The sequence below is a fragment of the Cervus elaphus genome, chromosome 13, assembly GCF_910594005.1.
Source record: "Cervus elaphus chromosome 13, mCerEla1.1, whole genome shotgun sequence".
Classification (NCBI taxonomy): Eukaryota; Metazoa; Chordata; class Mammalia; order Artiodactyla; family Cervidae; genus Cervus; species Cervus elaphus.
Genome location: NC_057827.1, coordinates 43,011,774 through 43,588,489, shown reverse-complemented (window position 1 = coordinate 43,588,489; position 576,716 = coordinate 43,011,774). Strand labels below are relative to the sequence as shown.

General features: G+C 37.5%; 1 protein-coding gene across 3 annotated transcripts; it reads left to right on the top strand.

Moving 5' to 3' along the window:
- Positions 1-148,704: 148,704 nt before the first annotated feature.
- Positions 148,705-488,829, top strand: PRKD1 (protein kinase D1). 3 transcript variants are annotated; one of them, XM_043922694.1, is made up of 19 exons: positions 148,705-149,252; positions 333,923-334,061; positions 404,286-404,417; positions 405,703-405,863; positions 416,420-416,443; positions 430,732-430,942; positions 432,424-432,501; positions 434,295-434,499; positions 438,418-438,541; positions 440,031-440,108; positions 441,408-441,687; positions 443,666-443,718; positions 445,852-445,924; positions 448,617-448,723; positions 463,940-464,101; positions 464,666-464,764; positions 465,684-465,951; positions 486,937-487,022; positions 487,830-488,829. In XM_043922694.1, exons 1-19 carry the CDS (start codon positions 148,989-148,991, stop codon positions 488,046-488,048), a joined length of 2,763 nt encoding a protein of 920 aa, XP_043778629.1. In that variant the 5' UTR covers positions 148,705-148,988; the 3' UTR covers positions 488,049-488,829. The 3 variants fall into 3 exon arrangements, with proteins under 3 accessions (XP_043778629.1, XP_043778630.1, XP_043778631.1); XM_043922696.1 differs by lacking the exon at positions 148,705-149,252 and adding an exon at positions 268,970-268,991; XM_043922695.1 differs by lacking the exon at positions 416,420-416,443.
- Positions 488,830-576,716: the final 87,887 nt, after the last annotated feature.

Below are 576,716 nucleotides of genomic sequence, written 5' to 3'. Positions count from 1 at the left end.
ATTTTCTTTACATGTGTATGCTAAAATTCACTTTTCCCCTACTATTTTCAATAGAGAAATAAATGGACAAAAATAAAACTTTCATTTTAGAAAAGAACGAAATTTCAGTGTGCTGTCAAATTCCTAGTATTGGACCATATTTTTAAAACAAGGTTCTTCATAATCTTGTTAGATATTAAATCATCAAATTGGATCCATTACAAAGATTATTTTTTAATTCTAAATAATGAAGTCATTCCTTTCTAGGGAAAGCAATCAAAATAAAAGATCCTCCCCTTTTCATGATACTGCAAAAGCTGAATCTGTTACCAACTGCAGTCTCAGCACTCTGCACCTAATTAAGCCAAGAATGTGTGCACCATCAGTCCAGTTATTTGCCATTGAATAACAAGGTTTCCAGTCAGACTCTAATGAGAAGAGAATATATAAAGGGGAAAAAAAGGGAAAATCCTGAAAAGACTTGACTACACTTGCAGACAACTGGAGGAAAACCTAAGGTTTTGTGTTAGCATGATGATGGGCATTCCTGGTGTAAAATATGATTGTCCCAGTTGTTGCAGACCACCTAGCAATTCTCATAACTGACTGACAGAAAAAGGCAATCTAAAGCTGTCCTCTCTGGAAGTTATAAACATAGGCATTTCTTTAAATTCTTTCTCTTTCAGTCTCAAAATTCACTTCAAACACCATTATGCTTTCCTTCTATACCCAGCCTTTCTGCTTTCCTGCTATGAACTGTAGTTTTCTGTGTGTTAGTAGCTTTGAGAATGTACTGCAGCTATCCTCTGATTATACTCAAAGAGGAAGTCAGACTACAGGGAATGATGACTTGAAAGTATAAAAAGCTTATATAGAAGTGAGCTCTCATATGTATACCTATGGCTGATTCATGGTAATATATGGCAGAAACCATACATACCAGGGGCTTCCCTGGTAGCTGAGTTTGTAAAGAATCCACTTGTAATGCAGGAGACCCCAGTCTGACTCCTGGGTCAGAAAGATCTGCTGGAGAAGCGATAGGCTACCCACTCCAGTATTCTTGGGCCTCCCTTGTGGCTCAGTTGGTAAAGAATCTGCCTGCAATGCGGGAGACCTGGGTTCGATCCCTGGGTTGGGAAGATCCCCTGGAGAAGGGAAAGGCTACCAGCTCCAATATTCTGGCCTGGAGAATCCCATGGACCATATAGTCTGTGGGGTTGCAAAGAGCTGGACACTGAGCGACTTTCACTTTCACTTTCATGGCAGAAACCAACACAACATTGTACAACAATTATCCTCCAATTAAAGATAAATACATTTCCCAATCAAAAAATGGGCCAAAGAACTAAACAGACATTTCTCCAAAGAAGACATCCAGATGGCTAACAAACACATGAAAAGATGCTCAACATCACTCATTATCAGAGAAATGCAAATCAAAACCACAATGAGGTACCACTACATGCCAGTCAGGATGGCTGCTATCCAAAAGTCTACAAGCAATAAATGCTGGAGAGGGTGTGGAGAAAAGGGAACCCTCTTACACTGTTGGTGGGAATGCAAACTAGTACAGCCACTATGGAGAACAGTGTGGAGATTCCTTAAAAACTGGAAATAGAACTGCCATATGACCCAGCAATCCCACTCCTGGGCATACACACTGAGGAAACCAGATCTGAAAGAGACACGTGTACCCCAATGTTCATTGCAGCACTGTTTATAATAGCCAGGACATGTAAGCAACCTAGATGCCCAACAGCAGATGAATGGATAAGAAAGCTGTGGTACATATACACAGTGGAATATTACTCAGCCATTAAAAAGAATTCATTTGAATCAGTTCTAATGAGATGGATGAAACTGGAGCCCATTATACAGAGTGAAGTAAGCCAGAAAGATAAAGACCAATACAGTATACTAACACATATATATGGAATTTAAAAAGATGGTAATGTTAACCCTATATGCAGGACAGAAAAAGAGACACAGATGTATAGAACAGAATTTTGGACTCTGTGGGAAAAGGCGAGGGTGGGATGATCTGAGAGGATAGCATTGAAACATGTATATTATCAAGTGTGAAACAGATCGCCAGTCCAGGTTGGATGCATGAGACAAGTGCTTGGGGCTGGTGCACTGGGAAGACCCAAAGGGATAGGATGGGGAGGGAGGTGGGAGGGGGGTTCAGGATGGGGAACACATGTAAATCCATGGCTGATTCATGTCGATGTATGGCAAAAACCACTACAATATTGTAAAGTAATTAGCCTCCAACTAATAAAAATAAATGAAAAAATTAATAAATAAAAAATAAAAAAGAAATGAGCTCTTCCAAGAGGTTAAGCTGAGTCTTCTTAAATCAGACTTGACAGACTTAGAAGTTAGGCTTTTCCAAAAAATCCTAGGGGTCATTATCACAGTGATCTGGAAAGATAGATATGTATGGTGTCTGATTAAGCACAAACTCCTGGGCTCTCAGCTGAGCCTGTAGCATAAAAGCGAGTTGAACAATAGCTTATGAATTCATTAGAAATGACAGCAATGTTTTTATCAAACATCTCATCTGTTGTATTTATGAGTCACATCAGTAGAATGAAAACTTTCACCACTTTGTATACAAAACTTGGGAAAGCAACATACAACAGCAATTCATAACATGTACGCAATCATCATCTGGTTTGTAAACCATTAGGTTTGGGCCTGAATACACTGTTTGACAGATGCTTCCAGCCTCTTAGGTTTTAAACAGATTTCACTTGCCAAAATTTTCACTTCGTTATTATGAACATAACACAAGTTGGTAGCAGCTGGTTCAGGTAAGCTAGCAATTCGCATCCACACCTAACAGTGAATCTTAAATTAAGAACTATCTTCTCAGAAAGTTTGGAAAATTTAGATTGATGCTTTGAAGTCCTTTTCTGGTTTCAATTTCAGAGTAGTATTCAAATACCTTTCTTAAATTTTCAAACAATGCAACCACAGAAATAACCAAACTCGAGCAATTTATAGATTATTTCTTTTGCTTCCCTATTGTACAGAATCCAAAATTTATGTCCAGGAGAAGCTATTTAACTCTGATGGTATCTCTGAGGTGAAGGGAAAAGACAGGAAAACCAAAGGCCACATATTACCATGAATAAAGTATAAATCTACCCTGAATCTCACATGCTGGGCAACCTAGGGAAGACAAGAAAAAAGGGTCTTTTCACATTCTGCCTTTATCTAAGACCAGACTGCTGTAGAAAATTTGCCTCAGGAAAATGAGTGAAGCCTGCATTTTTCTTTTTCTTTCTTTTTATTAACATATTTTTATAATTAGCCTTGAAGAAAAAAAACTGATTATGGTCTGCTCAAACCAAAAAAAAAAAAAGAGGAAGTCAAACATATCAAAAACATTTGCTGAAGAAGACAAGGTAGATGATTAGAACAGGAGTTTGTAGTTGGAAATTATAAAAGATGAATGGTAGCGCCTGACTGTGCTACCTGACAGTAGGCTTCTCAATTAGATCAGACATGTGTTTTCCTCATGTTTAGTTTCTTTCCTGACACACTTTGTCTCTTTTCACACTATTATAGAACAAATAGAAGTAAGACTTAAGTTTTATAGAGCATGTAGCTAACTAATTTCATCTGCTAACATCTTAATATTTAACTGAGTGTCTGACAGTTAACATATCTTCTTTATCTGGGAGGAGGACTTCATGGTGCTTTATCATGGGAGCGTGTACTCCTGTGGAGCCAGCACATTCATGCCATCCTTCCTCCCCACTGACCACCAGCCACACACACTTACATTCTCATGAATGCTACATTTTCCTCATTTAACTGAGTCCCTTTTTTTCTATTTGTATGTTTGTTTGTTTTCCATTTGTAGTTTTGGTGAAGGACTCAACGGCATGGTGGTAGGTAAATGAATCACAAAGAACAATGACAACTTTAGGTATTAAATAAATGAAAAACTACAAAGTTGGGTTCTTTCAGCGCTATCTCCCTACATCATGCTTTTAAACACAAGAAAAAAATGCTAATTTTTCTTACAGATTTATGTCTTTTAGATTTCCCCAGTGTTGCTAATCTGTGAATATTAATCTGTGCTATTAACCTTTGAATTAAAATCTGGTATTGGAGAAGACTCTTGAGAGTCTCTTGGACTGCAAGGAGATCCAACCAGTCCATCCTAAAGGAGATCAGTCCTGAATGTTCATTGGCAGGATTGATGCTGCAGCTGAAGCTCCAAAACTTTGGCTACCTGATGCGAAGAACTGACTCGTTGAAAAAGACCCTGGGAAAGATTGAAGGTGGAAGGAGAAGGGGATGACAGAGGATGAGATGGTTGGATGGCATCACCAACTCGATGAACGTGAGTTTGAGTAAGCTCCGGGAGTTGGTGATGGACTGGGAAGCCTGGAGTGCTGCAGGCCATTGGGTCATGAAGAGTCAGACACAGCTGAGTGACTGAACTGTACTGAACTGATCTGTCAATTCCAGTTCAAGAACTAACTCAAATTACACACTTTTCCCCCCTAATATCTTACTGTTCCTTACCTATTCATGTGCAATTTTTTCATGCCTAGTTATTTGTAGAATACGGAGAGAAAACAGTAGAATACAGTGTTTTCTTATTCCTAAACACAGGTGACCAAGTCCTAAAACATTAGGAAATAGAGAAGAAAGCAAATGCTTTGAAGGATATATATTTGGATGAAAAAGATTTACTGCAATAATGTATGTTTTTACTTTCTCCATAGAACATTTGCTTAGACTCTTGTGTTACCTTAATGAACAAATCTCTTATTTCATATTTCTATAATGAATATGTGAATAGTATATTTGTAATTTACAGTTAATGAACCTATTGGTTTATCTCTTTGTGTTCACCTATATCTATTCATGGGAAATGGTCACATAAGCAGACTCATGAACAAGTGGTTGCAGTCTAATTTTACATAATCTTTCTTCTTCTTGCACATGTGTTTCCTTATATAGACTGTTTATCATCAAGCCAGAACATTCACATTTTTTCAGTGATGGGGCTGTTGAATCAGATATTGTATTTACTCAGTTTATAAAGACTTTTAAAATTTATAAAAATATAAATTATAACCCATTTTATTAAAATATCTAGTTTGAAAGTCATATAAAATTAATTTTTATGAAAAGCTTTTCACTAATAGCGTATTGCTAGTCATTGATAATTTTTCAGCAAATCAAAAAAAATATTACTACTTATTACAATGAGTTTCAAAACCTGTGGGTTAATTTTTACTTAAGACACATAAAAAAAAGCTGTACATATATATATATACATACATACTTACAATGGAATATTATCAGTCATAACAAAGAATGAAATAATGCTATTTGTAGCAACATTCATGGACCTAGAGATTATCATACTATCTGAAATAGACAGAGAAAGACAAGTATCATATGATATCACTTACATGTGGACTCTAAAAAAATGTGATACAAATGAACTTATTTACACAATGGAAATAAACTCAGACATTGAAGACAAAAGGTTATAAATTAGGATTTGGGATTAACAGATACACACTACTATACATAGAATAGATAAACAACAAGAACCTACAGTATAGCACAGTAAACTATATTCAATATCATAATAACTTATAATGGAAAAGAATCTGAAAAAGAATATATGTGTGTTTATTATTCATTCATTCATTTATCAAACTAAATAACTTTGCTGTACTCCTGAAACTAACACAACATTGTAGATCAACTATACTTCAAAAAATAGACACATAAAAATTCTGATTCCAAAATTGCATCACTGGTGGTTGTTCTCTCAGTTTTGAATTTGTAGTTTCATGAAAGAAAATACATTTTCAGAGTCAAGTAAAATCAAATAAAAGCCATTGTTTTGCTACAGGGCCACAAATTAAATTCATGAATTATATTCATTTCCAAATTTCAGGGAAACTGTATTTTCTATAATTTTCCCTCAAGGTCAGTAAGTTCCATATCCTTGTTAGCAGCTGCTTTATATATCACTGGGAAGTTTTTCCTCCTTGTACCTCCACTGAGGAAACCTAAATCATGATAAATATTTATCAATCTGTAAATTACTCCCAAAAATTGTGATTTCCATTTTGTCCTCTAGTTGTGGGGAGAGAATTCCTCCAGAGCTTAGGGCAAGATTTAGGAGTCATAGTGTCTGATATCTGCAGTAGAAGATTCACAGGGCCATGGGAAAAAAGAAAGATAGAAGCTGGAATTGAGGTCCAAGTTAAATCCTAAAGACTTGTTCCCAATAGGTTGTTAATATAGATAGTGAAGGCCTTCCCTGATGGCTCAGATGGTGAAAATTTTGCCTGCAATGCAGGAGACCCAGATTCAATCCCTGGGTCAGGAAGATCCCCTGAAGAGGGAATGACTACCCACTCCAGCAGTCTTGCCTGAAGAATACCATGGACAGAGGAGCCTGGTGAGCTGTAGTTCATGGGTTTGCCAAGAGTTGGACACAACTGAACAACTGAGCATATAGAGGTAGTGAACACGGCTGAACGACAAGGCACAAACAGATAGTGAAAAAGCCCAGGAGAAAGAGGAGTGGATCCAGAAAAGGGAAGAAGAGCAAGAGCAGCCCAGTGGTAGGAGATAACACATGTTGATTCCAGAGACAGGATACCAATACTTGTGGGAGACTTTTAGTATATTACTACTTATACATATATTTGTGTTTACTAGTCAGGTTCATTAAAAGATCAAGATTCTACTTGCCATTTGCTTAGTCTAGGCAGTTTGAGTTTCTTCTAAAAATTATATAAATTGGCAGATGTTAATGACATAAGTATAAGGAGACAGATCCTCATAATCCATTCTTCTGGTCACATTACCTAGTAACCCTTAAACAGAAGTTCACAGTATATATTTTTCTCTGGTACAGTGGACACTGGAAACATCAGCTTCCATTTAAAAGGAAATTTTTATTCAACTATAGTTGACCTACAGATCTATCAATTTATTAGTTTCAGGTGTACAACATGGTGATTTTTGATACATTTCAAATATATATGATATGCTATACATATACAATATACTGGATTCACCAATGTCATATTTCATTGATTACTGTAGCTTTAAAATAAGTCTTAAAAACAGATTGTGTGAGTCTTTCAGCCTGTTCTTTTTCAAAATTGTTTTGGCTGTTCTGGTTCCTTTGTTTTTCCATGTGAACTCAGTTTCGTTATCAGTAATTGGCCTATTCCAATTTTCTCTTTCTTTGTGATACAGTTTAGTAGGATTACATATTTCTAGGAATTTATCTATTTCTTCTAGTGTGTCTAGTTTGAATTCCCAGTTTGAATTGAGTAAATTGCTAAAACTTTTGTTTTCTTTCACTTTTCTGCTTGATCTGAGATAACTGAACTCAGTGTTTGTAGGCTTAGATTAAATCTCTTAATATAAGCAGGGAGTTAAGTAGATGGTTTGTGCATGCTAAGTATATTGACCTAAGATTTTTAATTTTATTAGTTGGGTTTGATGTCAATTTTGTTTTGTTGTCCTAAATTCATGAGTCTCAGGTAGATTTTGCGTGACACTACTTAGACTAAATGTGAATCTTCTTTAGAGTTGGTTGGTGCTGGAAGCAACTTAGATGTCCATTGACAGGTGAATGGATAAAGAAGCTGTTGTACATATATATAATGGAATACTACTCAGCCATAAAAAGGAATACATTTGAGTCAGTTCTAAGGAGGTGGATGAACCTAGAGCCTATTATATAGAGTGAAGTAAGTCAGAAAGAGAAATATAAATATTGTATACTGGTGCATATGTATGGAATCCAGAAAGATGGTACTGATGAAATTATTTGCAGGGCTGCATTGGAGAAACAGGCATAGAGAACCAACCTATGGACATGGGTGAGGGTAGGAGGGAGATGATGCGATGTATGGAAAGAGTAACATGGAAATTTACAATGCCATATGTGAAATAGACAGCCAATGGAAATTTGCTGAATGACTCAAAGAGCTCACACAGGGACTCTGTGACAATCTAGAAGGGTGGGATGGAGAAGAAGACAGGAGGGAGGTTCAGGAGTTAGAGGTCATGTGTATACCTATGGCTGATTCTTGTTGATGTTTGACAGAAAACAACAAAATTCAGCAAAGCAGTTATCCTTCAATTAAAAAATAAATAACATGGCAAAAAAAAAAGCCACTTGAAATAGTCAAAAGTAGTTGATGCTGCTAGAATGTGAAGTTACAAAAGAAAAGGATTTCAAGTAACATCTTGCCTTAGAAAGTATTAAATTATGTGAGTTTTGAGGATATAAATGTTTTAGATCAATATAGATAGGTGGTACTTAAGAAATTAATTTTTTTTCTATTTGTTCTTGAGCTGGTGAATTTCAGGGAACATTTCTGCTTCGTAGACTCAGGCTTTATAAATTTGAAAAATTCATTTATTATTTGTTTTTATCTTATTTATTTCTGTTTCTTCCTTATTCTTGGTTTCAATCATTCTAGTGTTTGTAATATACAGATTGGATGATTAGAATGTTTCTTCCATAGAATTCCTATTATCTAAAATTATTTTCATTTTTTTCCTTTCACCTCTAGATAAATTCTGAAATTTGTCTTCTATTTCACTGAAGTGAATTTTCTGCAATATCCAGTCTGCTGTTTATTGCCCCTCCTCAGGTTTTAGTTGAACAATTTTTTACCTTCATGAAATCTGACATTTCCTAACTTCTTCCTTTTGATGTTTGACATATATTTTGAGAACTCAAATTAGACGTTTTATAAAATGTGCTCTTTTTCTTGCAATAAATCTATTTTAGGGAAGGCATTTCCTCTGCTTCCTCCAGATGGTCTCTCTTCTTTTGACTTACAGTATTTTTTACATGTCTTTCTGAGGAAACCCTACTTTGCCAACTCTTGGTTTTGGGGGACCATCTGCTCTAGACTAAAGCTCATCCACACACATTTTCTGTTTGGTGTGGCTGCCTACTCCATATCCTGCCCTCATTTCTCAGTTAGAGGTTATTAGGGGTTTATTTTAGGGTCTCCTGTACCTGTGTCCCAGGTAATTCACAGTGTAGAATAGTCCCCAAGTGTCCTTCTATAATCACCTTCAATACAATAGAAATTCCAAGTGTCTGGCCTGTGAGTGTTATCTTCCCCTCATTTGCAGAACTGGTATTGACATATTCATTTCATGCTCTTTAGTCTTTTTCATGGCAATTTAGAGTGGGGTGAGTTAATACCTACATTTATGGTTTTCTTTTTCTCTTAAAAACAAGTTTTTTTTAGGTTCCATGAAGTGCCATCTCCAGTTATAAGTGATACCATCTCCACCACTGAGAGCCAATGAGAGTTTGGTCTCTCACATCTTTTCCTTATTGCTGTTCTTTTTCCCAGCCTGCTTCTAGTTTTGAACTCTCCAAGAGTGCATGGGAACCATGGCATCCCTATGCTTAGTGTTCCCCTTCCCTTATATATTCTGTAAATTCCTTCCCAACAGCAGTTACACCCTAATCTGCCTTCAGTCTTCATCTCCTGCCAGAGGTGCTCGGGGTTAAGATTATGTTGCTACATTATTGTGGAGAGGATGGAACATCAGGATATTTGACTGCATCAAGCATGAATTTAGAAGGCAGCTCTCTCAAAGAGGAAGGAAGAATTCTTTTCTCTCACTGAGAGCAGCCGTGCTCCTAGCACAGTAAAGAATGCGTCTTCCTGTGAATAAAACCTGATATTAATCTGTTCTATGAGATTGAATAAAAATGCTGTATGGAAACTTATTTTACTTCTCTTTGTAACTCTGAAGTGTCTGAGGAATTGAGAATTCACAGACTCTGAAATCTTTGAAGTCTGGAAAAGTAATTGGAGCCATTTTGTTTAAAACTAATGTTTTAGTCTCTTTTTCTTTTGACGCTTTTTAACATTTACATATGGTTGATGATTTGGAGGTTGCATGAATGATTGTTTTTTGTAAATCTGTTCGTAAAATGAGCAATCCAAAGCAATCAGGCTTTAATTTATTATACGGTCACCCAAGTGCTTTTATTGTCTACACTCTAACTAGCTTGCTGAGAACTTCCTTAGGCTCTTATATTAGTCAAAAATTTGGCTGCAAAAGCTGTGGAAGCTGAGAGTATAAATATGCTTTGTTGCAAATATATTGTTTTCTTAAAGCAATGGTAAAGGTTAATTATGCCAGTGGAGTGAGTGAAAGTTGCTCAGTTGTGTCTGACTCTTTGGGACCCATTGGACTACACAGTCCATGGAATTCTCCAGGCCAGAATATTGGAGTGAGTTGCCTTTCCCTTCTCCAGGGGACCTTCCCAACCCAGGGATCGAACCCAGGTCTCCCACATTGCAGGCGGATTCTTTACCAGCTAAGCCACAAGGGAAGCCCATGAATACTGGAGTGGGTAGCCTATCCCTTCTCCAGCAGCTCTTCCTGACCCAGGAATTGAACTGGGGTCTCCTGCATTGCAGGCAAATTCTTTACCAACTGAGCTATCAGGGAAGCCCAGTGGAAGTATGCTTGAAAAACGGAAGCAGATAGCCTAATAAAGACCCAGTGGATGTGATCCTAAATGCAGTATGTTTGGAGGAAGAACACCTGGGCGAAGCTGTGGCCCAGCCTAGTGCCTAGAAAAGAAGAGCTGATGATATGGGAGGTAGCTAACTGGGCACAGCAAGAATTCCTCGCATGCTAATCAAGCGAATGTCCCTGCCATCTTCTTACCCTAAAGTATGAAGGGGAGTGAGCCTGAGATTCCACCTCCTATGACTGAATGAATTCCTTGTGGAATGTCTGAACAAGTGAAGCTATAGCAAGCAAGGTGTTACAGCATCCCAGTCTCCTTTATAGTCCAGTCTGTTGCATCCCCATCTCCATTATGGTTTCTGCCACGCTTATTGGCTGGTTTGACAACAAACTGAAGTGAAAAATAGCCTTAGCAGAATCTGAAACTATATTCTCAAAAATCTTTGAGTTTGCCTAAGCTGGTGTTTTTCAGCCTGGCTTAGTGCCATACACACAAGATCAGTTTTTAATGAGAACTTTTCATCCTAACTATTCTACCAATGAGTTCATTAAAAAAAAAAGAAAAAGAAGAAGGTTTGAGGGCAAAATTAACCATTTTACCAATGTATCAGATTCATGTTTCAAATGTAAACACTATTTATGATCTGAGATTGACAAGTTTACCTCTGCAGAGCTTTGATTGTCATTTTTGGGCAGAAAATATCTCATTAATCAGAACATTAAATAATCCACAGCACTTATATAATGTGTTATTATTTATCAGTTTTGAGCAGCTCTATTTCCAAAGGGGAGAAACAAAATAATTTCAACCAAGTGAGCATAATATTAATGACAGCAGTTTTATAAATAAATTTAAAACGATGCCAGAAAGCATGTGACAACAAGAAAAAGAGGCCAGTTCTCTTTGATTTTTTTCCCCTTCAATGTGCAAAACATGCTGCTATACTTTTATCCACAGACTTTGTTTGAAAATTTCTCAAGACACAAGCCAACCCCTTGTCAACAAAGGATGGGTACTTGGTTTGGTGCAATTAAAAGATTTTTACAACTTCTACAATGGAAATCTGCAGGAAACCAAGAAAACTAGCAATTCATCAAACAATCTAATTGAAGGGAAGAAACAGGGTGTAGATGAACCATTGAAAAGAGCACTATTCTTTTCTGTGATATTACTATAGGAATGATCTTAGGGTCCCATGAAGATGAATTTCAAGCTCCCTTTCATTAAACTCTCTTTGGACTAGGAATCATTCCAACATGATGTGAATACCCCCTTTACATCCGCATTCTTATAATTTAACTTGGAGCAGCTGTGTTGTCATTCTCCAAATAGGACAAACAGACAGGGACACTCTAGGAGACGGTAGTTCTCTGTGTGACAGCACTCAGTCTTCCTGCAGAGTGAATCATGCTTCCAGCTTGAAGTTTGCTATTTTGACACAAGTAGGCAGAGTATGTTAAGATGAGCTGTCTTTTCATACCTAATTACATGGGCTTCTAAGGCCTGTTCTGCTGATTTGCATACCTGAAAATTGAGTTATTATTTTGCTGAGACTTGCCATCAGAATGTATTGGACTAAGAAGTGGATTTTCTAATCTCAATATTTTTCCCCCCTCTGGTGCTTTATCCAATGTGTACTGTTCCAAACGAGAGGTGCTATGTATCTTGTCAAATGCCAAGTTCACAAACATAAATGCTAGCTCATGTGGATTGATTCTAGGATGTCTCAAGATTTTGATTTGTGTTTTACAGAAGTTTATGTTCTACAAATATATGCAGATTCAACACAATCCCAGTCTAAATTCCGACAGTATTTTTTGATAGAAATCTCCAAGTTGATTCTGGGCTTTCCTGGTGGCTCAGACGGCAAAGAATCTGCCTGCAATGTGGGAGACCTGGGTTTGATCACTGGGTTGGGAAGGTCCTCTGGAGAAGGAAACGGCAGCCTACTTCAGTATTCTTGCCTTTAGAATTCTATGGACACTATAGCCCATGGGGTTGCAGAGTCGGACCAGCTGAGTGACTAACACTTTCATCAAGCTGATTCTAGATTTCATATGGAAAGGCAAAGAACTATAATAGCCAAAACAATTTTGAAAAAGAACAAGTTGGAAGAATCACACAATCTGTTTTTAAGACTCATTATAAAGCCATAGTAATCGAGGCAATGTGACATTAGTAAAAAGATAAACACAAGAGGCAAAAATTGAGAGTCAGAAGTCCACATATTTGGTCAATTGATTTTTGGCAGAGGTGCAAAGGCAGTTTAATGAAGAAAGTATAGCATTTCATCAAATGGAGTTAAAGCAGTTGGACAAAGCAAAAAAAAAAAAAAAACCCTTGACCCATACCTCATATTTTATACAAAAATTAACTCAAAACAGATCATAGACTTAAATATAAAATCTAAAGCTATCAAATTTCTAGAAGAAAAGGACAAGAGAAAAACTTGTGACTTTGGGCCAGGCAAAAATTTCTTAGCAAAAGCACCAAAAGCACCGAAAGAAAAAAAATGGTAACTTGGATTTAATCAAAATGAAGAGCTGCTTTACAAAGAACACTGCTAAAAGAATGAGAAGATAAGATATAGACTTCACAAAAATATTTTCACAACACATTATCTAAGGAAGAAGTTTCATCCAGAATACCTACAGAGCTCTCAAAGCTCAGCAAGAAAACCAAGAATCCATTTTACTGGATTTGTACAACTATTAATGGTCAACATCAATAGTTGTTAGGAAAATGCAAATTAAAACATAATGAAATATCACTAGAAACTATCAGAACAAGTAACATTTAAAAAGAACTGTCAATACCAATTGTGAGTAAGTCCTGTGAGCGAATGGAATTCTTGTACCTTCCTGATGGGATTATAATATATGGTATAGCCACTGAGGAAGACAGTTTGCCAGTTGCTTTTAAAGTTGAACATACAATTGCTATATGACCTAACACTGTTCCAGTACTCCCGGTGTTTATCCAAGAGAGATATAAGCTTATGTTTACACAAAAACCTGTGCATGAATAATGATAGCAGCTTTATTCATGATTACCAAAAACTAGAAGCAACCCAGATGTCCTTCAACTGATGCATGGGGAGACAAACTGTGGTACACCACACAATAGAATTCTATTCAACAATAAACAGGAATGCACCATAAATCCATGTAAGAATATAAAGGAATCCTGGAAGGCTGCTAAGCTCATCACTATGCCACCAATGCACACAAAATATGAGTGAATCTTAAATATACTTTGCTAAGTGAAAGAAGCCAAACCCCAAAGGCTCCATACACTGTGATTCAATATATAAGATGTTCTGGAAGAGGGAATACTATGGAGATACAGAAAACCAATAAGTGGTTGCCAGGATTTGGAGTGGGTGCAGGAATTGACTACAGGGGGAGGAACGTTCTGGGATAAAGGAACTATTTGTATCTTTATTACAATGGTATTACACTACTGTATGCATTTGTCAAAAACAGACTTGTGCACCAAAAAGAATGAGTTTTACTGTATATAAAATTTTTAAATGTAAAAAAAAAAAAGAACCAGCACTTATTGCTTTGAAAAGTCACATTGTAGCTTTTTGAGGGTGAGGACCCTGGCTTTTTTTTTATCCTAGTGCTATATAATGAATGTGCATGTGTTTAAAGCTCATATAAAGTGAATTTTGTCCACATCAGGTTATAGTCAGATTTCTGACATCATGTGTTCTTGAAATCAAGTAGCTTTACTTTTACCAGAGATTTTTTTTTAAAGACACATAAGAAAAGAAATAAATAAAAGAGATCCTTCATTAAAGCATCCTGAGAGGCATTCCTGAGAATTTTGGCTCATGTTACAAAGGAAGACTTTATTTTATAATGTATCTGCATAAACAAGAGCATTTCCCCAAAATGAACCAAAGATGTATTTTTAAGGCAGAAATAACAGAAGAGAAATACATGTGACCCCTTTAAAGCATTTTTCTCCCCCTTACATTTGAAAATGTGACAGCCCTTCGCCTCCAGCACCTCAGCTGCACAATCGGGATGCGGAAGGATTATTAACAAGGGTGCTTCCATTCTGCTTTCAAACCCACATAATACCCATTCAAAAAAATAGCCTTGCTGAAAAAATATTATACATCTTTCACACCGTACTTGGAGATTTCTGACAGCCAGATCCAAAAAAAGTACAACACTCTGTAGTCTTTGTCAACCAGAACGACTTTTCTTTACATAGAATCAAAAAGCAGTGCTTTTTTCCCCTAGAGAGTCTCCCAGCCTAATAAACCCCAAGTCAAATGTGTCAGGGGAAACTACTTCTCGCTCTGGGATTCAGATGTAGCTAATAGAAAGAAACACTCCTGTTGCAGTACTTATGGTGGTGACAATCTAAAAAGTTCTCATGACAGCAGAAATGACACTTTTGACATGCTATATATAGAGACAGAAGTGTCCCATTTAGAATCTGCAGTGGATCGTGACTCAGTCTGCTTGTTCTCACACTTTGTATTGTTTCTTGGCACCACTGTGTGTCTTAAAGCACACACCAGTTCTGCCAGTCACAGACCTCCTTAGCCGATCCTCATTAGCACCATGGCACAGAATCAAGCCCCTATTCAGTTCTCTCTGCTTTTAAGAAGCGTATCTTTAAAGCTTTATATCAATGTCGTGTCAGAAAACTAGGGAGCTCCCTGCTTATGGATTTGCCCTATTGAATAGAAAACAAGTAAATGGAATAGTCAATGTTTGCACTGCAACAAAGGAAGGCTCCCAGCCCTAACATTTACCCCACTGGGCTAACTAATATCAGGGAAAACAATCTTCTGCCTCTGGGGCAATAACCTTCATGAAATCGGGAACATTCCTGTTTTCCATCCTTCTCTACAACCTTCACTCTTTGCCATGAGAGAACCGGAAGAAACTCTTCCAACTTTGCTTTCATCTGAAAGGCCATGCATATTCTGTTTGCCACCATATAAAAGCACATTCTGACTGCTTTTATAGTAATGGAAAAATTTCTGAGTAATGGAAAATATCCTGAGGCCATGATGGTTCCTGAGAGTTAAACCAGCAGAAAATGGAATGGAAGAGAACAAGTTATAGAAGGCCCAGAGAAAAGGTAGAAAAGAAAGAGAAGCTGAGACGAGCCCAAGGAAAAGGGGTTAGTGTCTGGACAAACTGAAGAACAGTAACTGAGAATTCCAAGAGGGCCACAGAACCTTTACATACAGGCTATTCTTTGCTCAGGCGGCTACCTCTGCTGTTCGGATAATTCAAGATTCTGGTCTTCATCTGCAGCTTCATTATTTATATTCAAGGCATTTTCCATTGAGAGGGTATTTGTTCAATAAAAGTTTTTATTGAAGTATAGTTGATTTACAACATTGCATTAATTTCTGCTGGACAGCAGAGTAACTGAGTTTTATACATATATATATTCTTTTTCATATTCTTTTCTATTATGGTTTATGACAGAACATTGAATATAGTTTCCTGTGCTATACAGAAGAACCTTGTTGTTTAAAGAAGGACCTTGCTGTTTGTCCATCCTATATATAATAGTTTATCTCTGCTAATCCCAAACTCCCAATTCATCCCTCCCCCAACCCCCTTCCCCCTTGGGAACCACACGTCTGTGCTGTGTGTCTGTGTCAGTCAGTTCAGCTCAGGCGTGTCCGACTCTTTGCAGCCCCATGGACTGCAGCACCCCAGGCTTCCCCGTCCATCACCAACTCCCGGAGTTTAGTCAAACTCATGTCCATCGAGTCGGTGATGCCATCCAACCATCTCATCCTCTGTCGTCCCCTTCTCCTCCCGCCTTCAATCTAAGGGTCTTTTCCAATGAGTCAGTTCTTTGCATCAGGTGGCCAAAGTATTGGAGTTTCAACTTCAGCATCAGTCTTTCCAGTGAATATTCAGGACTGAGTCCCTTTAGGATGGACTGGTTGGATCTCCTTGCAGTCCAAGGGACTCTCAAGAGTCTTCTCCAACACCACAGTTCAAAAGCATCAGTTCTTTGACACTCAGCTTTCTTTATAGTCGAACTCTCACATCCATACATGACCACTGGAAAAACCATAGCTTTGACTAGACAAACTTTTGTTGTCTATTTCTATTTCATAGATACATTAATTCGTGTTGTATTTTAGATTCCACATATAAATTTTATCATGTGATATTTGTCTTTCTCTTTCTGACTTACTTGGCTTAGGAGAGAACATTTATTCTGAACGTTCTATCCCACACTGTATGGTATCACAGCATTCCTGCTGCCACCAAGAATCTTCTTTCACTTGCCTCAGGGTTGGAGCATATCAGCACCCACTTACCCTGCCCTTGCCCCTCTCCTGCCCCCAAACAGACTGAGCAACCTTGTCTGTCTGTACAACAGCTCTATGTTCCATTGGGGAAAAAAAAGCTATTACCTTGTGAAAGAGCTGGTGAAATTTAGGTATGGTTTTGTCTTTTCTGTGTGTTCATTCATGAATGTTTTTAAATGCATATAATTTGTTTTGTTCTAAAGGTTTTTACAAAGTGGAAAAATTTAATTTTATGCATTAGAAATTCTAATATGCTTATTTTTAAAAATTATAAGAAATAAAATTATAGTGAAGAAAACATAAAATACTGTAATTCCATATACAAAAACAAACTATATTACCTTTTAGTATATTATGTCCTTGATACTTATTTCATCTAATATGTCCTGAATCTTTTAGAATGCATATTAATTAGGATTCGCCAATTTATGCTGCAGTAACAAAAATCCCCAAATCTCAGTACTAGGAAAGTTTATTTCTTGCTCATGTTATATATCCCAAATGGGTCAATGGAGGGCTCTGTACCACCCTGGCTGATGGAAGCTCCATCATCTTGAGGCTGCAAAAGTTGGAATGCTCTGCTTGCTCAATTTTCAAAGTAAGGGAGGGAGAGACTATGAAATTTTATAAGGGTTTTTAATTGCCTCAATGTATTTTTATGTATTTATTTATTTATTTGGTTGCACCCGGTCTATGTTATTTATTGTTTATTTGGTTTATTCGTGGCACACAGGATTTTAGAACTTCACTGTTGCATGCAGCATCTTTAGCTGCCGTATGCATGCTCTTAGTTACAGCATATTGGATCTAGTTCCCTGACCAATGGTCAAACCCAGGTGCCCTGTATATGGAAGAATGACAACAGTGGAGCATTTGTAAGAACTGGTATATCACACTTTTGATAGAACAGAGTATAATAGTGTATGAAAAATACCATCAGGAATCCTGAGTATGGGAGGAATCAACCTGTGATTGCAAAGCTTTAGAAATACTTTATTCAACTTATTTGCTTATGTTTTCCTTTCTGTGTAGGCTCAAGAGTGATATAGGTGAGTGATCAAGTGTTCTATCCTAGTTTAATGGCAACATTTTTTATTCTTTACAAGACTCTGATAATGTCTCAGAGTCAATAAAATAAAAGTTATAGAGAATGAAAGAGGACAAAAGTTTGAAAACTTGAAAGAGAAATTAAGATACTAGAAGAAGCAAAAGTGGGTAAGATCATTGACATAAATACAGATGTTACCTTGGGAAAGAAGCTGAAATTCTTTCTCTGTTGGAAAGAAGATGAACTTTCTTTCTTTAACATCCCACTGTTCCTATACCCACCTCCCACTGATTCTGCTGCAGATATGCAAGTCAGTCTATGAAGAGGAAGTGATTTTCCTATTGCACATTGACACCAGAGAATTTGAATAATAAAATGTCATTTACTCAACATGTACTCTATTTCAGGCTCTATGCTAGGTGCTTTATTTGTAGATCAGAAGAAAAAATGAGAAAGTGCACCTGTTGGAAGGTCCTAACTTTGAAAGTGAAAGTTAAGGCAGGTGAGGTTCCTTAAAGGTGTTTTGAAGGAGGAGGAGGAGAAAGCAAAAACCCTATATGACAATTTTTAAAGAACTTTATTTATTTGTTTTTGGCCACGCTGCGTGACTTGCGGCATCCTAGTTCCCCGACTAGACATCAAACCCATGCCCCCTGCAGTGGAAGCATGGAGTCTTAACCACTGTACTGCCAGGCAGTTCCCTCCCAACAGTCTTAAGAGACAATTCATGGATTCCATGACTGTAGTGTTCTACAGAAGATATTTGGGCACACTAATGTAAGGTCGCCTGTAAGCAGATATTCAAGTCTAGATTTAAGTGAAAAATTTAGAATAGCCTTTATAGAAAATAAAGATCATTTTTAGAGCATATCTATAGATGAAGCAGTAGGCTAAGTGTTTTACATTGATTTCTTCATTTACTTAAGGAAAAATTATTAGGAGGCAGTACAGTGAAGTGCTGTAGAGCATGGGTTCTGGAAGTTTAAATCCTGCCTCTGCTGTGTGTTAAATATGGGGCCTTGATCAAGGTAGTTACCTTCTTGTTCCTCAGTTTCCTCATGTGTAAAATGGAGATAATAATAGTGCCCCCTTTGTTATATTGTTGTAAGAATCCAATGAGTTAATGGTAAAGGACTTAGAAGAGTGCCTTTACTTTCACCTTTTTTAGTGCATGAGAACGTCAAGACAGAGGCATCTATGTGATAGTTATTGTAGTGAAACCTGTGTTTCAGGTAGGGAAACTGAGGCATGGTGAGGTCAGAGTCAAATATAGCAAGTGGCAGAGCTGTGACTTGCTCTTAGCCCTCTCTGCTGCTGGATGCTGTCCTGCCATCCTCATATGCTTGGCACCCTGTTCGAAGTGAAAAACAGTTGCTGAGCAATAGAACAGATCCACTCAAATAGCACAGATTTTTTAGTGAAAACGACCCGTCCAGTAAGTTTGGTGAGTTAAACTTCTGCAGGCTAATTTGTGGGTGATGGTTGTGTGTGTGTATACATGTAAACATTTTGCTTTGTATATTTTACACATACATGCTTATATATGCAATTACAATATAGTATATTTTAGGTGAAACAGAGAAAAATATAATTCATTAAGAAAAAACTTGATATGTCAGTATTAAAAATGTCTTTCTGACTAGTCACAATAAAGTTGTAAAACATACACCATATCAGTTCAGTTCAGTTCAGTTGCTCAGCTGTGTCTGACTTTTTGCGACCCCATGGACTGCAGCACGCCAGGCCTCCCTGTCCATCACCAACTCCCGGAGTTTTCTCAAACTCATGTCCATCGAGTCGGTGATGCCATCCAACCATCTCATCCTCTGTCATCCCCTTCTCCTCTTGCCTTCAATCTTTCCCAGCATCAGGGTCTTTTCCAATGAGTCGGCTCTTCCCATCAGGTGGCCAAAGTATTGGAGCTTCAGCTTCAGCATCAGTCCTTCCAATGAACATTCAGGACTGATTTCCTTTAGGATGGACTGGTTGGGTCTTCTTGCAGTCCAAGGGACTCTCAAGAGTCTTCTCCAACACCACAGTTCAAAAGCATCAGTTCTTTGACACTCAGCTTTCTTTATAGTCCAGTTCTCACATCCATACATAACTACTGGGAAAACCACAGCTTTGACTAGATGGACCTTTGTTGGCAAAGTAATGTCTCTGTTTTTTAATATGCTGTCTAAGCTGGTCATAACTTTTCTTCCAAGGAACAAGTGTCTTTTAATTTCATGGCTGCAGTCACCATCTACAGTGGTTTTGGAGCCCCCCAAAATACACCATATAGAGAGGAGATAAACATATATGAGATATGTTAGCATTCAGAATATATGAAGATCTCCAAATGAGTATGAAAAAAGGGGAAACCTCTCAAAAGAAAACTGGATAAAATACATGAAAAGACAACTCCCTAAATAGGAAACCTAAATGGCCAATGATTATGAAAAAATTTCCAGCTTGGCAATCATTAAGGAAATTTAAATTAAAATTGGGAGATTTTAGTTTATACCCATCAGATTGGCAAATGGTCTAAAAATATAAATACACAGTGTTGGTGAGCGTGTAGAGAAAAAGGGACTATCAAACATTTCTGGTGGGACTGTAAATTCACATAACCCTCTAGAGAATCAATTGGTATGATGTAGTAAAGATGAAAGTTCTTGAATCCTACAACCCAGCAATTCTACTTGGAAATGTAAGTATCCATGGAGAGTCCTTGCACATGTATAAGATATACATAAGGATATTCATACAGTATTGTGTGTTATAGTAGAAAATGGGAAATATCTAATAGGGGAATGGGAAAAATTATGGTATGGTCAATTATATAATGAAATGCTACTTAACAATTAAAGTGAACAAACTGCTTACACATAGTTCATACAACACTTTGTTGAGTGACAAAAAGCAAGTTGAAGAATATGTACAAGATGAGTGCATATATGAATAATTAAAAGAACATGCAAGGCAATATCATATATTATTTATACATAGATGTATGCATAAAATGACCTAGAAGCGAACCAAATATGATAGCATCTGAAGAAGGATGGAGGGAGGAGTGGAACAGAGCAACAAATACTATTTCAGGTTTATCTGAAATGCTCTATATTTTAAAAATCTGAAACAAAATGACATATTATAAGCATTTATAACTTGTTATAAGTTCTAGCAGATGGACATGCATGATGATGGTGTGTGTGTATATGTTTGCATTTTTACTGTATTTAAATTTTTTCCTCCAGAATATTTAGTGGGAAAACAGAGTTTCCCACTTTCCTTCTTATTGCAGAAGGTCACTGCAATAAGGAAATGGTATTGTTGATTGAACAATGCACATTTCAAAAGAGTGATTGTCTCTACCCTGCTTCCCTTAATACTGCTACTCTGTCAGACAACTTTCTCTTCTCTCTAACTTCTTTCACACCACCAATATCAATGTAGGTTTGGGAGTTTAACCCCTTGATCCAGTGGCATAGTAACACAGATTCTTTTTCCAGATTTGCAGAAAGCACTGCAAGACTTCAAGGCAAGACACAGAGCAAGAGGAGTAGTTTTGATCAGTAGTGCTCCAGTTGTGATAATTCTCATCCATTTCTCTGGGACACTGTTCAAGACAATTTCCAAATCGTAAGATTTAAAAGTAAAAGCCAAGAGTTTAGTATGTTGGGTTTGGTGGTGGGGCAGGGGAAGGCTTGGTAGGATGACCTTGTGTGACTGGGACAGAGGAGGAGAGCACTGGAACTTGAAGAGGTGACAGTGCTTACCTTGGAAGCAAAGCCAGCTCTGCACCCCAATATCGACCTCCCCTTGGGTTCCTGAAACGGCTGGACTCTTCCTCTGTTTTCCATGCTGGTACTGGGTTGTTGCCTAGATGATCTAACGTTTCTTCACTCTTCAAGAATACTGTTCTCAGTTTTGTGGGAACTAAAGAGACAGAGATAGAAGCCACTTCTTCTATGGAGGAATGGAGGAATGGAGTTACATTAACACACCTCTTCCATAACGAGATTAAGAAAAGATTTATGTTTTTTTGTGTGCTTTTAAAAATCATTTATTTATTTATTTGGCTATACTGGGTCTTAGTTGCGACAGCACAGGATCTTGGAGTTGCAGTGTGCATGTGAACTCTTAGTTGAGTTGGGGCATGTGAATTGTTTGTACTACATGGGATCTAATTCCCTGACCAGGAATTGAACCCAGACCCCCTTCCCTGGAAGCGCAGAGTCTTAGCTGCTGGACCACCAGGGAAATCCCAAGAAAAAAGTTTTGATTAGCTGTACATCCTCTCCTCTGCCATCACAACTCAGAAATCAGCAAATAAAATTCCTTTGGAATAGGGCTTCTCTGGTGAGCTAATTTTAGGCTTAGATTTTGTGGGTAAAATTGTTTTTTCCTTTCAATTAAACTCCCTCAACAGAGATCTCTCACTTCTATTATATAGAGATATCAGCACAAATTTCCCTCGATTCTATACAATACCCACAAAGGCCGACTGGGAGATATCTACAGTGTTGCAACTTCCTTCTTTTTGATTTTTATTTTCCCCTCAGATGAATACATTTCCACAATGACATGTAACTACTACTTGGACTCATTTGATGTATCGTTCAGAAAACCTTTCTAAGCCTTAATAACATTTTCACTTCTGTTTGCTATTGTGGTGTATGGTGCTGACACACTCGGAAAGTTTGTGGTCTTTCCCAGCACCTGCTTTTTTCAAATATGCAATTGAATTTTTCACAGTTGAACTCTAACATTTCTCTCCTAACTGAACGAAGTTTCACAACACATTTGAAATATTTCTGAGCCTGGGCATATGTTCCTGTTTATCCAACATGAAGCTGAGGCCTCTTTGAACTTTCATCTCCTGATAATGTGCCTCATATTTTAACATCATAACACTCTAAGATTGGAACTGTTTGGAGGCTTTTGTGCTTTCCAAAAGCTTGTCTCCTGTTTCTCTCTTCCATGTTTCTCCTCTCTCATTTTAAGCAGCTGTGTAAGGGCTACAGTGTCAGAGTGTATCTGTGGTCAGTGCCAATAAACCTTTGATATGTACCCTCTGTATTCCTCAGTGGGGAATTTTCTAAGAATCTCTAATCTTGCACATACTCAAAATACTGCAAGACCTCCTCATGAGTTCCAGTATACCATCGTGGTGTCAGAAGCCCAATCTATGCCAAATAGCTTTACTCCTGAGTTGAGTCCCTTCACTTTTTTTTTTTTCCTCAGATGCATTTCCAGCCCCCTATTCATTCTATAGGAAGATGTGTTGCTTTCTATAGGTAATGAGAGGCTAACATAGGACAGCTTTATCTCTATTAAGATGTGAAATGGTGTGGATACAGGTTGGATATACTAAAATTTTAAGCCTCATCTGGAATCTGTCAGGTTTGACTTTTTATCTTTTGTGAGTTTTTGGGTTTTTTTTTTTCCCAAAGAAATCTGGCTCAGAGAAATCTGAAAATGACTTTTCTTTGGCTCTTTAACACCTTCTTAACACACCACAAGCGTATTATCCAGAATGCATTTGGCCCCCTATCTGCCATGAAACTTTGGTGAGATATTTCTCTGGAGTTCTTCCAAAGCTGGAGGAGCCCACATGGCATCCTTTTACACCTCTAGGAAAGAAAGAAGGTATTCAAGCTACATTTGTTGATTGATTTCTTGGTTGACTCCAAAATACCAGCTTTATTTGAGCACTGGTACCTTATGCTAGGAAAATACTACCTTCTCAGTCCTTTTTGATAGTTGGGCATATTCTTCACCTTTTTTTGTCTTCTCCTCCTTCCTCTTATAATAGGCATAATAAGTCTCTCACATGATTTCTAAAGGAATAGATAAAGTGATCAGGTGTTTTAAGACACAGTAATTATTTGGGTTGCACAAAAGTAAAACTTTAGCATTGTTGCCCAAGAGACTAGAACCTCCAATTTTAACAAAATTTACAATTACAACACCTCCTGTGAGCAGATTTTTATTTCTTTAATGTTGTCTGCACCATTAATTATCTTTGAGTTCTTCATAAAAAGAAAAATTTGTGAATCCATGATGTTATCATAATTATGCTTTTGTCTTCCTGAAAATTTATTTACTCAAGTGGTTGGGCAAAAATGGACTTCTCAGCAATTATTTTTCTTCATCTATATTTAAAAGCTTAATTTTTCTATATGCCTTTTATCCATGACTGTATTTACAGAGAAGAAAATTACAATTAATCTGTTTGGTATAGATATGCTGACTAAATAATTGTATCATTTGGATCTGGAATCTACTCTCAGTCCTAAAATACCTGACTGAACTGTCTGTACTGGCAGTGTTGTTTGGATTACTAGATAAGGCTTCTTGAATTGTTTTTTTTTTTTTTTTTTTTTGCCACACCACACAGTTTGTGGGATCAAAGTCGGCCACCCTCTCTGACAGTGGAAGTGCAAGGTTACAACCACTGGACTACCGGGGCATTCCTTGACATTTTTAATTAGAAAGATGACACAATCACATTTATTTCCCAGGAAATTCAGGACAGCAGAAAATCTCACCATAAGGAAATTTTGTCCTTCATTTGATTATATTAAAATAATACTGTGCTCCTAGCTAAGAGTCAGATCAACTCACATAACTTAAAAAATCTACACGAACATTCTCCATATATGTGGTCAATGGTCATGTGAGGCAGCTAAATCTATTTGCTCCCTTTAGTATTCAGTGTAGTCCCTATTTCTCCTAAGTTTGTATTTGTTTTTTTGTTTTGTTTTAATTGATTTTTATTGGAGTATAGTTGGTTTACAATATTGTGTCAGTTTTTGCTGGACAGCAAAGTAAATAAGTCATATATATATATATATTATATACACACACGTATGTCCACTTTTTTTCAGATTCTGTTCCCATACAGGTCGTTACAGAAACCTGAGTGGAGTTCCGTGTGTTATACAGTAGGTTCTCACTAGTCATCTAGTTTATATATATAGTGGTGTGTATCTGTCAATGTCCCAACCTCCCAGTTTATCCCTCCCGGCCTCCCCCCTTCCTCCCTTGGTAACTGTAAGCTTGTTCTCTACGTCTGTGACTCTATTTCTGTTCTTTCCTAAGTTCTTGATAGAATAAATTATGTTTTGAATCAAAGATTTTACAAAGACTTATTAGAAATGGATCAAGGTCTACATTTCCATTTTTTGCATAAGCATTTAAGAATCATCACATAACTGATTCTCCTTCTTATCTATTTTCTAATTCATTTTTCACACATTTGTTATGTACTTGTTCATTCAGCTATTATCTCTCCAAATCCTAGAAAGTCCTACACAAATTAGTCTTTTAAATAACTGCCAAGTTAATTGAGTATAAGATTATTTAGCTTTACTTTTTCCTGCAATTCATATAACCTGTATATCACTGGCATCTTCCAAGGGCTTTTAATTACAATAACTATAATTATTGTAACACCACTGACTGTGTGTACTATCCTCCTGTGCATAAAACTAAGATGTATACCAGAGATATATGAAAGAAAATCTACTAATTCATATAATCTTACTAAAAAAAAACTTCCAAAGGTGTTGCTCAGAGATCTTGTGGGTTCAGTTCCAGACCACCACAATAAAGTGAATATCACAATAGTGTGAATGTCACATGAATTTTTTGGTTCCCAATTGCGTATAAAAGTTATAGACTGTAGTCTAATAAGTGTGCAATATGTCTAAAACAATGTTCATACCTTAAGTCAAAGCTACTTTATTGCTAAAAAAAAACCACTGTTAACCATCATGTGAGCCTTCAGCAAGATGTAATCTTTTTGCTAGTGGTGGGTCTCGCCTTGATGTTGATGGCTGATGATTGAAAAGGGTGGTGGTTGCTGAAGATTAGGGTGACTGTGGCAGTTTCTTCAAATAAGATGGTGGTGAAGTGTGCCTCATCAGTTGACACTTTCTTTTATGAATCATTTCTCTGTAGCATGCAATGCTATTTGATAGCATTTTACCCACAGTAGAACTTCTTTTGAAGTTGGAGTCAGTCCCATCAAATTCTGCCACTGTTTTATCAACTAAGTTTATGTAATATTCTGTAGCTTTTGCTGTCATTTCAACAGTCTTCACAGCATCTTCAACAAGAGTAGAGTCCATCTCATGAAATTACTGTGTTCATCTGTAAGAAGGAACTCCTTTTCCCTTAAAGTTTTATCACGCGATTTTAGCTATTCACTTCTTCAGGCTCCACTTCAAATTCTGGTTTTCTTGCTATTTCCACCACATTTACAGTGACTTCCTCCACTGAAGTCTTAAACACCTCAAAGTCATCTATGCAGGATGGAATCAACTTCTTCCAAATTCTTTTAAACACTGATATTTTGACCTCTTCCCATGAATTGTGAATGTTCTTAATGGTACCTAAAATTGTGAAATTTTAGAGGTTTTTAATTTACTTCACCCAGATTCATTGAGGAATCACTATGACAGCTAATAGCCTTACAAAATATATTTCTTAAATAAGTCTTGAAATTGAAATTATTCCTTGATGAATGGGTTGAAGAATAGATTTTATGTTAGCAGGTATCAAATCAACATGAATCTTATGATTTATCTCCATCAGAGTTCTTGAATGACCAGGTGAATTGTCAATGAGCAATAGCATTTTGAAAGAAATCTTTTGTCTGAGCTGTAGGTCTCACCAGTGGGCTTAAAATACTCGGTAAACTATGTTGTAAAGAGATGTGCTGTAATCCAGGCTTTGTTGTTCCATTTAGAGGGCATAAGCAGAGTATATTTGGCATAATTGTTAAGGACCCTATGATTTTCAGACTGGCAAATAAACATTGGTTTCAACTTAAAGTCACCAGCTGCATTAGCCCCTAGCAAGAGAGTCAGCTAGTCTTTTGAAGTTTGAAGCCAGGCATTGATTTCTCCTCTCTAACTAGGAAAGTCCTAGATGGCATCTTCTTCCAGTGTAAGACTGTCTCATCATCACTGAAAATCTGTTGTTCAGTGTAGCCTCCTTTATCCATTATCTTAGCTAGATCTTCTGAACGACTTGCTGCAGTTTCTATAGAAGCACTCGCTGCTTTACTTTGCCTTTCTGTGTCATGGAGATGGCTTCTTTCTTTAACACTTGTGAACCACTTGCTGCTAGCTTTATTCAGACTTTTCTTCTGCAGCTTCCTCACCTCTCTCAGCCTTCCTCGGATTGAAGAGAGTTAGAGCCTTGCTGTAGATTAGGCTTTGGTTTAATGGGATGTTGTGGCTGATTTGATTGTCTATCTGGACCACTACAACTTTCTCCATATCAGCAGTCTTTCATACATTTGTGTGTTCACTGGATAGCACTTTTAATTTCTTTCAGGAACTTCTCTTTTGCATTCACAACTTGGCTAACTGTTTAGCACGAGAGACCTAGCTTTTGGCCTGATCCTGGTGTTCGTCCCTCCCTCACCAAGCTTAATCATTTCCAGCTTTTGATTTAAAGTGAGAGACTTGCCCCTCTCCCTGTCACTTGAACACTTAGGAGGACATTGTAGGATTATTTACTGACCTAATGTCAATATTGCTGTGTTTCAGGGAATAGAGAGGCAAGAGGAGAGGAAAAGAGACTGGAAAATGGCTGATGAGTAGGCAGTCCAAATTCAAACAACATGTATCAGTTAAGTTCACTGTCTGTCTCATATGAGCACAGTTTGTGGTGCCCCAAAGCAATCGCAGTAGTAAATATCAAAGATCACTGACCACAGATCACCATAACAAATACACAATAATGAAAATGTGAAATATAGCCAGAATTATCAAAATGTGGCACAGGGTCACAAAATGAGAAAATGCTGTTGGAAAAATCGTGCCTAGAGACTTAGTCTACATAGGGTTGCTGTAAACCTTGTTTGTGAAAACATAGTATCTATGAAGCCCAATAAAACAGGGTATGCCTAAACATGAACACTGAGAAAAGAATGAGAACTAAGAATTGAAGAATGAAGTGGTCATAGGGTAGCAACACTAACTGTTTAAGTGAAACTAGAATTATCTTCAGTTGAACATTTCTCTTCAGCTAAACAGAGGTCAAGAAAATTATTGTAGCTATAATTATAATGCGCAACACAAATTTCAAAATGATTCTGAAGAGAAAGCACCAAACATTTAAAATAGTGTTTTACCTTCAAACAGGTGAAACTAAACATTCACGTTATGTTAACAAATGATGAAGGGTGGGGATGTGGGGGGTAGGCAAAAAGCAGTGGAAGCTTGTTAAATGCCTTATCTTAAATAAAGGAATATTCTATAGATGAGTTGCTTACTTTTAGTTTCTGATATTATTTTTCAAGTTATGAGTAGTTATTGTTTATTGTATATGTATCAATTGAAAACAATTTCTACTTACTGATTTAATTTTTTTCTGTGTGTCTTTTTGTTTTTCTGATATTTCTGAAATGAGTCAGTTTATATGCACTTAATTAAGCTATTACTTGGATATATTCTGCAAAATGAAATTCTAGTAGTGCTTTTTCCAAGTACATAAAACAGAATTTTTATTCAATCAAGATTCAATGATGAAATCTAAAACCAAAATTTAATTTGTATTTCCCTCCAAGAATCTGTTGTTAAAGCTGCCAATTATTAGTAAAAGAGTCAAATATATTAACAAATGAAGATCGAAGAGGAATAATGCATGGATAGAGAGTGATTGTATATGTTGGTTTTGTCTATGATATTACTGAGACTCACCAACATGGGGAAATGAATCTTGCTGAGATGCAAAGTTATTAAACCAGAGAAGGAAGGAGGAGGCCTGGCCTGCCTCTGCTGAAAGATTTGGTCAGGGTGTATGTGGGAGGATGCGGGAAAGTGATAAGAGATGGGGCACCAGCAAGCCTGGATTCCCATCTGAGGCCTAGAATGTCTTCTACATATTGCCCTGACTCCCCTAGATTCAGTTAAGTGTTTTAAAACTGGCTTCCTCTTGTCCACATCACAGAAGTTCTAAGTGAGTACTCAGCCAGAGGGTAGGTTACCTAAGCTGCTTTTGAGTCACCTCTTAACTCATGACAGGAAGGAAATGAATACTACCTAAGAAAGTGCAAAATGAACACAATGGCAAGCAGTGATGTGCCTTTTGCTAAAGGAGTAACTTCACTCATATTGGAAAGAATATGAGGAAGTCCTTGGGAAATAAACACATTTCAAGAATTTTAAGTAATTCAGCAATTCCACATTCATATTGCCATTTTGTTTTTACAGAGACAAAAAAAGAGGAACTGCCCTTTCAAATGTATAAAGTGATTGGATTCTTCATGTACAATATTACTTTTAAAAAGTATCTTTATTTACCTGTATTAGGAACAATAATGAAAATTTTAAAAGTGGAGTGCTTAAAAGTAACTTAGGGAATATTATTCACACATTTGAGGCTGCCCAATCAGACTTCTGCCTGGTGGCTCACTGGTAAAGAATCCACCTCCCAGGGCAGGAGATGTGGGTTGGATCCCTGGGTTGGGAAGATCCCCTAGAGAAAAAAATGGCAACCCACTCCAGTATTCTTGCTTGGAAAATTCTATGGACAGAGGAGCCTGGTGGGCTGCAGTCCATAAGACTGCAAAAGAGTCTGACACCACTTAGTGATTAAACAACAGCAATCATACTTCTGAAATATTTTGAAATGATATAGGCAACTTAAAAATTCATTTTTTTGTAAAAGCAATATCAAAAATGTTTTTAAAAAGAATAGTCCTGCCTACTTGAAAGCTTCTTGCATTTTATTACCAGATCAAATATGAAAAAAAAGACAACTAATTTAAAAGTTCCATTATTTGTTGTTGTTGTTGTTATTGTTGTCACACCGCTCAGCTTGTGGTAATCCTAGTTCCCCAACCAGGGACTGAACCTTAGCTCTAGGCAGTGAAAGCGTGAGAGTCCCAACCACTGGACCACTAAGGAATTCCCAAAAATTTAGTAATTATTTTTTTATCAGTAAGTATTAAAGGTGTTAATGTTCTGCCCTTATGAGACTGGCATGACAACTATAACAAAACAATCACTAAAGTTAAAAATCTACCTCAAAAGGAAAATATCCAAAATGATGGTACTTGTGTTAGGATGATCAGTGTATGGGTGATCTTTTTCTGTTTTATTTTCTCAGTTTCCTATAATGTGAACATTATCTTTAAAGCACCACTGATTGAGATCACTATGCTAAGTGCTTTATAAACATTGTCTCATTAATTTCAATGATTAAAAACAATCCTTATTTTACACTTGTAGAAGGTACAGCTTAAAAGATTAAAAACCATACCTCAAGCACTTATGAAGTAATTTGAAACCTGGTTGGTTTTATCTCAAATATTCACAACCACTATGAAATATTTGCAAATTACAGAACTTTCAAAACAATATTTATTCCCCCTAAATACGATATAATATGTTAAAAGATAAAGTAAAATAAAACTTTCCTGGACTAGAACTTTGTAAATTAAATGTCTTTGTGAGAAACATAGCAATTCTTTACTTTCTTTAAGTTAACTCAATGTCTAACTATTCCCCTTCCCATTGTGCTGCTGGGCAACTCATTGATCATTCCTGAAGCTCTTTCTCTGTCTGAAAGGTTGCACCAGGGGTTCAATGTTATAAACAAGTTTCAAGGGGTTCTGGATATCCCTTGTATATTGGTTGGTACTGAAATGTCCATTGTCCAAGCCATATAGTCCATTCAGGTCTGGGTAACTCTGCAGCTCTTCTGATTGTATTTTAGACAGAGGGGTCTTTGCAGAAACTGGAAACTCGTATCCATTCCTCCTTGGGGTCTTGTAATCTCTTTGGGGCATTGTCAGAGAATAGGAACTAGGTCGATTGCCCACCCATTTCCCATCAAAAAACAGCTGTAGGATGTAAAATCTCTGTTGGTGTTATATGAAAACCACCATTTCCCCTAAACCCTTGTGAAAGGTAAGGAAGAGTTAAATTGTCCACAACAGACCTCCTATAGATTGGCTTCCCAAAGAGAGCTGGACTGCTGCAAAGCTCCATGGAAACCGCTTGTGACTATGTTTAAGGCCACCAGTACTTGGCAGTGTCAAGGCTCAGACCTCAGTTCCTCACCCCATTGTGCCAGGCAAGGGGCCAGCGTTCCTCAACTAAGAAGGCACAGGGGCAGATTCTTCGCTCATTAGCCACAGTATGCTCCTACCTGACTCCTAAGAAAGGGACTGACATTCTTTCCAACTGTGAACACCAACCTGGCTGCTTAGAACCACAGCAAAGGTCCTGCTTATTGCACTGCTATCTAATCTTGGCTTTTAATCCCCTCAGTGAAGGGATTGACCCCTTTCAGTCCTTACATAAAAGCATCACAGCCCAAGGATATGAGTTGCTTCCCTAGACCCCCGAATTGGGCTCTACTAGACTGCTGTAAGGTGCTCCAGGGCCCCGTTCCTGTCCCTTCACTATTTCCCAGGAAATGCTGCTTAAGCAAGCCTGGCATTTGAGATGCGTGGCCACTTAACCTTGTTTACATATACTTTGACTACATCAAATGAAAAAATTTTTGTTGCTAACCCAAAGGGTATAAAATGGTGTATCATGTGTTTTTAATATCCATTTCTTGGCCATTAATGGACTGAGCATCTTTCCATATGTTTATTGATCATTTTTGTTTCCTTTTCTGTGAAATTCTTATTCACAGTTTTTGCCGTTTTTCTTATTAGTTGGTTGGAATTTACTGAAAGCCAACCTTCTGTTTCTTATATGTGATGCAAACCTTTTTGCCCATTGTTTCTTTTCTAACTTTATTTATGGTATTGGTGTTCACAAAGAATTTATATTTTCACTCCTGAATTTTATCCAGGCTTTGATACCATATTTTCTTTCTTTTGTTTAAATATCCGATCTTATTTGTTACTCTTAGAAAATCTTATTTTTGACTGGACTCAGACTAGCATAGAAGCTGTTAGAGAGAGTAGTCTCTATCTCTTGGAATTGTTCCTGGCATTCCTTGTTCATCTCCCATTCACTAGGCTGAAAGTTTAGCACATTCTTCAACCTCTTCCTTTTTTTTTTTTTAGTAAGCTATTTCTTCAGAGCAATCCTTGATATTTTATGTTGTAGAATCCATGGAGTAACAGGACATAGAATTTGGGCGCTCTGGTTCTGGGTTTCTTTCTTTGTGCGGTGCCTTTCTCACAGGATTGTGTTGGACATCATCTTTTTAGAGAGATTGAAAACTTTGCAGATGCTTTCAGCCTTTTTGAGCCTAAGCGACGAGGTGCAGCAGTATCAATCATTCCAGGAATTTCTTTCTCTCTGTTTTAAAAAGTAACCAGGTTGAATATTTGAAAAACAGGTTTACCATCCACAACACAAACTGAACAGATGTGTACCTTCCTTCTCCTATTCTCCATCTATCATGGGAAAACTCCCTACTCAGTAGCAGACGAACATGACCATGGATTAAGACACCCTGGGACGTACAGAAACCTTTTTGTCTTTCCCACCACTGATTGAAACCGCATGACTCCTCCATTTTTCACTCAGAGCGTCTGTGTCCACACGTGTGCTGTGCTGTGTGCGTAGTCGCTCAGTCGTGGCTGACTCTTTGCGACCCCATGGACTGTAGCCCGTCAGGCTCCTCTGTCCGTGGGAATTCTCCAGGCAAGAATACTGGAGTGGGTTGCCATGCCTTCCTCCAGGGATCTTCCCAGCCCAGGGATGGAACCCAGGTCTCCCAAATTGCAGAAAGATTCTTTACCGTTTGAGCCAGGCTTCTTAACAAAGGTGGCTTTTTTTGGTTCGTTGTCTATTTTAGTGAGTTTCTGGCAGCTAGTGACTGGGAAGAAGATATCTATCTTCATCCTGAAGCAGCTGTTTTTCTTGAGATGCCTTGTGAAAAGTGTTAGTCGCTCAGTCGTGTCCGACTCTCTGTGACCCCATGGACTATATCTCGCCAGGCTCCTCTGTCCCTGGGGTTCTCCAGGCAAGAATACTGGAGTGTGTTGCCATGCCCTTCTCCAGGGGATTTTCCCCACCCAGGGACTGATTCCTGGTCTCCGGCATTGCGGGCAGATTCTTTACCATCTGAGCTATCAGGGAAGCCCCCAAAGCAAGTGAAAGTGTGAGTTGCTCAGCCTAGTGAAAGAGAGAGCCAATCTTATATTTCTAAGTATGTTTTGGACATCTTCCATTTCATATGTAAAATGAACTCATTTTACTTTTCTCTCAACAGCTCTTTTCCCCCAACTTTTCTGCCTTGCATGGTCCCAACTGCTGTAGGGAAATAACTTGAAACAAAGTCCATTTTTGCTTTTTTCCTTTTCTTTAACCTTTTAGGTCCTTTCTAAAGACAACAAGTCAAAACACATTTGATGCCAGACACATCATGATCTTACTCCTTTGGCATTTTTCAGAGTTGATTGAGAAAATATTTTATTGTTATTTTTCTTGTTCAGTTGGAGCAGAAAAGTGTTTAAGCAAATAAGCTATTATGTGCCAGATTTTAGCTATGTTGTAAAATGTTTCTATGATTATTTAATATGCAGATAAACTCCCTTATTTATGTTTCCAAATTAAAGGGGTCTCTGCAAGCCTCCTTCCTTGACCCTTTTTTTTTTTTTTTTGTACTTGTCTCTCTTTTGAATTCTATTTATTTTATTTTTCAATTTATTTGGAAACATTTTCAAATTAGAAAAACATTTAGAAACCAGAAACCTATATTTGAACAAATATATTTTTTTGTTTTGAGATTTTTTTCATAATTAAAAGAAAATTTATTTCTTAATTGAAGGCTTTGTAGAACTGTGTAGGTTTCTGCCAAACATCAGCATGAATCAGCCATAGGTATACATATGTCCCCTCCATCTTGAACCTCACTCTTACTTCTCTCTCCATCCTATCCCTCTAGGTTGTTACAGAGCTGTATGACTCAGGGAACTTAAACCGGAGCTTTCTTGACCTTTTAATAGAACATTTTTGTGAGTATGAGTGTGCTCTGGAGATGGTCCTACATCCAAAAAGACGTAGCTCTCTCTCCAGACTACCCATTTTTCTATGTGGTTACCTCCAGTCCTATCTATGGGAATTTCTGTGCAAATGTACTATGTTGCCTTTCTACTTGAGCCATACAACCATCAAAATTTTATTTCTCTGTAGCCAGTTAGGTAGAAGAAAAAAATCAACTGTGATTATAATTTTAATGAAGCAGAATTTACATTGTTTCCAGGCTGTCTGCCAATTTGTTATTTAAGAAAGTTAACCCAGATGCAGCTTAATCAGTTTGTCTTTTTTTTAATCACAAAAAAATTCTCTTGTCAAGATCAGATGAAGGATAATAATATCCCTTTAATGGTTTTGCACACTAGACAAGAGTCAGTCCCTAACTTCAGTGAATAGGAACCAGCTGGAGGCCCTAATGGGCCCTTCTCTGCTCCCACCCATAGTCTAAAATCTTCACACTCTCTCCTCTCCTGTCCAACCCATTTCTGTTGGCTTCAGCAAATCCAGCAGTAGCTGGGGTGTGTGGTCTCTTGATCACATAACTTGGGAAGCAAAGTCCGACCTCATTTTTGTGATAATTCTTCCCCTGAGCCATAAAAGCTTTCATTATGTTAAAATTGTCTTGATGAATTTTATATTCTCACAGATCATTAGGATCACAACTTATGTTTCACAATTAATTTACAGAGCTGATTCCTGTAGCCATTACATTTTATATTCTATCATATTTCTGTCAATTAAAATGTGTGCATATGCAAATCACTAGAATATTGTAATACCATACTGAGATACCAAAAGTTTGTGGTGAGACAGAGTAATGAGGCCCCTGTTCCTAGGTGTCCACCCAGAAGTGAGATTATACTGGCATTGATAAGCCCAGTGTGTAATGAAAAATCAAGAGGCAGAATAGCTTATCTCAGTCCCAAACACGTTGATTTCTGTGCTGTGGTTAGTCACTCAGTCGTGTCTGACTCTTTGTGACCCCATGGACTATAGCCTGCCAGGCTCCTCTGTCCATGGAGATTCTCCAGGTAAGAATTACTGGAGTGGGTTGCCATGCCCTCCTCCAGGGGATCTTCCCAACCAAGGGATTGAACCCATGTCTCCTGCATTGCAGGAAGGTTCTTTACTATCTGACCTACCAGGGAAACCCAAGAATACTGGAGTGGGTAGCCTATCCCTTCTCCAGGGATCTCCCCAACCCAGGAATCGAACCGGGGTCTCTGGCATTGCAGGTGGATTCTTTACCAGCTGAACTACCAGGGAAGCCCAAACACATTGATTATTCTCCTGTAAAAGAATAAAAACTTCAGGGTCCATTTTATATCCCCTACCAAAATGTAAATGGACGCATTTCCGCCGTTCTCTTTTCTTGACCGCAACCCTGTCCCACTCGCTCCCTTTCACCAGCTCCAACAAGTAGGTAATTTTATGATGTGTGCATCCTGGCTCTGTTTGCTTTCATATCCTTTCCTTGCTCTTCCCCTGGTCTGCTCTATATCAAAAGGTTACACTGGTTCCCATGCTTTGCTGTCTTCAGACTGGATTGTGGAGGAGGTGGTAGGGAGGAATAAGCCAGGGTATCTCTCCTTCCTTCCCTGCCAGCAGCTTCATGAATCCAACTCTTGGCAGGCGGGCCAAACGATAGTTCCAGCTTCCCCTAGTGCTGGGAACACTGCCTTTGCCTTTTATCCCATCAGTTGTGGGCGAGGGTGGCTTCCTGCTGTTGTTAATCTTTGGATTGCCCCAGTGTCCCTTGTTTAGTATCTCAGCTCTTTCATCACCCACGGAATCAATTTTCTGCATTAAAGTCTCTTTAACTACTCAGGTGGTTTCTGTTGCCTGGCTAGACTTTGATGATACACATAATTTCCTCAGTACATATGAAATAACCTTTTAGGTTTTAAAAAAAATTCTCTATAAAGACTGAAAAATTATTCAGTCACCCACAGAGGGCAAATCCAAAAATATAACTGTCACTGGGGAAGCCCAGGAATGTACAACTTTTTAATTTACTCTGATACATCTGCTGACTTGCTCTATTTAGAATATATTTATTTAAGTATTTTCTCATTAAAGATGATGTAATAAAGGAATTTTCACTTTAATAAAGCTCAAGAAGTTGTAAAATAAAGTTTTACAAAGAGAATTATTTCAGGAGTTTGTGGAGAAGCAAAAATCAACATGTAACATTTTGCATTACTTTTCTCTGATTAACTGGTACAAAATATGAACCCAGTAACAATGAAAGTAGTTTCCAAGGTTTCCCATTTAATTTGAAACTGAAACAATGACTTAGAGTAGAGCCCTTTCAAAGCCATGTATGGAAATATGTATTATTTAATTATAAATACTGACTTTCAGTAAATTGCATCTTGACGTTATTCCTCTGTTTTATAGTGTGAGATGCCAGAAATTTGTATAAAATAAGGAATAATATTGGGCGCATATGTGTGTTTGTATGTGCACGCCTGTGTGTCACACTTCCTGTTTGTTGCTATATATTCCCCTTGAAATAAGTGAGAGTTCCAGGGAAAAGATGGCACTGATGAGGAAGACTCAGAAACGACAGTGTAATAAAAATAATAAGAATCTGAAATAACATTTTAAACTATTTAAATTGCTTCCGTTCTCCCTTTTCATTTATTTCTAAATCAAAAACTCTAAGCCTAGTTTTTAAATTGCCACATCACTCTTACAGTAATGAAAGCACATGCCATGTATCAAATGCCTGCCCTAGGCTGTATGTTTTACTTGCCTATTTCTGATCTTTATTATTAATGCTAGACATTTTCACTCTCGTTTTACAGTTGGAAAAGCTGAGACTCAGATGTAAATTAATCACTCAACATACAGAATTTAGGTGGCAAAGCCAGGATTCAAGACCATGTAGTACTCCTTTCATTTCACTGAATTACTTCTCTGTGAAACGATAAAAGCAAATGGAAAGCATTTTTTGAACCATTTATTTACACATAAGATTCTGTCAGGATTTTTTGAAAATTTTAAACTTGAAAATATTGACCTTATTCAACAAAGCTTACAATTTAATTGAAAAATAAAGTGTCCTGAATCACAAGCAGTATTAGGATAAATGGTAACCCAAACTGTGACCGTGACTGTGTCAGAGTAGTGTGGATTAAAAAAATAATCTCTGGATAGTAGGATCATATTAATCAGGGATGTTCTCTTTGAAGGATTAAATTATGAAAGACTCAAAAGATAACAGAAGATGCAAAATACTAAAAGAGAGAGTTAGGGGATTGGTTTGATCAAACTGAGTTAGTAAATACTGCATAAAAGACAAATGGAATACAAAATAGATAAATTTTGAGAACTAAGCAGACCTTACCAGGGCAATTAGGTAAGAAGATGACATAAAAACATCCAGATTGAAAAGAATAAAATAGGAATAAACTTAACAAAAGAAGTACAAAAGTTGTACTCTGAAAACTATAAAACATAGTTGAGAAATGTCTGTTTAGTTCTTTGGCCCATTTTTTGATTGGGTCATTTATTTTTCTGGAATTGAGCTTCAGGAGTTGCTTGTATATTTTTGAGATTAATCCTTTGTCTGTTTCTTCATTTGCTATTATTTTCTCCCAATCTGACGGCTGTCTTTTCACCTTACTTATCATTTCCTTTGTAGTGCAAAAGCTTTTAAGTTTCATTAGATCCCATTTGTTTAGTTTTGCTTTTATTTCCAATATTCTGGGAGGTGGGTCATAGAGGATCTTGCTGTGATTTATGTCGGAGAGTGTTTTGCCTATGTTCTCCTCTAGGAGTTTTATAGTTTCTGGTCTTACATTTAGATCTTTAATCCATTTTGAGTTTATTTTTGTGTATGGTGTTAGAAAGTGTTCTAGTTTCATTCTTTTACAAGTGGTTGACCAGTTTTCCCAGCACCACTTGTTAAAGAGGTTGTCTTTTTTCCATTGTATATCCTTGCCTCTTTTGTCGAAGATAAGGTGTCCATAGGTTCGTGGATTTATCTCTGGGCTTTCTATTCTGTTCCATTGGTCTATATTTCTGTCTTTGTGCCAGTACCACACTGTCTTGATGACTGTGACTTTGTAGTAGAGTCTGAAGTCAGGCAGGTTGATTCCTCCAGTTCCATTCTTCTTTCTCAAGATTACTTTGGCTATTCGAGGTTTTTTGTATTTCCATACAAATTGTGAAATTCTTTGGTCTAGTTCTGTGAAAAATACCGTTGGTAGCTTGATAGGGATTGCATTGAATCTATAGATTGCTTTGGGTAGAATAGCCATTTTGACAATATTGATTCTTCCAATCCATGAACACGGTATGTTTCTCCATCTGTTTGTGACATTTCTCCAAAGAAGACATACAGATGGCTAACAAACACATGAAAAGGTGCTCAACATCACTCATTATTAGAGAAATGCAAATCAAAACCACAATGAGGTACCATTACACGCCAGTCAGGATGGCTGCTATCCAAAAGTCTACAAGCAATAAATGCTGGAGAGGGTGTGGAGAAAAGGGAACCCTCTTACACTGTTGGTGGGAATGCAAACTAGTACAGCCACTATGGAAAACAGTGTGGAGATTCCTTAAAAAACTGGAAATAGAACTGCCATATGACCCAGCAATCCCACTTCTGGGCATACACACTGAGGAAACCAGATCTGAAAGAGACACGTGCACCTCAATGTTCATCGCAGCACTGTTTATAATAGCCAGGACATGGAAGCAACCTAGATGCCCATCAGCAGATGAATGGATAAGGAAGCTGTGGTACATATACACCATGGAATATTACTCAGCCGTCAAAAAGAATTCATTTGAATCAGTCCTAATGAGATGGATGAAACTGTAGCCCATTATACAGAGTGAAGTAAGCCAGAAAGATAAAGAACATTACAGCATACTAACACATATATATGGAATTTAGAAAGATGGTAACGATAACCCTATATGCAAAACAGAAAAAGAGACACAGAAATACAGAACAGACTTTTGAACTCTGTGGGAGAAGGTGAGGGTGGGATGAAAAAAAAAAAAAAAAAACATAGTTGAAAGAAATTTAAGAATACCTAAATAAATGGAAAGACATCCCATATTCATGGATCAGAAGACAATATTATAATAGCAATATCCCTGGAATTGATCTACAAATTCAGTGTAGTCCCTGCCAAAATCTATCTGGAATTATTGCAGAAATTGACAAGCTGCTTCTAAAATTCATTTGGAAATTCAAGGGATCTAGAATAGCAAAAAAAAACCCCAAAAAACAAAACAAATCTTGATAAAGGAGAATAAGGTTGAAGGATTCACATTTACACATTTCAGAAGTATTACAAAGCTATAGTAATCAATATTGTGTGGTACTGACATATATAGATCAATGGAATAGAATTGATAGTCCAGAAATAAACCCTCGTATTTATAACCAACTGATTTTTGACAGAATGCCAAGACAATTCAATAAGGAAAAAATATTAATTCAACAAATAGTGTTGAGACAACAGTTCACACAGACCACATAGTTCTCTATTGTCTTTCTCTTGGCCCAGTTTACACATTTCTCCTACCTGCTTTGTGTCTGTAAGCATTTGATTTTTCAGCCTTGATCAAATCCAGCCATTCACCCAGTGCTTGAATTCTGCCTACCATTTTTGTGCAAAGAGGTTCTAGCATATGCTTGAGTATGTCTTATAGTAGGGATCTCCCTTACATTGAGTTACATTACTTACACCAGTAGTTCTTTACAGGGACAATTTTTAAATGATATGATTGTTTTAATTTTTCATAGCAAGTGGAGGATGATGTTGGTTTTTATAGGGTGTGAGTAGACAGAGATGGTAGCTGTCCCTCTATGCATATGTCAGTTTTACACAATAGAGAGTTATGGTATATGACTTTCAAATTTTGGGAATTTGAAATTAATATTTGTGTAGGGGAAAATGGTTTACAATCAGTTGAGAGACTGGAAAATAATTTTATACATCACAGCAAAATTTCTTCCCTACATTTATAAACTCAAATTTTCAGGATTGTGATACTATTTATATCACGGGAATATTACCCTCTGTTTTCTGAGTGCAATTTGCCATTTCAGAAAATCACATCAACAAAGCAATGCCACTCATTATAACTGAGTCACCAATATAACATACCAGCATTAGTTGGCATATTTAGCTGTCACATGCAAATATAAAACAAAAGAAATCTGAGACTCATTTTAACAGACTTAGAATTAATGATTTTTAAATTAGTGAAACACACAAGATACAAGCATCTCACTGAACTTTATTAATAAAGATTGTTTTTAAATTTCATGTTATTGCCATCACATATTTTTTTAAGTTTATTTTTATTTTTTTCTCATTTATTTTTATTAGTTGGAGGCTAATTGCTTCACAATATTGTAATGGTTTTTGCCATACATTGACATGAATCAGCCATGGATTTACATGTGTTCCCCATCCCGATCCCCCCTCCCGCCTCCCTCCTCATCCCATCCCTCGGGGTCTTGCCAGTGCACCAGCCCTGAGCACTTGTCTCAGGCATCCAACCTGGCTGGTGGTCTGTTTCACCCTTGATAGTATACTTGTTTCAATGCTATTCTCTCAGAACATCCCACCCTCGCCTTCTCCCACAGAGTCCAAAAATCTGTTCTGTACATCTGTGTCTCTTTTTCTGTCTTGCATATAGGGTTATCGTTACCATCTTTCAAAATTCCATATATATGCGTAAGTATACTGTATGGTGTTTATCTTTCTGACTTACTTCACTCTGTATAATGGGCTCCAGTTTCATCTACCTCATTAGAACTGATTCAAATGAATTCTTTTTAATGGCTGAGTAATATTCCATGGTGTATATGTACCACAGCTTCCTTATCCATTTGTCTGCTGATGGGCATCTAGGTTGCTTCCATGTCCTGGCTATTATAAACAGTGCTGCGATGAACATTGGGGTGCACATGTCTCTTTCAGATCTGGTTTCCTCAGTGTGTATGCCCAGAAGTGTGATTGCTGAGTCATATGGCAGCTCTATTTCCAGTTTTTTAAGGAATCTCCACACTGTTCTCCATAGTGGCTGTACTAGTTTGCATTCCCACCAACAGTGTAAGAGGGTTCCCTTTTCTCCACACCCTCTCCAGCATTTATTGCTTGTAGACTTTTGGATAGCAGCCATCCTGACTGGCGTGTAATGGTACCTCATTGTGGTTTTGATTTGCATTTCTCTGATAATGAGTGATGTTGAGCATCTTTTCATGTGTTTGTTAGCCATCTGTATTTCTTCTTTGGAGAAATGTCTGTTTAGTTCTTTGGCCCATTTTTTGATTGGGTCATTTATTTTTCTGGAATTGAGCTGCAGGAGTTGCTTGTATATTTTTGAGATTAATCCTTTGTCTGTTGCTTTGTTTGCTATTATTTTCTCCCATTCTGAGGGCTGTCTTTTCACCTTGCTTATAGTTTACTTTGTAGTGCAAAAGCTTTTAAGTTTCATTAGGTCCCATTTGTGTATTTTTGCTTTTATTTCCAATATTCTGGGAGGTGGGTCATAGAGGATCCTGCTGTGATTTATGTCGGAGACTGTTTTGCCTATGTTCTCCTCTAGGAGTTTTATAGTTTCTGGTCTTACATTTAGATCTTTAATCCATTTTGAGTTTATTTTTGTGTATGGTGTTAGAAGGTGTTCTAGTTTCATTCTTTTACAAGTGGTTGACCAGTTTTCCCAGCACCACTTGTTAAAGAGGTTGTCTTTTTTCCATTGTATATCCTTGCCTCTTTTGTCGAAGATAAGGTGTCCGTCCATAGGTACGTGGATTTATCTCTGGGCTTTCAATTCTGTTCCATTGATCTATATGTCTGTCTTTGTGCCAGTACCATACTGTCTTGATGACTGTGGCTTTGTAGTAGAGCCTGAAGTCAGGCAGGTTGATTCCTCCAGTTCCATTCTTCTTTCTCAAGATTGCTTTGGCTATTCGAAGTTTTTTGTATTTCACAAATTGTGAAATTCTTTGGTCTAGTTCTGTGAAAAATACCGTTGGTAGCTTGATAGGGATTGCATTGAATCTATAGATTGCTTTGGGTAGTATAGCCATTTTGACAATATTGAGTCTTCCAACCCATGAACACGGTATATTTCTCCATCTATTTGTGTCCTCTTTGATTTCTTTCATCAGTGTTTTATAGTTTTCTATATATAGGTCTTTTGTTTCTTTAGGTAGATATACTTCTAAGTATTTTATTCTTTTTGTTGCAATGGTGAATGGTATTGTTTCCTTAATTTCTCTTTCTGTTCTCGTTAGTGTATAGGGATGCAAGGGATTTCTGTGTGTTAATTTTATATCCTGCAACATTACTGTATTCACTGATTAGCTGTAGTAATTTTCTGGTAGAGTCTTTAGTGTTTTCTATGAAGTTTTGTTGCAATGGTGAATGGTATTGTTTCCTTAATTTCTCTTTCTGTCTTCTCATTAGTGTATAGGGATGCAAGGGATTTCTGTGTGTTAATTTTGTATCCTGCAACATTACTGTATTCACTGATTAGCTGTAGTAATTTTCTGGTAGAGTCTTTAGGGTTTTCTATGTAGAGGATCATGTCATCTGCAAACAGTGAGAGTTTTACTTCTTTTTTTCCTATCTGGATTCCTTTTATTCCTTTTTCTGCTCTGATTGCTGTGGCCAACACTTCCAACACTATGTTGAATAGTAGTGGTGAGAGTGGACACCCTTGTCTTGTTCCTGACTTTAAGGGAAATGCTTTCAATTTTTCACCATTGAGGATAATGTTTGCTGTGGGTTTGTCATATATAGCTTTTATTATGTTGAGGTATGTTCCTTCTATTCCTGCTTTCTGGAGAGTTTTTTATCATAAATGGATGTTGAATTTGGTCAAAGGCTTTTTCTGCATCTATTGAGATAATCATATGGTTTATCTTTCAACTTGTTAATGTGGTGTATTACATTGATTGATTTGCAGATATTAAAGAATCCTTGCATTCCTGGGATAAAGCCCACTTGGTCATGATGTATGATCTTTTTAATATGTTGTTGAATTCTGTTTGCTAGAATTTTGTTAAGGATTTTTGCATCTATGTTCATCAGTGATATTGGCCTGCAGTTTTCTTTTTTTGTGGCATTCTTGTCTGGTTTTGTTATTAGGGCATCACATATATTTAAAAAAATTTTGTAAATAACAATGAAAAGAAATCAAGATTATAAATTACATATTGCAGTTATTTATTCTGAGGGTTGTCTGTTTTTGCCAGTGTACATAGATTCTCTATCATAGTTGTTTCATGGTTTCTTGTATTTCTACTTCTTTATACAGTGTACCCTCCATTCCTCATAGCTTACCAAAGGATATGATCTCCTGGGACTTTCTAAGTGCCAGAGACTGATTGTGAGCCTCAACATGTGGAGGAATTCAAGGCAGGAGATATGTTTTCAGAGATACTTTGTCACTATCCCGTCATAACATTGGGAATTATTTTGACATTGTGCTTATAAATAAGGCCCGGCTCATTTGTGCTAATATCATACTTCATCGTTTTCTCTGTTTCCAATGTCTGTAATTTGTCTTGGCATGTTATCCTTATTTCAGTTAAGATTATTTCCTTCTTTTTCTAATAGACAAATAAGTCTGGTCTATTAGGACTTATTTTTAGTTTAGTGACCATCAACATCTCTACCCTTTGATCTTCTGAATTTATTTAGATGATAGATTTCTGATTTTAACTTTCTTAAATCCTGAGTGTGTTCATTATCAGTAAATGCAAGCATCTGACTACATCATCAGGTCTTCTGGGTTAATCTTGCCTGAGTATCTGCATATTGAAATATGTAATATTTTATTATAAATAATGTTTTTATTCCACTAAGTTCTGTGCTGAGCCATAGTGGAACTGAGACTTCTTCATGCTACTTATTAATATTATTGGCTTCTGAACTGAACCAAAATACAAGCAGTCCTGAGCTCTGTTCATATCTTTATTTATTCTCTCCCACCTTGCAGCCCAAAGCAGCCTCTGAAGTCTGGCCTAGTACAGCAATGAAAAGAGTCTATCCTTGGGTTTTCTATTCTGCATGGTAAAATTCCCAGTTCTGTTAGCCACTCCGCATGTGATATAGTTTCGACTGATGAAATATCAGTAACAAGGTACTTTCAACTCTATCTCTACAATGATTTTTGAGTCAATCCCCTAATGCTCTCTGATTTATTCTCAAGTTTCACGTGAGTTACTTCAATAACATCCTAATCCATGTTTTCACTTATTTCTCCACTTTCAATTCTGCTTCCATAGAAGCCAGGTTAACCTCTGAAACACAGGTGTGATCACATAACTTTCCTACTTAAAGACCTCCTATATATATATTTTTTGAATGTATATGCATATGTGTAGATATAATGTATATACTGCATGTAACACATAAGTACACATATAAAAATGCTATATTACAACTCTATTTCTCATTTTTTCCCCTGAATTAAGTCCAGATCCTTTATTATTTCACTCATGACCTAATGCTTATTACAAATAACTTACCCAGTATCATTTCCATCAATCTCCCATGCACAGACTTTGCTTCTGCCATGTAGGGGGTTTGCAACTCCTTGAATCCACTCATTGGCTTCATATCTTCACACTTTTGTTCAGGCAATTCCATTTGCCTGGAATGACTTTTTCATATCTGTTGGCATCTTTGCTACCCTTCAAATGCACATTCAGTTGGTGTTTCTCCTGAAATTTTGAATTTGATTGCCAATCTGATTGCCATCCCTGTCCACTGAGTTCTGAAGCCTCTTTTAACTTTTACGGCACTTAGATGACATCATGTATATTTTTTATTTCCTTTACAAAAATCCAAGTTCCTTGGTGAAGCAGCATGGCATAGAATTAAGAATGTGAATTCTGGAGCCAGACCTACTGGGCCCAAATCTGGACTCAATCACTTATTAGATATGTGGCTTTGCTAATACTAGTATTATGCCTCTAGGGTGTATTGCACACTTATTTTTATTCTGAAATGATATGTGGGACCCTGTTGGCACTGGAGACCTACCTGCCCATCCCAGAGCAAGCCTTCAGAGCATTAGTAAATGACTGGTCTGTGAGTGTGTTTCTCACATGCAAACTAACCAATCCAAAGCCTTCACCCTCTCCTACCTCCTCTGTCAGGCTCTTACAATGCAGGTCAATTTCCATGCCTCAGTCATACCAACACCAGGCATCAGGCAACTTGGGATAGCCCCTATACCCAAGAGCTCCCTGAAATCATTCAAACTAATCAAAACCAATCTTAAGCATGTTTACCATGCCTTGCTTGTTTCTCACAACAGTAAAGGCTCTTGCCCACATTCTCCTACTCGTTTTATCTTCTGGTTGATCCTGGTACTCCCTCCACAGTGTGATGAGTTCCCCTCTATTGGGAACTATGAGTAACAAACTGTCCTTCAGTGGCAGTCATCTGCTGATTTGTTGGCCTCACTATACCTGAATAAGAAAACCTGCTTATTAAAATGTAGGGATTATTGGGTGGGCCAAGTGAGTCGATGTTTGTAAATCACATAGATCAGTGTTGGACACACAGTTGGTGCTATTTGAGCATCAGCTGCTATGAAGAGAAGTGGTGGTGTGTACAGCACTTTGTGTTCTCCCACAATGTCGTGCGCATAGTAAATTCTCATTAAATATGTGATTAACAAATAAACGCAGCTGTTCTTCTGCCGTCCTCTCTAAAAAGTCGCCATTAATGAAGAGCAGGAGCAAGTTCTTGAATGGTTTATAGAATAGAATAATCAAAAGGAAAATAAACAATAACTGAAGGAAAACATTAGAATTGATCATTTAAAGCAGAGTTTGAGAGGGAGCAAGGGAGCTGAATAAAGCTGAAATCAGAGTAGACTGCTGTGAAGAGGAGAGGTAAGAGCTAATGGGAAATAAAGATCTAAGGGATGTGAAACGTCAGAGAGGAATCTAAAAGACGAAAATCAACACATAGGAAAATTAAATCCAAAGTTTTTATTGTTACAGCCTAATTACAAACGACTTACTTAGGGTATTACAGGTGTGACTTGCCCATCTGCAGACTTTGATTCTGACAAAAACAGGGGGAATGAAGAGTGGAGTTATTCATGCATGTGCTTGGGGCCAAAGTAAGAACTGTGTGAAATGATTCCATTTTCACTACATGAATTTTCACTTATAAAAAATTAGACTTTTGCAGAAACTATGAATTTGATGAGAACTAAAATCGTGTCATTTCTACCACAAAACAGTAGGTTGTCATAGCATAGAAAATAAATACAAGTGGCAAAATTCCATGTCAGTAATACATCCAGAACTCACTAATATTGCCCCTGGCAAAATATTTGCTGAGCTATATACAACGTTAAAGGAAAAAGAACTCTTGAGGAAAAATGACAGACTTTCACCTGTGAGAAGTCACCTGTCATGGCAGAGGGAAAGAACAACCTAAAAACTTGCAGAAAAAAAAATGCAAGTTGATTTTGTTAGGCATAGATCACATTTTTCTCACCAACAGTGAGAATTTTTTTTTCTCACAGTTCTAGAAGAGAAAGCTGAACCCAGCCAAAGTGTCCTGTATGAAAAACAACAACAACAATGAAAAACTGTGTCCATAAGCTTGGAAAAACACAGTGTTTAATTTTCAATTTTTTTTTAGAAAATATGACAACTACAAAAACAGAACAGATGTTATGTCTCTAAGCAACATCATCTTTGACACATCTTGAAGCTTTGTGAAACCTGCTTTATTTTATTTTCTACTTTTTATGTCATAAATGGAGGAAGACGGAAATGTTTGGTTTTCCTGTTCCCATGGGCTGTTAGTTAATTCTTTGCTCTTTTCCTACCACACCACAAGCGTATACTTGCGCTTAAGCTTTCTCAATCTATAATCAAAGGGTTGTTTGAGTGCAGTTACTCATTTTATTTAATTTAACTGTGTAGCATAATTATTATTTATAGACTGTGAAGAAATACCTAAAGAAAACTATGCCAGTGTAAGCGTATTATGGTATGGTATAAATGTATTATTGTGTCACCTCTGTATCCCTTTAGGCAAAATTACTGTTTATTTTCAAAAATAAATTTATGAGTCACAAAAAGAAAATATACACAGAAAATTTGAGTCTTTTACCTGGCACAACAAATCAATGCTATAGTCAACAGCTTTGTTCTTTATTTATTAAGATCTACCGTACAATGGTGAAATTATTAGACAATGTAATGAGTCTCTATCAATCTGTCTTTAGTTTTATAAAACCCAGGTTTACACTGTCAGCCTTGTCAATGCTACTGAATATTAATGGGAATAAAGTTAATTGCTGGGTGGAAAAAGGTCTTACTCAGAGTGAAAAGGAAGCACCTTGTTGAAATGTGTCATTTTTGACAAGCCATAATTTATTTCTACTTGGTGATATGTACCGACAGGTTTCAAACCTCACACTTATCTTTACCACAAATCTAATTATTTTCATTCGGAATATTGTTGGATCCTAAGCCTTTGACCACTTTCATCATTTAGAAATAAATTATTTCATGAAAGTTAGTAACACATTGTTATAGAAGGAAGTTTGTGTAGAGTATAGGGAAGCAACTGCCTTCTGCAACCTACAGAAGACATATAAATGTATTTATTGTATTTCCATAACCTCAGAGAGGAAAGAAATGACTTTCAGAACAAGAAAGGGTTACATGTGAACATAATAACTTGCTAGCATAGCTCCATGCTATTTAAACCATTTCATTCAAAGAAAATGAATAATGAATAATCACTTAGGGTTCATCTTGATTAGATTGTCACCTGATTGGAAACACAACATTCAGTTGTGTTAAGAATCTTAAGCAGTTTCCGTTAACTTTAAACAGTTATAACTTTAAAACAATACATATTTTACTTAACATCAGTAGCCTATCAAAAGCAATACCGTTCTTCACTCAGTAGAATTTAGGAAATAAACAAACCTTGGAAATAAGCACTGGCCAGCTTATAAAGTTCCTATTCAAAAGGACCAAATTAGGATAAGGTGGTAAGATGAAAATACATTTAGTATTGTCCATTTCCCCTTCATATATCCTAGTAGTTGCTTTTTATGAGAATCTGCATTTATTGTTGGAAACTTTGAATTATATATCATTAGCTGAAGGGTCATTGTGGTCCTTACAAAAATAATTTAAAAAAAAAGAAAACAAGAGAGAAAAGAAACAGCTAAGAGGAAAGGGGTAGTTCTATGAGGTCAACACACGATTTTATTTTTAACAATTAGACTTTGTGGCCTGATGATTTTAGTAATGACTTAGTAATAAATGAAATTCACCTGTCCTCATGACTTGGCCTCTGATAGTTGGCTGTAGATTCTTCATTATATTTGGCATCTATACGTAATAGCATTTCAGGAACCTGCTCTTTTCCCTTGACTGAATGTAAGTGCCACATGTGACTGGCCAGCAGATTGGGTGGCGTTTATGTTGTGGTTCTTAGTCATCCCAATTTTTCTCCACCACATCCCAGTCACAATGGGGAAAAATGAAAAGCAGCTGCTAACAGCCTCACAACAGTTCTGTAATTACTTTCCTGGGCTGGCATTATATGATTTGACAATGGCCTGGGGATGTAACAAATAAGAAAAACCTTGTCATTCAATTTAAAAGGCTTCCCACCAGGCCAACACACTCCCCACTTCATCAGAATGACAGTACTCAACTCTGACACAGCCAGTGTGTTCAGTGCGGAGCGATGTAACCACAGCCAGGTGGTGCCAAGCGCAAACAGCCAACTTGCTCTCCTATTGACTCTGCCATTGAATTCAAAGAGGAATCCGAACTTAGGCCAGAGATTCACATCTCAGGTCCAGAAAGCAGCAACCTATTTATTCCAAGAAGAAATGCTAATATATTGGAGCATTTTAGTTAAAAGCAAAGATTTTTGCCAAAAAATTTCAAGTTTTCTTGATGCTAACACATGCCATTTTCATAGCTTCAGGTAATCAGGTTTCATCCTACCTTTCCAAGATGGTGTGAGGAACTGACTCTGTTGATCATGTGGACTAGACATAAAAATCAACCCCAATTATCAGTATATGAAAAATATAAAGATTTTACCCATCATTCATATCATTGTCCAATAAAGAGTTTGGTAAGACATCTACCCTGTGATTTAGAGACTCAGCCTCCTTTCATCCAGTGATTCCATCAGCTTCTAGATCATCTGAATCCTTCACTGCATCCTCTCCTTCCGACCAGGGAACAGAAGGAGAAATCAAAAGGAAAGTTTCAGGACTCAGCCTGAAAAGTGCAATTCTATTCTATTGAATCTCTACTATATTCTGCTGTACAGAACTGCTCTTATGACCTACTTAGACTGCCAAGACTGAGACGTGGAGTCCAGCTGTACGCCAAGGAAGACAGTGTCACCCCTGCCATGCTGCAGTGCACAATAAGGCAAAGGACCATTAATCATTGCAGCTTACAGCCGCTTAACAGTAACCTTTCTGAGACCCACAAATTGCTGTGCCCCTCAGCATACTCTGAAGCTGTTCTCTACTAGTATCAGTGATGAGGTCTAGTTTTGAAGCCAATTTTTGGTGTTATACTAGTCATAATTATATATCAATTGGTGAGATCACTAGAGGAAAAAGAAAAGTTATTTTTGACTTCAGAAGCTATTAGTCTAGCCTTAAAAGTTAGACAAGGCATTCATTCACTCAACAGGCATTCTTTGCTCTTGGTGCTTGAAATGCATCAGTGACCAAACAAAATTTCCCATCCTCATGAAACTTATATTCTGGAGGAAGAAGATAATAGACAATAAACAAAAGAAATAAAATACATTATTTGTATAAATAAGATGGTAGTACAAAATAATGAATATTTACAGGAGGTGTTGATGTAGGTTAGGATAAGGCTCATTGAAAAGTGAATAATTACTCAGACTTGAAGGGTGAGGAGCTAGAAATTGCAAGTATCTGGAGAAGAGGCATTTTAGGCAAAAGGAAAAGTGGTTGCACAGGCGCTAAGGCAAGCGCAAACCTGACACATTTGATAAATGTTAAGAGGACAGTATGGCTGGTGTGAAGTTAGTGACTGGGCCACTGTAAAGAAATCAGATTTTACTCTACGTGAGGTGAGGGGCATGGGAAGATTTTGAGCAGAAGAGAGATGTTATATTAAGTTCTAACAACTTGACTATGGCTGCTATGTTATTAATAAACTGTAGAAGGACAAAGGTAGTAAAGAGCCAATCAGAGGAACATTAAAGTAATAATTTAAGTGAGAGATGATAGTGGATTTATGAGGATGAATCAGTGGAGATTGAGAAAGTGGTTGGATTCTGATTACATCTTGAATCTATATTTTGAACAACAAATTTGTGTGGATTTGATATGGGGTGTAAGAAAAAAGAAGCCAAGATAGACTATGATTTGGGGCACAAATGACTGAAAGAATGGAATTGCCATCATCAGAGATGGAGATGCTATAAGCAGAGCAGGTTTGGTGGCAGGATGACTTCAGCTTTGGACGTGGTGAGTTTGAAGTGTCTATTTCACATCCAAGCATATTGAATTGGCAGTTAGATATGTGAGCCTAAAGTACAGGAGAGGGGTCTGGACTGATATAAATTTTGGAGTTGTTAGCATACAGATGTTAAGGTCAAGAAATTGGATGAGATACCAAAAGTGTGTGAGTGTGTTTGTGTTTGTGTGTGTGTGTGAGGGGGGGGGGGGTGTATGAAAAGAGATTCAAGGATACTCTAGTATGCTCATATATTAAGAAGCTGAAGAAGAATCACCAGAAAAGAAAACTAGAAGGAGCAACTAGTGAAGTTAAATGAAATTGAGAAGAATGTGCTGTCCTGGAAGGCATGTGTATCTACAAGACAAGAGTAGTCAACTGTGTCAAATGCTGTTGAATGGTTAAGAAAGATGAAGCTTGAGAATTTACCATTGGAGTTAGCAGTGTGGAAGCTATTTGATAACCATGACTAGAACATTTTGAGTGGAATGCTGGGGTGAGAGTCCAATAAGAATGTGTAGGAGACAGATGTACAGAACAGACTTTTGGACTCTGTGGGAGAAGGCGAGGGTGGGATGTTTCAAGAGAACAGCATCAAAACATGTATATTATCTAGGGTGAAACAGATCACCAGCCCAGGTTGGATGCATGAGACAAGTGCTCGGGCCTGGTGCACTGGGAAGACCCAGAGGGAGCGGGTAGAGAGGGAGGTGGGGGGGGGGGGGATCGGGATGGGGAATACATGTAAATCCATGGCTGATTCATGTCAATGTATGACAAAACCCACTACAATATTGTAAAGTAATTAGCCTCCAACTAATAAAAAAAAAAAAAAAAAAGAATGTGTAGGAGAGGACCTGGTGAAGGGAATATAGATATCTTTCAAGGAATTTTGTTACAAAGGGAATAAAATCTTTTGTGCAGCATCTGGCAGATAAAGTGGGTTCAACAGTTCTTTTGATATGTGCAAAATAAACATATCTTTATTCATGTTGATAGGGATGATCCAGTTGAGAGTAAAAATAGGAATGTCAGGGAGGGATATTGGCTGAATTACAGGATTTAGGGTACAGAGTTACAGACAGGCTTTAGACAAAGAGACTAGACAGTATATCTGTGGTAACAGTCAAGAATAGGAAATATTGGGAAAATCTAGGAAAATCTTTGGAAATGCCCAACAAAGTAGAAAGAAGAAACAAAAGCATCAAAGAATAATCAAAACTCAAAACTGTTGAAGAGTTCTAGAGGAAATATTTCTAATACTTCAAATTTATGTAGGCTATTTTGGGAAAGACACCTTTGGGATTGATTAATATGGTGTTGCATCTGCACAATGAATATTTATGACCCAGGTCTCATGATTTCCATTTTCATGATTATCATCATTTTTTCCATAGTACATGTCCTCCATTTCATTCAGGCTAGTTTCCTAACTGGACTGGTGCGGGTTGTGTCTCCCAGAAAGATTTGTTGAAGTCCTAACCCCTGGTTAGGGGCTTCCCTGGTAGCTCAGATGGTAAATCACCTGCCTGCAATGCGGGAGACCCGGGCTTGATCCCTGGGTTGGGAAGATCCCTTGGAGAAGGAAATGGCAACCCCCTCCAGTATTCTTGCTTGAAAAATCCCGTGGACAGAGGACCCTGGTAGGCTATAGTCCATCAGGTTGCAAAGAGTCGGACACGACTGAACGACTTCACTTTCCCTTAACCACTGGTACCTATGAATATGATCATGTGTGGAAATGACGTCTTTGCAAATGTTTATATGAGGTTATACTGAGTTAGAGCCTTAAATACAAGAACTAGAATCCTTATAAGGAAAAAGAGATTTGGACAGTCACAGATATGTAGAACAAAGACAACCATATTAAGACAGAAGCAAACTTGAAGTGATGTATCTGAAAATCAAGGAACAAGAATTACCAGTTACCAGAAGCTCAGTTCAGTTCAGTTCAGTCGCTCAGTCGTGTCCTACTCTTTGCAACCCCGTGAATCGCAGCACACCAGGCCTCTTTGTCCATCACAAACTCCCAGAGTTTACTCAAACTCATGCCCATTGAGTCGGTGATGCCATCCAGCCATCTCATCCTCTGTCGTCCCCTTCTCCTCCTGTCCCCAATCACTCTCAGCATCGGGGCCTTTTCCAATGAGTCAACTCTTCACATGAGGTGGCTAAAGTATTGGAGTTTCAGCTTCAGCATCAGTCCTTCCAATAAACACCCAGGACTTATCTCCTTCAGGATGCACTGGTTGGATCTCCTTGCAGTCCAAGGGACTCTCAAGAATCTTCACCAACACCACAGTTCAAAAGCATCAATTTTTTAGCGCTCAGCTTTCTTCGTAGTCCAACTCTCACCAGAAGCTAAGAGGTAGCAAAGAGCCTCTTGATGAAAGTGAAAGAGGAGAGTGAAAAGTTGGCTTAAAACTCAACATTCAGAAAACTAAGATCATGGCATCTGGTCCCATCACTTCATGGCAAGTAAATGGGGAAACAATGGAAACAGTGAGAGACTTTATTTTGGGGGTCTCCAAAATCACTGAAGATGGTGACTACATCCATGAAATTAAAAGGCACTTGCTCCTTGGAAGAAAAGTTATGGCCAACCAAGGCAGCATGTTAAAAAGCAGAGACATTACTGTGCCAACAAAGGTCCATCTAATCAAAGCTATGGTTTTTCCAGTAGTCATGTACAGATTTGAGAGTTGGACTATAAAAAAACCTGAGCCCCAAAGAATTGATGCTTTTGAACTGTGGTGTTGGAGAAGACTGTTGAGAGTCCCTTGGACAGCAAGGAGATCAAATCAGTCAATCCTAAAGGGAATCAACCCTGAATATTCATTAGAAGGACCGATGTTGAAGCTCCAATACTTTGGCCACCTGATGTGAAGAGCTGACTCATTGGAAAAGACCCTGATGCTGGGAAAAATTGAAGGCAGGTGCAGAAGGGGATGACAGAAGATGAGATAGTTGGATGGCATCACGGACTGGGCATGAGTTTGAGCAAACTCTGGGAGATAGTGGAGGACAGGGAAGTCTAGTGCTCTGCAGTCCATGGAGTCACAAAGAGTCGGACGTGACTTAGTGACAGAACAACAACAGAGGTGAGATGGAAAAGTAGGCTCTGGCAAGTTGAAATTGAAGCAGTGTATAGTATTTGTTATCAAAGTCATTCTAAGGGCTCACTGCAAGCAATTTCTGACTGTATATGCCTTAGAGAAAGTCCAGCAAAGTTTTTAGCACTTGAGGAATAGAGAAACTCACTTAGGAAGAAACATTATATTATAGAAGTCAGTCATTGCCTTCATTGCTGGTCTCTGCACCATCCTAACAAGATCTCCACCGCCTGGCCCCTGATGAAAGGGTGGCCATAGAAAGTCATAATTACATAAATAACCTCAACCCACTGGCCAGAGATTATTGACCCAAAGTGGATGAATCAGATTTTTTTCTTTTGAGAATTGTAAAGTGAACACTAAGTGACTAAGTCAGTTTTTGAAGAAGAGCTGTAACATCTGTAAAGATGGATAAAAGTCAGTTCTTGCCAAGCCAAAGTCCTGTGGCCTTTTGTAGGATCAGAGAGACCATGAGCTAACAAAGAAAATTGGCTTATAGAGGAAAGTAGGTGGACAAATGAGATAAGGGGAGAAGCAGAGACCCACTAGCATGAACCTACATTAAAGCCAGGGTGAAACGTCTTGTCCTGACCTTTTGGATCTCATCCCATAAATCCTGATGTTATCATTTCCTGTTGATGAATTCCTGTAAGCCTGTCCATCTGTAAGCCAAACTCCTTTACTGATCCCCTTTCAAATCAAACGCCTACACATTTTTGCAGAGAAAAAGCTGACATGCTCTGTTTTATGAGGAATATGTGTTTCTGGAAGCAGACATGGAGCGGAATTAGGGCTATTGGGGGATGAAGATAGGTAACCCCAACCTTGAACAGCAACAATAATCCTTTCTCTTAAAATTCTCAGAAATCATGATATTTTATGTCCTTTTTTTTTAGCCACCATTTCACACAATTACTGGTCAGTGCTTCTAGGTTGCTATGCTCTTAGGATGCCATAATGTCATGGTGCCTTTCATAATAACAAGGATATTGTGAATCCCCATTAATAATACTCTGATTTTTCTAGCCTTTAACCGTCCTTTATAGATCATAGTAGTCCTAGACCACTGATAAGGGAACTTACCTATAAAATTTGCATTTTGAAATCCATCATGATTCTCTTGCTTTGTTTATTTGGGACAGGCTCAGCCCTGTCTCTTGCACCACTGTAGTCAGGCATATGTGTCAAAATTGGTCCCCAGGGCAGAAACTACACGGTGAAAAAAGGGTCCACTGCAGAATAAGGAAATGCATGATCTGAAGGTAGAACTTTGAACCATGGGGGAAGGAGGAAGTCAGTAAATCCTATTCACAAAAGCCAACTGTAAAATTGTACCAGATTGTCAAAGCAAATCTCCCAAGCATCTCTGGGCTTTAGAAATCAACCAAAGGCAAACAATAAAGAGAGATCATTTATTTATGAAAAGCTGCTGGAGTTTAGGTAAAAACAATGGGAGACAGTGGCCTTCTTGCCTGTGGCTGCTTGTATCTTTCTTGTACCCCAGCTCAACTGGCACACTGTTTAGACAAGGATAAAATTTTCTGTGAAACCAGCAACTTCCCTGCCAAAAGGAGTGAAATTGGTCTGTAACTGAAAGCAAAATCCCATGGCTGAGAGGTGTTTTTGGTAAAAAGCAGCAAACTTGGTAAGAAATGAATGAAACAAGCTTTCAGCTTTGCTAGTCGGAGATTGAGGTCCTTCCTGACTGTGATGGGTGGCAGGCCCACAGACCAGTCAGAAATTTAACAGGGAGATCTTTGAATTGAGAGAACTGTAACAAGGCTATATATGTTCTCCACACATCCCCAGCTGACATCTGTGTGAAAACGCAGAGGGACTCCAGAGAGCTGAGAGGAAAATAAAATCTGGGACAGACATGAAAATTGTCTGAACTTTGAATCAGTTCAGTTCAGTTCAGTCGTTCATTCATGTTCGACTCTGTGACCTATGGGCTGCAGCATGCCAGGCTTCCCGTACGTCACCAACTCCCGGAGCTTGCTCGAACTCATGTTCATAGAGTTGGTGATGCCATCCAACCATATCATCCTCTGTCATCCCCTTCTCCTGCCTTCAATCTTTCCCAGCATCAGGTCTTTTCAAATGAGTCAGTTCTTCACATTAGGTGGCCAAAATATTGAAGTTTCAGCTTCAGCATCAGTCCTTCCAAAGAATATTCAGGACTGATTTCCTGTCTTCTTCAAATCACACAGAGACCCATTGGCAAAAGAAAAGTTTTAAGGGCATAAAGTATTTGAGCACAATATCTGACCGCTAAGCTGTAGCTTATTGACTGGCCACTAAGCTATTCAGGTGACTCCTAGGAAGCCAGGCTCACAAATAGAAATAAGAATTTTAAAATCTTAGCAGAAACATTAGTGGCGGCACATTACAGAAGAGATAGCTACTACAGGATAAATTCAACGAAGTTATATATAAAAAGATAGAAAGGAAAGGAGGGAGAGAGAAAGGGAGAGGGAGAGAGGGCTGAAAGAGACAGAAGAACAACTCAATGGAGAAAATCAGGAAAACCAGGATTGAGAGTTGCTATAATATGCTATCTAAAATATCCAATGTTTGGGCTTCCTTGGTGGTCTAACTGTTAAGAATCTGCCTGCCAATGCAGGGGACATGGGTTCGATCTTCTATCCTTGGTCCAAGAAGACCCCACATGCTTCAGAGCAACTAAGTCCATGAGCTACAACTACTGAGCCTGCATTCTAGAGCCCACGATGTGCAACTACTGAAGCCCAGTGCTATTCAGCCAGTGATCCTCAACAAGAGAAGCCTCTGCTCCTTAACAAGAGAAGCCCCCACTTGATGCAACTAGAGAAAACCAGCACACAACAATGAAGATCCAGCACAGCCAAAATAAAGTAGATAAAATCTTAACAAAATAAAATATAATATCCAGTGCTTAACAACAACAACAACAAATAAATAGGACATGCAAAAAACCAGATAAATGTGACATGTACAGAGGTGGTGGTGAACAAGAAGCAGAAACTATCTTTGAGTGGGCTTATACAGTATTTTGGATTTACCAAATACAGACTTCCAAGCTGCTGTTATAAATGCTGAAAGATTGAAAGAAATCATGTTCAGGTAATATAAATATAAATGGTTAAAAGAAAATATGATGACAGTGACACATCATGAATCTCAGTAAAGAAACAGAAACTATAAAAAAGAAACAAGTGGAAGTTGTAGAGATGAAAAGTAAAATAAGCAAACTAGAAAATTCACTAAGGCTTCCCTGGTGGCTCAGTGGTAAAGAGTCTGCCATGAGTTCAATTGCCTGGTGGGCTGCAATCTATGGAGTCACAAAGAATTGAACACCACTGAGTGCCTCAGCGATCAATGCAAAGAACTAGAGGAAAACAACAGAATGGGATCTCTTCAAGAAAATTAGAGATATCAAGGGAACATTTCAGGCAAAGATGGGTTCGATAAAGGACAGAAATGGTATGGACCTAAGAGAAGCAGAAGATATTAAGAAGAGGTGGCAAAAATACACAGAAGAACTGTACAAAAAAGATCTTCATGACCCAGATAATCACAATGGTGTGATCACTCACCTAGAGCCAGACGTCCTGGAATGTGAAGTCAAGTGGGCCTTAGAAAGCATCACTACGAACAAAGCTAGTGGATGTGATGGAATTCCAGTTGAGCTATTTCAAATCCTGAAAGATGATGCTGTGAAAGTGCTACACTCAATATGCCAGCAAATTTGGAAAACTCAGCAGTGGCCACAGGACTGGAAAAGGTCAGTTTTCATTCCAATCCTTAAGAAAGGCAATCCCAAAGAATGCTCAAACTACCGCACAATTGCACTCATCTCACATGCTAGTAAAGTAATGCTCAAAATTCTCCAAGCCAGGCTTCAGCAATACATGAACTGAGAACTTCCAGATGTTCAAGGTGGTTTTAGAAAAGGCAGAGGAACCAGAGATCAAATTGCCAGTATCTGCTGGATCATGGAAAAAGCGAGAGAGTTCCAGAAAAACATCTATTTCTGCTTTATTTTTTTTTTAATTTCTGCTTTATTGACTACGCCGAAGCCTTCGACTGTGTGGATCACAATACACTGTGGAAATTTCTGAAAGAGATGGGAATAGCAGACCACCTGACCTGCCTCTTGAGAAACCTGTATGCAGGTTAGGAAGCAACAGTTAGAACTGGACCTGGAACAACAGACTGGCTCCAAATAGGAAAAGGAGTACATCAAGGCTATATATTGTCACCCTGCTTATTTAACTTACATGCAAAGTATATCATGAGAAAGGCTGCGCTGGAAGAAGCACAAGCTGGAATCAAGATTGCTCGGAGAAATATCAATAACCTCAGATCTGCAGATGACACCACCCTTATGGCAGAAAGTGAAGGTGAACTAAAAAGCCTCTTGATGAAAGTGAAAGAGGAGAGTGAAAAAGTTGGCTTAAAGCTTAACTTTCAGAAAACTAAGATCATGGCATCTGATCCCATCACTTCATGGGAAATAGATGGGGAAACAATGGAAACAGTGACAGACTTTACTTTTTGGGGCTCCAGAATCACTGCAGATGGTGATTGCAACCATGAAATTAAAAGGCGCTTGCTTCTTGGAAGAAAAGCTATGACCAACCTAGATAGCATATTAGAAAGCAGAGACATTACTTTGCCAACAAAGGTCTGTCTGGTCAAGGCTATGGTTTTTTCCAGTGGTCATGTATGGATGTGAGAGTTGGACTACAGAGAAAGCTAAGCACCGAAAAATTGATGCTTTTGAATTGTGGTGTTGGAGAGGACTCTTGAGAGTCCCTTGGACTGCAAGAAGATCCAACCAGTCCATCCTAAAGGAGATCAGTCCTGGGTGTTCATTGGAAGGACTGATGCTGAAGCTGAAACTCCAATACTTTGGCCACCTCATGCAAAGAGTTGACTCACTGGAAAAGACCCTGATGCTGGGAGGGATTGGGGGCAGGAGGAGAAGGGGATGACAGAGGATGAGATGGCTGGATGGCATCACCAACTCGATGGGCATGAGTTTGAGTAAACTCCGGGAGTTGATGATGGACAGGGAGGCCTGGTGTGCTGCGATTCATGGGGTCACAAAGAGTCGGACACGACTGAGTGACTGAACTGAACTGAGTGACTTTCACTTCGGGATGATCCCAAATGCCCGTGGAGCAACTAAGCTTGTGCACAACTACTGAACCTGCTCTCTAGAGCCCAGGAACTGCAACTACTGAAGCCCGCCCATGCTAGAGCCTGTGCTCTGCATCAAGAGAAGCCACCTCAGTAAGAAGCCCACGCACCACAGCTTAAGAGTAGCCCCCACTTGCCACAGCTAGAGAAAAGTCCACACATCGATGAAGACCCAGCACAGCCAATAAATAAAATAATTATGTTTTTTAAAAAAGAAGAAAATTCACTAAAGGGATTCAACAACAGATTTCAGATAACAGGAGAAATAATCACAGAACATGAAGACAATTAGTAGAAAAACCAAATAAGGTTTTTGAAAGAAGAGAAAAATGACTCATTATGTACAGGGGAAACAATATGATTAATAACTAATTTCTCATCAGAAGCAATAGAGACCAGAAGATAATGGAATGGTATTATCAAAGTACTGAAAGAAATGGAAAGCTACTATCAACATATAATTCTACATCCAGAAATGTCCTAAAATTGATTGTGGGGACAGTCGCACAACTCTCTGATTATACTAAAAGCCATTGACATATATACTTTAAATGGATAAGTTGTATATAAATTATATCACAGTAAAGCTGTTAAAAACAGACACACAAATTTCCATATACAGCAAAACTATCCTTCAAAAATGAAGGCAGAGCAAAGATATTTCCTCAACAATGAAGACTGGAAGAATTCATTACTAGCAGATCTTCCTGACAGGAAATACTAAAGCTAGTTCTTCAGATTGAAAGGAAATGACACCAGAGAGTAACATGAGCCCACAGGAAGAAATAAATAATGTCAGAAATAGTAAATATGTGGGTAAATACAGGACCGTGCAAACCTTTTTTTACTTCTTTCTTCAGGTTTTTAAAAGACATAAGATTATATATAAAACAAGAATGAATGATGTCAAACAGACTCAGTTTAAAAGGGTACAATAGAGCTTTCACTGAAAGCAGTGGAAACAGGATCTGCTATGACCACTGCCTGAAAGCTTACATGATAGTTTGTCTTAAAAATGCTCATTAACTCGGAGAAAACAACTCAGAAAATGAAAACATACTATAAATGTTTATGAATATACCTATTTGATGTGTATTTAATTGTTTTGGGCTACCCAGGTGGCTCAGTGGTAAAAAATCATCTGCAATGCAGGAGACGTGTGTTCAATTCCTGGGTCGGGAAGATCCCCTGGAGAAGAAAATGGCAACCCACTCCCGTACTCGTGCCTGGGAAATCCCATGGACAGAGGAGATTTAAATGGACAGTACTAAATCTCTAAATACCTATTAGGATAGCTAACAGGTATTTTACAGGTGGCTACAGTCCATAGGGATTGCAAAAGAGTCGAACTTAGCAATTAAACAACAACAGCAATATAATTGTTTTATATGGTTGGCCCGCTGTATCCATGGGTTCAACATCCTCAAACAACCAAAAACTGAAAATATTCTAGAAAAAAATTATAGAAAGTTCCAAAAAACAAAACTTGCAGTTTTGGCAACTATTTACATAACACATTGTAGTTGCAGCTATTTACATAGCATTTACATTGTATTAATATTAGATCTTAAAAGCAATCTAGAGATAATTTGACATATACAGGAGGATGTACTTAAGTTATATACAAATACTAGGCCACTTTATTTAAGGGACTTGAGCATTCTCAGATTTCAGTATCTGCAGAAGTCCTGAAACCAATCCCACACAGATACCAAGAATGACTGTATTCCAGCTTCAGGAATTGGACTGTCTGATTGATTTATCACCAGCTGTTTTCTCATGGCAGGGATCTGAGGGAATGGGACACAGGAGGGGGAAATGTTGATGGAAGAAAATATGTGGAGACGATTGGGAATGTGAGTTACTGCCAAAGCCCTGAAGATCTTATGTGTGGTGATAGAGGTATGGGAGATGGTGATGGTGGTGGTGGTACTGAAGGCTAGGGGAGCAGCCACAGGTAACAAGATGGGAGCTCTGAAAACCTGTAGAAGTCTTCTAAAAGTAGGGACAGCCAAGGAAAAACTCATATTTTCTAGTTTTGTCTTGGGATGACCTTATCAATACAGTTTGATGACAATAATGGTAGTAGGCAGGTGAGTAAACAGTAATTGTAAGCTCAGGTAGGGAGTTGCAACACCTTTTACCCCTCATGAATAGGTTCTTGTGCTTTTTTCCCTCTATGAATTCAGTAAAATTGACCTATTCAGGGCTTTTCTAACTTTAACAAGTGTGATTTAGTCACACTGTTCTGAATTCTTATTCCTTTCCGTACATCATCCGTCACCTTGGGGAGAAGAAAGAATGGAGCCATTAAATAGGAGAGGGTTTATCCTTAACTACTTCTCTATTCTCATCTCATCATCAAAGAACTACACACCTCCCTGACTAACAACAGGAACAAAACAAAGTGGATATGTGACATCAGGCCTTTCTGGATGTTAAAAGGGATGGATTGAACAAAGATGTTTTTCTGGCAATTATTTGCCTTTGTTTCTTTTTTCTCTGTTCTGTGAAAGTGTCCTAACAGCAGTCATTAACAATAAATATCTATGTGCTAAGCAAATGTTTAATAGATAGCTAATAGGTATTTTCACTATTGAAAAATACCCTTTCCTTTGCATCCCACTTTAATTTGCTTCCCTAAGACAGATATGCAGTGGCAAACCAAGGAGGAAGGAGTTGGGAGAGGATTAGAGGCCTGCTCTGGTAAGGAGCAGTATCCTGTCACCTATGTGATTTAGAAAGGCATGGTGGTAAGAAAAAGTAAGCAGATTTTTAGTTGGTTTTATTATGATTTTTCAATTCCCTATAGACAGTGTGCCTCCTTACAATCTATACCTGGGGCAGACCATACTCCTACCTCCACCTTACTCTGATGCTGACATTTAGGAGAATAGACAGGACATGCATATAGAGTCCCAAGAGAGTGGACACTTCGTATGCCCCTTTATACAATGCATATGCTTTAAACATGAGAAGACAGTTGTTTTAAGAGAGTCTGGAGCTACGTGTCTATAAATGAACTCTTTCATCATAACCTCTGGTTCTGCTTCTGAGAAAATATGTAATATATGGACACACATATATATCTTATATTTGTAACTATACACACATTCAAAGTTAAGTGCAAAGTTAATAATTCTTATTCCTATCTGTCTAGGAAGAGGAGGGAGATAATTAGAAAGCCAGCAGTCAGATAAACTACTCCCAGCTCTTCATGCATAAGTTGTATCATTTTCACGTCTCAGTGCCTCATTTTCCTCAGTGGTAAGCTGCAGATAATAGTCATGCCTGCTCATAGAGTTATTGGAGAATTCAGTGAAATGATACACATGAAGCGCCCACCCCAGCAGAAGTCCATGTCCAATAATCATTAACTATTACTATTATATGATATAGCTCTGTATCATAGTGAGTTGAGTATGTTTTTATATGCTCCATTTTTCTCTTGCCAAATTTCCTCACACTGCATATTCCTCAGGCAGAGGAAGGAAAAGTAGAAGCATTCCTTTGTGCCAGAAGACTTCAGTGTGTGTGTACAGGCCCACGCCAGGGGCTCCTTCCGTGCCACCACGCGCCACTGCTGCTCGGAGGGGAGCACATTTTCCATGGGTCATGCATTTTTCCAAGTGTTCTATAAATGTCGACTACTTCAGTCCTCGCAACCACCTTATGAGGATGAGGAAACGGATGAGGAAACTGAAACCTAGGCACAGGCATTCTGCTGGAAAGCATGCTAACACGTGACAGAGGCAGGAAGTACACACAGGCAGTTGGTGCCGCTAGCCCCCCGCTGCCTCACACAGTCCTGCAGAGATGCACACGGTGCTGTTTTCTCAGAATGTGGGTGCTTAGGCAGAGATACTAATAAGGTCAGGTTAAACAGTTCTGAAGACAGGTCAGTCCCATAAAGTGAGTACCTCTGCCGTTTGTCATCCACCGTACAAGTTGCTGCTTCTGGTTGTGAGAAGCACTGCAGAATGCTTCACCGCAAGAAGGGAAAGAAATCCCAACTCACATTTTATAATTCCCAGGTGTGAGAAGCACCATTATTGTGTATGAAATAGGAGACATTATTTCCTGGACTAGATTCTCTCCTCTTTGTCTTAAAACAGCCTGTCATTTTTCTAGTCATCACCGGGCCTTTTTCTGAGCCTTTCTTTGGGAGGCATTCCTCCAGATTACATCCCCCTCTTTAACTCCCCTAGGGAGAAAAACAAAATAAGAGCAAAACTCTCTTTAGTATTATAAACTGAACTTCAAAAGAAAGTCCATCCCCAGAGAGTACAGTAATACAGTAATATCTTACTTTGGGGATCTATTTGCCTGCTCTAGGCTAGAGCTCTCCTCACATTTCGGTTCAGAGCACATTGCTCCTTTTTTATGTGACCACCTGCGTGGCTCTGCACCTTTAGTGCCAAGAAGCATGAGAAGATTTTATAACAAGAGTAATTGTAATAGGATTTAATCATGTTGTTGGCAGCAAAGGGCCAGCAACCCTAATGATAATGTTACAATAGAGAGCCCTGGAAATGGTATAAGTAGGTAAAATACTGTAAATTGAAGGTGCCTTATGCCTGTAATATACACTTTAATAGCCATTCAAAGCCAGGCATCATGAAAATATGCCCAGCGTTCTATCTAAGGCATTAAACATGAAGCAAACCTCTGACAAAAATCCAAAGCCCCAAAGGATGCCATCGTGCAAAAACCCCATCTGTTAGAAAACTGAATTACAATGCATCAATAACAGTTAAGAAATCAACAGTGAAACAAAGGAAAAATTATGATTCACAAATTATTAGATTATTTCAAAATTCTGAACAAATGAAACTTCATGGCACATTGGTTCACCTTTCTAGATGGAATGGGTTGACTAGCATTGTGAGTTTAGATGGCAAAATAGATATATATGCATAATCTTTTGGCAAATGCTTTGGGTGACTGAGAGTCTGGTATAAGCCTAATACCAGGTTGATAAGGAAGATATCACTTGTAGGTTTTCTGCATGTTCTTTAAGGGATAATTTATGCATTAAATAATACCAACACTGTTTATTCCAACCCTTTCAGTAGAATATTGCAAGTGTTATTTCATCAGCCTCCACAATACCCTTTTGGAATAACATAAAAAGTAATATTAATAGCACTTTGGGCTTATCTAATGCTTTTTATCTGAAAATCCCAGAAGGCATCATAAACATTAATAACATGAACAAAAGTCCTAATAATCCTAGCTGGATCTCAAACAGAAAAGATTCCTAACCTCATTTTGTAGATGCTGAGATTTAGTCACAAATCGGCTAGGAAAATTGCCTCTGACTACAGAAGCAGTCACCAGCTGAGCCAGCAATAGAAATCAATGCTTTTTTGATTCTCACGTCCCCATTCCAGACACTGGGCTTTTTCCTATAGAAGCAAATCGATCTTTACTCTTGAATGTAACATTTCACATTCACAAAACTGTCTAAAACTATCTTGAACTCTCTTCCCTGCCTACATCCATCATCCTCAGCATCAGGAACTGCTGGGAAGTTCACTCTAGGTGTCTGTTTTAGGTGTGGACACAGATGTAATGGCTATCTTTCATGTTCCCAGTCATACTTGCCTGTACTAGATCTTACAGATGCTTAAACTTTAACAAGTGTAGGAATGGTTTGGTTCTCTTTCACCACACCTAAACTTGGAAACTTTATGAAATTTGAAACTTGCTTTAGCAAGTTTCACACACACCAATCTAATTCATTAGATGATCTCACTAAATAAGATTTTTTTTCCCTACAAACTATTGGTAAATATTTACCTTAAACTTTATTTGTGTTAAATCCAACTTGTACTCTGAGTGTCTAATACCTTTCAGAGCAGATCCAAATCTACTCAAAGTCAGCTAACTAGTTTCTTCTTCCATTATAGATCTTGATGACTTTTTAGTATTTTCCCCTTAAAGCTGCTTTTATGAAATGATATGGAGCTTTTCAGCTTTACTTGTGAAGAAAGGTGATGCTTTGCTTCCCTTTCATATTTGTCTGAAAGCACCTTCGCCATCCAGCTCGCATCTGTGCTACATGTGAACTTTCCTACAGAATCTCCCAAACAAGGTGAAAAAAATCATTAGTAGTCCAGATTTCAATCTTCTGCACAGCTCAGGTAACAATAAATGAGTAATTTGCCGCCCTTCGCTTTGGCAAGCTGATGCCTAATGATTACCCAGGGACAGGATAATGGTACCATAGTGATTACACTATGTTTTTCTAACCACTTTCAAGGCCTTTGCTTTCAGACCTGCTCTAATGAAAAGAAAGCTCTGAAATTGGGCCAGGTTTTTATTAAAAATGTCCTGATAGGCTCTGCTTAGATAAAATGTATTCACTTCTTGGATTTGAACCTTCTTCAGAGGATTTGGAAGGCCTGGGCTTCAGAGCGGATATGATTGCCTGAACACTTTCGTAATGGGGAAATGAGGTGTTGGTTAATTCCAAAAGTCACTGAAAAGATTTATTTAAAGAAGATATAATGATAAACCATCTCTAGACAGTTTTCTGGCTAAGGGAAGACTGCACAAGACAAGGAGTCGGAAAATCGTAAAAATATGATCTTTGTTTATATTACTGAGTTATTGCGTGATTTCACAAAAGTTAATTAATATTTCTGAGTTTCTTGGTCACTGTGGGCAGTCAGCACAGATGTTAATAGTCTATTTTATAGTTAGAGGAGATTGATAGCTGATAATGATAGGAATACAGGTAGATTTACTATTGACAAGGACCACTATCTGTGTATGTAGTTGTACCTTTTACATTTTTATCTTTAAGAAAACATGTGGGCAACATTTAGTCAGCCTCTAGTCCAGCCTGCAGACTGCTTCCTGAACTTTCCAAGGCACAACATTATATGCAACATCATTTTTAATACTTCACCAAGGACCAATGTTTATCAGACAGCAGTTTACTTGATAATCAGCTGGGAAATTTTTAAAGTGCAGATTATTTCTACCCCTTTCTGACTCAATATGTTTAAGGTGGGAGACAGATAGGTGTACAAATAACAAACCTGTATTTTTAAATACTCTTCCTCAGGCTCTCTGGATAAATCAGATTTGGAAACCATTGACTACAGTATATATCCCAAATTATTTGGAGGACTAAAGACCCTTAAATGGAGGACACTAGGAAACTATTATGAGTCCACTCTGAAGTAGAAGAATAAAGATGTAAAAATAGAGGACAAAGGTAGGAGGAGATCTGGATATTACCCAGGATTTTGGATTAGGGGATAGGAGAATAAAAACCAAAGAAGGGGATGTAAAATGAAGTAGAGACATCTTTGAAGGATGAAGTAGAAAGCAAATGTATGGGAAGAGTGGTGAGTTTAACGTGTGCAGAATCTGAAGCAATTGGTGATAATTAGTAGCCCATTAGAATGAGAGATCTGAAGCTCAGGGAAAGGCTCTGGGTAAGACATATGCTTTGAGAGTCAGCATTCATGGAGTATGGATAAGAGGACCTAAGGAACATAGCTGAGAACTGAACCCGGAGCAGCTCCAACATTCAGGGCAGGTAGAGGATAGCGAGCAGAGGAAGGCATGACTGAAAACAAGTGGTTAGAGAGTTAGAAGTGTCCCAGAAGCTTAGGGGTTTGGAGTTGACAGCATCCCATGTTCTAGAGGGCCCCAGGAAGACTAGACTGAAAGGCCTACACTAGGTTTGATGAGAGCCAGTTTATTGATGTATGTCGACTGATTGTTGCGGCAATTCACTGAGAGTGAATGGGGCTGGAGGATATTTAATTATTCATGTATTTATCTTTACTAAATTATAGTTGATTTACAATGTTGTTTACCAGGTGTAGAGCAAAGTGATTGAGTTATATGTGTGTGTGTGTGTGTGTGTGTGCATGCATGTGCATGCTAAATTGCTTCAATTGTGTCCGATTCTTTGCTACCCTATGAACTTGCAGGCAGCCAGGCTTCTCTGTCCATGGTATTCTCCAGTCAAGAATACTGGAGTGGGTTGCCATTCCCTCCTCCAGGAGATCTTCTGGACCCAAGGATCAAACCCTCACCTCTTAGGTCTCCTGTGTCGGCAGGCAGGTTCTTTAAGGCTTGCACCACCTGGGAAGCCCGTGTGTATATATATATATCTGTATATAAATATATATATATATATGTATATATATGTGTGTGTGTGTGCTTGTGTGTATTCTTTTTCAGTTTATGTATATCTGTATGTTAGTTGCTTAGTCGTGTCTGACTCTTTGTGACGCTATGGACTGTAGCCAGCCAGGCTCCTCTGTCCATAGAATTCTCCAAGCAAGAATACTGGAGTGGGCAGCCAGTCCCTTCTCCAGGTGATCTTACTGACCCAGGGGATGAAGCAGGGTCTCCTGCATTGCAGGCAGATTCTTTACCGTCTGAGCCACTAGAGAAGCCCATATATATGTGTATATATAGATATGTATGTGTATATATGTACACATACATATGTGTATATACATACATATACATATATATAGTATATATAGTATAGTATATATATATGTATATGTTCTTTTTCAGATTCTTTTTTCTTATAGATTATTTCAAAATACTCATATATTTCCCTGCACTACACAATAGGGCCTTGATTGTCTGTTTTATATATATTTTATATATAGTAGAATGTATATGTTGATCCCAAACTTCCTTTTTTATTTTCCATTCTTGTACCATGTTTGTTTTCTTTTTTAAAAATTAATTAATTTTTATTGAGGAATAGTTGATTTACAATATTGTATTAGTTTCAAGTGTACAGAAAGTGATTCAGGTTTATATACATATGTATCTATTTTTTCCTCAGATCTTTTTTCCTTATAGGTTATTACAAAATACCGGGATTAGTTTCCTGTGCTATATAGCTGGTCCTTGCTGATTATCTATTTTATATATAGTAGTGTGTATATGTTAATCACAAACTTCTAATTTATCCCCCACTATTCACTATCCCCTTTGGTAACCATGTTTGTTTTCTATGTCTGTGAGTCTATTTCTATTTTTTAATTAGTTCATTTGTATTATTTTTTCAGATTCCACATATAAGCAATATCATATGATATTTATTTTTGTCTGGCTTACTTTACTTAGTATGATAATCTCTAGGGCCATCCCTGTTGCTGCAAATGCCATTATTTCATTCTTTTTTATGGCTGAGTAATATTATACACACACACACACGTATGTATATATATATACACATATATATATATATCACATCTTCTTTATACATTCATCTGTCAATGGAAATTTATGTTGCTTTCACATCTTGGCTATTGTAAATTGTGCTGCAGTGAACATTGGGGTACATGTATCTTCTTAAATTATAGTTTTCTCTGGACATATGCCCCAGACTTGGATTACTAGATCATTTGGTAGGTAACTCTATTTTTAGTTTTTAAAGGACCTCCATACTGTTTTCTATAGCGGGTGCACCAGTTTACATCCCCACAGTGGTGTAGGAGGGTTCCTTTTAGGGGGTTGGAGGATATTTAGATTCTATTCTGCTCTTTAAAGCAGCTTGGTTGTAAGAGGAAGAAAAGAGATGTATAGTTAACAGGTGGAATTTTTTTGGTAGAAGAGACTTGAGCATGTTTATATACTAAGAAAAAAAATATCAAGAGGGGGAGATTGAGGATAAAGGGAAGAGAAAAATTGATGGAATGTGATTGTCAAGGAGATGAGGGAGGAAGGGATTCAGAGCACAGTTTTGCATTTGGGCATAGGTAGCAAGAGAAAGGGCCCTTCTTCTGAGGCTTAAGGCAGATGGTTGTGTAGATAGAATTCTTATCTCAGATGCTTTGATAAGCATGACTGGGGAAAGGTTAGGTAGGACCTTGAGAATAGCAGTGAAATGTGGAGCAGCTTCTCTGTGAATTGAGAGAACAAGGCTGTGAGATTCTAGGCAACATTAATAATCCACTGGCAGTTAAAGACTATGAAAATATAACAGCAGAAGTCTGATCTGCCATGTGGTTTTTATCCCATAGTTCTCAGAAGAATATATAGTAGATTCATAGCTGACTTTTTTCCCAGGGAGGAAGTGGCAGAGCAATAAGATAGAACTCTAAAGACAATAAAAAGTGGGAGGTTTTATACATAAAGCTGATTCACTTTGTTGTATAGCAGAAAGTAACACAACATTGTAATGCAATTATACTCCAGTTAAAAAAAAAATAAGTGGGAGGTTGGAAATTATGATTCTGAGCATTAGACTGGAAATGTAAGCCCTATCAACATAGAACAGAAGTGAAAGTCCTTGGAATTAGCAGTTAAAGGAATTTTGAGTTGGTGGGGAATAAAGCCTAAAATTAAGGCTGAATATGATGTGCTGCCTTGACATCTGGAAAAATAAGAAGGGCCTCAAATACCCTAATCACAAACTCCCCCCAACCCCCACTGCTCTCACAGCCAAGACCCCCTAGCCAAACAGCTCTCCTTATCATGAAGACCAGATGCAGTTCCTGCTTACCCCTGAATAGCAGATTTCCGTTCCCTGCCATCCCATAGAATTATTCCAGCAAGTCAATCACCCTCTCCTATGAACCAGGGGGTACTAACCCTCTCGCTACTCTCAGGGCTGCCTCCCACTGTCCCTGGAAGTTCACTCTGCTCCCAAGCACAAGCCCATGTGGCCCGGCCTGGGATATGGTGTCCTGCTTTCCTGAACTGTGAGGACCAGGAGTGCCATATGTTCTTTGGGACCATCCTTACAACTAACTCCATGGTGGGAGTCCCTCCCTCATTAACAGGGTTCTGAATAGGAGGTGATGAAAACAGTTGGGTGTATTGTTCACCTGCACAAGATGATACCCAGTGAGTGGAAGTGGTGTTTTTTCTGAAGGAAATGAACGTTCCCACTGTCAGTCAGTCATCCAGAGGAGTGATTAATCTTGGGGCAGAAATTGAGAAAGCTTTGTATATCAAACTTTGAAAGATGTTAAGTTACACAGCTCACCATGATCATTCACGTTTTAATTGTGTTACCTGGAGATGGTAAATGGATGAAAGCAGTCAGGTGTATATGGACAGAGAGGAGGAAAGAGTCAGCAGGTGCATGGGAGAGAGAGTGGAGAGAGTGGAGCCCTGAAAAGTTGAGGCAAATCATGACTCTGGTGGGAAAAGCCAGATAGACAAGAAAAGCATGTGTGATATGACATCAGGACTTGAGTAGGAGGGATATTGAGAGTCAGAGGCCAAAGTTTTAGTAAATGTTGGAAAGGAATTTTGAGGCAAATGGAGCGTTAAGATAAGAGCAGACAGATAACAGGTAACATGAGCCATGTGCCTGGGGTCTGAGATTGTCAGAAACTGCTGACCTTCTTAAGCCTCAGCTAACACATGTAGCAGAGTTGTAGGAGGTAGGAAAAAAGGACTTGGGTCTTAAGAGACAGATCTATGCCAGATGTTATACTGAACACAGATACTTCACTTAATTCTTTCCCAAACCAATTAAGATGGATATTATTGCCTCCTTCTTTTCAGAGGTGGGAGTGAGGCCATAGAAATAGGGAAAACTGGCCAAATTCTCAAAGTCTAGACAAAGAACATTAATCTCCTGAGTCCCACTTCTGTCCTACTGTGACCCCTTCAATTCCTATCATTGAACATTTCATTTGGAGATGCTATCACGTACAAAACTCTACTTTAGACACTGAGGATATAGGACATCAGTGGATACAAGAGTTCTTTGCTTTCAAAGAGCCTCCAACATAATGGAAAATGTTGTCATTGTCATTCCTTCAGGAAAAACAATGGCTTATGCCAGGTCTGTCTTTACTGAATACTGGATCATGTTATTTTCAAACCTACTGTAATAATCCCTTTGCCAAACATGAGAAGAGGGATCACTTTTACCAATGAATATAGAAGCATCTATATTTAATCACCCTTTTGTTTTTGGATCTTGTACCAACCCATACAACTTAAAGCTGTGTCTGTTTCTCTTATAAGCAGCCTAGCTACAGGCATTTTATGTGATTCTTTAAGAGCCTTATGATTTTTTATTATCCCTTTGTGACAGTTTTCTCAGAGTTATGCAAATGGTATGCCAAGTGTAGTAGACTGAAATTTCTTCCATTTTATCTCTGTCCAAATAGAAGTTGCCTCATCTGCATATAACAGTTCCCTTTGCAACTCAGTTGTAGCAGAAAATTGGAATTCGTTTGTATTTGCATTTCCTGGGGATACAGACAAGAGCAGATGCCAATAATGGATGTCATAATTTGCTGCCTTCTCTTTGCTGCCTATAAATCTTTGAATATTTTTCCTACAATAGCAAGTAAAGAGATTCAGCAAGCATAATGGGAAGAGAGGAGATATAAATCTCAGCAGTGGTGGTGGACTCCAGCTATGAGTATTTCAGAAACAAGACACTCTCTCTAAATGAAACACTAATGGTTTTTAAGCTGTTGATCGGCCTGATATGCTTTTGATTTCATTTAATAACCAAAGCTTCTGACTGCATAGCACTAGTTCCAGGTTGGTAGATTCTAAAGAAAGTCTTTTCTCCTCTTCTAATTTCAAATGCTGGCCTTATTGTGGTGTTAAATCTTGATTACCTACACACTACACCAGAGATACACAGGTATGCACAGTTCAAAATGGAGATTATTTGTATTTGGTTTTGAAATGGCACAGATACAAAAAGTCTCTCTCACTTCACAGACAGGCATACAAATATGCACACTCACCCAAATGCACTTGCAAATACCTAACCTTGAGTCTTTCTTTCCTTGCACCTTTTCCCAGAAGGTTGTAACTCAACTGAATGATGGTGGTTATCCGAACATCTATATGAAAGACAGCATTTTTACTCAAATTATGAGTTCCAAATGTAGAAATTTCAAAATGTAATGCTGTTGGTCAAATGTCTCTTTTGTGTATTATATCTTGCAAATAATAAATTGGGATAATCCAAAATTATACAGTCTCCTCTTTTTCTAACCCAGTTTGGCCATTTTGCTACAGTTTTACTTTAAATATAAACCTTTATATACTACACTGTTTCAGAAATTCTGGAGCCCCTGGCAAGACTACCTTCCATACACATTTTTTCCTTTTTAACATCTGCCAAAGTATACAGCCTTTCTATAAGGTGTCTATTATTGTTCTAGTGAGATGTTTAAATACCTTAATTAGTGTAAATGTTGTAAACTAACCCCAGTGTACCTCATTAACTAGCTATATTCAGTAATACTACTGCCAGGAAGAATTGGCAACCTATAGCTTAAAGAAAATAATCCAAAAAGGAAAAGAAAAAGAAACAAAGAAAAGAAACTAAATAAAAATAAAAATTAACACCTGGTAGGCGAGCTTCCACTGAGTTCAGAAGAATGTTGAAATCAAGTATATATGATTCTGAGCACAAATCTTCAGATTTGAAGTCAGTGATCTTGTGCCTGACTTACTCTTCACCCCCTACAGTGGCTACTCCATTTTTAGCCTAATTACATTACCTCTTTTCTCTTCCTAACAAGCCAAGTGTCATCTTCATGACAAAATCTTTTCTAATTCCTTAGCAAAGAGTTTCTCATTCCTTCTATAGGAGAGCTGCTGGTGCCCAGACCAGATCCCTTTTATTAATACCAGAAGATTACATCCCACCAACAGGATCCTGCTCACTCAAAGATATCTGAAATGTCCTCTGTCCAGAGCTGATGACATGGGGAGATGAAAGGCTACCCTCTTGCCCCAAGGTGGGATCCTCAGTGTGCCCCTCACGCTGCAGAGTTTAGCAGGTTATTGCGAAGGCTAGACCTCTGCTATCTCTCTGCCTAGCTTCATTCTCTGCCTTATTCTGCTTTCCTCACTAACTTACGGTTTCTTCTGAGAGAACTCCCTCACCAAATCATTTGCACAAGAATCCCTATCTCTGGCTCTTCTTTCAGAAAAGCCAACCTAAGATAGTATGTACCAGGAATGATCTTAGAAAGTAGTCTCCGAGGATGGGAGGCTGAGGTCAGATCATTCACCAGCCAGATGGCCACAAAGTCTGACTTTCTGTAGCAATACAACTGCTGAGACTTTCACTTCTGGTGATCTTGGATGGGGTACAGGTGGACATAGCTTGTGTAATGTTCTGAGGCTTAAGAATTTCAGGTCAGTAATAACTATGAAGATTGAGGTATTGGGAACTGATGCTAAGCACCATTAATGCCTTAAAGAGAGAAAATGACAGGGTTAGACTCCATCTCCAATTTACAGTAAAACATACTTCCTTGACTCCAGTTAGAGACCTATGCCTCCTGTTGCCAAAGTGCAGGCTGAACTGACAACCAGACATAGGATTTAACTGTTAAGAGTGGCAAACATTTAAAGGAGGCTGATTTCACAGCCTCAGCAAGCCTGTGATACGAGTCAGAACCCTGATAGGAATGGGCCCATTAAAACAGGCTCCATCTCAGTACTGTTCATCCAGCTACTGCCATGGCTGACTGACCTGTCAGCCCCAAAGACCAGCACTGAGCCCCCAATCACTTTAAGCGAACTGATAAAAGGGGACCCCTTTCACCCTAGAAAGAGAAATCTGATGGTGATTAATTCATATTCTGGATATAAATTTGTGTCTCCTATTCACTGTGCTTCAGCCAGCACCCAACAATTCAAAGGTCTGATCTACTAGCATGAAATCCAGTATGATGTTGCTGTGAACCAAGACCCATATATGACAATGAGGTGTACTGTTCCTACTATGTACTATACCATTCAGAAGCTGCCAGCTGGACAGAGTGCTGGGATGGCCTCTTAAAGGTGAGCTGAGGCTTGAAGGTGACAGCCTGTGCCATGGTGCTGTGTCCCCAGCAGGTGGGATATATGGATCTGGTAATCAAGGCATGGAGGTTAAGTGGGAGTCAGCCAACACCTGTAACTGACAGTAAGCCACCTGACGAATGTGTGCTTTCCGATCCTGCATACTTAGGCTTTGTGTGTCTAGAGGCCTCAAGAAGAGGATTGCTTTTTAAGTTTTCCACTGAAATTAAAGCTGCAACTGCCACTGGTTATTCTGCACTCCTTGTACCAATAGACCAGCAGGCAAAGGGGGAAATTACCATACTGGGAGGGGAAACAACTCTGATAAGCAGGAAGTAAGACTTGTTGCATTGTGGGGTAGGGAGGAATATTTTTGGCACACAAGTGACCCCATGAGTCATCTCTTGGTATTCCCATGCTCCACTTTAATAATGCATGTGTAACGGTAAGTGGGTTAATACAGCAACCATGACCTAGAATGATCAGGGTAACCAGGGATTCAGATCTGCCAGGGCTGACAGTGTTGGTCACCTTACTGGCAAGCTACCTGAATCAACAAAAGTATTATCCAAGGCAGAAAGGACTCTAGAATAGAATGGGTGAGTAGGGAAGGCAACTGGCCAGTACTTATGCAGTGGGGACTGTAGTTTGTCTCACTAACCCTCCTCCTGGAAGTTTCTCCAGGAATTTTGAACAACCCAAATCCTGGAGAAGTTGTGCCATCATGATATGAATGTAATGTGAGAGCCAAGTGGGTCTGAATGGTGTCAATAGTGGAATGCAGTAGACGCAGATTCTATTTCCTGGGCCAGTGCACCCATCCCCCAGCTGCTGTGAGTGATGACAGCTAATGGACTACAGGGATATGCCTGAGTTGTCCCTGGTCAATAGAAGCCTCCGCATTTGAAAATGCCTGGGAGCTTATGCCCACTCCCCAGGGCCATCCTGGAAACTGGGCCTTATTGATACAAGGTCTGGGCCTTTATTTCAAGGTGAGATAACTTCATCACGCTGCTCATGACCCAGGGCTTCTTGAAGAATCAGACCAAAGCGAAACTACTGAACTTACCTCTTTGCCTAGATTCTTGCTGCCTTCACTGTACATTATGCTTCACTTCAACATACTCCCTCAATAAACCACTTGCACAAGAATCCTTCTCTCTTAGGCTCTGCTTTTAAGAAATCCACCCTCAGAAATTCTCTTTTGTGTTCTTATAGCCCCTTTCACTTTGTATCAAATGCCTCCTATCATATTGTGTAATACTTTTTATTTGTCTTCATTACTTACTATGAGTTCCAGAAGGAATTTACCTCTGGGTATCTATTATCTCAAACAATTCTTGACATAGACTACATAAAAGTACATTGAATGAACTGAACAAACAACTGAACACGTGAGTAAATAATCATTGTTGTAGGATTTTTACCAAATCTGGGCTAGACTATGCTTTGAATCTTTACGTCTTAATTGGAAAAAAATTCAGGATATTAATACTCACTGTGACTGATCAATAGTTTCAATGTATGTAGCTCTCAATTGGATGTAATTTCCAAGTAATAATAAGGTATTTTTCTTCTTCATTTTTAGCTCTATACCTGGAGGTGGTGAAATTCAACTGATCAAATTGTACTAGTCTCAGGAGCTACAAATTGCTCACTCTGTGATGGGAGGACTATACCATAGTCCTTCAGCATAGAGGAAATCCTCTAGGGTAAGTAAATTGTTTTTTTTACAATTTCTGCTGATGGTAAAATCCCACTAGGCTTTTTCTAATGGGGAAATCCCACTAGCTTTTATTTTGATTTATTAAGGAAACAATGGTTCCTGCCTTTTCTAAAATAGTTTAGGCATACCTATCAAAAGGAGCAAACAGTACCAAACAAAGGTTTGCAAATTTTCTTCATATTTCTTTTGTGCAGATGTATAGATATCTTATTGGAAAATCTCAGAGACTTTATTTAGCAAAGCTTACTGTGTGATATATTTTCTGTTTGCTCCCTCAAGTCTTTCTTCATTTTCCCACCCTCCTCTGTGTCCTAGGAGTCTGACCTGTTTGGACTGCATTGAAGATAAATATTTTTCACATCTTTATTGGATATGTGTATTTTATTGATAATCTGTTCATGATCTTATTCCCTTGGAATGTTTAGTTTTATCTTAATGATTCATAAGTTGTTTTTATTTTAGGGTTCTTAATCCATTGTCTTACATATATGTTACAACGTTATGCCTAGTTTTCTGTTTATCTTTTGGTCTTTTCAAACAGTGCATGAATCTTTATTTTTATTTTCTTTAGTGGTTTATGTGTTTTATATCTGACTTAGAAATGTGTTATCCGTGAAAAATTCTGGTTGTGAGTCAAATAAATGAAGGATGCCTAATAATATTTAGCTGCCAAGCACAGTGCCTGTTGTTTTAAGGGGCTACTGAAAAGAACTTCTAGCTTGGACACTAGAAGACAGAGAAGAGTACCAGATTTATTTCATTCATCTGTTGTAGGATAGATTATATTCATTGATTTTTAAAAATAATTTATTTATTTATTTATGACTATGCTGGGTCTTTGTTGCTGCGTGGACTTTTCTCTAGTTGCAGGGAATGGGTACTACTCCCTTGTTGCAGAGCACTGGCTCTAGGGTGAGCGGGCTTCAGTAGTTGTGACATGTGGGCTCAGTAATTGCAGCTCCCAGGCTGTAGAAAACGGGCTCAAAGGTTGTGGTGCTCAGGCTTAGTTGCTCTGAGATGGGATTTTCCTGGAATCGGGGATCGAATGTGTGTCTTCTTCATTGGCAGGCAGATTCTGTACCACTGAGGTACTAGGGAAGCCTTCCATTGATTTTTCTTTTGAAAATTATTCCCTCTGTTTTATTTGGGGCTATCCAGTTGCAGTGCTTCCCAGTTATTTTGTGGAGGCTGAAGGCAAGTGCACCTCTGTAACTCCTCAAGCACTTCATTCCCTAATCCATGATTCCTAGCAAATTTTCAGGTCACTCAGTAAATGGGCCAGAATAACACACCCAAGTGTGGAATATGTTTCTTCTAAATTCCAAAGAGGTCCACTAGGCATTGTGTCTCTTTTTCAGTTGTTCCATAACTTACCCTTCATCTTCAGTTCAATTGAGTTCAACCACTCAGTCATGTCTGACTCTCTGCAACCCCATGGACTCCAGCATGCTAGGCTTCCCTGTCCATCCCCAACTCCCGGAGCTTGCTCAAACTCATGTCCATTGAGTCAGTGAATACCATCCAACCATCTCATCCTCTGTCGTCCCCTTCTCCTGCCACCTTCAATCCTTCCCATCATCAGGGTCTTTTCCAATGAGTCAGTTCTTCCCATCAAATGGCCAAAGTATTGGAGCTTCAGTTTCAGCATCAGTCCTTCCAATGAATATTCAGGACTGATTTCCTTTAGGATTGACTGGTTTGATCTCCTTGCAGTCCAAGAGACTCTCAAGAGTCTTCTCCAACACCAGAGTTCAATTCACAGATTAATAACACAGATTAATATTCACGAATTGTTAACACTGGGGAAATCTAAAACACATAAACCTGTGAGAAAAATTAGCTAGGTCTCCCTGTCCATCACCAGCTCCCAGAGCTTACTCAAACTCATGTCCATCAAGTCGGTGATGCCATCCAACCATCTCATCCTCAGTCGTCCTCCCACTTTCAGTCTTTCCCAACATTAGGGTCTTTTCAAATGAGTCAGTTCTTCACATCAGGTGGCCAAAGTATTGGAGATTCAGCTTCAGCATCAGTCCTTCCAGTGAATATTCAGGACTGATTTCCTTTAGGATGGACTGGTTGGATCTCCTTGCTGTCCAAGGGATTCTCAGGAATCCTTCTTCAACACTACAGTTCAAAAGCATCAATTCTTCGGCACTCATCTTTCTTAGAAGGCATATTTCAACATGGCCTACAGTAATGAAGTCCTAGAAATTTCCCTGATGTAGAAGGTTCCTGAATTCCTGTAGGATTTATTTTCACCCTCTGACACTAGTGTCTTACCCATAAGTCTAGAGTAGTTGTTATTTTTTGCTCACTAGGTCCAATCAGCATAATGTTATCAATGTAATAAATCAGAGTGATTTCTTGTGGAAAGGAAAGGCAGCCAAGATTCTTGCAAACTAAATTATGACATAGGATTGGAGAGTTGATGCACCCTTAATGTAAGACAGTGAAATTGTATTGCTGGCTTTGCCAACTGAAAGCAAACTGCTTCTGGTGGTCTTTATTGACAGGTATGCAGAAAAAAACACTTGTCAGATCAAATCTGTATACCAGATTACCAGATACCAGGGTGTATTGGTAAAACAATGAAACCCCGTTGTTTAGCAGTATAGCAGCTGCAATTGGAGTAATTACTCAGTTAAACTTACAATAATCCACTATCTTTCCCACGATCCCTCTGACTTCTTCACAGATCAAGTAGGAAAGTTGAATGGGAATGTGGTGGGAATAACCACATCTGCATCTTTCAAGCCATTGATAGTGGTGCTAATCTCTGCATTCTCTCCAGGTGTAGAATTGCTTTTGGTTGACTGTTTTCCTAGGTAGAGGCAGTTCTGCTGGCTTCCAATTGACCTTTCCCACCAGGATAGCCTTCTTACCATGGATCAGAGGGCCAATCTGAGCAATCTCTCAGCTACAGAGTATGTTTATTTCAATTATTACGTTCTGCTGCTGCTAAGTCACATCAGTCGTGTCCGACTCTGTGTGACCCCATAGACGGCAGCCCACCAGGCTCCCGTCCCTGGGATTCTCCAGGCAAGAACACTGGAGTGGGTTGCCATTTCCTTCTCCAAGAACTGGAGAAATAGCCACAGTATGGACGTGGGAACCCACATCCATGTCTGTCTTCACTGTGAGTCACAGCTGAAATAAAATTGATCACCTGACCTCCATAAGGCCCTACTCTAACTGGTGGACCACAGTGATGCTTTTCTCCTGGAATGAGTGTCAGTTCAGAGCCTGGAAAATTCTGACTATTTCTTTTCCCCCAGTGCACGGCTATCCTGGTCAAAGGCTATAGATCCCTTGAGGGGAGGACTGAGATAAAGATTAGCAGTATAAATTTCTAGCAGTATACCAGGGTCTTTCCTCAAGACCCTTGCATTTAAAAGGTTCTACGTCTGTAAAATGGCTAAAGTCTGGGAACGGATTGAGGGGCTATGACTCTCTTTTTATATTCAAGTTAAACTTTTAGTCACTTAACATAGACTTTTTCTGCTTATACAGATCAAGAATTTAGTAAGCTTGCTATTTAGTTCACATCTAGGAATACCATGGTCAGCTACTTGATTCCTACAATTCTAATTGCTGCTTTGACTCTGCTGTTCACTGCAGTAGCCACAGTCACTTTCTTTGGCAGCTGAGTGGTGCCGTTTGGCCCCTGCCACCGGGATTCATTCTGTTTGTCTTCAAGCTCCAGGGATTGGTGATGGACAAGGAAGCCTGGAGCCTGCTGCAGTCCATGGGGTTGCAGAGCCTAGAGACTGAACTGAACTGAACTGGGATTCAGTTACTCTGTTGCGTTTAGGTTTCAAAATGACAGCAGATCCCAGTGTAAGGTCTGGTTTAGAAAGATGAGCAAACAACAGAGCTCCTTAGGGCTGTTGGGTTCACCTCACAGATTTATTCCTTGTAGTTGTGTTGAAAAGTGTGTCATCCAAATGTCTCCATGGTGAATGAATAGCTCTTAAATGACAAATCCACTCTATCAGTCCAGTCTCCCTAAGCCTTTGGTCCCCTTCCCCTACATTAAACGAAAGTTGAACCAGCATTTCCAACTTGCTCACTGTGGGCCACCTTTTGATCTATGTTTTAGCCAACCAACCAACCAACCAAATTGTTAGATCCCTTTCTAACTCCCTAAGATGTGTAGTTAAATGCAGAGTCTCTGCTTAGTCAGCCCATATCAGTGAAGTTGGCCTGATCCAACTTTATATTTCTGACACCATTATCCCACACCCTTATCCATTCCCACGCATGTTCTCCAAATTTCTGTCTGTACAAATTGGAAAACTTAGTTTGTTTGTTTGTTTGCTTTTGGAATGAACTGCACATCCTCATGGGTCACACTTTGTACTTCAGCGTTAGGGGCCCTGGGACTGGAGTCCAGTTGTAGGTCTAGAAGCATGGATGTGTAGAGAACAATCTGCACTGATGTGTGTGCAGCCCCCTCAGGGTAGGCCTTTACTGTTTCATCAGGCATTGCAGGGTGAATCCCCTCAGACAGGGGTGGAGAGGCTGCTTCTACTGGGGTTGAAAGGACCTCTTCCATTGTGAGTAGAGAGACTGCTTCCTTTGGCAAAATGACTCATCAGAATTAGGGACTCAGTGTCCCTAGCTTCACTGAGATCTTCTCATGTGTCCCCATTCCACCTTTCAGTATCCAGATCCCTTCCAGTCAATGCCCTTTAATAGTAGACACCCTACCAGGTTGGGAGTTGTAATTCAGTCAGCTGCAGGTTGAGATCCTGCTTTAGATTTTCAGCCCTACAGCTAAAGGCGCACACAAGAGTTTTCAGATCATATACGTGCATTTGAGTTGGGAATTTGAACCCCTGAACCCATTCTTTTCTTTTCCCATCTGTCCACCAACATTAGGAGCAATGAGTCCATCTCCTTATATTTGTAAGTTTGACAAAAATGTTCAAAAGTGTCATATACACAGACACTTAGATCCTTGCTTCTTGTAAATGACTGTTTAGGAGTCTCCAATGGTGATACTTCGCTTATCTTTGTTGCCAGATCATGCCTGATCATGAACTATCAGTGCTGTCTTTACTAATGGAAATGGAGTCATTAGCATCTTTAAATCTAATCAGATTAGAAAGTCAATTTCAGAAACCCCAGAACCAATTCAACTTATAATTCTATTCAGTTGTGTCCTTGACTCTGTGACCCCATGGACTGCAGCCCACCAGGCTCCTCTGTCCATTGGGATTCTCCAGGCAACAATACTGGAGTGGGTTACCATGCCCTCCTCCAGGGGATCTTTCCAACCCAGGGATCAAACCCAGGTCTCCTGCATTGCAGGTGGATTCTTTACAATCTGAGCCACCAGGGAAATCTAAGAATACTGGAGTGGGTAGCCTACCCCTTCTCCAGGGGATCTTTCTGACCCAGGAGTTAAACCAGGGTCTCCTGCATTGCAGGTAGACTCTTTACAAGCTGAGCTACCAGGGAACCCCAAAATCTAATCAGATTAGAAAGCCAATTCAAGAAACCCCATAACCAATTCAATTTATAATTCTACTCCTCTGGAACCACTGTTGGTAAAATCTGTTTTAGTCAGAGTTCTCCAGAAAAACATCATTGGTAGGAGAGAGAAACAGAGAGATAAAGATGGAATTAGAGATTCAGCTAGAACTAGAGTGAGAAAGCAAGAAAGAGAGAGAGAGATTGAGAATGAAAGAGATTTATTATAAGGAATCAACTCTCATGAAAATGGAGGTTGGTAAATCTCAGATATTCAGAGTTAATCAGACAAATGGAGGCTCAGGAGAGCAACTGTTTAGCTTCAGTCTCAATCTGAAGGTCTGAGAGCCTGAAATACTGATGGTATAGTTTTAGTCCAAAGCCCAGTGGGCTTGAGACCCAAAAAGAGTTGATGTTTCAGTTTGAGTACAAAGGCAGGAAAAAAGCCAATATCCCAGAGCTCAAACTTTTAAAAACTCTTTTACTTATTGGAAGGTCAGCCTTTTTGTTCTAGACAGGCTTCAAATGACTGAATGAGGCTCATTCACTTTAGACAGAGCAGTCTGCTTCACCCAGTCTACTAAATGCTAATCTCATCCAGATTTACTTTCATAGGAATATCCAGAACAATGTTGACTAAATATTTGGGTACTCTGTGGCCCAGCCAAGTTAGCACATAAAATTAATCATCACACCAGACTTTCCCCAAATAAAAGGCCTTAATCTTTAATACCACTCCAACTTATATGTTTTGTTTGTTGAGTATTTAAGTCTCACTTGTTCTTTTCCTCCTCCCCAAATTAATCATTATTATTCTTATATTTAGTGAAGTCAGTACTCTTTTAGATTTATCTACTTTTTACCAATTTATTTTTTCACCTTCCTTTTTTTTTATCTCAAGCTTTATTTATAAATTCAATATTCTTTTCTTCATGAAGAATAGTCATTAGCAATTCCTTCAGTGATAGTTATGAGCTTTCCTGGTGGCTCAGATGGGAAAGAATCTGCTTGCAATGCAGGAAACCCAGGTTTGATCCCTGAGTTGGGAAGATCTCCTGGTGAAGGGAATGGCTACCCACTCCAGTATTCTTGCCTGGAATATCCATGGACAGAGGAACCTGGTGGGCTACAATCCATGGGGTCACAAATTGTCAGACATGACTGAGTGACTAACACTTTAGTGATAGTGATTGATAGTAAATACAATCCATTTTGATATCATTCCTAAATGATGTTAAATGAGCACAAAATATCCATTTTTGTAAGAATTTAAATTTTTCTCAGCTCATTGAAGGAGGTAATTTACTGTCTTCCCTTTTTCATTTTTGCTACTGAGAAACACCTGTGTCTAATTGTTGCTTCTGGTCTGTCTATTCTCTTGGTTTAAAAATCATTTATTCTTCCAATCCATGAACACGGTATATTTCTCTATCTATTTGTGTCCTCTTTGATTTCTTCCATCAGTGTTTTATAGTTTTCTATATATAGGTCTTTCATTTCTTTAGGTAGATATACTCCTAAGTATTTTATTCTTTTTGTTGCAATGGTGAATGGTATTGTTTCCTTAATTTCTCATTCTGTTTTCTCATTGTTAGTGTATAGGAATGCAAGGGATTTCTGTGTGTTAATTTTATATCCTGCAACATTACTGTATTCACTGATTAGCTCTCGTAATTTTCTGGTAGAGTCTTTAGGGTTTTCTGTGTCTAACTCAATGAAACTAAGCCATGCCGTGTGGGGCCACCCAAGACGGTCGGGTCATGGTGGAGAGGTCTGACAGAATGTGGTCCACTGGAGAAGGGAATGGCAAACCACTTCAGTATTCTTGCCTTGAGAACCCCATGAACAGTATGAAAAGGCAAAATGATAGGATACTGAAAGAGGAACTCCCCAGGTCGTTAGGTACCCAATATGCTACTGGAGATCAGTGGAGAAATAACTCCAGAAAGAATGAAGGGATGAAGGCAAAGCAAAAACAACACCCAGTTGTGGATGGGACTGGTGATAGACGCAAGGTCCGATGCTGTAAAGAGCAATATTGCATAGGAACCTGGAATGTTACGTCCATGAATCAAGGCAAATTGGAAGTGATCAAACAGGAGATGGCAAGAGTGAATGTCGACATTCTAGGAATCAGCGAACTAAAATGGACTGGAATGGGTGAATTTAACTCAGATGACCATTATATCTACTACTGTGGGCAGGAATCCCTTAGAAGAAAAGAGTAGCCATCATAGTCAACAAAAGAGTCTGAAATGCAGTACTTGGATGCAATCTCAAAAACGACAGAATGATCTCTGTTTGTTTCCAAGGCAAACCATTCAATATCACGGTAATCCAAGCCTATGCCCCAACCAGTAATGCTGAAGAAGCTGAAGTTGAACGGTTCTATAAAGACCTACAAGACCTTTTAGAACTAACACCCAAAAAAGATGTCCTTTTCATTATAGGGGACTGGAATGCAAAAGTAGGAAGTCAAGAAACACCTGGAGTAACAGGCAAATTTGGCCTTGGAGTATGGAATGAAGTAGGGCAAAGGCTAATAGAGTTTTGCCAAGAGAACACACTGGTCATAGCAAACACCCTCTTCCAACAAAACAAGAGAAGACTCTACACATGAACATCACCAGATGGTCAACACTGAAATCAGATTGATTATATTCTTTGTAGCCAAAGATGGAGAAGCTCTATATAGTCAGCAAAAACAAGACCAGGAGCTGACTGTGGCTCAGATCATGAAATCCTTATTGCCAAATTCAGACTTAAATTGAATAAAGTAGGGAAAAGCACTAGACTATTCAGGTATGACCTAAATCAAATCCCTTATGATTCTACAGTGGAAGTGAGAAATAGATTTAAGGGACTAGATCTGATAGACAGAGTGCCTGATGAACTATGGATGGAGGTTTGTGACATTGTATAGGAGACAGGGATAAAGACCATCCCCATAGAAAAGAAATGCAAAAAGGCAATATGGTTGTCTGAGGAGGCCTTACAAATAGCTGTGAAAAGAAGAGAAGCGAAAAGCAAAGGAGAAAAGGAAAGATATTCCGATTTGAATGCAGAGTTCCAAAGAATAGCCAGGAGAGATAAAGCCTTCCTCAGTGATCAATGCAAAGAAATAGAGGAAAACAACAGAATGGGAAAGACTAGAGATCTTTTCAAGAAAATTAGAGATATCAAGGGAACATTTCAGGCAAAGATGGGTTTGATAAAGGACAGAAATGGTATGGACCTAAGAGAAGCAGAAGATATTAAGAAGAGGTAGCAAAAATACACAGAAGAACATACAAAAAAGATCTTCACCAGCCAGATAATCACGATGGTGTGATCACTCACCTAGAGCCAGACGTCCTGGAATGTGAAGTCAAGTGGGCCTTAGAAAGCATCACTACAAACAAAGCTAGTGGATGTGATGAAATTCCAGTTGAGCTATTTCAAATCCTGAAAGATGATGCTGTGAAAGTGCTGCACTCAGTATGCCAGCAAATTTGGAAAACTCAGCAGTGGCCACAGGATTGGAAAAGGTCAGTTTTCATTCCAATCCCTAAGAAAAGCAATGCCAAAGAATGCTCAAACTACTGCACAATTGCGCTCATCTCACACACTAGTAAAGGAATGCCCAAAATTCTCCAAGCCAGGTTTCAGCAATATGTGAACCGTGAACTTCCAGATGTTCAAGGTGGTTTTAGAAAAGGCAGAGGAACCAGAGATCAAATTGCCAATATCCACTGGATCATTGAAAAAGCAAGAGAGTTCCAGTAAAACATCTATTTCTGCTTTATTGACTATGCCAAAGCCTTCGACTGTGTGGACCACAATACACTGTGGAAAATTCTGAAGGAGATGGGAATACCAGACCACCTGACCTGCCTCTTGAGAAACCTGTATGCAGGTCAGGAAGCAAGAGTAAGAACTGGGCATGGAACAACAGACTGGTTCCAAATAGGAAAAGGAGTACGTCAAGGCTGTATATTGTCACCCTGCTTATTTAACTTACATGCAGAGTACATTATGAGAAACGCTGGGCTGGAAGAAGCACAAGCTGGAATCAAGATTGCCAGGAGAAATATCAATAACCTCAGATCTGCAGATGACACCACCCTTATGGCAGAAAGTGAAGAGGAACTAAAAAGCCTCTTGATGAAAGTGAAAGAGGAGAATGAAAAAGTTGGCTTAAAGCTTAACATTCAGAAAACTAAGATCATGGCATCTGGTCCCATCACCTGATGGGAAATAGATGGGGAGACAGTGGGAACAGTGTCAGACTTTATTTTTTTGGGCTCCAAGATCAATGTGGATGGTGACTGCAGCCATGAAATTAAAAGACGCTTACTCCTTGGAAGGAAAGTTATGACCAACCTAGATAGCATATTAAAAAGTAGAGACATTACTTTGCCAACAAATGTCCGTCTGGTCAAGGCTATGCTTTTTCCAGTGGTCATGTATGGATGTGAGAGTTGGACTGTGAAGAAAGCTGAGTACCGAAAAATTGATGCTTTTGAACTGTGGTGTTGGAGAAGGCTCTTGAGAGTCCCTTGGACTGCAAGAAGATACAACCAGTCTATCCTAAAGGAGATCAGTCCTGGGTGTTAATTGGACTTACTGATGCTGAAGCTAAACTCCAATACTTTGGACACCTCATGTGAAGAGTTGACTCATTGGAAAAGACCCTGATGCTGGGAGGGATTGGGGGCAGGAGGAGAAGGGGACGACAGAGGATGAGATGGCTGGATGGCATCACCGACTTGATGGGCATGAGTTTGAGTAAACTCCGGGAGTTGGTGATGGACAGGGAGGCCTGGCATGCTGTGATTCATGGGGTCACAAAGAGTCAGACACGACTGAGTGACTGAGCTGAACTGAACTGATGTAGAGGATCATGTCATCTGCAAACAGTGAGAGTTTAACTTCTTCTTTTCCTATCTGGATTCCTTTTATTTCTTTTTCTGCTCTGATTGCTGTGGCCAACACTTCCAAAACTATGCTGAATAGTAGTGGTGAGAGTGGGCACCCTTGTCTTGTTCCTGACTTTAAAGGAAATGCTTTCAATTTTTCACCATTCAAGATAATGTTTGCTATGGGTTTGTCATATATAGCTTTTATTATGTTGAGGTATGTTCCTTCTATGCTTGCTTTCTGGAGAGTTTTTATCATAAATGGATGTTGAATTTGGTCAAAGGCTTTTTCTGCATCTATTGAGATAATCATATGGTTTTTATCTTTCAATTTGTTAATGTGGTGTATTACATTGATTGATTTGTGGATATTAAAGAATCCTTGCATTCCTGGGATAAAGCCCACTTGGTCATGATATATGATCTTTTTAATATGTTGTTGGATTCTGTTTGCTAGAATTTTGTTAAGGATTTTTGCATCTATGTTCATCAGTGATATTGGCCTGTAGTTTTCTTTTTTTGTGGCATCTTTTTCTGGTTTTGGTATTAGGGTGATGGTGGCCTCATAGAATGAGTTTGGAGGTTTGCCTTCTTCTTCAATTTTCTGGAAGAGTTTGAGTAAGATAGGTGTTAGCTCTTCTCTAAATTTTTGGTTTAAAGATCTAAATGTAAGACCAGAAACTATAAAACTCCTAGAGGAGAACATAGGCAAAACACTCTCCGACATAAATCACAGCAGGATCCTCTATGACCCACCTCCCAGAATATTGGAAATAAAAGCAAAAATACACAAATGGGACCTAATTAAACTTAAAAGCTTTTGCACAACAAAGGAAACTATAAGCAATGTGAAAAGACAGCCTTCAGAATGGGAGAAAATAATAGCAAACAAAGCAACAGACAAAGGATTAATCTCAAAAATATACAAGCAACTCCTGCAGCTCAATTCCAGAAAAATAAATGACCCAATCAAAAAATGGGCCAAAGAACTAAACAGACATTTCTCCAAAGAAGACATCCAGATGGCTAACAAACACATGAAAAGATGCTCAACATCACTCATTATCAGAGAAATACAAATCAAAACCACAATGAGGTGCCATTACACGCCAGTCAGGATGGCTGCTATCCAAAAGTCTACAAGCAATAAATGTTGGAGAGGGTGTGGAGAAAAGGGAACCCTCATACACTGTTGGTGGGAATGCAAACTAGTACAGCCACTATGAAGAACAGTGTGGAGATTCCTTAAAAAACTGGAAATAGAACTGCCATATGACCCAGCAATCCCACTCCCGGGCATACACACTGAGGAAACCAGAATTGAAAGAGACACCCCAATGTTCATTGCAGCACTGTTTATAATAGCCAGGACATGGAAGCAACCTAGATGCCCATCAGCAGATGAATGGATAAGGAAGCTATGGTACATATACACAATGGAATATTACTCAGCCATTAAAAAGAATTCATTTGAATCAGTTCTAATGAGATGGATGAAACTGGAGCCCATTATACAGAGTGAAGTAAGCCAGAAAGATAAAGAACATTACAGCATACTAACACATATATATGGAATTTAGAAAAATGGTAACAATAACCCTATATGCAAAACAGAAAAGGAGACACAGATGTACAGAACAGACTTTTGGACCCTGTGGGAGAAGGCAAGGGTGGGATGTTCTGAGAGAATAGCATTGAAACAAGTATACTATCAAGGGTGAAACAGATCACCAGCCCAGGTTGGATGCATGAGACAAGTGCTCAGGGCTGGTGCACTGGGAAGACCCAGAGGGATGGGATGGAGAGGGAGGTGGGAGAGGGGATCGGGAAGGGGAATACATGTAAATCCATGGCTGATTCATGTCAATGTGTGGCAAAAACCATTACAATATTGTAAAGTAATTAGCCTCCAACTAATAAAAATAAGTGAAAAAAAAAACCATTTATTTGCATTTGCTGCTTTAGAGACTGCTTGGGATTTACTTCTTGAATATGAGGACTAAAGTAATTTATAACTTCTGGAAAATTCTCAGCCATTCTTTTAATAGGTAAGCTTTTCACCATTTTCTCTCTATTCCCCCTGAAATTTCTCTTGCATATATCTGTGACTTTCTCATTTTACCTCACATCTCTTAATCTTTTTTTAATATTTTTCCATCTCCTTGGTCTCTCTGTGTTTCTTCATATCTTTCTATTCACTAGTTCAATCCTTAGCCATATCTAATCCTTTTTTTAAAAAAAATTTCAGGGACTAAAATTTTGATTTATTTTTTCCTATAACTTTTATTTGTAAAAGTTATTTTCCATTATTTTTTTCAAATTTGCCTGGCCCAACTTTTTTCATTATAAATCATCTTGCATTATATTTAAAAATTGTAGGGAGCAAAACAATTAACTGAAGCCAAATATAAGGAAACTGAACATCTTTTGTGGAGAAAAGGGAACTCTTATGCACATTTGGTTGGATTGTAAATTGGTATAGCCACTGTGGAAAAAAGTATGGAGGCTCCTCAGAAAATTAAAAATAAGACTGCTATATCATTAAGCAATTTCACTTCTGGGTATCTATCTGCAGAAAACAAAAACACTAATTCAAAAGATAACATGCACACCAGTGTTCATTGCAACATTATTTACAATAGCCAAGATACAGAAGCAACCTGAATGTTCACCAATAGAAGAATGGATAAAGAAGATGTTATATATATATATACACACATATATATATACACACACACACACAATGATATCTTGCCATTTGCAACAACATGGATGGACCCAGAGGCTATTATGCTAAGTGAAATAATTTAGACAGAGAAAGACAAATCCAATATGATCTCAATTTTATGTGAAATCTTAAAAACTAAATAAGTAAAACAATATGAAAAGAGACTCATAGATACAGAGAAAAAATGGATTGTTTAGAGGGGAGAAGGGTTGGTTGGGGCAAGATAGGGGAAGGAAATTAAGAGGTATAAACATCCAATTATTAAATAAATAAGGCACAAAGATGTAGTATACAGCATAAGGAATATGGTCAATAATATCATAATAATTTTGTATGGGGACAGATGGTTATTAGACTTATTGTGGTAATCATCTCATAATGTAGGCAAATATCAAGTCATCCTGTAGAATACCTGAAACTAACATAATTTTGTTCATTAATTAGCTCAGTTCAGTTCAGTTGCTCAGTCATGTCTGACTCTTTGCAACCTCACGGACTGCAACACACCAGGTTTCCAAGTCCATCACCAACTCCTGGAGCTGGCTCAAACTCATATCCATCCAGTCAGTGGTGTCATCCAACCATCTCATCCTCTGTCATACCTTTCTCCTCCTGCCTTCAATCTTTCCAAGCATCAGGGTCTTTTCCAATGAGTCAGTTCTTCCCATCAGGTGGCCAGAAGTATTGAAGCTTCAGCATCAGTCCTTCCAGTGAATATTCAGGACTGATCTCCTTTAGGATTGACTGGTTTGATCTCCTTGCAGTCCAAGGAACTCTCAAGAGTCTTCTCCAACACCACAGTTCAAAAGCATCAATTCTTTGGCACTCAGCTTTCTTTATGGTCCAGCTCTCACATCCATACATGACTACTGGAAAGACCATAGTTTTGGCTGGATGGACCTTTGTCAGCAAAGTAATGTCTCTTTGTTTATTAATTACATTTCAATAAAAAATTTTCAAATAAAAAAGAGAATGAACATCCTTAAAGCAAACAAACAAGTGCCTTTTTAATTCTTTTAAACAACATTGGATTTATACTACATGATGCTTTTGTAACTAGCATTTTTATAAGAAAATTTGGAGATCTTTATAAGCATATATAGATCTACCTAATTTTTTTTATTGCTGCAAAGTAATCTGTTGTATGCATTATTGATAGTGTTTTATTAATTTCTTAGATATTTTAGTCCTTCTATTTATATACTTTTAAAAATTTATTTTATAATTGAAGGAAAATTTGTTTTATGATGTTGTGTTGATTTCTACCATGCTGTGCTGAGCTTAGTCGGTCAGTCCTGTCTGACTCTTTGTGACCCCATGAACTGTAGCCTGTCAGGCTCCTCTGGCCATGGGGATTCTCCAGGCAAGGATACTGGAGTGGACTGCCCTCCTCCAGGGTTTCTACCCTACAACAGCCATAATTATACATGTATCACCTCCTTCTTGAGCCTCTCTCCCCACCCTCCTCTATTTATTGTAATCCGTTTAAATATACTTATTTTTCAGTGTTTTTCAATCTTATTATCTAAAGTGCCCAGGGTTGTATCCTGCAATTTGCTTTTTCTGTGGATGCAAATTCTCTATAGACTTCTTCTCCTACCCAGATCCCAGGTCAACTCAACACAATTTCTCTCATTTCACTTTGCCAGTACACAAACTTTTCCCTAGCTACCCTTGCGCTGAGAGCGTAACCCTTTATGTGTCCTGGACTTACATGTGCATCTGTGAGGGGAAGGTGTGCTGGCCCAACTCCCTAACTCAAGCATTTCCAATGTTTTGGTCCATAATGTTCATTAAATTACTTTCAATAACATAAGTGACTAATGTACCTCATCCCCTCAAGCTGCTAAACTGTCAGCATCAATTCACTTATCTGGTTTCCAATTTTCTGTTTGCTTTTAGCCCCTGGGGATTTTACATCTTCTCTATGAATTTGACTATGCATTTTCAACAGCATTTGTTAAGTTATTATCTCATACTTATAAGTGTTTGCAGTTGAAGATTTTCAGGGTCTCTAATAATCTGTAATGTTGCTAGACGCAAAGTCCTACTGTTTCATCACTTAGGCTTAGAAATGTCTGGGTGCTGCTTGTCTCTGAAATTCTCTAACTGTGAACATCCCTTGTCTCTATCTGTTCTCATTGATATGTTTAAGAAGAGGCGGGTTAATTTAAGTCTAAAAATTTGACATGGGTTAGTGATCGCCTTGTTTGAATTTCAAAGTGAAAGTGAATATGCTCAATGTACGGTAATAAGAACATACCTGGCAAATATCTATTCTTCCTCACTTGTCTTCCTTTTTTTCACATGACAATAGCTCAAGCTCCCTGTTTCAATTTCAAGTCCTATATCTATTTTATAATTACATCTGGGGCAGTGCAAAGTAGTAGAAATAATAGTGACTAGAGCGAAAGAACCTGAATTACAGTTTAAATTCTGCCACTAAATTGTACGTCCTTGAATTAAATTATTCTACCTCTTAGTGCCACTGTTAATCTGTATGAAACCCTGCAGCTCTGTCTATGATCATGTAATTCTAGAGCTTATTACTTCTAAGAATTACTTCTAGCCACCAGAAATGTAGAGTGATTAAAAGCTGGGAGGTTTTATGTTTTTAAGTTTTTTAAATTATAATTTTTAAAGGAGTTCAATAAAAACTTAATTAAAGGGTAACTCAGTGTCTGGGGCTTTCCCATAAATCAGGAGAAAGTGATCATTAGGTATATTATATCAAAATTATTTAGGGTGAGAAAATAGACTGCCATGATTTGAATAGGAAAATCTAGACATCTGAACATGTAAGCCCTTGCAGGGCTAGAGCTAACCATTCTGATCCAGAGCATAGCTGAAGGAATTAAATAGAGAAAGAATGTAATTAAACAACTGACTGTGGTGTTTCATTCTTTGCAGTCATTCAACATTTCAGCTGCAGACTCAGTTTATCCTGTCTTCTTCCCCATTACCCTTATCTGAATTCTCATAATTCACCGAAGCCCAGAAATAGACAAAAGTCACTAGAGAAGGTTTCAGAATCCTGACTCCCTTGGTCTTAAAGGCTACTTGTAATGGTTAGGAATTATATACACATATTCCTATGGCCAGAACACTTCCTTTAATACAAATGCTGGGAAAGAAATTTGTAGATCTTTTTGCTCATGGCCTTTTAGTACTTTTGACATTTCAGAGGTGAATCTCTAGATTGCCTACTCAAATTTATATGGGTTCCCTCTGTACTTTCACCAGTGATTAATGAGGTTATTTTACATTTAATTTTCTTTAAAGGACTTCAAAACCTGTGATATGATTTCCACAGATAGCACTGAGAGCATTTTCTAGACTGCTCTCTGGAGGCCTTGAGTTGCTAGTGGCAAAATGTACCTCCCACAGACTTCCAGTAGATGGCAGGTACAGTACTCCAAACCTCTCAGAACATGAAAAATATCCAAACAGCTCAATGTGTAAATATAGATTGTTACTGTGTTTTAAATCTCAAGAGCAATGAAAAAAATGAGTAAAACTTTTGTTTATGGATCTAGTATCATATTACCATATAAGTATCTTTTTATTTTTGTCTTCTACTAAAAATACAAGTGCAACAAATGAAAATATGTCTTTATCAAGGAATGCCTGCAATTCCAGATTGCAAATTAAGCATTTAAATGTTGAATAATATAATCACCATGTTATAGCTGTTAATTAAAGTGCTTAGTGAACAAAGATACATTTAGCAATTTTTAAATATAAATTTTAGAGGATGAGAAACTATTGTTTTATAGCAATTGTAGTTTAATAAGCTTCCATTTACACTTTATTTATTCAGGTTTTTTTTCTTTTACAGATTCGTAGATGGCAGAAGTATAGATATAGCTAGTTAAATATATACATATGTAAATGCATATGTATGTATATACATACGTACAAAGACAGATTGCTCAATCTGTTTTTTGTTTCCTTTGACTAACTAATCCCATAGTGTTTCCTTCAGTTTACTATAGAAATTAATTTCTACAGTGTCTTTGGAAAGAAATTCCTCTCTACTATCTATGATAAAAAAAACAAGAGAATGCTTAAACTGGCCCCTTACAGATGGGAAATGAGTACTCAGGCAGATCATATATCTCCTGATTAGTATGACAGATGTTTGTTCTACGAAGGATGACTGTGAAAGCTGCAAAATATTCCATTACAAATTCAGATGCACACTTTCATTAAAAATATATCCAGGTGTGACACATCTAAGATTCCCATGACTTTCAGAAGTATTTTTTATGAACTCAGTAAATTTCTTTCAAAGGATTTAAAAGTAGTTTTAATTTCACCGTATAACTTGATTCCTCATAAATTTATCATATCTGTGTAACACAGAAGATGTTCAATGTGACTTGTTTGAATGAAACTTAGCCAAAATAGACTTTGGGCTGTTTACTTGATTTTCCCAACTTTAATACTACATGTTTTACTTAGTTTATTTTCTGTCCTTCCCCTTAAATTGTTAACAATTAAGAAGATTCTAAGGCAATTAGTGCATACAATAATGTTTGGGAAGCACTGATCTGAGTCACTGTGTTTCTTCTTCCTCATGTCCTAGATTTTTTCCCTCTGTAATCACTCTCAGAGAGAAAACATCTTCCAAGTTAGTTAGTTCACTTGCCTCTGAACTATACAGCATACCACAACCAGATTTACCTTTTTATACAAACATTTGGTCACAATACACCTTTGCTTAAGGATCTACAACTCCTTCCTTTTATCTGGGTACAGGAAGTCCAGACAGCTCCTGTCATTCTTGGCTCATTCTTTATATCCTAATCTAGAACACATTTTTATTTAACCAAATTTTTTATCTAATCAGACTCTACTCATTGTTTAACACAAAAAACTCCAAGATCTTCCCTCTTTGCTGGAGCCCACATGGATTTCTCTGTTGTTTACGGCACATAATTATACCACCTACTGTTCATTATGGAATAAGCTGCATTGTTTTGGAGAGTTCTGTTAGTCTGTTTCCCTAATAAGATTGTACGTTAATCAAAAGCAGAAATTTTGTGTCTTGATTTCTTTGGTGTCACTCATGAATGATTTAGATACTTGAGTTAAATGCTTAGGTTCCACTTTAAACTAGTCAACTTACAGGACTCTCTGGGTTTCCAGAAACACAAAGCAAAGTTAATCGGCTTAAGCATAAGGAAATATCTCACAGAACCAAAGGACGGAAGTTCAGCAGAGCCTCAAAAGGTATAGGAACTACAGAATGCAAAGCTGTGCAGAGTTCCTTCACTGCTCAGATCCCTTTTCTTTCTGCCTGGTCTGTTAATTTACATATACGTGCTTCACTCTTTTCTCTTTCTCCCTGTGTATTTGCTGTCTCTGCTTCTCTGATCTATGTGGAAGGCTGATCATGCTCACAGGTAGCTCTATCTTTGAGCCTACGAATTTCAAGACTCAAAGAAATTGAGTCAGGCTCCTGTCTCCCCAATCTCAAATTTCTGATTGTTCCAACTTAGACCTATCCAGTCAGTAAGTGTCAGAAAGAGAAATAATTGCTTCCAGAGCTTCAGTGTTTTTGTGATAGAGAGGAATCATAAGTTAGGAAGTTGTTTCAAGTATGTGCATTATAACCCGCTAAAATAGAGTCATAGCCCATTTCTATTTAGGTAAGAAGAGAAGAAAGCTTTTTTTGTTGTTTTTTCTCCAGCTAGTACAGAAAACATAATTAATTTAACTTTGTAGACTTCTCTTTTCTCAAAATCTTCCATGATAACTTTTGTTTAGTCATTTCATCAGTAATATATATGTTTTATTCTCTATTTCATCAGGGCCATAGGAAAAAAGTTTTCCAGGCGTTACCATGCCATCCTGCTTTCATTCAGGAAAATCTGCATTTTTAAAAAGCTCTCTAGGGTTGAAAATCTTTCAGCTTCAGTTAAGAATCTATAGTACGATTCCAATATCCTTAAATATACTCTTCTGCTACTTAAAAAACAAAGGTGACAGAAATAGTTTTATTCATAAAAAAGTATTGCAGGAGGATTTTTATAATACTTAGAACTCTGAAATAGATGAACTCTGTTATGACTCACACACACACATATGCATGTACAAACACACAGAGAGACTGAGGTCATTGAGTGGGAAAAAAACGAAAGCAGGGGTTAACCCTAACGTGTGGGCTTCTTTATTAACTAAAAAATGTAATTATGATTTGAAGCTGTAGTCAAAAGAAGTATTTTGGAATGATGAAAATGTTCTAAAATTAGATTATGGTGATGGTTACATAACTCTGTAAATATACCAAATGATACTGGATTACACGCTTTGAAGGGTGAGCTCAGTAAAGTTATTAAAATGCATTGTATAAGATTAAAATCAAATTTAAAGAAACCTGAAAAGTGCAGGTGCAAAGTTGTTTAGATCACTCTTTGTACACTGAAATGTCACTTAGTATGCATGACTCATCATTTTGCTAATGTCGTAGAATTACAAGCAAAATTGTTGACTTGCTTTTAGGTTGTTGAATATTTGAATAAGGTGAATTATTAAATAAAGGCTAGAGATACAGGAAAATTATAGCTGTGCTATTGTAATGGGTGGTATAAAGGAAACAATTCATTTGTAGCAGATGACTTGTAGTTGTCATTAAAGTGATATATGAATGAAACTAAATATAAGGTTAAGGAGCAGCAGGCTCTTACTATCTGGATACACAAAGGTTGAATATCAGGGAACATTGAGCTAATCATAGAAACAAGCTCTTCAAGAAGAATTCTATGTAGGTGTTTTGTGTATGAATTATCCTGAATGACCAGCTACTTTGAATTTGGTTGATTGATTATTCAGTTTTTCATTTCACTTTGCTCAACTTTGTTCCAGCAATCAGTGCTCATAGACTAAGTGAAAAAGATCTTAACATTGGCACTTACTTAATGCTTCAGTGAAGCTCCAACAAGGCTGTTACACTGGGTCTCTCTCTGGATCATTAAACAGATCATACAACATTTAATTCCAGTTATCAGTGTAGGCAAATGAAAAATCTTGCAGACAAATGTAAAATAAAGAAAAATGTCCCTCACTGTTTTACAAAGTGTTTTCCACTCTGCAGTGTAGTGGTGCCTTGTTCTCATGCCATGCTCTTCAATTCTGTAAACTGATTTTCTATTTTCTCATTGTTCACCAGAGATAATCCTGGGTTTAGTGATTTCCTGTTTCTTCTGATAGTATAACCCATAATTGTCATTGACTACTGCTTCTCAACAGGTTCCTCTACATTTTTCTTCCTTCTTCCATCACTTCATAGAGCAAGCCATATTTACTTGTATACCACAGCCTGTATTTACCTGTCTACTTCATCAGTGTCTATGGACCATGCTATCTGTTCTTATTTATTCCTTCAATAGCCAGTGCTCTACCCCCACTGACTAAAAGAGCCAAATTCATGTATAATCAGAGAAACATGTGATGCCCTGTAAAAGTTTATTTGAATACTGTACTTATTGAAATATTTTTGTTGTATACTTTATTTTTGTTTAAAACTAGAGCAAAAACAAAAACATAAATTAATTGTGTTATAGTCATACAGTAGGATACCATACAGCAGTGAAAAAAAAAGTATGCTCTTCACACACGAGATCATTAAATGTACAGGCATAATATTAAGTGAAATAATTATTCCATTTATATCAAGTTTTAAAAAAGGCAAAACTAAGCTATGAAGATAAAAGTAAAGTAGATGTACTCTTTTTCCATTAAACAGACATAAGAGATGTTTCTGGGTTGTTATTTTAATATTCTATTTCTTCATGTCGGTATTGGTTTCATTGGTTATCTCTTTGTAAAACTCGCTGAGCTGTATACTTTACTTAATATTGTGTACTTTATGTGTATTATATTTCTTTCCCCCCACTCTTTCTCTTTAATATTATTTCATACAAATAATAATAATGTTATTGTATATTCATCAAGATGGTCCACAAAGATGTGGTTTCAGATAGCTTTTTATTATTTTTTTCTTTTTTTAAATTTATTTTAATTGGAAGCTAATTACTTTACAATATTGTGGTGGTTTTTGCCATACATTCACATGAATCAACCATGGGTGTACAGGTGTCCCCCATCCTGAACCCCCCTCCCACCTCCCTCCCCATCCCATCCCTCTGGGTCTTCCCAGTGCACCAGCCCTGAGCACCCTGTCTCATGCATCGAACCTGGACTGGTGATCTATTTCACATATGATAATATACATGTTTCAATGTTATTCTCTTAAATCATCCCACCCTCGCCTTCTCCCACGGAGTCCAAAAGTCTGTTCTTTACATCTGTGTCTCTTTTGCTGTCTCGCATATAGGGTCATCGTTACCATCTTTCTAAATTTCATATATATGCGTTAATATACTGTATTGGTGTTTTTCTTTCTGGCTTACTTCACTCTGTATAACAGCCTCCAGTTTCATCCATCTCATTAGAACTGATTCAAATGCATTCTTTTTAATAGCTGAGTAATATTCCATAGTGTATATGTACCACAGCTTTCTTATCCATTCATCTGCCAATGGACATCTAGGTTGCTTCCATGTCCTGGCTACTGTAAACAGTGCTGTGATGAACATTGGGGTGCACGTGTCTCTTTCAGATCTGGTTTCCTCAGTGTGTATGCCCAGCAGTGGGATTGCTGGGTCATATGGCAGTTCTATTTCCAGTTTTTTAAGGAATCTCCACTGTTATCCATAGTGGCTGTACTAGTTTGCATTCCTACCAACAGTGTAAGAGGGTTACTTTTTCTCTGCACCTTCTCCAGCATTTATTGTTAGTAGACTTTTTGATAGCAGCCATTCTGACTGGCATGAGATGGTACCTCACTGTGGTTTTGATTTGCATTTCTCTGACAATGAGTGATGTTGAGCATCTTTTCATGTGTTTGTTAGCCATCCGTGTGTCTTCTTTGGATAAATGTCTGTTTAGTTCTTTGGCCCATTTTTTGATAGCTTTTTAGTATTAAATTTAAATTTCCTTTCTTAAACCTTTGACCCCATTGACTTGTTTCTCTCACCTTTTACCTCCACCTTCGCCTCCCCCCCACCCCCGGCCTCCTCTGGCATCTACCAATCATTCTGTGTATCTGTGAGCTTGGTTGGTTTGTTTTAGATCCACATATAACAGTGATAATATGCTATTTGTCTTACTACATGCCTAAACCAGTGCTTGGGAAACAAAGGGAAAATGCCTTACCCCTAAGCTCAGAGGGTATCTGCCTGCAATGCGGGAGACACAGGTTCAATCCCTGGGTTGGGAAGATCACTGGAGAAGGAAATGGCAACCCACTCCAGTACTCTTGCCTGGAACATCCCACAGACGGAGAAGCCTGGTAGACTACTGTCCATGGGGTTGCAAAGAGTCGGACATGACTAAGTGACTTCACTTTCACTTTCTAACCTCAAGACGTTCACAATTAATTAGAGGAGACATTTATAATCAGATAACATGAAAATATGTGTCATGCTCCTGGTTCCCAATCCCATGACTCTATATCCTCCTATACCTTTAGGTGTGAAAGCACAACCAAATACTTCTTGCCTTTAAGCACTATTAGTCGAAAAGCATAAAATCCCAGATAATAGAAATGTTACCTCATGAGGAAATCCCTTAATCAGTTAAAAGAGCTTAGGATTCCTAGCTATCCAAAGTGACTAATCAAACATTTTATACTTTGGTAAAGATGGTCATAAAACACTACCTCTAAGAACTTTGTCAGAATTAAAATAAATATCCCCCCAAATTTAGAATAAATTATTACTTTACTATAGTACAAATACATATAGTTGTTCTAAGTAACTGTAAAACAAATTTTAATTTCAATTGTATGAATTTAAAGGTAAAATATGGGCAGAAAAATCACATACATGTTGTTTATTAGGCGTTTAAGTAATCTGTTATATTTGTTCCCATTATCATTGTTTGCAAATGTATTGCTTGTCTTTAGTCTTCAAAAGCATGAGCATGATATCTAGGTAATTTGGGAAAATTCTCCTTTTCCATTCAGTTAACAATTCTAAGCCTCCAACCTGGTGGCAAGATTCCCTTCACCCTCTAACTAGTCAGTCATCTTTTACAATATAGCCCAGCAGCCAAGATTGCCGTAGACAGATTCACTCTATCATCATGAAGAGGAAAATGCTCAAGTCTGCAGGAATCACTGCAAGGATAGCAGTCATCAAAGGAATCTAGCTATATTTCCACTGTCACAAGCTGTGCAACCTTGGATATATTTCTTTGAAACTATGATTTCTTGCTTTTAAAATGAGGAACAATGTGGTTCTGCCATAAATAAAAATGCCAATTAAAAAAGGTACATACCAAAAATTGTAAATGTTATTTTAGCATCTTCATTTCATTTAGGGCCTCTGGACACACAAGTTCACATTATTTTGTGTTTCTGGGTTTGTTGGCGATTTAATGTGTCCTGATCATTAGGGCTTTTTCCAGAGTCTTGGTGACAACAAGAATTAGACATTTCTTTGATAAATTTTTGCTTACTTATTAATTAATTAAATTATACATTACCCAATTCCCTACTATGTGCTTCATATAGTTTCTACAGAATTTAGCTTGTAAGTAGTAGGCAAGTAAGAAAAGATGAATGAATTATTGAATAGGAAACATTGTATCCTAACTTTCAAGAAACTGGCACATGAGGTGAAAGTATTTGTGCCCCTGCATTCCCACCCCCTATTCCACGGTTCCCCTTGACCAGGCTATACCCGCCCACATGGCACCTTTGTGGTAATTAGAAAAAACATACTTCTTCCTCAAGGAAAAAATAAGTATGTCATGTATTTTCTCATTTATCAATAGCAAATTTATGACAGATTGAATCATTACCCAATTGGACTTGTTACAAATAGACTGTTGTTATTAAGTCTTAGTTATGAAATATAATTACATATGAATCATGTCAAAGTGAAAGCGCTTAGAGATTTAAAGTGGAAACAGCATACATTCTGGTGGGTAAATGTGGATGATATTAACTGCAAAATGAAACCTTAGAATTGTCTAGATTAAATCATTGGGCAATTTTTTAAAAATATAGAGGTATGCCCCCTAACTATTACATCTGTCAGAAAAGAAGCTCCTCTTTTGGAAGCACAGATTGCAAAAATGTTGTCGGATCAACAGGAGTTTTCTTGATTTCACATCACCCTTGTAAGTCAAAATGGAGAAGTCAAGACCAACTCTATAGAAATAGGCCTAATCATTTCACTTATTTACTATGATAAGAGCCAGAAAATTGCCATAAATATACAAATTGCCCATCTGTAGATTAAATAATTATAATGAAAACATGCAAAAAGTTAAAAATATTAAAAATGTGAATTATGACCATTGATACGGCGCTTTTGTGCGGTGCACAACCTGAACAAGTGTTTGCTACAGACCTGTCTGACACGTGACTCTTTCTGTCTCAGCAGTTTCATATGCAATGCCCTCTCTTGGAATGCTATGACAACCTTCATAATTCTGACACAAACTTTTTTTTATCTTTTGGCTAAATCAAACTGAACTGATCTAGGAGGATATTCTGGAGCTTTCTTTTCCTGGTTGGTTGAGCATTGCGTATGCTTCCACAACACCAGTTCATTTTGTATTACAAAATACTCCTCAGGTTGTTTTATGGTGTAGTCAGTAGTATGCTAATAAATACCACCCTGTAGGGTGTGGAGAAGCCCTTATTAGTAGTATTTGTTGATTTCCATGGTGTAAGTTCTCCCACCATGGCCAATTTGAAGCTATCAATGGTTTAACAACTGGCTAGCAAAAATTCCCAAATGTTTAACAGTTGACACTCATGAGCCTGTTTCAGCCCACTCCAGCACACCAGTGGATATCACTGTTTTACATATCAGTCTCCTCTACCAGACTGTGAATTTCTCAAACCCAGAAAGCCTGTATTATGTTGCTATGTAACCTTTTAAGCTAATACGGTGCTTGGTGCAAGATACTGCTTAATACATATGTTGAGATGATAATTTAGAATGATTTTCTACCTGGAGTTCCCATTTTCTATTCCATAGTTCAGGTAATTGACTTTGAGTTCATTGATTCAAAGAATATGCTATAGGATAGAAAAAAGATATAAATGCATACGTCAGGTTTTTGTAAACAAAACCTTGAGCTCCAGAGAGGGGAAAGGATTTAGAGTGCAGAGCAAATGTTAATATATTCTATCTGGATAAATTTTATAAACATTCCTGTATGCTTAAATTATTGGTTACAGTTGTTATTTGTGTTGTCCAAATTTCCTGTTGCCTCAGCTTTTTTTTTTGTTTGTTTGATTTATCAGTTATTGGTAGAGGTGTCTTAAAGTCTTCATCATAGAAAATCAGTTCAGTTCAGTTCATTTACTCAGTCATGTCCAACTCTTTGTGACCCCATGGACTGCAGCATGCCAGGCTTCCCTCTCCATCACTAACCCCTGAAGCTTACTCAAACTCATGTCCATAGAGTCACTGATGCCATCCCCTCATCTCATCCCCTGTTATCCCCTTCTCCTGCTTCAATCTTTTCCAGCATCACAGTCTTTTACAATGAGTCAGTTTTTCGCACCAGGTGCGAAGAGATTATACAGAATGGATTTGCCAATTTCTCTTTAAGTTCTTATCATTTAAAAAATTGCCTTTTCAATTATATAATGTACATAAAAGAAAATGCACCTATTACTCATATCAAATCATAGTGTTCAACCTCATGAATTATGACAAAGAGAATACACCCAGGTTAAGAACCTCAGAAGTCCCCCTTAGGCCCCTCCTTAACATAGCCCATCTTCTTTTTCAAACCACCATCCAAGCTTGTAATATCACAAGTAAGTTCTGTCCATCTTTGATTCATGCAAATGAAATCTGTTTTATATACTGATCTTTTAAATCAAACTTATGTTTCTGAGGTTCACAAATGCTATTACATGGAACTTAATTTTTTTAAATTTTCACCATGGTGTAACATTTCCTTATATGAATATGCTATAATATGTTCATTCTACTGTTGATGAGCATTTAGATTGTTTCTAGTTTGAGAAAATTAACAAAAGTGTTTGTTCTTTGGAACACATTTCTAAACATTTCTGCTGGATATGTATATCTAGAGTGAAACTGCTGGTCATATGGCATACATATGTTCAACTTCAGTGGATAATGCCAAGTAGTTTCCCAAAGTAGTTACGCCAATCTACAATCCTACCTGCAGTGTAATGAAAGTTTACATTGTTTTATATCCTTAGAGACACTTGATATTTTCAGCCTTTTTAGTTTTAGTCATTCTAGTATTATGTATTATTCTCATTTTTTATTATACTTTTTATTTTGAGATAATTGTAGATTTATATGTAGTTGTAAGAACCTAGAGAGATCTTGTATTCTCTTTGTCCTGATTTCCCCCAATGATAACATCTCCAAAACTATAATTTTGTATCACAGTGAAGGTATTAACACTGATGCAGTCAAAATGAAGAACATTTCCATCACTATAAGGAAATTCTCATCATTACTCAATCTGCACTTCTATAGCCACATCTGATTCCTTTCTACCCCACCTCCTCTTTAACCCCTTACAACTATTAATCTATTCTCCATTTCTATAATTTGTCATTTCAAGAAAGCTATATAAATAAAATAATTCAGTACATAATCTTCAGAGATTGGCATTTTTACCCAGATTTTTGCTCATTCCTTTGGAGGGGGGTGAATAATAGTTCATAGTACATATGTACCACCATTTATTTAATCATTCACCCATTGAAGGACATCTGTTTGCAATTTTTGGCTATTACAAATAAAGCTGCTGTAAACATTTATGTGTAATTTTTCATATGGATTTAAGTTTTCAATTCTCTAGGTTAAACACCCAGGACAACAATTGTTGACTCATGTGATAGTTGCTTGTTTAGATTTTTTAAGAAAACGAACTGCTTCCTGGAGTGGCTATACCATTTTACATTCCCAATAATATATGAGTGATCCAGTTTCTTCACTCCCTTGCCTTTGTTTCTGTCATTATTATTTTTCAATCATAATTATTTGTGTGTAATGATATATTGTTGTGATTTTAATGTTTTAACCTTAGTGATTAATGATGTTGAACATTTTTATGTGCTTATTTGCCACCCATTCATCTTCTTCAGTAAAATATTTCTTCAAGTCTTTTGCCCATTTTCTAATTGGATTTTTAGTTTTTATGGTTGAATTTTGAGAGTTCTTTATATAGTCCTTAATTATATATGTGATTTGCAAATATTTTCCCCCAGTCTGTAGTTTGTCATCTTATCCTTTAATAGGATCTTTTGCAGAGAAAAAGTGTCCAAATTTGATGGAGTCAAACTTATCAATTCTCCCTTCTACAGATTGTACATTTGGTGTCAAGTTTAAGAACTGTTTGCTTGGCCCTATTTTTTTTCTTGGTAGAAGTTTTATAGTTTTACACCTTACATTTAAATTCATTCAATTACAAATTACTTGTTTATATAAGTTATGATATTTAGGTTGAGATTTTTCTTTTTATTTGGTCTATGGATTGCAACTGCTCTAGCACTATTTGTTGAAAAGGTTTCCTTTCCTTCACTGAATGTTTTTTTCGCAAATTGGTATGGGTTTATTTCTGTTTTCTCTAGTTTGTTCCACTAATCTGTGTGTCTATCTCTTCCAGTAGCACACAGTTTTGATTATTATGTGTGCATGTTAAGTTGCCTCAGTCATGTCTGACTCTTTGCAGCCCTATGGACAGTAGCCCACCAGACTCCTCTGTTCTTGGGATTCTCCAGGCAAGAATGCTGGAGTGGGTTGCCATGTCCTCCACCAAAGGATATTCCCAACCCATAGATTGAACCCGAGTCTCTTGTGTCTTCATCATTGTTTGGCAGATTCTTTACCAATAACACCACCTGGAAGGTCCTAATAAGTCTTGAAATTAAGTAGACTGATTTCTTCTATTTCATTTTTGGTTTTATAATTGTTTCTGCTAGTCTAGTCCCTTTGCCTTTCCAAATATGTTTTTTTATAATAATTTTGTCTGTAATATATATATTTAATTTTGGATATAAAATATTTTGTGGGATTTTGATAGAAATTGTGTTAAACCTATGTATAAATTTGGAGAAAATTAACATCTTTACTATGTTGAGTCTCCTAATTCATGAAAATGATATTTCTCTTCATCAATTTAGATTGTCTTTGATTTCTTTCATCAGTTTCGTGTGGATTTTAACATATAAACCCTCTATATTTTAATGTTTACATCTAAGTATTTCATTTTAATAATTATAAATGGTATTGTATTTTTAATTTCAGTGTCCATATGTCCTTTGTACTATACAGAAATACAGCTGGTTTTCATATGATTATTTTGTAATCCCCTAATGTTGATGATCTCACTTATTAACCACAGTAATGTTTTTATAGATTTCTTGGGACTTTTTTTTGTGTATAGACAGTTATGTCATCTGCAAAAGGGAAAATTCTATATCCTTTTTTCTAATCTGTATGCATTTTATTTCCTTGGCTTTTATATGGACTAAAACTTCTAGTACTGTTTAAATAAGAGTAATGAAGCATACGTTCTTATTCCCAATCATGGGAGGAAACCATTCAGTGTTTCAACCTTTCTCTATTAAATAGCATTTTCTGTATGGTATTTGTAGATGCTCTTTATCAAGTTGAAGTTGTGCCTAGACCACTATTTAGGATACGAAGGTAAGTTGCATAATTTACAATCCCAGGGAACACAAATTTTAATGGAGGAAATAAATGCAAGCAGACAGCTAAAATACAGTGATGAAAATGTATAAGGCATTACAGCAACTCAAAGAAATGGCAAATGGTAGTGTTTATCTAGAGTGGAGATAGATGTGAAGGTCAAGAAGGATATGTGAAAAGGCCCATGCTTTAGTTGACTTCCCCTCCCAACGTTTTATTATGGAAATTTTCAAATATACAACTAAGTGGAGAGAATTTTAGAGCTTCCACCTCAAGAATCTAGAAAAAGAAAAGCAAAGTAAACCCAAAGTAATCAGAAAAAAGGAAATAATTAAGATTAGAACCAAAATCAGTAACATTTAAAACATAGGCTGAGTCAATGAAACCAAGATTTGGTTCTTTGAAGTATCAGTAAATGTGACAAATTTCTAGAAAGACTAACAAAGGAAAAAGAGAGAAGTCACAAATTACCAATATCAGGAATGAAACAGGCTATCAAAAGCATAATAAAGGAACAACAATATTATGGAACAACTCTATACAGATAAATTTGGCAACTTAACTGACATGGATTATTTCAATGAAAAATACAAATTACCACCACTCACCTAATATGAAATAGATAATTTGCATAGACCCATAGCTATTAAAGAAAATGAATTAATGATTTTAAAGCTACCAGAAATCTCCAGACCCATATCGAGAATTCTGCAAACTCTTAAATAATTAACACAAATTCTACACAGTCTCTTCCAGAAAATAGAAAGGGAGGAAGCAATTTACAATTTATTGAATGAAAACTATTACCATCATATTGAAACCAGAGAAAAATAATACCAAAAAAAAAAAAAAAAGAAAGAAAACTGCAAACCAATATCCATCATGAATATGGACAAAAAATTTCTTACTGTAATATTAGCAAATAAAAGCTAACAATACATAGAAAGGATTACACACAATAACCAAGTAGGATTTATCTCACTGGTGTCTTAATATGTATTTTCTTGAAGAGTAAGGTTTAAGGACCTTCTTAAATATTTATTTTTCTATTGTAGTGTCTGTCTTTGGTTACTGATTGATAGGCGTTCCTTGTATATTCTGGAAACAACTCTTTACCATTTAAAGGTGTTACAAATAATTTTTTCCCTATCACCTGCCATATCCCTCTCTTAATGGTGTCTTTGGTAGAGGAGAAGTGCTTAATTTTAGTGTATTAATAGTATATTGGATTGGCCAAAAAGTTAGTTTGAATTTTGCTGTAAGATCTTACAAAAAACCTGAATGAACTTTCAGGCCAACCTGAGAGTTTGATAATCATTTCCTTTACCATCAGTATTTTTTGTATCCTAGTTAAGATTTTTTTTCTGTTATTAAGATATGTTCCATTATTATTTTCTAGGCTTTTTTTAAACTTTGCCTTTATTATTTAATTTGCACTCCCTTGATTCTTGTATGTGGTCTGAAGTAGACATATCTTTTTTCAAATTAATATCTAATTGATCCAGCACAATTTATTGTATATACTACTCTATTTCCACTGCCTTTTAAGCTTCCTTTGTCATTATATGCATGGGTCTATTTCTGGATTTGCTATACTGTTCTACTAGTCTATTAATCTACCCTTGTAACAATTCCACAAAGTCTCTATCTTTTCCTTAAAAATGGTCTTGCTATCTTTAATCCCTTACATTTCCATGTAAAGTTTTGGATTATCTTGCCAACTTCCACTATATATATATATGTACATATATATATATGCTTCTGTCACCTGGGTTGAAATTATGTTTAATCATATTTTATCATTTTATTTGGCTCTTCTCTTATTTCTCTCAGTAGTGCTGGCGTGTATCTGGAGGTCTTGTATATCACTAGATTTATTCTTAGGTATTTAATTTTTTTATGTTATTATAAGTGTATCACTAGTCACTTAAATTTTCAATGTCATATTTTCCATATTTTTACCCCATGTGGTGGGTACAGCTACTTTAGATGAAGAAAAGAAAGCTAAAAACAACAACAAATTAAGGAGGTTGATTATCTTATGCAAGGTCACACTTCTAATAATTGGTAAAGTTGGGATTTAAATTCAAGCAATTTGACTGTGGAGCTTATACCCTAACCTCCACCTTGTAAGGTCTCATCAGTCATTGCTTATTTCAGAAATACCAGTGGACTGTGATGAGACTGGCCATAGAGAGTGCTACAAAACGCCCTGTAACTCTGGTCATATGTAAAATGGCAGGCACAGAAAAGAAGAAAAGGAAATGTGGCCTTATCAATTTGCTGACAAAATTAAATTCTCAGATTCCCAAGAACATACCTTAAAAAAGAAGAATTAAAGGTGATTTTTAAAGCCTTATTTTAAACTCTAAGGTTTTTTTTTTTTTTTTTTTCTTAACGTGAGGTGGAGGAGTACCAACTCAGTAGTACCTGCTCAGGTGCTAATACTTAGATGGATTCTTACTCAGTTAAAAGTCCTGGGTGGCATTTTTCTGGCTTAATGGGAAGCCTGGTGGAGCAACCACAGATCTTTCAAGGCTGGTCCAGGACAAAGGGACTCGTGGGTTTCTCCAATGTACAAACACTAAATTTGTTTTCCATGGGGTGGCCTGGGGCAAAAACGCAGAAACTAAGACCAAGGGGAGAATTCCTACTGGGAACACTGCTCATCCTGATGGGATGATGTTTCTAAGATTTAGGAAAGTGTGAACACTCCTCTTTTTGCTTTGATTATGGAGAAGATGAGTAATTTTTACGGTCAGCAACCCTCTTCAGGAGACTGCAGGGCTGCAGCATGGGTTTGTTGGTGGGTGAACAGACTCTAGATGCTGCAATTTCAGATGTGTTGATACAGAGGTTGTAGGGGTCTGAAGAAAGCAGAGCTGGAACAGAGCCCCAGGGGGCCCAGGGGGCCCATGGGCCCCACAAGAGCCAGGCCGAACCAAATCTGTTTGCTTCTTGTACCAGATGTCTGATCCATGAGAAAGACTAAGTAATGGGTGATGTCAGGTTGGAGAACTGCTCACTGGCCTTCTCCAGTTCTCTGCTTCCCTCTCTCACCAGTTATGTGAAAACTGCTGCAGGCTTATCCCAAACAAAGAACATTCCATCTGCACCTCTAGCTTAGCTTCCTGGAAGGCAAGACTGAGACCCTCCAAGGGACTGTAGTGACCCACAAACAAAGAAAAAAAGAGATTTATCCTAAATGACGCTCACCTACTCCACCATTAGGGAAAGATTGCCACACAGCCAGCCAGTGCTAAGAGAGTGGGAGTTTTAGTCCTCAGAACCCACTGGGGATAAAGACACAAGTTCTGTACTCCAGAGATGGAGGTTTGGAGTGATATCTGGACGAAAGATTAAATTTATTTGCAGAAAACAGAATTTCTAGAAAAATAAGTCAAGATGAAATTTTATTCTGATATTTACTTATATATCCTGTTTAAGTATTTCCTCCCTCCATTGCCCCCATTGAGACAGAAAAAAATAGTCTTTATAGCCTCAGGGGAGGGATAGGAGTGGTTTTAGGGCACATATTAAATAGCTAAAACAGAAACATGAGAGAAAAAAATGCCCAGAGCCTATAAAAACTAGATGGGAGGAGAAAAGGAGGTTATGTCTTTCTGAAAGCATGTCTAAAGACAGACAGGACCCAAGTTAGCCTCACATAGGGTTCCCAGAGTGGCACAGAAGCTAAAGGGGTTTTCTGGATCCTAAGGCCTTCCCTGATTAGATCGATGAGTATCTTAGAAGCAACTTATGTTTCCCTCTCCCTCTGCCTTGTTGCCACATCACTTGGAGCATAATCTATCCCTGGGACATAACATATCCCTGGAGAGGATTATTGAGACAGATGCTAGAATTTCTAAACACAACTCAGTGTAACGGAGTTTAGAAAGTTCTGTTTTATTTCTTGGACCTCTGAGTTTGTGGTCTGAGGCTCATTAACTATTACATTCTATTCTACCATACCTGAAGAGACTAAATATTTCCTATAATGTGTCTTTAGGGTACAAATGGGGGTTCCCTAATTAAACAGTTCTGTGGAATATTGTTCAAACTGTTCAGTGATAGTTATTTCTGTTGTTCATGAGCAAGTAGTTGTTAAAAGATTAGTACTGGAATTGGCTCAGGTCCATTGCAGACAAACAAAGGCACTGAAAGTTCATAGTCTGAATTCAGAGAAAGCTGGCTATCAGGGCCAGCCATCTCTCCAAAGGCATACTGAGAAGTGGTTCTCAATGGAATCCAAGGAAGTCAGCCAGGACTTCCCCTTCTCCAAGCTGTCAGTTCCCCTGGAAGACTGAAGCTCAAGAGTTGGCCGCAATATGTAGATGAGATTGGGGCTCTAGCCTCACAGGGGACCATCACAACATAGCACAGACAAACACATGCTTCAGAGGAAGACAATATGATGCTGCTAACTACCAGTCAACACAAAGATATAGCTGAGTCTCACGGACCACCAAAACCAGAAGCTGATGGGACCGAGTCCCTCAGCTGGGGTTGAGAATAAGTGGGAACTTCCCCAGCAGTCTAGTCATTAAGACTCTGAGCTTCCACTGCAGGGGAACTGGCTTCCCTCCCTGGTTGGGGAACTAAGATCCTGCATGCTGCACAGTATGACCAAAAAAAGAAAGAAAAATAGAGATGAGTAAAATAAGCTGGAACTGAAGTTATAACCTCTTGCCAAGGCAATGTATTAAGCACCTTCTCTTTTTGAGGAAGGAAGGTAGAAAGTGGTGTGAAGACAGCTTGTGTTTCTTAAAAAATAATTTCATGGTCAAAGACATTTGGGTGCATGCATGCTCACTCAGTTATGTACAACTCTTTATGACCCCATGGACTATTGCCTGCCAGGCTCCTCAGTCCATGGGATACTCCAAGAAAGAATACTGGAGTGGGTTGCCATTTCCTTCTCCAGAGGGTCTTCCAGCCCAGGGCTCGAACCCACATCTCCTGAGTGTCCTGCAGGCAGATTCTTTACCACTGAGCCACCGAGAGCCCAAAAAAACGTTTGGGAGACATCATATTAAGCTAACTAAAGCTTCTTTATTGCATTGCTTCTGGAAGCAATTAATCACATGAAAGAAATCCTGAGAAAGGTAATGTTATGCACAATGTACCAAACTCATTTAGCCACCTAATTCTTTTTTCACGCCTGGTATAAAGGTCTAGTGAACTGTTAAACACCTTTTGAGAAATGTTACTTGTGCACAGTGAGCAGTAGGGTTGAGGAGGTGTGGTATTTCCCAGAATACAAGGGAAATATCCCAGTTCATGCTAAATCTGATTAAAAAGTAATTAGGCAAGCTGAAATGGTAGTAAGTTTCAAAAGGCTGAAAGTCCTTTCATCTGCGTATAGTCTACAAATATTTTAGGTCTTCCGTAGGTTATCAAGTGTTTAAATGACCCTGTTTTCCAGAACAAAACATTCTGGAGAAATATTTCTTTATGAGCCTTTGGGTGCTGTAGAACAAGATAAACAGGTTTCATTGACAGAGATAAAAGGTAACTTTTATTTCAAGAAGTCAACACATTAAAAAACAAGTATATTTGTTATAAAGAATGTCTAATTGTATTCCAAACTTCAGTTTTACAAATGTATTCACATTTACTTCCCATTGGCTTTTCTACCTTACTGTGAAACACTTTTTTTAAGATTAAAATATTTTGCATAGTCAATTATTCCCCAACATCCTTTTATTTTTTAACATTTCTTAAAAATGTGAAGCATTTTTTTGTCTTTATTGAATTTGTTACAAGATTGTTTCTGTTTTATGTTTTGTTTTTTGGTCATGAGGCATGAGGGATCTTAGCTCCCCGACAAAGACTGAACCCGCACTTCCTGCATCAGAAGGTAAAGTCTTAATCACTGGACACCCCGGGATGTCCCTCCCCAATGTACTTACACACACAAACATACCCACACACTTATCTCTCTCTCTCTAAAAATACATATAAGGTCATTTCTTACCATCAAATCCTTTCCTAATAAGAATCAGTTGTGTTCGCTAGCATTCTAGCCTGGACAAACATGTAATTAAAAGTGACCACTTATTAATTACTGGATTCCTGAGAGGGAAGAGTTCATCAGTGTAAAGCCTTCTACATAATCTGTTGTTAAGTTCAACTTTGTTGAAAAGACAAGAAGTCAAGCTGCAGCCATTAATTTGTTCTCATTTCCCGAACTTCTGGGATTCAGTGGAGGTGAAATTCTGTATGTACAGCACAGTTTTCAATCATGTGCACTTTACTTCTTGTTCCCATCAAAGCACACAAAACTCTTCTCAAGGAAAAGAGTCATTGCTGGAAGGACAAGTCTTCTGGTACTCAAAGTCAATTAGTTTCTATCAGTGAGTGACATGTAACTTTGAAAAATGGTGAACCAAACAATTGCCAAGAATGATAAATAGACCATAACATACACATTGTACACGCTCACCTCTGATTTTCAGGTGAAAATATCAGAGAATAAGATGGGAGAGTGTGTAGTGCAGTGCAGAGAAGATTGGCACATGTCACATCTTATCTTAGGGCAGCATCTCTCCTATGAAGCACCTCTGTCCCTTCAGATGGTCTCAGCATCTGAGTCATCTTAATAAACTGAGATGTATTCAACACACAGAAAAGCACAGGATTTCAGGCATGGGGACCACCTTCCCACCGTGTCTCAGTCACACCATAAACATACACAAGGCCTGATCTAGTGGTGGAAAGATGGAAAGGTGTTGCACATCTTACTTATCAATTGTCATTTTTTGCGCCTTTCTTTGATTTGTCTGCTAATTTTTATAACTCGTTATGGCAGCTACTCAATTATTTCATAGTCAAGAAATAAACTATGACTGGAAAGACATAACACTAAACAGATCATTAATATCCAAACTGACTACTTATCCCAGCATTGATAGATGTTTTTTTTTTGATAGATGTTTTTAATTGACAATTTTAGAGTGGTAATGAAAAAAATCAAAGTGGGATGTAACGAGCTGATACATTGAATAAGTCCCACAAAATTATATGGCCATAAGAAACTCAACCCACAAAGATGTCTGTTTCATATGACTTGCTCTAATAACGAAGCACACAACCCTTGTCTAAACCGACTTGTTGCTGCCCTTCCAGATCCCAAGATGAAGATTCCATGTGTAAATGAAGGAATTCTGAGGGACTTCCTGCAATTGCTAAAGCTCTGTAATGCAGAACCATGGTAACAAGGATAATGGTAGCTACCACTTGTGTGTGTGTGTGCGTGCACACACACGTGCTTAGTCACATCTGGCTCTTTGCAACCCCATGACTGTAGCCCCCCCAGGCTCCTCTGTTCATGGAACTTTCCAGGCAAGAATTCTAGAACAGGTTGTCATTTCCTACTCCAGAGGATCTTCCCCATCCAGGGATCAAACCTGAGTCTCTTCTATTTCCTGCATTGGCAGGCAGATTCCCAGGCCACTACGCCACCTGGGAAGCCCAGCTATCACTTATCACTTACCAAGGGCTACTATATGCAAGGAATCTTTCCTTTTTTATCATATTTAATCTTTACATTTTTATATTTAATATTTTTCATTTTTATCATATTCAATCATCACAAAATGTTGGCATATCCATTTTGCCAGTAAAACTCAAAGAAATTAAGTATTTTGTCAATTCATGCTAGCAAGGAGGTTGTAGTGGTGATGATTTAGTTTTGCCTAAAATGTGCGTATCACAGTTTCTCCTCCTACATTAAGTTCACTATTATTTTTCAGTTTTTTCTGAAAGACAATCTGTTTTATTGTGTTTTCAGGGTGTCAACTTGAAGTTAAAAATAATGACTTCTCATTCACTGCTATAAATGTTAACAGGAAAACAAACAAGCAGCAGTTGAAATATGAGTTCAAAATGAAATTAAGAGTTGGAAAACTTATCTAACCTAACTAAAATGTAATAGAAAGTGAGAACAGTTTAAATTTCCACTTTACTCCCTGGTCTCCTCTGACTGTGGTTAAAACTGTCACTTGCAATTCTTCAAACGACAAGTAATAGAGACCAGCCTAAATAATCCCCTTTTTTGAAGTATTTTTTAGTATAGATTCTGATGCGCTTAATGGTTTTAAAAAACAAAAACCCTCTAGATGTCGAGGGTAGCCAGGTGAATGCCTCTTTGAGGTTTACTCTTTTCTTTAGGTTCAGTACTTCATAGAAGCAGCCAGGGATGCTTCTAGGCTTCTACTGTCTGGCCCAAGTGTGATCTGTCAGAGAAAGTACACATCACAGTTCCTGTAAAAGTGCCTAAGGAAGGAACTACAGAGAGCCGCCATACACTTTCTAATCAAACACATACACACTTCATTACTAACAGATTTACCCCAGGAATCTTATTACTAAAACATTATATCGCCTAGTTTAAGGAAGCATATGTTCAAAACGTCTATTATCACTTATTTCTCTAAAATATTCTGAGAGCTGTACATACTATCTGTGTTTCTAGTGAAATAACAATGAAACAATTTAATTTGAATCTTTAATGTCCCTCTGCTGCCTGTCTTATTTAATGTCATCGTCCCCACATTTCATCAATTCTAAAGCACACTCTCACTCATTTTAACATCTCTGAAATCAGGATGCTTCTCATAATTAATGACTTCTAATTGTTGGCCCAGGACACAGTTGTAATATAATTTTCATTGCCGGTCCCCACATGAACATCTTAATTGTTCCTCTCAGTAGAGCTGGACAATGGCAATGCCCTGACCTTTTAGTCAAGAAAAATTTTAAGGATCACTTGAAGGCATATAAATCCTAGACATTGTCTAAAAGCCTTCCTTTGACATGCTCTTGTAAGATCAACAAAATGCCAGCTTCAAAGCTTACAACTTCAAAGAAAATTTCAAAAACAATAGTAGAGGACTCTTGTTGGCCCAGAAGACAATACTGTATGAAAAAAATGAATTTTGACAATTCTGAGTAGAAAAAATGATTTATAAGTGTTAGAATTCTGATTGGGAAAATAGTTTTAGGAATGCTTTAAGCAATCTATTTTGCTTATGTTTTCCTTTTCAGAAGAGTAAATTATGGTTTTTAAGTCTTCTGTCTAAATAAATCTAAAGTAGCTTTGAGAAAGCTTCAAAAACAAAAATTCTTAAGAGATTAGAAAGCATTATGTCATAGTTTAATGAGAGTTTTTTTTCTTCCTTAGTGATAAATCAAATAATGGTGCATTCTACAACCAGGGTGGACATAGACTGGTAATAATCTAAGCTAAAGACGATCAGAGGCTCCCGCAACATTTTCACTCCCTAGATCTAATTAATTATAAGCCTTATCAACTTCATTTGTGGAATATGATTTTAATCCAGCCATCCTCCCCCATTTCCAATGTTTCTTACCTAATTATGATGATCATAGTTTCTTCCAAGATTGTTAATAGTGTTTCATAGATCCTTTTGTCTCTGGTCTCTTCCCAGCCCAGTTCGTCCTTCCCAACAACTGATCAATCCCCACGAAATACAGTTATATTCAGGTCACTGCTCAAGTTTTCGTTGTTGTTCAGTCACTAAGTCGTGTCCAACTCTTTGCGACCCCATGGACTGCAGCATGCCAGGCTTCCCTGTCCCTCACTGTCTCCCGGAGTTTGCCCAAATTCATATTCAGTGAATCAGTGATGCTATCCGACCATCTTACCCTCTGCCACCCTCTTCTCCTTTTGCCTTCAATCTTTCCCAGTATGAGATTGCAAACCCTCAACAGCTCCCCACGTCCTAAAGCATAGTTAATGAGTGTACTGTGAAAGCACGTATTCTCCCCAATGTCCATGGCTAATCAAGCAAGTTTTTTTCCCCCCTCTCCTTTAGTTTATATACTCAATAAGGACATGCTGTTTCTACCTTGCCAACCACTAAATTCCGTATCCTTAGCATACCACTAGCATACAATATGATCTCAATAAATTTTTGGTGAATGAATAATTAAGTCAAATATGCTTCATAATTCATCTAAACACCAAACTCCAGGTAGCAACTATCTGTCTCTTGGAGTTGGTGCTTAAAGTTAACAAAGCCTAACCTTCAGAAATAAATACTAAACTCTTTAAAAATAATAATGAAGGTCATTCAAAGTCTATTCCTCTGTTCTTTTACAGTTTCATCTTTTGTCTCTCTCCATCATGAATCCTTGTACTCCAACTTCATCATACCACTTGACAGTACTTGAATAGTCTTGCCAAAATTCATAACTTCTGCCTCTGTGCTCCCCTCATACTGCAAATTCAACATTATTTCCCTGAGTTAATTGAATGTGTCTGTTTGCCCTTTTAGAAAATGAAGGAATTATGTCGTAGTCATTTTTTATGCCCTGAATGCCTAGCAGCATTTCCACCAGAAAAATGTGCTGAAGTGAAATGTTTATGGATGACTATATTTGTTTCCTAGGGCTGCCATAACAAATCACACAAATTTGGTGGCTTAAAACAACAGAAATTTATTCTCTCATAGTTCTGGAGGCCAGAAATCTGAAATCAAGTTGTTGGCAGGGCTGTGCTCCTTTCAAAGGATCTAGGGGAGAATCCTTCCTCTCTTAAAGGTCCTGGTGGCACCAGATGTTTCTTGGCCTCCATCTTCATTGGCCATCTTGTCTTTTTTGTGTGTCTCTCCTCTAAGTATCTCTTTTTTGAGAAAATTTCATTTTGAAGTTCTTAGTTTAATTACACCTGCAAAAATCCCTTTTCCAAATAAGATTACATTCACGGGTTCTGGAATGTGGACATATCTTTTTGAGGGCCACCATTCAACCCATTAAATTACTTTCTAGCATATACACTGTCCCCATAAATAGTTTTAAGGGTGTGAAATCAATAAAATGTAAAGGTAGACCTTAAAGTGACCACATACAAAAAGACCACACAGTTTGAATAATACTAATAAGTACTCATGCTGCTTAAATCTCAGGCTAATGTTGACATTGGCATTGAAGGATTTTTATTGATGCTAAAATTATGGCCATTCTATGGTATCACTAAAATGCAAATAAGTGATTCTGTTACAGAATTTTAAATATAATCTTATCTCTCAATGCAAATCAAAACCACAATGAGGTACCATTACACGCCAGTCAGGATGGCTGCTATCCAAAAGTCTACAAGCAATAAATGCTGGAGAGGGTGGGGAGAAAAGGGAACCCTCTTACACTGTTGGTGGAAATGCAAACTAGTACAGCCACTATGGAGAACAGTGTGGAGATTTCTTAAAAAACTGGAAATAGAACTGCCATATGACCCAGCAATCCCACTCCCGGGCATACACACTGAGGAAACCAGATCTGAAAGAGACACGTGCACCCCAATGTTCATCGCAGCACTGTTTATAATAGCCAGGACATGGAAGCAACGTAGATGCCCATCAGCAGATGAATGGATAAGGAAGCTGTGGTACATATACACCATGGAATATTACTCAGCCGTCAAAAAGAATTCATTTGAATCAGTCCTAATGAGATGGATGAAACTGGAGCCCATTATACAGAGTGAAGTAAGCCAGAAAAATAAAGACCATTACAGCATACTAACACATATATATGGAATTTAAAAAGATGGTAACGATAACCCTATATGCAAAACAGAAAAAGAGACACAGAAATACAGAACAGACTTTTGAACTCTGTGGGAGAAGGTGAGGGTGGGATGTTTCAAAAGAACAGCATGTATCTGTGGTGAAACAGATCACCAGCCCAGGTGGGATGCATGAGACAAGTGCTCGGCCCTGGTGCACTGGGAAGACCCAGAGGAATCGGGTGGAGAGGGAGGTGGGAGGGGGGATCGTGATGGGGAATACGTGTAACTCTATGGCTGATTCATATCAATGTATGACAAAACCCACTGAAATGTTGTGAAGTAATTAGCCTCCAGCTAATAAAAAAAAAAACAACTTATCTCTCAAAGTAAGCATGCATTTTATTTGTATGCTTTCCAAAAACAAGTCAGTTATCTGTCTAAAAACTATATATGTATAGTTATACAGATATCTATCTATCTATTTGTCTATCCGTCTATCAATGAGTGTTATCAGCTTCCTGCTCTTTGTAACCCAAGTGAACATTGCCATCTCTTGTTGGTTTCCTTTAACCTTGCCCACAAATTTTAAATAGTCCCTTCAGTAATTTTTCTTTAGTCTCTCATGTTTTTAAAAGATTTTTTTGATGTGGACCATTTTAATGTCTTTATTGAATTTATTACCTTATTATTTCTGTTTTTTATATATTTTGGTTTTTTGGTCCTGAGGAATGTGGAATCTTAGCTCCCAAAACCAAGGATCAAAACACACCCAATTGAAACCACTGGACTGCCAGGGAATTCCCTAGTCTCTTGGTTTGAATTTGACATTTTTTCCTTCTAAGATTCTAAAAAAGTGATTGGCATCAGGAGTGATCACAGGAAATAAACCTTTAAAATGGGATTCTGTAACTGAGTTGTTAACACATTTGTGAAGGGTGCAGATAACCTCCCTACCATAGGGAAATGTGACAAGTAATTGTGGCATGTGCTGACATCACTATTACTCAAATTATCACCCTTGGTGGTACAGAAGAGAGAGTATGTCAAAGGCAAAATATCTGAAGATCAGGTGACTGTGACACTTGATCACTTTGGGAACAATGGTGATTGGTGGTTACAAAATTGTGGCTTGAGTTGGTTATTTCTCACTGTTCTCCGGTGTTTAAAGTATGAACATATGTACTAAGTTGCTTCAGTCGTGTCTGACTCTGCCACCCTTTGGACTGTAGCCTGCCAGGCTCCTCTGTCCACGGGATTTCCCAGGCAAGAGTACTGGAGTGGGTTGCCATTTCCTCCTCCAGGGGATCTTCCTGACCCAGGGACCAAACCTACATCTCTTACTTCTCCTGCACTGGCTGGTGGGTTCTTTACCACTAGCACCACCTGGGAAGCCCAGCATGTAAAGTACAGAGGACACATTGGAAGGCTTGAAAGCTGGAGTCATTGCAAAAAGGAAAATCACAAAGCCTGTATGGTTAAAGGAGTGTCTATCATCTATGGCTGCAGAGCAGATATGGCAGAGGATAAAGCCCAGGGCCTGACTCTAAAAGTTGCCAAGTTGTGGCGCCAATTAAATATGCAGTCTTATTAGGTCTTTTAGGCCCATTTGACCTGGTGAGTAGGAACTGGAAACACCCTAAGTGCTTTACTGAAACATAGATATGCATAGGATGGGAGGTAAACCCCATTAAAGTGCTGGTTTTTTCAAATCAGTGAAGTTTCTAGGCCTCTGTGTTATCTGAAGTATGTGGTGAGAGCCTTTCTGAAATGAGAGGCACATCGCCCACCACAAAGAAAAAGGCACAATTTAGTGAGTCTCTTTGGATTAGCAGGGGCTACCTATAACACATTTGGGCATCTTGCTCCAGTTTAATTACTGAATAATCTATAGGGCAATGTTGAATGATACTATAATTAGAGCCTAAAAATATTCTAATACTTGTAATATTCTAGTTACAAATATGGTGTAAACTGTTTCACCACCTAAGCCTTGGGACTCAGCAGACCAATTTGTATTCAGAGAGTTTGTGGCAGATGGAGAGGACCTATGGAGTATTTGGTTAGCCCTGATAGGAGAGCTCTAGGATTTTGGAGTAGGGTCATGTCCTCTTCTGCCATTAACCATTTTCAATTTGAAAATCAGTGCCTGACTGGCTTTAGTAGAGACTGAAGATCTGACCACGGGACACTGAGCAACTATGCACTCCCAATTGCCCATGTTAAAGTCCACTGAATCATAAACTTGTATATGTACAGACACATTCCAATGTTAAATCACAATGGTCTGAATGAGAGAGAGTTTCAGCAGATCCAGAAGACTCTGCAAAAATGAATGAATGTGTAGCTCAGAATCCCATGGTATCTATTTCTACCACCTTGTCACTTCTTTGTTAACTTGCATCTCTGGCTCAGCACTGTATGTTAACAAATGTCTGAAAATTGACAGGCACTGCATTATGGTTCCACTCAGGTGGCCCTGAAAGACAGTGGCTGAGGAAAATCCTTCAAAAGAATAGAACATCTAGTTGGCAGGGGAGGAGTGATGGCCTAAGATGCAGATCTATGTTGAGTCATAAGAATAGCTCGCAAGTTTATTATATCAGTTGGCAAGGGACCTGAAAAGAACAACACTGGAAGAATGGTAACAAAGAGGAATGCGGAGAGACATGTGGAGAAGCTCTTCACAAGTTGGTAAGTAAAGCTTTTAATAAATCAATGAATAAGATGACCTTATTCATGAATATCAGTTTTTAATCCGAGCCACTCTTAATGCTTGTTGAATGAGCCCATGAACAAAGTGCCCAGGGCACAGGGATAGAGGCCTTACCTGGAATTCTCAATGTGGACTTTCCCTCACTTATGCTGAACACCAGATACTCTAATCCTGTACACCCCACACAATCTCTCATTTTATCCCTGAATCTCATCGCATCCCTGGGAGAAAGGCCTCCCTCCCACTGCAGACAGGAAAATGTGAAGCAACAGAAAGACTGGTGCTTGAAAGACAGATGTTACCCACTTTAAAGTGTGCCCAGAATCTTATTCCACTCCCTGCCAGGTCCTTAAAGTGTTATTTTGTAATGATAGGGGATCAGTTTTCCACTCAGTTCTACTCATTTCATTCATAGAAGATAAGAATTCAAGTCTTTTTAGAAGAAAGGCATTTTAATGGAAATCACAACTCTTTGGTGAGTCATCATTTTTAAAATTTATTTAACTTGCTGCCATAACTATCTGAAAAATTCAGCAAGTTGAAGACTAAATGTTTCTGCTGATGTGAACCTTGAAGGTGCTCCAGATATCCCACTTAGCATTCTGAAGCTTGTTTTCTGACTCTGCCTTTGTGTCAATTGGAATGCCTGTATTGTATTCCAAAGAAAACTTTAGATTGGGAAACACCACTGTGCAAGTAATCTAGATTTCATTTACAACTAAATGAATCTAGATTTCATTTACAACTAAAGAACCTGGATCTCAGTCAGATACCACTGATTTGATGGAGGTCACATAGAGATGGATGGAGGAGCCTGGTGGGCTACGGTCCACGAGATGGCAAAGAGTCGGACACAGTCACACAGACTTGAGGATTAAGATTTAGCCCCACTCTTCTGTCTCCAGGCTACTCAGGGTAACACAGGCAGGGATGTTTGCCTGGCCTCTCTGGAGCATACTCCACAATTTTTATGAACACACCAACAAATCCAATTAGTCAATGACGAGAAAGTGAAAGATATTTATTGGCGATGTGAGGATCCAGTTTCACATCGTCACTGAACACATCAGAGTAACTTTTTCCTTTCTCTGAGCACAAATGCCTGCGAATGTTAATGTCTGATGTATCGACGGCTAGCAACTCTGCCCCTTCAGAATTCAGTGCTTCTCACAAGAATAGAACTGTCCGTGAAATCCACTGATAGATGGGTACAGTGCATCCATGTGTTTGTCAGGAAATTAGAAAATTAGAGTTTGACAGCAGGTGTGGGGGGTGTTAAGCAGTCACAGTCACTTCTGTCTGTTGAGTTCAAGATATATAGTGATGCTAGCCTTGCATAACTTTATCTTTAATCTTTTTGTTAAAATTCAAAGTCTTATAAACTAGCAAAAGCAGAAGAAAAATTTATATCCATCTACATATGTATTTTTAAAAGTCAGCATCAGAAACTTCAGGCCAGTTTCCTCTCCTTGAGCCTTTATTTATTGGTCCCACAGCATCTTCAGTTTCAGCTTCCTTATTTAGGTTTCCACAAGCCAGTCATCATTTAGAGTCTGCATTTTTACTTTGTAAGAAGGTCCTATGATTCTTTTTAAATTTAGGTTGTTTGAGCTGTGAAAATGCTTACAAAAATAAACATGCTTTGTTTAATCTGCTCTAGTTGTTGGAAAACTGCACCCGATTCATGCTTTTGTTTTGTTCATTGTCTTTGTCTTTGTTTATTTTTCTGATGGAGTAAAGCCTATGATTTCTAGTCTAAATTTTTTATAATAAGCTTGTGATTATTTTATCTCCATTATATTCTATGCTCATCTCATTTAGCTTGCAAAGGATCTTTTGGGATATTTAGGGGCTAAAAACTAAATATTAAATGGGAATTTAATTTTCATTCTTGAATTTGTTGACAAAATATTTGTTGACAGCTCAAATATTTTTTATTTTCCTGTGTCCTAGTCAAATAGTTAGAATAGTTTAAGTTATTATGTTCATTTGAGCGATATAAACTTAATTATGTATACTTTTAAATGAATCTCTTTATCTGTCAATCCTTGATTAAAGTACATATATTAAAATGAATTCATTATTAAACTTAGCATAAGCAATACAAATCAGTTTCCAGATTTCCAGAAAGACTCTCTCGGTTACTGCTTCATGCCAGATAGCCTCTTAAGAACAAATGAAAAAGTTCACCTGATATAGTCAGAAAATTTGTTTCTAACAAAAGTATGTCTGCTTAAATTGAAAACCCCATAATATTCATATGTCTGAAAGTAATTAAGAACAATTCCCCATAAGATCATATGCCTTCAATTCCATTTTTTCCCCAAATACACTAGAATATTAATATTTATTTAAAAGAATTTTTGTAAGTTTCTTTTAACTTAGCTTTCCAATCAATTATTAAAGCATGCATAATTGTTCAAATATTAGCATATGCAAATTTGAATATGTGGCGTATGGAGTAAGCCATTTACTCCAACATTTGGGGAGTAATGCATGTACAGTCTAGTGCTAATTCTAACTTGATTAATATCTAGCTCATCAGTCTAGGCATTTCCATTTTCAGTGTTGATGTGTATAAACAACAGGTGCTATGCCAATACACATCCAATAAATGTTTTTTTCATTACACCATTACTCTCATTATAGGAGAAGAGTTGTGTCTGTCTACATAAACACATGCACATTCACTAGCAGTTAAGGAAAATGATTTTAAACCAACTAAAATAGAGACCCCAAAATCCTTTAGTAACAGCATTTGAGATAAAGAGGACGCATTAATAGAAAAGTGTTCTACTGATTACTAATTGCACCATTGTTCAATGAAATTTTTTAAATAGAAAACAATGTGCAACTATGCATAAAAACAAATTCCTTTAGTTTCTGTCTAATATAATAGTTACCAAGCTAAATGGCACATACCATGGTCATTTCTGGAGTCAAGACTCTCATGCTCATGGTTAAAAATCAGAGATGAGAATGAAGTTGTCAAAATACACCAGAAATCAGCAGGTGAACAAAACTAATTTGGCATTGTTTATTCTCATCACAAAATTTTAGGTATTTTTTTTTTAAATTCCTTTGGGAAAGTCTGGCTAAAAAAAGGAAACCCTGTTTCAAATTTAGAAATTATGAGGAGTGGGGCTTGCCAATTTACTCTAGAGATTTATTTAAAAAAAAAAAAGACTTTTGTGAAAAATCACATCCTTGGGATGTCATACATTTGGTAATTGTATACTGACCTTAACCCCTTTGATCCTCTCTGGAGTATTGCCTTACATATCCGTCCCGATTCTTGGGCATTTTCAACCTGTTCAGCCCTGGGAGCTCTCTTCTCTTTTCCTTCAGGAATGTGCTATACAAGTTTCCCTCAACTCGAAAATATCTTTCCTCAACCTGTCTCCTCTCTAGACATTTCTGCTGCTCTCCTGTTCCCTTCATTAACCAGCCTTCTTGAAAGAATACTCTATACTGGTTGCTGCATTTCCTCAGAATTTATTCTCTTTATCCCCTTACAATCTTGGCTCTGCTTCTACCACTTCATTGAAAACTGCTCTCCTTAGGGTCACCAAGAAGATTCTTCAAGAGGTTAGGAGGGGTTACTCTTGAAACCTCAGATAGGACGGTAATTGAATCTAGACCCCAAATGGGGCAATTAAAAGAGAGACAACCTAGCTTTTCACTGGGGCTTGTCTAGAGGTCATGAAACAATCTGTACCACCCACACCCCACAGAGTAAGTAGGCACTTTTAACTTTCTGAAATGTTATGTCCTCTGATTCAAAGAGAAGTTAAATTTCAAGAGTGTTACCCAGTCAAGTTAAGGCAGCAGAGAAACAATCTGAAATAAATAGGAAATCTGAAAATAGAAATTTCACATATTTTAAGGGAAAAAATATTATCCCAAAGGTACATAATTTCAACTGAGAAATGAAGGAAAATTAACAGCTCTTAAGAATAAGGAATTTGTAAGAATTTATATAAAATGTCAAGTAATGAAACAAATTAAAAATAGAACTAAGTCTAAAGATTCAAAATTTCATTACAAAACTAACATCAAGGACTTCCCTGGTGGCTCAGTGGTAAAGAACCCACCTGCCAGTGTAGGAGACACAGGTTCACTCCCTGGTCAGGGAACTAAGACCCCACATGCAAAGGAGCAACTAAGTCCATGTGCCACAACTATTGGGCCTGTGCTCTATAACCTTGGAGCAGGAACTGCTGAAGACCATGCCCCAGAGCCTGAGCTCCACAACAAGAGAAGCCACTGCAATGAGAAGCCCCTGTACCATAACTAGAAAGTAGCCCCTGCTCGCTGCAACTACAGAAAAGTCTGTGCAGCAACAAAGACACAGAACAGCCAAAAATGAATAAAATAAAATTTAAAAAAAAATCAGAAATGAATATTGCAAAAGAAGCTATGTAATATAAAGATTATATATATACATATATATATATATATGTCCATTGAGTCGGTGATGCCATCCAGCCATCTCATCCTCTGTCGTCCCCTTCTCCTCCTGCCCCCAATCCCTCCCAGCATCAGGGTCTTTTCCAATGAGTCAACTCTTCGCATGAGGTGGCCAAATTTTTGGAGTTTCAGCTTCAGCATCAGTCCTTCCAATGAACACTCAGGACTGATCTCCTTTAGGATGGACTGGTTGGATCTCCTTGCAGTCCAAGGGACTCTCAAGAGTCTTCTCCAACAACACTCTAGACAGAGGTTCATAACATTGTAAAGGAGGCAGTGATGAAAAAGAAATGCAAAAAGGCAAAATGGTTGTCTGAGGAGGCCTTACAAATAGCTGAGGAAAGACGAGAAGCTAAAGGCAAAGGAGAAAAGGAAAGATATACTCATCTGAATGCAGAGTTCCAAAGAATAGCAAGGAGAGAAAAGAAAGCCTTCCTAAAATGAACAATGCAAAGAAATAGATGAAAATAATAGAATGGGAAAGACTAGAGATCTTTTCAAGAAAATTAGAGATTCCAAGGGAATATTTCATGCAAAGATGGGCACAATAAAGGACAGAAATGGTATGCACCTAACAAAAGCAGAAGATATTAAGAAGAGGTAGCAAGAATACACAGAACTATACAAAAAGGATGTTAATGACCTAAATAACCATGATGGTGTTGTCACTCACCTAGAGCCAGACATCCTGGAATATAAAGTCAAGTGGGCCTTAGGAAGCATCTCTATGAACAAAGCTAGTGGAGGTGATGGAATTCCAGCTGAGCTATTTTAAATCCTAAAAGATAAGGTGCTGCACTCAATATGTCAGCAAATTTGGGGAACTCAGCTGTACCCACAGGACTGGAAAAGGTCAGTTTTCACTCCAGCGTCAAAGAGAGACAATGCCAAAGAATGTTCAAACTACTGCACAATTGCACTCGTTTCATATGCTAGCAAAGTAATGCTCAAAATTCTCCAAGCTAGGCTTCAACAGTACATGAACCGAGAATTTCCAGATATTCAAGCTGGATTTTAAAAAGGCAGAAGAACTAGAGATCTAATTGCCAACATCCGCTGGATGAATTCCAGAAAACCATCTACTTCTGCTCCATTGACTACGCTAAAGCCTTTGACTATGTGGATCCCAACAAACTGTGGAAAACTCTTCAAGAGATGGGAATACTAGATCACCTTACCCGCCTCCTGCAAAATCTGTATGCAGGTCAAGAAGCAACAGTTAGAACTGGACATGGAACAGTGAACTGGTTCCAAACTGGGAAAGGAATATGTCAGGGCTGTATATTGTTACCTTGCTTATTTAACTTATATGCAGAGGACATCATGTGAAATGCCAGGCTGGATGAAGCACAAGCTGGAATCAAGGTTGCCGGGAGAAATATCGATAACCTCAGATATGCAGGTGACACCACCCTCATGGCAGAAAGCAAAGAACTAAGGAGCCTCTAGATGAAAGTGAAAGAGGAGAGTGAAAAAGTTGGCTTAAAACTCAACATTCAGAAAACAAAGATCATGGCATCCAGTCCCATCACTTCATGGCAAATAGATGGGGAAACAATGGAAACAGTGACAGACTATTTTTGGGGGGCTCCAAAATCACTGCAGATGGTGACTGCAGCCATGAAATTAAAAGATGCTTGCTCCTTGGAAGAAAAGCTATGACCAATCTAGATAGCATATTAAAAAGCAGGGACATTACTTGGCTGGCAAGAGTCTGTCTAGTCAAAGGTGTGGTTTTTCCAGTAGTCATGTATGGATGTGAGAGCTGGACTATAAAGAAAGCTGAGCACCAAAGAATTGATGCTTTTGAACTGTGGTGTTGGAGAAGACTCTCAAGAGTCCCTTGGACTGCAAGGAGATCCAACCAGTCCATCCTAAAGGAAATCAGTCCCGAATATTCACTGGAAGGACTGATGCTAAAGTTGAACCTCCAGTACTTTGGCCACCTGATGCGAAGAGCTGACTCATTAGAAAATCCGCTGATGCTGAGAAAGGTTAAAGGCAGGAGGAGAAGGGGACAACAGAGGTTGAGATGGTTGGATGGCATCACTGACTCAGTGCACGTGACTTTGAGCAAGCTCTGGGAGACAGGGAAGCATGGCGTGCTGCAGTCCACGGGGTTGCAAAGAGCCAGACATTACTGAGCGACTGAACAGCAATATGTTTGTAATGGGCATTGTCAGTGCTTCACACAGGTCTACTCAGATCTATTACCATTTCTGTGAATGGTCTGCCTCTGTAATTCCGCTTCTAGAAACTGCCTTTTCAACTAATGGAGCCACTTTTCCTGCAGGTGCAAAGAACCAAAATATCTGGAAGTATACAGCTGGATTCCAGGTGGGCTTTAGCCAATGTCTGTGGATATAAAATACTGATGCCATCTCTCTCGCTGCCTTTCCCTGAGGTGGGAAAACCTGCAGTTCAGTTTATGTTCCAGAGATCCTTCGGGGTGAAACTGAGGCTGTTCTAGGTCCAGCCTCCCCACCCCCTTCTTAGATCCCCTCCCCCTTTTAAAGATACCACTTTTGTAGGAATCTTCACTTCGAGTGTGCCTCTGAAGGAAATCAGTCTCAGACAATGCCATCATTGAGTTCCTCCTCAAGAATTCCGAGCCTCTTCTGCAGTCAATAAATTCTGTGCTGTGGATTGATTGAGGGAGCCATGGCATGGAGGCTCAATTCTGGACTCTGTTTTCTATATATGGAGGTGGTGGTGTTTGTTTGCTTCTTTTGCTTATACAGATAATGGGGTACTTTAGTGAGTACATAACTTTTTTCAGAGCCAAGCACCTCCTAGTCAATCAGCAAGGCAAAGTGGCGGGCATCAAATGACTGATTATCACTATGCGGGTTAAGTGCTGGTAATGGGGCTCATACTGATGGCAGCATCTCTAACTATTGTTTTCAGCTTGCAGAGAATAGACACCACTTACTTTCAAAGATGGCTTTGTCTGTTTTTCTGCTTTTAAAAAAAATCACATGTTTTCTTTTTTATAAACCCATATCTAAAATTTTGTCTCAACAAATGATTATATTCCATTTTTTTTTTCTGATTCAGAACCTCAGAATCCATCCCCGCATATATTCCTGTGGGTCTTTGGCAATATACTGCATTTTTTTTGGTGTATAAGCTTTTTATTCATGAGTTTAATTTCACAATAGTATCTTGGAGCATGCTCCTCTGACACTGGTTATGAGCCTAAGGCATTGATGGTATTGGGAATAGGTTGTGAGAAAATTTATACTACCTTGCAAGGTAACTGCCCCCAGGCAACATGCTTACACAACTCTAGGAGGGCAGGAAAAACTCAACACTGGTGGGAAAGCTTTTTCTTCCAGTAAGGGATGTTTAGTGACTTAAAGTATTCAAGATGCTCTGAGTTTTCAGGGTTTTCCCATTTGTCCCAATTACAACTGGAATGTCAGTGTCTTAACTTTCAACAAGAGACGTGGTACTGACTGAATTCAACAGACGTAATTCAAAAGCCACAGGATTAGACTGTATATCTAATTTTCAGTTTCATCAGCTCTGTAGAGATGAGAGCTAATTTTAGGGTAATCATTTGTCACCCTGACTTTTTGACTCTCTAAGCCTAAACACTTAAAAGCATAAATTTGTCATTTCCTTTCTTTCAAAGCTCAGCACTTTTAGAAGTGGTTGACTCATGCTAAAACTCTTGCATTCTTCAGGCCCATTTTACTGTTCTAAGGCAGCAACCATTCATTCATCCCGTTCCTTGCCTTTAATAGTCACTGTATTCCAGGTGATCAATGGCACAGATAATAAAATAAGGAATTGTTTCATTACAGTATGCACCAGGTACCAGTGTTATTCTCGCTAAGATTAACTGGATCCTTCAAATTTTTACACTCAATCTGCCAGATAATGAATCCCAAATATCCATTTCCTTGAGGGTTCCTTGCACTTCTAATACAAAGTATTCTATTGTTAAGAATCTAAGTTTCAAGCAACAATATTCATTCTGCTTAATTTAAGTAGAAAAGGCTTTATTTATTTATTAAGGATACTAGATAGCTTTCACATTCATTAAGAGGGCTAGAAGAAGAAACAGGCTAACCTCACCCGAATGTTACCTATAGTCTATTACCAAATTCTGAACTCCTTTAAGAACAGGCCCAAGGGAAAAACTGCTTATGGCACTGCCAATTCCACAATCACTAGAAAAAAAGAAAGAAAAAAAAATGCCGCTCGTCAGAGCCTGTCCTTACTTAATCACTTCCAAACTGGAGACTCATGTGGATGCAAATGATTGCCAGTGTCTGATTTTTAATTGGTATCCTGTACTTAGACTGTTTATATGTAAAGTAACTTTTGAAACAGGGATTTTTTTTTCAAGTTTTATTATTTGCTATCTTTTTTTTAAATCCTTCTTTCTTTCATGATCTTCCTGTGAGTTACCTGGAGATTTTTGAGGACTCCATCTGGATTTACTTTAGTGTTTATTAATATATGATTTGTATAATTTTTTAAGTTATTGCCCTTGATAGTGTGTACACACATAACTTCCCATAACCTACTATTACTAACATGTTACTCCTCTGAGGGCAGCGTATGAGACTTACTTCCACATAGGTTCCTATATTCTCTCAACTTTTAAAATATAATTGTCTCAAGTATTTCCTCTATATTCACTGAGCACCATATCATATACTGTTATTGTTTTTACTTCAATCAAGTATGATTTTGAAAACTCATGACTCAAAACTCAAGTAATATAGCCTATTATATCAACCCTTCCTTTTACCCATTCCAGTGTTCTTTCTGTTCTGAAATTTTGAGTCTTCGGTTACAATGTCCTTTCTTTACAGAGAACTCCTTATAGCCATTTTTTACAGGTGGGTTTCTTGGAAACAAATTCTGTGTTTTTTTTGTTTTTTGTTTTTTTATTAGGGTCCCCATACCCCCTTCATTCACCTTGTTGTAGCTAGCCTTTTTTCAGCTTTAGTGAAGTATAATGATAAAATTTTAAAATATTTAAAGTGAACAATGTGTGATTTGACAGATGTATACGCTGTGAAAACTTCCCAGAATTGAGTTGCAATTCTCAATTGGGAAAAACCTTTCAGTACTTTAAAAAATGTTGTGCTGCTTCGTCTGGCCTCCATGGTTTTTGATGAAAAATCTACTATCATTCGAATTGCTTTTCTCCAAAGGTAAAGTGTCATTTCTCTCTGGATGCTTCCAAAATATTTTCTTTGTATTTACTTCGCAGAAGTTGAATTATGATATGTTTTGGTATGAAATTCTTTGGTTTTATTTTACCTGGGGTTCATTCAACTTCTTGAATCTATCCATTTGTATATTTCACCAAGTTTTAGAGGTTTTCAGCCATTATTTCTTTGAATACTTAAATTTCATTTTCTCTTTCTAGAAATTGTGTGATCCAAGTAGTAGCTCTTTTGAATTGTCTCAGCAGTCTGAAAAGTTATTTTTTGTTTAGTCTTTCTTCTCTTTGCTGTTCAATATAAATTCTCTTGATCTACCCTCAGGTACAATGATTCTAGCCTCTTTGATCTCCATTCTGTAACTGAGCCCATTAAGTAAGTTTTTATTTCTGATATTACATTCTTCAGTTCTATACTTTTCATTTGTTTTTTTAAATTAATTTATTTTTTTGCTGAGATTGTCTGTCTTTTCATTTGTTCCAACAAAATTTATAATAGCTTGTTGAAGCATTTTATAATGGTTGCTTTAAAATTCTTGTCAGATAATTCCAATATCTGATTATTTTTAGTATTGGAATCTATCTATCATTGTTTCTCATTTATGTGATTTTCCTGGTACAGTGAGTGATTCTCTATTGTATCTGGGCTATGCTAAGTACTACTTAATCTTCTATTAGAAACTAATCTCCTGGTGAGATATAGCCCAAGAGGTGGCTGAATGTGTACGTTCACCTTCCTGCTGGGCTTCACTGACACCACCCAGACAAAAGGAGGAGCACTGCCTCACACTGCCTCATCTGTCACGCCAGAATTCTGTATCTAGTAAAAATGTCTTTTAGGAATTAAGGTGAATAAAAATAGTCTCCAGTGAAGGAAGACTAAGAGAAATTGGGAGTAGTCCTAAAGGAATTGCTAAAGGAAGCTCTTCAGACAGAAGGGAAATGATTCCAGAAGGAAATGTTAAACATTTGGAAAGACGGAAGAGCAATTAAATCCATGGAGGAAGTTACAGAGAAGCTGAGGCTGTGGGGGCAATAAGAGATGGTGGAGCCACACAAAGAGCAGGCCAGTAATGAGAATGTGAAACTTGGGGAGACAGGGTGAGGGCATGAGCCAGCAGGCTTTGCAGGTAAGAATGCAGGTGATGAAGAAGGTTGGGAGGGTACACAGAGATAAAGACCAGCAGGCTTTCTGGCCAAGGACACAGTGGTATCGGCGGCATTGTGTGGAGGTGGAGGGTGAGCCAACACAGTAGAGAGACTGGTTACATCGGGAAAAATAAGTAAATTACTTGAACAAATTAATAAAGATACTTAGAATGATGGGAACCAAGTTTCTCATGTTGAAGCCTATATTAACAAACTCAGAAAAGGAGAAAATTAGAAAACCATGAAAGCCAGAAAAGTGGATTATAGTTGAAGGTATTAATGTGAATTCATTGTTTTATAATATATACTAATGAGTATAAAGTAGTTATAGAAGTATAAATGTATTTATACTCGTGTGTTTATATAAATAAATATATAATGTATTTCTTAGCTCTGTCTGCTAAGAAAGACTAGAGGGAATGACCCGTCAGTAGCAATGGACACTATCAGACAGGTCCCTAATCTTGATTTCTAGTAACTTATTTTCCACTAAGGGAACCAGAACTTCTTGGAGAAATAACTAATTCCAGGGCTGAAGATGGAGGAGAAAGTGAGCCTGGATTATCTTTTTGTGCTGGAAAACTAGTCAATGAGCAGGATATACCAGAAGGACCCAGGCATCAACTGGAAAGGATTCACTGGCCGAGTACAAGAAAATTTGAGCATCAGAATAAATAATAATAAAGAAAAGGTTTCAGTACCTTAAAGAAATAAGAAAATCCATGAACTCACAGTCATAACTTTAAAAAAATTGAATAGAGTACCTTTTAGGACAAAAAAAAACATGACAAAGAGTGAGCTTTATTAAATCCCTTGGGAGGAAACCTCCATTAGTGTAGTGCAGTAACTCAGTCATGTCCAACTCTTTGCGACCCAATGGACTGTAGCCCACCAGGCTTCTCTGTCCATGGAATTCTCTAGGCAAGCATACTGGAGTGGATTGCCATTTCCTTCTCCAGGGGATCTTCCCGACCCAGGGATCGAACCTGGGTCTCCAGCATTGCAGGCAGATTCTTTACCATCTGAGCCACAAGGGAAGCCAAAACCTCCATTAGAGGCACCTAAGTTCTTTTCCATGAGTTAAAGGCACATACAAACTTATGGAGAACTTCCTGAGGTGTCCAGAGCTGAGATAAAGTTTTACATCTTAGATTTGAAGTTGGCAAAATGTGACAAGTACATTCCATTTATCACTCTTTGATATATATGAATTTTATTGAGAAAGAAAATTCAGCTCTTTACGAAGCTGATTTTGTAGTTTTTTTTTAGTTTTCTGTTTTCTGCTTTTTATTATTTCCTTTCTTCTGCTTGCCTTGGATTTATTTTTTTGTTTTTCTATGTTCCTGAGCTGGGAGTTTAGATTATTACTTTGAGATTTTCCTCTTTTCTATTGTACACCTTTAGTGCCATAAATTTCTCTCTCAGCAATGCTTTTGACTGTATCTGACAAATTGTTAGATTACAAATTTTTTAAAAATTTAAATCAGTATGCTTCTTGATCTCCCTCACTTGTTTGGTTTTGGAGTATTGTGAACTTTTCATGGTATTGTTCTGTAATTGATTTCTAATTTGATTCCATTATATCACAGAAGGCCATCTGTGTGATTTTGATTCTTTTAAGTTTGTTGAGCTGTATCTATGGCCTAGGATGTGGTGGATCTTGGTAAATGCCCTATTAATGTTTTAAAAGAATGTGTACTCTGTTCTTGTTGGGTAGAGTGTTTTACAATTGTGAATTCAATGTTGTTGGTTGATAGTATTGTTTATTTCTTTTATATACTTGCTGATTTTCTGCCTAGATGTTCTATCATTTCTTAAGAGTGGGATATTGACATCTCCAGCTTTCTAAGTGTGAATTTGTCTATTTCTCCTTCCTTTTTTTCAGTCCTCTCACCCTCCTCATTTTGCTGTTCTGATGTTTGGAGTCTCTACCTTTAGGATTGTTATGTCTTCTTAGTGGATTGACTTTTTTATTATTATGCAAATGTCCCTCTCTGTCCCTGGAAATTTTTTTCACTTTTAAGTCTACATGATCTGCTATCAATATAGTCACTCTTTCTTTTCATTAATGTTTGAATAAGATATCTTTTCCATCCTTTTACTTTATATTTTTCTGTAGTATTATAATTGAAGTCAGTTTTGTAGACAGCCTATATTGAGTCATGATTTTTAAACCACCCTGCCAATCTCTGTCTTTTAATTAGTATATTTAGACATTCTACATTTAATGTAATTATTGAGATATTAGGGCTTGCATTTTCCATTTTATTTCTCGTTTTCTGTTTTTCTTTTCCATTTTATTCCTGCTGTCCTGTGTGTTACCTAAACTTTAAAAAATAACTTTATTTTGATTTATCTGCAGTGTTTTTAAGTGTATATATATGTAACTTTTTAGTGGTTGCATTATGTTTCATACTATACATGCATAATGTATACAGTATAATGGTATCAGCATTTTATTCATTTGAGTGAAGTATAGTAACCTTGAAGTGAAGCGAAGAGTTAGTCGCTCAGCCGTGTCCAACTTTTTGCAACCCCTTGGACTGTAGCCCACCAGTACCTCTGCCTATGGAGCTCTCCAGGCAAGAGTGGGTAGCCACTGCGTTCTCTAGGGGATCTTCCCAACCCAGGGATCGAACCCAGGTTACCTGCATTGCAGGCAGATTCTTTTAGCGTCTGAGTCACCAGGGAAGTAACCTTATCTTCCTTTAACTCCCTTTGTCTTCCACCATTTATAATATAATTGCCTTAACTATTTCCTCTATACAGAAGGAGAACCACATCATGCAATTATTATAATTTTAATTTTAACTATCAAATCTAATTTTAAAAACTCAAGGGGGGGGGGAAGAAAAGTCTATTGAATTTGTCTATGTATTTATTTTTCCATTGTTCTTTCTTCCTTGCTTATGCCCCAGGCTTGCTTCTTTTATCATTTCATTTTTATTGCAACAACTTCCCTTAGTCATTGTTTTTGGGTAGGTCTGCTGGCAAAAGAAAATTCTTTAGTTTCCCTTCATCTTAGAATGTTTTGATTTCCCTTTTTTCCCTAAAGGGTATTTTCACTGGACAAAGAATCCTGGGTTAACAGATCTCTTCCTTCAGTGTGTGTGTGTGTGTGTGTGTGTGTGTATGTGTGTGTGCGTGCGTGTGCGTGTCCAATTCTGTCGTGTCCAACTCTTTGCGACCCCATGGACTGTATACTGCCAGGCTCCTCTGTGCATGGGATACTCTCGAGTGGCTTGACATTTCTTCCTTCATGGGATCATCCCAACCCAGGGATCGAACCTGTGCCTTCCGCATTGGCAGGTAGATTCTTTACCTTTGAGTCACCTGGGAAGCCCTTCCTTTAGTACTCAAACAATATTGTGCCTCTTTCTTCTAGCTTCCATGGCTTCTAATGAGAACCCACTGTCAACTGAATCATTTTTCTTCTAGACGTGAGGTATCATTTTTCTCTGTCTGCTTTCAAGATATTTTGTCTTTAGTTTTCAGAGGCTTGATTACAATGTGTCTTGGTATGAAATTCCTTGGGCTTATACTTTTAGGCATTTACTTAGCTTCTTAAATTTGTAGGCTTATGTCTTTTGCCAAATTTGGGAAACATTCAGCCATTATTTCTTTGAATACTTCTCAAGATCTACCTTCTTCTCTCCATATGTGACTCCAGTGACATAAATGTTAGATCTTCATCTGTTTTCATGGATAGCTTAGGCTCTGTTCATTTGTTTGTTTCAGTCTGTATTTCCTCTGGTTTAGACTGGGTAATTTCTATTCTATCTTCAAGCACACCAGTTCTTTCCCCTGACCTTTTCATTTTGCTAAGTTCATTCAATGAAAGTTTACTGGATATTCAGTTAATGTTTCTTTCAGTTGTAAAATTTTCATTTGATTTTTCTTCCTCCTCTTCTTCCTCCTCATTGTTCTTCTTTTATTGTTAAAGCTTTCTGTTTCTTTTTGAGTCTCTCTATTTTTTTCTTTTGTTTCAAGCATGTTTTACATTGTTCACTGAAGCCTTTTTATAGTGTCTCATTTAAAAATCATTGCCAGATAATTCCAGTATCTTTGACATCTTGGTGGCATTATCTGTTGATTTTCTTCTCTCATTCATGTTAGGATTTCCTGATTCTAGCTATGACAGTGATTTTTAGTTGTATCCTGGGCATTTTGGGTATCGTGTTAGGATACTCTGGATCTTATGTAAATCTTCTATTTTCGCAGGCCTCCTCTGGCACTGTGTGCGAAGAGGGAGAGGCAGTGTAATTACTGCTAGGTAGAGGTGGAAGTTCAATTCCCTGGTCAGCCTCCATTGTTACTACAGTGAGGAGGCTTACCTCATTGCTGGATGGGTGTGGAATTTCACTCTTCACTAGGCTTCTGCTAGCACCACTGTAGCAGTAGGGAAAAGGGATGCCTCATTACCATTCAGATGGTGTGGGAGTGTAGGCTCACCATCCGCTCTCTACTGATAGGAGATTGTTGAGAACTGGAAGAAGTGAAAATCCAAGCTCTGCGTTGACTTTCTCTGATATCATTCCAGGGGTAGAATGGTGGATATTTTATGTGTACTGGGAGTATTTCTTGTTACAGTGGGGTGATGAGAGTTGAAGTCTAGGCTTTCTGCTCAACCTTTAATGATGGGTGTGAATCACAGTTTTTCCCATGGTGTTAGACTAGAATAAGGCAGTTAATATCTCAGAATTTGCTGTCTCATTGGGCTTCTACTTTCCTGGTCTTTTGGCGACAGAAAGCAGGCTTTCCTTAGGGCTGTGTTGTTTATATCTATTGGTATTTCCAGGCTGGAGGCCTCTCTAGCACCCAGTCTAGACGTATGAGGCAAAAAGAAAACACAGGGAACTGAATTTTGTATTATTTCTTGGGTGTCAAAATACCTAGTTGGCCTGTTTTCTACTCCCTACTTTGCAGAGTCCCCCTTTGTTTCATTAATGTATGATGTTCAGGGGTTTTAGTTGTAACAAGAAAACTATTGAATAAGTGTTATCCAGACCTGGGAGTCCTATTTGTAAATGCTCTTTTGAATTTCTATTTTTGTATACATTTTACACTAATCATATAACATTAATATAAGTATACATATGTTAAGTTACAAGTATGCAACCACATATATAGAAGGTACATGCTTAGGTTTTACTAATGGAGTACATAGCGAAATTCAGATTGCAGACCACTGGTGGAATGAAAGCACTCTTTCCTTGGCCCTTCTACTAACGTATATGATCTAGAGTATTCCTTTTTAACCTCTAAAATGAAGCAATTGGGTAAAGTTAAAGTTGCTCAGTAGTGTCTGACTCTTTGTGACCCGGTGGACTATACAATCCATGGAATTCTCTGGGCCAGAATACTGGAGTGGGTTGCCATTCCCTTCTCCAAGGGATCTTCCCAACCTAGGGATCGAACCCAGGTCTCCCACATTGCAGGTGGATTCTTTACCAGTTGAGCCATAAGGGAAGCCTAATTAGGTAAGATGGTCTATAATACCACTTCTACCTCTAAAACTCTTCAAATAAGACCAGCTAGTATCACTTCTAAAAGATGTAAAATACCACATGAAAATTGTTTCCCTTTTTTATATTTTATTTAAAGCACTTTTTAAATCCTGAAAAGTATTAATTCCCTCAAGGATAAGCTTTTATCCAATTTGTAATTACAGTAGTAATTAAGATTGATATCAAAACCAGCAAAATTAATTTTCTTAAAAAGAGTCTATTATTCTATTCAGTAGGTTGTCTTTTGTTTCGACAATGGTTAACTTTGCTGTGTGAAAGCTTTTAGGTTTAATTAGGTCCCATTTGTTTATTTTTGCTTTTATTTCCTTTGCTTTTGGAGAAGAGATCCAAAAAAGAAATTGCTGTGATTCATGTCAAGGACTGTCCTGCCTATTTTTTTCTAATTTTATAGTATCCAGTCTGACCTTTAGATCTTTAATCCATTTTGAGTTTATTTTTGTATATGGTATTAGAGAATGTTCTAATTTCAGTCTTCTGTATATAGCTGTCCAGTTTTCCCAGCACTGCTTATTGAAGGGACTATCTTTTCTCCATTGTATATTCTTGCCTCCTTTATTATAGATAAGTTAACCACAAGTATCACACTGTTTGGTGACTGTAGCTTTGTAGTACAATCTGAAGACAGGGAGCATGTCCTCCAGGTTCTGATATTTGCAAATGATATGATTGATAAGGGATTAATATCCAACATATATAAACAGCTCATACAACTCAACATCAGAAAACTAAACAAGCCGATTTACAGTGGACAGAACTGAATAGACATTTTTCCAAAGAGGAAATGCTGGTAGCCAACAGCCACATGTACAGATCATGAACTCAGCATCGCTAATCATCAGGGAAGTGCAAATCAAAACCTCCCACTGATCAAAATGGCAATCACCAAAAAAACACAAATAACAAATGTTGGCAAGGATGTAAAGCAAAGGGAACCCTCTGGTACACTGCTGTGCATGGGTGCTCAGGAGTTTCAGTTGTATCCAACTCTTCATAGCCCCATGAACTGTAGCCCACCAGGCTCCTCTGTCCATGGGATTCTCCAGGCAAGAATACTGGAGTGAGTTGCCATGCCCTCCTCCAGGGGATCTTCCCAAGCCAGGGATCGGACCTGCATCTCTTAGGTCTTCTGCATTGGCAGACGGGTTATGTACAAGTAGTGCCCCCTGGGAAGTCCCATACACTATTGGTGGAAATATAAATTGGTGCAGCCACTGTGGAAAGCAGTATGGAGAATTCTCAAAAACCTAAAAATGGAACTACCATATGACCCAGTAATTCCACTCCTTGGTGTGTATGGGGGGAAGAAAACCCCACTAATTCAAAAGATCCACGCACCCCAGAGTTCCTAGCAGCATTATTTACGATTGCCTTGGTGTGAAATCAACCTAAGCATTCATTGACAGATGAATGGATAAAGAAGATGTGGTATGGAGTGGAATATATATAATGAAATTCTACTCAGTGATAAAAAGAATGAAATTCTGCCATTTGAAGCACCATGGATGGACTTGGAGGAAGAGAGCTACTGTATGATATCACTTATATGTGGTATCTAAAAAATACCTCAAGCTAGTGAATAAGAAAAAAACAAAAGAAGCAGACTCACAGATACAGAGAACAACCTGGAATTACCAATAGGGAGAGAAGTGGAAGAGGGGCAATATGGAGGCAGGGGAAAACAGAGTTATTATGGGATTACACTAAATCATGTGTGTGAAACCTTTTACAATTGTTAAACACTGTAGAATTTAAAGAGTCTCTCATTCAACCAAAAAAAGAGAAAAAAATAAGGTCTATTATCCTAATTATCTGTGAATTGTCAAGTTCAGGGTTATATTATCTTATTAAGTAATTTCATGTTTTTCCTTGACATTTTTCAGTAACATGCTCCCCTCCCACACTTTTCTGATGAAACTAAAAAGGTCAAACATCAGAAAGAGAGGCTATTGTACTGTATGTCTAGTGGTCCAAGAAAAGAGACCTTTGTGTTTTGGCTCTGTATGTATACATGAAATATATTCATTCTATCCTAACGTATTATATGTGAGTGTGTTCGTTTGCTAGGGCTAGCATAGCATAATACTGTAGACTGGATGGCTTAAGCAATATAAATTTATTTTCTCACACTTATGGAGCTGGATGGCTGTTCTCTTGCTACCACTACACCTGGGGTACCTCTGGGCATGAATGCTCTGTAGATCTTTCTGTTTAGGACTCTTCTTGTTAGGACTCCAGTCTGATTGGATTAGAGGCTTCCCTAAAGGCTTAATTTTTAACTGTAAGGCCCTACCTCTAAATGCAACCACACCCTGAGGTCCTGGGGGTTAGGGCTTCAATATAGGGATTTTAATGGGACACAATTCACCCCATAACAACTACACTCACCATTCTGTTATTAAAAAGTAAATTCTTTAAGATTTTGAGATTATGCCCAGAAGGACTATTTCGTAATGACCATAGTTTTAGTTTTGCTAATACAATATAGTGGAATGTATGTGTCTGTGTATGTGATGTATTTATTCCAAAGAAGCTAGCTTTCCTCAGATTGTTTCAAGGCTATGGACTGTCAAAGTGCTCCACAAACAAGCAGTTTAACAGTGACTAAGAACATAGGTCAGTCAGAGATACTGTACTGACATAATTTGGGGATGAGGAAGCAAATTTTATAGGTCCAATTGAATAATGCTGCTTAATTATTGTTTTAACTAAAAATTAGATATTTAACCAATTTTATCATCACCCAATAATCCATGATTTTATTATCTTGAAAATGGGATTGGTTTGTTAAAATAGAAATTAAAAAAAAAACAGTTTTACTAGGTTTAAAAAAATCAATTTTAAACATCCTTTATTCCATCAGCTTTTGAATCATGTGCTTATAATTTTAAAAGCACTATACTTTAACATTAAGAAAATTAGATTGGCATTTATATTTCTAGCCAATTAGCAAAAAGTATGGTTAGAAAGTAGCAAAGCAAATACTTTACAATTTCACTTGTCAATGATATTTCATGAAGTTAATTAAATTCTGTCATAATAAAATACAGTAAAAAATATATATTCTACCACTTACTTTCTAAATATAGCATACATCACTGTTTTGATTTCTGACAGCAGAACTGATGTTCTCCTGAGGTGTCAAATTTGATTTGAATATTCAATTTAAAAACCTACCAAGTGTCTTGCTAATTTTAAAGAAATGGTTTTTCAGATTTTATGTCAGCTTAATATATTTCACCATTATGAATTCTTTGAAATTTTGTGCATTTTTAAATGATTCTATTTTAAAAGCCTCTAGATATAATCCTTGTTCGCAGAGCCAATACCTCCCACAACTTATTAATCTTATTTATACATTTTTCCTGCATATATTCAATTTGTGAATATCTTTATTGCCCAAGTAATAGTGCTATTATTCATATTTTTAAAAGTGTCCTAGGAAAAATGCAAATAAAGTAAATGTCACAATAGTAAGTCACAAAACTTATTCTAGAAAACTCTGATGTTTCTGAAGAATATGTAATGATTTCAGAAAAATATTTTGGTATATTAAATTTGAAGTCAGATTAACAAACAACTACTTTCAATATTACTTTATATACATACTCACATAGGAGAAATAGAAGATTAACATTAACTGAGTTAGGAGCTGATTATTTTTATTTAGATTTTTCTCCTTTCCAAACTTTCTAAATTAGCACATATTGCTTTTATAATCTCCAAAAAACAATGCATGTTATTCCACATCAGAAGCATAGCTGAAGTAGTTGATTTTGAGAGAAGCTAGGCCATTAGATTATGCAATTCATTTTATTTATTTTGAGCCATTTCAAACTCAAGTCATTGATTCCTTCAATAAACAATTATTAAACTGTTACCAACTATCAGCATTTATTCTGTATCAGTTTTAATAACTGGTTCTGGAAATACCCACAGGTATAAAATGCAAGTTAAAATCCTTTTAATGTGGTAGATGCTAGAGTAATAGCCCTGAGAAAATGCTATGAGCATATCAGGCCAGGGGAGCTAACTATGTCAGACTAGATCACGAGAATAGAATTTATCTGAATCTCATTAACTGAGTGCCGTGAGGAAATGTCTGTTTGATGTAGAGTCTGTTTCTGTGACTTGAGTTTTTGAGCAGAGTGGATATAAAAGACTATTATCTTGAAAAAAATTTGCAGAATTTCTAATCTTCTGATTGTAGTTGAACAGGTTTATTCAAAAAAAGCACAATAACAAACATTTGCTATGTTTGGGTGCTAAGGAATAGAAGGGTAGGTAAAACAAGAGTCTTGCCCTTGAAGTTCAAATTCTAAATCAAGTGTTTTTGTATGTCTTATGTAATATGAACACGTGATAAAATTTTTGTTTGAAATCAGACAGTAGGAATTAGAAAATACATTGCTTTCCTTCTTTTGTAGTGACTGTGAGGAGGGTGAGGGCTAAATGCTTCAGCAGAAATCATGGATATTAGTTGAGATTTTTGCACTGAGTGTTGAGTTGTTCCGTCGTGTCCAACTCTGTGATTTCATGGACTGTAGCCCACAAGGCTCCTCTGTCCATGGGATTTTCCTGGCAAGAATATTGTACTGGGTTGCCATTTTCTCCTCCAGGGGATCTTCCCTGTCCAGAGAGAGAACCTGTGTCTCTTGTGTCTCCTGCATTGCAAGCAGATTCTTTACTGGTGAGCTCACCAGGGAAACCTCATATTTGCACTGCTTTATTTTAGTATAAATGTTTCTAATGATTAAAATGCCTTATTTTTTTTTTTGCAAAGATGCAGGTGATATGTCACAAGTTAACACCATGTAAATCCATTTATCATTCCATTATGAAGTATTTAAAATTGTATATTAAAAACATAGAAAATATTGGTTAAAGAGATAAATGTTAAAATGAATCTTCCTCATAGGTGACTTAAATCTTTCTATTTCTCCAAAGAAAATGAAAGTGTTAGTCACTCAGTTGTTTCTGACTCTTTGTAACCCTGTGGACTGTAGCCCACCAGGCTTCTCTGTCCATGGAATTCTCCAGGCAAGAATACTGGAGTGGATTGCCATTTCCTCCTCCAGGGGATCTTCCTGACCCAGAGATGAAACCCGGGTCTCCTGCACTGCAAATGGATTCTTTACTATCTGAACCACCAGGGAAGCTCCTAAGCAAGTAAAATTTATTTTAGTAACTAATTTTTTAAAAAATTCAACTTGCAAGGTTAGATATAGCTGAATATGTACTAATAAATTAAAGAGAAGAGAAAGATATGCTGGGCAGTGATATGACTGCTGTGATATGGACAAACCAACAACCATTCACATCTCATTATCTATCCTTGTTGACTTTGGCATTCAACCAGGGTAGCAAAGTGTAAAAGTTAAGACATTCTAGAATGCTCTTCATTTATCTAAAAGAGTAAGTACATAATTCTTTTCTTGAATACATTCTGAAACAAGTCAAAAACATAATGATTTCTTTCAGTTTATGAGGACTTCAATTTTCTTTAGTCTAGATGACAAACTTATTGAACAAAACAAAATATACTTATAAAAATACATAAAATGATATAAAGAATTTATATATTTAAAATAAATACAAAATATATAATTCAAGAAGTAAATATTCTGATTTGAGCTGTATGAGGTAGAGATTTTTACTTTGATTATATGTGAGATCAAATGTGTAAATTCAGTTTAAAAATAGTAAAGTATGGGTAAGAAGTTTACTGTGGTTGTAATAATATAATTTTTTACAATGTTATGTTTGAGTATAAGAAATAATAAAATATGGCTTTAATTGCATATAAATGACCTATTTTAAATTATGCAGGCTTTTATCCTAGTGGAATATGAATTTTATAGTAATAAGTGAATTTTAGAAATAAAGTCATTTAAAATTTGTCTAAGCCAAGAAAAGCAAATAATTTTTTTTTCTCAAACTATTAAAACTATTTTTCCTGGTTATGTCACGAAGAAAAAAATCTGCCAAATTCTTTCCCTTAAAAAGTTTATTTTCCAAATAAAGCATTAGAAACCACACACAAGAAATTTCAGGTCAAAAAATATTTTTTTCCAGGAAGGAACCCAAACAGCAACTTTGGATTAATTGTACCTCCCTTACTCTTTCTTATTAGTTTTTCAGGATTTAGTCAGTGCTTTATAAAAATACTGAATAACAGCATGTAAAGTCTCACAAAATAACATGTAGTAAACAGAGTAAGTTATGGAATAGTATCAACTGATGGGATGTATTTGATATTCATAGTTATAAACTATTTGGCTATGAAAACTTGTAAGATCCAGTAAGAATGGAGGAAGAGTTTGTATCCCTAGAACCAATGGGTCTTGAAAAATAAGATTAGAATTGCATCTTTATATTTTTTAAAAAAAAATGCTGCTACTAATGGTTTCTGAATTTGAATGTTGGATCGACGTGATGATAGCTGATGTGCACAATTAGAGTTGGCAACTGTAAGCAACAGCCTTCTGAGTATACTGAAGTCCAAGGAAAAAGTGTTTCACTCTGTTTTCTACAGGAGACTTGAGCAAAATTTTGTAATACCTTGGAGCCAGTAGATTTTAGTTCTCATTAGAATAGCAGAGTCAAAGTTATTACTGTCCAGGAAGGAATGATGTTTAGGGAATCAAGTCTAGCAAAAGAACATAGATTTAAATAGGAATATTTGTAAATGCAGGTATTTTGCACGTGTGCAAGATATAAAACATTGAACATTTTGGACAAAAAAAATTTAAAGTTCACTCATGACTTTAAACAGAGAGATATAGGTAAAAGAATAAAAAACTTCAAGCTAAATCCTGGAAGCTGGATCTATTCTAGCCCACTGATGAATATAAAAACAAATAAAAATGTCCTCCAATAGCTAAGACAATTGATATTTTAGAAAAAATAGGTCTAGAAATCAGTACATGTACATAGCTCCCAGATTGATTACATTTCTTATAGAGCAAAATTATAGAGTAATAATGGAAAATAAAAACTACAGATGAATATATTTTCTGATCTCAGATTAGGGAGTGCCTTTCTAAGCAATATACACAAAGGCAGAAAAAGAAAAAACATTAACAAAGCAGCTTGAAAGATACAGCCCCATGAAAAATTAAAAGATGAGTGACAAAAAGCATTTGCCTTTATGTGTAACAAAGGAAGCTATCTGCCCAGGTGGCACTAGTGGTAAGGAACCAGCCTGCCAGCGCAGGAGATGTAAGAGACATGGGTTTGATCCGATCTGATCCCTGGGTCGGGAAGCTGCCCAGGAGGAGGGCACGGCAATCCACTCCAGTACTCTTGTCTGGAGAATCCCATGGACAGAGGAGACTGGTGGGCTACAACCCATAGGCTCGCAAAGTCAGACACGATGAAATCGGCTTAGCATGCATAACAAAGGAATGGCATTCCTTATATATGACAATCTCTTATTCATTAATAGCAGGAACTATTCCAATATAAAAATGTATGAGGAACTTAGAATATAATATTTAAGAAGAAGATATACATGTGATCTATGAACACATTAAAATGTTTGGTCTCATGTAAGCAAAAATTAAATAGAAAAATTCAGTTATTGCCTACAAGTTAATTCTTTGGGGGAGAGAATGTTTAAAAAACTTGGCAATCTCACATATTGCTAGTACATGTTGTTTTTAGCTTAAAATAACCTTTATTTTTATTTACTCTTTCTAATACATCTTATGTCTATTTTCATTCATTCTCTTTGCAGATATGTACTCATTCAAAACTTAAAGTGTAGTCATACTGGTGTCTGAATTTATTCCTCACTTGGATCATTTGTGATTTTATAGTTAAATGCTTGTCTTTGAAGGCCTCCTGTCCTTTTAAGGGTCTCTGACTCTAGGATCATATTTGCTTTTTCTTTGAATTTTTGAAATTTGCTTTCTTAAATAATAAATTAGTTTTACTTCTTGGTAAAAATGAACTTCACTTCTTTTCTGTTTTATTTGCCACAAAATTATCAACAAGACAAGGCAACATTTTGTCACAAGCTCAGGCTTTAGCAGAACAATACTTTGGCAGAAAATTGTATGGTTGATATCTTCATTAGGACATTATTTTTCTGTTGTGCCAATTTTGTATCATTAACTTTATTTAACCTGATCTTGCACACTATCATTTATGAACTCTTGTAAGGAGACAATATAAAATAGTTATTGTATACATTAATCATCTATCATCCATTCATCATCCATTATCCTCACACTTACAGCTTCCAATTATCAGTTGTGTAAAAAGGAGGCCTTTCTGAGGCCATACTGTCTCTTTCAAATTTCCATTTTCCACATTAGTATATAATTTCTCTGCTCTTCAGTTTTTTAGGCTGTAAAATTATTGTACTTGTGGATAGATAGGATCCTTTCAGCCATAGAATTACATTATGTTTCTTACTCATTTTTCTTTCTCCACTGTCTGTTTCATCTGGACAAGGTAAATTGTGCTTCCAAACTGACAACTATTCAAATCAGGTTATTCTGAATTCTCTTTCTGATTACGGATTGTGAACTGCTGGACACTCAGTATGCATCTGTTTTTGCCATTTGTGGTGTTCTTCAAAGCATCTGCTTTTAATTCTGAGCAATTTTCTTTACCTTCAAAACTTAACTGAAATTCTTTTACATTTGTTGAATAGTACTCCATTTCCCAAAGTGTGTTCTGTGGGACCCTCACTATGTGAAATGTTAAGATATACCCAAAGAAGACATACAGATGGCTAACAAACACATGAAAAAATGCTCAACATCCCTCATTATTAGAGAAATGCAAATCAAAACCACAATGAAGTACCATTTCACGCCAGTCAGAATGGCTGTTATCCAAAAGTTTACAAGCAATAAATGCTGGAGAGGGTGTGGAGAAAAGGGAACCCTCTTACACTGTTGGTGGGAATGCAAACTAGTACGGCCGCTATGGAGAACAGTGTGGAGATTTCTTAAAAAACTGGAAATAGAACTGCCATATGACCCAGCAATCCCACTCTTGGGCATACACACGGAGGAAACCAGATCTGAAAGAGACACATGTACTCCAATGTTCATCGCAGCCCTGTTTATAACAGCCAGGACATGGAAGCAACCTAGATGCCCATCAGCAGATGAATGGATAAGGAAGCTGTGGTACATATACACAATGGAATATTACTCAGCCATTAAAAAGATTTCATTTGAATCAGTTCTAATGAGGTGGATGAAACTGGAGCCTGTTATACAGAGTGAAGTAAGCCAGAAAGAAAAACACCAATACAGTATACTAATGCATATATATGGAATTTAGAAAGATGGTAACGATAACCCTATATGCAAGACAGAAAAGGAGACACAGATGTATAGAACAGACTTTCGGACTCTGTGGGAGAAGGCGAGGGTGGGATGATCTGAGAGAATAGCATTGAAACATGTATATTATTAATTGTGAAACAGATCGCCAGTCCAGGTTGGATGCATGAGACAAGTGCTCAGGGCTGATGCACTGGGAAGACCCAGAGGGATGGGATGGGGAGGGAGGTGGGAGAGGGGTTCAGGATGGGGAACACATGTAAATCCATGGCTGATTCATGTCAATGTATGGGAAAAACCACTACAATATTGTAATTAGCCTCCAACTAATATAAATAAATGAAAAAAAAAAGATATATAGTGTGATAAAAACATCATCATCAACAACAATACATGATTGGGGTTCTGAGATAAAAACTGTTGAGAAAGTAGTACATTAAATGAAATAAAACTTTTGTGAGAATCATAGTTACTTTTAAGGAAAGATAGGGTGCCTCTCACTGCTTCTTTCCACAGTGCTCTGACCATGGTTTTTGCAATGGAAGAGTAGTCGTGCCTTATTGACAGTAGAAGAACTGTTGTGGGAAAGCAGGATTCTGGAATAACTGGTGGGATAGCTGGTGATATGAAGTTTTCACATGACAATAAAGTAACTTAGTGTAGTAAAAAAAAGAAAAAAATTTTTGTAAGACTTCCCAGTGCCTTCAAAGGCTAATTTATATACAGAATTTAAATGCTAAGTTAATTTATAAGCTATAAAGAAAAATAAAATGTATGTACTTATTTTTCAAATTATTTCAATATCCAGCCCTCTTTTGAAGACCACTGTAAAGGAAAAACATTCATTTTTGGAAATCTTTGTAAGTACCTCCACATACTTCTGCACACTTAAGTCAGTTTATAAGTCTTGAACCTGCTTTCTAAGAAAGGTAGTGAACCTACTTTCTAAAATGGTATTCCCTGTCATTGCCAGAAGTCTGTTATTCCAGGAATGTTAGCCATGATTCAAAAAATAAAATCTAAAATTCGTGAATATATTTTATATAAATAGCTATTCACTCTCTACATACGTTTTACTTTCCCAAAGTTCAAATACCCAGAAGAGATTAAAGCCACTGAATTTTTCAAACTCTTGAGGTTTTCTGTATATAATTTCACAAGCACCAGAGATGCCTGTTTGTAATTTCACAGTCACCAGAGATGCACATCAGGTTTCTTTCAGATATTAGCTATTGTTCATTCTCTTGTCATTCAGGAAAACTGGGGAGCAGCTGGCAAACTGTCAGATCTCAGGTGCCTACTATAGAAATTGCAATGACCAACTCCATGGGAATTTTCTGCCTGTTATGTGGGACCTCCATGGTTCTGAGACTCTTTTTCTTCTTGTTTCTCTTTATTCACTCTTGCATTCAGTAATTTACCAGCTTCTTAAAAGTGATTCTAATTCTCCAGAGTTAAAATTCCTTAGAATTCTCTCCCCTGCCCCTGTTTTTCTTCTCAATTACTTCCAACATCCTTCAAACCATTGAGAAATCAGAGTATAGGAAACAAGTTATTGTTCCACAGCTTTCTTCCTATGCAGGACATCTAAGTTCCTGTCTCGTATAACTGATGACTGCCTTAACCCCTCCGTCTCTAGTGATCTCATCTAATCTCACTTTGAAACATCTCCACACTTACGATTTTCAAGTGTATTCCTGACCATCCTCTCTTTCCTGAACTCTAGACTCAAATACTCAACTGTAGCTGTTATTTCTAAGTTGAATACCTAGTGGCATCTCAAATTCAACAGAGTCAAAGCAGAAATCTTTTCTCCCCAAACTTGCTTCCTCCCTGTCTTCTCTGTATCAGTTATCAGCACCACCATTAGGCTAACTGCTCAGAAATCTAGGAGCCTTTCACAACTCTACTGTTCTCTTACTTCCCATAAACCTCTGATTCATCATTAAGACCTTCAGTTCTGCCTCCAGATTAGATCCTGCAACTTTACATTTTTTAGTATCTAAACTTAACAACCAGAGTCATATATGTCTTTAGACTGGACAGCTGCTAATATCCAACCTGGCGTTTCTGCTTTGACTCTTTTCTCATACACAGAGCCAGAGAGTGGTTTTTTTAAAAATGCTAATTAAATCTTATCATTCCCTGCTTTAAAATCTTCCAGTGGTTGGACAGTGCACTGAGAACAGAATGAAGACTCTTTACAATGGGCTTTCAAGACGTTTTGTGATCTGGCTTCAACCAAGTCTCTGACCTCATCTCAGGTACTTGCCCCTCTTTTCCTGTGCCTTGAAAATGCCAAGTACATTCTTGTGTTAGTTCCTTTACACCAGCTGTTTCCTATGCCTAGTTCATAATTCCCCCTGATCTTCTTAAGGGACTTTTCTGTCATTCAGGTTTTGGCTCAAAGTCAAGCAAAACTAGCTTATTGTAAGGCCTTGTAAACTGACCAGCAGGCTTTTTTTCTGGTAATAGGAAATTGTGGGAATATTGACTTTATTCAGATTTTAAAAGAAAATGAAATACATTTTCTGACATTAAAAAACAACAGAGAACCAAAAGGCATAGCATTAAGAATAATGCCACTCTTCTCCTTGTTGTTCAGTCACTAAATTATGTCCAACACTTTTGAGACCCCATGGACTGTAGCCCACCAGGCTCTTCTGTCCATGGGATTTCCCAGGCAAGAATACTGGAGTCAGTTGCCATTTCCTTCTGCAGGGGATCTTCCTGACCTGGGGATAGAAGGTGAATCTCCTGCATTGACAGGCAGATTCTTTACTGCTGATCCACTGGGAAAGCCCATGCTTCTCCTAGCTTAGCTGAATCTTGTATATTGTGGAAATTGCTTCCACAATGGCTCAAGTGGTAAAGAATCTACCTGCAATGCAGGTAGACGTGGGTTTAATCCCTGGATCAGGAAGATCCCCTGGATGAGGAAATGGCTACTTACTCCAGTATTCTTGGCCTGGAGAACCAGCCAACAGCGGAGCCTGGCAGGCTAAGTTCATGGGGTCGCAAAGAGGCGGACAGGACAGGAGCATGTGATGGATGGATGGAGGGATGGATGGACAGATGAAGTGAACCACTTTTTAAGTAAGTAAACAAAGAAACTGCCAACACACGTGTAGACCTCCTAACACCATCAAATCCAGAGAGAAAAACATTCAGGTCTCTCTTAGTGCAGTGAGTGACAATGTCTTTGAGGACATTCAGGTCTCCATTACTGACCCTGGGAAAGAGGCTTGAAGAGAAAATCACCTTGAAATGTCACGTCCTGGGTCAGAAACAGAGGTCAAGACATAAACAATGTAACAGTACAAAATAAAACGCACATTATTAGTGTGCGTGTGCGTGTGCGTGTGTGTGTGTGTGTGTGTGTGTGTGTGTGTGTGTGTGCGCGTGCGCGCATGCGTGGGTGCTTGTGCCGTATAAGGGAAAGGACTAGGGAAATGGAAAAGCGGGCTACATAATTTGCCTGGCCCCCGGGCTTCCCTAGTGGCGCGCTGGTAAACAATCTGCCTGCAATGCAGGAGACCTGGGTTTGATCTCTGGGTGGGGAAGATCCCTTGGAGAAGGAAATGACTACCCACTCCAGTATTCTTGCCTCTAGAATTCCAAGGATAGAGGAGACTGGCAGGCTACAGTCCATGGGGTTGCAAAGATTCGGACACGACTGAGCGACTAACACACTGCAAAATGAAAAAACAAACAAACAAAAAACCATTAAGTATTCCAGGATGGTGACAGGCAGCAGATCATTGTGGCAGGGCCTTTCAAAGGCCCTGTGCACCTATGTCCTGGTGGGAGAAGAGTAGAATTCATCTCCAAACACCCTTCCCACCTCCCCACCCCCGCCAAAACTACAACAAAGGCAACAACAGGAAACAACTATCAAAACTAAAGCCGATGGTGCCCAACCTAGATGGTGGTGCCGAACCTACATGATAGCGGCGCTGGGAGCATCCCTGCTGTATTAAAGCTGACTTTACAGTGAAGGAACGGATTCTGAGGACTTAGCGGGGTAGAAGCTTCAGACACAAAGAATAACGGTAAGGGACAGAGACTGCATCAGACCTTCCTCTTTTTTAAAAATGTAGACAACGAATGCCTTCTCTTTCAAAAGAGAACTTAGTCTGAGTTTAGCAACTTATGTCTGGTGCCTTGGGAGCTGCGGTGGAATGTGTGGGCTTGGGTATCAGGGTGTGTCAGTGTCAAAAAAAGTAGACAGGTTAAATATATTCCGTGGATTGGCTTCCCACCCTCTTTGGCAACGAACCCAAGGGTTCCTGGAAAGACCTGGGATTTAAGTGGGTTTCCAAGGACCCTCTATTTTCATCCTCCCTCCGAAGGTAAGACCCACGGAGAATCGCAGGGCTTGGCACTCTTGAGTTTAGCACAGGCCACTTCACGGGTAGAAGCGTCGTCCTCGAACATTTGGATGATGTGGCGAGGACAGTGGGGACCGTGAAGCTCCTGGTCCCGGGCAGCGGGCTGTAGGAAGGGCGCCCCGTCCCCTCCGTCCGCAGTCGGGCAGCCGGGCCAGCGAAGAGAGCGGGGTCCCGGAGGGAGGGAGGGAAGGGTCGAACCATGCTCGCGGAGGCGGCCCCACGCCCTGCCGCTCAGTCCTGCCCGGGCCACGGGAGGCTCAGGCCCAGGGAACCTCCGGCGGAGGGGGCGGCCACCGGGCACACTGCGGCCAGTGCGGCCGCGCGGCCGCGGCTCTTGCGGCTCCGGCGCCCGCCGGGTGGTGGCTCCGCAGTGCCCGCCCCTCGCTCCCCTACCCCGCCCCTCGCGCCCCCTCGCCCGCCCCCGCCCGGCGCCCCGGCCTCGCAGACCCGCCGCCCCGTCCCTCCGCGCGCGCCGCAGCTGCTGCTCCTCCGCGCGGCGGCGCCTCCCCCGCGCGCCGCCCGCGCTCCCGGCGGCGCAGCCCTCCCGCCTCGGCCATTTTCCCTCCACCCCCTCCCCTCCCGATCCTCATCCCCTCGCCCTTCCCCCCGCGCGGGGACTTTTCCGGAAAGTTTTTATTTTCCGCCTCGACTCTTGAAGAAAGAAGCTCCCGGCTCGGCGGCAGCAAAACTTTTCAGCCGCCGGGCCCCGCGGCCCTCGGCGCGCCCGGCCGAGCGATGAGCGCCCCTCCGGTCCTGCGGCCGCCCAGCCCGCTGCTGCCCGTGGCGGCTGCAGCGGCGGCGGCGGCGGCCGCGCTGGTCCCGGGGTCCGGGCCGGGGCCCGCGCCGTTCCTGACTCCCGTCGCGGCCCCGGCCGGGGGCATCTCCTTCCATCTGCAGATCGGCCTGAGCCGCGAGCCGGTGCTGCTGCTGCAGGACTCGTCCGGGGACTACAGCCTGGCGCACGTCCGCGAGATGGCTTGCTCTATAGTCGACCAGAAGGTAAGGCGCCGCGCGACTCTGAGCCCGGCGCCTCCCCGCCGCGCTCGGGGCACTGCCCTCCGGCCGCCCCTCGCCGCGCCAACTTTCCGGCTCCGGGGGCTCGGCCGGCAGCCAGCCTAGCCGGCGCTCTGGAAGGGTCCGACACCGGCCGAGGTTGGACGCCCGCATCCGAGGCTCTGCCCTTCGTGTTGTCGAGTTCTCCCCTTGCCCCAACCTCTTTCTATTTCCGATTTCCCTCCAGTCTGCATCCTTCTCCCCCAATTCCATCCCTTTCAGGACATTTCCAGGTATCTTCTATTTTCTGGTCGCACCTCTCCCTCCCACTAAAGACTTCCCGGCTCTCCCCTCTCTCCGCTCTGGACCCTGGACCAGCTCACTCCTGGCGCCGAAATCCTCCTTCCTGCACTAGAGTTTCCCCGGGGACACGCTCAGCACGATTTCAGCACCACTCCCTTCCCCTTCAGGCCCCTCACCCAGCTCAGATTGATGCTGAGGAGTTCCTGGAATGATCTAGAGAGGAGGAATTTCTCACCTGTCAAATAAGCTTTTAAGAGAGAATGATTGACTCGGCCAGCTGTGAAAACAAATGACCAGACCACAGCTCCCCACCTCCTTGTGGTCTGTTCCCAACTCTGTGAACATGGGCGCAATTTTTTCAACGATAAATCTGAAAGTTGCAGCCTTCTGGATTTTGATTCCCAGGGCACTGATGGTGGAGCTTTGAAGCCGGGGCACAGGCATGTGAATGGCGGGGGGTCCTGTCCAGGAGCACCCCAGGCTGGCTCTGCCCCCTAAGTTTTGAGGCTGTGGGACTTTGGACAGCGGCCACCAAAGGCAGAATGGGAAAAGGGCCATTCTCCTGGACCACGCCGCCCAGGGAGGAGACCTAGCCCGCCCATCGCTGTTTACTGTGCAGTTCTGAATTTCAGGTTGTTTCTGTGGCGGTCCAGAGGGGCGTTTCATGGAAGGGGGTGATAAGAGTGAAAAGGAAAGGGGGCCTTGGCGCCAGTCTTCTTAGTGTAAACAGCGGGGGTTTCTGGGTGGAGACAGAGGTCTCTAAAGGTGCTGAATTTCAGCCCTGAAGGACTAACTGGTACTTGCCTTATAAAGGTCCCTTGAATAATCATGAAAGCTTTCTTTAAACTGTTTGGAACAGAATTTGCTAAACCTGTGTGTTGTGAATTGTAGCACTGAGCACAGAAATAGTAGGAAAAATCCCTAGGGAGAAATCACTAGTCTAAAAGTTGTAAAAGTTCTGGAGGCCAGACGAAGTTAACAGTGTCAGGAGTTTTTGTTTATTGAACGGGTGACATTTTATAATACGTGTGACTCTCAGTTTTTTGCATCTTCCACGTAAATGGCAGATACTGTCTAATTCTGTTTTAAGTCATATCATATGCCTTCTCCTCATCAATACTGTGGAGTGTCTATTGCAGGTTAACGGGAGCCTTCTCCTGGGCACTGAAAGCCTTCCCTTAATGGAAGTTGCAGTCTACAACAGTTTCCATTGGAGTGCAAGCCAGTTAATTAAAGGACAATAATGAACAAGCACATAAAGAACTTAAGATAAAGTTTCTTAAAAGCTAATGTGATTGTATAGAATTTTAGCTGAAAGCAAGTGAGTTACAGGTAATATTCATTGGGTCAAGTTAATATGGACAGACTATCTTTGAACAGTTTTAAAGGGTGTGCCTGTGCACACACCCGCGCACACACACACATACATGCATATAGCCACACCTCGATGGAATTTAGAATGGGGAGAAATATGCCTGTATCAAGAGGTTTGAGACAGAAATTGAATGAAGAGTGAATTCTTATCTCTGTAACTACCAAGAGGAATCCTTTGTGGAGGGGATGATACGTGTGCAGGAGAGCAGCAGAAAGCACCTATGGAATATAGAGGACCTGAGGATAGTGACTAAAATATTTAGAGAAAGTAAAATTATGAAAAGGCCTTTCAATTAAGATGAACTCAAATTACTAGGAGTCTCTGTATCTTTTACATAGAGACATCAAATCAAGGGCAGCTGAAAGATGGATTTGCTGTTTGGAGTATGTTTTAAAAGGCCAAAAATGTTATGGCCGAAGGAAGACTGGAGTTCATGAGCTAATAGAACCCTGAGCCAAAGCTCTGGGGGAGAGAGCTGGAGAGACACTGGCAAAGAGAAATCACCAGTCCTGGTGACTGATTTACAAGGGGAACCCCTTCCTTTTCTATTTATTCTAGTAGTTCTTCTGTCTCTAAGAGTTTGAGAGTTTGTTTGGGATAGCCGAATAAAGATCTCACTTACACTTTTTTTTTTTTTTGGCTGGGGGGGGGGGTGGGATGTTGTGGCAAAGAGAGATTTAGAGATGTGTGTGGATTTGAGAGTTGTTTATATACAGGATACTGTAATTAGGTATTTACTCGATAGGAAAAAATTTCATCTATCTGTTTTCTGTCATCTATCTTGAGATACAATTATACCTCAAGGTTAAGAGGGCTGAGTATCCATCACAGGATAGCAGAGACAGCAGAAATGGAGGAGGGGGTCAGTGTAGAGTCAAGGAAATGGGAAGAATTTCTTTGTCCCTTATTTCAGATTCTCTTGAATTACTTTCTCAAGATACTAACTCAGAGATAGGATGACAGGAGAGAAAAAGAGAGGAAGAGAGGAAGGGAGAGAAATGGATGTTTTAGGACAGTGCTGGGATTTAGAAGTCATTTACAATTTACTATGTAGAATGGATTTCTCTAGATTTTCTGAGCCCTCCACATTCATTGCGTTGTAACATGTTAAGAAGGTTTTCACGTGATAGGTTTGAGAGTTTCCTAAATACTAACAGAGATTGGACTATCTTAAATCTTTGAAAGTATTAGCTGACAGTTCAGTTTTTATCAGCAGCATTCATGGGACATTTTCTGTGGGATGAATGACTGTGAAATGACTAAATAAGAGAGGTCCGTCTCTGAGAAATAGTATTTTAAATCACTTTTGCTATTACTTAGAATTTATAGTTTTTCGTTAATCATGTAGGTTTGCTAAGTGGCAGATAGATGATTATGCTTGAAAATTTTTGATGGTAATGGAGCAAAAATATTCTGATTTTAAGATAAATGTACCCTAAGTATGTCCTGAATTATATAGCTAAAGAATTTTTAAACATAAGTATTTTTAATATTTAATATAATTTTTATATTATATTAGAGCATAGTTAATTTACAGTGTGTTTCAGGTGTACAGCAAAGTGATTCAGTTGAATTTTTAAAATATTTTAGTTTAGGTGAAAAATCTAAAGTGCCACATACATATCGGTATGTAACACTTTATGAATACAGAGGTAGAAGTAATTCCTTCTTTTTGGGGAAATATGTTTAAGGTCTCTATATTATGCTTATTTCTTTACTTTGCAAGCATGTAACCTTGAAGGCTGGTTGTGTATAAAGATATATATCATGTTAGATAGTATTCATGACTATTATTTTCTGGAGGGTAAAAATAGTTACAGTAATTGACTTCACTTTGAAACATTGTTACTTTCTACTATCAAAAGAACCTTGAATATATAGACTAAGAAGGAATTGTTTTGAAACAAGGAGCCCTATTCCAAAGGAAGAATTACTTTAGTTTCACATATTGTCTGTGTGTCTATGTGCACACACACACGCTTTTTAAAAATAAGCAGTATTAATTTAGGGATGTGGAATGCAATTAATAGGACTGTCCAGTCATTTTGCCTGTTATCTTATTAGATAGACAGCTCATATTTTCCTTTTGAATTTACTTAAATGAAGTAATAGCATCTCTAAGGCTCCTGGCATATTTTTACTTTGCATAGTCATTTTTCTGACCAAGGAAATAAGAAGTGAAATTTTAGGGACAATAGTTCATTAAAGGTAGAACAAAGGTTAGAGCCTTAGTTTGAGAGCAGCTGTGCTCTGCTTATAGTTGTTTTGCTTTCTTAATTGTAAATTGTTTTCTTAACACTTGTAGTGTCACTTTAATTTTATTGTTAATTTTAGCTATGCTACTTCTACACAGATTGAAGAAACTGGGAATGATTAACTGTTTGACCAGGTCAGCACACATAGGCCAACAAAATCCTTTTAAGCAAATAGATATTTGGGTTGTAGGTTTGTATATTTTTATTCAGAATTTACATTTATCATCATTGTATTGTCATCATTTACTTTGTCATCATTTACACTGTCATCATTGTCATCATTGACAGTTTACGATTGTCATCATTTCTGTTATTTCTGATTTAATGATGAAGTATAGAATGTGCCAGTTCATTAAGTAAGTCTTAAAGTAATATAATGCTTTAATACGGTGTATTTAAATTTTCAAGTTTAGTTTATAATAGGATTATATTTTTATATATATGTAATGCCTGTGTAATATATACATATGTAGTATATTGTCTAAGTATCTAAGTGTGTTTTGAAACATAATTTTGAAAGCCTAATTATCCGTGTACAGCTGCCATATATTAAAGTATTGTTTTATAATTTGCATTATAGGCTGCAAAATTGAGGCCTCATTGTATATCTTATAATGCAAAAGAGAAACTCTGCTTTATGTTTTTTCTATCAATACACAGAACTAAAAACCTTTTCATATCAGTGTATGCTGTTGAACACTTTCCCAAGGAAATATCATTTGTGTCAGTCTTCCAAACTTTGGGCTGGGAGAATTGGACAATTGGCTGTTTTGACAAATATATGCATTACTTTAGATCTTTAGATCCAGGATTAAAATAAATTGGAAAGACTTTTCTGAGACAGCTATAGTCTGTATATATGTGAGAGAGGAGGTTAAGTGGAGCTGGAAAACTGTTAATAGTTTATGAATGTGTTGCTCTGTACACCAAACTCCTGTCATAATCATTAAGGGAGATTTCAAACTTTATTTTGCCAATTATTGTTACTCTATTTGTGAGATGATTGTATGTAGGTCTTCACTATTCATGGATGCCTTTTAATGACCTTACTAGACAAATCAAAATCCTATAAATGTATGGTTGTCACTTACCTAAAATTACTTTGAAGAGTAAAGATAATATGTGTAGAGCATTAAATATACTGCTGGTATATAGGTGAATAATAAATAATGTTACTGATATATAAGGCTTTATAGACTAGCATATTATTTTATTAATAAAGAAATGTATAGTCTGTTGTCTTATTCTTATCTCAATATAAAATTAAAATTTTATTAAAAAGCAATATGGCCATAAGGCCAAGGTAACATTTTTTTCCCTTGACCTCTACAATAGGGCAAATCTTAGGAGTAATTGCTTTTTGATACTGCCTCTCAATTTTCAACCTCTCAAAATTTGTCAAGGAGCAATTTGATTATTATAAAATGAAAAACACAAATGTTGATAAAGATCATTATATTGCTTTTTATTATTTTTTGACAAGTTGATTTAATTCCTTTTCAATTGCAAGTGGGATTCCAATGATATCTCATTTGATAAAAAGCCAAATAAAATAGGTAATGGTACCACATCTGACAGTATAATGATTCTCAGATCTGGTCCTCAAGACAAATAAAAAGTTATTTTGCAAATTAATCATTGATGTGAGGAGGAACACACTTGGAAATGGCTTATAGAGATCACATTTTGCTGTCATGCTAGCATCTAGAGCTAGTTTGCTAAACTGTTACATCTGACGAACAGCTGATAATAGAATAACATAGTTGTGCACATGCAGAAGTGTTAGACTGGGGCTAGAGGTGATTTTACTGGGGAACAGTTAAGATAGAAATTTGGCTAAGCCAGTCACAAGTCTTTTTCCAGATCTTTTCACCAGCTGCTGCTTACCACTCATGGAAGTTCATGCTCCATTATAAAACCTTCAGACAATAATAATCAATAATTATTCATTCATCCTTTGAAGAAAAAAAGTGGAATGCATAATTATATGAAAGCTATATATTTGTATGTATTACACTGGAATCATTGAATAAGTTCTCAGTTCAGTTTAGTTGCTCAGTCGTGTCCAACTCTTTGTGACCCCATGACCTGGAGCGCTCCAGGCCTCCCTGTTCATCACCAACTCCCTGAGTTCACCCAAACTCATGTTGGTGATGCCATTCGACCGTCTTATCCTCTCTCGTCCCCTTCTCCTCCTGCCCTCAATCTTTCCCAGCAGCAGCATCTTTTCAAATGAGTCAGCTCTTCGCATCAGGTGGCCAGAGGATTGGAGTTTCAGCTTCAACATTAGTCCTTCCAATGAACACCCAGGACTGATCTTCTTTAGGATGGACTGATTGGATCTCCTTGCAGTCCAAGGGACTCTCAAGAATCTTCTCCAACACCACAGTTCAAAAGCATCAATTCTTTGATGCTTAGCTTTCTTTGTAGTCCAACTCTTACATCCATAGATGACTCCTGGAAAAACCATAGCCTTGACTAGACAGACCTTTGTTGACAAAGGTCTCTGCTTTTTAATATGCTGTCTAGGTTGGTCATAACTTTCTTTCCAAGGAGTCAAACATCTTAATTTCATGGCTGCAATCACCATCTGCAGTGATTTTGGAGCCCCCAAAAGAGTCAACCACTGTTTCCACTGTTTCCCCATCTCTTTGCCATGAAGTGATGGGACCCGATTCCATTATCTTAGTTTTCTGAATGTTGAGTTTTAAGCCAACTTTTTCACTCTCCTCTTTCAATTTCATCAAGAGGCTCTTTAGTTCTTCTTTGCTTTCTGCCATAAGGTTGGTGTCATCTGCATATCTGAGGTTATTGATATTTCTCCCAGCAATCTTGATTCCAGCTTGTGCTTCTTCCAGCCCAGCGTTTCTCATGATGTACTCTGCATAAAAGTTAAATAAGCAGGGTGACAGTATACAGCCTTGAGGTACTCCTTTTCCTAATAAGTTCTCAAGCTGTAGTGAAAGACTAGTATAATCATCAAGATAGCAGGGCTGGACTCAGATTGGATTAGAAGTGAGTAAAATTCAGTTCCGTTGGAGTTGATCATAACATAAAGGTTCTTTTTAAAAATGTTTGTTTGCATTGTTTTTGTGTGTTGAAAATAGCTAATGCTTTTGACTTTGGATAGTCACTTCTGTTCATCTGTAAAATCTAAGCCCAAATGTGGAAATACAGGTTAAAAATATAGGATGCTTTTAAAGATAGTGCTGATCTTTTAATGTCCCCAGTATTATTCTACAGAGGTTTTGAAAATAAGATTTAAGTTTCTTAAATCTTTCCTTGAGACTGAAATATGTTAGCACAACATAAAACAAAAAGAAAAAGTACATCAATTTTTTCTTTCTTTTGATAGAACTTAGATACAGAGAAAATGGTTGTTTTGCTCACAGATATTAAAAGTTCTTTTCCATCTATAAGAATATGTGAAATTTCCCCCAGGAATTCCTCTGATACTGTCAACCAAATATTTTTGTACCATTAAAAACCAATAATGACAGCACCACTTGAAGTTACTTGGCAGCAGAGAAACCCACATTATGCTGTTTCTTATTCTGTCTTTCTAGTCTCACAGGAAAGAGATAAATAAGTAAAGCCTTTAATTACATGTCCACTGTGGCCATTTTGGAATATCTTACAATTTGTATACTTAAAAAGGTGAGAATTGATATAAGAACACTACACATTGAGACACAGTTATGCCTGTCCAAATTTACAATTTCCTATATTGAAGTTTCTTCCAAGGTTTCAAAAAGACTATATTAGACTAAAGCTAGATAGTTGATACAGCAGCTAAACAATATTGGCAAATATGAAGATTAGATTTTTAAATATGCAATCATGCACAGATTTTGTTCAACTTATTTTAGTGAAAAGGAAAAAAAGTTACGTACTTTTCATTGCATCACTGGTTCATTGGCTTTTATTCTGTCTAGGTCACTGATTGTTGAGGAATTTGTTGAATTTACTGCTTGTATTTAGGCACAATTTAAAAAATGTCTGAATTCTTTGCTCCATAATTGTCAGGAGATTTTTTTTCGCATACATGTCATGCAAGGAATGAAAAATACGAATATGATCATGAAAATATGAGCCAGAAGCCGCTGTGGCTTTCACCATTGTTAAAAGCAGGAAGGAATTGAGGGAATGGTTGGGTACGAAAAGGGTGGGAGTTAAGCTGTGGTGATGGCACTGAATCCAGGGTGCTTGAGTAGATTTGGGTAGGTGACCATCGGTGAGGCCTGTGGGGTACCTGAGACTAGTGGTACCTGAGGGCAGCAAAGGAGACTGAGGGCACAGCTCTGACCTCTTATGGACTGAGTCAGCAGGAGTGGAAGTGGCTTTTTACAAGCAGATAGTCCTCTTGGGAAGTTTTAAGAATGTCACAGATGAGGGGTTCAAATAGCAACTCCATGAGGACTTGACTGAGAGTTTCAGGAAGGATTCTGCTCTTGGTGACAAAGGCCCACAAAAGGAGCCTCCAGGAGCCACACCTCCTGGCATGGACTCTGCGTGCCTGTCTGTATCTTAGCGTCTTGGCATTGGTCGTGTCTATTTTTCACAGTAGCCCTTTGTGATAGGCATTTTCTCTCCATTTTAAGGTTGAAGGAGCTGAATAAGGGTCAGAGAGGTTAAATCATTTACTACTCCCATCATGTAACTATTAAGTGAAAAGCAAAGCCACTCAATTCTTTATTCCTCTCACTTAGGTAGTCTTAAGAACAGGGAGAGCTGGAATGGCCATAGGTCTATACACAGAGTCTGGAATTTGACCAAAGTGAGAGGGAGGGGAATGTTAAACTCCCTTACATTAAACTCCCTACTTAGAAACACTTCAGCTTTGACAGTGTTATGTTATTTCTATTAGTTTAAATTATTTCTTAGTCTGGAAGACTTGCCTTATTTTGGTTCACATCCCAGTTAGTGGTCAGGTTAGCTGAGATTCTAGCCTCTTTGGGGGATACCACTGCGTGTCCCCCATCTTATCAGTGGCAAGATACCCATAAGGGACATGTAATACGGACTGTCATGCGGATATTAGGGCCTTTAGAGATACGTGATTGCCTGAAGTAGTGATATTTTAGAAACATGGATTACCCTTGAAGAGTCATATAAACTGCAGTGTATCTACTTGTTATTTAAATAAATATCTACGTAGCAGAATCTGGTTTGGTATTTGCTTTCATTGTACTCCGGTAAGAAGATGTAAGGATAGCCAATCCTCACCCATTTTTATAAATTTCCAGACACCACTGTTGTTTATCCAGAGAAGTTAATTATCCTGTGTGATTAAATTTCCTGGGTTGGTTCACAGCACTTCCGTCCTAGGAAATGTGGACATGGAGGTGTTTTGAAAGAAGCGATTATGGTAAGAATATGTATTGGTCAAGTGTGGCTCAAGACTAGTGGATGTAAAGAATCTTAGCTACCTATGAAAATCAATGAATCATTTCTTCGTAAATAGGACATTGATTGTGAGAAGATTCTGAGAAAATAGTCAAGGGTCTTAAGAAAAGTGCCTGTCAGTGGTTGCTTTTCATTTGAGAAGTATGTGGATTGACTGTGTGCATATGCTAAGGATTATGGTTTGCACGTATGTTTCCTCTTTTCTATTAATTTAATGTATTTGTTTATTTTTGGTCACTTATGAGTTAGCCTGCCATAAGGTAAACTCTCACTTATACATAATCAATTGCAGGCCACATGGAAGTTTTCCTTTTCACTTTAGTAGTGCTAACCAGTCTGGATTGTGAATTGCTCCTTTGCATTGTTTGTGTACAGGGCTAAGGCCAGCACTTCCTGTGTAGACTAATTATACTGTCTTTAGGCTTTACAGAAATGTAATTGCTTGTATAAGTGGACATGATTTGATTTAAAGTATGACATAACTCAGTTTTATCCTAAGGGTTCCTGCCCTGAATGACTGTCGGGAAGCATATAGGAAAGTAGTTATATTCAGCCCTGATGGGTTGGAAATGTACCTGAAATATTGCCTGTCTTTGATATATTTGGAACTTTGCAGCTTTAGTATAATGGACAAGTTTCATAGGGAATTCTCTTTTGACATTACTCACTGGTAGTCTCTTGGCTAACATGAAAGCAAAGACCTATCTGGCTGTAATAGAAATCTGAATTTACTAGATGTTTCCTAGTGCAGTACTGTGCCTGTAAGCCTTATCTTGAGATAACCCATCTTGAATTAGGAGAACATAGCTTCAGTTACTGCTCAAGGAGTAGTAAAGTGAATTGCTCGTGCCTTCTCTAACAATGATCAGTGCTGAGAAAAAATTACTTAGGTTTAGAGTAGTTTCTTGACAGGGAGGTTCTGTGCCCTTTCCTTTGACACATGCTAATTCCATCTGCTACTGTGGTACCTATTTTCACCTGGGATGTAGATTTTTAGAGTATTTAAAGAAATCCAACAGCTTGCATAGATTTGCAAAGAATGAAAGACTAGATCTTGCATGTTCTTGGCTTTTATTCAATTCTCTGGGAAGAATATGGAGCAACAGTGATGATACAATAAGAATGGACTAATTTAATTGAGTGGAGTTACATAGAGTGACCAGATGCCCACTTACCTGGAACAGTTGTGTCTGTTGTCCTGGAAATCCTTTAAATTGTATGTTTACTGATAAAAACGGTGGAGTTTTAAGTTAAAAACAAGCAACAAACAAAAACAGAAAGAAAACCTTACTGAGGACAGACATTGTGTTGCCTTTTGGCCAAATGTCCTTGTATATTTAAGGATAAAAGCAAAACTTACATGTCGAATTTATTTCATGGAGTCTTCAGATTACATGTATTAATGATGTCACTTTGAGTAACTATTCTTAATGGATTCTTAGAGTAGTATCCCCTTTGATCAAAAATGTCTTTTTTGATATAACTTTAAGATATACCCAGTATTTAGAATTGATTTCATAAACCAGTTAATTAGACCTGACTTTGAATATAGTATCTAAAGTAATTTGCACTCTATTTTTCCAACCAGTCAGTATAAATCAAGGTGCCGTGATACTTATGTATGTGTTTTTGTTTCAAACAGCAGATAATTTTACTTATTTTGGTGATTCATGCTACCCTTATTAATTCAAGTAAGTAAACAGAAAGGCCTGCCTTGAAGCTCCAGTACCCTTGGCAACCATCACAAAGGCAGAATACTCTGACTTACATCCAGAGGGATAACATTATCATAGTTTCACGTTGTACTATCTTTTATTCTCTGGTCTGCAGAAAGTATAATATGGTTAGCAGGAAGGAGAGAAATTGCACATCAATATCCTTGATTACTTAGAAGACTTATATTTAAAAAACAAGTGGGCAAATAAGGGAGATAATTTTTTGGAAATCGTATTGTCCCATGATAATAATGTGTAGGTGGTAGCTCATGTTTTCTTAAGATATTCACAGGCATAGCCTGGAAGAAGCAAATATATGAGTTATACCTAGTCCTCTATGCTTGACTTCTATTGATGATTATACTGTTGAAATAATATTAAGAATTTTAGGTTCAGAAATTACAGTGTTGAAAATAATGCAAGTAAATGGGGTCTAAAGCCATTTGAAAAGAAATTTGATTTTGTATGATCATTTCTGTTTAGAATTTTCCATACATGAACTATTATCATTTTATACTTCAATTAAATAATTGTTTTTCTTTTAATTTGAAACCTATGTTTTTCTTTTATTTTGAAAATTATAGAATTGCCACACATAATGGCTGAATAGTGATCCTCAGAGATGTCCGCATCTTAACTCCTGGAACCTGTAAATGATGAGGCAAAAGGGGCTTCGCAGATGGTGGCTGAGTCTCTTGAGGTCAGGAGAGTATCCTGGATTCTCTGAAGTAATATTAAGAATTTTATGTGCATGGCCAGTCCCATCGTGTAAACCCTTAAAAGTGGTGAATCTTCTAGGATAGGTCAGACGGATGAGACTGCGAAGCAGGGAAGATTACAAGCATAAGAAGGACTGGATTCCCTGTTGCTGACTTGGAAGTGGAGGAAATGGGCTGGAAACCAGGGAATGCTGGGGTCCTTCTGAGGGGAAAACAGGAGGAGACCAAGCATAAGAATAGGAAGAGATGAAAAAAAAAAAAAGAATAGGAAGAGATGTGACAGCAGAGACTGGAGGGGAGGTATTTGAAAAACGGGTCTTGAGCCAAGCCATACAGTTGAAGCTAGAAGCTGAAAAAGACAGGAAAAATGATTCTCCCCTAGAACCTCTGGAAGAACCAGACATTTACTTTAACTCTGTGAGGTTGACTTTGGACTCTAGAACTCTGAGAGGATAAATTTGTGCTTTTCAAAGTTGCTAAGTTTGTGGTAGTTTATTACAGAAGTAACAGGATACTAATATACCACATTAACTGCCGAAAAAGTGAGAAATTCAGCTAAATTACAAAATGGGAGGTCTTGTTCTATAAATGAATATGCTCATCATAACTCACATACTGTTCTTTTCTCTTTTCATATGGTACTTTCTATGTCAAGTTTTAAATATAAAATGTTCAGCGCCTTGGGGATAATTTTTGTGTGAAGGCTATTCAGATATTTACATTGGTTTTAGAATTTAGTTTGCAAGTTTTTAAAGTTATAGATTCAGATGTTAGTCTTAATCTTTCTAGTGCAACTTATATTTAAAATTTTTACTCTAGGAGACAATCACATATAAGAATCTTTGAAGAATTAATATCCTTTGCAAATCCAATTATTTAGATACTTTCAAACATTTTAATGTATTTGATTTCCTTTAAATACTGCAATCACCTGCCTGATAAACCTTTATATCTTCTTAAGTAATTTTTATACATTTGATAAATGAAACTTTAAATACGCAAATAAGGTAAAATTTAAGTTCTTAAGTGTTCTGTTGCCATATACATAAGCCAAAATTAAAATTAATTGCCTAATTATATTTACATAATTATAAGTGAAAGTATTAATAAAAGCATTAATATGATGTTTTTGCCTCTTAAAATTTCCTCTATTTAATTACAAATATTCCCATTTTGAAAGATCTTTTTCTACCTGTGAAATAATTATGTGATTTCACATAGTTTGTGGAGTTCCCTCTCCATGTAAATTCTACAGTTGTCTTCTCCTTTTAGTTAAGTTTGCATAAATGCTGGTGCTTTTAGCTGGGACAGAAAGTGGATTCTTGTTAAGTTTAGGTCAGTTGCGTGGAATCTTGTTTCAGTTCCATTATTTCAGGAGGTAATCGTGTCCCCGACATCCCTGGATCCAATCTATATATGACTTTTCCTACCCAGATTGATCATTTGATTGGATTTTTAATTATTTTAGTTCCTAAGATAAATGAAACCCTTTTCTATCTACACTAAAGAATTTTGAACCTGATAGGATAACTGCTTTTTCGTACTTAAACATTTTTAAGGTTCTTAAGAAAATACTTCTTAGGGATATTAAATATGTGATTGAACGCTGGCCCTCTCTCAGGGCTTCTCCTGACCACCTAGTCACAACTCATAAGATGATTCTTCTAACTTGGTAGCTTTCCTTATAAATAAAAAAACACTCTAGGGCACCAATATCTAATATCTGAATATCTGAATACAATTTGTATATGGATTTGACACAATATGTTTAACTTGTCAACTGTTCTTGGATATTTAAGATTCTATCAATTTTTTTTAATGTCTTTATGCATATAGTATGGCAGACTTTTCCCCAGTTACATATATAACATTTATGTTTGAACTTGTCTGTTAAAATTCCTAAGATTAATATTGTCTTTAATATTTTAGTATTGTCTGTTAATATTGATAACATTAGTATTTATAGTTTTTATTTTAGAATTATAGTGGTTCTTTGCTTTCTTCAATTTGAAAATTACAAATACTTATGGTTTGGGGCTTTTGCTCTATTTTAAAAGAGATTCAGAATAAACTGTTAAATTTAATAGCCAGTGCTTAAATCCATCAGTGGGTAGACTGTATGGAATATATCTAGCAAATTCACAATGAGCAAATAATAAAACTGAAAAGGAAACAACACTTTCCACTTTCCAGCTTTCTTTTATAACAACTGGCCTGTTGTTTTCTCTGTATATCTAAATTCATTTTAATCTTTTAAAAAGTAGTTTGAAAAATATACTTTCCTATAAATATTTAGGAAAATTCCATAGGATAATTTCTTAAAATTTCACCCTTGCTTGCTATTACCATTCTCTGTAATGTTCTTTAGATACCTGAATTACAAAAAGAGATTCTTAAAAACATAAATGTGAAGTCATCTTTGACATGTCCATTTTCTCCAAAAGTCCTTTCTTTTGCAAAAGAAACATTTGCATTGTTTATTCAATACTGTAGAGCTGTCTTTGATAATTTGAAATATCTTTTGGTTGATAAAACTTTGATTTACACACAAAGGCTCAGGGAAATCTTTATTTAGTAAATTGAATAAGATTTAGAAAATCACATGAGAGTGTAACAGGCAACCATCTTTGCCTGTTTTTCTACTGTTATATCCCAGAAATCTAGAACAGTGTGTGGCACTGAGTGATTTAAACTAATGTTTTATCCCATTATGGTAAAGTTTCTAGAAGAACTGTGTGTGGTCAGGCTGTATGTTAATTAAGTCTTTAGTTATATCGGGGCTATTTGCTTTCTAGGAAATCCTCATTTCTTCCTTTGATCCATAATTATTATTCAAATAATTGTTTTTTTAAGTGAATTAGAAGTGTTTTGAGATATAAGATGTACTTTGGAAGAAAGTTGGACTGTTATTTGAGGAGACAAGTGAATAAACACAAAACTCTGGGATCCGAATCTTTTCTGAGGAGTTGGTATTCCTTCATCTAACTGACTGGGCCAAGGATTTGAAGCCAGTGAAAGCCTCCCTTCCTGAAAACACTTTATGATAGGGCCTGAATAAATGTTTGTTGAATTGGATTGAGTCTTTGGAACAGAAAGGAGTCTTTTGTGGTTGTTAGTGGATACCTAGTTGAAGTGTTATGAAAGACACTTAGTGTTTTACTTGTCATATCTCAGCCTCATTTACCTGTAGATTTTAAGAACATAATTATGGAAATAATAAAAAGCCTGACATACAAAAGATAGCGGTAGGAGAGGAAAGTATAATGTCTTTGCCCAGGATGGGGAGTGTGGTGTGGTGAGGTGGGGGTGGGTAGAGGGTGGGTGTAAATAAAAAAATACACAGATTCAACTTAGCTGAATGTTCCTTTGCTTTTTTTTTTTGGCTTCCCACTGGTTTATGGAGTGAACTTGAGAAACTCAGATGGGCTGACAGGGAACACTCAGGAGTGGTCTCCAGCAAGGAACTTTTTAAATAGTTAATAGTCACTAGTTTGGCTGCTTTGATGTAAGTCAGTAGAATTACAGTTGAAAAACATTTACCTTTTCTTTGTTTCCTGCCAATTCTTAACCTTAGCTACTTTCATTTTTTTTTAAATCTTTTTATGTCACATTTATGTGACAATTATGTTTTATATTTCTTAAGTCAGATTTTAGCTTTTAAAATGATTTAAAGTTATGCTTGTTTTTGAAAATCACTTTAATTCATACTTTGTTACTTATTTATTGTATACTAGAGGCAGGTGTTAAATTATATATCTATCCATCTATATGTGTATGTGTTTGCTTCTTATCTCATGGGGGGGGTTGTCTTTTCTTAGTTCTTTTTATTTTCTCTTCATAATTTTAGCTCGTGACAACCCAGATTTATTCCTCATATGTTTTAAATTTTCTGCCCTGCTGTTTGTATCCTTTTTCCTTCATAATTTACTTTTTCATGCAGTTTTAAGCCTTCTCAGATGTTCTTAAATATCTGAGTTGATTTTCCCCAGAGTCTTAAACACCTCTGTGTGGATATCATATTTGATTTTCTGGAATCCTGTTGCTTTTTAGCATAACATCCAGTCCTCAGATGTGGAATCTGTGATCACCCAAGTATTATACGTAACAACCATATTTGGGCAAAAGAGTTGCATGCTGTGAGCCAAAAGTTTGTATAACTTCAATAGTCACTCCTGGGAGGGCTTCTTTCAGCCATTGGTGCCAAGCTATGGGAGATGATATCCCTATATCTATCATTAATGACAAAACAGTAGCGATTGTGTACCTGTGTTTCTGTTTAAAATGATCATGCTTCTAGGTTACTTATGCAAAGATGGTTCCCACCTTTCCTGACAAGATTTTACAGAGAACAAAATAGTTGGTGAGTACAGGAGTTATCTCAACTTCGATTTTTCACAGTGAAATTTTCTTCCACTGGCAAATAGTTATTTAAAGTCATCAAGTATATCTTTTATCCAGCATTTTAAGTGTCGAGCTCTTGACATACAAAAAAACCCTTGCTTCCTGTTTATTTTTGGATTGGTGACCCAAGTCACCCTCCTCCCTCACCCCTCGTTCCTTGTAGTTCAAGGATATGGAAGACTAGAGTTCCTGGAGGGAAATTTGGTTACATTTCATGAATTAGGCCAAGTTTCAACACTCTTGATAGTGTGGTGTGATCTTCCTGCTTTTCTCCTCCAAGAATTTTTTCTCTGACTCCTTTGAAGGTGTGCTCTCTCATCTGATAGGGTTTATCTCATACAGCCAGTGTGCTGTGCAATTGAAAATCAATTTAAGTGGCGACCTCACTCATCTGGCAGCCCTGGAGTATGATTAAACTGTCTTCAGAAAAAGTATCATGTGTTCTCCGCAAACTATTGATTTATTTGCCTTTTGTCTAAACTGATTTCCATTTAAAAATCTAATTCTGCCTTCAGAATGGGAGAAAATAATAGCAACCAAAGCAACTGGCAAAGAATTAACCTCCAAAATATACAAGCAGCTCATGCAGCTCAATACCAGAAAAATAAATGACCCGCTCAAAAAGTGGGCCAAAAAACTAAACAGTGTTTCTCCAAAGAAGACATACAGATGGCTAACAAACACATGAAAAGATGCTCAACATCACTCATCAGATAAATGCAAATCAAAACCACAATGAGGTACCATCTCACGCTGATCAGAATGGCTACTATCAAAAAGTCTACAAACAGTAAATGCTGGAGAGGGTGTGGGGAAAACGGAACCCTCTTACACTGTTGGTGGGAATGCAAGCTAGTACAGCCACTATGGAGAACAGTGTGGAGATTCCTTAAAAAACTGGAAATAGAACTGCCATATGACCCAGCAATCCCACTCCTGGGCATACACACCGAGGAAACCAGAATTGAAAGAGACACATGTACCCTAGCGTTCATCGCAGCACTGTTTAAAATAGCCAGGACATGGAAGCAACCAGTGTACATTGGCAGATGAATGGATAAGAAAGTTGTGGTACATATACACAATGGAATGTTACTCAGCAATAAAAAGAACGCATTTGAGTCAGTTCTAATGAGGTGGATAAAAGGAGCCTGTTATACAGAGTGAAGTAAATCAGAAAGAGAAACACCTATACAGTATATTAAAGCATATATATGGAATTTAGAAAGATGGTAATGATGACCCTACATGCAAGACAGTAAAAGAGACACAGATGTAAAGAACAGACTTTTGGACTCTGTGGGAGAAGGCAAGGATGGGATAATTTGAGAGAATAGCATTGAAACATGTATATTACCACATGTAAGATAGATGACCAGTGCAAGTTCGATGCATGAAGCAGGGTGCTCAAAGCCAGTGCCCTGGGACAACACAGAGGGATGGGGTGGGGAGGGAGGTGGGAGGGGGGTTCAGGATGGGGGACACATGTACACCTAAGGCTGATTCATGTTGATGTATGGCAAAAACCACCACAATATTGTAATGTAATTAACCTCTAATTAAAATAATTTAATAAAAAACCTGATTCTGATTATTTTAGGCTACTGATTTTATACTAGGGGCAGTCAGGAGTTAGATCCTATTTTCGTACCCCCTCTTTAAACTGGGAATAATATCAAATTACTTTTAGTTTTTATTAATCTTACCTTAAGTTTGAATCCATGAATAAGAATCAGTTGTGATTTGATTCTTTTGAACTCAGCTTGTACCCCGAATCATTTAAGCTCTGTCAAAACCTGCTCAGTAAGGGACTACTGGTATAAACATCAGTAGGAATCAACTTCTGATAGAACAGTTAAAATAATATTAGCAATTGTTACTATTATTGTGAATATTATCACTGATACAACTAACATTTGTCAGCCATTACTATACCACTCTTTTAAAGGATTAGCTTATTTGTTTACCCTAGAGAAAGATAACAACATTTACCCTCATTTTTTTAGGTGAGGAAACTGTCACTGGAAAAATTATCCAGCATTAGATAGGCAGTGATAGAGTTGGGATTTAAATTTAGACATCTAGGCTCCAAAGTTCATGTCCTTTTAACACCCAGACTATATCTATAGAACATCTTTAACATTTCCAGGCCAGGAAAAGCAGTGAGTTACACCTCACCTCTTATGGTTGTTTCATAATCATTTGATAATACTTTTGAATCGGCTAGATGCCTGTTACAGAAAATACAAAGAAAATACTTTTTCTAAATAGATAAGTTTTATTATTTGAAATTATGAGGAACCCAGACTAGGGACTGATCCTTTTAATTAATTATTGCCATAAAGACAGGTGCCCAAAAACTTTTCTAAATTAGCTTATCATCTTTCCAAGCTTATAATTGACTTAAAAGAAACAGTTACATATATGCATGTGTATTTGTACCTGTAGAACATGTATTTGTTAAAAAGATAAAATTATATATAAAATTAAAGAGATGGGAATACCAGACCACCTGATCTGCCTCCTGAGAAATCTGTGTGCAGGTCAAGAAGCAACAGTTAGAACTGGACATGGAACAAGAGAACAAGTTCCCAATTGGGAAAGGAGTACGTCAAGCCTGTATATTATCACCCTGCTTATTTAACTTATATGCAGAGTACATCATGAGAAACATGGGACTAGATGAAGCACAAGCTGGAATCAAGATTGCTGGGAGAAATATCAGTAACCTCAGATACGCAGATGACACCACACTTATGGCAGAAAGCAAAGAACTAAAGAGCCTCTTGAAAGTGAAAGAGGAGATGAAAAAGTTGGCTTAAAACTCAACATTCAGAAAACTAAGATCATGGCATCTGGTCACATCACTTCATGGCAAATAGATGGGGAAACAATGGAAACAGTGACAGATTTTATTTTTGGTGGCTCCTAAATCACTACAGATGGTGACTGCAGCCATTAAATTAAAAGATGCTTGCTCCTTGGAAGGAAAGTTATGACCAACCTAGACAGCATATTAGAAAGCAGAGACATTATTTTGCCAACAAAGGTCCGTCTAGTCAAAGCTATGGTTTTTCCAGTGGTCATATATGGATGTTAGAGTTGGACTGTAAAGAAAGCTGAGTGCCAAAGATTTGATGCTTTTGAACTGTGGTGTTGGAGAAGACTCTTGATAGTCCCTTGGCCAACAAGGATATCCAACCAGTCCATCCTAAAGGAAATCAGTCCTGAATATTCATTGGAAGGACTGAGGTTGAAGCTGAAAGTCTGATACTTTGGCCACCTGATGAGAAGAACTGGCTCATTAAAAAAGACGCTGATGTTGGAAAAGTTGAAGACAAGAGAAGAAGGGATGATAGGGGATGAGATGGTTGAATGGCATCACCAACTCGACGAACATGAATTTGAGCAAGCTCCGGGAGTTGGTGATGGACAGAGAAAGCCTGGCATGCTGCAGTCCATGGGGTCGCAAAGAGTTGGACACGATTGAGCAACTAAACTGAACTGAATGGACACACACACACACACACACACACACACACACAATTTATCTGTGTCTGTATATGGGCTTTTCAGGTGGCTCCTGTGGTAAAGAACCCACCTACCAATGCAAGAGATACAGATTTGATACCTGAGTCTGGGAGATCCCCTGGAGAAGAAAATGGCAACTCACTCCAGTAGTCTTGCCTGGGACATCCCATGAGAAACCTGGTGGGCTACAGTCCAAAGGGTCACAGAAGAGTTGGACAAAACTTAGTGACTAAACAACAAACAACAATGTATATATAGTAATGGAAATCTTAGCCAAGCAATCACGTCACTTCATTGAGAGCCTTCTGTTGCTGTTGAGAGTTTTTAGCATGAGTGGAAGGTGAATTTTGTCAGTTGCTTTTTTTTTGCACCTGTTGAAATGATTAAATTATTTACATCCTTCATTTTACTAATAGGATATATATTATAGATTGACTTACAGATGTCAAATCATCCTTGTATTTTTGAACTGAATCCCACAGTGTATGATCCTTTTAACATATTATTTTAGTTGGTTTGCTAATATTTTGTCAAAGATTTTTGCATCTGTGTTTATCAGGGATATTGGCCCATAATTTTCTTCTTTGTGTACTGTCTTTGTTTGGTTTTGGTATCAGAGAAATAGTAGCTACATAAATTGAGTTTAACAGTGATCCTTCCTCTTCAGTTTTTGGAATAATTTGAGATTGATAGGTGTGAACTCTTCTTAAAGTGTTTGATAGAATTCACCTGTGAAACTATCTGGACCTGGAGTTTGGTTTTGCAGGAGTTTTTTGATTACTGATTTAATTTCATTTCTAGTAATTGATTTATTCAGATTTTCTATTTCTTCATTATTTAATCTTAGAAGATTGTATGTTTTTAGGAGTCTATCCATTTCTTCTATGTTCTCTAATTTGTGGGCATATCACTGTTCATAGTATTCTCTTAACCATCTTTTGTATTTCTGTGGTGTTGGCTTAATTTCTTCTCTCTCATTTTTTATTTTATTTGTTTAGGTTCTTTCTTTTTTCTTGATGAGTCTGGCTAAAGATTGGTTGATTTCATTTATCTTTTCAAAGAACAAACTTAGTTTCATTGAGCTCTCCTATGGCTTTTTAAGACTATTTCATTTAATTCCACTCTAAGATTATTTTCTTACTTCTACTAACTTTGGGCTTTCCTTGTTCTTCTCCTAGTTCCTTTAAAGGTATATTTAAAGTACTTAATTCAAATTTTTCTTGTTTCTGCAGATAGATCTATCTCACTGTGAATTTTCCCTTTGGAACTGCTTTTGCTGCATCCCATATATATTGGGCAATTGTGTTTCCATTTTCATTTGTCTCAAGAGTTTTTAAATTTTTCTTTTTGTTTTCTGTGGTGACCCGTTGGTTGTAGAGCATGTTGTTTATTCTCCATATTATTATTTTCTTTTCCAGTTTTCTTGTGGTTGACTTCAGTTCATGCCATTGTGGTCTAAAAGATTCTTGATATGATTTTGGTCTTCTTAAATATATTGAGATTTGTTTTGTGGCTTAAAATATAATCTATCCTGAAGAGTGTTCCATGTGCACTTGAAAAGGATGTGTATCTTGCTTCTTTTGGATGTGTGGTTCTCTCTATGTATCATTTATTTCATCTAACGTGTTATTTTAGGCCGGTGTTTCCTTATTGATTTTCTGTCTCAGTGATGTGTCCATTGACCTAAGTGTGATATTAAAGTCCCATATTACTATTGTATTACTGTCTATTTCTTCCTTTATTTATTTAATGTTTGTTTTATATGTTTAGGTAGTCCTATGTTGAGTGAGTAAATATTTACAAATATTATATCCTCTTATTATATTGACCCCTTTTTCATTAGGTAATATCCTCCTTTATCTTTTTTAATAGTCTTTGTTTTATAGGCTCAGTTTGGAGGCATTCCAAAAGCAGCACCTTTTTAGTACCATTTTCCTCTACATTTTCTGTTTTTTATTTCATATTTTACACCTTTTTATTTTGGGTATCCTTTAACTACTTATTGAAGTTATAGTTAATGATAGTACTTTTTTCTTTTCACCTTCATGTTAGCTTTTTAAGTGGCTGATCCACTGACTTTACTATATATAAGTGAGATTTTTCCTATATTTTCTTCTTTATAGTTGTGACCTTTTCTTTTCTACTTAAAGAAGACCCTAACTATTTCTTGTAAATCTGTTTTGGTTGTGTTGGCTCTTTTAGTTTTGACATCTGAGAAACTGTTTCTCCTTCATTTCTGAATGACAACTTTACCAGATGGAGTATTCTAGGTTATGGTTTTTTCTTTCAGTATTTCAGATACATCTTGCCACTTCCTCTGGCTGGCCTGTAAATTTCTGCTGAAAAATCAGCTGATAGTCTTATGAGATTTCTGTTATATTTAATTAGTTGTTTTTCTTTTGCTACTTTTAAATTCTATTTTTATTGAATTGGCCAAAAAGTTTGTTCAGGTTTTCTCATACTATCTGAAGGAACGTTTTGGCTAACCCAATATTTTAAGCTTTTGCTGTTTGAATTAGAATATGTCTTGGTGTAGATCTCTTTAGATTCATCTTGCTTGGGAGTTCTGGTGCTTTCTGAATTGGGATGTCTGTTTCCTTCCCCACATTAAAGAAGTTTTCACCATTATTTTTTCGAAAAAGGTTTCTGCCCCTTTCTCTCTCTTGTCTTCTGGGAACTCTGTAATGCAAATGCTAGTGTGCTTGATGTTGTCCCTTAAACTCTCCTCATTTCTAAATATTCTTTTTTTTTTCTTTTCTTTTGCTGTTCTGATTGGGTTGTCTGCACCATTCTGTCTTCCACATTGCTTATATTTCTTGTGTATCATCTAGTATGCTGTTGAGTGCTTCTGGTGCATTTTAAAAATTACAGTTACTGTATTTTTCAGTTCTAATCTGGTCTTTCTTATATTTTCTAATTTCTTTTTTAAAGTTCTCATTGAGTTTCTCCATTCTTCTCACAAAGCATGAGCATCCTTAGGACTACTTTTTTGAACTCTTTATCAGATAAATTGCTTATCTGTATTTCATTAGGGTGTTTTCTGGGAGTTTTATTTTTCCTTTTGTATGAAACATACTCCTTGGTCTCCTTATTTCGTTTGACTTTAGATTTTTGTTTCTATGAATTAGGCAAAACAGCTGCCTCTCCTGGTCTTGACGAATTGGCCTTATATGGGAATGTCCCCTACGCGGATTACTTGTGCTTGGTGGCTTTGACTGGCCGGCTGGAGCTGGAACAGGTCCTGGCCAGGTGTAGTCCTTGGGTGAATGCACCCCAGGGCAGCTGGAGATGGAGCAGCCTGGGCTGGGGGCAATCCCTGAGGAGTACTGTGCCTCTGTCCACCTTGACGGGAAGGCTGGGGCTAGGGGGAGTCCTAAGGGGCCTCCAGCTGTGCTTCTTGCTGATACTTCCAACCTAGGAGCTGACTCTGGTAATTTCCTGCCTGTTTGGCAGAACCTCTAGTGCTAGTAAATGGATTTCCTTCCTGTATAGTCAAGCTTTTTAACATATTATTTTTTAAAATGTTATTTTATCACTGTGTCCCAGGGCAGATGAGTCTGCACCCAGGCCTGTTAGCAATATCCCTCCCTATTGGAGTTCATAGCATCAGGATTTGGGTTCCAGGGGATACTGTGTCTCTGTCTTTCCTACCCATTTATATCTGGGTATTTTATTTGCAGAAACTGTACATAAAAAATCAATCAACCCTCAGGTCTTCAGGTTGAATTGTTCTCTATGTAGGTGACATTCTGTGTATCTGTGGAAGGACATGAATTCAGAGGTCTTCCTATGCTGCCATCTTGGGACCCTGTTCCCTGATCCTAAAATTTTTTGACAAGATTTGAAAATTGGTAAATTGATTTATATCATAGAAACTCTCATAAGGAGATGTTTGATTTTTATTTACAAATGTGTCTAAATTCAGTGTTATGAAAACACTGTGTTTGTTTGATGTAAACTGCCTTCTACTGGTGTGTGCTTATATTGATTCTTAGTGAATTGTGGTTTGAATTCAAAATAGCAAGTGCTAACCTTGATATAAATATTTTCATATTTGCATCATAAGTATGAGAATTTGCACTTGGAGCATTTCATAAATATTAATCAATTAAACTTCAGAACACTCCAGTGATCAAGATATTGTAAATCAACCTTCTGGATGAGTCTTCAAATTTTTCAGCCCACTAAGATATTCTCTGCCTTCTCTCTTCTAAAAAAGATAAGAGCCTTAATGTTGATTCTTTTAAAAAATATATCTCACTTTATTTTAAAAGGAATATTTTAAAATACAGTAAGTGTAGCAAAGGAATGCTCAAGCAATTTGTACTGTGGACACACCCAATCATTTGGAGTGAATTGTAGTAGCCTATTTAGTCCGGTTTTAAGCCAGCTCAATTAAAAACAAAACCAACGTGAGTGGTGATAACAGTATCTTGAATTATCAACCTAATTATGCTTGAAGATATAATGATGAGTGCTTTGTTTTAAGAAGTCTAATAATCAAGTGATAGTATATCTTATCCATCAAAAGAGTCAATATTTGAATAATGTTGGATTCATTTATTCAGTAAAGATTTTGTAATGTGTCTTTATTGTCCTCGGCAAAAAGATGTAAAAAGAGAAAAAGACCATGCCTCGCCTCAGGGAGTTCACAGACCACATCATGCCTTCCTTAGGCACATTAGCTAAAATGTAGTTAAATTTTTGAATCCTTTTAAAAATGAAGTAGCCTCTGTGGCTGTTTCAAACTTATATGATTATTACATTTAATGACCTGAATAAACATTATACATTGTCTTAATGTAGAAAAATACAAATAAATGTAGAACTGCAAAATCCAGAGTTGAATTTAGATACACTGTTTTGGAACCATGATGAATAATAAAAACTTAATTTTTTTAATTTGTGAAATGAAGAAACAATTAGTAGTTTTCTTTAGGATAGATTTATTTCAGTTGTAACCTGTTTTAAATTTAAAGGGTCACATAATGTATGAGGTATATTGTATATTCCTTTACATTTCAATGAACATAAGTAGCTCTATATTAGTATACTAGATTGTTTTTGAGAGAGCACCTCAATATACAAGAAAATGCTAACTACTGTTTCTTGAACAGTACTCAGAATTTATCTTCTACCAAAAATTACTGAGAAAAATGATTTCTACTGGAGAAAAGAACTTGCCAAATTAATTTTTTAAACTCTATTTCCCCCCACATTTTAAAGTATTATATGTCTGTCTTTAGGGATACAGCATACATGACTAATATCTGTTCCATACTTTAGCACTTAAGCTCATTCATATCCTCATGAAAGTTAAGTGTTATTAGTTTTCTGTGTGTGTGTGTGTGTGTGTGTGTGTGTGTGTGTAAGACTCCTGGTGGCTCAGCTGGTAAAGAATCTGCCTGCAATGTGGGAGACCTGGTTCTATTCCTCTGTGTGTGTGTGTGTGTGTGTGTACCTGGTTCTATTCCTCTGTGTGTGTGTGTGTGTGTACCTGGTTCTCTTCCTGTGTGTGTGTGTGTGTTTGTGTGTAAGACTCCTGGTGGCTCAGCTGGTAAAGAATCTGCCTGCAATGTGGGAGACCTGGTTCTGTTCCTCTGTGTGTGTGTGTGTGTGTGTGTGTGTGTGTACCTGGTTCTATTCCTCTGTGTGTGTGTGTGTGTGTGTGTACCTGGTTCTCTTCCTGTGTGTGTGTGTGTGTTTGTGTGTAAGACTCCTGGTGGCTCAGCTGGTAAAGAATCTGCCTGCAATGTGGGAGACCTGGTTCTGTTCCTGTGTTAGAAAGATCCTCTGGAGGAGGGAATGGCAACCCACTCCAGTATTCTTGCCTGGAAAATCCCATGGACAGAGGAGCCTGGAGGGCTACCCGCCACGGGGTTGCAAAGAGTGGGACAGGACTGAGCGACTAACACACAGACCCTCCAAATTAAACTTCATATGCAGATGCTATTTTGAAAATTGCAAAAGTATTTTCTTCAAATAACTAGACATGACACTCTCTTCAGCAATAACTTGAACTTTTCTTTGAAGGTTTAATAGACTTTTTAGTGGTTCCTGTTTTGCTTGATTGCCTACTACAGCTATTGTGCACTGAACAGTTAGTTAAGCTGTCAAAATACTAAGAGATCATATGGAAGCAGTCAGTTTCTGCCAGGTTAGTGAGTCAGTCTTTCAATAATGCAACTCTAATTTTTAATCATATATTTAGAAAAATTTAGAATAACTAGGCACTTAACAGATACAGATCATCTTTCTTTTTTTCTTTCCTTTTTTCTTTTTATCTCCATAAAAATGCTCTGAGATTGGAACTGTTCTTATCTTATAAATTAGGAAGTTGTGACAAAAAGAATTTGATAACAAGTCTGAATAATTCATAAATGGCAAAGGTCTTTTTGCTCCAAAACACTTGTTTTCCCACTGGATCATGGTTCCACATCAGAGATCATTGGACTGGAATACACAGGATTACTTTCATGTGGCATTCGTCCTCTCATTGTAGAAAATACTCCCCTTTTCAAAATGAATTGAATCTATTGTAACCTTTCATGAGGTTACAGCAGCATAGAAAGTCAGTGAGGGTTTTGGCCCACACCTTCCTTACCAACACATGTTTCATCTTTGCTTTCTCTATTAGAGTGTTTCTTTTTAATTCCTGTCTAAAAATATCAGTTTGAAACATAAAAACATTATATAATGCTTCCCTACATGGTGACTTTTAATCTTAAGGTTAAATGTGAGTTGGCTGAGTAATACAATTTTATTTCCAAATATTCTCCAACTTAAGATGCATAATTTTAAGGTTTGTGAAATTGGAAGATTTCTTATCTCTGTTTTGTAGCATTATGAAGACTTCTTTCTTTGTTAGCTGTGGGACCTTGGACGAGTTATTAAGCCTCTCTGAGCCTTCTTCTTTTTATTTTTTAGTTTTTGAAAGTATCTCCCGATCTTCCTCTTCTTCCTGCTCACTGGGTATATCTGTTGAGACAAAATAAGCCAAACATTTGTAAACTCTTCAGCACTAACATACGGGCTAGTGATTCTCAGGTTTGCGTGTTCATGAGGATTATCTCTCAAGTGTGTTAAAATGCAGTCCTGGGGCCCACTCCCAGTGATTCTACTGTGGATTTGAAGAATAGAAATAGGTCATTTGAAAAAAAGATCTTGCCAGTAGCTTGTGAAATTTTGTAGCAAAAATGCACATGAAACATCTTCAAGAGACTGGTTTTCACCTTTTAAATTGGTAAAGATGAAAACAGTAATACTTGGTGATGGAAAAGGACTGCTCTTGTGTGTCTCTGATGTGAATATAAATCTGGAATCACCTGTCTGGAGAATATGAATTAAAATACATAGAAATATTCTTGCTCTTTGATCTAGCAATTCCATTTCTTATATTTTTTAAGATGAAAATCTCACATATACACAATCATATGTGCAGGAATAGCCAACCATATGTAGAACTATGTTTTTATTTACAAAAAGGAATCTGCGTTACATGGTAAAGTGAGAAAAGGTTTATAAAACAGGTATAAAATGAGCCAATTAAAATTTGTTATATATACGTAGAAGTCTGGAAAGATAATCTGATCATCTAAAATATAAATAAATGGCCTTTCTTGGCTGATGAGATTGTGTTTTCATTTTTATTGTATTTAATTTTTAATAATATATGAAAAATTAAAAATTTTTTATAATCAGAGTTAAAGGAAAGCATGGTTTTAGAAGGAAAAAAAAATTAGGAGACTCACATAGTAATATTATTTTCTGTCATACTTTGTATCTATAGTCCCTTCCACTGCCCATTTTTTTGCTAAACATGATAGTTATTGGATTTGTTTTCTTCTTAGGCTTTTACAAGAAGACTCATTTTTGTGCTAGTTCTAGTTGCAGAAGCCAATGTCTTTCCTGCCTCTTCCTCTTATTTTTTTAATTTAATCCTCACAATAAATTGACGTATCAGCATTTTTGTATCATGTTATGTAACTAAGGCTTAGCCACCATGATATAATATAATATACTTTAACTTTGTTGTCACATGTCTTGTTTGTTTTGCATTGTGTTTGTTTTGTATTGTGTTTGCCCAGCATTATAATCATATCAAAAGGTTTTGCTGATGGAGAAATATGTTCTCTTTTTTTATTTTCCTGATGGCTTACTAATTGTCAGGGAGAGAAAACCACTGAATCGACTTCCATTCCTGTCTCCTCAGTCAATATTATAGAAGGGAAGAACATATCTCTGTGTAGGCTAACAGTTTTGATGGGTAATGTCTGAGAGTATGTGTTTGGGTGCCCATGGTAAAACATGATGACTAGGAAGCATAAATAAAAAATTGATCTACCGAACTTAAGAGTCAGGAAGTCTGGATTTAAGTTCTGGCTTAGTATATTTGATACATAGGAAAATCATTTAAATTCTCAGGACTTTTGTTTTCTCATAAACAAAATGGAGATCCTTGTTCCCTTATTACCACCAAGGCTTGGGACATGATTCAGTGAGTTAATACTTTGTCCTTCCTCCATTCATTTGCTCTATAAATATATATTGAGCACCTACATTAGATGGAGCACTAATCTAGGACCTGGATCTGTTAGTGAACAAAATGGATAGAATCCCTGCTCCCTTTGAACTTACATTCTAGTGGGTAGAAGTGGAATGAAAAATGAGCATAATAAATAGTGAATTATATGAATTCCAGTGAGATGACAGTGGCTTGGGTGAGTGAGCAGTCCAGGTAGTGAGAATAATCTGAAAAGCACAATACACATGAGGATGTATTTATTCTTCTAAGCATCGTATTGGGTCAGAGGGTATCCACTTTCCAAAGCTCTTCTTCAGGGCTTTGAATTTAAATATGTACTGTTATTTGAATGTACACATTTTAATGTCATATGGCTAGAAATTAAGTAAGACATCTTAGTTTTAGACTGGCTTTACTAAAGCCCTGGGGAAGAAATAACATTTCAAGCTCAATAAAGATTGCCTTTGTTCTTCCTTTGACAGTAGAGATAGCACATGATTCAGGGTGATTCAGTGTTGCCCATGCTTATTTCAAAAACTGAGAAGTCGTACTCAACACCACCTTCTCTCTTCCCTCTCTACTTTATAATCATCATGTCTAATTTATTGTGTTTTCGAATGTTAGTCTCTCATCTGTTTACTTCTGTCCATGTCCACTGTTATCTCCGCAGTCCTACACATCATCAGTTTTGCTTGTACTACAGGTATTCTCATCTCTTCTCTACTGAGCAAGAAGAGACTTTTGTACAAACACAAGTCTCATTAAATCACGGCTGCTTGTAAACCCTCTGGTGACGTCTCCTGTAGCTCATTCTCCACAGGCCCCTGTCCCTTTTTTGCCCGTTTTTCTGTTTCTCAGAAGGCACAGACTACATCACTGGAGTCCTTTGGCTCTGACTTCCCAGTGAAGATGGTCTGCTACTTCTTGCACCTAGGATGAAGTCCACACTCCATGATACTGACAGTCATTTGCAAGGAAGGCCCTGCAACATCTGGCTGATCCACCCAGGACATTCTTCTTGCCTCTTTCCTTGTTTTTGGCTCTGATGGTTTTCTTTAGTTCCTTAAAGACCCCAAGCCTCTCCTACCTCCTTGTGTTCACATATCTCATCCCTTCTGACTGGAGCTCCCTTCCTCTTCACTTGTCTCACCGTTGCTCATCTGAAATGTCTCAGTTTTTAATGTCTCTTCCTCAGAAAAAGCTTCCCTGGTTATGCAGTTCCATTTCGCACTAAATTTTCCCTTTGAGGCAGGTGGCATGACTGTATATAAATATTCATGTCATTATTTGTATAATATTTCTTTTCTCTGCTGGATTCCAGGCTTCATGAGGTCCAAGATATGAAAGTTTTTGTTTATCTTTTGAATCTCAGCCTCAGATGGTCTATTTGGTAGATAGCACTCACTGACTGCCTGGTGAATGCATTCAGGAAGTGAAGATAGCTTCACAGGTAGTTTCTAGTAATTATCAAAGAAAATTTAACATGTTAGTGTAGGGTGAGACCTCAGGGCAGGACTGCTGCTGCTGCTGCTAAGTCACTTCAGTCTTGTCCGACTCTCTGCGACCCCATAGACGGCAGCCCACCAGGCTCCCCGTCCCTGGGATTCTCCAGGCAAGAGTACTGGAGTGGGTTGCCAGTTCCTTCTCCAGTGCATGAAAGTGAAAAGTGAAAGTGAAGTCGCTCAGTCGTGTCTGACTCTAAGCGACTCCATGGACCGCAGCCTACCAGGCTCCTCTGTCCATGGGATTTTCCAGGCAAGAGTACTGGAGTGGGGTGCCATCGCCTTCTCCGAAGGGCAGGACTAGGATCCAGAATTACAAGGTGACCTCGGACTAGAATCCAAGTGCATGCACTCTTTCCTGCACTGAAATTGATAGCCATGAACTCAGGGGTAATAGGTAAGACACTAAGAACTATATGCTAAAGAAATTAATGGCAACAGACATTTCTCATCTTTCATCTTTGAAATTGAAAGATTATAAAATATTTTTTCATTACATGTGCTTATACATTTTGTGACTGGAATTATTGACATTTTTTCTAACTTTCATTAAGAGAAGTTATATTTAACAAATGTAAATGAGGGAGGGAAAACTTTGGCACTATATATGTGTGTGAAGATGAAAAGTATGACATTAATATTTGAAAAACAAACCTATAAAGCTATATTATAATTTTTTAAAATTTAAATTCCAGTTATTTTTAAAACCATTAACTTTGGTCATTAACACCCACAATAAAATATAACCTTTAAACAAGAAAATTTGGTTTTGCCAGTAATGAACTTCTCTGTTGTATCCATTTTGAAATCTTATCTTTTACATTTTTGTTATCATGAAATGTATTTTCTACTAGGAAATGAAAATATACTAATATCATTATTGTAACTTAGTTTTATGTCATTGATGCATTTTTAAAAGTTTGAATTGTACCCTGAGATAGTGCATCAGTCGCCATTCCGGAAGTAAGAACAGATACGTTATTGAAATATATATGGTATTCCAAGGGTTTCCCCAGTGGCTCAGCAGTAAAAGAATCTGCCTGCAATGCTGGAGCCCTGTGTTTGATCCTTGGGTGGGGAAGATCCCCTGCAGAAGGAAATGGCAACCCACTCCACTATTGTTGCCTGGGAAATTCCATGGACAGAGGAGCTTGGTGGGCTGCAGTCCATGGGGTCGTGAAAGAGTCGGATGCAACCTAGTGACTAAACAAAAAATGGTATTCTATGTATTTCAGATTCATAGAGCTGAATGGAACTTATTTTTAACATTATGAAGAAATAGTCTTTGATGGACATTCTTAATGGTGCTTCTATTCCAAAATAACTTTTGTGGCTGTAACATTCTATAAATAGATGCATTTGATGGAAATGTTGACAGATTCTTATTTGTAAGTAATGAATGAAGCCACCTAGAATTTTCGTGACCTCCCTTTTAGTGAATGGCGATTCATATTTATTATTATCAGTTCTAGCATTTTAAAGTGCCAGCTGGGCACTGTACAACATTTGATGTGCTCTCAGTCTAGTGGGTCCACTTCTAAAGTTCCACAGTGCAGCACACGAAAGCCAGTGCACGGCAGGAGATGATACAGCTTTGAGTTAATGTATGATGGGCGGTCAGGAGATATGTGTAATAGACCTCATAGCATTAAGTCATTTTTGGCACTGCAAAGAAAGTTAATTTGGTTAAGACTTTTATTGTAAGGTAGAAACTACAAAACAAACTTATGAAAGAGATGATGTCGTTTAGGTACTTTTTTGTCCTTTATTTATTTATTTATCTTGGTATCGGTGGCCAGTAACAATTCCAAATTTAGTGGAAAAGGCATGGAAATTTGTTCTTGATATGTAGATAAATTTCCTCAATAATTTGGTGAAGGTATTTGGGAAATGTGAATATTTAAATGAAAAGAGAAAGCCCAGTTAATTATTTATCTGGTATCTACCGTATACCTATCAAGGGTGCTATACTGAGTACAATGATGTTTTAAATGAAAGAAAGAATGGTTGTATGTATAGACATGGATGATGAGATGAAAGAAAGGTGCTGTAGAGCTGTGTGTAAAAAAAAATCTGGAGAATGTAGGATTTGTAAGAAGTGTGTGGTGTTACATCCCCCATATATTAAGAGGACAGGTGGTTTTGTGAACTTAAATAATTCTTAATTTATGCCAAACTTAAGTCATTACTGTTAATACCAATGTGATGATTTAAGTGATTTATTTGTCAGCATCAATGGGCCTTAAAACTTTTGATAAAAACATTTTAGAAATTTTGAGAAGTAGCTAGGGAAATCCTTTTGAAGGTTTTATAAAAACTAAATTTAGATTATTTTGGTATTATATATACATCTGTGTGTTTATAAATAGCTAGCTATATGTAAACTCTGTTTCTGAATTCTGCAGGTATCTCTGAAGTACCTTCTCTTTTTCAGACAGTGTATATTTTCTGTAAGGACTAAATAGGGGTAAGGTACATACATTTAAAAATTTCTTTTAGAAATTTACTGCGTATGTGGCAAACAGAACAATCTAGAAGGAGATTTTTAAAAACACTAAAAATGTATCATCTAGTAGTGAAGGTAGTTTGGGAGAGACTATGCCTTGGCAGAGACAAAGAAGGACAAGATCCTACTAATTAGAGGGATCAGGAAAGCTTACCTCTTGAAATAGGTAAGCACTGGCATAGACCTTGAAGAAAGAGCCTTCTTTGTATATATGAAGACGGAGGAGGAAGAGACGTAGTGACTTTAGATAATGGACTATAATAGCGCATGGGAGGGAGGAAGAGGGAAGCTGGTATCTAACAAAATATTTCACTTGTGGTTTTTGGTTTTGCTGCTGAAATGGTCAGAGAATGTTACCATCCATGGTGGCTTTGTTTTATATGGGGAAAGGTCGTTCCATTTGTGAGCAACCAGTACCTCTGCCACAGCAGTGATATTTATCTCTTTCAAAGGCGTTTTTGTGTCCACTCACTTTGCTTTTGCTTCTTAATACATAGCTGTGGGTTGGGCATCCTGCCAGCATCCCTTGACCATATGTGATGGGAGGTGTGCACTGGTGCTTCTTCCTTGGTGAGTCTCCAGTGTCTGGAACACAGTTCCTGGGATAGAACAGTTCAGTTAAGGCACTAAGTCGTGTCTGACTCTGAAACCCCATGGGCTGTAGTATGCCAGACTTCCCTTCGCATCATCAACTCCCAGAGTTTGCTCAAACTCTTGTCCATCGAGTCGGTGATGCCATCCAACCACCTCATCCTCTGTTGTCCCCTTCTCCACTTGCCTTCAATCTTTCCCAGCATCAGGGTCTTTTCAGATGAGTCCCATCAGGTGACCAAAGTATTGGAGATTCAACTTTAGCATCAGTCCTTCCAGTGGATATTCAGGACTGATTTCCTTTAGGATGGACTGGTTGGATCTTCTTGCTGTCCAAGGGACTCTCAATAGTCTTCTCCAACACCACAGTTCAAAAGCATCGATTCTTCAGTGCTCAGCTTTCTTTATGGTCCACCTCTCACATCCATACTTGACTGCTGGAAAAACCATAGCTTTGACTGGACGGACCTTTGTTGGCAAAGTAACATCTCTGCTTTTTAAAATGCTGGCTAGGTTGGTCATAGCTTTTCTTCCAAGGAGCAAGCCTCTTTTAATTTCATGGCTGCAGTCACCATCTGCAGTGATTTTGGAGCCCCCCAAAATAAAGTCTCACTGTTTCCATTGTTTCCCCATCTTTTTGCCATGAAGTGATGGGACTGGATGCCATGATCTTAGTTTTCTGAATGTTGAGTTTTAAGCCAACTTTTTCAGTCTCCTCTTTCACTTTCTTCAAGAGGCTCTTTAGTTCTTCTTTGCTTTCTGCCATAAGGGTGGTGTCATCTGTATATCTGAGATTATTGATATTTCTCCCAGCAGTCTTGATTCTAGCTTATGCTTATGCTTCATACAGGCACTTGTTAAATATGTAGTTAATGTTCTTGATATTCTTTCTTACGGTTAGTATCAGGTATTGGTCAGGTGGTAAAGAATCTGCCTGCAGTGCAGGAGACTCAGGTTTGATCCCTAGGTCAGGAAGATCCCCTGGAGAAGGAAATGGCAACGCACTCCAGTACTCTTGCCTGGAGAATCCCATGGACAGAGGAGCCTGGTGGGCTTCAGTCCACGGGGTCGCTAAGAGTTGAACATGACTGAACAACTTCACTGTCACTTTTCACTTTCATGCACTGGAGAAGGAAATGGCAACCCACTCCAGTACTCTTGCCTGGAGAATCCCATGGACAGAGGAGCCTGGTGGGCTTCAGTCCACGGGGTCGCTGAGAGTTGAACATGACTGAACAACTTCACTTTCACTTTTCACTTTCATGCACTGGAGAAGGAAATGGCAACCCACTCCAGTATTCTTGCCTGGAGAATCCCATGGACAGAGGAGCCTGGTGGGCTTCAGTCCATGGGAACACAAAAAGTCAGATACGACTGAGCTACTTTCATTTTTTTAAATACTGAAATGTAGGTTAAGCTCATCACAAGAAACTATGACCTGGGACCTTGGTAATAGATACAGTTTTTAGTCATGTGAAGCATCTAACGTGAAGCTTTACAGCAGTGGATGCATTTCATAAAAAATTATGCGTCTTTTATTGTCAGAGTCTGTAGTGTCAAATAGCTGTCAGGTTTCTTTGATAATTGGTTTCAGGTTTGCATTCTCATCCATCCATATGCTATCTAGGCAATGTCTTTTCTTGGAAGAGTTATTGTATTGGAATATTGCCTTTCCTTGGAAGATACTTAGAATATGTTATCTTTAACCATTTTATTTAAGAAACAAAGACGAGTCAAGGGGTTTGTTTCAGTCCTTTGATAGTCCTTAAAGTATATCTGAATTTTCTAAGGTTATTGTCAAACTCACTCTCATTCTTTACCTTGTCATGAATTTATTCATCTGTCATATACCTACCTACACACACACACACACACTCACACACACATATTTATTTTAGGACAACATTTATCATGTCAGGTGCTGAGCTGAATTTGTTATTCCTCCCAGCCTATGAGCCTTAGAAATCAAGAACTGAGAATTAAGAGTCTTGGCTTTCTTGTACAAATATAAAGCAGTGAGTTATGGGCAGAGATTGACTCCGAGATTATTTGATGAGGTTTTCTCACTTTCACAGTTGCCTTTAAGTGATTTATTCTTCTATTTGTAACAGATTGGGAGAATTAATAAAAGTTCTCAATAGTGAGAAAAAAAAACATTGAAATATTTGAGCATATCAGAAACTAGCAGCTCTTTGAAGAGAACAGAATGGTGTCAGGAGAGAACAACATTTGATAAAAATTGGCAAAAATTGTAAAATACTTACTATGGTAAGATAAATAATATAATTAGGGATTTAAAAAGCTCAGACATATAATAAAAATGACACAAATTATTTGAGAACCTTGTTAGAGAATTACCAAGAAAGGGTTTTTAGTTTAAGTGATTTCCTATATTTTTCAGGGCTGAAAGTTTTCCAAAAGTTTCCCTTTGAAGAGTTGGGGAGAATGGGCAGGATTGAAGGGGAGGATGGGCAGGATTGAAGTGTATCTGTGAGCACCTTAGTGGTTGATGTCTTCAGATTCGGATTCCCTAGATATCTGAACTGTTGCCGGCCATTATTGCCGTTTTCTCAGTTTGCAGTCTGAGGTACACTGTGCTTCTGGTAACTTGGGGGAGAGGGTATGACTGCGATATTATTCATCTGCAAAGAGAAAAGTTACAATAGTAAAATGATCTTGGTTATTTTATGGTAGAATAGTGTAGACTTTTTTTTACTTTTTCTGTGTCTCCTTTTTAAAGTAGCATTTATCACATTATTGTCTTACCACAATGTAATTTCACACTTAATTGTATGATTCTCTCACTGATGTCTGTCTTTTATATTGGACTCTGTACTCAAGGATACTTTTCTGCTTCCTTCTGTATTTGCAGAGCCTGGAGAGTGTCTGGCATACTATATATGCTCTGTAAATTCTTGTTGGATACATGAAAGGACCTTTGAAGTATTTTTTCAGAGTAGGCTAGATAAGAATCCATTTTTCAGCATTACTGACTGCATTATTTTCTAAATGCTCAAAAAGCATTTGTAAGGGATGGAATTTTAATTTAACAGTCTATAGCTTCTATTTATTTTTTTTATCTTTTAAAATTATAACTATTTGTACAAAGTAACTTCTTATATTCAAAATAGTTACATTACTCATCAAAAATACCTTATTTTATTTTTTAATAGATTTTATTTTTTAGAAAAGTTTTAGGTTCACAAAAAGTTAAATTGAAAGTATAGAGATTCATGGGGCTTCCCAAGTGGCACAGTGTTAAAGAATCTACCTGCTAGTGCAGGAGACACAAGAGATGCGGGTTCAATCCTTGGGTCAGAAAGACTCCCTCAAGTAGGAAATGGCAACCCACTCCAGTCTTCTTGCCTGGAAAATTCCATGGACAGAAGAGCCTGGTGGGCTGTGCTCCATGGGGTCGGAAAGAGTCAGACATGACTGAGCACACATGCGTAGAGATTTATATTATTTTAAAAAACTTTGACATATGCTTGATTTACCAAGTTGTGTTACTTTCAGGTGTATAACAAAGTGAGTCAGTTATACAAATAAATATATCCACTCTTTTTTTTTAGATTCTTTTTTCATATAGACCATTACAGAGTATTAAGTAGAGCTCCCTGTGCTATAAAGTAGGAACTTGCTAGTTACCTATTTTATTTATAGTGCAGTGTATATGTCAGCCCCAGTCTTCCTGTTTATCCTTCCCCTCGGTACCCCTTGGTCACCTTAAGGTTGTTTTCTGCATCTGTAAGTCTGTTTCAGATTCATATTATTTTAAAATGATACTTGGTCCACATGAGCCATTTAATCATATGCATTATATATTGCATATAAATTGATATGCTGTTGTGAAATTCCAAAAATTTACCTTTGTCTGGAGATACTGTTCCAGACATCTCTAGTTTTTCATGGACTATTAGAACACCATAAGAATAGTTTTTAAATTTTGAAACTTCTGTTCTGAAAATCTTTGATTTGCTTGAATTTATTTATAATTACCACCACTTAGATATGATGACTTCTTGTCTGACTTCCCAATGGCTTGTTTTCCTTGAAGAAAATAACACATTAGACCCTTTCGTCTGTATTTGCAGATGAAGAAATTGAGGTGAAGTGATTTTTTACGATCACTTGCTAATAATTAATAGGAAGTTAGAATTATATTCTTTTACTTTGTTGTTGTTGCTCTTGCAAAGGAAATAATCACTCCTGTAGGAGTTTTTTCATTGGTTCTCTACTCAGATGTGCAGTATACTCAAATGATTATACTGTCATTTCATTTTGAATACATAAACTCTTTTATTTGTGTTTTCAAATGTGCAGGATGTTAGTCAAAACTTCAGGAGAAAAGTGTAAAATGTGAGTAACAGTTTTACAGAAGAAAACTCCTAGTGTGTCATTATTAAGTAATGATGTAGCTGTTGTTTTCTGTATATTTTCATGTATTGATAAATAGAAACTTCTTTTTATCCCATATGCAATAGTTGTTAGTATATTACTTGAAGAAGCGTTGGTAGAACTCATTGGAACTACAAATTATTTTTTAAATTTATTTTTTATTAAAGTATAGTTGATTTACAATGTTGCATTAGTGTCTGATGTATGGGAAGTGATTCAGTTATATTTGTGTATATATGTGTTTCAGCTTTCATATGTATATATACACAATAGATATGTATGTATTCTTTTTCACACTTTTTCATTATAATTTATTATAAGATATTGAATATAGTTCCAGATGTAACTACAAATCTTAATCAGAATCTTGGTTTGGGAATAGTCTTTCTAATATAGATATGAGACATAATTGCCTTTACAAATAATAATTTTGATCATGTTAGGCTGAGAGAATTTATCATTTTAAATTGCATTAAAGTTAAAATGAGTTTGAGAAATAGTATCAGAGTTCACAGGCTGGAGGGTTGATGCTGCTAATGTTTTAGTAGTCTTCCTCTGAGGAGAACCCAAAGTCAGAATGCTTGCAGTGGGGTTGTTTATACACGTTAGGAACACAGCAGCTCGGAGGATGGGGGAAGACAGATGTTTCAAAGTTTAGGTCACTATCACTATTTACGTAATCAAGGATTGATTTTGCTCAGCTTTACTCACCAAATTATTTTCACCTTATACATTGTATGCTGTTTTTTTGTGAATTCTTTTAAGATCATTTTAGAAAAAGGGTTCAGTAGGTATCAGTAAATACTGGGGATTTTGGAACTAGATGAGCTATAAATAATGTTATATAAATTATGCATTACCTTGGAACTGAATTTCTGATTCATACAGTGTACCTGTTCTTTTCATCACGCCTCTTGTCTTTTTCTATTTCATTGTTATGTGGAGTTTTATTCCCGTTTCTCACCTGTGTCATCCCTGTTGGTCCCTATGAATGCAGCAAATTTCCTCAAATGACACTTGAGTTTTGCTGTCCGGTTAACCTTGCATTAAACCATTTAGGTCTGAATTTTTTCATCTTCTCTTGAATATAATGCTTGCTAAAATACAACCTAATTTCCAGGTCTTGAGTATGGTGTCTCCCTTCATGAGATGCCTTTTCAAAGAGAAAACTGATACATCTTTTTATGGACCTTCTTCATTGTTACGTTTTATGAGGCATTTATACAGTGCCTCAAGTCATATGGAATAGGACTCATGTCACTTACGACATATGACACCGTATATTAATAAATTGAGCTTTTCTTCTTGATTTTAAAAGCTTTGGGGAAAGGCTCTTGTATTCTTTTATATCTCTCAAGGAGCCTAATGTTGTTCCTATAATTAATTGGATGCTAACTTTTTCCTTAGTATTATCCTCACAGAACATATAGCTTATTTAATGCTTATTTGAAAGAAATATTGGCTCCTACTGCAGTATGGACATATTAAGTACACATACGTACTTGACATACATACTTGACACGTACATGACACAGATCAAATCTTCTTTATAGGAGAGGCATGCCTTGTGTTAACTCCCCATTGTGTACCTGTCGTACCCCTAGTGGGAGACTTGACCACCTTTGTGCAAGAAGGAAGAGCAGTAGTAGTAGTAGTGGGCTGCCATAAAAATTAATTAATTCACATCCACCACCCACCCCACTCCCCAGACAGTCAAGATTGCTTCCTGAGTTTTTTCCGTCTAGTTTAAGCTGATAGTAAGCATTAGAACCATCTCTAGAAGATTTTATATTAACATTGGCAAGAAACAAGCAATTGACATCAGGCATAAGTCTTATTTTGCGTTATGCTTTTGGCTCATTGTTGCTGGAAAAGTTATGCTAATCCACACCATCTGCAGATACCAGATGTGCCATTGAGAGGTGCACAAGTTCCTTTCCAGAAAGCTGCTTGATGTCGAATGTCAATCATTTGTGTTAAAATGACAGCACCTATCATCAAAGGAGGGAGAACTACAATTCGTGTTTCTTTCTTTACCATCACATACCAATCTGGATGATATTTAATGCTGTGATAAATTAAATGTAGCCAACAGGGGAAATGTAACAAATGCAATTGCTCAGTCCATCTTTTGTTCCTTTGCAAAATAGCTACAGAATCCGTTGAAGACTGTCTCATTGAGTACACATGTACAGTGGGTGTGGTTACATCTTGCTCACTACCCTACATTTCTTGGCTTATGTGGTTTATTGTATTAAAATAATTGCCTGGAAGGGTATCAGATGGTGCGAGGCACAGAGTAAGTTTTGTCACTGCCTAGTTGCATGCACTTCTGGAATCCTCTCCCAAATATGATTCTTGAAAAGAAGCTTGTTCATTTAAAAACAGTAATTCACTCATAATATTATGTCTTAAAAGATGTTGCCATCAGTTTAGTGAAGCTATGATTTTGTGTCTTTTGTTTTCGGGAAAGAGGCAGAGAGAATAAGAAGCAGTAACAATCAACTTTCATCTGAAATCTTTTCCTTTTCTGCCTGGGTCTGGATATATGTACGTTTAGCGGTAATAAAATTATTTATGTTCTCTTTTCATATCTTTTCAATTTTTGGCAGCTACTGCTAAATATTAAAAACATGTCAGGGCACAGTTTGGTAAACTGTTGAACATGTCAGGTACACTAAAATTCCTTTGATTTCTAAGATATTAATGAGTAACATTGTCTGCCAGCAGCTAGAACTTACTGTAAACTTTCTTTGTGTAGAGGCTTCCCTGGTGGCTCAGCTGGTGAAGAATCTGCCTGCATGTGGGAGACCTCGGTTTGATCCCCGTGTTGGGAAGATTCCCTAAAGAAGGGAATGGCTACCCACTCCAGTATTCTGGCCTGGAGAATTCCATGGACCGTATAGTCCATGGGGTCGCAGAGAGTCAGACACGACTGAGTGGCTTTCACTTTCAGCTTTCACTTTTCCTTGTGTAGGGACTGTGTGGGAGCAAGTCTCATTCTCTCCTTTCTCTTGTCCTTGTTTTAAAATCCTGCAGCCACACTGCACTGTCGCCTGAAGGGACTTTGTAGGGATTTTGTCTGGACACCAGATAGTGTTTCTCATAGATCAGGTATGTTATAAGCATGTTCCAGCCATTGTATCAGAAAAAAAGGCTACTTTGATTTAAATTTTCTTCCTTAGGGAAATTCCCCCTTAGCTCTCCTCAGTGCTGTCCGTATTCAGGTTTTGCCAGGAAAGGAGACATATTTTTAGGTCTTCCCTGGTGTCTCAGATGGTAAAGACTCTGCCTGCGATGAGGGAGATCTGGGTTCTATCCCTGGGTTGGGAAGATCTCCTGGAGAAGGAAATGGCAGCCCACTTCAGTATTCTTGCCTGGAGAATTCCATGGAAAGAGGAGCCTGGTGGGCTACCGTCCAGGGGTCTCACTGAGTCGGACATGACTGAGCAACTAACAGTAGGTACTGAAACATTTTTTAAGTTATGATTATTTCTACAAACTGTCTTGGTTAAGTATCTAGTCACTCTTTGGTGCTATAATTGGTATATGATGTTGTTCCTAAGTGTTGAGTAAGTGTAAATTTATAAAAGAAAAGGAAAGAAGAGCCAACTGAATCCAAAAAATATGAGGTCCCTGGGGATGAGTAGGAGACCGCGAGTGTTAAAATTATTACACTGTTTTGCTTTTTTGATTAATAGTGCCCATTGAAATCTCATCTCAGAAATGAATTCTACCTTTTATTGTCTCAGCAATGATGAATAGAGCCTACAAAGAAAAATGGTTTAAACATTTTTGCTGGACTTTGTGGCTTTCTTCTCTTGTTTCTTCTGCCGAGAGACTTGTCGCTTTACCCACCAAACCCTGGGCTCAGCCCCTGGTGAATTTACCAGTGAATATCTGTACTAGTCTTTGTAGAATGCTTTCTGTTGACTTCTCAGGAAAGAATTCTGTGCTTGTTCTATTCTGTCCTCCCAGTCTCCTTCCTTCCCTCCCTCTGTCAGTGAACTGCTTACTTGCTCTAATAATATCCTAACTTCTGTGTTTACCACCTGACACAAGCCCTTGATGTGTTGAGAATTTCTTCTCTTCTCTCTGTCACTCTTTTTTTTTTTTTTGTTACATGTATCTTTGAATCTGTCTTTGGGACATAATGGATGTCTATGTTTGTTGAATAAATGGATGGATGAATAATTTTATAATGTATTTATTGAAATATAGTCGGTTTATAGTATGTTTCAGTTGTACGGCAAAGTGATTCAATTATGTATGCATATATATCTGTTCCTTTTCAGATTATTTTCCCTTATAGGTTATTGCAAAATATTGGGCATGGTTCTCTATGCTATATAGTAGGTCCTTGTTTGGTTATGGGTAGCCGTTCCCTTCTCCAGGGGATGTTCACTTCTCCAGGAGATCTTCCCAACCCAGGGATCGAACCCAGGTCTCCAGCATTGCAGGTGGATTCTTTACCGTCTGAAACACCAGGGAAGCCTAAGAATACTGGAGTGGGTAGCCTCTCCCGTCTCCAGTGGATCTTCCTGACCCAGTAATTGAACCAGGCTCTCCTGCATTGCAGGTGGATTCTTTATCAGCTCGGCTGCCAAGGAAGCTCATTTTATATATAGTGGTGTGTATATGTTAATCCCAAACTTCCAATTTAACCCCCCTCTCTTTCTCCTTTGGTACACCATAAGTTTGTTTATTATGTCTGTGAGTATATTCCTATTTTGTATTTAAGTTCATATATGTATATATATATATTTTTAGATTCCATATATAAGTGATAGCACGTGATATTTGTCTTTATCTGACTTACTTGATTTAGTATGATAATCTCTAGGTCATTCCATATGGCTGCAAATGACAGTTTTTCATTATTTTTTATGGCTGAGTAATATTGCAGCGTATAAATATACTACATCTTTATCCATTCATCTGTCCATGTATATTTAAGGTTGCTTCTGTGTCTTGGCTATTGTAAATAGAGCTGTAATGAACATTTGGGTGCATGTATCTTTTTGAATTATAGTTTTCTCCAGCTATATGTCCTGGACTGGGATTGCAGGTCATATGGTAACTCTATTTTTAGTTTTTTGAGGAGCATCCACACTGTTCTCCATAGTGGCTCTACCAATTTACATTCCCACCAACAGTATAGAAAGGTTCCTTTTTCTCCACACCCTTTCCAGTATTTATTATTTGTACAGTTTTTGGTGATAGCCATTCTGACTGGTATGAGGTGATCTCTCTTTGTAGTTTTGATGTGCCTCTCTCTAACAAATTAGCAATGTTGATCATCTTTTAATGTGCCCTTTGGTCTTAAGAATGTTATATTATTCTTATATGTAGAACTTTCATATCTGGAAAACCATATTTGCCATCTTTATCTTCAGAGTTCAAGAGGATATAAAACTGTGGACCATGAAACTGTGGACCATGAATTGCAATAAAATTATTATCTCTTGATTTTGAAAAATGTTATAGCCTAATGTGTTCATTGATATTGCTAATATTAGACTTGAAATATTAATACATCAGTACACATTTGAAAGTTTTTTATAAAACCTTATTAACTTTGTTTTTTAGTTATTTTAAATTTGAGATATTGCTTCATATTAAAAAAGAACTTTGCTGATCGAAAAATCTTACCAGCAAAAGCTACTGCTACACCCTTATACGTTATACAAGCAGAACATTGCATATAGTTTGAAAAACTACTTTTAATCCTAATGTCAGTAAATTATTTTTGACATTTTTGTCTATAGCCCTGCAAAACTTTTAAAATGTGTTTGTGGCGGACAGACCTTTTAAAATGTATTTGTGTACAGACTTTAAAGTACAAAGAAGATCACATATTGTTCTTTAACTGAGCATCACTTTTGAGTTGACCAAATTACCCAAAACATTTTAGGGTAGAAGTTGCCATTTGATGATCATCTCTGCAGATGATGCTCACATTGAAACTAGAAGGTCAACCATATGGAGAGGTTAAAAATAAAATCTGCTGGCCTTCAAAATCCTCTTATCAGCCACCTAACGGGGTCAGATGCTGACAATGATGCATCTGAGAGCAGTGAGTAAAGACAGATTGCAGAAGTTTCATAATTGTGAATTGTGTTCTCAATCTATTTAATTCTGCTTATCTTTGTTCCCAGTCTTGGTTTCTCTGAACTGTGCAAATCTCAGATGCAGCTCCAAAGGCCAGTAGTTTGTTACATATTCATGCATTAAATAAAGTATTCTATATGTCAAGCAAATATACTCCCAAATCAGAAAACAAGTGTTTTCCCCAAAGTAAGTTCCTTCTAAATGTAACAAAAAAGAGCTACTTTGTCATTAAAGTGAATGAATATTCATTTTTAGAACAGACATTATGTTTGGATTGTGTTAAACATATGTCTGTTAGTGAAAGTGTAAGTCACAAAGATAAAATTTTATCTAAAAATAATATCTAGGAAAAAGCAATAAATATACACATTGAAAAATACTTCTCTTTTATGTAAGCCTTTACTTCTTTGTTTTTAATGAGTGTAATATTGTTTATTTCCTGCTATTAAAAGAAACTGGTGACCGTGTTCATAGTAGTGTTTCTCACAATAGCCAAGAAGTGGAAGCAGCACAAGTGTCCATTGATGGATTAATGAATAAATAAAACATGGTATATACATATAGTAATATATTATTCAAGTGTAAGAAGGAAATTATGACATGTATTATAAAATGAATGAACTATTATGCTAGGTTTAAATTTGTGAGTCACAGAAAAACAAATACTGCATTATATGAGATATTGAGATTTGTTAAGCTCGTAAAAATCATTCAGTGGTTTCCAGAGGCTGGAGAAATGGGAAATAGGGAATTGTGTAATGGATACAGAGTTTCAGATTTGCATGATGAAAAAGTTTAGGCAATTGAATATTAACCCTACTGATCTGTACAGTAAAATAGTTAATGGTACCATCTTAAAAATGGGATGATAAATTTTTTATTATGTATATCACCATGATAAAAACAGAGAAACTAGATAGAAAATACAGTTTTAGATCAAAGCTTATTTACTTTTAATCCTAATTGTTTCTACAGAATAAATGCCTAGGATTGGTCTTTGAGCCCCTAACAGGATTATGATATGCCACATGATTACAGATCAAATAGAAGTATACAATGGATATAGTAAATTATTATTTGTGGAATAATTAAAAGCTGACTAAAGTACTGAAATCATTATGTCCACATATGTATTTAAAAGAGATTCCTTGGTTTTATAGTTGTTGATTCATCATTTGGAAACATGTATTCATTCACATATTTATTGAGTGTTTATTATCATGCCAGAGACTAAGCTGGACTCAGATATACAGTGTTAGTAAGTCTGGTCCTCAAGGAGTGTGAAGTCAATTGCAATGGAGCAGAGGGAGAGTTTACAAATAAACAGAAAATTACAATAAAGCACCATGAAGATTATGAAAGGAGTAAATAAAGAGTGAAGTGGGAAAAGGTAGGAAGTTTTGGGATTCCAGAGTTTCTGTTCTGGGGCTTCAGGGGAAACTTTATGGAAGAAGCAATAGTTGAGTTCAGTGAGAACTGAGAGTTAATTAGGTGAAATGGTTGGAGGAGGCGTTGGAGTGCACAGTAAGGCCAGAGGCCTTGTGGGCTGAGAAGGCATCTTCCCTTCCTGCCTCCCCCGGGTAGTCTTTTAGGCCTGCAGTCCTGTTTGGATGCTTCCTTTTCACTCTCCCAAGTCCAGTTTCAGTGGTCTGCCTGCAGGTCTTAGGGAACCTGGCTTCTTACCTGGGAGGAGTTCACTTTGCTTGGAACATTGAATTTGGTGGTGGGGATAGAAGGGACACCTTAGAGGTTATGTAATGAAGATATGTGTCACCTTTTACATGATTCTCATGGCATTGAGGAACCACACAAGATTTTCATAGAGGAGAAGAGTATAAAAAGAGATGTATTTACTTTAGAAACTTAAGTCTGGCTGCAATGTTGAGAAGAGATCGGAATGGAACAAGAGGCACTGCCGTCCCTTATTAAGTACAGTACCATGGGGTAGTAACTGACATTGGTGGTGGGCATGGGCATAGAAAAGAGTGAATGAATTCCAGAGCTGTTCAAAAGCTGGCTTCCACAAGACTTAAGAACATTGCATGTGATTCTGTGTACTTGTGTGTGTGGGGGTGTGTCATGTGGCAGGGTGGGGAGGGAAAAACAAAAATGGCATAATGTCTTGGACTACTGAGTGATGGAACAGTTCACCATGGTAAGAACATAAAAGGAAAGGGAACTTTTGGGAAACCACATGCGTTTTCCCTGTGGTCGTGAAGGGGATGAATAAGCCTAGTGAGAGTCCATGGATTGGACTAGAGAAGTCTAAAATGTGGAACTAGAGGACAAAATTAAAAAATTAACAAAGGATGAACAGCCCAGAACCAAACCTAACCAAACTAACAAGAATAGCAACAATGAAAACCCCCAAAACAAACAAATGGCTGAACTGTCAGGAGTGGGTCAGAGAGCAAGTAGAAGAACCTAGCATATCATTTGAAGATACCCCAGGAGCAAGGTGTTTTTCGAATGAGGCTAGGTCAGTGGGCATGTCAGGGAAGGATTTGGCAGGAGGTGTTGGTTCTGGATGGAGTTTTTTGTGAAGGCATTTCAGGAGCCCTGTGGGGCCCAGGCCAGACTGAAAGGAGTTGCGGAGATAGATCAGAAGTAGAGGCTTAAAAAAAAAGAAGTTGAGGCTGTGAGTGAGGACACCCGTTTTAGTAATTTTCACTAAAAGAGGAGGAGAATAGCATAGGGAGAATTATACTGGAGAGGATGTAATGATGCAATTTTATATTTATTAAATGCTTTATTGTGGTAAAATGAACATAAATTTACCACTTAAGTCATTTTCAAGCATAGAATTTAGTGTTATTAAGTACATTCATGATGTTGAATGTACCACTAATTCCAGAATTTTTTCATCACCCTAAACAGAATCTCCACCCATTAATTAAGCAATAACTCTCTGTTCCCGCCTCCCTGTTTCTAATCTTTGTCTGTCTGTCTAAATTTACCTATTCTAGATATTTCATAAAAGTAGAAGCATAAAATGTTCTTGAGTGTCTGGTTTATTTCACTTAGCATATATATTTTAAAGGCTTATCTAGGTTGTCCCATGTATCAGAACTTCATTCCATTTTATAGTTGAATGATACTCCATTTTATATATATATGTATATATATATATATGCCACCTACTGTCTTACTTAGGTTTCTCTTACCTTGGACGTAGGATATCTCTTCATGGCTGCTCCAGCAAAGCACAGCCGCTGCTCCTTATGACTATACAGTGGAACTGAGAAATAGATTTAAGGGACTAGATCTGATAGACAGAGAGCCTGATGAACTATGGATGGAGGTTCTTGACATTGTACAGGAGACAGGGATCAAGACCATCCCCATGGAAAAGAAGTGCAAAAAGGCAAAATGGTTGTCTGAGGAGGCCTTACAAATAGCTGTGAAAAGAAGAGAAGCGAAAAGCAAAGGAGAAAAGGAAAGATATTCCCATTTGAATGCAGAGTTCCAGAGAATAGCCAGGAGAGATAAGAAAGCCTTCCTCAATGGCTGTTATCCAAAAGTCTACAAGCAATAAATGCTGGAGAGGGTGTGGAGAAAAGGGAACCCTCTTACACTGTTGGTGGGAATGCAAACTAGTACAGCCACTATGGAAAACAGTGTGGAAATTTCTTAAAAAACTGGAAATAGAACTGCCATATGACCCAGCAATACCACTGTTGGGCATACACACCGAGGAAACCAGAATTGAAAGAGACACCCCAATGTTCATCGCAGCACTGTTTATAATAGCCAGGACATGGAAGCAACCTAGATGCCCATCAGCAGATGAATGGATAAGGAAGCTGTGGTACATATACACAATGGAATATTACTCAGCCATTAAAAAGAATTCATTTGAATCAGTTCTAATGAGATGGATGAAACTGGAGCCCATTACACAGAGTGAAGTAAGCCAGAAAGATAAAGAACATTACAGCATACTAACACATATATATGGAATTTAGAAAGATGGTAACGACAACCCTATATGCAAAACAGAAAAAGAGACACAGAAGTACAGAACAGACTTTTGAACTCTGTGGGAGAAGGTGAGGGTGGGATGTTTCGAAAGAACAGCATGTATATTATCTATGGTGAAACAGATCACCAGCCCAGGTGGGATGCATGAGACAAGTGCTTGGGCCTGGTGCACTGGGAAGACCCAGAGGGATCGGGTGGAGAGGGAGGTGGGAGGGGGGATCGGGATGGGGAATACGTGTAACTCTATGGCTGATTCATATCAATGTATGACAAAACCCACTGAAATGTTGTGAAGTAATTAGCCTCCAACTAATAAAAAAAAAGAAAAAAAAAGAAAACTAAACCCTAAAAAAAAAAAAAAAGAAAGCCTTCCTCAGTGATCAATGCAAAGAAATAGAGGAAAACAATAGAATGGGAAAGACTAGACATCTCTTCAAGAAAATTAGAGATATCAAGGGAATGTTTCACGCAAAGATGGGTTCGATAAAGGACAGAAATGGTATGGACCTAAGAGAAGCAGAAGATATTAAGAAGAGGTGGCAAGAATACACAGAAGAACTATACAAAAAAGATCTTCACGACCCAGATAGTCACAGTGGTGTGATCACTCACCTAGAGCCAGACATCCTGGAATGTGAAGTCAAGTGGGCCTTAGAAAGCATCACTACGAACAAAGCTAGTGGATGTGATGGAATTCCAGTTGAGCTATTTCAAATCCTGAAAGATGATGCTGTGAAAGTGCTACACTCAATATGCCAGCAAATTCGGAAAACTCAGCAGTGGCCACAGGACTGGAAAAGGTCAGTTTTCATTCCAATCCTTAAGAAAGGCAATCCCAAAGAATGCTCAAACTACCGCACAATTGCACTCATCTCACATGCTAGTACAGTAATGCTCAAAATTCTCCAAGCCAGGCTTCAGCAATACGTGAACCGTGAACTTCCAGATGTTCAAGGTGGTTTTAGAAAAGGCAGAGAAACCAGAGATCAAATTGCCAACATCTGCTGGATCATGGAAAAAGCGAGAGAGTTCCAGAAAAACATCTATTTCTGCTTTATTGACTAGGCCAAAGCCTTTGATTGTGTGGATCACAATAAACTGTGGAAAATTCTGAGAGAGATGGGAATACCAGATCATCTGACCTGCCTCTTGAGAAACCTGTATGCAGGTCAGGAAGCAACAGTTAGAACTGGACATGGAACAACAGACTGGTTCCAAATCGAGAAAGGAGTACATCAAGGCTGTATGTTGTCACCCTGCTTATTTAACTTATATGCAGAGTACATCATGAGAAACGCTGGGCTGGATGAAGCCCAAGCTGGAATCAAGATTGCCAGGAGAAATATCAATAACCTCAGATATGCAGATGACACCACCCTTATGGCAGAAAGTGAAGAGGAACTAAAAAGCCTCTTGATGAAAGTGAAAGAGGAGAGTGAAAAAGTTGGCTTAACGCTTTACATTAAGAAAACTAAGATCGTGGCACCTGGTCCCATCACTTCATGGGAAATAGATGGGGAGACACTGGGAACAGTGTCAGACTTTATTTTTTCGGCTCCAGAATCACTGCAGATGGTGACTGCAGCCATGAAATTAAAAGACGCTTACTCCTTGGAAGGAAAGTTATGACCAACCTAGATAGCATATTAGAAAGCAGAGACATTACTTTGCCAACAAAGGTCTGTCTGGTCTAGGCTAAGGTTTTTCCATTGGTCATGTATGGATGTGAGAGTTAGACTGTAAAGAAAGCTGAGCGCCAAAAAATTGATGCTTTTGAACTATGGTGTTGGATAAGACTCTTGTGGACTGGAAGGAGATCCAACCAGTCCATCCTAAAGGAGATCAGTCCTGGGTGTTCATTGGAAGGACTGATGCTGAAACTGAAACTCCAGTACTTTGGCCACCTCATGCGAAGAGTTGGCTCATTGGAAAAAGCCCTGATGCTGGGAGGGATTGGGGGCAGGAGAAGGGGACGACAGAGGATGAGATGGTTAAATGGCATCACCAACTCGATGGACACGGGTTTGAGTAAACTCTGGGAGCTGGTGATGAACAGGGAGGCCTGGCTTGCTGCGATTCATGGGGTCGCAAGGAGTCGGACATGACTGAGCGACTGAACTGAACTGATATATGCCACATTTGGTTATAATTTAGCAATGGACACTTGGGTTGTTTCTCCCTTGTGGCTGTTGTGAATGATACTGCTGTGAACATGGATGTACAGGTATCTGAGTTCCTGTTTTCCATTCTTTTGGGTATATGCCTAGGAGTGGAATTGGTAATTTTGTGTTTAACTTTATGAAGAGCTGCCTAGCAGTTTTCCACAATGACTGCAGCATTTTACATTTTCACCAGCAGTGTCAGGATTCCAGTTTTTCCACAGCATTGCAAGCACTTGTCATTCTATTTTGCATATGACTCCTGGAAATTAATAATGATAATTCATGCTATCACCCTGGCTTTGTGAACCCTCCCCCACCAAAAAAAAAAAAAAAAAATTCTGTGAGGCATTATCTCCATGTTACACACATGAAAACTTGGATTTTAGAAAGTTCAGAAGTTTGCCTAAGATATTTGCTTTACTTCTATCAGAGTAAAAATCTTTACAGCTATAAGGACAATATGCATATCATATTCATCATTGTTTTTTATTTTTCCTCTCCATGAACATCAGCTAAACTTGAAGCCGAAATGTGTGTGATTACAAAGGAGTTAGTCTGTGCAAGATACATGAAGGTTTTATTGTATATATTACCAAGCAATGAAATATATATTAATATCCATGGCATCCAAGTTGGATAAGACTATTAAATCTGTAGCAAACAAATCTTAATAATATATAAAATAACTTCATGAATTCAATTGATGAATGAAGAGCTTCCACTTTGTATAGTCTTCAGACTCTCTTGAGCAACATACCATTGGTGAAAACAAATTGAATCACATATTCCACATAGCTATATTAATAAATGCATATATTATAAATTAAAACCTATACACATTTTATAAAGATAGGAATAAAGTTAATATGAAATCATTTAATAAGAACATATTCTTTACTAAATTCTCTACAGTGGTTTTTCTTGCACATTTCTGGGATGGGTTCCCCCTTACATGTGTGCATTATTGATTAGAAAATGGCTAATAGCCATTTTGTATGACATGTTCAGGCACTTTTAAAAACAAACATTTAAAAGTCTGTTGCACGGGAAGGATATTACTTACATCAATTCACAAATGCATATTGGTTATGTATTATGTACAAAATATTTTTGAAAGTGTCATGATCTGCTTTGCTATCCTCAAAATATCTAGTACAGCAATGAAAGCTGTTTTTCTGAATCAGTAACCTCTTATAAAATCTAATTTTAACTTAATACATAGCTAAAGTTCCAAAAGCTTGTCCTTGAGGAAATGCCTCTAAATATAAGAGAAAAATAGTATAAGCAACATCAAATTTACTTGTGAAGCAATATTTGCAACTTTCATTTTAACTTGTATATAAATTATTTTTGGAAAAGTGAACAAGTGATAATTTAAATCATGAAGTCATTTGTGCTGATGCTTTGACATTTTGAAGAAAAACACAAATACAGAAAATCTAATAAAATGCTAAGGGGAACTAGCAAATGACTCTTTGTTATCTCAGGAAAACAACATCTAAATTACATATATAGTTTTTCATAGCCTAAATTTACTGACTGTGTTTTTGTTTTGACTGCTTTCGTATATTGATTTGCTCCAAGGCAGCTATCAAATAGAAATATTCCAAAAGGAAGGAAAGAAAAGAAAGATAATTGGTGTGGAGATGTTAGTATTTTTTGAGTCAGGTCAGTCAGATGTTATGGTTATAGTAATTATTTAAGAAGATTTGAAATGTATTTTTGTGTTTACATTTTAAGTATATTGTAAAGTTTTTCCTGAAGAGTGTGTTTTTGTTTCTTTGTTTGAATTTCCTCTCCTGAAGTAGTATCAGAATCAAATTTTCAATGTCAGAATGTGTAAACTTTTTCCCTCAGCGGCTCCTGAAATTCTAAAAGCTAAATAGAGGTGACAGAATAGCTAAATTCCTGAGACTAATGAGTGAGAATAAAAGCATCATGGGAACAGTTTGTCGGTGAATGTTGGTGTTATTTAGTAGCTGAGTCATGTCCTACTCTCCGTGACACCATAATCTGTAGCCCGCCAGGCTCCTCTGCCCATGGGATAACCCAGGCAAGGATACTGGCGTGGGTTGCCATTTCCTTCTCCAGAAGATCTTCCTGACTCAGGGATCAAACCCACGTCTCCTGCATTGGCAGGCGAATTCTTCATCAGTAAGCCCAGGGAAGCCCATCAGTGAATAAAACTACTGTTATATTAGGTCTGGGATAAGCAAAAGGTGACAGTTTTCTGTTTGTGCAGAAGAGTGAAGATCACACTTTCTAAGTGTGCTTCATCTCTTTTATATACCTTTTTCAACCTAATTTTACCAGGATTAGTAGATGGTAATTTGGACCAAGAGCTTTACTGTCTCATGCATACTGCCTTGATTGTTATCATCTCTTTCAGAAAATAGGTTAATTTATGTTATACACAAGGACCCAGACCTAGAAAGAAACACTTGGCAAACAAGTCAGGTGAGAGCGTTCATGGCTCTTTGAAATGATGATATCGATGATACTGATAAGAGTAGCTAACATTTGTTAAGGATTGACTGGAACTTGCTTTGCTAAGAACTTTGTATGTATTATCTTATTTAGTCCTTATAATTTTGCATATGTTGAAGATCTCACTACACCCTGAGCTAGATACTCTCATAACCTTCTTTTATAGATGACAAAACTGAGACATGGTGAGGACAAGTCACTTGTTCAAGGTCACCTATTTAACGGCAGAATCAGCATGAGAACTTGGGCTTTCTGACTGCAGAGCCTGAGTCAACTACACTTTGTTTCCTCTGATTCTGGCAAAACATTTTTTGGCAGATGGTAATCACAGAAGTTGCTTAAAGTCACAACTTTTTAGTACTCTTTTTTTTTTCGAAAGCCAAATTTTGTAGCTTTTATTCCCCCCAAATTATATTATCACTTTTGTAGCTTTGAAGAGGAAGGTGTGAAAATTCGAAATGTTATCTATTCTCATATAGTTTCTTACTTCCCACGGAGGGCATACCATACTCAGATCTAAATGTCATTACCGATTGTTTCTCACACTTCACGGAAGGGAAAGTATATGCTCAGTTTTGAGCAGAGGCTCCCTTGTAGAAGTGTGACAGTCCTCAGCAAAGTTTTGGCACTTGTGTTTGGCAAAACATCCTGGGCAGATGCGTGAATCATATGGCAGGAGTATTGCTACTCGAAAAGGTGCATTAATATGAATATTAGCACCTTGAAGTGTTTCTGAAATAACCTTAATGGAAGGACTAGAATATTGACAAAACATTTTTAAAAAATTACACTTCATTTACTGGTTAAAGATATAGACAAAGAGTAATGTATTGCAGAAGTCTGTGATGATTCAATTCCAAGTTGTATGATGTCTGTAATTATATTTTAGAGGAATATTAAGCAATATGGATGTGATATCTGATTCTTAAATATCATCACTACACTGAATTCTAAATATAATCCATCTATAACCATATTTAAACAACAGATATTACTATGTGGCAAGCAATGACTTAGATGTAATAAGAAAAAGTGGAGATTTCCAATGTAAATGATTTCAAAATAATTTTTAGCATTTCTTCAGGGAATATTAAGGCAAGTGAAAGGGATTTTTTATAAGGTATATAGTTCAGATGCAGTTTTCCTCTTCAGAATTCACATTATTGCCACAGTCTACGAATGGCAAACATTTGTGGACTATGGCAGCAATCTGTTGGGTGTTTCAATCTATTTTGAGCTGAAATTGATTAGCACTTTATGAAAAGTGTACAGAAAATTGCCATGCTTATCAAGGCAAATCAAGCCATAATTCTGCCTTTTTTTTTTGTACACCTGCAGCTATGAATATTTTTTGGTGGATTCATTGAGATGTACTCAAGAATATACATATTGGACTGCATATCATGCAATTTATTCTGATCTTACTGACAGTTTGCAAACAAAAACTCAAAACAAGATGCAACTGTGTACAGCTCCCGAACTGTAGGTTCTGATTTTGGCAGCAATGAATGCACAAGGAGAGGGACTACAGCTGAAGAGGAGGTGTGCTTTTTGCTCATCTTACTGTGAAATATAATCTGGGCAGTTGTTTAATGGATTTCATGAAATATGGAGGGAATCTAAAGGGTTTTACCTGATTGCCTTTATTTTGTCTCACCTTGGAAATAATGAAAAGTTAAAATATTTCAGTGTTGATGACTATAGTGACAGGAGTTCCTCATATTCAAAGAAAGTTAAGAGTGAGGAAATGAAGTGAGCAACAATGATGAACTTCATATTTTGAGAAGAAGAGCCCTTTTGATTGGTAATACCTTCAAAGAAAAACAGGTATCAGGCCAAAAGAAAAGGAGGGACACCATGAACTACATTGAATTCTATTAGATAGTGCCACCTGGGAAGCCCATAGAGAATATACAGTTTTTTTAATCATATGGACTTTCCAATATTATCATATGGGTTTTCAACATCTAGTCTCTTAAGTGGTTGGGTGTTTAGATATTTCCAGTGTTTTTGTAATTAATAATAATAATAATTTTTGTCATCATCAACATTAACACAATATAAAATTCATATAATGTAACACTTGGTTTTGGCATCCATTACCTCTCTCTAGTTTCAAAGTATTGTCATCACTTCAGAGTAAGACCCCTTACCCAGTAAAAGGTATTTTTCTATTAGCCCCAGCCTACCTCCCCATCATTGTTTCCAGTCCCCTCAAAATTAAACTCAGGTCTTATCAGGACCCAAACCAGACTTGTAAATTCTTGCCCTATCACCTTTGTTAACTGCACTCACTTTTCCATTTCTCTTCATTTTTTTCAAGCCCAAGTCAGTTGTCATCTCCTTTGTGAAAACTTCTCTGATTGACTAAGCTTGTTAAATCATCTCTCTCTTACGAACGCTCTTGGCACACATATCTGTACTGTTTATTTGGTCCATTTTTCATCTTAGACAGTTATTCCTGCTTAGTAGCATGTGTTGCCCATAAATTATATTGCAAACAATGTCTTGTTTTTTGCTCGAGTGTTATCTTGGTATCTTACCTATTTTGTATTCTCTGATGATTATCTTAGTACGCGGCACAACAGAAGTGCACAATAAATTCTTGTCAGAATGAATTAAAATTTAGTTTTGTTCCCTTACAGATCTTAGCATATTGCTTAGCACATAGTAGAACACCAACAAATATTTGCTGGTTGATTTTAACATATTTGTACTTTTATCTCATTCTCTGTCTTGAGGTTACAAGTCCTGAATAATTAACAGATTTGTAATAATAGTATGTACTCTTATTTATGTGACCTTATTTAAGAGATTCATATTCCTTTTTAGCGGCTTCCCAGGTGGCTCCATGGTAAATAATCCTCCTACCAATGCAGGAAATGTAGGAGACACAGGTTAGATCCCTGGGTCAGGAAGATCCCCTGGAGAAAGAAATGGGAACCCACTCCAGTATTTTTGCTGGAAAATGCCATGGACAGAGGAGCTTGGCGGGCTGTAGTAGGTAGGATTGCAAAGAGTCAGACACGACTGAGCATGCATGCACATTGCTTTTTAGATATTTCCTTTTTTCTTTCCTTTCTTCCTTCCTTTGAGTTTGGCCTTAATCCTTCTATGTGTGATGTTTATTTGCACATGGCAAATTCCATATGTGGGATTCTAAAATGTAAGATTATGTTTTTGCTTTTGTTTTCATATTGGTACTGATGGCTAATAAATTCTGAGTGCTTGTGGGTGACTTGTGGGTCCTTTTTGGCTATTTTATCTGATATCTCAACTCATTTTACTAGAGTTATAAATTATATGATTCCTTGTTAATGAATTTGCTTTGCACTTGTGTCCATATCAATTGGCTTCCATAAGTTGAATGCATGTTTCCATAGGAATTAGAAATAATAAATTGGTATTACTATGCTTAGAGTTTCATTGTTCCATGAAGACCTTTGCAAAACAATAGAATGTGAATCTATGTGCTCAGTAAGCTTTCTGTTTGCTTTTAAAAATGATGCATATTTTTAAAAAGCTCAACTTTACTCCAAGAAAATCTCTTTTTCTTTATTACTTCTGAGGGAAAAAAATTGTACTAAGAACTGATGATGTTTCATCTCCGTTTCCCTATCTTCTATGACTCCATGAAAACAAAAGGAAAAAAAATGCAGTGAAGATCAGATTCAGAACTGGATCGCTCAAAGTGTACCTCCATGTATTAATATTTGTGATAGACTTATTTTACAGAATAAGGGCCACCATTGTTTTTATTGTTCTTCAGTTCAGTTCAGTTCAGTCACTTAGTCGTGTCTGACTCTTTGCAACCCCATGAACTGCAGCATACCAGGCCTCCCTGTCCATCACCAACTCCTGGAGGTTACCCAAACCCATGTCCATTGAGTCGGTGATGCCATCCAACCATCTCATCCTCTGTCATCCCCTTTTCCTCCTGCCCTCAATCTTTCCCAGCATCAGGGTCTTTTCAAATGAGTCAGCTCTTTGCATCAGATGGCCAAAATTTTGGAGTTTCAGCTTCAACATCAGTCCTTCCAATGAACACCCAGGACTGATCTCCTTTAGGATGGACTGGTTGGATCTCCTTGCAGTCCAAGGGACTCTCAACAGTCTTCTCCAACACCATTGTTCAAAAGCATCAATTCTTTGGTTCTCAGCTTTCTTTATAATCCAACTCTCACATCCATACATGACCACTGGAAAAACCATAGCCTTGACTAGACAGACCTTTGTTGGCAAAGTAATGTCTCTGCTTTTTTAATATGCTGTCTAGGTTGGTCATAACTTTCCTTTCAAGGAGCAAGTGTTTTTAAATTTCATGACTGCAATCACCATTTGCAGTGATTTTGGAGCCCAAAAAATAAAGTCAGCCACTGTTTCCCCACCTATTTCCCATGAAGTGATGGGACCAGTTGCCATGATCTTAGTTTTCTGAACATTGAGCTTTAAGCCAACTTTTTCACTGTCCTCTTTCACTTTCACCAAGAGGCTCTTTAGTTCTTCTTCACTTTCTGCCATAAGGGTGGTGTAATCTGCATATCTGAGGTTATTGATATTTCTCGTGGCAGTCTTGATTCCATCTTGTGCTTCCTCCAGCCCAGCGTTTCTCATGATGTACTCTGCATATAAGTTAAATAAGCAGGGTGACAATATATAGCCTTGATGTACTTCTTTTCCTATTCATTTTATTGTTCTTATAATCAGTCAAATAGGTTGAGCTTAATTTCATTGACACTGCTTTTTAACATAACTGAGCCTGATTTCAGAAGTGATAGCTCTTGCATCAGTGAGGACTAAATTATGCAAAGCGGTGGTGCCCTTTGAGGAATGCTTCTGGCCAGAGTGACTGCTGGGCACTCAGTTCAGTCAGTTCCTATGGTGATTGCAAATTGCTTCTTGTCCCAGCTCTTAACAATTTCAGCTTGGGTTTTTCTTGATTGACCATCCGTCATCAGCATCTCTAAACATATTATATTATATACACACACACAGTTGGCCAGACACAAAATAAATAAGACTCCTATTAAACTTGAGGAATGGTTTACATGGAGTGATTTATTCCTTTCTGCATAAATAAGACCCCTGTTCTGTTCCATTGATTTTGGAAATCATATAAAGCTTGACTGAATTTTCAGAAGTCATGGTCGACTGCAGAATATTCTGTAAAATTCCAGATATTCAGGGTGTATGACTAACGCTGTCCCAGCATAGATTCTCTGTAGTCTAAAACACAGTGCCAGACGAATCATTCTAAAACGAATTCGTGACTACCTCTTCCCAACTTTAAAGTTATTGGCTCATTTATTTGTTAATTCTGTCATCAGTTTTTGGGACATTCATCATATGCCAGGTTGTATACTAGCTGGAGTGTCAAAAACTTCCTTGCATGGCCATCCTGCATCCAGCACCACTTCTGCATGCCACAGTCATGGTCATCTTTACCAACAAATTTGACCATGTTATCCTCCTGCTTCCAATTTGATGAAATCTTAAATTCCAAACTCCGTATCACAGATACGGTCTGCGTCACGTGGTCCCTGTCACCTTTTCTGACCTGCTTTTCTGTCTGTTCCATCCTTTGACCACCGTGTTCCAGTCACACTGGCTGCCTTTCTGTACCTAGATGAAGCCATGATCTTTCTCATTTAGAAGCCTTTGTATGTACTGTTCCCTCTGGCTAGAACAGCCTATTCTGTGTCCTGCCCAGAGTCGGCTCCTTCTCTTCCTTCATGTCTTATCTTAAATGTCACTCCTCAGAATGTTTTCCTCTGACCAAACTGTGTGAATTGGTCTCCCTATAACTCTCTTCTGGTTACACTCTGTTTTTGTTATAGCACATTCAAAATTCTGAGTTTATAGTTGTTTGTTTGCTTTATTATTTTCTTCTTCCTCCAGTAGGAAAATGGGAGTTTGCAGACTGTGAAAATAAGATTCCTGTCGAACAGAGGTGTAGTGGGAATGGATGTTTTAGAGATCCAGAAAGATGGAAGATTGTGGCCAGATTGGCTTCTAAGATTTTAAATGTGTAGTGGTTCTCAGGACAACTTTTAGGGTAGGTATGTAGGAATCCAGTGTCAGATGGAGAGGAAGTGAGGGCTGCTAGAGCTGAGAGTCTGCTATGAGCCGGGCTTCACTAGGTACCTAAGCCTTAAAACAAAATCTGAAGCTCAAGTCTACTACAGTATTTTTCTTACTGTTTCTAACTTCATTCCCCAGTGGTATTTATTAATGCCTTTCCTCTGCCACATTCTTTTCCTGTGTCGTTTCTAAACCTTTCCTTTTTGCTTGTCTTTATTTAGTCGAACCTGTAGGCCTCAACTCTTAAATGCCCTTTCTAATGATCTCTTTTCCAGCTGCCCCATCCCCGTGCTAGCATACATAGTCTGTTTTTTCCCTAGGCATGTAGAGAATTGCTCCTCTCTTTGTGCTGCCATTGTATTTTATCCTTTCTCTAACAGATTTCATTTTTCCAAGTAGACATAAGCGTCTAGAGTGCATAACAGTTTCTCCTGTATCTTTGTAATATGCCTCAATGAAGCATGCTAGAGAAGACACAGGGAAAGCTTTTGATAATGGTAAATTAAGTGGGAATTTCTTCTCATGTATGTAACTGCTGAAGTTATTTGGTGCTGATGCATAGCTGACTAAGAAATTAGCTACTTGACTACACTGTTTATAAGATCCTTGTGTTGTCTGCTATTTCGGTAAGAAACTGATGGAGAGAGATATGCTAGACCCCTTATGACACTGTTGCCATGTGCGTGTGGGCTCAGAGGCCCGCCAGGCCTCCTTGTCCACAGAATTGTTCAGGCGAGAATACTGGAGTGAGTTTCCTATTCTTCCTCCGGGGATCTTCCTGACTCAGGGACTGAACCCGCCTCTCTTGTGTCTCCTGCATTGGCAGGCGGGTTCTTTACCACTGCGCCATCTGGGACGCACCCAGCTGTATTGTCTGTTGTTTCAGTAAGAACATGATGGAGAGATATGCTAGACCCCTAAATGACATAGTTGCTATATTCAAGGCTAATCCTTTTTTTTTTTTTTTGGTCTGAAATAATAAAAGTATACTTTCTAAATTTCCATGTCTTATTTTCTGTCCATTACTTTATCTTACCATGTGAATTTTCACATTGACTAATGTATAGTGTACATTATCATTCAACATGGTTGAATAATGGTACTTTTGGTTCATTTTAGTTTGGGGGTAATATAAAGTTGTGGACTTAAAGAATATTAAATATATTCAAAGCACAAGGTAACCTTTGTTGTTTAAAAAGTAATTTAAGGTCTAGCAAGCCAATCATTATTATTGCATCCCAGACATATGGGAGTTAATGGATTATTCTGCTCAGTCAAACACAGGATTAATAGAAGATTTGTTGTAATAAGTAATCTGAAGAGTAAGCCAGGTGAGTGGGATTTGAGATTTCCTGCCCTTACCAGAAAGCAGCAGAGAGATATGGCAAATGAAAGACACACAGATGAGTGAGACAATCATGCCCATTTTAATTTCCTTGTTTGCAGCATTTTTTAAGACTTATTTACTCAGCAAATGTTTATTCAGTGCCTGTTGTGTTGTGCTGGAGGCTAGAGATAATGACAAAGGGAATAAGACAAGCACAGTCATTTACCCTCATAATGTTTACATTATCTTCAGTGGGCATTGTCTTGAGCATGACATTTTTTGGCATCTATACCTCCCTTGCATTTTGCATATTACTTTCATATGATCACTAAGTACTTCCTGACTGATGGATACTATCATAAATATACATTGGTAGCAGTTTTGTATATATTTTTATAATTAGATGTTGCTTGCACATGTGACTTATACCCCAGGAAAATACAGCAGATCGTTGAAGATTTGAAAAGTCTACCTCAATATCTGGTTCAATAAGATGCAGCTATTTGAGGAAAACCTGATGAACTAATTTGAGTGTGTGACTTAAAGATCAAACCTGGAGAGAATTCAAGAGCATCTACCTGCAAACAGGCTTCAAAGAGAGAAATCCAGTAGATCTGTGCTGTTTATTCACATGGGCTAACTCTTCTCCTCTAGTTCCTTTATTTCCCTTGTCCTTATTGACACCTTAATCCCTGACTCTTGGGATATTAACTAAATTGCATCTTTTTAGAGTCATCTTCAAAATGATTCGTTTTGGGTGCCAAACTGTCACTCAGCTTATCTATACACCCATATTCATAACTCTACTCCTTTTGGCTTGCCTGTGTGATACGGGACATTCTAAACCTGTGTTCTGAGCCTCTGAAATGCAAAAATAATAGTTGTTGATAAGAAGAAGTGACATTGTTAGAGAAAAAGTAGCTATGCTTAATTTTTTCTTTTTTTCATGCTGTCAGTACTGAGGATCTATGGGAAAGAATAAGCATTGAACTCTGAACTTTGGGCTATAAGGTGTACTGTGGATATACTTCAAAGTCAGATAGAATGTGTCTTTTTGAGATCAGAGTCTGCATTTAAAAAAGAGAATTGGATTAATTGGTAGATAAATTGTCATAGCTTTTCTTCCAAGGAGCAAGTGTCTTTTAATTTCATGGCTCTAGTCACCTTCCGCAGTGATTTTGGAGCCCAACAAAATAAAATCTGCCGCTGTTTCCTCTTTTACAAACCTAGACAGCATATTAAGCAGAGATATCACTTGCTGACAAAGATCCATATAGTCAAAGCTGTGATTTTTCCAGTAATCATGTACGGATGTGAGAGTTGGACCATAAAGAAGGCTGAGAGCTGAAGAATTGATGCTTTTGAATTGTGGTGCTGGAGAAGGCTTTTGAGAGTCCCTTGGGCAGCAGGGAGATCAAACCAGTGAATCCTAAGGGAAATCAACCCTGGATATTCATTGGAAGGATTTATGCTGCAGATCCATTATTTTGGCCACCTGATGCAAAGATCAGACTCATTGGAAAAGACCCTGATGCTGGAAAAGATGAAGAGCAGGAGGAGAAGGAGTGACAGAGGATGAGATGGTTGGATGGCATCACTGACTCGTTGGACATGAGTTTGGGCAAACTCTGGGAGCTGGTGAAGGACAGGGAAGCCTGGCATGTTGCAGTCCATGGGGTTGCAAAGAGTCAGATGCAACTAAGTGACAGAACAAGAACAACTGAGATTCCATGTTCAGGAACCCTTAGAGACTTTTAAATGCAAGCTCTACTCAATGAATGTAGAGTGAAATTTCCTATACGTGTTTTCTTTGGTTCTTTCTGTAGAGTTATAGGGATGTTTTCTCACTGAGTTACAATGGCAGGAATATTAATATGTGACCAGTTGAATTCACATCTAGTCATTGCCTAGTAGTGATAAAAATGTCCCAAATAGTTCTGTGGGTATTTTTTTTTTTTTAAGATTTATTTTTTATTTATTGTGTCACAGGGTCTTCATTGTTGCATGCACAGGCTACTCTGTAGTTGTGGTGTGTGGGCTTCTCGTGCAGTGGCTTCTCTTGTGGAGCACAGACCCTAGACGCATGGACTTAAGCAGTTGCAGCTAGTGGGCTTTGGAGCATGGATGCAGTAGTTGTGGGAGGGGGCCCAGTTGCCCCAAGGCATGTAGGATCTTCTGGGGCCAGGGATGGAACCTATGTCTCCTGCATTGTCTCCTCACCACTGAGCCACCAGGGAAGCCCTAGTTCTGCTTTTTAATTAATAAAATATATATTCTCTCTAGTATTTTGCTTTAGAGATAGAGTCATTGCTTTAACTTAATACCATACATCTGTATTTTAAAAACAAACTTTTTTTTTTTAATTGCAAAACAGTATTATACCATTTTAGGATTACCTTAAAATTATTTTCACTATTCTTGCATCCCCTCTGTTTCCTAGAAATAGCTAAAACTGCTGTTCTTTTCTGTTTTTTGAGATCACATAATTTTTTTACCTTAGAGTCTGTGAAGAACTGTCTGCTTTACTGATTTTTGTTGGGGAAAAAGACATTTGAGGATATCATTCTCTAGGGTAATGGACATATTATCTGAATATGAAAAATATTAAGACTGTAGAATGCTCCAAGGAGCCTTGAAAACAAAGGGCAAGAGAATGGTGGTCAGATTTTCTTTGCCATATATTTTGCTTGATGTTTCACTGTATATTAACTTATTTATATTTCTTTTTCTCTCGGTTTTAAGAAGTCACTTTGTGACCAGAGCAGATAGGAATAGCCTTAGGCTTATTTAGCTTTCAATGGGCTTCTCTGGTAGCTCAGGTGGTAAAGAATCTACCTGCAATGCAGGAGACCCTGGTTTGATTCCTGAGTCAGGAAGATCCCCTGGAGAAGGGATACGCTACCCACTCCAGTATTCATGGGCTTCCCTGGTAGCTCAGACCGTAAAGAATCACCTGCAATGCAGGAGAACTGGATATGATCCCTTAGTTGGGAAGATCCCCTGGAGGAGGGCACGGCAACCCACTCTAGTATTTTTGCGTGGACAGAGGAGCCTGGCGAGCTACAGTTCCTGGGGTCACAAAGAGTTGGACAGACTTAAGGGGCTAAGCATAGCACAGCACACAGCTTTGAACAGTTAGTTCTACAAGCTCCTCATTCCTGTAACCTAAAGTCTTTATGTTCTTTTTGTTTGTTTGTTTTAAAGAAATAGAGTGAGAAATTTAGAGAAAGAGGCGAAACATGAATTGAAAATTTAAAAAAAGGACATTTATTTCAATAGTATCAAGTTAGGATTGGAAGAGAGAAAAGCAAGAACATTTCTAGAACACTAATAGAAATATTAGAAATGTTAGAATAGAATATTAGAAATATTAGAATATTGTAATATTAGAAATATTAGAACAGAAACTATGGATCTTATACTTGCAAGCAAAAACTGAAAAAAAGAATTCGTATGTTTAAATATTATTTCCTTATGGAAACCTTCCCCATCCTCTTGGACTTGGGTCAAGCATGACTCTTCTACTTGGCCATAGTACTACGTACCTTTTCCTTCATGGCAGCTATTGCATTAGTAAATGTAAACTGTTTAATGACTGTCTCTCCCCATTATACTTTTTTTCACAGGTATTCCAATAAGCATCATGGAGTGTGGCATATGGGATCAGTGAATTAAAAATAGAGCAAAATAAAAAAGTTGGACAGAGAAAATTAATACAATGAAAAGTAAATTGTATGCACATTATCATGTGAGAATGAACGAGTAACAGCTTTTCCTATGGTTCTCAAATGGACAATCGGCAACAATAGAACTGAAAACTAAGATGGCTTGTTTTCAGCTCTCTGGGGGAGTGGTGTATTTTCTTCATACAGATGAAGCATTCAGTTAAGAACATTTTGTTTTTTATTCCTTTGTTTTCAAAATACTTTCCTGTCTGAGATCTTGTTTTTACCTTACTCTACCATTAGAAGATATGAGTAGAAATGTATGCTCACTTGATGGATTAAAACACAAAAAGAACAATATTGAAAAGATACTAAGGGGACCTACCTACATATCCAGAGTTGGAAATAAAATAAATTCTTTGATTTTTGACTCCTAAAGGAACTCTTTTCTGTCAAATTTACTCATTATGTGTGTTTTCCTACTTGAGAGGTCAGTGAAAGGAAACCCTTGAACCTGAGTGACTGCTCTTCAGTCAGATTCTCAATGGAGAGAGCAGCTTAATTCAGCTAGTAAGATGTTGCTGTCTTTATCAAAGCCAAAGTTGATTTTGCTCTATGAAGCTGCCAAAGAAGAACACTCTTGGTGAACAGGTAGGATAGAAATTATATATGGTATAAAAACTTCTAGAAATGGTATGCCAGGATATAATTTGTGAGTCAGGGCACATGTTCATAGAGGAAAACAAGCTAAAAACAACTCATTTCCTGAGAAGTGGCACCAGTCAAACTGAGAACTCTCTTCCCTTCCACCATTTTCCCCCTACAGCTGTCACTGAGTAAAAGTTATAGTTGGTTTGGGTGGTACCAGTTGTAGTTTATTTGGATGACTTTTATAATTTATTCTGGCTGAAATATGAGTTTAATTTGGCTTGCTTAGTGTATTATCACTATATTAAAAAGTAAAGGGAGGGCCTGTTTCATGTAGGCTTGAAATCAGGCTGGTCTGTTTTTTAGTGAATGTGGAAAATGTAACCTGTCTGATTACGGACTTAACATATAATTGGGTGAGATAAAGATCTGGGAAAACTGAGATATTGATTTGGTGGAAAGTTTATTGGCCCTGGAGTCAAATGATAGAAATTTAAGTCCAAGTTTTATTAAGTGACCTCAGGAGTGACATTGAAATTATTTAAGCCTCAGTTGCCTTGTTTTTAAAGAGAGGATAAAAACACCTGCTTTAGAGCATAGAAGGTAATATTTATAAGGGTACTCTCTAAATTACAAATAGTTAAAACACATGTAAGGTATGACTTGGGCCCGTGCTGAATCGCTTTCAACTCTTTGAGACCCCATGGACTGCAGGCTCCTCTCTCCGTGAGATTCTCCAGGCAATAATACAAGAGTGGGTTGCCATTTCCTCCTCCCGGGGATCTTCCTGACCCAGGCATCAAACCCGTGTCTCTTGAGTTTCCTGCATTGGCAGGCAGACTCTTTACCACTGTGCCACCTGGCAAGATCCAAGCACAAGCAGTAGCTAGAATATGGTCTTATTTCTAGAGTTAGAGCTATAGAAGTGTCTCTCTGCCAACTTTGGGCAACATCTCAGATAAGATTTGGGTTAAAGACACTTAAGTTTGAACTCCCCTGAAATCTCCATGCACTGCCCCTTGGCTTGGTTGCAGGTAGTCTGAGACGTCTGGTTTGACTCCTATGTTTCAGTTTCCAGTGTTAGAAATGCTGTCATCATCTGTCTTGCCTTATGTTCAGGAATAGTATCTGCATGTCCCCTTCTGAGCAATACATTGCCTATGCAGTTTACTTTGGGTTTCATTCTTCCAGAAAAGTGTAGCCACATATTTTCTTCAGTAGATTCTGCTCTTCTAAACTTTCAGTGTAATGCAGCTAGTCATGTTGAAAACAAAATTCCCTGTCATGTAATTTTTTTTTTTTCAGGAATAACACTGAGGAGAAAGAAGTGTACTTATTTTGGAGATTGTAGACATGGTACATCAATTTATGTATATTTTGAGTGAAGTGTTTATTTTCCAAAGCCACTCTTACTCCTATCTTGCATTTAAGTTTCTAGGAATAGAGCTAATTTGACTAGGACTGAATTACATAGAATTCATAAAATATTCTGAAAACCCACAAGAATACCTTATTCATCCAGATTATGAAAAATATTAATTATATATTGTTTCAAAGAAATATCTTAGACTAAGTTATTAGAGTTAGTTATTTTTTAAAAAATAGATTATTTCCTAAGCCTCATCTCCAACTGAAGAAGAATTACAGATCTCTTTCTAGACCTTGAATGTTTTCTACCAAATGATGTAACTTTTTGAGTATTAGTAATTGATTACTTACTAAATTCCTCTTTCCATCTTTGAATTTTTATAATGAGAACAAGGTTATAAAATGAAGCTTATTTTATTTTATCCACTTATCTACATGAGGAAGCTGGGTGACTGAATATAAGGAAGTCATTACTGCCAGGCTTATAAATATGGTTTATGAAGAAGCTGGGTTTTGACTCTTGATAGCCTGATTTATTTTGAGAATTATCACGTGCTTCATGTGAGAGTCTTCAAGTGGGGAAATGATTTACTGCTTCATAGCAGTCAGTATAAGCAATGAATACATTGGTCTGGAAATATAGATTTGACCAGACTTTTGCATTGGTTTAATAGTTATGGCCTTTTTGAAACCAAAAAGACAATAACTAGAAATAAATGGTACTATGCCATTATTTGGATAGAAGAGGCTTCTCTAATATCAGAAGAAGATGGTTAGCAGTGGTTGCAGACACTCCATATGAAATAGGTGTCCCCTCCCTCATTTTTCTAGATATCAGTAGTTTTTTCTACAGAAAAAGTAATGAGAAGGTGTTACAGTTCTGTTTATGGGATTTGGTTTCAGAAGTCTTTTCAAAGAGAGAAGATAGGGGGTTTATGACCCTGGAAAAGAAAACAAACAAACAAACAAACAAACAAACCAGATCCATTATATACGTGGAATTGTCTACTTTCGGTGCAGGTGGAATCTCTCTTTGAAGGCTTGCCGTTTTTCTAAAAAAAGTCTGGGGATGATTTGGTGCCAAGGACAATCACTCACATCATGACGGGGGATCTCCAGTGCTTCCAAGTGGTCAGTGGAATATTATTGAAAAGGAAATGATCACACCATACACTAGTCAGGTACTTGTGTGAAACAAGAAGTAGAGACTGAGTGAGGGAGGGGCCAGAGTACTGCTCTTCAAGGCTTAGTGTTCAATCTTACAGTGTCTTATGAAGACATTGCCTTTTCAGATCAGCCGTCCACTCATTCAGCAAGTATTTACTGAGCATCTACAATTGCCAGACATCGTTTTAGGTGGGGACTTTAGCAAACCAAATAACAGTGTGTACCCTCATAAGAGTTTATGCTCTAGTAGAGAAGACAGACAATGAACTGACAAACAAATATGTATTACAAGGTCAGATAATGATACATACTTAGAAGAACGCCAGACTGAGATCGGGAAGAGAAAGAGATTGGTCAAACTGCTCCTCATGCTGGCTTGTCATGAGGGCTTTCCCTTTGTATATTCATTCTTCCATACATCTGCTCATGTGTGTGTTCAGTCACTCTGTCATGTCCAACTCTTGGTGGCCCATGGACTGTAACCTGCCAACTCCTGTGTCCATGGAATTTTCCAGGCAAGAATACAGAAGTGGGTTGCCATCTCCCGGGGATCTTCCCAATCCAGAGATTGAACCATGTCTCTTATATCTCCTGCATTGACAAGTGGATTCTTTACCACTAGTGCCACCTGGGAAGCCCAGTTTAATGAAATAAATTAAGACAGACTATAGGTTCTATTGTCAGGGAGTCTAAGTTCCACAGAACTCACTCACTCAATTTACTTACATGAAAAAAAGTTAATTGAAGTTAAGATTCTTAGCTGTCTCACAGAAATCCCCTGTAACCTGTTACTAAAGCTTCACTGCGGTACTAATGATAGGAGAATGCATTCTAATTCTTGAGAGAAGGAAGAAACCAAGTCATAGGAGGGAAAAGAAGGAGAGGACTTCCTCTTCTTCCCCAGATCCCTGGCAGCCACCTTGTCGGCACATTTTTAAATTGGCTAGTGTGGTTTTCCGTGCTTCTACCAGACTTTCAACACCCTACGTTATCCTCATTTCCCACACTGCCCTTTTCCACTGCACTCAGCCTGCTCTGCATTCCAGCATTTTGGCTTTGGTTCTCCCTCAGGTACCCTGTGAGGAGAGCAGTTTAACTGAACGACTTCTCATAAGTGTATAGAGGAGCCTTAATATGAGCATAACTGTAAACTGGATTCAGGAATTTGTGTTTTTCTGAGGATACTTGAATCAGTAATTGCTGGGGCTTTATGGTTTGAAACCTAAATGAAAACACTCAGGGAGCATTAGAGGAGCTACTGTGGGCCAGGGGCCACTGGGTTTCGAAGGCCAACACTTCCTTCCACCACAGGGTAAGGTATGGATGGAGCCTTACTTTTCACCTTTTTCTCTTCCTCCTATGAAAAGACTGGAGTTTTCTTTTCTGATGACAACGGACAGAGGAGGGACAGAAGGTATATTTTTTAGTAAGCTGTTTTTTAAATATATTAATTTATTTGCTTGGCTGTGCAGAGTCTCAGTTGTCACATGCAAACTCTTAGCTGTAGCGTGTGGAATCTAGTTCTCTGACTAGGGATTGAACCCAGGCCCCTTGCATTGGGGAATGTGGAGTCTTAGCGACTGGACCACCAGGGAAGTCCCTGCCTTTTGTAAGTTGGACATTTGTAAATCAAGGGTCAGCGGATGTGGCGAGAGTTGGTTCTATCAAGGTAAGTTGTCTAGCCTGCCACCACCACATGTGGGTAGGGAGCCGGTAACAGTGATGGCAGTGTTTATTTTAGAGACTGTGTTTCCTTGACTGTCTAATATAATGGGTATTTCACATGCATTCATGATTTCTTTCGGTCTTTACCATGGTCCTGTAGAATGTACAATAAAACAGTTTACACATAAAGATGACTAACAGGTGGAGTAAACTGCTCAAGGTCACATATTTAGTAGTAGAGTTGATCTTCAAGCCCCTTTTCTCCTCATCCCTGTTAACCCAGGAATAAGCAAATGATGATTTCTGAGAAACTAGTCCCTGCTAGTTAGATACGGGCTCTGTTAACTGAGGGTTAATAAGGGGCTTCTTGTGCCCTGCATATGAAGGCAGATGGGCTAGGATGGGGAAAGGAAAGCCTGGCAGCTTGAGTTCTGTTTGACTGCTTTGTCTCCTGTCAGCTCACCATAGGCTCAGGGCTGTGTGCAGGGGGTCATTCCCACCTTAGCCAGACTCCCATCAGCTCTGGGCCCCTGTGCTTGCACTCTCTCCCGAGCTTGCATCTTCCCTCTTTTAAGTGTTAAAATAGAAACAGCACTAAAATGGAACAGTGATGAGAGTATGGAGCTGACAACCCTGTTGTTCCCTCTCATGCTGACTATCGATAGGACCTTCTGCTGCAGATTTTAGATACAGTTCTATCTATTCATGCCCTTTAGCTGTTTGTATTCCTATTCCAGGGGGACACTTTTGCTGATTGTTCACTTTTATTCTCCCAAAACACCTAATGAGAACTCTGGTTTTAGTGTCTTTGTTGCTGTGCGTAGCGCACCTGATAGATCTTTGGTTGTGGTTGTACTACCAGTTATTCAGGTATTTCAGCAACTAGCTGAATTGATTTGTTTTGTTTTGTTTTTGAGGAGGTTGGGGAATGGGCAGTGATGCTTAAGTTCCTATATTTGGAATGTAAAGTTATCTGCTTGGATCAAATGAAAAATGTCTTCTTGTAGACTTGGCAGAAGGATTTGGTTTTTACTGTATAGGCTGGCAGCTGCTTTTTGGTTTTCTATTTTTTTTTCCCAGTTGGCCAGTTTCAGCTTCCTTTTATTCCCTCTGTGATGTGAGGTTTGGGATGCAGCATTCTTCACAGTTGTCACTCTTCGTCCAGGTGCACATGTTTTAGTGAAGCCCACGGCTGAAGGAATAGAACGACTCCATTATGATGGGTCGGCATACAGCTTATGATGTGTTCTCTGATATCAAAGATAATTCTTCCCCAAGTGTAGTTTTGTGTCAGAAACTTCATCACCCATGAAGGCAGTGGAACATAGTGGAAAGAACAGAAATCCAGGTGACCTGTATATGGTCCCATTTGTACCACTAACTAGAAATGTAACTGTTGATAAATTCCTTTATTTTCTGGGTCTTAGTTTCCTCACTGTCAATTAAAGAGATTATTAAGATGGCCTTTGGGTCTCATATTCTATAATCCAAGGCAGAAGTAAAAAAGGGTGTGTTCTAGGAATGAAGAAAATAAGACTGAATAGTTTAAAATGAATCAAAACAAGAGCAAAAAAATCATATTTGTAGAATGCAGATTATGTTGAGATATAGTAGAAAGATCTGGATTAAAATACTTCATTACAACAGTGTTATATTTGTTTTACTTTAAGCTGTATCCTAGGGTGGTCTATGCCCTAATTAGGAATACCCATCACCAATAACTAAGGATTTAATTAAAAGACTGAACTGAAGAGACACATATTATTCTATGTCTTAAGCTCTAGTCAACAGAAGAAGTTTTTACTGGTGTTAAAAAACAAAATTCAGTTGAGTACATTTGAAGACCTGATTGGCTTTATTAAGTGATTCATGAATTTGGGGCATCTCATCTGGCAAACAGATACCCTGCAGATTTATACAACACGGAAGGGTTTTATAGTGAGAACAGCAGGACAAGGAGAGGATGTCACCAATAAGGAAAAGTTGAAAATTCATCGGAGGAAAATAAAAGTTCGGATGCGGACGACTTCTCGTTGGCTGAACTGTGGCATTCTTCCATTGGCTGGGCTTGTTACTGGGCAAAAAGGAAGTCTTCCTCATGCTGAGGTAGTGAAGTACTTTGACTTCCTGTTTGGGAATGCAAGGTACATCTCTTTCTGTTGGGGATCAGTAAGGTAACTTCTTTTTTGGGGTAATTATTGACTTTCTTTTTGGGGTAATTGATGAAGAGTGGTAGGGCTTGAGAGCTCCCTCTACAGACCATCCCAACTCCAATTTTAGTTCAAGTTTCCTTTTACTAATTTTCACACTAGTAAACCGATGAGTATGTAACAGAGCATGGCAGGACGCAGCGCTTAGCATACAGCTATTGCTGTGTGCCATTATCCCCCACCTCTCCCTCTTACCAGGCAGTGGTCACTAGGGGACCCTCAGTGCTCCTGCTCAGCCATTGGCTGGCACCAGGCCCCTCCCACAAGTAACCAGCTGCCAGTGAGCTGGTTAGTCATTAGTCCCTCATTCTGCAAAAGGTGTGTGAAGGTGTGGTCACCAGGCAGAGAGTGAGGTAAGAGGCGGCTCCCGGCCTTCTTCCTGGGACCCTCCAGCTCACTTGGCCTCAGGCCAGCAGGTGTGCTGAGGGGCCCAGAGAACAGGCCGGGGGCTGTGTCCTGCAGGGTTCCACAGCCCTCACCGAAGCGGCCCGCTGGCCTTGGCCCAGGCCTTGAGGCCGCAGTGAACCTCTCCTCACGCCCACCTCGGTGAACTAGTAGGAGCAGCAGTCCGCACAGGCTGCAGTCTGTGAGACCTGGCCCCACAGTTTGGACAGCTTGAGGAGCCTGAGGGTCTGTTGAGTCCTGGGTGCCTGGTTCTCTCAGTGATGACAGTGGGCCAGCGTCTGGCAACTTCTCTGTAAGGGGGCTGCCAACTGAGATCTGCCTCTCTTAGCCAGAACTGGGACCCTGGAGGGGGAAGGTTGTGATTTGACCTTGTCCTTTCTGTCAGACCAGGGAATAATGTTGGTTTGGTAGAGATTGAGCTTGTAAGACTTAGAGTACCGTAGGAGCTGTGTTGAAACCAATAAAGCAGATCCAGTAAAATATTCACCCGTTTTAATACCCACCAGTTCCTGTGCTTAGGTATGAAGGTTTAAAGAACATCACAACACCATAGACATTGACAGTCATGCCACCCTTAAGTTGATTCAGGGGTGTATGTACATAATGTGTGATTGGAGCCAAAGACATTGATTCTGTAGAACAGTCTCTTCTGGATTTAACATAAACATAAACATAAACAATTGAAGTTCTCAGATGCTTTAAAAAATAAGCAATGTTTACCACCTCTGCTTGCAGATGAAGATGCTGACAAAACAAAAAATCAGCCACTGCAATGGTGTCCTTGCAGTCCAATCTTTAAAATAGCTCTTCTGTTTACACCACAAATTAAAGAAGAGATAAGTGAGACTTATCATACTGTTTAGGTATGGAGGCTTCAAGAACCTCCATGAACAGTATGAAAAGGCAAAAATGTAGGACACTGAAAGATGAACTCCCCAGGTTGGCAGCTGCCCAGTATGCTGCTGGAGAAGAGTGGAGGAATAACTCCAGAAAGAATGAAGAGATGGAACCAAAGCAAAAACAACACCCAGTTGTGAATGTGACGGGTAATGGAAGTAAAGTCTGATGCTGTAAAGAAAATACTACATAGGAAAATGGAGTGTTAGGTCCATGAATCAAGGTAAATTGGAAGTGGTCAAACAGGAGATGGCAAGAGTGAATATCAACATTTTAGGAATCAGGGAACTAAAATGGACTGGAATGGGCGAATTTAACTCAGATGACCATTATATCTACTACTGTGGGCAAGAATCCCTCAGAAGAAATGGAGTAGCCCTCATAGTCAACAAAAGAGTCTGAAATGCAGTACTTGGATGCAGTCTCAAAAACAACAGAATGATCTCTGTTTGTTTCCAAGGCAGACCATTCAGTATCATAGTAATCCAACAAGAGACTGGTTCTAAATCGGGAAAGGGGTACATTCAAGGCTGTATATTGTCACCCTGCTTATTTAACTTACAAGCAGAGTACATCATGCAAAATGCTGGGCTGGATGAAGCACAAGCTGGAATCAAGATTGCCGGGAGAAATATCAATAACCTCAGATATGCAGATGACACCACCCTTATGGCAGAAAGTGAAGAAGAACTAAAGGCCTCTTGATGAAAGTGAAACAGGAGAGGGAGAAGTTGGCTTAAAAATCAACATTCAGAAAACTAAGATCATGGCATCTGGTCTCATCACTTCATGGCAAATAGATGGGCAAACAGTTGAAACAGTGAGAGACTTCATTTTTGGGGGCTCTAAAATCACTGCAGATGGTGACTATAGCCATCAAATTAGAAGATGCTTGTTCCTTGGAAGAAAAGCTATGACCAACCTAGACAGCATATTAAAAAGCAGACACATTACTTGGCCAACAAAGGTCCATCTAGTCAAAGCTATGGTTTTTCCAGTGGTCAGGTATGGATGTGAAAGTTGGACTATAAAGAAAGCTGAGCGCTGAAGAATTGATGCTTTTGAACTGTGGTGTTGGAGAAGACTCTTGAGAGTTCCTTGGACTGCAAGGAGATCAAACCAGTCCATCCTAAAGGAAATCAGTCCTGAGTACTCATTGGAAGAACTGATGCTGAAACTGAAACTCCAGTACTTTGGCCACGTGATGAGAACTGACTTATTAGAAAAGACTGTGATGCTGGGAAAGATTAAAGGCAGGAGGAGAAGGGGACAACAGTGGATTAGTTGGTTGGATGGCATCACCGACACAATGGACATGAGTTTGAGCAAGCTCCAGTAGTTGGTGAAGGACAGGGAAGCCTGGCGTGCTGCAGTCCATGGAGTCGCAAAGAGTAGACATGACTGAGTGACCCAACTGGACTGAACTGGTAGTGATTTACAAGAACACCCTTTCCTGTCCATGACCTGACCTCAAGAACAAAGGCTTTGACACTGAGAATTTTGCAGCACCTGACCACGCCTCTCCCTCCCTTTTTGTAGAAAAGGAGTTTGATGAAAGCTTTCGGAGAGTTTGGACTTTTTCAGGCATGAGCCACCGTCTCCTTGCAGGGCCCTCAATAAACCTTTCTCTGTTCCAAACTCTTGATATTTTGGTATTGTTTGCCTTCTTTGTGCGCCGGGCACACGAACTTGCATTTCGTTAACAAGTGCCTGAATTAGAATTTTATTGGTGAAATTCTTAGCTTGTTAGTTAGCATAATAGATTTTAGAATTAGTTTATTTCCTACATAAAAAGTGGTATTCAAGATTCGTGGATTGGCTGCAGTATTCTTAGATATACATCCTTCCCATTCCATATCATGGCATAGGAATCAGGCTGGCTTTCAGGAGAGATGGAAGCATGAATCCCAGACTTGGACAGCAGATAATCAGATGTAGTTGCTTACTGCTTGTGTAAGGATAACAAAATCCTCTGTATAGATTGCTGCGTGGGATGTATGATCTATGCTCCTAAAAGTTTAGAAACCTGGGACCTCACTGAACTCATAACTTATTTTGTTTGCTTGCTTTTATATCTCTTATAGCTATTTAATGTTCTAAGTGGGTCACCATTTATTCTAAGGCTTGTGATGTCCAGAGACAAAAATCCAAACCTTTCAGTTACTTCTAACTATTGGTAGTAACAGTCAAAAAGAGGTTCATATTGTGCATGGCCAAATTGGCTTGGGTAAGTTTTCATACCAGATTCTGATAATCTCAGCTTTGCCACTTAATCAGCTGTGAAATGAGTTACTTAGCATTTATGAGTCTCATCTATAGATTACCTTAACTGGTGATTGTGATTACTGGGATAATAAATGCACTGTCCTTAGAACAGCTCTCAGAACAATGGTCAGAATGCCAGCAGGCATTTGTTACCGTTCGGATTTGTCCAACACATTCTTGCTTGATCAGGTCCTGGAGAAGCCAGTGGTGTTAGACATGCCCCCACTGTAGGAGTCACAGACACTGCAGGGGTGGACACTTGATCCAAGCTGGGAAAATCAGATTATCTTTCCTGGGGATTTGGCTATTTATTGGTCCTGCAGTTGGTCTTTATGTGCAGCTGGAGGTGTAGAGCATGTTAAAATTTAGAAGCTATGGGATGGCCTTCTTTCTTCATTTCTGCCTCAGCTGCAGGAGAGACTTTTGTGTCTGCCTAATGAACACCATAAAATAAATAAAAGATTTTGTTTAAATTTGCTCAGATTAGTTTCTATTGTGGTGGTGGTGGTGGTGTTCAGTCACCAAGTTGTGTCAGACTCTGTAACCCCATGAACTGCAGCACATCAGGCTTTCATAATCAAAAGGAAAAAAAACTATTTTCAAGGTCGCCACTTGAGCTAGATGCATCTCTTTCAATGCTGTCAGTGGCATTTGATGTGGTTTTAGTTGTCCTTGTCTTTCTTAAGATAAATTCTCACTGGGTAGCCGTCATATTGCACTCTCTGATTTTCTTCTTACAACAGTGCTGATTCTTTTTCAGTCTCTTACTGGATTCACTTTCTCGTAGCAAACTCTAAATGTTGAGCTCCTACGGGACTCAGTTGGCCTTCTCTTTGTCTACACTTATTCCTAGTTATTTCATCTAGTTTGATGGTATCAAGTGCTGTCTAATTAATTATTATCTATATAGTGATGACACCCAATTTTAATTTTTGCCTCCGCCTCCTCCCTGAGCGCCAGACCTGTATATCCAACTGTATAATCAATATGTCCTCTTGAATACCTGTTAGGCAATCTCAACTTCATGTGTCCAAAACTGAACTCTTGATTTTTTCCAGGGTCTTCTTGATCTTCGTAAATGGCACCAGTGTCTATCCAGTTGCTTGGGTTGACACTGGTGTCATGCGTGACTCTGCTCTTTCACTGTCATCCCACATCCAGCCCAGTGAGTGCTCTCAGTTCTGTCCTGTATCCCAGCTCCGACTCCTCATCTCTGCTACCTGCGTGTCTTTGCCTCTGCCTCCCTCAGTTGCCCGCCTGTCACGTGTTGGTTTCTCTACTTGTGCCCTTGTCTGTCTGTGGTCCCTTTTCTTCTTAGTGACCAGAAGGGTGCTTTTCGTGTGTCCTGTCACATCATTGCTCTCCTGTAAACTCTCCCAGTGACTTCTGCTTGCACACGGAGTAAATAATACCTAAACACCCTTAGCGTGGCTCTTGGGACCTTGCTGGATCTGGCCACTGGCTGCCCTTCTGACTCATCGCCTCTGTCTTCCCTCCCCTCTCCTCCCAGTCCCTCCCCTTACTGTTTAAGCATGTATGCCTCAGGGCTTTTGTACTTGTGGAGTCCTCTGTCTGGACTGTCTTTCCCTTGGGTATTAATGTGGCACCCAAGCTCCTTTCAGTTGAAACTTTACCCAAGCGTTACTTCCCTGGAGAGACTTGCCTTGCCCAAATTCAAAATACCCCTTCCTTCTCCTCATGCGTGATTATTTTCTTCTTCAGCTTTATTTTTCCTTGTAGCACTTATTGCTGCCTGCAGTTGTACTTTATTTGTTAATTGTCTCCACAGTAAAAATGTAAGCTCCAGAAGCCAGGGATTTGTCTTGTTTATACCTGTATCCCCAGGGCTTGGGAGAATGCCTGACATTGATAAATTTTGATTTTAGTTTGATAATGAATGAATAAATACTACCAGCAACTATCACCTATTAGATGTTGAAAAAAACACAACTTACTTGGTTAGATGCAAAATATTGATAGTATATTTCCTTAATTTTAAGAGTTTTTTTTTCATATTTTATTATTTGAAATCAAGTTGCATCTTATAATTGATATGTGTATTTAATATAGTAGTTGTAACATCCTGAGCTGATATTAAATTAGTTCATCAACCTCTCACCCTAGATTATAAATTTTAAGCACTATGTTGGGTCTGTGGTTGGTGAGGGTAAACAATAACTTCTGGTTCTCTTCACATATTTAATAACAGTAAATGCATAGCTTGTTGTTGGGAAATATTTTTTTCTCAACTGGGTAGAGGTTTTTTTTTTTTTTTTTTGGCTAATTATTCTTTGTTATTCTGTAGACATTAATACATTAATAATGTCTCTTACACATTATTTCCATTGTACTCTATACTGTAGATCATACTACAGATACCATGTAGACAGTGATTTTGATTCTTTTTGTTTTTAATCTTTTTTTTTTTTTTTACCATTGTACCAGCTTTATCAATTTAGCAAAATATGCTGCTATGCAAAGTGTGACTTATTTTGTAAGTCACGTACACTGTTAAAATCTTATGCTGTCTTAAATTTGCTCTTATTTTGGGAATTTTATCAGTACATTAATCTTGATCCCATTGTCTTCTGTTCAGAATTTTTATCTAAATGTTTCCAAGAATACTGGAGTGGGTAGCCATTCCCTTCTCCAGGGGATCTTCCCAACCAAGGTGTCAAACCCGAGTCTCCTGCACTGAGGGCAGATTCTTTACTGACTGAGCTTTCCAGGCAAGAATACTGGTATTCTTGCCTGGAAAATCCTATGGACAGAGGAGCCTCGCGGGCTACAGTCCATGGGGTTGCAAGAGTTAGACACGACTTAGCGACTAAACCACCACCAGCTGTTTCCAAATGTTCTAAAAGTGCTAATGAACTTCATCCTAAAGTATGTAATTTTGGAGCTCTTTTAAAAGTATATTTTATAACCTAATAGGCCTTTCTTGGAATAATTATTTTTGTAGTATGCTTATAGACAGAAAACACATTAAACACGCCTGAATTTTGTATCTAAGGTAGTATATAGTTCCTTAATATTTATGATGAGTAGACATTAGCTTGTCAATAATTTAGTTTTTTCTCTTTAAGCCCTTTCTTTGCAGATCGCTTATGTTTTGGTATCACTTAAGAACTTGAGTATCCAAGTTCAAAAACCTTTGAAAACTTTCAAAATTATAAATATTACCCGTGTTTTCTATGAACTTCAGAGAATATAGAAAAGTCTATGACAGAAACTATTAGGTGCTTTCTTGCCCCTGTTTTTCTTAGGAAAAGAGCAACAACAACAGTTAGGTTGGAATTCTGCCACCCAAGCATAGTTGATGTATCCTGCCGGCTGTGTTCTGGGTAGAAGGATTGTGTGATCGTGATGAGAAATCATCTTAAAGCAGGAGGGTACCCTTTCTCTTCACCCTTTTCCTCCATGTTGCTGACTAGGATGGATAGCTGTTGGACAGTGCTTCTCAGTCTCACTGGACTTGAGGATGAGGGTCATACTGTAAGGATGGCAGAGTGATAAAGTAGAAGGAGTCTGGATCGTTGATAGCTTCATGAAATCTTCATACCAACTCTGGGCTGCCAGCCTCTAGACTTCTTTTAAGTGTGTAAGAAGAAAAAAACTTTTGTTTAAACTGTTGTTCTTTGTAGATGATCATCTGTTACCCTGTTATACTGATATAAAAACTGCTTCCCTTCTGGTCTTGCCCTGTGTCTGTGTATCTGATACACACCCATGCATACACCACATGTACAAACTTATACAGAGCTAAAGCAAAACTGTTGATAGTGTATTTATATGTTTTCATCTCAATATCATATCCTCATTTTCTCATATCAAAATTATTTTTAGACATTTTAATATCTACTTAACCTGACTATATACTATAGTTTGTTTAATTGGCCCATTATCTTTGACAATTATTTTCTTTAACTGTTCAGCAGTCTTTTGATCTGTCTTAGGAATATTTTGGTTTGCATTTTAACTTGCTGAGTATATGTTGTATTAAAAACACGATTTAAACACAGCACATGAAATTCACTTTCACTTCTCTAACGGTTCTTCCCTTTGAAAAAGATGCCCTAGTTTTGCTGCACTTTCATTCTCCTGTAATCTCTTATACTTCTCTCTCATTTTGCACTTGGCATTCCTACTATATTTACTTATTTTCTTCCATGCTTCCCTCATTTGTCCTTGAGGAAGGTCTGAAGCTGGGTTTGGTTACTCACTAAATATTTGGTTTACTCAGTTATCCTAGTCCCTGTATGCAATAACTCCATATTTCCCTAAGCTTGAATTTCTTTATCTGTAAAATAGGTATAGTATATTTTTCCACTCTAAGTATCTTGAGGATAAGTTAGATAATCCCTGTATATGGCTTAATACAGTACCAGTTCAGTTCAGTTCAGTCGCTCGGTCGTGTCTGATTCATTGCGACCCCATGAATTGCAGCACGCCAGGCCTCCCTGTCCATCACCAACTCCCGGAGTTTACTCAAACTCATGTCCATCGAGTCAGTGATGCCATCCAACCATCTCGTCCTCTGTCGTCCCCTTCTCCTCCTGCCCCCAATCCCTCCCAGCATCAGGGTCTTTTCCAATGAGTCAACTCTTCGCATGAGGTGGCCAAAGTACTGGAGTTTCAGCTTCGGCATCCGTTCTTCCAATGAACACCCAGGACTGATCTCTAGGATGGACCGGTTGGATCTCTTTGCAGTCCAAGGGACTCTCAAGAGTCTTCTCCAACACCATAGTTCAAAAGCATCAATTTTTCAGCACTCAGCTTTCTTCACAGTCCAACTCTCACATCCCTACAAGACCACTGGAAAAGCCATAGCCTTGACAAGACGAACCTTTGTTGGCAAAATAATGTCTCTGCTTTTTAATATGCTATCTAGGTTGGTCATAACTTTCCTTCCAAGGAGTAAGCGTCTTACAGTTTCATGGCTGCAATCACCATCTGCAGTGATTTTGGAGCCCCCAAAAATGAAGTCTGGCACTGTTTCCACTGTTGCCCCATCTATTTCCCATGAAGTGATGGGACCAGATGCCATGATCTTAGTTTTCTGAACGTTGAGCTTTAAGCCAGCTTTTTCACTCTCCTCTTTCACTTTCATCAAGAGGCTTTTTAGTTCTTCACTTGCTGCCATAAGGGTGGTGTCATCTGCATATCTGAGGTTATTGATATTTCTGCCGGCAATCTTGATTCCAGCTTGTGCTTCCTCCAGCCCAGCGTTTCTCATGATGTACTCTGCATGCGTAAGTGAAATGAGCAGGGTGACAATATACAGCCTTGATGTGCTCCTTTCCAGATTTGGAACCAGTCTGTTGTTCATATCCAGTTCTAACTGTTGCTTCCTGACCTGCATACAGGTTTCTCAAGGGGCAGGTCAGGTGGTCTGGTATTCCCATCTCTTCAGACACATGGAATACAGTACCAGACCCAAGGTCAATACTGCCTTTAAGACTCTGCTCAGATTTCTTCTCTTCAATGAAGCCTATGCTGGCCCTTAGTTCCCCCTTACTGTGTTTGCTCTATAGTGTTTATCATTTCCAATATACTATATGATCATTCATTTATTTAATAGCTCTGTTGTTCATTGTTGTTACTTCCCATCAGAGTGGATGTTTCAGAGAAGGCTGGAATGTTAACCTTTTTGTTTTCTGTAGTATCCCAAGTCCAACAGTGCCTGGCACACAGTAGGTACTCAATAAATATTTGTTGAAAAGTAGTGATATTAGTACATTTAAAATGTTTTGAATGAACATATTTGAGGAGCATTTTGTGGAGTTCTGTTTATTTGTGGTTTCAGAGACTCTGTAAAAAGCATCTATAACTTTTCCAGGCTCCAAAGGTTATTTTTCAGGGTCAGTATTCTGTCCTTGGTCATTATCTGCTATTGTTTTGGTATGGAGTCTTTGTTTTCCATCCTGCGCTTATCTTCTTTATTAGTTTTCTAAGGATGTTATTACAGAGTACCATAGACTTGGTAGGTTAAACAACAGAAGTCTATTTTCTGAGGATTCTGGAGGCCTGAAGTCCACGATGAAGGTGTCAGCAGGGTTGGTCATCTTCTGAGGGCCTTTCTCCTTGCCGTGTAGATAGCCATCTTCCCTGTGTGTCTGCACGTCCTCTGTCCTAATCTCCTCTTCCAAAAAGGACACCAGTCACAACTGAATTAGGGGTCATCCACTTTTTTTCTTTAGTTGCCTCTTTAAAGCCCTTCTTATCTCCAAATATAATCACATTTTGTACTAGGAGATTAGGACTTAAACATAGGAATTTCGACATTTGGGTATGGAGCCGGGACAATTCAGTTCACAACACCTTTTCTTTGACTAGCCCTTTCTGTAAGTTGCATGATGGGACAATCTGTCTGAATTTTCTTGTTTCATTTCACTTTTGGACTCTTGTCTTTTTGATGACCTTTTTCTCAAAGCCTTTAGTTGGCCAGTTTTCTCCCAGTATCCAACCCTGGGCCCAGTCTGTATTTCCCGAAGTCTTTCAGAAAACGAGGTTCTAAGGAAAGATAGTGTTCATGCCTGATTTACTCACAGTCCTGTGGACATAACAGTTTGGTTTAGTTTTGGAGGGTCATGGGTCAAAGATGGACAATTAGTATACAGAAAAGGATTATCTTATTACATGGTAAGGAACAGTTTGCCAGGACAGTAGATACATTTGGATATTATATACTCCCAAATAACATAACCATTAAATAGCTAAAGGAAAACAGATTTACAAGGAAAAAAATGATAAATCCACAATCGGAATTGATGCATATAAATATATAGTTAGCCTGTATCCATGAGTTCCACATCCTCAAATTCAGCCAACTGTGACTTGAAAATATTTGGGAAAGGAAATTTCAAGAGAGTTATAAAAAGGAAAACTTAGCATTTACATTTGTATTTACAACTGTCTACATATCATTTAGATTGTATTAGGTATTATAGATAATGTAGAGATGATTTAAAATGTATGGGAGGACATATATAGTTTATATGCAAATACTGCATCATTTTTATTCAGTGGTATGTAGCTCAAGCCAGTAGTTTTCTGCTGTATCACACACCAGGATAACTTGCAGGTTAAAACAGATTACTTTACCTTACTCCTTATCCCCGCTGGGTTTCTGGTTCAGTAGATCTGGAGTGACCTGAGCATTTACCTTTCCAACAATCCCAGGAAACTGATGCTGCTGGACTGGGGATCACACTTTTAGAGTCACTGGATCAAACAATTAAAAATGAAAAATTAATAAAAATGTAGAAGACCTTGACAGCAGTTAACAGACTTGATCTAATGCACATATTAGAGTCCTGAACCCAGCAATTAAAAAATAAACCATATTTTCAATAATACAGTGACTATTTACAAAGTAGATCATATATTGTGGCATCAAGCCAACTCCGTAAGTGCCAAATATTGATATAATACAGACATTTTTTTATCACTGTATAGTTAAAAACCCGTGGTGGCGGAGAACCCTTCATCCTGAGACCCAGGGCACGGCCGGAAATGCAGCCACTTCCTCGCCTGTCTCACACTACACATTCGTGGGGAACCTGCTGCAACAAAATGTGCCAACCTTTTTGTTGACAACCTGCTTCTAGGTCGGAATTTCATACATAGCAGAGAGGCTTCCTTGCAGCAATCTATTGAAAGCCAACCCTTGACACAAGAGTTTGAAAAAGAAAAAAGTAAAAAACATTGATGAATAGCTTAAAAGCCTCATGTATCTGAAAAGTATTTTTACGGAATCTCTACTTCTAAGTAATTTCTTGATAGCTTTATGTAAAGTGCCTGAATTCTGTCTATAACTTAATGAAGAAGAGATCTGAAGTACATATGGCACAGTGTTAAGAATGGACAAACTGGGATGGTGGATTCATTAATGTTTGTGTTATGTTACTTTGCAGTTTTTAAGTGTTTCTAATTTTAAAAATAAGTGGTTTATAAGCCTATACCTATATACATGAACTCTCTGTGGGAGGGCCAAACAGAGACATTTTCCTAGAATTATGGGCCCAGAACATTCACCACCAAAGGAACCTGTTTGAAAGAATTATAAAATCAGAAAACTCAGAATCCATTTCTATTCACTATATTTCCTTAAATCTTCACCTGTGAAAACTAGAATGTGAATGCAAGTAGGGAGTTTTGTGCCCTGCACTTTTGTGATCTGCTGAGAACAAAAGGCAGCAGCCATGAAGTAGCAGCTAATGGAGTACAACATTGACTAATGTTTGAAAAATAGGTATACTGATAAAGTAAATCTGGCATTCCCAAAATTAGTCAGTAAAGCTTTTTACTGAAATTCTATAAAAATACAAGTCTATAGTATTTCGTATGTGTGTCACAATAAGTACTGTGAGCAAAGCTAAATTAATCATTTTATTGATTGAGAATCAATATTTTATTCATATAAAATACTATTACACTATTACTGTAATTAATGATAACTAATAATAATACTTTACATTTGGTTTTATTTATATAAGCTTTAGGTACAAAATGTAGGCCTTGTATTAAATTTATATCCCAGTATAACTGCCCATTTAAAAGAAATCTTTTAAAAAATTTTTTTAATGCTACTGTATTTCATCATAAATTGTCTTCTGTGAAAATAGGTTTTAGTTACCCAAGGGTTTATACAAATGAATTTGATTAAGTTTCTACTTTTACAGCATTAAATATTAAGCTTCTCTGAATACAAAGAAGAAAGGTGAATAAAATTTCTTAGCACTAATGGCTAATATTTATCAGAAAACAGTTGATTGAAAGTACAATGGTTTATACATATTGAACAAAATTCCATTTTTTAAAAGCAGACCAACCATGTACTTCAGGCTGCAGCAAAACAAGCTGACCTAAAAGTAGTGTTTTTGTTTGTTTGCTTATTTTTATTTTTCTTTTAGTTTTGGAAATAGTATGGTTTTGATGACTTCAGTCATCATGAGAATAAAGGGTACTTAATTGCCTTTCTTTTCTTCTCTTCTATATAATCAATATGTTTATTGGAATTACTTAGGGTGTGGAGGTGCATGATCCCTTTATTCAGTTCTTAGGACCATTTAAAGTCTAAATTTAACCAAAGATCTTTTACTGTGCAAGGAACTAGATGGAATCATTTTGTCTATACTCACAGCCAGAAGCTTAGCTAACCATCCTGGTGATAGGGCTATGATTGTGACTTTGTTTTTTTGGCTTTTATTTTTCTGAGCTCCAAAATCACTGCAGATGGTGACTGCAGCCATGAAATTAAAAGACGCTTGCTCCTTGGAAGAAAAGCTATGACCAACCTAGACAGCATATTAAAAAGCAGACACGTTACTTTGCCAACAAAGGTCCGTTTAGTCAAAGCTATGGGTTTCCAGTAGTCGTGTATGGTTGTGAGAGTTGGGCTATAAAGAAAGCTGAGCACCAAGAATTGATGCTTTGGAACTGTGGTGTTGGAGGATTCTTGAGAGTCCCTTGGACTGCAAGGAGATCCAACCAGTCCATCCTAAAGGAAATTAGTCCTGAATATTCATTGGAAGGACTGATGTTGAAGCTGAAACTGCAATACTTTGGCCACCTGATGTGAAGAACTGACTCCTTGGAAAAGACCCTGATACTGGGAAAGATTGAAGGTGGGAGGAGAAGGGGACGATAGAGGATGAGATGGTTGGATGGCATCACCCACTCTATGGACATGAGTTTTAGCATACTCCGGGAGTTGGTGAAGGACAGGGAATCCTGGCATGCTGCAGTCCATGGGGTCACAAAGAGTTGGACACGACTGAGTGACTGAACCGAACTGTGGCTTTATTATATTTTTTAGGAGTATTTTGTGGAATCATGTGGCCTGCCATTTCTTCCTCTAACTTACTTGCTACTAAACTTCATCCTAACCCTGTCCCTGTCTAGCTCACTCACATCTGGCCTTCCCACCTACTGGTCTTTTCACTGGTCCCGAGGAATGCTTGTTTCATTGCTCACCCCATCTGGGCGTCATTATTCCCACTTGCTCACCTTAATTGAAAGTGAACCCTCTGATGTCCCTGGTCTTCCTCCCTGAGCCCTCTGCAAGGAGGCTGGTTTCCTTGCTGCCTCTGACATATGATGGGGAGATGTTGACAAACCTTTTGCTCCCAAGGGCTGAGTCTTGGATATGTGATTTTTTCAGTAGTTCCTCTCTGCATTCTGACTGTTCACTGACACCAGCGGCTGCTGGTCACCTTCATTAGTGCAGTCTGGTGACCTCTTAAGGCACTGTTCTAACTTCCAAGGCTGTAAGGACATAAGCTGTATGTCTACAACGTCTCTTTATTGTTTTTCAAGTGACCACTTTTTTAGCCACTGATTTTATAGTAAACATCCCTGGATTCCATTCTACTCTTGCTTGCTGTATTAGTTTTCCAAGTTCACTGCTCTGATTTAAGACTGAATGGTTCAGAATATTCTGTGACTCCTTAAGATTTACCAAATAGAATATCAAAACCTCAGTTTGACAGTCCAGGTTCAGCATGCCCTCTCCCCCATTCATGTCAGATTTACTTTCTAAACACCTTTACTTTCTAGCTGGCAGGAGTATGTTTCCAGGCACAGTCCATTTTGTTTGAAGTATCCCCTTCCCTCCAGTCTGTTTGAATTTAGTCATGCTCCAGTGAAAACCTGGCATGAACACCACCTTCTCAGTGAAGCTCTCTTGATTGCCTCATCTGGAGAGTCCTGTCTTCCAGTCTCCTGTGGTATTTGGTGGTGGTGGTTTAGTCACTAAGTCGTGTCCGACTCTTGCAATCCTGTGGACTGTAGCCTGCCAGGCTCCTCTGTCCATGGGATTCTCCAGGCAATACTGGAGTGGGTTACCGTTTCCTTCTCCAGAGGATCTTCCTGACCCTGGAATCAAACCCAGGTCTCCTGCATTGCAGGCAGATGATTTACCAACTGAGCTATGGGGGAAGCCCTGTGGTATTTAGTTCATATCTTTTAAGTGCTAGGAGAAATATCAACAACCTCAGATATGCAGATGATACGACTCTAATGGCAGAGAGTGAAGAGGAGCTAAAGGGCTTCTTGATGAGGGTGAAAGAAGAGAGTGAACAAGCTAGCTTACAGCTCAGCATTCAACACCAAGATCATGGCATACGGTCCCATCACTTCATGGCAAATAGAAGGGGAAAAAGTGGAAATAGTGACAGATTTTCTTTTCTCAGGCTCCAAAATCACTGAGGGCAGTGACTGAGGCCACAAATTTAAAAGATGCTTGCTACCTGGAAGGAAAGCTATGACAAGCTTAGTGTGTTAAAAAGCAGAGGCATCACTTTGTTGACAAAGGTCTGTATAGTCAAAGCTGTTTTTTTCCAGTAGTCATGTATGGATGTGAGAGTTGGACCATAAAGAAGGCTGAGCACCAAAGAATTGATGCTTTTGAACTGTCGTGCTGGAGAACACCCTTGAATGTCCCTTGGGCAGCAAGGAGATCAAACCAGTCAATTCTAAAGGAAATCAGCCCTGAATATTCATTGGAAGGACTGAAGCTGAAGCTGTAATACTTTGGCCACCTGATGTGAAGAGCTGACTCTTTGGAAAAGACCCTGATGCTGGGAAAGATTGAAGGCAAGAGGAGAAGAGGATGGCAGAGAATGATATGGTTAGATAAGTGACTCAGTGGTAATGAAACTGAGCATGTACTGGGAGACAGTGGAGGACAGAGGAGCCTGGGGTGCTGCAGTCTGTGGGGTTGCAAAGAGTTGGACATGACTTAGCGACTGAACAACAGCAACAAAAAAGTGATATTTATTATACCTTTTATTTCTAGAGTATTTTATTGGGTTTTGTGATGGCATGAAATATGAAAGGATGTCTTGGACCTCAGGAAGAATATATTATTGGTTATGCCTGAATTTTAAAATACTTTCTCCAAAAGGCAAGCCCAGAGGTGACAAACTTTGAGAGTCTGGTCAGTCAGCACAGATTGAGGAAAGGAGACTTTGTACAAGAAACAACAGATTTTTAATTACAGTTGGTCTAAAATAACAGTCAGTTGCTTTAAATCTGTGCTGTTATGCCTGTTGAGGTAAACTGTACTATGTAATTATAAGATTTTTTACCCAATAAAAAGGCAAAAGCCAAACCTGTCATCCAGGTTTTCAATTATTTAAGCCAGTAAAGGCAGGAAATAAAATGTGAGCTGGAAAATGTATTAGTGTTCATCAGCACACGTTGCTAAGTAAAAGCAATTAAGAGTTTTGAGCTTTTCATTTTTTAACTGCTCCAGTAGTTCTACAAAATAAATTTATTTATTTTTTATTGCATTAGAACAGCATTCACAGCATGAGTACATTTTTAATTAAGTGTACTTGTTAGTTCATATTCATACATTTGTTTGTGTTTTTGTGTGTTAATATTGATCAAATTGTAAAGTCACCAGTGGAAAAGGATAAGTTCAAGAAAAAAAGTAGGTCTCTGTATAGCATTATGGACTAGAAGGTAGTAATTCATAGCATTTAAAAGCATTGATTCTGGAACCCACTGCCTGGCTGTGACTCTTAGCTGTACCATCTTTAGCTGTATGACCTTTGGCTAATTACTTAGCAGATATGAGTCAGTTTCCTTCTTCCTACAATGGGGATAATATTTACTTCTTAGGATGTAGCAGGATTGATGAAATAATCCTTGTAAAATGTTTAGTGAAGTGCTAGGTAGGACACATAATGACTGACACGTAATGCTAGTAACTTCCTGTTACTGCTTTTTATGCTTTTTTAAAATTTATTTTTATTTGTTTATTTTTGGCTTTGCTGGGTTTTCGTTGCTGCATGGGCTTGTCTCTCGTTCCTGGGAGCTGGGGCTCCTCTGGTTGCGGTGCGTGAGTCTCTCCCTGTGGTGGCTTCTCCTGTTAGCTGCGGCTCCTGGGCTCTGGAGCACAGGCTCAGTAGTTGTGGTGCTTAGGCTTAGTTGCTGTGGAGCATGTGGGATCTTCCTGGGTCAGGGATCAAACCCATGTCTCCTGTATTGGCAGACAGATTCTTTACGACTGAGACACCAGGGGAACCCTGTTAATTGCTTTTTGAATAAATATTTTATACAATAGTGACACTAATATTTAGTTAAATAGAAAACAATAGTGTTGGGAGAAAAATCATCTATATGTAAATTGTCTGTAAACTAGACGACCAAACATTAAATTATTAAGAATATGCTTTGGTCGAATTGCTTTGTCCTAAGATTTAGGGCAAGCCAAACCTGGAACTGAGTTACATGTGAGGACTAATGAAGAAGATCTTATTGTAATATTAGTGATGTTTGCACTGGATGAAAAAGCTAGACAGAATTATCTTACAGGGGGAAAAAAATCAATGAAAAAATCAAGCCTCTGTTTCAAACGAAACAAGAAAAGTGAGACAATAGTATGTTAACACAAGCAAACTAAATAAATTTTGCCCAAATCACAACTTGGATTTATGAGTTTTCCAGCCAAAACAATGAATGGCTGACACCTTCTGTCTCCATTAGAGCCATTTTCATGAAACTTATTAATAATTTTTTTTCCTGAGAAAACCTGCTTTAAAAGATTTGAGTAGTTTAAACCAAATTAAAGGTTTAGGAATCCATATAATTTAATATTAAAACCCATAAATTACTTTTAAAAGGAAGAATAGGTCTGTTGCAGTAGGAAATCTATAGAGAGGATCTCCATTGGGAAGATGGAAGACTTGCTCGTTCAGAAGAGAGCTGTCTTCCTTGCTCTGTATTTTATCTTGAGAGGTTTGAATAGCTACTCTCCTGAGAGTTTTTCATTTTCTTTTTTTTCAAACTCACTACTATCTATTCAGTAATGGGTCTGATGGATAGAAAATGGAAGAGTAAAAGGCATAGATTTTTATATATGAAATTGAAATTGGTTGAATTTGACAAATAGCAATTTCAATGTATAGGAAATAATCAACTAAAGTTTTTTTTCAGAGAAAACACAGATAATGGATAAATAGGGTCACTTGTGCAGAGTCTTGTGTTATACATATTCTTATACTGAAATGTTTCCTACTTTATGGGGAAGGAAAGACTCTTCAGTTCTTTCTGTTCTGGAAGCAACAATAAATATCTGACATCATCAGAATCCATTTCTTCTGAGGCACTCTGCCTTTGGGTTGGGAGTAATGGTTTTTATTTCTGTAGATATATTGAAGAAAGGAAGTTGCCCATCTCATTCTGGGCAGCTGAATGTCAAAATGAAATTTTAGTTTCATTTCTGCTGTGAGACCCTTTAGAATTTGTGTGTGTGTGTGTGTGTGTGTATTTATGTGTAGGTTAACAAACTTAGAATAGAATTTTGAAGATCATTTTGCCTAATGTACTATTTTATTACACATAAATGGAAAAATGAGGTTTAGTGACTTACTGTAGTTACATAGGTAATGGCAGGATGTTTGATGTGTAGAACTATTTAAGGAACTATTAAGTCTTCCACGTAATTTCCAAAAGAATAATATAGGCTAGAGAAAGTACTCATTAGGTACTACCTTTCAAATTTGGATTGTTTCCAACTTCTATATTTTTGAGATACATTATATTTAAAAAATATTTTACAGATGATGAATTATAGGGAAATATATTTTGTCCTTATAATATCTTTACTTATATAAGATTTTTCAGTTGTACATGCAATTTGTATTTCCACCTTCTCTGAAAGCTTAAATATGTAAGATACCTCAGTAGTAAGAAGAACTGACTCTGAATAAAGAAGGAGACATATACATGTGATATATATACTTAACTGCGATACCCAGGTACAAATAGGATAAAATAAAATACTACAGATGGGTCAGTTGATAAAATATATAATCATATAAGTTATGGTGGTCCTTATGATGATGGATAATGTTACTTTAATAAAAGTGATAAATATTTTTACCTAAAATAGTACAAAATAAAAAAGACAGTGCCACTGAAAATGAAGTGATGAATTCTAAATTTTATTGATAATAATCAAGGATGTAAACAGTCACTTTGAGGAGCACTTGGCTCAGTGCAAAGACGGAATTAGTCCAGTTCTTATTTTTCTCTTAATTTTCTTTGAGATAGTTACAAATAAGGGGGCCATTTAAAAAAATCTTGGGTGAAAAATACATCTGTTTATAAGAATTTGAATTTATTGTGCTAGTCAATAAGAAAAAAATAGATAAGCTTTACTATCTTTAAAGTCCTTCTGTAATAAAGGATACTGTGAATAAAGCTAAAGCCAACTTTGTCTGAGAAAGAACATATATGACAGTAAAATAGAAAAAGTTTTTTAGATAAGTAAGAATATAAATTAGCCAGTGGAGGAATAGGTGAATGATAAATGAATTAAAGAAGAAGAAATCTAAACAATTAAGAGAAACAAACTAGTAATCAAGGAAATGCATAAAAAGAGTAAGAATACCACTTCATAGCCTTGAACAAGGTCTTCCCTGGTGTTTCAGGTGGTAAAGAATCTGCCTGCAGTGCAGCAGACCCAGGTTCGATCCCTGGGTTAGGAAGATCTCTTGGAGGAGAGAATGGCTACCCACTCCAGTATTCTTTCCTAGAAAATTCCATGGAAAGATGAGCCTGGCAGGCTACTGTCATGGGGTTACAAAGAGTTGGACATGACTGAGTGACTTTCACACAAACACAGCCTCAAACAAAATTTGAAGGTTTGGACAATATGCATTAGGGAAAATTTGATGAGGCATCTGGCCAGGGAGAACTGTAGTGGGTGTAGTGGGTGAAAGTGTGAACTTGTATACAACCGCTTTGGAAAAGCATCTGGCCATATATAGTGAGGTTGAAAAATACACCTGTGCTTTGAACCAGAAACTTCTGTAAATAAGCCCAAAGAGATGTGTACAGATATGTTGACATAGCATTGTTTTTTTATGATGAAAAAGAGAAATAACTAAAATAATACAGTATGTTTATAGGATAGATATAGCTAGAAAGGAAAAGTAACGGCCCATAAACATATATATATATATTACATGCACAAATCCCCTAAGCATAATTTTGAGTGGCAAAGCAACATACTTACAGAGCATAAGCTAAGTTAAGCTAAGTCACTTCAGTCGTGTCCGACTTTATGCTACCCCATAGACGGCAGCCCACCAGGCTCCCCCATCCCTGGGATTCTCCAGGCAAGAACACCGGAGTGGGTTGCCATTTTCTTCTCCAATGCATGAAAGGGAAAAGTGAAAGTGAAGTTGCTCAGTTGTGTCCCACTCCTAGCGACCCCATGGACTGCAGCCTACCAGGCTCCTCCGTCCATGGGATTTTCCAGGCAAGAGTACTGGACTGGGATGCCACTGCCTTCTCTGACAGAGCATAACATGTACGTAAATAAAAGGTAATTCTATGAATGTCAGTTGTGAACGCCTATAAGTGATTATTGAATAATCATTGAATGATTTAATACATTGGCTGGAAGAACACAGCATATTTAGGAAGAGATGGCTACAGATGAGAACAAACGGGACTTAAAAATTAAAGACCCCTACACAGAATGTGAAATGAAAAGCATTTTATTGACTGTGATTGAGAAGAGCATGGTTGGATCATGTTCTGCTCCTAATGTATTTGTGACCTTAAACTGTCTGGCCTCAGTTTCCTTGCCTACAAAGCAAGACAATGATAAATACTTTTTATAAACTTGAAAGTTTTATGAGCTTTGTAACTGTATGACTCTAGGTCTGTTTTGTAAACTTTATCTCAGTTTCCTCATCTGTAAAATGGAAACTGTTAGTAGTATATAACAGGATTGTTCTGAAGAGCATATGAAATAGTCCATGTGGAGTACTTCTCTCTATGCCGAGCATGTATGCTTAAATATATACATACTTGAGTAAGACTGAACTCTATAAATGTTAGCTACTTCAGTCATAAATTTATGAAATAAACTGACTCTAGGATACATCAGTCATAAATATTTTCCTTTTTAGAAACTACTTTTAGGTAACAAGCTTTTCTAGGATTTTACAATAAACTTGATATATATGACCCCCAGGGACTTGCATCTTACATCATGTAAGCTGATCATATTTTTGTCTAAGTTTTGATTACATCATAGTTTTTAATTTAGAAAGGAATATATATCTGAAATAAGGAAAAATTTTGAACATTGTGTTACATGTGATTTTTTTTTTCTGTGTGTTGATTAGAAGGTTGACTGTCTACTTGAACAATGTCCTTTATTAAAGTCTGCTGATTGTTATGGTTAAATATTCACAGGCTTGAGTAATAATGGAAAAAAAAAATCTATTGAGAAAAAAAAATGAGTTGGCCTTTAATCTTCTTAACAGGAGAATGGAGACACATGGAGTACCTCCAGGGCAGACCTGACTTAATTCTTAGATATGACTCAGTAAAATATAGATTTCTTAAATGAGAAGATTTGACAATGCGCATAATTTAATTGTACAAAGACAAACTCCACTCTGAGTGTCTTCTTGGCAAATGAAGGCCCATTAAGGCATGTTTCAATACACAGGCTGGGGTGGAGGGTGGGGAGGGGGGAGGGACAATTTGTAGTACACTGTATCTACTTTATGGCTACTGATTTTAAACAAATTTCAGATTACCCTTATTGTCTAATCATATGTTTGGGAGGATGGGCTATTTATGAGATGTTAGCTTTCCAGATGCTCGAACAATGTGCTTTAAATGCTGTATTCATAAACCAGCCCCCAAAATGCAGCAGATTAGCTGTTTCTAATCTTTGAATTCAGAACAAATGTTAGAAAAAGGAACACTTGCAGAGCTGTGTAGTCTCTATTACCTCATTAAAATGTATTTATAAATGAAGTAGACAGAGGAGCAAATGTCTGCACAAAACATTGCTACTTCATTAATATTTTTTTATTACAAAAGCACTTTCTATGAAATCTGTCAGCCTAAAGGAAATAAGTGAATCAGTTGTCTTTCATTTTTGTGTTTTGTTTATTTTCCCTGATACTCAAATGCAAGTTTAAAAGAAACATTTTAGCAGTAAATATGAACTTAGTAAAATAAAGAAAGAGTACACGTGACTAGAACAACATCTGTTTCAAAGTATGCATAATGCTAGAATTCAAGTGGGGAAGTTGTCTGAACTTAAAGGAGGTTCTATTTTTCTTAAATGTGAGGGTTCTGTGTTAGTAGAGAAATATTATACTATGATGGGCTTCATGCCTAAGGGTAATTCTGTAAAAGAAGATTTCCTGTTATATCAAGAATAGATAGAAACAAACAAACATACAACAAACAAACCATCTTCCCTCTCTCTCCAAATTAGAAATTTTAAAATAGTTAGGTTTAAAAACTACATAATAGAAAAAAAAAATTTTTTTTTTAAGAAGGGAGTAAAAAATACTCTGAATGATACTGAAATGATTGATACCTGTCATTGCCCATGAATATAACCCATAGAATCTAACACCAAGAATGTATCCTAAGGTAAACTGTGGACTTCAGGTGATAATGATTTGTCAGTGTAGGTTTATCAGTTGCAATCAATGAACGCTTTGGTGGGGGATGTTGCTAATAGAGGAGATTGTGCACATAAGGGGCAGGGAGTTTGTGTAAATCTCTCTGTACCTTCCTCAGTTCTGCTGAGGAAGCAATCTAAAAAAAGTAAAGTCTTTATTTTTAACAAAAGTGAAATCTAAAAGCATACATGACACTCTTCCCTACTGCATTTGTATAAGGCATTGTATTTTGGATTCTACTTAAGAAAGATCTGATAGTGAACTACCTGAAAATACTATAATATAGGATCTTGTTTTAAATGTGGACCTTATTCCACTTATCTATTTTCATGTAACAGTCATCCCCAAATTTAATGTCATTAAACAGGTTTTAAAAAATTATGTTAATAAATTCTGTAGCTCAGGATTAAGAAAGGGCACAGGGAGTTTTTTTGGTCTCTGTTCCATGATGTTTGTGGTCTCAACTAGGAAAACTCAAGTGGCTGGGGTCTAGAGGCATTTGGAGGCTCTTTTAGTATTGTGTCTGGCTCCCTGGCAAGATGACTGTGTGGGTTAGGCTTCTCACAACATGGCAGCTGGCTTCCAAGAGAGGTCTCCCAAGAACTGTGATGCCCAAAAGGAAGGGAGGTCCTTTGTCTCTTAAGGAGAAGCATAGCAAATTACTGCACTCTATTGATTGAAGCAATAACAGGCCTGTCTAGATTTCAGGGAAAGAGTTGCAGACTCCACTTCTTCTTTTTTTTTTTTTTTAATTAATATGTTTTAATCTGAGGATATTTCTTTACAATGTTGTGGTGGTTTTGGCCATACATTGACATGAATCACCCATGTGTGTACATGCGTCTCCGCATCCTGATCCCCTCCCACCTCCCTCCCCACCCCACCCCTCTGGGTTGTCCCAGAGCACCAGCTTTGAGCGCCCTGCTTCATCCACCAGACTCGCAGTGGTCATCTATTTTACATGTGGTAATATACATGTTTCAATGCTATTCTCTCAAATGATCCCACCCTCACCTCCTCCCACAGAGTCCAAAAGTCTGTTCTTTACATCTGTGTCTCTTTTGCTACCTTGGGTATAGGGTCATCATTATCATCTTTCTAAATTCCACGTGTATGTATTAATATACTGTATTGGTGTTTCTCCTTCTGAGTTAGTTCACTCTGTATAATAGCATCCAGTTTCATCCACCTCATTAGAACTGACTCAAATGTGTTCCTTTTTATAACTGAGTAATATTCCATTGTATATATGTACCAAAACTTCCTTATCCTTTTGTCTGCCAATGGACATCTAGGAGACTCCACTTCTTGATGGGAGTGTTGCCAAAATATTGGTGGTCCTTTTCAGAAAGTTACTGTTGATCCACAGTCCAATCTTAAAACCCCACTTGATACAATACAACTGAAGTATAAATCAAGCCGTGTCATGATTCCTTTTATAATCTTTATATAATGCCCCCTTTAGAAATTAGGTCCATACCTTTGTATAAAGTTGCTTTAAAAGTCTTTATAATCTGGAAAATATGTTTTTCTCATTCTTTATCCCATTGAAATTGATGCTACTTTTACTAGAGGGTATTTCCACTGCCTCATGGCAGTGACTTTTGTCTCACACACATACATTCGTACAAATCATACATGCACACTCACACACACACATTCAAAGATGTGGCTCTTAGCCTAACCTGTTGCTCCTTATTGTCTGTCCGGTATCAGCTAGAGTATCACTTCTTCAGACCTTATACCTGCCACACATCCTGGTTTCTATACATACCTTTGTTGTAGTAATCATGGCATTACAAAGAAACAGTGTTTTTATACACTATTTTTCCATATTTTTCTAAATAAGTCTTTCTTCTTATTTCATCAGGAAGCATCCATTACATTTCCTGACACATCTGAGAAAAATCTCCCTTCTGAAACTCAGAAAAAAACACTTTACCTTTGCATTCCTCACTGAGGGAAACTGGAGACCCACTAGATTTTGGAACCAAAAGTATTATCTCTATTTGGAGAAGTCTTATGTACAGTGAAATTTTCAAATATGGATGTTCTGGTCCTCCCATAGGATCCCCTGTTGAAGTGATTATTTCTTTGGCTTTTTCAGTATATCTGACAAGTGGGTGACTACTGAGTTCATGTCCAGTTGAAGTAAAAAATAAGTTGTCATCATTACTGACAAATACTGGGCCGCAAGTTTCTCTTAATTAAAAACAAACCTGAACCAGACACATCCTGAGTTATCCACATAGGGATTTCTTATGGCCAATTATATAAACTATCTCCAAGTCATTTAGAATGACAACTAGTTAAAGAATATACTTAATAAAGTTCCTGGTGGAATTTCATTGGTATGATGAATATATTTCATGCACATTAATATACTCCATTGATGTCAGTCAAGTTGTTTGTTTTTCAAGTAACATTTTGACAGGTCATTTGATACATCAGTTACAATCAGAGAAACTTATCATTGTGCCCAATTATTGGTATACAGCCCTAAACAGAAAATGATACTGACTCTAAATTGAGTTCCTATGGATAGATCTCATTTAGTAGGGAAAAGAAGGTGCCACAAAGTGTTTCTGCCTCTTAAAAAAATTGTGGTTTTTGAAGTGGGGGTGGTAGAATCAAGTTTACTTATGACATCATGTTGGTTGTTCAGAATGCCAAGATATAGTTCCCACCTTTATTTTTTCTGAGTGGAAATTGTGAACGCTTGTTTTGGAAACTTGGACAAAATGTTATTTAGCTTAGTCTGCTACCACTGAGTTTGATCTTTGTAGCCTTTGGCAGAAGGTAGCAAGTGTGACAGAGGCTGTTTCTCTAAAATGAATAAAGGAGCATTAGGACATTTGGATCCCATTGCTTCCATTTAAGAACTTTCCAAATACAGAATTGAGTGCCCTGACCATAACTGATAACTCATTTAAAATTTACACAAGCTGATTAAAAAATGCATGAACCTCCAGCAGTGTTTTCCAACTGTGTGTCTTCTGATTAAACTGAACGCGTGCAGTGTGTCCGAGAATGTGCTGGCTTATGGAAAACTGGGGGGGTGGGGGGAGTCCTAAGGCTCAACCTCAGAGTTCTCAAATGGAACATTTGGAAAGCCAAAATACACAATGGAAAATACACACAATCTTGCTGTTTCCAATTAAGAGTGGGCTTCTGTTTCTTTGACTTCAGCAGGTGGCTATTCATCATTAAGATGGGAAAATGTTTATTAATGTGATATATTTTGAAATGGTTATAATTGAGAATCAAAGACTCAAAACCGTTTTTTTCCTCTTCCATCAACAATTTATAAAGTCTCATCCTGATGTTTCTGTCCTATGATTACTTAAGAGCTTTGCAAAAGTGGACTTGACCTTCTTCCTTTTCATGTCAGCTCTTGGGTTATGTAATGGAGACTGTGTCCCACTAAATAGTGTTTTATATTTGATCCAGTTTACTAGATAGTACAAAGGAAGTGATAATGTGGTTTTCACTTAATCATTTTTGTCATTTGTGTCAATTGATCTGATGGCACTGGGAGCCCAGATATTTTTAAAATTATAAGCCTTTTTTCATTTATTAATCACATACATACTTTAATATGTGTATATTTGAATAGTTTTCCTTTGTTATTATTCTGTGAATACATAGGTTATGGAAGTAACTAACATTAAACATAACTTATGAATCCACTTGTGATAGTTATTTACCATGTATTACAGTGGGATATTTGTGATGTTCTCTTTCTACAGACTGGCAAGTAATCATTGAAACATAACCCACACACGTGTATAATGAAAAATTATAGAATTCCCTAACAGTGTTGTTATTTACAGTATCAAAATGGAGAGTCAATTGGAAGGTAATATTTATTGAGAGCCTATGCTAGATTTAGTTTATTCACACATTATATTCAGTTATTTCCATCTGGATGCTCGGCATACTCAAATAACTTGTCTAAGGCCATCCAGCCTGTAAACCTGGGAATTCAGGTCAGTTTGAATTCAAATGTGACTTTCAAACCTGACTGCACTGTTTCCTGTCTTGAATTAGTCTTTGGTATAATTTATTACTGGCATAACTTTAAAATTTCTATGGAAATTTTTTTTTTTGGTATCTTGATTCTTCACAGAAATGCCCAGCTCTTCTTTAGTCAGAATAACCTTGAAGAATGTGGTAGTACTGAACCAAGAACTGTGGGAGTGTTTTCTTAGTAGTAACACACAGTAAAGAATGTTTTGCATCCTCATTGCTTCTGGGATATTCCCTGAACAGAATAGTTTCCAGATATGCATGAACAAGACCCAGGATTCTGTACTTAGAGCAAAATGTTGATGAAAATCTAGATATTATGTACCTAAAGTAAAGGGCAGAACATTAACTGCCTGCAAACATAGTGATTGGTTTCTTCCTTTGGAAGCTAAGGACCTCTTAGCATGAGATTTTATTTATAAATAATACTGTTTGTCTTACAGGAGGTTCATAATAAGGTCGTCTTTTTGACTGTCCATATTGAAGCACTGAAATAATCATTGCTCTATTAACATGCTAGACCAACAGCAAAGCCATTTTGAATCTGAGCCTTTATTTGCTGAGTTAGAAAGGCATGAAGTGAATACTGACCCAAGAGAAATATTCACAAAATGCAAAATAAGGTTGTGTAATGCACATAGGATAAAATTCAGATCATTTCTGGACAAAAGAAACTCCTGCAAGGCTTCTGTATAAAGCCTACCTACGTCATTTGTTTTGAAGCTACTAAACTTGATCCGTGACTGATTATTTTCTATAGCTCATGTGTAATGAATACTTGTAGTCAGATGACTGGGTATTACTTATTCAAATGATTGTACAAGAAAAACAGATTGCTTTCTGTAGTGACCCGGGAGGCTAAGAACATTGCAGATTCAGGCAGTACATTAGTCATGAAATTTAGAAAGAAAAAAATTATACAGAAACCAAATTGGCTCAGGGAGGTAGTTGTAAAACCTGGTTGCTATGCTGAGTTACTGATTACAGATATCACTGTTTCTGTGAGAGGATAGGTGATTGCACCAGACTGGTGGTCACTGCGGGTGATGAAGGCAGAGTGCTTAAAAGGTCACTTTGACTGTGAAGTCTGTGTGAATGAGGCGGTTGTGTGTGGGTGTGTGCACACGTGTGCTATCATACGTGCATCTGCAAGTATTCCCTGTGGAGGATGCTTGTCATTTAACCCAGAGTCACCTGACAATGCTATGTTGAAATCAGAAGTTTACAGTATTTTAATCATGGTTTATTATATTTTCCCCACAAATATAATAAGTTTTAAAAGAAGGGTGAATGTGTTCAAGAATAAGTTTGTGAGCTTTTTTATCTTTATAGTCTTGAATGTCCACAAAGGCTCTAGTGTGTCCATGGTTATAGTTCCTTTTAATATAAAGTCTTTTGTTTAATTTTGTAGCTCAGTGTGTAAGGAGAGAGTGAATAGTACGAGAATGTCACTTGAACTGTACCCGAATTTGAAAGTGACTGTCCTATTCAGATGTAGTAGGAAATTAAGATAGCGTAATAATCAGGATGTGGGCTTCCCTGGTTTGAATCCTGGGTCAGAAAGATCCCCTGGAGAAGGAATAGGCTACCCACTCCAGTATTTTTGGGCTTCCCTCATGGCTCAAATCAGAGAAGGCAATGGCACCCCACTCCAGTACTCTCGCCTGGAAAATCCCACGGACAGAGGAGCCTGGTGGGCTGTAGTCCATGAGGTCGCTAAGAGTCGGACACGACTGAGCAACTTCACTTTTACTTTTCCCTTTCATGCATTGGAGAAGGAAATGGCAGCCCACTCCAGTGTTCTTGCCTGGAGAATCCCAGGGACGGGGCAGCCTGGTGGGCTGCCGTCTATGGAGTCGCACAGAGTTGGACACGACTGAAGTGACTTAGCAGCATGGTTCAAATGGTAAAGAATCCGCTGGCAATGCGTGAGACCTGGGTTTGATCCCTGGATTGGGAAGATCTGCTGGAGGCTATAATACTAGAGTAGTATTCTACTCTAGTATTCTTGCCTGGAGAATCCCCATGGACAGAGGAGCCTGGGGGGCTACAGTTCATGGTGTTATCTGCAGAGTCAGACAGGACTGAGTGACTTTTGCTTTCAACTTTTTTCAACTTTCACAATCAGGATGTAGCAAGCCTCTGGTGCCTAGCTGGCCTCAGTGATGGTGTGTTGAGTGCTGTTTAAACTCTGTTGACTGAGCGTCTGATTCTACCATGTAATACCAGTTACCATCTAATTCTGTCCTCTCATTCCTCTTCCCTCTCTTGGGTTGTTTTTCTCCTGATCATCTTTGGATGAATATATATCTTTATCTTCTCGATTTGCACAATCTTCCTTAAAGAATACAAGAAAGCTATCATTGTCAATATGATTCCAGCATCTTTACATTTACCCTAACTTCTCTCTTGAATTTCAGTGCACTTTCCACAATCCTGTATTCTGTAATGAACGTCTTGAAGCTTACTACACTGAAATTTCAAACTCAGTCACTGTTAATAACTCTCAAAGTTTAAGGAAGAAAGCTGCTTCTTCACTCTCATCCCTGTCATATCTCACTGCACACAATCAGTTGGTTGCTGAGCCCTGCTAATTCTGATTCCTTTAATATCTGTTTCCTTGCCATTGTCTCAGTTCCAGCCCTGGTTATAACTCTTGAAGGTATTTGCATGTGAACTCTTCTCCTTGACTCCATCATTTTTTTGGTAATAAATGCTAACATTTCCATCAGAAATGTCTTTCTAAATTATCTGGGGGACTTCCCTGATGGTCCAGTGGCTAAGACTGTGCTTCCACTGCAGAGGGCACGGGTTCAGTCCCTAGTCAGGGAAATAAGATCCCACATACTGCATGGCCAAAAGGTAAAACAAATAAATAGATAAATAAAATTTAAAAAATTCTGCCGTTCCATCTGTGGAAATGTCATCTTGTAGTTCCTTAGCATGCTATACAAGGTCATTCAGGAACTGTTTCTAACTGGCTTTATCTCCCTCATTAACCACAGTCAGAGTAGATGTTGTGCTCCAGCCATGCTGATTCCTATAGTCATTGAAAACAGCTTACATTTTCATGCCTCTATGCCATTGTCTCATTTTATTAGTTGCTTTTGCCAGAAATTCCCTTTTCACTTTTTTTTCTGTCAGCTGGAAGTTGTCATCCCAACGTTAAGGTTCCTTTCTCTGACACAAACTAAATGTTTGAATGAAGCTGTCTCATCTGTTCGCTGAGTCCTTCTCAGAACACTTGATACACACTTGTATTACAGGAGTATTTCATATATTATATTAAAATTACAGAATTAGGTCCTTTTCACCTTAGGTCATGAGTTCCTTAAGATTAGTAGCAAAGCTTATTCATCTTTTTATTACTAGCACGTAGCCCAGTGCCTACACATGGTAGGCATTAAGTAGACATTCACTCAGTCAGACCACTGGAGTTGTCGCCCTAAGGTGTGACCTCTGGATTGGTGATGTGGATGAACCTTATTTCCAGGTCTGATAAGGTGTGCATTTGTGATCCTGCAACCTTTGTGTTTAAGGTAGATGGTCCTCGCCATCTCATTATGGAGACTGTAAGCTTATAGTGGCCAAGGAACTGGAATGTATCCAGGAGTAACTTTTTGGAGAGACCTTCATGGTTAGAAATAACTGGCACTCCGTATGGACCATCATCTTCTGAGACTCAAATGTCTGTGTTAGTCTATGACATAAAATCAATTCCTTGAGGGCAGACTTCAAGGACTCCACTTCTGTGTCCTGTAAAGAGTGAGCTCAATCTGTAGGATCTATATCATGCTTCTGATTCAGGTAAATAGTCTTTCATTGTTTTTATTTTTTTTTTCACTTGGAAGTAATTTCAGCCTCATATAAAATTTGCAAATGATAAAAATAATACAAACAACACTTCTCTACCTTTTATCCAGATTCACCTAAACATTTTATCTCATATGTCTTTTTAGTCTCACACTTTTTTCCCCCTCTGAACCATCTGAGGATGTTGCAGACATCTTCAGGAGATGGGTCTTTCCATCTTATGCAGCTTGCATTTCCTAAGGATAGGGTATTCTTTTATACAAACAGTATAATTATCAACTTCAATAAATTTATTACCAAGAGAAACTATATTCTGTCTTTCATATCGCAGTTTTATCCACTGAGTCAATAACTTTCTTTAGAGCATTTTTCCTTTTACAGGATCCTGCCTGGGGTCAGGGATTGTGTTTAGTGATTATGTCTACCTCCTTTGTGTGTGTGTGTGTGTGTGTGTGTGTGTGCGCGCGCGCGCGTGTGTGCGGGCGCGCGTCCCAAGTTGCTTCGGTCGTGTCTGACTCTTTGTGACCCTGTGAACGGTAGCCTGGGGTCAGGGATTGTGTTTAGTGATTATGTCTACCTCCTTTGTGTGTGTGTGTGTGTGTGTGTGTGTGCGTGTGTGTGTGCGCGCGCGCCCCCAGTTGCTTCAGTCGTGTCTCATTCTTTGTGACCCTGTGAACGGTAGCCTGCCACGCTTTTCTGTCCAAGGAATTCTCCAGGCAAGAAAACTGGAGTGGGTTGCCATGCCCTCCTCCAGGGGATCCTCCTGACCCAGGGATCAAAACCTGTGTGTCTTAGGCCTCCTGAATTGGCAGGCGAGTTCTTTTACCATTAGTGCCACTTGGGAAGCCCTTTACCTCCTCTAATGTGGACATTGCCACAACCTTCTTTTGTATGTTACAACATTGACTTTTGAAGAACGCACTGTTTCAGTCTCTTTTTATTTCAGTAGAACATTTCTTATTTGGAGCTTTGATTTTGTGTAATCATTTTTTTCCCTTAAACTAACAATGAGTTGGATTTGAGCTAAGTTATTATCACATCTAATACAAGTAAGAACTACATTAAAACTATTTATAATTTAATTTTCTTTGATTAAGTTGATAATATTTGTTAAACTTTGCACAAAAATAAAGCAAATCTTTTAAAAATACTTATACTTACCCATTGAGGTGGTCGGGATTCCCAGGAGGCTCTGTGGTAAAGAATCCACCTGTCAGTGCAGGAGACACGGAAGATAGCAGTTCGATCCCTGGGTCAGGAAGATTGCCTGACGGAGGAAATGGCAACCCACTCCAGTATTCTTGCCAGGAAAATCCCATGGGCAGAGGAGCCTGGTGGGCTACAATCCTTGGGGTTACAAAAGATTCAGACATGACTGAGCTACTGAGCGCACACACATACAATCCAGGTGGCTGGGGGAGAACGGATACTTGCATATGTAAGGCTGAGTCCCTTTGCTGTCCGCCTGAAACTATCCCGACACTGTTAATTGGCTGTGTGCATGCATGCCAAGTCGCTTCAGTTGTGTCCCGCTCTATGTGATCCTGTGGACCATACCCGTCAGGCTCCTCTGTCCGTGGGATTCTCCATGGACAGGAGTCCTAATGGGTTTCCATGACCTCCTCCAGGGATCTTCCCAACCCAGGAATCGAACTCCTATCTCTTATGTCTCCTGCATTGACGGGCAGGTTCTTTGCCACTAGCACAACCTGGGAAGCCCTGTTAATTGGCTATACTCAAATATAAAATAAAAAGTTAAATTAAAAAGTAAAAAAAAAATTATACCTAAAAGATGCAGATTGAAGAGACCAATTTTTGGTGTTTAAATAATGTTCTTTGTGGAACTGCAAAGAAAAAAAGTACCATTTATTGGGTTTCCTTAAGAAAATGAAACAAAAGTATTGTAAAATGGAACAAAAATAATTATATTGATGAATAGGTACATTTTTTGTTTTATTTTAAAATAAAATGAAGTATTTATTTCAAGAGTACTGTTCATTATGAAATTTGAAATTTTACCTGTCAGGAGGATGGAATTCACCTCCAGTTCCATATGATGTCTCATTAATTAATATTAAGTCTTTAAATAAAAACTTTTGCTGTTATTTTGAGGAGGGTCTGCTATTTTTAACTGCAGGTACTTCTAAATTAATTCCTTGAAGAATAAAACCCTCAAGGTATTAAAATGTGATACATGAATATTTCATAGATAACAAATATTTAGAATGTTTAAACCAGAAAGTAAATTAGCATCAGATTAAGTAAGCAACTCTGGGTATTTATTCCCACTATTGGAGAAAATTGTGTAGTTATATTTCTGTTTGTTGTTGTTTGTCATCTGTTCTGCCATTTCAGCTAAACTCATGAATTGAGAAGCAGCCTGGGCTTATTTCCACAACATTCAGACCTTACGTGTTTTTGCATTTTCTTACAATATGCTTCTCTTTTCTTTCCAAGCGTGGTCATCTCTTATTTTCACACTGTAGAGTGCCCTGCACAGCCTCCAGGTCCAGTGCCTTCAAATGGTCTTGGACAGCAAGGTAGAAAGGATAGTGTCAAATGCCATTTCTTAAAAAACTTTAATTTGTTTTTCTCTCTTCATTGTTTATGATAACCTCCTAGAAACTTGAAAATAGCTTTTCCTTCCCTGCTGTTTTTGTCATTTGTGTTTGGAAGTCATTCTTTTTTTTTTTAAAGTGAAAAATTGTTACATTGCCTTTACGTGAGAAGGAAAACTCCAAAGCTCTATACACTTTCATTTTCTTCTGTAATAAAGATGTTGTCTTGATTTCTTATTGGATTTTTTGGTGGAGTTTATGAGAAGAATAAGGGAAACAGTGGCTAGAAGAAGGCAATTATTAAGAGCACAGTCTCTGAGGTCTTAGTACTTGGGTTCAGATACTGGCCCAAGCAGTTTACTAGCCAAGTGACCTTGGACAGGTTAATTACTACATCTCTCTGTTCTTCTACATTCTTATCTGTAAAATGGGAATTACGTAACAGTACCAGCTCATAAAGTTGTTGTGAAGATTTATTGAGTTAGTATTTGTAAAATACTTAAAAATAGTGCCTAGAATATGGTGAATCATATGAGTTTGTTAAATAAAGACAAATGTCTCCTCTTCTCCCAATTTTATTATACTTATTCTTTTTTCATGGTTTGACTTAGTAAAAACCAGAACGCACAGCTCTATAGAGAGTCCCCCTCAGAGAAGTAGGGGGACTTGCATATGTCCCCCTAAATTAAAGAATCGTAGGTCATTTTTGAAGTTTAACCTTCTTAAAAGTTGAAATGTGTCAATTTGCCTTTCACACCTGTGCTTTGGTTGACAGAAGGCATTATTATAAGGTTAACCGTATTTATTTACCCATTCACTTGTATTTGCTCATATGTGTCTTCATTTTGATTTAGAAGAAGTCACACTCTGTGTTCTTGTGAAGAACATTCAGTTTAAAATTTCACAGATGTTAGGTATGTAAGCTTGAAAGAAATAAAAAAAATCTCTTTTTTTTAAGATGATCCTAGCTTTCCTGGTGGCTCAGATGGTAAAGAATCTGCCTGCAATACAGGAGATAAAAGTTCGATCCCTGGGTCAGGAAGATCCCCTGAAGAAGGAAATGGCTACCCACTCCAGTATTCTTGCCTGGAGAATTCCATGGACAGAGGAGCCTGGCGGGCTACGATCCATGGGGTGGCAAAGAGTCTGACACGACTGAGTGACTAACACTTCAGAGATATAACCTCATTCTTTGAAAAAACAAAATAAGAAATCCAGCTAGCATGAGAGTATATAAATGTGTATTAGGAAAATTAGTTATAAACCCTCAGGCCTTAAGATGTCTCTTTTGTTGGAGTGAAGTGAGTGAGTGAAAGTGCTCAGTCGTGCCTAACTCTTCGTGAACCGTGGACTGTAGCCCACCAGGCCCTTCTGTCCATGGAATTTTCCAAGCAAGAATACTGGAGTGGTTTGCCATCCCCTTCTCCAGGGGATCTTCCTGACCCAGGGATCAAACCCAGGTCTCCTGCACTGCAGGCAGATTCTTTACTGTCTGAGCCACCAGAGAATGTAGTTAAAATGAGTCATTTTTGAAACCTAGTGGATCAGCAGTGGTTTATTTTATACTGAAGGTAGCAACAGAGAAAGCATGGAATGTTGGGGCGTTTTGGTGTGTGGAAACCACTTTGAGTAGTCACGGGGTTACATGGAATAGGTTATTTACTTTATTGAAGACATAATATTGTTGATGGCAACCGTCTTAGTTCTGGTTGCTGAATGACCATAGACTCAGTGGCTTAAACAAGAAACATTTATTTCTCACAGTTTTGGAGACTGGGAAGTGGATGATCAAAGTGCCAACACATCTGTTGTCTTATGAGAGCCCATTTCTTGGTTTGCAAATGGCCTTCTGTTTGCTTTGTCCTTAGTTGCAGGGAAAGAGTAAGGAAGAACAAGCTCTCTTGTGTCTCTTCTTCATGGAAGGACACTAATCCCATCATGAGGGCACCACCCTCATGACCAGTTACCTTCCAAAGCTTCTGTCTCCTAATACCATCACGTTGGGGATTTAGAGTTTGAAGATACGAATTTTTGTGGGGGGACACACACATTCAGTCCAAAGCAACGACTTTTACACTCCATTGAAATATAAGACTGCCAGCAAAACTAAAGAAGTGTAAACCAACATTGTCATAAAGGGCAGAGTTGGAATAAATTAAACTTCTGAAGATTATTAATTATGTGGTTGAGTGTATGTGTGTGTGTGTATATGTGTATATATATATATATATATACTATTAGAAAAAGCAATTACCTGAGAAAATAAGGATAGTAGTTAACGAAAAGATGTTTATGTGTTGAGCAGTAAATAATGAGAACTTAAAAAGCAAGTAACTTTCCAGATTATTTAAATGTGTTCATGGGTAATACTTTTTCTGTTATGTTACTGTATAGGTTTCATAGCAATAGATTTAGGTAACAATAAAATATCTTTTAAAACAGAATGGAAATCACCTCCATACCACTTGGTTCTGTTTCATTCCTGAGTTTGTGGAGCATGCCGTTTCTTTTGTTAGGTGGTAGCTTAGGGAGCATGGCTTTCTCTCTGTGCTGACTTCTATAAATTGCTGATAAAAAGCTTCTAAGAGGAGTATTGATTAATTACTGACATGGCTATGTTTCATTCATTAAAGTGTTCCCTTTTTTTAAAAATAACTCTGCTGAGGCTAGAATTATTTTTTTTTAACTTAATGGAGACGTGAATATTATTAATATGTAGAAAACTGGCATCACATTTAAACTGATAAGACATACATAGGCGCTATTATAATTTCTATAGTTTACCTGGGAGAAAAAGGGAGTCTGAACTTGTGCTACTCTGACTCATAGTTGGAAGTATTTAGTGGATTGTGAGTATGTAGACTTGGAAAGACATGTATTGTTTACAGCCTAGGAAGTGCCCTGTGATGAGTAGGCATGTCCCACTCTCCAGAGACATGGATGCAGGCTGAGTTCTCAGTGACTGTTCCATTGCAGAGTTCTGTAAATTGTTCCAGCCTCTCTAATTAAGTACCACTTGGATTAATGGCTAGAATGTTATCAGTAAATGTCTCCTCATTTTGTACGTTCATATTCAGACCTCAGTTTGTGCCAAAGGCTTGTGTTTTGTTCTTCAGGTTTCTTCTCATTGTCGTGTTTAACATCTTGCTCTCAACAGTTTTGCTCTAAGGACGTTTTGAAACTGAATTTCTGAAATGGAGAGGTGATAACATGCTGGGAACACATAAATCATGAGACTCTTCATGGCATTCATGTCAACTATGATGTACTAGTGGATTAGAAAGAAATAGCTAATTACCATATGTTTGATTTATCGTAAATAATTTAGGTATTTATAATGGTAGTTTTGCCATGTCACGATTAATTATTTAGTGGTATAGTAGTGTTCACTCAACTGATAATTTTTCTTTGATGATTAAAAGGTCATTTGTTGCACTTTTTAAAGTAGTAGCTTTTTAGTTTTCAAGGCAGAGGGATACCTCTGAAATAGAGCTTGGAAGAAGAGAAGGAAGGTTGGAGCAGCAAATTATTTCAATGGGAAATTTTAGAAAGCTGTTTTTTAAGAATCAACGCAGGGTACTTTGCATTGTTTATCTATGTTAAGCCACACGTTCTGTCATCTTTTAGACTGGTATTTATTTAAATATTAAACCATCCTTTACACTGTTTATATAGTGAAACAATTCAAGTTGGTGCTTACCTCTGTTTTGATAGTCATTAAAACTTCTGCATGTAGTTAATTAAATTTCATGAAATAAAATTAGCTTCATTTCAAGTGCTGGGGAACCAGTGATGGAACAGAACAGAGTCAAGGTTTTTGTGGTAAGCAGATACAGAGTTGCATTTGTGTCCGTGCCAGCCCTGGAGGCAGCAGGGAATCACTGAGACGGGCACACTGCCAGCCTGGGATCCAAGCCTAACGCCAAGTGGAGACGGTTTTTAATATACCTTTGCAGAAGTGTATGGAGGTCAGGTGTGCGGACTGTGGCTGGGGCACAGGCAGACGTAAGAGGTGAGCTGTCCTGAACTTGAAGACCCTAGATGAGACAGAGAAAAGCCTGGTTCTTCAGTGCCCTGGCACAGTAAGAAGCCTCGGGATCCATTGGACTTGGAGGCTGCCAGAACAAACTAGGGCACCGCGAGAAGGAGACATTGATAGCCAGCCAGTGCTGCTCTCTGCCTGGGGAGGTTCTTAAGTGCTTTTTGTTAAAGACTCCCAGGCTCAGAGCTTGGCTAGACGAAGCCTCAGTAATTTGCCACACCTGGCAGAGCCTGACAGGGAGTTGTTGGCAGATCCACGTCCGACTGGCGCTGACAGTGGTTAATTATGTAGCTGAGCCCGCACGATAACAGTCAAGTGAGGTCGTGAGCAAAGTGCTGTTTTATTTGTGGTTCTTCCCCCTCTACTTTGATATGTTAACTCCAAAATGAAGCTGAAAGGGAATTTTAGTGAGTAAAGAGAAAAAAAGCCAGGTTGGAGAAATGTCTGTACAAATCCATTCATTAATTCAGTCTTTCATTCAACAAATACTTTTTGAATGCCTTAGTATGTAATTAGCCAAAGTGAATGAATATTCATCTGTCTTTGAAATTCAAATTCCATTTAACTAATGAACAGCCCAATGTTTTACCCAGAGGTGCAGAGTTAGCAGTGGCAAAATGAATTTGAATCTCAAACTTCTTTCATCGCTTAATCAGTTCTTCATGTCTCTGCAAAATTCTGGCTTGAACCAAAAGTGGGCTTATCTTGACCCTGAGCACTGTCTGGCAGAGCACGAAATAGTAATTAGATGCATAATTCTTACGGAGTTGGTGCTGGGCATTTGAGAGGTCACAGTGGGAACAGGCTGCAATGATTGATATAAACTGTTACAGTCTGGTATTTCCAATGTATTGGGCTCTGTGATATTAAGATCTATATTAAGAGATATAACATCTCTTCTGTTACCTTATTTATGGAAGTCAGGGTAGAATTAGATGCCCAGTGGGCAGTGTCTGTCTCTGAGGCCCTACAGAAGTGGCCTTGCCCTTCCCCTCTTGTTACCGAGTCCAAGCTCGCTCTGCTCGCTGCACGATAGGTCAGTGAAGCTGAGAGAGAGGTATTGAGGCAAGGAAGAGACTTTAATCGGGGAGCCGGCAGACCGAGAAGATGGCAGGCTAGCGCCTCAAAATAACCATCTTATTGGGGTCTGGATGCCAGGTCCTTTTGTAGATTAGAGGTGAAGGGAGGTGAGCAAGCAAAATAAGGCCATTAATCTTCCAAACATTTCCTAGAATGGCAAGCCTCAGGCAGGGGACGTGTTAATTTCTTCCTTCCTGCCATCCACAGGTGGACAGGCTTCTGAACAAAGGCCCTTTAGTTTAACAGTCAGGCAGAGGGACAGGATTCTCTGAGGCAAACAATTCTGTACGATTATAATAACAAAAGCAACAAAAGGCAAGTCAAAGAAACAGTTCCAACGTGGTGTCAGAATTGGCTTCCTCACTGCAACATTCCCCTTTGGGTATTCCCACACATGTACATGCATGCTAAGTCACTTCAGCCCTGTCTGACTCTTTGTGACCCCATGGACCAGAGCCTTTCAGGTTCCTCTATCCGTGGGATTCTCCAGGCAAGAATACTGGAGTGGGTGGCCATGCCCTCTTCCAGGGGATCTTCCTGATCCAGTCCTAAAGAGCAGCATGGAATTCTCACCTGGCTCAGTTCCATGGGAACTCAGCCTGGTGAGAATTCAAAGGTTTCTCATTGTGATGTTTCTGCATCTAACAGGCAAGATGTTTTATCTTTTCATGTAAAAATTAAGTCACTGTACCAGCAGCAAATACATCCTTTCAATCGTAAATGGTAGGCAGGCCTAACTCTGGATGTAAGAAGTTCAATTTGCTTTTGAATTTAAAGTTGAGTTTGTGCTTTTCCACACACACTTCTCCCCCTTTTGTGCATAAAGTCATGCTTTTGAGTAGGCCACTTCAGTTTCCAGAGTATTTCTGTAGTTTCTCAATTCGTGTTTTCATTTTATCTCAAGTAGATAAGAGAAGTTTCAATAAGAGGTAAAACTGAACACATTCCTCCTGATAGTACACTGTGTGGTTAACATGCTGATTGCAGATTTGTATTTGAGCTAGTTATTTCAAGGATCGCTCTTTTATATCATGTCAAGTCAAATTAGATACAATTTAATGTTCTGAATGTATCCAGGTATAGGTAGTTGCAGTGATGATTGCCTGTATGCTATATTTTGTCCATTTAATAGGCCTTGCAGTATTCAGTTGTAAGAAATAACGCAGACAATCTCTTGTACAGTTTACATGGTTTCTCCCAAAGGTAACATTGTGCAGAGTTGTATTATAGTATCATAAGTAAGACACTGACATTGGTAATGCCCACCTTTACCCAGGTTCACTCAGGTTGTCTTAGTTTTCCGTGTACTCATTTGTGTGCATGTGTTCTCGTGTGTGTGTGTGTGTGTGTGTGTGTGTGTGTGTGTATTTAAGGCACACACGATGAGTGTGCATGGCAGCCTTGTGCAGGAGGCATGCTGAGGTCTCTCTTGTTCAGTTTTAGTGTGCATCCTGCAGACGTGAGCACAGACCTGGGGTTTTTACATGAATCAGGGCTGGCTTTGTGGGCTTGTGACCAGAGCTTTCAGTTGGGGTTCAACATCCTAACCTTCCGGACTTGAAGTCCTTAGTTTTTTGTTTGAATTTGTGTTTTGTAAATGAAGTCTGGCAAGACAGTGGAGCTGTGTCCAGGAACTGGAAGCCTTGGTTTGAGTGACTGCCTCCTTGGGGTGGGTTCTCTTCTGTTCTCCGCTGCTTACACCCCCACTCGTAGGACCCCAAAGACCTGGGCTTTTCCTCTGTGCACACAACGGCTGCTGCCTCTAGTCCCTGCAAGGGGAGGCTCGGGGTCTGTGTCTCAGGACAGGACACTGTTAACAGTTGTCCACATCCTGGAGTGTCACTGTGTAGGGTGAAACCTCCCCCCCAGCCCCGTCTAGGAACCCAGTCCAGGTCCCTCCTTGTGTAGAGATTGCCGTGCTCCTGCGATCTGCCTGGAGGCCGCGCCTGTGGGAGGGGAGATGCCTGAGCTTCTGACCTCCCCAGCTGCTGTACAGAGGCTCACTCTGCAGGGATTCCGGTGACCGAAGGGTTGTTGCATTGAGTAGCAAATAAACAACACTGTGCCCTGTTGAGAGAGAAGCTGCAGGACAGAGGGAAGACCTTGCTTCTCTAGTACCTTTTCTGGAACTTGCCCTCTGTCGTTTGAACAGGGAGGGCCTCACTTTTGCATCTTGCGTGGGGCCCTGCGAATTATGGAGCCCATATGGATAGGCATAGTGTTAACTTCAGCAGTCATGTCGTGTACACAGTGCCCACTTGTTTCTACTGCCTCCTCCTATATTTGCTTCAGATTCTGTTGACATAATAAGAAGATATTCAGTAAGACTATATGGGGGACTAGAGCAGCACAAAACCCATAATGATATAAATATGTGGTGGAAAATTACAATAAAACCCTTGCATCTTCCACTTTAATTTTGCCTCAAGGAAATGGCAAAATGCCCAGCTGGCAATAACCAGTTCCAAATGAGCTGCCAACATGGCTAGGTGCTGAAATACATAGTTTGTTGCTCTTCCCCATTTCAGTGCTTGACTATAGGATTTGAGGTTGGTGTTTCAAAGCCAGAGCAGGTGCCTGCCACCTGGAAGCATTTTCTTGAGAGCTTTGCTAATATCAACACAATGAGACCTATTGAAGTGTATTTTTAAATAACACTGAAACTCCTTTACATGTGTATACTTGTCTATTGAAATACAATCATAAATAGGCCTAACATGTTTTCATCTGGAATTGAAAGGGATATGATTTGTGTCTTGGAACAATGAAGGATTCTTATTTTTTAAAAAAAGGAACATGCTGATGGCAAACATTCAGATATAATTAAAATATGTGAGAAGTTTGTAAATGTGGGTTGAAGTCCTAGCATAACACATAACAGAATTACACTGCTTCATCTCAGAGCCCTACTAATAGAGGTCCCTCATAAATACCAGGCATCAGTGCTTCTGGGGGAGGCGATGGTGAAGAATAAGTACAGTTGTTAGGACACATCTCAATACAGAAGCAAAGGCCCTCTCTTGTTCCATTTGAAAAAAACAAACAAAAAAAACCCCTTCATTTTAGTACTTGTAAATACACTTACATATCAGATCCTTTGAGGACTCTGAAAGGCAGTTCCTCATCTCCAGTTAAGGTTTTGCTTTTCCTTAAGCTAGTGCTGGCGTTTTCCGTGAGTATCTCTGCATATATATTGCATTAGGGATCAGTGAATGTCAGAACTTTCCGAGGTCAGTTTTTGTTTTAATGCTTGTCTGAACAATCTGAACTGTTTCCTAGGACTCATCTAACCAAACAACTGCTTTGTTTATGGTTCTGCCTGACCTGGAATATACTCTGCATAATGTGCTGGCTGTGGTCTGACCACATCAGACTGGGTACGTTCAGTGCATTTCTTCTCTGGCAATGTGAAGGCCAAGCAAAGTGGGTGCATGAAATCTAGGCTTAATGAGAATGTATTTTCATCATTAGTTTCACATCCTAATCTCCCTATTCCTAACCTATTGCTAGATCCTTCGATAAGAACAAAAAGAAAACTCCAAACCCTGATTTAATCTTCTCCCCACTCACTCTCACAAAGTTGCTAATTAGAAGCAAAATGTCCAAACAATCCTGTGGGAAGAAGGAAGAGGCCTAGCAGGGGGCCCAGAGAATCTATAAATTAGGTCATTAGTGTAAGGATAAGCATGACTCTTATCTGTGAGGGCTTCTTAGTATACTTGGTGGAAGTAAACTGTTCTGTCCTCCTGTGGTTGGTGAGTTCTAGAACTTGACTTGCTTTCCTCTCTTGGACGTTTATTTGCCAAGCAGATTGGTCTTTATTCCACGTGTCAGGGTCTGGATGGATGATCCTGCACTCTTCTCAATCTATTTTTCTCCAAATATTACTTCCATGTTCTGAATTTTTGCTTCTCCAGCTTGTTCCCTTTTCCTGTCTTACCCTAACTTCTCAGTTTTCCTCTTTCCTCTCCATCCTCTGGTCCCCTTCGTTGGCAGCTTGCAAGTACTTCTGTCACCTTGCAGTGACACACACTTCCCAGCACTGAGATGTGCTGGTGTTCCAGAGGTCAGAGTCTCTGCTCTGGAGGCAGCCTGCCAGAGGTGGCCTCCTGGCTCTGCAGCTCCCCAGGGTTGTGACTTTGGGCTACTTACTTAACCGCTCCTTGTTGCTTTTTCCATGTCTGTAAAATGGGGATGATGATATACTTTCTACCCCATAGTGTTGCTGTGAAGATTAAATGACTTATTCCATATTAAGCATTTAGAGCAATGCCTGACACACAGTGTTTAATGAATGTTAGCAATTTTTAATGTTTAACTCAGTTAAACAAAATGATCACTGAGCCTCTTATTAGCATCTTATTTTTCTGACAACACCTATTAATATCCCAAATAACTAGGGCTCCTTTGGATACATTTGGAAAATGCTACTCTTCAAGGTAAGCTTAGTGTTGCCATTTTCTCGTTTTCATAGGGGGCAGTTTGGGGTGGAAGATCTAGAAGCAGAATCTCTTTTGCAGCCAGGTCCTTTTGTAAGCATCCCTCTGCCAGTGTGCTGCCTTTGGCTCTTTCTGTTGACCAGTCAGTAATGGATTCTGTCATCTTGCCACTTCAGGGATGCTCTGCTGACATCACCTGAGAACTTGCAAAGATGCAGATCTCAGGCCTCACCCAAATCAACTGACTCAGAATCTGCATTTTAACAAGATCCCCAGGTGATTCTTAAACACATTAATGTTCATAATGCACCAGGCTAATGTTTCTGGGTTTTTAGCACCCAAATTCTGCTCTGGGGAAATAGGAAGAAAATCAACCTGAATTCTATTTTACAACACATAATATTGACTATTTCCACAAGTATAGCAGTTTAAGCCCTACGAGACTTCCTGAAAAACCTATGCTGGCATTCTCTTGGGTGCAATTGTTATTGATTAATGCCATGATTAAAACTGTAGCTTAGGTCTACTGTGAGCTTTAGCTCATTGAAAAAAAAAAAACAAAAAAAAATCTCATTGATCTGAAGTCCTCAGTCAGTCATTCTTACCTTTTCAGAAAACACTTCAGATAAATAGCAATAATCTTAGCAGCAAGAGATTTGTCTCAGGGGACAATCTTTTCAACAATGACTTGCATTGATTAAGTTCATAGTTTCTTAACTGTTCACTTTGTTGCTGTGGTAACTCAGTTTTAAAAATTAGGATGTGTTTTCTTAGTTAGGCTTATGCACAGGGCTGGGTTTCGCAAAGCAGCACATTCGGGCGTCTTCTACTGGTTTGGTACGTGCAGAGAGGTTAGTGCTTCTTGATGTTTTCGAGTTAGTGCTTCCTTGAAACAAAAAGGGAGGGCGGTGGACACATTTATGGGGTAGACAGCATACAGAAGAGTCAGGCAAGTATTTCGATTCTTGGTATCTCTGTCAGCTGTCAAGAAAGGACCGAAAGTACTAGACTGTTAGCTGCAAAACTGCTTTTAAACAGTTTAGTCTTGTCAACCACGCAGAGTAGTGTTGTTAGATTGCCTTGCCCTTTACATATGCCTGTCTTTGTGGGTGGGTGGGACATTTGGAAAATCTCCAGCTTTCTGTGGTTGTGAAGAGTAAAGACTCAGCTTGCTAGATTGGATTTTGACATATGTACCACTAAAGGGTATATTAACTCATTCAACTTCCTCAGCTACCATGCATTCTTTATAATTGCAACCATGATTATTAACAAAGAAATTTACTCAGGTTTTTAATATCATTCACTGTAAAGAGAGACAGCAGAAGTGTAACAGTAATATCACCTGTCTCCTATACTTTGCCTCACAAAAGCGGTCTTTCTAAAATATAATTCAGATCATGTCTGTCCCTCACTTAAAATTCAGCTGTGCCTCCTGTTGCCCCCTGGGCAGAGCATGACCCATTCAGACAGATCTTCTAAACATGCCCCTCTTGTGCCTGCAGTTTCTGCTTTGGATACATAATTAGCCTTTCCCTGCATACAGTGATACTCTCTCAAACCTCTGGACCTCTGACCATTTTGGTCCTTCTACGTAGATTGCACTACCACCCCCCAACCTTTTTACCTTCTTTCCCTGCCTGGTGCCATAGCTTCAGGATTCAGCCAAATGAAACCGTCTCAGTGGATCCTTCACTACCCCCACAGATTGTTCAACTTGGGTGCTCAAACCTCTGCCAAGGCATTTGTCATGTTGTATTAGTCAGGGTTCTCCTGAGAAACAGATCAATAAGGGGGTGTGTGTGTGTGTGTGTGTGTGTGTGTGTGTGTGTGTGTGTGTGTGTGTGTGTGTGAAGGAGTATCTCAAAGAATCGACTTACTTGATTGCAGGAGCTGGCAGGTCTGAAATATGTAATCTATCAGGCAGGGAAACCTCCGTTTTGCTCTTAGGCTTTCAGACACTTTGGATAAAGTTCATCCAGATGATCGAGGGTGATTTTCTTACTGAAAGTCAAAGGACTGTAGATATGAATCATATCTACAGAACACCTTTACAGCAACATTTATATTCATGTTTGATTAAATAACTGGGTACTGTAGGCTAGCCAGGATGACATGTAAAAATATCCACCACATGTGTCATTTTATAATTATGTACCTGTGTTTTCACCCTAGGGTTATGAGTTTTCTCAGTCATAAACAAAAATGCCTTTAAATAATTAAAATATTATTTTATAAATAGTTCAGATTATGAAATAAAAAGCAGGATAGTTCTACCATTTAAATGTATAATCCTTAAAAACTTGAGTCAGTTTGCCCATGATTTATAATAAGGTTATCCATTAATACCTTACTAATATTTTTAATTGAAGGGGAACAATGGAAACAGTATATTTATTAACAATGTTTTAGACACACATACATAGACATACTTTATTAAGTTATTAAACTTGCAGAATATGGGTATAAAAAGGAAAGAAGAAGATCTGTGTAAATTTAAGATTCAGCTTGTTTTAAAATTTAGATATCTGTATCATCTTACTTATCAATATATGCTACCTTTATTTTCATTGATAAGTACCATTGTTTAATAAATATTTATTGCCGGCTTTTTACCGTGTTGTGTCAGCACTGAAAAGGCAATCCCTGTATTTTGATCCTATCTTTGTAATGTAAATTTTTTGAAACTATAGCTCAAAACACCTTTCTCTTGTGAAAACTTCCAGGATTAATTGGTATATTTTAATTTTCCTTTTTTCTCCTTAGTACATGCATATGTGTTTTTTTTAAAATCATTGATATGCTATTTGATACATTTCAAACATCATTTTACACTAATGGTTTTAATCTCTTAATATCAGTATTTAGCATAGCATATGCAACTGGGTTCGTTACCTAAGACCAAATATTGGATTGTCTAAACCCAACCTTTTTGTCTTTCCTGTTACCGTATGCCTGCTTTTTTCCCCTGGCATGCGCGTTTCCCTTAGTGGCACTAGCATACTGTTACTCCTAATCTTGGAGTACGTATCAACCTTACTGGGTCCCTCATCTTTCACATTGAATCAGATGCTCAGTGAATCCCAATGATTATCCTTTCTTTAGGATCTTACCTTTACTTTGGTTGGTTTTGACAACCATCTTTCCAACTAATATTCTTACTACCTACTGTGTAGACTATTGCAGTAAGCTTCATGGACCAGTCACTCTCTCCTCTAAGAAATCTATTATCCTCTTAATTAAGTAATTGTACTTAAAATTTTGATATTCACCATCTCAAAGGAAAATTTGGAGGCTTCCCATTGCCAGTAAAATAAAAACCATTATCTAATCTGGTCACTTACAATGGTCTAAATGGCCAGTCAACCTGTCCAGTTTTCTTGTTCAGTCTTCCTGTGTATGGACATCAAAGTTTGACTGTTTGTTCTAATCAGTATGTACATTTTGTTTCCCCATCTTTGAACCTTAGCTATTTTTCTTTCCATCTGGAATGGTCTACTCAAAATTTTTCTGCCCATTGAAATACTTCTTATCCTCTATCTTTTTTTGTTTTTTCCCGTGAGGTCTCTGGGTCTTTTCAGCCTTCAACATTCAGGAATGATTCAAAGATCTATATTAGGGAGGAATACAGAAAGGGCTGCCATGCATGGCCTGTCAGGCTGGCCTATCCCAAGACTGGCTCAATGAGATGCAGTTTCTGGTTCTCAAATTTTAAAATCCAGAAATTTTGTTTCCCTTCTAGCCAGAGTTACTGTATCTCCTAAAAAACAAACCCCCTGCTGATAAAACTCCTCAAACATTATTTTTGTGAACCAGAATGCCTGTTTACCAGTTTATGATGAGTGATATGCTTTCCATGGCATTGCTTCTCGATAGCAAGGTAACTGTAAAGCAGAATCAGTAGCTAGAAAGTTGCTAAACTGGCTCAGAATCGAAACATAAGGAATTGATTGGTGTTCAAGGATATTCCATCTAGGCTATGGGAAAACCTCATTGCCTTACTGGGTCACCTGATAAGGTTCTTTTCCTTGGATAATTTGATATAAACATTAATGGATCTACAGGCTCTAATCTCTTATCTGTCACTCCAGCTGACTGGGTTACAGTTCTCCCTTACACTTTCCTTCCAGCAGTGTCATTCTCAAGATGTTGCTTTTTAACCTTGTTTTAAATTTAGCAACACTCTGCTCCTTATCAATTAATTTGTGAGGTAAGCCAGGTTTACATAGCCACAGCTAGATCCCTCCACTGTAATGTCTTTAGGTGGCTATTGCATACATTGTGTTTGGTTTTTGACCCTTCATAGGCTCAGAATGTGCCTTTTTTTTGTCTTAAACGAGAATTCTTTATGCATTAGATGTATTCGCTTCTGTATCTCTTTCTTAATGTTTGCATTATGTTTATAAATGTTTGTATTTGCCAACCGGCCTTCTTTACCACTTCAGGTCTAAATTTTTGGAAATAAGGGGCTGTTTTTGTTTTTTTTTTTTAATTTTTGTGTTTTTCCTGTAGTCTCAAGAACTGTGATTTTAGGTTTTTTCCAGAAGTGAACTTTGATGTTTATTTCTTCATTCATGTTTTCTTTCTTCCTTCTTTCTTCCCTCCCTCCCTTTTTTCCCGTCCTTGTTCCTTCCTTTCTTTCTTACACACATTTATGAAACATCTACTGTGTGTTAGGAATATACTAGTGATATATATTTAATACAGTTATAAAAGACATAGACAGTAATAACACTGCACTGCCACTCCTTGATTGCCTTAAGCTCTTTATCAAATCTGTAAAATACCACCACACCAGTGTTTGGGTTTTTTTTTGTTTTTTTTTTTTGCAAATAAGCATACCGAGGTTCAGGAAAATAATGTGATCTTCTTAAAACCATACAGTTAGTGAAAGAGCTGCGATTTCATCCCAGGACTCTTGCCTCAGTTCATTCCGTTTCCCTGTAGCTTATTGGTATTTATTGGAGGCAACTTTATGGGGTAGAGTACTGTGACGGTTATTTATGTGTGTTACCTTGATTTAACTGTGGTGTCCAGTTGGTTAAACATTAATATGAGTCTTGGTGTGAAGAGGTATTTTTTAGTTGTGGTTTACATCTACAGTCAGTTGACTTAAGTAATACTGTGGATGGGTCTCATCAATTCAGTTGAAGGCCTAAAGAGCAAATACTGAGAAGAAATTTTGCTTCAAGATTATAGCATCAGCTCCTGCCTGAGTTTCCAGCTTTCCTGTCTGATTGATAATTTTTGGATTTGCCAGCCTCGGCAACCACATAATACACACATAGAGAATATATACACATACACAAACACACACAACTCTATTGGGTTCTGTTTCTCTGGAGACAAAGATTGGTTGCTTAACCTCATACAGGTCCTGACAATTAAGTAGGCAGAGGTATTACACAGAAGTGTTTATTGCCTTATCTTAAATTCCCAAGTTTAAAAAAAAAATTCTAAATTTAATTCATATGGCATATAGTAATTTTTTTAATAAGGATTGGAGCCAGTGTTCTTATCGGATAGGGAGCACGTATGGAGAGAGAAGGAAAGGGTATGAAGGATAAATGAAATAGAGGCTGAAACAACCTAATGATATTCATGCGATAGCCCTCCAGGGACAGATGTATAAAATTGCTAAAGTCTTTTTCTTTCAAGGAAATCCAGCAACAACAACAAAATATTTTTTTCAGAAACAGGTGTTTTTCCCCTCCTTTCTGATGTTGGCATCTAGCCATATGCAGAATTTGTAGTGTTCACAATTTTACTTGTGGGTTTTATAAGGTAGAACATGTTACTATTTTCCTGAAACATGGTCTTTGCAAATAAGAAGACATGGGAAAGGAAGAAGAGTGATGAGTTTAGGAATCCGGATTTCACTAGAAAAGTAATATCATTACTAGACCCAAAATTACCATGGTCAATCCATAGAAGTCAAGGTTTTTGTTTATTTGGTTACTTTAGAGTAGAGATAACACTCTTTTTTTTTTTTTTTACATTTTCACTTTTTATTTTTTCATTTATTTTTATTAGTTGGAGGCTAATTACTTTACAATATTGTAGTGGTTTTGTCATACATTGACATGAATCAGCCATGGATTTACATGTGTTCCCCATCCCGATCCCCCCTCCCACCTCCCTCTCTATCCGATTCCTCTGGGTCTTCCCAGTGCACCAGGCCCGAGCACTTGTCTCATGCATCCAGCCTGGGCTGGTGATCTGTTTCACCCTAGATAATATACATGTTTCGATGCTGTTCTCTTGAAACATCCCACCCTCGCCTTCTCCCACAGAGTCCCAAAGTCTGTTCTGTACATCTGTGTCTCTTTTTCTGTGTTGCATGTAGGGTTATCGTTACCATCTTTTAAAATTCCATATATATGCGTAAGTATACTGTATTGGTCTTTATCTTTCTGGCTTACTTCACTCTGTATAATGGGCTCCAGTTTCATCCATCTCATTAGAACTGATTCAAATGTATTCTTTTTAACGGCTGAGTAATATTTCATGGTGTATATGTACCACAGCTTCCTTATCCATTCGTCTGCTGATGGGCATCTAGGTTGCTTCTATGTCCTGGCTATTGTAAACAGTGCTGCGATGAACATTGGGGTTCAACATGTCTCTTTCAGATCTGGTTTCCTCGGTGTGTATGCCCACGAGTAGGATTGCTGGGTCATATGGCAGTTCTATTTCCAGTTTTTTAAGAAATCTCCACAATGTTCTCCATAGTGGCTGTACTAGTTTGCATTCCCACCAACAGTGTAAGAGGGTTCCCTTTTCTCCACACCCTCTCCAGCATTTATTGCTTGTAGACTTTTGGATAGCAGCCATTCTGACTGGCGTGTAATGGTACCTCATTGTGGTTTTGATTTGCATTTCTCTGATAATGAGTGATGTTGAGTTGAGCATCTTTTCATGTGTTTGAGATAACACTCTTAATAAACCAACAAATGTTAAACATTCTGTTTTACTCCCAGTGCTGCCTATCCTTGGGATGGTATGGGTGCATGTGTGTGAAGTCACTTCAGTTGTGTCCAACTCTGTGCAACCTTCTGACTGCAGCCCCCAGGCTCCTCTGTCCATGGGATTCTTTAGGCAGAAATACCGGAGTGGGTTGTCATGCACTCCTCCAATGGATCTTCCTGAGCTGGGGGTCAAACCCGCACCTCTTAACAATCTATCTGCATTGGCATGTGGGCTCTTTACTACCAGCGCCACCTGGGAAGCCCAGGGTGGTAGATCACAGTCAAATTGATTAGAAATAACACAGTTGGTAGTAGTTATATTCTACAAAGTTACTTTGAACACTGATTTAGCAAATCCCCAACCACTGCTCACACGGGAAATGCCAGATTGGGCCCTGTAAGCCTCTGGCCACATTTGTCAAGGAATCAGTACGCAATCTTGTTTATGTGTGTTTTTGTTTAAAGATACCGTGTTCAATATACTCGTTGGCCACCACTCTAACTCATGCCTGAATGAAGCTAATCTGACTCACATATTTTTCTCCTTCAGGCCCATTGCAACTTCCTTTCTTAGACTCAGGCACACTCGACAGCACTTATGCATTATGCTTCGGGGACACTTTAAACAATGAAATCATCGAAAGAAGCACGATGTGAAGGCAGAGCTTCAGCTGGGGATGTGCATGTCAGGTGACTCAGAAATTTGCTGCTCTATGAAACACCGAAAAGTGTCTGCAAATGACCATAGAAGCATCGTGAATACCGGCTTGGGGGTTACAAATACATTTCAGCCAGTAGGTGAATTTACAAATACAGACTCTGCAAATGATGAGGATCTATGACTACTATCTGTAAATAGTTTGGGACTTTCTGGAAGATCCATATATTTGTTGCAAAGCCACTCTGTAAGAGAGTACAGTGCTGCCCAAGCAAGTTGTTGAACTTCTAAACATTCTATGTTCATTTGCAAGATACTTTAATAAACATTTTTTAACAGTAAACATTTTTAAACCTTGCTCCTGCAACCTTTTAGAAAGAGGAAATAAGTGTTATAAATAACACAACTCCAAATATAGCGATAGGCTTTCCTCAGGAAACCCTAGCAATTTCAGGTGTCTGTTTTGAACCACTGGCATGGTTAATAAAATCAACAAAAGTAAACAGTCAAAATCTGAGCAAAGTAATTTGTTATCTTTTTCGAAATATTAGCAGAGAAGCAATTTTTTTTCCACTGATTTACAAAGTTAATTCATTAACATGTCACGTGTTTAACCACATTAAGACAATTTACTTGTTTAATTGAGGTTTTCACCTTTTAATGATTTTTGTCATATTGAAATTTGCCAAGAAATTAGCAAGTCTACAACTTTGACGCTTGCAAACTGTTTATGTGCTTTTAGATTGATGCCAGTCCTTTAATTATTTATTTTTCAAGCACTTATGTACAAATTTCTGTGCTTTAAAGTCCTGAGTTAGCAAACTAGGGTTATTCTTGGCTTAAGTAGCTGCCACCTCATGGAGATACCGCCCCCCCCCCGCTACCCCCCCGCTGCGCACCCAAGAAAGAGGAGTAAAAGGGAAATCTGCTCATTTATAGTTCAGTTCAGTTGCTCAGTTGTGTCCAACTCTTTGCAACCCCATGGACTGCAGCACACCAGGCCTCCCTGTTCATCACCAACTCCCAGAGTTTTCTCAAACTCACGTCCATAGAGTCGGTGATGCTATCCAACCATCTCTTCCTCTGTTGTCCCCTTTTCCTCCTGCCTTTAATCTTTCCCAGCATCAGGGTCATTTGAAAAAGTGAGTCGGTTCTTCACATTAGGTGGCCAAAGTATTGGAGTTTCAGCTTCAGCATCAGTCCTTCCAATGAATATTCAGGACCGATTTCCTTTAGGATGGACTGGTTGGATCTCCTTACAGTCCAAGGGACTCTCAGGGGTCTTCTCCAACACCACAGTTCAAAAGCATCAATTCTTTGGTGCTCATCTTTCTTTATGGTCCAAACTCTCACATCCATATATGACTACTGGAAAAATCATAGCTTTGATTAGACAGACCTTTGTTGGCAAAGTGATGTCTCTGCTTTTTAAAATGCCTTCTAGGTTTTTCATAGCTTTTCTTCCAAGGAGCAAGTGTCTTTTAATTTCATGGCTGCAGTCACCATCTGCAGTGATCTCAGACTCCCTAAAAATAAAGTCTGTCACCGTTTCCATTATTTCCCCATCTATTTGCCACGAAGTGATGAGACCAGATGCCATGATCTTAGTTTTCTGAATGTTGAGTTTTAAGTCTGCCTTTTCATTCTCCTCTTTCACACTCGTCAATAGAAGACTTTCGTCAAGACTGGAGAAAGGAATGGCAAACCACTTCAATGTTCTTGCCTTGAGAACTCCATGAACATATAGTTTAACTAGAGTAGAATTAGAACTCAAGGACAGAAGTGGATCGGCTCAACCACTGGTGAGATTATTACCAAAAAAAAGGGAAGAAGAAAAATGAGAAATCAGTGATACATAAGACGCTTTGAATATTTCATTGTCTTTGTTTCAACTAGCTCATTATACACTGAAATGAAAGTTTAGGTTGTTGTTTCTTTGTTTGGAAGAGATACCGCCAACTACTTTTCTTAGCTATTTGATAAATTAGAATGGGAGAAAATAGATCTGTGTTATAGAAAGTAGAATTTAGTTTAGACTAGTAGAAGGGGATACTATCAGAGGACTTTGGTTATGAATATTTATAACCTGAAATACATATATGAAGTAAATTAGAGAAATTAGCATTGGCAATAATCAGATTCATATAGTGACACTCTGACTTGGAGAGAATTATATTAGGTAGTCAGAAAACTTAGATCTATTGCTGCTTGAAATTATGTATACGTGGATCCCTAATGTTCTGGGCTTGAATTTGAAAGACTCACTCATCAAGATTTTTAGACACATTATATTTGCTTTTGCAAATTAGAAGCTCCAACCACAGATGCAAGTATACATTGCCATGTGTGGAATTAATGCTTCAGACAGCTTATGAATATGTATGTGTATTGGTGGCGCTTCTGCTACATAAGTCTGAAAAGCAGTGGGAAGTGGGTGGATCTGCGTGGAACTGCATATTGCTGTCAGAAAAGTGCAATTCTCAAAGGAAAAAAAATTATAGGGGCAAAATTTCATTTCAGACATGTCTTGAAAGACATCACTTTTTCCAAAAGAGGAAAGCTGATATTTGTCCATTTTAATTGTTAAAATTTCTGTTGACAGTTTCATAACAACTTGGAAATGATCTGAGGACAATTCTTTGTATTTAAGTATGCATACATCTTCACGATGGTTTCTAGAATGCCTTAAGTATTAATATGCAGTAAGATTCGGATGATATTTAGCTCTGTAGTTACAGTTGTACCTGATTGAATGTCTCCATTCCTGGAATTGATGGTAACGATAACCCTATATGCAAAACAGAAAAAGAGACACAGAAGTACAGAACAGACTTTTGAACTCTGTGGGAGAAGGTGAGGGTGGGATATTTCAAAAGAACAGCATGTATACTATCTATGGTGAAACAGATCACCAGCCCAGGTGGGATGCATGAGACAAGTGCTCCGGCCTGGTGCACTGGGAAGACCCAGGGGAATCGGGTGGAGAGGGAGGAGGGAGGGGGGATCGGGATGGGGAATACGTGTAACTCTATGGCTGATTCATATCAATGTATGACAAAATGCACTGAAATGTTGTGAAGTAATTAGCCTCCAACTAATATTAAAAAAAAAAAAGTCTACAAAAAAAAAATTTTTTAGTGTGAAGGTTTGTTTCTATATGTCACCGGGGTTTTGGTATTAACTAGTGATAATCTCAAAACTCTTTGCTTTGGGGAAAGAAAAGGAAAGTAAATGGTAGTGCAGTTATAATCTGTCTGTTTTATGGTCTCCCACCTTGATCCTGATCCCTGGACAGACTGGGGAGAAAAGGACGGGAGAGCTGGAATGAATGGCTGCTCCTCCAGTGATGTGTATTTCTGCAGTGGTGGATATGCCTTGAGATTTCCTGAGTTCAGTGGGACACAGGATCTCCACCAATTGATTGAGGCCCCCATGTGCAGTTTGAATTAATTACCCATTACAGTCAGTGCAAAGTAGCCTCTTTCATACAAGTTTTAGATGTTTTGAGAAACATTGTTACTTAGTGACAAGTTGGTTTAAAGTGAAAGCTGTGTGTTAGGCACTCAGTCATGTCTGACTTCTTTGTGACCCCCGTGGGCTGTCCATGGAATTCTCCAGGCAGGAATACTGGAGTGGTTTGCCATTCCCTTCTTCTGGGAATCTTCCCAACCCAGGGATTGAACCCAGGTTTTCTGCATTGCAGGCAGATGTTTTGCCATCTGAGCTACCAGGGAAGCCCCAAATTGGTGTAAGGGTGCGGCTAACATGTAATCACATCATAGTTACATGTTTTATATGTTCTATTGGTACAATTCTGATACTTCAGACAGACATTTGGATAACCATTCCTTCCAGAAGACGTTTTAAATGTCAAATTGAACTCGTGTTAATAACATCATCCTAGAGCTGTGTTTTATTGAATTAAGCTTATTGTGCTTGATCAATCAATCAAGATTTTAATTTATCACTTACATACAGATAGTTGATTTACATGGCATACTAATATTCTCCCTAAAAGACCACCTGATACAACTTTGCTTTTTAACCTGTTCTGGGATACGTGTCCCTCAGGAGATTTCCCATTACTCCAATATCATTTATGAAAGGGAGAGGAGCACTTGGCTGTTGCTTTTGGTATATAGTTAGATTTCTGTAAATTTTAACTACTTTGAAAATAAGGCTGGCCTAATTGAGAGTTATTAATAAAAGTTTTATGGACAAAAATTATTTTCCTATTATTAGCCCAGGTCATCATTTTGTAATGCCCTTCCTCATTAGAACTTTACATTGGATTAGGAAAATATGTTGTCTTGGGACTTTATAATTGTTAAAAAATTTCCATTGTGTTGAAAACAAAACAAAAAAACCCCACACAAAACTGTCTTGCTTTTTCCTCTCTCTGCCCCACTAGCTGTTTTTTGTTTCCCTTGGCAGTGAAACTCACAAGTCTGTACTTCTTTTTTTTTTTTTTTTTCATTTATTTTTATTAGTTGGAGGCTAATTACTTTACAATATTGTAGTGGTTTTTGTCATACACTGACATGAATCAGCCATGGATTTACATGTATTCCCCATCCCGATCCCCTCTCCCGCCTCCCTCCCCATCCCATCCCATCCCTCTGGGTCTTCCCAGTGCACCAGCCCTGAGCACTTGTCTCATGCATCCAACCTGGGCTGGTGATCTGTTTCACCCTAGATAATACACATGTTTCGATGCTGTTCTCTTGAAACATCCCAGCCTCTCCTTCTCCCACAGAGTCCAAAAGTCTGTTCTAAGTCTGTACTTCTTGTCTCTAGTTTTCTTTTAATTGTCTCCTAAACATTCTTTAATCAGACTAAGGTTCCCACTACTCCACCAGAAATCGGACCAGGTTCGTCTTGACCTCCCGGGCCCTATGCCTTGCACTGGTCAATGTTTTGGTGTCTTACTTGATCTACCCCAGAGCGTCAGAGACAGTGTATTATTGTGGATGCCTATGACTCATTTTTCCCTCATTTTCTTTTGCCAGACCTCTTCACATGGGAGTGCCTGAAGGATCAGTACTTAGTCCTCTTCTCTCTTTTATTTGCACATATCACTGGGGACATCACTCAGTCTCATGACATTAAATATCATTTATAGGCTGATGACTGCCAAATGCATGTTATTAATGCAGAACTCTTTCCCAAACATTCAATTTTTCTATTTCAGAAGCCATCGGAATTTCTGGTTCTGCACCCTAAAATTTCAACAGACCAGTTTTGCATCTTCCCTGAAAAAGAAAAAGCCATCTATAAGATGATAAATAAAGAGCAAAATTCTAAAACATTCATGTCATTATAATTAAACATTCATTCTAATTTCTGTATTCAGGAATTGGAAAATTTAACTTCAGATAGACAAACTAGAATCACTCAATTCAGGAAAACATCATACACATTTAAATGATTTTTATGCATACTTGTTGATTGCTGTTTCATGTTTAAAGTTATTTATCTAACAAACTAATTCATACCGACATAATACACCATGTAATCCTATTGGGAGATATCATTTAGCCAGAAAAATCATTTGCTTGTGTAAAAGAGTGTTACAAATACACATAGCGCTGTTACTTATATATCAATAGATAAATTAAGGAATATAACATTTATAATTAAAGAAGAAACATATGTACTAATTATGACCAGCTAACACATTTAAAATGATCTTAGTACCTTATTTGTTTGGTTTTTTTTGCCTCCATTTGTAAGTATTATACACTTTTTCTTATCTACCAATACAAAAGTAGCTTACTGTTTTAACCAAGTTGAGATATACAGTCAACAGTATACTTCTTTTATTTTCAGTTAAAATGATAAGCATCCTAGAACATTTTGTGTCACATATCTTAAATGGTTATTTTAATACCTAGAATTTGGTAGTATTCCAAAATATTGTGTTTATCATTGTTAACTACTTGGTCAGTTTTGCTATAATTTCTCACTAGAAAATAACTAATTTGAAGGCAATTCCAGATAACTTTATTTCAGTGTTATTCACCAAAATGTTACTCATTCACTAAGTTACACATGTACTACTTGTTTTGGAGGAAAGACAAGTTAAAGTGAAGATTTCAGAAAATGTTTGTTAGAATTTAGGATGAATATTAGGTGAGAATATAGTGAGAATATGTTATTTAATGCACCATTTACAAAGCTGAGATAAGAATATAGTAGATACATTTTCCCTATATCATGTGATTCAAAAAAGGAAGACATATGTAATGTACAAAACATTACAAGTTACATATATGTATATAAATGTTATGTTTAAAAATATAAAAATAGAAAAAATATAAAAATTGATAAAAGCAAAATGATTTAGGGATGAAATTTTCTGCTTTCTCTGTATTCAAAATTGTAGTCAATTTAATAACATGAACAACTATTGATGAAGTTGATAACTAGGAAATTGATATTGATGTCATTTTTGAGAATGCAAATTATGAATGATATTCAGAGGAAACATAGATGAAAATAAATTTTCATATAAGTGAGAACACAAATATCAAAGTTGGAAAGAAAAATATTCATCTTAATAATATTACAAAATGTAAATTAAAATAAGTATGGGGTGTGTGCTACTGTCTGAAATTATTAAATAACTAAAAATTATAAATCCATTTTAGATGAAGCTGTAGGGATATATGTGAACTCACACATTGCTGCTAGTATTATAAATTGGAAGAGTTTATCAGTATATTGGGAAGACTGCCAAGTGTGATCATACCTTTGATTATCATTTAACTTCTGATTCTAAGACTTTTACTCAAGAAACTAACCCCCAAATTAAATATAGTGGCAGAAAGAGAAGGGGAAAGAGAGAGTACCTAATTTTTTCATGTATTTAAGCTGCTTTTATTTCAGTAAATTAAAAAATTTTTCTTTATAATGGAGTATAGTTGATTAACAATATTATTTTAGTTTCAGGTACAGAAAAGTAATTCAATTATACATATACATATATCTATTCTTCTGCAAGTCATTCTCCTGCTTAGGTTATTATAGAATATTTAGCAGAGTATCCTGTGCTATACACAGTAGGTCCTTCTTGAATATCTGTTTTAAAATAGCAATGTGTATAAATTTTTTATATTTATTATGAAGATGTAGTATAAATTGATGAACAGCCATATTTCAGTAAATTTATCAGCATGCAGCATTTTGTCTGCACAATATTTATAAATATCTAAGAGTCTCTATGTAGAAGGGTAGTGAAAGGAATAGGCTAAGGAAAAAAAAAAACAACCCTAATAATTTACAGATAGTGTGAGTATGAAAGTTGCTCAGTTGTGTCCAATCTTTGCGATCCCATGGACTGTCCATGGAATTCTCTAGGCCAGAATACTGGAGTGGGTAGCCTTTCCCTTCTCCAGGGAATCTTCCCAACCCAGGGTTCAAACCCAGGTCTCCCACACTGCAGGCGGATTCTTTACCAGCTGAGCCACAAGGGAGTTTAGTATAATTTAGCTTTGTTTATTTCTTCATTAATTTAAGATTGTGCCTATAATAACTGTTGCATACATTAAAAAGAATTCATATATTAAAAAGAAATGCACTTACTTTTATATACTTAAGTATATTCTACCATATACTGTAATATATAATATAAACTATGGCCCTATTTTGTATGAATAAAATTCAAATTTGAAAATAATTTAAAGTAATTTTTTGAAATTCAAAGTCACCTCTTTGAATATTAGCATGTTAACCTTAAATTGCAAGTTTTTTATTTGAACCCCAAATATCTGTTAATATATCTGCCTTTTATGGCAACAGAACAAGCTTAACCACTTTTGCACAGGAGAAATTTGCAAACTGCTAACAACCTGACTTAAAATGGCCACAGCAAAAATCTGTATTGGAAGGAACATTTGATAGTAAACTCACAGCATGACCTGTGAGTTGCCATGATTAGAGAAGGTACTCCTCTAGATTGCTTGTTTCCTGTCTCTCTTTAGCATTCCCATGAATGCAAAATAAACCCATTCGAGAAATAAAAGTAATATTATGTGTTTAAGAAAAAAAAAACACACCTTATTAAATTCTCCGTCTCATGTTCTGTTCAGTTCAGTTCAGTTCAGTCAGTTGGTCATGTCCAACTCTGCGACCCCATGGACTGCAGCACGCCAGGCTTCCCTGTCCATCACCAACTCCCGGAGTTTACTCAAGCTCACGTCCGTAGAGTCGGTGACACCATCCAACCAACACATCCTCTGTCATCTCCTTCTCCTCCTATCTTCAATTTTTCCCAGCATCAGGGGCTTTTCAAGTGAGTCAGTTCTCTGTATCAGGTGGCCAAAGTATTGGAGTTTTGGCATCAGTCCTTCCAATGAATATTCAGAACTGATGTCCTTTAGGATGGACTGGTTGGATCTCCTTGCAGTCCAAGGGACTCTCAAGAGTCTTCTTCAACACAACAGTTCAAAAGCATCAATTCTTCAGCACTCAGCTGTCTTTATGGTCCAACTCTCACATCCATACGTGACTACTGGAAAAACCATAGCTTTGACTAGATGGACCTTGTTGGTAAAGTAATGTCTCTGCTTTTTAATATGCTGTCTAGGTTTTTCATAGCTTTTCTTCCAAGGAGTAAATGTCTTTTAATTTCATGGCTGCAGTCACCATCTGCAGTGATCTTGGAGCCCCAAAAAAGAAAGTCTGTCACTGTTTCCATTGTTTCCCCATCTATTTGCCGTAAAGTGAGGGACCAGTTGCCATGATCTTAGTTTTCTGAATGTTGAGTTTTAAGCCAACTTTTTCACTTTTCTCCCTTCAACTCCTTCCTTTCAGCTCCTTCAGGTGACTTATACAGTTGAGTGTTGGAGACCAGGTTCAGTTTTCAAAGCTTAAGCAACTGAAAACAAAGGGAACATCCCCCACCGCAACCAAAAACAAACCAAAAGACCAAATTTGTACTCTTCTCTGTTTGAATCAGAAATATCCACTGTTTACGGATATGATTTTTTTAAACATTGTACCTATTTAAGTGTAAGAAACTTAATTGTTCAAACAAACTAGTGTTTTTACCTTCTTAACTTTCCACAGAACACACATTGTATATGTAGCTGTGATTTTTTTTTTTTACAGGATGGGATGTGGGTTTTAGGTACACAAGTATCTTAGAACAAACCAGATTCTTGATAGTGGCTTTTGTTTTCTTTAAGGAGATCTAATCTCAAATTTACCTGAAAGGGGGAAATAAGCAAGTGAAGTGTTTCTTTGGTTATTGTAGTTTAGATGATTTTTAAATAGTTTGCTTCTTTTATTTTTCATGTGGACAGTTTTTTTTCTTGCCAAAATTTAAAGATGACTACTGTATAATGGGTATAGAATTTGATGTTTTTTTAAATGCAGTTCCATTTCCTATTCTGCAGAAACACCTACCATTTAAATAAAATTACAGTGCTCCTACAAGCAAAAAATAGTCTTTTGTTATCCTTGTATATTTATGCATATTTTGTTTTTATATTAACCACAAGAACTTTCTCCAATTTTGGCAGCACTAATAATCTGCAGATTCTCATGTTTTTCATGATGCTAGTGGGAAGTTAAAAAAGACTGATTTGTAGCTGTTTCTTTATTGCCATTGCATTCTCTTTTTGTTTTTGAAGGCATTTTATTTTGTGATTAGGTCACTTTTGATCCAGTGAATGTTAGAAGGATGTTTGCCTTTTTTAAAGCAGTGGCTTCAAATTGGCAGCACTTTAATGTTGGCTGTTTTACTAAAACTTTGCAAAGTGATTTTGAATTAGTTTTCCTGTCTGCTTTCCATCATGTCATTGCTTTCTTTGCAAGTATTGCTGTGTCCAGGTATTTGGGAGTTGGTTGAAAGTTTCCATATAAGATAATAAACTTTTCTTTTTCCTGAGTTCTTCAACAGTGTCATGTTCTGGCACTTAGGATGTTTTAGCAATTTTCCTGGCTGCTGCTATTACTAAGATGGCACATTATTTCCTCACATTTTTTTGACCTAGTTATCATGGTCATCAAATTTCATCCTGGTCAAAATTTCACAAGCTCGTACTGTGCCAAGTATTGGCCTTGGAAACTTTAAATATTGAATAAAATTTTTTTCTACAGAGGAATTACTCATAATAACATTTGAGATAAATTGATATTGGAACATTTGAAATATTACTAATATTTGATAATTATACTAACAAAGGATCTCATCCTACCCAACTCTGTAGGGTTACAGTACAAAATTTGGACCTTCTGAGTTTATAGAAGGTACTTTGTTTTAATATTTCATGATGTAGTCTATGTTTGGGATTAAAACTTACTTGCTTACTAGGTTTACTGTGATTCAAGTCTAAAGTATGGATGTTCAGTTATAAAACCAAATGGCATAAGAAGTTTGACATTTTTTATATTTTTGTGTTAGAGTAGAATTTGGGGTATTCTGAAGGAACTTTTTGTAATTTGTCTCCTTGGGAGGAAAACATGAGCAGAGACTCATTGTTATGATCTATGACACGGAGATTCTTTTTCATGGGAGAATTAAACAAGGTTTACTTTTAGGATGGCTAAAATTAAGATAATTTACCATACTTATTGTTGGTGAGAACATAAAGAAGTAAAACTCATACACTGCTGGTGAGAATATAAAATGGTACATTCACTTTGGAAAACAGTTTGGCAGTTTCTTTAAAAGTCATATATACCAGCTACTCCATTCCTGGGTATTTACCCATGAGAAATCTGTTACATCTTGGTATGGTATGTCCATACCAATTATTACATACAAATACCTACAAAAGTTTGTTTGTAGTAGCCTTAGATGTCCATTTCAGTAGGTGAACGTAAAAACAAACTATGGTGTACCCACACAATGGAATAGTACTTGGCAGTGAGAAGGAATGGAGTATTGATAATACGGTAAAATATGGATTTAGCAACTGAACAACATGGATGAAGCCCAAAATAATTATACTAAGTGAAAGATGCCGCACACATAAAGTACATAATGAATGATTCTCTTTGTAGAAAATTTCAGAAAGTGCAAGCTAATCCATAGTGCGGAACTGTAGATCACTGGTTGTTTAGAATGACAGGGTGGGGGGAGCTAAGGGGGAAATTAGGCAGGAGCATGAGATGTGATGCATATGTTCTTGTCTCGGCTGGTGTGAGCTTCTGTAATACAATAGGGCAGACCAAGTGGCTTGAACAATAGAAATTCATTTCTCACAGTTCTGGAGGCTGGGAAGTCTGAAATCATGGTGCTCGCATGGCCAGGTTCTGGTGAGGTCTCTCTCCCTGGCTCGCACACAGTATTCCTTGCTGTGTCCTCAGATGGTGGAGTGAGACATCATCTCTTTCATGTCTCTTCTTATCAGGGTCACTAAGCCCATCCATGAGGACTTCATCCTCATAACCTAACTACTGCCCATAGTTCTTACCTTCTTGTACTGTTACATTGGGGATTAGGGCTTAAACATATGAACTAGAGGATGGCACAAACATTTAGTCTATAGCAGTTCCTTTGGGATAAAGCGTATGTTTTTTATCTTGATTTTTGGTGGTGATTTCAGTGAGGTATTCATATGCCAAAACTTCTCAAGCTGTGAACTTTCTATGAGTGTCATGTATTATGTCAACTACTCCTTAGTTAAGCTGTTAAAAAAATTTAGAAAAGTAATACATATGAAGGCATCTACCATGTTGCCTGAGAGATGGCAATCTCACAATGCATGGAATTAAATGAAAAGGATAAAATGATGAAGTGAGCAAAAATCAGTTTCACTTTTACTACTAGAAGAAAACAGTTAAACAGTAGTTTCTCTTGTGGTGAGAAGATTTCTGTGTGTATTTCAGGCTTGTTGTATACACGGATTCTTATTTATTTCTGTGTTTGCATCCATTGAAGCCACCCTCAGCCTGTTTTAGTAATTTGGTTGTCCACACACGTGAATGCATACACTAGCGGGCCCTGGGCTGTACTGCTGAAGCTGAGTTCACTGAAATGGCCCTTGAAAGGGGCGCTGCATGATGGAGGGATGCAGAGGGCAGAAGTGAACAGGTCAAGGATGCTAAGTTTCTCAATGGCTTGATGCAAACTGAAGGAATGAGGGACCTAATATGATTGGCACTTCTTGACCACAGCCCAAGCTCTTCTCTTGACTGAGTAGCATAGTAGTAGATTCCCATTTGAATCTCAAGCAACATTTTGGAATAGGAGAACTAGAACTATTCTGGGAAGACACACACTGTTAATCCTCTGATGAGGAGAATCTATAATAATGATAAGGACAATGAACGGACAGTTACAGACTCTAAGCCCCTTTGTTGTTATTCGTCATGCAGTGGGCAACATACTAGCACATCTGGATTTATTCATAATATATTCTAAACTTGCCTGGTCTGGAGGACTAGAAAGATCTAGAGCTGAATGACTTTAATTGTGTCATACCATCATCATTATCACCACCATTTCCCTGCATGGCTGCTATGTTCTGGGACCCAGGCCTAATGCTTCTCAAATATTTAATTTTCACAGTAGCCCTCAGAAAAGACTTCCTGGAAAGTCCTTTTCTCCCGTCCCTCTTCCCAGATTAAGTTGGAACTTTGTTTTATATGATTTCATAGCATCATGTATACTTCTGTAATACTTATGACTATTGCAGTCATAAAATGGATTACTTGATTAATATCTTTATCTCCTATAGAATGCGGAGCTGGATATGTCTTGTCCACAGCATCTTGTACATACCTAAAGCTTAAGATTCTTTGTTGAGTGAGTGAATGAATAAAATATCATAATATTAAGTTTTATAATATGGGAATAAAGACCCTGTGATACAGTGATTCCATGTTCTGTTTAAAGATGATTAGTCTAGAGATAATCTTAATTTTAAACAGTGAAATAACCAAACAGAAATATGAGCTGTGAGTTGGAAAACAAGAATTGAGATTGAGAAATTGGGATGTTGTAAATAGGTTAAATCAGAGAAATCCTCTGAGTCTCGCTAGTGCCAGGGATTGTTAAACTCAAGTCAGTTGATGAATACCTTTATCACTGAGAGGCATCAAGTATTTTGTTCAAAAAGCAGAAGTAAAAACCTAATGGTATTATGGCATATGATCTGCACATTGTTTGAATAAATTACAAGTCTTCTGTTAAATTACAATTGGCAAAGTAAATAATAATTATACTTTATGCATAATATACATCTTTCTTTTTGTTATAATATGCTCTCTCAGCCAAGCATACATCATTAGCAAGTAGATGTTATGTATCTAAAGATACATATCTAAAGCTACAATGCAGGAAACTCAGGTTCGATCCCTGGGGCAGGAAGATCCCCTGGAGAAGGAAATGGCAACTCACTTCAGTATTCTTGCCTGGGAGATCCCATGGACAGGGGAACCTGGTGGGCTACAGTTCATGGGGTCTCAAAAGAGTCAAACATGACTTTGTCACTCAACAACATCAAAATCTTTAGATACAACAATACTTGATGATGCTTCTAACCAGTTTTCATCCTGACTATTAAGTAGTGAAGAGTTCCCAAACCAAATGCAGCAGAAGATAATTTAAATATTAAAATTGTTCAAAGGAGAGGTTCATAGTCATAATTCATCTAAAATGTATAATGTATACTTTACATGATATAAAGTCAAATTCTGTACTTTGCTTCAGGAGTGTTTTCTTTGTTGTTAGTAATACTCAAAACTCAGGAGGAAATCATTAAAGTAAAATACTCTTTAAGATAAAGCAGATGACCCAAAATGCATTTATGAATCAGACCGGAATATACTAATGCAAGAGCTCTTGAAAGCAGAACACTTGGCTAAGACACAGAGAAGCATTGATAGTGGTCAGAAATGTTCACTTGTACTTTAGAGCATCTTTGATAGCATCTCTTCTCCATTGTCCAGAACCTTCTCAAAGCAAGCAGTTTTTCTTTTTTTTTTTTAGGCTTCAACAGAAGTGAGCCTCATGATAACACTGTCTTAGGAAAGCAAATATTTTTAGATACTCAAGGAATATAAGGGCATTAAGAATGCATAGTAGGTATATTTCTGGATACATAAACCGTATGGATATTCTTGATAAGACAAAAGAAAATGACAATAAAAAAATGAGCACTATAAAATGGTCATTTTATAGAAGTGGCTGCAAAAGTAAGTCAGATACCTCAGTGCATTTTCCAAGAATATTCATAGATGATACGATTGTCTCCATTTCAGTGCTTTTCAGAAAGAATATGCTGACTGCTCTTCTTTCCTTCGTCAGGTTATTCAGTAAAAGTGTGTTCTATGATTATGTTATGGAAGTGTTCCTATAGACTAAAATCTCTGAATGTACAACATATACTTTAAAAAAATCCCAACTCTAGTCAAGCACTTTAAGCCCATTATGACCTTATTCCATCTATCCTTACGTGTCCCGTTCTTCCTGCGCATTCACGGCCTGTTCTCCAGCATGTGCCACAGTCATTACCATCCCCTTGTCATTTTCATGCTCAATCCTACTTTCAGTACAAATGGAGAAGGTTTTTGGTTTTGTGATTGGTTCTCCCATGAGCTTATTATTCACATCATAATTTTTTTTAGACTTTGTTCATATTTTACCTTTTCTAGGAACTCTTTTTCACATAATCCAGCTCAACTGATCTTTTCTTTCTCTGATCTAATATGTATGGTACATAAAACTTACTACTTCAGTTCTCTACTGTTCCTTATGAATGTATCTTAGTTTGTGGATTTCTGGCTTGAAGTATGAGGCCTTGGGGGTGGAGGCTTTAGTGACTCCTTGGTCATATGGTTGGTTTTCATTAAGCATGTAGTCTTGAAGTAGTCAGTTTGGAATAATTTCTGGATTGTAGGAATCTGTCTCATTGTCTCATGGCTAGGCTGTGGTCCCTTATCAATTTACTTTTCTCAAAATAGGGAAAATCAATGTTTGAAACTAGTGAAAACTTGGAGTAATTTATTATGTTTCTTTCTGTAGAAATAACACATCAAATGTGGTTGAATTATAGAAGTGTATATTTATATTTTTTAAAAGAAGTAACAAACAGCACAAATGGCTGTGATGAGTACAACTATTCATCAGAAAAATAGATCTGATCATAATTTCCATTATACCAAAGTATACTTCCATATACCAAAATGCATACTCAAACACATAATTATGAAATGTATGATATGTAAGGTATAATATATGAAATGTGATTTATAATGTGACATATAACACATACATCATTTATTGAGAATTTTCTGTAATATACATAATATTTAATAATTTATTAATAGGACTTTTTGTTTATGTTCATATAGGTAAATAAATTTCCTTGTATAATAGTCCATACCACTGTCTTCCTATATACTTGTATATAGGTATGTGTATATGGTATATAGCTTCTTTGTTAGTTTCCTTAATAAACCAGTGAGTTGGGGGTTGAGATAGTAAACTGCTGCTTTTTTCCTCATTAAGTAAAATATAGACTCTTCCTCAGGAAATGTTTACATAAATTCCAAGGGACCTTAGATGTTCCATATTTTAAAAAATATGAGAAGAAAAGAGCACCATATGGAGTCCCTCTGGACATATCCCTGCAGGATAGACCCTGCAGTGGGGCTTGGTTTCCCCAGTTGGTGATGTGTGAGAGCTCCCATGGCCTGCATTTCTGTCTTTTTTTCCAAGACTCTTATCTGTTGTCGCTTCTGTTATTTCCTGGTATTTGTACAAGTTACTGTAATGCTTTTAGTTTCCTTCTTATCAGCTAACATTTGGCCCAGGTTCAGCATTTTGGAGTGTGGGGGGCAGAAGGAAATGTACAGGTCAGGGATTACAAGTGACTTGGTCTCCCAGATTCAGAATGGTGCATATCAGGCTTGCCCTGAGATATAGGTAAATTAAGGATGATTATAATAGAGGGAGAGCATCTTTTAAAACTGGTTTCAGAAAGTTAAAGGCATAGCATAATCCAAAATAAAGAACATCCTGCCAAAAAACAAGGTATTTGAAACTAGTTTCATAATGAGATCATGGAAGAGGTGGACTGTTTGAATGACTTGCATGGTGTTCCTTGATGATAAAGAGAAAGCAGAGGTACTTAATAATTATTTTACTTAGATATTTTCTTTAAATCAAGAAGAAAGAGCTTCAAGTTCTAGAGGAAGAACAAAACTGGCTAACAGGACTTTGATGTCTTAAAAGATGTGGAAATAGTTAGCCCTTTCGTAACAAAGATGTTTTGTCTTGAGTCCAAGATTTACCACGCAAGGGATCTTGGAAAATCACTAATCATCTTTACAAAGAATTGAAGAGTTCTAAGTGATTAAAGATAATTTTCCAGAGGGGTAATAGAAGAATTTATAAATTACCAATTAATTATTGTAATCTCAACTTTTAGCAGAATTTCAAAAACAGCTTGTGAAACTGTGAGCACTTTAGCAGTGATTAATAGAAGGTGGTTCAGTGTCCAGAATCCAAGAGGAAATCATGCCATACCAACTTGTGTTAAATTAATTAGACAAGGAGTCATTAGACTGAAGTGGTTTGAGTGCCTTAGTTGCCTACATAAACAAACCCAAACCAAGGTTTAGAAATCAAAACCTAAGGACAGCTAATCATAAAGAGCAAACAGGACTTTCCCAAATAAGGCAGCAGTTTATAGCCAATGGCGTCATTACACTATAAAAGTCTTTGTCTTCCCTATAAAATCTTGCCCCTAGCTCCTGTCAGTGAACATCTCCTCACCACTTCTTGATTTACATTGTCCTGTTTCAATGGATTCTTGCTTCAGTTTCTTTATCTTTCAACAGTTGACACCTCTTTTCAAACAGTTATTTGATTGGGGATGCAGGGAATTTTGTGTATGTGGTGAGTCTGGATTGTTTTTACAAAATTTCTTTTGATATTCTTACAAAGTAGGTGGAAAAGTGTGGACTTCCTGGAAATGGTTAGCTTAGTTCTTGGTTGTGAAATTAACCCACCAAGGACTGTTGTTGAATGGATCAGCGTGTCTTCCAGTGGGAGGTTCCTAGTTTGTTGCAAGGTTCCTTCTTGGGTTTGCCCTATTCACAAGGTTATCAGTGACTTGGATAGACTCGAAGACCTGTTTGTCAGTTCTGTTTATCTAAAGTCCTGGAATGGGTAGTAAAGAGCAGGGAGGTAAGAAAACAGTCAGGATCAGATGAAGTTTGAATGCTGATTCCAAGGCGTGTTACTTTTGTGATTTTGTACCTCTGTTTCCTTACCTTGAAAATAACAAACAGTTTTCTGTGTTACAGACAGTAGGTACTCATCAAATACTAACTAGTTTACCTCTTGCTTAAAAGAATAAAGCTAAATATTTCAAGCTACTCAAAAGTTGTTCAATAATAACTATTATTAATAATGACTAATTATATAATAATAATGACTATAGAGTTGTATTATATATAAATATAAAATAGATATAACTTTATTGAAATTGATCACTTATACAAATATAAATGTGTGTATGAAAGAGAAAAAGAGAAATTCTGAAGGTTTGCTTAGCTTCAGACAACACTATAATAATTCTGACAAAAATAGGGTTGATTCCAGTCTGCATTAATAGTAACATGGTGGCGATATGATGTACTATGTTGAGCTTGCTCACTTTATTTTGGAGATAACCTTGACAAAATTGATTTCCGTCCAGTGATGGATCTTCAAATCATGTTGCTTGAAAAACAGCTGAAAAAATGGAGTATGTTTAACCTGAAGATAAGAAGATAGAATCCTTTCTCTCTATCTCTTATATAGAGATATATGTATGTATGTATGTGTGTGTATAATATATATATGTGTGTATGTGTGTGTGTGTATAATATATATATGTGTGTGTATATATATATATATACATCTCAATCTGCATGAGGTTGAGAGCTTGAAGATATTTTGCATGGTTCAAAAATGCACATGGGCGAGGTGGTGGGACTACTTATAATAAATAATTACAATATCCTTACTATTACTCAGATTATGGATTTTGTCCCATTGAAGTGTGGGTTCACTGTTGCTGAAGGTTTTCAAGCTGGGTGAGCATTCCACAGAGATGAATTGGGTAGTATCATTGTATAGGTTTGAGGACGCTCTTGGAGTTGGAGAAACTGAACAGGTTGCTCAGGAGGAGCAGGAAGTCTGGGCGGGTTTTCTGTTGCAGGCAGAAAAGATTGAGGAAAGTCTTATAACATGAAAATCAGGATTTAGGGGTAAGGGTTGGGGACTATAATTAGGAATAATATAAAATTGTCTGCAAGTAACTTTTAAAAACTTAATCATGACATGGAATACAAACCATTCATTTTTGGACAGTGTGTTTTAAATAAAACCTGATTCAGTTGGAAGAAGGAACAAATTCCTAACCTTAAGTTGAATTTCTCCCTCAAAACAGCCAGAGAATGATGAGTTAATTTTTAAGTCCAATGCATTGTGTGATACCAAAGTGTCCCCTAAGAATCAGGAGTATGTTGAATAAATATTTAGACATATTACTTCCTTTCCCCCAAAATCTATGATCTTAAACTTTGAACTAAATTCCTCATTTAAAAGAATCACATTGTTTGGCCCCTGAAATGTTATCTCAAAATCTGTGAGAAGCCATGAGTTATGTTTACTGACAACATTTTTCTCAACTGCATTTTTAAAAGTTATTAAAAAAAAAATCTGTGGGAATACTCCTGCTGAGGTTGAGGAGAGAAAATTCAGACCTGCTGTCGTAGTATATCTGGAGAAAATGGCGTTGATGGTCATACATTCTATCAGGACTGTTCAGCATTGGTGAAACTCATGGACAATATCCATGAAAGCAAAGCCACAGCTGTGGAGGTATTTATCATACCTGTAAGAATGATACCTGTAAGATTAAATGCAGCTGAAATTATATTGAGTAAGTCTCATCCTGTGGTATCCTGCCCATATCCTCTGCTCCTTGAATACTCCTTGTAGGATGTATTGTGTCATGCTTTTTGGTTGATTGAGAAGGCTGTCAAAGAGAACCAAACGTCAGGACAATAGCTGAATTCAGAGCTCAGTGAACAATGGGCCAGCAGAGAGTGTTTGCAGAAAGGGGCTGTATGGTAAGAACTGATCTGACACTTGTGCAGAAAATATATGGAAAATGCATGGTCACTGGTTTTACAGAACCTGGGCTTTAAGTTGGTGTTAAACCTTCTTCCTCTTCACCTCCTTCTCCTTCTGCTTCTCTACCATCTCCAATTCTGCCTTCTCCTCCTCCTCCGTGTTTGTGCTTCTCTTCTTCCCTCTTGTTATTACTCCTCTTTCCTCTTCTTTTTAAATAGCTTCATTATGAAATATGACATGTGATCAGGAGAGTGTATAAAGCTGGAAGTATGGTTTAAAGGATTATTGTAAACATAAATCCTGGCAGTCATCACCAGGTCAGGAAAAAGAACATTACCAGCTCTCCTGTGTATCCCATCCCAGTTATAATTCCCTCCAGTTCCCCAGTTCTTTTCCTTTCTCTTTAGAATTTTGCCACTCACTATATGTGTATATCTAAACAATATTATTTGATTATACTTGGTTTTGACTTTTATGTAAGTATATTCATAGTATAGGAACTCTAGTGATTGGTGCTTTTTTTATTTACTATAATGATCTATGGTTATTGATGAGGTTTAGCACCTTTCCATGTGTTTATTCACTATTTGGATTTCCTATTTTGTGAAGTATCTGTATAGATCTTATAAAGGACTGTCTATATTCTAGATTCTAGTCCTTTGTCTATTATGTATATTACATTTTTTTCTTCCATTCAGTGGCTTGTCTTTTCTTTTTCTTCACATCTTTTGATCAGCAGAATTACTTGATTTGAATATGGCCATGTTTACTTGTGACGTCTTCCTCCAGAGAGAATCTGTATTTGCTTCTACCTTCTGGAGGCACTTTGAGTCTGGCACCACCAAGTTCAAGGCTTGAGCCTCTTTGGATGACCCTCATAATGCTGATCACAGCTGCAAATCTATTCTATTTCACCTGTACCCTTAATTTAAGTTGGGGTTCCATGAGGAATCTATCTTTTCTTCTTCCAGGGTGGTCTCCTATTAGAGGCCTTATCCTGTGTCAACTTGGGACTTCAAATACCTACTAGTGAACCCATTAAGAGAAAATTCAGATCTATAGGAATTTTGAAATTTGCATTCAAGGAAAGTTGTGTTCCCATGCTAGCTTATCTCTCTGGGTTCTTGTTTTTCCTTCAATAATTATCAGATTGTTCTGATAATTCCTTATTATCTTGTCACCTGTTTGATGATTTTAAAGTAATGTATTGAACAAAAATGACCAGCATTTTTAAGAATTTTATTTTTTTGGCTGGTGGAGGGAGATTGGTTTGAAAACCTAGTTCATCATTATTGCTCACTGCACTTATCTAGTGGTTCTTTATCAAGAGTAGTGTATACCTGCTTCAAATAGCATGCATTCTTAGTCGTTCAGTTGTGTCTGACTCTTTGCAACCCCAGACTGTAGCCCACCAGGCTCCTCTGTCCATGGGACTTTTTCCAGGCAAAAATACTGGAGTATGTTGCCATTTCCTCCTCCAGGCCATCTTCCTGACTCGACAATTGAACCTGCATCTCCTGCCTCTTCAACACTACAGGCAGGTTCTTTACCACTGAGCCACCAGGGAAGCCCTGATCCAAAGAGTAACTTTCTTTAACCCCCAACATACCCACGCTTGGGTCCCACCACAGAGATTCTGATTCAGTATGTCTGTGGGATGGCAAGTCTAATTTTGAAAGTCTTCCTGGGTGGTTCTTTTCTGTAGAATGATTGAAGTATCATTGTAAAACAGAATCAGTCTATCTGTCTACCTGTTGACAAAGAAAGTACACAGGCTATCCTAATGTAAACATTTAAAGGAGAGTGAAATCAACAATATTATTGGAGGGCAGGGGTAATTGGGGTTTCCTGGATTGCTTTGGGATGCAGAGTGAGCCAAAACCCAGCAGACAGTATGTTCTGACTAGAGCAGATGCTGCAGTCAGTTCCCTGCTCTGTGCAGGCTCTTCAGCAGGAAGAATAACACGGAAAAGGGAAGTTTTGGCTGCTTGGTTCCCAGGCCACTGTTTTTTTCTTTCTTTCTTTCTTTTTTTTCTGTGGCTCCTCCCATGAGGTACAAACCAAGTCACCAGTCCCTTAAACATCTGTAGAAGCTCCTGGAGCACCACCCACAGTTACAGGATCTATGTTTCCTGTCTTTGAAGCTTCTGCATTTTGTTCTCCAATCCTTCTTCCACAAGGAACACAAACTTAACAGCAATCAAACCCCTCCATTCTTCTTGTTGCTAATCATAATTTACTTTTGATATACTTCAGTATAGTCAGTAATACATGTGTGTGCTCAAGTTATCGTCCCCTGTGGACGTGGTTGGTTATGTAAGATGAACCCCAGGGGGAGTCTGCCATCTAAAGTGGTCACTAAGAACACTTCAGATACTGCTTGATAAGTATAAACCACAAAATTAATGAATGAAATGAATGTTAGAAGTAATTCTCCATTAGTGATATGAATGTGGTTCGTTAGGAGTTACATAGAGATCTCCATCCTCTGCATGGAGAGTGTATAAGAATCTTGCAAGTGAAACAGCTAACATCTGCAGAATAAACCCCTGAATAGAGAATTCAGTGTTTTCACTCAGAGGAGCATTCTGCCTCCTGATTTGACTAGATTAGCTGATCCTCCGGGAATGGTGAGTCTTTCATGCAGAGTGGTGGCTGGAGTGCCTAAAAAGTCAAAGAGGGGAGTTTAAGAGTCAGAGCAACAGGTGACATGGTGCTGTTGTGTCTGTCTGCTGATGCTTGTTTGAACTTGCAGCCAGGTTCATTGCAAAAAGGTCTTGCTGATTATTCCAGGATACACATAACGTTTATAAAGAGAATTGGATAGTTGCGATGGGCCCAGTTGGTATAAATCAGTTTGTAGCACCGCTTCTTCCCCCCATCTCCATGTAGGAAGTTCTTTATTTTGGGAAACCCATTTCTCTGCTTACAAGAGAAAGGAGGAGAACTGCTTTCTGTTTTATACTGGAAGGTTCCTGTTATTTGTCGTATCCTGTATCCCCCTTTTTCATTTGTTAGATCACTGGCTAACATAATGATAGCAGTGATAGCTTCAGCCTACATCAGTTCAGTCGTTCAGTTGTGTCTGATTCTCTGCAACCCCAGGGACTACAGCACGCCAGCCTTCCCTGTCCATCACCAACTCCTGGAGCTTCCTCAAACTCATGTCCATTGAGTCGGTGATACCCAACCATCTCATCCTCTGTTGTCCCCTTCTTCTCCTGCCTTCAATCTTTCCCAGCATCAGAGTCTTTTCCAAAGAGTCAGTTCTTCGCATCAGGTGGCCAAAGTATTGGAGTTTCAGCTTCAGCATCAGTCATTCCAATGAATATTCAGGACTGATGTCCTTTAGGATGGACTGGTTGGATCTCCTTGCAGTCCAAGGGACTCTCAAGAGTCTTCCACAACACCACAGTTCAAAGGCATCAATTCTTCAGCACTCAGCTTTCTTTATAATCCAACTCTCACATCCATACATGACTACTGGAAAAACCATAGCTTTGACTAGAGGGATCTTTATCCTCAGGGTAGACGAAAGGGAGAGAACACAACCCTCTCCATCAACAGAAAATTGGATTAAAGATTTACTGAGCATGGCCCTGCCTATCAACAAGCCCCAGTTTCCTCTTCAGTCAGTCTCTCCCATCAGGAAGCTTCCATAAACCTCTTATCTTTATCCATCAGAGGGCAGACAGAATGAAAACCACAATCACAGAAAACTAAGCAGCCTTCATAACACAGGCAAATAGGCAACAATGATCAAGTCAAGCGTGAGAACCCCCTGTCCTGGTCTGGAACTATGACACTAGCGGGAGAAGTTTCACCTGTCTCAGCGGATTCGGGGAGCACTCCAGCTTCTGGAGGAATGATGCAGACATGTATTTTATGAGTGCTCTTAATTATCTATTCATTCATCCCCACAACAGTATGAGAAATGTGTTCTTATTCTCATTCCCATTTTGTGCATAAGGAGTCCAGTGGTCAGGCAGTCCTCAGTAACCTGATAAATTTGAGCAGTGAGCCCAAGACTTTAAAATGCTTCTGACTTTGATGCTCCATTGTGTTGCTTCCACACTCAAAGGCAGGTCTGGCTTAGTCTCTGTGGAGTCTCCTGGTGCGCACAAGGTTTTGGTTGAGCCCTTCGAGCGTCTCAGCTAGGTATGGGGTTTGATTCTAATCGCGATTTCGCCCCTCCTGCCATCTTGCTGGGGCTTCTCCTCTGCCCTTGGACATGGGGTATATTTTTTTGGTGGGATCCAACATTCTCTGATCAACAGTTGTTCAGCAGCGAGTTGTAATTTTGGAGTTCTCACAGGAGAAGATGAGTGCATGTCCTTCTACTCCACCATCTTAAATGATATCAGTCGGTGGAGAGTTCTGACAAAATGTGGTCCACTGGAGAAGGAAATGGCAAACCACTTCTGCATTCTTGCCTTGAGAACACCATGAACACTATGAAAAGACAGAAGGATAGGACACTGAAAGATGAACTCACAGGTCAGTAGGTGCTCAATATACTACTGGAGAAGAGTGGAGAAATAACTCCAGAAAGAATGAAGAGATGGAGCCAAAGCACAAACAGCACCCAGTTATGGATGTGACTGGTGATGGAAGTAAAGTCCAGTGCTGTAAAGAACAGTATTGCATAGGAACCTGGATTGTTAGGTTCATGCTGCTGCTGCTGCTAAGTCTCTTCAGTCATGTCTGACTCTGTGTGACCCCATAAACAGCAGCCCATCAGGCTCCTCTGTCCCCAGGAGTCTCCAGGCAAGAATAATGGAATGGGTTGCCATTTCCCTCTCCAGTGTATGCATGCGTGCTAAGTCGCTTCAGTCGTGTCCAACTCCATGCAACACTATGGCAGCAGCCTACCAGGCTCCTCTGTCCACAGGATTCTCTAGGCAAGAATACTGGAGTGGGTTGCCATTTCCTTCTCCACTTAGGTCCATGAGTCAAGGTAAATTGGAAGTGGTCCAACAGGAGATGGCAAGAGTGAACATCAACATTTTAGGAATCAGTGAACTAAAATGGACTAGAATGGGTGAATTTAACTCACATGACAATTATATCTACTACTGTGGGCAAGAATCCCTTAGAAGAAATGGAGTAGCCCTCATAGTCAACAGAAGAGTCCAAAATGCACTACTTGGGTGCAATCTCAAAAACAACAGAATGATCTCTGTTCATTTCCAAGGCAAACCATTCAGTATCACAGTAATCTAAGTCTTATGCCCCAACCAATGATGCTGAAGAAGCTGAAGTTGAACAGTTCTATGAAGACCTACAAGACCTTCTAGAACTAACACCCAAGAAAGATGTCTTTTTCATTATAGGGGACTGGAATGCAAAAGTAGGAAGTCCAGAGATACCTGGAGTAACAGGCAGATTTGGCCTTGGAGTATAGAAGGAAGCAGGGCAAAGGCTAACAGAGTTTTGCCAAGACAATGCACTGGTCATAGCAAACACCTTCCAACAACACAAGAGAAGACTCTACACATGGAGATCACCAGATGATCAATACCAAAGTTAGACTGGTTATATTCTTTGCAACCATAGACAGAGAAGCTCCTTACAGTCAACAAAAACAAGATCAGAAGGTGACTGTGGATCATATCATGAACTCCTTTTTGCAAAATTCAGACTTAAATTGAAAAAAGTAGGGAAAACCACTAGACCATTCAGGTATGACCTATATCAAATCCCTTACAATTATACAGTGAAAGTAACAAATAGATTGAAGAGATTAGATCTGATAGAAGAGTGCCTGAAGAACTATGGATGGAGGTTCATGACATTGTACAGGAGGCAGTGATCAAGACCATCCCCCAGAAAAAGAAATGCAAAAAGGCAAAATGGCTGTCTGAGGAGGCCTTACAAAAGGCTGAGAAAAGAAGAGAAGCTAAAGGCAAAGGAGAAAAGGAAATATATACCCATTTGAATGCAGAGTTCCAAAGAATAGCAAGGAGAGATAAGAAAGCCTTCCTCAGTGATCAATGCAAAGAAATAGAGGAAAACAATAGAATGGGAAAGACTAGAGATCTTGCCAAGAAAATTAGAGATACCAAGGGAACATTTCATGCAAAGATGGGCACTAGAAAGGACAGAAATGGTATCGGCCTAACAGAAGCAGAGATATTATGAGGAGGTGGCAAGAATACACAGAAGAACTATACAAAAAAGATCTTCATGACCCAGATAACCACGATGGTGTGATCACTCACCTAGAGCCAGACATCCTGGAATGCAAAGTCAAGTGGGCCTTAGGAAGCATTACTGGAAAAAAAATCTAGTGGATGTGATGGAATTCCAGTTGAGCTATTTCAGATCCTGAAAGATGATGCTGTGAAAGTGTTGCACTCAATATGCCAGCAAATTTGGAAAACTCAGCAGTGGCCACAGGACTGGAAAAGGTCAGTTTTCATTCCAATCCCAAAGAATGGCATTGCCAAAGAATGCTCAAACTATCATGCTATTGCACTCATCTCACACACTGGCAAAGTAATGCTCAAAATTCTCAAAGCCAGGCTTCAACAATACATGAACCGTGAACTTCCAGATGTTCAAGGTGGTTTTAGAAAAGGCAGAGGAACCAGAGATCAAATTGCCAACATCCGTTGGATCATAGAAAAAGCACAAGACTTCCAGAAAAGTATCTATTTCTGCTTTATTGACTATGCCAAAGCCTTTGACTGTGTGGATCACAACAAACTTGAAAATTCTTAAAGAGCTGGGAATACCAGACTACCTTAGCTTTCTCCTGAGAAATCTGTATGCAGGTCAAGAAGGAACAGTTAGAACTGGACATGGAACAACAGACTGGTTTCACATTGGGAAAGGAGTGTGTCAAGGCTGTATATTGTCACTCTGCTTATTTAACTTATTTGCAGTGTACGTCCTGAGAAATGTTGGGTGGGATGAAGCACAAACTGGAATCAAGATTCCTGGGAGAAATATCAATAACCTCAGGTATGCAGATAACAGCACCTTTATGGCAGAAAGTGAAGAACTAAAGAGCCTCTTGATGAGAGTGAAAGGGGAGAGTGAAAAAGTTGGGTTAAAACTCAACATTCAGAAAACTAAGATCATGGCATCTGATCTCACCACTTCATGACAAATAGATGGGGAAACAATGGAAACAGTGAGAAACTTTATTTTTTTGGGCTCCAAAATCACTGCAAAATGTGACTGTAGCCATGAAATTAAAAGACGCTTGCTTCTTGGAAGAAAAGCTATGACCAATCTTGACAGCATATTGTAAAGCAGAGACATTACTTTGCCAACAAAGGCTCATCTAGTCAAGGTAATGGTTTTTCCAGTATTCATGTATGGATGCGGAGAAGTCAATGGCAAGCCACTCCAGTACTCTTGCCTGGAAAATCCCATGGACAGAAGAGCCTGGTAAGGCTGCAGTCCGTGGGGTCGCTAAGAGTCAGACATGGTTGAGCGTCTTCACTCTCCCTTTTCACTTTCATTCATTGGAGAGGAAATGGCAACCCACTCCAGTGTTCTTGCCTGGAGAATCCCAGGGATGGGGGAGCCTGGTGGGCCGCTGTCTATAGGGTCGCACAGAGTCGGACACGACTGAAGCGACTTAGCAGCAGCAGCAGTAGCAGCATGTATGGATGTAGAGTTGGAGTATAACAAAAGCTGAGTGCCGAAGAATTGATATTTTGAACTGTGGTGTTGTGGAAGACTCTTGAGTGTCCCTTGGACAGGAAGAAGATCCAACCATTCCATCCTAAAGGAAATTGGTCCTGAATATTCACTGGAAGGACTGATGCTGAAGTTGAAGCTCCAGTACTTTCGCCACCTGATGAGAAGAACTGACTCTTTGGAAAAGACCCTGACGCTGGAAAAGATTGAAGGCGGGAAGAGAAGGGGATGACAGAGGATGAGATTGTTGGATGTCATCACTGACTTGATGGACATGAGTTTGAGTAAGCTCTGGCAGTTGGTGATGGACAGGGAAGCCTGGTGTGCTGCAGACCATTCTGTAGTCATTGGGGTCACAAAGAGCTGGACACGCCTGAGTAACAGAACTGAACTGTGTCGCTTCCAGCAATGACTGATGTTTATTATGATGGCTTCTAGCTAATGTTCAAAATTTAAGTTACATTCAACAAAATATCCTTTGGAGGTGAGGAACCATGTTCTGTCTGTTAGAAATATTTCAATACTGGTTGCTTGAAATTAAAAGTAGAACCTTAGTAAATCAAGCCAACCAAGGTATGCCTAGGACCACCAAGTCTACATGTGCTTTGTTAGGATGAACTTTTATTGTGTATCTGTATAATTACAAGCTACCAGTTGTTAGGGTAGATATCTGTGTTACAAAGGACCTAGAAAGGCTGAAGAACAAAGTGAAATGACTTACATTATAAGGCCGGTCGAATGGAGCCACAAGGTAGTAATCAACAAATAATTCACTAGTATGCATATTAACTAGCATGCTTAGTGTTGGTTAAGGTGAGAAGATTCCAGATCGTGAGACTTAAGTGCTACTTTATAGTGATTTGGGGATCCAGAAGCTGTTCTAATACACCACTGTTGTGAGCAGGAGTCAGTGGTGTGTGGTCTCTTATTGGCAACTCGGCAACTCTGCAAACTGGAATACAGAATAGTTTCTCCACTATGAAGAAAGAGGGCATTGGGGGTTGGCTGAATGGAATGCTGCCTTTTAAAAGGAAAATAAGAGAGCTATTGAAAACCGCTATCATACAAAAATAGTAAACAATGATTCTTGACCATTAACTGGACACAATAGTCTCTTATTGAATAACATTGGGGAGGTCTATAGTTCTAAAGCCTTTGCATGTGTTTAGTCAAGGGTCTGTTCGGCCAGATTATTTTAACTTTTGACCATTACCCTGAATTTGAAAAAGCTGAAATTAATTTTTATAAATAGGAAATATTTTGCCCGTGACTAATATGTAGTGTCTTAGTCACAGAGAAGATATATGTACAGAACTTGTCTGCATGAGTGCCTGTGGAAGAGTTTGCACTTAGTGAACTTTGCCATAATGCCTCAGCTTTTCACTTAGACAGGGTTGGCACCTGGCTGCAGACAATACCAGTTTCTAACACTGTGCCTGTGGCTCTTATGATATTTTCTGTGTCCTTGGTGTGTTCTCATATTTCTTGCATCAAAGTGCAATGTTATACATTTTAGTAGAAGCCCTCTCTTTTGTTCTTGTTCTGAGTATCATTAAATTGCGCAACCTTCAGACTGCTGCCAAAATGCAGAGGGCTAGGATTGTAGTTGCTTCCTCGTGAAGTGGCTTCTGGAATGTTTATATTTTTAAATTAGTGTTAGGCTAGTGTTTAAAGTTACCTAAAGTGTGACAATGCTTAACACATTTTAGCAATGTGACCTGTTTAATGATTGAGCTTGCCTTTATAATAATGGAAAGTTAGCTATTTTGAAATTAGGGTCCTTTCCAGGGCCCTGTACTTTTCACACACCAAGTGATTCACGTGTGCTTTCCAATGAATTCCATGTGCACTTGCATAGTCCCAGTTACTACTCTCCTTTTTCATTTTTTCCCTCCTCTTTTGCGTGCTTCCTGATAGCATGGAATCATCTCACTAGCATCTTCCACACTCACTGCCTTTGCATAAAATCTCGATATTGCATGCTCACAAAACCCAGCCCACGGGGCCCACAGAACCCAGCACGTTTACATCAGTCTGCTTAGACTAGAGAACCCTGTGATGGTTAAGACCAAAAGACCACATAATATTAATGAAGACCACCTGTAAAATTTTGAGATGTTTTTTCTCTGGAACCTAGCTTTATTCTTATATATGAAAGTTTATAAGTTGACAGTTTGTAAGAGTAATATTTCAATAGTATTTCTACTGGAAGTGAATGTGCTTTTATCAAAGGAATATGATTACAGTATGGAAAAAATTGTGTGACAAGAAGATCCTTTTCTTCAAGAGTGATAGACCAAGTTTCCAAAATTAGCAAGTTTTCCATCTGAAGAGGGAGGCTTTTACTTAGTTCCAACTCTGAATGTCATAGGGGAGGGTGGGCCTCATGTCAAGATCTTCTAATTTTTGAAATCAGAAATGATGCAGAACCTCCCAATTTTTAAATATTGGTAAAAAAAAAAGTGTGGACTACCCCCAACACCTTGGTGGAATTGACCTCTTGTGCTCTAAAGTTCAGTTGAGGAATTTCTTTGCAGATATGATATAAGTGAGTACTGATGTTGCAATTAAACTTCTCCAGTTATATATCAGTATTTGCTAACTATCAGCCATCTGTGGAAAAAAGGAGTTAAGTAAGCCCTGCTGACCCTTGCTTGCCTCGGTTCCCTCAGGGAGAGAACAGGCTTTTGTTAACAAGACGTACCTGAGGTCTGTGACCTCCTGCTGAACTGCCAGCCTTCCCTGAAAGTTTTACTTTCATGGCTTTCTGGTCTCACTGTATTTTATTACTATTTTATATTTTGGCCACTCTTGTGTGTACTACAGGATCTTAGAATCCTCGGCCAGGGATCGATCCCCTGCCCCCTGGATTGAATGCTCTTCGTCTTAACCACTGCACCACCAGGAAGTCCCCCTGCTGGTCGCACTGTATTTTTTATTATTATTAGTTTATGTCTTTGCCACCTCTACAAGTCCTGCGGGATCTTAGTATCCGCAACCAGGGATTGATCCTGTGCCCCCTGCGGTGGAAGCACTGTGTCTTAACCACTGGACCGCTAGGGAAGTCCCCTTGCTGTTTGGTTCAGTCTTGCTGATGCTAATGATTCTCTTTCCACTTTCTGTGGATATCATTTCCCTCTTCTTCCACATTGTTCATTCTGCTCATCGAAGTATCTTTTTTCTCTTCTTTCCATGCTTTCTTCCCCACCCCCACCCCCACTTTGGTAAGAAGAGATTTTTATTTATCCCGCAGGAAACTATAATTTTGGCCGAAAATTACTAGCTTCTGAGCAGTGCAGTCAGAAAGAGAGGCACACCCAGGAAGCAAAGCTTGCATCCCAGCTTTTTGTACTTCCAAGAACAGTTTTTCGTCTTCTCCCTTAATTCTTCCTCCTGTGTTCACAATTTTGGAGACAATCCACGTGATCTGCCTGGTGGGTCAGCCCTCAGATGTGACAGTTGTCCTGTCCCTGCCGTTTCCCTAGGCCCACTGCACCCTCCTGATCAGAGCTGCCGCCCTTCACTGGGTTCTCGTTGCTCTGCCCTTGGATGGCTGTGAGCAGTTGCAGTTTGGATCACAGCCGCTGCAGCACTCACTCTTCTATAGCAGTCCATGGAATACCTTACTTAGGATGACGTGTGTTTCTGTTGGAAAAAAACTAGACTCTGCTGCACTCACACTGAGACAAAATGTGCTTATTGTAATAATCAAGGACTTCTCCCTGCTTACCTTTCCTGCCATTTTCCTGAAGTATGATTTGTTACAGCCATACGTCATTCTCCAGAAACACTGTGTTTTCACGTGCCCCTCTTTCTTTGCCCAATGATGCCTCATACCTCAAAACTGAGCTGAGATAACACTTCTGCTTTGTAGCCTTTAGATAGGCTGGGTACTCTGCATCTCTGCATTTAGCTTTATCATTGTGTAACTATTGCTTGGTTCGCCAACTCTCTGACTAGACTGTGAGCTCCTTGGAAGCAGGAAATATCTTTCATCCCGGAATGCTTAGGTTACAGTGTGATGCTTGTCTGTATGCCCAGGCACTGCATTAGAACTTAAGAATGGTGAAATCGCTAACAGACTTCAGTTATGCAGTCTCTAAGGGTATGGAATTGTTGCACTTTACTAGCAATTGGACATGTCATCTCTGATGATCTTTCTTAAGACTCATGCACAATAGGTTAATTTCAGTTCAGTTCAGTCGCTCAGTCATGTCCAACACTTTGCGAGCCCATGAACCTCAGCACGCCAGGACTTCGTCTCCATCACCAACTCCCAGAATTTACGCAAACTCATGTCCATTGAGTCAGTGATGCCATCCAACCATCTTATCCTCTGTCATCCCCTTTTCCTCCTGCCCTCAATTTTTCCCAGCATCAGGGTCTTTTCAAATGAGTCAGCTCTTTGCATCAGGTGGCCAAAGTATTGGAGTTTCAGCTTCAACATCAGTCCTTCCAGTGAACACCCAGGACTGATCTGCTTTATGATGGACTGTTTGGATCTTCTTGCAGTCCAAGGGACTCTCAAGAGTCTTCTCCAACACCACAGTTCAAGAGCATCAGTTCTTCGGCACTCAGCTTTTTTTTATGGGTTAATTTAGCCTCTATCTTATTATTTTTTTACTATTTAAACTTGGAGTTATAATTATTTATAGTCTTTTATAAATAAGACTATCTTATTTATAAAATAAGATAAACAAATCTAAAATTAAGGTCATGAAGTTTATATGACATAAGGATGGTATGGTCTGAATGTTTGTGTCCCTCCAAAATCCATATGCTGAAATCCTAATGCCCAATATGACAGTGTTAGGAGACAAGGCCTTTGGGACTTAAGTGTGGAACTCTCATGAGTTAGAGTAGTAGCTCTTTTTAAAAGAGACCTCACAGAGCTCCCTAACCTCTTCTATCATGTGAGGAAACTGTGAGAAGTCTGTGACCTAGAAGAGAGCTGTCACCTGCCCCCCATCGTTCTGGCATCCTGATCTCGAGCTGTCAGCCTTTAGAACTGTACGAAATAAATTTCTATTGTTCTTAAACCACACGACCTTAATAGACGAGGACAAAAGGACTTTAAAATCAAATGATCTGTTTTACCAGAGAGCATTCAAGTTAAAAGAGGCATTGAAATTGGGTTTGGCCACTCTGCCCTTTTTGTGAAACTCATGAACAGCTAACTCAAAGGGAGTTCCTGATGATGACTCCTCTTTCAGGTAGTTTCTGAAATACCTTGTCCCGTCTGTGGTGGTTTTGCCACTGCGCAGCTCACAGAGCTTCATCTGCAGGACCTCAGACTTCCTGATTATGTGCTGGAGACTTCAGTCTGCAATGAAGGAGGGACCAATAGTGTAGTTCCTGAAATGAGTATTCATTTCCATCAAGGTCAGAATAAAGGACAAACACTAGGCAATTTTGGTGGAAATTTTGTCTTGCTTTAAAGTAATGTTCTAAAGAACTATCTATACTATTAGTATTAGAGGTTTTTTTTTTTTTTAATTTAACCTTGCTTTTTATTCTTGAAAGCATGATTGGTAAGAGATGAACTACTGTGTGCATATTTTCAAATTCTTCTTTACTCCCCTCCCCAAATCATCAAAATATTGGGTATACCTTTATTACTGAGTAAATTTTTATTTAAAAACATAGAAAGTCTTTATACATATTACAGGGAAAGAACACTTCAAACAGACTTTGGCAGCATGTGTCATTGTTTCTAAATGTAAAGTTTTTAAACATAGCTTGGTACAACAGTTTGTTACAGTTAAAATTCAGTTTGTGTCACTTTTAGAAATCTAAACATTGTTTCTCTGTCATATGTCTTTGAAATGATATCATATGTTCTGGAAACTCAATAGGGATATTGAGAGTGCCAGAACTTACTAGAGGAAAAAAATACATATGTATAACCACTATAGATATAGATATGACTATATATGAGTATCTTTTTCTTTCTTTCTCATTAGGCTTACGAGACCGTAAAGTCACAATTGGGGACTATCTAGGAAAACTGAGTGATAAATGTGTGTGATCATTGGTAAATCTCTATTTTATCTGACACTGTGACCTGGGCACTGGGGCTGTGGTGGTCGGGTGGAGAGCTAGAAAGAAAGCTTTGTTGTTCAGAGTGTAAAGAAAGCTGAGTTCTGAAAGTGAGATCAAGGCTTCTACTTCACAGGGCTTTGTTGGGCACTCCGAGAGCAAGCATTGACTGTGGGCTTAGGATATCACGGTAGAGGCCACAGAGTCAACAGTTGTCCTCAGGCAGCATTTTCAGGGGCAGGAGTTCAGTAATCCACCAAGAACCAAAGAGGATACAAGTTTACAGGCCGAAGTATTAGGACCAAAAGTTTAGGAATTGTATGACTGCAAATGTCAGAAACTAAGAAATGTTTTCTTGAGGGTCTCTTAACACACTGAATTACACCGACTGGGGATAGATTTGCTTTTATCCAGAACTCAGCCTCCCCAGGGCTTATCTCTTGTCTTTGTTGGCTTACATTTGGGTCCAGTCTATGCGGCGAGTCTCTAAAATCCATCCTCTGCCATTATGATTCCATACCTCATATAATGCTGTGAAGCCAGGCAATGAAGAGCTTTGTTTATTCCTCTTTGCAGAAAAGTTCTGAGCTTTCTGTCTGGGCCAATTAAGGTAGTACAGCTAATCCCGACTACTCACTCTGGCAAAGGTAACATTTTTGCTGACTGGTAGCTCTAAAATACATGGTCTGCCTTTAGAGCAGGGGAAGAGTTAATTCTCCAAGGAATAATGTCTGATTTGTAAACTAAGGTGAAGTTAATCTATTTCTAGACAGATAGAGTTGTTGTTCAGTTGCTCAGTCGTGTCTGACTCTTTGCAGCCCCATGGACTGAAGCACACCAGGCTTCTCTGTCCTTTACTGTCTCCCAGAGTTTGCTCAAACTCATGTCCGTTGAGTCGATAATGCCATCCAACCATCTCATCCTCTGTCTGGAAAGATATAAAATGCTCAAATTAGCACAAGATACAATAAAGGGTTGAAATTGATCAGTTAACTATTAAGAACACATAATCTAGGATGGATGAGTTTATGTTAATTGGACCCAACTTTTAAAGAACACTAATTCTTGTTCTTTAAAGTTGCTGTAGAAATTGAAAGTGAGAAAAAGTTACCAGCTAATTTAAGTAACTCTAGTATAATTTTAAATCTAAAGCCTGATGAGCATAACAGGAAAAAAAATCACTATAGGCCTGTTTCTTGTATGACTATAGATACCACAATCCACACAAAATAAAACTTTGGCTAAGCATATCCTGTGGTATAATACAAATAATGCATCATGATCAAGTAAGACTTGATACTTGATATTAAAAAATGTCAGAACAATTCATCATACAGTTAGATCAAAGGAGAAATAAAATCAAATGATCATCTTTATTGATCCCAACAAAGCATTTGATAAGGTTCACTACCTGTTTGTAAAAAATATATCTTGGGACTAAAGGCTTAGAAGGGTACTTTCTTAGTTTGGTAAATGTTATATATCAAAAACTACAGAAATGATTATATTTCATGGCAAAATTTAGTATATATTTTGGATTGTGTAAAGATTAATGGTAAAGAACAACACTTAAAGAAATGGATTGAAATGAGAGTTAAGAGACATTATTTGCAGATAAGATAGCCATCTACCTTAAAAAAAAAAGCAACAGGCAAAAGAGTTAACCAAGGTCCTTGATGCAAGATGAACGTTTAGAAATCACTACTTCTGCTCTCTATGAAGAATAATCACTAAAAATTACAATGTAAAAACAGTAATACAAAGTAGTAAATATCTGGGGATTAACAACTGAGTTTATACAAGACTTTCATGGGAAATGTTAAATAGAAAGCATAGTAGGTGATGTGTATGAAAAGAGATTGTCCATACTCTTGGGATGATATAATTTAATACTATAAACATGTCAAATCTGCCAAAATTAATCTTGATCTCAATTTCAGTTGGAATTAAAAATACTAATTTTATTAAAAATATTTAGGGAGAATAGAATTCCAGAAATAACTGAATTAACCTTAAGAAGAGGATAGAAGAGAGATTTGGCCATCAAATATTAAGACGTAGTAGAAAGTCATAGTTGAATTTTTTTGAAGGTTTTTTTTTTTTTTTGATACAAGAATAGACAAATAAACTGAAGGGATTGAATGAAGAGCTCAGAAATAAACTGATATATATGGAAAAGTTTTTTATGTGGTAAGCATTGCAAATCATTGAGGAACAGATGGATTGTTTAATAGATGACCTTGGGAAAATTGGCTCACAACATTATAAAAAGAAACCTAATGCTTTTTAATACCACATACAAAAGATGTACCTTTTCCAAGTAGGTGAAAGACCTAAGTATAAAAGCTAAATTATAAATCGAATTGAACATAATTTAAGAGATTTTAGAGAGAGGGAAGAAGGGCCTCTTAAACAAAATTTCAAAAACAAAACCATAAAATATAAACTGATGAATTTTTATCATCAGTTATAGGATTTCTGCTCATCAAAGGTTACCATGGACAACATTAATAAACATGTAACTAAATGGGTGAAGATATTTAAAATACCTAAAACGCAACAAGGGACCAATGTATAGAATACAAGAAGTTTCAAAAAATCAACTAAAGAGGGAAAGAGACAGCGATAGAAAAATAGGCAAAGAATATATAAACAGCTAATTTATAGAGGAAGATACCCCTAATGCCCACAACTTCAAGTTATTTTGTAATTAGATAAATGCAAGTTAAAGGAACTATGAGATGTCGTCTTTCACTACTAAAGTGCAGAAGCATTGAAGTTGGATAATGCCAGGTATTGATGAAGATTTGTATAGTGAGGAAGCCTCAGATACTGCTGGTGAAAATGTAGACTGGTACAGCTATCTTAGAGAGCAGTCTGCTACTATTCAGTCAAAATAACAAGTATCATAACTCAGCATTTCTGGGTACAGACATCCTCAAAAAAATTCTTGCACTGGTAAATGAGGAGGCCTGAATCAGCATATTTATTACTGCATTGTTTGTAGAGGCAATGAGTTTGTAGATGTATGGGTGTCATCACCAGAAAAGTGGATAAATAGATTTTAGTGGACATCAGGGAACATTTGCAACAAGCGGAAATTGTGGATTTGACGTGCAACGTGGATACATCTCAAAAGCAAAAAAGTAATAAAGTATTTTGGATAGTCCTATTTATGTAAATGAAAACGTGCATATACATACAAACTAAAGATACCCATGAGTCACATTACGATGGCTTTACCTGGGGTGAAGAGAGAAAAGGAAGTTGTTGGTATAAAAGAGAAGGGGGAAAAAAGACATATCCCAAGGGAAGCAGGAAATGTAGTGAAAGACCAAAGAATGAATCCTGTCTGGCCAAAAAAGGCAAGTGTCTACCGGTTCAAGAATGTTCCAGAGATCAGGACACCAAAAGTAGACTCTAATAGGGTATGAGAGAGTACCGTGTGAACACCAAACTAAGACACAGAGTGTTGACTTCATTTATGATTACTATCAAATTAGCCACCCAAAGACCTGAGTCCCCCAGACGTGAAGAAAATGGCTGGCAATTTAAAGTGAAGGAGGTTTGGCAAGCATTTGCAGAATGGATTCTGAAATATCATGGCACAGTAAGCTAGAAATGAATGATGTCATATGTAGAAGTTTCTCCCTGGCTCTGTTAAAATTGGTTTCATTGTGATTGTTTCCTTCTTTCTTTTTCTTTCTGCTCTTCCTGCTTCTTTTATATGCCTCCTAGTGTTTTGTATAATGTCATTCACATTCCTTGGCTCTGTCCTTTCACAGTCTTTCTTCATAACATCTGTTTGCTTTTTCCACTTTTCCCTTTTATCTCTATATTAAGAAATGACTGTCTTGTTGTTTCTTTTTCTATGTTTTTTCCTCTTCCAAACAGTTGTTCCTCTGTCCCCATTGTTTTCTAATGGAAGATGGTTTTTCCTCAGCCTGCAGATCTATCCCGCACACCTCCCACACTCTGTTCCTAATAAGACTTTGAGAGGAAAATGGTAGGAGGGAATAAACTGCTAGGTTCCTTAATCTTATTTTCATGCCCATATTTTAGCAATAGAAAGTAAAGGTTATGAAAAACTCAGGAAATCAGAAACGTTTGTTTCTCCATATATTTATCTTTACCTTTTTTTGGTACTGCAGGTTGTTCTTTGATGATTTCATAAAAATGAAAAAAATTTAACCACAGTTATCAACTAATATCATTTTTTAGCTGTTGACCTAAGTTGTTGACACCCTCATGGATCTTCAGAAATGAGGCTCATGCAAGAAATAGTTAACTGATTCCTGTTTCTAATTGATGCAAACATTTCAATAAATGTGTTTATAATAATAAATTTTAAAAATTACCCACTCCTGGGGATGAATGAAAATAAAAAGTCCTTGTGTTTGTAAATCTACCTCCTCACCCTACCTCCCACCATTATTCTAGATTTACCTGCATGTTTCTAAGGAAATTGAAACCTACTTTCACTGATTATGTCATACTTTTCCTATAGAGCTGAGCAGCATTCTCTTGGGGAAAATTATTTATTATCTTTTTTTATGATGGAAAAATAGAAGAGTCTCTTTTCTGTCTCAGCCTTTTGGAGCTCAGAGGACAAGGAGGCATGTTATATCATACTCAGTAGTGTATTGTGTTTAACACCCAACTCTTTGGAAAAAAAGTATTGTCAATTTTATGATATAAAAGATGTAGCATATAACTTACAAATAATGAAATGTAAAATACCTTTTATTATAAATTCACATAGCCAATTATATCTCAGAGAATAATTTTGTCTTTTTTTCCCCTTAAACTCTTACATCCTGCAGTGCAACTATGGTTGCAAATGATAAGTATAGTTGTGACATGACTGTTGGTTTATAATTTTTTATTTGAACAAATAAGATGAAAATGAAACAACGAAGAAGGAGGTCAGAACTTTGCATGTTCATCAGTGACATGAATGAGTTTTTTGCTGAGTTGAATAGTGGTTTTGAATAGTGGAAGAAAATTTCCTCTTTGTCGATGTGTCGATGTGATGGTCACATGGCTGTGACAGGTGTAGCAAAAGAGGAAAAATTCTTCTCTCCAGATCTTTAATCATGTTTGCTTACATCCTGTTGGCCAAAGCAAGTTACATGGTCAATCTCAGAGTCAGAGGAAGAAGGCCTAAAAATTACTGGGTAACTGAATGGGCGTGGATACAAGAAGGGCAGTAGTTGCCAGTCATTTTTATGTACTCATTCTATAGGTGCCCTCAGCTCCATCATGAAAAATCCACAGAACAGTAATAAACTATGAAAGTGAAAAGTGAGAATGTTAGTTGCTCAGTCATGTCCAACTCTTTACGACCCATGGACTCTTGCCTACCAGGCTCCTCTGTCCATGGAATTCTCCAGGCAAGAATGCTGGAGTGGGTTGCCATTTCCTTCTCCAGGGGATCTTCCTGACCCAGGGGTCAAACTCAGTTCTCTGACATCTGCAGGCAGATTCTTTACCATCTGAGCCATCAGGGAAGCCCTGTTAAACTGTAATGACATGGAAATGTATTTAGTATGGAGTTTGTAAGTAGAAGTTTCTAAGGTTTCTCCTACTGCTCCACAGTATCAGGTTGAGGGCTGGTATCTCTCTGCTTCTCTTTATCCTCTTGGTCCTAAGATAGCTGCCCACAAACAAAATCTTATGTGCACCAAGACCCAGGGAAAAAGATCAGTGACCCCGCAGGAGACTGAACCGACACTACCTGCTAATATTGGAGGGTTTCCTGTGGAGGTGTGGATCCGCAGTGGCTCCCTGCAGAGATGGGGGCACTGACAACAGCAGTGTTGGGAGATGCCCCTTGGTGTGAGCCCTCTTGGAGGAAGGTTGCTATTCACCCTACCACGGGGAGCCTGTAGACTCCTGGGCTGGGTTGCTTCAGGTGAAACAGCTAACAGAGAGGAACCACAGCGCCACCCATCAGTAGACAATTAAAGTTTTACTGAGCATAGCCCTTCCCACCAGAGCAAGACCCAGTTTTCCCACTAGCATTTTCCCTATCATGAAGCTTACACAAACCTCTTAGCCTCATCTGCTGGTGGGCAGACAAAAGAAACAAGAGCTATAATCCTGCGGCTGCCAGACTGAAAACCACATCACAGAAAGTTAATCAAAATGAAAAGGCAGAGATTATGTCCCAGATGAAGAGACAAGATAAAATTGTGGAAAAACAACTAAATGAAGTGGAGGTAGGCAACCTTCCAGAAAAAAGAATCTGAATAATGATAGTGAAGATGATCTACGATCTTGGAAAAAGAATGGAGAAAATGCAATAATCATTTACTAAAGACCTAAAAGAGCTAAAAACAAACAAGAGGTGAACAATACACTAGAAAGAGCCAACAGCAGAATAACTGAGGCAGAAGAACAGATAAGTGACCTGGAAGACAGAATGATGTAAATTACTGTAGTAAAGCAGAATATAGAAAAAAGAATGAAAAAAAAAAAAAATGAATACAGCCTAAGAGACATTTGGGACAAGGTTAAACACACCAACATTTGCATTATAGGGTTCCCAGAAGGAGAAGGGAGAGAGAAATGACCCAAGAAAATATTCAGGGAGATAATAACTGAAAACGTCCCTAACGTGGGAAAGGAAATAGTCAACCAAGTCTAGGAAGTTCAGAGAGTCCCAGGCAAGATAAACCCAAGGAGGAACATACTGAAGCACATAATAATCAAACTGACGAAAATTTAAGACAAAGATGAAATATTAAAAGCTACAAGGGAAAATGACAAATACAAGGGAATTCCATAAGGCTATTGGCTGATTTCTCAACAGAAATTCTCCCAAGTCAGAAGGGAATGGCGCAGTATATATGTTTTAAGTGATGAAAGGGAAGAGCCTGCAACCAAGAATGCTCTGCCCAGAAAGACTCTCATTCAGATTTGATGGAGAAACCAAAAACTTTACATAGAAGCAAAAGTTATAGCGTTCAGCACCACCAAAACAGCTTTACAACACTAACGAACTTCTCTAGGCAGCAAACACAAGAGAATGAAAAGACCTACAAAAAAGAACCCAAAACCATTAAGAAGATGGTAATAGGATCATACATATCAATAATTACCTTAAATGTAAATGGTTTAAATGCACCAACCAAAAAACATAGACTGACTGGGTGGATGAAAACATGTGTATGTATGCATTTTCACTTAACACATTTCCACTATTCAACATCCCCCTCTCCACCCCGTTGTATGTAATTATTTTATATTGTTAGGTTAATCATGTTTCTATTATGGCTTGCAGTTGCAATTATCTTTTATTTTTTGTCTGGCTATTGATTATGAAAACTGATAAACATCTTACTGTTATGATTATATATACCTGTTATTCATTTTAATAACATTGTATCATGATTGGTCAACAGAAAATAATGGAATTCTATAACACTAAAACTACCATTTAATAGAAAAACATGTAATCAGTTGTTTAAATTCAAATGCACATTAGAATTATCTTGGAATTTTTTGAAAACTACAAATGCCCAGGTATTGTCTTTTTTTCTCCAACGCTCCTGATGTGTTTTTAAATGTGAGCAGCCACATTTAAAAACAACTAAACTATATGATGGTCTTTTACTTTAATCTAGCTTGTGGTACTTTTTCTACTTCATATTCAGTGCTCCCGTTCATTTAGTTTATGTTTTCCAATTCTCTGTCTCTTCTCTGTTGTTCTTTCTCAAGTCTTTATCAAGTGTAGTAGAAAAGCTTGTGTGTGTGTGTGTCTGTGTATAGTATATATATAGTATGTACAATGTAATATATTTTAGAAAACTTGTGAATTTTTGCTTAGCTAAAAATTTGTGACATTTTGGTCCCACTTGTTTGACTATGTGTGAATTGAATGCCATATTTCTAATTTATATTCACTCAGAACTTTGATATAGTTCAGTTTATTCTGGCATCTAGTATTACTGCTAAAAGTCTAGAAAGCTAATTATGTTAGTGATTTAAAATTTTTTGAATGAGGCTTTATGGCTAATCCAATCCTGAGACTATAAAGAAATTCTATATTATAAAAAAAAAACCAGCAAATTAACGTGATACAGTATTATTAACTAAACTGTAGATTTTGTTCAAATTTCACAAAATTATATGCTAGTGTCCATTATTTGTTTTCATTCAGTCTTATTCAAGATTCCATATTGTATTTAGTTGCACTGAACAGATTAAGTTGTGTGCAACAAATTCTGATAAATTCTCTTTCCATTTTTATTGTTACACATATTTTTAAATTTTCCCTGTTATGGCTTCTTAGATATACCCATCATTTAAAAGTGGACATTGAATTTCCAAATACATGGGGTTTTTAAAGTATCCTTGATATTAATTTCTCAGTTTGATATTAATTTCTCATTTAAATGTTTTCTTCTCTGCAATCACCCTCTGTTTTTCCACTCTAATTTTATTAAGGCTTTCAAAATCTTAAGTCAAATATCTCTCTTGGTAAATGTCACGTTGCACTTGAAAAATATGTGGGCTATTTTCAAATATCTTTTGATATTGATTTCTAACATACTTCCATGGTGATAAGAGGACAGACTCTGAGTGATTTCAATACCTTTAGACCATGAACGTTGTGCACCTTGTTTTATGTCACTGAATATGTTCCCGTGTCTCCTGGTTTATAGTCTATGGGAACTTGAATTTCAAGAATTTATATTCTGATGTTGTGTGAAAATTGTATAAATATTACTTATGTTGAATTGGTTCATAGTGCTTTTCAGGTCTATTATATCTTTCTCCTTTTCTGTCTATTCAGTCTATTAATTTTTAAGAATTTGATATTGAAACTTCAACTACAAATCTTAATTTATCTACTTAAAATAATCATAACATATATTGTTTTCCAAGTGTCCTGTGAATGTTATCATACTTTCATTATTTAAAAAAAAAAGAGCAAGATAGCTGCCTACATTTCTAGACATCATGGACTTAGAAAACTCTAAAGCCATAAGGTATCTGAGAGCTCGTGTCAGTGAGAGAGCTTAATTTGCATGCCTCATTCTTTCATGAGGAAGGAAAAAGTGTTCCCAGAAGCAGCCAGTAGATTGCCCCTGTGTCACAGGCCAGAATTAAGTCACGTGATCTCCCTTAACTTGAGGATGAGGGAAATACTGATTTTCAGACTTTTGTCATAAAGGGATGGGAATACCTGTGATAGGCAGCTGTGACTGAGCAGGAGCCACTAATATCCTAGGATGTCTTAATTAAGAGCCACGTCAGTGTCGCCTCTCATGTCCTTGTATCACTTAGCTTAAATATTAGACACACAGCAGACTTCAGTCTGCATAACTTGGGTAATGTCATCACCCCTTTACTAGAGGAGGAATGGAATGTTCCTTATTTTGTTCATCAAATAGACCAAAGATGTAATAGTAATTCCCTCTACCAAAAAGTGAAATGCTATTTTTCCAAGAGAGGAATGGATAAAGAATGACAAAATCCATCACACCACCACCACAGCACATATTCTCCATGATGGCGGATATAGGTCTTTTGAGTGGGAAGATACACTTTTCTGACTGACTAACTACAAATATTTTCTCTGCTCACATACTCTCCTGGAACAAATGTAGATGATATGAACTTATGGAGCTAAATAAATGTTGAAATCTATAGATGATTGTTCACAGATTTTGTTTGCTAGAATGAACTGATGCTCTTCTGGGCATCCCTTTGTTCACATTTGTTAGAATATTGATCACACCTCTGAGGGAGACCTGTAATGAACTGTGATGCAGTGACCCTTGTTCCGGACAGTGCAAGGACAAGGTAATAATTCTCTTGGCAGTTCTTCAGACTGTGCCTTATAATACCTCTTTTATGTGATCTGGAATACATTTTCTAACATTTTCTGGAATACATTTTCCTCATATTTTTGCTGTGTCATTTTCATATTTGTATGGTATACATCCCCCAACACATTCTGCCAGCTAGTTGTATTTTCCCTAAAGCAGTCTGGTAGATACAGGAGGAAAATAAATATTGGATCTGGGATTAAATAAGAGTTTAGAGATATAGGGTTTCATCTTTCAGTCACTGTTTTTATAGCATCTTCTTGTCTTATTTATTAATAAGTAATTACAATAATGTTAATTATTGATTACACTTTACTACATTCCAGGCCCTGTTTGAGAACTCTAAAGACAGCCACATGATTTATTTGTATAGGTAAGGAAGCTGACACCAAGCATGGGTTGGTAATGACCATTGAATAATTGAGTTAAGTGGGCCTGACCTGTTCTTCCTGACCTCAGCTGTATTTGTGACCTATGGTCCTGGCTTGGTGCTGGGGACTGTATTGTGGTAAAGAAGTCGCTGGAGGAGTGACCCCTATATGCTGTTCCAGCATGGACATGTATACACACATACAGATGTATCTGGTACATGTTCCCCTGAAGAGGCTGTAAAATTCTGTGCTGGAAGGCAGGCCACAGTTTGTAGCCTGGCCCTTGCCTGTCTCTGTAATAACAGCCTGCTTGCCATGCCTCTGTTTTTCTCTGCTCCATTCCTGTGTGTTTGAAGAATGGGGCTATAGTCTGGCACATAATGTAGTATGAGTTGGCTGGCTAGAGAGTGGGAGAAGAGATAGCAAGCAAAGTACTTTTTGGAGAATAGCAGAACTAAGTCCTTTTGTTGTACAATAGCTTTTTCCTCTCCTTGATTGTGAAGGGATTACATCTACGTAGTGTAAAGTTTAAAAAATGCAAAAACAAAAGCATAAAAGATAATGCAGCCTTTTACAATCCTATTCCTAGATATATTTACGGTTAGTGGGTTTTTTTTTTGTTTGTTTGTTCTCTTCAACTCCTTTTTCTATGAATCCATTTTTTTTTTTTTAACAAAATGGGGGCTTCATTGTCTATACTGTTTCATAATCTTCTCTTTTGCATACTAGAGCATCATGACAGATTTCTTATAGCATTAAAGATTTCATTTCCCACTATCCATTCATTTATTCATTCATTCAGGACATCTTTATTGAGAACTTCATATATGATTGGCATTTGATTTTAAAGGTGTCATAGTGGTACATTGTACCTGCATGCAAAGTCACTTCAGTCGTGTCTGACTCTTTGTGACCCTGTGGACTATAGCCCGCCAGCCCTGTCCATGGGATTTTCCAGGAAGAATACTGGTGTGGGTTGCTATTTCTTCCTCCAGGGGATCTTCCAGACCCAGGGATCAAACCCACGCTTCTTTTAGTCTCCTGCATTGGCAGGTGGGTTCTTTACCACCAGCGCCACCTGGGAAGCCTCAGTGGTACGTTAAAATGACTCACTGTATTTCTTTAATTCTCTGTTAATGGCTATTAATTCATTGAAGAGACAAATATTTATTGAGCACCTATTATCTACCTGCCCTGTGCTGGATGCTGAGGATAGAGTGATGGATGATGGAGATAAGATCCTTGCTGCTTGGAAGCTTACCCTGAGGGAAACAGTAGTCAGTATCTGTAAATAAATGCACCGGAAATGCAAGGCCTATTTGAGATTTGTTTCCATCAGATTTCTCTTTGATATTTGTCAAAAGTTTTGGTTCATTGATAGCTCTTTCCACTTCCATGTTCAGTAGTGATATGAATTAAATTCACTTTCTATTTTACTGTTCTTTCAGTGGGATTCATGGAAACAAACATTAATGTTTATGTTTCATCTGTCATCTTGAACCAGAAGTCTACTTGGCTTAAATGATTAGGAAGGTATTTCATAATCAGATACATATACTCGTATAGTTCTTTCTGATTTATTTTTTAACTATTTATTTTATATTTAATTCCTTTAGCATGTGTTTTGGCTGGTTGTATAGATTTCATTTTCCCCCAGTATTTTGTAATCCAAAGTCAGAGCTTGTTTTATGTATTCATTAAGTTATAGATGTGGCTCTGATTGTTATTAGAATCAGAATATTTTCTGTGGTACTTTCTGCTGGGAAATAGTTCAAATAGTAATCTGTCGCCAGATTACACAGTGCCCATAGACATGTTACATGAAGTATTTGGAGTGGTTTTGATGCATATGTTTAAGAAGAAATGTATTTTTAAAGTACAGTTCTTTAAAGCTTACTTACATTGAAATTATTTAAAGTATATTGACTGTAGGAGCTTAATAAAGTGGAGAAATTATTTCAGAGAAGTAGTGAAAAAGAATCATAGATAAAATCACATCAATTCACAGATTAATGAAATATATTAATAATTGTTAGCTGTGAGTCATATTTATTTACATTTCAGTAATGTTCTCCAGATCAATAAAGTGAGTCATTTTGTAACTGAGAAAGAAAATTAGATTCTCAAGTAGGTTTCAGTATAGCCTGTTCTTAATAGTTTTTAAATAAATGAAACATGTTCTCAGTGAATAATGAGAGGGATTGGTGTGAATATATGCTGTTTATGGAGCATTCATTTAACAACCACATATTGACTGTTTGCTCTTAGCCTGGCCTTGCCCTGGGTGCTGGAATAGAGCAGTCAACCAAACACATAGTTTGTGCTCAAATGAGGTCACATTTTAGCAGTTGGAGAGATACAGTACAGGCACACAGTGATGTAGATAACATAAAGATATTCACGTGATATTTACCAGAATCAGATGGTATGTGCCAGTGGACTGTCAGGTGGGAGAGTGTTCCAGGCAAAGGGAACGGCCAGAGTGAAGCCCATGACCGCAGCTGGGCCTGGTGGCTGAAGCTTCCTGAGAAGAGTGACTGAGGGGAGAGTGGTTGATAAGAGACAGAGGTGAACTGAGCCAAGATTGTGTAGGTAGCTGTTGATTTTGTAAAGCAGCATAGTCAGTACTCACTGCTTAATCTAAAGTTTTATGGGGATGATAAGGTCACAATTCTCTGATAAATCAGTTGACAGAATACTGACGGTGGCATAGAATCTAAGAATTAGGCTCTGGAAGTCTGGAGTTTCTATATTGGGGAAGCATGCTTCTCCAGGGTGAGCTGTCTGCCAAAATCATTGTAAACATTTGAGTATTCAGATGTGTCTGGGCTGTAACCTCTGCAGGGAAAGGAAATCCTGATTTCTAAAAATAAATTCCGTTTTATTTTAAGAGTCAAAGGGGAACAGACTGTCCTAGTAAATAAAGGTCATTGACAAGTCTTAATTGTGGAATTAGTATATAAAGAGAGATCATCACTTTAAATCCATGGATCACTAATACCAGTTCTTAAAATGTCTACAGATAGATTTTATACCCTCCATTGAGAAATCATAAATGGGTTTTCAATACTGATAGGCTGATAATATTAAAGAAAAGTGTAAGAATGGTTAACACATTCCTGTCATACTTTTGTGAAGTAAAATAGCTCACTTTTTGGTGACTTATTTCTTTCTGCATTCAGTATTACATATTGAACACAAACTGTGCATTAGACACTGTTGACACCATTCTAGGTTCTTGAGTTATAATGAATAGGATGGAAAATGTCCCTGATTTAATGGAACTTGTATTCTAGTTGGGAAACATAATTTTTAAAAAATGAAGACAGATACATTATATAAATTCATATAGTGATGACTTCTCTGAAGTAGCAGAGGGCAGGATAAAAGATGTATTAGAGGAACTGTTATTTTATGTAGAGTAGTCAGGGAAAGCTTTGCTGAGGAGGGGACACTTGAGCATCATAAAGGAATTGGTCATGTGAATGAACATCAGGAAAGGTAGTATTTCAAGCAGGAGGAGGAGAACGGGTGCAAGAGCTCAGAGGTAGAACTGTTTTATGATTCATTTGAAGGATAATAATGGAGCAAAGAGCAGCAGAAGATGAGATCAGAGAGGTCATAGCTGGGGTAAGAGCATTGTAGGCTCTGATTACCACTTTGGGGTGATTGTAATTATGAAGGGAAGCCTTTGGAGGGCTTTGATCTGATTCAAATTGTAAAAGGATGATTCCATGTCCTGTGTGTAGAGTAGGTTGTGGGATCAAGAGGAGGAGCAGGTGGCTTGAACAGTTATTGGGGTTTCTGTGAGAGATGGTGGCTTTGACTAGGAAGATGGCAATGGAGATGGTGAAACGTTTTTAAGTTGGAATATGGTGTACTTTTTTGTAGAGCTAACAGAATTTGTTAATGGAGTTCATCTGAAGTGAGAGAGAGGAAATTTAATTATTCTGAAGTTTTTGACTTGACAACTGGATGTTGGTGCCATTTCTTCACGTGGTGAGCAGTGGGGAGAATAATCAGGAGTTCTGTTCTGAACATGTTAATGTGAATACCTCATAGATGTATCAATGCAGTGATGTTGTGTATCGTTAGATAGGTGGATCTGTGTTTCAGGGAAGAGCTCATTGATTAAGATAGACAAATTGATAGAGATGATACCAATGTCCATCATCATTAAAGCGAGAAGACTGGATGAGGTCCTCTAGGGAAATGATTATAAACAGAGAAAGTAAAGTTTCTGAAAAATGAGCCCTGAACATTCCAGCATCTAAGAGGTCAGAAAGAAGACAAGTTTACAGTAAAAATGACTGAAAAGTAATTGGAAGCAAGAGAATGTGCTATTTCCAATTACTTACAAGCAAGTAATTGGAAAAGCAAGAGAATGTGCTATTGCAGAATCAAGGCAAGGCGATTTGCTGAGAGGAGGGAATGACCCACTGAGTTAAATGCTGTTGAGATACTGCCTCTGGGGGCTGAAAGTCACACATAGAATCTGGCAGTGTGACGGTCATTGCCAGTCTTACGAGACTGACTTGAGAGCAGAGGTGGGCAGACAGCTCACCTGCAGTCAATTCATGTGAGAGTGTGTGCGCCGAGCACCAGTACTTCTTGTGAGGTTCTTGTTGTTTAGTCGCTCAGTTATGTCTGACTTTTGCGAACCCATGGACTGCCCCACACCAGGCTTCTCTGCCCTTCACCATCTCCTGGAGCTTGCTCAAACCCATGTCCGTTGAATCGGTGACGCCATCCAACCATCTGTCCTTTGTCGTCCCCTTCTCCTCCTGCCTTCAGTCTTTCCCAGCATCAGGGTCTTTTCTTGTGAGGAGAACATCCATAAATGGGATGAGGGAAATGGGATAGACTTTGGAGTACAATACATCTTGAGTGTTTTGTGGGCAATCTAAATTTGATTGTTGAGTTTGGAGTTTCATATAACATGGTGTTCTGATTTTACACATGTTCTGGTCTCAGCCAAAGAATTTTCTTTTCAGTGAATTTGAAGTGAGATATCAAATTTCTTTTACTTCTCATTTTCTTGGTTCTCTGTGTTCAGCAAATCAGTTTATTTTCAGTGCTAATGTAGTCAGTATAGCACACATATTATAGTGAACTTTAAAATATCCTGTTTGATTCAGATGTGGTTTTAATTTTTATATGCATTTATCCCCTCTCAGTGAAAAGGAATATGGATTAGTGCAATGACTGGATCTAGATGAAATGGTATATCATTCTTTGCACTCATAACTTCCAGTTGTTTTGAGAATACAATGGAGTTTTGACAACTCACAGTTACTAGGCTGTTCAGATGGCCTGTATTTCTCTGTTGTCACACTATAAACCAGACCCCTTTCAGGAAGATTTTGTTCTGCCCTCTTTTAAAGGTAAATAGAAACTTCTCTCAAAATGTCTCACTTAAAACGTTACCCACACTGACTACCGTTTTTCCTGTTCTGTGATTAGTATAAGCAAATTAGATTATAAAATACCAAGGGAACAGAATGAAGAATGTCAAGAAATTAGCTTTTGGAGGATTTTCTATGGTAACTATGATAAACTCATGAATTTTAGGCAGGGAAAATGGAGTATCTTAGATTTTCATGAAGATGGGGACTGTTTGTCTGTTGTTTACCACTGTGTCTCCAGACACCTAATAAAATAAAAATATAAGCTTGTACTGGAAAAACTTATGCTGTGATGTATTAGTGTAATTATTGGTAGATTAGCATTCACTGTTTTTCTTCTTAAAAAATTCAAGTTATCTTATATTAGCATATGTATAGGCAACCTTTGATATACATGGGTTCCCTGGTAGCTCAGACAGTAAAGAGACTTCCTACAATGCAGAAGACCTGGGTTCAATCCCTGGATTGCGATGATCCCCTGGAGAAGGAAATGGCAACCCATTCCGGTGTTTTTGTCTGGAGAATTCCATGGACAGAGGAGCCTTGAAGGCCACAGTTCATGGGGTTGCGAAGAATAGGACATAACTAACACTAACATTTGAGCAACTAATACTAACATTTTGATATGTATGAAAAAAAATTAACGTGATGCTAACTCATAGTGTTTAACCTTTATATTCATCTGTATTGTACTGTAAATCAAAGAACACAGACATATATAATTTTTTTTTCTCAAAGGTTCATCCCTTAATTCCACCTCTCGGGATCAAGTGTGCTTGTTCTCTTTCACCATATTTGATATTTAGTCTTTGCAGATTATCTATATTTGCCTTTATGAGTGACAGTAACAGAAGACTGGTCAGTTTTGCTGAAAATATAATACATTTCTCTATGACTCGGTAACCTGAATCATGGTCCAAGGCATCACAGGTATCTGTAAGAGCCTCTGCAGGTATCTTTGTAATAGAAGCTTAGTGGGGGGGCCAGAACCTTTTCCTGACAAAGAGCTCAGCTGAGGACATCTGGCCACTTGGAAATGAACTGAAAGACCAGTTTACTTTTGGTAGAGTGGCAGGTGATTTTATTATCTTTGGCCACTCCTGACCCTTCCCCAAGTTACAGCATTCTTTCCAGCAGCTGTATAGCATTTTACAAGAGGAGAAAAAAATGCTTGCCTATCTTGGGGAACATCAAAGTAAATGAGAGAAATTGTTTTCATTTTGATCCTATAAATCAGATGCTCTGCCTGCCTAGTACAAAGAACGAAAAAAAAAAAAAAATACACCAACTCCTTGGGGATTTGGTTTTCAGGAAATGAGCGTTTTATCCATGGAGCCAAAAGATCATTAGCACAATCATAACAATGGAATTCCACAGTATTGATGCCAACATACGAATCTATGGCCCTTGCTTGGTTCTAGTACAGTACTTGAAATTAATGCAGTAACGTTAGAGTATAAATAAATACAAGGAAGGGAGTTGATTAAAAATCATTAAATTAAATTATTTTCACCAAAAATAGGTTAGTTTCAGGATCTGGCTAGAGTCAATTGGAAATCGCGTGAGCTGCGTTGGAGCTATAGAAACCAAGCAGAAATAGCAGAACTATGAGCATGTCTAACGGATGTGGCTGAATTGTCCCTCCTCTGGAGTGGCTTGGAAATGTTGGTTTTCTTAGTTACTTACTTATAACTTACTTATAACTAAGTGCTGTAAGTATCATCTCTGATAAAAACAATAAACACTTACCATTTACCATGGGTCTGGCCCTATTATAAATACTTTACATGTGCTGCTACTGCTGCTAAGTCACTTCAGTCGTGTCCGACACTGTGCAACCCAATAGACGGCAGCCCACCAGGCTCCTCTGTCCTTGGGATTCTCCAGGCAAGAATACTGGAGTGGGTTGCCATTTCCTTCTCCGATGCATGCATGCTAAATCGCTTCAGTCGTGTCTGACTGTGTGACCCCATAGACGGCAGCCCACCAGGCTCTGTCCACGGAATTCTCTAGGCAAGCATGCTGGAGTGGGTTGCCATTTCCTTCTCCGTTTCATGTGTTAATTCATTTAATCTCTACAGTGACCCCTGGAGGCAATCAGTCAATCAGTAAACAAGTATATGTCTGTGTGTGTATATATGAAAATCTGCACATACAAATGTGGCATATATCACATACGTACATGCATATATATCACATACACACATATATGATATGTATCACATATGTATACACATATATACAAATATGATTGGTAAACAAGTTTCTTTATAAACATTAATTATGATAATATGCATGATGGGTATTCAAGAAGGGCATAGTGGATGCCACATTTTCTAAATTGATTTCAAAGCTTATTGTCATAGAGTAAGTGTATATGATTTAAGATATACTAATTTAGTTGTTGAACTCAGGTCTATGTCTAAGTCCAGGGGATTCTTAAATGAATGAGTGTTTTGTTGGGTCTTACACGGTATCAGAGCTACAAAGTTGCAGGCACTGGACCCAGTGTGTGTGTGTGTGTGACCGTGGTATCTACAGAGGTGTTGATGTGGGAGCCAGCGATAGTTTTTCTACCCTTAATCAAAGGAGAGTTAGAACCATTATTTTTAAGAATAATAAAGAACGTGAAAGATTTCTACACAAAGGCTTGCTCTGCTTGGAACTCCAGCCTCCTGCCTCCCTCCATCTGAAGTTATTGCTTTTGACCATTGGCTCTCAGCTAAGATACTATCTCTTCAGGGAAGTCTAGTCCCTGTCTAGTCCTTTGTCACAGCCCTTGATTATTATGCTCTCTTAGGATGGGGCTCCGTTTCTTTACAACATCGATTTTACTGTGCTGTTACACCCTCATTAGTGCGATATTGCCTCATCTGTCTCCCCTACCTGCGCTCTCCTGCTGATACAGCCTCTCTCGAGTTATCTCGTGACAACCAGGACCATCTCTGGTTTGAGTTATCATCATGCCTCTAGTTAGCGATACAGTGCCTGAGCATGTCTGCTCAGTATTTTTTGAGGGGCCATGAGCCCTTGTGATGTGCTCCTGTCTGTACCTTCCTTTTGTGAGAGGTGTTCTCTGCGCTGTGGTGATCCAGGTGAGCACTCATCATGATCACTGAATTCATGGCATTAAGCTTTTCAGCTTCATTTAAAAAGTCAGTGTCTATACTCGATCCTCCTTCCTCTGTGGTGTATCATTTAGATAGCTTTGGTAAGAAAAGTATTGAGTTGGTCAGAAAGATCGTTCGGGTCTTTTCCATAACATCTCTTTGACCAACCCAATATTGTATTTCCAAACTTCTTTTCTGAATTTGTGATCTAGGGTGTAACTCAGGCAGTTGCCCTCTCTCTAACACCTATCTCCAGTGTTGTTATAATCCCTGATTATTACGCATACTTAGATCTATACTGTTATTCTTTTTAATGAAAATTACCTAGAATAAAGTTAATTTAGTACAATTTAAACATTTTAGAACCTGAGAGTAAACAGTTAAAAGGGTGATGGTTTACTTAGTTATTTTACTGAAGATTGATTTTTTTTAATTGAGTTTAATAAATTAGCAAACTGTATATGAGGTCCTTTAATTATTTGAGGGTTAGTATCATCTTTAAGGATTACATAAATACTTGGTGTAAGTGTGTGCTGTTAAATTAAACCTGCTGTTAAACCTGGTCAATGGTCTATGCATGTTTATTGTTAAAATTTAGTTTTAATATAAAGGAAAATTAGACTTCATGCCTCTAAAATATATACTAATAGAGTTAACCTTTGTATATACTAATAGAGTTAACCTTTGTATATACTAATAGAGTTAACTAATTGTATATACTAATAGAGTTAACCTTTGTTTAATTATCAGTAATGAAGACAGTAGTCAGATGTACAAATTTTCCAAGTACATTTTATTTTTCAATTTTATTTTACAAACTTTAATAGAAATCTTTTCCAATGTATTATTCAGTACTATGTATGTGTTTCTTTTTATCTAAAAGATCAATGGCTCTGTAAATATTAGTTGCAATTCTATGTAATGCAATATTCCTTTGGGGGTGGGATGTGGAAAGGCTGACAGCCCATTGTCTCAATGATCCCAGCCAGTTTTTCCACTGCTGTAAGCTGACCACTCCACGGTCAGCGCTCATTAAGCCCTTTACCTTGGTTTGTTCAAAATCTATAATCTGTAGGCCTAGATTTGTACTTTCTTGCCAAGAAAAGTGCTCAGGGTTTTCAACTCTGACTCACTGTTTGCTGGACCTTTGACTACTCTTACTGTATTTTTTTTTCCTAAGAGAAGCAGAACTGAGAGAAAAGATCAAGGAGTATGTTTTAAGAGACTCGGCTACTCATCTTTGTTCTGACATCACCTAGTATTGCCACCTTGGTAATATGTTCTGGACATCAATCTACTTATCTCGAAATGAGAACATAAATAATTGCTGGGAGTTATCTTTTCCAAAGTTTCTGATTCCTAAACCTTTTTAGTTGCTGTCACATTCTTCATTTTATCCAGTATATGTATCAACTGTCATTAGTTCATTAATAAACAAATATGTAGCTTTATTATACAATGTAAAAAATCCACAGTATGCTATAATGACAGTTTTGTTCAGAGTGAGACAAAGAGTGTGAAGTATATATATATTTTTTCCATTTCCAAGCTGCACATCCACACATGTAATTACTGTTGTGTGAATAATTTCAGAGTACCTACTAAGACTTCTAATAGCTATCACTGACTAGTAATCTGTCAGGGTATAATGTAGGATAATATGTTTTTACACAACAGTGGTGAGGATCTCATTAATTATTACCACCTATAATTGCTTGATATGAACATTTATTCTAAAACTTAAAAATTATATACAACAAAATAATGATTTAAAATACTTCTAGGAAGTCTATATGCAGAAGTTGCTGCATTAGAGTTAATGATGTATTAAGTCATTTCTTATTGCTTTTGTCTTTTTAATAGGTGGCATATTATTCAAATTAAAATAGAAGAAAAGTCTCTGCCAACAATTAAGCATCACACTGAGTCACACCTGCTGCCTTAAAGATAAGCATATAATTTATTAGACAGACTTCTTGTTCAGTATCTGATACAGAACATCAGTATATTTATATGCCCAGGGAAGAAGAATTAAAGTCTAGCTTTATTCTCCAAAGATATTGCAAGTTCAGGTTTTATGCATGTTTCTGTGTCTTGTAGTATGGCTGAATTTCAAAGTTCATAATCAAAATCAACCATTTCACCTTTAATCTAAACTTTAATTCCAGGAGATTTCAAGTACCTTTCGTTGATAAAGTATATTCTTTCTTTTCTCATGTATCTTTTTTTCTTTTATACTGGAAAACATATAGTTCAGTTCAGTCACTCAGTCGTGTCTGACTCTTTGCAACCCCATGAACCACAGCACGCCAGGTCTCCCTGTCCATCACCAACTCCCGGAGTCCACCCAAACCCATGTCCATTGAGCCGGTGATGCCATCCAACCATCTCATCCTCTGTCGTCGCTTTCTCCTCCTGCCCTCAATCTTTCGCAGCATCAGGATCTTTTCCAATGAGTCAGCTCTTCACATCAGGTGGCCAAAGTAGGCTAAGTCTATATTTAAAATTATGAGTGAAAATGATTGTTTAAACATTGGGTTTTGACTTTAATGAAAAGGAGAGAGGCTTAAAAAAAAAAATCTAAGCAGAAGACAGTCCATGGGTCAGCTTCTAATCTGCCTGTAGGAAAGTAAGAATGGATAAATTAAAGTTCTTTCTTGAAGAGAAAAGGAAGTTTTTGGCAATAGAGTGGAGAAAGGAGGACTAACTAAAGTGACTTGTTTCTAAGTTTGGACCAGAAAGATTTCTGACATTGATAGCATCCCTTTGCAAAGGAAGCATTAAGTTTGTGGAACAGGTGGTCATGTGAGAGAAGAAACTACCAAGGGAGCAAGGCAAGGATTGTGATTATTGGCCAGGGTGATCTGCATTTGGACAGCATGCCAGTGGCCTAGAAAAATAGCACAGTCAAATGGAGAGTGATATGTCACTGGCTGTGCAGTGGACAGTGGTGCTTTTCTCATGCCTAGGAAATGTATAATGAATCTTCTTAGAATCAGCACTGTAACTATCGTTTAGTCTTTATTGTTTTGGAAACTGAAAATTTTTACATGCTTTTAAAAAATACTGTATGAAAATAGGCATTGCAGATTTATTTACATGAATCACATCTTTAAGATTAAGAGATGATTGATTGGACCAAGAATCTCTAGGAAAATAGGTTGCCACTAGGAGAGATAGTAAAGTACTACCTTTAAGGGTTTGTTTGTTTTAGTCACTAAGTCGCATCTGACTCTTTTGCCACCCTGTGGACCATAGCCTACCAGGTTCCTCCGTCTATGGGATTTCCCAGGCAAGAATACTGGAGTGGATTGTCATTTCCTTCTCCAGGGGATCTTCTTGACGTAGGGATCGAACCTACGTCTTCTGCTTGGCGGACAGATTCTTTACTGCTAAGCCACCTGGGAAGCCCACCAAGAGTAGTTCTTAGTTATTTTGATGGAACAGTATTCTTTTCTGCCTACCTTGGATCAGGGTAGCGTTGGGTGGAGGTGGGAGGGAGCAAAGAAGAAAGTTAAAAATTTTTTTTTCTGGTTTCTGTTTCCTAAGATTACATTCAGAAACTAGTCACACAGTTATGTGGTCATAGTGTGGAATTCTTTTCAAGTGCCTCCTTTTGAGGATATGAAATCACCAAATAGAAGAGCCTATGCCCAAATCTGAACACATTTCAGAACTATGCCTGCAAATAATATAGATTATTCACTTTTTCTTTTTTACTTTCATTGACTTACTTAAACTTGTGTTTCTAAGTGAAAATTTAGTGTTCATGCTTTAGTAGGCTTCAGCCATCTCATAGTTTTTTGTCATTATACCTGTAGTGCTATGTATGTGATAATCACCCAGTGGTTTTTCACTCAGTGTTTGTTGTTTTTTCATTGACTTAATATTTTATATATTTCATTTTTCAATCTGTTATTAGGTGACTTTTTTTTAAAGGGGGATTGTTTAATTCCCTACGCAAAGTTAATAAGACAAGTTTATGACTGATGGGAACTTCCGTGGTGGCTCAGATGGTAAAGAATCTGCCTGCAATGCAGGAAACCTGGGTTTGATCCCTGGGTCAAGACTATCCCCTGGAGAAGGGAATGGCAACCCACTCCAGTACTCTTGCCTGGAGAATTCCATGGCCAGAGGAGCCTGGAAGACTACAGTCCATGGGGTGGCAAAGAGTCAGATATGACTGAGCAACTAACACTTTATTTTCATGAGCTAATGTCTTGGTTCTCGCTCAAGATACCTCTTGGAAAGATCCTATTGGCCTAAGTATCTAAAGCTTCAGAACCCTCTAAATGCCTGACCTTTCTGCTTTTTATAGTTCCACAACAGCATCATTCAGGTGCAACTCCTCTGAGGGAGGTCCTGGTTCTCATTAAAATAGTTGCTTGCAATGTGTCCTTATTGTCCCAGTACTCTTGGAACAAAACTTAGGGAGGAGTTTGGCTAGGAAGTGGTAGTACCTTTTTAATTTCTTTGCTGATTATGGGTGACCAGTCATGGCACTGCTTGTTGTAAACAAGAGAGTTCTTGGAAAATGATTTGAGAATCATCTTTGATGAGGAGAGTGCCATCTTTAGCTGCCTGATGTATTCTCTTATTGAGTAGAAAAACTTAATTCCAGGACTTTCATCACCTTTTAGCGAAAGTGAACTGCAGTGTATTTTCATTTCCTAATCAGGCCATTTCTCTCTCTTTCTCTCCAATTTTTTTTTTTTTCCCCTGCTTGACTGAGTCATGGATTAATTTGTTTCTGGTATTGCTTGTTCCTCGCCCTTTGTGATTGGCCTCAACTATGGAAAAGCACCCTTTGTTCCTTAGAGTTCCCGTTGGCCAGGTCGCATTTCAGCTACTCATTAAAACATGTATTTATTCTACTCTGGAGCACATTGTCTGGCCAGCCTTGAATTTATAGTGAAATGTAACAGTAAATTGTGCTCTGTGGTCAAAAAATGCCAAATGATACACACAGCAGCACGGAGGTTTCCAGCATAGGGTAGAATTAAAGAGCTTACGACCAATGCCGGGATTGTTGGCCATATTTTCACAGTGGCCAGTGTTGTTAGAGTCGAACTTGGAGAGAGCTTGAAATCACTTATCTCAGATGTTTGCGCTCACAACCACAAAGCCCCTGAGAAACATAGAACTGATCTTGTAATAAGCTCCAGCTGAGTTTACAAGCCTCTGAGCCTTTCTGAAAGCCTGTTTAGTTTAATGAGGGTTTTCAGATTTCAAAGCTCATACACCTTCACATAAAAACAGATGATTATGACCAAATTAGGGAATGTTGTTCCCTGAGTGTTTTCCCCAATATGTTCTCTTCTCAGTTGTCAGGCATTGTTCCATTACACTTTTCACCTTGCAGACATCATTTTTAAATATAATTTTTGAAAGTCTTATTGTATATAGTTTCTATTCAAGCAGAACGTTACATTACATAAAAGAAAAGGTTTTCTCGTAATAGGAACAGACAAATATGCGTCTGTTTTATTCTGGCCAATAAAAAGAGAAGGTACAATCTAAAAAAAAAATCAAACCCTTAGCTCCTGCTGCCATGACAACTATCCCAAGAGACTCGATCTCCATGTTCACCCCTGTGCCCTCTTCACAAGGCTCTGCAACTTGTTTCTGAATGTCTTGTTAGTGAAGAGAGAGAAGCCATGTCTGTGACCCAGTAAGAAGGGAAGTGGGAGAGTGGATCTCCCCACCTCCATCATTTATATATGGGACAAACCACCTTCAAAAACATTTATAACTCTGCCTTCATTTTCTAAATTTAGTCTTTTAAAGTAATGGCTTTAATGTGTGGCATATATTGGTATTTTTCTACTTTTTCTGATTTTTCCAAATGTTTTCTGAGTTACCCTTGGAAAGACCTGTAATAATTAGGATATGAGGCATTCAAGCCTTACTTGAATACCAAATCTTTGATTACATTACATTACACCGTGGTTTCATAAGGAGGCATGTCACAGAGTGTGAGGTCCCTATGTCAGCAGTACTGAGCCGCAAGGATGGTATATAGAGGTAACTAAGAGGTGTGTGGATAAGGCTGGGCTGCACCGAAATTGTGATGAGCCAGTAGAATCCTTGTCTCCTAAGCCCCTCTTTCGTATTCCCAGCTATCCTTCCACCGCATGAGCACATTGACAATGCATTTGCTTAGAAGATGGTCAAGTTTAGATTTTCTTAGGGGAAACAGTCTCTGTTTCATTTCTTCCTTTCCGGCTGTTACTCTCTATTCACCCCAGCTCAAGCACTGAATCCCTTGAATTTCCTCTTCTCTCTTGAGTCAGAATCAGCCACCCATAGTTTTTCAAAGAATATGGTAAGAGGAACTGTGAATTAATTAATGTATTATATTTGGGAAACATTTATATTCTAATCAAGGGCAGTCCTTTAACAGTTACAGTTTAACTCAGAATAGGTCAAACTGTGTTTTGAGGGTTATGTGATAATTACTAAATTTATTTATTCTGATTTCATTAAATATACTTTGCATATTTTTTCAAAGTAACAATAAAATTGTATTCTTACTACCTGTGGGTATTTTATTTACTTTACTTTACTTTTCTTACAGATGCTATTTACATAGAATTAAGTGGCAAAAAGTTTGGGTAGAAAATATCGGTATTCTATATTTAAAAAGCACATGTTAGTTTGGCTTTCATTCACAAAGAATATTTGGTATGGAGCATGCTTACCTGCCGTAAACAAATAGACAATAATGCAGAATATGTAAAATGCCTGTTATAGACACTGGCCAATAGGCAATGCAGGGCGATCCCTGAGAAAAGGAAACAAACACGGTAGTTGAAACAAGTACAGTCATCTGAGGTTTCTGCCTGGAACCCTGATCCGTGGTGTAGTATAGGGAGAGAGAACCCAAGAGCCTAGTTATCTGGTTGCATAGAGGAAACAGGTAATGGAGCTCAAGGTGACCAAGTCAAAAGAATTTTTATGGGAAGAATACTGGCAAGGTAGGACCTATACAAAGGAAGAGCTCCAGAAAACTGCTTAAGGGTCCAGTTGAATAGAAAACTGAATATAAGTCCATAGAATGAAAATCTGTAAGGCAGAAGAAAGAGCAACAGTGGGAAGCTATAAAATGAACTCTCCAGAGCCCATATGAGACTGAGAGACAGTCAACTTCTCCAGACGGATAGAAATTTCACTGAATATTTGAAGTGTTCTGTAGAGATAGAGTCATGCATTAGTTGTTGTTCAGTTGCTCTGTCGTGTGTGACTCTTTCGGATCCCATGGACTGCAGCATGCTAGGCTTCCCTCTCCTTCACTATCTCCCTGAGTTTGCTCAAGTTCATGTCTACTGAACTGATGATGCCATCCAACCATCTCATCCTCTGTTGCCTCCTTCTTCTGCCCGCAAACTTTCCTGGCATCAGGGTTTTTTCCAATGAGTTGGCTCTTTGCATCTGGTGCCCAGTGGATTGGAGCTTCAGCATCAGTCTTTCCAATGAATGTTCAGGGTTGATATCCTTTAAGATTGATTGGTTTGATCTCCATCTTTGCCAGCATCACAGTTCGAAAGCATCAGTTCTTCAGCTCTCAGCCTTCTTTATGATCCAGCTTTCACATCTGTATGTGACTCCTGGCAAAACCATAGCTTTGACTAGATGGACCCTTGTTGGCAAACTGATGTCTACATGCATTAGTAGTTCAGTTTAGTCACTCAGTCGTGTCTGACTCTTTGCGACCCCATGGACTGCAGCACACCAGGCCTCCCTGTCCATCACCAACTCACAGTTTACTCAAACTCACTTCCATTGAGTCAGTGATGCCATCCAACCATCTCATCCTCTGTCATCTCCTTCTCCTCTCGCCTTCAATCTTTCCCAGCATCAGGGTCTTTTCAAATGAGTCAGCTCTTCACATCAGGTGGCCAAAGTACTGGAGTTTCAGCATTAGCAGTAGGATTAAATTATTCCGAGACCAAGTACTGTTCTAGAGCTCCCATAACAAATCTTAAAAGTACACCTTAAAAAGATAAAACCAGTCTGCAAGTACTTTAATGTTTTGTCAAAACAAATATCAGTGTTCTTTAAAGGAAGACAACAAAGGCCAACTGTTCACGTTAATTCATAAAACCTGGTGTCAAATTTTAAAAGTTATTGTTCAGTTGCTAAGTTGTGTCCGACTCTTCATGATGTCATGGAGTGTAGCATGCCAGGCTCCTCTCTCCTCTCCTGTCTCCTGGAGTTTGCTCAAACTCAGGTCCACTGAGTCCATGATGCTATCTAACCATCCTCTGCCACCCTCTTCTTTTGCCTTATTCATTTCCAACATCAGGGTATTTTCCAGTGAGTTGGCTCTTTTCATCAGGTGGCCAAAGTATTGGAGCTTCAACTTCAGCATCAGTCCTTACAGTGAATATTCAAGGTTGATTTCCTTTAAGATTGACCAGTTTGATATCCTTACAGTCCAGAGGATTCTCAGGAGTCTTCTCCAGCACCACGAGTAGAAAGCATCAATTCTTTGGTGCTCAGCCTTCTTTATGAATCAGCTTTCACATCCGTACATGACTACTGGCAAAACCATAGCTGACTGGTGACAAAACCATAGCTTTGACTAGACAGACCTTTGTCAGCAAAGTAATGTCTCTGCTTCTTAATACACTGTCTAGGTTTGTCATAGCTCTCCTTCCAAGGAGCAAGCATCTTTTGATTTCATGGGTGCAGTTGCCATCCATAGTTATTTTGGAATCCAAGAAAATAAAATCTGTCTGCTTCCACTTTTTCCTCTTCTGTTTGCCGTGAAGTTATGGGACCAGATGCAGTGATCTTAAATTTTTTAATGTTAAGTTTCAAGCCAGCTCTTTCACTCTCCTCTTTCACCTTCAACAAAAACTCTTTAGTTCCTCTTCACTTTCTGCCATTTGAGTGGTATCATCTACATATCTGAGGTTGTTGGTATTTCTCCTGGAAATCTTGATTCCAGTTTGTGGTTCATCCAGCCCAGCATTTTGCATGATGTACTCTGCATATAAGTTAAATAAGCCGGGTGACCATATATAGCTTTGTTGTACTCCTTTCACAGTTTTGAACCAGTCATTTGTTCCATGTCTGACTCTAACTGTTGGTTCTTGATGTGCATACATGTTTCTCAGGAGACAGGTAAAGTGGTCTGGTACTCCCATCTCTTTCAGAATTTTCCACAGTTTTCTGTGATCCACACAGTTAAAAGTTTAGTGTAGTCAGTAGCAGAAGTCGGTATGTTTGTGGAACTCCCTTGCTTTTTCCATAATCCAATAATTCTGGCAATTTGATCTCTGGTTCCTCTGCCACTTCAAAACCCAGCTTGCACATCTGGAATTTCTCAGTTCACATACTGCTGAAACCTAGCTTGAATTTAAAAAGTACACATATAAAAAAGCAGGAAAATGTGATCCTTAACTAGGATTAAAAGAGCTAATTGAAACAGATCAGAAATGGTAGAGGTGATGGACTTTGATGAAAAGAACTTTCATGGTTACATGAGAAATATGAAGTGAAATACTTGTATGCTGAAAACAAATACCTCTGAAAAACAGCAAAGGCAAATAAATAGAAAAGCATTGCATAATCATGCATTGGGAGAATTAACACTGTTAACATGTCAAACTACCATAAGCAATCTATAGATTCAATGCAATCCCTATCAAAATTCCAAGTAGTTTTTTTTTTACAGAGATAGAAAAACAACCTTAAAATTCATATGGAATCACAGAAGACCCCTGAAAAGTCCAAGCAATTATGAACCAGAGACATGAACCTGGAGACATGACACTTTCTGATTCAAAATATATTGTAGTAATCAAAGCAATATGACATTAAAAAGATATATAAACCAATGGCTAGACTAATAAAAAAAGGAAGATAACACAAATAACAGATATGAGAAAATAGTAGAGAGAAGTTACTTCAGACCCTACAGACATTAAAGGCATTTTAACTTCGTTGCACTAAATAAAGTCAGATTAAAAGTTAATGTATTGTATGATACCATTTATATCACATTCTTGAAAAGACTATAGGAACAGGAACTGTTTTCTATCTTGGTTGTGATGTGTATAGTACATATATATCATGTGGTTATGGTATACATGTTTCAAAACTTCCAGAATTTCACACTTAAAAAGGGAAGATTTTACTGTATGTTAATTATAGTTTAATTAGCCATTTATGATAGCATAAAATATGAAAACTTAGAGATAAATTTAGCAAATATATCTAAGACATATCTCTCAAAAAGTTTTGAGAGAAATTTTAAAGAAACTAATAAATAAGGCAGTATACCACCTTATTCATAACAGAACAGAAGTCTCTGCATTCTTAGAACATTCATCTACTGAAATTGGCTGATCTATGTTTCAGTGTAATATCATTGAAAAATCACAGCCAATCTATTTTTTACAAATTGAAAAGGTGATTCTAAAATGAGTATGGAGATTCAGAAAACGTATAATATTCAAAGCAGTCTCAAAAAGGAAGAACATGGAGCACTTAACACTAACTATATTCAGTCTTGGTATAAAGTTCCAATAGTAAGTATAATGTGTTATTGACATAATGATATTTACATAGTCAAACATACACTTATGAGACTGGTAAATTCTCTTCCTAGATTTTTAGTCATAGAAAATGAAAATACATACCCACTGAAACATTTGTACATAGGTTTTTGTTTTTTTTTTTTTTTTGTACATAGGTTTTTATAACATTATTATTTATAATATCCACAAACCGAGGGGAAAAATACTAATGTTTTTCTGTGTGTGCACAGAGAAGCAAATATCCTTGAGCCATGTAATGAAATGCTAACAACTAAGAATAAAAAGAGATGAATCTCAAATATAGAATGTGTAAACAAGTCTCAAAAAGATTATAATGAACAAAATAAGCCAGTTAAAAAAAGAGCACATAGTACATGTTGTATGATTTCATTTGTATGAAGTTCTGTAGCTGGTGAGCTACAGAATGTACCTTGGTGACGTGTCATCTTTGGTGACAAGGTAAATCTGTGTTGAGTCAAAATGGTGTGTAGCACCAACGAAAGGGAGTACTATAAAATTTGGGAGGTTGACGAAACTGTTTCCTGTTGGTTATGATTTTGTTTGCATTGGTGTTGATGAAGACTCAGAACTTAAGACTTTTACACTTATATCCATTTCATTTACTGTAAATTGCACATCAAGTGAAGTTGATTTTTAAAATAGTACATGAGCTATTCATTTTTTTAGTTTAGAAAATGGTGTTTTAGTTCTTTCTTTTCACTCTATTAATATTGTTGGAGAAATTACAAAAAAAGGAAGTATTAGTTTTAATTAGCACAGTGGAAGCAGTGACATCATTTCAGCTCTTGCGTTAATTTTAAGGAAACCAACTTTACTAAGTGATATACAGATATATACCTGTATATATACTAAGTGTATATATATATCTGTGTATATATATATATATATATATACAGAGATACAGATAAATCATACTTGTCAGCAAACACTTAAGAGCAAGAGGATGTTTTGTATATACTTATTTTCATTTCACACAAAATGTCTTAAAATGATTGTATCCCTAATTTTATTAACATGGAAAAATAAAGAAGAATGCATAGTAAATTTATTTTTAGAAGATACCATATTCTGGACATTTCTTCATGACAGTACCTCCTTAAAATCAACCTTTGTTGACATACGTGTCAGACACATCACAAGTTTCAGGAACAAGACAATTTTCTCTCTTTGACTTATGACCTTTTTCCACACAAGACACATATAGATTTATAAAGCAAATAGCAGTTGCTGATTATGTGAAAACATCATATACAAGAGAAGAGCCATTCTCACATGCAACATTAGCCTAAGTTGTTTGTTTTAGTAAAAATCTTCCAATACGAAAACAGAATGGTCTTTGTAATAAACTTGAATTTGACTTTAAGATTTTTCTCTTTTTAATATCTTTGGATTGATTTTTATTTTTTAAAAAGTTTATTTCATATTTCAGTAGAGCCAATTAACAATGTTGTGCTGTAATTTCAGATGATTAGCAAAAGGACTTAGCCATACATGTATCCATTCTTCCCCAAACTCCCCTCCCATCTAGGCCCTACGTAACATTGAGCAGCGTTCCATGTGCTATCCAGTAGGTCCTTGTTGGTTATCCATTTTAAATATAGCAGTGTGTACATGTCCATCCCAGCTCCTTAACTATCTCTTCCTTACATTCTCCCCCTCCTCCAGCAATTATAAGTTCATTTTCTAAGTCTGTGAGCCCCTTTCTGTTTGGTAAGTTCATTTGTATCATTTCTTTTTAGATTCCACATGTAAGGGATATCACATGATATTTCTTCTTCTCTCTCTGGCTTACTTCAGGTCCATCCATGCTGCTGCCATTGGCATTATTACGTCCTTTTTAATGGCTGAGGAATGTTCCATGGTATATATTTACTACATCATCTTTATCCTTTCCTCTGTCCATGGACATTTAAGTTGCTTCCATGTCTTGGCTGTTTTAAACAGTGCTTCAGTGAATGCTGGGAAGATTCTTAAGGACATTTCTATCCTTTGATCAAATAATTCTACTTTTAAAAGAAAATTCATCAACCAGGACTGTGGTTTGAATTTAACACTCTTTCTCACATTAGAAGGAAGAGAGGAAATGTAAGGAATAACATTGATTGTTAATATCCTGATAGTAATTGTTAATACCAGAATTTTTGTGGATTTGCCCAGTATAAAATGTCATTCGGTTAGCTTTCATTATATGCCTGCTACTGGAAGATAGTCTTGGGTAATAAACTTGGATTTACCCTTGTGAGGAGAATATTAACTATGTATACTTGAATTGACTTTTAGCTGTTGTGTTAATATTTATCTATTTCATCTAGGTTGCATGGAAACTAAAATGCACTGTATGAGCAGCAACAATAGGGAGAGTTGGATTGTTTCCTCTGGTGCTTCCCTGAATCAAAGGATCTAGATAACACCTTTGCCCACACACAGAACATATTTAGATTTATTGAGTCACCTCTTATTTTTGAATATGCCAAAATGGACTGGCCTTTTTTTTTTTTGCAGACAAATTGCAACATTTGTAATGGAATTGTAACACACTCCCATTTTAATGTTATTGAATTGCTATAAGTCATGTGAAAAGACTCAGTTCTTAGAACTTACTATAATTCTTAACAACTTTACTGCCACAAATTTCTTTATTTTTCTCCTGTTTTTTTGATCTGTAATTAGAAGACATTTTGTTGTTATTGCTTTTATGAACTGTGATTTCTTTCCTCCTGCTTTGGAGTCATTTCAGTATCTACTTGGCCATTCATTTTTACTGGTTAATGTTCTAGATATTTTGAACTTTTGTACTTAGCTTGTATTTGTGCTCTGACATTTATTTCCTTGATTTTTATTTTAAATTTAGGAAGATTTTGACACTTAATCTGTTGTGGTATTTGTATTTACAGTTCCCTGAATGTGGTTTCTATGGAATGTATGATAAGATCCTGCTTTTTCGCCATGACCCTACCTCTGAAAACATCCTTCAGCTGGTGAAAACTGCTAGCGATATCCAGGAAGGCGATCTCATTGAAGTTGTCTTGTCAGGTAGTATACTTTTTCCTTATTCATAGATTAATACTTTGCATCTGGAGAATTCTTGGACATAAGTTTTACCTTTTTTTTTTGTTTGTTTTGATTTCATTAATTTATATTAAACACTTGATTTTGTATTGGGTATAGTCGATAAACAATGTTGGGTTAGTTTCAGGTGAGCAGCAAAGGGATTCAGCCATACATATACATGCATCCTATTCTCCCAAACTTCCCTCCCATCCAGGCTTGGCCATATATTTTTAAGGCAGCATTAAAAAAAAAAAAAAAAAGTACATCAAACCCAACCTCAAGAGGAAATTTTAGGGCTTTGTCTATATGAGCTTTCAACATTATTTTGAATAAGAACAAAAGGTTTCTCTTGAATTGGCTGTTTCCCTACCCAGTTCTGTCCCAGTCACTTTTCCCAACTTTTCACTCTCCTCATATCCCCCAAAACATACATGAATAGTTTCATTCATTATTTAAGTCACTTGAAACAGCAAAAGCAAATGAAAACACACTCGCCAACAGTAAAGTTAAGACAGATGTCAGGGCCCCAAATGTACTGAGTGTCTGAAAGCCAAGGGTTGGAAACTGTTGCTTTAGTCAAGTCAAAACTCCAGTAGCTACTAGCCAAGACCAAGTTGGAAACCAAAACTCAGGAGTTACAGCAGGTCAGGCCATGTTGTGCGACTTTAGCTAACTCACTCCCTGAGAAACAGCTGCATTTCCTCTGCCCAGATTTTTATTTCTTGTTTAGGGTTGGACTCTGCCTGTCAATACACACAAAAATTTAGCTTTTTAAAAAAATGCCAGAGAACACAGGTAGCAGGGATCTTAACAACAGTAATCAGTCCAGTATTCTAAAGAAGTCAAGATTTTTATTGTTTATCTTTGTTAAAATTGAGTCATTATTGAGAAATGCAGATTGTACTGCTCCTTTTTCACTTCTGGCCTTCTTAAAGGAAATCCGTTCACTTTAAAAATGTTTCTAGGTTTCATTTCCTCAAGTTCCAGAGCCCAGTACTTGGATGCACTGATTATAATTCACTTGGTCTTTGGTTTGATGAAGTCCAGTTCACATTGTCTGTATTGATCTCCTTGATAGGAGACTGTGAGTGGTCTTGGGATTAACACGTTTTCATTGGGTAGATAGATCCTGTAAAACAGCTTGTTTCACTAGATAAAAATAATAATTTTACAGTTGCTTATAGTTTTGCCAGTTGCTAAACAAACCAAAAAAGGAAAGATTTTCACTTTTTTAAATTTGAGAGGGGGAATCACTTGCTTGTGTTTTTTTATTTTTCTTTGACTCTTTTGACATTGGCTCCCTGCACTTGGCCTCACAGCACTAGTGCCTAGCCATGTTGTCCTGTAAGTTTCCTGTTTCTGAACACTGGAGGCAGCCTGAAATAAATTATTCAGAGACAGCATGCACCAGATCTATTGTCACCATAATTCATACTAGACTCAAAGCCAGACGTCTTTGCAAGGAATATGTTTTATGAGCCCTTTTCCTGTGGCTGTGCCCAGAAATATATGAAGATTTTCAGAATTGGATTTCTAAATTATTTCTTTTTCTTCCCATTTTACTTTTGTTGTCAAGTCCTCAGAGTAACACCCTACAGATTGAATGCAAGCTATATGTGTGTGTTCTTACAGGGAAAGCTGCTGTCCATTTGCATGTTATCCCCATGCCTTCCATGAGCCAGACTTGCTGTGCCCTATGCTGACCTGATGTAACAGTGTTCTGCTTTTCCTCTCCATCTATGCAAACCCAGGACCTCTTTTGTCACCCGCCCTGGATGTTCTCTGTCCCACCTCTCCTGTCTCCCTGGCCACAGTGCTGAGGGGTGCTTAAAGGTGCCCCTTTTCCTCACTTGCTGTCCGATCACCTGGTTCAAGAAAGCCTCTTCTACTCCCTCAGCAGCTGTCTGATTGGTATTTAAAAGAAGCCATTTTATAACAGCCTGATCTGATTCTTCTTCTGAACTGTAACCTTTGAACCCTTTTCACATTTCAGGTAGTTCCACTTCCTGGATACATTTAACCCTTATATTATTCACATACATATGCATGTGTTACACAGGTGTGTACATATAGTGCATATATACAGTGTGTGCCTACACATGCAATTATGTTTACCTGTAAACCTCTTTGGCAGCTATATTCTTCTACCTCCTCTCCCTCTCTAGTGCTCAGTATTTTGCTTTTCTCAGTACATATTAAGAATGGTTTTTATTTAAAACCTCCCACCCCTCCATTCTATAGCCCTGTGTTCCTCCACACTGCTTACGGTTGCTGGTTGTTGTCAATCGCCCGCAGCACAGCCTCCACCCTGACCTCGCCGAGACGGCGCAGCCCCAACTCGGAGAATCTCCACTTGGCGGCACTCCTCCTCCAACTTGTCAGTTGCCACCAAATACACAATCCCTGTCCTTTTCACTGTAGTTTTTAATCATTAACTCTACCATTTTTGGACTAGATTTCCCCTTTTATTCTTCTTTCCCTACAGCTCATGGCCCTCTGTGTTCATGTCCTACCTCACTTTGATGCAATATTGACTACTTGATATTCTCTTATACCATAGCAGTTCCCGCTATACCCGTCTGCAATCTGAATTGCTTTAACAGTCCTTTTTTGCCATCCCTGTTCCGGAACCACACATGACTGCAGACACACATCCCTTGCCAACACGGCTCAGGGCAGCTCTGTCCTTCACCTGGCTTTACTGTTGTGCTGCAGACTTCTTTCCCTATCCTTTTGTTACCTTAGAAGGAGGCTCTCAGTAAACATATATGGGTTGCTTGATTGGCTATTGGCTATCACGTTAGAAGTTATCACATATACACAATTTTGTAAAAATACTTATTTGTTGTAAAAATATTATTTCTAGATATATCCTCAAAAGTAAACTGAACTTCAAGTCTCCTTGCTATGCATTTACCCAGCCCTGACATGGAATTAGTGCCTGTGATGTGGGCAGGATTGTATTACATTATAATTTGAGGCAAGACAAATGATAGCTACTAAGACACTTCAGGTCATGGTGCAAGGAAGCTCATAAACATACTCATTCCTGAACCAGTCCTTGAAGAAAGTGGGTGCTATGATTGGCCAGAGAAATATGCCATTTCCTGGAGGTGGGTTAAGGATCAGCTTCATTCAAAATGTAATGGGTAAGCGGAGCAGTGGAGCCAAACACTGGACATCCCTTCTATGGCCTTTTGACCAGTTCCAGAACATAAACTTGCTGTGGAAATTTCCCTCCTGGAGACTATAATTTTACTGTTAAAATTCATTTATCCAAGCTTTCTGTTTTTCCTCATGAAAAATTAAATTTTGCTCTGTGGTCACATAAACATAATCTGATTCTTTTCATGTTTGATCAACATTCCACTAACAGGAACATTTTCTGACATAGTATGGCAATAAAATGTCAGAAAATATGGAAAGCATTAATTTTCAGTAAGGTTAAATCCTCTTGTCTCTTCAGACGACATCAAAAATTTTCTTGTGCTTATGTCATTTTCTGCTGAGACCTTTCCTCATCTGTTAGTACTAACTGGACTGCTCCTGGCTAATTCACTGGCTCCCCCCTCTTTTTTTTTTTTTTAAATTTTGGAAAACATGGCTTGGTTGAGCTAGTGCTTTTATACCCAGTAAGCCAGGAAAAGATTGCTCATGGGTGGATGGGGGTAGGTTATAGAGGAGAAAAAAAAACAACAACTCCATGGAAGTTCCCCACCATATACACTCCCAGAGCTGGCAAACTTTCTTTGTCTGTTGTTATTGTTGTGAAGTAAGAACACTGCAAATGGAAATTTCTTTTACTAAAGGCAAAGTCAAGTTCAAGTCTATGGTACTGAGCTATAAAATAAAGTTAATGGAATTTATCTGAAGTCTTCTTGACGATGAATCTCTATTGAAGCCTGGTAATTCAGCCATAGTCAAGCATATTAATAACAGGACTGCGTTCATATGACTCAGCTCTTTTTGCTTTGTTTTGTTTGGACTTGATTCTAATAATTGTGTATTTGTGTGTATGTATCTATCTTGTAGGTGATTAAATAGAAAATAGACAAGGACTATAAGAACTTACCAAATAAAATCACAGTTTTAAAGTCTTAGAGCTAAATATGAAGTCTTTCTTTCTTTTATTAACAGTAAAAATCCATATTTTTTCTGGGAAATTTTCATTACCCTTCACAGTAGATTATCCTGTATTATTTATACCTTTGCAAAGTGTTGTTTATACATGTGGTTATTTGTTCCCAACTATTTAGGGATGGGAGCTTCCTTGGAAAGCTAGTGCTGTAGCCCAGTTAGAAGGATTTGGACCTATTCTTGGGCAGTTTCAAAAGAGCTGGAAATGAGGTAGAGATCAAGGTATAGTTTAAAAGTAAAATAGATGTAGTAACCATTTGGGTATAGTTCATGAAGGAGATGAGAAAAGGAAGGGGACACCAAGGAGAGCTACAGTTGCTTAGCACGATCTCATTTCCTTTTCATCTTCCAAAGTCTTGTCCTCATACATTGGTTAGCGCATCTGCCAAATGGTTTGGGGATTGCCCTGAGGGGCTGAAGAACTGATTTTATGGCCGAATAGTACCATTAACTTCCTTCATGATTTTGTACAAGTTGTATGTGTGTGTATGTTAGTGCTCAGTCCTGTCCAACTCTGCGACCCCGTGAACTGGGACCCTCCAGGATCCTCTGTCCATGGAATTCTCCAGGCAAGGTGAAGTCGGTCAGTTGTGTCTGGCTCTTTGCAACCCTATGGACTGTGGCCTGCCAACCTCCTCCGTCCATGGGATTTTACAGGCAAGAATACTGGAGTGGGTTGCCGTTTCCTTCTCCAGGGGAACTTCCTTACCTAGGGATCAAATCCGGGTCTTCCACACTGCAGACTCTACCGTCTGGGCCACCAGGGAAGCCCAAGAATACTGGAGTGGGTAGCCATTCCTTTCTCCTGAGAGTCTTCCCAACCAAAGGATTGAACCTGGTTCTTCTGCTTTGCAGGCAGATTCTTCACCATCTGAACCACCAGAAAAGTCAACCTCTGGGATTCAGAGATTCTGTTTATTGTTTTTGTTTTTATCTAAAAAGGAGCTTATTCTGGAGGAAAGTATCATACAGTGATGATAAAACATAGATCCCATGTTTTATTCAGTCTGCAAGTAAAGCAGTATGCCTAAGCATTGGGTACAGTTTCCAGGGCCAGATTATCTGGGTTTATAGTGTGAATGTATGGTACTCACCACTTAACATCTTTGCTAAGACATTAAATGATTCTGTGGTCCAGTTTCCTCATCTATAAAATGGGGAAAACAATAGTACCTACATTGTATGGTTGTTATAAAAATTAAGATAAATTAATGTATGTAAAGCACTTTAGAGAATTTCTGTGCTTAGCAGCAGCAGAGTTGATGTTAGCCATTTTGATTGCTCTCCTCAGTCTCTTAAGTGGCCTTTCCCCATGATGTTCATGGTTGTTAAACATACCACAGAAGGAAATCCTGTTCTTTCATTACTTTGAGAAATGTTGTTTTAAGCAATGTTTAAAGAATTATTTACTGCAGGACTCTTCAGAACTTTGGTGCATGGAAAGATAATTCTCCAAGATCACTTCTCAAGTTCATTGTATCACAAAATATTTTTCCCCCTACTCTGGTGAGTCTTGTATTCAGCAGTTCACATGGGAAGTACTCCTCTGGGTCATGCCCGTGGACCAGTGATGTGAGAGGGGATATTCATTCTCTCTATACAGGCCACTGCTCTCTCACAGAGAGCAATGTTTGAACCATGGGAAAGCAGGAGTTAAGAAGCAATAAATTTTTGTTTACATGGTAGCATAGGCTTTTGAAGCAATTTACATAAGCACTGATGTTTCCTTTGTAATGACTTTGTGACATAGTGAAATCAGATACCTTAAAAGCTATGGAATATAAATTTTAACTTGCCCATATCCTGCAGTGAGTAGGGGTAGTATCAACCAGAGCTTGAATCTAAGTGACTGAACTCTTCATACTGCTTCAAGTTAGCCCTTTGAACTTGGGCCAGTAAACAGGAGTTCTTGAGAATCTGTTCAAAGAATTCCTACTATAGTAAGTTTATATTTCAGGGAAACACTGATGATATTTTAACAACAAAACCAGCAATGAACTAGCTACAAGTTCTATTGACATAATCTTTATCACAGGGCCACTATTTTCCCTCTTCCTCATAAAAACAGATACTTAATAAACGTACAAATTTTGATCAGGTTAAGAAAATTCTGGAGGCGCTTCTCTGTAGAGTTATGATACAAAATATGAAATAAAAAGTAACTGTGCCCTTGTTTAAATAGAATCCATTCATAGAATTTCTTAGTTCTGATCAAAATTGAAATAGTGTCTTAGGATCAGTATATTTAAGGGAACCTTATGAGCATGGTTTTCTGTTAGTAAGATTCATTGTCTAAACCATAAGCCAGAAAAAAAAAATGTATGGTAACAAAATTTTAGCTAGTCCTTTATTTTATAGTAAGTGTCAATTATTGATTTATATGGTGCTTTGCCAGTAATATCTATTTCCCTCAGATATAGTACATTCCTTAGTATGTTCCCTCTCTGAAATAGGGATGGAAGGAATAAACCTTGAGAGTGATGTTTTAGGTCGCTGCATTATTATTTATCCAGGAATACATTATATAGACATAAGCTTGTTTGTTTGCTTTTAATAAGGCAGAATTAATCATAGGAAGCACCTCCCCAACCCTAATACTGCTTCGGTAATTAAATTGTAAAAGTCCCGGCCTTTACTACTCAGCTTATATTTTTTTGTAATTGTTCTGGAGTATCTAACTCTGCCAGGCTACGTGGTCTCAATTCCTGTCCAAATTTAGTTGCAGTTGTCTGTGCAGGTGGTTTTGTAACAGTGGAAACCCTGAAATATAAGATTATAGGTCATTAAAAAAAAAAGATTATAGGTCATTACTGTTTTCTTCTAAGTATGGTTTATGTTAACTGTGTCTTCAGCATTTCTATTTATTAGCATTATTAATTCTCTTCCATTCTTAGCTTTCAAATAAACCTGGTTTGGGTCTCATTGTGATACCCTTAACCATTTTCACTGAAAAGTGAATGCAAAGAGCAGACTGTCGGATTTCCCACCCTTTCTTACTTGTGACCTCATGGCAAGATGAGGCCTCAGAGCACTCCTCCCTTACTTTGATGGTTTTCTCAATTATTTGTCCTTTGCTGTGGTGGATTCTCCAAGGAGATACAGTATAAGAGTACATTGCTTCTCTATCTTTTTGTAACCTAACTATCCTTAATTTCAAGTTAAAGAGAAGACATTCTCCCCAGGTCACATGGGGCATAAGACAAACCCTAAAGACAAACGTTTTTTGAAGAATCTTCATTTGAAAATTTCATACATATGTTGCATTTTCCCTGCATTATATTTCTGTTTAATTTTTTAATGAAGTATTGTTGATTTACAATGTTATGCTTCAAGTATACAGCAAAGTGATTCAGTTATACATATATACATTTTTTTCATATTCTTTTCCCTTATCAGTTCAGTTCAGTCGCTCAGTCGTGTCCAACTCTTTGCGACCCCATGAATCACAGCACGCCATGCCTCCCTGTCCATCACCAACTCCCAGAGTTTACTCAAACTCATGTCCATCAAGTCGGTGATGCCATCCAGCCATCTCATCCTCTTTTCCCTTATAGGTTACTACAAATATTGAGTATAGTTCCATAGCTATAAAATAGGTCCTTGTCGGTTTTCTGTTTTATATATAGTAATGTGTATACATTAATCCTAAACTCTCAGGTTAACACAGTTTTGAATAAATAATGTTTCTTCCCCATGTTGTTCTTTAAGAAATAGATTAGTGATATAAGGACATATAGCATTTATGATGTGTTTGGCACTGTTGTTAAGTGCTTTACATATATTCTTTCAGAAATATGGATATTTCTTTTGTAGTGTCCACATAACTTCAATTTGATAAATAGTGGACTTCTAATCAAAGATTGTAGTTTAAGCCCTAGAGCTGCCATTTATTTCTTACGTAGTGTTTGGCAAGTCACCTCATTCCTCTTGAGTCTTCTGTGTGCTGTACTTAGTTGCTTGGTCATGTCTGACTCTTTGCCACCCCATGGACTGTTGCCTGCCAGGCTTCTCTTCCCGTGGGGATTCTCCAGGCAAGAGAACTGGAATGGGTTGACCATGCCCTCCTCCAGGGATCGAACCCAGGTTTTATCACCTGTCGAATAGCAATAGCAGTGTCTCCAATATGGGGTTGGGTTCTAGATTTCATGAAAATACATAGAAGACGTTTCACAAGATGCCTGGCACATGTGAAGTTTTCTTTCTTCGTGCCCCTCTCCACCCCACTGGGCTACACATTATTTGAAACAGGAACCGTTTATTTTGATATTGAATCCTCATGATCTAACATATGACATACAATCAATGGCTATCTGTTTAGTAAGTAAATACATACTTAAAATAAGAAAATGAACAGACCAACAAACAAATGGTTAAATAGTTGCTCCATGTAAGATATCCGAAATTGCTGTTGTTCTGTTGGAATTGAATTTCAGCACTTACTGTTGACCCTTCTTGGCCTAATCTGTTAGTAAGCTCAATATTATCATATGACTAGTCCCTTTTTTCTGATTTCTTGTTATCTTCTATATATTCTTAAAAGCTAATTATGTTTTGGAAATTATTTTAGAAATTCAGTTCTTCCTTCAAAGCATTGCAATGTCTTTCACAACATTTCTCATGTAAAATGAGACCTAATTCATTTCTTATCTAATTTTTGCAACTGCTGGATTATGGCTCATCTCTGTGACCAAGTAAGCTCATTTACTGTCAACGGCCGTTCATTCTTGCTTGAATCAGCTTTCCCACACATTGCTCTTTTCTTACAGATATCCTTGCTTTCCATCTAAAACCTGTTTTGTAGTCACTTCTTTTTCATGCACTCCCCCTCCATATTAATCTCACTTTCCTTCATCAGTTTACTGTCATTTCTTCATCTGGTGCCTCAGTGCTCCATACCTCCTGGTGTTAGAGCTCAGAGAGGTGACCCTGGAGCTGGCCATGGGCTCTGCTTTCTGTTACAGAGTCTGGAAGGAATAAGGAGTGATATCCTGAGGTGCTGGCTGACCTTGCCTGCTGCTCCCCCTCCTCCTTCCTCTCCTCACACTGAAGCTCTATGGCTTTATCCATCCAGCAGAACAGCTGTCTGTGCCTAAGGGTCAGCCGGCGAGATCTATAGAAAAGCTGAGTCATGCTCTCCAAAACTGGAGTCTCAATCTCCACAGAGACTCTAACCCTGTACATACTGTGGTTTTCAGAGCAGGACATATCAAGCCCCTCTGCTCACACAGAACTAACCTAGGGCATAGTTCTTTACCATTTGGCAAGTGAATATCCAGCCAGAAATCATGCTTTTTCCTCTCTTCTCATCTACTACGTCTGTAACTGAGGACAGTATAGTAAGTCATCCAGATAAACAGGAAAAGAACACATGGATAGTGAAAGCCACACAAAGGAGTTTTTTAAACTCTATATTTCCTGGCCTCTGTGTAACCAAAAATTCCTTATAATTGCTTCTTGGGGTGGAGATTGATCTAGTGTATATAAATCTTACCGTGTTAGCACCTCAATGATGTAACAGGATCTCAGAAGACTTGCGTGTTTAGAATCCTTCTGTTGTAGAAGACATAATGAGATGTTCTTGCTCTTTTTGTCTTTTTACGTTAATTTTGTCTTTATAATTGGCTTATAAAGCATATAAAATATCTCATTAATTTCTTATTTACCAGATTTAACTCAGAATTATTTGGAGCTTATTTCCAAAAATCACATTCCAACCCAAAACCAAAAACTTTGACGCATCAGAGATACTAAAATAGATGAGTTACAGGATCTGACCATAATAGAAAAAATATTTTAGGCAATAATAGTATCTTGTAAATAAGTATGTTCTTGTGCATATGTGTGCTTAGTCACTCAGTCATGTCCAACTCTTTGCAACCCCATGGACTGTAGCCTGCCAGGCTCCTCTGTGCATGGGGATACTCCAGGCAAGAATACTAGAGTGGGTTGCCATGCCCTCCTTCAGGGGATCTTCCCAAACCAGGGATCAAACCCAGGTCTCTCCTGTATTGCATGCTGATTCTTTACCATCTGAGCCACTGGGGAAGCCCAGGAATACTGGAGTGGGTAGCCGATCCCTTCTTCAGGGGATCTTCCCCAGCCAGGAATCAAACCGGAGTCTCCTTCATTGCAGGCAGATTCTTTACCAGCTGAGCTACCAGGGAAGCCCACATATGTTCTTGGATCAGTTCTAAACAGAGATGGTACGGATTCTTTTTGAGTCAGTAACTTTGAAAAAATGGTTAGTTTTCTTCTGAGGTAAATAACACAAAATTCTTGTGCTTGGGCTCAAACTAGGAAATAGAAGCATTTGAGTTTTTATTTTGTCCATCTGTTATAAAAATATGAAATTGTAGTCAAGAGAATCGGCTGAGGGATATGCATCCCACCAGGGCTCTGGCTCTGCCCTGTCCAGTGTTGTAGCCGCTGTGTGTGGATAATTTCTGTTGAATAGAACTAAACTAAAATTAAAACCTATTTCCTCGGTCACACTGACTATTTCAAGTGTTTAATAGGCATGTTGGCTAATGACTGCCGTATTGATATGGAAGATTTTGACAATCAAAAAAAGTTCTCTTGGACAGAGCAGCTAGATAGATAAATGAAATTTTACTAAGACTCTGAAACACTTTGTACATACACACACACACACAATGCAAAAACACTTTCAACTGAAATATTATTTGATATGGCATATTGAGAGGTGTTATAAATAAGACAACTGAAAATTGTGGTAGCATATTTTTACCAAATGAGAGAAATTTTCTACTGTATCATCCTGTGACTTCTTTATTGGATAAATTCCTCAGACTTCAATATTAAAGGCAGCTCTATTTTGTGAATAATATTGCTTTTAGGACTCTAATTTTCCTTCTTGCTTTAGCCTTGGCCTCTCAAATCTGAGTTCATGGGCCACCTTTATGGTACAAGTCAGTACTACATCACTTCCACTATATGAATTCTTTTATTTGGCATAATATTCACTTGCCTCAGGGCTTCTTGATCTCTTTATCTTATTTCATTTTGTTCTACACAGAATATCCTAGTATTAACTCTGGTTAAAAGCACAGATTCTGGTACCAAACTGCCTGAATCCAGTTCCCATCAGCCCATTTAATAGCTGTGGCATTGGAAAAGCTATTTAGTGTTTGTGTGCTTTCAGACTAAGGCTTGACTATGATGATAATGTACAGTAACTAACACATTATCTAAGACATCCAGATCATGTAAAATCATCTTAGGAAGGAAGGACATACGAAAAGTAGATAGTAGAAAAGAAATAGGTCAGAAAGGAAGCATCATGGTATAGTATATAGACTATTTGTATAGTATTTTAATAATTTCATTTCTTTATTTCACACATTCTCAATGTTTATTTATAGTGGTTTATAAAAACATACAAAATACAGTGAAATGTCGGGTTAACAGTGGATCTTATCCACGTTAGAAAGGACAGCATTTAATTAAGAATGTAAATTCTAAAATATTTATTTAAAAAGTTATATAGCTTTTATCTCATACTTCATAAGATGCCTTGAATAGAGAAAGTCCTGATTTTGAAGGCCAAACCATTCTTTGATATAGTGCCCATCTGTTTATTCTCTGGAAAGTCATCTCTGGATTTGTAAGAATTTACATGGTAACATTCTAAATGCATTTTTTAAAATGTATTGATCAAGATGGACCTATGAAGATTAATATTGATCAGTATTATCTCATGATCTTATATGGGTAGATTCTTTTTCACTGTAATAATATATTGAAAAGCCTTTTTGACTTCTTCCAAGATAATCCCCTTAGAAGTAGGAGAAATTATAATATACACTGTTTCCATATCCCTTCTCTCACTTTGTCTCTCAACACACACACACACACACACACACACGCATGCACACACACACATGCACACGCATAGTCACAGGAGAACCTAGAGGAGGAAAGGAAGGAAGGAAGGACAGAATTGTATATACCATCAAAATCTGTGAAATAAAGTCATCGAAGGCTGCCTGTGTTAAAAAGGCCAATTGGAGAATGGCTACTGAATGGCTATCTGAAGATCTTGTGGACACATAAATTATTTTTGCTTGAGGTAAAGGATTAGGCTTCACTTGAAAAGCTGCCAAATATCTCTTTTTGATGTTCCATGATTGGTAGCACATAGCACTTCAATTCAGTAACTCAGCCGTGCTACCATCTGCCCAGCACTCTTATTTTGCTGGTTGGCATGTCATTTATTTGCTTTTAACATGCAGCCCATATAAAAATCCCTCATAATCTGCCAGAATTAGAAATGCAGCTGTTTTAAGTCTTAAACAGCAACAGACTATTCATTATGCCAGTATGGAGGAATAAAATGGAAAGAAAAGAGCAGTACTACACCAGAATGTATTTGTACCTCCACTTTTCTAAGTCTTTTAAAGACATCTATAGCCTCTTACCAGTATTGATTTCAAAAAGAAGTCAACACACAAATATACCAAGTATCGCTTTTCCTACATACACTTTAATACAAGAATTGGGATTTGAGTCAAACTCCAAATTCCTGTTTTTTCATTTTATGAAGCAATTTCAGCATTTTGGTTCCTAGAAAATGAAGAATTTCTGGCTAACTCTGGGTCTCATCTTATTCTAATTTTATTTTCCCCAAGAATTTTTTTGAGGTTCTTGTTAATCCTTAGAATGTGATAACGTAGAGCTGTGTGGAGAATTCTTGATGAGAACAAGCAGTTGGTCCTATGTTAAAAAATAAAGATGAGAAAAAAAGATTTTTCTTCACATAGTAATCCTGTGATGCTGAAAAAATGTAAAGAAAAAACTACCCCTATATCCCTATTTATCCACAGTCAGATTATTTAGGAATGATGTAGATGAGGAAATAAAAAAGCTCTGGTATGGAGCACTCCATCCACAAGCAACTTGTTTCACAGTGACTAGACGTAATCATTACAAAACTCAAGTTGGATAGTTTGAAATTGATTTGCTGCAGCACTTTGACATTCATATCAGTAAAGGTCTAAGTTGAATTCATTTGGTTATATGTTATGTTGCCCTCATGTGAGACCTCTCACCATGTGAATTTTGAGCAGTTAAAAAAAACCACTTACATTTTGAGAATTAACCTATAAAAAATTACTTTCTGTGGATTGGGGCATGAAAAGCAATGCCAGAGCAAGTCACGAGTTTGCTAACATGAGTGTGCTTGATAAGCATTTATCTATGTATCCAATAAGATTAGTAATATTAAAGAACAGGGACAATATATTATAGTTCTTCAGAAATACATATAACAGTAAGCTCATCAGACATTTAGTATTCACTCTGCAACTACTTGTTCATAATTGATATGCTTTGCTTGGCAACTTAAGCCTTCATAAATGGATCTCAATTTGAAAGGCAAATTTAATTTTGGTTTAGGACTTAAAATGCTTGGATAATTCCAAAGTTGAAAGACACTAGACCATATGACATGTTGTTATAACAATTATTGTGACAATTTTAATGAAGAATGTTTGTTTCATTCTCTATCCTTGATATACAAGCTTTTCCCTGAGAACAAATGTGTAATGTTTACCTATCCAGCCAAATAGATTCATCTTGTTGTCCTACAAGCTTAGCAGCAACCTCCGGATTATCTCATGTGTAAATCTCCACTCTTGCTGATTTTATGCTTTTAAGACATTTAGTGCTGAGCAGAGGTCTTGGTTTGCTGTCGCTAATGTCTGAAATCTATTTTTGGTCTCCTGGAGTACTTAACACTCAGAACTAGTGAGATGAGCATCAGTGCCTCTTTTCTGCTTGAAAATCAGACTGACCTCCTTAAATGATACCACCCTAGCGACTGACTCAGTTGTCAAGCCTGATAGGTTTTTACCTAAATTTTTTATTTTTTGAATAGAAATACAGAAAAGTTGCAAAGACAGTACAGAAAGTTTACCTCACCCGTGTTTACTTTCCTCTAATGTTATCATCTTACATTGTCCTAGTACATTTATCAAAACTGAGAAATCAACATTGGTCAGTGGTTTGAACTTAGCAGCATTTTCCCAGTAATGTCCTGTTTCTGCTACAGGACCGAGTCCAGAGCATCACACTGCATCAGTTGTTACATTTCTGCCAGTCTCATATGGTCTGCTCCAGTGTCTCAGACTTCCCTTGTTTTTCATGACCTTGGTGACTGTGAGATTTGTTTCTTCTTCCTTTTATTCAAAACCCAGTTTTAGGTTTTTATCTATTTGTTTTACAATTAATACATTAGATAACACATGTTCCAGTGTCACCTGTCATAGTAATATCTTTGAGTTCAGCTTTTCCTATTAAACATATAAAGAGCATACACATACACATAAATATTTATACTTTAAAAAGATAATTCTGAATACCAGTATAGTGAACCATGATGATTAATTTTATATGTCAATTTGAATGGGCCATGGGTGCCCATATATTTGGTTAAACGTGATAGGAGGTGTGTCTATAAGGGTGAGATTATTCTGGATGAGATTAAAATGTAAGTCAATAGACTGAGTAAAGTTTATTGCTCTCCCTGGGGTGAGTTGGCCTCATCTAATCCGGTGTAGTCCTGATTAGAGCAAAAATGCAGGGCAGGAGGGGATAGTCTATCCAACCATGTTTGAGCTGAGACATTGGTCTTCTCCTGCCTTTAGATTGGAACTGGATTGGAACTACATCATTGGCTCTCCAGTTTGCTTATTGAAATCTTGGGACTTGTTAGCCCCTATAATTGTGTGAGCCAGTACTCTCTTTGTATGTATAGATAATAGAGATGGATATAGATGGGGCTTCCTTGGTGGCTCAGTTTGAAAAATCCGCCCGCAGTGCAGGAGATGTGGGTTCAATCCTTGAATCAAGAAGATCCCTTGGAGGAGGAAATGGCAACCCACTCCAGTATTCTTGGTGGGATAATCTCACAGACATAGGAGCCTGCAGTCCTATGCAACCCATAGGCTGCAGTCCATGGGATTGCAGAGTCAGACATGACTGAGCATGCACACATGCATATGGTAACGGTTATAAGTACAGATATAGATATCTATATTCTGTTGATTCTTTTTCTCTGAAGAGAACTCTATCTACTATACCACCCATATCACCGAAGAGTTAGAGAAATACCATAAACATGAAAAGCTTTGGGCGCCTCTTCCCTAACTGGATCCCTTTCTTTGGTCCTGAATTTAAGTTAATCATCTCCTTGCATTTATTGTTTTATATGGTCATATTTTATAACTTTTAAATTGGAATTCTTCTGAGATGGTTAAGTAGGTATGGTTCTTAGCCAGAGAAAACTGTAAAATATTTTTTACACTTTTGAGATTTTTTTCACCTTAATTTGGGAGAATAAAATACATCTCTTCCTTAAATTCCTTAGTAGTGAAAATGATAAATCAAACCCTGTATACTGAATAAACTAACTTTCTTGGACTTTATTCTATAACAGTCTGCTTCTGTAGCAGGTGCTAATCAGTGGGTAAGGATCCTGTCATCTTTAGATCTGAATTTACCATAAAAAGAAACTTTGCTTAATAGCATTTTTTTCAAGTATTGTAGTGCAATTTGAAGAAACTTGACACATTAATACTACAGGAAAGGTTAAGTTGTGTAAATACATATCTTGGAATAAATATATAAATGTTTATTATCTTGCTGTAAAAGAAGTTATTGTAGCTTTACCTCAGTTTAAAGACCTATAGTTTTTATAAAATAAACATTATACAAATATACTTTATGTCTTTATCTTACTGAGACTAATAGTTAAGGACAGAAAGCTAAAATATGTTTGACATCATGACCACCATATAAATTTTGAAATACTTAAAGAAATTTCAAATATTTACATATTTGCAACAATAATCTGGCTTCTCTGGTAGCTCAGATGGTAAAGAATCTGCCTGCAGTGCAAGAGACCTGGGTTCGATCCCTGGATCTGGAAGATCCCCTGGAGAAGGGAGTGGCTACCCACTCCAGTATTATTGCCAGGAGGACTCCATGGACAGAAGAGCTTGAGAGGCTAAGGCCCATGAGGTCTCAAAGAGTCAGACATGACTGAGTGACTAACACTTTCACTTTCACATAGCAATAGTCACTAAAACAAAGACTTGCCAGATCAAACCCTAGTAGTTACCTCAACTCTCTAAATTATTTAAATTTCCCTACTGAAGACTTGCAAAATACTCCTAATTACACATTTTAATGTTATCCTTTAAATATTTGATCCCCTAAAGTCTCCTCTATTCTAGGTTTGTTTTAATTTTTCACTTTACAGGTACAATTTCTTTCTTTGTTTTATCCCCACTGCCTAGAACAGAGCCTGACACCTAGTAAGCACAATAAATGTAAGTTGAATAAATGAATGGATGAATATAATAAATTGGCAAGTTCTGTGGACATTACCTTTTACTAAGTATCTGCATCTCTTACTGTTTTCTTGTTCAGGTCACAATAGTTGCCCACCTGTATCATCAGAATAGTTTCCCAATTGGTTCCCTTGCCTCTAATCTTGTCCCCTCTCATCCATTCTCTTCCATCACACAACCCTAATAAATTCTAAAGCCTAAACTGGATCATGCCATTCTTCTCTATAATACCCTTCAGTAGTACAAGGATAAATCCTCCTACGTGTCTTAGAAAACTGTGATTTGCCTTCTGCTTGTTTCTCCAGCCACATAGCCCGCTATTGCGCTCCCTACCCACTCGAGAATATAGACATATATATGGAAATTCTTTCATTTCTTCCCTGGTTTATAATATCTTGTCTTACTTCCAGTGCCCCTTTGTACCTAATAGCCTTACAACCTGTGCTTTTCATATGCCTCTCCATTCTCTTTTGACTGGCCTGGCCAACTTCTCTTCATCTGTTATGACTTGGCATATGCATGTTCCTCCTGGAAATCATACCTGAAACACCAGATTTGGGTTAATCAACTCTTCCTCTCAGGTGCTCCTTTGATTAATACTCTGTTTAGAACATGTTTATTGGTTTTAAAGTAAATGCTACTCTGAGTAAGGGGGCCATGGTTATCTAATTTTAAATTTAGTAATATTATAGAACTGTTGGTAAAGATTATATGAGACTGCTGTCAACTTCTTAACACATTTTAACTTTTTTCTTTTGTTTTATTATCTTCAGAGCCTTGTGTACCGTATGGCAATAAGTGTTCACTAAATAATTATTGTTGACTATATTAAACTTCTGCACTGATTATCATCATAGGCACTTGGGTCAGATTTGGATTTAAATATGATACAGATGATAATCAGTTTAGAACATTAGCATTATTACTTGTCAACCCAAAATGAAACTTTTCAAATGAGTATTTGTGTGAGGTTTTTTTTTTAATTCATAACTTGAATAGCGCCTAACAACAGTGTTCCTAAAAAGCACTCGTTAGTGAACAAGTAGAGTAAGTTTTCATTAATGTTAATAGGCTCAAACGAGCCTCAATTGAAGTTAAAAGGCTTAAAAGGACATGGGGGAATCAAATTTTTAAAATGGGCAAAAATTTGAGTAGAAATTTCAAAGAGGTTACATAAATGACCAATAAGCACATGAAAAGATGCTCAACATCATCTGTCTTTAGGGAAATGCAAACCACAGCCATGTGAGGTAACACTTCGTACCCACTAGAATGGCCATAATCAAACAGGCAGTAACACATTTTCTACAAAGATGTAGAAAAATTGGAACCTTCATGTTTTGCTAATGAAAATGTAAAATGGTGCAGCTGCACTGGAAAAGAATTTAGCAGTTCCTCAGAATTTCCCAGCAATTCTGCTCCTAGGCATAAACCCAAGAGAAAACTAGTTCCTGCAAAGTCTTGTACACAGTTATTCATAACAGCATTATTCACCAAAGCCAAAAAATAGAAAACAAAAATTTCATTAAATGACGAATAGATAAGCACAAAGTGGTATATCCATTCATAGGATATTATACATAGTCATAAAAATGAATGAAGTGCTATACATGCTGTATCTTAAATGAACTTTGAAGCCATCATCCTAAATGAAAGAAACTAGATGGGAGTGTGGCATATTGCATGGTTTATATGAAATTTCATTTATATGAAATGTCTACAATAGGCACAGTTTTAGAGACAGAAAGTAGATGAAATATAAAAGAAGAAATAAAGATAAGAGAGTTGACTTTTGTGTTCACCTAGAGAATAAAGGTTTGGTGAAGAGAGGATTAAGGAAGGTATTAGTGTATAAGGAAATACCATGGGGGTCTTTCATAAACAATTTCAGTTGCTCTAAGAACTTTTAATTTCTTATGATCTTTAGAATATAAGGATTAAAGAGGCAAGAAGTTGGAAATAAGCTTTATTCTGGGAAATACTTAAGGGAAATACTTAAGTATTGTTTTGAGATTGCATTATTGAAATTATCCTCTTCTAAGGATAACCTGTTAATAAAATTCAGAGGATTTGACTGTAGCACCTTGTAGTTCTGAAGTACAATGTGCTTTGATCCTTTTGCAACAGAGATTTGCCATTCTTGCCAATGCAAAGCCTTCTTTTTTTCTTAACTTATACATGTTAATGCAGTGATACGATATTAGTGATGGAATAATATTGTATCTTTAGCTTTGACAGGACAAAAATTGAATGGACTGAATTGTGTGTGAGTCTGTGCGTGCATATTTATGTACATGTGTGTGTACAATAATTGGTACTCTAATTATTTCCAGTGGTGTTTAAAAGGTATTTATTTTTTCTTTCTCACTCTATCTTTGTTTTATGTATTAGAGCTCATAGATATTTATATACTAATTTCAGTTAAGAGCACTGGAAATTCCCTCAAATCCAGTTGAGTATGATGATTCACATGCAGCACTCTGCATGATCTGCATACCAAAGCAGTGGTGACAAAACTTAATTAGCATACTTGATATAGTGGGGGGCTTCACAGAGATGAAGTAGATTTCTTGACAGATGATAGGCAGAAAATAAAAAGGAGACATTAACTTTAGTCCAGTCTTAAAGACGCAGTCATAAACATTATCATCATTTTTGCATGGAAGGTGATGGCAGACTTCTGGATTTAAATGATAGCTTCTTGAGCTGGGAATCAGTAAATGGAGATGAAGTAGCTTAAGAGAAAGCACAGGCAAAGGATGATCAAAAACCTGTGGGGAAAAAAATCAGGGATTGACCACATAGCAAAGAAAATCTTAATAAATCCTCCAAGTAGAAACCAGCCAGGCTATGTTCCAATATAACCTTAGTGCAGTAAGGTAAAATAAAAATCTAAAGGACAAACAAAATTTATCAACTTGGAAATTTTAGAATATTACACTAGAAATAAAAGTTAAAGAAAGCAAGCAATGAAACGATAGACTATTTGGAAATGAATGATAGAGAGCACTGTATATCATGTACTTTCAGGATATTGTCAGTGCAGTCTCAAGAAGAAAATATATATTTTTTAATTGATTTATTATAATACAAGAATATTTGGAAATAATGAGTTCATAATTCCACTCAAAAGCATGTAAAAGGCACAGTAAAATAAGGGAATTGCCAAAGATTAAAGAGGATACTCTGTATCATTTTTAAGAATGAAGGATTGTATATGCTTTCTAAAGATTTATTAATGTAATTTATGTTAATAGTTTGAAAGAGAAAAATGATACGATCAGCTTAACAAGTACTAGAAAAGCTTTGCATCCTTTTTTGCAATAAATCTAGCAAGTTAGAAATAAAGATAAACTTCCTTAACTTTATAAAACACATTTTAAGGAACCTGTATCAAGCATACCATGTAACAATGGAATAAAAGGAAATCATTTTCATAAAAGTCTGGAATGAAACACAGTAGGCTAACTGAATGCATCATTATTAAGTATTGCACAAGAGGTCTTAGCTAATGACATATGTAAAACAATTTGTAAATAAATATTAAAAACAAAACTAGCAAAACAGAAAAAGAGACACAGATGTACAGAACAGACTTTTGGACTCTGTGGGAGAAGGCGAGGGTGGAATGTTTAGAGAGAACAGCATCGAAACATGCATACTCTCAAGGGTGAAACAGATCACCAGCCCAGGTTGGATGCATGAGACAAGTGCTTGGGGCTGGTGCACTGGGAAGACCCAGAGGGATCGGGTGGAGAGGGAGGTGGGAGGGGGGATCAGGATGGGGAATACATGTAAATCCATGGCTGATTCATATCGATGTATGACAAAAACCACTACAATATTGTAAAGTAATTAGCCTCCAACTAATAAAAATGAAAAAAAAAAAAAAACCAATTCATTCTCTAATAGTTAAGTCTAAGGAATTTAGCTGAAAAATTCTTTGAGTGATTAGTGTTTAAAATAAGGTGAGATAATAAATCATAAATTGTGAGGAAAATCCATAAAGTACGTAGAATTGTACCTTAGAAATATTAATGCCTCTAAAAGAAAACTACTATACATTGCTAGAAGACATTAAAAGAAGAGCAAAAGAGATAGTTTCATATTCCTAGATAGGAAGTATCAATAAAATAAATATTTCCATTCCTCCTAGAGTAACCATGTGTTCATTGCAGTCTAAACATTATTTGTAATGTTTAAAAGACTAATTTAATCTAAAAAAGCTGAATTGGAAGGGAAAATGTGCAAGAATATGCCTATTCAGATTATGGCCTTCTTATGTGATTCTCAGAAGGTTGGAGAATTTATATTTAAGACAGGAAATATACAAGATGAGCCTGTGATATTTTGTTGTGCCAGGAAGTAAAGAAGTCATCAAAACCTAGTGAGTCTTGTCAAAAAGATACAGGAGCCAACATGAAGAGTCTCCCATTGAGTAAAGGTGTCACAATTTAAGCATCAAAAAGAAATAAGTCAAATTGATGGAAACATTGAATAAATACAAATCTGTGAGCTCATGATATTTAAAACAGTGAAAAAGAAAAGCAGATACTTATTGAACACTACTGGAAATAGAGTGCTAATTAATTATTGAAAATAATAGCAAGTAAAAGGAAAAAATTAAGAATTTATTTTGCCTTCCCTATACAAACTGCATTGCAAAACAGCCAAATAGCACCACTATGAGAAAAAGATATTCTTTATATAAATTTTCCAACTAACAGGATAGAATGAATGTTAGAATTAAAATCATTATTTTGCAGCCTCTAATGAGATAATTGATTCAGGAAATGTTCACCAATGGATGAAACCACTATGGCATTGGTTCTAAAAATTTTAGTGTGCTTCAAAATCTCCCAGGGAACTTGTTTAAAAAAAAAAATTGTTGGGCTTCACCCCCAGTATCTTTGATTTAGTACATTTAAGGCATGGCCATATGGCCAAGAACATACATTTCTAATAAGTTTCCAAGTGATGCTGCTGCTGGTCTGAGGACCACATTGTGAGAGCCTCTGCATTAGTGAAATTTTGGTGGGGAACCAAAAAGTGGAAAAAGCAGGCTGTCATCACTTTAATGTATTCGTCAATCGGCAAAACTCAAGTAGGGCAACCAGATATTGTGAGTCTCCAGCTGTTATGCAAACTGAAATACATTGTACTGAACTATACAGACAGGGTTCTCTAGGGAAACATAACCAATAGATATAAAAAGAGAGATGGAAAGAGATTGATTTATTTTAAGGAATTGGTTCATGTAATTGAGACTGCCAAGTCTAAAATCTTCAAGCCAGGCCAGCAGGCTGGAGACCCGGAAGAGGAGATATTTCAACTGAAGTCTGAAGGCAGTCTGCGAGCAGAATTGTTTTCCTCAGGGGAGGTCTTTATTTTCCTTTAAGGCCTTCAGCTGGTTGGATGAGGCCCACTTACATTATGAAGAGTAATCTGCTCTACTCAGAGTCTACTGATGTTAATGTTAGTTTCACCTTTAAAATGCCTTTATAAGAAACATCTAAAATAAATGTTGGCTCAACTATCTGGGTACTATGGCCTAGCCAAGTTGCCATATAAAAATTAACTATGACATGGTTTCCTCAGGGTACATGCCTAGGAGTGGGATTGCTGATTTGACAGAAAACAAAAAAATTCTGTAAAACAATTATCTTTCAATTAAAAAATAAATTAATAAAAATTAACTATGACATGAGCATAAAGTGTTCTTGCCAACAGAGTTGAACCTGAATCCAACCAAGCCTCCAGAGCTAACTTTTCTTAATAAGCAACATGCGATAAAGAAGAGTAAGTTAAATGAGGAAACAAGATGTAGAAGCAGTTAGGCTTCTTCAGCCTGTCAGTGGTGTGAAAGAAGGGAGAAAGAGAAGAAGGAAGGAAAGGAAGAGGAGGGGGATCTGCCCTCGACAAGAGAATTTTTCAACCACGTGTGATGTATTGAACTTGTTTGGACCTCTTCAGATTAATCAATTGTAAAAAGCAATCTTGAAACTATTGGTGATGTTTGTTTGTGGAATGAAAATAATGAAGAAATGTAGCTGTTGTTAGTTTCATTTAGATGTTATTATAGCATTTGTTCTTATGTATGCTGCTGCTGCTGCTGCTGCTAAGTCTCTTCAGTCGTGTCCGACTCCTCCGTCCCTGGGAGTCTCCGGGCAGGAACACTGGAGTGGGTTGCCATCTCCTTCTCCAATGCATGCATGCATGCTAAGTCGCGTCAGTCGTGTCCGAGTCTGTGGACAGCAGCCCACCAGGCTCCTCTGTCCACAGGATTCTCTAAGCAAGAGTACTGGAGTGGGTTGCCATTTCCTTCTCCTCTTATGTATGAAAATGTCATTTTTTTATTTTAAGAAATATGCTCAAGAATACTTCAACTGTAATTATGAAATGTGTGGAATCTGCTTTTAAGTACTGCAGCAGAGGTTTAAAAAAAAAAGAATTGAGTAGTTGTAAAGCAAATGTCACAAAATCCTGATACTTTTTGAATCTGGTGTTGGGAATGAAAGTTTCCTGTATTGTTTTTTCTTCAGGCTTACAAGTTTTCATAATAAAATTATGAAATGCCTTGTAAAAGAAAATTATAATAGAGGGGCAGGGTACTTATTCTTCCAGGTATCAAAACATTCTATACATCTAAATAATTAAAATGGTGTGATTTTAACTTATAGATAGGCAAATAAGTAGAAAAATATAATCAAGAAGAAACATATTTGTATAGAAAAAATTAATATAATTTTGATTAAATAGAAAAAAAGTAGATTATACAATAGGTGATGTTGGAACAATTGGATATCCGCTTAGAAAATAAATTCTAAACTAGTCAAAAGCAAAGAAGCAAATCTATAAATTGTAGGTAAAGCCTTCTAAAGTGTGACATGGTACTCTAAATCCATAAGGGAAGTTGTTATCAAATTCAAACTTATTAAAATATTTAACTTCTGAATAATTTAAAAAGCCATAAATATAAAACACTAATACAAGAATCAGTGAATGTTCTGCCATAATAGACAAAGGATTGAGAGTTTGTATTTTTGTAGAGCTCCTTCAGATATCACAAGTGAAATTAATCAAGGGAAAAGTATGAAAAGACCTAGACAAGTCACAAAAGAACTAAAAGTACATGAATACAAGTAGGAGACTATTAATAAACATTTGAAATGATGACCGAGCTCATTTTTTTTCAGACTTTAAACATTTTATTTTGCATTGGAGTATAGCCTATTTACAGTGTTATGGTAATTTCAGATGAGCAGTGAAGGGACTCAGCCACACATACATGTATCTATTCTCCCCAAAATCCCCCTCCCATCCAGGCTGCCACATAGCATTGTGTAGAGTTCCATGTGCTATACAATAGGTCCTTATTGGTCATCCATTTTGAATATAGCAGAGTGTACATGAAAGTTCCAAATTCCCTAACTATCCCTTTTGCCACCCTCTGTCCCGCCCTACAATCATAAGTTTGTTTTCCAAGTCTGTGAGTCTCTTTCTGTTTTGCAAGTAAGTTCATTTGTATCATTTCTTTTTTAGATTCCATACATAAAGGATGTCATATGATATTTCTCATCCAGTGTCTGATTTACTTCACAGAGTATGACACTCTCTAGATCCATCTCTGTTGCTGCAAATGGCCTTATTTCATTCTTTTTAATGGTTGGGTAATAGTCCATTGTATATATGTACCACATATTCTTTATCTTGTCATCTGTTGATTGGATAAAGTTGCTTCCATGTCTTGACTATTGTAAAGAGTGCTGTAGTGAACATTGGGGTGCATGTATCCTTTCAGATCATGCTTTTCTCCAGATATATGCCCAGGAGTGGGATTGAAGGGTCATATGGTAGCTCTATTGTTAATGTTTTAAGGAAATTCCATACTGTTCTCCATCGTGGCTGTACCAATTTACATTCCCACAAACAGTGTAGGAGGGGCCCTTTCTCTCCACACCCTCTCCAGCATTTGTTGTTTGTGGATTTTTTGATGATAGCCATTTTGACTGATGTGAGGTGAGACTGTAGATTTGATTTGCATTTCTCTAATGACTAGTGATGTTAAACATCTTTTCATGTGCCTATTGGACATCTGTATGTCCTCTTTGGGAAAATCTCTCTTCAGGTCTTCTGCCCATTTTTTGAGTGGGCTGTTTGTTTTGATACTGTTGAGCATCATAAGCTGTTTGTGAATTTTGGAGACTAACCCCTTGCTGTTCACATCGTTTATAATTATTTTCTCCCAGTCTGTGGGTTGTCTTTTCATTTTGTTTATTGTTTTCTTTGCTGTGCAAAAGCTTTTAAGTAGGTCATATTTGTTTACTTTTGTTTGTTTTTCCATTTTTCTGGGAGATGAATTGATAAAGATATTGCTGTGATTTATGTCAGAGAGTGTTCTGTCCATGTTTTCCTCTAGGAATTTTATTGTATCCAGTCTCACATTTAGGTCTTTAATTCAGTTTGAGCCTATTTTTGTGTATGGAGTTAAAGAATGATCTAATTTCACTTTTTACATGTGCCTGTCCAGTTTTCTCAGCACCATTTATTGAAGAGGCTATCTTTCCAACATTGTGTATTCTTGTCTCTTTTGTCATAGATTAATTGACCATAGGTGCATGGGCTAATGTCTGGGTTTTCTGTCCTGTTCCACTGATCTGTATTTCTATTTTTGTGCCAGAACCATACTGTTTTGATGGCTGTAGCTTTGTAGTATAGTCTGAAGTCAGGGAGCCTGATTCCTCCAACTTTGTTTTTCTTTTTCAAGATTGCTTTGGCTCTTCAGGGTCTTTTGTATCTCCATACAAATTTTGAGATTTCTTTTTTTGTTCTAGTTCAATGAAAAATGCCATTGATAATTTGATAGGGGTTGCATTGTATCTGTAGGTTCCCTTTGGTAGTATAGCCATTTTGACAATATTGATTCCTCTAGCCCATGAAGATGGCATATCTTTTCATCTGTTTATGTCTTCAATTTCTTTCATCAGCATCTTACAGTTTTTGAAGTATAGGTCTTTGTCTCCTTAGGTAGGTTTATTCCTAGGTATTTTATGCTTTTTGATGCAATGTAAATGGAATTGCTTCTTGAATTTCTCTTTCTGTTCTTTTGTTGTTAGTGTATAGAAATGCAACAGATTTCTTTCGCATTTTTAATCAAAGAAATGCAGATTAATATAATATAGTCTTCACCTAGCAGATTCTCAAAACTTAGACGCTCCACAATGTCCAGTACAGGTAATGCTTGAGAGGAATATGCAACCTCATGTACTGTTGGTTGGAAAACAAAATGGTAAACTTATTTTGGTGGTAACTTGGTAGTTCCTTTTAATATCCTTACAAAATAAACTCACTGACCAACCTATTCTGCTTCTAGCAATACATCCTTTAGTTAATACTTTTGCGTGTAGAAATACTCTTTCAAGGTTTTTTGCAACCAATTAGAAATCCATTATAATAAGTGCTCAATAACCAAATAAATTTTGGTACTTCATTACCAGGAAATATTATTTAATAGAAGGTGGAATGGAAGAGATCTGTTTCTAAGGACATGGAAGTATTAACATTAAATTAAGTGAAAAAAGTAAGCAAATTCTTGGTTATGCACTTTGTCAAAGGCTGTACTTGGCCACATAAATCTATGGTTGAACTTGAGCATCTAACAGGAAAAGACCTTCCTCACTCATCCCATACAAAATTTATTTTACTTCATGAGGACATTGCAGGCTGAACTTTGTGTTTTTTGTGATTTATTTATAGAGTCCTAGCTGCTGTTGATTTTGTTTGACTTTAGGGCAAGTGGATCATGATTAAATCCACTGTCGGGACTCACAAACCAGCAGTCGGCTCACAAACTAGTCAGCAGGTAAAGATGCTGGGTGGAGCTGTGTCTGGAAGTCTTTTGCATTGTCAGGGGGCTCTGCATACTTTTATGCAGAGGGTTAGGATGAAGTTCCTCAAACAAGCAGGGCAGACCTTCTCCCAGTTTTTACAGTAATCTTTCATGGTTAGAAAGCTAGAAAGGAATTGGAAAAGCCAAGGTTTCCTTGTAGCATTGAAACTTCAGTGACACCCGAGAAAGGCAGAAATTGATTCAGAAGATCAAACTATCTATCGTCTAGAATTTCTTTTAATAGATCATTTTTTATTGTTACGTTTCTTCCCTGTCATACTTGATAGAGCTTGATAAAGCTTGCTGTATGAAATTTCAAAACTGTAAAAAGCTTCCCTTGTAAATAAAACGGTTAAGCTTGTTACTTTGCTCTGTTCATTAAAAAATGACATCCTAGGGAACCATATCTACTTACTTTTAGTAATTTAAAAGATTTTATATAGTATCTTATGATCTAGATAATAGTAATTAGAAACATTTATGTTTTGAATGTCATTTTTTCAATTTTTCTAAAATTTGGTTTCAAATATCCAAATCTTTGATGGGAGGAAACACTAGGTTATTGCTCCAAATATCAACGCTTGACAGATCCCATGTCACTAATGATGATAGGTTTTAGGAAATTTTTAAATATAAGGTATAATCAGAAGGGCATATTTCAGTAAAATTTTTTTGAGCATCTCTTGCTTTCTTGTGAATTTTGACCTCAGGTTACTTTAGAAATGCATAGTACATCTTCACATATTGCTCTACAAGTTTGAATAGGCATTTATTCTCAGGTGCTCTGTCTTCCCTGGCATATAAAATTACAGGGTTCTTATATAATATCAAAAAAGTAGAAAGCTGTAGGAGTTCTACAATTACATTATGTCAAACAGGAATACATTAAGGCTTACTATTTGTTAAAGTTAAAAATACATTTGCTGAAATTTCTGGAGAAACTCAAGCACAATCATGTCAAAAAAAAAAAAAAAAAAGTGGAAAAGAACTGAAGTCTGATTACCTAAAATTTCTTTAGTCCAATTCATGAAACAGAATTTCGTATTGCAGCCTTTTTGCTTTCTCCCCAAAGTCATTTTGCATATAGATTTTAATGAATTAGATGTTTGCAGTAGGAGAAAATACTGTTAATCAGGGGCTACCCTAAAACGTTTTGCTTCATGAAATTTAAAATGTTACTAAAAGCATATCTGCATACGTGGTACAGACCATCCTTATTTCAGAAAACAGTAATTCAGATGACATTTAAACTTTTTATTAAATGTTTAATCTTGTGTACATATATTCACTTATGCAGTAGTAACACTGGGAGTTGTGTCGGTGTCATCTGAGTAGAAGTGGCTGTCTCCCTAGGAGCACAATGTAAGAATAGTTTTCAAAAGAGGCAGCCCCCCATGTTTTAGCTCCTGACACTGAGGTTTTAAATTATCTGGTCAGAGTAGGAGTCAACTTAAATACGGGCACATGATTTTTATATTCATTGACTACGTATCAAAACGTGACAGCAAACTAGCAGTGCCTGGGCTGGATGCAGCCTGTAGATGTGTGTTATTAATCCAGCAAAATATTGTCCTTTCCAGAAAATTAGAGCGAATATTTCAAAGTGTAGAGATTTCCCATAAAATTTGGATTTCAGGGTTCTCTTGAAAATCCAGAGGGCCTGGGGCTCGGACCCAGCATCCCAAGGCAGCCGCCACCCAGAGCAGGCGGCCGCTCTTCAGATGGATCTTCCACTGTGCTGTCACGTCCACTCTCTATTGTCTTCCCTACACTGAGGCTGAGTGTCAGTTAACACTCATCTTTGCAACTGCAGATCATATCTCATCATTCAGAAATAGTTAGTGGCAAGTATGTCTATGGCAAAGGACAGAAAACAAAAATACTGAAACAGCTGAATGTTTCAAGCAGAATGTGTTGGGATAATATAAGTGATTCACTTCATTTATTTTTATTTTCCAATAGGTCTAGAGACATGTAAAATACCTTTATTGACATATAATTCATATACCATAAATTTCAGTCCTTTAAAATGTATAATTCAATGGTATAGCCACAAAATTGTGTGGCCATCACCATCTAATTTTAGAAATTTTCATCAACTCCAAACCATGTAACCGTTAGCAGTCTTTATAGACATCTAAAAGTATGAACCTGGTAAAAGGTGTGAAACAAAGAAATCAGCTTTAGTCTGTAATCTAAGTTTTATTTCATAACTTGGGAAACTTAATTTTCATGTCTCATAAACACCTGGCATTTCCTAACTTTGTATATACTTCAGGTTTCATCTCTTCATCCAAAATAATGATTTGAAAAAAAAAAAAGCAAAAGCAAAAAACCATGTACATATGTGCAAATACAGACAAGTACCTAGTTTTATGGAGTATGACTAAATGCTTTACTGGTGATATGTATAACCCCTGGGGTTTTCTTTTGGTTTTAAATTTATTTGATTAACCCAAGCCACTTTTTTCTATGCTTTGCAGAAAACAAGATGCTTTATGCCCTCATGTTCCCGTTTATACTGAAAAGAACATTTACAAAAGGCTTACTTTTATGACAAAGTGAATTTATCTGGCATAAATCCATGAACTGATCCCTATTTTTGTTTTCCTCAGTGCTCTTAACTTGTTTAGTAATCCAATAAGAAATTTATATTGCAAGTTTACTGGTCTACCATTTTCCCCACTTTCTTACCCCCTTTTAAAATCTGGGGTAATATGTGCCAGTTTTCCTGACCTGGCAGTCTCCCTCTTCTCTGATATTTCCCTAAAGATTCACTCTAAACTTTTTCCAGTTTGTAGATGTCTCCCATGAACTCCAGACTCTGTTACCCAGCTGCCTCCTCATCATGTCCATCTGCAATGTCTAATAAGCTTTGCAAAGGTAACCTGTCTACAACTGGACTCCTCTTAGCTTTCTCTAGACCTGCGGCTCATGCCCTTCCCTTCTAGGTGAATGGCAACTCTGCGCTCTGTTGCTCAGCCTATGAATTTGAAGTCATACTTGCTTCCTCTCTTTCATACCTTCCATCTGCTCGTCCATCATGTCTATTCTGCTTTCAGCACATATCTGGGTGCTGATCGCATTTCCCTTTCTCTACTGTTTTCACTGGTGGAAGCCAGCATCGTCTCACTTACCTGCTTCTGCCCTTGATCCTGTACAGTCTGCTCACAATATAGCAGCTAGATGATCTAATTAAATTCTAGAAGTTAGTGCTTGTGAAGTAGCATTCAGGGTGTCCTGAATTGGAGGAAGTTGAGACCATGAGCTGAGGAATGCCTGTCACCACTAGAGGCTGGAAAGGCAAAAAAATAGGTTCTCCCCTGAGGACTCAAGGAGGAAAACCGCTTGCTGACATCTTGATTTTGCCCACTGAGACTTATTTTGGATTTCTGATTTATTAAACTGTAAGATAATAAATGTGTGTTGTTCTAAGCCACTAAGTTTGTGGTACAGCAGCAATAGGGAACTAACATAAATGTTGGGCAGATGAAATTATGGATATGAAATAGTTTTAAGGACAGCAAATGGATATACAAATGGATGTGCTTATGAGGGCATGTTTATGTTTTCCTATACTGATTTCAGTGATAGGTATTGAGCACTAGTTTGGGGTGATTTGTGCTAATGTGATTGGTTTTAACTTTAGACTCTTAAGTAGTTTGTAAGTAGCCAGGAAAATGATCAGGAGAAAATGTCACGTGAATATACAATCAGTGATGATAATTCTTGTATTAAGGTAACTGTAAAATGGCAAGTGGGCTTCCTTGCTGGCTCAGCAGTATAGAATCCATCTGTAATGCAGGAGATGCAAGAGAGTCCCGTTTGATCCATGGGAGGGGAGGATCCCCTAGAGGAGGGCGTGGCAACCCATTGCAGTAGTCTTGCCTAGAGAATCCCATGGCCAGAGGAGCCTGGTGGGCTACAGTCCGTGGGGTTGCTGAGTCGGACACAACTGAATCAGCTAAGCACAGTAGCACAAAGTGGCAAGTAGTGTGCCACGGTGGCTGTAATCACTGAAGACAGCTTCTCCTCCCCAGGCCGGGAGTCTCCACTTTCAGGACCCCATTGCCTCCTGCAGCTAATTGTGCTGGAGTCTTAGGTGAACTTGGACCTCACACTGTTGACCGTAAAGAAATTAGCAAAACATTTTGAGCTTCTGGTGTTTACTAGCCTGTGAATCTGTTCTAAAGAGATAAGTATGTACTTAATTAATGCCTATTCCCTTTTTCTCTCCACTACTAATCTCAACCAGTTTCTCTTCCCACCAAAAATATGAAGACGCCTACTTTTAACTGGACTTCTAACACAGCTGGTAAAATAAATTTGAGTACTTTACTTCTCATACATCCTGAGAGACTAAGGTGCATTTTCTAAGAATACACAAGAAGTTTTCTATTCTGATAAAAAAATTTAAGCCCATATTATGAAAAGAAATATGTTGTAGATGATGACATCCGCCTCAAGAAATGCCCAAAGAGTAGGAGTGGCTGAATGCCTCAGCAGGGCTTAGGCTGGAGGTGGTGAAGGCAGAAGGTGGTGAAGGTCACGCTGTGGAGAATAAAGTAAAAGAGTCTGAGCTTTAGGAGCTGGGAAAAAGGCTCTGACAACAATGAGAGTGAAAGTGAAAGTCGCTCAATTGTGTCTGACTCTTTGTAACCCCATGGACTGTAGCCTGCCAAGCTCCTCTGTCCTTGGAATTCTCCAGGCAAAAATACTAGAGTGGGTCGCCATTCCCGTCTCCAGGGGATCTTCCCAAGCCAGGGATTGAACCCAGGTCTCCCACATTGCTGGTGATTCTTTACTGGTTAGCTACCAGGGAAACCAACACTGTGGCATATTCTTTACAGTCCACTGGCTGGTTAAGTTCTGTGTCGTGGTCAGCATCAGCCCTGTTGAACCTCAGGTAGAAAGAACACTAATGATAATGGATTTGCTTCTTGAGTGTTTACTTGAGTACCAAATTATCCTTAATCATGTTACAAAGAATCCTCAAAATACTCTGTTAGGTAAGTGATGATAATTTCCATTTTCACAGGTGAAAAGACTGAGGCACAGAGCTGTTTATGAATCCAACCAAGGTCACACAGCTGGTAATTGGCTAGTACAGTTACACAGTGTATAGACAAAGCCCTTGACTTGGAATCCAGACCATCTGTCAGATAGTAGCAGGGCCTCAGCCCCTGATTAGAGTTTGTGGTTTAACCAATGAAGCGAAACCTGGTGCAAACAACATTAGGCAACAGATTCAGAGGGGATTGTCTGTATCCTAGTACGAAAAATGGGAAAAAGATCCAGCCATGAGAACTGGATGCTTAGAGCACCCTGAGTGTCAAGAAGACTGCAAAGGCATATTGGTCACAGTTGACTAAGGAAGATAGCTGGATATCATGTTGGATTGTGAAGTACCAGCCTAAAGCACCCCACCATCTCCCAGCTGACCACACTGCCTGTAGTCGTTCCCCTAAGTGCCTCATCAAGAAACCTTGTGAGAATCCTGGTGTTTGCCAGTCCACTTAATCAGAGTCAGGCACGTCAAGCAAGCATGTCACCAGTTAAATTGGGGAGCAACTCTCTACTCAAGAAAGAACCCCAAAGGATTCAAATTAAAGTAAAGGAAGCTTCAGGTCACCAGTGGAACAGGAGCTCTGTATCCCATTTCATAAAATTGATGAAGAAGTAGGAAGCCCCTTGAATAATTGTACAAACCATGTCCAAAACTGCATCACGTCTTCCCCCCGTTAATATTGTTACTGTGGAAAGTTATTATATGTGTGTCTTTGAAGACTTTAAAATGGAAATAAAAATTTCCCCCAAATCAGCTGTCATCATCAAAATGAGAATCTGTCTTACTGTTAGAAATTCTGAGTTTAAAAAGTTTCTATTTCTAAAACTAAATGCTGATGAGAGCTATACAGTCCAAAATAGAAACATTTTTCCCCTAAGAATAAACATCTGAAGTTTGAGTTATAGTTAGCTGGTCCAGTATTGGATAGAAAAGACTGTTAGCACACACACAGAGTGAGCATAAAGATACATCTTTGTTCATTTTCTGGATTATAGCTATCCATCTTTCTAAAGTATTAAAGATCCACAAAGAATGCTGTTTGCTTCCAAAGCTTTATCACCTTTCTTGAAAAATATGTCAGAATGTTGATCACAGAATTAGAAATTTTAACCACCCACATTTTTGTTCATTTGAACAAAATGGAGCTAAAGCTAAGTAAGGTGATCCTCTTGTCATAATAGTTTCTAATACCAGATTCATTTCCATGCAATTAAAGGAACGCTTGACTTTTTCCCTTGGAGAGGATATAAGCTGTATTTTTGTAAGAACATTATTGTGTTTAATATTTCAGAGAGAAAAATACTGGTGATTTACAGAAAAATTTAAGATAAAAACTTATGGTATATAAGGAAAGTGCAGTGGTAAAAAGCTTCATTGTTATAGTCTTTTTTTTCTTAACCAAATAAAACTTTTCAATACTTCTGTGTGGTATCCTGTCAATTCTATCAAGCTGAAGTTCCATTGCAGATGATGAAAGGAACAGCGTTTTTAAATGCATTTACTTTGGCATTTGCTTTCTCAAGTACGTTTGGAATAACATTATAGATGGAGGATATTTAAACAAGTTGAAAACAAGCTCTCAAAGCAGGAAGAAGATGTACTTTTAGCAGTCATCAAGTTGGATATTCTGGATACAGATAAGGTGTCCCAAGGGGCTTCAGGTGGCTCAGTGGTAAAGGATTGCCTGCCCCTACAGGAGACACTGGAGACGTTGATTCAGTCCCTCGCTTGGGACGATCCCCTGGAGGAGAGCATGGCAACCCACTGCAGTATTCTTGCCTGGGAAATCCCGTGGACAGAGGAACCTGGTGGGCTACAGTCCATGGGGTCACAAAGAATCACTCACAACCGAGTGACTGAGTACACATGCAGTCCCAGTAGCAGTCAGGCTTCTGCCTGATGGACTGCTCCTTTGCTCTTTGAGTGAGAAAGAAGTCACGTTGAATCTGTGCTTGAGAAGTGCTGCCAGATGGATACGACCCAAGGAATTGGAGGGGTTTACATTTTGGAGTTGGTCTAAATCTTCTTTATAAAAGGACTCCATCTTTCTTTTTTTTAACAAAAAATAAAATGAATAAATAATGCTTTTGTTTGAGAGACCTTTTTTTGTAGAATACTCTCTAGAAAGGGGAAAAAATTCTTTCATATTTCAGAGATCAAAGAACAAAAGGCAAGAAAGTCTTCTAAAGTAAGCTTAAATGTCTCATCAGTTGGAAAGATTGTCTGCCTTAGTTTGCTAACAGTCTCAGTGGTGTGATAACTGAGAAGCCAGGTATATTTTCAGAACTTCTAGCTCAGAGCAGTCCTCTTCAGCCCTACCCAGTGAGCAGGGTCTTTCTTTCTTAGTCACTGTCCATTCTGGCTTTTTGGTGGGCTGAGAATATCTTACTGCTCTCTTAGAACCACCCTGGTAAATCCATGTAACTGAAAATGTTTCTGCACCCTTGACTGTCAACCCAGTTCTGATTTTTTTTAGAGTCTGGAGTCATGAGTTAATTCACAACAAATACTTCTTCACTGAAATTACCACACCTGTCACAAGTTGCTTTGTAGGATATAGTGAAAGTATACAAAGTGATAAATTTCTGTCTGAAGGCGCCAGTTACTTATTTGAGGAGAGAACAATACACTAAAATTGTTGGTGCATAACATGGGACGTTACCTAAAACTTACTGGTCTTCTGCATCTTGAAGAGTAGATGCTGTGAATGCTATAAAGAAGAATATTAGAGAAGACTTTCTGGGAATGATGGTTCTGGAACTGAACTCTGAGGGCTGGTTTTGAGGGATGTGAAGGACATTTTAGCCAAAGAAACCTCACAGCAATCGGGCATATGAGCCCAAAGAATTGGTTAACTGTGAGAAAATGACCATTGGTGTCCAGCCGCCCTGATTTGCCAGTAACAACTAGCACTATGTCCTTGGACAATTCCCTTAAATTCTGAAAGCCTTAGTTTTTTTCATCTGTACGATGGCAGTAGAATCTACTTGTGGTTTGGTGTCGGGAATAAAAGAGATTGTACACATAAATTGTTTGACATAGTATCAGATGTTGTGTTATGTGTGTGATAAATGTTAGTTATTATTTTTCAGTCCATGTCCTACTTCATAGTCATCTTTGCAATATCTGATAGTGGTTTAAAAATTGTTCCATTTGGACATCACTTTCTCCTTAGCTTCCACTGAACTGCTGCCTCCTCTTCGACCATGACTCTTCCATCCCTCAGAAGACCTCCAGTTGGCCTCTATACTGTCTCTGCTGGTGAACTTTTCACTCCCTGCCTGCATGGTGGGTGACTTCTCCAGTCCTGAAAAACATTTCTAACCAGTTGCTGGTATTTCTGCTTAGATATCGCACTGGCACTCTTGGTGCAATATATCCAGAACAGAAGAATCCACTCTTCCTCCAACTCAGCTCACACCTGCTGGTGACAGCTATCCTTGAGGGAACCAACAGGTTACCAGTCAGATACAAGGGCTCAGTGTCACCATTGACTGTTTTCTCAGTGACTTCTCATCACATAAGTTGTCAAGTCTGTAGCAGACATTTGTTTTCTCTCCTTCTCTCACTGTTTTCTCTCCTTTTCTCACTGTTAGAACCCTTGTAACTCTTGCCAGCTGATGCCTCTGCAGTCTATTACCTCTGCAGACCAGCAACACAGCTTCCGAAGCCTGGCCGCAATCTGGCATCACCTCTCCTTCCAGGCCTCTGGTTCCTCCCTGTTCACTGTCTGCTGAATATAGCTTCCCTAAGCAAGTATCCAATCCACACAAGCCCTGACCAACCCCACCTTTTCCCTGGCACACTTCTGTAGATCCCCTTTGGGTAATCCACGATCCAATCAAACTGGCTGTGCTCTGAACTGCCCTTTGCTTTTCTGATTCTGGGCATTTCTCTCTGCCTGGAATACCTGTCCCATCCTAACTTTGCCTCTCACCTTTCATATTTACCCTTCAAGACCCACCTGAGATCCCAGACTCTGCATGAAGTTCTCCCTCCTCTTCTTCAGTATTTGTCACAATCTGTCTATGGTAGTGTTTATGCACAAGTTATGCCTTCTACTGGGCCGTAAGCCTCTGAACCATGTTTTACTTCTCCTCTCTTAGTATCCCCGCCACCCCTTCCCTGCCCACCTCCTAGCACTAGGTATTCTGTACAGTTGCCGTTCAGCAGATGTTTCTTGAATCGATAATGAAGTGAGAAACAGAGCCATTGAATTTTAAGCAGGGGAGGAGTATTGATGAAAATGGTTTTGCAGAAAGATTAGTCTGATACTAATTACATGACGGATCTGAGCTATGTTTTCAGAACATTTGAAAGTTAAAAAGGGAAGTAAAATTGTTTTATTGGCGCCCTGAACCCAATTTATCCTTTTAGGCCTAGGGAACATCTAGAAAAAGTCTTTGAGATAGAGGTTAAAGGAAATTTCTCTAATTTGTACTTTTCTCCTATTGATGTACATAATTCAGCATCCTCACTTTAGCTTAGTGCTAAATAAATAAGTGCATAATATTTGCCAAACCTTGTTGATACTCTCAGATATAACTTTCACATTTTAGATGACCTAGTATGATAGAGAACCATAAGTCACACTGCATTCCTAAATACTTAATTACATGAATACTCACACACAGACATACACACTTTATGATCAGTGGATAGCAAATTGCACACAATGATCCATGACCATTTTGCTGATTTTCACTTTTTATTTGTTCATTATCTTTAGGTTCAGTGTAGTGTTTACCATGGAAAATGTCATTGGTTGTGTAATTGAGAATTACATCTATACTCAGCAATTTTGAAAGCTTAACTGCTCATTTTCTCAGCATCCTGTTAGTGTTATTGGCTTGTTCTAATCCTTCTGAAAGCATTTCACCATTAAGTATGTGAATTTGTGAGTACAGTTTGTGCCACATTGCAGGCTTATAATCAAAATCACAGAATCAATACTACTACAATCATAGGATACTATGATCCATGAGGTCAGGTTTTGGTTTTACACCAAGGACACTAACTGTGACAAAAGGGAAGTGTCTCTCAGAAATACTATTTTTTTCTCATTTTAGTTAAAGATAGTCAAGTATATGATTACTTGACATGTCTAAGTGCCCTCCCAGTAATTTCTTTATCATACGAGGTGATCTAATGTGAATGTTATATCTGAGAATATCAACAGGGTTTGGCAGATATTATGCACTTGGTTTGTTTAGCACTGATTTAAGTGAGGATGCTGAATTATGTATATCGGTAGGATAAAAGGTACAAATCAGAAATTTCCTTTAACACCTATCTCAAAGGCTTTTTTTAGACCCTTCCTATGTCTGAAAGGATAAATTTGGTTCAGGGTCTCAATAAAATAATTTTATTTCCCTTTTTAAGTTTCAAATATTCTGAAGCATAGTTCAGATCCTTCTATGCTTGGTTCACCTTACTCAGTGCGGTGGAGAATAATGCCTGTCATAATGACTTTTCAAATGCACATTGACTGGGGACATAGGGTACGGTTGGTCCTTGTGAAACTTATGATGGAGACACTTATTCATCTTGTCTTACCCCGGGGTGTCAGTATTACCATCTTTGTTATGGACACATAGAAGCATAATTTATGATTACTCAGAAACATAATAGATTTTCTAGGATACTAGGTTCTCCTCTATTTTTTCTGTTTATTTTTGAACTTTTAAAATTCATCACATGTACTCATTTTCATAAAAAAATGAAGGGTCAGAGACTTGAAAGTAACACAGAAAACTCTAACTTTTACTCTGGGAAAAAATTGAGGGTAGTATCTAAATAAGATTTTTTTTTTTTTTTAATGCTTTAGTCTCCCATTTTTGAAAGCAAGAAAATACTGGGTAGGCAGAAAGTTCATTTGTGTTTTCCTGCCAGAATGAACTTTTTGGCCAACCCAATATGAAAGTGAGCAAGCAGGTAAGAGGTAATACTTTATTTGCAGCAGGAAATTTGTCCCAAAATACTAGCATAGGACCTTATCGAGGTAAACTGAAATACATGAAACAATGCTTCTCTGTATTAATTTTCTTTCTCTTCTCTATCAAATTGTTGTGGTTTAGTTGCTAAGTTGTGTCTGACTCTTTGCAAACCCATATCCTGTTGCCCGCCAGGCTCCTGGGTCCATGGGATTTCCTAACAAGTTACCATGAAATTATTGGCTTAAAATAGCACAAATTTATCTTGCAGTTCTGGAGATCATAGATAGTCCAAGTGGGTCTCACTGGGCTAAAATCAAGGTGTTGGCAAGACTGCGTTTCTTTCTGGAGGCTCTAGGGGAGAATATGCTGCTTTGGGCTTCCCAGGTGGCACTAATGGTAAGGAACCTGCCTTCCAATGCAAGAGGCATAAAAGATGTGGGTTTGATCCCTGGGTCAGGAAGATCCCCTGGAGGAGAGCATGACAACCCACTCCAGTGTTCTTGCCTAGAAAATCCCATGGACAGAGGAGCCTGGCAGGCTGCAGTCCATAGGGTCGCAGAGAGTCAGACACGACTGAGGCAACTTAGCTAGCATGCACATGCATGCTTCCTTGCCTTCTCCAGTTTCTAGAGGCTGCCTGTCCTCAGCACTTGTCCCACAGCCACCCCACCATCTTTAAAGCCAGCAATGGACAATTGAATCCTTCTCATTTTCTATCATTGTCTTTTGACTCTTGCTTCCCCAAATTTAAGGACAAGTGTAATTACATTGTTGATTAGGTAATCTAAAATAATCTTGCTGTCTAAGATCTGCTGATTAGTAAAATTAATTCCATCTACTACCTGAACTTCTCTGTGCCATTCACACTTCACACATTTAAGAGATTTAGATGTGAACATCTTTGGGGAAGCGGTGATAATTTCGCTTATCACAGTCTTCCCTCTGACTCAGAATGAATCAGTCATCCATCCCATATCCTAGGATCTACAGAAGTCATTATAGAATCAACTCAAATTCCAAAGCCTCATCAGCTCTCTCAAAAGCCCCAAATCTAATTATATACATTTGAATCTTGTGCTGATCTTGTTAAAACATGGGTACTGGTTCAGTATGTCTGGCAGGGCAGGGATAGGTGTGAAGGGTATGGATGACTATGGCTCTGCATTTCTGATAAGCTTCCAGGTGATGTTATATTGATGCTATAGACTCCATGGACCACTTTTAAAATAATAAGAATTTAACTTCTTTTCCAAAATCTTTGATGGGTATTCTAAGAAAACTGTTCCTGAAATTTGGATTTGGACTTTTAGATTGAATACATAGAGCAGGTCTTTAACAAACATTAACACTATGTTGTCCCCCCCCCCCCACACACACTCAAAGTAAGTAAGGGAGAGAGAGGAAGGACAAAAGTAAAGAAAAAAATGATTATAAACAACAACAAAAAATAGTTTATACTTTTTGCATGTTTACCATTTTCCAGGCACTATTCTAAGAGCTCATTCAAACCTCAAAACCAACTAGGTCTTATTTTTATTCTCAGCTCCTTTGCACATGAGGAAACTGATGCACAGAGAATTAAATAACTCACCTAAAGTCACGTAAAAATCACTGCAGATGGTGACTGCAGCCATGAAATTAAAAGACGCTTACTCCTTGGAAGGAAAGTTATGACCAACCTAGATAGCATATTAAAAAGCAGAGACATTACTTTGCCAACAAAGGTCCGTCTGGTCAAGGCTATGGTTTTTCCAGTGGTCATGTATGGATGTGAGAGTTGGACTGTGAAGAAAGCTGAGCACTGAAAAATTGATGCTTTTGAACTGTGGTGTTGGAGAAGACTCTTGAGAGTCCCTTGGACTGCAGGGAGATCCAACCAGTCCATCCTGAAGGAGATAGGTCCTGGGTGCTCATTGGAGGGACTGATTCTGAAGCTGAAACTCCAATACTTTGGCCACCTGATGCGAAGAGTTAACTCATTGGAAAAGACCCTGATGCTGGGAGGGGTTGTGGGCAGGAGGAGAAGGGGACGACAGAGGATGAGATGGCTGGATGGCATCACCGACTCGATGGGCATGAGTTTGAGTAAACTCCGGGAGTTGGTGATGGACAGGGAGGCCTGGCGTGCTGCGATTCATGAGGTTGCCAAGAGTCGGACACGACTGAGCGACTGAACTAACTAAAGTCACGTAGCAGATGAGTGATGGAGGGACCAAAGGGTTGTGCCCAAGGTTCCAACCCCAGAGCATGCGCCCTTTGACTGTGTCTTAAACTCTCATATTTACTCTCTTCCCATCTTCACTGCTGTACTGCAGTGAATATACTAGCTTAAAATAAGGTCAAATTGCTGAGGGTGGCAGTTTAAGCCACAGGCTGCCATAAGAGACTAGAGAGAATACCATATAGAAGGCTGTCTTCACCTCTCACATGCAAGGTAGGCTACAAGGAAGACTGGAAAGAAGAGACCACACCCCTACCCACAACAGACTTTCTTCCTCTAAGTGCTGTTCTGGCCAAGAGCAAAGAACTGCTCACATATGTTTGTTAGAATCCAGAGAGGGAACTGTGTCCTTAGTTCAGTTCAGTCACTCAGTCATGTCCACCTCTTTGCAACCCCATGGACTGTAGCACACCAGCCTTCTCTCTCCGTACCAACTTCCAGAGCTTGCTCAAACTCATGTCCATCAAGTCAGTGATGCAATCCAACCATCTCATCCTCTGTCGTCCCCTTTTCCTCTCACCTTCAGTCTTTCCCAGCATCAGGGTCTTTCCCAAGGAGCCAGTTCTTAGCATCAGATGGCCAAAGTATTGGGAGTTTCAGCCTCAGCATCAGTCCTTCCAATGAACATTCAGGACTGGTTTCCTTTTGGATCGACTGGTTTGATCTCCTTGCAGTCCAAGGGATCACTGTGACCTTCTGTTGCCCTTTAATGCCAATTGCTGTGGATAAGAGAAGCTTAAACATATGAGATTCCTGTGGCATTCTAAGTGAGGGAAGAAGTCCCAGCACAGTCACTTTCTCTTTTTTCATCCTTTTCTTTGTCAGCTCACAAAAGTCTCTAACTGACCTCACATGAAACAGTGTGGGGGTGTGTTCTCAGGCCATGTGTGGCCTTCTCCCGCTGGCTCTTTTCTTTGCTTGCTAGTGACACAGGGAGCTTCTGGTGCCCCTCTGCCCTGTGTTTCTACTTCCGACAATCCCTCCGTCTGGTTCTTCCTTGGCTCTCTGGCCTCAAATCTTAACTCTTTACTTCTTACTCCTCAGAGGACTCATGTAGTCTCAAACTCTTCAGCAGGCGTTTTTGGAAAATTATGTCTTGAATCCTTATCCTTCACCTTGGCTTCATTGTGCATTTTCTTCTGCTGATGTAATTTTCACACTTAAATGCCTCAATGCTGGATCTGAAACACGGGCTTTCCCTTCAATCCTTCCTTTCTTTTCCTGTTTTTATTAGGGGTACCAATATTTTGTTTCACTCATGCCACAACAAGTCAAATTAAAACAGCTTCAAAAATAAACAAGCAAAATAAACAACAGCTTGAGTCATACTTGTCTTCTGATTGTTTCATCACAGTATACTGAAGGTTTTTCCTTTCTTCTGTGTTCCCACTGCTTCTTCCTTAGTCTGAGGCCCACAGGATTCATGTTGGTGGTGGTGGTGGTGTTCAGTCACTAAGTTGTGTCTGACTCTTTGTGACCCCGTGAACTCTAAATATTCTTGCTGTGAGAACCACATGACCAGTATAAAAAAGGTAGGATTCATATTGCCCTCTGAAGTTTATCTTTTTGTATCTCCCTCGAAATGCTCCTGAACATACTTGACTACTCTAACCAAAGCATGGACACTTCTCTGTTTAATTACCTAGCTGGGAGGGGAATCATAAGGCAACTTCAGAAGTAATGGTGATTTTTCTTTCTCTTCAGTTCAATGGAAAGTACAATGGCTGTTTATTATTATTCTTTAAACTACACATATGTTGCATATGTTCTTTTGTATATGTAATACTTTAACTGAATTAAAATCATTTTTAAAAAGAGTTCAAAACTATGTATAATTGTGTTCTTGAGACTAAGTTTGATATACCAAAGTTGGAAGTCACTCAGTCGTATCCGACTCTTTGCGACTCCATGGACTATAGCCCACCAGGCTCCTCCTTCCATGGGATTCTCCAGGCAAGAATACTGGAGTGGGTTGCCATTTCCTTCTCCAGGGAATCTTCCCAACCCAGGGATCAAACCCAGGTCTCCCACATTGCAGGCAGGCGCTGTAATCTCTGAGCCACCAGGGAAGCCCAGTTGACCATCAGCTACTCTCAAATAAACTATCCCCTGTCTTTTCCACTGCTTGACAATAGAAACCTTCCCTCCTAGTCACATTGTTGCTGCCGCTGCTGTTTACTTGCTAAGTTGTGTCCAACTCTGGGACCCCATGGACTATAGCCAGCCAGGTTCCTCTGCCCATGGAATTTTCCAAGTGAGAATACTGGAGTGGGTTGCCATTTCCTTCTCCAGGGGATCTTCCTGACCTAGGGATTGAACCAGCAGGTGGACTCTTTACCACTGAGCCACCTGGGAAGCTCCTAGTCACATTAATTCCTTCAATGACCCTCGTTTTCTGTGTTTGTTTCCTCTTCTGAACTATATTTCTGCTGTGTTTCTATCTGAGAAGTTATATTGCTGCTTCTCTCTAAGATTTATATATTCCTTCATCTTTTGTAGCGAATCTTTCTGCATACTCTTCCCTCTCATTGCTTGGGACTCTTGTTTATCTTCAAATCTCCAAATCCATGTTTGGTCACATGCTGTGTTTTGGTCTACTTGACCTAGTTTTTTTTGTTTTTTGTTTTTTTTTAGTTTATCATTTTGCTTCAGTTAGAATATAAAATCCTAGAAGATTAACTGTAAATCTTATACTACTTTGTTTTATATATGCTGGAGATTACTGTTTTTATTTGGCTTAATCATGTATGTCGAAGTAATTTGGAGAATGTTACGGTAAATGTGGAGTGAGCCAGAAATATTGAAGGCCAGATACAATCTTTGAGTGTTGAGAACAGTGACCTTTGAAAAATGACTTCAAAGCTCTACCAAATGTAATAATCCTGCAGGCAAAATCACCTTTTAGAATGTTTTGCTCAGAATCACTTGTGCTAATGTTATGTTTATAGCACACTTTAGGAAGATGGACTAAAATTGCCATATGGTGCATGTTTAATCTATTCTCTGCTTATCATCAAATCAGTTTTATTCCATTTTAAATTTCCATTTTTAGGTTCATTTTCATCAGTTTCTTTGATAAACATGGCACATGACTTGGTTTCTGAATTTTGCAATTTTTTCTTTATCATTTTAATCTAGCAAAATTACTAAAAAGTGTCCAGGAAAATGATTGCATTCTCTCCTGACAAGTGGTCTTCTGATTAACAGGCAGCTTTTAATAATGGCTGACGCTTTTAACTTACCTAAAGCTGAAAGTTGATGTACAAATTGCCCTTTTTAATGTTTATTTTATTACTTACTTATTATCATTTCAAATAGTATCTTCTGATTTAAGATGAGGATTATCATGGTTCAGTTCAGTTCAGTCATTCGGTCATGTCTGACTGTTTGCAACCCCATGGACTGCAGCATGCCAGGCCTCCCTGTCCATCACCAACTCCCGGACCTTTATCAAACTCATGTCCGCTGAGTCGGTGATGCCCTCCAACCATCTCATCCTCTGTTGTCCCCTACTCGTCCTGCTTTCAATCTTTCCCAGCATCAGGGTCTTTTCCAGTGAATCAGTTCTTCGCATCAGGTAGCCAAAATATAGGCGTTTCAGCTTCAACATCAGTCCTTCCAATGAATATTCAGGACTGATTTCATTTAGGATGGACTGGTTGGATCTCCTTGCAGTCCACGGGACTCTCAAGAGTCTTCTCCAACACCACAGTTCAAAAGCATCAGTTCTTCGACACTCAGCTTTCCTTATATTCCAAGTCTCACATCCACACATGACTACTGGAAAAACTATAGCTTTGACCAGATGGACCTTTGTTATCATGGCAGGTGTATGTTAATCGTGTAGGGACTCAAATGTTCAGTTTATTCGTTAACATCAGAGCATTTGTGTTGATACATTATTTTCATCAGAGATGCAGTTAAAATCATCAAATTATTGAAATATACTTTAATAGTAAGATTTATCCACTATTATGTTTCTGGTTGTGAGAGTTTATTGGAGTGTCTTCTTTACTCTTTGGTAAACACATATACACACTTTCTGATAGAAATTTGCTCAAGATGTACCAAGTACCCAATTTTTCACTCAAAAAAACAAAAAACACATAGTGTAGGCAGTTTTAAGTGAGATTTCTGTCAAGCACTTCAGCAGAAAATATTTCAGAACATGTAAAGGATGAGTATCTTTTCCAGTGTATTATTTAAGTCTAGCAAAATTTTAATAGTGAGATCTAGAAGAGAAAGTATGCAAAACAAAGGGAAATTGTAATGAAATGAATGCTTATGACCCCCCCCCCAAAATTCATGTTGAAGTCTTAACCGCCAAGGTGACAGTATGCAGAGTGGAGCCTTTGGGAGCTGACTGGATCCTGAGAGTCCCACTCTCATGGCTTTAGTGCCCTTTAAAAGAGGCCCCAGAGAGCAGAGCAAGGGCACCCTTCCTCTGGTGTATAGGAAAGAGAGAAAGAAAGTCATCTTTGAACCGGGAAACAGGTCTTTACCAGACACCGGATCTCCTAGAGCCTTGATCTTGGGCTTTCCAGTCTCTAGAACTGTTCTTTGAAAGCTCCCCAGTCTGTATTATTCTGTTATAGCAGCGCAAATGGACTCAGGCAGAAAGAAAACTGTAGACCACATGCACTAATGGGATGGGTAATGTTTTTGCATATTTATTGTTCACTAGGTACTATGATAAGCGTTTTTCAGAGGTGAAGAGACATGAAGTAATTTGCCAGGAATTGCCAGATTCTGTAGCAGTAAAATTGTACATAAAACCCAGGAATACCTGAAATCAGAACCCATTAGTCAGGTAATTAGAGAAATTTTATTTTTGCTTCCTGGTTACAAAAGTTTTAAATAAATTGTCGAGAAAAATAGATTCCATAAGAAATAAAAAGAAAAGTACAAAATAGGCAAGTAAGTTTATTCTAAGAATTAAAAGATGATTTGACAGTGTTAGTAAATAAAATTTTATAATCTGTCATGAATTTTATTACTCTTCTAAAGTAATAAGGGACAGCTAACTCACATTGACAGCATATGTGGTACAGTCTGATCAAGCTTAAGAAAAAAAGAGCTATCTTTACTGGAATTCAGCATTCGTCAGGAAGTTCTTAGAAATGCAATAACATTACAAAAAGAAATGTGTTGGAAGTATTGGAAAGGAACAGACAAACAGATATTTACTTGCAGTTGATATGATGACTTGGAAAATCCTTATTTAAGCCTGGATTCAAATTGATCTAAATTATTCTCCAGAACTTTTCTGTTACTAGTTTGTTGCCTAACTTGTCCGAATTCAGAGTCTTAATCTTTTCACCTGTAAAATGAGAGTAATCAGTTCAGTTGCTCAGTCGTGTCCAACTCTTTATGACTCAATGGACTGCAGCATGCCAGGCCTCCCTGTCCATCACCAACCCCTGGAGTTTACTCAGACTCATGTCCATTGAGTCAGTGATGCCATCCAACCTTCTCATCCTCTGTTGTCCCCCCTTCTCCTCCCGCTTTCAGTCTTTCCCAGCATTGGGGTCTTTTCAAATGAGTCAGTTCTTTGCATCAGGTGGCCAAAGTATTGGAGTTTCAGCTTCAGCATAAGTCCTTCCAATGAATATTCAGGTCTGATTTCCCTTAGGATGGACTGGTTGGATCTCCTTACAGTTCAAGGGACTCTCAATTCTTCGGCGCTCACCTTTCTTTATGGTCCAACTCTCACATCCATACATGACTACTGGAAAAACCACAGCCTTAACTAGATGGACCTTTGTTGGCAAAGTGACGTCTCTACTTTTTAATATGCTGTCTAGGTTGGTCATAACTTTTCTCCCAAGGAGTAAGCAACTCTCATATAAGTCCTCTCATAATTATATTATTATGATTATTATTTTATGATATTATATTATCATAGTATGATTATGAGAGTAATAATAGCACTCATTTTGTGAATTTGGGAGATTAAATGAAATAAATAATAGATTGCTTTTAGCTTGCTAAAGTAATTGCTCACTAAATGTTAGCCTAATATTGGTAAGTGCAATACTTAAAAAGCTTGAGAATACAGTTGGAGCCAAGATGGCGGAGGAGTAGGACGGGGAGATCACTTTCTCTCCTACAAATTCATCAAAAGAATAACTGAACACAGAGCAAACTTCGCGAAACAACTTCTGATCGCTAGCTGAGGTCATCAGGCGCCCAGAAAAGCAGCCCATTGTCTTCGAAAGGAGGTAGGACAAAATATAAAAGATAAAAAGTGAGACAAAAGAGCTAAGGACGGAGATCCGTCCCGGGAACTCTTAGGCGGCATTGCTTGGGGTAGGGTCCGGGCCTGAGAGCCCTGAGGACAATCGGAGGGAGCTTCTGTGAGTTGCCAACTTGAACTGTGGGAGACCAAAAGAGAGAGAGTAAATTAACCGGCCAGAACACACTGCCGGCCGCTCGCAGAACAAAGAGACCGAGAGGGTCCAGAGAGGAGCTCGCAGGCTGCGGACCGGCCCAGCCCCGCCGGAGGCAGGAGGCAGGGGGGAGGGGAAGGTCGCGGCGAGACACAGGGCGCAGGCACCCGACCAGCGCGGGCAGGGACTGGGGCTGGGGACGCCGAGGGCAGAAGGCGCGCGCACCCGACTGGCGCCAGAGGAAACTGAAACTGGGTCCGTGGAAGGGAGCGGGCGCGCCACACCTGGGGATAGCGCGCCCATCAAGCCCCTGGCAGCCTGGACCGCTCTGACGGGGAAGGCACAGAGAGCAGGCGCAGCTTTTCGCTCCGCGCTTTTGTGGAACACCCGAGGGCTGGAGCCTCGCGCAGCGCGGGGCGCGCTCCACGTAGAGCAGCCGGGAGCCTGAGCAGCGCAGACGGAGAAAGCAGCGTCAGCCCCTCCTGGCAGCGCCAGTCCGACCCCGCAGCCCAAGCCCGTCCCCATAGCGCCAGCCACTTCCGGCAGCGCGACGGAACTAGCTACCTGAGTAAGAGTCCACCTCCGCCTGCCTGTGTCAGGGCGGAAATGAGGCTCTGAAGAGACCGGCAAACAGAAGCCAAATAAACAAAGGGAACCGCTTCAGAAGGGACTGGTGCAACAGATTAAAATCCCTCTAGGAAACATTGACTACACCGGAAGAGGCCTGTAGATATCGAGAAGCGTAAGCTGGAACGAGGAGCTATCTGAAACTGAGCCGAACCCACGCTGACCGCAACAGCTCCAGAGAAACTCCTAGATACAATTTTACATTTTTCTCTTTTTTTTTTTTTTCTTTTTTTTCCTTTTTTTATTTTTTATTTTTTCTCTTTTATTTTCCTTTAAAATCCCCTATTACTCCCCCATTACTCCTTAACTTTCATTTCCATAGACTTCTACGATTTTTTAGAGGGAAAAAAAATTTTTTTTTTTCTTTCTTTCTTTTTTTTTTCTTTTTCTTTCTTTTTTTTTTCTTTTTTCTTCTTTTTTTTCTTTCCTTTTTCTCTTCTATTTTCTATTTTTCTTTTTCTCTTATTTCTTTTAAAGTCCTCTAGTACTCCTCTACTACTCCTTAATTTTCATTTTCAATACACTATAACCTTACAAAAAAAAAAAAAAAGAGAAGCCCTATTTTTAAACCGAAGATTATTCTCTCCCAATCTTGACTCTCTGTTTTCTACCTCAGAACACCTCTATTTCCTCCTTTCCCCTTCTCTTCCCAATCCAATTCTATGAATCTTTGTAGGTGACTGGGCTACGGAGAACACTCTGGGAACAGACAGCTGCGTAGATCTGTCTCTCCCCTCTTGAGTCCCCCTTTTTCTCCTCCTGCTCATCTCTATCTCCTTCCTCCCTCTCCTCTTCTTCATGTAACTCTGTGAACCTCTCTGGGTGTCCCTAACAGGGGAGAATCTTTTAGCCATTAACCTAGAAGTTTTCTTATCAGGGCTGTATAGTTGGAGAAGTCCTGAGACTACAGGAAGAATAAAACTGAAATCCAGAGGCAGGAGACTTAAGCCCAAAACCTGAGAACACCAGAAAACTCCTGACTACATGGAACTTTAAGTAATAAGTGACTGTCCAAAAGCCTTCGTACCTACACTGAAACCAACCACCACCCAAGAGCCAATAAGTTTTAGAGCAAGACATACCACGCAAATTCTCCAGCAACGCAGGAACATAGCCCTGAACATCAACATACAGGCTGCCCAAGGTCACACCTAACACATAGACCCATCTCAAAACTCATTACTGGGCACTCCATTGCTCTCCAAAGAGAAGAAATCAAGTTCCACGCACCAGAACACTGACGCACGCTTCCCTAACCAGGAAATCTTGACAAGCCAATCGTCTAACCCCACCCACTGGGTTAATCCTCCACAACAAAAAGGAACCACAGACCTCCAGAATACAGAAAGCCCACTCCAGATACAGCAATCTAAACAAGATGAAAAGGCAAAGAAATACCCAACAGGTAAAGGAACATGAAAAATGCCCACCAAGTCAAACAAAAGAGGAGGAGATAGGGAATCTACCTGAAAAAGAATTTAGAATAATGATAATAAAAATGATCCAAAATCTTGAAAACAAAATGGAGTTACAGATAAATAGCCTGGAAACAAAGATTGAAAAGATTCAAGAACTGTTTAATAAAGACCTAGAAGAAATAAAAAAGAGTCAATTAAAAATGAATAATGCAATGAATGAGATCAAAAACACTTTGGAGGGAACCAAGAGTAGAATAACAGAGGCAGAAGATAGGATAAGTGAGGTAGAAGATAAAATGGTGGAAATAAATGAAGCAGAGAGGAAAAAAGAAAAAAGGATCAAAAGAAATGAGGACAACCTCAGGGACCTCTGGGACACTGTGAAACGCCCCAACATTCGAATCATAGGAGTTCCAGAAGAAGAAGACAAAAAGAAAGGCCATGAGAAAATACTTGAGGAGATAATAGCTGAAAACTTCCCTAAAATGGGGAAGGAAATAGCCACTCAAGTCCAAGAAACCCAGAGAGTCCCAAACAGGATAAACCCAAGGCGAAACACCCCAAGACACATATTAATCAAATTAACAAAGATCAAACACAAAGAACAAATATTAAAAGCAGCAAGGGAAAAACAACAAATAACACACAAAGGGATTCCCATAAGGATAACAGCTGATCTATCAATAGAAACCCTCCAGGCCAGAAGGGAATGGCAGGACGTACTGAAAGTAATGAAAGAGAATAACCTACAACCTAGATTACTGTATCCAGCAAGGATCTCATTCAGATATGAAGGAGAATTCAAAAGCTTTACAGACAAGCAAAAGCTGAGAGAATTCAGCACCACCAAACCAGCTCTTCAACAAATGCTAAAGGATCTTCTCTAGACAGGAAATGCAGAAAGGTTGTATAAACGTGAACCCAAAACAACAAAGTAAATGGCAACGGGACCACACCTATCAATAATTACCTTAAATGTAAATGGGTTGAATGCCCCAACCAAAAGACAAAGATTGGCTGAATGGATACAAAAACAAGACCCCTATATATGCTGTCTACAGGAGACACACCTCAAAACAAGAGACACATACAGACTAAAAGTGAAGGGCTGGAAAAAAATATTTCATGCAAACGGAGACCAAAAGAAAGCAGGAGTCGCAATACTCATATCAGATAAAATAGACTTTCAAATAAAGGATGTGAAAAGAGACAAAGAAGGACACTACATAATGATCAAAGGATCAATCAAAGAAGAAGATATAACAATTATAAATATATATGCACCCAACATAGGAGCACCGCAATATGTACGGCAAACACTAACGAGTATGAAAGAGGAAATTAATAGTAACACAATAATAGTGGGAGACTTTAATACCCCACTCACAACTATGGATAGATCAACTAAACAGAAAATTAACAAGGAAACACAAACCTTAAATGACACAATGGACCAGCTAGACCTAATTGATATCTATAGGACATTTCACCCCAAAACAATCAACTTCACCTTTTTCTCAAGTGCACACGGAACATTCTCCAGAATAGATCACATCCTGGGCCATAAATCTGGTCTTGGAAAATTCAAAAAAATTGAAATCATTTCAGTCATCTTTTCTGACCACAATGCAGTAAGATTAGATCTCAATTACAGGAAAAAAATTGTTAAAACTTCAAACATATGGAGGCTAAATAACACACTTCTGAATAACCAACAAATCATAGAAGAAATCAAAAAAGAAATCAAAATATGTATAGAAATGAATGAAAATGAAAACACAACAACCCAAAACCTATGGGACACTGTAAAAGCAGTGCTAAGGGGAAGGTTCATAGCATTACAGGCTTACATCAAGAAACAAGAAAAAAACCAAATAAATAACCTAACTCTACACCTAAAGCAATTAGAGAAGGAAGAAATGAAGAACCCCAGGGTTAGCAGAAGGAAAGAAATCTTAAAAATCAGGGCAGAAATAAATGCAAAAGAAACTAAAGAGACCATAGCAAAAATCAACAAAGCTAAAAGCTGGTTTTTTGAAAAAATAAACAAAATTGACAAACCATTAGCAAGACTCATTAAGAAACAAAGGGAGAAGAACCAAATCAACAAAATTAGAAATGAAAATGGAGAGATCACAACAGACAACACTGAAATACAAAGGATCATAAGAGACTACTACCAGCAGCTCTATGCCAATAAAATGGACAACTTGGATGAAATGGACAAATTCTTAGAAAAGTATAACTTTCCAAAACTGAACCAGGAAGAAATAGAAGATCTTAACAGACCCATCACAAGCAAGGAAATCGAAACTGTCATCAAAAATCTGCCAGCAAACAAAAGCCCAGGACCAGATGGCTTCACAGCTGAATTCTACCAAAAATTTAGAGTAGAGCTAACACCTATCTTACTCAAACTCTTCCAGAAAATCGCAGATGAAGGTAAGCTTCCAAACTCATTCTATGAGGCCACCATCACCCTAATTCCAAAACCTGACAAAGATGCCACAAAAAAAGAAAACTACAGCCCAATATCACTGATGAATATAGATGCAAAAATCCTTAACAAAATTCTAGCAAACAGAATCCAACAACATATTAAAAAAATCATACACCATGACCAAGTGGGCTTTATCCCAGGAATGCAAGGATTCTTTAATATCCGTAAATCAATCAATGTAATACACCACATTAACAAATTGAAAGACAAAAACCATATGATTATCTCAATAGATGCAGAGAAAGCCTTTGACAAAATTCAACACTCATTTATGATTAAAACTCTCCAAAAAGCAGGAATAGAAGGAACATACCTCAACATAATAAAAGCTATATATGACAAACCCACAGCAAGCATCACCCTCAATGGTGAAAAATTGAAGGCATTTCCCCTGAAATCAGGAACAAGACAAGGGTGCCCACTCTCACCACTACTATTCAACATAGTGTTGGAAGTTCTGGCCACAGCAATCAGAGCAGAAAAAGAAGTAAAAGGAATCCAGATAGGAAAAGAAGTGAAACTCTCACTGTTTGCAGATGACATGATCCTCTATATAGAAAACCCTAAAGACTCTACCAGAAAATTACTAGAGCTAATCAATGAATATAGTAAAGTTGCAGGATATAAAATTAACACACAGAAATCCCTTGCATTCCTACATACTAACAATGAAAAAACAGAAAGAATAATTAAGGAAACAATACCATTCACCATTGCAACAAAAAGAATAAAATACTTAGGAGTATATCTACCTAAAGAAACAAAAGACCTATACATAGAAAACTATAAAACACTGATGAAAGAAATCAAAGAGGACACAAACAGATGGAGAAACATACCGTGTTCATGGATTGGAAGAATCAATATTGTCAAAATGGCTATTCTACCCAAAGCAGTCTATAGATTCAATGCAATCCCTATCAAGCTACCAACAGTATTTTTCACAGAACTAGAACAAAGAATTTCACAATTTGTATGGAAATACAAAAAACCTCGAATAGCCAAAGTAATCTTGAAAAAGAAGAATGGAACTGGAGGAATCAACCTGCCTGACTTCAGACTCTACTACAAAGCCACAGTCATCAAGACAGTATGGTACTGGCACAAAGACAGAAATATAGACCAATGGAACAGAATAGAAAGCCCAGAGATAAATCCACGAACCTATGGACACCTTATCTTTGACAAAGGAGGCAAGGATATACAATGGAAAAAAGACAACCTCTTTAACAAGTGGTGCTGGGAAAACTGGTCAACCACTTGTAAAAGAATGAAACTAGAACACTTTCTAACACCATACACAAAAATAAACTCAAAATGGATTAAAGATCTAAATGTAAGACCAGAAACTATAAAACTCCTAGAGGAGAACATAGGCAAAACACTCTCCGACATAAATCACAGCAAGATCCTCTATGACCCACCTCCCAGAATATTGGAAATAAAAGCAAAACTAAACAAATGGGACCTAATGAAACTTAAAAGCTTTTGCACTACAAAGGAAACTATAAGTAAGGTGAAAAGACAGCCCTCAGATTGGGAGAAAATAATAGCAAATGAAGAAACAGACAAAGGATTAATCTCAAAAATATGCAAGCAACTCCTGCAGCTCAATTCCAGAAAAATAAATGACCCAATCAAAAAATGGGCCAAAGAACTAAACAGACATTTCTCCAAAGAAGACATACAGATGGCTAACAAACACATGAAAAGATGCTCAACATCACTCATCATCAGAGAAATGCAAATCAAAACCACAATGAGGTACCATTACACGCCAGTCAGGATGGCTGCTATCCAAAAGTCTACAAGCAATAAATGCTGGAGAGGGTGTGGAGAAAAGGGAACCCTCTTACACTGTTGGTGGGAATGCAAACTAGTACAGCCGCTATGGAGAACAGTGTGGAGATTTCTTAAAAAACTGGAAATAGAACTGCCATATGACCCAGCAATCCCACTCCTGGGCATACACACTGAGGAAACCAGATCTGAAAGAGACACGTGCACCCCATTGTTCATCACAGCACTGTTTATAATAGCCAGGACATGGAAGCAACCTAGATGCCCATCAGCAGATGAATGGATAAGGAAGCTGTGGTACATATACACCATGGAATATTACTCAGCCATTAAAAAGAATTCATTTGAACCAGTTCTAATGAGATGGATGAAACTGGAGCCCATTATACAGAGTGAAGTAAGCCAGAAAGATAAAGAACATTACAGCATACTAACACATATATATGGAATTTAGAAAGATGGTAATGATAACCCTATATGCAAAACAGAAAAAGAGACACAGAAGTACAGAACAGACTTTTGAACTCTGTGGGAGAAGGTGAGGGTGGGATGTTGCAAAAGAACAGCATGTATATTATCTATGGTGAAACAGGTCACCAGCCCAGGTGGGATGCATGAGACAAGTGCTCGGGCCTGGTGCACTGGGAAGACCCAGAGGAATCGGGTGGAGAGGGAGGTGGGAGGGGGGATCGGGATGGGGAATACGTGTAACTCCAAGGCTGATTCATGTCAATGTATTACAAAACCCACTGAAAAAATAAATAAATTAATTAAAAAAAAAAAAAGCTTGAGAATAAAAATGAAGCATAGGCTTAGTAAATACATGAAGATAAATCACTCTCTGTTTTACATGCCAGCTAGTAGGTCCTTTTGCTTTGCTATGCTCTCTCTATAGAGCAATGCTATTCAATATAGGTTTCTTCAATCATGGAAATACTCCATGCTTTCCTGTGTAGTAGCCACTGATCACCTGTGGCAATTGAAAACTTGAAATGTAGCTAGTGTGTCTAAATTTTTAATTCTATTAAATTTGAACAAATTTAAATCAGGGTAACATCATGTGGCTGGTGGCTACCAAACTGGAAACGAAAGCTTGAGAGGATTTCACAGATTCGTGTAGTGTTATTTACTGTTGTTATGCTGTCAATTCCCAAATTAGCCCTTGAGCCCACAGCTTACTCTGCACTTCATTCTGTATCCTTTGCCTGTCCTTCACCTGCCTCTGGTCTCCCCTGATAGCTCAGTAGCTGAAGAATCTGCCTGCAATGCAGGAGACCCCAGTTGGATTCATGGGTCGGAAAGATCCGCTGGAGAAGGGATAGGCTACCTACTCCAATATTCTTGGGCGTCCCTTGTGGCTCAGCTGGTAAAGAATCCGCCTGCAGTGTGGGAGACCTGGGTTCAATCCCTGGGTTGGGAAGATCCCCTGGAGAAGGGAAACGCTACCCACTCTAGTATTCTGGCCTAGAGAATCCCATGGACTATATATAGTCACAAAAAGTCGGACATAACTGAGCATCTTTCACTCACCTACCTCTACTTGTATTTCTTAATTTTCTCAGTTGCACCTTGTTCTTAGTAGACCCAAAATTGAAGTCAGAAATTGATCCCACTGAGGTTCAAGGAAATGAAAAATGTTTTTTAAAAAAATCCACTGTGAAAGAGACGAGTTGTTTATTGAGAATCCATCCTCTCCTTCATATGAACCCCTATTTTTTTTATTTTTGGGGCACATTGTCTTTAGGATTTCTTGCAGTTAATGGCTTCCAGCAAATATGAGTAAAGGGAGGTATGCTCTCCTATTTCTGTATCCTGCTGCCTAGAACTAGTGGCCATTTTCGAGCTACAGAAAGAACAGCTGAGGAGATACCCAGGTGGTGAGCTGAAAGGAGCATGGGTTCCTGGAATAGCCACAGCAGCATGGAGCTTCCTTCCTCTTTGTGTGAGCACGTAACATAACCCCATGTTGTTTTTGCCCCTGTTATTTCAGGTTTCTTTGAAAAAAACAGTGAACCTAATCCCAACCTAGGACAAGTACAGAGCCACCATTATGAAAACATTAAGGGCTTTAAAAATTGAATAAATGGAAAGTCATACAAAAAGAATTAATAATGATCATCATCTTAATGTTTGATTGACATCTAACCTGAAGATACAATAAGTGCTAAATAAATTTTTGTTTGTGTCAGAACAGTAAATGCCCATTGAATGAATGAATGTTCCTTTAAGAAAGAGATAACGCATTCATTCAACATATCTGTACTGAGTAGCTGGAATGCCGGCAATCTGCTGTATTAAGAATAAACACAAAACAAAAGAAAACAAAGGAAAATGAAACAAAAACAGGAAATTAAGATCCAGTACCTAAGAATAGTTCTCTTCATTGATGATTTGAAAATGTTGACCAGAGTGTTACCTCAGATAGACTTTCAATGTAGAAACATCATTTTAAAAATTATTTATGAAAACTGAATGAAAAACTTTTACACTGTTCCACTTCTGCAATTTTCACATAACTTAAAAACAAATGAATTATGAAATAATATGGACAGAACTAGACAGGACAAGCTCACTTTAAAAATATTGTAGTATGTTAATATGGTGAGCTTAGAGAAACAAAAAATTTTCCTAATTATTAGCAAACTTCTTAATGTTATGGTTATTGTATGCCAGGCACTGGTATAAATGCTTATATACATATTTAATATTAAAGCATTCCTAAGGGAATTCCTTTTGTATGTATCACCCTCATTTTACAGATGTGGCAGCTAAGACCTACAGAGTTAAGGAATATGGCCAGGCTGACTACTCACCAAGTGATGAAGCTTGGTTTCAAAACCCAGGCATTCATGCTTCAGAACTGGCATTCTTAACCCATTACATAAAATCAAACAACCCAATCCTTTCTGCTTCTATGTTATCTACCTGCTCAGCACAAAATAAACTCTGCCATTACGTGAAATAATAGCCAGTCACAGGAGAATGTTCCTCTAGACGAGGAAAGGACCTATTACCATAATGTCAAGGATTCACATATAATTTGAAGATTACTTTGTTCCCTTCCCTTCCAGTTCTAGAATATCACTAGGAAAATATTAGTACTGTGTGAGCATCTCTTAACCTGAGCAAACCATAACAGGAAACTTCAAATTTAGATTAAAATTTATATCTCCTTGAAAACTTTTATCATACACTATTTATCTTGTATTGTCCGGAAATGACTAGATTCAGAATTCTGGTAGAGAATTTGACAGTGAAATTATTCCCTTGTTGCCTACAATAATAATGACATTGTGATTTGTGACTTTAAAAGGGAGAGGGGGTGGTATTAAATAAAATACTAAAATCAGGTATGATTGTAATAGAACTACCTGAGAATAAAATGTACATTAAGTGAGTAAATGAACAAAGTTGAAATAATTCATTTACCATACACATGCAGAGCATTTTGATAATCAAAAATGAATGTTGCCATACACAATTAATTAAAGGCTGTCCAAACACTGTTAAAATTTTAGATTAAAAATCATATAGTCTCCAATTCTTTATGATGTTTTCTAAAAAATTGTTTGGCAGTGATGACTTTATCTTCCAAGTATTAATCGCTCAGTCGTGTCCAACTCTTTGTGACCCCATGGACTGTTGCCTGCCAGGCTCCTCTGTCCGCGGGATTTTTTAGGTCAGAGTATTGGAGTGGGTTGCCATGCCCTTCTCCAAGGGATCTTCCCAACCCAAGGATTGAACCCCGGTCTCCAGTATTGCAGGCAGATAGATTCTTTACCATTTGAGCTACTTGGGAAGCCCCTAATCTTCCAAAATATTTTCTTAAGTAGGATCATAGACTGTGATTTCAGTTACAAAGAAGTAATGTAATATTCTAAGATAGATATATATATAGCTCTGTGTATTGGTGAGTTATATCCCCAAATGTATTAATTTGTAAGTTAAATGTTTAGAACACAAATGATTTTGTGATTGAAGAGTATCATAAATGGTAATAATGATCCCAAACGAGTTTACTAAAGACCACTGAACCCCAGTGTGCTGCAGTGAACTAGGTTTATGTGTTTCTTTGTCATCCATGTAACTTCTTTGGTCAACTTGTCTTTTTAGGCCTTTTTCTTATTTTTGAATATGTTCTTTTCTTAATGTTGCTGACAGTTTTTAACAAGTCCTTTATCAGAAATGTAAAAACATTACAAATGTAAATACAAAGATTTTTTTCCCAGATTGTAACTTTTCAGTTTTTCATCAGGTTTTTCAAGGACAAGAAGTTTTTAACCTTGCTAAAGTCTATCAAATTTTATTTTATTTTCTGCTTTGTTTTTACTTTAAAATTTTTGTGTGTGTCATACTTGATTAGCAATGACAATTAGCAATGTTCAGGTGTACACCAGAGTGATTCAGTTGTACAGATACATGTTTCTGTTTTGTTTCAATTTTTTTTCCAATTTAAGTTATTACAGAATATTGAGAGAAGTCCCTGTGCTGTTTAGTAGGTCCTTGTTAATTTTCTGCTTTAAATATAACAGTGTATGCATGTCAGTCCCAAACTCCCAATCTACCCTTTCCTCTCTTCTCTCCAATAATCATATATTCCTACTCTTAAGTCTGTGAATCTGTTTCTGTTTTGGAAATAAGCTCATTTATATCATTTTTTAAAGATTCCACATCTAAGCAATATAGTATAATTCTTTTTCTCCATCTGACTTACTTCACTGAATATGATAATCTCTAGGTTCCTCCATGTTGCTGTAAATGGTGTTATTTGGTTCTTTTTAGTGGTTATGTATGGGCTTCCCAGGTGGCTCAGTGATAAAAGAATCCACTTCCTAATTAAGCAGGAGATACAGGTTTGATCCTTGGGTAGGGAGGATCCCCTGGAGAAGGAAATGGCAACCTTCTCCAGTGGGAAAAACCCACTCCCAGTGCCTGGGAAATCCCATGGACAGAGAATCCTGGTAGGCTACAGTCTACGGGGTCACAAAAGAGTTGGACACAACTTAGCAACTAAAGAACAACAACAATATTCCATTGTGTATGGTATGTATGTGTGTGTATATATCACTTCTTCTTTATCCATTTCTCTGTTGATAGACACTTAGGTTGCTTCCATGTCTAGGCTGTTGTAAACAAGGCTGCCGTGAGCAGTGGTGTGCGTGTGTCCGTTCAAACCATGTTGTTCTCCAGACATGTGCCCAAAAGTGGAATTACTGGATCATATGGTAGCTCTATTTTTAGTTTTTTGAGGAACCTCCATACTGTTCTTCATAGTGATTGTACCAGTTTACAGTCCCACAAACCGTGTAGGAGGATTCTCTTTTCTCCGCCCCTTCTCCAGTATTTATTGTTTGTAGATTTTTAATGATGGCCATTTTGACTTGTATGAGGTAATATCTAATTTTAGTTTTCATTTGCATTTCTCTAATAATTAGTGATGTTGAGTGTCTTTCACGTGCCTCTTAGCCATCTGTATTTCTTCTTTGGAGGAGTGTCTATTTAGGTCTTCTGCACATTTTTTGATTGGGTTCTTTGCTTTTATGATATTGAGCCACATGAGCTGTTTTTAAATTTTGGAGACTAATCCTTTGAAAAAATAAAGCAGTAGCCTATCAATTTTTTTAAAATGAGTTATATTTTTGGTATTGTATTTAAGAAATCTTTGCTTAAACCAAACTTATAAACATTTTCTCTGAGACTTTCTTTTAGAGTTTTTATAGTCAGGCTTTATATTTAGGTTTGTAGTCTATTTTGAGTTATTTTTTGCAAATAATGCAAAAATGTAAGATTATCATAAATCTGCATATGCATCTTTGCGAAAATGTGTACTGTGTTTTACCATATTTCAGGGACTACCACAGTATAGTGCCAAGTGCAGTGCTGTTATTTCACAATGTTTTCTCAATGAAATAATTATGCAGCTGTTCTTTAATAGTTAAACCTATTTCGAAGACGAGGGAAATGAGATACAGAGAGATCGTGCAGCTTAAAAGAGGTGGGTGTAAACAGCACTTATCTCACTCTGAAAGTCATATGCTGTCCAGAATTGTAAAAAGAAAATTGTTTTCAGCAATAAATTTCCCATGCTGTGAATAACCTGTACAGATCACAAATGAACATTCCTTTCCACCTCTGCCTCCCCACTGGAGCCTGGACATCCTGGATTCTGCACCCTAGATCCCTACTGCCCTCAAATCCAGCTTGACCCTTGGCCCTAATGCCCAGGTGAATGGATAAACTGACGCCCTGTTGAAAGGATTCACCTGGTATATGGATAAGCAAACTGCAGCATATCAGCCAAATGGAATTTGACTCAGCACACAAGAGATAGAATTTCAAATGCATTGTGCTGATAGAAGCTACAGTCAAAAGCTGCATTTATATGACATTTTTGAAAGTCACTCAGTTGTGTCCGACTCTTTGCAACCCCATGGACTGTAGCCTGCCAGGCTGCTTTGTCCATGGAATTCTCCAGGCCTGAATACTGGAGTAGGTAGCCTTTCCCTTCTCCAAAGGGAGAGGGGATCTTCCCAACCCAGGGGTTGAACCCAGGTCTCCCGCATTGCAGGCAAATTCTTCACTATCTGAGCACCAGGGAAGCCCACAAATACTGGAGTGGGTAGCCGATCCCTTCTCCAGGGGATCTTCCCCACCCAGGATCAAACCAAGCTCTTCTGCATTGCAGGCAGACTCTTTACCAGCTGAGCTATCACGGAAGGCCCTAGAAAAGGCACAGAAAAATAAATCAGTGGTTGCCAGGGAATGGAGGTGTGGAAGAGATTGTCTCCAAAGGAGCCCAAAGGAATTTGGGGATAGTTGAAAAAAATGTGTTTCATGTTTCGATTAGGGTATTATCTAGACAATTGTAGGGTTTCCCTAGTGGCCTGCAATGCAGGAGACCTGGGTTCAATCCCTAGGTTGGGAAGATCCCCTGAAAGAGGGCATGGCAACCCACTCCAGTATTCTTGCCTGGAGAATCCCCATGGACTGAGGAGCCTGGGGGCTATAGTCTATGGGGTCACAAAGAGTCAGAACTGTTCTCAGTAAAGTTTAGATTTTATTTTATGTAAAAAATTTATTCAATAGACATGACTAAAAGGCATAAATGCAGATTTTTAATTAATAAAACTCTTTTATTCTGATAAACCAGAGTGGACCAACTGAGTTAATCAGCCTGATTATTCTAAAAGAATATGTGGAGTCGCTAAGCAATGAAAATCCTTCTCTGGGCGCCCCAGAGCAGCAGCAGCCAGATCTATTCCTGCTCACAGTAACTGCCTGGTCAATGAGCATTGATTTGACTTCAGCCAGGATTCAGCTGTTGCTTCTTTGGGAGTGGGAATACCCAGGAAATTTCACAGCTTTTAAGTTTTGTTTTGTTTGTGAATCAAAAGCAGGCATTTGTTTTTAAGAAAAGTTCAGTAAGACTTAAAGAAACTTGAAGCAAAGCATATAGGATCTCGGCCTGGTGTCTCTATGTGCAGAGATATTTGACAACAGTGATGCTCTTTGTTGCCAGAAACCCTGCTGCCTATTAGAACATTTCAGTATATTACCATACCTAGCTTTTGTCTACCAGCCTTTTGTAAGTAGTCTTAATGGGCAGTTTGTATGCTGGTGTTCCTCATGTAAATGAGGTCATTATCCTTTTAAAGGTATGAAGTCTCCTGTATGTGATGGAGCTTCCTAAGAAACAGACGTGACCTTTCTTTCCCCTATTCCGGACGCCTGCAGAGCCTGCACTCATTAGCTAGAATTTGACTCCATGACATTTTTACTTAATTTTCTTTTCCCTCTATGTTGGACACATGGGGCAACCATTTATGTTCTTTCTTGACCTGAGATGCTCTCTAATCTCTTTCCAGCTGTGGCATTTGTCATTCAGTCACATCAGGATGTGGTGACCCTTCTTTCCCCACTGCAATTCCCAACTGTTAATTGATTCATTTTAGAGAGGGAACTAGACACAGTCCTATGGGCTTAGCACCATTTAATTTGCATTAGCCGGAACAGTGGAAAGAAAAGCAATTTCCTCTAGAGTGGAAACATATTCATTCTTTATAAGGTAGTAGAGGAAACAAATAATAATATTTTTTAAAGGTTTTAATGTTTTAAGTGCTGTGGGTGATAAGCTGAAAGGCATTATTTCCCTCTATTGGTGTTGATGATGATAATAATTGTAAAAAGCATAAATAATAATTATAATTCAAACTCAGATCTTTTTTTTATTGCAAAGCCCATACTATAAATCATTATGCTAAGAAATTACTGTGATATCTACTATCAATCTGCCAAAAACTGTGCTGACCACCTTTTGTCCTCGGAGCCTAACAAGGTGAGCTTCAGTAAGCCAATTTGAAGAGCGAGGGACACAGATTCAGAGAGAGGAAGTAACTTGCCCTTTGCCATGACAAGGACCAGAGCTCCAGTATGCTCTGACACTCAGTCCATGCTTCTCACCACTGCCTGCCCCACACTGCCTGGAGAATAATAAGGCACTAACAAAGACATCCATCGAAGTGTCAAGAACGTTGTTAGACACTTTTGAAAATGTGTAAATTGTGATCCACGCTATGATTCTGACGGACTTTGTTTCTGGACTTGGGATACTATATTTACAGGTTATTAGAACTTAATAAAATGTAGAACCCTAGAACTGTAGGCTAGCAATATGAGTTTTAAAGGCATTGCTCCATTTATTCAGACATGGGCTTGAATTGATCATTTACTATATGCATATAGACTGATAAGGTAAATTATCTATCCTTCAGCAATCTGCTCATCTTAAGGTGTGAATGGATAAAGGGACAGGAGATTTCGGTAGAGCCTGATACATTTTATGATACAAGTGTACTCAGGAACTTATCCAAACAAAGAGGGCAGTTTATGTCAGGTGTGTGCGTGCGTGCTCAGTTGCTCAGTCATGTCTGACTCTTTGAGACCCCTGTGGACTATAGCCCACCGGGCTCCTCTGTCCATGGGATTCTCCAGGCAAGAATGCTAGAGTGGGTTGCTATTTCCTTCTCCAGGGGATCTTCCCAACCCAGGGATTGAATCCACATCTCCCATGTCTTTGGCCTTGGTAGGCGAATTCTTTACCATGGGGTGGGCTTATCACTGAAGGCATCCCAGAGCAGGTGATATGAGCTGAGCTGTGGGATGGGAAGCAGAAGGGAAGGTTTGTGTGAAAGGCAGGGAGGCATGCATCAGTAATGACTGCATCAAAAGGTGTGCTGGAGGAAGTGTTAATGTGAATGTCTTTGGTGTCTTCTTAATGTGGAGGGGGATGAACATAATAACTTGTTCTTATAACTTTCTTGCTTAAGTTGCACAGAGCGCCCTTTTGTATCTCTTTTATTCTGGTAGCATCTTCCTGGCAGGAGACATTGCTAGTTCTGTGGCAGATGCTCCCCATCAGCCACAAAGCTCAGTTGCCTGGGAGGGAAACAAAGGATGGATTGCTCAAATGTTAACTGTAACTCTCCAAGTTCACGAATACATCTTGTTTCTTGAGCAGAATTTTAGCCCTTAAAACTCCTACTGTCCTGTTGCTTGTTTCTAGTTGAAAAGAAAAATGAAAAGACAAAGAAGAAGGATCTGGTTTCCTTCTGAGCAGGAATGAATGAATATTGTGAACTTTCTTAATTTTCATGCTAGAACATAGGCCTTGTCACCTCCCTGTCTGACATTTAAGAAGTATAGAGATCTTTTCCTTGAATGTTGATGATTATATTCTAGATACTTAGAAGTATTAAACATAATTCTGTGACCCAGCCTATATAATTATTATAAATAAACGTATGCTAAATAAAAGAGACTATTACATAACTCTTAGGCCAAGTCAGTCAGTAGTGCCAGCTACATTATCCTGCCAGTAATAAACCTTTTCCATTTGATTTCGTCCATTACTTTGAAGATTTATAAATGTCTGTTACTTTCTAAAGTCTTTTTTTCTTCAAGAGATTGATAAACACTTTTATTTCCTTCTAGTTTTTCCATGGTTTGTTATTTTAACTTTTTACTCATCAGGTATTTTATATATATATATAATATATATGTATATTTATCTATTTGTATAACATAGGAGATAAGTATCTAAATTGTTTTTCCCCAAGTAATTGTTAAATCATTTGTTAAATTATGTTTCCCTGCTGTATTGATTTATGATATCTCTACTATCATATTTTAAAATTTATACACAGAATGGAGAAGGAAATGGCAACCCACTCCAGTACTCTTGCCTGGAAAATCCTATGGACAGAGGAGCCTGGTAGGCTACAGTCTATGGGGCTGCAAAGAGTCAGACACGACTGAGCAACTTCGCTCACTCACTCACACAGAATCGATTTCTGTGTTATCAGCTCTATCATATTTATCTTGTTTTTCTTATACAACCACCACTTATTTTAAAGGTCATAGTCTTGTAATGTTTTGTGATATAAACTAGGGCTAAATTTCTTCATTAACTCTCCTTTAAAACTTCTCCATTCTTATCAGGGCATCTTCATTTTTCTTAGCATAATTCCACAAGCCCAGCAAGATTCTCTAAGAATATTATAGTAGATGTTTTCATAAGATTATAAATTTATGTAACTTGCCGGGGTCAATTGAAAACAGTCCATCTAAAGCCTTTAGATAATCTTTGTTCTCTGCCCTAGACTTTTGTTTCCTTCTTGACTATATTTGATGCTTCTTCTGCCCTTTGTTTAATTTGAATATAGATAGTCCACTTCTAGAAAACTATAGTTGAATAATTTGGCTTTTCCTACTTTATTAACATTAAGCTAATTTTCCATAGTGTAGGCTCATTTCTGTTTCATTCTTTCCACATACAACACACAACTAAAAGACATTATTTTCTGTTCCAGCTTTTTAAAAGATTCCACTTTCTCCTCCTGTTGGCGTTCTTAGAGTGGTTCTCACTGGCCTGGCCACTGTTTGCTGTCACCCTGATGCTGCTGCTTCTTCTGTAGTTAATGCCCTCTCTTGATTAGTTTGAGCCCATCAGAGTTCCCTGGGAAGTTACATCAGTTTCTCTAGGTACCAACCTCCTCTTCTCCCTAATTAGGGTAACTTATTATTGTCTTGTCACTCTAGCTTGTGAGACCTTTTTATTCCTCCTGGAGCCATATATGTTTTTTAAGAGTCTCTGGCCACAGACTTATAAAATATTTTCCCAGCACTCTCTGAACTGCCTGATCAGCATAGCTAAATAAATTTTATGTTTCTTCCCTTGGCTGCTATAATCTTTGGAATGATATATTCCCAGCCTCCCAAGTTCCCATCATTGCTCCTCACTAATAGTTTTTCTGGTCATATGTGAGTGAAAATTTGAAATTTTCATTTTTTTTCCTCCAGTCATCTAAAAGATACTATTGCAAGTGTCTCAACAAGAATTTGTTAAATGCTCTTGTTTCTGGAGAGCTAAGGAACTTTCCCAACTCTAGATGTCTCCAGGTGTAACAAAAACATGAACCATGAGATTAACTTGAACAGTGGATGGAGGAAAAGAATGTCTGGTAGAGCAGTATCTTGCAGAGACTGGGACCAGTGGAGAAGCACAGAGAAATTACCAATCTCAGGGTGTTAGTGTATGTGTGTGTATTAGGTAAGTGGAGTAGGGGAGGGGAGGGGAAGTGCACATGCCCAGGCTGAATTTCACCAGCGTAGTCAGATATCCGGACCACAAAAACATGCAAATGATCTGTTGTACGCTGTCAGTGACCTGTACCATGGACAGAGTTGGAGTCACCCTTGCTAACTGTCTTGACACTACACCAAGGATGGTGAAGTATCAAGAACCCACAAAATTATAATCATGGAAAATTTTGTAGATAATTTTAAATAAAATCAGGCTACATAAAGTGTTTCCTCTTTTCCTTTAGCCTCTTTTCTGCTTTTCAAAATACTCCTCACTCTTGAGGTTTCTCTTCGGTGATTCCCTCATGATGGAGCTTTACCTGATAGACCCAGGCGGTCTCAGCTACCCTCTCCTTTGTGTTTTCACCTCTGCGTCTTGTATTATGATTATTTATGGGTCTCTCATTCTCATTTTGACTTTGAACCCTCAACAACAGATACCATTCCTTGTTATTTTCCTATTTCCAGCATATACTGTATGACAATATATGGATATATGTACACACACTACTATACAGTAGTTTCTAGATTAGTAAAACATAATGTTAATTGACTATATTCTTAAAGGTATTCGGCCTGCTAGACCTACATGAATTAAGACACAAAAATGTCTTAATTTTAAGTGCTTGCTTTTAAACTGTCACCACTAAATAGAAGTTACAGAGTAGTGTTTGGGCTCGTAAGTGTTTGGCTCGATATTAAAAAAATATGTTTCTAATGATTTGAGATGTTTACAATGCAATAAACTTATTTGTGAATACTTTTTACATGAATGAAAACTCTCAGATGGCAGAGGATTTTGTCCATGACTGGCAGAGGATTATTTATGTGTATCTATTATGTGTGTGTATGGATGAAAGATAGGATGTTAAAGTGTATATGGTTTCTTATCCTTTGGATACCTTAAAACTGATGAGTATGTATATTTATCTTGGGGGTGTGGTATTTAGAAGCTATTTTCAATATTCTAGAAGTTAAGAAAAACAAATTTATCTACAACAAATCTTAACAGTTTTTAAAGCTTTATAATGTATTGCTTTGGGTCAGACTTACCAATTGAATAACACTGGTTATCACATAGAAACAAACTCCAGGCTGTTAATTATGCATCACCTTTGATTTTGTGAAAATTTTAAATCCAGTTATTGTTACTAACTCCAGTTTGTTTGGAGGGAGGAGGATTTCAAAAAATGAATAATATGCAGAAAGTATATTAAAAGGATTTTTGATCATCAGTTCAGTTCAGTCACTCATTCGTGTCCGACTCCTTGCGACCCCGTGAACCGCAGCATGTCAGGCCTCCCTGGCCATCACCAACTCCTGGAGTTTACCCAGACTCATGTCCCTTGAGTTGGTGATGCCATCCAACCATCTCATCCTCTGTCATCCCCTTCTCCTCCTGCCCTCAATCCTTCCCGGCATCAGGGTCTTTTCAAATGAGTCAGCTCTCTGCATCAGATGGCCAAAGTATTGGAGTTTCAGCTTCAACATCAGTCCCTCCAATGAACACCCAGGACTGATCTCCTTTAGGATGGACTGGTTGGATCTCCTTGCAGTCCAAAGGACTCTCAAGAGTCTCCTCCAACACCACAGTTCAAAAGCATCAATTCTTCTGCGCTCAGCTTTCTTTATAGTCCAACTCTCACATCCATACATGACCACTGGAAAAAACCATAGCCTTGACTAGATGGACCTTTGTTGGCAAAGTAATGTCTCTGCTTTTTAATATGCTGTCTAGGTTGGTCATAACTTTCCTTCCAAAGAGCAAGTGCCTTTTATTTCATGACTGCAATCACCATGTGCAGTGATTTTGGAGCCCCCCAAAATAAAGTCAGTCACTGTTTCCACTGTTTCCCCATCTATTTGCCATGAAGTGATGGGACCGGATGCCATGATCTTAGTTTTATGAATGTTGATCATAAGCTGAATTAATTTCATTCTATATGTTATTTCATGGACTTTTTTCCTCAGTATTTTTTTTTTTGCAACTCTGAGGTAAGGATGCAGGTTACAATGTGCTTATCACTCAGTCATGTCCAAGTTTGGCGACCCCATTGACTGTAGCTCCTGCCAGGCTCCTCTGTCTATGGGGATTCTCCAGGCAAGAATACTAGAATGGGTTGTCATGCCCTCCTCCAGCAGATCTTCCAAACTAGAGACTACCCAGGTCTCCTGTGCTGGAGGCAGATTCTTCACCGTCTGAGCCACCAGGGAAGCCTTTAGTGGTGTGTTATATTTACTTGCAGTGTTTCTTTCTTTCTTTCTTTCTGAGTCTTTTCCTAGTGATTCATTAAATTGCAGAAAATTTATAATCGACAGAATTTTAATGGTCAGAGAATATGATGATTATTCAGAGTTCGTATGGTTCAGGTGTCAGATTGTCTGAATCAAGATCCTGTGTCACCTAGGACAGCTCCTTAATTTTTCTGGGACTCAATTTTCTCATCTATAAAGTGGGAATAATAATATCTACTTCATAAAGTCCTTGTGAAAAATTGAATGAGATGATACTTGAAATGTGTTAAGCTTTTCTTCTTCTTATACCTGTTCCAAACTGTCCTTGCCAGAAAGAGTTAATGCTTCTCCCCAGTTGCCAAAATTACCAGTAAGAGAAATTAACTGAAAATCTTGCAAGATGGGACATTATTTTATTTTATTATGCAAATAAATTTGACCTCCAGGGATTATTTATTTTGCTTCCGAAGCCTAATTTCTTCTGTACTGCTAACCAAACAGTTTATTCCATTTTGTGCAACAATTTCTAATGAGCCTTAAAAGAAGTACTGATTATCTTAGAGTTTTTGGCTCAATTACCTGTTTCAAATGCTCAGTGACTAAGGAAAGCATGTCATTTTCTCCTCTCTTGTACCACGGAGTATAACAATAGACTGTGAATAGAGCAAATCAGAGATACAAATACCAGTATAAGGGGCCCATTGTGTTCAGTGGGTAGCCTTGTCTTATGGTTTTAATTTAGGTCACCTGATTGATTGTGACATCCAGACAGATAGCACATTGTCCTCTCTTGGAATCTCTAAACACTTTAATATTCCTGTTCCTCTCTGTCCATTTTGCTTCCAAACCTTAAGTGAAATGGAATTACAGCCTGCACTTTGTTTTCCTGTGCTAAGTGATTATCTCTGCAGTGCAATTTTGTGATTAGGCAAGATGGCATGCATACACTCAGCTAATGCTGATTTCCCCCAGGGTGCAGAAACAGGTAAATTCATAATGAATTGATGTTGTGCTTTGATTTCAAATGCATGTGAAACCTCACCATACTTGGTAGTTTTATTTTAAAAATGTATTTAATTATTCTAAAATTAAAATTGAACTTTAGAAAATGGCATTTAAACATAAGTCAAGGGTGCTAACTGCTTATGAATGTTAATCCCCTTCAAAAAGTGAAAAAACAAACGTACCTGACATAAATTGGGTTGGGGGTGTCTTTGAAAATCTTTTTAATTATTTATATTCTTTCTGGTTAATTCAAAAAATCTGAATGCAGCTAGGTATTAGTATTGTCAGGTACTAAGTTTCCTTATTTTGAAAACTAATTATTTAACTAATTGCTATCATGGCATTGCCACAGTTGTTTGGGTGTCATTCGGTGGGATTAGGGGGTGGAGGGAGAGGCAGGGGAGAAGTTAGGAGTTAATGGTTGGCACAAAATATTTTCTTTAGCTATTTTCTTTGATGTTTTAAAAACAATTTTTGTCCATGATGGTGAGAGACCAATTTTAAGGAGGATTTAGCATTTACAAAATTAGACACATTGTGACCAGATTATAAAAGCAAATTGATTGGTACTCAAACCATACCTTTTTACTGATTTACTTAGAATAAGCATTGACCATAATATTGTGAAACTTGAGGTGAGAAACATAATAATGCAATTTCTCAATCTTATTTCAATTGAAATTCTTTTTATAAGAAATATTAACATTAATCAGAACTCCTTGTAGGTAATGCTAGAGCAGGTTACTTGGCTACAATTCTTTGATTAGCTCCTTCTTGCCACACTTTAGTGTAGTGTCCAGTATACAGTAAGAGTACAATAAACCTTAACCGTATTATCATTCTCATTATCTTTCCATTGAGTAAAAATTGTACCTTTAATAAGTTGATAGTTTATTTCCAATAATAAAGCACATTAATTTGGAATAAAGTACTTTTATTCAAGATTCAAGGGAAAACCAACCCATTAAAATATTCCATCTCCTTTTATGGTCCAATTATATGTTCTGTGAACCATCAGTAATATTCTTTCTGATTGAAGTGTTTCACTTTCCTGCATGTTCTATTTTCATTTGCCCTGAGGGATATGATACTCTCAAAGTTGTCCTCCTAGTTTTGGGCACTTATCTAGCAGGGGTGAGTTGCCTACAGCTTCAGCATTCACTCTGTCACACTTTGCATACTTAGCAAGACAAGCACTTCGTAAGTATTCTCCACAGGCGATTCGTTGCCCGATACCTGCTATCCAAGGCACCAGCAGGAAAACTGCAGATGTTTATTTCTTGCACAGTGGGGCTGTTGGGTATAACTCTTGAGGCAGAGTTAGGAAAGATAAGACGTAACACAGAAATGATGAAAAGGAGCCTGGATTGGAGACAAAACATTTGTGGGTTGTAGTCTTAGTCCTATTTAGTAACTTAGGCCAAACTGTAGCTTCTTTGAACCCTAAAAAGTTACTTTTAAGTTATTTAAAAGTTATTATGGAGTTTTAAAAATTTCTTTTTATCTGTCTTCTGCTGGTCTGGTAGGCTCTGTAAATATGTCTTACTTATCTTTACATTTTTAAACTGGATTGGTGCCATTGACAGACAACATGGAAAAGGCATATTTAATATTAGTGTTGAAAAAGCGAGGCAAGAAGACAAGCAGGAGGCAGAGAAGGGAAGGCAGAATATGTAAGACCTCAGTTGCCCACAAAATTCTCTTTGCATAAAATCTTATGAAATTAAGTACACCTGGTCCTGTTCCAAGATTAATGGAAGTTTACACTTCAGGGGTTAAGGGAAGTCACCATCAGTCAGACCTTTCTTTTTATGTGTGGGAAACGGAGGCTCATGACGATTAAGTGAGGTGTCACTCAGGTAATGGCAAAGCCTCTCCTAGCTCTTCTCAGTCTATGGTCAGCTCTTCCTGGGCTGTACTCGGCAGCCTCAGGATCAGGCTGTGTGTGCAAATAGGTCTAGAAAATACAGCCCACTCATTAGAATTTGGGAGAAAGGGGTGGCCTTTCACTTTGTATTCTCTGTACCTTTCTATTTCTTGATTTAAGCAACACCAAAAGAAGCATAAACTATTTTTAAAACATAATTTAAAAATCCTATGGAAAAGTATAATTAAAAAATAATGAATTTCAATACTCTATATGAACATCATATAGAATAAATAACAATTAGCAATAATAAAAATACCCTATAGCATGAATATGATTTACTAAAGTATATTTTTCAAAGTGGACTGAAGTTCAGCAATGTATATATTAAATCCCTCTGTTTGGCATATTGGTGAAGAGGCTGCTTGTTAATTTTAGGTCAGGATTTAAATGCTCGGTTATATTGCATAAGAGTTCAAACAACTTTTCTCCCCAAAAGAGGCCGCTTAGATTTCTTGTGTTCCACTTGGACCCCACCCTTCTACTGTACCGCTCTTCAAGGTCATATTCAAGTACACTTTCTTCTGATCTGTCTAAATAAAATTCATCAAGAGTTTCTTTTCCTTTAATATTTCTGAATACCTTGGGTTCATTTAAAGTAAGAGAAGAAGCAAAGTATTTTCAAGTAACATCCCCTATCTATAAATCAAGTTGACTTATCCTTTCATTCATTCTTCTAGAGTTTTGGCTATTTTTTTAAAGTTATTTTATGTTGGAGTGTAGCTGATTAACAGTGTTGTGATAGTTTCGGGTAGAAAGCAAACAGACTCAGCCACACATATACAAGTATCCGTTTGGCTATTTTTGAAGTGCTCTGAGACCTTCAGAAGCAGGAAGACAAGAAAAAGGTTCCTGTGCCACCACCTGTAAAGCTGTGGTTGGGAAGAATGGAGTAGAATGGCTAAAAGTCGAGCAGTGTTGCATCTTTCCTAACTTTGCCGAGAGTTATATACACACTTGCATAGTAATTATCATGCATACAAATTATCTACAGATGAGGGTGTTCATTCAACTTATTTTTCAATGTTTTTTTATTTTTACAGCTTCCGCCACCTTTGAAGACTTTCAGATTCGCCCCCACACTCTCTTTGTTCATTCATACAGAGCTCCAGCTTTCTGTGATCACTGTGGAGAAATGTTGTGGGGCTTGGTGCGTCAAGGCCTTAAATGCGAAGGTAAAGTATTCCCCTTCCTAGCCCAGTGGAACACGTGCTGGGGTTACATGCCTGTGTTGTGACCTTTTTCTGCCATTTCTTCTTTCCCTCAGATATCTTCCATGGATCTGGGGAGTGCATGGATTCTATTCTGTTCATTTCCTGTCTTCAACATACTAACTGTGATCTGGGAAACCAGATTCTCCTATCTTTTCCCCTGTATTGTGTGGATATGTTTCTCTCTTATAAGCTGTCGACCAGACTAAACATTACAATTTATATCTTAAGCTAGAACTTGGAATGATAAGCATTCAATAAATGTTTGTTGAAATGAGCTAAGATTCAGAAGTTTAAGCAAACCATCCAAGATCACTCAGCTGTCAAGTGATCGGCTGGAACATGTACCAAGCTTTCCACACCAAGATCATAGTTGTGTCGTCTTCTGTGGACAGAACTCCATGAACTGCTCAATCCAATTTCTAGAACACCATGATGTATTCTTAAAAACAAACCAGATTATACCCTGATCTTACTATTTAAGAGGTGGAGTAGGGAGGGATAGAGCTGTTTGAACGTTGACCAAAAAACCCAAGCTTTCATGATGAATCCTATAAATAAGGTAACCATAATTTCTGAATTTTTGTTTGTAAAAAGGTAGAAGAAAGTCTACCCAAAGGGTAGTTGTATGAAAATGTGTCTACTATGTGACACATGGGAAAATTTTGAGGTAAGATTACAATGTGAGAACTATGAACAGTAGAAATGTTGAGAGAAAAACAGTGCTTTCCTAATGATTTACCTGTGGAAACTAGCATGTGAAATATTTTACATATTTTCTTAATGATTCTACAAGGTAGTTGTCATCCCCATTTTACCAACAGAAAGACTGAGATGAAGTGAATTGTCCAAGGCCAGGTAGACAAACAAGTTTTGTGGAGTATTGATTCAATCAGTATAGTTCAGAAGTTGTGAAAATTATGATTAATTTTCCCTCACAATAGAACTTATAGCAGCTAAAAATAGGTCATCTCTTTGGAGTTTTGTTGCTGGATCCCTCAAAGACCAAGCCGTTTATGTTAGAAAACATGTTTAAAACTGATAACCAGACTGGTTGCTGAGCTCATCCAATAACACCAGATTTCAAAACCCCACTTATTGACATATTGGGATGATAAAGTGCAGAAAAAGCTTAAAAGAAAATTTAAATTTTCAAACAGCCTGAAGAAAAATGGAAGCAGCACTAATTCTCCTGGAGTAGCTTTTAATTTATCATTGAACAAAAGTCATTTTTGCTTTCTCCTTCTAGGATGTGGGCTGAATTACCACAAGAGATGTGCATTTAAAATCCCCAACAACTGCAGTGGCGTGAGGCGGAGAAGGCTCTCGAATGTCTCCCTTACTGGGCTCACCACTGTCCGCACAGCGTCTGCCGAGCTCTCCACCAGTGCCCCCGATGAGCCCCTTCTGGTATGGCCTCTTTGTTCATCTGTTTCCCAGTTTACATGAGAAATCGGAAGGATGATGTGGTAACAGTGTCAATGCAAGACACTGCCCCGGGAGGAGAACACAGCCAGGGTGTTGGTGACTGTGTGTCTTCAGGGCCTGTGCTGTGGATTGGTCAGTGCCTCAGCAAACACCCAACAGCTTTAAGTTTGCCCTTATCTGTGAGCTGAGAGCAGTTTTAAAATCCGTGAGGTTTCATCATGGTCATGGAGCCAGAGCAGCACAAGCTAATGTGTGAATGTTGCAAAACATGGTTTGTCAAAATTTGGAAACCAGAGATAAAAGATGTTCTTCTCTGAAGATCATTAGAGTACTTTGTGGTATAGCTGACTGTTTATCGTGGGAGAAAATGTGCAATTTTCTCTTACGAAAAGATGAAGGTATTTACTTCTTTGGCATTAATGGCATATGTGCCGATGTATTGTCACAGTGCCACTGATTGACAAATGTCATGAGAAAAACAGCACATAGTACTTTAAATATTTCCATATATATCTGTGGATATGACTTAAATATTTTCTTCAAGAATGTTAAATTTGGATTTTTGAGACACTCAAAGCAAAGCAAAATTTGTGATAATTATGTGCAGTGTTTAAGAACTTTTTTTTCTGAAATAAGCTAATGGTGTGAGCTTAGAAATCCTATGTTTACTCGCTCTGATGGTAGGTATCACAAAAAACATTTTATAATCTAATTATTGTAAGTATCAATTAAAGAGAAAGATAAAAATTATGAAACATTTAGGTTAAATAAATCCCTGGAGTGGAGAGGGGTAATACATTTTGAAGCCATCTCTATAAAGGTCATATTAATTTATTGTTTGGAAACTATTTTATTGTGATCTTTATATCACTTAAATTTTGTTACAGCATAAACCAGATATCTAAGTCAAATGAATGCTTATTTTGATAAATAAGAAAAGTCCATACTCTGTTACTATGACTTTTTCGGGAGGAGTTTCTTGTATTTTCATGAAGTGAACCTGTTTGGGTAAGGCAGGCAGTAAAGCCCATCAGTAGCTAGTAGAATATATTATATTTTGGTGACTGTTCAGAATACATGTGTGTGATTATATATTATTCTAGAAAGTTGTATTAGAACTAATGATACTCTTACTGAAAGGTGATTAAGTCAAATTCTATTTACTTTTTCAAATAATTCCCATTTTATCTTTCTAATTCTGAAGTTCTTGATTTTGTTTGAATTTTTGTAAGTATTGATTTTATAAGTTAGCAGTTATTCTTGCTTTTAAATATGAGAATCATACTATTTACAGGATAGACACTTTTAAACAAGTTTAAGAAACAGAATTGTAAATCAAGTTTGTATTGTTTTGAGTTTTACCAGGAAAATATTTTTAAAAATTAGTTAACATTTCATAAGGTTAAACTCTAAAGTTTTTCATCATTAGAATAGACTAGAATCTAGATAATTAATGCTGAATATTTTTCTTTTAAAGCAATCTCAGTTTTTAATAATATATGCACATAAATATATGTGTATATATACTTACAAACATCATATATATATCATTTAGAGTTTATAAATATGAATTAAATTATTACATGCTTGCATATATATAATTTATATACAAATTTAATTTAGGTTACCAAAGTCTTTAAGCGGGTTTTTGTGTTTTTCACCCAGATCATTTAATTGCTTTAATTGCTTTATTTAATCAAATTACTTAATTATTTAATTATTCAAATTACTTGATTATAAACTATATTGTACACCAGGTGTCAGATTCATTAGTGATTTATTACTGAATGAAAATTTTATAATAAATGCTTAAAAATATGTTTGAAAAATACATTTTAAAAATGGGATTTTCAGCTATATTTGCCAAGAATGCTTATAAAAGTTTGATCTAATAAGATATTTATGAGATGGGAAAATTTGGGGCGACAAGATACTTTGAAAAGTATTATGTAAACTTTCATAACCTTGTGTAAAATGCTTTTCAGGTAATCTTTAAATGAAAAATGCCTTTGGAAATAGTGTTTGTGACATAGTGGCTTCAAATGTGTGTTTTATGTTCATCGCAGCCCTTTGTGTCCCTGGGGGGTGCCTGTGTGTCTCTTTTTGTACACTTGGAGTACAGCAAATACGTCTCTTTTCATCACTGGACAAAACACATAAGACCCGTAACTATAGTTTAAAAGTTATAGTGAATGCCTACACAAAGATAATATTATGGTAATGATTTGAAATATTTTAGTCCCATGTACAGTAAAGAATATTTTCCACTTCTGAAAAGAATAATGGCCTGTATAAAGGTGGCATTGCTGACTAATGCCACTAGACCACCCATGTTGCATGTCTGCCATCAGTACAGATTTTCTCCCAAATGTAAGAAAATGACTTTCTCTTCCACACTTGATTCCTTGTTTTTAACTTAAAAATCATCGTTTCACATACAGATTAAAATATTGCTAATCCTATTAATTTACCCATTTCTGGCAAGTTTGTTGAACTTGCATTTCTGTAGTGCTGCTAAAATAGAAAGAAAAGTATAACAACATAGATCTTATGACAAACTTTATCTGTCATCAACTTTGACAGTAAACTGTATCCATTATTCCAGCCATGATGTAGTCCATTTTTAAGAAAATCCAAAATGTAGACAATTAATGGCTTAATATCTCTGCAAGAGTGTATATCTTTTTGTACATCATCACTTGTGTTAGAAGGAAACAAGAAAAACTCAGTAGATACTTAAGGAGGGTATACTAATATGTTTTTCATTATGTATAAGTAAACTTATTAAGACTAAATCAGTTTTATAAACTTTTAGACAGTTGCAGAAGGGAAGTCAAGATTCAGTCAGTTCAGTCACTCAGTCATGTTCAACTCTTTGCAACCCCATGGACTGCAGCACTCCAGGCTTCCCTGTCCATCACCAACTCCTGGAGCCTACTCAAACTCATGTGCATTGCGTTGGTGATGCCATCCAGCCATCTCATCCTCTGTCGTCCCCTTCTCCTCCTGCCTTCAATCTTTCCTGGCATCAGGGTCTTTTCAGATGAGTCAGCTCTTCGCATCACGTGGCCAAAGTATTGGAGTTTCAGCTTCAACATCAGTCCTTCCAGTGAATATTCAGGACTGATTTCCTTTAGGATGGACTGGTTGGATCTCCTTGCAGTCCAAGGGATTCTCAAGAGTCTTCTCCAACACCCCAGTTCAAAAGCATCAATTCTTTGGCACTCAGCTTTCTTTATAGTCCAACTCTCACATCCGTACATGACCACTGGAAAAACATAGCCTTGGCTAGATGGACCTTTGTTGGCAAAGTAATATCTCTGCTTTTTAATATGCTGTCTAGGTTGGTCATAGCTTTTCTTCCAAGGAGCAAGTGTCTTTGAATTTCATGGCTCAGTCACCATCTGCAGTGAGTTTGGAGCCCCCCAAAATAGTCTCTCACTGTCTCTATTGTTGCCCCATCTATTTGCCATGAAGTGATGGGACCAGATGCCATGATCTTAGTTTTCTGAATGTTGAGTTTTAAGCCAACTTTTTCACTCTCCTCTTTCATTTCATCAAGAGGCTGTTTAGTTCTTCACCTTCTGCCATAAGGGTGGTGTCATTTCATATCTGTCTGAGGTTATTGATATTTCTCCTGGAAATCTTGATTCCAGCTTAAATGATCCAATTAGTTTATTTGTGACTTACACATCATTTTTTTAAAAAATGCAGATGTCTGTGTGGTATTAAGGAAAAGTTAAAGAAAGTCATTTATTTGAAATCATGTTAGGCAAGGCTTAGACTTAGGCAAAAAGTTAATAATTTACTCCAGAAGTTTTGCTCCTAGCTATAAAGAAGCTTGTATCAATCGACTCTCCTATAAGGGGCAATTGTAAAAGCTGAATAAAGTATAACAGAACATAACAAAACAATATTTAAAGGTACCCAAGAACAACCAGGACAGTTAGGATTTGAGGGACCAACGCACCAGACAGCCCCCCAAGCAAAGAAGTACCTGGTTCAGAATGTCAGTAGTGTGGAGTTTGAGAACCCCTGATGTAGAACAAAGCTGGAGAATTCCCAAACATACCACCATAAAGTCATAGTTAAAGCAATGTGGTGTTACACAAGATTAAGTATAAAGACAATGTGGTATTACACAGGAACAGAAAAATATTAATAAACCAATGAAACAGAACAGGAGGAGTCCAGAAACTATGTGCATGTATAGACCAACTGATTTTTGACAATTATACCACTGCTGTGAGAAAAAGATTTTTTTCCAACAAGTATTTCTGTATATGTATGTGGAAAATATGAATCATGACCTTACCTTATACCACATGAAAATAACTTCTAGGCAGATTAGAAGCTTCTAGGAAAGAACAGAAGAATATCTACAATAACTTGAGTCATGAGAAACTTTTAAAAATAGGACTCAAATCACGGATGACAAAGGTAAAAAACTGATAAATTGGGCACCATTAAAAGTAACAAATTGTTTTCAGTGAAATATACCATTAAAAATGTGGAAAAGCAAGTCATAGAATAAAAGAAAACATCTTCAATATATATAATATGTGTATATATATCTTGTAAAAGACTCATATCCAAATGTATGAATAACATCTGTGAAACTTTAAAAGACAGACAACCTTATTTAAGATATAAGCAAAGTGCTTGAACAGCACTTTACAAAAAAAGACAGCTGATAAGTGTTGAACATATATTTTGCATCGTTAGTTATCAAGCAGTCTAAAGTTAAATCTACAATGAAGTATCTCTACACCAGGGCTTCTCTGGTAGCTCAGCTGGTAGAGAATCTACCTGCAATGCAGGAGACACTGGTTTGATTCCTGGATTGGGAAGATCCCCTGGAGGAGGGGTAGGCTGCTCACTCCAGTATTCATGGGCTTCCCTGGTGGCTCAGACGGCAAAGAATCTGTAAAGAATCCGCCTGCAATGTGGGAGGCCTGGGTTCAGTCCCCGGGTTGAGAAGATCCCCTAGAGGAGAGTATAGCAGCCCTCTCCAGTATTCTTGCCTGGAGAATCCCCAGGGACAGAGGAGTCTAGCAATCCAAGGGGTTGCAAAGAGTCAGATGCGACTGACTAAGCACAGTACAGAATACCTATCATTGGGAGAAAACAAATAGTAACAAGTATTGTTACTGATAGTAACAAGTATTGTTGAAATATTGAACAACTGGAACTCACACACACTACTACTGGAGATATAATTTGGTTTAACAACTTTAGCATCCTGGTTGGCAATTATCTTCTAAAGCTGAATATATACATATCATGTGACTCAGCAGTTTTACTCCTAGGTATATATTTACCAGAAATGTGTATAGACATACATGGAAAGATATAGGCAAGCATTTAGACATTTTTTTTAGACTTCACTTTTTTAAAGCAGCTTTAGGTTCATGGCAAAATCAAAAGGAAGGCATAGAGAGTTCCCGTACACCCCCACATGTTATCATAGGCCCCACACATCCAAAGCTCCTACACATTATCACCATCATTCAACAGAGTGGTACTTTTGCTAATACTGATGAACATACATCGATACATCATACTCACACAAAGTTCATGGTTTGCTTTAGTTCACTCATGGTGTTATACACTCTGTGGATCTGGACAAATGTATAATGACATTTACTCATCATCATGGTATCATACAGAATATTTTCACTGCCTTAAAAGTCCTCTTAGCTCTATCCTTCCCTCATCCCTTCCCCCTAACCCCTACAACTAATGACTTTTTTTTTTTTTTTCACTCTCTCTGGTTTTGGCTTTTTTAGAATGTCATATAGTTGAAATCATACAGTATGTACCCTTTCCAGTTTGGCTTCTTTCACCTAGTAGGACACAGTTAAGTATCCTCTGTGTCTTTTCATGTCTTGACAGCTCATTTAATTTTAATGTGGATTAAGTTATTATTCCATTGTTGTGCTGTCCACAGTTGTCCCGATTTATCCATTCACCTAACAAAGGACATCTTGGTTGCTTCCACATTTTGGCAGTTATGAGTAAGGATACTATAAGCATCGTGTATAGGTTTTTGTGTGAACATAACTTTTCGGCTCTTCTAGGTAAATGTCACAGAGTGTATTTGCTGGATCATATGGTAAGTTTTGTCAGAAACTGCCAGTCTTCTAGGCAGTTGCACCATTGTGCATTCCCACCAGCAGTGAATCAGAATTCCTATTGCCATACGTTTTTGCCAGCTATTGGTGTCATTGTTCTGGATTTTGCATTCTGAGAGGTGTGTTGTAGTGGTTTCTCATTGTTTTAACTGGCATTTTCTTGATGGCATATTATAATATGAAACTTCATTTCATATGCTTACTTGCCATCTGTATATCTTCTCTGGTGAGTGTTTATTAAGGTGTTAGGCCCATTTTTAAATTGGGTTGTTTGTTTTCTTATTGTAGAATTTTAAGAGTCCTTTGTATATTTTGGAAAACAGTCTTTGTTAGATGTGTTTTTTGCTAATATTTTGCAAATGTTTTATCCTAGTCTGTGACTTATCTTTTTTTTTTTTTAATTTTTTATTGGTTGGAGGCTAATTACTTCACAACATTTCAGTGGGTTTTGTCATACATTGATATGAATCAGCCATAGATTTACACGTATTCCCCATCCCGATCCCCCCTCCCACCTCCCTCTCCACCCGATTCCTCTGGGTCTTCCCAGTGCACCAGGCCCGAGCACTTGTCTCATGCATCCCACCTGGGCTGGGGATCTGTTTCACCATAGATAATATACATGCTGTTCTTTTGAAATATCCCACCCTCACATTCTCCCACATAGTTCAATAGTCTGTTCTGTATTTCTGTGTCTCTTTTTCTGTTTTGCATATAGGGTTATCGTTACCATCTTTCTAAATTCCATATATATGCGTTAGTATGCTGTAATGTTCTTTATCTTTCTGGCTTACTTCACTCTGTATAATGGGCTCCAGTTTCATCCATCTCATTAGGACTGGTTCAAATGAATTCTTTTTAACGGCTGAGTAATATTCCATGGTGTATATGTACCACAGCTTCCTTATCCATGTGACTTATCTTTTGATTCTCTTGACATTGTCTTCTGCAGAGCAGAAGTTTTTCATTTTAGTGAAATCGGGCTTATCTTTCATGGATTGTCTCTTTGGTTATGTATTTTAAAAGGCATCACCATATCCAAGGTCACCTAGGTTTTCTTTTATGCTTTCTTCTGTGATTTTTATAGTGTTGTGTTTTACATTTAGGTCTATGATTCATGTAGAATTAAAATAACTAAAATTAATTCACTTCTCACATCCAAGTACTAACCAGACCCAACCCTGCTTAGCTTGCAAGATCAGACAAGGCCGGACACAGTCCGGGTGGTATGGGCATAGACAAATTAATGCACTTCTTAATTTAAGTTAATTAATTTAATTCATGTAATGTTTGCATCTAAATTCGTTTGTTTATATGTGAGTCACCAGTACCATTTATTGAAGAGACCATCTTTTATCCATTTCATTGCCTTTGATCCTTTGTCAAAGGTGAATTGACTGTATGTATGGGGACCTGTTCATGGACTCACTATTCTGATTCATTGATCTACTTGTCATTCTTACACTGCACTGTTTTGATTATTATAACTTTATAGTAACTCTTGAAGTTGAATAGTATCTGTCCTTTAACTTTATTCTTCTCTTCAGTACGGCATTAGCTATACTGTGTCTTTTGCCTCTCCATATAAGATGTAGAATCACTTTCTTAATATTCATAAAATAATTAGCTGCAGTTTTGATTGGGATTGCATTGACTTTATTGGTGAAGTTGAGAATTACTGAAAAATTGAGAGTATTGAGTCTTCCTAAATGTGAATGTGGGATATCTCTATTAATTTAGCTCTTTGATGTCACTCATCAAAGTTTTGTATTTTTCCTCTTATAAATCTTATTCATATTTTTTACATGGATACCTAACTATTTCATCTTGTGGGGCAGGGGAGTGGTGTCATTGTGAATCCTATTGTTACAAGTGTGTTTTTTAGCATTTTCATTGATGATAGCTAAAAGCTAGAAACACATAAATAATGATAAAGTCATACAGTGGAATAGTAGTATATAGCAATACAGCAATAAAATTGAGGAACTTTTCATTCCTTCAACAACATAAATGAGTCTCAAAAAATAATATTTAGGGGAAAAAACGGACACAAAGTTTATATGCTTATGAATCAATAAGCTAAGAGGGAGCAGGAGAGAACCATTCTGGATGCTGGAAATATTCTATATCTTGATCTGGGTAGTGGTCTGTGCTTTTATGTTCATCAAGAAGTACACCTAGAATTTTCTGTACTTTATGCCATAAAAATTATACCTCAGTAAAGATATTTTAAAATGACAATAGTAAGTGCATATCCTAATACAAGTTACAAAGTCATTAAGATTCTTCATCCCAAATCATGTGACAAAAGAACGAAATATTATATCAGAATAATTAATAATTAAATTTATTAATTTAATAAATTAGTTTAATAAATTACTCCAGTCAGTCAATTTAAAGTTATGGAAATTGCATTATTCAGTAACAGAAAACAGAAATTCTCTGAGTGCTAAATGAAAGTAATATGCCATAACATCCTAATATATATAGTATTCATTTACATGTAAACATTTTCTACAGTAGCCTTCACCACAGATATAAAACTGTTATTCATTTGATCTTCCTTCAAGGTGGAAACAAAAATAAAAACAAAGCTCTAGTAGACTATTCCAACCACCTCCTGAAAGAACAGGTGGTTCTCTTTTTCTTGGTGACCTATGGACATTTCTGGTGATTCTAATTCGATAGCAAGGGAAAAATACAGAGGTGTGTGATTCCCATAATGTTTTCTTTAAGATAATGATGCTATAAAATATTATCCAAAAACTCATTCTCCTAGTCAGATGAGATTAGGAAATGCTTCTTTGTCCATCCAAGTGCTGGACATCACAGTATTCGTTGAGCATAGTTATGGTTTGCAGAAGTCTTACAATAATGAATTCAGTGCTCCTAAACTGACTCAAATATGGAATCCCCTTTTCTCACAAAACCCGGAAATACCTAATGGGAAAAAATAGTCTTTTAGAAATGGTAACTTAAAGGAATAAGTCAATGCATGTTGCCTAGGCCATCTTCAAGTATCGAGCACTGAACCCAGCACCAAGCTAGACTTGAATTCTGATGATAGCCCAGAATAAAGACATTCAGAGCTACACTGGAAGAAAATCCTGTGCTTTGGATATGAGATATGTTGATGACAAGGATCATATCTTATTTTAGAAATTGAGGAAATTTGATTGACTTCTCCCAAAGAGAAAGTTTTGCCTCTGTTTGAAAATGTTCCATAAAAGTACATTGAAACAGAATTATATAATTTCTCCTCCAAAATCATGTTTGGATCTGGCCAAATGAGCCATTGTTGTCCCTGAGTTCTGCTCATGCTTTGTTAATCCAGTAATCTAGCACAGGTATTGCTGAGTAACAGTTAATCTTAGCAGAACCTCAGTGTAATGTACATCACTTTCCAAAGTCTCTGACAAAATGGTTTAGCAGTAGATTGCAACATAGGATACTTAGGGATTGAGAGAAAAGATACTGGGATTTTTCTCAAAGTGTAATGGTTTATTCAGTACTGATTTCAAAACACAGTCATGCATTTTTTTGTTTAAGAGAGTCAACTATTTTTAGTTTAGATTTGATTTCTAGTTATCAAATAGAGGTGACCCTCAAAGCTTGAGGAAACAGAGATGAAAAAAGCATATTCAGCATAAATTACCAGATACTTGTTTACTTAACCAAAATGTTTTTTTCATTGATATTCCTCCTCTTAAAAAATTTTTAATAACCTTTCAACTTTTGAATTATATTTCAAACTGGAATGAAATCAGACAGGAAAGCAATGCTATGCATCAAAGACTCTAAAATGAGCAAAGAGTACACCACAGACATATTTCTCTCATTAAAACTCTAAGCCTATATTGGACTTTAAACGTTTATACAGTACTGACTGATACTGATTATTCATCAGCTTATTCCTGTCTGAAGGCAGATAACAACTATCTCACGTTTGATTACTTTGATGACCTTTTCCTTTCTTTTCCCATTGAGAGGCTGAATTATTGTGAAGAAAAATCTCATCTTTCACTTAAAGGTCAAAATGCTTCGTTCTGTCTCTGATTTATTTTCAACAAGGTGAATGAACTGTCTCTCATCACTGACACTGATAAGTAGATATTTTTTCCCCCTCTACCAGCTCAAAACTATAAACTCTGTTTTTGCAATCTTAACTTAAAGTCTCTAGTCCTATTTAAACATTAAAAAGTAATTTCTAACCCAGATGTTTCTGTTCTACAAAGACTGATTAGTATCACATTTTGCTTTTTGTTGAAAACAGATCTGTTATTTGCTAATAATATTGTTGAGCAACCTGCATCGCTTTATTCTAATAACATGGTTCTCTTATTTTTTCCTTCCTTTATTCTGCACCGTTGTCTGCTTTTTGCTCTTTACAACTTCATGTTTCAGTCTCCTGTGAGTCCTGGCTTTGAGGTAGGTACTATCTCTACTTAGAAATGTGCTTCGCTATCTTTTTGTAAACCAGCATTATAATATTAAATTAACATCAGACAGTTATCTGTTTTGATTCTGTGAGAATACTCAGGTCAGAGTTTTAGCTCAGAATCCAACCTGTTAAACTGCAGAAAACCCACGGGTGGTGGTGGTGGTGGTTTTCTTTTCCTGATGTTATTGTTCAAGTTTTCACAGCCTTCGGTAAGACAAAGAGCAATGCATGCTTTAGACTAATAGATGGTTCGTTAGATTAAATTTTGCCCTTAGATTCCTTGATTCCATAATATTTGTGTCTTTTCTACGAGACTGAGCAGACCAGTTGAGGAGAGTATAGAACACAGAAGAGAACAGAACCCTGCTGGCACATTTACTGAAATGCACACGTGTTAGAACTGTATGCTGGTGCTGGTACCACAGAACCATGCTAAGTCAGGTCATTATCCTGATATCCACCAGTTTTGGTTGGCACAGTAAGGCGCAGAGCAGCCGCTGTCTGAAAATGACTATAACTTTTCAAAAAAGGAGCTTTTTCTTAATGTATCATCACAGTCAATTTATAGTCTAATCACAGTCTATTTAGAAAGGATGGTATGCAACTGTATGCATTAAGGTCTCAATCCAAGAAGAAATTATATATGGAAAAGAAGCTCATTTCTTTCATAAAGATTTTAAGAAATACCCCCTCAGAAATTGACTTTTATCCATCTTAGGCAATTAATGACCTAAACATTGGGGAGAAGTCAAGTGTTAAAGCAGGATATACAATAAGTGCTGTTATTGTGATAACTTGTTTTGATCAGTTGACTTGTTAATGTTTCATTTTTCTTTTCTGTACTTCTGGTGAATTGAGGGTTGACATATTATTATTTTCCTTCACGAGACTATACATGTCAAATACCCTTATCAGTGTCCATTCTAAAATGGTCTTGTTAAGGTAACTCTAACAAAGGATGCTAATGAAAACACAACCAGAACATGTTCTGGGTTAAATAAAATTGAAAAGTCAAGATAGCTTGATTCATAAGATGTAAAATGAAGAGATCTGCTTCAATAATAGTAAATTCCCATGTTTGAAAAATCAACCTAGTTCAAAATGTGCCCTACTTAGAAAAGTCCAGAGTAAATGCTAGGTCAGTGATATTCTTATAAATTTAAATTTTGTAATTTTCAGTGCCTTCCAGACATAATTTTAAATGTGGAGTAGTATCTTTCCCTTCATATTATCGTTTTGGAATAAAGCCAAACAAGGATAGGAAACATTTTCCCCTTCACCCTCCTGCACTGAACTCAGAGCAGATTGTATAAAAGAGGACTGAAGAGTAGCTGGCTTTTCTATGCAAGTTGTACAGTTTACAGGCAGCTAGGCCTTCATGGATTAGCTCCTGAGGGAAACAAAATGCAAACAAAAGGTTTCTGTAGAAGCTCCTGGTATTACATTGCAATAGCATATTAATTAATCTATCGATTAGATTGGTTCCTTTTTAAAAAACAACACTGAAATAGGTGTCCTTGTCTGTATTTTTTGCACATTTGTAAACTTACTAGAGGTTTAATTTTAGGTTTATCAGTAAGTATTTATTGAATGACTCCAGTAGGTTATATCCTTAAAAGCCAAGTAGACTAAACAATATATGCATTTTGTGGCCAACTAGTTCTTCAAAAGGTTGTAAAAGTTTAAATTTATAACTTCACTGACTATAGTGTATGAGAGTCTGTTTCCTCATACTCTTCCCAACAGTCAATTTTATCAGTATTTTTAAGTTATCCAATTATCTGCTAATTGGATAGGTAAAATAATTTCTATTAATAAATATCATTTCTTTACTAGAGAAGAGAAACAGCTTTTCATTTATTGGCCATTTGTATTTTACCTGTGGTGAATTCCCTGTCTCTTTCTCTATTGAGTTGCTTGTTGGTGGTTGTTTAGAATATGTACTATTCTGTCTGTTAATCTATGATGGAAGTATATCTTCAATTTTACATGTGTTTTTGATGGTTTTTTCCCATACTGATATTTTAAAACAGAGAAAACATATTTTCACTCCTTATCTTACTATAAGTGGAATACTACTGAAAATAAATCATTGTAGGCAGATTAAATATTATATTCTTTTCAAATCATTCAAAAGAATAGTTTTTTCTTTACATGAGTGAGCTGAAGTCAAGTTAGAAAATGGAACAGAATTTAAAACACTGGTGTTCTTTGTAATGGAAATACAAAGGACAGGATACAGTCATGGCATGATTTTTTTTTTTTAAGTTAGGTAGGCCTTATGGAATTTTTTAAAAATTTAAGAACTTTGCTGAAGTTATTTTAAATGTTTTAAAATGTCTTTAAGGAAGCATTTGCTATTACAGCTTTGAAGTTAAAAGTCTCTAGAATTGTATATGTGTGTGTGAAATTAAATGCTTCTAGACAAGTCTTTTGGTAATTCTTAGCATTCACACTGCCTTACAGATATTATTAGAATATAAATTGCTTATTTAGAAAGCTTTTCCTATGTTTGACTGTTTACACTTCACATCCTTTAGGGTTTTTTTTTTTTACAGAATTTGGAAAATATTCAGTTTAACTTTTTATGAGAGGATACATATTTTCTAAATAATAATTTGCTGTAAACTGCTATTATTTTTTATAAAGTTTACTGAGCCCCATTTAATTAAGACAAGCATTGTACTAAAAGGAACTCTTTACTGCATACTTCCTAGAAACTCTCCCCACAAAATGACTCATTCAGTTACTGTTTCTGTTCATTAATAAATTTTAAAAAACCCAAGCATACCAGTATTACATTATCTACCTGTAATTGGATACGATCCTGATACGCTTTATAAGAGTCAAGATAGATTCCTTTCAAATGAGCAAATAATGGAGGAAAAGTTATTTCTAATCCTGAATGTAACTATGGTGAAATTTCTGGCCAAATATTTTCCAGGATATTTTCCAAAGTAGCAAAAGTCTATCTAGAGGTAGAGACTTTACTTGTTACGCTTGTGTTCTGGAGTTCCAGGAATCCTGGTGATTAATCTGAATGAATAAGTCGTTTTTCCATTTCAATGTGTGCCATGACGTCGATGTAGTACATTAGCCAGATATTTCGAGATTTCTTTTGATGATTGTGTAAACTAGTTCTCCAGTGTATATTTCCAGTGAGGAAAAGACATCCAAGAATTCTTCAAGCAGCCCTTCTCCTGAGAGTCAGAAGAGTATATGTAGTAGTAGGTTTGTCAGGAAGGAGCCCATCAGTAAAATTAAGAGTGTGAGGCCTACTTTGATGTGCTGTTAATCAGCTGTTGCCTGATTTCAATGTGTCTACCTTATCACATGTACATTATCATTTCATACTCTGCACATAGACTTCCAGGTGTGTAATTCTAAATGTGAACACAGCTGGAGAGTTCTTCATGAACTCCACTGAGGAAGGGGACATCATATACCACTTGTCCATATTTACCGATTGATCTTTTAAACGAATGAATCTTTAGTGAAGACTCATGCACTCATATCGCAAAGATACCTTGGCCTCTATAACACTCCTCCACAAGCCATGCCTTAAGACACAAAGCATTGTTCTCTGCTTTAAGATGCAAAACAGCCCCACACCCGCCCTGTTACCAGTGACAGGCATTTGCTCAGTGGCTGTCTGTACCCATCTGGTGTCACATCCAACTTGCCATATTCATCAGTTGTGACCACAGTGCTCCAAGCTGAGTACTATGAAAAAAGGTTGCTCATTTTTACTTGTCATAAATGTTCTGACCCAGGAAAAAAATAAAGGATTGTATAGAAGAAATAATAAGGAGGAGTGAAGAGAGTGGAAGATTGGAATTGGTACTATAAATTAAACTTCTGGAAACTTTAGAAATAATTCAGTTTCTAAAATGTTTTATCAGTGTGTTCGCAAATATTTAGGTACATCATTTCACTTGGTCCACAAGACCTGGTTCTAACCATTAGATTGGTTCTGTCTGGTGAGGTGAATTCATCACTCCCTTCTCAAGAAGAGTAGTAAGAGTATTGCAATTTTTGTAATAAATATAGTGAGATGCAAGATGAAACAGAGTCCAGAAGTTATGAACAAATGGACTTTCCCCCAAATAGCCCAGTTTTTAGAAGTGTTTGTTTCTCTGTAGCTGTGTACACTGACATAATTTCACTGAGTTAATTCTTTCCTATACTTGAAAAAGTCAGCTTCTTTCTTTTTTTTTTTTTTTTTTTCTTCCTTGGTAGGTAAAGAAAAAAGTCTCATACTTTTCTTTCTCTGTTTTAAGTTGCATTAAAATCTACTCTTTGATTCTTGCAAAAGCACATGTGCACATATACACACATGCTATCATCATTGATTGTTATAGGCTAAGATTCTATAAAATATTGTAGAGTTACCCTTGTGGGCCATTTTTTAATGGAGAGGCAACTTTGCAGCTTTGCACTGTGTTTATGTCATGCTTTTTCCAGCTTCTCCTTGGTGTGTCCAAGGCAGTAATCAATAGGAAAGCATCTTTCCAGATTGTTTCATTCAGCTTTCCCATGAACTCATAAACTGAGGCCAGGCCCCCTGTCAATTCAATCAGGGTCAAATACCCTTCTCTAGGGGATCTTTTTGACCCAGGGATTGAACCCAAGTCTCCTGTACTTCCCTGCTGGCTCAGACGATAAAAGCATCTGCTCGCAGTGCAGTGCGGGAGACCTGGGTTCCATCCCTGGGTGGGGAAGATCCTCTGGAGAAGAAAATGGCAACCCACTCCAATATTCTTGCCTGGAAAATTCCATGGATGGAGGAGCCTCGTAGGCTACAGTCCATGGGGTCACAAAGAACTGGACACAACTGAGAGACTTCACTTTCACTTTCTCCTGCATTGCAGGCAGATTCTTTACATTCTGAGCCACCACAGAAGCCCACTATGAGAATATGTATCCCTAAAATCTCTATTCTTGAATTTTCCACATGATCTGCTTACCTTCCAGTTGACATCCTATATGTAGATGAAATCTGACAAAGCCCTCCACTTGTTGACATGAAAAGTTATTTTCTTCCTCAGTGGAAATGCTCCATTTTTATTTTATGAATATATGTATAGCAGGTGACATTAAGGTTACACTGCCCTCAAGTGTATCTTTATGGAGAGGTGGTCTTATGTTCCCCCTTTCCTCCAAGAGCCCACAGATTTACAGGCTGTAAGTAACTGACATTTTGGAAGAACAGTGCATGCAATTTGTAACAACTCTCCAACAGGTCTAGTGCTTTCCCTGGAAAGGGTGGATTGCTTAAGAAAATAGTTAGATTCCTTTATCCTTCATTTCTGTTTACTTAAAAAGAGTGAGGCAATATGAAAGTTAATGTAACTTCCAGGACTGCTTTAGCACTCAGCAAATCCAGATCACCTTGTATTTTTAAGAGATTATATATTTTATTAGTGTGAAAGCTTTCACAAATTGCTTCAAACATTAAAAGTGGATTCTCTACTGTGAAACAGCATCCATCACCTCTGAGCAGGAGGTACACTTTTTTCCTGCCCTGTAGCAGTCCTTTCCACTGTTTTGAAAAGGTGTTGATTAGATTTTATTTATGCTATATATTTAGGGTATCCAACTGAGTAGCCAAACTCATTTATCTGCACGCTTGGCAGGTAGTTCCAGGCCTATAGAGTCAAAATTGTAACAGAATAGCACCAGACAATTTAAAATTCACCAAACACCGTACCCTCCACTCAGGGAATTACAGGGCATGGCACCTGAGTGTTCATATGTGAACTCCATCTCACAGGGGTGTTGAGACTTGCCTGTTTCCCAGGACCTGCTCTGGAAAATCCCAGATTCCCCATTTTTGAGATGAAATACTCATCTAAGTGTTGTGGAACGACGTCAATCGTTTCTTTTCCCTTCATAAAAGAGCCTCAGACTAAGCATTCACTGTCCTGTTCCCCTAGTAATGATGATGGGTGAGGCTAGATAATCATTTCCAAGTGGGATAAACAGGCTTCAGAGTATATTAAAGAAATCTCTAGTCAGTCCAAAGACTGGGAGGACTGAATTGTCCTAAAGAGAATTTTGGCCGCTAATAATAGTTAACATAGCCATTGCATGGCAAGACTCACTTCAGAGTCTACTCCCAGTATCTCTTCCTCGGGAAACTCCTTTTCTGAATGACCCCTTCATCTTCACCATAGAAGTGGTTTATTTTTTCTTTGAACCTGGATGCATATGGGCACTTATTCTGTGTGGCAGTTTTCCAGAAGTTGATGATACAGTGATGAACAAAATTGTCACGTTCCCATTCTTATGGAACTTATATTCTACTGAAGGGAGATAGTTTTGTTTACCTAATAAACAGGTAAGTAAGACAAGTTGTAGGCTGCAGTAGTTGCCCTGGATGAGAAAGTGTGATGTGCCAGAGAGAAAAAGAGTGTGGAAAGGATGTGGGCAGGAAATGAGGTTGTCTTGAGGCCTTTTGGAGAAGGTGATGTATGACCGGGAATCTGAAGAGTACGGCAGAACCTAAAGAAGGAAAGGGCGCAAGTGAAAAATAACAATTACGTTGTGTCCAGAATTCTGTTGGGTAGCAAGCTTATTGGGCACGGAGACTGTTACTGACTAATCTTTGTCCTGTAGCATCTGACTTGAGCCTTTGGGTAGGATTTGTCCTAGGAAACACTTGTTAAATTAGGTAGATCCATCTTGATAGCAGTAGGGGCAAATTGTTATAAGGCACTATTCTGCCAGGTTCTGTGATAATCAGAAAGGCTAGATCTTAAAACTTTAGTAACAAAAGATTAATGTTCGGTTGGCTTTGTGTCACATAGTTATGCTTGTATCTTTTAAGCATAACAGCAGCTGGATAGGAAAGTAGGCAGGCAACTGAATGATACTTAACAATAGAAGCTGTATATTCTGCTAGTCATAATGTTCTGGAACACATGTTTGACTCTGATGCTATCCTCCGAGCACAGGCAAACTGCTTGAAAGTCTCTTCTGTGGTTTAAGGTTAAATGGTTCACAATATTTTCACAGTGCACTTGACATGTAGAACATACTATTGTTTTGTTATTCTCATTTCTATGAACTCTTCTTTCATGACTTAAATGAAGGGCAGAAAATATTTTCTATTTTTATATTAGTTTAAAATCAGGGGATATGAGAGCTGGGAGAGACTAAGAAAAGAGGAAGCAAGCCTGGAACAAGACTACCCAAGTTCATGGTTCTGCATTTTACAGGCTGTATGATCTTAGGCAGATGATGTAATCTTTCTATGGTTCACTTTGCTTATCTTTAAAAAACCTGGTGATCATGAGATTGAAATGAGTTGATGAATTTACATAAAGTGCCGTGAAAAGAATCTAAAAGTTATAGAAAGTGTTTTATGTCTTTATCTAATCCAGAGGTCTCAAACTCCTCCCCATGACCAGATTTATTCCCCAATTCCGTTGACTGACGGTTTCAGAATTTTTTTCAGAGTAATAACAAAGTTTTTTTCAGGTTTTTTTCCCATAATCTCCAACATTCTCTGTTGCATTCCTGACACCCATTAATATTAACAGCCTACAGATGCATATTTGAGCTTTCCACCTGTCCTCTTTTTAGAGCAGAAGGGTTATGATAGATATTGTATACATGTTGTATATGCTGAGTAGGGGTGAGGAGCAGGCAGATAAGCACAGAGAACAGTTCCAGTGAGAAGCATTGCTTAGTCAATTGTACTCTCTCAAAATTGAAATTCTGGAGAGCAAGTGTGTCAGTGTTACAGTGCATGTAATACTAATTTTTTTTTAAATGCTTGTATTAACAGCCTATATTTTGAACATCTCTATTGAAATTTCTCATCCATTATTTGCATACATTTATTTCTTGAAAACACTCAGTATTGTTCAAGCATTGCTTATTACTTACCATGTACCAGGTTCTTCTTTCTACTAACAGAAGGCAAATGTGGTTAAGACACTGTCCTTCCCTTAGGAGCTTATTATGTAGTGAAAAGTGCAAATGTAAAAGTGTTACTCACTCACTCAGTTGTGTCCAACTCTTGGCAACCCCATGGACTGTAGCCCACCAGGCTCCTCTGTCCATGGAATTCTCCAGGCAAGAATACTGGAGTGGGTAGTCGTTCCCTTCTCCAAGGGATCTTCCTGACCCTGTAGTTGAACCTGGGTCTTCTGCATTGCAGGTAGATTTATTACCGTCCGAGCCACCAGGGAAGCCCCATTGTGTTAATGATTAAGACCAAAAGGAGTCCTGAAAATGATGAATCCAGAAAGAGACATCAGAGTGTACACAAAAGTATTAACTTTTCCATTTCTCTTTAACTCAGTAGGAATTCATGTCACTCCAAATTCAGTCACCATTATGGGTCTATGAAGTAGGTTTTAGTTAATGAAACTTAAATATTTTAATACTGGATAAAGTTTCATTTGAATGCTGTTTTTTATAAAGTGACTTTTATCTCTCAGGAAATCTTATTTTTAATTTTTACATAAATGACAAGAAACCACAAGTAAAGGCAGTTTTTCCCTTCTGTTTTTTAGATTTACTAATAAAGAGAATTCATTTTGAACTGTGAAGTGGAATATACCTTGTTGGGAAATTGTTTCAGAGTCCTGTTGAATGTTTAAAGATGTGCTGGCAGTTGGAGTTTCCATAATGTAATCTAAGCAGTCATTTCCTGGGAGGGTTCCAAACTTGCTGAGTCATTATTTAATATACCAGGTTAAAAAACAGATTCAGTGTCTAGAAAAGCAAGATGCATTGTCTCTATAAGTAGGTATTCAGGGCATACAGTTTTTAACTTTGGCAGTCATTTCACATGAAACACTGTTAACATTTGGATGTTACAGACACTTCAGGAAACCACAGTCTTTAAAAACATTTTAATCTCTAGAATCTTTAATGTCTAATCTTGGCTTTAAAATTCAGCTTTCATCATTTTTCTGTTTTCATATTTTCTCCCGTGCTGCAGTGAAGAACAGCCCCACCAGCTCTGCCATCCCTGGAGCAGAAGTTACCCACCTTCCCCAGAGCTGCTGGGGGCAACTGGCCCATTGCCTTTTCCTTCTCTCACACCTGCTCTCAATGAACAAGTATCGTCCGTACAGTCTTTAGCCTCCTGTCAGCTTCTTGTTCTGTCTCTGTGGATCTGTGCTGTCTAGCAGCCCACCTTGTCTGGAGAGTGCCCCCCTGACCAAGTCTTCCCAGCTGTTTGGACCTTTGGGTGCTTTCTTTGGGCTGGTGAGAGCTCTTATGTATCCTGAGGTAGTTCTGAGTTTATCGGCCATTTTGGTCTTCAGATACATGAGGCCTTTTTTGTGCTTATGATCCCATAAACCTGTCTGTGTAAACCAGAATCACCAGGAGCCCTTGTCTGGTGAGGAAAGTTGGGAATAGGTCAGAACAGGTAGCCCGAGTGTCTCTCATGTGACCTGATTCTGAAACAGCTGGCCAGCTGTGGGTTCATGACCCTGTCCTCAGCTCCTAGTGACCCTGATCAGCCATAGGTCATGAGATCTCTGGTTCATTCCTGGAGTTGGGCCTGTGGTTGATATATGGACTGCCTTGCTCCCAAGCAAATCTCTAGAAGGTTAGAACCCAGAGTTGACTAAATCTCCGCTTGAAACCAGGTCAGAACCCTGGCTTACGAGGGGCAGTGAGGAGGGCCAGAGTGAATACACCAGGCAGGTAGTGAAGGGCAACCATAAACCTCTCAGGAGTTCCTTCACAGGTGGTGTTGTGAGCCATCCCCTTCTGAAATCTACATTTTCTTCAAGTTACTTTGAGGTTGTTTCTGTCTGTTTTGTGGTCCTTTCCCCCTTCATTTGTTATTTAAAAAATAAAGCAGTTTATATACACATCAGCAAGCAAAAAAAAAAAAAAAAAATTTCTCCCATTCATGACTGTGATCCTTCTTACAATGAAAATAAGAGAGATCTTTATACTCTTCATCATCTGTAATTTGCCAAATCAGATCACTGACATCAGTCCATACCAACACCATGTCATACAGTGATGTCAGCTCTCAAAAAAGTTTCACACCTACAATTGGATCCAAACTCCTCCACTCAGGGAAAGAACAGTACATAAGACCAATGGCTAATGTAAAAATGTAAATTTTTAGAAGCACAGCCTCTTGCATGTGCTTACCATAATTATAGAGAAGAGAATGTTATATCTGTTCAGAGTTTTTAGCCAGTCATTGCTCTACACATAATAATGAAGCAGAATGAAACAAAATGTTGCTGTTTGCTGCTCCCTTTCCAAAATATTTCAACTTTCCTCTCTATTCCCAGGGGGAAAAAAAACACAACATTCATTCTGCAGATTGCCCAGGTTCACCAAATACACAGTGCCAGACTGGAACAGCAAGTAACGCTGGAGATTAATTTAAACACCATTTAGTTAAACTAGTAAACCTAGTAAAAACTTCACTAGTATTGGTAGGTAAGCGAGAATTTTCTCTACCATAATTAAAGATCTAATTTAAAAATGTAAGTAATGTACTTATAATGATTAAGTATACAAATATACTTCCTTGGTGGCTCAGACAGTAAAGAATCTGCCTGTAATGCAGGAGTCACCGGTTCGATCCCTGGGTCGGGAAGATCCCCAGAAGGGAGTGTCTACCGACTCCCGTATTCTTGCCTGGAGAATTCCATGGATGGAGGAGCCTGGTGGGCTACAGTCCATGGGGTTACAAAGAGTCAGACACTGTTGACAAGTAACACTTTCACTTCCCTTAATACAAATATACAAGTACATAAAACATATTAAAATGAAGTAAGTTAATGAAGAAATACAATGATACCGTATCTCTTCACTTTGTATAATAATGCATAACATCCATGTACTGTGCTTAGTCGCTCCGTCGTGTCTGACTTGTTGTGACTGCATGGACTGTAGCCCGCCAGGCTTCTCTGTCCATGGGCTTCTCCAGGTAAGAATACTGGAGTGGGTTGCCATGCCCTCCTCCAGGAGATCTTCCCAACCCAGGAATCAAACCCAGGGCTTCTGCATTGCAGTCAGATTCTTCCATAAAAACTAGTTATTTAAGTCAGCATTACCCTTTGAATTGTAAGTCTGCTTTCCTATTGAAATTTCCTTAAAGTCCAAGCTAGTTTAATTTAGATCAATAAGATTTTTTAAACCATCCTCTATTTCTTTTAAAATTACTAACTTCTGAATTTTTGCCTACTCTGTAGCTTGATGCATCAAACAAAAAATATGATAATATGGATTTTTGGTGTATATACCTTCAAATGAGATTTCACATAAAAATGGAAATTACAACTAGTAACTTTCTTAAAATGGTAACTATGAATTATTAATCAAAATGTATCACTGATTCTGAAAATCCTAGAAGCATTTTATTTGCTTTTATAATATTAGAAGGGATGATTGGCAGGATTCCAGAAATGATGTTTGTTAAACATTTATGTAACCAATGATATATACATAAATATTATAAATGTAAATTTATATTACAGGTCAGTGGCCTTATTTCATAGGATCTTATTTTTATGTTTGTTTTACAATGTCTTATATATCAGTAAGGCTTTTTTTTCCACACTTTGAAGAATAGATAAATATTTCAATAAGCATTTACAAAGTCATCATATAGTAACCCAGTCTTCTTTTTTTGTCTTAGCTCTTAATTTTGCTGCATAACAGGGAAAAGCAGGTATAAATGTATACATGTAAACTCTCAGAAACATAGAATACAGTTCTGCAGACAGAACATCCCTTTACCAAAGTGTTTGTTACGTAGTAAAATTAACAACTCAGTCTCCTTCCAGTAGTACATCAATTCCCGCATGCATGCACCCCATCTCATGATTTTAAAACTTCACTTTTTCATTTAGAAATAGGGGCTGCATTGAAAATGACTGATTATATTTGGAACTGTAAGAAAAGGGAATCATGAGAATGTCTGGTTGTGTTGCTAGTTGATTTTAAGATGCCATACATAAATGACAAGAGGACCCTTTGATACTGTTGTGAAAAATCTTAAATTGCTATCATATCTTCAATGCTATTAGTCTTCCTTTTTTTTATTTTTTTAGTCTTCATTTTGACATTATAAATCTGCAGTTTATTGTTATTCAGTGCCAAGGGCACATGTGGCTGTGTGAATCTCATCTTTGCCTGAATGTGTAGTACAGACTTGGCCACAAAATAATAGCCAGTTTCTTTTCCCTAAAATCATGTAACATTTTAAAATTTCTAATGTAATCCTGACTTGGAGGTAATAAATGAAAACTCTTCTCAGGAATAATTCTGGTTCTTATAGTTTATGGTAGTGTTTATGTGAATGTTACCATGTTGGGTGAGAAGAAAACATTCAGCTTTATCTGGTTGCCTCTTGCTCATGTAAGTGAATTTGCCCCATGGTATACTGAATAATCCAACATCAAACTGGCTTTGTCTACACAGCTTAGAATTAAGTCTCTTAAGGAAAATAACTGAAAAGTAATTTGGTCAACTTTTCGTATGATTTTCCAAATTTGAGAACATGGTAAGTCTGCTAAGAAAGTGTGACAACAGATCAGCTTTTATTTTGAGTGGTGAAACTTTCCAACTGTGGAAAAATACCACTTTTCATTTTAGTGTACTTAAAACTGGCCCATTGGATTGTTAAAACAGGGACCTAACCTAGTGAATTTAATTATTTTCCAGTAAAATTAAATTCCATTGAAGGTATTTATTCAATGTATTTATGATTCTGATTTGGCAAACCTTAGACTCATTTTTAAAAGCTCCCATGATGTCTCTGTAAGAGTTGAGCCCTTCCAGAATAATTCTGCTTCATAGTTTTTTATGGAATTGAAGTTATAAATGTAGCTGTAGACATAATATCCCTAAGTAGAGCCTCATTTCAAATTTGTTTTTATTGCAGCTAGTGAAACCTGTAAATCAAAATTTTCCCATTTGATGCAGATAGGCATTGAAAGGGATAGAAATTATATGTATATATGATTTGTTTCTCATCTTTTCAGTAATTACCCAGATTAGAAATTAACTAAGTAAGGTGATGATACAAGGGCTCTAGAAGCAGACAAATGTAGGTTTGTGTTTTGACTGTACTATGTACTAGCATTTGACCCCAAAATTAGATGCCTCAACTATAGATAACAAGGCCTGTCTTATAAGGTACCTAAAACAGTGATTATTCAGAGTTAATACTAAGTTAAGAGTTTAATAAATGAATTATATAATTATAATGACTATTAAAAAGTAATTCAGTTCTTTTATTGCAATGATTATTTCTGATGATTCCCAAGTACATTTCCATGATATCAAGAGATACCATGAAATTGTTCAAAAACACTGGAAACACAGTTCATTTTAATTCATTTATTTTTTTAAATCTATATACTGAGCTGATGACATAATTACAAAATGAGAAACAGAGTGTACAGAGGTATAATTGTAACCAAAACATTAATATTTTTGAATCTTATAGAAACTAGTAGTCAATTATATAAATGATATAAATTATATAAATTTCTCAATTATATAAATGATAGTATAAGTGTAACTCTACTTTTATATGGTTGAAAAATAATTTTAAATTATACATTTTTTTTTTTTTTGGAGAAAATCCAAAGACACTGTCAGCCCTTTTCAGATGAGGTAGTGTGTGGGACAGACTGGGGAGATTTGCTTTTCATTTATTATCCTCCTGAATTTCTTACATTTTGTACATGTGAATATTTAGTAAATGTCAGTGAAGTAGTGTATGCAGTGAGATTTAGAACCATATTTTGGTTTGCTTTCAACTTTATATTTCTCCATTAAAACAAGTGAAGCTAAAAAGCTGAAAATTATTTTAAAGTCCCAGAAATCAGGTTCAAATATTCTGATCTCCAGTTCTGTTTTCAATGTAAAAGCAAAGTACTCAAGTAAGAAGTAAAGGGGAAGTAAATTACATTAAAAAACAGAAACATAGTTTTAGTTTATTCCTCTGACTTCTTAACAATCAATCCACTAAATTCAATAGTAAACCAAAAAGCAGTTTAAAAATACATAAATATATTATGCTGTGTCAAGGTCACTTGCATCTTAACCGTATCACTCTGGGAACATCACTGCTCTCTGAACAGCTGGGTGTGTTTTATTGGGAAAATGGTTTTTCTCTTTGTGTCAGTTTTTCTGCACTGGTGCCTTGGCTCAGTAATAATGTGAACCCTTTTGTTGAAAAATTAAATCAAAATGAAAATAAAAATACATACACATATAAATCAGTCTTTTACAGCTTATTGTCCCCTGTTGTCTTTCAAACGTATAGCAAAAGTCACCATCTGAGTCCTTCATTGGTCGAGAGAAGAGGTCAAATTCCCAGTCGTACATTGGGCGACCCATCCAGCTCGACAAGATCCTGCTGTCCAAAGTTAAAGTGCCGCACACGTTCGTCATCCACTCGTACACCCGGCCCACTGTGTGCCAGTATTGCAAGAAGCTCCTCAAGGGGCTCTTCAGGCAGGGCCTGCAGTGCAAAGGTAAGGATAGCTTTGCCACCAAGTATTTGTCACCAGCCAACACTTGATCCTCATCCATTTGAAATTATTGTTTTCCTCATAACCTGTCTTTCTAGATGAATGCCTGGTTTTAATATTTTCTTTTAAAATCATTGTGATTACAACATCAGCACCAAAGAAAACAGCCTTCAAGACCTTCACCTCCTGCTCCTTTGTCCACCTCCTCCTGACAGTTTCAGTGGAGCTAGCCCACTGAGATAATACGTGATGGATGGCTATAGAAACCTACCCACGGGCAGCAGTGAAGCCCATGCTGGATCTTACCTAAGCCTGCTTCAGCCTCCCATTTGGACCAGGGAGCTCCTCAACCTCACTCGCCCTGATTCTTGCACCCTACTGGACATGTTTATTCCAGCATCTGTGATGCTGCAAGCTCTGTGTAGATCTAAGGGGCCTCATTAGATTTGTGTTAACTACAGTACTGTCCCTGAAAATGCACTTGCTCTTACAATAGCAGTGTGGTAATAATACTTTTCCAAGGCTGATAGTGAAGCAAGGGTTGTGTTTTCTAATTCACTCACAGGTCAGTATAGATGAAAGGCTTACCCTTCCTTCCCCCACTGCCTCAGTGGCCTTCCCTGGCTCAACCTCACACTCCCCTAATGGCAGGATTCTGTCATTTGTCCTCTGTTTCCTACTCTGGCCTGGAGGGACCAGCCGGAAGGTGCATGGTTAGCGTTATCTCAGACAGGCTTCCTGACCACCCTTGTTTGTTTGGATGTTGATCCCAGGTTGATTCCCGTTAACATTCCCTCCTCCCCTCACCATGTACACATAGCTCTCCACCTTGCTCCTCTGGCTCTGACCCTAGCCTCCCTTCTGATCATCATCTAACCTTTCCCCTGTGTCCATACTTGTGGTTGCTGATACTGGCCTTTAAAGGTGTCCTAGTACTAATCCCCAGAACCTGTAAATGGTACCTTATATAGAAAATGGGTCTCTGTGGATGTGATTAACTTAAGGCTTTTGAGATGGAAAGTTCAGCCTGAATTATCCAGGAGAGTTCAATGTAATGACAGCATCTTTACCAGACAGAGACAGGGATATTTGACACAGAGAAAGACAAGGTGACATGACCACAGAAGCTAACATTAGAGTGATGTGGCCACAAGCCAAGGAATGCCAGCCACCATCAGAATCCAGTCATCAGGATTCTCCCCTGGAGCTTCTGGAGGAGGATTTTGGATTTCTATCTTCCACACCTGTGTGAGAATAAATTTCTGTTGTTTTGAAAGTGAAAGTGTTAGTCACTCAGTTGTATCTGACTCTGCAACCCCATGGACTGTGGCCCACCAGGCTCCTTTGTCCATGGAATTCTCTAGGCAAGAATCCTAGAGTGGGTAGCCGTTCCCTTCTCCAGGGTGTCTTCCAGAGCTAGGGATCCCACCCAGGTCTCCTGCATTTGTTGTTTAAGCCACCAAAAATCAAATCATTGTGATTAGATTGCAGATTCAACTGTCATAAACGCTGTGCACCAAAAGTGCCCAACAACTGCCTTGGTGAAGTGACCATTAACGGAGGTAGGTAAAAGGTCAGCCTTGTCTCCCTCTTAAGGCATGTGTCATATAGGACTTAGTGGCATTTTTTTTACTTTTGTTTCCATTCAGATACTTGTGACCCAATAAATTACAGCCTCTGTCCTACTTTACTGTAGAAAAGTACCCATCATTGGGTTATGATAAAGACCAGAGATTTTCTGGATTTTTACACGGTGAACCACCTCATACTGAAAACGTGGATATCCAGGATTTCTTCCCCAACTCCCTTATTTTCTACACCTATCCTAGTTCATTCAGAAATGCAGAATTTGTTGTAATGTCTGCAAGTTATACCTTTCAGTCTTTTCCTCCATCCTTTTTATTCCAAACATTGAGACAGAAGTTAACTTTTATTCCCTGTCAGTCAAGGGAAGAATCACAGAAATTGACCAGAAACAGTTACCTACTTTCTTCATCCATCCAGTTAGGTTTTCATTGTGTATGTGCTTCTTAACATGCATCTTTAATAATAATAAAAGGAAATTTAATTCAGCCAATTAAAAGCTTCATATCCTTTTCTATATTGAGGAATATTCCTTTGGGAAGACTTTAATTGCATAGATTAAGTTTGAAGGAATCCTAAGAAAAATGCTGTGTTCTAAAGGAACAGCTCTCATTTTCTTCCCTGGTAGAATTCCTAATGGATTCTGAAGAAAACATTTGACACAGATTCCCAGACTGACTTTTCCCATAGATAGTAGACTGCATTAGACTTTCAGCCTGTTATCAGATTATTGATTCCTCTGAGAAGAAAACTGGTGATAAAAGATCAGAGAAGCTGGTTGAGTATTTCTGTATTGCTAAAATCCTGAAGAACAAGTGATTATCTGTGTTCTCCACTTTCTTCTCTAGAAGAAGAGGAAGCTCTCTAGGAAAACATTCCCATAGTAGTTTTTGGCTTTGCAGTGCTGCCAAAGATAAAAACTTGGCAGTCTTCCCAGTTTAAGTGGCGTGTGGTATTGATTTTATTCAGGCCCAGGAAATGTCAACCTGTACTAGATAACTGGAACCAAAGGGAAACAGTATAGTTTTTGTTATATTGATTAATTTGAAATTGCATTTTTCCATACAGTCTGAAAAATCTGGAAAAATGTGCATTTTCCAAACTTGGCAGGCTATTTAAACCATCAGCCTTAAATAGGCTCTAGTCAGTCTATTTTCTAATTTTAAAGTAAGAACTTTATATTAGTAAGTAATTATACTGCATTTGCATCAACTGTATAATGGCAGGATTCAGTATTATTTCAAATATGAAATATTTATTTGATAGTTATTTAAACACTGCTGCTTATGTGACCAATTTAATATATTGAAATTCATGATTTTAAAAGTTACTGGAATATCAGGAGTCAGTGACACTCAGTGTTCTTGCATGTGAAAGTTTCCCACATCCTCCCACGTATTTCTTCTTCCCCCCAGGGTGCTGTGCTGCTGAAATAAGATTAGTTTCCTCTTCACTGGTATCCCTTTGCTTCCTAGCACTTTGTTTCTCTATCACCCCTTGGCATTCTTCCAAGGCTCCCCATGACGTTTTTATGCTTCTAGGCTTAGGGGCCTAAAAAATGAGCATCTACTTGTAAAATTATATATTTATCCTCTCATAAATTCAGATACTTGTGAGCTAAAGTTTAAAAGGAAAGTGAAAGAAAAGAATTATTCACATGACTGTATTTTTAGGGCTTCCAATTGATTTGTTTTAGGATTGCCTAACTTTCTCTTAAGTCTTGGCTCTAGGATACTAGGCTTATGTTCATGGGTGCAAAACAATTTCGTAGATTTGCTTAGCCCTGGGGCAGAGTCTGATGTAGTCATGGAAGAAGGGAGCGATGACAATGACAGTGAAAGAAACAGTGGGCTCATGGATGACATGGAAGAGGCAATGGTCCAGGATGCTGAGATGGTGATGGCCGAGTGCCAGAACGACAGTGGGGAAATGCAGGATCCAGACCCAGACCACGAGGACTCCAACAGAACCATCAGGTGAGGGTGCACTCCCAGGCTTGGTCAAACAGGCGAGCCCCAAGTGGTATTTACTTTTTAAAGCTCTTTGATATTTTAATCTATTATAGAGAAAACTTAAAGTTGTGTTTACAGGCATACCTGGTTTTATTACTTTATTGCACTTCACAGGTATCCCTTTTTTTTTTTTTTTCAATAAATTGAACCTCTGTGGCAACCTTGGGTAGGGCACACCTATCAGCACCATTTTCCCAACAGCTTTTACTCACTTTGCATCTCTGTCACATTTTGGTAATTCTCTCAATATTTCACACATGTTCATTATTATGTTTGTTAGGGTGATCTATGTTTAGTGAACTTTGAGTTTACTATTGTAATTGTTTGGGGGCACCACAAACCATGCCTATATAAGATAGTAAGCTTAATCAACAAATGTTATGTGTTACGACATCTCTACCAGCAAGCCATTTTCCTGTCTCTCTTCATCTCCTCAGGCCTCCCTATTCCCTGAGACACAACAGTATTGAAATTAAGCTAGTTAATAACTCTACAATTGCTTTTAAGTGTTCAGATGAAACATTCATGTGTCTCTCACTTTAAATCAAAAGCTGGAGATGAATAAGCTTAGTGAGGAAGGCATGTTGAAAGCTGAGATGGGTCAGAAGCTCAGCCTCTTGAGGTAAACCATCAGCCAGGTTGTCTATGCAAAGTAAAAGTTCTTGATGGAATTAAAAGTGCTACTCCAGTAAACACATAAATGATAAGACAGCAAAATAGCACTGTTGCTGATGGAGATAGTTTAACCTTGATAGAAGTTCAAACCAGCAACAACACTCCCTTACAGCAAAACCTAATCCAGATCAAGGTCCTAACTCTTTTCAATTCTATGAAGACTGAGCAGTGTGGAAGATGCAGAAGAAGAGTTTGAAGCTATTAAAGATTGGATAAACCATTGCCATAACATAAAAGTATGAAGTGAAGCATCAAGTGATGATATACAAACTGCAGCAAGTTACCAAAAAATCTAGCTAAGTTAATGAAGATAGCTACACATAACGTTTTCAATATAGACAAAACAGCTTTGTATTTGAAGCCAGTGTCATCTAAGACTTTCACAGCTAGAAGATGAAAGCTTCAAAGGACAGGCTGGCATCAGAGCTTCAAAGGACAGGCTGACTTTGAAGCTGGTAACTTTAAGTTGAAGCCAGTGCTCATTTACCATTCTGAAGAATCTTACAACCCTTAATGATTATACCAAATCCACTCTGCTTATGTTCTGTAAGTGGAACAACAAAGCCTGGATGACAACGCATCTGTTTATAACATAGTTTACTGAATATTTTAAGTCCACTGTTGAAATTTATTGCTCAGGAAAAAAAATTCCTTTCAAAATGCTGCTGCTCATTTACGATACACCTGGTCACCCAAGAGCTCTGATGGAGATGGACAGTAAGATTCTCGTTGTTTTCATGCCTTCTGACACAGCATCTGTTCTACAGCCCATGGATCAAGGACTAATTTTAACTTTTATTATTTTTAGAGATACATTTTGTAAGATTGCCAAATAGATAATGATTCTTCTGATAGATCTAGACAAAGTCAACTGAAAACCTGAAAAGGATTTTCTCTTCAGATACCATTAAGAATATTCATGATTAATGAGAAGAGGTCAGAATATCAACATTAACAGGAGTTTGGGAGAAGTTGTTTCCAAGCCTCATAGATGACTTTGAGTGGAGGAAGTAGCTGCTGATGTGGTATAAATAGCATGAGAACTAGAAGTAGAAATGGAGCCTGAAACTGTGACTGCAGTGTCATGATAAAACTTTTAAGAGTTGAGCAGAGGAAGTGGTTTCTTGAGATGGAATCTACTCCTGATGAAGATGCTGTGAAGATTGTTGAAATGACAACAAAGGATTTAGAGTAATACTAGTAGTACACGCATTTAATTTATAATACAGTACAGAGTTTGAGTCCAATTTTGAAAGAAGTTCTGTGGGTAAAATGCTATAAAAACAGCATTGTGTGCTACAGGAAAATCATTTTTGAAAGGAAGCATCAATTGATGTGGCAGACTTTGTTGTTGTCCTATTTTTAAAAATTGCCACAGTCATACCAGCTTTCAACAAACGCCATCCTCGTGGGTCAGCAGCCATCAACAATAAGGCAAGACTTTCCACCAGCGAAAAGACTATATCTTGCCTGAAGGCTGAGATGATAGCAGTTTTTAGCAATAAGCTAATCTTTAATTAAAGAATATACATTGATTTTTTTTTTAAGGCATAATGCTATGTAACACATTTAATAGATCACAGTATAGTGCAAACATAACATATATACACTGGAAAACCGAAAAATTCATGTGACTTGCTTTTTTGCCATGTTTGGTTTGTCTCTGTGGTCTGGAACCAAGCTGAAACATGTCCAAACTTTTCCTATAATTTCTTTATAAATGAGGAAGCTCCTAAGTTTGGAGCTAGGAGGTCGGGATTCCCTTGGAGAAATGTAGCTTGCATCCTTTCCTGGTATTACCTCATTTTTTGACCCATTTTCTTTTGCATGTGAGGGTTACACATACTTGTAAACAGAAAATTTACTATGAAGTTAATATTTATTCAAAGCTTGCTGTGTGCAGATACATAGATCAAGGGATCAACCTTAGCAGATACCATCTATTTCATAGTTGGCCCACAATGTAGATAACGTAGGTTTGATCCCTGGGTGGGGAAGATCCCCTGGAGGAGGAAATGGCAACCCACTCCAGTATTCTTGCCTGGACAATTCCATGGACAGTGGAACCTGGTAGGCCACAGTCAATGGGGTCGGTAAGAGTTGGACACGACTGAGCCACTAACACTTTATTACAAGAATCACTTATGTCTGGACCTTACTGCTCTTGATTTTGTTTCAGAAGTGTGTGGAGTTTCATGTTTGTGATTTGGTTATCTGTACTTTGATTTGTAGCTGATCCCCATTTTTTATATTAGTGGTCAGCACACTATAGCCAGATCGGTCTGTTCCCTGTTGTATCATAGTTTTATTGCAACATAGCCGTGCCTGTCCATAGCTATGGCTGTGGCTGCTCTTGCACAATGCCCGAGTTAAGTATTCTGCAGAGCCTGAAATGTGTATTACCTGACTCTACAAAAATAGCTTCCAAACCTCTGATTTATATTAGAAAGTGTATTCAAACTTTTATGTCCATTTTATAAATGCCATATTCATTGGCACTTCATAACTAAAATTCATAAATTGGTCATGAGAGGAGAGCAATAAAATAATTGGATTTTATTTCATTTAATAACATGAGAAATATTTTTCAAATACTGGAAAATGCCTATGCCCCCACTTTCTTTTGAAAGTGAACATTTCTTTAGTATCAAAATATTGGTAGCATGTAAGTGGTGGGTCAGTGAAGACAGAGATAGAAAAGGAGGAGATGAAGGAGGGGCATAATTCCATGAGTAATAGTTATTTAAAAGACAGTTTGAATAGCAGATTCTAACTTTGTGAAATTATGTAGAGAGAGACTGAAATTCACGTTAACATATTATGTCTAAATGATTAATATTGTATCTATAATATTTATTAAGCAAATGATCATTCACGTGTGACTCTGAACTGTGGCCTCTGTATACTATGATAGTAATATACCCAGTGTTTACCCCAATACTGAGCACCAAGTGTTTAGTTCACCTGAAAACCTAGATGCTTACTATTCTGCTTAGGGATTGTTAAGATGTACATATAAAGCACCTCTCACTCTTCAGAGCAATCCAAAGTCTGAACCATGGTACTCTGACAATACCTTTCACTAAAAATGGGGTTTGAAATTTTCTTTTGCCTTTCACTTTGAAATAGCTGAAATAAGGCTTTAGGCAGGAAAAGAAGATCTGTATCTTAAAACATTTCTTTCTTAAACTATTTTGACTTTTCAAGTCCATCAACAAGCAACAACATCCCACTCATGAGAGTAGTACAGTCTGTCAAACACACGAAGAGGAAAAGCAGCTCAGTGATGAAGGAAGGCTGGATGGTCCACTACACCAGCAAGGATACACTGGTAAGATCCACATCAAGCTCTTGTCTTGTCTTGTGAGCTTAAATTAGAGGAGCTTCTGGTGCTCTGTCAAGAGTGTGGGATATCTGGGTAAGCAGGAGCAAACCTTTGTGCAGGCAGGGTACAGGATCAGGGGAGAATATTCACAGTCTCTGGGTGTTCCATAGTTGAGCGAACAACTGAGTTGGAAAAGACTGTAGATAGCAATCTCAGGGAAACAAAGTTATTTCCCTGTATTACTTGAGATGATTCCCAAACAACTTAAGTGTCTATCTATCTTTTTATAGCAGCCGTGAAAACTTTCAGAATGCTTGTCTGTGATTCAAAAAAATTTTTGAGCACTGAATTTTAGGGAGAGAAAAAAATGATAACTGTTATGTATTTCTTAAATCCTTAAGTGTTCACTTAAAAATTGACCTATTCAGAAACATAGTAATCTTATATTTTATTAGATAAAAGACAGCACATTTAAAATTTTTGTTATACTCTGAGTTTCTCACTACTTCTTATTTTCCTAATAGTTGATGCATGAGATTGTGCATGGATTGACATATGTTTCAATTTAACTGACCTTTAGTAATAAGCTTCTTTCTCAGCTATTGGTAGTGTTTTCCTCATCACCGCCTAGCTGTAGGATCCCTATCATTTCTTTAGGTAAATGGACACCTATAACCTAACAGCTGTATCTGTAATCTCAACCTTCTCTTCTGGAGAGAGCTTTACATGACTTACTGTAGGACTGAACTGAATTCCATCCAGTCTTCCCTAGATGTGGTAAAATATTTGAAGAGTATTTAGTATATTTGACTGGTGTAAGACAGGTTGTGGAAGAGACCAAGAATAGTATTAGGACACTTTAGTCTGAAAAGAAGAAATACATGCATTCATACAGACACACAAGGACCTGATCATCAAATCATGGATGTTTAGATCTGCAATAAGCTTAAGAGAAAGTCAAGCTATTGATGCATTCCTCTAATGTTAGGTTGATGCCATGGAGTCAGCCTTGCCATCCTACTCAACATTCTTTTGTTCTACTGGGCCATCTCTAATGGAAGCCAGAATGCCTGGCTGGGTCAGCATGGCATGCCTTATGTTCTAAAACAATAGAATATAAATATTTTATCTCCCGTAAAGCCCTTTTATTACAGCTATTAATCCACCTTTAGCTCTTCAAGCCATCAAATAAATTTTAAAATGGTGTTTTCTATTTATTCTACTTGCACTAAGTGCCAGGCACTGCTCTGGGTGCTAATACATCATCTCCTTTAATATTTGTAACTCTCAAATGTAGGCGCAGAAACTCACTACACATTTGCTGAATAGACACCTTCTAGAGTCTTGAAATTGTTACTCTTCCTGTTCCAAAGGCCGCACACTTTCCCCCATCAAATCTTATGCCCCAAGGGGAAAATGTTTTGATTTTATCTGTCTTGGATTTTTTTTTTTTTTTTTAATTTTTAAAAGATACTGTATCAAACTTCTGTTTCAGCGGAAGCGGCACTATTGGAGACTGGATAGCAAATGTATTACCCTCTTTCAGAATGACACAGGAAGCAGGTACTACAAGGTAAGGGTGACTGTTGCCTTGACTGAGGTCTCATGCCCCCTCTTGCTTTCTTGTGGGAATGTAGAGTATCAGAAATACAAAACTGCACCCAACAAACGTGGCTGTTACTGAAGCTTGCTCTGAGAGATATTTTTTTTTCTTCTCTGTAGTTTTTAGATTTGGGGGAAATCAGGTTGTGAGCTGATTAGTCATCTGTGAATTTCAAATTTCACAGTGGAATGCTTCTGGCCCCATGGGATGGTGGGGTAGAGGGAGGGGGAGAAGAAGCTTAACTGTCTTATTTTAGCAGGGATGTGTGATTGAACTAGCAAGTTCAGGGTCACAGAAGATTAGTGAAAGGTAAATTCCTGAAGTCTGTTCCATCCAACTTTCTTTGTTTTGTTTTGCACTGGTAGTCCTGCAAATATGTCACTAGGGGTTAAGAAACATTGTATGATTCCTCCATCTATTGCCAATATCATAAGGAGCACTTTCTGCTAGAAAAATAATTTAGCAGCTGTTTTCATTCTGTCTCTCTACATGAAATAATACAGATGTCACATAACATATCACCCAGTGGAACACGGTTGCAAAAGAAATTTAGAGTGAAAAAGTATATATTTGCTCCATCAAGAATAATGAAGGCTCAGTGATAGTAGGTGTGGTTCTCCATGGCCCCTTTACACAGACCTAACAGAAAAAGGAAAGCTCATTAACTTCTAAATTAAAAATTTGTTTTAAAAGTTATTATTTCTTAAAAGTTGTTTAAAAGTTATTATTCCTTCTCCATCCTAAAAGACAATATGGTGATTAATTTTTTTTTAATATCAAAATTATCTTAAAAGCAACTGCTTTTAAAACCACTCTCTGTGGTGTTCCTCACTAAAACTATTCATGTGGCTATATTATTATATTAACATCTATCAAATCAAATTACATGATTCATTTTCAGTGCCTTAAAGAATAGTTGAAATTTAAAAACAGCTGTATACCCAAATGCATTTCAAAAGGGTTGTGATTTTACCTCACAGTTATTAAAATTATCATTTATAGTCTAAGACTTAGATTTTGATGCAGGTTCAAAATTATTCATATTTATTCTTATTGCATGAACATACTAAGAAGCCACTTGAATTTTTCTGGAAAAAGGAGATAATTTTATTTTTGTGTTTTTCTTAGTTATATTCTGTGTCTTATAAAGCTGTTTTATAGAAATGATAGCTGAGTGCAATGTCATTTCTTATATGTCCTTGGCATGAGTTTTATTTGAAAGTTTTATCCTTTTGATAAACTCCATTTAGTACACACTTTTTTCCACAGGAAATACCTTTATCAGAAATTTTATCTCTGGAACCAGCAAAACCATCAGCTTTAATTCCTAGTGGGGCCAACCCTCACTGTTTCGAGATTACCACAGCAAACATCGTGTATTATGTGGGAGAAAATGTGGTCAACCCCTCCAGCCCACCACCAAATAGCAGTGTCCTCACCAGTGGTGTTGGTGCCGATGTGGCCAGGATGTGGGAGATGGCGATCCAGCATGCTCTCATGCCCGTCATACCCAAGGGGTCCTCTGTGGGTTCAGGAACCAACGTGCACAGTGAGTCTGCTAGTTTTTTGCCTGTCTTTAAAACAGGTGAAGAGAACCTCTTTGGGGATGTTTAGTTTATTGGAATACCCTGATACTGGGAAAAATTGACAGCAGGAGGAGAAGTGGGTGACAGAGGATAATATGGTTGGATAGCATCACCAACTCAATGGACATGTGTTTGAGAAAACTCTGGGAGATAGTAAAGGACTGGGAAGCCTGGTGTACTACAGTCCATGGGTTCGCAAAGAGTTGGACATGACTTAGTGACTGAATAACAAAAAAGGGGGGGGGTCTCCAAATAAAAGCTGCTACATATACTAAGGTGTTTCATTCATTAAATTATCCTATTTTATTTTTTATTTTATATTAAAAATTTGAACAAATGCATGTCAACCCAATATATCCAATAATAGCAGAAACTTGGGCTACTGGTGATAAAAGAAGAAGTAATCTTGTTGGTGATAAAAGAAGTAATCTTGTCAGCTCGAGCTTGACTGGAATGCCAGTTTTGCTACCTGCAAATCTGAGTTAACACAAGTCCTCCAAAACCACCGAACATGCTACTCTCTGCAGGAGACTTAGTGTTCAGAGTACTTGCTGCTGCTGCTGCTGCTGCTAAGTCGCTTTAGTTGTGCCCAACTCTGTGTGACCCCATAGACGGCAGCCACCAGGCTCTTCCTTCCCTGGGATTCTCCAGGCAAGAACACTGGAGTGGGTTGCCATTTCCTTCTCCAATGCATGAAAGTGAAAGGTGAAAGGGAAGTCGCTCAGTCATGTCCGACTCTTAGTGACCCCATGGACTGCAGCCTACCAGGCTCCTCCGGCCATGGGATTCTCCAGGCAAGCGTAATGGAGTGGGTTGCCAGTGCCTTCTCCGTGCTCAGAGTACTTAGAAACTCTTAAATCATTTTTTCCCCGGTAGATCTCTCTGTTCATTGTCAGTCAGTCAGTCAGTTCAGTCGCTCAGTCGTGTCCGACTCTTTGCGACCCCATGAATCGCAGCATGCCAGGCCTCCCTGTCCATCACAAACTCCTGGAGTTTACTCAAACTCATGCCCATCGAGTTGATGATGCCATCCAGCCATCTCATCCTCTGTCGTCCCCTTCTCCTCCTGCCCCCAATCCCTCCCAGCATCAGGGTCTTTTCCAATGAGTCAACTCTTCACATGAGGTGGCCAAAGTTCATTGTAGTATAAGATAAATTTTACCAGAATTCAATCAAGATAAAAAATGGAGGATTCATTTTTGAAAGATATTTTAGAGGAGTATCTGTATACAAATGTAACTTAAAAATCTCATGATGGCTATTAATAATGAAGCCTGTGGCAAAGAACCCTCTGTTTTCACATCACGGTGATCTGATGATCTGTGATAGATTTGATTTGTCACAACTTTTTAGTTGATCTCTACAACCAGTGCACATATTGCATTCATGCGTGCTAAGTAGCTTCAGTCATGTTCAACTCTGTGCCGCCCTATGGACTATAGCCTGCCAGGCTCCTTCATCCATGGGATTCACCAGGCGGGTTCTCTACCACTAGCCCCACCTGGGAAGCTCAGTACATATTAATAAGATATATATGCCTATTTGAGTGCTAACTATTTTATGTGAGATCTCTATTTTTAAAATAACTCCAATAGATGGATGTTAATGTTTTGCCTGCTATACGGGTAAGGGACTCAGACCCTAGTAGCATTAAGTTGTTTCTGCTTGTACCAGAGTTAAGAAATGGCAAACCAGAATTCGAACCCAAATCTTTATGACTTCCAACTCTAAACTGACAAAATACTATTATTTTTCAAAGCCAAGTACAGAGTAATCTGTAACTGTAAAAGCAAACAAATATTCTAATAGACATTTTCTTAGAAAAGTCTAATTACTATGATTTAAAAACACCCCTGCAGCTTGATTAGTAAGCATGTGTTTACCTATTTTGCGATTACCTCTCTTAACTTCTTTGGTGTATTTTTTAACTTATATTTCTAGGAGATATTTCTGTGAGTATTTCAGTATCAAACTGCCAGATTCAAGAAAATGTGGTGAGTATGTACCTACTAATATAAAACTTGGTACTGTGATCTTTTATTGGAAAATAAGAGCATCATAAAATGCATTGTTATTGATCTGACATTTTAATTTTTTAGTATTTTCTAGAAAATTAAGTAGGGTCCCTTTGGATGTTTTTCCTCTATAAAATTTTAGAAACATTACATTGTATCAATTTTTTAGTGATTTTTTGTAATCTATTCTGTAGTGTGCAGAGTTAAATAACTATTTTTCATTTCAGGTAAGCAATTATAATGCAGTGCCTGATTTTTTATGTATTTGACCCATCTTGATACTGGAATTTTAAATGGTTGATGTTATGTGATACAAGATAAAATAGATAAATTATTTGAGTTTCATGATTAGCTTAAACATGCCCTTATTCTGTTTCCCTGATTGCCACCCAGGAGTGCTATCAAATGACAAGGAGTTACACATACACTTACCATCACTTGTACTTATCAAGGAGACCTGATGAAACTGCGTAAATGAGATTTTATGGGGCCACATTCTAGCACCCTAGTCAACTGTACCACCTAATTCCATCAGCTCAGTTTTTGAAAATTCTATGTAGATCATATACATATTACGAAGTTAATTTACACTCTGTCATATGTTTGCTTTTTTTTTATTATACTTTGTCACTGTGGCAGGAAGCCCAAAAGTAATGAGGCCTTTCCTACCTCATCCTGTGACTCAGATTTTTCCCTCAATTTTGACTGCTATGCCTGTGACCAAAAGGAAAATATTTGTAGCCTTACACTGGTCTGAGTTTACTTTTTAAAAAGTAAACTCCGTGAAACTTAGTTTATCACCAGCATAACTTTGCAACCTTTACTAAATTGGCATAAAGTAAACTAAAAACCAATATGATTGAGAGAATTAGGAAAAGTTCATAACAAAAATTAGCTGTATTCTTGTTCAGTCAGTCAGAAGATAGAAAAAGACCTCTTGTTCTATTAGTCACAAGATAAAGATTTCTGTTGCTCTTACTTAGCCAGAGAAAACTTTGGGAAATACTTATCTACCTATAAATCTCTTGGGAAATTCTAGATGCCTTTGTGGTTCTTCCACCCACAAATTCTAGGTGGCCATTGAGCTATTAGGAAAAAATGAAGTAATACTTGAAGTAGTAGGACTCAGGCTACTAGCCTAGTATTAATTTCTTTTCTTGTCTTCAGACAACCTTGAACTCTGAACCATAGATACTCTGAAGGGATCACAGGCTAGAGAGAACTTATAGTTTTTTTCTGGAGAAGAGACGAAGGAAAAGGATAGGAATATATAGAATATTCAAAGGGTAAGATGTGATGTAAAGGGACTTTTGGTTTTGAAAGGACAATGGTAAAAGGGTAGAGGATAGGCAGAAAATTCCATGGTATGTCATAGCAATACTGAAAGTGAAAAAGTATTACATTATACTTTCATGATTGTCATCATCATTTCACAGATTGTAAACATAGTCATTTAAAACTGAATGCTTTACTTAGCAATTATTATTTCAAAGAGGAAAGAGTAGATGCTTGGAAACTTGTAACCTCTCTAAGTGGAAAAAGTGAAACAGTTTGGTCACCTTATAAATGAGAATTTCATTATCCGTTTGTTGTGTCTCTGGCTCATTCACAGTGATTCAGCCCCTTTTCCTTCCAGTTTAAATTCATCTGATGTAGATGATTGATAAAGAAGCAGCCTTACCATTTTAGCCATAAAGAATGAAATGGTTGGAATCAGGACTCACACAGACTTGGGATTGGGAACCATGATTATTTAATGTGAAATTTCTAAATAACCATCTCAATAAGCAAATCCGTTTTTAAATACTGGCATTATATACGTAAATGACATTATATAGTTTTAAGTCTTTTTTTCTCCCTAATGAAGCCTATTTACTTGAACACTGAAAAATTTCTGCTGCTTAAGAGCAGAATAGTTTTCAAACATTATAACATTAAATTGAAGGATGAGTTTTTAATATTATCGTTATATTGTAGATTTCATCTGGCATTTAAATTGTTTATGTTTAAATTCATCAAGTATTAATGATATATTTAGTAAAATATAGAGTTTATTAGGACTAATATGTTGTTCCACTTCATGTTTGTTTTTCTCTGGACTTGCACGTATAGGACATCAGCACAGTTTATCAGATTTTTCCTGATGAAGTACTGGGTTCTGGACAGTTTGGAATTGTGTATGGAGGTATGTTGATTCACCAAGTATTTTTATTAATTTAAAGTTTTGGCTACTTGTGTTAAGAAAATTAATATCTCCAAGAAGAATATGAAAACCTGTATGGAAATGTGTTTTGTATGTTATGTCTTTCTGTCACTTACCTTTTTAGAAATGTCTCTTGAGGTGATCACTAACTGGAAAATTAGCACATGTCTGTTTTGAAAGAGAAATTTTTCTACTCCTACAAAATTTCTTTTGCTTAAATATTGACAAACTCTATACACAATAATGGTTAAATACTGGTTTACACAGGCAAAATGTTGAGAAACAAGGAAACTGTAATTTGGAAACATTCTTTTTCCCCTTAGCATATTTTGTCACAGTGCTATAGAAATCCATTCATGTAACTAGGCAAAAACTAGTCTATTCTAATGTCTTTATTAGATGTTAGAATCTAACATCTTCTATTCTAACATCTTTAGGAATGTTATGTATTTTGTTAAGGTTTGCAATTTTTACATGTTTGAAGTAAAATATTAAATTTTTACATTTTTCTTATTCTCAGGTTATTTGGTGAATTTAGTTAAAACTTCTGTCTTAGATTCTAGTCAGTTCAATCATATTTTTCAAATCCTTAGGAAAGATATCAGTTTTTTTTTTTTCCCATTTATTTTTATTAGTTGGAGGCTAATCACTTTACAATACCACAGTGGGTCTTGTCATACATTGACATGAATCAGCCATGGATTTACATGTATTCCCCATCCCGATCAAAGATATCAGTTTTTTTACTTGCCCTGTAAAAGGGCCTCATAACTTTCAATTACTTAATATAATCTGTAACAGATTATCTTTCTTGTGAGATGGGGTGCTCTGAAATAATCACAATGTTTGATTCTATTACTTATCATAGTATAATATTGTGCTTTTTTATTTAAAAACTAATTAAATTCTACTCTGTTTTACAAAGTAATTTTGATTCTTATAAAATGTACAAATCATTTTTTTTTTTGACAGAAAACCTGTCAGTGAGTCAGCAACCATTGTATTTTCTGTCAAGGCCTAACAGTGTGACTGGGGAGACTAAGTACAACACAAGGAATTGTTCTGCAGTGTCATAATTGCATGCATGCAAAAAAAAAAAAAAATCATGGTGTATAGAGCATGGTGCTATGCTTAGTCACTCAGTCATGTTCAACTCTTTGAGAACCCATGGACTGTAGCCCACCAGGCTCCTCTGTCCATGGGAATTCTCCAGGCAAGAATACTGGAGTGGGTGCCATACCCTCCTCCAGGGGATCCTCTCAACCTAGGGATCGAACGCAGGCAGATTGCAGGCAGATTGTTTACTGTCTGAGACACCAGGGAAGCCCAAGAATACTGGAGTGGATAGCCAGTCCCTTCTCCAGGGCATCCCCCTGACCCAGAAATTGAACCAGGGTCTCCTGCATTGTAGGTGGATTCTTTACCAGCTGAGCTACCAGGGAAGCCCATGAAGTATGGTAAATATACATAACTGAATATACATAACTGAAATGGGTAAGAAATGAGATTAGAGAAACCAGCATGTGCCAGATCGTTTGTAACATCCAACAGTGAAGGAGCGGGTTTAGCAGGAGGCCTCCACAAGGAAGACTCGAAAGTCACACCTGGACACATACGGATGAAGCAGATAAGAACAGTCACAGAAGACAGGTCAAGTGCCATAGCGACAGAAACATGGGGACTAAAAAAGCCACAGTCTCGCAGGCAGTAGTCGCAGTAAAAGTCTGAGTTGGAATAGAGATTGCAGCCAGTCAAAGTAAAGAACATGAAAACAAGACAATAGTTGTGTCAATTGTGAAGGGAAGCCTTCTCGGAGGAGTTGGAAGGAACAGTGAAAGTGGTTGTAGGGAGAAGGGACACTAGAATTACACCAAATGTAGAAATAATAGAATTTCGAATTAGTTTATAGGTGACCAAAAATAGTGAGTAATTAGTTTCACTTTCAAATTCAATTAGCATGACTATATTCTGTATCTTCTATAATCTGGTAGTGTGGAAGTGAACAACTTGAGGGGACCCTTTGATTCCCTTGAAGGTTTATTGTGAGAATTACATTGACTATGATATATGTAAAGGGCCTGTCAGATGATGATGATGGTGATAATAATGATGATAACATGTTTTTTTGAGTGTGTATAGTTATCTGGGCACTCTGTGTACTGTACATATCTTGTTACATCTATTTCTCACAGCAGTGCTACCATTGAAGATGAGGAACTCAGAAAGCTTTAGTGGTTTGCTCAAGACCATGAAGCTATTAGTGGCAAGATTTTTATTCTTTCTGTTATAACATACATTAGTTTATCAGGACTTCATCCCTTCTTAAGGAGAATACTTTTGCCAGTGGTGTGAATATTTTCCCTATTAAGTAGCTCAATATCCATTTTCTAAAACATATGTTTTATAAGAAAATATCAGGTTGTTCATATGAATAGCTTTTAATGTCCTAATTCTTTTGTGTTTTGAATTTGGCTAAGTTTATAGTGTATGTTTGATCTATAATAATGGAGCTAAGAAATGAAATCTTGATGAGCAAAAGTCAGTGCTCACCAGAAATGTTAATTTTTTCAGTAAAACATTTTTATAATTCTAAAATGTCCTTATAAACTCTGGTATTCTTCAATAGAGATGATATTTAATAAGATTATGCTAATATTTCTTTTTTATTTTGAAGGAAAACATCGTAAAACAGGAAGAGATGTAGCTATTAAGATCATTGACAAGTTAAGATTTCCAACAAAACAAGAAAGCCAGCTTCGTAATGAGGTTGCTATTCTTCAGGTACTTTTTGTTTTCTATGTGGGGACTATAATATATCCCATTAACTTCTGCAAAATGAAGAAAAGTTACCCATTATCTGTGGCATAGATATTTAGTAACATGTTTAAATAAGTGAAAAGGCAGATCAAGCATCAAACCACTGCCTGGGTGGTATCTTCCCTGAGACTAGGCAGCAGCTTTTCCTTTTTATGTGCTTAATTCTAGGTTTTAATGTGTTATTAATTCTCATTAAATGAATAATGTTTCAGCATTTGCCCATAGTGGACATGCTGCGACCTTTTTGTTTTACATTATCAATGACCTTGCCTTCATAAACACTCCTCCTTTATGCTGTGATAATTATATGAATTGAGTATATGTCAGTATGTAGCTGTCAGCATATCAAGTAAAAGAGTAATACATGCCTGAGAATCAGATGATCTTGATCTTATTAATGTCCTCTCTGTGTCTCACTGTAAGCCTTTTATTTAATATTGAGACTACTCCTTAACTCCTCTCATTTTTTAAGCCCATCCCTTTTTAAAACCAGGAAAAATATTGTGTGATATACATAATTTTTTAAATTATTAAAACTTTTTATGCAGATCAAAAGGAAATGGAGCAGTTGTTTACTAAATGTGGCCAACCTAGCTGTCCAGTCTGGACAGTTTAGATCCTTGAAAAATGCCCATTTTTATATAACTTCCATAATTATCTCCTTGTCATGCAAGCTAATCATAATTTCTAATTTATAGTTTTATTAAATAATATTCATCTGAGCATTGCTTGCAAAACAAAACAGATAGCTTTTCTTCATTTATTGCTTCATATAAATGCCATTTATTGAGTTTATATAATAAAAAAGTTGAAAAAGATATGATTTTCTGCCCTAAAGGATGTCATGTGTACAGACAACCAAAATAATTGTTGCTGTACATTAAAAAATGACATAGACTTTTCTGAGACTCATATGTTCTAAAAGCTGGTGTTTTTGTACTTTTGGACAACTAATGTAACGCAAAGAACTACCACGGTGTTCTCTGCCTTCTTGGAAGAAGATAACCACAGATCTTAAGCTGACAATCCATGCATAGTTTAGTGCTGGCTACTCAGGTTCTTTTGTAAAAAATTCTTAACTTGACCACATTGAGCTGCCGCGTCTGAAAACTTAGTGACACCGTTCCATACTTGGACCCCCCGCCCCCTTCCAGTCCACCTCACCTGATGTCCTGAAGGCCGACTCCTCTGAGCCTTGCCACAGTTGGCATAAGGATAAAACGGTTCTCCTTCTTTACAGGACATAAGAGGAGTTTCAATTAACATGGTTACACTTTTCTACTTTTTATTGGAACTGAAGAAGAACATCTAATTCTCCCTGTATAGCCCTTTAATTAGCTTTCCTAGCATGACAACACATTATCAGCTGCTGGCTCTGTAGTAAAGTAGAAAAATAAAATATATCACAAACTGATTCCATCTCCTTTGCAAAAGAGTAGCTGCAATCAACAACTCAGATGCAGTAAACATGCATTTGGCAAAAATTTCATTATACTGTGATTTTCTATAAAGAATTTGGTTAGGTTGAAAGTCAGATTTTGTCCCTTGAGCATACGAAGAGTTTGAGCAGTTCACATATTATTATGGCCTGAAATCTCAAGAATCCTCATCAGTTATCATTCATCCCCATTGTCCCCAATTGTTTATCACTTCCTTCATCAAACTCATATTTATTGAGTACATATCATGAGCTAAGCTCTGTTCTTGGCTCAGTGGATACAGTGGGGACAAAGACACTCAAGTCCTTCCTGTCATGAGTCTTTAAATTGTATTTAAATTGTCTTTTCAGGTTTACTTTTAGCCTGATGTTTACAACATATTTATATGTTGAATTTTTAATTACAAAACTTGTACAAGGAGTCTTATTAAAGCTTGGTTTATGTATATGAGATCTGAGAGTTCATACTTTACCAAAAGTTGACATGTGTTTCAAACTTGTTCACCAGAAATTAGTCTGATCTATATTCTCTTTTTCCATAGCACTTACCATATTCTAGCCTATTACAGAATTTTATTTATTATATTTGCTGTGGGGTTTCTTCCCCCATCCCCAGTCCCACTTCCTGTTCTAGAATATATATGTTTCAGAAGGGCAGATGCTGTTGTTTGCCAACAGTATCAAATAACTGATATATATCCCAAAATATATACTGATATATCCCAAACACCAAAGATTGTTCCTGACAAACATTAGATGCTTAGCAAATATTGGATGAATGCTTGTTGAATTAAAACTGTACAGAGACATCATCCTGTCACATAAGAAGTCATAGTATCTGACCAGGAAGCAAATGTCTGGACTCTGTTTGCTATTAATGGTTAATTGGTTAGTTAAGAAGGATTGTTTGTTCTTTGAAAGCCCTCATTGCCCTGTTTTATATTTCTTATAAAAATAAATAATTCATTTTTTAAACCTGAAAAGAAAATATGGTAATAAGTAGAGAGATGAGGGGAGGATTCTGACTCACTACCTGATATGTTCAGAAAAAGTACCATGATTGAAATCAGCTGAATGGTGCAGAAGGTTTTCTTTTCCTAATCTTAGGGAGCAGAATCCTCTCCCTCTGGATATAAAAGTGATACACAGAAGTATTTGGTATCCTCTGCCCGTGGTCTCTCGCTTATGAAAGCTAGTTTCCTGGTTTATGCTTATACCTGAAGTCGTGACTAATTCTGCCCCATCCTGTTCTTCCTTCTGAGATTCTCTGGAGAGGACCAAGTGGGCTGGAAATGGCTAATAGGAGAAAATTCTCATGTAGTTCTGTTAGTTTTGTTATTGTCGTTGAACTCTGATTTGTTTCTGGTTTTTTTTTTTTAGTATTTATAATTTTATTTCAATAAAATAGTAAAGGGATCATTTAAGAGGATATAGCCAGCTGGAAGAAATTTCTACTTGTTAAAATTATGACGAGTTGAGCTTCAAAAATAAAGCCAAACATAATGGGTTGAAATACAGTTAATCAATGAAGAGACATGAATGCCTAGTGATGCCCAAAGATAGATAACCAGGAAAGCTCATGTGTTATGATTTGAAGCAACCACGAAGCAAACTTCTTTGGAAACTGGTAACTAATTTGAACGAATTATGTGTTTACCCTGCCTCTCTAATAGGAGCTGTATTTCTAGTAACCAAATAGCTCTAGTTCATAAGCGAAAGTTCTATTTTACTGAGTTTTACCTTGCAAATTCTAAAGAAACTATTGACTCAGTCAAGGACTAAAATTAGCTTCTTAGCTTGTAGAGGACTTCAAAGTTGTAAAAATGTATGTATGAAAAGTAGGCTTCTCCTTTCTTTTTCTCGTTCATCATCTTTACTGGGCGAAGGCTTTCGAGAGGCTGATTTAGTCATTAGAAAGCTATGCTCTGTAGATATCTTTGAACAATTGAAAAATTAAGGCAAGTGTGACATCTTAGGCATAGTTATCCCTGATTTACATCATTTCAAATAGCTGTTTTCATTATCTCTAAATGCTTCATTATTATTATCATATTGTTATTATCATATTTCAGAAGGATGATAAATTAATGTAGATGTTAAACTTCATTCAAAAATTCCCAAGAGATCTTATAGTATGATTTTATAAGTTGTATCTTGATTTTTAAAAAAGGTAAATCTGAAATTTTTATTTTTTTTCTATTCATGTTAACAAAATAGGGATAAAAAGATAATTTATGATTATTGGGGATATCACAGAAAACTGACTTTTGTAAGAAGATGCAATTAATCTTAGAAAGCTTAGAAACTTACAATCTAAAGTAAGTGATACTGGCATGATATATTTAGTACAATTTAAGTTATCAACATAGGCTTGTTCAGTCTAAAGTCATTTTTATTTTCTCACATAATATCACAATGCACAAAAGCTTTAGGATAATGCTAATGAATATATATAATTCTAACTGATATACTATTTGTCTTTATCTTAAATATCAGCTTATTTTTTTCTAAGGAACAATACTAGAGCTTGTGTTTATGATACATTATATTAAAGCATGTTGGAATACTAAAGGTGCTGAATACAGAATGTAGGAAAAGATATGTAAGAATTTTACAGGCCATAGATTAAGTATATCCCCTTGTACTTATCTCCTAAAATTCCACCATCATTCTTAATTCTCTATTGTGAGGCACTCTTCTTCCCATTGAAGCATCTCTTTAAAACAAAAGAATGGCAACAACAAACTGTGTTCTTGATTTGTCTAGGCCATCTCTTGTGGCTACAGGACATTTTATATTGGCATACTTTAAATTTGTGCTCTATGCTTCTTTCCATCCTTATTCATAAATGTCTGTCTTTGGTTTCCACACCTTTTTACAGTGTAAGGAACGTTTGCCATACTCCTCTCGTCTCCCTCTGCCCAACTATGTCCCTTGGGCTCTTTTTCAGTCTTTACCCAACTTGACTAGTCTCAGAGCTTCAACAGCATTGATCACTTCATCCCTGCACGCATCAGGCCCCATGTCACCTTCCCTGCCAGCTCTGCCAGTTCTGTTCTTCTTACTGACCTTCTTCCCTTCATCTGAATGGTTTATGCTAACCTGGGACTCATTCCCAGAGTGAGCTCATCCACTTTAAGAGACGCATCTGTCATTATTTCTCAGGTTATTTCCTTAATTTATCTCGTGAGCTCTGTTCTTTCACAGACACTTCAGTCTCCTATTTCTGGTGTTAGGACATCTCCACTTTGCTGTGCCAGTCTTATCCAAACCAAGTAGCCAAAAACCAAGCGATTATTCCTAATGTCTTTCCCTGCAAGTTATTCTCTAATTTTATCCATTTTGCTATCATTTTTCCAGTTTTGAAGGAACTTCAATTAATTTCCTTCAATTAATAAAAATATTAAGTCATTCAACAGTGCTCTTGAAGCCCTTCCTTCTTTGATACAAAGCAATTTATTAGGTTGTATAACAGTGAGTGAAACCTTTTAGAATATTTATCATATATTTGGACAGACAGATACAAGTAACTGCAAGTCAGGATAGCTGTGGAAACATAGAACATAGTGTAAGAAGTCATGGGTTATGACAGAGGTTAGGGTACTGGAATGAGGGAGATTTTCAAAGAGAAATATAGCATTGCTGAAATCTTGAAAGAGTCATGATTTTTGGTGATCAAACAAATGTTGGAAGGGGTTATTAGGCTGAGGGGCCACCTTAATAAAATAAATACACTATGAAATATAAGTAGAAAACTAGATCATTTTAAAAGAGTGGCTTCAAATCACTTCATGTGGTTTGAAAAAATAATTCTAAAAATTCTTCAAATTCTAAACACTTTTAGAATTCTCAGAAAGAATTCTAAAAATCTTTGTATCTTTGTATATTTTTAAGTTGATAGCTAGAACTATTTTGTCAGAAGTCCAAAGAATTAATTTTGTACTATAGTGAAAATACTGGTATTTGAAAATAAAGCTTTTGTATAACTCATTTAAATATATGCATTACAATCTAAATATCAGAAACATTTTATATCTTTAAACAGTCATTTAAAAATACATGCATAGGCTTTTTAAGCAATAGCAGCATATTTTACAGTATTTTTTGTTTTCTTTGACTACATTATACTTTTACCACAGAAATATATTCCAACGTTATATATTTTTATACTTTAAAGTCTTTTATTGATCCTCCTTTCATATTTATTTACAATAAAAATCATTGTATATATTTAAATTTCTTGATTATAACACTGAATGTTTAAAGCATTCTCCTGAATTCATTTATCATTACAGTTATTTGTAAAACCTTTGTCTAGCAAGATAAATATTCTGCAAAGTTTGATCTATGCTTGTTATCATAAAAAATGAAATGTTACTGAAAGCACATTATTTAATGAAGTTTATTTTTTTAATACAGTTAATGAATTTTTAGGTGATTATTATTTTTTTGTTTAAATTAAACAGTTCAGCAATTTTATTCCTTTTGTTAAATTGTAGAAGCCAAGTTGGAAGCGCCACCCCCCCCAAAATAAGATAGAAACAGTTCAAGTGATTTATCTTCAGAAATTCATCCTCTTTTAATTCTCTCTATTAATAGATCCATTAAATGCTTCTCTGCTTCTGGTGAGAGCATGCATTAGAAGCTAAGTTGCCAAAGAATTGAGTTCCAGGTTATTAGAGTTATTCTGTTCATACCAACACAATACTTCAAAATTTCCCTTTATTTTTTTCCTAGACAATTTTCTTCCCCATGGCAAGGTACTTTAATAGTGTTTTGAATGTATAAGAAGCATACCTTCCTTTTGAAAAGTGGGGGAAAAATTATTGTGAAAGGCAACTTGGGGATTGAGAATTTGAAGAATATGGAGATTTTCTCAAATAGATCTGTATTAGAAAATTATTTATGGATTGTTAAGATTCATTCATTCAAAATATAATTATTGAGTACGTCCCATGTTCCAGGTAGTAGGGGGTACAAATATAAACAAAGCAAATTTTCCTTAACACTATCCCTCTGCTCACTTATCTCTTAATCTTCCATTTCCCCAAGAGTTTGCCTCCCTTAGTTTAGAGACTGCTGTGAAAGGACAGAGTACACTTAGGTGAGACAGCTGCTGCTGCTGCTGCTAAGTCGCTTCAGTCGTGTCCGACTCTGTGCGACCCCATAGACGGCAGCCCACCAGGCTCTCCCGTCCCTGGGATTCTCCAGGCAAGAAGACTGGAGTGGGCTGCCATTTCCTTCTCCAATGCATGAAAGTGAAAAGTGAAAGTGAATTCGCTCAGTCGTGCCCGACTCTAGCAACCCCATGGACTGCAGCCTACCAGGCTCTTCCATCCATGGAATTTTCCAGGCAAGCGTACTGGAGTGGGGTGCCATTGCCTTCTCCGTAGGTGAGACTAGGAAATGGCTTTTGTGAGAGTTTATGGAGAACTGTAGGTATCGTGCCAAGTCAACTGGATTTTATTATGCTTGGGTGATTGAATTATTGAAATATTTTCAAAAAATTATTATGATCAGATCAGTATTGAGGGATGACATAGAGAAAAAAAGGTTAAATGCAATAAAACTTTTTTGGAGGTTCTACTAGTTACAATAATCAAAGCTAGTTTTAACAGTCAAAATGCCCCCATTCTGTATAAATAAGTAATTAAATTTTAGGCTCCAATTAGAAAACTATGATGTTTTATGAGAAAGAAGAGTTTGTAGATGGGCTGCTCATCGTTCCAGATGTTACAGCTACCTCTAAAGCTTAGCCCTGGGAGGAAGATTGGGCATTGGGTGTGAAAGAAACCAGACAGTATGTCAGAGTGATACCTTTAAAGGCAATTAAACTTCAAGATCAGGAGTGGAATTGGTAACACAGAACAACACTGGGATGGGGGTGGGGGTGGTACACCAGCTTAAAAACAGGTTAAGCTATAGGAAAGAAATTTTATCAGTCAGGAAGGCAAGGAATCCAAATTGTCAATGTGGATGTCATAACAGGTATAGGGGACGCTGTGGTGAGAAGACTGATGAGGCAGCATTCAGAAATGCAGAGAACATGCTCAGTTGGGTTGTGAGAGTAAGATGAGGAGGCTTAAGTAACATAGCCCCTGATACATACTAGTTAGAACAGGCAGCACTGGTTCTAAATGGATTTGAGTCCAAGAAAAATACTAAGGTAATAGGCAGCATAATGTTTAAAGAGCATAGCTTCTGGGCTTAGACTGCCAGGGTTCTCACATCAGGCGTAAGAGTCTTAGGAGCTTGGATAAGTTACTTAGATTCTCTGAGTCTCAATTTCCTTATCCATAAAACTTTGTACAGATGTTATAAGAATTGAGTATGATAATTTGTTGAACTTCTTAGTGCCTGGCATATAGTAAAGATTCCATACTTATCTTACTATTAATAGTATTGACGCCACTTGTCTAGCTCCTAGGAATAATTTCAAATAACTTGATATTGAATTTCTTAAATAGAGAACGTAGAGACATACAATTTAGTGTTAACAAAGAGCATGGTTGACTCAAAACCTGAGGTACAGCTGAAAATATATTAACATATGCCTGGCCCCTAGTAAACACTCGGTAAATATTTGTTGAGCAAATTATATTGCCACAGCTGAAGGAAACAGAGTGGTATAGAATTGCAAAGCTTGCCAGTAAGATAATAAAGTATACTTTACCTTTATTCCTTTTTGACTACAAAACATGGTAATTTATCTTCCCAGAACAAGATTAAATATGTGTCTTGTAAATACCTGGCTTTGTTCTCTTAGTCTAAAAAGATGATCAAGAGTAGGTGGAAAGAGATAATCATAACAGGAAACCAGAGAATAATATTGCTAAGCATGAATGGGAAAATGAAAATTTGCAGAAACTGGTGATTTTATTTAAAGCATGAAGGAGTCAACTTTTCTTTCTCAGGAGAAAAATATTCAAAAAGTACTTTATCTTTTATGTTTAATAAAAAGTTTATACTTCTGTTGTTTCACCTTATATGTTCATATTTCTTCAAATATTTTTTCTTTTTTATATTACTATGTGAACAATTTTCATGAAGTTGTTTCTTTTGAAGACATGTTTTACAGCTCTAAAGTGGTCTTGTTATCTTCTGCATGCTCTGAAAAAATAGTCTGTAAATTATGTATATATGTGTCTAAAATAGAAGAAAAAACTTTTTAAAATCTATTATAATAAAAAGAAAACAAACTTGAAAAATTTTCTGACTAGATATTGTGTTCCATAACAATTTAGTCATAATGAAAACTTAGTGTCAGATGGCCAGGTTCCAGTCAGAGCTTTTCAGTTTTTTCTTGAATTTCTTTTAGTCTTGGTTTCCTTAATTATGGATTAGAATTCATCTGACTCGATGTGCTTGCTTCACAGGAATGTTTTACGGGGTTTGAATTAAATAATATATAAAGTGTTTTTAATGTTTTAATATTTAGTTTTGTTTATTTATTTGGCTGCACCAGGTCTATTTTATTTATTGCTTATTTGGTTTATTTTTGGCACACAGGATCTTAGGTCTTCATCATGGCATGCAGGATCTTTAGTTGCGGCATGCGTTCTCTTAGTTGCAGCATGTGGGATCTAGTTCCCTGACTAGGGTTTGAACCCAGTCCCCCTGCATTGAGAGTGCAGAGTCAGCCTCTGGACCACCAGAGAAGACCCTAAAGTGTTTTTTAAAATCAGTGTTCCCCAACGTATTTTTGGAAGATCATGTCTTCTGAGTTCCTTCATGGAAGAAGGTGAGGATTAAGATGTGCTCAAAAAGAAAGCTTAGAAAATACTGCATACTACATCCAGGTCATCTACATCTTGGAAGTGAATAGTCTTTCACATAAAGATTCTGAGATGCCCCATAATTAAGAACCTGTTCAATTTTGATAATATGCCATCTAAGTGCCACAAAGTCCTTATACAGTGTAAGATAACACTGTCTGACTTTTTTGCACGTGACTTTCTGTCCTCTGACTCTGTCCATACACCTGGTATGCTCACTCCAGGTCCCAGTACCCAGTACTAAGACTTCAGGTAGATTATGTGTCTGTACAGGTCATTTAACCTCATAGTAGAATGTTATGCTTTCTGGAGTGGTGCCATCTAAGTATAGTAATTGGGTTACAGTGATACACTTCGTTAAAAGTTACACTTTAAATCTAACATGGGGATGAGATTGGATTCATGTGTTCATGTTTCCAGCCAGGTAGGTTAGCAGGAAATAAAAGTGTTCCAGGTGTGTGTCTATTGCCATTCATTTGTAGCAAATAGAAAAAAAGTTCAGCCGTTTGATCCAATTTTTAACTTTTATGTGCAGTAAACACACCTTGATCTACAAATTCCAACTCCCTTGTTTTAACATGCCATTCTTTTAATTTATGCCTTTTCACTAAACACAAACTGAGTAATGGCATGGAGGAAAGAGGGCCACACTTTATGCGTGGAATATTTACTAACAGTGACTGTTTTTTTTTAAAGTAACAATCAGTTACTGATTTTTTGTCTTTTAAGCCTTTGTTCTTATTCTCAAATAGTGCATCCTTTTGCCTAAATTCAGATTGAAACTCTGGCGTTGGTCAGGGGTTTGGGGGTAGATACCTGGATGTGTACAGTATTCTTGCTGTGTAAGGGCCTTTGATTTGGTAGAAGTCACTCCCTCAACTCTCCAAAATTATAGTAACAACTTCAGTCATATACAGACAGTGCCAGTGGAACCTCAGTGTATGAGTCCAATGGTGGGTTTAGGAATCTAGATTTTGCTTTTTAGATTTCCCATTCATACCCCCTGAAAGATTCCTGGTGATGAGTAGAAAACAGTACATATTTTTATACTAATTCTACCTGGTGAAAAGGCTAGAAACATGAGAGGTGATGGGAGGGTTTTTTAAGTATGTTTTTTGCATACTCCTCTCTCTCTGCATTCAGTCTCTTCTCCTTATATAAGGAAAGGAGAGAACTCATTCCATTTATCATGTGTCTGCATGGCCTTGAAATCTAAAGCTAGATTAAAGCAGTTCCAGAAAAGATGAAGTTCAGAATGATTGAGAGGGTTGTAGATAGGTTTATGGATATATGTGAATACAGGAATTACGTATCAGGCCTCACCTGGTTTTTTTTCTTCTATGCAAATATTGAACTGATTCTTTAAAAAATTTTTCTTGGGCCAGTGTTACTTAATAGGATGTACAGAACATGTAGCTAACTTAAAATGGAAAAAATAATGGTAAATTGTGCATTGTAAGCTAGCCATCTAAAAGCTGACTCCCCTTCTTGATATCTGGACACAATATATGTATTGTATTAACAGCCAATGGAGATGCTTCAACTTATTTCTTCCACAAAATTTTGAACTATTTTAACCAGGGTCAATCTGAGCTAATTAATGCCACACAAAAATATAATATTACATTGCAAGTTCTGATGGATGGTACATGCAAATAGTTTTACCAGGAATGATCAGGTCATTTCTAAGTTCACAGAGTCTAATAGGTTAAATTTGGTTATGACTCCACTGATCTAAATGTCAGCCAGTGATTTACAGGAGGGTGGATTGTCACATCTGGTCTTACTGAAGTAATATTGGTGCATTTATTCCTCTGACATTATATGTTAGCTTTATTGGTTCTGAGATATTATCAATGTGCATTCCCAAAATGTTACCTCCTAAAAGATAACTACTAGAGTATGATACTGTTTATAAATTGTAGGCTTTTGTCAACCGAACATGAAATAAGGACACATTTGCATGCAACAACCAAATGATCCCCACCCCATGTTAAGTGAGGAGGGCTCTCATGTGGTGTAACACAGCCCTCACCTGTTGACATCAGAGTAGAAGCTCCTCTGTCATCACTGAAGTTTAAAAATACAGCATGAGTGAAGATGATGTTGTTGTTTAGTCACTAAGTCACGCCCAACTCTTTTGCAACTCACGAACTGTAGCCCACCACGATCATCCATCCCTGGGTTTCTCCAGGCAAGAATACTGGAGTGGGTTGCCGTTCCTTCTGCAGGGGAGCTTCCTGACCCAGGGATCTAACCCGTGTCTCCTAAATTGACAGGCAGATTCTTTCTCATTGAGCCGTCAGGGAAGCCCATGAGGGAAGATGGGTGCATACTTCATGCTAAGTTGCCTCAGTCATGTCCGACTCTCTGTGACCCTGTGGACTATAACCCACCAGGCTCCTCTGTCCATGGGATTCTCCAGGCAAGAGTACTAGAGTGAGTTGCCATGTCCTCCTCCAGGGGATCTTCCTGACCCAGGGATTGAACCTGCATTTCTACAATCTGCTGCATTGGCAGGCGGGTTCTTTACCACTAGAGCCACCTAGGAAGATAGGAGAGGACAGATGAGAAGGCGTAAGTGTGGGCTTCATACTTCAAACTTCCTTTAGGTGAAAGACAAAAGGAAATTTTCTTTTCTTCCACTTTAAATTTCTGGTTATCAAAGTAAAGAGAGAATTTAGGTGAGATGGCTGAGTTTACCACATTAATTTGGGTATTATCTTTCACACGTCTTCTTATAATCATCTCCTCTCTACACTGACTTTTTAGCAACTATCAAGGTATTGTTCCATGCTGTATCCTCTTCATAAGTTATTAAGTGATTGTGGTTTCTAGGGTCAGTAAGTGAAGCCTAAACTTTAAAAGACTGTAATTAGAAAGTGTATAAGAGGGTGTGTTCTTTCACTTCAGGAGTGACCATCAACAGAGCCACTGCCATGCTGCTCTGCCTCACTTTCCCATCCTCGCTGCTGCACACCGCTGTGCTGGTGTATTCCGTCTGCTCCGTATGCCATTTAGAACTTAGACCCTGGATTCTTCACTTTGAATTTTCTTCCTTTCTGTCTCAGTATGACCTAAATCACTTAGTCGTTTGATAGAAAAGTAGTTAGAAGTTCCCGCATTAAGGCTGACTCTTAAATAACCTGTTGAATAGATATCTTGAATCTAATTTTTCTCTTTCCTACCTCTCATATGTTTGAGTATAATAATCCTGAAGGTAGAAGAAGGGGAAAACATGACATTAATATATCACAGCTAGATGTTTGGAATGAATTCACAATGTTAGGTTTATAATAAAGCAACACCATTGGAATTAAAGATTAAAGTAAAATAACCCTCAATGCAAATCTAAAATGCATAATATAAAATAGAATGCATGTATAAACTAAAATTTTTAATTGAATGTTATTTATAAAGTATTACTGCTTTATTACTGCTTTTATAAAATCTTTCGCTTTTAATGACTAGCTTCCATTAATTATATAAGAACTCTCTAGGCAGTTTGAGTCAGAAAATTTTTGTTTTGATCTCCAAATGGCATTTCCTCCCAGACTTCAAAATATCTCATATTCACCCCATGGATATGTCATCAATCTGTAATGTGTGAATGGACAGTATTCTTTCCTATATTTGACCAAATGTTTCATTTCCTGAAAATTAGTTTTCTTAAATTTAACAAACAGATGGCCACAAAGTCCTGTAGTAGCTTACTGTGCCATGAAATTTATTATTCAAATCCCTGAGCTAGGCCTGAGAAGTTAACAAAAGTTCTTTCTGAACACTACTATGCCATAGTTGATGTTATAATCATCAAACCATTTTTAAGTTAATTAATTTATTTTAGACTTTAAAAGGAAAATTTTGAAAAACTATTTCATAGTTTCTATAAAAAGTTAAAATTGTGAACAAGTCACATCAGCTACTTTGATTAAAGCTCATCTTAGAGTTGATCTTAAGGTGTTAAAAAGGCAATATGAATGATACATGATACAAAATAGTAACTATTTTTTTTCCCTCTCTAGTCTTCAAATATCTTCTCTAGGCTCAGTAAATTAACTTCTCATCAGTATAGAGATTTTTGTTAATGAACATGATTCTGTATATTCTGCTTTCTTTTGTTATTGTCAAATGTAAAAGCAAGTTTGGTCATTTTATTGAGTGCAAAAACCTATAGCTTTTGAGTAGGCATCTGTAATGGCTTTGTCTCAACCATACATAATGAACTCAAAAAGTATCAACTTATTATATATCAGCTATGCAGAAAAAATTAAGTCATTTTGCTATTGGAAAGGTTTTTCAGGTACCATTCAATATACTCTTTAGCAAACCTGTAAAATGTAAAGGTTTTGTATGTGAAAGATCAAGGACCAAGTACAACGAATGTAGGAGCTGAAACTTTTCCGAGACATATTTCTTTTACCAGTTGAATTCACGTGACCTTTAATTCAACAAATTCATTGAATATACTTTATTTCCTAAAATACATACCTAAGTATATTCAAAGTCCTATTAGAGGACTATTAGAGGAGAATCGAAGCTATTAGAGGACATTTATAGAGTCCTTCAGAGTCCATGGGGAAATCGTTGACAGAAAACAATCTCATTAATTCATTTTATACTTTTGGTCTGAACATTCTGGGAAAATACAAATTAAATAAGCACATATTAAAGTCTCATCTGATGTCTAAGGCAGCGAGCAGAATTGCCAGAGTAGTGGACGGGGTTCTCATCCAGCGAGGCAGGTTCTCATCCTGGGAGCTACTGCCAACCATAGCGCATGTCCATGTTGAGTCAGTGCCAGGCTCTGTACTGAGGAGTTACATGGAGGGCAGTGATGGTGTGGATACACTCACGTCCCCCCCACTGTTCACCACCAGCATCTGTCTGTGAGGTCTGAAGACCGAGCCATTGCAGGTTGCCAATAATTTGTGAAAATTTCATTTTGCATTTAATTTTATGGCTGACTAAGATTTTTTCCCTTGGAATAAAGGATTTATTTTCTTCCCTGTGCTCAACTGTTAACACATTTAAGACAGTCTGTGGTTTTTTTTTTTTTTTTTCCTTTCAGTAATTTTTATTCAAGATGATTGTTTTTTTCCCATTTTTCATTAAAATATTAGTGGAATATGCAATAGTTCTTTTAATGTTAGGATTTTTTGTTGTGTGCAGGAAAAAAAAAAAAGGTCAAATGATCAAAGGCTTTTGTTGACGACCCCAGACCAACATTCAGAGTTAAGCATCATTACAAGGGCCCATCTAATGTTAAGAGTAATTTTACTTGACATGTGTGACAATTAACATGTCAAGCCAAATGCAGCCTATCATTACTGGCCATTAGTTTATTGTGGAAATATTTATTGAGTGCTTGAGAACTATGAAGCACTACCACATAGCATGATGTCCTGAACAAAACAGGGGCTCAATAATATTTGCTGTTTTCACGGGTATCTTTACTCTTGTGTAAGAGCTTTTATGGCAAACTAGAGCAGCCTCCAAGAGGGCAGCAGCTCCAAAAGGTTTTGATTAATGTGCTTCATCAGTGCAGTCAGATGCACTCCATGAACGTATTTCATCTTGTCTACATTAAATTTCTATCAAGTGTGTATGGATGGCCTAGTAAACTTATTTAGGACAGTATACTTAATATTGGAGATGATCCTAAGAAACTACAGATTTTTCAATATGATATTCTAATTAAAACCTAATTAGCAATTCACTGGGCTGGAATTTTGATGTATAGCATAGAAAAAAATATTCACTGTGCACAGAAAGTCAAGATGTATTTTTTGGAGGCATTAGAATTTCAAAAATACAAGGCAGCACATGTGGAATTTAGAGGTGTTAAAAATCTTAAGTGTGGGTTTCTCCATAGCTTTAAGCTTGAACAGTTTTGTATAATCAGTGAGCTTGCCAAACAGTATCAAAAAACTCATTTTCTTCAAGTGCTTTATTTATCTTTAATAGAACCTTCATCACCCTGGTGTTGTAAATTTGGAGTGTATGTTTGAGACGCCTGAAAGAGTGTTTGTTGTTATGGAAAAACTCCATGGAGACATGCTGGAGATGATCTTGTCAAGTGAAAAGGGCAGGTTGCCAGAGCACATAACGAAGTTTTTAATTACTCAGGTAAGAAATCAATTAGAATCAGGAAATAAAAAAGGTACTATTTAATATCAGATGTTATCACTGTTTAACTAGAGCTTTCTAGCCCTGTTGTTTAGGCCCTACTTCCAGAGTCTGAATTACACTAAAAAAAAAAAAAAAAAAAAAGTTGAAAAGGCTTATTGTATTATCTAATTTATATCTATAGTAGTCAGGGTTTAGGCCAGTACCAAATGAGTAATGTGTGTACAGGCCCAGGTATTAAAACTGCTCATGAAATTTTAAAATGCACAGTGGCTGAGTCCTGAATCTTTGCAAATATTCAGGAGTGTGTATCCTATTAGATATCATTGAATTCTTTTATCTTTACCTGTTTTGGTTGCCATCTGGTTACCATAATATAGTACTTTTTCCAGTAAAGTTTCCTTAGAAACATGCTAGCTTATGTCAGGGTCTGAAGCATAAAGAAATGTCACTGTTCATTTTGAGTTTTCTCTTGACCCTCTAAATTTATGTCCTAGTAGAGAACATTTTGAAACAACCTTTCAGATTAAAATAAGCTGATGCTGATGATTTTCTCCTTTATAGATACTTGTGGCTTTGCGGCATCTACACTTTAAAAATATTGTTCATTGTGACCTCAAACCAGAAAACGTGTTGCTAGCATCAGCTGATCCTTTCCCTCAGGCAAGTATGAAAGCCTCTCTCAGCAAAAAGGCAGCCGACAGCATCACTGGCTCCCTTGCTGCATCTGTCACCCTTTCTCCTCAAAACTTTCACTGCCTGTTGTCATCCGTTTGTTACCGTCTTGTATTATGGGGACTGCCTTTGTCGTTCTGCATCTCAGTCCAGCCTGCCTTTGTAATCTAGCACACCAGGCCTCTCCTTCTGCTTCTGCTGCTGTGGTCTGGACATCCTGGAGGACAGACAGCACTAGGTCAGTGCTGGGAGCACTGGCCTGAGAGGGAGACAACTTCAGAGGCCCAGGGATGCTACCAGCTGTCTAATGTTAGGCAGGATATTGCAGTTCAGTGTTGTTCCCAGGGATGAAGACGGAAGTTTCTTCTTTTCCTCAAATCAGAGAATGCAAAACAACTGGATCTCTTTCCAGAGACCCTCGTATCTGAAGTGACCTGACCACGGTGGCTGTTCTGTCTTGCTTTCATGATGCCCTCGGATCCTGGCTTCCTGTCCGTGCAGAGCTAATTTTTAGGATATTGTGGATGATGGCATGTGCTTATCCTTCAACCTTTATTTATAATAAGTCCTTGAGTTAAATCCATCACTTTGCATGAAGTTTTCCTGCCTTGTAAAACAGAATAACCTACTTTTATGTATACATATTTTCACCTTTGTCTCTCAGTTCTAGGGAGGAGGATGGAAAAGTGTTCAGATGATATTTTTATGAATAAAAATGTACTTTTGTGTCTTTTCATAAATTGCTATCCTCAAGTACATAAAATGGAAAATAGCTATTAGTTCTACCATGAGAAATCCATACAATATATATAAACCATTATAGTTGTTTTTTAGCTGTTGTGGACCAAGACAGACAGACCCACAAATTTGTGACCTGACCGTATCTTCAAACCATTATTATCAACAGGTGAAACTTTGTGATTTTGGTTTTGCCCGGATCATTGGAGAGAAGTCTTTCCGGAGGTCAGTGGTGGGTACCCCAGCTTACCTGGCTCCTGAGGTTCTAAGGAACAAGGGCTACAATCGCTCTCTAGACATGTGGTCTGTTGGGGTTATCATCTATGTAAGCTTAAGTGGCACGTTCCCATTTAATGAAGATGAGGACATTCACGACCAAATCCAGAATGCAGCTTTCATGTATCCACCGAATCCTTGGAAGGAAATCTCTCATGAAGGTAATATCTCCTATTCAGAAGTGATAATGATTTCCTCATTAAGTGTTACATTATTAATTCAGTCGTGAAATTTAAATTGATAAATGCTCATGGCAAATTGCCCCACCAGAGTAGGGGCACAAATTGATTGAGGTGGGTTGAGAAGTAAAGGAAATGGAGACAAAAATATCTACTGGTGAAACTTATATGTAGAGAAATTGAGAAATACAAATTTGAGGTTAATGAAATAAAGAGAAACTGTTCATCATTGGTTTATTTCCTAAAAACTTATGAATATTTATACATAGATATAATGGCAATACTTGATCTTAACTAACAGTAATCTTTGATTTACTGTATGCCTATTTATGTTTTAAGCATTTTTAACTTAAAATGGACACAAGAACCTTTTGATACTGATATTTTAGTTATCACATTACATTTATTAATATACTGAGTTCTTTGTATACCATTTTCCTGTATGTGACTTTAGAGCATGTATATAATATTTTATTTAGTCATTTCCCTAGTGTTATCCTTTAGATTATTTCTATTTATTCAGTGTTAGGTAACTTTCATGTATAATTTCTTATATATATCCTGATTTTTTAGGGTAGATTACCTTGGCAGTGTTGCATTACTTAAAACTAAGTTCTCCTTAATAAATATTTACTTCTTAAAGGGAGAGTGAGAGATAGTTTAAAAAGAAGTGGTGGGGCCGCTCAGGGTAGAGAAAATGGCTCACTGCATGCGTGCTTCAGGAAGGAGTTCCTCATGAACATGCTTTGGAGTTTATTTAATTCTCACCCCAAAAATCCTTAAGATAGATTTTACTATTGTATCTAGATTTCCGGCAAGGACATTGAGGCAAAAGGAGTGAACCCCCCACCAAAATCACAACGCTGGTAAATGGCAAAGCCAGAGTTTATACTCAGATGGTCTGAGCATCCATTCTTTAACCCTTAGTTGTGCTTCCTTTTTGGTTTTCAGGCAGCATCTAGTTCTAAGTTTGTTGAGACTTTTTAACCAGTTAAAAAGGCAAATACATTCATAGATAAATATCTGTTTGATACCTGTTATTACACAAGGTGGTAAAGAAATTGGAAAAAAGCATGTAAAAACTGCCTGGATAATTAGTTCTTAGACTACTCTTCATTGTAATTGGCACAATCCATCCATTATCAAAGCTTTGAGTTACTATTGGCTGCAACTTTCTTTAAATTTTATTGAAATAGAATTGATTTACAATGTTGTGTTAATTTCTTCTAAGCAGTAAAGTGACTCACTTTTATATATATATTTTTTCATATTATTTTCCATTATAATTTGTCTCAGGATATTGAATATAGCTCTCTGTGCTATGCAGTAGGACCTTGTTTATCCATCGTATATATAATAGTTTGCCTCTCCTAATGCCAAACTCCCATTCCTTCCTTCCCCTACTTTCCTTCCACTTTGGCAACCACAGTTCTGTTCTCTCTATCTGTGAGTCTGTTTTTGTTTCACAGATATGTTGGTTTCTATCATGTTTTAGATTCCACATGTAAGTGATTATCATATGGTATTTGTCTGTCTCTGACTTACTTCACTTAGTGTGATAATTCCTGTGCCTGTCCATGTTTCCATAAGAGGCATTATTGTATTCTTTTTGATGGCTGAGTAATATTCCATTGTATAATATATACTTTCTTCTTTATCTGTTTATCTGTTGATGGACACTTAGGTTGCTTCCACGTCTTGGCTATTGTAAATAGTGCTGCTATTAACATAGAGGTGCATTTGTCTTTTTGAATAATAGTTTTGTATGGGTATATACACAGGAGTAGGTTGCTGGATCATATGGCAGCTCTGTTTTTTAGTTTTTTGAGGAACCTCCATAATGCTCTCCACAGTGGCTGCACCAATTTACATTCACACCACAGTGTAGGAGGGTTCCCCCTTCTCCATATCCTCTCCAGCATTTATTATTTGTAGACTTTTTGATGATGACCAGTTTGACTGGTACCTCATTGTAGTTTTGACTTTGACTAACCTTGTCTAATTAGCAGAAATTATAGCTAGGTGGATGTTTCTTAATGGAATCTTTGACCTTCAAAAGAACTACCACGTAGCTGAAAGACTAATGAAATATATTTAGGATAAGTCAACAGAGGCAAAAAGGAAAATGTAATTCTTTTTCCTACCCAGGAAGCAGAAAAGAGGGAATTGTCAAATAACCTTGTGACCTGAACTTGCCGGGGAACATTACCCTTAAATGCACTTAGCATTATGTTTGATACCTGTAATCTAGAAATCCAGTAAAAATAACTTGATGTTGTTAACCACGGTGCAAATGTGAAATATCTCTACAGCCAGTCGGACATTTTCCTGTTCTGCAGGAATCTTTGGAAAATTAGGAAAATAGCCTTCACATTAAAATGTTTTTTTTTCCTTGGAGTAGTAGAGTACTTTGCTTGAAGAAGTGGAACAAATCATGCTTGGTCTCTGGTATCATGTAAATATGCTGGCCTTCTATGTGGATGTAATCTTCTTAGCTATAGGCTGTGAATGTTTAACTATCACTTGTATTAGAAAGCAGAAGAATGGATATCAACAGCTCAAGGAACTTTTGCTGGGAAACTTCAATATACATGTGTAAGTAATGTGAAAGTACAAGACAAAACAAAAATATCTTTCAAACAACGTGAAAGTTTCTAGGGGAGATGAGTTACATGAACTTGGGAAAATGATCATATATTTTCTTGAATTGTTAGCTTGGTATGAAATCAGGGTCTCCAAGTTCAGAGAAGGAATCACTGTGGACTTGACTAGTCAGAATTAAATTTTCAGAGGAGATGGAACTTAGGCCAGTCACTAAAGAATGAAGAGATACAGCATTTCACAAAAGAGAATTACATTTTACTTGGCTATAGAAATGTCTAAGCGCTGAAAATTTCCTGCCACTCAAAATGATGTGGTAAACAGCTCACGTAGGGTCTTGTTCCTGTAGATGACTCAAGTATCGGTTTGCACATTTATTGTCCTTTCTTCTCAGCATCTTTTTCCAGCTCATTTCTGCATTTGAGGCACAGAAGTTGTACTGTTTGCTAACAGAAGCCCTGACAGCAAATGAGTTACCTACCTGCTGGTGTATGAACAGAAGTAATATTGAATATAAAGAAAAGCTGGCCAAGTTATGTCGTAATATTAACTGAGGTGTTACAAAAGTAACTATTGGCTTAAATTCTATACCCTTATCTTGTTGGGAACAAATACTTTCCAGATTAGGTATTACCACAGGGCCAGTACCAAATAATATTAAGCACGTAGGATTTGATGAGTACACAGGCAGACTGGGATCTGGCAAAGCGTGGTCACAGCTGATCTTACAGTATAGTGTAAACCACGCCAGACCAGCGAAAATCCAGGAGCAGGGAAGTAAAAATCTGGGCACCTCAGTGACTCTAATAAATCAGAGGTAAGGATCAGCAGTGAAGTAGTTTGAGATGTTGTACTTCTGCCATTCTAATTAGCTATCACTTACCTCTTGGAGCTTCAGTTTCTCATCTGTAAAACAGAGTAATGATTCCTGCCCATGTAATGAAGTTGTAATAGAGACTGGAAGAGATAAAGGATGTGAAAGGCATTTATAGAATGCAGGTGTGGGGTGAGCCAAGGACTTGGATCTAGGAAAAGGATAGCAGAACATTAAGCTACGCAGTTGCTCTGGCGGGTAACCAAGAATTGATTGTATAATTTTAGAAATTATATGCAAACTTCTGTGCGCATTTCCCAAGTGTTCTTCAGTCATACTGTTAGTTGTACTTTTTATTTCTTGGCATGAAAAAGCAAAAGATAGAAGAAAGTTGTAAGGTCTTTGCAGCATACATAGATGTGTCAGAATGAGAAAATTCCTTTATCATGCTTTTTTCTCTGTTAATATAGACATGGACTCAGTACAATATAATACTACATATCGGTGTGTTTGAGCTCTCATTGTGCTATCTGATCCTCACAGCAGTCCTCTAATAAGCATTTTGTTTTAGTCTCTGTATTAGTGAGAAACTAAAAAGGTTAAATCACTTGCCTAAGGTCACAGAGTGGTAGGGCTTGGATTTGAAGTCATTGATTGTCTTTTTTTTTTTCTTTCTTAGACAGTTGGTTTCTATTTACTGTTTGGTTTTGGCTGCTCTGGGTCTCTGTGACATTGGCGGGCTTAGTTACCTGCGGCCTGTGATGTTTTAGTTCCCCGACCAGGGATTGAACTGCATTCTCTGTACTGGAAGGCAGATTCTTAACCATTTAACAGGAAAGTCCCTGTTTCCATTCTTTGTAGCTCACAGTGTTGCACACCAAAGGCTGCTTATTTCTAATGTCTTGATATTTAAGAACCTGTGGGGATTCCCTTGTGGCTCAGACAGTAAAGAATCTGCCTGCAGTGCGAAAGACCTAGGTTCGATCCCTGGGTCAGGAAGATCTCCTGGAGAAGGGAATGGCAACTCACTCCAGTATTCTGTCTGGAGAATTCCCTGGACAGAAGAGCCTAGCAGGATACAGTACATGGAGTTGTAAAGAGCCAGATGCAACTGAGTGGCTAACACTTTCAATTTCAAGGAATATTTTAAACTCATTAATTATTTATGCTATTATAATAAGCTGAGTACCAGCATTATAGAGATAGACTTACCAATAATATATCAGTGAATTAATCAGGATTCGTGTGCAAATAGCATAAACTTATCTCTCACTAACTTAGATAATTTACTGACCCACACAATGGGGTAGGTCCAGAAGGTGAGCCCCATTCCTCTGGAACCTGTGGTTCAAGTGACACATTTCTCCATCTCTCACTCTGCTTTTCCTTACAGTGTCTTCCTTCTCAGATAGACTTTTCATGTGGTTCAAAGTGATCTCCCAGCAGCTCCAGGCTAACATGCTACCCATTGTATATGACTCAGAATGGAAGCATAATTATCTCAGTAGCTGTAGATTCTCTGAAAGGGGCACTGATTGGCTGTGCTTAATCCTGTAATACCCTGGGAACAATCACATTGTCACCGCAGGAGCCAGGCTCTGATTGGCTGTGTGGATGAGGGAGAGCCCCTGCAGGCTGCCGAGAGGTAGTTCCTGCAGATACTAGGCTGAAAACAAACACAAAAGCATTAACAGGCGTCCACTATAAAAACAGATTTTTTGTGAAAATTAAAGTGTGCTTTGAAAAATAAGAAAAAAAAAGTTTTTGAGGAAAACGTATCACAGCAAATATTACAGGTAAAATGGTGATAGTAAAATTAATTAAATTTTGAAAGAAAAAGAAGAATCACTGATCTTCTGTAACATTTGCCCTGTAGCCAAGCACTGCTTAACACACTTGACATATATGAACTTAGTTGTCCCAAACCTCTGAGTAGATACTATAATTGTTTTCATTTTAAAGATGAGGCAGTATAGACATAGAGGGTTGAGTGGCTTCCCTTAGTGGGCTAGGTTGCAAATCCTATCAGCCTGCTCCAAGCTAGATGCTCTTACCCACTGCATTTATAGCTCCTTGATTATCCTTCTAATGGATTTAGCCATGCTATCACATTAAAATCTTAATATGATTTCACTAGCTTAGAGCTAATATAGCAACAGTTTTTACTATGTTTTACAAGACAGGGAAATAGGATCCTGTAGTGACAAAAACCTGAATTGAGAACCCTCCCACTCAGCATCTTGGTGACCTCATCCAAGTTACTTACTCGCTAAGGTCTCAGTTTTCTTGTTTGAAATATGGTGAGACAAGTTCCTAATTCACTAGGTTAATTATTAAATGAAATTGCACTGTCAAGTAGTTAGCAGAGTGATTGACATAACTAGATTACCTTAAGTGTATCGAACACTTTCTATTTCAATCACTTTACATGATCAATGGATCTGTGTATATGCATATATGTATATTTATTTGTTTATGCACATACATATATATATATACACATGTAACTAAACACATATATTTAATTAGTTATATATATAACCAAATACTTATATAAATTATATATAGCTATACAAATGTAGTCAACTGCTTGTGGCTCATATGGTAAAGAATCTGTCTGCAAGGTGGGAGACCTGGCTTCCATCTCTGGGTCAGGAAGATCCCCTGGAAAAGGGAATGGCAACCCACTCTAGTATTCTTGCCTAGAGAATTTCACGGACAAAGGAGCCTGGCGGGTTACAGTCCACGGGGTCGCAAAGAGTCAGGCACAACTGAGTCACTTAACACTTTCACTTCCATACAAATATAACTAAATAAGAACATATATATCTATATATGGAATTTAGAAAGATGGTAACCATGACCCTATATGCGAGACAGCAAAAGAGACACAGATGTAAAGAACAGACTTTTGGACTCTTGGGAAAAGGCGAGGGTGGGATGATTTGAGAGAATAGCATTGAAACATGTATATTACCGTATGTGAAATAGATCGCCAGCCCAGGTTTGAAGCCTGAGACAGGGTGCTCAAGGCCGGTGCACTGGGACAACCCTGAGGGATGGGATGGGGAGGAAGGTGGGAGGGATGTTCAGGATGGGGGACACATGTACACCCATGGCTGATTCGTGTGAATGTATGGCAAAAACCACTACAATATTGTAAAGTAATTAGCCTCCAATTAAAATAAATTAATTTACAAAAAAAAGAATGCATGTATACAATAAAACACTCCAGAATGAATCATATGATTACAGATTATTGCACGAGAGGAGACTTCAGGTATTCGTGGAAAGAGAGGAGTTCAAGAACATTTCTGTTCATTGTAAGGCAGTGTTGTGAGTTGCACTTTCATTGTTGTGATCATTTGACCTTTACTGCCTGCTGTGCTTAGTCATTCAGTTGTGTCCAACTTTTTGCAGCCCCATGGACGGTAGCCCACCAGGCTCCTCTGTCCATAGGATTTTCCAGGCAAGAATACTGAACTGGGTTGCCATTTCCTACCCTAGGGAATTTTCCCAACCCAGGGACGGAACCTGTATCTCTCACACTTCCTGCATTGGCATGCAGATTCTTTATCACTGAGCCAGTTGGGAAGCTTATCCAATACCATTTGTCAATAACTAGACATAGCCTCACTCTCACCTCCAGCTTTTATCTTGTACTAGGTTAAGCTTAGTCCTCAGCACATAGAGGCTATGACCTTTCTCAGTTCCTTGAAAGGACTCTGCACCTATTTTAAAGTAGTTGCTTGGTTAGCAGATTTACTTTGTCTTATGGAAAGGGCAGCCCAATATCACTTACATATTTTTTAAATTATTGTTGTTCAATCATTGTCATGTCCAACTCTTTGCGACGCCATGGACTGCAACACACCAGGCCCCCCTGTCCCTCACTGTCTCCTGGAGTTCGCCCTAGTTCATGTCCATTGAATTGATGATGCCATCCATCCTTTGCCTCCCTCTTCTCCTTTTGCCTTCAGTCATCCCCAGCATCAGGGTCTTTGTCAATGAGTTGGCTATTCATATCAGGTGACCAAAGTATTGGAGCTTGAGCTTCAGCATCAGTAATCAGGTGAAATTAAAGAGGATTGCACCTTATTTGATCATGTACCCATATGCCATTTCTTTCATTGCATTTTTAGCATTGCCACAGGAGCAAGAGTTAGGCCAGGCTGTCCTCCCTGTTTGTCACATCTGGGGCATAATAAGAGTGACTTGGGTGGATACTGCCAAAAAGAAACCCAGAAAATTGCAAGCAACACTCAATGTATAACTTAAGAAATAGGGACCAAGGATATAGAGCTTAGAATCAGGAAATGGAAAAACTAGCCAATAGTCAGAACATAGGAGTACTCACAAGGTAGGCAAGGTAGGGGTTTACTAATAATTTTGCCAAAGAACCCCCTTGATTATGGCTCATTTTAAACTACCTGTAATTGTCTAGTTCTGAGTCTGTAGCAGACATATTTTAAGTTTGCCATGTCAACAGTCAATCAAATGAGCTGGTTAATAATGAAGATTTCCAGGCTGCACCCCCATAAACTGCCATCTTGCTCTGAGAATTCAAGAAGTCCCTGAAACACACTTTCTAAAACACTGCTCAGATCTCCTAAAGACATGATGGCTGACAGTGCTCTAAAAAATGTTTAGTAGGTTTCTAATGTTCAAATTCAGATAAATTAAAAGTTTCTCTCATTTGTAACATTTTTTGTATTCGTGTCATTTTCTTTATCAGATATTTAATATCAGGGTATGTAATTTGTTCCAAATGTTGAATGTATTTCAAGATAGACTTCCATGATAATAGTAAGAAAAATTAGTAAGAAAAAGCTTCTTGATAAACTTCCACTCTCAAGAGTAAAGGAGAAAAAACACCCCAGGAAATGCAAAAAGTTGTACAATAGTTATGTGTAATAAAGAACTAACGTGTCAAGATTTTGAGCAATGAAAAGAATATAGGGAAAGAGAATCCTTTTAACACTTGAAAATTTTCTTTTGAGTGGACATAGGTGTAGAAATTTGATGCTACAGAATGTAGGTTTATAGGTTATATGCTATAGGGGGAATGATATGTAATCACCTAGTTCATAATAGTTATATATAAATTGTTCCACATATTGTTTATTAGTTTTAAATTTTAGAAAACCTTTAGACTACGCATGTCTAAATTCATGAACTTATGTGATGTGTATGTGTGTGCTCAGTCACTAGTGTCCGACTCTTTGCGACCCCATGGACTACATGGTCCAATGGAATTCTCCAGGCCAGAGTACTGGAGTGGGTAGCCTTTGCCTTCTCCAGGGGATTTTCCAAATCCAGGGATCAAACCCAGGTCTCCCACATTGTGGTCAGATTCTTTACCAGCTGAGCCATAAGAGAAGTCCAAGAATACTAGAGTGGGTAGCCTATCCCTTCTCTAGCGGATCTTCCCAACCCAGGAATCGAACCGGGGTCTCCTGCATTGCAGGCAGATTCTTTACCACCTGGGCTCTCAGGCAAGTGTGAAAGTCAAATGAATTCTCTTTTTCTGCATTCCTTCAGCTGGTCAAAATCCTAACACATGCAATTTAAATTATTCTATTTTATAAATGACTTTATTATACAGCTTTGTTAACCCTTGAGTGTATTCTTAGAATAAGAAGCGAGATGACATTGGTAACCATGTGAGGTGGATGATATAGCTGATGAGGTGAAATATAATTTGCTTCAATGCAAGTCATCTTACCAGGAGAATGACGACAAACCTGCAGTGATAGGAAAGCCTGTGTTAGAGTAAAAGTACATTTCCATCATCAAAGTGAATTGATGTGTTCAATTAGAGACACACGGCAAATTTGAGGAAGGTTAGTAATAGACCGTGACGATCACCGGATAAATTACTATTTTTTCCTTCTGAGTTTTGATATTCCTTCATATGCCATTAGAGAGGCAAGCAGGCAGTAATCAACACAGAGGCAACCTCGGAAATCGTCTCACAACGAGCTCGCGACCCCTGCAGACAGGGATCATTTTCTGTGCTTGCAGGTGAAGCCTGAAGAAGCACCTATTCTCAACTCACCTGCTGTGTTGTCACTGCTCAGCTTCAGAGTCACATGGTTAGTTGGTGTAATCAAGAATTAAGATCCGACATAAAGCCTTGACATATGCGATAAGGAAAAAAAAAAAAAAAGGAAATGCCCTTGCATTAATCCTATAGCTTGTCTTTAGTTCAAAATTATCAACCTGTGATGATGCACCCGTGACACAGGTTTTTTCCACTGTGTGATCTGACAGTCTCAGTGGTAATATTTCTTCTGCATCTTCCCCCTGATAAGCACAGCTGTAGTTTATTCTTCCATTTTGTCTCAGTCCTCTGCTGACATTTATGTTCAGTCCAGAATATATGGCATCCCAAGGTATAGAATGACTATAATAATATACCACTAAATTTATCCAAGCATCTAAATTTTATTTTAAAAGCATTTTTTTTTGCCATTCAATGTGGTAAATTCAAATAAAATTGTTCACAAGTGTGTTTTTCCCCCAGAAATTGGAGATGAAAAATACAGCCAGTACAAACACAAAGCAAAGCTAAATAAAAGCCTAGCCCCATTACCACATGGTATGTTTTCAAAATCCAGCAGCGTTCCAGAACACTAAGCACTTAAGTTGGAAGTAGCACTTTGCCATGAAAAGGAACCAGCTGTAGGTCCCTCTTTCACTACATATTGTTCAAAACAAAAAATAACCCCATTGAAAATAAGCCTCGAGTAGATGAGACCGAGAAATCCAATGGTATGAGAAACAAAAGAAAGACAATTGTCATTTAAAAATTAAACTGTGTTTCTAACAGTTTATGAGGCTTGCAGATCCAGCAAGCCTGCTGAATATTAATGAATAGATTGATTTGTCAACATATTAGCACCACTGTCAGACGTAACAGCATGGAGGAGAGGCGAGGGGGCAAGGCAGTGAACTACTTAAAAATGCTTGACTGAGCGCAATGAGATTCTATCATGATTGATCAGCTAAAGTGAACGATGTGGGTCAGAACTTCCACTGGGTTTTGACACTTTAAACAACCTCTATTAGATTTTCTAGAATTACTTGTGTTTAATTTTCTTTAAAAACAGTGTGCTTTTTGTTCAGTAATAAGAAACTTTAAATTTGAGCCAAAGGTATACAGTGGTTTAAATAATATCTGCTTAGTAGCCTGCATTTTTAAATATATGTATGTTTGTTTATGTAATATACTTTTACATAGTGTGTATATATATTTTGTTTATAAATATATTTCAAATTCCAAATTAATTAACATTTTAAAAGGTGTCATACCAGGAAAGGAACCATTTGATAACAAATAAAATATAATTAATGAGGTTTTTCTCTAACAAATGATAATTTGTAGAGAGAAACTGATCTGAAGAAGTTTTAGCAAGAACATTGGCATTATAAATGCTCAAAATTGATTGTTTATTGTGATCCAAATTGAAATGTTTTCTGTATATCCCAATCATAAAAATAAAATGTCAGTTGTGAATGTATAATACATCCTAGTTGAATTGAAATGTGACACCTAAATATATGTGGAGGTATCAGTATATAGGAACAAGAAATGTTAAATATTCTGTAAGTTTGCTTTCTTTCACTATAACAATAATATTTCAAAATATAAAATGTTAAAAATCTTCTCTTAACCGTATACTACTCCACAATACCAATACAGTGAGCAGTTATCCAGAATACTCCTAAGTTGCTACAGTAATAGAAAATATACAGTTTTATGAGGATCCCGGTTTTTTTTCAGTTTGAACCTAGCACAGTGAACAAAATGTCTGGGTTTTTATCCACTGGTAGAAACAAGCCCAGTCCTTTTTCCAAATAAAAGCTTTTCTCACAGGTTTGAAAACAGCCATTGTGTCACTCCAATCTTCTCTTCTCCTGGGCAGTTTTTCCTTGAACCACCTGTTTTACATTGGTCCAAACACTCCCCTCTTTGTGTTCTTTTTAAATCAAAACTCAAAACTGTTCTGACTCAAGGTTCAGTGAGCCTGAAGTAACATGAATTCACCATTCCTTTATTATAAAGAACTCATTTCTTTTAGCAGGGCTTAAAATAACACTTGATTTATGGATGAAATGTAGACTCATGTTGAGTTTACTGTGCATTTAGAATTCTGGATTTTTTCTTGTAAATATTGATAAGCCACATTTTTCAATTCTGTACTTAGCCTGGGTTGTTTTTAAATTTCTTTTGTGGGGTGCGTGTGTGCTCAGTTATGTCTGACTCTTTGCGACACCATGGACTATAGCCCGCCAGGCTCCTCTGTCCATGGGATTCTCCAGGTAAGAATACTGGGGTAGGTTGCCATTTCCTTCTCCAAGGATCCGTTGCTGACACAGGGATCAAACCTCTGTCTCTGGCCTCTCCTGCATTGGCAGGTTGATTCTTTACCACTAGCACCACTTGGGAAGCCCTCTTTTGTGGGGGCAGGAAGCTAAATAGAGGACTCTGTTTCATTTGTCTCTGTTAAACTTTATCTTGACAGTACAGCTATATATGTATATAGTTATTTTAGAACTTATTTGTGTAATCCAACTTGTTTGCTCTTCCTGTTGGCATCCTCTGAGTAGAAGCTATCCTAAAACCTTTCTGTTACCTTCCGTTTATCTTCATTACAGAATTCTGAACAAGATGGGATTGAGGACAGATACCTTTGTCTATGTTTATAGACGTCTATTCCAGGGCACTTTGGGCAATATTAAACTGCCACTGGCTACTTTAAGTGTTCTCATACCTCTAGTCCCTTGTTATTCAAAATGTGGTCTAATGATCCATCTGGGACTCTTACGTTCCACCCCAGACCTATCTAATCAGAATTTTCAGTTTAAGATCCCTGGATTATTCATATGCGTGTAAAAGTCCAGGAAGCACTGCTTTAGCACATTCTTTCTCAACTGGAAAGAAAAGTGAAAGTGTTAGTCGCTAAATTGTGTCTGACTCCTTTGTAACCCCATAACTGTAGCCCACCAGGCTCCTTTGTCCATGGAATTCTCCAGGCAAGAATGCTGGAGTGGGCAGGCATCCCCTTCTCTAGGGGATCTTCCTGACCTAGGGATCAAGCCCAGGTCTTCTGCATTGCAGACAGATTCTTTGCCATCTGAACCACATATTAGAAACCTTAGCTGCCTCCTGAGAAACATGTATGCAAATCAAGAAGCAACAATTAGATCCAGACATGGAACAACAAACTGGTTCAAAATTGGAAAGGAGTATGTTAAGGCTATATATTGTCACTCTGCTTATTTAACTCATGCAGAGTACATCATGCAAAATGCTGGGCTGGATGAAGCTAAAACTGGAGTCAAAATTACTGGGAGAAATATCAATAACCTCAGACATGCAGATGATACCACCCTCATGGCAGAAAGCTAAGAGGAACTAAAGAGCCTCTTGATGAGGGTGAAAGAGAAGAATGAAAAAGGCTTAAAATCCCAACAATCAGAGGACTAAGATCTTGGCATTTGATCCCATCACTTCCTGACAAATCAATAGGGAAGCAATGAAAACAGTGAGAGACTTTATTTTCTTGGGCTCCCAAATCACTGCGGATGGTGACTGCAGCCATGAAATTAAAAGAGGCTTGCTCTTTGGGAAAAAAAAGCTATGACAAACATAGACAGCAAACTAAAAAGCAGAGATATCACTTTGCTGGCAAAGGTCAATATAGTCACAGCTACGATTGTTCTATTGGTCATGTATGATGTGAGAGTTGGACCATAAAGAAGACTGAGTGCCGAAGAATCGATGCTTTTGAACTGTTGTGCTGGAGAACACTCTTGAGAGTTCCGTGGACAGCAAGGAGATCAAACCAGTCAATCCTAAAGGAAATCAACCCTGAATATTCATTGTAACTACTGATGCTGAAGCTGAAGCTCCAATACTTTGGACAAGTGATGTCAAAAGATTGGTGCTCGGAAAGACTGAGGGCAAGAGGAGAAGGGGGTGACAGAGGATAAGATGTTTGGATGGGATCATTAACTCAACGGACATGAGTTTGAGCAAACTCTGGGAGATAGTGAAGGACAGGGAAGCCTGGCATGCTGCAGTCCATAGGGTCGCCAAGAGTTGGATATGACTGAGCGACTGAACAACGAGGTTCTTCCAAAACTACTGATACCTGGAAGCTGCTCCTCTGAAGATTTTTCAGTTTGTCTTTAACTTGAGTATCAGCATTTAAAAAACTCCCAAAAGCCAAAAATCTCTTTGAAGTGAAAAAGAAAGAAAGAAAGGAAAAAAGCACCTCAAACTTCATTAGAATAATATAAGTATATTTTAATTTAGATTTTTAAATTTTGTATCAGTTTGGGGGCTGTTGTATGCTGCGCTTAAACAATTCATGATTTCCAGTATTGTTTTTCTAGTCTTTAGGAGGAAATTAAATTGAATGTGAAGCAAAGGAGTACCCAAGGATGCAGTAACTTTCTACAGAGGAGAGAACTGGGAAAGGAAAGACCTGGCTTGAGTCTCTAAAGGTCTTGCACTTCATTGGATTGCAGTAATTGACTCAGGAACGAGTGAGATGATTTCCAGCGGCCTTGTTTGCTGCTGGCAGCCTCTGGTTTCAGCCCCTGAGAGGAGAGTCCCAGTTAGTGTTGCCGGGCAACAGCTTGCTGGGTTGAGAGCTGGAATGTGAAGGGTTGCAAAACGATTTTTTAAATAAACACACAACTTACCATCAGCATGAAGCAAGCCAAAGGGAGAAGCACTGAGCCTACAGGATGACAGGCAGTGAAGCAGAATGGAAAGGGGGAAAAGAAAAGGCGCTCAGTGGTGACCAGTGATGACTCCAACACTAGAGTGATAGTTTTGATCTGGCTTCTAATTTGAAAATCTGTACCTCACTAAGCTGCAGCTGGACAGAAGACAGCATGGAAAAGCAGTTCTTTAAACTGCCTTGTCTGTACAAAACAGGTCAGCCCCAGAGTTTCACAGGTAATTTCTCTTGTGTCAAATAAACGTTGTAAAATAAACATGATCTGTATTGCAGAGACTCTCAGCATTATTCTGATTTTCTGATGGAAGCTACTGATCCTGTGATCTGTTTGTAGAGATTTGATGTCCTACCATCCAGGAGTATTTTTAGCCAAAATATACAAACCATATGCACATAATGGGGATATTAAAACTTAGAGTTGAGAAAATGTGTATTTAAATTTCTAATTAATGCATTCAATCTGCCAAATGCTATTTAGCAAGCATTTTCCTAATACATTAAATGATGCATTTTTTAAAAAATATTTATGAAATTGTGCAAAAATGAATATACAATCTGGGCAAGCTTAAAGAAGCTAAAATCTAGTGGGGGGAATGGGGAGACAGGCAGGTACCAAAATGATAAAAGATGGGAAATGGGAGCTTCTGTGGCAGTCCAGGGGTTCAGACCTGGCCCTTTCACCTCAGAGGCCCAGGTTTCATCCCAGGTCAGGGACTAAAATCCCAAAAGCCAAACAGCACATTCAAAAAAAAATTTTTTTTTTTGAAAATGGAAGGTGACTGAGAGGGCTGACCTGAGGCACCTATTATGTCTTCAAAAATACTCCGGTCCATTCTTTTCCTGGCCTGTTCTCCAAGTTTTGGGGTCCTTTCAGTTTAGCTGTAATACATGCCAGTGTGCCTCCTACTCACTCAGAGCCTGTTGTGTCCATATATGTGATGTTTACCTTGAAATGGAGAATGACTGCAATATAGATTCCACAATTTCAAAGATGATTCTGAATTCTGACACCTGAAGAAAATAGAATCCATACAATTAAGAGTCTGATGGGACATTTCTTTTCATATTAAGGCATAAAGCCCTTCAGCACCTGTGTATACCTTTTAATTTTATTCTTGTTCAGATACACTTGTACACCTGCCAAACAGGCTGCACAGAACTTCAGCTATCCCCACATCTGCTGAAAGTCCATTCTGGTTAAAAAAAAAAAAAAAGGAATGTTTGATAAATTTTTCAAATTGCTTTACAGGACATTAGGAGAAAAATAACTATGTTAGCCAAGAATTTGTTGTAGCAAAAAAGAAACATTAGGCATCATAAAACAGATTTTCTTTGCTTTTAATTTATAGGAAACATTAATATGAATCCATGCCTAGAGACATTTTAGAAAACAAAATGCTGTGCTCAGAGGATATTCTTTAAAATAAAAATATGAACCATACAATTGTTTAAAATTTTCCAGTGAGAAAGGAAAAGACTTCTCACATTATCCCAATGTCACTATTTGAGGTGCTCAGAGAGCTTGCTCTTAAGACTATTTATTAGTAATATGGAAGGAAGAGATTGAGTTCAAGGGCAAATCAGAGAACAGAGCTCTCAGAATAAGAGTAGAAAGGCCAACTCTCAGTAAATGGGCAGGTACAATCAGAAAATAATCCCACTACTTTCTGAAAAGTTGACGTATTTACTGCAAGAGAAGGAGGAACCAGCCACTGCCTATTTTGCACCTGTTTTCTTTGCTGGGGAGGAGGGCCTCAAGTTGAGAAAATAAGGGAAAGAGGGTGTAAAAGGAAAAAAAAAAAATGTAACTCAAGAGAATGGAGGATTTTCCTGCACATATTTGGCCCTAGACACAACATCAGCTATTCCAAATTACATCTGCTTATTGCCCCAAAGTGTGGAGAAGCCAGCCCTGTGTAGCAATAAACTTTACCTCTTGAAAAGCAGATACTGCAATATGTGGTAGTGTGCGTGCTCAGTTGCATCTGACTCTGCAACCGTATGGACTGTAGCCTGCCAGGCTCTCTGTCCATGGGATTCACCAGCAAGAAGACTGGAGTGGTTTGCCATTTCCTACTCGAGAGGTTCAAACTCAACTGTAAACTATGACTGATGCTCAGAGCAGGACATACTGTATGTTGAAGAAGCTGACAGAGGTGTTCTTAGAGCCATTGTGGATAATTATATTAGTAAATCCTGAATTAACTGGGAGAGATACCAGGATACTTAAAACAGACCTGAGTTTTCTGAATTTCTAAAAGAGGGAAAGAATGGATTCTGTAATCATTCAGGAAGAAGCTTAATAGTTGTTTTTGTCTAAATCCTAGAATGAGTCATGAATAGTTTGCAAACATTTAGAAACCCCTAATATTAAGAAGGAAATGAGTAAAAACCAATACTAGTCAATATTAGTTTACTTAGAATCTATTACCTTAGAATAATTGCATTCTTTTTAAATAGTATTGACAGATTAGTAGAGTGAGTAATACCAAGGACTGATGTTTCTTAACTATAAGGAAGCATTAAGAAAAAAATCTACCATGGTAGCCTTTAGAGAAAACAGTTGCATATGGACTAAATGAGATACTCTTGGGAGGAAACATTACTCATTTATCAGTGTGTTCAGATAATTGATAGTCATGGCAGTTGTGAGTTTAATCTAACATAGAGTCATCAATTTCTATGTTTAAGCTTTATCCTGAAAAAAGATTCTTAGTAATGTGATGAATACATAGTTTCAAGCCTACAGGTAGGCTTATTTAGTTTGGAAATGGTAGAAAGAGGATTAGTCCTTTCAATGGCAGAGGATCACGTCGCATTCAGAATAGTCTTTGAAAGCCAAAACGTTGAGCTAAAGTCAGAAAGATAGATAAGAGAGAGAGATCTGTCTATATCTGTGCATTTATGTAGACAGGAGTGTGGTAGAAACATAACTAAGAAGCGTTTAATGCTCATTGTTGGGAAACTTTAATTTAATTAGATTTTTACATCATCATCAATTGATAATAATGAGTTAGTGGTATGATGTGGATGCTGCATGCCACAGTATTTAAGAGCATGGGTTTGGAATCAGTCCCTCTGGGTTTCATCTTCAGCTGTTACCTGGAAACTGTCTGACCAAATTTTGTGACCTTTTGAAGTTCCAGTTTTTCCTTTGATATAAGATAGAGGTAAAATAACAACTACTTTTATATGCTTGTTATGAGGACTACCTAAGAATCTGAATGTGAAATTTTTTTAAAAAAGGAAAAATTTCATCCTAAGCCTTATGACTAATACCTATACATTCACATCAAGTTGGCAGCTAATTGTGAGAAAAGTTCTGGTCTACTGTGAATAAAAACAGCTGGTAAACCTAAAAGTTAGGGTGCACAGAGAAACTGGGGGAGCTGAAGGGCAGCTGAAAGAACTGCAGAGAGAGCAAGGGTAGAGTGAGTCACAGTCCCCAAGACTTGAAGAGCTATCACGTTGAATAGTCAAGTGCTCCGCTGCATCTACAACATAAGTAGGATTAATGTAGGTAAGTTGTAAAAATGACAACTTTGGGCACAACATAGGAGAAAATAATTCTTGTCACTGGTATCATGAAATTTTATTGACTTGTGACATAGTTTGGACCACTTGAGTTAGTCACTAGGACTCTAGCTAGTTACATTTCAAAAATGCTAAAGAAAGCAGTTTTTCTTTGAGGAGGGTATTAATAAAGGTCAAAGATTTAGAATGGTGCATTTTGTCATTTTGTATGTATGCATATTTTGTCTTTGGAATTGCCTTTGCACTTGGGAGCTTTTCCGGGCTTTATCATTAACTTTTTTATTGCCAATGTCATTGCCAACAATAATCCCTTAAGGAAGATTTGGTGAATAAACAGATAAACAAATGACACATACATGTGATGGATGTGGTCAATAAAGAGAATATGTTGAAAACACAACAACAACACAAACGCTTTAGAGTCATTTTATAAAATGAGCTCAGTGGAAGGTATTTTGGATGGTGCATTTAATGCTGAGTTATATGAGACTTGATTAATGAAAAGGAAAGGACTTAGGAGTTCCAGAAATAGTGGCCAGTGGAATGGAACTCTCAAACACTTAACGATGGGCCTGTTTTCTCAGCAACATCAAGTTCCCAATATTTAACTAATGTCCAACATTTAATAGTTATTTCTGGTTTTTGCTGCCAAGAGCCACAAAATGTATTTGTAAATGCACAGGCACACACACAAGTATATAGACACACACGTCCCGTCTATTTCTCTCCTTACGTCCTAAAGTCTTTTCTCTTGGAGGTATTTGTCACTGGCTCGCTGTGCTTATTTGGGTCAGCTGGGTACTGCGGCTGTGGTCGGACTTGTGATTACATGCCTCACTCAGCAGAGTGATTTTTTCATCTTCATATATTTCATTCCCTTCACACATGTCGAGTTTCTCCTCTGGCAGTACTTCCCTCCCCATTAGGCAGTGTGGTTCACTGTTGGGGCCCATTTGGGCACAAACCAGACTTTTTGTCGAGTTACTGTACTGCTACCTTCCTAATTATAGAATTCAAAGCAGAAGGAGTGAATTAATAACATGTCCTTATTCCCTGCGGCATCCAGGGTAGTGTAATGTTGCAACATGCTTGCCGGAGCACACACACTCTCCTTTCTCCCCTTATTCTCCGTTTTTTGCTGTGTGACTTCACAGCAGCCGGAATGAAAGGTGCACTTTACTCACCAGTGAGTAAATCATGTGAATGGATGTTTTAAAGCCCAGGCCCGAGACGCAGTTCACTGAGAGAACTATACTTTCAAAAGCTCTCTGAGAACACATGCTTGGAATTTGAAATTGTACTAAATGCTGTGTTTCCTAAGGTATCCTAGCTAAGGCAAGGGTGTAAGGGCATAGACAGCATTTAAATGTGTGTCGTTAAATTTACTTTCTCCAGTGAAAAAATTCTTAGCAGTTTCATTCTGCAGTCCTTCCATGCAGGCAAATACTTTGAATATGAGTGTCAAGAGCTACAATTCTAGATTACCAAAAGCCTGTAGGAATCATTTCTGTTTGCCAGCTAACAGAATTCTGATTCATTCTGATGGAATAAAGTTATTTTTATTTTACAGGGACTTCTGTAAATGAAATGTTTTCATACCCATTCAGAGTGAGTGATGTTGACCAAGCAATTGAGTCAAAGCCCCCTCATTCAGGACTTGGTACTTGAGGAAGTTGGGGAGTGAATTTGCATCTTTGTCAGATACATATTTAAGGTATTTGGTAGGAAGATCCATCTCTTAAGAAACTTAATGACCAGGATAGATTAAGGGAGGGAATGTATTCTTTGGCAAAATGTGAATGTTTCCATTAGTTTGGCAGATTTCACTAAATTCTTTTTGGGAAGAAAATGCTAGTGGAAAGAAATGGGAAGTTATTATCGGAATATATGGGAAGCATAAGTTAATGAATTTAATAAATAGTGAACTGTTAATGTCAGGACCATCCCAACAACAAACCGACCTGAGGGAGCAGTGCTGCAGAAGAAGAAAGAAAAAGAAGACTCAGAAATAAAGTGGGGATCAGGGGGCTGATGCCATTCGCAGGCGAAAAGCCCAGATCTTAATCCTTGCATGCCTTTATTGTTAACTTCTACTTCCTTCTTCGTGCTTTAGAGGTATCTGTTCTTTACCATCTCAGATCAGGGATAAAGATATACAATGCACAGTCCTCAATGTCAAACCTTCAGGCCTTTCATGATTTTGTTTAGCCCTTTGGCTAGTGACGCCCTTTCTCAGCAACTCCCTCAAGGCTCTGGTTAGGGGAGTAGTCACTAATGGTTTTCCATCAGTCACATCAGTACTTCAAGATCTTGTATTCAAGATATCTTTCCAGGATGTACTTTTTACTGCTCCCAGCCCTTTGCCTGGAGGTGATGAGAAAGTTATTCTTATTTTTTCAAAGAGGCCCTGTTAATTATAGTACAGGCCTATGCATAGCATATTCCCTACAGTGAATAGTCTAGGCTGAAAATATAGTTTTTAGAAAGGTGATTGACACATGATACTCGAGGTAAAATGCTTTGTAGACTAGATAACCAGAAGAATCACCTTTTTCCTAAATTACACAGCGTTAAAGTCCCCATCGAGGCTGAGAATAAGGCTGGATGGTTTGTGATTGTAACCTCTTAGAATTGCTGTTAGGTTGCTTTCCTGTCTTCCCTATGAAACAGTGAGGGCTGATATTGTAATTCAATGGTTAATTTTAAAAGCAAATTGAGAAAGACAAGTGTTTCACCACTGGATTGTTGACTTAAGTTGATAATGAGTCATGTCTATGTTGCGCTTTATTTTCTTCCTTTTAAATGCGATGTGCAGATATCTGTCACTGAATTCAAAAACTACAAAGCCAATTATGTGTATTCAAACTTTAAACACATTTGATACAAAAATTAGTAAATGCTCTCTCTTGAATGTTCGTTTTATCCTGCCATTAGTGCAGCATCTTTAAATGGTATATATTTAAACAAAACCCCAACTTCAGAAAAGTGTATTGAAAACTAAATGAAAACAATTCACATCATACTTATAAAGACTTATACTCCTTCCTTTACAGTTATTTTCAGTTTCACTTTTTAGGATCCAAAATAAAATTAAGGCCAAGGTTTTAGAATTCTCAAGAGGATTTTTCTTCAGGTTCCAGAGTCTGTTATCACTGTGTTGCATTTGACTGTGTGAAAGAGCAGATGTGGAATAAACTATAAATAAATTATGCATATGTTTCAGATATATCATCTATTTTTACCAATAAATTTTTTTTTCAGCCATTGATCTTATCAATAATTTGCTGCAAGTGAAAATGAGAAAGCGCTATAGTGTGGATAAGACCTTGAGTCACCCTTGGCTACAGGTAAAAATTAATCATTGGATATATTCTCAGTTGAATAAGCTTCTAAATATTTAAAGATGTGTATACTATGTGTTAAAAAATCTTGTATCATATTTTTGAAGTATAATTCTATCAGTGTGTTTGCCAAAAGGCATGCAGCTTCTTAGGATTAATAATGTTTCTAACTGTATCAGGAAAATTGAATAAAGGAGAAACATACCACACACACACCAGCACACACACCCCAAAAACAAAAAACAAGAAGGAAGGGTCATAACATAACTCCAAAGACCAGATTTCAGAAGCATCTGTATGTGTAATCCTGATAAATATCCAAGTAGATGCCCATCTGGTCATGCACTGTACTCATTTGGGAACTGTATATTTAAATCCTAGTTAATACTCGTAAAACAAATTTATGGTAGATATAAAGCATATGCATCTGTTTGTTCTCTCAAAATTTTTTTTTTAATTTTCACTTTGAAAATTAAAGTTTAGAAACACGACCCTCTGAAATACTGAAGGATTATTTGTGGGCGTTGAATTCCAAATGAACACCAACATTCTGCATTGCTTAACTGCATATACCAACTGCACAGTTCCTGATGCGTGCTATCCTATAAATAATATGCATTTGCAAAGTTGAGGCAGATAGGATGGCTTTGGTGCTGATGCTGTCGCTTCAGGGCGCCTGAGGAAATGCACAGCATGGTTGGAGTGGAAGAGAAAAACGGTAACATGTATGTTGTGGGAACTGATAACGTAAGAAAGAATGCTTTAATGAATTACAGTCGTATCTGGGGTAACACTTTGCAATGTCTTCCTCAGGATTATCAGACCTGGTTAGATTTACGAGAGCTGGAATGCAAAATCGGGGAGCGCTACATCACCCACGAGAGCGATGACTCGAGGTGGGAGCAGTACGCAGGCGAGCAGGGCCTACAGTACCCCGCACACCTGATCGATCCAGGCGCTGGCCACCGGGGCGGTCCTGAGACCGAAGAGATGGAAATGAAAGCCCTCAGTGAGCGTGTCAGCATCCTCTGAGTTCCATCCCCTGTAATCTGTCAAAACACTGTGGAATTAATAAATACATACGGTCAGGTTTAACATTTGCCTTGCAGAACTGCCATTATTTTCTGTCAGATGAGAACAAAGCTGTTAAACTGTTAGCACTGTTGATGTATCTGAGTTGCCAAGACAAATCAACAGAAGCATTTGTATTTTGTGTGACCAACTGTGTTGTATTAACAAAAGTTCCCCTGAAACACTAAACTTGTTATTGTGAAGGATTCATGTTCTATTTAATGCATTAAACCTGTCTCCACTGTGCCTTTGCAAATCGGTGTTTTTCTTACTGGAGCCTCAATTTGGTAAGAGTCTGCAGAACCTGTCCTTGAAATAGTTCTCTTCTGTGTGTCCCATTGGTGTCGTCACTATAAGCAAACTCTTGAAGAGTAGATTATTACCAGTGTTCTATGAACAACTCCAAAACTCGTGTGGAAAAAATGAGTGATGGAGGCTGCGGGGGTCAGGGGATAAATATGCAATCCTAAGACGCAAGTGCATGAAAGAGTTCTACTGTATATTTTCAAATCCTTTGCCTGCCTGGTGTGCCTCAGTATATTTAAACTCAAGTAAATGGGCCTAGGTGCGCCTACTACTCTTAAGCCCAAATGCCTTAGAAATGTAACTGCCATTTATAGAACAGGTATATTTCCCCCTTTCTTACAATACCCTGCTATATTTTGGGAAATCAGCAGCTAAGCAACCTTTTGCCTTTGTGTATTTTTCAACAATAACAAATAAATATTCTTGTGAAAATGTGTCCGTCTGACTGAATTATTTTCATGTGTGATTGACGCTAGTGTTTTCAGGCCAAGAGTAGGAGTCGCAGTTATCTTATGGCCTAGAACTTAGCTTTATCTACTCTGCAGCCACAAAAATATGATTCCAAATGTACTGAAAACTTTCTGTCCTGCATGTCATCTAGTTTCCTATAGAGAAGTGAAAAATTACCAAAACCAAACAGAATACTTGGAGACATAAGGGTATTACAAACAGCAATCTCAGTGTAACTTCCTGATTAGAAAAATGGCTCTAATTTCTTTTTAAACTAGTAGGTTTGGAGGTGAACTGCAATAACACATCAACCCTGGAAAATTGTTTAAGTGAAAGCCAACTTAAGTAATGTTCTGTAGCCTGGAGAATATAAAACTAGTATTGGACTTTAACAGACTTCAAGTGTGTGAAGTCAGTACTTGTGGACTGTTTTTCTTTGTAGCAGAATGACAGTGAATTATTTATTACTGTTAACTATATCACAGAAAAAAAATTGTAATGTTTGGAATAATTTTACGTGTAGTGAGCCGGCTGAATGTATTTAAAAAGTATGTTAAGACACAAGCCTTATTTATAGTTGGAGGAATGGGAGAATAGTTGATCTTTCCAACGGTTAATCACTATATAATTTGTTATTATTTTAAGGAATTTGGAATTTATTCTGTGTAAGTCAGAGGACACCAAACTTCTTAAGCAGAAGGATAAGCAACATCAACAAGCTCACTCTGCCAGCAAGACAGTCTGGATTGAAGCCAGGGTAGGGATGAGCCAAAAGACCAGGTAAACCATTGTAATAACACAGAGGGGGTGATGAGGGCATGAAGAAAGGCAGTAATAAATAGGGAGCTAGGTGGAGAGGTGTGTATAAAGATGCTGATAGATGGGATCAATGGAACTTAGTTACAGGTTCAATGTAAAATTTAGAGGAGTCCAGAGTGAATCCTAGTTTTTGGCTTGGGTGATTGATGGAACTATTAATCAGAAGGACTTACACCCTTAGGAAGGGTAAGATCACATTTGAATATGTTGAATATAAAGTTCCTTGATGTTAAACATGAACTTTGAGATATCCTGAAGATATTTAAATATGTGTGTAGAGTTTAGGGAAGAATTCTGGAGCTGAAGGTATATATCTGAAATTCAAAAGCCACAAACTGATTGGAATGACCCAAGTCCTTCGGGATAGGATGAGAAAGAATGATCTTAGGGACATAAACCTGAGAAATCTCAGTATGAATGGTTCAGTCAGAATAAAAAGAATGTTTAAAAATAGAATAGTATGGAATAATAATATGCAACTTGAAGAAAGAAGTAAGTTCAGGAGTGAAGTAGATAACAGTAGAAAATACTTATGGAGGAATAATGGTTTCAGCCTTTTGGGGGGCAGCTTTGCCAACTGTTCCAGCAGTTTGTAACAAACATGACTCTTTCTGTTACATTCAGAGTAGCATGTCAAAAGGATATCTGTGTGGCCATGCTATTGAGACAACTTATTCTTCAGTGACATCAAGCACAGGAAAGAGTAAGTAACTGCTAATGCTCAGAAAAAAAGTGGGCCACTGAAAGTCACACCACTTTCTTCCATCAGCTGATGATGCAAACAATCCAGTTTCACTGAAGTAGCAACACGTTTTATGCTAAATATCATCAGTGTGGTTGTCCAGACTTCACATCAGTGATGTATCATAGTGTTCAATGACATATGGGCAGTAGACTGTTTAATACAAGAGGCAGAGCAACATTTTTAGTACAGAAATATCTTCTGATTCTGACAAAAATAAGAGAAATGACCAAAGTGTGATTCAGGGAGGATGTGTCCTCTGTAGGCAATATTCCTTAAACAGTGACAATATCAGTCCACTCAGGATGCCATAAAAATTGCTCTTCTCTATATATCCTGAACTGTAAGAACAACCCCCTCTCCCACCCCACTGTTTTTGCTTTTGGTCTGAGCAAAAGGACTGTGCCTAGAAAAATGTTTTGATCAGTGATGCTATTGATTTGTCTCTTAGCCCTGAGGGATCTTTGAGTTTAGTGAATACTCACTATCATGGCAACTTTAAATAAAAAAAAAAAACATGGTCAGCCATTATATTGCATGTGTAGAATAAGTATAGCAATGAGAATAAGAAAGCTATCTGTATCCTCATTGCATTATTCAGTTAATGTTGTTTGACTACCTCTGACGTGATTGCATTTTACATACTGTCTATTTAGACTGACTTAAAGAACCAAATACTGGTTCATCTGAAGTTACACTGAGGCCCATGGAGAAAGGTTGACTGCTTTTTGTGGCCAAAACGGAACAAGCTCTTTTATTTCAGTCATTTCACTCTGTTTGAAACACTGTTCTTTCCACCCCATCCCCTTGCCTTGTTAAGCCCTGTTTAACCTTTCACCATGCTTTTGACCTGCATTTCATGTCTTTTTGTGTTCCTCTTCTCCTCTTTAATTACCTTCTTTTTTGTAAGCAAGATATTATTAGTGTAGGATCGTAATTACTTCATTGCATTTTTCTTATTTTAAGTTATTTTTTAGTGATTACTCTAGAGCTAATTTGCATCTGTAGTTACCACAGTCTATTAACATCAATACTAACTTAATTCCGGTGAAATATACAAACTGGGCTCCCATACATCTCCATTCCCTACACCCTTATTTGTGACATTACTGTCATATATGTTATATACTTATATGTTACAACTCAATAGTACTGTTTTATAGTCATCATTTCATACAACTACCCTTTAAATCAGTTGAGAGAAGCAAGATTTTAAAAAACAGTTTTTTATATTTAACTACCTTTTCCATTGCTCTTTATTTCTTCATATGAATTCAGAGTACTATCTCATGCCATTTCCTTTATGCCTGTATGACTTTCTTGAGTTTTTTAAGGCATGTCTGCTAGCAACAAGTTATCTCAGTCTTTGCATATCTTGGAATGCCTTTATCTCACCTTTATTTTTGAAGGAAAGTTTTGGTGGATATAGAATTCTTGGTTCAGGGTTTTCTTGTTTTGTTTTGTTTTCATCCCACCTTTTTTTTTTTTTTTTTTTTTTTTTAGCCTTGATCGTCTCTGGTGAAAACTCATCTTTAATCATATTGTGGTTCCCTTGTATGTGATGCATTTTGTCTTGCTGCTTTTCGTATTTTGTCTTTGTCTCTCAGCACTTTCAGATGATGTACTAGGTGTGGATTTCTTTGTTTTTATCCTGTTTGAGTTTAAGCTTAGAACTGTAGATAATTTCTTTCCTACAGTTGGAAAAAGTCAGACCATTGTTTCTTCCAATACTTTTCTGCCCTTCATCTCTCTTCTCTCTGGGTGTCCTTTTACATGGAATTTGCTATGCTTGGTGAGTCTCACAGGTCTCTCAAACTCCGTTTTGGTTTTGTTTCTTCACTTTCTTTTTGTTCTTCAGATTGTGTAATCCGTTTTGATTTATCTTCAGGTTAACTTTTTTTTTTTTTTTGCCAAATCAGATATGTTGGGTGTCTCCAGTGAATTTTTTATTTCATTTTTTTTCCAAATGTAAATTTTCTCTTTGGTTTTTATTATGCTCATCTTTCTAAAAAGTCTTTTCCATCAGGTGAGTCATTGTTATACTTTCTTTCAATTCTGTAAATGTGGTTTCCCTCCGTTCTTTGAACATGGTTGTAATAGCTACTTTGAAGCCATTGTTAAGTCCAGTTTCTGGGCCCACTCTCCCATCTTCTACCCTAACCAGAGACAGTTTCCACCGAGTGCTTTTTTATCCTCTCTGTGCATCACAAATTCCTGTTCTTTACATGTCAAAATTAATTGTTTTAACTAACATAGCAACTCGGTATCAAGATTCATCTATCCCTTCCCCCCTCAGTCAGAGTTATAGTTGTTGCTTTTGTTTGTTCAGTAACTTTCCAGGATTAATACTCTGAAAACTGTCTTCCCTGAAGTACACAGCTGCTTATGTCTGCTCGTTTTTTTTTGTTTGTTTGTTTTTGTTTGTTTGGTTTTTGCTTTTGTTTTTTTAAGACTGGCCTCCTGGATGCCACATTCAAGACAGCATAGGTTAGTAGTCAGTGATGAGTATGATGAACTACTAGACCATCGTGTGATTAAATTTCAATTATATGTGAAATTGAAGCATCTCATTTAAATTTTTCACTTAATCCATTTCTCCCTCGTTTGGGCTCTGAGTGTCTGAACAACATGACTCCCTGCACTCCAGTGGATAAAAACATTCCCTATCTCCCCAATAAGGGATAAGTAAGTAGGCGGGGGTGTCGTCTGTATGAACCTCCAAACTCTTAATACTAACTTCAGCTAACAGCAGCATGCTGCTTGAGGACAATGTTCCGTGTTATTTTTCCAAAGACAAGGACTTGGCACTCGGGATAGCTGTTTTGCGGGTTTTCTTCAGTATCTTGAACTTCTTTGCTCCTTTGTTCCTTTGGCATGTTTATTTCTCTTTCCCAACTCTGAACTTTTCTTGCAGGTTCAAAGAAAGAATTTTTTTTTAAATCTGCTCAAAAGCTGAGTAACCCTTATATCTGAATCTTCTGATTTTTTTGCCTTTTTTCAGACAGAATGCTGCCCCCAATTAAACTTTCTTTTATAACCACAAAATATCTTTGTATTTAAAAACATGCACCTTCCCACCTTCAGCAAAAACTAAACAAATCAAGTTAGACCGTTTTCATTCTAGTCTTCATTTTTATCATCATCGAATCTCTTCTCAATGGTTATCATTGTCTTTTTACTCAAAATTGATGGATTTCCTCAAGATAGCATAGAAGTTAGAAATGAAGAGACAGACCAACTTTGTCTTGAATTCTTGGTGACCATTAAAGCATTTTAATCTCTCATGTATCCAGGGGCGTTGTAAGAGGTTAAGTAGAATAATGCCTATAAAACTCTTTAGTGTATCCCTGGCCTAAGACATCAATGAAACCATTAGTAAGTAATATGTATTATTCTTTAGTCATTCAACAACTATTTTTGACCACTTTCTATGTGCTAGGAACATAGCAAATGAAAAAACAGGTGTGAGTACTGCCCATATTCCCTGTAACTTCCTTCTCTGATGTCCTGCCTGCATTTGTTTTGATGGTCTACTTGAAAGGCCTGAATTCTGAGCTTAAACATAAGACCAGATCCCGACTCCATGCCTTATTGAGTGATTTTAGAAAAGTTATTCCTGGATCCTCTGAGTCTACTCAGGAGTAGAGTGGCATATATGTTTTAGAATTTAATTGGGATAACTAAGGTAAGTATTTCAATTTCTTAGCCACATTGCTGGCATGTGTTGCAGCTCAACACATGTGAGCTTCCTCCTGTCTCCTACCTATATGTACATACATATAGGTACAAGGTTTTCTCATTTTTCTTTTCTAATATTTTCTTCTGATATGATTTATGTGCATGAATTCAACTGTTACTTTAGCTAATATTCCCAAATCTATACTGACTACTTCAAACTCTTCAACATTCCAGTTACATTTCTTCATAAATCTGTAAATAAGCTCAATAATCTATATCTATCTAGAGGTCCACCATGACTTAAATTCCACATGTCTAAAATCACTGTTATCAATTTACTTTCAAATCAACTGCATTGTAGGCATTTTCTAAGTGAGTTTTCTAAGTAGAGTTACTGCCAGTTATCTACAAGATGAATTCAAATTAGTGTTACAGAAGCTGTGTGGTCTAAAAATTAATAAAGCACTATTCAATAAGAATTCCATGTATTCCACAGATTTCTGAGTCATATGAACATTAGGGCTTAGACAGAAACAATTTTCATGTCTTTGAAGTTCATTTCTTATTAAGACAAGAAGCTGGGCAAGCTGACTTCTAACTTACTTATTCATAGATTTCATGAAAGTACGGTTTAAGTTGAATATCAACAAGGTTTCAGTGATGCATACATTTTCTAATTTTCTGAGGCAAATTCTGTTTTGAAAAAGGAAAAGTCACATTCTTCCCTGGACCTCTTTTGTGTCATAGATTATGTCTAAGAACTTTTCACAGTGATGATTTCTTTAAGTGATAATGGGCTACCAGCTAATTTCTGCTGCAAAGTGTGAACATTTGCCTCAAAACTTCTTTCTGTACCTTGAATGAAATGGTAAGATTTTGAATTAAGATTTATTTTTTCTTTGTGTTTTATGCTATTGATATTTCTTTTATATACCCAAACCCCTTGGATCTTTTCCTTTTTAAGTATTTAGTCTGACTTGGTCTGAGAACTGAGGTTATACTTTACTCGAGTGTTGGACACTTAGTGATGTCAGTTTTCAAGGAGATTCAAATAGATTATTTTTCTTTTCTCTCAATAGATTATTTTCTTTTCTCTCATAATGTTATCTCCACTCTTGAAGGTAGTTAACTGTCTAATATTGATTGACTACTGGATTCTGCTTCCCTCCATGGAGACATGGTGTTAGTTGCTCAGTCCTGTCCAACTCTTTGAAACCCCATGGCTCAAGCCCACCAGGCTCCTCTGTACATGGAATTCTCTAGGCAAGAATACTGGAGTGGGTGACCATTCCCCTCTCCAGGGCATCTTCCTGGACCAGAGATTGAACCCAGGTCTCCCACATTGCAGGCAGATTCTTTACTGTCTGAGCCACCAGGGAAGCCCCCCATAGAGACAAGAGCTTGACCTACATATATGTCTCCTCCAAAATCCCCAAAAAACTGGATTCCTTGCAGATATTTTCATCCTTCTATATGCAGAGGAGTAGGAGGAATCATTTGAGTAAAGAGAAAAAAGGGAGTATGAACTTGAAATGAACAGAGGAAAAGCTCTTGATGAACAGAGGGTTATTATGGAGGTAGACTCAGGAAATAACTTGGTTCAGGTTAACTAGAGCTAGATTAACAAAGGCCCCACAAACCAGGAAGAAGAATTCACACTTTGTCCCAAAATATATAGGAAGCTGTAGGTCATTTTGTCAAGAGGAACTGAAATTCCTTATTTTACACTTAAGAAAGGGGTAATAAAAAGTTTGTTTGGAGTCGAATAATTTAAATATCAAATCATGCATTTGGAGTCCATAATTTAAATATTAAATCATGCTTATGTTCATAATGAGGTTAAAAGGCTTTTTAAAAATAATAGTGTAAAATTAAACTGACTACACTTCAATTACTCCATTTTAAAGACAGAGTACTCTTACTATCTGATGTGAATTTTTTCCTCATTTTTGATTCCCTTTATTCAGGCACTCAGATAAACTAAGAATGTCTCAGAGGAGATAGTGACTTGAAGTATGCTCTGTAGGCAAAACTGCAGAATAAGCCAAACTTGGACATCATAAAATTGTAGCTTGTGTATGTAGAGAAATAATCATTAGATCCAATTATCTTTAGACAGACTGATGTTTTAAATTCTAATTGCAAAGTTTTAGCCTCATTAACATGTGTTTCATTTTATATGTTGGCTACCACATTTTATTGTTACAATTCATTAAAAATTATGTGAAAAATGAAGATGATCATAAACTTCATCATATAAGCAAAAGAAAAAATACTGCCTGAGTAATGATAGCAACACTTTATATTTGCATAGCAACTTCTTTTTAAGGAGCTCAAAACATTTCACAAATATTATCTCATTAATCCTATGAGTACAGCAATACAAAATAATTTTTAAAACTCCAAGCTGGGGAAATTGATTCCTTAAAATAGCTGCAGTTTGTTTCTAGTGTTGTACATTGAATTATGAACAAATAAAGTAAGATGTTCAGATTCATTTATTATTATTTTAAAATTTACATAGAATAAAAAGATGTTTTTTGGTCTAGGTTTCTATCAGTTTTAACACATACAGATGAATGTAACTACTGTTACACTCAGAATATAAAACAGTTCTATTGCTCAAAAAAATTACTTTGTGATATTCTTCTATAGTCACACTATCTTCCACATTTGCTTCTGGTAAGCACTAATCTGTTCTCCATCTCTACTGATCTGCCTTTTTCAGAATTACATATAATTGGATTCCCAGAGTATGTAACCTTTTGAGCCCTAGTTCCTTTCCCTCACCATCTGTGTTATTATGTGAGTCAACAATTCATTTTTTATTGCTGAGTAGTATTCCATTGCATGGATATATCCAGTTTGTTTATCCATTCACCTATTGCAAGATATTTACATTATTTCTAGTATGAGTTAATTTTTCATAGAGCTGCTATATATATTTGTAATACATTTTTTTGGTAAAAACATTCCTTTCATAAGGTTAAACATCTTTGAATGGGATTGCTAGTGAGTGCCTGTTAACTTTATAATAAAACTAACAAAGCAAAATACCTAGGAATAAACTTAACCATAGAGGTAAAAGACCTAGACTCTGAAAACTATAAAACATTGATAAATGAAATTGGAAATGCTACAAAGAAATGGAAAGATGGACTGGTTCAAAATTGGGAAAGAAGTACATCAAGGCTGTATATTGTTACCCTGCTTATTTAACTTCTATGCAGAATAATGTGGTGTTGGAGAGGACTCTTGAGAGTCTCGTGGACTGCAAGGAGATCAAACCAGTCAATTCTAAAGGAAATCAGTCCTGAATATTCATTGGAAGGACTGATGCTGAAGCTGAAGCTCCAAATACTTTGGCCATCTCATGTGAAGAACTGACTCATTAGAAAAGACCCTGATGCTGGGAAAGATTGAAGGCAGGAGGAGAAGGGGATGACAGAGGATGAGATGTTTGGATGGCATCACTGACTTGATGAACATGAGTTTGAGCAGGCCCCAGGAATTGGTAATGAACAGGGAGACGTGGCGTGCTGTAGTCCATGGGGTCGCAAGGAGTTGGATACCACTGAGCAATTGAACTGAACCAAACCATGAAATGGAAAGATATCTTGTACTATTGGATTGAAAGAGTTAATATTTTTATCATGGCCACACTACCAAAGAAATCTAAAGATTTAATGCAATCCCTTTCAAGTATCCATGATATTTTTCACAGAACTAGAACAAATAATACTGAAATTTATATGGAAACATGAAGACCTCAAATTGCCAAAGCAATCTTGAGAAAAAAGAATAAAGTAGGAGATATAATCCTCCCAGACTCAGACTATTCTTCAAAACTACAGTAGTCAAAACAGCCTGGTGGTGCTGGTAGTTATTCAGTGGCTCAGTCATGGCCAACTCTTTGTGACCCCATGGACTGTAGCACACCAGGCTTTTCTGTCCTTCACTGTCTCCAGGAGTTTGCTCAAACTCATGTCCATTGAGTTGGTGATGCCATCCAACCATCTCATCCTCTGTCACCCTGTTCTCCTGCCCTCAATCTTTCACAGCATCAGGGTCTTTGCCAGTGAGTCTTTTGCCACATCAGCCAAAGACTTGGAGCATCGGGCAAAATATTGGAGCTTCAGCTTCAGCATCAGTCCTTCCAATGAATATTCATGTTTGATTTCCTTTAGGATCGATTGGTTTCCTCTCCTAGCTGTCCAAGGACCTCTCAAGAATCTTCTCCAGCACTACAGTTTGAAAGCATCAATTCTTCAGTGCTCAGTCCTCTTTATGGTCTAACTCTCACATCTGTATATGACTTGCATGAAAACAGATACAGATCAGTGGAACCAAGTACAGACCAAGAAATAAAGCCACACCTCTGTGGTCAATTCATGACAAAGAAGGTAAGAATATACAATGGAGAAAAGACAAATTTCTCAAGAAGTGGTGCTAGGAAAACTGGACAGCTCCATGTAAAATAATGAGATCAGGACATTTCCTCACACCATATACAAAAATAAATGGAAAATGAGCAAAGACCTAAATGGAAGACCTGAAACCATAGAGCTCTCAGAAGAGGACATAATCAGAACACCCTTTGACATAAATTGTAGCAATAATCTTGTGGCTCTGTCACCTAAGGCAAAATAAAAGCAAAGATAAACAAATAGGACCTAATTAAACTTAAAAGCTTTTGTATAGCAAAAGATACCATCAATAAACAAAAAGACAACCTACACATAGAATGTGAGAAAATATTTGCAAATAATGTGATCAACAAAGAGTTAAGATACAAAATATATAAATAGCTCATACAACTCTTTCAAAAAATGTAAACAATCCAATAAAAAAATGAGTAGAAGACCTGAATAAACATACAGATGGCTAACAGGCATTGCTCAGTGTCACTAATTTATTAGAAAATGCAAATGTGATATTAATGCAACAAAAAGATACTACCTCACAGCTGTCAGAATAGCTTTCATCAAAAAGCCTACAAATAACAAATATTGGCAAGAATGTGGGAAAAGTGAACCCTGTACACCATTGGTAGGAATATAAATTGGTGCTGCTATTATGGAAGTAAAACTAGAAAAAGAACTACCATATGATCCAGTGGCTCCACTCTTGGGAGTATATCCAGGAAAAAAAAAAAAAACTAATTAAAAGATGTATGCACTCTAATAGTAATAGCAGTACTGTTTAAATAGCTAAGGGATAGAAGCAACCCAAGTGTCTATCAACAAGAATGGATAAAGAAGATGATCTGTAAAAATACTGAACCACTACATGCTGTTCATCTGAAACTAATATAATATTGTAAATCAAGTATACTCCAATAAAAAAGTATGTTTTCAAATTTCCAAATATTTGGAGTTTTTCAGTTCTTTCTGTTATCCGTAGTTTAATTCCATAATGATCAAGAAATATACTTTGTATGATTTCAATTCTCTTGAATATTTAATTTTTTATGACCACATTGTAGCCAATCTTGAGAGTGTTCCATGTGTACTTGAACAGAATATGTATTCTCCTGTTGTTGGGTAGAGTGTCCTACAAATGTCAACTGAATCCAATTAATTGATGATTTTGTTTAGTATTTTTATATCCTCCTGGTTAATGGTACATGTTTTTCTGTCTTGTGGAAAGAAAATACATAGAGTTTCTTATGTATACCATGTATTTGGGTCTTGGATTTTAAAAATTCATTGTGAAAACCTTTGCCTTTTAATTGGTGTGTTCAGACAATTTAAATATAATTATTGATATTTTTGCATTTAGGTTTACTATGACATCATGTTTTCCTATTCATTCCTCCTGTTTTTTCATTCTTTCCTCTTTCCTGCCTTCTGTTGAATTATTAGAATATTTATATTTTAGTATTAGTTTTTGGTTTGTATATTAAGTACTTTACTGTGTGTGTGTGCTTGTTCTGTTGTGTCTGACTCTTTGCAACCCTATGGACTGTAGCCTCCAGGCTCCTCTGTCCATGAGACTTTCTAGGCAAGAACACTGGAGTGATTTCTCATGCCCTTCTCCAGAGAATCTTCCCTACCCAGGGATCCAACCCACATCTCCTGTGTCTCCAGCATTGCATATGGATTCTTTACCACTGAACCACCAGAGAAGCCCAGTATTTTACTATATCTCTTTGTAACTTTCGTTAGTGATTGATCTAAGGTTTAAAATATACATACTTAACTTTTTACACTGCACTTAGAATTAGTATCTTACCACTTAAAGTGGAATATAAAAATTTTGCTACCTTAGAGGTCCCTTTAGCTTTCACTTTTTATGTTGTAGTTGTAATATGTATTACATCTACATATATTGAAAACCCTATCAGACTGCTACTAATTGCTGCTTTTAATCATCAAACATATTTTTAAAAGCTGGAAGTGGATATTCTTATATTTACACTGATGTTTACTTTCTGTTCCTTGTCCTTCATTACTGACATTCCAAGTTGGCCTGCAGTGTCATTTTTATTTAATCTGGAGAACTCACTTTTGCATTTCTTTAAGAGGACTACTGCTGGTACAAACTCTCTAGTTTTCCTTCATCTGAGAAATCTTTATTTTGCCTCACTGATGGATAGTTTTACTGGATATAGAATTCTCAGTTGGCAGTTCTTTTCTTTCAGTACTTAAACATGTAAACCCATGGCTGATTCATATCAATGTATGGCAAAAACCACTACAATATCGTAAAGTAGTTAGCCTCCAACTAAAATAAATAAATTAAAAAATTTTTTTTCATAGGTTCTAAAAAAAAAAAAAAGTCTGAAAGTAGACCACCGCTTTCTGGATTCTAATAAGAAACCTGCTGTCATTCAAATTGTCTCCATGTATGCATGTAATGTTTCATATTTGGGGGGGAGCTTTCATGATTTTTTGCTCATCATTTGTTTTCTGGAGTTTGATTAGGGTGTTTCTGGGTGTGGATGTTTTTGTATTTATCCTCTTTAGATTTCACTGAGTTTCATAATTCTCTAGGTTTATATCTTTGGTCAAATTTGTAAAGTATTCAGTTATTTCTTAAAGTAGTGTTTCTTAAAGTACACTGTTTCTATTATCCTTCTGAAACTCAAGTCATGTGAAAGCTCAACCTTTCGGTATTATATCATATCACAAATCCCCAGTACTCTATTCATTTTTTAAAAATCTTTTTTTCCTTTCTGTCAGTCTATGTTCAAATTTATTGACTCTTTCCTCTGTCATCTCCATTTTTTTCTTTAATCCATCCCGTGAGTTTTCAGTTTTTGTTGTGTTTTTCACATCTAAAGCTTGCCTTTGGTTCTGCTTTTATGTCTTCTATTATCTTGCTGAGACTTTCTATCTTTCCCTTCATTTCAGAATATTTGGCATTACTTTTGGGAATACATTTAAATACCTACTTTAAAGTCTTTCTCTGATCATTTTTACATCTGTGCCATCTCAGATTTGACATCTGTTGATTGTCATTTTTCTTGTGTGATACTTTGATTTTATTTTTCTCTTGTAAGTTATTTTAAGATTTTATCCTGAAAATTTTTAATATTATGATTTTGTTTTGTTTAAGTCTATTAAGAACATTGATTCTGTTATTCTTTTTTGATTTTAGTAGCTGTTGATCCTGTAGATTGAGGCTATAAATTTCTACTTATTGTCTGTGGGCTATAATTTCGAAGTCAGTGCAGTTTTTAAAGCTTTTACAAAATGTGCTATCTGAACCTGTCTTCTCTGTCCTCTACTCAGTAACATTCTAGCATCTGGAAAGTGGTTCTACCCCACAATTTAGTTCTCAAAGTCTTTGATATGCCAGTAAGAGTCAGATTTAAGCATGCACAACTTGTGACTGAACCTAAGAGTACATATACAACTTTCTGGAATTATTTTCCTGAGCTATCTTCTCTCTGTGGTCTCCTTGATACCTCTATACCACAGGAACACCTTTCATGGTCCTTGGGCTAGTAAGCCAGGGCTTTAGACATCCCCATTGCTGCCTAATTGCTGTTACTGTGTCTGTCTGCAGGGCCAAACAGCAAGAGGGTATACAAAGAAAAAGAACCAATGGGGCTACAGTCTTGGGACCAGTGTCACTGTGGTCAAAGCTCAATGTCACTTCATTTGAGTTTTAGATGCCTGCCTGACAGTCACTGCTTTTGTTGTCACTGCTGCTTTGGGATTGTCTAGGGCTAGGGTAAAAGACAACAGAAAGAAAACCACAACATTGGGTTTTCTTCACTTTCTCTGACTCCAGGGAGTGCCTTTCCTGCTTAGTAGCCTGCAAATAGCTTCTCTTGGTACTGTTTCTGTTAACATTCAATGCAGAGTCCCAGGTGTTGGGCTTCCTTTGAGTTTTCATTACTGACAAATACTGGAAAAGAATTGAGAAAGTGGGGGCTGGTGGGAGTTCATCACTGATTATGACAGTACTTCAAGTTTTGATTACCTTCCCCAATCTCTCTGCTACCATTTACTTTTCAGAGTCCTCAGAGAGCTGCTCTATGTATTATATCCAGGGTTTTTAGTTGCACTTGGAGGAAGAAGTAGGCTGGTATGTGTTTACTCCCGCATGATTAGAACCAGAAACCAAGGTTTAGATTTCTTGAATCATAGTCATCAAATGAATCTTGAAAGTATGCTTTAGTCTGGAGGCTGAAACAAATGTCCAAACAATAATAGCATGTAAGATTTAAGCAACAAAGGTGCCAAAAACTCAAGCATTTCATTTAATAACTGTATGAGGGTTCGATGATAGGTGTTTTATCTATTTTTACTTTACAAGTAGGGGACTGAGGTACAAGGATATTGAGTAACTTACCCAGGGTTACATGGTGACTGATGGGGGTCAGGATTTGGATCCTGGTCATCTGGCTCCAGACACAAAGTTCCTAATCATATACATGTGTGCTTAGTTCACTATTTATATTTTCTCTTATTTGTTTTGCTTTAGTGCATATGATATTGTACATTTGGGGGAGAATATTAAGTGTGATTACTATGACTACAAGCATAGCTTATTTTACTCTTAAGTGTAGAAAAGAGTGAAGATTAGTGGACAAACAAGTGATATTACTACTTCTCAGAGAGAGTAAGGGAAAATTTGGGGGATCAAAGTAGTTTTAAAGTCCCAATTGATGAGTGTGTATCAGCTAGATTTATTCACATAGTCCTTCCTTCCCTTTCACATTTTTAAACTCTAATGTTAAATGGAAGAATATACAAAGGGTAAGAGAGTTCTATAAGAATCAGCTTCTACTGGGGAAATTAAAAAAACCTTTTTTTAAATGAAAACAATCAATAGCTTTCAATCATCCATAAAACTAAAACCCCAACCAAAGTACTATATGAATATATGCTCAGTTGCTCAGTTGTGTCCAACTTTTGCAACCCAGTGGACTATAGCCCCCCCAGGCTCCTCTGTTCATGGAATTTTCCAGGCAAGAACACTGGAGTGGGTTGCCATTTCTTCCTCCAGGAGAACTTCCCAACCCAGGGATCATATCTGCATCTCCTGCTTTGGCAGGTGGATTCTTTACCACTGCGCTACCTGGGAAGCCCCAACCAAAGCACTAATATATATATATATAATCTAGTGCTGTAAAAAGTGAATTAAGGGTGATCTTGGGCCACTGCAAGATGAGTACAGAGACTGAGTTTAGGAATTTTTATAGCAATTTGATAAAGCAACTTTATGTTGAATACAATTAAAAAGTAGGCTAAAATTTTATTGTCCTTGTTTTTATTTTATCATAGTAATTCATATTTACATTTTTCAAAAGTGTATCTGTGGATTGAAAATTAAAAGCAATGAAAGCTGACTCTTTACCGTAACCAGTTTGAGAAATGCTGCACTAAGCCACAGTGACTGCCTTCTAGTTTTAAATGAAACAATGGCAAAATTAATTCGAACACAGGGTTGCTGACATAATTTTCTTTCTTCAATGATTCTTGACATTTCTAAAAAGTATGCCTGTATTTTAAATAAAGTTATGTTTGTTTTTAAGAGACAAAGACCTAGAGAAAGATCCCAGGAGTTGATTTTGACTCTGTCTGGAAGCTGGTGTTTGTATCTATTTCTTTCCCTTCAAATTTTAGAATTGGAAGGTAAGCCCCTACAGTCCCATAATGAAGAGCTGAAAAAATGCTGCAGCAGGAAAGATCACTGAAGTCAGCCTGAAGGTACCAGCCTGGTGCTTCTCAGGCAGTTGGAGCACCCTTTGGACACCTGGAGTCTCAACCCTTGCAAGATAAAAGGGGATGAAGACAAAAGAGAGGGTAGTGGAAGCAAGTGCATCCCAGCACATATTCACCATTTTTCTTATTAGCTCAGTGAAAAGCAGGCAGCTCTTACTCCTTGAATCTAATCTGCTCAAGTAACAGCCTACTAATATTTTTTGACAAGTATGCTACATAAACATCCATGGCTAGTTAAAAATGGCAATCAGTCAACTTCTCTGGAAGTTCCCTTAAGTATCTAGAATTAGATCTTAATGTAAGATAATGTGGGCTTCTCCGATGGTGCAGCAGTAAAGAATCTGCTTGCAATGCAGAGGACTCGGGAGACGTGGGTTCAGTTTCTGGGTGGAGAAGATTCCCCTGGGGGGAGAAAATGGCAACCCACTCCAGTATTCTTGCCTGGGAAATCCCATGGACAGAGGAGCCTTATAGGCTACGGTCCATAGGTTTGCAAAGAGTCAGATTGAGCAACTGAACATGCACACATGTAAAATAATGTATTGTGACACACACTAAATATGTTCTTAGAGAAAAGAACTGTTAGGGTTTGGAAATTGTGTTCCTTGTGATAAAGCTGTACAACAGCATTTAGTCAGACTGCGTGTGTTAGTTACTCAGTCGTGTCTCACTCTGCATTCCCATGGACTGTAGCCCCCCAGGCTTCTCTGTCCATGGAAATCCAATCTAAATTTGTGCAAGACCTCTTTTCTTTTTTCACTGTAATTGATCCAAATCTTAGTATTCTAAAAAACAAAAAAAGTACTTGCAGAATTGGAAAATTGGGATGTATAAATATCTCAATTTGTTCTAACCAAAGTACTAATCAGAGTTAACCAAAAATACAGAAAAGAAAAATGTCATTAGTTTATGACATATATTAGTTTATGTCATATAGTTATGACATATATTAGTTTATTAGTTTAATATAATATCATTAGTTTATGATATATATATTTATTATATATATATATATACACGCACCATGTTCTATGAACTAGTCCATCCGTGTTGGTTTATAGCCTTCAGTTGCCTTGGTATATTCAAGTATTTCAATTGACTTGAGCCCCTCTAGTTTGTAAAAACTTAATGTTCTTTGTAAGGTAGAAAGTACGATGTTTCCTGGAAATTCTTGTGTTAGTCTGATATTTCTCTCAGTGTGACATCTCTTCCTGCTTGTGGTAAGTATTTTGGATCTCCCTGTGTTCTCTCTAGTCTGCATTTACCCAAATGTGAATGGAACTTAGCCTTTAATTTCTCCAGATTGTCACTTCCATGAGGCACCTGCATGTTGTTAACCTTCCCTGAAGACTGGGGTTCATGATAATTCCTACTTCATAGAACTGTAAACAGTGGAGTTATGAAAGTAAACTGCCTGGTCTACAGTAAGCATCTCATGAATGTTGGCTATTATTATTTGTTGACGGATAATGGTGTGGAGTTACATCACAGCAGATAGAATGAAATGAAATATTAGACATCCCTGTTCTCTTTGACATTCCTTTAGCCTGTTCAACCACGGGGATTTCTCACTAGTTCAAACTTGCTTCCGTAACATGCTTATTACTATTTCAGTCTAGCTGTCCATATGTCAGCTCCAGCTACTTTCCTTAGGTGGAGGAACTTGGTGTTCTCTCAACCTCTTGCTTTCACTTGCCTCATAGCATTCCTGTCCTGTGGTGTGCTGGAGAGGAGAGAGGGTTGGGTCAGATGTGGGACTGGGAATCTTTGGATAGACCCTTTCATCTTCCAAACTCAAGTGACCTTTCAAGGAGGATTTGTTCCACTGCATTAACAGCTAAAACCAGACCAGTTAGTTATGTGATTAGTTAAACTAGCTCTCAAATTATTATTTGATTTTACCCAAAACTGTTTCCAGTAATGAATTCATCACTGAAGCAAGGAGAGTTTGATACTATGGAGAATTCTTCTTAGAAAAGTAATGTCAAATACCATTCCACGTTTAATCTTCTAATAAGTGTCTAATATATCTCTTATAAGGATATATTTCATTGAGTTTAGTGCACATTCTAATCCAGAGTGGTCTCATCTTTATACCTCTAGCTTTATTACATCTGCAAAGAACATTTCTCCAAATAAGTTGCCATCCACAAATTTGAGAAGTTAGAATATACACACATCTTTTTGAGATTGTAAGTCAACCAGTTACAGCTCAGAAGATGGATAATGCACTGAGTTGGGAAAAAATTTTTTTCTAGCAAAAGTTCATTAATTGGGTAGACTTAAGTATGAAATAGTAAAAAATACTTGAACACCTGATTATATTTTAGTATATATAACAATTTTAGCAAAGCTATTAATATATTAAATAAATTATGGTACTAGTGAAATTAAAATGGTATCCTGCAAATTTGAAAGCAAGTTCTTTTTTCATTGAGATTATTCTTTGTATTATATATTATCAGATAATATCATCAAAGGTAAAATGAATTTGAGCTCTTTTGAATGAGAAAAACTAGTTAAGTTTTAATTTATAAAATACAACTAATAATTTTTTAAAGTAGAATGAAGATTTACATAGTTGAAGAATTAAAAATTATCTAAATTCACTTGGAAATTTTGCTTATGTCAATACATATTTCTCATGGTTAATCTTATTTCATGTTGTGGAATAAGTCCAAGTTTGATGAGCTTAAAAGGGGATAAGAGAGTATGAAAGTCTTAAATCTTGACCTACAATATCACAGGCATATTAGAGTATCAGTAAACCAACTGCCTAAGCAAACTAAAATTCCTGACTTTTTACATAAGAAGATAATTAACAGGAGAAACATGAGGCCTTTCATATCTACTTGTCTAAGTTAGGTTTTGATCTAAAAAATTCTCAGTCACCTTCAGAGTAAATCAGTAGACTATCATAATGTGACTTTAATTATGTTCATTAATATTCATTTGGGAAAAGCTTATCAGTTTCTATTTCAAGAACAAAAGCTAGAATAATAAACCCTTCTTTTGTCTGGAACATTGAGTTTGAGAGTTATCTTTTCAAGATCTTTCTCTGAAGAGATTATTATGGTTTAACTGTTCAGTAACTGAAATGTACCAAATCTGCTCTTTTGAATTATAAACAATTTTTCTAGGGAGTGCCCTATTTAGACCGAAGGTAAATAATTTTAACTTGGTCTAATAATTTGCCTCAACATTTTCCTGAGACACATAAGCATGGGGAGTTAATCAAAGGATATGGATCAGAACAACTATCAACATAGGATGTCAGCAGTTTCATAGCCACCAGCGAAATCTCAGAACTCCAATCCTGAACAGACTTTAGCACTTACTTTGTGTCATCCACTGTCAGCAATTCACATGCATTAGTTCATGTAATCCTTGTAACAGCTCTATTATTGTCATTTCTATTTTGTACCTGAGGAAACTGAGGAGCAGAGGGAATAAATACTTTGTAGTGAGAAAGTAACAGAATGAAGATATGAACCAGGTAGTCTAGCTCCAGAGTCCTCCCAATACAGGCCCCCAACCTTTGTATTTACTTTATATTATACATCAAGTATGTTTCTAAAATGAAATGTTATTTGAGAATGTTATTTACATAGCTATACAACATTCTTAGAGATATACTGTAACTTATTTTGCTATTTCTGTATATTCTTAGCATTCTGGGGATTGTTTTTGCTATTGTAAATAATATTTATACAAATGTCAGACCAGCTTTTAGATGAGTTTCTTTTCAAAATAGTGAATTTGACAAAATATAAGACTGTGAATTTTTTTAAAGCACTTAACACATTATGCCAGAAGCTTCCAGAAATCTTACCTGGATCTATATAATCCCAGGAGTACTAACTAGATGACAACAAAATAGCAGTAAGCAAAGGCAAATAACGGTGAGAAAATGTGGCAAGTTTAGGATAAGGGCATGGAATAGTGGCAGAGGCTAAAACCAAAGAAGTGGGCGGGATCCAGACTATGAAGGGTACAAGGAAACCAAAGAATAGATATTAAGCCATCCCAGGTTTCTAACTTGGATGTCACTATCCATTGGATTATCAGAAGTGAAATCAGATAAAAGTAGTAGGTATTTTGGGAGGGAAAAAAATAAGATCAGTTTAAATATAGTAAATATAAATTGTGTATGGCTTATCCAACAGCTACCAGAGATTTTCTGGTTTAGGACTCAGGGAAGCCAGAACTTCAGCTATGGATTTGAGAGTCCGTATTATATATTAGGTCACTGAAAATTGGTTGATCACTCAAAGTACGTTACAGTGAAAAGATAAGCCAGAGCATGGCATTTTGGAAACAACAATATTAAGAAGTCTTATAATCTAGCTTTTCTAAACCCCAAATTTTTGAACTATAAATAACTATAATTTTGTGATTACTAGCACTAATCGTATAATCACGTCATGGTTCTGAATTTGTCTAGCAATAGCACCCACTTTCTGACTAGCTCCTCTATACATATCAAATGGGTTTAAAATGGTTAGAGAGACCCATTCATTTTCCCTTTAAAATACACATTTAAGATTTAAGAAATTCAACTTTGCTCTAAAAAGGAAAAATTTATAATAAATTAGAATAGTAACGTGATGCCAACATTCATCTCAAGAACCAGGAATTTAGAGTAATTACCAAATTTTGAGAAATTAGTATAATTTTGCTATTCTTTAGCCAGCAGACAATCATAAGAGAAGCCTTCCCCTACTCACCCCTCCCCCATGCTGAAAGACATTTTTTTCTACAGGAAGAGCCCATATAAGTGATGTAGATTTGTGTACTTTGCCACCTTGTGGTCACTATAGTTATTTACATGACTCCATCTCTACTGTGGCTTGAAGGTTTTCCTGTTAAAATGGCTACATGTCCTTATATATTTAATAACAATACCGGCAAAAATTTATTAGAATGAACTTAAATGACCTTGATAAAAAAAGAGGACCATGTCCAAGATAAATACCTATGAGATGAATTTATTATGGGCTGATATGGCTGCTTGATCAACTTTTCTGGGCCTTTCTTTTATTTTTTTAATTTTATCTTTTTAATTTTTTTATCTTTTATTTATTTATTTTACTTATCATTTATCTGCATGTTGCTACAGTAGTTATTTTGAAACAACAGATATTAATAAAAATAAGAAAAGGGTTATTATGCTTGACAGTGTGAATATTGGCATAATCTCCCTTTTTTGTATTTCACTGAAGTTTTAAACAGAAAAGAAAACTCAAGACATTGTATATATAGAGCCAGCTTATGAGTAAATGACAACCTTCTATGAAACTCAAACCAAAGCATCCATGAACCCTGAGGCCAAACTCTGGTTTGTATATTTTCCAGTTTAATAGAAATAAATGTGCTGAGGAAATGAAATTTTAAGATGTTTCTAAAGGTTCAGTAGCTATTGCCAGATAACTAATGTGGTACAGATACATTTTTAAGAGGTTTGGGTTACTTGCAAGATAATAATTACTGTATATTTCATTATATTGTTTAATTTTCTGATTGCTTTAAACATGGGATTTGATTTTCCTGTGTTTGTAAATCTACAAAGTATTCAAACATTTGTTTTGAAAGCAACTCAGAGAATCATCGTAGTTTTGGTGTTCCTTCTTTGGCATACACAGGCATTTTTTCTATTTCAAGTCACTGGTTCTCTGTATCTTGAGGCAATAAACTGACTTTTAAACAAATTTTATAGGCACAGTCATTCTTAAGCTGTATTTTATTTCAGAATACTGGAGGTATAGTAAGCTGAATGGTTTGGCTAAATTTTTATAAAATTTTTTTTCCTTAAGAAACATCTATACACTTTCGTCTCATTTAAGCTTTGGTGATAAGAGTTGATAGGCTGCATATCTAACCATGTTATTTAACAAAAGGGACTTTCTCAAAATTATACGTGTAGTATGGATCCCTGTACAAAACGCACAGCCTTGACTACAAGAGAAATTATGGAGAGAAATGACTATCATTCTGTTACTAGAAAACCAACCCAAATTATAGATGTTTTTGATGTTAGGTCCACAATGGCTCTTCTCCATGATGGGCTCTCAAGGATAATTCTGGCCTGTGTGTCCAGTAGGGACAAGGCCCTCCAGCGAGTAGCCAGGGCACACAGGCTTCTGCCAGATGTTTTCCTCAGTTACTCATCAGCTTTAACTGGAATGAGGAGGGAGATTTCTGATAGACTATTCTGTGCTGTGGATTGGAAACAAATTGTGGCACCTTCTTTAACTCAGAGAGGTTGGGTTTTGTCTCACAGAGTAGGAGGCTTATGCTGTGAGGACGGTCAAAGCAGGAATACACTGAAAAACATAAGGATAATAAGGGATGAAAGGAATTGCTTTTGTTCACATACCAAGGAGCTTTGATGCAAAAATAGTAGCTCAACTCACATGTAAGTCACACTATACGTAATATAATAAAGAATAGTTTAAGTGAAAAAAATCAGTTCACAGGAAAGCTCGATTTATATTCCAGCTCAGCCATTTCCTTTTTAGACAAGTACTTAGATGTCTCCAAGTCTCAGCTTTCTCCTATGTAATATAAAAATGATTATATTTGCCTCAAGTGAACTCATAAACATTAAATAGAAAAAATATTGAAAATTGCACAAATATATGAATCAGGATAGCATAGACTATGCTGTGGTAAGAAATAAACCCCCAAGTCTCAGTAACTTAACAAAAAAAAAAATGTTTATTTCTTACTCATGTTACAGTCTGATGCAAATCTGGTGAGATTCCTTTTCAACCAGTTTCTAGCAGCACAAATGGGAGAGAGCACATAATAGAAACTCAACCAATTTTTGCTGTCCAAGATGGAAAGTGACATAGCACTTCTCCTAAATTTGATTGCTATGAGATAGTCACATGATCTTATGTAAATGTGTGGGAGCTAAGAATTGCATATAAAAGTGGATATATGGCAAAAACCGACAAGCTCTACCATAACTATTATATTTTTATTGTTGGAAAATTAGAGAGTACAGATGCACATTAAAAAAATACATTAAATGTAATGCCATTGTCCTTTCAATATTTCATTATCTTGTCAAACTTTTCTACAAATGCATTTTCATACAATTTTTAATGAGGACAGGCTTTCAATAAATAGTTTCCTTCTCCTTTGAAGACTCCACCCATTTCCCTTCGATGCAAGAAAAGCATGCAAATCAGGCACAAGAATGACACTATAGGTATAAACTTAAATCTGCTCTAATTTCCTTAAAATGCACAACAATTATACATTTTTATAATTATTGACTGTGCTTCCCAGATGGCACTAGTGGTAAAGAACCTGCCTGCCAATGCAGGAGACATAAGAGATGCAGGTTTGATTCCTGGGTCAGGAAGATCCCCTGAAGGAAGGCATGGCAACCTATTCCAGTATTCTCAGTTGGGAAATCCCATGGACAGAGGAGCCTGCTGGGCTACAGTCCATAGGGTTGAACAGAGTGGAACATGACTGAAGTGATTTTGCATGCATGCATAATTATTGGCAACAGATTACTTGTGATCCAACTTTATCCCAAGGCCATGAAACAATGTGTTCTGATTCAGAGGGTGAAAACCCCTGCTTGTAGAACTTGCCAGAAGAGTTGGGTGGTGATGGAAGGAGTCATTAAATCTGGAACATATCTCCATGGCTTCCCATATTATACTTTAATTTTCTGTGACAAAGTAGTGTACACAGTTTATCATTGTTTCCTAATGATGTTTGTATATGCAGTAAATCAAACTGCAGCATTCAATAAATTCTATGGTCCAGTTCAAAACAAATTACACTGCACACAAGTTTGTTTTCTTTCTCTGATCTCACTTCAAATCAGGTAGCTATTATAAATAGTACAAAACAAACACTTTATTTTAGAAAATTACAGAAAATAGCATCACCTCTTATTATGTTACAGAAATCTGTGGCTATTTGGAAACCCTAAATCAAAACTCTTATGAATAAATACCCAAAGGACTCAGGAGAAATAAGACTGATTTTTTAAAAATCATCTTTGCCAATTTTTAATGCTAAGGTAGATGTTTCACTGTAGATTAAGCATGACTATAGAGATGTATAGAGAAACAAGACATGACATATATTTCTGCCACCAGGATAGTGAAAATAATGGTTAAAAAGTCATAACAGGTTACTTTTTGTAAAAAATAATTAAGTACTGTGAACAGGATAGTGGAGGAGTAGGTGGACATGGAGTACATCTCTCTCCATAAATACATCAGGAATACACCTTCAGACATAGGAGTACATGCAGAACGCCAGCTGGGAGCAGACAGGAGTACATGACCAGAGGAAAAGAATATATAGAACCATGTAAAACTCGGTAGGACGAAGGAACTAGGGGGAAAAACAGGAGTGTTAGTAGGATTGGACCTGCCCTTGGTGGGTGGGGGAACTGAAGCAGGGGTCCGATCCCCACAGCAGGGCAATTGTCTGAGTCAGAGGAGAAACATTTAAGGCTGAGAGTGAAACAGCTGATCTGTGGCAGCCTAAATGGAATGAGAATCAGACAGTCCTTGCCACAGCCATACATACCCCGGACAGAAACGCTGGTCTCCTGGAAGGCACAGCATGGGAGGTGGAGTTTAGGGATTGTGGGGCAATCCCAGGGCGGGGGCTGCTGTTGACTGCGGAGAGACAGATCAAGGGGAGGTGAGGGAGGAGATTGTGGTGGGAAATGTCTGTGGAGGAAAGCCGGGCAGCCGTGGAAGCAAGGCGATACTGCTGAGTCAGGCATAGGGGGTGGAGTCATCACCATAGCCTCTCTCCCCCGACACACCAGCATCAGCAGCTGAACAATAGAGAGGCTGGCCCATCAAATGCCTGACGCACTGAACTAGAGTAGGATCCCACCCAGGGTGCCCCTTTAAGTGCCTGACCCCAAACCTTCCCACCAGCTGTACAAACTGCAGATTAAATCCACATGATCAACTAGGCAGACTCTGTGTGAATGGAATATATAGAAAGTCACTGAGAGGTTCTGCAAAAGAAACCTCACTAGTTCTGATAACTGTGGACATTGGGGGCAAGAACACATAAGAGCAGGAACAGATTAGAATCTGAGCTGCCACCACAATAGCTCCAAAGATCAGCACAGTGTTGGAGGGCATCCTAGGGAGGTGAGGTGGACTGTGAGTCCCAGTGAGGGAAAGGACTCTGACAGCAGTGACAGAAGAAAAACATTTATTATTCTTATGATTTGACTTGTTCTGTAGATTCCTTTGGATTTTTTTCTTTTTTCTTTTTCCTCCCCACCTGCCCTCCCCCCCCGCACTGTCACTATGAAATCTAATTAAGCTTTTGAGCTTTATTTTTTCCCCTCAGTCACATTTTTTTTATTGTTGTTATGAACCTCAACCTCTACGTTGGGCTTTTTCAGTTCTGTGGAGTTTTCCTCTTTTTTTTCTCTCTTCTTTTAATTTTAACTTTTTAAATGTATTATTTTTTCTACATTTATTCCTTTGTTTGCTTTTCCTACTGTTCTTTTCCCCTTGTAGTTAATCTTTAATATATATAAATCTTCTTTCAGTTCAGTTCAGTCACTCAGTCATGTCTGGCTCTTTGTGACCCGGTGGACTGCAGCACGCCAGGCCTCCTGTCCATCACCAACTCCCAGAGTTTACTCAAACTCATGTCCATTGAGTTGTGATGCCATCCAAAATCTTCTTTATCTACCTCTATTTAACTATGCATATCTATTCTTTCTTTCTTTACTTTCTTTCCTTTCCTCTCAACATATTTGTTAGTTTTATTTTCATTGCTTTCTTCCCCACTTGGCACCTTGCTTTAGTTTTGTTTTCCAGTTTGTGCTTTAGTGAGTTTTGTTCTGGGAAATATAATTTTTGATTTCCTTTGTTCACTGGGTCAATCTACTGTACTTTATTTTTGTTGGACTGTTTTGATTTTGTTTATTGGTGTATATCTATATGTACATATTCAGTCATACATTTTGCTGTTGTTATAAACCTCTGCCTTTATGTTGGGCTTTTGCAGTTCTGTGGAGTTTTCCTTTTTTTTCCTTTTTTCTTCCACTTTTTTTTTTCTTTTCTCTTTTTTATATTTTTAATTTTTTAAACCTATTATATTTTTCTACATTTATTCATTTGTTTGCCTTTCCTACTGTTCTTTTCCCCTTGCAGTTAATCTTTAATGATATAAATTTTCTTTGTCTACCTCTATTTAACTTTGCATATCTATTCTTTCTTTCTTTTCTTTCCTCTCAACATTTTGTTAGTTTTATTTTCATTGCTTTATTCCCCATTTGGCCCCTTGCTTTAGTTTTGTTTTCCAGTTTGTGCTTTAGTTAGTTTTGTTCTTAACTGGTAACGATAATTTTTTATTTCCTTGTTTGCTGGTGTACTTTATTTTTGTTGGACTGTTTTGAATTTGCTCATGGGTGTATATGTATATGTGCATAGTACATTATTTTAATTATTATTTGCCTCATTTTGTAACTTCCACTTATCTGGGGTTCATCGTTTGTTGTTTTTGGATATTTGTTTTAATCTCACTTAATGCCACAACAAACCACCTGTGGAATCTTCGTTCCTGACCAGGGATCAAGCCCTGAGCCTTTGGAGTGGGAGAAATGACTCCAAGACCCTAGACTACCAGAGAGCTAATGCTAGGGGCATATCAAATAGTGAGACCTCACACAAAGGAAACCACTTGAATACAAGACCCAGCATCACCCAACCACCAGTAGCACCCTGTGCAGGACAACTCATCTAAACAACAAATAAAACAAAAAGAAACCCAATCATCAGCAGACAGGATTATCTCCTCACTCAGTCTTGCCCATCGGAGGAAAAACAAAGAAAGAAAGAAAGAAAGTGAAGTCACTCAGTCGTGACCGCCTCTTTGCGACCCTATGGACAGTAGCCTGCACCAGGCTCCTCTGTCCATGGGATTTTTTAGGCAAGAGTACTGGAGTGAGTTGTCATTTTCACAAATCTCACCCTACACAAAGCTTACACAAACCACTGGACCAACCTTAGGAAGGTAGAAACCAAAAGAAAGAAGCCTGGGAAAAGGATACCCCAAACAGAATAAGTTTAAAAAATAATAAAAAGGCAGAGAAATACTACACAAATGAAGGAACAAACTAGAAACAGAAGTCCAGATAAATGAAGAGGAAACAGGCAAACCACCTGAGAAAGAATTCAGAATAATGACAGTAAAGATGATCAAAAACCTTGGAAAAAATGGAGAAAAATGCAAAAATTTATTAACAAAGACCAATAAGAATGAAAGAATAAACATACAGAGACAAACAACACAATTACTGAAATTAAAAATACCTTAGAAGAAATCAGTAGACTATCTAAAGCAGAAGAACATATCAATGAGCTGGAAGATAAAATGGTGGAAATAACTTCTGAAGAGCAGAATAAAGTAAAAAGAAAAGAGCTGAGGGCAGTCTCAGAGACCTCTGGGACAATATCAAAAGCACCAACATTGGAATTATAGGGGTCCCAGAAGAAGAAGAGAAAAAGAAAGGGTATGAGAAAATTTTTGAAGAGATTACAGTTGAAAAGTTCCCCAACATGAAAAGGAAATGGTCAATCAAGTCCAAGAGGCACAAAGAATCCCATACAGGATAAACGCAAGAAGAAACACACCAAGAGACATACTAATCAAACTAAAAAAGATGAAACACAAAGAAAGAATATTAAAAGCAGCAAGGGAGAAGCATATAAGGGAAGGCTTGTATGGGGTTTCCCTTGTATGTTACTTAACAGCTGATCTTTCAGCAGAAACTCTGCAGGCCAGTAGGGAATGGCAGGATAAAGTATTGAAAGGGAAAAATCTACAACCAAGATTACAGTACCCAGTAAAGATCTCATTCAAAATTGATAGAGAAATAAAAAGCTTTTCAGACAAGCAAAAGTTGAGAGAATTCAGTACCACCAAACCAGCTTTACAACAAATGTTAAAGGGACTTATATAGTCAAGAAATAGAAGAAAAAAAAGATCTACAAAATCAACCCCAAACAATTAAGAAAATGGCAACAGAAACATATATATAAATAATTACTTTATATGTAAATGGATTAAATGCTCCAACCAAAAGACACAGACTGGCTGAATGGATATAAAAACAAGAGCCATATATATGCCTTCTACAAGAAACCCACTACAGACCTAAAGACACTTATAGACTGAGAATGAGAGGATGGAAAAATATATTCCATGCAAATGGGAAGCAAAAGAAAGCTGGAGTAGCAATCCTCATATCAGACAAAATAGACCTTAAAATAAAGAAGATTACAAGAGATAAGGAAGGACACTATGTAATGATCAAGGGATCAATCCAAGAGGAAACCATCAATTGTAAATATCTGCACCAAAGGCAATGCCAAAGAATGCTCAAACTCCACAAAATTGCACTCATCTCACTCGCTAGCAAAGAAATGCTCAAAATTCTCCAAGCCAGGCTTCAACAGTATGTGAACCATGAACTTCCAGATGTTCAAGCTGGATTTAGAAAAGAGAGAGGAACCAGAGATCAAATTGCCCACATTCGTTGGATCATCAATAAAGCAAGCGAGTTCCAGAAAAGCATCTACCTCTGCTTTATTGACTATTCCAAAGCCTTTGACTCTGTGGATCACAACAAACTGTGGAAAATTCTTCAAGAGATGGGAATACCAGGCCACCTGAACTGCCTCCTGAGAAAACTGTATGCAGGTCAAGAAGCAACAGTTAGAACTGGACATGGAACAACAGACTGGTTCCAAATCGGGAAAGGAGTATGTCAAGGCTGTATATTGTCACCATGCTTATTTAACTTATATGCAGAGTGTATCATGCATAGACTGGATGCATGAAATGCAGGACTGGATGAAGCACAAGCTGGAATCAGGATTACCAGGAGAAATATCAATAACCTCAGATATGCAGATGATGCCACCCTTATGGCAGAAAGCAAAGAAGAACTAAAGAGCCAACTGATGAAAGTGAAAGAGGAGAGTCAAAAAGTTGGTTTAAAACTGAACATTCAGGAAACTAAGATCATGGCATCTGGTCCCATAACTTCTTGGCAAACAGAGGGGTAAACTGTGGAAACCATGACAGACTTTATGTTCTTGGGCTCCAAAATCACTGCAGGTGGTGACTGCAGCCATGAAACTAAAAGACGCTTGCTCCTTGGAAGAAAAATTATGACCAACCCAGACAACGTATTAAAAAGCAGAGACATTAGTTTGCCAACAAAGGTCCATCTAGTCAAAGCTATGGTTTTTCCAGTGGTCATGTATGGATGAGAGAGTTGGACTATAAAGAAAGCTGAGCACTGAAGAATTGATGCTCTTGAACTGTGGTGTTGGAGAAGACTCTTGAGAGTCCCTTGGACTGCAAGGAGATCCAACCAGTCCATCCTAAAGGAAATCAGTTCTGAATATTCATTGAAAGGACTGATGCCGAAACTCCAATACTTTGGCCACCTGATACAGAGAACTGACTCACTTGAAAAGACCCTGATACTGGCAAAGATTGAATACTGGAGGAGAAGGGGACAGCGGAGGATGAGACGGTTGGATGGCATCACCGACTCAGTGGACATGATTTTGAGTAAACTTTGGGAGTTGGTGTTGGACAGGGAGGCCTGGCATGCTGCAATCCATAGGTTCGCAAAGAGTTGGACACGACTGAGTGACTGAACTGAACTGAACTGATGCACCCAACATAGTAGCACCTCAATACATAAGACAGACCTTAACAGACATAAAAGGAGAAATTGACAGTAACACATTAGTAGTAGGAGACTAAAATACCCCACTCACACCAATGCACAGATCATCAAAACAGAAAATTAATAAGGAGACACAAGACTTAAATGATACATTACATGAGATGGATCTCATTGAGATCTTTAGGACACTCCATCCAAATGCAGAAGAAATACACTTTCTTCTCAAGTGCACATAGAACATTCTCCAGGATAGACCACATCTTGGGTCACAAATCAAACCTCAGTAAATTTAAGAAAATTGAAGCCATATCAAGCATCTTCTCTGACCACAACACTATGAGACTAGATGTCAATTATAAAAAAAACAAACAAAAAAAAACCAAAAACTGTAAACACAAACACATGGAGATTAAACAACACATTTCTAAATAACCAACAGGTTACGGAAGAAATCAAAAGGGAAATCAGAAAATTTCTAGAAGAAAATGACAGTGGAAACATGACAACTCAAAACCTGTGGGATGCAGTAAAAACAGTTCTAAGAGGGAAGTTTATAGCAATACAATCCTACCTCAAAAAACAAGAAAAACATAGAATAGACAACCCAATTTTACATCTAAAACAACTGGAAAAAGAAAAACAAGAAAACCCAAAATTAGTAGAAGGAAACATATCCTGAAGATCCAAGCAGAAATAAATGAAAAAGAAATGAAAGAAACCATAGTAAAGATTAATAAGGAAGCTGTGGTACATATACACCATGGAATATTACTCAGCCATTAAAAAGAATTCATTTGAATCAGTTCTAATGAGATGGATGAAACTGGAGCCCATTATACAGAGTGAAGTAAGCCAGAAAGATAAAGAACATTACAGCATGCTAACACATATATATGGAATTTAGAAAGATGGTAATGATAACCCTATATGCAAAACAGAAAAAGAAACACAGATGTACAGAACAGACTTTTGGACTCTGTGGGAGAAGGCGAGGGTGGGATGTTTCGAGAGAACAGCATCGAAACATGTATATTATCTATGGTGAAGCAGATCACCAGCCCAGGTTGGATGCATGAGACAAGTGCTCGGGCCTGGTGCACTGGGAAGACCCAGAGGGATCGGGTAGAGAGGGAGGTGGGAGGGGGGATCGGGATGGGGAATACATGTAAATCCATGGCTGATTCATGTCAATGTATGACAAAAACCACACAATATTGTAAAGTAATTAGCCTCCAACTAATAAAAATAAATGAAAAAAGATTAATAAAACTAAAAGATGTTGTTTTGAGAAGATAAACAAAATTGACAAGTCTTTAGCCAGAATCATCAAGAAAAAAAGAGAGTAGGATCAAATCAACAAAATTAGAAATGAAAAAGCAGAGGTTACAACAGACAATGCAGAAATACAAATGATTCTTTAGAGACTATTACGACCAACGATATGACAATAAAATGGATAACCTGGAAGAAATGGACATTCTTAGAAAAGTTCAATCTTCCAAGACTGAACCAGGAAGAAATACAAATTATGAACAACCCAATTACAAACACTGAAATTTTTTAAATTTTATTTATTTATTTTAATTGGAGGTTAATTACTTTACAATATTGTAGTGGTTTTTGCCAAACATCAGCATGAATCAGCCATGGGCACATATGTATTCCCCATCCAGAAACCCCTCCCACCTCCCTCCTCATCCCATCCCCCAGGGTCATCCCAGTGCACCAGCCCTAAGCACCCTGTCTCATGCATCAAACCTGGACTGGCCTTCTGCTTCACATATGATAATATACACATTTCAAAATTACCCTCTCAAATCATTCCACCCTCGCCTTCTTCCACAGAGTCCAAAAGACTGTTCTTTACATCTGTGTCTCTTTTGCTGTCTCGCATATAAGGTCATTGTTACCATCTTTCTAAATGCCATATATATGAGTTAGTATACTATATTGGTGTTTTTCTTTCTGACTTACTTCACTCTGTATAGTAGGCTTCAGTTTCATCCACCTCATTAGAACTGATTCAAATACATTCTTTTTAATGGCTGAGTAATATTCAATTATGTATATGTACCACAGCTTTCTTATCCATTCGTCTGCTGATGGACATCTAGGTTGCTTCCATGTCCTGGCTATTGTAAATAGCAAGCACTGAAATTGAAGCTATGATCAAAAATCTCCCAAAAAACAAAAGCCTGGGACCAGATGGCTTCACAGGAGAATTCTATCAAACATTTAGAGAAGAGCTAATGCTTATCCTTCTAAAACTCTCAAAAAATTGCAGAAGAAGGAACATTTCCAAACTCATTCTACAAGGCCACCATCACCCTAATACCAAAACCAGACAAAGACAACACAAAAAAAGACGACTACAGGCCAATATTACTGATGAACACAGATGCAAAAATCCTCAGTGAAATTTTAACAAACAATTCAGGAACACATTGAAAAGCTCATACACCATGATCAAGTTGGGTTTATTCCAGGACTGTAAGGATTCTTCAATATATGCAAATAAATCAATGTAATACACCATATTAACAAATTGAAGGATAAAAACCATATAATCATCTCAATAGATGCAGAAAAAGCCTTTGACAAAATTCAGCACTCATTTATGATTAAAACTCTTCAAAAAATAGGCATGGAATGAACCTACCTCAACATAGTAAAGGCCATATGTGATAAGCCTACAGCAAACATTATTCTCAATTTTTGAAAAACTGAAAGCATCCCCCCTAAGATCAGAAACAAGACAAGGGTGTCCACTTTCACCACTGTTATTCAACATAGTTCTGGAAGTCCTAGCTACAGCAATCAGAGAAGAAAAAGACATAAAAGGAATCCAGATTGGAAAAGAAGTAAAGCTCTCATTGTTTGCAGATGACATGATACTGTACATAGAAAACCCTAAAGACAGTATCATAAAATTACTAGAGCTAATCAGTGGGTTTAGCAAAGTTACAGGATACAAAATCAATACACAGAAATCACTTGCATTTCTATATACTAACAATGAAAAATCAGAAAGAGAAATTAAGGAATCAATCCCATTCATCATTGCAACAAAAATAATTAAACATCTAGGAATAAACTTACCTAAGGAGACAAAAGAACTGTACACAGAAAATTATAAGACACTAATGAAAGAAATCAAAGATGGCATAAGCAAGTGGAGAGATATTCCATGTTCCTGGGTAGGGAGATTGTGAAATATTGTGAAAATTACTATACTGCCAAATGCAATCTACAGATTAAATGCAATCCCTATCAAATTACCAATGGCAAAAAGATCCTGAATACCCAAAGCAGTCTTGAGAAATAAGAATGGATCTGGAAGAATCAACTTCAGGTTATACTGAAGTTCCTTCCTTCCTGACTTCAGATTATACTGCAAAGCTACAGTCATCAAGACAGTATGGTACTAGTACAAAAAACAGAAATATAGACCAATGGAATAAGATAGAAAGCTCAGAAATAAACCCATGTACCTATGGATACCTAATTTTTGACAAAGGAGACAAGAATATACTATGGGGCAAAGACAGCCTCTTCAATAAATGGTGCTGGAAAACTGGACAGTTCCATGTAAAAGAATAAAATTAGAACACTTCCTAACACCATACACAAAGATAAACTCAAAATGGATTAAAGACCTAAATATAAGAACAGAAACTATAAAACTCTTAGAGGAAAACATAGGCAGAACATGCAACGTAAAGAAAGATCCTCTATGACTCACCTCCTACAGTAATGGAAATAAAAACAGAAGTAAACAAGTGGGACCTGATTAAACTTAAAAGCTTTTGCACAGCAAAGGAAACTATAAGCAAGGTGAAAAGACAACCCTCGGAATGGGAGAAAATAATAGCAAATGAAACAACTGACAAAGGACTAATTTCCAAAATATACAAGCAGCTCATACAATTCAATGCCAGAAAAACAAACAACCCAATCAAAAAGTGGGAAAAAGACCTAAACAGACATTTCTCCAAGGAAGACATTACAGATGGCTAACAAACACATGAAAAGGTTCTCAACATTGCTCATTATTAGAGAAATGCAAATCAAAACTACAATGAGATATCACTTCACACTGTTCAGAAAGGCCATCATCAGAAAGTCTACAAACAATAAATACTGGAGAGGGTATGGAGAAAAGGGAACACTCTTGCACTGTTGGTGGGAATGTAAATTGATACAGCCACTATGGACGACAGTATGGAGATTCCTTAAAAAACTAGGAATAAAACCACCATATGATTCAGCAATCCCACTCTTAGGCATATATCCTGAGGAAACCAAAATTGAAAAAGACACATGCATACCATTGTGCATTACAGCACTATTTACAATAGCTAGAACATGGAAGCAATCTAGTTGTCCATCAACAGATGAATGGATAAAGAAGTTGTGGTACATATACATAATGGAATATTACTCAGCCATAAAAGGAATGTGTTTGAATCAGTTCTGATGAGGTGGATGAACCTAGGACCTATTATACAGAGTGGAGTGAGTCAGAAAAAGAAGGATAAATACCATATTCTAATGCATATATACGGAATCTAGAAAAATGGTACTGAAGAACTTATTTACAGGGAAGCAGTGGAGAAACAGACATAGAGAATAGACTTATGAACATGGGGAGAGGGGAGGAGAGGGTGAGCTGTATGGAAAGAGTAACATGGAAACTTACATCACCATATGTAAAAGAGAGAGCCAACGGGAAGTTGCTGTACGGCTCAGGAAACTCAAACAGGGGCTCTGTATCAACCCAGAGGGGTGGGATGGGGCACGAGATGGGAGGGAGGCTCACAAGGGAGGGGGTATATGTATACCTATGGCTGATTCATGTTGAGGTTTGACAGAAAACAGCAAAATTCTGTAAAGCAATTATCCTTCATTAAAAAAATAATAAAAAAATAAAACAACATGAGTGAACTTTGAAAAGTTCTTTATCATACTAAATTTATCATATTAAACTTAATTTTTTTATTATATTAAAAAAATAATTAAGTCCTGAGTGATATTCTTAGAGCTGGTAAAATACATTGTTGGCAGTTTCATGAATACACTCATCAGAATTAACTTAAATATTCTTTATTGAATTTAATTTAGGGTAGTGATAGCAATAGATGCTTACTCTCAGAAGGAAGCAGAACAGCCAAGATAGAGAGAATGTTCCTTATTAGAGAGAGACAGTGTGTATTCAAAGATAAGAGAGTAGCTTCCGGTCAGTTTCTCCCATGAGACTCCTCTGTGTAACAATTCTCAGTCTGGTTTCTTAAATGTTCTTATCTAGTTCTTTTTTTTTTTTTTTCTTTTTTAACACCCTACTATAACCAACTTTTTTTTTTTTTCCTTTTTAGTAACCTTGATTGGCTCTCTCAGCATCTAATCTGAAAATGTTCATGATGATGGATCTCTGAAGACTCCATGAGGTAGGACCCTTCCCTTGGGAATCTGATAGATGTTTGAAATTTTTGAAAGCTGATAACCATGTACCCATCTAAAAAGACACTTAGTGTTATTTATCTGGAATAGGTAAGGTGTTATCTCACTCCACAACCCCTAGATTGTAATTATCTATGTGAGAGTAGCTGGAAGAACAGTGCCTATTTGATCTGATATGGTTTTAATTATTTTGTTAATGAAAATATTTCAATTTCAATTTCAATGCAGGAGAAGATACTGCATTTGAAGGTTAAGAATTTCCAGTCCCGCACCAAAACTGAGAAAGACACATGTACCCCAGAGTGTATGGAGGCTCTATTTACAATACTAGGTCACATGTAGCTTAGTTGTACTTCATATAACTTGGTTGTTATATACCATATAACTTGGCTGTACTTCATTTTGATGAGCTCACTATATCATTAAAAGAAGAAAATTTTTTCCTGAAGTAATTTAATTAGATTTCTCATTTTGCAGCTCCCCCCTCATACACACATCTTAATACATACATTACATTTCATAGTGTTTCAAGAAAACCTACTGTGTGTGTAACAAATTAGTGTATTCTCTGTAATCAGTGTGAGATGAAACAAGAATTCAGTTCAGTTGCTCAGTTGTGTCCGTCTCTTTGCGACCCCATGGACTGCAGCATGCTAGGCTTCCCTATCCATCACCAACTCCCGGAGCTTGCTCAAATTTATGTCCATCGAGTCAGTGATGCCATTCAACCATCTCATCCTCTGTTGTCCCCTTCTCCTGCCTTCAGTCTTTCCCAGCATCAGGGTCTTTCCCAAGGAATTAGTTCTTTGCATCAGGTGGCCAAAGTATTGGAGTTTCAGCTTCAGCATCAGTCAATGTGATGTGATATAACCAAATAATACTAAAGAATCTATTTATTTTTTAATGTATTCTTTAAAAGTACATTTATGGCATGTATTATTTTTTAATATATTCCTTGAAAATACATTTATAGCATGTATATAGAGAAATAGCATTTCTCTATAATATAAAAAATAGCATTTATAGAGAGCTAATGTTCTCTGGGAATTTATAGAAGAGCAATAAAAAGATGAAATTTCCAACCTGGAGAAGTTTGAGTCCCACAGTGGAAGTTCACAGTCTGGCAAAACCTGAAATGTAACATTTTGCATTAGAAGTAGCTCTGCCATTGAATCACTCTGTCAAGGTTGTGGGCTGTCGGAGTTGGTAATTTCTGCTACTGATGTCAGTATCTTGGTCCCTCCTTATTTTGATATTGTTAGCTCTCTTACTCCTTAATTGTGCTTGTAAAAGGATCCATTTCCAGCCTGAATTCTTTGCCATGAAATTCTGTTTTCTTTGTGAACAGACCTGATTTACCTGCTGTCTAAGTCAACTTAGGCTGCTATAACAAACATTCCAGAAACTGGGTGGCTTAAACTACATGACTTTATTTCTCACAGTCCCAGAGGCTGGGATTGTACCAGTAGGTTGGGTTCCTAGTGACAATCCTATTCTTGTTTGCAGACTGTCACCTTCTTGCTGTAGCCTCCCATGGTGGAGAGAGATAGCTCTGGTCTCTTCATCCCCTTATGAGGACACCGGATCCCATCATGAGGGCTCCTCCACTGCTGGTACTTCCTAATTACTCCCAAATACTGTCACACTGGGGATTAGAGTTTTAATATATGAATTTGGGGGGCGGAAACACAAACATTTAGCCCATAGTATTAATACTTGCCCTGGGTCACCTTTAAAAAGGGTATTCGTTAAAATGAACCACATATCTGATTTCTAGGTAAAATTTTAGCTAAAATATGAGATGTAAACATGTTCTTTTGCCCAACTGAGAAAAATATACTTGAATCCTCTTTCCAGAAATCTAATCAGATGGAGAGTTCTCACCCTGGTCAAGTTTTCTAAAACATTTGAAACACTCTGTTGACCTACATCATTATACATTGTTAGCAACTGAAAACATAACATCATAGTGTGCTAACACTAGATTTACAAAATGTTTTTAAATAGTTCTAAAGACCTGGTTATGCTTAAATAGCTCAGCAAAATATTAAGTCCTACACATATTTATTGATGTTTTTCTATGCATTTTGCAGGCCGTGAACTAAATAGTGAGGACTGAACCCTCAAATAGAATCTATTCCAGAAAATCAAAACACCAAAGAGTCAAAAGTCTCAATGGTATGTAGCATTCCATAGATACATCATTCTGGAAAGGAGCCAGAGTATCTGGCCCAGCCCTCACTGTGCAGAAGATGAAGCTGAAGTTCAGAGAAAGTCACTCATTTGGGACATTCTGGGTCTAAAACCCAAGGCTTCTGATTTTCCCATGAGCATTGTTGATTTGTCAGAGAGTGGGTACATGACACAGATTATAAATCCGCACATTGATTTGTTTGGGGAACTCATTCAAATTCTTTGTTTTTCTTATTTTTATAGGAGTAAAGGTCTAACTATAAAGGATGTGATAAAAACCCAGATTCAAAATTTCACAAACCACTGATGTGAAAAAGTTCAGTTCAGTTCAGTTCAGTCACTCATTCGTGTTCGACTTTTTGCAACCCCATGGACTGCAGCACACCAGGCTTCCCTGTCCTTCACCAACTCCTGGAGCTTACTCAAACTCACGTACATTGAGTTGGTGATGCCATGCAACCATCTCATCCGCTGTTGTCCCTTTCTCTTCCCACCTTCAATCTTTCCCAGCATCAGGGTCTTTTCAAATGAGTCAGTTTCGCATCAGGTGGCCAAAGTATTGGAGTTTCAGCTTCAACATCAGTCCTTCCAATGAATATTCAGGACTGATTTCCTTTAGGATGGACTGGTTGGATCTCCTTGCAGTCCAAGGGGCTCTCAAGAGTCTTCTCCAACACCACAGTTCAAAAGCATCAATTCTTCGGCACTCAGCTTTCTTTATGGTCCAAACTCTCACATCCATACATAACTACTGGTAAAACCATAGCCTTAACTAGATGGATCTTTGTTGGCAAAGTAATGTCTCTGCTTTTTAATATGCTGTCTAGGTTGGTCATAACTTTTCTTCCAAAAAGTAAGCGTCTTTTAATTTCATGACTGCAGTCACCATCTGGAGTGATTTTGAGTCCTGAACTCCAAGAAATAAAGTCTCACTGTTTCCACTCTTTCCCAATCTATTTGCCTTGATAGCATTTGACAGGATTTGAAGTAGCTTAACTGGAATTCCATCACCTCCACTAGCTTTGTTCATAGTGATACTTCTAGCACCAATTTGTAAGTTATTCTTAAATGGGGCCCATATTGTTTGATTTCTAACTCCTAGAAGGAAAGACGTCACATGAGCTAATAACCTCAAAACATGGAACAAAGGGTTGGTATAAACACCAAGCTGTTAGATTAATTAATTAATACTTAAACTGGGGAAGGGCACTGAGAAGTTTAATACTTATACTGAGGAGAGGGCACTGGGGAGTTTCAGAAAGAAGTAACTGAGCAAGTTCTGAAAAACGTTATCTCATGGCAAGTGTATCCACCTAAGTAATAAATAACTAAAATAGCACCTTCTATGAAACCCTAAATCTTATGTATGGGCTTCCCAGGTGGCGCTAGTGGTAAAGAACTGGCCTGCTGATGCAGGAGATATAAGAGACAAGATTTTGCTTCCTTGGTTAGGAAGATCCCTTTGAGGAGGGCATGGCAACCCACTTCAGTACTCTTGCCTAGATAATCCCATGGACAGAGGAGCCTGGCAGGCGACGGTCCACAGGGTCTCAAAGAGTAGGATACAACTGAGCGACTAACATTTCATTTATTTTTTTTAAATAGTAGATTTGCAAGGAAAAATGGTATAACAAAGACAGAAAAATGAGTAGTATGAGATAGAGGTGAGTATCAATACAATGTTCTTGGTTTTTTGTGCTTTTGGACTGCAGGAGTACTCAGGTTTAACCTCCAACCATTAACAGAGAAATCTTGGTCTCTCAAAGATACCGTAGTACCTCAGTAATGCTTATTCTGTTTGTGTGTCAGTGTCCCCAGCCTCTTCCTCAGGCCATGAACCGAGGCATAAAGTCATGCCTGCTTCCACAGCAGGTCCAGGGGGAGCTCTGGAAGGCTGCAAATAATTGGTGACATCACGAGCTAGTGCACAGAATTACAAATCTTCATTTTTTTTTTTTTTTTTCCTTTTAAAGGTTAGGACATGAGTTTTGGAGATGCAATCTAGAATGAGATTATTCATTTATACTAGATTACTTTTTGATATCCCCCCAAAAAGACTCTCTAAATATACAGCACATTAATATTTGTTTAAAAGGCACATGGGCTTATAAAAAAAAGACCCTGATTTCCAACAGGTGTCACCGACTGAGTAACACAAAACTGCTGATTATTTGAAAGAACACTCTGTGTTTAGAAAACATTTAGAGGCTACATAATAATAGAAAAGTGAAAGTCTCTCAGTCATGTCCAACTCTTTTTGACCCCATGGACTCCAGACCCCATGGACCACCACGGACTCCTACCAGGCTCCTTTGTCATGGGATTCTCCAGGCAAGAATACTGGAGTGGGTTGCCGTTTCCTTCTCCAAGGGATCGTCCTGACTCAGGGATATAACCCAGACCTCCTGCATTGCAGGTAATAATAATAATAATTTAAAAGTTCTTGATCAGAGTTAGTGCTGGATATTTTCCCTCTGTCCTTCCAGATCCACTCCACTGCTTCTGGCCTCTGCTCCGTGCTCTGGGACCCTCTGCTTCTCCTCAACTTCCTTTTATGGGGCTTTGGTTGGCTTCAGTCTGTGGAAGGAAACCGCAAAAGAATGAAAGAGGGAACGAGAAGCCCGGTAAACTACCTGCTTCTTCCCTTTTCCTCTAGAGGCAGGGATGGTAACAGCGCCCCATGTTGTGAGACCCAGGGTGCTGTATTATCTTTTGGGTTTCCTTTCCTTTCTTGCCAGATACAGAAAAAACTTAAGCAAAAACACAGAGCTAATTCAGCTCAATGAGGTTAGGAATTTCTGTCCACTTTGCTCAGCGCCTAGAAAAGTACCAGGCAAATATTAGCCACTCAGCACATGCTTGTTGAATAAATTGTTATATACATACTTTTTTAATGAAAATTACACTTGTTATGTAAATAAGGATAGTATTTATGATTTGGCAACATAGAAATCAAAAATAAATTCCTACATGCATATGAAAAAAACCCAATCACATCCATTTTTTTTCATATGTTCTTGAGTTTTTACTACAAATATATGAATAAAAGGTATTCATGATTAAGAGTGACACTGGCAATGCCCTAATGAAAATAACTGGAGAAAGATGGTCACTGCTCAAGACAGATTTTAACCTTGTAGGCAAGAGAGAGTTTATGCTTCCTCTTTTAGTTCAGTCGCTCAGTCGTGTCCGACTCTTTGCAACCCCATGAACTGCAGCACGCCAGGCCTCCCTGTCCATCACCAACTCCCAGAATACACCCAAACCCATGTCCATTGTGTCGGTAATGCCATCCAACCATCTCATCCTCTGTCGTCCCCTTTCTCCTCCTGCCCTCAATCCTTCCCAGCATCACGGTCTTTTCAAATGAGTCAGCTGTTTGCATCAGGCGGCCAAAGGATTGGAGTTACAGCTTCAACATCAGTCCCTCCAATGAACACCCAGGACTGATCTCCTTTAGGATGGACTGGTTGGATCTCCTTGCTGTCCAAGGGACTCTCAAGAGTCTTCTCCAACACCACAGTTCAAAAGCATCAATTCTTTTGCGCTCAGCTTCCTTTATAGTCCAACTCTCACATACATACTTGACCACTGGAAAAAACCATAGCCTTGACTAGATGGACCTTTGTTGGCAAAGTAATGTCTCTGCTTTTTAATATGCTGTCTAGGTTGGTCATAACTTTCCTTCCAAGGAGCAAGCTTCTTTTAATTTCATGGCTGCAATCACCATCTGCAGTGATTTTGGAGCCCAGAAAGATAAAGTCAGCCACTGTTTGCACTGTTTCCCCATCTATTTCCCATGAAGTGATGGGACCGGATGCCATGATCTTAGTTTCCTGAATGTTGAACTTTAAGCCAACTTTTTCACTCTCTTCTTTCACTTTCATCAAGAGGCTCTTTAGTTCTTCTTTACTTTCTGCTGTAAGGGTGGTGTCATCTGCATATCTGAGGTTATTGATATTTCTCCCGCCCAAAATAAACTGCACACTCAGGCAGCCCCTTATGTAATAAATGTTTATCTAGTCGCAACTGGGTGTCTGCACTGCTCTAGAGGCTGGGAGTATAATGGTGAATAAAGTAGACCCTACCTCTCTCCACCCTATGGAAATGTGATGGCATATTGGTGGGATAGATAAGTACTGAGCATTATGGGAGCCTAGGAAAGGATTATCTGATCCTTGCCTTGTGTGTGTATAGGTTAGTTGCTTAGTCATGCCTTGAAGGCTTCTTAACAGGAGAGCTGAGAGATAAGATGAGGGGGGCGGGGCAGGGGGAGAAGGTGTTCCAGACACAGGCAGTCTGCAGAGTGAAAGCCTGGCTCACTCAGGCAAGTGGAAGAGGTTCATTATGGCTGGAACAGAGTGAGAAATGGGGATGGAGAAGTACGTAGGTCAGACCTTGAAAGGCTTTATATAAGATTCAAGGGAGCTGAGACTTCAAACCAGTTAAGTGCTCATAGAAAAGGGAGGAAAAAAAGGTAAGGAAGTGATTATTCTTTCCATATTCTCCAAAGTATGAATACAAATACACATCTTATATCTCCTGATTGGAAGGACGTTAAGGATCCCCCAAACTATGTAAAGCAATGGTTTTCTAGTTGATACTAACCTGTATTCTTTATTTAAATAACAACTATGGTAAAGCAGCTAATAGTTATTATGTGTTTACTATGATACAGGCAGTATTTTAAGAAACTTATAGATGTGATTTTTTTTTTAACAATCAAGATGACTAGATAATTACTAACAATATCCAAAATTTACAGATAAGGAAGAAGTAAAGGGAAGTTAAACGTTTTGCTCAATGTCACACAGATAAGTGGTAAAGATTTTTAAGAAGGGAGGGAGTAAAGCAGTTGTTTTCCTTCCATCTTATGAAGATAGGCTGGGTGTGGATATTGTACATGAGTAATAAGGGCTATGCTGATAAGCTTGCTTTAGAGAGAGGCAATACATTGTGCATGCATCTTATACCATGGCTTAGAGAACAAGCCCAGTGAATGGGTAAATTAAGATTTTATCTGTTGAAACCAATGTAATCACAAACACAGCAATTAAATTGCTTTTCTAAGGGAAAATTTAACAGAATTTTTTAAAGTCAGGGGAGCCATGGAAACTGAAAAATGAAGCTTGAATCCAAACAGATCAGGAACCAGAAAGTCAAGGCAATGTCTGATGCCTCCACTTTCTTCATTTTAGAATAAAGTTACTTTTTATCTTACCATATTAAAGTGTTTAAAAATTATGCACCAGACAACCATTTGAAAATAGCCTTTATTATATCTATATAATTTGAATCGAATAACTTCTAAGCCTTTAGTTTTAATTCATGCATACCATTTATCTTAAAAAAAAAAAAAAAAGTCTTTGATTGTTTGACACCAGCAGATGGCACCCTAACAAAATAATTTGTGTGCCATAGGTGAACTTTTTAGTCTTACACACAAATGCTAGGGAAGTTCACTGAATCTGGACATGAGGGTAAGAAAGAGAAAAACCAAAGATAAAACTTGATCTTTTAAAGTCAGACAACTCTTATTTTGAGAGGAAAATGGCAGAAAGAACAAATTTCTTATCATTCTTTATTTTGTGACTACCTAGCTAGTTTGAATCATTATTGTAGGAAACCCTCTATAAATTTGCATTAAAAACCTTACTATCTATAGGTACCACGATTACACTGAAAGGAATAAAATGGACTGATATATTTATTTTCCAGCCCCAACCCCCCCAAAATTTGAAGAACCAAACATTGTTTTTGATTGTTTCAACTGTCAGAGGTGACACTAGAATTTTGTTTGACTTTGCAGTTTAAATGAGAAGAATTTAAACAGAAGTCCACACAGAAACATTTCACCACAATATCCATTTCAACATCAGGCCTATTTAGTTTGAATTGTTCCAGTTAGGTAACTGGTGTCTGAAAGCCCTCTTTGCTGTTCATGTGTTAACTGTTATTTTGAAAGCAAATGCAGGGATATTATGTAAAGATGCCTTTATCCTGATATTATGTAAAGATCACGATAAAGGCATGTATGTATCTTCTTGTTTTGAAAGGCGCCAGGCTTACTACTCTTCCCTTCTTTCTCTACTTATCCTATTGCTTAATTCCAGGTATTTGAGCTAAGAAATACCACATTTATAATTTGCCTATCATTTACTTGTCTCTGAAAAGAGTAATGACATATGCTACTAGCCTTTTTATAAGCCTTCTCACATGCCTCAGTTTCCCACCAAATAATTCTTTCCTCTATAAAGATAGCAGTTTATAATTCACTTTGCAAGATAACAAAGGAAGCAAACTTTGGCATAAAAAAATTCACTGGATCTAGAGCAGCTCCCTCTCTAAGATGAAAACACCAGGTCTGAGGCAGCAGCATTCTACAAACAGGATCGATCCACCTTCCTTGCACACTGCTGCAAAGAAGGAAGAAGGACATGGAGGGCTGTGTAAGGGCTGACTTCCGAGCTGACACAGAAGATGTGATCAGTTTGTGAAGATCAGCAAGGATCTGAAAGAAGAACTGAAGATTCTTCCCTGCTTCTCTGCCTCAAGGTCTTGCTCAAGAGAAGGACTGAAATTAAATACTTAATTCCATCCTCTTTAAGACCTTGAATAAGACAGAAACCTAGACAGCCCAATTAATTATTTTCGGGATAGGAGGGTGTGGGAAGAAATCAGGATTTGCTTGTTGAGAAGAAGGAATGGTTACCGGAGGCAAAATCCTCCTAAGTGAAAGAAGCAGCTCACTTCTACCAAAACCTTGGCAAACACCTGAAGCCAGCACTTGGAAGATAAAATACACTTTGAAGAAAATGAAGCTCAGTGAATTAACAACCTGACTTGAGATCACTCAGCTGCAGATAATAATGGTTAACCTTTATTGAATGCAAACTATGACTTCAGGATTCTTTTCAGTAAATATTTTAGATTAATTGATGGATTAATTAAATGCTTATGATAATCTAGGTTCTTGGTGCTATTGTACTTATATTTTAAAGTCCATGAATCTACAGCACAAACAGCTTTACCCAAAATCACCCAGGTGATCTGAGTCTACTTTTAACAACTAATACCTACCACCTGTCCAATAACTGTCTATGAATCTTTTGTGAGTATTGAATTTATTCTGGAAGAAGTCTATCCCCTACTCCTATCACTACTGTCTAAATAAAGATGGAAAAGATGGGAGGTTTATACAGCCAAAAGAGAAGGTGCTTCTTAATTTTAGGGTGGTGGAACATTCTGGTTTGATAACAAAGCTCAACACTTGTAGGTGTTTTCACTACTGGGAAGTGTGGCTCAGCTGGCTCTGCCCCAGAGTGCCTGGTCAGCAGAGCAGATCCGCCGTCAGCGTCCGCCGAAGGGGAAGGTTTCTGCTCCTCAAGAGTGATGTCAAGGTAAGTGTGCTCTGAGAGACAGTGGGAGGCACAGAGAGAAATGTGACAGCAGGTGGGAATCTGAGTAAAGGAAACTGGTGCTTAAAACAAATGCAGGAACACCGTTTTGGAGGCACTGGAAAGGAAGGGTCAGTCAGGAAACATACCAGGATGGTCACAAGTCAATGAAGTCAGGGCTTCACCCTCCACACGGAGAGGCTGTTTTCTCAGTATAAGAGAGAAGGGCTATCAGTCGAGTCTCTTGACAACTCTTCTAGCATTCTAAAGTGAGAATCATGTCTGGGGACTCCTTGGCCAAATATCGAGTTACCGGCGTCACTTGTGAGTCAATTCCTCCACCAAATAACACTTAGCGCTTCCAGTCCTGCCAGGTAACTCCTTGATCAATAAAGAGCAATCTTAGGCCTATTTTCTTCACTTTTCTTTCCTTCTTGGGATGCCAAGATGGGGATGGTTTCTGGGTCTTCTTCTTAGCCACTATCTTTCACAACTCACCTCCCATCAGCCCAACTTGTTTTCCCACTTTATCCGCAAGTACTCCAATGAGGGAAGCGAATAAAAACCATGAAAGGCAGAAGTTGGGTAACGACAGTCATTAGCGTCTCTGAAGTTTTTTTTTTCTCCTTCTGTGTATTATCACCATCAAGGCTAGGCTGATGTTTAGCAAAGAGCACCTGTCAAAACAAAAGAAGAGTTTCACACCTCACAATTTTAAGCCCCAGGTAAGAAACTCAGCCTGGTGGATGGGCAAAAAGGAAGACGGGAAACCTGAAACTCTGAGACTTGAGAGTGGAGTTAAATGAGTTTCCTCTGGGTACCAACAGGCTTTTGTTTAACACGATTAAATCCTCTTTGTTTCATTACAGACATCAATGGGAAAACAAACAGTGTGATCAAGATAAGGGGCTGCCGCAGCATTCTGTTTCTCCTTTTCTTCTTTTTCTCAGAGAGCTATCACCACCTCTCAGTGGACAGGCTTAAAGGAACTTAACTGGCTCACAGAAAATTGATGAGCTGAGCTGAGCAGGTGTACAAGAAAGCTTTGGGCTGCAGGTTTAGGGGATTGGAAAAGTGTGAAACACTTATGTCCATGACCAGATCGAATGATAAGAGGACAGGCTTCCTTTGCCATCTAATTAATTGTCTTTCTTTTCAAAACACAGTCTTTGATTTTGAGAAGCATCTGAAAGAGATAAGACCTAGTCCTAGTGAAATACAACAAGCAACCCCAAAACTCATATTGAAATTTGAGGCAGGTGATGGGAGGATGAAGAGGGAAGGAGAGAGACTTAAACTGAGTCAGTAACCAGAACAACAAAACTATTGACCAGTCAGGAGACAGTAGACGATTGAATTCTATCGGGGATGCAACAACATTGAAACCGGTGTGCATTTCCAAGGCAATCCTTTCCATATTATTAAATTGCTTCTGTTATTGTTAGACAACACGAACTCCTCTTCCTAAACAAAACATGGACATTGTCGGCGTAACAGCTACACTGAGCTGACAGAAGCTGGGGTCATCCATATACACATTTTAATTACCTCTTTTTAGTTAGGAACATCATTAGAAGTTTATTATTACCAGCCACTATCTTGTGATCTTAATTGGCTTCCTTTGCAGATGACACCATGAAGCCAATGCAGAAGCGCTGGCAGCCTCCCAGAGATAGTGACCAGATCGGTGGCACTTTACACTGATACTGTCTTCAGCTGAATAACAACCATCAGGTTAAGTTTTAATGCTAGACACGAGGTGGAAGCTTCTTTTAACACCTGTATGCAGAGATGTTCCTGATTCCGTGGTGTTGAAAAACACATTGAGAGGGAGCAACTTTTCACACACCTTTTCTAGAGTTACAAGGAAGTTGTCTATAGGATAGGAGAGGGTTTACACCAAGCAGCCAGTTATTCCCTGTGGCTCTCTTGGATACTGGTAAAATGAAAAAAAGTTTGCTTACCAAATGGAAAAATCTAGATGCATGGACTCACAAATTAAATTTGCAACAGGGGGCATGGTTATCCGGTTGCTTCCTATTCAGAAAGTATGCAAACACCCTTAAATTAATAGTTTTCATTAATAACAGTGAGTTTGAATCATTAAGAATTATTAATTTAGTTTTCAAAGCATTTGCGATCTTGTTTGGGGATAATGGCAAACTTTGAGGCGGGGGGAAGAAGAGAATGATTACTCATCCAGTCAGGTTCTATAGAATAGATGGGAGACAGAAAGGTCTTCCTGTGAATAGAATTAGTATATTTCATTTTGCAGAAGAAAAAGACATAAGTTCTAAAGTTTTAAATACTGAAATTAACTCTCTGTGTGACCAGGCTTATGATATATCTGGGAACAAAGTTACTTGGCTACTTTCTCATTACAGATAACTATATAATTGATTCTTAGCCCTTTGGACAGTTCTTCAGATATTGGTAGAAAATGACTTAAGTCACATATAGTCTAACTTCAGGTAGGTCTCAAAATTCAGTAAAAATTTGAACTTCACCAAAGAGAAAACAATCAGTTTAAAAAGCTACGAATAAAATAAATAAATAAATAAATAAAGCTACGAATATCAATGGATTACTTACTCAGAATAATGATGTTTAGAAAGCTTGTTATTTTTATGATTAAGATTCAAATAATTCTGGTATTATCAACATATTCCTGACATTCTTTTAAGCAAAGTTCTTTTTTATGACTTTATTTGTTTATTATTTTTGGCTATTTTGGGTGTTTGCTGCTGCACCGGGACCTTCTCTTGCTGCGGTGGGTGGGCTTTTCCTTGTGGCAGGGGCTCTAGAGTGTGTGGGCTCAATAGCTGTAGTTCCCAGACTTAGTTGCCTTGCAGAATGTAGAACCTTAGTTCCCGGACCAGGGATAAAACCCGTGTCCCCTACATTGGCAGGCAGATTCTTAACCACTGGACCATCAGGGAAATTCCTTAAAAGAGGTCCTTGTCATTTATGATGAGCTGCAGATTTAAGGGATGCAGCTATTAATACACACATGCAGAAAGAGCCTAGTAAATGGGTAGACTCTGAGGAGTAAAATGTTCCTTTCAGCGAATTGAACTAGTGTAGACATTAATGTCTTGAAAAGAGCCATCAGTCCACCTTGTTCTCTCTCTAGAGTTTTAGCAGAGGATTAGTACATCTGCTTTCTTTCTGGACTTTACTCGACAGCAACTCAGAACACGGCTATTTCCACAGGACTTTATATTAATATTTTACTTTTTAATTGTTCTCAACCTTTTAATTATAGGTAAATGCTATGAAAATTTTTGAAGCATAAATGACAAAAATAACTTCAGTTTATGGGATTCCTGGAATATGAGGTCATATCATGGTTATCCAATATAAGTATAATTGCCATGCCATATTTATAGGTTCAAATTTTGAAATGTCTCTTAAGACACAGCATTGATAAATTTCTTCTACAAATATAGCTGAATTCTCTGTGAGAAGAATTTTTAAATAAAAAAAAAATTGGATGAAAAATTCGAATCACCATAATTAATGTGAGCCTGCTACATATGGTTTTAGATGTAGTATAAAACTATGATGTGGGGACTTGTAAAATAATTCTTTTCCTTCACTACCAATTATAACCTCTTGGCGGCTATGCTTCTATTACTGGAATGGTCATCTTTTGCCTCCAGAAAAATAAAGGGTTTCCTTCTCATCCTCATTTTTTGTTTATCTGATGGATTTAGTCTTTTAGGGAGACATGAAAATTTGCTTTACATTTCAACTGCTTTACTGTATTGAAACAGGCTGGTGAAAATACAGCTGTTTAAAACATACTGTGTGCAAAAAGGAAATATTATTTTTAAGAAGAGTTATCACAATCAGGGTGCCAATCACTCTTAGAAGCATGGTAAAAATTACTTACACTTCAATATTTATATTTTTATTTATGATAAGAAAAAAGTTTTTTTTTTTTTGGTGGAAAGAAGGTGCAGAAAAGGGCACAGTATTAGCTAAATATTGTACCTTAGAACATCAGTCATTTCCTTCTCAATAGTACTGAAAGGGTCTAATTTATAAGTTTTTCCATCTCCCTGTTATGCTGGTTTGTAAGTTCTGACACTGCTACTGGTATGTTAATGAGAAGCTAGCGTTCCATTAAGAGAAAACCATATGCTCTGCTGCCTACTGTGAAAGAGAAAGCATGTAATGTGGCTGTTGCCTTAGTAACACATTAATTCATTTTGTCAGTGTTGGCACAGATCATTTCATTTATAAGAAAACAAGTATAATAGTTTACCACATCTATAATATTTACAGTGTTTCTGTTACAAAACAGTGACAAAATGAGTTTAAAAAATAGAGTTGGTATAATATCATTAAAATACAGAATTTGTGGTAAAATTTTCCCTGTAAAAATGAAAAAAAATAAAGATTGGTGTAAAATTTCCTTTCACAATTCTACTTAAAGCATTTTAACACCAAACTGTTTGCTTTTTAGCATATTTGTATTATACTAATAATGTGCGTCTGCTGCAAAAAAATTTAGTCCATGAAAAACACAAGTGCATTAACAGTTTTTAATGAATGCTAAACAAAATATTTCATACAACAGTTTTGTAAATTACAACCATTATAAACCTAATCGTATGCTAGTGTGTTACTCATAACAAGGCTAAACATTTATCTAGTTTTATCTGTTCTTCCAGATGTTTATTAGTATTCTAGCACTCCTAAAATATTTAAATTAAGCCACTCCATTTTCTCATGTGAATGCGTTTTGGGTTTTATTCACAGAAAATCTAGTCACATGTATATCTATATAAATATAGTACACTGTATATGCTTTATGCACAAGTGATACTTAATGTGAATTGAGATAATCCAAAAGCATGATAAAGGAGAGAAGTGATTAGAGGAAAGACAAGTTCCTGTTTATTAAAGTCTGCACCTGCAGCACGATATCAGTTCTATCCATCCTTAGGGTATTCCACACCTGTAAACACACATTCCTAACAACAAACAGTTTGCATCTGTGATGTTCACCTACCTTCTTTAACCAATAAAAAGGGACCTGTGTACAATATAGCGAGCAACTATCATTTACTAGTTTATGTAATGATCAAGTTTTATCTCATTTGAAAGGAAGCATTTATACATTTACATAACTCATACAAATGGGTGCAAAGCACTGCAGAGCTGGCCATCTACGTAATGAATGGCCAATTATACTTTCAACATTAAGAAATACCTTCCTAAAATATCAGTGTTCAGTTTGGGTTCATCCAAAGCTTCATGAACCATATGTGGGTGTTTCTGTTTTTGTTCTCTCAACTATATTCACAGCAATTCTCCAAGCTTGATGGGATTCTTTCTAATTAGAACCCAAGACCCAAGAGGACTTTTGAGAGTCTCCCTTACAGACCTGCAATGTGATTACTCTGGGAAACACTTTAGAAAATAAAATTTATGATTAGCTTTGATGAAAATGACTTTAGCTTTAACTTCATAATAATCTCTGCTTTGATATGAGTAAAATACTTTGAATGGCTACATCATGAGAAGAGAAAATATAACCAAACATCAATGTGATTTTATATGATGGGGAATTAAATGTCTCTGAAATGTAATCATATCACATTGACTCACCCAATAAAAGTAACTTAATGAAGTATTTTATCTAATTCATATGTTTTTACTTATTAGTTTGTGGTGCTTGAAAAAATAAAGCCGAAAACTTTTCAAGATCCTTCTTTCAACTCAAGCTATTTCTATCAATAAAACTGGATTGTCAGCAGTTAAATGGCACCACATTTATGCTCTAAGTACACTAAATTATGGGTAGCTTTATAATAAGATTCACTGATTAGACTTACTATAAATAACATGATAGATATTACTATGACTTTGGTTAAATAAAAAAATTATCTTGTGGTTGATAACACCCCAAGTTTTAAATTCCTTTGATTGTTTTTAACAGTTTGTTGCTTATCCCCTCCTTTAATTAATTTGATAATTAATGTAAAGATAGAGATTAAAGTTATGAACTAGAAAACACACATGTATAAGTATATTTATATATATATACACATATTTTTATACTATTCCTTATATTATGTTCTTTTGATAAATCACATATTTTATATCCATATGACCCTAGTGAATTCTCTTATTATTTTTCTCATGCTTATTTCCAACATCCACATACAATGTTAAGAGCAAGTAAAGCTATTGTTGTATCTGCCTGACCATAACAAAGATAAAAATGCACCAAAAAATAATTATGTTTACGTATATTATAACCTGTAATCACATTAACTGTCCTTTCCTCACTGGAACTATCAGTTTTGTTCACTTTGTTTCCACACAGAAATATGAATAATACAGAATGACAATTGTGAAAGTCAATTTTGCTCAAGGTCAGTTTTATGTATACTTTTGTTAATATATCTGACTCTAAGGAGTTCAATTCTTGTAATATTAAATTATTATGTTGCTTCATAACTGCTTACTCACAACATTATGAAATGATATAATATTTGATCTGTAAATAATATGTATTATAATCACTACTTTGAAATATACATGAAATATAATTAATACATGTCAAGTAAAAGTAGACTTTTTTCAGCTTTTTGGAGTACTTTAAAAACTGTTCAGTTCAGTCGCTCAGTCATGTCCGACTCGTTGCGACCCCATGGACTGCAGCAGGAGACTAAATAGTAAATATATATAAAAATCCCAACATTAAAATATTTTAAAAATCATGTCAAATAATAAATGCTTTATTAATATTTGTTAAATAAATGAATGAACATAAAATATATAAATATACTTGCATTTATATAAACCCTCTTAGTCACATATATGATAAATTTATCATATAACTTTACTGGTGGAGCATTTTGATTATAAGAGTGCTGAAAGTATTTAAAGTTTGACAGTAACTAATCAGACTTAGCCTTTGGATTTAATCTTTTACAGAGTAATGTTTCAGTCTAGTTTTGTGAATCTGCTAAGCAGTGAAGAAGAGGAAATAATTAATGACCTCTCAAATTCTTAAGAATTTTAAGGTTTGAACAGATAACCTTGCCAGTATTTGGAGAAGGATTAAATAATATCAGCTGCACATTTATGCCTTTACAATATCTTCACTTTTGTTTGACATATAGTTCAACAAACTAGTTGGTCAGTAGTTTCAGGTGAACTCAGATTAACAATGTAGTAAAAACTCAATTTGCCCAAGAGACAAATCATTTAAAATAAATGTCAGAACATATATTATTCCTGAGTTAAGTAGAGTAGCACATTTATATGATATTTTACACAAAGTGTGGAAAATGTACACATTACAAATCTATTGTAAAATTAAAATGGAATAATAAGAATGTAAAATTTGATAGATATCAAAGATTTTAATCTGAGATATAATTTGTTATTGTCATAACTTAACACAAAATATGTAATATGATACAAATATTAACCTTTAAATAGTTGCATATAGGAAAAAATTGGTCTGATGCATTATGGGAATAGAGACAGAAATATGTCAATATAATGATAATGACAAGATTTGGGTTGTGTTGTTTTCTGGGAAAATTAAGACCCCTGTTTTGTCTGGTTTATTATCTACTTATATGAATAATATTTCCTAATCAAGTGAGAAATTAAAATTAATATGTACACTGTAATATATTAGTAGATATATGTAGTATTGTTCCATTAATCAATACACTAATAATTACTGGCTATTAACTTACAGCTATTCCAGTGATTAGGCTATTTTAAAGAATCTAGTCCTGAGATATTGTTTTCTAAGGTATATGGTATAAGAGGATATATTACAGCACATGTGACCCACACTTTTATGGTGTAATATATAGAAAGGCTTTCCAAAGGCTTTGTTTAGAATTATTGGCATGCTAGATAGTTATCTCATTTATTTAGTTAAGTTGACTTTAAAGGAAAATGTTATAGACAGAAATTTTTCCAAGTTGATGTAAAGACAGTTTAAACATTCACCACACATTTTTTTGAGTTTTGTCTCCTATTTAACTCTTGGTCAAATTGATAAGCAGCCCAGCTTCATAGCAGTGTAATTTGGAAGCATAATCATCTCTGAAGACTGGACTTTTGACTCTTGGAATCCTAAGTTCTAGCCAGTCCAGCAGAATTTTTTCTTTTGCTTGATTATTTGTTTTTTCCTCTTATATAGATGAAAGAATCATATGTTTAAAGAAGATTCCTATAGGAAAAATTGTAGCAGAGAAAAATATACAATATCAAATTTGAACTATTCTCTTGAAAATAAAATTTAGACATATATATAAAGCCACTTATAAAAACTATGTGCCCATAAACTACACCTTATTTTGATAAAATCAAAGAATATTTCATAAACAAAGAGTATATACTGAAACACTCATGTCAGAACTGGACCTTTTCATCTTTATTAGACAAATGCTACTTCAGAACTTTTACCATGATAAACTTTTCTCTTATGTTCAGTTCAGTCGCTCAGTCATGTCCAACTCTTTGCGACCCCAATGGACTGCAGTATGCCAGGCCTCCCTGTCCATCACCAGCTCCCGGAGCTTGCTCAAACTCATGTCCATTGAGTTAGTGATACCATCCAACCATCTCATCCTCTGCTGTCCCCTTCTCCTGCCCTCAATCTTTCCCAGCATCAGGGTCTTTTCAAATGAGTCAGTTCTTTGCATCAGTTGGCCAAAGTATTGAGTTTCAGGTTCAGCCTCAGTCCTTCCAATGAATATTCAGGACTCTCTTATGTTAATAAATAAATTTTTTAATAAATCCCACTCTAAGTCCTCTGAAGGCTACTTTTTTGGTCGTATTTACAAACCTTTGGTTATAACACTCATGCTGATTTTTTTTCTTTTTTGCAAATATGATACCACCCAAAGCAATATGTAGTTATTTTAGATTTGGTGTATGAAGAATGCTAGACCCATGGCCTCACTAAAGAGTTAATCATAATGACTTGAAAGGTGGGTTCTCTGATTTGTGAAAGAGTAATGAATATAAATGAGTATGAATATAAAGTAAATAACTTTTTCTTCATTTTCTTTTTGCTTGAAAAACAGATCTCCAGTTCTTTTGCTCAGTTCACTCATGCTCCAAGAGGGTGGGAACTTTGTCTTAATCTCTGTATTCTTCATAGCACTAAGTCACTGCTCACTAAACGTTTGACAACATGAACTGAAACCCTGTGATAGGTGAGTTTGTCTTTAGTTAAAAGAGATGATGTTTCACCTTGTAGTAAAATATTTACTAAATTTAGAAAAATAATTAACTTCATAAGGTAGACATAGACAAAATGTAATTCCTCTTTTTGGTTGTCATGTACTAAATATATGAGTAATTTTGGCCATAGTTGTTTTAGTGAATTGTCAGCCTCTGTAAAAGTGTAAATAATATCCAGTTGATTGTATATGAAAAGTTTCAAGAAATAAAGATGTCATAATACCTCATGCTAGAGTAGGTAAGCAATCAATGCTCATACCAAATATTTTTCATGAAATTAACTTTGCCATGCAAGAATTCTTATATATATATATGTTTGTTATCAATGTTGTTCAATATACTTATAACCTATCCAATTACACAGGAAAGTTTCCATTCAATTTAACATCTAGTTGTTGAGTTTCATATGTAATTCCAGAAAGACTGCTCTATTTATTCATGATTAGAATTTAAATACTACTGGAAATATAAAACTTTTGCCAGTTTAGATTATTTCTAGATACAGCTAATTAAAAATTTGTAATTGTAAACTGGTAGCATTAAGTGCAATATGGTTGGGGTTAAGAAGTAAATAAATCTACACTGAAAATTTTAAAACAGACTTATTTCCCTCTCACTCTGTTTAATGTTTAAGGCCAGAATACTAGAGTGGGTAGCTGTTCCCTTCTCCAACAGATCTTTCCGACCCAGGAATCGAACCAGGGTCATCTGTGATGCAGGCAGATTCTTTACCAACTGAGCTATCAGATAAACCCCTTCCGGTTATTTAGACCACAATAAATTTTCACTGAATATAGCACCACATAGGTACAAGTCAATCATGACTTACTAACACAGTAATTCATTGAGATTATATATTTTCTAAAGGTATTTATATGTTTGCCCTTAAAACACAGTATTACTATAAAAATTTTTAGAATTTTAGGCTTTATGAGGATGCTAATGAAGCAAATACTTACCATCTTGGTTTTATAAGTCAAAGGTATTTTAGAGAGTCCTATCTTACAAATAATTACAAGCTAAAATTTGGAAAGCAGATTTCTGGAATTTCAATATATTTTTCTACATGTATAATATTATAATAACTAAAAAGGAAGAGGAAGAAGCTGATAGAGGAGAAAGGGGGATGGAGGAAGGAAAAGGGAGAATGAGAAAAAAGAGAAGACGTGGGAAACAGTCTTAGAGGAAATTTTCCTACATTACTAAACAAAAGTTGGAATAGAAAAAAGAAAACTTAAAAAGATGTGTTTGTGTGTGTGAGAAAGAGGTTAACTAAAGGTAAGTTAGGTTATGAGTTTAAAATCAGAGAGAAGGATGAGGGACAAGAAGAATACTTTAGGGGACTCATTCCCCTCAAAGGAGGAAGATGGAGAGAAATGCATGAGGCAGATAGGGCCAACAGGTGGCACCAATGGATTGAGACAGTTGTGTGGTTTGGCAAGAGTAGCTGGTCAGGTTGGAATTGGAAAGAAGAGGAAAAGACTGAAACTATTTCAGGGACACATATTTGTCCTGAAGACTGATTAAACACAAAATGGTTTCTCCAGTTGAAAGAAAAGCAGGCAATTTATTTAACAAATAATCATTGAACCACCAACTAGATGCCAACTATTGCTATAGGCTCTGGAATTTACTGGTGAGCAGATAGACATGGCCTCATGGGAGTTTATAGTCTGATGAGGCCGATAACCAGTACTTATCAACACATCACTAAATAAGCATTTAAGTATAATGAGTGGTAAGTTGTTTGGAGGAAGTGACTAAGGAGTGTGTTTGTAATACAAATGCTATACTTGTCCTGGCGGTGGTGTTACTTCTTGATGGAAAGAATGTTTGCGCTGAACTAGAAACGGAAGAGGCATGCACAAAATTAGGCAAAAGATGTTAGAAGAAAAAATTTCAGGAGAACCCTCAAACAGGAAAGAAATGAATGTATTTGGGGTACTAGACAGAGGCCAGGGTGATCCAGAATTTGCTGAGAGGAGTGGTAAGACATGAGATTGGAGAAGTGGACAAGGAGGATCAGTAGAGGTTTTATGCAATTTTAGGGTTTTATGTATCATGGAAAAATGGTTGAAAGTTCCAAACTAATGCATTGTTTGTATCATATTTGTGGTTTCAAAAAATCACCCTGTGATCTGGAGAAAAATTTGGAGCCTGCAACTGGTGAGAGGTACAAGGGGTGGTAATGGGGGAACAGAGTGTAATTAGGAATACTACTTTGGAGGCTCTTGGAGTAACTGAGAAGAAAGATGATGGTGTCTTCGAGTAGGGTGGTAATGGTAAAGGTGGAGAAGAAAGGCAAGATTCAAGATATACTTAAGAAGTAAAATTTACAAGCATGGCATTACATTGGGTATGGGAAGTGAGGAGAAAAAGGAATGTCAAAGGCTGCTTTGGGGATGAGGAACCATTTCAGATACCATAACTAACAAATATTTTCTCACATTATCTTGCACTCTGGTATGGAATTCATACATGACTGTAAAATTTTAAAATGTGATTATTTGCAAGAGATTCCTAAATAGAAAATCACACTGTATTGGTAGCTCTGCAATCATGTCCTTCTCTGAACTCTTGAGTGACTAGGTATTCTATTGCTCCTAAGGTTCCTTTCCTAAAGGTGAGAATATAGCATCCCTGTTCCCTGCTTTTTCCTCTTACATTCCGTTGTTCAGGATGCCCCTAAATTCTGTCATAGATCATTGACTTTTATGCTTTACAAGTGGTCCCCACTTGGTTATGGTTAAGACTCTGTAAGTTTAGGGTTGTATCAGCTTCAAGAAAAAAAAAAATTTGGCTCTTGGCTACTTATTATCTAATTTTACTATCAAGATAATATAATTTAAAGTATTTAAGTTGACCAAAGTGTAAGTAGAATTCACGTTATTGAATTTTCTTATTCTCATTTGTTATGAACATTAAGCATGCCATATAAAATTATACAGTTTTTAAATTTAAAGGATAACAGATTAGCAGGTATTGAAATGTGGCCTTCTAAATAAAGCCACTTAATAATGGTAAATGTGTGTCCACAACACACATTTAAGCTTTTTATCTAATAATTATTGTTTACTCACTAAGTCAAGACTGAATCTTTGTGACCCCATGGACTGTAGCAACCCAGCATTCCCTGTCCTTCACTATTTCCTGGAGATTGTTCCAACTCATGTTCATCGAGTCAGTGATACCAGCCAACCATCTTATCTTCTCTTGTCCCCTTCTCCCCCACCCTCAATCTTTCCTAGCATCAGGATCTTTTCCAATGAGTCGATTCTTCACATCAGATGGCCAAAGTATTGGAGTTTCAGCTTCAGTCCTTCCAATGAATATTCAGGGTTGATTTCCTTTAGGATTGATTGATTTGATCTCCTTGCTGTCCAAGGGATTCTCAAGAGTCTGTATAATTTTTAAGCTTCAGCTAAGGGCAATGAAATTAATCTCATATAAATCTTACTAAAATCCTATGAAGTAGGTTATTCTTAGTCCCATATTTCAGAATAAGAAACTGATTTTTTTTTTAAATCAAAGTAATTGCCCGAAACATAGGACTGTCTTATTTCAAGGGTGTATGTTAGGTCATATTCTTAAGAAATTTCATGTTTATATCTTTATTGAAAACCTTTGTTGAATCTTAGAAAACACTTTTCAGCATTCTTTTTGTGTTTTGAAATTGTTAAGTATTCTTGGTCCAAAACAAAGTTTTAGAAATAAATTTTAAGAAGTACCCGTCGCTTGCTATTTGAAAAGCTTTTGCAGATATGTGACTTTCAAATACAAGTATATGTAAAGCCAATGGAAGTCATGTGTTGACCCACTGGGCATACAGCGATGCACTCACTTTTGTCCCTGAGCAAGTCATTTAACTGCTTTAATCATGAATTGTTTCATTTCCAAATAGAAATAGTAAAATTTTCTTTTAGGATATTCAGGATGACCAATGAATATAAAAGACAATTGGTTAAAAAATGAAAAATAATTTATGGAAGAATGGTTCTAACTAATTTGGTATATTAATTATCTTTTAGCTATCACATTGGGAAAGGTGCTATGACCCTAAAAGTTCTCAAGAAAAGGTTGAAAAAGGATCTTTTCATAATATCTAGAAATCTCTTACTATGCTCATCAAAGCAGAATACAATGATGGTAGAATTAGATTTTTCCTAAGTCTTCCCAATAATTACCTTACACGGGGAATAGAATAGTCACAAGTTTTCTGCCTCAATTTCAAAACATCACATAATCATAGCTTATTGAGAAAGAGATATGTTAATCTGATCAGATAAAATATAAAACTGCTTTTTGTCATAACAGTTATAGCTTGGATATATTAAATTACTTTAGAAAAAAACTAAAGTAAATAGGGAAAAAGGCAGTTGCATTTTTGGAGACTGTCACAAGAGGGCATTTATGGATTAACTCAGTAAATTTTTCTATATTTGAAAACACTGAGATGCATTTCAAAATCCCAAAAGCAAACTAAGAATAATTAATAAAGCAAAAAAAAAAAAAGGCTCTAAAATTTTTATTTGATATTAATTCCACTCTAGGAAATTGGCTGTTCTTTTTCAGGTGTCTATCAAATGAAATGTAATATATACTTTCAAAGTGTTAGATGCTAGTTACTCATTTCTCCAAAGTATTGAGATCCTAAAAAATTGTATTAACTAAAAGAAAAAAATCCACGCATGTTTTGTTTCTAGCACTTGTTTGTATACTACTACAAAACAAGTATGTGAAATAAATCCTATTACTGCAACTGATAAAAGGTAATTATGTTTTTAAAACATGATTTTATCTTTTGTGCTGAAAAACAAGCTAATTAATATTCCTAAGTATTTTGAAAACAGGTGCCATTTAGACAGTACAAGCACAAATGCCTTAATAAAATAATGAAAAGCTTGGTTGCATTAGGAAATAGGTAAACTAAATTGCTAGAAAGAGAGTGTTTGGAGGCCCAGTTAAGGAAAAAAATACTGAAATAAATGTTAAAGTATTTTACTCATGATATCTTCAGCTCTTTAAAAGCAAGTTCTTTGACATCTTCATCTTTGTAATCCCAGCCCAGCATCGTGCTGAGCATACAGTAGGTACTCAATGAATAGAGCTGAATGAATAAATAAAAGAATGTCTTTAATTGAGGATAAATTTAGAAGTGGCAGGGCTAGGGAGAATTTTCAGTGATTATTAATTAAATTAATGACTTTCTTGTTGCATTAATTGATGTCAGACCTTCAAATACAAAGGGAAAACTTCATCCAATCACCTGGGGTTTCCAAATAACTGCAGAGTTGGTGCCATATAAACAAAACATCAGGAGAGCTAATGTGATGATTGGTGTATTTTCAATTGGCAAGAACAAAAAGTTGCAAATACAGGAGCAACAATGTATATAATAAGCTCTGGAAATCCTAGAGCTATAAATATCTTCATGATCATCCAACATATCCCAATATTACCCAGTTTATATCCTGAAGAATCACTATAATTTTTACCCAATTGATCAAATATTTTGTAATGTTTTCTTTTTATTAATCAAAGACCTGTAATGGGCTATAAGAATGTTTGATAAGCATTATATAATCCTTGTTATCATATGATTTTATATAGTTTCAATCAAAAGTAAAGAAATGTGACATTTTAGATAACCTGCAGTCATATTACAGATAAACATACAATTTCCTTTGGGCATTTTGACATAATTAAAACAAATTTCAGATTTGTTTTCCAACTTATGCCAAAGCACAGGCTTTCAAAAGCCATTTTTATTATATTATACTCAGGGAGGACAGTGAGGTACAGAGAAACAGTCTTACTGTTTATTTGAGTTAATAGTCCTGGATTTAGAGCTCAACTCCAGTAGTTATCAGAAAAATTATTTACCTTGAATCTGTTTTTTATCTATAAGATTGGATAATATTGCCTACTTTTTCACCTATAAGATTGGATAATATTGCCTACAATACTGGATAATATTGCCTAAGGTGTATAGTTGTAGGTAGTAAATTTTAGTACTGCAGGTAGTAAGTTTTAATGTATACCAGTTGCCTAATAAATAGAAGGTAATCAGCAAATGCCAGCCTTTATGGTCAAAGACTTTAGAACCCCTGTTGAAAAATTTGAGATGGCAGATATAGAAATGATTACAAAATATCCCATGAGATCCCATGTATTTCTCCAACATCTTTAGACCATAAGAATAGTTCTGAGCAATTGGCTGTGATGGGAATTGTGTGTATCCTTTCTGGCTGAGATAATTCAAAGCTATGTGCCCCCTCCATCAATATCCTCCCTTACCTTGGTGCCCATAAAATCTTGTCCTGCGATTCAGGTGGTGTCTCAACATAAAAAGACCTCCACCAGCTGGGTTGCTGAGTGACTAAATGCAGCAGAATCTTTGTAGACCTATGTTGGACATTGAGAAAGATTTTACATTTTTGTGTTAGACCACTGATATTTAGGGTTAAATTATCAATTGCACGTAATTAATAATCTGATTTAATCCAAACACTTCATTTTATTAATAAGGATATTAAAGTCCAGTGAAGTCAGTTTGTTTAACAGCCAAGAAGACTAGACTGCAAGTGAATACATAGCTGTCATGTGCCCTTTCTTATGTTATATCTTATGAATCACAAAACACCTTATTAGTTCCTCTGTATAATATACCTGATATAAATTCCTCCACTGAAACTGACGTCTCAAGTTTTTTTAATCCTTTTTTTTGTTTGTTTCCACCCATATTCAATATGAAGTCTTTCTGATCAAGTCAAATAGTCTTCTGGGGAAAAAACTTTCTGTTCGTTTTGGTCTTCATCTCTTTCCAAATATCATCATTATTTTGTGTTTTATGCTATGGTCCAGATTTCAAATCCTATTCATTAAGACATATTTGGAACCATAAGTTCTTCACCCAGATGTTTTTGTCTGACTAATCATTGACTGACTTTGTAAAAAAATTAAATATGACTAAGTACTTTTAAGTTCTAAATGAAAGATCTATATACTACATTTATATTTTAAATTTATAATTTATTGATTTTTCAGTTTGTTTTTAATTTACATTTTTATGGTTACATTATCATAACTGATGACAGAGCTTAAATAGAATTCACATTTGTGCATATTTAGGTGGCACAAAAATACAAATAATACCACCAGTATGTTAGAAGAGGGATCTGTTCTAAGAGGTACATATCCAAATATAAGAAAAAACCATACAAAAGTTTGCTTCATGCAATAATGTAGGTGAAAGCCTGATTCCTTTCATCTAAGTAGAGTCTATGGTAAGAAAACAGTGGTTATGATGATATAAAAACCTCCATTAGAGAGATGTGATGGGAAAAGGAATAAGAAAAATAGAATAGATGGTAGAGAAATCAGCTGAGCTAAGCAGGCTGGGCCAAGACAGAGCAGGGAGGCCAATAGTTAGAAAGTCATGGAGAAAGAGTCCAGGAAGAGCAGATTATGGTGGAACAAGCTCTGTCCTGACACCTGCCATATGGAAACAGACTGATACCGCATGGTGACTTGCCATCTGGCCCCGACCATGAGGCCGTACTGTGCAGAAACCTGAGGCATCACCATCGTTGTCCTTCTCCACTTTCTGCCAGAGGTCTCTTCTTGGTCGGGAACCTCAAGCTTGCCTGGTGAGAAGTCATTGAGGATAACTGTTAAAATGAAAATTCCCCAATCCCATGCCAAATATCCTGAATCAAAATCTTCAGGAGACTAGTCTTGGAAGCTGTGTTATTAATCGGTTTCTAATGTGTTATGATCATCTGGTACTTTTTGTGGCGTAGTGAAGAGCACTTCTCAAAACTAGTTCGCAGAACAGCAGTATCAGTATTGTTGTTCAGTTGCCCAGTCCTGTCCAGTTCTTTGTGACTAAGAGTGATGATGTAGATAGAAGTAACTTTGAGTCTGCTCTAATTTGTTTTAAAAAGTAATTATTTGGAAAATGTGGTGGTTTATTATTAGCAACAAATTACTTGAGGTCCATCACAATTCATCAAGGCATACCACATTACTGAGCTATTTCAAGACTGAGAACAACAAATTAACATGTATGGAAACTGATCAGATTTTAGACTCCAGATTAGAGTCCTTTAGCCTGAGAAACACAAAATTATTTTGTCCGGTAAAGTGCATACAGAGGGATTAGGTCTTGGTGTCAATGGATTTAGAATGAGACTGAAGGCTTCCTTCATTACCCTAATTGCCATGGCCAGTTTCTTTTAAAACTAGACTCCTCCTTTCTTGAGATTTAGGAGGACTTGCAAATAAAGAGTTATGCAGAGGAAAGAAATGTTCATTTTTCTTTATCTAGCAAAGACCCGGGATAAACTGGTACAAAGCAGTGGTTGGGTCATGTATCAGCATTGTCAGGATTATTGTATCAGAGACCCTCATTTTATGTGTGAAGAAATAGACCACGAGAGTTAGTCCCTGCCCATTTTTTGTGTGTGCCTTTCTTTCTTAGTTATAAGTCAGTTCAGAGAAAATGCAGCTGAAGATGAGTAGGATGATCTCTTTTTTCTTTGTGACATATCTCCTGGGATTCTAACTCATTATCCAGAGCCTTGGAAAGGTGAACTCATGACTTCTTTATTAGAAGATGGGAAGAGTACTTGTCACTGAGAAAAAGAAAACTCCTAAATTGAATGGAAAAATAAGAAAAGGACTGGGATCATTAGATGAATAATAGGAAGGGAATAAAGGCACAGAAAAAAAAATGAACATGAATTCCAGGGCATTTAATAAAAGGACACTATTTTTCGGTAATATGTCAAGTGTTACTTCCAGTTTATGTACAATTCTTTGTAAAAGAAGTTATTATATCTGCACAGTCACACAAAATAGGTCATTATATCACACTGTCATAAACTTCTCAGAGAAGCCTTGACAAACGAGTGTAGAAGGTGGACCATCTGATGAAGATGGAACTCCAAAAGCAGGGAATAGAATTTATTCATCCATTTACCAGTTCCCTTATGTTATTGTTCATTCACTTACCCACACATTCATTCACTCACTGAGCAAAAATTTTTTGAGAGCCTTTTTTGTCCAGTCACCCAGTCCTGTCTGACTCTATGCAACCCCATGGACTGCACCATGCCTGGCCTCCCTGTCCCTCACCATTTCCCAGAGTTTGCCCAAGTTCATGTCCATTGCATCAATGATGCCATCCAGCCATCTCATCCTCTCATGTTCTCTTCTCCTTCTACCCTCAATCTTTCCCAGAATCAGGGACTTTTCCAATGAGTCAGCTCTTTGCGTCAGGTGACCAAAACACTGAGCTTCAGCTTCAGTCCTTCCAATGAGTATTCAGGGTTGATTTCCTTTAAGACTGACTGGTTTGAGAGTCTATTGAGAGTCTACACAGACACAGACTGCTCTCATGAGCTTTTACTGAGTACTGAAACTCAGAGGCTTGATACAGTACAGCTCATTTGGAGAACTTTGAGGACCATGGTTTGGTGTGACTAAGGGGAGAGATTCACAGGGCAGCATTGGGTGATGAAGTTGGAGAGTTAAGGAGAAACTCGGAAAAAAGAGGAGAAACTCAGAGCTAACTTTAAAAAGATTATTCAAGCTATAATGTGGAGGGATCGACTAGAGATAGTAAATTTGGAGGTATGGAGCCCACTTAAGGAGCTATTATAGTCGTCAGAGTCAGAATGGAGGAAGACTATTGTGGACTATTTCAGTGGGGAAGACTGAACAGGATGGACACTGCAAGTGTAAAGGTTGATAAGCAGCCTGACTAGACACCCTTTTACCATTTTGTTCCAGATGTGTCTCTTGTATAGAAAACTCTCCACATTGCTTGAGTTGTTGTTGTTCAGTTCCTAAATCTTGGCCGAGTCTTTGTAGCCTCATGAGCGGCAGCATGTCAGGCTTCCCTGTCCTTCACTGTCTCCCAGAGTTTGCTAAAACTCATGTCCATTGAGTCAGTGATGTTATCTCGTCCTGTGATCCTCTACTGCCCTCTTCTCCTCTTGCCCTCAATCTTTCCCAGCATCAGGGTCTTTTCCAATGAGTTGTCTTTTAGCATCAGTGGCCAAAGTATTGGAGTTTTAGCTTCGGCATCAGTTCTTCCAGTGAATATTCAGGGTTGATTTCCTTTAGGATTGATTGGTTTGATCTACTTGCTGTCCAAGGGACTTTCAAGAGCCTTCTCCAGCACCATACTTCAAAAGCATCAATTCTCGGCTCTCAGTCTTCTTTATGGTCCAACTCTCACATCCATACATGACTACTGGAAAAACCATAGCCTTGACTAGACAGACCTTTGTGGGCAAAGTGATATCTCTGCTTTTTAATACACTGTCTAGGTTGGTCATAGCTTTTTTTCTAAGGAGCAAACATCTTTTAATTTCATGGCTGCAGTCACTGCAGAGATTTTCGACCTCAAGAAAATTAAATCTATCACTGTTTCCAACTTTTCCCTGTCTCTTTGCCATGAAGTAATGGGCCTGGATGCCTTGATCTTAGTTTTTTGAATGTTGAGTTAATTCAGCAATATTTGGTTTTGAATATAGGAATTGAATCAGTTCATATTATTCTGGGTAATTAAATTTCTTTTAGTCCTCAATCTTTTTCTTTTCTATTTTGTTGCCATTTTTTTATATTCTCTGCTGTTCTTTTAGTATCACTTTCTACTTTTCTCTCATCCAGTTTCTTGCTTTTGCTAAGTTGATAAGGATGTGTTTAGAATTCTTTCTTTTTTATGGATATTTGGAAGTTCTACTATGCAATCTATTTTTCTAGTGGTTACCTTCATACATTTTTAACAAATGCATTTAGATACCTTGCTTATTACTTACCTAATTTGCATGCATAAGGACAAATTAAGCTAAATGAAGAATAGAATAACATTAACCCTCATCTTCCAAACAATCTAACAATAGAATATCTATAATTTCTTAGAAATAAAAGTGTATAGTAATGTAATCACAGTAAGATTTTAATATATTACCTTAGAACAATTTAACAGATGAACTAGACAAAATATACTAATAATATAAAAGATTTGAGTAACAAACATAAAAATATTAATTATACCCCTAAATACACACATGCATGCACATGCATACATACCAAGGGAAAGGGAGAGTACGTATCTTCCAGAGGATCAATTCAGTTCAGTTGCTCAGTCGTGTCTGACTCTTTGCGACCCCATGAATCACAGCACACCAGGCCTCCCTGTCCATCACCAAGTCCCAGAGTTTACTCAAACCCATGTCCATCGAGTCGGTGATGCCATCCAGCCATCTCATCCTCTGTTGTCCCCTTCCCTTCCTGCCTCCAATCCCTCCCAGCATCAGGGTCTTTTCCAATGAGTCAACTCTTCGCATGAGGTGGCCAAAGTACTGGAGTTTCAGCTTCAGCATCAGTCCTTCTAATGAACACCCAGGACTGATCTCCTTTAGGATGGACTGGTTGGATCTCCTGCAGTCCAAGCGACTCTCCAAGAGTCTTCTCCAACACCACAGTTCAAAAGCATCAATTTTTCAGCGCTCAGCTTTCTTTATAGTCCAACTCTCAGATCCATACATGACCACTGGAAAAACCATAGCCTTGACCAGATGGACCTTTGTTGGCAAAGTAATGTCTCTGCTTTTTAATATGCTATCTAGGTTGGTCATCACTTTCCTTCCAGGGAGTAAGCGTCTTTTAATTTCATGGCTGCAATCACCATCTGCAGTGATTTTAGAGCCCCCCAAAAATAAAGTCTGACACTGGTTCCACTGTCTCCCCATCTATTTCCCATGAGGTGATGGGACCAGATGCCATGATCTTAGTTTTCTGAATGTTGAGCTTTAAGCCAACTTTTTCACTCTCCTCTTTCACTTTCATCAAGAGGCTTTTTAGTTCCTTTTCACTCTCTGCCATAAGGTTGGTGTCGTCTGCATATCTGATACAGAGGTTTAATTTTCACAAAATATTTGTGAAAGTAAAAGAAACTTTCCTTAGGAAAAAAGGTTACAAATAAAGCTTGGATTATCGTTCTTAAAATGTCCATTTTATGAAATATTTGCTCTACATGATTAAGAAATTAAAAATGAAATATACCAAAGAATAGAAAATTTAGAGAAAGAGAGTTATTCTAAATAACATATGGACTTAAGAACCAATCAAAAGTGAAGCAAATGATTTGAAGTTGAGTAAAATAAGTGTGAATATATTAAAACATATGACACAATGCAGGCTGTAGCTAGGCTCTATGGCCTTATATGATTTGTTGTTAAATGAGCATTGAACAAAAAGTAAAAGATGAAAAGCAACAAAAAGCAAGGCACATGAGTGTAGATAAAGATGAATAAGTTTGAGAGATCTGCTGTATAGCTTTGTGCCTATAGCTAGCAATACTGTATTTTTCAGTTAAAAATATATCAGAAGGGTTAATCTGATGTTCAATGCTCTCACCTCTATATAGGAAACAATTAAACAGTAAAATAAGAAAAAACATCAACCTGAGTTTTCACCTCAAACTGTTGAATAAAGTATACAGTGCCTGACATGCTCCCAAATGTATAATTTTATAATTTTAAATTTATATTATAAATGAAAATATATATAATTATGTAAATATTATATGACCAGTATTATATGAAAATATAAGCACATGTCAATACATTAGAACAGTAACTGTGGAAGATGTAAAAAATATGATCAAAGATGTAACACTAGGTAAGGTTGCAGTTCAAAATAATTTTGTGTGTACACTAGATTTAACCTTTAAGAAAGCAGTAATCCCACTGTGTTTTAACTATTTCTGTGCACAGAAAAAGAGAGCTTCCCAATTCATTTTAGAAAAAAGTAAGATATTAGTAATAATAAAATCTCATACATTTACTTTCCATACAAAACTTTACAAACCAATCTCATTTTTTCATGTACAATTAACAATATAAATTATACAGTTGTAGTCTATGCTACATTAAAAGCTCTTTTTTTTAAACAATACATAGTGATAAAATATCATATTCCAGGAATGCAGAGACTGCAAAATTCTGGGAAATAGATTAACATGAAAAAAGAAAGTAAGGTCAGCTAATTAAGCTATCGGGCCCATACCCCAAAAATGTTGGCTTATATCCTTCCCGTAAATTTATAGAGGTTATAAGTGTGCATTCTGGGTGTGAATCTAGACTGCTGAGTATGAATCCTGATTATTCCACTTGAAGCTGTGTATGTACAGCTTTATATACACTTTATGTATCAGCTTCTTCATTTTAAAGTAGGGGTGACATACCTCAATGAGTTCATAAATATAAAATGTTCATGTCTGGCATATAGTGAAACTACAAAAGCAGTAGCTATTAATAAAATGATGACCAAAAAAATCTGACTATATATAAAAGTCCTGAAGAGTACGTGACAAAATTCAGTCATTTCTGATAAATTACATATAGGTTAAGTAGGAATAATAGATGCACACTAATTGTTAAAAAAATATTTATAAAAAACATCAAGAACCCAGTTGCTAACACAGGAGACATATGAGGTGCGGTTTTGATCCCTGGGAAGGTCCCCTGGAGGACAAAATGGCAACCCAGTCCAGTATTCTTGCTTGGAGAATCCAATGGACAGAGGAGCCTGGTGGCCTACAGTCCATAGGGTCGCAAAAAGTCAGACATGACTGAAGCAACTTAGTACATAATTTTAAAAAAATATATCAAAACATCAAACATAAGAAATCATATTAAATGCTGGAATATTAAATACTTTCCATCTTAAATATGTATCAATATAGGATCTTCACTATTATTTAACATTACTGGGAGTTCCAACTAATGTAATGTGAGTAAAATGGAAAAAGTTACCAACAGAAATAATTAACAACAGAAAATAAAATATACTAATTTTTTCAGTTGATAGTTACAAAATTGACTTAGAGAATGTGACAGACTTTACAAAAACAATTTTATAAAGTTGAAGGATACAAAATAAATATGCAAAACTCAATAAGTTTTTTATTTATACCAGTGAAAACTAGTTAGAAAATATGGTGTGAGGAAATTTTCAATCACACTTGCATTAATGACTATAAAATACATAGGAATTAGTTTTGTAAAAATGATACATATGTGTGCATACATATAATACATTCATGTGTATGTGTGTACCTCAAAAACTTTACTGAAAGAGGTATGAATCTGTCTACTTAAATAAATAGGTAAGTAGGACTTCAGTTATATAAGGAAAATAAGGCTTTTCAGTGAATGGTTTGGGAAAAATGAACAACCATTGAGAAGAAAATGAAAATAGATCTCTGCCTCATTGCATATTTGAATAAAAATTTGGGATGAATTAAATGTGTAAATATGTTTGCTTATAGTATTTGAAATAATTAACTTTTTCGTTAAGATTACAGAGGCGTAAGGGGAAATTTTAAACTTTTTCAAGGTGGAGTTTGTTTAATAAATTTATAGGAAGAAGTCAGAAAAAAGAGGTTTGGACCATGGGCATGTAAGAGAATGATAAAAGGAATAAAGTCCCTGAGAAGGCATGAAGGACACTGATCACACCATTGATGTGTGTGTGAGAAAGGATGATTCTTCATTTGCAACCAGTGTTGGACTACCATATGTAAAGTTGTGTTTTTGGTTGTCTAGAGAACAAAAAGGGGCTAAATGTGTATTTTTCACCATGAAAACTAAAGATGGGGATGAAAAATTATTTCTGTTGAGAAACAGGAAGAATCTTCCAGAAAAGCACTTAAGAGAATGGTCTTTATCCAGAAAAGAAGAGAAAGACATCAGAAAAGTGTGAACATCTATATCTGGACACTCTGGTTCCAATGACCTAAGGTTCTAAGCTGTTTCTTCTGTGGGGGTGTGTGGTTCTAGGAAGCAATTAACCAAGTGCAGTTATAACGTTTTCTGCTTCTATTTCTCTGGAATCATCCTTTTGAGATTTCTCTGGCCATTTATGAAACATTCCTTATTTCTCTATTGTAGCACCAGTGTATTGGGTTGGCTAAAAAGTTTTGGGTTTTCTGTAACATCTTATGAAAAAATCCAAATGAACTTTCTGGCCCAATATATGAACTGAGGAAAACTTGACAGGCGAGTGGTTACTTTGGAAAGGAGTAGTTATTTTCCCTCAAATATTTTAGGAGGCTGCCAAAGATATGGGCCTGTAGGGGTAAAACTCTCTTAGCACAAATGAGATTAGATAAAATTTTTGATGAATTAACTACTAGTTTGAAATTTATTTCCTATAATTTATAGTAAAAATTCTTCTTTTTCTTCTTTCTTTTACAAACCAAAGAGATGGCCAGCTGACTTCTTTTGGGACAAAATAGCTGGAAGAAAAATAGGAGCTGTTAAGTTGAAACTGCTATGCCAAGTTGTAAACTACAGCAAATTTTCACGGTTGAGTGGAAAAAAATCCTGAAAGACTGGACTTATAATGGAAGTGCTGACAAAAAACCAGCTCTAGCAGCACAAACGCAGGACTATTACCAGGCCCTTAGGGTGGACTCGTTGATATCATTTGCACTTTAAGCAGTTTAGGTGTTAAATTGCATGCAATTGCACAGTGTGATAAAACACCCTTCAAAGATATGAAATAATCCCTCTTTTTTTCCTGCACTATTTTCTTACAGGAAATCTTAACTCATAAATGGTAGTATTGGGTAATTTGTTTCTAGTAAAATGCAGCATAATCCATTTAGTTACAATTCTTATCCTGTTGCAGTGGCAAAATGTAACAGGTGTAGGGTGTATTCAACAGACAGTGAGCCTAATTTCATAGATCTGAGCTTAGACTCTGATTTTCCTTCCTATTGTTCCTTTACTGATTTTTAATGGTGATTTAAAACAAAACAGGAAAACAGCCAGAAGTGGATTTTTTTTAGTGTCAAAGTATTCCTCTAACTGCTCTTCTCTCACCTCTTTTGCTAAGACTGAGAACACAATGAAAATACTCTCTCCCATTCTGGGATATATATGGTTAGCTTGTTCAGTTTTGTTCACTAGTGTCATTTTGGTTTAATTCAGTGAGCAACAGCTGTCATAGGATGATTAACCTACAGCTGGGCTGATAATACAGAAATAAAGTAAAAATGATTTTCAGTTTTTGGCAAAGTCTTCTTGAGAGTGACAGGCTCAAGAGGAGGATTTTCTCTATCACTTTATGGAGACTGTCAATCTTGAATTCAGACACATTATAGCAGGTTTAATGGAAATGTTGGTATTAAAGGAGTTCAAAAACATATTTTAGGACACCTTTGGAAATAAATTCTTAGCATTATTTGATGACCCTTGTTAGAAAAGATTGAGAAATAATTTTTTAGAGAATTGAGAAAAGGGGAATTGAAAGAACCAATGAAAACAGTTGACCTGAAGATGGAAATATACTCAATGTCTCATAAATGATGTTACTTGTTAATCACTTGGATTAACCTTTTTGGAGGGTGAGATTTAAAAACTGTATTCTTATTATAACATATCAACACAGTAAAGTCGGGACAATGCCTAAATGTTAGCAAGGGCTGTTTACTAATTCATTAATTTGTTCGTGCTAAGTCGCTTCAGTCATGTCCGACTCTTTGTGACTCTATGGACTGTAGCCTGCCAGGCACCTCTGTCCATGGGATTCTCCAGGCAAGAATACTGGAGTGGGTTGCCATGCTCTTCTCCAGAGTACTAGAAATCCTTTATATTAAGTTCTTTCTGATGAAATAGTACTGAAAGTTGTAAGTGAATATAGCCATCCATCCATCCATCTATTCATCAATACTTCATTTCATCCACCCATCATTTAATCCACCCATAGAATATTTATTTCTATTTCTCTATGCCAGACATAGATAGATAAATGTCATGTACTAAGGACAGAACAATGAAAAATTTTTGATCTTTATGCTCAAGGAATTTATTGAACAGTGACTGAGACATTCAAAAACAGTAAATTCATTGATAGCAAAACTGAAAAACAAGATTGTAAAAGTAGGCTATGTAGCAGGCAAATGCTGTTTGTTTTAATGAATGGGTTGGAAGTGAATAAGATGTGAGTGTTTGTGAGTGTTTACATGTATCACTTTCTAGGTAGCTTTGTGACCTGCAGGAACTCAGAAATAACAACTCTCTCAACTCAGTGGGCTATCTTAAGAAACCACAGGAAATCACAATTGCTACTGCTGACTGAACCACAAATGTATGGACATGACAAAAATGTCACAACAAAAGTTTTCAATTTTTAAAGAGGCATTTATATATTGCCGAAGCTACTACAGTGAACTTTAGCTAAGAAATTTGGCTAGAGATCATGGCGATTTTCTAAATAATATTTTCCACTTAATTGGTCTGTGCATTGAAATAGCTTCAGACAAAGTTAACCTGACTTCAATACAGGTTCTTGTATATTTGAATTTTTTTCACTTAGCCTAATTATGTTGGCTAATTGCTGAGGATGCGGGATCCGTACCTGCTATTCTGGATGAGACTGGGACTATTCTTTAGCTCAATAGTTTAGATCTTCACAAAGTTTTGAATATCCTTCAGGTAACCACTCTTTATGTTTGTGTCCTTCCAGTTTCATTTTGTTCCTTTACACACACACACACGAACACCCAAGCGTAAGTTTCTTTTCAGCATAAACAGAATCATTGTTCTATAACTTGCTTCCAAACATAAAATTTCAAAATAATATTCAAGTCATGAATTGCATATTTCAATGCATTTTGAAAGATACCTAATAAAACCGCAGAGGAGGATTATAATAGACCTCAAGTGAATAGCTGCAGTGTTTGAAAGGGGACCTCAAAGAAACCATGATCTCAGTTCATGGGTGAGTTTGCCCAGAAGAGAGAGTACCCAGAGAATAAGTAGAAGGGAACTTTTAAGTGTTCTTTTCAGGTGAGATCTTTCCCATATGTTTAAATATTCAATATATTTATGATTATTAGGTTTTCAAAGTTTCAGGCTTGTGATTAGTAAGGTTAGCAGCCTTTGAAACAGAAAAAAAGGTTCACAAGATGTGTTTAGTCATGTTTCTCCTTTCATTTTGCTTGGTACCAAGTGGGCTCTTTGATCTTGAACAATCGAGTCTTTAGAGAATTTTCTTTATTTGACTCTTCCTTCTGTTCCATTTCATTTTTCTTGAAAGATATATATATATATCTTCACACATATACATATATAATCTGTGTATATTATATATATTATCTTCTGGTGCTGTCTTCTCATTATCTTTGTCACTTCATTCTGCTGTAAGAATATATATAGCTGATATTTAAATGCATTTACTATCTCCACAGCACTTTGAAATTTAGTATGGTTTTTCCTTCAGTTTTAGAATTTCTTCATTTTTGAGATGAAGATAATAACATCTCCCTTATAGTAGTATGTGAATTAAATTAGAATGCAAAATTAGTGCTTAGTGAATTCCAGTCATTATTGAATTGTGCTAAGAGAATGTGTTCTATAAATGTATTCTTTTGGAAATTACTGAGGCTTATTTTGTTTCTTAGTGGATGATTAATTTTTTTATGTGTCTTTAGAAAAAAACAGGTTTCTCAGTTAGGTACAAAGCTCTCTGTGTATGTTTACCAAGCACATTTGTCAATCATTGATTCAGTTCTGGTCATGTCAAATTTTAAGCTACGTCTCTCCACAATGAAAGTTTGATCAGATTATTCTTACACTTTTTTTTTTTTTTTTTTTGCCTTATATATTTCAGTGATACATTTACTGGTGCATAACAGCTCCTGGCCACGTATCTTTGAAATTTTTAAACTTATAAAATATCCACCCCCACTTCTCTTCATTTAATGATTTTAAGTTGATTTCTACTCATTTTTTTATGACTGTCTCTCCTGGAAATTGTATACTTTCCTCCCAGATCCACGCTCCACTCTCTTCTGTTCTTCCTGCCTCTTGTATGGACCACTTGCATCAAGAAGTGACCCTGCCCCCTGGTTTCTGGTTGTGTTAGGCTGACAAGGACTGCTGGCAAGACATCTCAGGGGGGAGGGAGGGGGGGTGAGGGAAGTTAGGATACCTCTTCCACGACTCCTTCCTCGTGGAGTTGCCATGTGACTCTAGGTCTTGACCAAAGGTCACCACTCCTAGCAGATTGCCCTATCCTTATAGCCTGTGTGTTCCCATAATAGCTCCTTCCTTTTACCCATGCAGACTTAGAGGTTGTAAGAGTTTCTTGCTATAAATAGCAGTGGTCTTCCTAAACTCTGCCCATCCTTTCTTTTTATTAAACTCTCTTCAGATTTTATTTTATTTAAACTCCAAACTGACTGTACTAAATAATTTTTGCCAGGACACTTACTGATATATTATTAATATTTGCAAACTTGCTTTATTTTCATTTCTGATATCTTTTTACTTGATTTAATCTTTCTTTAAATCTTTAAAATAATTTTAAGTATGTTTCTGAAAATAGCATTTATGGATTTTACTTTTTGTTTATTCAAACTGAATGTTGGTCTTTTAAAAGGGACTTTTTAGTCCATTCATATTTATTATGACCTCTTATATATCTTATTCCTAACATCTTATGTTTTGCTTTCTCTTAATGTTATTTGCATCCATTTAATTTTTGACTTATATGATCATGTAGACTTTGCCTTAAAATGTTTCTCTAGTGGTTTGGAAATTTTTACATCCTATTTCTTTTCCCCCTCTATTTCTGTAAGATATTTGACCTCATATTTGATTATTATCATAAAGAATATCAATAATCTAATCTTCAAACAAGATTTGACTTTGGTATTCTTTTGTTGTCTACCACTCCAGACTCCAAATTTATCTAAAAATCAGAAATTTTGCTTCCAAATTGTCATAAAAGTTTATTTTACAATAAGCACAAAGGTGAGAAGACTGTATAGGATAATTATAGTCTTGGAGGTGCTGGAAAAGATATCCATTTCTCTGTATAAAAAGCTAAATGTAATTAATGCTAGACTTACTTGCTGTTATTTATTATTGGAATTTTTTTTTCCTGGAAATAATAAAACTGTTATTGCCAGTTTGAAATTCTACAGTTCAAGTTTCCATTTTTTTCTTAGTGAAACGTAGTGCGTACATGATGCTAAGTTGCTTCAATTGTGTCTGACTCTATGCCACCCTATGGAGGAGGGCATGGCAACCCACTCCAGTATTCTTGCCTGTAGACTGCCAGGCTCCTCTGTCCACGGGATTCTCCAGGCAAGAATACTAGAGTGGGTTGCCATGCCCTCCTCTGGGCGATCTTTCCAACCCAGGGATCAAACCTGCATCTCTTATGTCTGTGGGTTCTTTACCACTAGCACCACCTGGGAAGCCCGGTACAAGATAGTATTGTCAAGTAATTTTTGACAGTAGATACTTTCTCATTGATGCACCAATTGTATTACAGTACAGACCATTTTAAAATTTATTGACCTGATTTGAGAATTATTTATTCCTTAATTCACCACATAATATTGAATGCCTACTGTGTGGCAAACATCAGTGAATAAATTAGACAAAATATTCATGGGGTGAAAAACAAAAATGGTATACATAATGAATAAGACCATTCATTGGCTTGGACTATTTGCTTCAGGTTCTGAGTGTATCTTCCTGCTTTTCTTAAATCTTTGATGTCTTCTGAGGTCTTCTGGCTGACCTCCTTTTTTTCTTTTTTCTTTAATAAGCTCATATTCTCTTCCATTCTGAGACTTTAATAGCCTGATCAGTTCATCATTTCTATTTCTTCTTCTTCTTTTCCTTCATGAGGTTCTCTACCTTTTTCTACCCTTTAACTGTGATTACTTTTATAAATCTGAGATCTTGACCTATTCCTTTCTCCACAGTCTCAGAGATTTTATTTATTCTCATATCTAAATAATTGCATCTACAAAAAGTTTTCTAATCTCATGTTGCCCAATTTCTGCTAGATATTTATTCCTTTGCTGATTAATTTTGGTCTTCAAAATTACTGCCCCCCCCCCATTTTGTCAGTAGCATTATTATTCTTTTCTTCAGCAAGGCTGAATATAATAATAACACAATGATAATAAAAATGATGGTAGTAATAGATAATACTTATTGGACTCTTTCTAAATGTCAAGCACTGTTCTAAGAACTTTACATTTAATAGCCCATTCTTCACAAAAAGCCTATGAGGAAGGCAAACTTGGGTTCAGCATTTTACAGATGTAGAAACCAAGGTACAGAGAGGTAAAAATTTTCTTATTAATTTCCCAATATCTATAACTTTCACTGCCTTATCCAAGCCAACTACCAAAAAGGCACTAAATCAGTGTTTTCTAGAACTTTCTTTTTAATCATGTAAAACTCTTAAACTCTTAAATGTTTGTACATTGTACATTTACTTATATTTACTCATAAAATAATTATAATTTATTGAGGATTTACTACATGTAAGAACTAAACACATGGGCCAAAGTTGCATGTGTTTAGATTAAACTTGCATGTGCTAGCAAGTGGTTTTTACTTTTTTTTTTTATTTTAAGGAAACATTTTATTTTAGAATAGTTTTAGGTTTACAGAAAGTTATCAAAGGAAGTACAGAGAGTTCCAATATATTACTCTTTTGCTAACACCTTAACATTACTGTAATAGATTTGTCACAATTAATGAACCAACTTTGATACATTATTACAATCTAAACTTCATATTTTATTATTATTACTGCTACTATTAACTAAACTCCACTGGTGTGCATTAGTTTTTCTCTAAAGCCCCCTTTTCAGTTCTAGATGTTCCATATGGAAAAAATAAATGTGGAAAATATATTTTCCTCTAATGTCCAATAACCCACATATGTACTGTTAGAAACTCAATTTTTAAAATTTGATTTCCCCACCTAATATTTTTGTTATCCAGGGGAATTTAAGTACCTCACATTTATCGTCTTGTCACATCTGCCTTCACTGAACCACTTCATCATGAGCCCTTTTCTAATTGACCCATTATCTTCTGAAAGCACAGATCAGGACTTCCACAGTAGCCTTGTAGGTTCTGGTTTACCTTTCATTGCAGAAGCCAGCTCATCTGCCCTACTTTGTAATAAAAGAATCCTGAAAACTTCTCCTTGTAAATGTCTTGTTTGTCCCAGTGTCCATGAAGAGTTAAACAACTGTTAATTAATATAATAAAACTTAAACATTATATGATTTTCAGATTTTCAATACACTTTCAAGATCTTCATATTTTTACCTGCCCACTTTCCAGATCACCAGATCTTTTTCATTCTTCATTTGCAACATCTTTGGAATTACCTATCCTTTTTTTTTTTTTTCCCATCTTATTGTAACAATAGACCAAACTTCTTTCTTTTGAAGCTTGGTGTGTTTCTGCTGTGTGAAGAACTCACTATGAGTCTGTATATACCTGAATAGTGTTTTTTGTTCTAATCAGATACAACTTTCACATTTAGAGGTGTGCATGCTCACTATTCAGGGTTGATTTTCTTTAGGATTGACTTGTTTGAAGATCAAAGCAGTCAGCCCTAAAGGAAATCAACCCCAAGTACTTACAGGAAGGACTAATGCTGAAGCTGAACTTCCAGTACTTTGGCCACCTGATGCAAAGAACTAACTCTGGCAAAGACCCTAATGTTGGGAAAGACTGAAGGCAGGAGGAGAAGGGGGTGACAGAGAATGAGATGGTTGGATGGCATCACTGACTCAATGGACATGAGTTTGAGCAAACTCCAGGAGATAGTGAAGGACACGGGAGCCTGGTATGCTGCAGTCCATGGGGTCACAGAGTCAGACATGTCTTAGTGACTGAACAACAACAATGCTATTAAGAAGAATTATAATTTAGGCATGTTATAAGCAGCAGGCATAAATGACTGGAGCTGGTATTTCTTTTTTTGTTTGTTTTAGCAGTTTCCAAGATATAATCTACTGACTTACTGAGGACCCCTCCCAGATTTGCAGGATTTGGCATAGAATTTTCTTCATTTATAGAATAACTTATACACATTTACAGTGTTTATTATCGTGAGATAAGCTAGATACTAGTGAAATGATGGAACTTCAACTCTGAGCAGCCAGTTGTTACACTTGTGGATTTGAAGGAAATCGATACAAAAGACTAGAACAAGTTTAAGATCATAATTCAAGAGTAACAGCCACTAGGAAAATGGTATGACACAGAGAAATGATCTTTCTATTTAGGTGTTGTATTTCAGGATTGTTTCAGTATGTATAAAGTGAGCTTGGAGGAAAATTCTTTGAACATAGTAGCGCTTTTTGTTTTTGCTTTGCAGCAATATGGCTTCTGTGTCATTCTGAGTAGATCCATATTAATCTAGATGGAAAAGAATTCCTTTGAAATATACATTTATTATGAGTAGACATGCTCGTAAGACTGTGAAGTCTTGTCAGTCATCTCTCTGCTCTCCTAGCCTTTAATAAACAAGTTTATTTCCAATTTAACCAAAATTTACGGAGTCAGCTTTGGTGTGTTTGTGTGCGTTCAGTGGTCAAGTTGTAGACCTGTCTAGAGCACACCCGATTCCCAGGTTCTGTCCCACAATGAGCTGAGGTCTGGTCAGACATCCCTGGTTATTTATAAAGCACAATGGTTTGGTGAGAAAGAGAGGACAAAAATATCTGTGTCCATTTCTTTCTTCATTTCCCCTCTAAGGGGGAACATTGCTATGGTTTCTTCCGGGTTGCAGGATTTTGAGTGAGACATATTTGCCAGTGAGTATGGTCACTGGGGGTTAAGAAACATTCCTCCTTGCCTTTATTTCCTTTATTTCTCTTTTTTCCTTTCCCTTTCCCTTGTTCTGCTCCCCATTCACCCTAATTTTATGCATTCAGTAAACTGGTTTAGGGCTTTCCTTAGGGTCAGATTTTTCGCCTGTCTCTTTACCTTAGTTTATTAGTCACTGCTTTGAGTTTCCAGATGTAGAAACCAAGGACAGCATGATCCTTCCAAGATTTAGATGGAGAATGGATAGAGCTGGTTGGAAGTAGTGGGGTGGCTTTTCTTACATGTGTTCCCACCCATATTTTCCAGAGTTCTGTTCACTGGAGAACTGAGTGCTGGTCCAACTATTTTAAATGTCCTTTGATTCCCATTTTGCAGCTATTTCTTGCTTGTAGCCCCACACGTGGCATACTGCAAGAGCAAGTAACAGGTAGTTCTGGGGTCTAACCTTCCTAAACATACTCTCATCAAATTCCTGCAAGATTTCACCTCAGCTCTGAACAGTGGGATGGTTCAACTTGCTACCAAGCCTCCCAGAGGGAGAATGGGGGTGGGCCAGCCTGGAGGTGGAGACAGAAGCACTTCGCTGTGTTCTCATTCGATGTTATCCTGCCAACATGCTGAGCGCCTTTGCCTTGTGGGGAAAGCCCAGGTGGAGACTCTGAGAACAGACTTGCCATGGCGCCTCCCTCCCTTATTTTGTTACCCTGAGAATGCCTTTCCTCCCACCAAGGAGAAGTGTGATCGCTTGCATATGCCATCTGCTTACAAACCCCAGTGAGCTGAAATTCTCCCCCAAAAGGTTTATGTAAGCCCCCTGTGAACTCAAACCACTATGTTTTGCTCAGCTCAAATAAACATCGAAAAAGTATCTAAGCATTTGAACTTATAATAACATATTTATCCCCACACATGAGGCTACTCATCATTGGTGTGTGTGTAATATATAATTGCAGCATGCCGAAAACAAACAGCTCTCGATCAGAGAAGTCTCTGGATCCCACGGGGCACTAATCATCTACCAAAAATAGAGATGGTTGGGGAAAATAACTTATAATTGCATTGGCAATCCACTATTAAAGTATAATTTCATGTTGTTTTCATTTCTAGCAAATAAATAATAAAAAACTGATTTGAAAAAATTGCTTATTGCACTTACCAGCAGACTCCAACATGAAATCTAGAAATTGAGTATGTATACATATTTTCATAAGTGTGCATTTAAAAAATCTAAGAAAAAATATGCACACACATATATATGAACTTGAACTCTTAATTTATAAATAAAATTTAGTTTATATTCATAAAATTTAAATTATACTCCTTAAAATATAAATTTATACTCAAGCTGTGAATAAAATTATGAATATATATTTCTCTTTAATGGTTTTAACATATTTATATTTATAAAGACCTAGTTTTGCTATATGTTCTCAAAATAGGGGAATTGCATTTTAACTGTATTTGCATATGAAACATTCAATTGTTGGTCAACCAACAAGCAGAGCCAGAAATTACATAACAGTAATTGAACTTAGAATTATTTGAACCAGAATTTATGTTAATGAAAATCATATAGGCTTAATTAAGGCAGAATAAAAATGATGTTTTAAGGCAGATAAAATAAAGGAAGCTAAACATCATGGGTGACCAATGTCCACTGGCAAATATTTTGTCCATGTTTCCCCTTGTTGCTATTTCAGTGAAATTTGATCATGAGATAGGTCAGGTCTGTAGCATGGTAGGGAATTATAATACCTATCATCTCTAAAATATTAACCATGTAAATCTCTTTTAAAGCTACCTATCTAATGGCTTATTGTAAATATGAACAAAAAACAAAGTAGCCATTTGTTACCACAACAGAATGAAAGGTATCACTCTTAAAACAGTAGCTATAATAACAGATAGTTAGGAATAAAACTTTATTTTCCAACTTATATGTTGGAAGAAAGAGTGCCCTCCAAGCCCTTTAAGTGGAGGTAGGCTGTCTGCTCTAGATGTGGCCAGCAATGTCTCCCCAGTCCAATATGTCACTTCAAATAGTACCTTTTGGTGCTAGAATATACTCCTTAGAGCTGTTACCTTTAAAAAAGATATAAGACAGAATTTCTAGTTGCTGAGAACTAGCAGGAAAAAACATCTTGCTGAAGCATCCACCTGTAGCAAGAGGTTAAATACAGTTGACTCACAGGTCAAGGCAGGGATTCAAAGATGACCCTGAGGGTTTCCTATCAGAAAAAAAAAAAAAAAGCAACATTTTAACGAATAAACTGCACTGTGTATTGGTTTGATTTACTAATCTATAAAAAAATATCCCCAGGAGTGTCACTTTTAAATTATAATTTGCTTATTGACTGGCCGGGGAAATGAGTACTAAGTAGTAGGTTTATTGATGAACTGAGCTGAACTTCCAATGGTTAGGACCTTTGTAAGGTGGGCTATTAAAATGAACACTGTTTTATGGGTGACTATAAATCAGTCAGTCTCTAGTTAAAGATGAAAAATATGGAGGAAACCCCGCAGAAGTCCAAGTAGGGGTAGAGAAAAGTCTAAGACAGCTAGCTGTGTGGGTTTTACATAACATATAACCTTTTTAAATAAAGTGATCTGCATTGGCTCATGTAGACTGTGGGAAGGCTTGGCGAGGAATGCTTTTGGGTATATTCAAGTCTGTATAAATGACTCCCAATGTGTCATCTGAAAGCTGTTAGGATTGAAAAAGGCACTGGAACCAATTCTTTCTTTTGTCTCCAGGAGGATTTGAACAGCCCACTCTCCTGGACTCAGAGAGAAGTTTTTTCACACCTCTTCCAAAGACACTGGTGCCGGAAGCATGCTTTGGGCCATATGTAAGAAGCAGCTAGTGCAAAGATAGCCTTGCCCAAGTATTCCCAGCGGCCTTTAAAGGGCAGAGGTAAGTTGATGTAACACCCTCATGCCCACTCACGCTTTGTAGCCTTTCTGCCACGTATTGTGCTGCATTTGGGGTTTTTGCTCAGGATGGTTAAAGAAATCTTATAAAGCAGTTTTATTATTACATAGGGGATGCAGTCTCTGAAACTGAGTTTCTCAATACCTTAAATGGGGATCACATTACTCTAAAATGCAAATGAAATAATAAAAACATCTCAAACCTTGTCAGGTGCTAAAAATAAGATATTATGGGATGGTGTAAAAAACTCAAGTTTCAAGAAGAAAATGTAACAGCACTGCATTGTGAAATGTGCCCTGTGTCTAGCCAGCAAAAGTCTGAAGATTCTAGTTTTATAACATCAGCAGTGATCCCCATCATGTCAGAATCGACTCATTCCAAGACACTGGACTGGTTTTGTGGTCCTTCAAGGAATTCTCCCTTTCAGCGTGCCAGCTGTATTCCAGGGCCACCAAATTTTATATACAAAGCAAAATTATTTGGTAAGGCTATTTGAGCCCCACACAAGCAGCCCAGATTTGAACTGTACTGTTGTGTTGTTGTTGTTTTGTTTTTGTTTTTGGCTGTGCCGGGGTTCACTATGGCTTATGGCTTCAGGCTTTCTTTAGTTGCGGTGCTGGGGCTACTCGTTTTGGAGGCTTCTCTGTTGCGGAGGTTTCCCTTGTTGCGGAGCACCGGACCCAGAGCATGCTGGCTTTGGTGGTTGCGGCATGTGTGCTCAGTTTAAAAGTGGGTTGCTCTAAAAGAGAGACAGGGACTATTGGGAAAAACAGATTCCTAACCATTAAAGACTCTGATGAATATGAACAGTAATGTGGCACTATTTCTGAAAATAGAGATAAACAAGCAAAACCAACCCAGAGACTGCCGCTTGGGTATTTGTGCTCCCAGAAGCTCATCCAACTAAGAAGGTGGAACATTCTGCATTCATGCAGAAAACTCCAGGTGGTCTTGAAGGCTGGCATTAAGTATAGAGTTTTATAACAATTAGCCTGGAGGTTTAAAAAAAAAAAAGACTGAATGGATGGGTATTTCACCACATTTATGCAAACAGCCCCACATCAGATGCTACTTAAAGGAAATGTGTATTTCTAGGTTTTTAAACAAATATCTGACTTCTGTGTTTCTTTAATTTTATAATTTCTCTTCTGTTAAATATACTAAATGAGATTCATGTAAAAAAGAAAACTAAAAGCAAGCACAGTTTTAAGGTTTTTAATATACATGAATTTACTTTTCAGAAAGGTTATATTCCTATACATTCAGTTGAAGGTTCATTTCCTTGCACCTTTATCAACACTGAATATTATACTTTAAAAATGGCCAATTTAATAGATGAAAAGTGATACGTATCTTTATTGATACTTTGTTTTTTTTTCATTTGTGAATTCAGACTTTATGTACTCTAAACTAATTTTAAGACTTCTGGTGGATGTTTACAATAACTTGGACATGAAAGCAACCTAGATGCCCATTGGCAGGCAAATGGATAAGAAAGCTGTGGTATATATACACAATGGAATATTATTCAGCTATTAAAAAGAATGCATTTGAATCAGTTCTAATGATGTGGATGAAACTGGAGCCTGTTATACAGAGTGAAGTAGGTCAGAAAGAAAAAAACCAATGTAGTATATTAACACATATATATGGAATTTAGAAAGATGGTAACGATGACCCTAAATGCGAGACAGCAAAAGAGACACAGATGTAAAGAACAGACTTTTAGACTCTGTGGGAGAAGGCGAGGGTGGGATGATTTGAGAGAATAGCACTGAAACATATATATTACCATATGTGAACTAGATTACCAGTCCAGGTTTGATGCATGAGACAGGGTGCTCAGGGCTGGTGCACTGGGATGACCCAGAGGGATGGGATTGGGAGGGGGGTTCAGGATGGGGAACACATGTACACCCATGGCTGATTCATGTGAATGTATGGCAAAACGACTACAATATTGTAAAGTAATTAGCCTCCAATTAAATTAAATAAATTAATTTTTTAAAAAAAGACTTCCAGTGGAAAATCTGTAACTCTCAGGTTCTGTGACAGCCCTTGTCAGTAAATTATTTTTTTGATCCAAACTATTAAATTTAAATCTCACCTATCATCAAAAATAATGTGTCATGTTTACTGAGTGTTAACTATGTACTATACACTCTGGTTAGGGCTTTCAGACATGATACCTAAGTCTAATTCTTTGTCCTCCAGTTACTTGCCAACTTCTCAACTTTCCTGGACAGTAAAACTTACCAAAAGTCCACACTTACTGCCTCCAGTTTGTAACTCTCCCCTCAATTTTTGCCTCAGTCTGCTTAAATACAGATTCTGTCTTTCATTTCACTGACTCTTAAGGAGACAAACAATGTCCTTGTCACCTAATTTAAAAATCATTTTCTGCTTCTAATCTTTCTCCACACCTCAGCAGACATTTACAAAGTTGAACTGTTGTTGAAAAAAGAATTTAAATGCGTGAGTCACTTTTTTCTCATGGCTTCTGTGACATCACAGTCTCCTGGTTTATTTTCTTCTCCGGGTAGGTTTTCCACTCTATTCTCTGTGGGCCATTACTTGTCCTGTCATCCAATCAGGGTGGGACGCCCCAGAGGTCAGTCCTGGATCCTCTTCTTGCCTTCTATATTTTCTTTCTAGAGGATCTCTTCATAGAATATTAGCCCCATAAGGGTAAGACTTTTTTTTCTTTTTTTTTTAAGGGCAAGACTTTTTATGTGAATTTTTTCAGTGTTGTTTTCTCCTAACACTTGGAACAGTACCTGGTTCATCAGAAGTGCTCAGTAGATACTTGTTGGATAGATGAATTGGTGAATGACTCTAAGCTCAAAGCACTAGTTGATAACCTTCTGCTGGGCTTCCCTACCTTATGAACTCCAGATCCGTGATTCTGGTCCCCTCCTGTATCTCCACAGGAATGGGTCACAAGTACCTCCAACTTGTTATGTCTGAATCACAACTCTTGAGAAAAAAAAAAAAACCCTGTTGTCCTCAGTCTTCCTTATCTCATAACAGTATTACTTATGTGAGAAAACCTAGTATTCATTTTTGATTCCCCAGCCCTGCTTGTAATCTATCAAAAGATCCTTTAGACCTGTTTCCAGTGCATCCTGTATTTGTCCTTCCCGCACCCTCTTTGCTGCTACCTCCTCTGGTGAACCCACCATCACCTCTCCAATGGACTGCCAACACAGATTCCTCACGCCTCATCCTCACATTTATCTCTCCACACTAATCCATGCGGAACCCTGACAGTGTTTTAAAAATGTCATGTCACTGTCTCCTGCTTACTACTTTCTAATGGCTTTTCACTGCCTTGATTATACAATCTAACTCCTTACTAAGACCGAAGAGATCTGAATCATCCATAGCGTCAACTCAGAATGTGCGCTGGATTATAGAGTATGTCAATGTCTGCAAGATTTAGAAATTTGCTGTGTGTTTTCAGGTGGAAGGTAGCGACCCACCTCCACAATAGCCCAGACTAGCTAATCAGCTTTTTAAGTTCCAGGCTTTATTTCCTAAAAGCTGGTGCTCTGTGGAAAGGAGGATATGAATAGAGAACATTTCACAGCTATTAGGACTGGTACTAAAGGAATATTTATTGTAAATGAATACTACAATACTGTAAGCAGCGCTTAAGCAAATATTTAAAGTAAATATTGTATTTATACTTAAGTAAATAGGAAAACTTCAACATCAGAAATGACCATAGGCTGTTGTTATTTACCTACAATTTGGGGAATAGCATTTCTTGTTGTACAGAAGTTTTTCAAAGTTATCACACATGTACTTTTATGATTGTGAATATTGGATGTATGCATAAACACAATCTGAACACTTTGATTCTATTTGTTTACCCATGGAAATGAAAACTCTTTATTTTAATGTAGAAGCACACTAGACAAAAATAAGTTCAGAATATATGATTTTCACTTTTTTCACTCTTGATAAACTTTTAGGATATCTGATATTCTGTTTAAGGTTTTACAACTTGATATGGAGGTATTTTATATGTTTACTATATTCAAAAATAAGCATATTGTTTCCTAAGGTATGTATTTTCACAATAATGCACAGTAGATTCTCAAGATATCTGAAGTCCTGGCATTTTAAATTGTATTTGTTATTGTCATTTGCCTTGTTACTGAATGATAGACCTTTATTCACATTTAAATTGCCAATCTCTTCAAACATGTCTAGTTTATTGTCTCTAGCCTTCTTTTACAACTTTACCATATTTGTGAGAAGAAAATAAGAATTTAAAGCATTAACCAATCAATTCAATAATCAAGCTTGTCCACTTCATATTTTATAAAGATAAATTAGCACACTGCTTTAGAACTCCAGTATCATCTGTTTTTAATCGCTAATATTAGTATGCAAAATGAACTTCTTTTTCTGTTTGTTACTTTTCATTCAGTAGCAGTCCACTATTAAAAAGATTTCAAAATAAAACTCTCTATTTATTGTTGTTTTAATTTTGACCTTATTGGATTATAGTTTACGGTGTTGTGTTAGTTTCACATGTACAGCAACGTGATTTAGTTATATGTATGCATATATTAAATCTTTTTTAGATTTTTTTCTCATATAGGTTATCACAGAATATTGAGTAGAGATCCCTGTGCTATACAGTAGGTCCTTGTTGGTTATCTTACATATAGTAGTACATGTATATTTATTCTAAGCTCTTGATTTATCCCTCCCCCTCACATTTCCCCTTTGGAAACCTTTTTTGTTTTTTTTTTTCCTGTATCTGGAAATCTGTTTCTGTTTTGTGAATAAATTTATTTGAATCACTTTTAAAAATTAGATTCCGTATATGAATGATATCATCTATTTGTCTTTCTCTGACTTCACTTAGCATGATAATCTCTAGGACCACCCATGTTGCTCCAAGTGGCATTATTTCATTCTTTTCTGTGGTTGAGTAATATTCCATTGTAAATATGTACCACATCTTTAGCCATTCCTCGATGGGCATTTAGGTTGCTTCCATGTCTTGGCTGTTGTACACAGTACTGCAATGAACATTGGGATGCCTGTTATCTTTTGGAATTATGGTTTTCCCTGAATATATGCCCAGGAATGGGATTGTTGTATCATTGGGTAGTTCTGTTTTTCATTCTTTAAGGGACCTTCATACTGGTTGCCATAGTGGTTATACATTTACATTTAGGAATTTACATTCTTACTAACAGTATAGGAGGGTTCCCTTTTCTCTACACCCTCTCTAGCATTTATTATTATTTTTTTTATATTATCTATTTATTTATTTTTTCTGTCCTGATCTTAGTTGCAGCATATGGGATCTTCAATCTTTTTTGTGGCGTGCAGGATATTTAGTTCTGGCACATTGGATCTAGTTCCCTGACCAGGGATCGAACCTGGGCCCCCTAAATTGGGAACATGGAGTCTTAGCCACTGGACACCAGGGAAATCTCTCCAGCAATTATTGTTTGTGTACTTTCATGATGGTCATCCTGACTAGTGTGAAGTGAACCTCATTGTAGTTTTGATTTGCGTTTCTCTGATAATTAGTTATATTGAGCACCTTTTCATGTGCCTCTTAGCCATCTATGTGTCTTCTTTGGAGAAATGTTTGTTTAGATCTTCTGCTCAATTTTTGATTTGTTTTCCTGATATTGAACTTCATGAACTGCTGTATATTTTGGAGATTAATCCCTTGTCAGTTGCTTTATTTGCAAATAATTTTCTTCCATTCTGTGGTTGTCTTTTCAATTTGTTGATGTTTTCCTTTGCTGTGTAGAAGATTTTAAATTTAATTAGATTCCATTTATTTGTTTTTGTTTTTATTTTCATTGCTCTAGGAGGTGGATAAAAAATATTGCTGTGATTTATGTCAAATAATTTTCCCTCTCTGTTTTCCTCCAAGAGTTTTATAGTGTCCAGTATTATACTTAGGTCTTTAATCTGTTTTGATTTTATTGTTGTGTATGGTGCTAGAGAATGTTCTAATTTTATTTTTTTACATGTAGCTGGTCCAGTTTCCTAGCCCCACTTATTGAAGAGACTGTCTTTTCTCCATTGTATATTCTTGCCTCCTTTGTTATAGATTAATTGACCATAGGTATGAGGGTGAATTTCTGGGCTTTCTATCCTGTCCCATTGGTCTATATTTCTATTTTTGTCCCAATACCATATTGTTTTGATTACTGTAGCTTTGTAGTATAGTCTGAAGTCAGGTTGTCTGATTCCTCCAGTTCCATTTTTCTTTCTTAGGATTGCTTTGGCTATTTAAAGTCTTTCTATTTGTTGTTAATTTAAATGACTTTCAAAATCAATCTCTTGAATTCTCTTGATATCTAATAATTTTTTAGTTCTTTAAAGTCATTAGTTAAACATTACACATGAAGGTAGCTTATCATTAATTCCATGTGTGCATGCTAAATTGCTTCAGCCATGTCTGACTCTATGTGACCCTATGGACTATAGCCCTCCATGCTTCTCTGTCCATGTGATTCTCCAGGCAAGAATACTGGAGTGGGGTGCCATTTCCTCCTACAGGGGCCTTCCTGACCGGGGATTGAGCCCATGTCTCTTATATCTCCTGCATTAGCAGGCAGGTTCTTTATGACTAGCACTACCTGGGAAGCCCCATTAATTTCATACCAACTCACAAAGTAGCATCTTCCACAATCACTAAGAAAAACTAGATGAAATCACAGCTCTATTACTATTATTTTAAATATAGGAACATCTATTGCCACTTTTCACTTCTATGCATTGGAGAAGGAAATGGCAACCCACTCCAGTGTTCTTGCCTGGAGAATCCCAGGGACAGGGTTGCACAGAGTCGGACACGACTGAAGTGACTTAGAAGTAGCAGTAGTAGCAATGGCCAATATGTAATGTACAGCCTAAATTTCAAATGCATATTTGACTTTCCACTTACAATATGTCAGCACACAATGATATTACATTGTTATTGGCTATATTCCATTCCTGTGATTCATTTTCTTTGCAAGTGTAATTTTGTACCTCTTAGTCCCCCTCATCTATTTCTTTCCTCTCATCTCTCCTTCTGGCTACCACCTGTTTGTCTCCATGTCTGTAATGATTTCTGTTTTGTTATGTTTGCTTATTTGTTTTGTTTTTAGATTCCACCTATGAATGAAATTATTCAGTATTCCTCTTTTTCTGGCCGACATTTCATTTAGCATAATACCCTCTCAGTCGATGCACATTATCTCAAATGACAAGATTTCATTCTTTTTTATAGGATTACCTGGTGATTCAGATGGTAAAAGAATCTGCTTGCAGTGTAGGAGACTCAGGTTCAATCTCTGGGTCAGGAAGAGCCCCTGGAGAAGGAAATAGCAACTCACCCCAGTGTTCTTCCCTGGAGAGTTCCATGGACAGAGGAGCCTGATGCTCTATGCTGCTGCTGCTGCTAAGTCGCTTCAGTCGTGTCCGACTCTGTGCAACCCCGTAGATGGCAGCCCACCAGGCTCCCCCATCCCTGGGATTCTCCAGGCAAGAACACTGGAGTGGGTTGCCATTTCCTTCTCCAATGCATGAAAGTGAAAAGTGAAATGGCTGAGTAATATCCCATTGTGTGTATATACACCACATCTTTTTTATCTATTGAACCAGTGGCTGCTTCCATATTTTGGCATATTTTGAATATTTTTAAGATACACAAAAGTATAAAGGATCATAAAGCAATAACTCAAGTTTCATTTACATGTTTCCAAGTCAAGATTTATATTGACTTTGATTATTAGATCAAATCAGTGAGAGAGTAAACTTAGAAATTCTTTTTTCATAATCAGTGGACAACTATTTTTA

Coding starts and splice junctions, on each gene's coding strand:
- PRKD1 (XM_043922694.1), top strand. CDS start 148,989: ATGAGCGCCCCTCCGGTCCTGCGGCCGCCCAGCCCGCTGCTGCCCGTG. Junction 334,062..404,285: donor CATTGAAGTTGTCTTGTCAG/GTAGTATACTTT, acceptor TTATTTTTACAG/CTTCCGCCACCTTTGAAGAC. Junction 465,952..486,936: donor GAAGGAAATCTCTCATGAAG/GTAATATCTCCT, acceptor TTTTTTTTTCAG/CCATTGATCTTATCAATAAT.